The sequence below is a fragment of the Globicephala melas genome, chromosome 14 (genome assembly GCF_963455315.2).
Source record: "Globicephala melas chromosome 14, mGloMel1.2, whole genome shotgun sequence".
Lineage (NCBI taxonomy): Eukaryota > Metazoa > Chordata > Mammalia > Artiodactyla > Delphinidae > Globicephala > Globicephala melas.
The window spans coordinates 31693739-32270454 of NC_083327.1; the positions used below are offsets into that span (position 1 = coordinate 31693739).

Sequence of the window (576716 nt, forward strand, 5' to 3'; positions counted from 1 at the left end):
TTACTATAGACTCCTCTGCAAATTTCAGCTACATGTATTGAAAGCTTTTATGTGCCAGGCACAATTAAATGATTACATTCAAGAACATATAAGATATATTATATAAGATGTAGTTATATAAGATGTATATTATATAGTATATAACAAGTAGGTATGTAGCACATAATACACTCATAGAGATTTATACGTTAGGACGCACTTTCACATCCACTCTTCCCGGTGGAGGCTGCCATGCTTGCTTTATCCCCTGTGACCCTGCCACCCTGGGCAGCCCTGGTTAGATCCAGAGCCCTGGAGCCCAGCAAATCCTCTGGCAGAGGGAAAAACACCCCCAGATGTGCACCACCCTGGATGGTACCTCACCAACTGATGAAGATCCCAAGAGATATATTGTGAGAGGAGTTATTGGTGAAGCAGGAAAGAGAACAGCTAGAAAAGTAAAGGGCAAAGGTGGAGTCAAAGGCAAGTGCAACTGACAGAGTTGTCATCTTATCCAAGAAAATGCCCCAGTCCTCGCTGAGGTCAGGCTCTTCAATCCTGGACAGCTTCCCGGCCTCTTCACCTTCCCATGGACCCTTAGAGTTGACTCCACGACCTGAGGTCCAGAACACACTCCTGTTTCTCCCCTCCTGAGACAGCCAACACACTGATTTCATGAAGTGAAATGTTATTAAACTCTCTCTGGATTAATCAGAAAAATCCAATCTCTTATCATTGAGAAAGAGACAGCAAAAAATAATCAATATCAAATGCTTCAATACTGGGAAGAAAAGGTTTTATTGTCCTGAACAGAATTCTGTTTTCAACTACGGAAGGAAAGAAAAACCTTCATACTTGGAAAGAGAAGGTGCTTTCTGCTTCCTCTCTCCTCCCCAACCTCGTTAAATCAAAATATTCGCAGCCAACAGAGCAACACGGCGTTGGCCATAAATGATCCAAGTACATGAGGTCTGTGTGTTTAACAGATTGTTCAGGTCCATTTAGGTCACTTTAGATTTTCATTTAAAACATATCACATTTTATTTACTATTTATATGTATACTACAGTGCTGCTAAAATTACTAAGTCTAGAGGGTGCTTGTAGCATGCTGGGGCCAGTCACAAGGTTCCAGCAGACCTGGAACGTGGGGCTTGATATCCAGTGGTTTACAGGGTGAATGTTTCTTTCCCAACACAACCCACTCTCTGGAATTGTGTTAGGATGAGAGCATCAGCTCCTATTTTGTGAATCCATGTTTCATTTTAAAGTCACCCTCAATGCTCTGCTGCCACTGCAGGGAAATATATTAAAAATATATAAACAAACAAATATAAAAAGAATAGACTCCTTCTTGTGGCTAAAAGTTCTATGACCCTTGTGTATGTTTTTCTTCTGTTCCGGCTAGTTGCACGTGTATTGGGACTGTGTGAATAACAAATTGGGAAGCAATGGTTCTTGCTTTAAAGGAAGAAAAAACATCTCTCCTGACTAATCTATAAATGTTGTTGCCACTTAGTTTTCTGTCTGATCCCACAACAGCAGGCAGAGTATCTCTTTTCCTCACCCCCCATGCTCACACCTGCGTGTAGTAAGCTCCTAAGTGCCATTAGCAGAAAACACAATCTCTGTTTAAAAGATGATAACTCAGTTATTCCAAGATAGGAGGCTCTCCATTACCCTCAACACCTGCATAAATGCCAGGGTTTTTTAAAACAAGTGGGCTGGTATTTATTTCCAAATACCAATAGTATTACTACTGCAGCTAGATAAATATCACATGACATGAGGGATAACAAACATTCTGCCGTGACCTCCGATAGATATGAGTTTACAGAGATTAAGGTAGACAACACTGAGAAACTCGGGCAAGCAACGAACTTAAGATGACTTCCTCCCAACAGTGTGAAAAACAGTGGGAAATTTAAAAAAAAAAAAAAAAGCAAATGTCAAAAGTTTTGCAAAAATGACTTGTAGAGAATACTAGTACAACTATCAGTGTTAAATTAGACATCTCTGGAAGTGGATTTTGACTCAGACAATGAGATGTGTATTTTGACACTGTACCGCTGAGATCAGTCTTTAAAAGGATGTGAAATTGGCAGGAGCACTTAAGATTAACAGTAAAGATTGGTAAGATTTCAGGGACATTGCTGCCTAAAAGGACCTCCCTTGTTGATAAGTAAAGTTCCTCCACTGCAGCTTTATTTCTGTGGGTTATAGTTTGTCTCTCATCAAAAGGCCTATGTCCCTGAGGAAAGCATTATCTACACTTTGGTGAAAATTATATTGTTATTTCCTCAGTTTAGCTTTCAACTGGAATATGGAAGAGAACAGGAGATCTTCCAGGAGCAGAACAGGAGCTATTCTTTAAGTAAAAATACATCTATTTTTATGTTGGAATCCCCAAAGTAACCATCAAAGTATAACTATGGAAGCCCATTTTCACCAAAATTTCCTTTTATACCAGATGTACATCCACAATTTCTGTTACCACATGCATAATATTTAATGGAATGTAAATGCATAATGAAGTGAAAAAAAGGTGAGAAGAATACTTTCACTGGAGCCTGAAGACTGTGAGTTTGGCATAAGGGGGAAAAATCCAATGTTGGGAGTCAGGGCCCCTGGGGTTCAGCTCCAGCTTTGCCTCAACTGACTGTGTGACTACAGTCAAGGTTTTTGACGTCTCTGGAACAGAATCCTCTCCTCTGTTTAAAAAAAAAAAGGAGGGGGGAGGCACTTATATGTCAAATCTGCCCTATCTCCCTCACAGGTTGCTGTGAGAATAGAAGTTAACACAAAGTCACAAACTTTGAAAAGTTAAAAATGCTATCCACATGAAAACGATTTTTATTAAAGTCTGAAAAGCATTACTTGGGGTCCCACACATATACACAGTGTTCCAGAGGACGATCCCCAGTTTTCACTTTCCTTCTCGCCCAAAGACAAGGTGTTATAACTGTATTTCTATGCATTTTCATCTCCTCTTATAAGAACACTGAGACAGACCAACATTTTCAGAACATTTAGAGATGATTCTCTTCTTGAATCTGTATTGACCAAGAAGTCTAAAATATTAATTTGACTCAAAATCTTGCAATGTTTTAATTTACACCAAAAACATACACAAAGTATGGCTTTCATTCTTTCAACACATGTTTTCTGAGTGCGTACCATATGCCAGGCTCGATGCTGGGCACTGGCCCCTCAGAGATGGTAGAGGAGGCGTTCACGATGTATTTGTTGCCAGTTGTTTGAACCAAAACGGGAATGAAATGGGGTAAGAGGTGTTGTGAGTTAGTAAACGTCTTCATTGCAGACAAAGAAGAAAGGTTGCATTATTTTCGAATATGATAGTAACTCAAACTGAGCTTACAAAACGAACTGTTAACAAAATTAAACAGATACTGCACATGATTAGGGACCCTGCTTTTACAGGTACAAAAATGCTTCCAATATATTCAAGAAACATTTTTTTTCTCAACCATTTTACTCCTCCCCCATTTTTTCCACACTATTAACTTTTACTGTCTTATAGGTGACTGAGTAAAGGAAATTTTCAACTGTTTCTAGCTAAGTAATCAAAATTCCTACCTGGGTGGAGACCAAATTCAAAAGTTTTGTTGGGTTTCTGCAGCTCTTCTCCATTCTGCTCTTCAATTGGGCTCACATCACATTTAGAACTTTCTTCTTAGGTGTCTTCATGATTCATTGTGAATCTCACTGGACTCATGAGAAGTGTACAGACATCCAGGGCTCCCATCGCAAGATCTCCTCACTGTCCAAAATATAAACATCAGCATTCTTGCTTTGAAAAATAGAAAAGTGAGGAATGTAATTGAAAATAACTTAATGCCTTCAGAAGTTTAAAAATTTTTAGCGGTTTTAATCATTATGTTAACAGAGATCTGTAACATATTCATTAATACAAAAGAAAAATCCTGTCCTATAACATCATTATCTTATTATTAATAAACTTTTGTTTGTTGGAACTGTTTTGTATAAAAGTGATTGAGACACAGCGGCCATTTGTGATTTTAACAGAAATTATTTTGCTGATCGAGGCTTCTGCCAGGATGTTACCCACACATAAACCACACATGTTTATCCACCAGAGGAAGTAGAATAGATACCGTGTGAGGATTTACCTTCTTTTACTGCCCAAAGAAAGAGAAAAAATGTCTACTGCCTTAGCAGTTTGAAAGCAAGTGAAACAAGCTTTTCACTTCCCAAAGCATTCTTCTTGTTTAGAACACTATGCAATTCAAATTCACTTGCCAGGATATAAAATCAGATCATTTAAGAGGTAGGGGGTGTAGGGAACAATTCAAGGAAAAAAGACTGAAGGAAGCCATGTGTCATTAATTCAGTTATAAATTATTAGCCAAAAGCAGCCTCTCAGCATTTGTATTTGATGAACAAAAATTGATTGCTTCAAGGGCATTTCAGTCTTTTTGATGTTCCCATCTTTTAGCCCACCACAAATCTGAATCCTTAACAGAATGATTATAGCATTATAGTAATCCTGAGAGCCAATACTAAAGGATTTGCAAGAGCAACGGAGATCAATAGTTTGAAAAAAGAATGTCTTTTTGAATTGACAGCGCTGTCTCGCCTGATCGTGAACCTGAACAAAATAAGTGGGGGCTAAGTACACAAACAATCGCACAGGCCGCACCGAAGGGCTGGAGGGGCGCAGACTCGCTGGCTTGAATAGGCCTGCGTGCTGAATATTTCTAAAGGATTAAATGCTAACTAATGGCAACCCAAAGATATTTTGCAAACAATCAGCTTCTCCCCAAAATAGTTAAGATAATACATTATGGGTCTTGGTTTGGTATTCAAAAGACTGGGTTCAGCGACAGGTTCAACATTTGCTTTTGCATAGCGTTTGAGATTATGGGAAATTGGATTAGAGGTAACGTTGTCTTAATGGTTATCTCCTTTGGGCCACTTTGAAATAGAGGATCCCCCGCAGCATTTCAGGATGGACTGGAGAGAACCATGCCCTTAACACATAATATATTAGAAAACCCAATGGGCCAGAATTGTTTAAAGACACAATTGCCCACGTCTACGGGATTTCCAAGTTGTAACATCATTTGATACCTCAAAAGACAGCGAAAGGCAGCTGACTGTTAAAGGCTCCTTGAACAATTCAGGGATTAGCATAAAATTATACATAAAGGAGAGTAAGTACAGCCGTGGCACTTGCCCACCACAGTAGGGGCATTGTTAGGAAACGCAAATGGACTCAGTGAAAGTGTGAAGGCATCTTAACATTGTCTGAGGACCTGCATGTTTTAACATTGATGTATATATTTTCCAGTTCTTTGTTTCCTCAACAAGAGGCCAGCTTAGTCTACTGGAGTGAGGCGTCAGGAGACTTCAGATGGTACACATCTGGAGAACATCCCATGGAAAATTGTGAATGGCTAAGTAATCTCTTTCAGTACCAAGACAAGCAGTGGTAATTTATGGTTTAACAGACTACAAAACCTGCCATTAATTCTAACATAACAAACTTTAAACCAAATGATTTGGAAGAGTGAAATATACAACAGCAATTAACAGAAGGAAAGCAACTCTTCCGGATGACACGAGTTTCACAGTCTTTCAAAGACAAAAAACCTTTTCTCTGACAGAGCTTATGTTTTCGGCCACTACATGGAATAGCTTTGCTGGCATTACACTGCTAGGATGGCGTTGATCCCCACATTTCTGGCATCTAAAAGAGTGGCTCAAATTAAAAGCATGTTAAAGTCACAATCCCTGAGAGTTGTGCTGGAGCAGATTAAACATTTTATTTGGAGGCTATGCATGATAACATGTGATCCTTAAAGTGAACCTTTTTCTCAAGCTGTTTAAAATGTTTTGTAGCTGTTCTTGTCTAAACGAATCAAAAGAAGGATAAGCAGGAACTGGCATAAATAATAAAAGGGGGCAGCCTTAAAAGGGGCCTTAAAAGGGGGCAGCAAAATTGATAGCTCTACAAATGGCAGCCACCTGTACCAGGAAAACTCAAAGAAAGAGAATAAGTATTTGAAGAGAAAGAATAATTGGAGATGTGACAGCAAAGAATAGAAATCACTCCCCAGGAGGTGTTTAAAAAGTTCTTCTCTCTCCTACTTAATCACTGTTCCCTTAAGCTCATAAATTAAAATGCAGTGTGTATGTTATATGCATTATAAGTATGAATACTCATGTAATCTAAAGCATCTTAACTTTGCCCAGCTTGTTTTCATACTGCCAGAGTCAATTCCATTAATGATATAAGAACAACAGAATCTTACAGTGAACTGTTCTCCATCACATTCTCTATACTTTTATTAAATTATCATACTGATGATCTGTTACTTAAGGCCTGAACAAAATTTTGATTTCCCCAACTAATAAAGATCTACCATTCTTTCCTTTAGCAAAAGTACAACAGATATTTCACTAAATTTGAAAGAAACTTGTAAAAGAGTAAAGCACTTGCTGGTAATTTATTCCCAAGAGTGAAAATGGCACGACGTGATGTAGCCAGTTCAGTTATAGCATTGATACATTAAAATAAATGTTTTAAAGGAGGCTGTTGTGGAAAAAGAGATGTGCAGTTTCCTAACTGTTGAAAAGATACCATTTAATTCTATCTCTTCAGCAAATTAATAATTCAATTCAACCAACATGATTGGCATGAACTGGCCCTGTCAGAGAGATCCCAAGTTGAATAAGACACTTCACTTCAAGGGTTTTGTAATCTAGTCGGGGTAATCTATGTGCCATTCGTACTATTTTTTCATTTGTGCCAATGTCACCTAAAATCTGGCATTGATAAAAAAAAAAATCCCTATATTTCCAAAGGGACTTGGGCATCGTTTATAAATGAAAGAACTGTATGTAAGTGATAAGAAAGCAGGGCGAGCCAAACCACGCCAGGCAACACCAACTTTCCCCAAATAGTTCCCTTAGGACAATACATCCAAAGTATGTTCCATGGAACACTTGTCTCAAAAGGTGCTGTCTACAGAAGAAGGATTCCACGGTCAAATACTTTAGGAATGACTACGACCATACACCAATTGGAGAATCACGATGGGTAGCATTGTACAAAATCTTTTCATAAACCTTTAATAAGAAATGAACTGTGTTTAATTTTCAGTATTTCACAGCATATGTGTACATGGAACCCCTGAATTCATTACTCTCGTTAACATAACTGAAAACAAGGAATACACTTTGGGAGGCTCTGTTAAGGGCCACCCTCCGGCACCAAGTCCTTGGCTGGACCACAGTGAGGATGTTTCTGCTCTGAGACTCAACTTCCACTGGTACCGGAAACATTACACAGTTTCTTTCTTAAACACGAGTTAGCACCAACTATTACAAATATTCTTTAGGCACCTTTAAAATTAAAACTGGGTTAGAAATAAATGGATTTAATTAGTAATCATGTCAAACTTTCAGCACAATTATAAAATAAGACTGTTCCAAATTTACATAACTAAACCAGAAATGTTCTGTGTTCCAAGAGCTTAAAAAAAATGAACTGTTTGAAAAACACATGGATACCAAGTTCCACTGCACAAAAAACAAATAGCAATAGAATGACAGAGGTCATAGGTGAGTGATGGGGGCCCGTGGGTGGATGGCAATGGACTTATGAACTTCATTTCAAATCATCACTGATCAGAACCAAGAGTCTTTAAGGTTGCTACTCAGGTACCTTAAGTAAAAACAGAGAATTATATAGGCAGAGAATTCTTCATGAAATTGAACGGTAAGAATGCAGCTGGGTCTGCCAAGCCCCCAGGAATCCTATAGGTCAGCTCCCTTTAAATCTCTCTGAATCATATCTTGGCTTCTCTCATCTGCTCCATTCTTTTCTCTGGCTGCAGACAGGCTTTCTGTACTTCTCTGCACCAGTGGCCCAACATAACAGCCCTACAGCTCCCAGATTTACATATGACAGTACCAGCCACATGCAGCAACTAGAGGTCTCAGTCCCAAAGTCAAATTATTGGGAGAAAGAATGTGCTTGGTTCATTTCAGGACAGGTATCCTGACAGCCGTGACTAAAGAGACAGGTAACAGCATATAAATATGGGACTGCCGAGCGCCCACCTTGTGGAGCTGAGAGGCAGTTCCCAGGGAGCCACAGATAGCACAGGGGTTAAGAGGACTCTTCAAAAGTATCCACTGCTGATACTCTGACTATGGTTTAGCACTTTGTGTCCTGAGAAAACAGACAGGCTTTACAGTCCCACAGATATAGGAAGGTTGGAAAATGCCAAAACTAGCACTAATAATGGAAAGGCCCAAGGAGCAAATTAATAGAGCAGAACTGCAGTGGTTTATAGAGTATCAGAATCTCACTTCAGAGGAGGCGATGTAATGAGAGTCCTTTTCCCCTCTTGTCTGACTGCAAGAACTAATTTTTTAATGAGGAAAACACCTTGAAGACGATCTTTTAGATATGGTCCCACTTAATAATTGCTAACATTTTCTGAGACACTGTTCTACGTTTTTTAAGTGAAATAATTCAATTAATAGTCCGGACAACCCTACAATTAGGTACTAGTTTCATCCCCACTTTACAAACTATGAAACTGAGGCTCAGAAAGGTTAAGTAAATTTTCAAAGGTCACAGTGCTAGTAAACGGCAGAGCCAGCTTTTCAACCAAAGGCGTCACGGTGGACCCTCAGAGTAATCAGTCTGTCTGATCCAGAGTCCTAGAGAGAGGGAAACTGGTGTGTCCGGACCCAAGTGACCCAGCACCACCTCAACGGAAGTCTAGATATGACCCACATTTCTCATGAGATAAAATAAATATATTCCAATTAAAAAATGCAATTTAAATCAGTGTGCTAACAAAGGCTAGGGATCACACAAAATTTACTAGCAACCAAGACTAAAAATTATTGCCTCAGAAGGCAGTCAGGCACACATCCTGTATACCATATGTAGAGAGACACTCAATCCACAGGTCCCTGGAATTAAATTATTTCCTTAGTTCATAAGAATTGAGGAAGAAATTAAAAGAGTTTGTGTTGGGGTAAAAAAAGCTTTCTAACCAGGTTTGTTCACTGGAGTTAAAGGACAGTTAATTTTTAAATATGTGCACTTAAGAACAGCGTTTGATCTGCCAACAAGTAAACCAAGAATTTTCAATAAAATGGAAAAAGTTTTAAAGTCTGGAAGTGATATAAAATTGTCATGAAAAATAAAATGTTTCAGTTGTGTGATAGCAGCTTGGTGCCAAGTCTGATAGACACTGTAGGAGCCAGAGATTTTCCAAACCAGGGGCATATGGTTGAGAATTGTTCTGTACAGCAGTCAGGTCTGGTACGGTACCCGCCTTTTAGGAATCAGCAGTTAGGAGGTACTCGATTGTCAGTTTTCTTCTAGCTCCAGTTGGAAAAGAGAGAGGGGTACGAGGAAAGTTCTCCCTGTTTTTCATAGTCATGGTTGCAACCTCTGGACACACTGCCAGGTGACCTGGATGTGCTCGCCTACGGTTGGCCTTCCATTGTTCTCAAACAGTGCCGATGCTGCCAGTCAATACAATAATTTTCAAAGAGGTGAGTTTGCTCTTAACTCGACAGTCCTGTTGATGGAACCATGAAGGCAACGAAAGTTTCAACAGCTGGGGTGGGGAAGAAAAAGTTGCAAGATTAAGAGAAACTAAAGTCGGAAACAAATTCAAGGCGAGTTCTGTAGGACTGAACAGGAGCATATCAGGTAAGAGCAGAAACCTGAATAGGATTATCACAGGCTTCCTAAGGAAAGAGCCTGACTGGAATATGAGAATGCAGAATGCACCGTGGGAAGGCTTAAATGTAATTTTCCTCTCTGGTCCTCAGCAAATGAGCCTCAGCTTCAACCCCAGAGACCACAGCTAAGTACCCTGAAAAGCTCCACTTCAAGACGAGAAGGAATATTAATGAGAGAAAGTCAGAGTTCATTGAGTATAAACTATTCACATCCTTATTAGAAATGAAATGTCCTGGTTAATAAAATTAAATCCAGTTACCATATAGACAATATACATATGGGTCACCAGTTTCCAAAGATAGGAACGCAAAACGTTACGCTCACTGCGTTACATGGAATAAACTTATCTGTTCCTCAGGCCCTGGAGGATCTCATTCTGCTTCAGGCACAACATCATTTACCACCATTTATCATTCAGCTAAAGATGTGTGAAATTGCTAGTTAACACAATTCCCTTCGACAGTCTGTCAGATTAAAAACCAGCTCTCCCTGTTTGTGATATGTGTCCTCTCTCTAAATTAATATATTATAACTGGAGTCAAAACCACATCTAAAATTGACATTGCCATATGATTAGGCAAAGGTCCATTACGTGTTCCGGAGCTCCGGGTTTCAGCCTTGCACAGACAACGTGCACAGTAACTAGGTCCACATTCCCTCCCTCTCCCACCCCTCTCTCCCCCTTCCTCTTCTCCAGGAACCCTTTGAGGACCTTCCCATTTTACCCCTTTTTCACTTGGCCTGCTTTCCTTATTCTGCCTTTCTTATGTCCCTCTGGATTGCGGTGTATCTTCTCCAGATTTGAATGTAAAAATCAGTTCAGAGAGAGTTGTTTGATAGAATTTGATAGCACTACTACTGGAAAGACCTGGGGGTGGGGAATGATTTAATGCTCTGCAGAAAAAAATCATCCTTCTCTACCAGCAGAAAGCACAACCCATTAGCATTCCAAACAGACTGTTCAAAGCTTTCAAACGAGGCTGAGCTGATCTTGCGCTCTCCCCAGGCACACACATCCCAGGGGTGCCTCCGACCTGGAGCCTCCACACGCGGCTGGCACAGCATCTGGGATTTTATCACCACTGCAGAGAGTGAGTCTGGACGGACCCACTGCTGGTTACTCCAAATTTTTTTCGTGACTGAATGGCTTGATATGCATTAACTCGCATGGTATTCTTTGTAGTTGATTTTTGCAGATATTTGCTCTTTCGACACATTTGTATTACAAAGAGGAACATATGGCCCCCAAAAAACGATTTCTATATGTATAGGTTCCAGAGTTTTCAGATCTTTTTGTTTCTAATTTAGCTTTAAGAAAAACCTTTTTTTTTTTTTTTTACACTTTAAAAGTGGTTTTTCTGCAAGGAACCCATATAGTCATACTTAAAATTCCTTAAGGTCAATGAAGTTTGAGTGTGTACATTTTACTTCGGAGATAGAAAAATAATGTTCTTCAGGAGACTCCAACAAACAAGAAATACAAAGAATGGATTCCCATGGAACAAAGATGTACTGGGTTACCAGACCCATCTTGCCACTTCTCTGGCATTTCTCCTAGCCCCGCCCACCCAAACTCACACAGATCACCTCCACCATCACCACTAGGATTGTGACCACTGGGACTCAGAGACCATACTCCTTTGACCGTTGGAATGCACAGAGTAGCATGGGTGATGTGGAACTAATGGCAATAAAAAGTAATCCTGCCAAATCAAAAACAGAAAAGTGGGTGGACCTGTTGTGTTATGTCTCAGTCGAGGTATCCTGGCCCAGCTGGGGAAGAAAACTGTAAAGATGATACCTATCTATTTACATTGTTTCAAGTGCTGAAAGGAGTACCCGATGACCTAAGGACAGAGATTTTCAGCTATGAAAATTATAGTTGCTTATAGCTACTTAGAGCAAAAACAGTTGAAGCAAACTTCACCCCATGATTTACTTCTATAATACAAAAACAGTTATAATAAATGTTATATTTCATAGGAAAATATCAAAACAAAATGGTTAAGTGCATGACTTCAAGGTCATTCTGCCCTGCTTTCAAGGCTGATTCTGTCACTCATTAGCTCATGACCTTGGTCTAGTAACTTATCCTCTCTAAGCTTCAGTCCTTGCATTTAGTTAATATTGAACAGATGTTAGCTACTCTTACTATTTAGAGTCATTTCTATGTTAGTAAAGAAGCATTCATACTGTTTTAGTCAGGGTAAGCAATGTTAGTTTGTATAACAAACAACTCCAAAATTTCAGTGAGCTTAGTTCAACAAGAGTGTTTTCTGTTCACGTTACAGGATGAGGTGTAAGGGTAGTACTTTTATTCTTTCAAATCATTTTAATAACCTGACAGTGATTCAAAGTATGAAAAGAAGATTTAAACTTCTTCCCTTTAAAAAGGATACTACTATGATTGCCTCACAACAAGCATGATCAAAGGCAATAATGAGACCGGATTCCAAAGAGCAAGGGTCGTAGGAAAGCTTCAGGGCTCACAGATTGAAGAGCTTGGTTTCAGAAAGTCTCTTAAGGGCTAGCAGGCAGCAGAAGAGACATGAAATTTTAAGACATCCTCAGAGAATGGGTCACGGTTGCTGGGTCATGAGCACCTTGAAGCGTTTATTGATGGTGATTTGGTGTCAAGAATATTTGTCATCTGGGGAGAAGTGAACGGGATGGGTGGAGCAGGTCTGTTGTCCCATAGGGTCAAGTTTCTTCACCGTATAGACCCGGTCCCCCTGCTCTTTGAGGTAATACTGGAAAAACATGACCACACCAAAGTCAGAGGTTCCAATTCCATCCACAGCTGCCTCTAACTGACTAATGTAAGGGTAGTTCTGCTCACCAGTGTGGGACCCAGACTCCTCCTGTCTAGTACCTTCTCCATATTCTATGGCCTTGGAATCCATCACTGGATCTTCTCCAACCAGCCTACAGAAAGGAAGCTCAAGAGAGTGCAGAAGTAGCCTGCATCACTCCCACCACTTTTTCTTGGCCAGCATTTAATCATTTGGCCCCACCTGGATGCAAAGAGACTGGAGGATATAATCTAGCAGCATGCCCAGAAGAGAGGAGAACAAGGTTCTGAAAAGATATCCTCATTCTTACTAGTCATCCTTGGCACGAAGGGCGTTCGTAGGCAGGCTACTTGAGATGTAAAGATGAAAAGAGAAAGCAATGTCTTTACAGTCTATCAAAACAATGGCATAGTTATGATGTGATATTTTACGAGCACTAAATGGCTTGGCCCATAGTAGGTGCTCAAAAATTTTTAGCTATTTCATTAATTGTGGTATATGAATTTACAAACCTTAGGCACATTGTACACCAAGTACCCTGTGTGGGACCGTACAACATCCTTTCCACAGACCTTTCAAAACCTATGTATATGTTTCGTACTGTCCCTTTACTTGACTAAGAGAAAAACAGAATATCCTTTGCAATAAAAGGATAAAACCAAAGCCCTAAAGAAACATTAAATTCCATATTTTGTAATAATCCTGCTCCTTATTTCTCCCAGTCCTCAGCTCAGTTTCTCTTAGTTATTTTTCTGAGAGTCCTCAGAGTGGAAAAGAGTAATAGTGCGAAGGTATTTTATGTGACCTGATAACACTGTTGTATTATCCATCAAGAACATGATCTTCCTCAGTTTCTCTGTCTCATAGCTCTCATTTTAAAATGATCTAGAATTCCACTTTCTTTTGCAGAAGGTCCTAGAAAACCAATTAAAGAGAGAGTATCATTTCCAAGAGTAATATACCAACCAACCTTCACAAACATAGACCTGTTAAATAGAAAGAAAATATTACGTGATTCAAATCTAAAGGTGACTTGTATCTGTCAGGCCATTGAAATACACCAGCATATTTATTTCTTCCATGATGGTACCCTATAAGAGTTAACTCAGAAATGTGCCAGGAATTATGTTTATTTTACAGATGCTATCGTTATCAATAGGGAAAAACATCCCTTCAAAAAAGCACTAGTTGGTTTTTGTAAAAATTTTACCTTTTGAGTCTAGGATAGTTTGTTTCAATCACTTTCCAGCAAGAAGACTAAGCTACCTATATAATGTTGACAAAATGGAATCACAAAATAAAACTGAATTATCTTCCTAATACCTGTGATAAGACAACTCCAACTAACATATTCTGAGTATTTACCAGATGGTGGTCTGGATACTTTGAGGTAGGTTCTATTACTAACCCCATTTTACAGATGGGAAAATGGAGACCTGGAGAAGTTAAGTGACTTGTCTAAGGTGATGGTGCTGGTTTGGGGCAAAGCTAGAATTTGAATAGAGAATCTTGTTCCAGAGTCCAAGTTCTTAACCACAACCAGTCATTAAAAACTAAGGGGTGACAAACTCTCTAAAACTGATACTCAATGCAATATGTTAAATCTTTCTTATGCCACTTCTGTGTAGAAAAACAACTACTTGGTATTCCAAGCCAATGGCTGATCCCTAGTCCTGGATATAGGTGGAAAAGTGATGCAACTAAGGAAACTGTTTACTAGTTTCCTCCTGTCCCCACTCTCTACCAAAAATACCTCTCCCTGAAAGTGACTGTGTGCTCCAAGCATCAGACTGACTCTGGACAGTATGGAAATTTGATGAGGGCAAAGAGAAACCAAGAACTCCATGGTGTTATCTCCCAAAGGGGTTTAGGTGGGCCAGGATGACAGAGTCACAGGCTCTTCAGTAGTTCATGTTCTTGTGCATCTTGAAGACCGAATTTCCTTGCTCAGATCCCTGGTCCCAATTCCAACTGAGGAAGGTGGCTTTGACGTGAAGTCGCACAGCCAACACCTAGGAGAAGGAGCCCCACACAGCCAGCCTCCTGGATAGGGCTGGGGTGTCTTCTGCGGAGGATGCTGTCCCTCTCCCCTCCCCATGAATAAGCAAAGCTCAAGCTTACAGCAAGCCACAGAGGGGATGTATTTTCTCCAATTTTTACAATATGGGGTAATGGATAACGGATGGATTGCAAAAGAAGATACTCAAATGTTCTTGGTCCTGTTTGCTTTTTGCAGTTGGTGTTTGCCTTGCAAAGCGTGAAAGCCTGTTGGGTGTTTTGTTTTGTTTTGTTTGGGGAGGGTTTTTTGGTACATTGAAGGGTATTAACGTTTTATGGAGAGGAGATGGATTGGTCTTTTTGAAGTGCTCGCTGTGCTATTATTGCTCAAAGAATGAAATCAGTTCCGCATTAAGCGGAGGCTCTCATGGTAGCCTGGGAGGCAGAGGCACATCATGTTTCCACTTTCAGAACTCAAGGCACACAACTCAGAGAAAGTTGTGGGATAGCTCAGATCTGCTTAGAACAACTTGCAAATTAGTAGCTATAACTGGATCAAAACTACCCAGCTGTTGTTTGTTGCTAAATGTGTGCCACACAGAGAAGCCCCTCGTATCCCCAGTGCAAAAAAGGCCTCAGTCAGACTGCAGGTTAGACAAGACTGAGGAGCCCTCTCAGAGAGTCTGCCACTTTTACACAAACTTTCCAAATTACTGTCTAATGAGAAAACTTGAGAACCCTTCAAAAATGCACTCAGCCATAATTCAAGAAGATACATGCACCCCAATGCTCATTGCAGCACTATTTACAATAGCCAGGACATGGAAGCAACCTAAATGCCCATCGACAGATGAATGGATAAAGAAGATGTGGTACATATATACAATGGAATATTACTCAGCCATAAAAAGTAATGAAATTGTGCCATTTGCAGGTACGTGGATGGACTTAGAGACCGTCATACAGAGTGAAGTAAGTCAGAAAGAGAAAAACAACTATCGTATGATATTGCTTATATGAGGAATCTAGAAAAATGATACAGATGAACTTATTTGCAAGGCAGAAATAGAGACACAGAGGTAGAGAACAAACATATGGATGCCAAGGGGGGTAAGGGAAGGTGGAATGAATTGGGAGATTGGGATTGACATATATACACTACTATGTATAAAACAGATAACTAATGAGAACCTACTGTATAGCACAGGGAATTCTCTTCAGTGCTCTGTGGTGACCTAAATGGGAAGGAAATCCAGAAAAGAGGAGATATATGTATACGTATAGCAGGTTCACTTTGCTGTACAGCAGAAACTAATACAACATTGTAAAGCAACTATACTCCAATAAAAATTAATTTAAAAAAAATGCACCCAGCCATTCAGAGTGAATGAAGGACACACTATCTTCCCTTGTTCTTCCTCATTGTCATGCTTGAAAGCTGAGCAGAGTTAAGTGCCACGATGAAACACAGCCCCTTCTTGTTCTCTCTCCTGCCTCTACTCTCTACCTCAAAACTCTCTGGCCACCCGTGTCCTCATCATGGCAGTTTCACAGCTAAGATTTGCTCCCAGTCTCACAGCAGTCTAGGATTTCCCAGGGCATTCAAGGGTCTGAGGCCCACTACTCTGCTATATGTCCACAGCTTTACCCTCAACCAAATTATTATATTTTATTTTTTACAAAACGAAAGCTTTGTAAAGTCTGACTTGTGACCCAAGTGACCTAGAGTAAATCATAGAGAAATCTCAGAGCCTCAGGTTCCTCATCTGTTAAATGAGGATAATAACGTTTGGGGGAAGAGCAAACATGAAAATCCCATGATGAGGTCCCAGCTTGTGGCAGGCCCTCTGCCCTTTGTCTATTGCCCTCGTGATTAATTTCATGCCCTGAACACCATGGAGTTCTTCATGCATGCTGGGAATGTTATCCAACCAGAAATATTTAGAGCCATTAAGGCCACCCCCAAATTCGCACATATTTATATGAACTTAAATGTTCAATAGCTCATTTACATTTCTTAAATCTTATAATTTTATCTATAGAATAAATAACATTGAGATGGAAAATGGGTTAAAGACATTGTTACCCCAAACTTCACCCCCTCAAAGCGTTTTATTCATCAATAACATCTTGACCAAAGAGCAAAATTTCCTTAAAACACTAAAAAGAGAAGAGGAGGAAACAATAAGTGATCCACTGCCATTTCCCTACCTTTTCTTCAGGATGGTTCCCTGTTCATCACTGGTAGGAGGCTACCTCTGGGACCCAAAACCAAATCATCATATCAGTAGGGTAAGAAAACAGTAAATTTCTGTTTCTACTCTAGGCATCGGAACAGCATATTTTATAGTGGGCTACAGATGCTAAGTTATTTGAATCTTCGTTCAGATGTTCCTAATTTACATTGTCTGTGGCAAATAAAAAGATAAGTACAATCCATATTGCAAATGTATCATACCATGATAAATCTGTAGCCTTCTTTCTTGGGTCTTCTCCACCTCATGGAATTTATATTGAGGTCATAATAATGTCAGACCCACACTATGAATATCTTCCTGCTAATTAAGCCTAGTTTTTAAAACAGTGCCCATGTATAAAGACAGTATTATGGTATTCTTGATTATACCCTAAATAATTCTGTAAGCATAAAACATGCTGAATAATATTGGAATTCCACTAAATAACTGCAATAAACATAAAACTATCACATACATTCCAACAGTTTTTTTTTCTTTTTATGAAGAATGCTTTTGATGAGATGCAACATCCTTTGGAAAAGAATCCCTGAATAAAAAAAAAAATCCATAAATATTAATTCTGATTTCCGTTTAATCCTAGAAACAAAAATTACAGAATTTAGCTCAAAGAACAATATCAAAACAATAATGATTATAATAATCATAGTACTAATCATAACAAATAATATTTGAGTTCTGAGCTAGTTATGTCCTAGGTATGATGTTTCTATGCTTTGAAGACATTACTCTTTTAATCCTTCCATCAATCCTATAAAGTAGGGACTCTTCTTATTCCCATTTTATGGTCAAAGATACTGAGACTTAGAGAGATCAAGTTCTTTGCTCAAGGTCATATTGCTGGTATAATAGAATGCAGATTAGCAAGATTTTGGCTTTGAGGTCACATTTTAAATGCTTGGTCTTATGAGTTCTTAAAATGCTTGGTTTTATTTGTTTTCTGCCAGAAATGGCGGAAAATTTCTCCAGTTAGGCTTAACCTATCTCATCAACTCTTTTTTTTTTTTTTTCTTTAAAAGGACCTAGTAGACAAATTTACATTGGTGGGTCTTGTAGGCAAAGTTTCAGTAGCTATAGTAACCATGTAATGTAAATGTCCAAGAATCAGGCTCTGATTCCAGGTCAGATGTGTTAGTCCCCAGGACACAGTTGGACACCTACAACCTCTGAGGCTGGTTTTCCTCCTATTACTCCCAGCCAGCCAGCCCCACCTTACCTCACATCCTGCCACGGTGTTCAGAGCTTGTCCACTGGGAGAGTTTCTCAGAACAGGGGCGGCAACAACAGGCTCCCCATTTTAAACATGTTCTTACAAAACCAAGGCAGCTGATGGGGCAGTGTGGCATTCCAAACTGTTCTTCTGACATTTTAAAACATTGATTCAGAATCCAAAGCTTAATTTACATTCAGTTTGGCCATGTTTATGGTTCTGAAGAGTGTGTCCAGCTCTGCAGCTGTGTGACAGAGTCTGGCTGGGGGGTGAGGATTGTTACTCCCATACCTGTGATGGTCACCTGCACCTGTGACATGCACATGAATCTGGGACAGTCCCATGGGTTGATGGGAAAGTGGAGAGCTGGGTTCAGAGTACTTGAAATTGTTCAGTTTCATTCAAACGAACAATCTCAAATTTAGTGAACAAAATTAATAATTAAGATACACCCCATGTGCTAGAGACACTAAAATGCGATTTACTCACTTTGACATACAAAAAACGACAAATCAGATTTCCCTGTAATTTAAATTTTAAAAGCTAATGCTATTTAAAAAAAAAAAAAACCTAAAAGGTTGATAGCTTCATTAAACTACATTTCTCCCCACACCATCATCTCAAATCTTAATGTAATTAAGCAATCTGGTAACTTCTATGTAAAGCAATTTGAATTGTGTGAATAGCCTCTGTGTCACCCCACACCCCAGGCCATCACCACACACACACAAATCTCACACTTAACAAAAAGGAAATGACTCCTTGGAGAAAAATGGAAACATTAGCAGAGATCTGTACAAACGATTTTTTCTGATCAATTATAATTTATTAAATAGGATTTGGTCTGAAATAGATATTGCGAGGTTTGGGGTGCACTGATTTTTTTAATATTTAAAAGGTTTATATTCTTCATACCCTTCACAGAATCTTCTTTCCAGGGGATAAATGAAAAGGAAAATGCAGTTCGATTCATTTCTTTCAATATAGCACACCAGGACTTACTCATTTAGACCCCAGACAATGTCCTCTCTAGTCTCCTCATCCCCGGAGCCTGGATGGAGGGAGACTCTCTCAATGTATGCTCAGCCACCAGCTACCACAAGTCACTTAAGTAAACACAGAGGCACCTTGGTGAAAGCAATTGCATGGTCTGAATACCATCAACTGACACTTCTATTCAGTGACCCTCTCAGGTCTCAGAAATGGTCTTTTCAAATTCCAGGTCTTGAGGTATCGATTTCAATCAGCAGCTTTTCCTAAGAGCATCATTTCAAAAATAGCCCTGTCACAATTTCTACCATCTCATCTTAGTTTCATTTGGGCTTTGTATTCCTATTTGAAACCATTCAGCGAAATGACACCAGAGGCATTGATTCAACTTCATGCATAGGCAATAGAATTTATTCTCCTGTATATGAGAAAACATTGATATTTCAGTTTGGGGGAAGGAGGTTTCAGGTTTATACAGTCTAGTTACTTGTTTTTTCTCTTTTTGAAGAAATAAAAACCTCAAATTAGACCAATCTTATCACAAAATTCTCATGCTTACTGCTAAACTGGTGACTTAAATCAGTCAGCATCAATTCTATCCTTTCAGGTTCTAACAGGGATAGAATAAAAAAAAAATTAAGATGTGTGGCAAAAAGGAACGAAATTGAGTTATTTGTAGTGTGGTGGATGGACCTAGAGTCTGTCATACAGAGTGAAGTAAGTCAGAAAGAGAAAAACAAATACCGTATGCTAACACATATATATGGAATCTAGAAAAATGGTACTGATGAGCCTAGTGGCGGGGCAGGAATAAAGACGCAGACGTAGAGAACAGACTTGAGGGCACAGTGGGGGAAAGGGAGGCTGGGACAAAGTGAGAGAGTAGCACTGACATATATACACTACCAAATGTAAAATAGGTAGCTAGTGGGAAGCAGCCGCATAGCACAGGGAAGGGAAATCAGCTTGATGCTTTGTGACCACCTAGAGGGGTGGGATAGGGAGGGTGGGAGGGAGACGCAAGAGGGAGGGGATATGGGGATATATGTATACATATAGCTGATTCACTTTGTTATACAGCAGAAACGAACACAACATTGTAAAGCAATTATACTCTAATAAAGATGTAAAAAAAAATGTGTGGCAAGTGTGCACACATGTTGTTAAAGTAGAAAACATGAAATGATGAACTATAATTCCAATGTAAATTTTTTACTAATTGGCTCCTGCCATCTATATGATATTCCGTTTTTCTCAAGCTGTAATTATGAGCTGTCTAACGAGTATTTATTTGATGACAGTGATCAAAAGAAGGCTGACACCCATCCGTTCATTTTGCAGTGAGAATGTGGAGGTTCAGAGTCACCCATAATCTTATCGGTTAAAAATTCTTGGATTGCCCTGATAACTCTCCCATGACAAATAAATTCAGATTGTTTTTCTATAGCAGGGGCAAAACAAAAGGAGAGAAACCTACTTACTTTTTATGCTCTAAACACTGTAATATATACTTCACACATGTTCTTTTGTTTAATCTTTACATAGAGCCTTTAAGGAAGTAATATCACATTTTACAAATGGTGAAACAGACTGATATTAAGTAACCGGTCCACATCATTAGTAAGAGGCAGAACTGGGATTTGAATCCAGGACTTCAGAACACAAATACAGGCATAGTTTTAGCATCTACGATGTATCAGGTGTTATGTGAGATGAGGGGCATTTACAGTTGAACAATATATGGTTCCTGTCCTCAAAGAGCCCATATTCAAATAGAGGCAAATACAAGAAAATGACTACAACTGAAAAAATAGAGGAAAAGGTCTAAGGTTAAACATTAGCATACTGAAAACAGAAGTATATTAAAAGAATGATTCTCTGAAGCAGGTTTTGGCCAGGAATGCAAAGATGTTTCAACATTTGGAAAGAATATTTCAAATTAGGAAATTAGAAAGAAATGTACTATTATCTTGAGTGTCAAAAAGGCACTTGATAAAATTAAATATCTGTTATTGATGTTTAAAAATGTATTAATATAGAAATAAAAAGAAAGAATTGCAAATATTAGAAAAGAAATGTTATTGTTTATACAGAAAATCCAAAGGGATCAACTAAATACTATTAGACATAAAAGTAAATAAAAGATAAGTGGTACAAGATATATACACAAAAATTAGCACTTTCCTATACACTATCAATTCCAAATTAGAAAAAAATAGTTATAGAAAAAGGTCCACATGTTAATAGTTCACAAAATTATTGAGTACCTAGGAATAAAGTCAAGACATGTACAAGACTACATGAAACAAGGTAGGAAACTGTTAAAGGACAAGGATATAGTCTCATATAATATTGGGGGAAGAGTCCACTTTTACAGTGTCTTTGGAAGGCAACTGGGTAGTCTGTCTCAAAATTGAAGATACTCTTTGACCCAGCAATTTTACTTCTAGGAAACTATTCTACAGAAATTCAGTCACAGATGCAAAAAGATCTATTTGCAAAGATGTTTATTGTATGTATGTACATATGTAATGTAAAATAATAAACAAAAATTGGAAAGAAATAGATATCTATCAAAAGGGGAATAGCTAAGTAAACCATGGCACATCCATACTATAAAATATTATATATCCGTTAAAGAGACCAAGAGATATATAGATACTGATGTAGAAGGATGCCCATGATACATTGTTAAATGAAAAAGAAAGATCGAAAAATTGTGTGCATTCTCTTTCTTACTGTACACATTTCTGTATTGTGTCCATTTTTTTAACTCACCTATTGCTTTTGTAATTAAAAAAACAGGACTACAACTTACTGAACTCTTGATAAACATGGTAAGAGAAGTATGAACCAAGTACAGTGAGAGCCCAGAAAGGAAGTGTAAAACGTTCCCAAAGGGAGTTGGACTTCAGGCATCACTTGAGAACTCTGTGCCATGAAGGATGAAGAGGAACTTTCTTAATAAAGAATGGCTGTGGAGCATTCCACACAGAGAACAGCCCATGCCAAGACTAGGAGAGTGAAAGGCATGGTGCATTCCAGGAAGACTGAAAAACCCAGTGCAGCAGAAACCTAGGGTGTCTGGGGGGACAGATGGAGAAAAGACCAAGAAGGTAGTTTGGGGCTCAGTTGTGAAGCAGCTAATGTAACAAGCTCAGGAATTTACATTTCCCTCAGCCTCAATAAGACACAAAGGGCCTTTTTAAGTACGTGAAAAGCATAAATTCTGGAAGAAGACCCTGTCAAGAGCGGGGAGATGTATAGAATGATGGAGGAAAGTTTGAGGGGAAAGAGGGGGATTTTGGGAAGAAAAGACAAAAGTTGAATTTGTGGTAGTATCTCACACAATGACAGGGTAAGATTTGGGAAAAGTATTCTTGAAATGGATCTAAGTCATGTAATATAACTTAGAAATATGGAATATACATAAGAAGTGCAGAAAGAGGCCCTGGGAAAATTAGGAGGCAAGGTGGATTTAAGAGGGGAGCAGAGGTGGGAGGCATGGTGCTCATACCCACAGAAGCCAGAAACTGCCCCCAGGATGTCACATACACAGCATCTCCTTCAGTATTCAAGTAACAGGGGAACATCATTTACACGGATGAGACTGCAGGTCTCAAAATCAGAAGATTGAAAGCAAGTTGCAACACTTCCCCCATAAAGAAAACATGAAGCAGGACTTCCCCGGTGGTCCAGTGGGTTAAACTCCAGGCTCTCAATGCAGGGGTCCTGGGTTCGATCCCTGGTTGGGGAATTAGATCCTGCATGCCACAACTGATAAGGCTGCACGCCGCAAGGAAGATCCCACCTGCCGCAACTAAGACCTGGCGCAGCCAAAATGATAAATATAGATAAATAAATTAAATATTTTTAAAAAATAAATCATGAAGCAACTGTAATGTTTATAGAATCCAGAATGTTATTATGGGTAGCACAAGCCACAGGAAGTTTTATAATATTGACTGTAGAACAAGATGAAATAACCTGAAATACATCACCATCATTGGTGAGGGAGCGTGTAGTCACTCATCCAACAGACACTCACCTTGTTTCTATCATGTGCATGTACTGTGCTGGGGGCAGGGCTGCAGAAGGATACGGAACGGTCCCTGTGATGAGGGTCTTTGCTGTTAATGAAAGAGCCCAGATAAACACACTAGAGAACTGCTGCCAAGCTGGCTGAGAACATCAACACAGGGAGTTCAGAAGAAAAGTGAATCCCGGTCCATCGGGGGATGGGTCAGTCAAGGGGAGGCCATGAGAGGTGGGCATCCGAGGAGGGGCAGCACAGGGGGCAGTGGACGAGGAGTAGCAGGGCATCTGGGTCCTCCTTCACCTCTTCCCCTGACTGCGGACCTCTTGACTCTGGGGCCACACGTGTTGTCTGTATTGCCAGTAGCGAGTTAATATCAACCATGGAGGCATTGGGTACATGTTAGTTGGACGCTGACTGGATGACAAATGAAGGAGATGTGGAAAACTGCATGATCGTTTTCTCAGAGGCCCATAACAGCATACGCCAACTTCTATCGTGCACTTGCTGTCCATGGAGGGCTCCAGGGTCATTGCTTCGTTGAATGTCCACCGCAGCTTTTTGAGATACGGAGCCCCAGCATTCTCATTTGACAGAGGAAAGTCACCTGGTTCAAGAGATAAGCAGGCAAAGACACAGATCTATTTTGAGATATTGAGAAGAGATACTGAGATGTTTCAGGAAAGCAAGGACTACAGAGCACCTAGTCTTCAACTCAGAGTGGGATTTAAGTCGCTCTCAGGGTTTAAAGCAGCAGCTGTGGGGGTTGAGTTAAGAGTAGCTGAGCAGTAAAGAGGCCTGATGAACTGAAGGCTGGCCTCATCTGGGAGACCGTGTGTGCATGTGTGTGTAGATATGTACCTAAGTATGTGTCAGATGAACACTAGCACGCTTAAACATCTCCAGGAGGAGCTGAGAGGAGTCAAAAGAGAGAGGAAAAAGATGAGGGCAAGGTGATGAAGAGAGCTGTGGAAGGGCTGAAGGCTGGGAGTGTCCAAAGAGAGGCCTTGTGTCTCAGACTTTGAGACACAAGGACAAATTTTCATGCCTGATCTCAGTCTCTTTCTTTTACAAAATGCCACATACTAAGTGGCAAGAAGTTACTGTTAATTGTTGTAAGGTGCGAGAGTTATATATACATATTTTGTTATATATACATATTTTGTAAGTCCTCATTTAGTCATGGTCACTGAAGTAAAATGACATGATGTCTGCAGGATGAGGGGAACTTGAGAAAGGAATAAAAATTTGGAACAATACAGTATGACATACAGTCTCTAAAAAAGGAGACCTGGCTGTAAACCAACCAAAGGGGATATGAAAAAGTGATACAATTCTCTGTCTTATTTCCTTTTGGGGATTTTAAATGGAGCAACATGGACATTTCAGTGTCCATGAAAGACAATGTCCATGAAAGACATTTCTTTCATGGACATTTCAGTGTCCATGAAAGAAAAATGAATTTCAAAAATAAAACATTCTATCTCTTACATTAAAAGACACTTTCTACATATTTTACCTTTATGCAGAAAAAACATCAGGACTAATTACATAGCAGATGTGGGTATTAACAAGGTACACAGGTAACTGAAAGACATATTTAAGTAGTATGAAGACTTGCTAACCTTCCCACCACTTCTCTCCACCCTGCGGAAAAAAAAATTTCTTAGCTATTGATAACCTTTAATTTTGTAACAGAATTGTAAATGTTTATTAAAAAGGTGTCTCTGAACTTTTAAATTTAAAAATAGGTTTAGCGTGGCACCATAGACAAACCCCATCTTGCCAAATTAACAGGGCATGTGGCTAACACAAGGGCTGAAATTTGAAATTAGAAATGTAGAAACTCACTGAATAATGAACCTCAGTTATTTTCTGGATGATTCTTCTCACATTAGATCTCAATTCCCCATTCCTGAGTGAACTCTGGAGATCTTAACCATAGTAAGAGTCTTCAGGTTCAATGTTTTAAAAAATACATATATATATATATATATATACATACATATATAAAATACAAAGCTATCAGAAAATCCTCACCAGTTACTGAGAATGATTTCCTTATGGCTTGGGAGATGCTGCCAAGATTCCCTTTAAGGTTTACTTAGATGGCACTCAAGTCAGATTCCCATATGGAATTACTCCCCACACAGGAGCCTGACCTGGGGGAAGCTGAACAAAGAGGAGATTATTTACAAACCCCCAAAGCAGGGGCTGTTTTACATTTCTCCCACCCTGGATCTAATTCCATCGGTAAATACAGCACATATTAAGTTATAAAGCATAATTATGAAAAGGCCAAAAAGTGCTACAGAGGATCGACCCTCCTGATACTGTGAGGCGGAGGCCAGGGACCAGGGATGGCTGGACAGGCTGTCTGGGTTGCTGGCACCCAGGAGTTACCACCAACACAGAGGGAGCCAGAGACAGACCGATGCCGGCAAGCTCATACCATTGCTTAAGGACACCTTACGGGAATCGTCTGTGTTCTGAGGGGCAGTCTTTCTGTCAGATAACTTTTGGGCGGTTTCTCTTCATGTGAGGAAAATACATAAGGTGGTAGCTGTAACAGCCCTCTAACGCTCTCCCTGCAGAGTACCCTTGAAACCAGGCCCTGAAATAATACAGGTAATACTGACACACAGGGGTTCTTGGTAGAGTGGGCTTTGGTTGGTCTTTATCCAAAGAGGAAGGAAAATTTTCCGTGAAACAAAACAGTATTTAATGACAATCATGAAAAAGCACTACTTTTGTTTTGGCTCATATCTTGAAAATATTGGATGAAAATAATGTATAGTTTTTACTTACTATTTAACCCACCTGTATTTTGTTAATTGAGAAAGACACAAATTTTTTTTTTCAACTATCGCGGGGCTCCTGTGAGGATAATTTGCCTGTAGCTTATTTAAGCCCTGGACTTTTCTTGGGATCACACTTATTTAAGAGAAACATCAGAACACTCATTCAGCAGGAAGGCAAACTATCGTGCAAGGAAGAAGCAGTCTCGGCCTCTGTCTTCTTTGGACCCGTCGTCACGTGTCAGTGTGATAATGGAGAATGAGCTAGCCCAGCCCAAACACCACGCATCGGGCTACTGGAACCACTGCTGACTGGATTGAGGGATTTGTTTTCTGCAACCATTTAGACAATATTTTCTTTCACTTCCTTTATTTATTTATTTATTTGTTTGTTTATTTATATAAAGAAAGCAGAATTAGGTAAGGTAGTGTTTTGGAGTAAACCCGCCTGGGTTCATCCTTCATCTCCACCACTTACTTAAGCTGTGTCACTAAGTTACTTAATCACTCTGTCTCCCTTTCCTCATCAATGAAATAGAGCATATTGGTATTTCCCTCTGTGATGGTCTCTATCCAGATTTCAGTGATAATCTGAGCTTGGTTCAATGGCTGGCACATGATGATTCAATAAATGCTTGTCATTTTAAAGAATTTGCACTTTCAAAGCGCATCAGGAAAATCAAAGACCCTCCGTATGTGCTTTCCTATAATGTCCTTCAATGAGAAAGATTCTGGTGTCTATCCCATGTGGGGCATATAATATGAATTCCATAAATGTTGTGAATTAATTTGGAAGTGCAGTTATTTTGAAGTGTAAAGTAGGTGAAAACAATTTTATTTTCAGAAATGAAAGCACTAAAACAAGTATTTAAAGGATCATGTAGGAAAATATCTGATAAATGCTGTAATGTTAATGGCAATACTTTGTGCAGCTTTGTCAAAAAGCTTAATGAAATACAAATAACATTTCCAATGAATTAAAACTATATCGTGTAGCCTTGTTGAATTGGCTAATGGTTGACAACTTCTGGAATACATCGAGGTAAATCAGAAATCCCTGGAGGCGGATTTCCCATGTTGGGGGCTATGAAAATGAAAAAAGAGAGAACCACCTGGCAATCTATTTTTTGTTTGACCTTAATTCCTAATTTCTAAATTTTAAAAATACTTTGGATTCCAAAATAAAAATTATTCAAGCTATGTTTTTAATATGTTTTTAGATATTCAAAACTAGATAATCAATAGACTATCTAATTTAGATAGTCTAAATTAGACAATTTATAAGGATTTGGCCATATCCATGAGACAATTTAAACTATCTAAAACTAGTTTTAGATATTCAAATTAGATAATCTCAATATTATAGGTTTTATTTTTCCCCCTTGGACATTAAACATGTAACCTATACTTTCAAATTTCTCACTTTATTTTAGCAAAGTGGAGACCAAAGAAGTCCTGCTTAAGATGTTCTAATAAAAAATTGAGAAACCATTCTCCAGTGTCTAATGAAAATCAGATCCGTTACCTAATAGTTACTGTGCATATGTGTAAGCTTCTATTACTAGGTCTCTTAAAATGTGTGTGTGTGTGTGTGTGTGTGTGTGTGTGCGCGCGTGTTACCCATTTCAAGAGAATCTAGAGCTAAAACAATCCTTATTTCTTTACATTGCTAGTCTTCTAGTTGACAGTCTTTGTCCTATAGAAATTTTCCTTTCAATGAATAATTCAGACTCAAACTGCATATTGGTAACTATATTTTAAACCAAAAAATTCCTCACATAATAAATACATTTTATGCACATTAACTTCGAATTTACTTCAGAAAGCTATTTACAATATAAATAATTATAAATGGGAACACTTTGCAAGATATCATTGACATAGCTAATATTTTCTACTTTACATTCCAAAGTAAAAGTTCAAATTACAGATTTATACTATGATATCACTAAAAACTATACATTGCAAGATGGTATTTGAAATATTGGCAATCAGTATCTTCTTTCACAAATATAATCCTTTTATAGCATGTCAGTCAAAAAACAAACATAAAATATTTTATCTTTTTTTGAAGTGCCTACTCATATGTTTCGTTTTTTGAAATATCTCCCTTTGGGGAAAAATATTGGAAAAAAGTTACAGTACTTCTAAAATTTTTTCCATGCCAATTTCATTTCTTTTGAAATGTAAACACACCAGGGTTGTTGGGTACAAATTCAACTGTGATTAAATGTGCTCCGGATCAGCAAATTAGGACAAACTATATAGGCTTATGAAAGCAAATTCCCACGCAGCAAAACTGTAATAAATAAAATGATAAATGTTTGGTTTAAATTATCAGTTAGGATTTCTTATGTGAACCATCAGTTTTTAAGGAGCACAGCAGAACAGAACTTTGTTACTTGTTTTACAATTGCTTGTGTGTGCATGTGTGTGTGTTGTGTGTGTGTGTGTGTGTACTATACATACACACAGCCTTTCTGCATACCGTCCTAGAAAAGGAACTCTGAGCAAACCCTATTTGGATATGAGCACAATCTCACTTTTTGAGTTCAGCATTACCCGTACAACTCCTGTGCACAAGAAATGAGCCCCACACAGAAATTTCTCCCAAGAATATTTTCTAGGCATGTGTCCATAGCTGTTCTGTCATTCATTTGAGGCTTAGAATGAAAATGAATGTTTTATCCACAATGCATTTTCCAGGAAGGACTAACGAATTGATTTTGCTGTCTTATAGACAAATTACTATTCACAAAAGCTGACACTGACATGAAAGTTGAATCACTTATTTGGAGAACCATAGGATTCACATTCATTATTAAGTCATTAAGAAAACAAGATGTGTCTTTCTGTCCTGTAATTTGAGTGAATGAAGGTACCAAATCTGGGCACTCAAACTTTTTAAATCAGAGTACATTGAAGCATAAGCTATTCTTCTGGGCAAGGTAAGTGACCCCAAAATGGCCAAATCCTCAGTTTTCCAAACATCAGCATTGACTCTGTCATTTCCAAATACTACTAGTACTAACAGAATTGCACTGAATAGTTTAGTAACATCCAGCTCTTAAAAGAAAGCAAGAGAGCTATAAAATATTATATCTGTATTCAGAAGGTCTCTTTAGCTGTAGTGTCTTCTATCAAACTTATTTGGTCTAGGTATTGGGAAAAAAATCTTTTTATTTTAAAATGTCTATGCATATTTTCCAAATGATCTTTTATTGAATTGATCCTCATCCACCACTAAAAAGACAAGAAAATGAAGCATATTATCCTTTTCTAGAAGAGCCCATTAAAGCCTAGCTTAAGTGGGATTCTCTGCCCAGAAGCAGCATGTGGCAGCAGGGTGTAGAAACAATTAAGAATAGCACCCCATGAAAATATTCTAGTCCTATAAAATATAATCAAAAAAGAATAAATGAATTTTCTGTATAATACTGAAGACAAATCATTTATTGCATCCTGTCTCATATTGAATGTCACACCAGCCCTGTGTTGTATTATCCTAAATCAGGCAATCACAGTTTAGAAAAAGCTAGCCCATTATATTCAGCACAGTATGTCAAAAAACCTGTGTGACACACCTAAATGTCTGACCTGTAGTGATTGTGACGTTAATATTATGCATCCAAATATAATACATCAAATCTGTATATTCTCAATAATAGTTTTAACTAAATTTTCCCAAGGAAGATGGGGAAATATTCATTTATTTCTTTGGTTATCCAAATTTTTAAATTAGGTAGGGCAGACAGGTAAAATGGGAAACAAAGATACTCCTACTATTACTAGAAAGCATGAGGTTTGCATCATCTAATGAATGGTTACATATTGTTCTAATAATTGGATATAACACATTTTTATGAATCCCCAAAGTGATATAAAAATCATACTTCTCTATTTCAGTCAATTCTCAGCATTTAGCAAAGTTATGGAAATCAAGTATTAAAACTAAAGCCAATTTAAGTCTAATTTTAAATGGGAACATACATATACATATATAGGCATTATATGTAATATAATAAAGCTGCTACCATAAAATTATTGAGACATAAATTAAATAAATAGGTTGTGTTTGAAACTGGATCAATCTACCAAAAATTTAATCAAGATGTAATTCAGTTAATTCTGTCTTCACTTAAAAATATTGGTCATACCATTTTAAAGAGCATTATTCCTTCTGACTACCCCCTAATTGTAGAGTTCATAATTTATTTCTTTCATCAGTTAACTATCTTCCATAGGAAAATCCCACTGAAATTACTATGACAGTGTTTTCTTTCATATCAATTCGTTTTTCTTGATTCTTAAGATTCCATTTCTTTTATACCATCTGTCCTTGACATTTTTGGTAGAATGTGTATCCATTAGTAAAACCCATCTGTGTAGATTTCCTTTCCAAAATGCTCCATATTCTTGAGATATCTGTGCCTTTGAACCATTTGTCCATCTACAGAATTCTGCAAAAACTTTAGCATTCAGAAAACCTTACTTCATGTTGCAAATTGATCAAAAATCCATTTTAAGTGCTCCAGGGTTTTCCATAAATACTTTTGCTTGTATGGTTCAAATTTTAGTTTTTATTGTTCTTTTAACATTTTTGAAAGTATATATGATAACCACTAATTTTCTCACTCACGTGCACCTTTTTCATTTACAGCACAAACGTTGCTGTCATACCCAAGAGCTATTTATTTAATTTTATGTAGCCTCCTTTCTCACATACAAACAACCATATTCATCTCTCAGATTACCATCATTCAGATTGTCACCTGCCTCTGGACTGCCAAATAACTGTGTTAAATGATGAAAATATACTACCAATCCCTGAGTGTTCAATGTCATGTTCTGTCTTCAAAATGTAAGTTCTAATACCTCCCTCCCCCCTTCCATATGGCAAGAGTTTCAGGCATGGGACTCCTAGGAAATATTTTCTATAAAATTTCTCTAATCACTTATGTCACTTTGCTTTGATTACTAGAGAATGATGCATTATAAATCTTACTTATTTTTCTTCTCCCTCATCAGTTTCTACCATCTATACCTCGGCTGAACTAGAAAGTTGTAACTATAATATGCCTAAAAGAGCCCATGCACCTGGTTAAGTTTCAAAGCATCTAGACCTCTGTATGAGTGCAGGTAAGCCAGAATGATGAGCCTTGACAACTCACAGCAGAGAGATAACTGGTTGACAAGTTCAGTGCTGCTGCAAGAACGAACCACAGACCCTTGGAACTTTAGAGCTGCCATACAGATAAAGAAATTGGGGCCCAGGTGTGGTCAGTGATACATCTGTGCTCCCAAAATAAGTTACAGGCAGGGCCAAACTGGAACTCAGAGATCTCGGCATCTAGTCTGCTGGTCTTTCTACTGTATCACATGAACTCGAGACCAAGTTTGTTTTTGCTGTTTACAAACAATATGGAATCATGAACGCTTTGCCTGTTCCTTCAGTCAGAGTACTACTTGTACCCTTCTAACCACCTGTCTGTCAGCCTAGGCTTTTATCTTAGACTCTCTCCTGAGGCTTTCCACATGTCACATTTGCACATCTGTGCTTTGAAATGTGTTCAAACACACTGCTGTCATGTAGCATTCACTGGTTTCCCTTAGTTTTTTGTGTGTGTGTGTGTTTTTTGCACTTATCAGCCTTTTTTTCTTGGTGAATTAGTTTGAATTTTTATTTGGTTAGTTTTACAAGCCCCAAATATGTTGATTACATATGCTGACCCTGAAATTGTTTGTTTTGAGATACCATTTCATTTTTCTCTGCCTCTGGCCTTTCCATCTCTACTAATCTATTTCCAGTTGGGCACACCAGGCTTTTGATATGTGTCCCAATATCTCAGTGTTTTTACTTAGAAAAACCCTTACCGCTATGTCAGTGTGATCCTGTTCTTTGTCTAACTCAAAAGTAAGGTGAAAAATCACCACTTCCTGATTGCTTATAATGGATGCCAGGTGAAAACTCATTCTTGTATCATATCCAGAACCATTTCCCTAATTTATGCCTGAACGAAATGAGCTGGATGGTTGAAACCACAAAGAAGAAAGCAGTTTACAAGATATATCTCTTTCTTAGTTATTTTGGGAATGGAAATTTCTTTAAGATGCTTAATGCACTAGGGTTAAGGAAACTTACCCACTTGGGGTATATTTATGATATATAGTCTATATTTCCATATGTAAAGTATATATAGCAGTTTGTGGATAGTGGTCTGTGTGTATGAAGTTCACAGGATCATCATAATGATTGTTGTCATCCATCGGTGCTTTCATGTGATATATATGTTCACTTAATACTACACAAGTACTTTTCAATTCAAAATTTATCTATCCTGGTTCCCATATAAATAGAGGGGCAATTTGTGTATTCACTTTAGCTCCATTACCTGTGTATAACCCTGAATGCCAGTGCTGTTATCTCTGATTTCACAAGAACACATGTCAAATACCCAGTAACTTAAATTATCCACTCTAACAATCTGTGGCATTGTAAATGCTGGTAATGGGGCATTAAATGATAAATATGTTTCAGAGATCCTTAAAGAACAAAATCTTTTAGAAAAAACATCAGCTTCCATTGGTTATTATAACAGATGTTCCCTTGTGTCCTTGTGCTGGATCCGGCTGCATCCTTAGATGGGAAGTTACATCAAAGTGTGAGCCATTACAGCCCAAGGAATAGTTTCTAATAGTTTCGCTATCATATAAGTGCTCCAGGGCGTATCCAGTTAACGTGTAAGCATGCTTATCAAAATACTGCCGGTGAGAGCCAAAGCAGTTTGGAGAGACGGCAGGGTGGTCTCCCGCCGTCTGATGAGGAGACATATCCGAATGTAGATAGTCTTTAGCTAGGATCAAACTGGATTTGGAAATGCGATCCGAATTGGGACTACTTATCCGCGACAGTGCTGTGGGACTGTTGTCGTAGTCATTTTCGCGGGGGCTCAGCATCTTTCCCTCTCTCTGCTGGATGTGGTCACATGGTGAAGTGTTGGCAAGAGCGGAGCTGTGGCAGACTTCGCCTGTCGTTGGGGGCTGCTGGTAGTTTGCAAAACAGAAGGAGTGTTTTTTCCCAGCTCCATTAATGGAAGCCAGTTGGTCTGGGGGGGCTTTCCTCAGCTGCAACCTGTTCTCTTCTTCTTTAATCATTTGCTGGGTGGCTCTGATCAGAGTTTCGATTTTGCTAGGTTCATGTGGGCTACTTTGATACTGCTCAGTGCGATATCGGTCACCTGATTCGCTGGCAGACCCAGGGTCTGGAGAACTGACCACACTATCTTCATCCCAATGACCTCGCCCTAGAAATTAGAAAAAGTAAAAAGTAAGTGGTCTCAAAAATCACCCCCAGTATTGTAAGTGTATTTCTTTTTCCTATTAAAAGAAACCTTATATTTTTCCATTTTAATATATGCACCGATATTTGAAACAGACACAGGCTCACATGACAGTGTCAACATATTGTCCTGGAATTCATAATTCTCAGTGGCTTTTAAGTGCAGATGAAGTTTATAACATGTTTTCTAGAAGGTAAACCTTGTTCGTGGGTTGTGAATGCCAATTAGCAAGACAGTAAAGTATGTTTATACTTATCCATGGATGCACATCCCTGGACCTGTCTGACTATAAATAATAAAAGAAAAATACATAGGATTTGGTTTCTGTTATTGTCTAGAGAAGTGTTATGTTGAAGTGATGCTTAGATAATGCTTTCCATTGGGTTTGAGGAAGTTGATGATATAGGCTGGACTAGTTTCTCAATTCCAACTAATCACCTAAAATGTTAAAATTGCTACATGTTTCTTAAGTAGAGTTACAATAAAGCTCTAACATTAGTAATTAAACTATTTGAAGTTATTAAACTATTTGAAGGTTTAAAGTATGTATACATATTCATATAAGTGTGTGTGTGTATATGTGTGCCTGGATATATACATATATATATATTTCCAATTAAAAATATAAATATTGCCTTCTCAAATCCAGTGGTAAAAAAAATCTGTTTCACACATAATCATACAGTAACCCTGATATTGCTTCTGAAATAAGCATAAATATTTTAAATGTTAATAACAACTTGTTCTGAACCAAGGAAAGAGATCTAATATGGAGGAAAAGTGCATCTAAAATATTATTCCATAAATTACGTTATTCTCAAAACAGTCTGAAGTCAATATAAAAAGAGAGAAGAGAAACAGGAAGGGACATATGAAAGCTGTAAACTGCTTAATGCAACAGAGAAGCCTGGGATCACACTAGTCATTGCTTTCCTTTTCCCTTTTCTTCTCATTTTATTTCTAATATTTCCTCCTGACCATGTGGGTTAAGGCAGGATTTTCACTTCACTCCATTCTTGGGTAAGCAATTGCCCTTTGCCCTGGGTTTTCATTCCCAGGCTACCAAACTAGAGAAATTCAAAATAAAAGCAGAAAAATAGAAAGCAAAAATGGAAACAAAGCAAAACCATTCATAGAAAACAGTAAGTGCCTAGGGGGTATGTGCAGGAGACTTCTATGTGTGAGAACAACAGTGTCTGGCACATTTCTTATCCTAGAGACACAGCAAGAAGAGTAATAGCACAGCCATTGGATCCACCTCAGTGTCACTGACTTTTAAGAAAATGGGAAGGGTTTTCAAGACCTGCCTGGACCTAAGCTTGGAATGGACAGAATGAGCTCCCCCTGACCAGTTTACATTGAAATGGACAAAGAAGACCATTAATAACACTAAAGGCTTTAACTGCAGTGCCCATTTCTGTGTGTTTGTAGAGCCGTGTAATAATCCCAAGGTGAAAATCCCCATGGGTCCCACACCTCACTGCATCCTCAACTCACAGAGGATACTGTAGGTTGCCATATAATGGGGGAAGGGGACAGTTACTGGCATTTCATGCCCAGAGGACCAGGGAGGTTAAAACACCTGTGACATGAGCGATTGGCCATAAAACAAAGGCAGGCCTCCCCAACACGCCAATAGTGCCCTCATTGAGAAACCCTGATAGATGAGCCCCAAACTACTCCGGTCCACATTGAGAATACAGAATAAAATAATACAGAAGAAATTTAGATGCATACATACTACAAGTTCAATAGACTTAACAATTCACTTTAATTTCTTTACTTTTTTTTTCTTGATGTTAAAATGAGAAATTTAGATGCATACATACTACAAGTTCAATAGACTTAACAATTCACTTTAATTTCTTTACTTTTTTTTTCCTTGGTGTTAAAATGGGAATCATGTTTACTCGCCTGCCCAAAACAAATGTATTTAGCAAACATCAGCAACATTAATACACTTCAAAAGAGTGGATTTGGTTTTTAAATTCCCATTGGTTAGAGTTTCTGATTTGCAAATTCAAGGAGGAAACCATTGGGTGGGGATCACTCCAGGGTCAAAGCTGGACTAGGATAAATCTGCCCAGAGGCGCAACGCTGGAGTCGCTGGAGCCGCCCTTACCGTGGATCCTGTGGACCGAGGCGATGTGAGGCATGCTGCTCTCATAGGCTTCTCTGCTTTCCGGGGAGGTCTTGGTCAGGGGCAAGGCTGCGCGAGAGCCCCACCAGGGCTCCCTCCCCGCCTGCGGCGCTCCCAGGAAGTACCTGCCTGCCTCACACCGGCCGCCCTCGCAGGCCTGGGTGTGGAAATGCCTCTCCTCCACCAGCCTGGAGGGGTCGAGCGCGAAGCCGTAGCAGAGAGAGCCGCGATCCGAGAACTGCCTGTAGGCGCACGACGCGTCGTGCTGAGAGCCCGGCCGGTCCGCGGGGTCCAGCAGCTGCGGGGAGGCCGCGTCTGTTAGAGGACTGCCGCCCCACTGGCTGTCGTGATCAGATTCAGATCTTTCCGCGGGAAATCCCGAGTACTGAAACCGAGAGGGTGAGAAAAGTACATTTCAAAAGAAAGCAAGACGGGCCGGCCTCCCTGGTGGCGCAGTGGTTGAGAGTCCGCCTACCGATGCAGGGCACACGGGTTCGTGCCCCGGTCGGGGAAGATCCCACATGCCGCGGAGTGGCTGGGCCCGTGAGCCATGGCCGCTGAGCCTGCGCGTCCGGAGCCTGTGCTCCGCAATGGGAGAGACCACAACAGTGAGAGGCCTGCGTACCGCAAAAGGACAAAACAAACAAAAAAACGAAAGAAAGAAAGAAAGAAAAAAAAAGGCCCCAAGGTCTGAAAGCACCCTTAAGGTCATATTGGGCTTAAGGCACCAAAATAAGACCCTATCACCACTCTGGACACCCCTGACTTGGATCACTTAGTCAGTCATGGTACTGCAAAAGACAATCCTTTCGGCTGCCGGAAGGAGGAGATAAAACTAATAATGACAAACATGGACTGAACTAAACGCCAGGCACTGTTGGAGGTACTTCCTGTGAATTACTCCGCATAATTCTTAGAAGCACTTAAGTGGAGATATTAGTAACCCATTATATGGATAGGCAAGCTAGGGCCCTAAGAGCGGAGATGATTTGCCCAAGACCACAGGGTGAGCAGGTGGCAGAGCAACGATTCAAGCCCAAGTTCTCCATCACTACACAAATGGTACTGCCAAAGGGAGAGTCCAAGAGAGCACCATATTTTATTCCTATTGACTTTTCACATTTTTTCTTACTTAAAAAGCAATACAAAAATAAGTTTTACGGCTTCATACTGGACTGTTAGCTCTCTGGGGGCCATGCTGGATACATGGCAAGGTAGTGAATAAATGCTTAACTTAATTCAGTCTCAATGTGACTTTGGAAAATCTTGCCCCATATAAGCTAGGCCTGTTCACTAGGATGTGTTTCTTGCTTTCTAAAGTGAAACTTCAAATATGCACAGGCTCATCAGGACAGCACAGCTGCAGGCTGTTGTTGGAATCACGCTGCTCACCTGTTGCCAGAGTATTTGGTCAGGTGCTTGACAGAAAACAAAAAAGGCTCTGAGGACCTCCCTAGGAGGTTTGCTCAGTTTGAAGTTCCTCAAGAGCCACTAAAATCAGTAATATAATCATTTCTACCCCTTTTTGGTTACCTAATGCCAAACACAATTCTAGGTGCCATAGAGAGTTTACCTGCTCTAATAATAATAGACGTCATTTACTGGGAACTTACTGTGTGCCCAGCAATATGCTAACTACTCACTGTATATTATATCAATGAATCCTTATAACCATCTGGACAGTAACACAGCTCCATTTTATAGATGAGGACACTGCATCACTGAGTTTTAATAAGATGCCACAGTCTATCTGGTCTCAAAGGCTGCACTCTAAACCGTGGTTTTACACTTGAGAGAAAATACTGGTAAGGAAGAGAGGAGAAAAAAAAAGTTTCAACGTTAGAGAGATTTCCAGAAAAGTGGCAGGAGCTGCTTTACAGTCTCAGGAACCAAAATATAAATCCAAGTCCATTCTACATTCTCTTTCTTACCCCCAAGAAGAAAGAGGGACCGGCCCGTGTGGTGGTGAGAAAGTGGGGAGGGAGAGGAGACATTCCCAGGCTCCAGTGTTCTTCACCTGTCACACACTAGTTGAGCAAATTTGACCAATGATGAATTCTTCACAGGACAAGGCAAACTCTCCCCTTCCTACTAGCCCCACCCTGAACAAGAGGAAGAATCCCCAGCTCTTCCCAGCCTAGTGCAAACAGGCAGCTCCTCCCAGGGTCCCTTTCAGCCAGGGAGATGAGGTATAGAGGCTCCTCTGGGGCAACTCCAAAGTACACTGATAAATACAGCATGCTTAGGACAGAGTTCCAGCCAATTCCAGGTCCAAGACTTTTCCACGACCATTTCTAATATTACTTTAATTATTTTCCAAATGTACATATGGACTATCAGCATATTCCATCAAGAAAAAAAACCCAGGGCTTCCCTGGTGGCGCACTGGTTGAGAGTCCGCCTGCCGATGCAAGGGACACGGGTTCGTGCCCTGGTCCAGGAAGATCCCACATGCCGCGGAGCAGCTGGGCCCATGAGCCATGGCCGCTGAGCCTGCGCGTCCGGAGCCTGTGCTCCACAATGGGAGAGGCCGCAACAGTGAGAGGCCCGCGTACCGAAAAAAAAAAAAAAAACCCAGAAAAAATAAATTCTTTCCCGCAGGCCTGTAGGATGGACACATCGAGGCACCCCGAGCTCCATTTCTCCACCTCACGCCTCCACCTGCTATCTGCCTTTTCTCTCCGTGAACAACAGCCTCTCTTTTCATAAGATGCCACCTTCACTTTCACCAAGCGGGGATTGCCACCCTCTCTCCTTATTGAGTGGGGACCAAAGTGCTATCCATTTGCCCTTTGGTAGCACCATCCATGTGCTTGCCTAGGAAGAATTCAGATCATCAGTGCTATTCCACACTAGGAATTGCCCAGACTCTGCTTGTTTTTATAAAAGTATAAACCAGACCTATTTCTGAAGTACTCCAGTCAAGACTTTTGAGCCCTGTTGAGAGGGGGAAAAGCCTTCCCTGAGTGTACATGGCAAAGTGCTATTGGCGCAGCAGAGAAGAACATTCTGTCCTTCGCTGACAAAGAAAATTCAACATGAGGCAACCCTGGCGTACCTGAGGTACACATTTCAAGAGCACCCAAAGAAGAATTTGACAGATAAGCCTCTTGTCGATAATCAGGAAACCACCGCAGCAAGGGCATTGCCCTTCAAGCAGGCAGAAGTTGGGTGGTTCAGTTAGACTGAGCCCTCCCACTGCTTTAGAGGTACGGAGGAAAAGCCTAGCCGTAAATCTTTGTTTTTTAAGAGAAGGCCTGTAAACTTGAACCTGTGTGCACCATCAAAACTGTGAGCTGCAGACTTCCCTGGTGGTCCAGTGGTTAAGACTCCGTGTTTCCACTGCAGGGGGCATGGGTTTGATCCTTGGTCGGGGAACTAAGATCCTACATGCCACATGGCACAGCCAAAACAAAAAAACAAAACAAAACCTATGAGCCACGTCCACCCTTTAAAACAGACCACACTCTATTAACACTACCACCCCCATAATTTGATCTGAAATAGTTCAGGTGTTCATTAAGTATGTGAGAAATGAGAGAGGGCAGAAAGGGAGGAAGGCAGCCAGGCAATATATGCAGCGTGTGAATGAATGCTGCATGTGAAGCCTCCCGGTCTCCCTTGCAGCTGCGTTTGCTACTTAATGACATGTACAGTCGTGGGCAAGTGATTTGATTTCTTTTGTCTCAACAGGAAAATGGTCATGATGATACTTAACCTACCAAAGCCTGAACCAGAGTTGGGACCATTTAATGGAAGAGGCACAAGGGACAGGGAGCCAAGAGGACTTGGTTCCAGGGACACCCTCGCTAGTAACTCTCAGGGAAACCTCAGGAAAATTGCTTCCCTCAGCTGTAGAATGACATAGAGGGTTAGATTAGTCTTTCTTTTTTTTTTTTTTGCGGTACACGGGCCTCTCACTGTTGTGGCCTCTCCCGTTGCGGAGCGCAGGCTCCGGACTCACAGGCTCAGCAGCCATGGCCCACGGGCCCAGCCGCTCTGCGGCATGTGGGATCTTCCCGGACCGGGGCACGAACCCGCGTCCCCTGCATCGGCAGGCGGACTCTCAACCACTGCGCCACCAGGGAAGCCCTAGTCTTTCTTGAACTTTTCTTTCAGCTCTAATATTCTATATGATATAATTATTGTTATCCTTTCTACTGTTGAAACATATGATCCCTATGCCTGTTCCTATATTGCACTTATTTAAAGTAGATAATTAGTTAGAACTATAATCCAAGACCAAGAATTTTTATTGTCATGATTATAAGGGAAAGGTTATGATGTCAGTTATAATTTTACTATACTATCAATTTCCCCCCAAGTATCCCATTATGACACAAGTTTTATAGGGATAATGAGGTATTTTGGTCAATAAATCATTCCATTCTAGAGGCTTCTGAGCAGGAAGGATAATGGCATCCATTTGAATCTGAATCTCTTCACACATCTTCCCCCAAGAAACTATAAGTTCATCACGGAGCACTGATTAAATCACATGTGACCCATGTTATCAGCATTACTAGGAGGCAGGGAATATGCCAAAGTTCAAATTACTTATAAGTTAAAAAAAAAAAGAAAGAAAGAAAGTCCAACAGCAGCTGCTATGAGCCTGTGGGTACAGAGAGTAGAGTAGGGTACCGAGATGTTTAAGAGACTACGTGAAAAAGAGAGAGAGAGAGAGAGAGATTAGGACATAGGCAAAATGAAGACAGTTATCCTCTGAAAGAAAAGCACAAGTAAATGCCAAAATATGAAGACAAGTCAATACTTACTGGCTCTCAGTACTGGCCACAGGAAAGGGATCCAAAATCAAGCAAAATCCAAACTGGCACCCTCAGACAAGTGTCATTTCCATAAAAGAAGACTAGCATCTAGAATGTACAAAGAACTCCCAAAACTCAACAATAAAAAACTAAAATGTGCCCAAGACATGAAGACACATTTCACCCAATAGGTAAAGAGATGACAAATAACCACATGAAAAAATGCTCAACATCATTAGCAATTAGGGAAATGGAAAATTCAAACCACAATGAAATATCACCACATACCTATTAAACTGGCTAAAATAAAAAATAGCAACAATACCAAGTGCTGACAATGATGAAGGAAAACTGGCTCACTCATGAGTTACTGGTAGGAACGTAAAATGGTATAGCCTCTCTGGAAAACAGCTTAGCACTTTCTAAAAAACCTAAATGTGCACCTACTGTATGCAATCCTGGACACTTTTTCCAGAGAAATGAAAATTATATTCATATAAAAACCTATAGGGACTTCCCTGGTGGCGCAGTGGTTAAGAATACGTCTGTCAATGCAGGGGACACGGGTTCGAGCCCTGGTCTGGGAAGATGCCACATGCCGCGGAGCAACAAAGCCTGTGCGCCACAACTACTGAGCCCGTGTGCCACACCTACTGAAGCCTGTGCATCTAGAGCCTGTGCTCTGCAACAAGAGAAGCCACCGCAGCGAGGAGCTCATGCACTGCAACAAAGAGTAGCTCCTGCTCACCGCAACTAGAGAAAGCCCACGGGCAGCAACAAAGACCCAACACAGCCAAAAATAAATAAATAAATTTATTAAAAAAAACAAAAACCTATACATGAATGTCTATGACAACATGTTTTCCCACTTCCAGGTCCTCTTTAACTGTTCCCTTTCTTTTTAAAATTATTTTTAATTGTGGTAAAATACACATAACATAAAACTTTCAATCTTACCCATTTTTGTGGCATTACGTATGTCCACATTCCTGTGCAACCGTCACCACCACCCATCTCCAAAACTCTTTATCTTGCAAAACTGACTCTACTCGTTAAACAATAACTCCCCATTTTCTCCAGCACCTAGAAACCACCAAGCTGCTTTCTGTCCTTCTGATGCTGATGTCTTCCTGACAGAGGAAAAACAAACGAGCCCCATGAACCTCCAACCTGGCTTGGTGTTGGGGCTTCCCAGAACCTAACCACCTCAGAGATCTTTCTGAAACTCTCATCTAATGATGTCATTCTCTTGCTTAAAAACTTTCTTCTTTTTTTCTGCCTTTCTGTCTATGCATCAAATAGCATGGTGATACCACCTACATAAAGCTGAAACTATAGGAGATACAAGGAGAAATATCCTAATAGTAAGAGACTAAGACACCACTCTCAGTATAAGACAAATAAAGTAGGTTAAAAAAAAAAAGAAAGAAAACAAGAAAAGCTACAGAAGACTTAAAAAACAAAATCATAAATGTTATGGCTATATATCAAACTTTACATATAATAAAGAATAAACCTCAGCATACATGAATAATAATCAAAATTAATCAAATATTAGGTTACAAAGAAAATTTCAGTAAATTTCACCAAGTAGAAGTATTATAAACAACACTCTCTGACCACAATGAATAACAAATAGAAATTAAGAACAATTAAAAAAACAACCAAAAAACCCTTCCACCTGAAAAAAACCCCAAACTATTAACTCCTGGGGAAAATAGGCAAATAAACCATAAACTACAGAATTTCCAGGAAAAGGATAATGAAAATACTACATATCTGGATTTATGGGATATATAGCTTTAGATATCTAAATCAGTAAAAATGAAAGAATAAATCTAAATTCAATTCTCAATTCAAAAGCTAGAAAAATAACAAAAGAAACTAAAAGAAAGCACAATGAAAAATGGTCAAAAGACATAGACTATTCACAAAAAATATTAAAATAGCCTTAAACATATGAAAAGATGTTTAACTTTTGAATAAGATAAATGCAAATTAAAACACTGAGATACTATTTCTTAACCATCAGATTAGCCCAAGTTCAAAAGCTCGACAACATATTGTTTGGCAGAGTGTGGAGAACAAGGTACTCCTTCACATGCATCGGTGGTGGAAATGTAAACTGATACAGCCGCTATGGAGGGGAATTTGGCAACAGCTAACAGAAACGGCAGTTTCCCGCTCCTAAGAAACCATTACACCAGGCAATATACATTGAAGTAGTAAGGTGTCGTTAAAGAGGCATCATATATGGAACCTATTATAAGATGGTTCAGAAGAAATAAATAATGAGGGCAGACGGGAAAAGACCCAGAGAATATGATAAAGCAAATATGGCAAAATGTCAAGCCCTGATGAACCAAGATTTAGTAGGCAAAAATACTTTATTGTTCTTGCAATTTTTCTTTATGTATAAAATCTTTTTTTTTTTTTTTTTTTGGCCGTGCCACACGGCTTGCAGGATTTTAGTTCCCCAACCAGGGATGGAACCGGGCCCTGGCAGTGAAAGCACCAAGTCCCAACCACTGCAATGCCAGGGAATTCCCTCAAAGTAAGTGTTTTAAAATAAAAAATCCTACATAGCAAACATATCTTATTTTTATAGAATGATTAGGGAAAAGACTATTTTTTTTAAAACTTATTTTTCTGAAGAAATAGAGACATGCTCTGATAAAGCTATAATTTAATTAAATATCTTTGTTTTCATTAACGATGATTAATATTTTGTGCATAAAAAATGTAATTTTAAGGTATCAACTAGGGATTCCAGTAGAAACCGCACTGAACTCAAATATGGGAGGACCCTGATCTATTATCATCCAACATGACTTGTACAAAAGATCACCTCCTGTGGGCTTTGAGTTTTCCATCTGCAGAATAGGAACAGACTACCTGCATTATATGATTACAGGGAAGATCAAATAAATAATACGTATCAAAGTACTCTTAAAAATGCAAATGTTGGGGCTTCCCTGGTGGCGCAGTGGTTAAGAATCCACCTGCCAATGCAGGGGACATGGGTTCAAGCCCTGGTCCGGGAAGATCCCACATGCCGCGGAGCAACTGAGCCCGTGTGCCACAACTACTAGAGCCCGTGCGCCTAGAGCCCGTGCTCCGCAACAAGAGAAGCCACCGCAATGAGAAGCCCACGCACCACTGCGAAGAGTAGCCCCCGCTTGCCGCAACTAGAGAAAAGCCCACGCATGGCAACAAAGACCCAATGCAGCCAAAAATAAAATAAATTTTAAAAAAATGCAAATGTTACAGATACGTATGTATTGTGTAAAGGTCCTTGATTAACGACTTTCACTTTGGTGGACAGGAATAGTTATATCACCATCTTGTAAAAATGATTTTTTTCCCTAGACTGTATTATTTAGAGCAGGGGTCCCCAACCCCCAGGCCGCGGACCAGTACCAGTCCAAGGCCTGTTAGGAACCGGTCGCACAGCAGGAGGTGAGCGGCGGGCGAGCGAGTGAAGCTTCACCTGCCGCTCCCCATTGCTCGTGTTACTGCCTGAACCATGCCCCGCCCCCAGGCACCCTCCGTCTGCAGAAAAACTGTCTTCCACGAAACCGGTCCCTGGTGCCAAAGAGGTTGGGGACGGCTGATCTAGAGGCCATATTTTCAGTCCCATCCTACAGGCATGCCAGAGATAAAACATGTATGTTAAAGGATAAAGAAATCCACATCTCTTGTGAAGAAAAGGGAACCCTTGGGCACTGTTGGTGGGAATGTAAATTGGTGCAGCTACCATGGAAAACAGTATGGAGGTCCTTTAAAAAACAAAAAATAGAACTACCATATGGCCCTGCAATCCCACTCCTGAGTATACATCTGGGAAAAATAAAAACTCTAATTTGAAAAGATACTTGCACCCCAATGTTCATGGCAGCATTATTTACAATAGGCCAAGACATGGAAACAACCCAAGTGCCCATCAACAGATGATCTGTTTAAGAAGATGTGGTGTATATTTACAACGGAATATTACTCAGTCATAAGAAAGAATGTAATATTGCCATTTACAGCAACATGGATGGACCAAGAAAATATCATATTAAGTGAAGCAACTCAGACAAAGACAAATATTATATGATATCACCTATATGTGAAATCTAAAAAATAATGCAAATGAATCTATATACAAAACAGAAACAGACTCACAGACATAAAAAACAAACTTATGGTTATCAAAGGGAAAAGGTGGGGGATAAATTAGGAGTATGGGATTAACAGATATAAGCTATTATACATAAAATAGATAAGCAACAAGGATTTACTGTATAGCACAGGGAACTATATTCAAAATCTTATAACAAACTATAATGGAAATAGTCTGAAATATATTATATATACATATAACTGAATCCCAATTGCTGTACGTCTGAAACCAACACAATATTGTGAATCAACTATACTTCAATATAAAAATTTTTAAAAAAATCAACATCCCAGCTGCAAAAAGAAATCAGGCCACTGGCCAATCACTTAAACATTAGGGCCTTTTCTTCCAAATGCTCTGATTTTCAAAGTTGAACTGCTCTTTGGTACCAACGATTCTTATCGCTTAAACTTTGACTAAAAGCCCACAGATCTGTTTTAAGGGTGGAGAGAGAGTGACACTCATGATCGATTAGCTAGCTAGAACCTGTGGTTGGTTCTCCTAGTAATTGTTGATATCTAGACTATTTTCAGGTAAAACAAAATCACATTTTAGGAGCTATAGAATATCTGCTCTTCTTCCTTTGAAAAGGTAACAACACTTCCTCCTTTGTTTAAAGCTAAGAAACTGAATGATTCAATTCCCTATTTTAATTAGGTTACATCAACAAAGAAAGTTCACTGAAACTAATTTTTGGTTAATTTTGCGGAAACCTCTGTTTCTCTTTCTTAGAAAAGTTGTTACTATTATGAATACTCTGCACCTTAATTTACCCCTATTTCTTATTTAAAATTTAATTTTCAAAACAGGCTTTCATATTGGTAAATTTAAAAATGAGTCAGGGGACTTCCCTGGCAGTCCAGTGGTTAAGACTCCACACTTCCACTGCGGGGGGCGCGGGTTCCATCCCTGGTCAGGGAACTAAGATCCCACATGACGCACGGCCAAAAAAAAAAGAGTTAGACGAAGGATGCCCTGGTTCTAATAACTATGAAACCAAATGCCACCCACCAAAGGTGGGCTAACGTTGACTGGCAAAGAGCTTGGATGCCTGCCAGAAATGGATGTCAGATGCCAGCCACATCCCCCAGCTCCTCTCTGAGATTCAGGGCTCATGAAAGAATCATTCTTTCTAGAAGAGACTGATACCTCCTCCGGTTAAAGGTCTGAGCCATCAGCTGGGGTTTTATATGCATTCAATGGGAACTATTTATAATAATTCATTCTATGATTCATTCTAATATTTATTGAGTACCTCGTATTTGCAAGGCAGTGTGCCAAGTGATGTGAGAAATACAGCCCCACCTTCAAGGTGTTCATATTAGGAGGGGTATAAATAACCCAGAGAACATAACATTAATACAAGTTGAAAAATGGCAAGGGCCTGAATGAAGAAAAAAACAGTACCGTTTAGGAGTTCAAAGAAGGGAGCTATCACTCTTTTTTAACACTGTAGCTGCTTGGGAAGGGAAAGTGAACTATGACTAGAGGCAATTTACCATATGATTTGCCTATGCTAACTAATGCCCATGACAATAACGATAGCTACCATTATCAAATACTTGCTATGCTCTGGTCACCATACTGAGATCCCACAGACATTATCTTATTAAATGCTCACAACATCTTAAAAGTATCATTAATCCCTTTCCTGATGCAGCAAATGAAGCTCAAAAAAACAAAAACAAAAAACAGAACTGCCCAAGTTCACATGATTAGGAAGTTTAAGAGGAGAGATGCAATTCCAGAGCCCTTACTCCTTCCAGAATCCTGGACTCATCTAGACTTAGGTACCTAGATAACAAAGACAGCAGTATCCTACCCTCTATGCAGGAATGGATCCCAGGTCCCTAAGCATGTTCTTACAAAGGGGGTTTTCTCCAACCTTTACACCCCAGTAGACCAACACCACACAGCCTCGGTTACATCCTCATAGCACTGAAGCGTTCTTCCACCACAATTACAACACAGATATTCCCCTTTTGAAAACAGTCATGAGATTCATTCCTGCCTCAAGAGCATGTTCCAGACAGGTGCTCTGCATTCATCTGGATGTGGCAGCAGCAAGCCAACTCAGGAAAAACACCAGATGTTCCAACAATAGATGCTACAGTTATCCATTTTTATTCTGGCAGCTCACTGAGGTTTTTATTTTTATCATTTTTAGCTGTAAAATATAGAGAGAGACCCTCTTATGGTAAAGTCCTGTTTTCCATGAAAAACTTTCACTCTATCGGGCATGAGCAGCTTTCCTCTTGATTTGTATCTGAACCATGAGAAAAAACATCACAGATGCAGACTGCATTGTACTAAGAACATATGCATGCTTTTAAATCACTTTTATCTTACTTTTTACTAATGTAACCCTGAAACATAAAATATGTCCTTTTTTTTTTTTCATTCACTGTTATGGGAAGAACAGATGGTAAAAGGGTTAGATTAAAGTAATACAGCATGTCCATTAAAATAACCCCCACTGCTGGGGATGCTTCCCTTGAACAGGAGTTGTGTTTACTGTAAAGAACGGCTTTGGCTTACACACATTGGAAATTGCCGGGGGTCTTCTCAACGATAAACATAAGGGTAAGAGAAAAACTAATGTCAAAATCAAATGCATTTTAAAATGACAATTATGCAAGTTATTTTGCTAATCTGGGAGGCGGACTGAAAACATTTGCCTGTGATACTGTAACTCAACAGCAGTCAAATAATAGATTCCATTTCTGACTTGAAAAATTTTACTACCTAGAAATTGTAAGGAAGGAAACCTTCAAGAAAAATTAGAGAATACATTTTAAAAGAAAAAAATATCCATCTTGAGTCACATTCCAGAGTCAAGGATGGCTTCACTAGAGGAACTGAGCAATAAATATTTCCATTTACACTGTAAATAATTAGAAAGCAAATACTGACTCAAAATCCAATTATTAAAAATTTTAAATATTTTGGCCACTTCTCCCCTCATTTTAGAAAATGGTATAAATTGTCATCTTCTCAAAATCAATTTTTAAGAATGGTTCACAAGATTTTCACTCATTATTGTTATGATTTGCTCCACTTATAGTATAATCTGTTATTTATTGTGATGTTGTTTTTACCTTTAATCCACATTTTAGTTATTTTTAGCTCAAAGAATATTCTGGTGAGAAATCTTTCATACCTGTAAGTTCCTGATATATTTCATGAAGTACAAACATGAGAAGTTTTTTAATATGCCTCAAATGTGGTTTGAAATGACTTAGGGCTTCTCTTAATCCAACCCCCCACCAACAGTTACAAAAATGTTCCTGGGATTTGGTTCACTCATTTTTCTCACAGAAAAGTAAGCATAGTCGACATCTCGTTGGCTGTCAGGTTGACATGCAGCTGGAAGGGAATCAGCACTCGGAACCAGAGGCCAGTTTTCCTCCAGTGTAACTCTATAAGGACTCTCCTATAGGGTTCCATATGGAGAGAGCTGTTCCCAACCATGAAATCCACAATCCACATCCTCTTATAAATCCGAAGGTAAAGTCCTAAAGGCTGGCAGGCATCTTCATTGCACTGAAGATTTTAAACGGGTAATAAACATTTAATTAGGCCCTTTATGTCCTGGCACACACAGCTGTAAATGATCAAGAATATCCCAACTTGCATAGGTAATATAGAAATGGCTCTAGCTCACTGGATAAATCCTGGGTTTCCAGGACCAGTAGCACTAGTTTTAGTGGTAATCTTTTTCCATGATGGGCTTTGAGCATAAGCCAGAACCACATCCATCTTTTCACTGATACTCTGACTCACTCTCTGATTTTTCACATATAAGTGGCAGATTAGATGGGCTTGAATTAGATGGATACAGGTGGCGCCACCTGCTCCAACCCCTTACTGCTGCTTTATTTGGCCTTCCATTGGTTTATTCTGAGTTTGGACAAAGGAGGGCTGCCCAAGCTGCTCTTGGCAGTGTCCTAGAACTGGGCCAACAGATTGGCAGACGTATTACCGGCCTTCTGCATACTAAAAGAGGAGAGCTATCAGATTTGTAATTTTGTAAAAAGAAATTGAAGCTCAAAGGCCCTCTGCTGAGTTAATCAATTTCAAACTGGTGTCTGTAAATGGAAGGATGGATCTACCTTCTCATCTTCTAAGCCAAGCACAGTAAAATAATAAGGAAAACTAAAAGAGCATAAGCTAGCTATTAAATAATATACATCCAGACCTTGACCTTCCAGGAAAACACTGCAATTCAGTGTGCTACAATATGCTTAAAGAAGTTTCCTAAAAATCTGTGAAAGACTGAAGAATTAAAGAAATCTCAATTTCTTAGACAAAGATATCCAAATCCAACTTCCTTAACTCTACAAAGGTCCCATTATGAGGGGGTCAGATCCCACCAAGCACTGTCCAATAAGGCATTGCTGTCTTTAATTTCACTATTTAGTTTTAATAAAATTTGATTTTATAGGTTTTGTTAAAATAAATTTCCCCAGGCACATTTTGATGGTGGATTCAGCCATTCCCCCTTCTCCTCTGTTCAGCTGCAGAGCAGAATCACAAATCCCAGCCTTCATTTCCATTAAGCCAGAAGCAGAGGCATTCCATCTGATTTAGCACAGCTGCTTCGCCCACTGCTCAATGTCGTTTTGGACACTAACTCTCCCCTAGATCCAAACCATCCTACATTATGAAACAGAGATGTGTTTAACATGAATTATGCCTTATAGCCAGGGATCTGGGGAGATGAGAGGTAGGCTGCAGCTGTGCTTTGGTGGCTGGGTAGGATTTAAGAAGCTCAGCAGGAAAGGTGTCCTTAGGGCAAGTACACAGCTAGAATAGAGAATTGATGTGGTGGGGCTAGAGGTGGCTGGAAGAGGCAAAGACGTAGCCTGGGCCGATTGTGGAGATCAGACTTCATACTATAACCAACACTGAGCCTCTGTAGGTTTTTAAGTAGGGCTTGGGGTGGGAGGTACACGATGTAAATGATATTTCAGGAAGCTCACTCTGAGCAGGAATGCTCAGAGACTGAAAGGACAATAAGGAGGGATGAAGCAGTCTAAATGTGATGTCCTGCTCTGAAGAGCCTGGAACGGGACAAAGACAGTGGGGATCAGGTAGAGGAGGAGCTAAGGGTCAAGACACACCATGAAGGAACATTACCCTCACAAGGCCTTTTGTGTTCAAAGGTCAAAAACCAAACCAACTAAACAAAGAAACCCCAAATTTAAGACTTTTCCCTTTCTTATGGAAGAAATCGATCCCTCCTAGATATAAAGGTGTAGCACCGAAAACGCACATAGATTATTAAAGAATAAGAGAGTGATCTAGAAAGTGTCTACTGGGCTTCCCTGGTGGCGCAGTGGTTGAGAGTCCGCCTGCCAATGCAGGGGACGCGGGTTCGTGCCCCGGTCCGGGAAGATCCCACATGCCGCAGAGCGGCTGGGCCCGTGAGCCATGGCCGCTGAGCCTGCGCGTCCGGAGCCTGTGCTCCGCAACGGGAGAGGCCACAACAGCGAGAGCCCCGTGTACCGCAAAAAAAAAAAAAAAAAAAAGAAAGTGTCTACTGATCATGGAAGTGGGCCCTGGAACTAGGGCTGAGCCCATAAACAAAGACAGGTTCCTGGGATGGAAGACAGAGCCAAATGGCATTTCTTGTACAGACACTCACGTGTACAATTATTTTGTAACCAAAACACACACACACACACACACAGAGCTAATATCAGTTGTCACCTCTCTCCATTGTTGCAATGGAGATCACAGTGGAGATGTGGAGACTAGAAAGCCCACTTCAGGACAGGATGTGGACAGTTCTCTTCCCTAGAATGTGCGCCAGAGAGTGCTCATTCAAAGTTTTACTCTTGAAAGAGCCTCTAGATTCTACCACATGTAATTCCCCCTCAGCAGGTAGGTGTTTGATTTGTACTGCAAGACTCTGCATTTGTGAAACCATCCTTAGGTTGTTTTTCATGTGTATCTTTTGCCTCTTTACATAGGTTATAAATTCCATAGTAGCAGAATATTTTCCCTACTTGGGGTTTTTATGTCTCTATAGGCAACCAGCTAAATATCTGCATAATTTTTTAATGTATTTACTTATCCATTCATTCATTTCATTCACATTTAGAGAGTGAGTATGTGGAGGACACCATACTAGATGCTGGGGCAAGGTTGGGGGTGGGTAATGAAGTAGACATGGTTAACTACTTTCAAAGATATTATAGTCCAAGAGAGGAGATCTGACATATCTAGAAGGCAGTAGAAGATAGATTATTATAAATGGAGGCACAAGGGAGAAATATAACTCAGTTATATTTCATGAAAGAGGCAGCATTCAATCCAGGCCTTAGAAGATAGTCAGAATTTTGAAAAATAGAGGCAATGCAGGCAGAAGTAAATGCATAAGCACAAGCATGGAAGCAGGAAAGGACAAGGTGTTCAGCAAATAGTGAGCAGAGAAGTCTGGCCAGATCAGAGGGTGCAGGTAATTTAGGACCCAATTATAGGTGACCTTGAGTGACAGCTAGGACTGTGGCAAGTCTCCAAACACTGATCAGTGGTCTTTTAAGGTCAATCTGAGAAGCAGGGAAGACTGGAGAGGAAAATTTTCCAAAGTGGAGAGAAAATTAAGATGCGCTGCACTCCTCCAGAGTGAGGGAGCTCCTGGGACACAGGCAATGGGAGAAGGGTAAATGGGTGAGGGGGGGGGGAGAGCACAGCTAGAGATGGAGCATGAGTCTGGTCCTTGAGGGTGCTCCCAAGGGGTTCAGGGCTGTATTAACTGTCAACCTGCAGCTCACTGCAAACCTTGAAAATAGGAATAAATCTGAACCTGCTGGAAACTCCCCATGGCATGAAGGTCTCTAAGCTTGGAGGCTATTGGTTCTCTCACTCTCAGCCCCCAATTCCCTCCTCCAGTTCACTGCTGGAAGGACAGGTGAGCCCCCAACACACACCACCATAGCTACACCACGGCCAACACATGCCTTTATCACATACCTACTATGCTGTGTTTAAATTATCCGTTTACATTTTTATCTCCCCCACTGAATCTGTAAGCCTCTGGGGAAAGGGCTGTCTAGCCAGGTCATCTCATCTCTCCTCTGTTTCTTTATCCACCTATCTTATCAACTTCACCTTGGTGGGCTTATCCATCAGTTCATTTACCCACTCACTCAATATGTCCTGAGGGCTTTTGGGTGCCCAAGGCAATCTTGTTAGCAAGGGTAACATCTCCTGTCCTCAAGGATCTTAAAGTCCCCATTTACTGCCTCCAAATTTTCTTCCTTTCATCTTATAATTTTTGCAAAGTCTCATTCATGCCACTTTTTTTCATTTTTTTCTTCTCATTGGTCTTTTCTTATTCAATGAAGTCCTGCTGCCTAATATATAAATCTCATGTGACTAAACACAGCCATCCGTTTATTTCAATTTGTGTGAGATTTGTCATCATTGGATTCTCGCTATTGGGAATGCGTTTTACACAATACATATCATTATATATCGTATGTTTTAGTAAACACCAATGAAACAGTGTTGTTTGCGATATCTGCCTCCTTGAGTAAACTATTTAGCAAGAAAGTATATCATCTTTTGGTCCTATTTCGAATCCCATATACCTAGTTATCTACCATAAATAGTTACCTTACCTTTACAAATATTTATACTATCGTGCTCCCAAGCAAGGTGAAGGACAAAGAAGTTCCCTGTAATGGCAGGTAGACTGTCCTAGAAGCAACCACTTTTGCCCGGCCCCATTGTTATTTCCTTCCATCTCATCACCCATTCTATCCATCACACCTCCTAAAATGTCAACTTTCTCTGCAGACTCACTTAATCAGACCGTTCCTTGACCTTGCACATCCCCTCAGCAAATTTGTGTGTGCTTTTTAGCAGACTTCACTGGTCTATTTCAAACAAGGCCCCAGGTTCCTCCTGAAACCCATGTGGCTGAGTGAAGAGAGAGAAGCAGGGTAGTGGAAGGTAAATTTGGGGGTATAAGGAGGCTGATTAATGGGGAGTCTGCCCCTCCCCCAACCATGTGCCAAGGGAATGAAAAGGTAGCTGCAGGGGCCTGGAGGTCCCATGACCAGCCACATCTTACAATTCCTCTCTAAAATGTTGGTCTTGCCTCCCCAGTGAGACCATGGACATGGTTCCTTAAGGGCCCACCTTTAGCATTTTAGTGCACATAATAAATATTTAACTAAATGCAAGAGTTGGTAAAAACCAAAGTACAAATCTGTAACACAGAGGTCTCACCTTACTGAGTGAAGTGCTTTCTAAAATAATACTTAGAGGTTTATTTATGAAGACAATCTAAAAAGACCATAAGTGTCCACTTTAATAATCTCCTGAGATTTCTATAGAAGAGAAGATATCTGAAGTTTAGACATAGCCAGAAAATATAAACAAGCCTGTAGTATAAGAATTTCAGAGAAGATAACCTCTTTTTTTTTTTTTTTTTTGCATGATGCATTAAAGTTTTTGTCGTTGGTAATGGTCAAGGATTACATGTTTTCATTTAACATAAAACATGAAATGAAGGACATCTATCCTGGTAGAGATAAAATTACTATGTGTAAGGGAAAACTACACTTGAGAAATTCTCGGTCCTTCTGTTCTCTGTAGCCTAAAAAGTCAGCATAGCAGTCACTGATGTATTTTTTTTTTTTTTTTTTTTTTTTTGCGGTACGCGGGCCTCTCACTGTTGTGGCCTCTCCCGTTGCGGAGCAACAGGCTCCGGACGCGCAGGCTCAGCGGCCAAGGCTCACGGGCCCAGCCGCTCCGGGGCATGTGGGATCCTCCCAGACCGGGGCACGAACCCGTGTCCCCTGCATCGGCAGGCGGACTCTCAACCACTGCGCCACCAGGGAAGCCCTGATGTATTTTTTTTTTTGAGGCCAGAAAGAACCTTTGCAGGGAGAGAGTTTCTACCTTCACCAAAAGGAAACCAGATTGCTGGCAGTGAAAATTAAGAGGGTTCTGTGGGATTATTTAAAGTAACAGATGTGAAGTTAAACCTGCAAGTGTTACAGTGTATCTGTAACAAGAGATTAAATATTTTCAGGTTTCAGAAGCATACATGGTTTTATGCATGCACTGTTATTACAGAATTATATAGTGTATTGCTTATTACTGACTAGGGAAAAAGCAAGAGGAGGACAGAATGATGCAGTAAAACCAGAGGGCACGCACTGTCTCTAATAAACGTAACAACTATAAACATGCCAAGAGGAGAAGTTTAAAAGGAAACTGGAATCAGGAGACAGTTTATTCATGATTGACGTGGCTAAACTATGGCAGGATAACTTCCAACTGTATTAGAGTAGCCATGACTAGTTCCAAAAAAATAGGTGAAAAAGACTCTAGCAATTGCTGCTAACAATTGCTAGAGATAAGATCTGAAAAATAAATTCTATAAGCTCAATATTTCTAATTCAACAGAACTGTGAAAAAAATAAGTTACTATTTTCATGAATATAAACTCAATAACAATAAAATACAACTGTCATAGTGGTAAGATAGCTCTACAGCAGCACAGTAGCTAGCTGCAGAATCTTTGGAAGTTATCTATAATATTTCTTACAACAATTTTTCCAAAACCATTCAAAACAATTCCATTTTGACCTCTCTTGTCCCGAGTAATACATAGAGGTACAAAGGTGATTCAGTCTTTCATTAAGTGACTATAATATAATCAAGTTATTCCCAAGGGCATCTCATACCAGGAGGGGACCTGAAAGTTCATCTACTACTGCAGACAAACTCGGTGATGGCAGCGCATTACAACTTGTGCATGTCTCACGTCTTCAAATAAGGGTGCCTAGATAATTCCAAAAAGCAATGTTGCTGTTTGCCATGCTTCGAACGTCCGTTAGAAATTTCTAGATATGCCTAATATATAATAGAGCAAAGAGCCTAATAAATAATATTGATAGAATCATTAAATCACCATTTCATAACTAATAAAAGGTACAAGATGTTACCCTACGAGCTCAATTTTGCTCTGGAAATGGCCTCTTGAAAAAACCTGAGGAGAATTTGCATGCTAAAAACATGTAAACATGGAAATAACAAAAAATAAAAGATTTTCTCTTTATTTTTGAGAAGAGGCAAAAGCAGTTAAAATTAAATACCAAGCAAAGCTTGACAATTCAGTGAATAAAAATGTATTTATTATGGGTCTGTTAAAATATAAAGGGAAATTCAGTGTAAGTGTGTCATTAACTAAAAAATGTAAGCTTTAAAATATAATTTCAAAATAAATCTATAATGATCAAAATACATCTACGATGAGAAGAAGAACAAGGATAAAAGAAGCAGCCAAGGATAGAAATAATTTTATTCATCCTTCCTCTACGATGCTTTTCACTTCAGCTGAGAACTTTAGCTCAGACCTTCCTAGGCTCACGTCAAGACTACTAAAACGAGTATCTCGAGTAGTCTGCCTTGCTTCCACCAACTTAATGCTCTCATTTCCTGTTCAAAGCCTTTACAGGTTTTCCACACAGCAAAATCTAAACTCCTTGGCCTAGTAGATATTGGCACTAATCAATGAATGCTTCCAAACATATAACCCCTTGGCCTTATCCACAGGGACCTACCCTACCCCACTTCACCCAAGGCCCAGTCACACTAACAGTGTGTTCCTGCATCTCTTCAGAATCTTGGTCTTTCTGAAGTGTCCTCTCCTTTCCCTTATGTGCATATACCTGAATTCTACCCTCAAAGCCAGGTCAACACCCTCCCCAGTCATCCAGGCTGACACCACTCCTAAAGCCTTTTGTATACATCATCTTCTATACACTCCTTATCCTAGTATATAACTTATCATTCCAACTGTACTGCAACACTTAAGGGCATTTCTTATACCATTTCTTTATATTCTAGCACCTTCTCCCCAACACCTACCCTCTACCCTCATTCATCACAATGGCCAGTGTAGCATCTTTCTGATGTAGGCACTCAGCTAGCATTTACTGAGTCTAAGACACATAAGAGCAATGGTGCAAGAAAACTGAAGAATGAGTACTCCTTAATAATATAAGGGCGGGACTTCCCTGGTGGCGCAGTGGTTAAGAATCCTCCTGCCAATGCGGGGGACACGGGTTCGAGCCCTGGTCGGGAGGATCCCACATGCCACAGAGCAACTAAGCCCGTACGCCACAACTACTGAGCCTGCGCTCTAGAGCCCGCGAGCCACAACTACTGAGCCCGTGTGCCACAACTGCTGAAGCCTGCGCACCTAGAGCCCGTGCTCCACAACAAGAGAAGCCACCGTCATGAGAAGCCCGCGCACTGCAACAAAGAGTACCTCCCGCTCGCCACAACTAGAGAAAGTCTGTGTGCAGCAACGAAGACCCAATGCAGCCAAAAAATATAAATAAATTTTAAAAAAATAATAAAAGATAATAATATAAGGGCAATTTGGACCAAATAAGACTTCTGAGAAGCTAAATTATTTTTTTCTTTAAAATTTCTGAGGATTTAGAATCCAAGATGGTGGTATTGAGTTGTTTTCTTCCAGCAGAAACAGATGAGTTTGCCCTGGATGTCATGCTTTTCCACTGTGTCCCCAGAGGACCCTCTGCTCACCCCATGACAATTCACTGCAAAGACTGTTCCTTTTTCTGTCTACACAAGTGGCTCCTCGAAAGCAAGACTGTGTTCCGTTTCTGATTTCTACATATTAGTAGCCCATGTACTAGAAACTCAGTCAATGATTGACCTAGCACCATGATTATCTAAAGCAAACATAATTAAAGAATAACCTTTACTAGGCACATAAATGTTAAGTGAACTTAATTCATGACTGAGACTTCAAATGAGACATAGGGCCAAAATTCTAAGGATTACATTTATATAAGTATTAATCACAAAAATGAACACAAAAAAGTCAAGAGAAACCCTATGTTGATATATGTGTGTGCATGTGACTGATTTTTATAGATACATCATAGAATATTTCTAGAAGAAACCACCATTTTGGAGAGGGAAAAGGAGGAAACAGTGGGTGATTTTCTACTTTCCACTCTTCTGCATTGCTTTTTTTTAAAACTATGAAACATGTACAACTTTCAAATTAACTCCTCCCCACATAAACACAAGGAGCAGTCTGATGTCAGTTAAAACATTTTTTTAAAAATGTGTAGGTGGTCTACAATTAGAGTAAACTAAAGAAATTTTAGACTTAAGAGCTGAGCATGAAAGAAAACATAGGCAATGAGGTTTTGGAAGTCCAGTGGGGAGATTTTGTTTTTGTGGCTTAATTTCTATATAACAACGGACAAACTCCTTCTTAACTTAGTATTTCCTAATTTAAATTCTCCTTTCATCTAAGTGTCCAGCACTCCTATCCATATAAGGATAGAATTACCCAAAGGAGTAATTCATCCTTCCAAGTACTAAAAAGAGACAGTAAAACTCTTTTCCCAAGGTATAAGATAGTAATAAGAAAAGCTGCTCAGATATTCAATAAAAAGAAGCAACTCCTCCTCCATAGTGACTTGAACTAAAATGCACTTTATAAGTAACGTGCTCAGTCCTCATAAAAGAAGGTGTACATTGAAAAATGTCCAGGGCTTCCCTGGTGGTGCAGTGGTTGAGAGTCCGCCTGCCAATGCAGGGGACACGGGCTCATGCCCCGGTCTGGGAAGATTCCACATGCCGCGGAGCGGCTGGGCCCATGAGCCATGGCCGCTGAGCCTGCGCGTCCGGAGTCTGTGCTCCGCAACGGGAGAGGCCACAACAGTGTGAGGCCCGCGTACCGCAAAAAAAAAAAAAAAAAAGAAAAAAGAAAAATGTCCAGGCATCACACATCTACTCCCCTCCCTTTTGTCAGGGTAAAGAAATCTGGTCTCTGTGGCACCAGACATCAGTCCCTTGGGGCCCATGATCTTCTCACATTCGCACACCAAGCTGCTAAAATAATCTAGCAAATAGTAGCTTCTTAGTGACCATTAGTTCAATGAATGACATTTCCTCAAGCAGTGCCCACTTGTAGAAGTCAACAGAATAATATAGCTCTGATAAGTAAGAAAATAATAGTTTCTGGACCCACTGGTTTGCCATTTTTACTTTAAAAAATATATTTAGAAACACAAATGATAAAGACCACCTTGATGAAATGCCTCTGAATTCAGCTTGGTTTTATACTAGCCAAGGAATCATCTCCTGAGTTACTCTAATGAACTGCAGGGATTTGGATGTGGCACCCTTAAAGGTGGAGGTGGTCACAGGGTATGGAGAGTGGGAAATCCTCAGTTCTGTCCCACTTCCTTCAGGCCAGCAGAGAGTTGTCCCTACACCTTGACACAGACAAGCTTCTATATCTCAGTGGCTAATGAAGAAAGACATTCTTTTTTTCCTTCTGAGCATCAGGACTCATCTTTGTACCTTGCAGTGTTTCTGGAATACCTCCTCTGGGTCTCATCAGCTCACCACCTTGCAAAGATGAGAAGAGGGTTGCTTTTTCTACCATTCCTGCCATCTGGAAGACCCTCTTTGTTTCATTCCTCCCCATAAATAGTCCATCTGTGCTCAAATCTCATGGTGAAATGTATCCTTGATCTTTTTGCCTCCACCTCTTAATTTATCCTTTGACTTCAGTTCCTGTCCTAAGATTCAATTTTCTACATCAAGCTCTTGTTTTCCATATTTTTCTATGCTGGCTACTTCTTTCTGGTTAATCAGTGTAGAGGAAAAAATTTAGGACCAATCTCCTTGAAATAAAGTTATGGCTCTGACTGCCACTAAGCCTCTCACAACCTTCATATAAAAGCAGTAAACCACAAGATCACTTCAAATTTTTACTAGCACAGTTATTTTAAAGGAAGAAGATATTTTTAGAAAGCTTTCCAGATTTATAGAAGTTTTAAATGTACTAAAGCCAGATAATTAATTCCAAACAGCTTCAATACTTCCTCTCCTGTGAGACCAAACCAAGTCACAAAAACAGGAAGTGGCCAAATGGCTGTGCACCTACCTGAGGGTATGGGGAAGTCCTGGACTTTGACTTTGAGCTGGAGAGCCTGGACTTGGCCCCCTTTCTGCTGTCAGTCATGGCAGGAGTGGAGCTGCCTGCATAGGAGAAGGCTGGTTTGGAGGCTGAGATCTGATCCAGGGAGAGCTGCAGCCCTTTGTATTCCGTGTCTCTGCAGGGTGGGAAGACACAGCCCTTAATCGGCCACCACAGGAAATGGATACACATGTTCTCTTACCAGAAATGACAGCCATTCATATTCAAAAAGGAAGCAAGAAAAAGTTAACCATGTAACTGGTTTCCACAAACACCTTGATTATTTTAGAAGTGCCTAACATGTAACTAATGCCTCTGAATGTAGCTGCCCCAGGTACCACAGCTAAATTATATGATATACTCATGAAGATGTCTTGATTAAAAAATACATTTTTCATTATTTTTATATAAGTAGAAAATAAATCTATAATTCAAATTCGCTGAGCTTTTGTGTCCTCACTGGTAAGATATGGATTATAAAATTTACTCTAAAAATTGTCTGTGTGGGGTGAGCGCCATAGACAATTGACCATCTGATGCTATCTGATCACTGGCAAGAAGAATGTCTTCTATCAGCTGCTCCTAGATCAATCATTCTAGGTAAACATTCCAAATATTCGTATGGCTAGCAAACTAGTGTATCTAGCTTATTAGTTAAAAATCCCTTTCGGGACTTCCCTGGTGGCACAGTGGTTAAGAATCCACCTGTCAATGCAGGGGACACGGGTTCGAGCCCTGGTCCAGGAAGATCACACATGCCACAGAGCAACTAAGCCTGTGCACCCCAACTACTGAGCCAACACTCTAGAGCCTGCAAACCACAACTACTGAGCCCACGTGCCACAACTACTGAAGCCCGTGCTCGCCTAGAGCCCGTGCTCGCAACAAGAGAAGCCACCACAACAAGAAGCCCGCACGCTGCAACGAAGAGTAGCCCCTGCTCGCTGCAACTAGAGAAAGCTCACGCACAGCAATGAAGACCCAACACAGCCAAAAATAAACAAATTAATTAATTAAATTATATATTTTTAAAAAATCCCTTTCAACAGGCTAACTAATTCAGTTACCTTAGGGTACACATTCCCACCAGTTCTTTTTACTCCTTCATTCAGTAAATATTTATTAGGCTGCTAATATATATCAGACTTTGTGCTATATGGAGATGAAAGGATAAATAAGGCATTTAGAGTCCCTGCCCTTGTGCAGATTACAATCTATTGGGGAGAAGAAATAATAACCAAATAAACATAATAACTGCAGACTGTGATATGACCGGGATAAAGAGTGTATCTCAGAAAGTTCGTTACAAAGGTATTGTTGAGGCATTGAGGGACTACAGATGACAGCTTGGCCCTGCCCCCAGCTACCACCTCAGCCTGCTTCCAGGCAGCGGGGAGTCTCAGCTCACTCCTCACCCCTTCCCACTGGCAGCCTGACTAAAATGTTTCAGAGTCTTCTTTGTGAGGACTCGTGGGAGCATTTTCTCTCAGGTTCCAGAACTAGCTGAGCTGCTCCTGAGTAATTGATTTCTTTTTATCTCATGAGCACTGTGAATCATATCATTCATCATGTTTCCCTCTTTGCAATGAAGTCAAAAGCCCTGAGCCCAAGGCTGATGTGTCACCACCTCTAGCAAGTATACAAGTCCTCAGGTCAGGCATTTCGGGCAACAAACTCCACGGCTTCCTTTATTTTTTTCTTAGCTTATTTTTCCTTTCTCTAATGGGTTCCTTTCTCTAATGGGTTTTTAAACATTTTCTGTGCATCTTCAATGCTCTTCAGATTAAGATAGCTATATTCAGTGTAACAAATTGATAAAATTATATATGTTAAAGTGACTGGCAGATGTCCATGGTTCAGCGAATATTCATTAACCTTCTTTTCCTTTTCCCTACCTATTCTTCTACAGAGAGATCCGGCAAAAGCAAAAGTATAATTCAGGCAAGGAGTTCCTCCTCAAGTGACCAGGAATAGAAACCAGCTAAAACAGGTCCAATAATATCAATGCAACTAACTGGAGTGTAGTGATAGATGTCATCAAATTGCAATGGCTTCTTATCAAACAGTCCATCTACTCAGTGAAAGTTAAAAAAAAAAATTTCACCTATGTGAGTAACAAAAATTTAGAAAGTAGGGACTTCCCTGGCGGTCCAGTGGTTAAGACTCTGTGCTGTTTGGTGGGGGGCATGGGTTTGATCCGTGGTCGGGGAACTAAGATCCCACCTGCCACGTGGCCAAAAAAACCCCAAAATTTAGAAGGTAGGCATGGAAATTGTCTCCTGGGCTTGGGGAGTCTGATCACATCACTGGTTTGCTATACACTCTAAGCTCTAATCGACTCCCAAGGACAACACATGGCACAGGCTCTGATCATTCCCTGGTCAGAACCTCAATGCCCGCCAAAATGTGGTGCCCACCTATTTTTCTGACAATATCTCAGAATTTTCCTTCATTAGCCCCTCACTTCATCCAAAACAGTTCTCCCCAAACTGACCTTATACTTTCCTGATTTTCTCTCTACTCCAACACATACTTATAAAACCCCTCTTATAAAGAACTATCTTAGATCCCACTCGCCTCTAGGAAGCCCTTCCCAGCTGCTAAGCCCATCTATTCCTTCAGTATGTGTTTACTAAGCATCTTTGTGGTGGCCGTGGGGACACAGCAATGAACAGAAGGACTAAGCCACTACCCTCATGACCAAGGCACCAGGGCCAGTTCCTGAGGGAAGTGGGGAAGGACCCAGGAGCTTATCTCTTTCCTCCTCTAATCTTATTTTTCAAGAGATTATGTCTTATCTTTCCCAGTGGATTCTAAGTTCCTAGAAGATTAGAGTCAAGACCTACTTTATTCCAATGGCATTTTTTTTTTTCTTTTTTCTGTACTCGGGCCTGTCACTGCTGTGGCCTCTCCCTTTGCGGAGCACAGGCTCCGGATGCGCAGGCTCAGAGGCCATGGCTCACAGGCCCAGCCGCTCCGCGGCATGTGGGATCTTCCTGGACCGGGGCACGAACCCGTGTTCCCTGCATCGGCAGGCGGACTCTCAACCACTGCGCCACCAGGGAAGCCCCCAATGGCATTTTGCACAAGAGTTCACATAGATGGAAGAGGAAGAAGGTAAGGATGCAACTAAAAAAGGACTGTTTTCTTCAATGACGACTAATAACTTGGAGCCCAAAAGCCTTTCTCTGGGGAAAAAGACCCTTGTGGGCTGTGAGTCCCCAGACCCACCTGGCCCTGAGATCACATGGATATGACAGTGAGCAAGCTAGGCTCTGACAGGGGGTAGAGCCCCCATCCTTGACCATCTTCTGTGTCAAGTGTACTTCTGTCTGCTGGGCAGCAGAGTATCCATCCAGTCCCTAAGACTGACAGCAAAAATCATGCACCCCTGAAAACTGGTCAAATCATTTTTGTCAACTCATTCTTAATGCGACATTTCAGCACAGAGACTTCATGGCTACAAGCAGAGAGTAAACAAGGATTCACTTTTCTCTTGCACATTATCAGACCCCAGAGTATGCATTTCAACTACTGAAAAAGTCTCTCCAAAATTTTTGCATAGTTTCCAATGAAGAAAACACTCCAAATTAAATAGGCCTAAATAAAATTTGAAAGCCAGTAAATGCTTTTAATTTCTACATATACACATGAAAAAGCTAATAAATACAAAAAGAGTTATACTTTGGATACACCAGTTAAAATATTAATGTTCTGGTGCACCAAAAAATACAAAAACAAATCTGCCAAAATTAAGCAGTAGATCATGAAGTCAGGTAGATCACAGTTTGAGCCTCTTACTGTGTGATAACCTGTCTAGACTTTAATTTCCTCTTTAAAATTCACAGGGATGTGGGCTTCCCTGGTGGCGCAGTGGTTGAGAGTCCACCTGCCGATGCAGGGGACACGGGTTTGTGCCCCGGTCTGGGAGGATCCCACATGCCGCGGAGCGGCTGGGCCCGTGGGCCACGGCTGCTGAGCCTGCGCGTCCGGAGCCTGTGCTCCGCAACGGGAGAGGCCACAACAGCAAGAGGCCCGTGTACCGCAAAAAAAAAAAAAAAAAAAAAAAAAAAAAATCACAGGGATGTGCTGAGGTTCAGATGAAATATTATGTGGAAAGCTTATAGCCCAGTACCTAGAACATAGTAAATGCTCAATAAATAGTATTATTTCTTCACTTCCACCCTCGATGGCACTTTTTGGCACCTGATTTCCCCAAAGCGACAGTTTCACTTTGGTAGCAACTGTAATACCTTTCATTACAAATACTTCCCTATGCTGTATTTCTTTCCTTTCTATCTCAAACTCATTTTCGTTTGCTCTGTTCCTTTTTAGCTTCTAAACTGTATTGTAGTGTGGCCAACATATTTATTAAGTTCATTAAGTCCTTTATTGCTAAGTCAGCAAATGAAGACCATAGAGCAAAACAGACCTGGCATTCGGAGAGGAGCTCGGCCTTCCTGTTTCTCTGTTCGAGACTCTAACAGCTCAAAAGATGTGTTAGGATGAAAAGCACAATAAAAAAATACCCACTTAAAGACATTTCAAGTACGGTTGATGTACTGCCAAGAGCAACTCTGCATGGCAGATTCACTGAGAACAAAGCATTTGTTTTACTTTCAGAATTCTATTAAATTGAGTATTTCATTTGTATAGATTAAAGGTCTAGATGCTGATGGGAATCACATTACTGAGTTCCATTTCCCTCCTCCAAACTCAGACACAAAGAAGAGTCTGGCTCTACCTCTCCCCCTCCCCCTAGTGAGGTGTATTCTGGTATACACACACATCCTCAAAGTTAGTTGTATGCCTAGTAAAGCCGTTCAGTGCTTCCCTGTGGAGTGGGACAAAATAAAATACGTGGGTGCACAGAACTTAGACTCTGAAATGAGAATGGTGAGGAGCTTGACTTAGGTGACTTTAATAAAGGAAGGACTCAGCCCTGCTCAAGCTTTCTTGAGAAGTGCCTCATAGACCATGTTAAGGACCCCATAGGTAACCCTCTCAAGGGCAGCTCACGCTGTTCTCCCAGATATGATTGGCATATTGAAAGAGGAACTGACATATGCCATTTGGCATATTTTTCAATTTACTTTTTTTTGGTTCTCTTTTTAATGACTTGTACCAGCGCCATAGACATCCTCAGGTACCTAGGCTCTGAAAGCTATGTGAAATGGGTAATTTGCAATCACTAGGACTTGCAGCTTGTCAATCTCACCCATATTTACACAGACCAAAGTAATCCTCTTATTCCATTATGGACAGTCAGAAATCATTCAATTTGCAGAATTAACCATCTGAGTCTACTCTAAACTTTATAATAGGCATGTACATATTTGGAATTACTCAAATTCCAATAGAATAAAAGGGGCTATTTTTGCATCATTGGCCTTCTCAGCCTTTCCTTAAGCAATATTCCACGACCACTCACAAGGTAAATGCCAAATTGCCATATGGGAAGCTCACTGTGATGCCCTTGCAAAGCAAATGAAAGGTGTCTTCGCTGCTGAAAGGTACTGTCCGCTTCAGAGAAATGCATCAATATTATGTCTAGCATTTTGACTGGGAGACTGGCATCCATGATGCCAACAGCAGCACCAACATATGTACGGCCTTCAAGCGAGTTGGGATGATTATACAGAGAAGTAATCAACAGTATTTGATCAGCTCATGCTGAGTCAAGATTCTTTGCAAGAATTTCCCTCTTCAGCTCTGCCTTACCCTTTTCTGCTTTTGTTTCCACTGAATTTTTGGTTTCTGTCACGTCTGTTTTGGAGCTGGCCTTCTGGAGTTTGTTGACTTTATGTTATGTGGCAATTTGTAAAAGATGTTGCCAGATTTCCCAATTGAGCTTTTTTTGTTGTTTTTTAACGGCTGAAGGTGATCAAATTACCGAGGAAAACGTGGAAACAAAGACATACAATTGATTTGGCTCCAAAGGCGCTGACTGAAATAAGAAAAGGATTGCATTAAACCGTGATCGGATTAAGTAGGAATGACTGTGCCTTATACTAAACTTTTTAATTGGATTCTAGAGTCACTGTTACACGAAGTGCATGACCTTCTTTTGATTCTGGCAGAGTTGCTGCCTGGCCACTGGGTAGACCTCTGCAGCAGAGAGACCTACTTTCTGTTTCATTTTCAGGCCCCCACAGAGCCCAGCAGAGATATCTGATAAGGAGGATTCCATACTGTGAGGGGCTCACAGACTTAGACAATCTGCTAGGAAATTAGGCTAAGGCACCCTTGGAAATGTAATAGTCTCATAGTAATATGAGACTATTACCCTTCATAATAGTCTCATACTAATACTAAATGTAATAGTCTCATACTAATAAGTGGATTTGTGTTTGCCCCTTGTGGTTTTCTCCATTTGATTTGGTGATTTTAGTAGTTCCCCAAAAGTCTTGGGGTTTCCATAAACATTGCCTAGAAACCTCTTTCTCCTCCATTTTGTAGGTTTCATCCAACATGCTATGGAGTGGATGGCCTCACAAGGGTAAGGGATGACTTACCCTTCTCGTATGTGAGAGTAAGTATTACATGATAGTGAATGAGGTTTACTATCACATTGTGATTTCAAGAAGGAAAGACAGGGATGTAAACAAACAACAACAACCAAAAAGTAAGTCAAAAACTATAATGTAAGATGTGGCAAGACCAACAATCCTCACAACAGGGATAGTGTAACACTTTCATACAAACCCACGACACAAGTTGAAATATAGTTCAATCCAGACCGGTCACCATATTGCATCTGACTTTGTTCTCTTCTCCCCATTGGCCACAGTGATCTCTCCCTGCTCCCTCCTCTTAGCTCCTCTACCAGTCACTGTCCCACCCTCATTTGGCACTTGTAAATCTGTCTCACAGTGAATGGCATATCTTAAATTCCTTATCTTCTAGTAGTCTCTGTTTACTGTCTAGCACAAATATCTTACAGAGAACAGACGCTCACTTGCAAGTGATTAACAAAATAATTCTCATTGCAATAAACTGTTATTCTACTCCAATCCGAATGACCAAAAATTCAAAAAACTGGCAAACATTTCTACATAAATAAGAAAGAAATATCTGCTAAGTAAGCAAGTTTATGTGAGGGATTCTCAAATTCCCAGATTATAATTAATAATGATCATTCTGAAATTCTGTGAGATCTTAAGTCAAAGAAACAAATCATATGCTACCGTTTTAGTGGTACGTATATTAATTAAATGCACTTATTTTTTATCAAGTTATAATTCAGGCATGGCATATGTGATATTTAGGCAAACTAGAATACTAAATTAATTTCATCCTCAACCATGTCTTTGGAACCATTACAGTTGTAATGAAGGGGTGAGTAGGAATAGTGCTTTAAACATCCAGAGAAACACTTCCAAAAATCACTAATGAATACAATATCTCTGCAACAGAAAAACATGAAAAGGATGTAAGCAGTGCACAAATTGCTGAGAAATAATTTTTTTAAGGTTTTGCCTCACTACTAGTAACCTGTGTGAATTAAGGCAGCTACCAGATGTCATTCTTGCCTTTCAAATTGGCAAAGATTTTTTAAATGACAGTAAATCTCAATGAAGGCAAGGTGAAATAAATGGGTATTTCTATATACTACTGCTAAGACAGTGAACTAGCAATGTTTACCAAGAGTCTTAGGAATGTTCATACCTTAAATCCAGTAATTCCACCTCTAGGAATATATCTTATGAAAATCATCAGAGATGAGTATCAAAAGTCTATATACAAGGGTGTTTATCAGTGTAATTTCTTGTATTTAATTATAAACAAATAGGAGGAACCAACAATAGAAGCATTACTTAATTATGGCCTACTAATGTGATAAAATACTATGCAGTCATTCATTTTTTTTTTTTACTCTAACAATGTGAAAAATACTATTGACAATGTGAAAAATTTTCTCTTTTTAAATCAACATGTACTGTATAGGCATGTATATGCATGTACCATAGTGGGAGGCAAAAAACTAAAATGTTAACAGAGGAGTTCTGGAAAATAAATTAATGATGTTCTTTACATTCTCTTTATACCATTCCACATTATCTTAGTTTTTTCTGTAATAAACATGTATGAGTTTTATAATCAGAAAAAAAATTATTGAAAAAGAAACACTAATTGAGGCAAATTTCAGGCACTCCTACCTCATTGTGAAATGGTTCCCCAATTTCTTTTCCTTATATATCCAGGGTTTCTTCTTTGTGAATGTTAAATTACAAAGAGAGAAAGCACTACTAAACTTCTTTTCCCATAGGTTCAACTTCTCATGCACACTATTTATAATTTTTAAATGTCCAAATGACTTTATGCTCTCTTGGTGCCTGTACATTTCACTTTCTTTCTGATCTATTTTCCACCCTTCCTACCTGACAGAATTATCTGTCTCTGAAGGCTTTCAAGTGAACTATAGGACTTTACGTTTCCTTCTTTGGAGACTATAACTTAAAATATTACTTATAACTGAAAAAAAGAAAGTCTTGCCACAGAGCTTCTTAAAACAATTTAGTTCCATATGAGTTATAGATGACATATTTGTCATTGTTTAAATGGCATAAACCCTACTTTGGGGCCACATTTCTTGCTCTGAGGAACTTATTTTTTTACGTTCAGAATTCATTCTATATCTAGCTACTAAAGTTTTAGGTATGTTTGTGAATCTTCCTGGTCTAAGTTCCAAATCCTATTGATCTTATAGCTGTGCTGTGTCTTATTTTCTTGAGGAGGACTTTAAAAGTTAGATTCGAATAAATTAAATGCAAAATGTGCTGCCTCTTTCATCAAAGGCGTAAATTAAAAATGGTCGGTCTCCTTTCCCAGGAGAATCCCTAATTTTAGCCCACTTCTGGAGGAGAAAAAAAAGCCAAATATAAAGAAAGTAAAAAATGATATTAATATCAACCAAGTTTTTCTTACATTTAAAATTTTTCACAAATAGAAAATAAAATGCACACATGTTTTTCTGGCCCCCTCTTTGCATTCTGTCTCACCTCTCCACCCTCTCTGTCCATCCCTCTCACTTTCACTGTCAATTATTAAGCTGATGTTTTTCAAATATATGTTCTCTTTAAAACCCTGCCTATGTTTAAGATAGATATGCGATGGGGGAATCCATCACCTAACACCTTATATTTGGCTGAGGTTCTATTCTCACAGGAATAGCTTTCTCACATAGTTCTTCTGACCCTTACAAAGCTGATTCCTAAACCCTACAATCCTCTGGCAGAGAGGGTGAAAGGGCACACCTCCTGTTTTCAACTCCACACAAACTCCAGGAACAGAAAAATACCTGTAATCGCGAAGAAATAATCTTTCCCCAACACTGGGATCCTATCCACAAGATCTCAGGGTCCCCCAATTCCCCACAGTGTGTGAGGAGGCCCCGCAAAGCCAAACCTCATGGCACTGTTGGAAGCGCTGCCCTTTCCTACACAACACAAGGCCCTGACATGTCTGCAGATCACAGAAAAGTTGAACCTCAGTCTTCGAACTCCCTGGGAAAAGATGCAGCAAAAAATGATGGCATGATGCGATGTTTTCAAATGCACAAAGTCTTCATCTGTTTAACTTAAATATTTTAAAATGTGTCCTATAGCATTTATTCTTGATTAAACCTCTTCTAGATAGTTAATCATTTAACGGTTTCTTTACAGTTGCTGTGCAAACAGTTCATTCATACCTAGGACATATCAAATCTCACAGATGTGTTCTTTAATTGGATTCATTTATTTCTAATCTCCTTAAGTCCTTACTACTGTAATGCTTAACTAAATATACATTAAACTCTATTATTTAAACAGCTAAAATAAATTTGAGATGTATTTTATGAATAAGAATTCACAATTCAACAAATGTTTTATTATCATTATTATTATATGTCTTGGTATTCAGATATTTTAAATTGCCTGGTAAATAAGCTGTGTTTTAACAAAATAAGTTCTGAATTGTTGCTAGAGATTCTGAATTGCCCACTGAAATGCCAAATTTTTCATTGTCCCCATATTTGGAGTCAGAGAGCTTGTATAATACTATACAGAATATATAGTTATAAATACAGCCTACTACTAAAGACAGATGCCTGCTTTTATTATCTTTAGGGCTGGAGATGTTTCCTTGGCTCCCATGAATATGTCTCAAGACTGGTCTAGTGGTTGATGCTCAATATCTGTTGTTAGACATTTATTTCTTTGGCTTTAGACAGATGGCTCAGAAAAGGATAATAGGGTAAGCCTCATCTATTATCCTTCATTGATTCAGTTTATAAGCTTCTTTCTCTAGAGCAGTGATTCTCAAATTTCAGCATGCATCAGAAGCACATGAAAAATGTATTAAAACACAGCTTGCTGGGCTCCACTCTTTAGAGTTTCTCATTTGTAGGTCTAGGATAGAGCCCACAATTTGCATTTTTAACAAGCTCCTGGATGGTGCTGACGCTACCAGTCAGGGGACCACGCTTTGAGAACTAGAGCAGTTGTTATCAGGGATGAGAGAAACTAAAAGAATCCGTTGAAAGAAAGGGCACCACAGAGAAGATGGAAAACCACTGAAAAGGGAGGGAACATTCCAAAGACAAAATTCACATGTTCCCCAGGGCCTGCCCTGACTGCATATATTTCACCAAACAATTCCCATCCCTGACTGTTTGCTTCCTTTCAAGCCTCCTCTTGGGCATTTCCCATTCCTGCAGACCCCAAACCACTCAGAGCTGTAGGGCTTGGTCTTCAGGCTGCTTCTCTATTAACACCCACTCCCTAGTGACCTCAGCCCCTCCACTGGCTTTAGATTCCATATGCTGATGACCCTCATCTTCAGCTGAGACCTCCTCACTCCAAGACACCCAGATCCAACTGCCTACCTGGTGTTTCCACTCTGATGAATAACAGGTATCTCAAACTAAACATGTCCACACACAACCCTTGATTGCTGCCCTTTCCTACAAATCTGCTTCTTCCCATGATTCACTCAAGTTGCTCAGACTAAAAACCTAGGTGCTGCCCTTGACTCCTATTGTTTTCACAACTCATATCCAGTTCATCTGCAAACCCCATTGGTCTACCTTCAAAACATCCTGAATCTGATCCTTCACCACAACCTCCCTCTTTCAAGCCATCATCTTCCCTCATCTAGGCAATTACAATCATTTCCTAACTGGTCTCCCTGCCTCTTCCCATCACCCACCCCAAAGCCTATTCTCCACATCATCCAGACGATCCTTTCAAAGCTTAAATTACGTCATGCCATGCCTTTGGCTCAAAACTCTCCAATGGCTTCCCAAAGCCTTGAGACCCAATATGATCTGACTCTGCCTATTCTAGCATCCTCTTTTTCTGCTCTTCCTCTCTCTTTCTCTGCTCCAGCCACAGTGACCTCCTCCATTTGTCAACTTGTCAAGCTGATTGCCACCTCAGGACCTTTGCACTTGCTTCCCACTGCTGGAAATATTCTCCCTGCAGGTCTTGGTATGGCTGCCTCCCTCCCTTCATTTAAGAGTCCTCAGAGAGGACTTCCCTGACCACTTCTATCTCTTTTTCCCTTAATTTTTTCCCCCTCATTTCCTGACATTATACAACATATTTACTTGTTTATAAGTACTATCTATTTCTTCCCACTAAAATTTTTGCTCCATGAGGGTAGGAACCTTGTCTGTCTTGGTCATACCAGAGTCCTACCACAGAGCTTGGCATGTGGTAGACACTGGGGAAATACTTGCGGAGCGAATGCAAGAAACACGCCCAGTTTTCAGTAGAGAGGACTAGGCTCTACAACATTTCTTACCATCCTCTTAATTACAGTCACAGAAATTAAGCTAATTCTAATGATAGAAATTTGTTTATAATGAAGGTCCTATTGAGTCAACAAGATGAGACACAAATAGAAAAGTGATTACAGTGTGAAATGCCATGTAGCGGCTCTAAATATTTTCCCCTGGTTTTCAATTAACCCTCACAATGAATACCACCCTGCACTTTGCTATTTCTTGAACTGCTTTAATTGCAGGAATGAGATTGACACCCACTCTGCCCTCCCTTTTGTGGGCTTCATCCTTCCAGCATTTCTGAGCTGTAACCCTACAGGGGTCCATTACCCAAATCCAGCACAACAAATACTTCACTTTGCCAGGACTGTAGCAAGATTTCAACAGCTAATAGAAATGCTGTGACATTACTAGTCTCTTAATGGCTTTTTTTTTTTTTACATCTTTATTGGAGTATAATTGCTTTACAGTGGTGTGTTAGTTTCTGCTTTATAACAAAGTGAATCAGTTACACATATACATATGTTCCCATCTCTCTTCCCTCTTGCGTCTCCCTCCCACCCCTCTAGGTGGTCACAAAGCACCGAGCTGATCTCCCTGTGCTATGCGGCTGCTTCCCACTAGCTATCTATTTTACGTTTGGTAGTGTATATACGTCCATGCCACTCTCTCACTTTGTCACAGCTTACCCTTCCCCCTCCTCATATCCTCAAGTCCATTCTCTAGTAGGTCTGTGTTCTGGAGGAAATAAAATGCTGCTCTTTTCCTGTCGTATATTTGGACACCGATATCAATTAATGGGAGTGTTGAAAGAAGTAAATCTCGTGGGTCCTTACCTTCAGCCACCAGAACACATTACAGTCATCACAAGCGCAGAGAGTGAAATGAATGACCGAGGAGCAGAAGCAAGCCACAAACCCCTAAGAATGCTCTGAAACCAGGATTCTATTTTTATCGTGGTTTTCAATAGTAGGAGGAGAGAGCCAGCACATTCTCAGATTGCATTGCTAGAGAATGTTGCTATTCTCAGAGAGATGTAAAAAGTGGCAAGGGACTTGGATTTAAAAGTACAAACACAGAGAGAATCCCACTTTAATGGGTACCATTATGACATCCAGTTCAACACAATGAGGCTATTTCCACGATCTGGCCAGCAGCCCATATTAGCACGGCTTTACTGATGTGGATACAACAAATTCTGTTTGAACAAGAAATCCCAGGGGAAAAAAAAAGAGATCCTTTCACAAGCTCTATCTATTTAGCAATCAATCAAAGGAAAGATATCCTTCTAGTAAAGACAGCAGCTTGCATTTGAATCCTGGTAAAATATTAGATGTTCTGAATAAAATAATGGTCTACAGGTGATGCTTCTGGACTGCTGTTTTGTGAACATGTCATGACCGTTGGTGCTTAAACTGGTGGAGGGGAGATGGGCTGGGGCCTGGAAGTGAGCATACTGCATAGCAGCTGACTGGTTCTGGGAAGCAATGGAGACCCCATATTGAACAAGAGAGTGAACTATCCATAGACCTTGGTAAAATCTCTGCAAAACATCCTATTACTTCCTGAGCAATAGGTGGAATCATAAAATTGCCAATTTTGGACTATTTCAATATACAGAAATGGCAATTTCATATGGTTCACCCTAGTACAATGTTACCAGCTTAAAAACAGCATACCAAATAGGAAGTTGGACGGGCTCTGGAGTCTGGGCCCTGGGGTGGTATGCTCTCTCTTGAGCTGTGTTATATTGGCTAAGTCACTTGGCCTCTCCGAGCCTCTGGCACAAAATAACCACCGCTCAAATGCGAGTCCTTCTTATTCCCCAACCTTTCTAAGCTTGGCAACAAACAAGAGCACCTTCCCACCCCTCCTTCAGCTTGGAGCTGACAACCATCTTCCAGTCTCTCCGGGGCAAGGCAGCAGCAATGCCTGGGAATTTCCCTTTACAAAAGAAAAGTTTAATTACATTAACCTAAAATAATTAGCAACACTTCCTAAAAATGTAATAAATCGGCAAAGACTATTTTGACTCTAGAGAGATTCTTCAATTTAAAATTTGCTGAGATGCTTAACCCTATTAGAAGTCAGCCCCACAAAATATTCAAAAATCACAGTCAAAGCAGAACAAAAATCTACTCTCAACATCATTCCAACAGGACAAAAGTCAACCTGGGCACAACTGCTCTCTCTCTCTGGCTCAGGTAATGAGATACACAGGACCTGCCCTGGGTAATATCCTTGTGAGAATTAAAATTGGACTTCTTAGCCTGCAATCGGTTACCTTGCTGCCAATCATGATCTCCAGACACACACACACACACACACACACACACACACACACACACACACACACACACATACACACCCCTCTCTCCAGAGGCCCGGCTCCTCTCACTGCATCCGCTCCCTCCCCACCATCTAACCAGAGGGGAGTCTGACTGCCCCTGCAAGCTTATTCCCCAAGGGCGCCCTAACAGTCCCAAGGTACTTTGGGCCCTCTTCCTTCTAATTGTGGATGGAAGCACTTCCCCCCAGGAAGGAATCTCAGTCATCAGTAAATCTATGGAGAAATCAAGGTAGGCTATAGCTTGGACTTGTGCTTACTTCTTTTTCCTTCAGATATTGTCTTGTTCATTTCGATGTCCTCAGAACCTAGCACTGTGCCTGACACATAATAGGTGCTCAATAAATCATTTATAAATACTTAAAGACCTATTAGCACTAACCAACTGAAGGATGGTCTCACAGTCCTTTCCAGATGCCTCAGAATGTTTGGTGACTTATTCTTGGGCAACCCTCAGCCTTCTGAAGACTTGTGCTTTCCCTCCTTCAGCCCAAAGACTCACAGACATTTATTCTGCGTTTACTGGCAGGTCAAAAATTATTCTATTTAATTTCACTGAAATAATCACCCTAATAATTTACACTTATCCCATGTTACTTTGTAATCAGGCACAGTGCCAAGAACCCCACACATTATCCATGTAATGTTCACAATGACTCTATGAGGTAGATATAATTATTACCCTCATTTTACAGATTAAAAAAAAGGCAGTGAAGTTAGGCAATTTGCCCACAATCACAGAGTTAGTGGCAGCGCTGGGATTTAAATAGGCAACAGACCCAGAGCCCAAACCCTTAACTAATATGATATTGCATGATAAAATGTAGTGATATCTCATTTCATAACACATTTTTCAAATATCTTGTAAAATGTCCCTATGGTTATCAGAGTTTGAAACATCTAAGTAAGAAGCCTGGGGGTTAGGCTGCATCATATTCTAGTAGTAGGATTACAATGTCAAACGCCGCACTGGGGAGGCCTTCCGGTTCTGCAAATCTGGAGCTGGCCACATAGCTTCTCTGCACCTCCCTCTCCTCCATTCTGCTTCTGTTTGTTGTCCTAATATATATCTCACATTTACTTCCTACAAATAATTTTTTAAATACAACCATTATACCACTGTGGCGCCACTGTGTATTCATTTCAATAAGATTTTAAGTTCAATTCAGAATACTGACATCCCTTAAAACTTTAAAAACTATGTCCTATGCCTGGATGCTAAAAATATATATATTCATTATTAAAGTCAAATGAACATGTTGAAGATATACTAGTACTCATTTGGGAAAGGTACGAGCTTTGGGGAAAATAGTTTCCAATCCTGATGGAACACGCTGAGTTCCAACAAAAAAAGTTCAGGTAAAAAGGTAGAGACAGAAAGAAACCCAGCTTTGGGCTTCCCTGGTGGTGCAGTTGTTGAGAGTCCGCCTGCCGATGCAGGGGACACGGGTTCGTGCCCCGGACCAGGAAGATCCCACATGCCACGGAGCTGCTGGGCCCGTGAGCCACGGCCGCTGAGCCTGCGCGTCCGGAGCCTGTGCTCCGCAACAGGAGAGGCCGCAACAGTGAGAGGCCCGCGTACCACAAAAAAAAAAAAAAGAGAGTGAAACCCAGCTTAGACAAGAGCAGTGAGACAAGCACAGCTGAATCGAATTTGAAGAGTGACTGTCACAGAAATACTTATGGAAAAAGAACAATGGGACAAATGTGTGGAAGTCATTGTTTCATCTCAAAAGATTCCACTTCTGTCCAACCCTTAAAATTCTACTCCTTCCCTGACACCTCCACCTTCATTTAAAGCTCCTTTGAATTCTGTGCCCTTAGCAAGTAGTGCAAGTGTACCATATCATTTCAAACTAGACTAATCTGAGTTCTTAAATATTTAAATGAAATTCTTTTATTTTGTCAACTAAATTGTAAACTACTCAAGAGAAGCCAAGACTTCTGTTTCATGTATACATGCGATAAATCATTGCAATCTGCCATCCTCTGTAAAACACTGGTGAGATAGCCATACCCAGTCCATGTAGAGAGATAGGGAACATACAAAAGCCTCCACTGATCACCAAAAATGCCACTGTCACAGGTTTTATTCACTTTAAATTATAATTACTGACTTGGTAAAATTGACAAAACACTGGTTCCAACAAAATTAACCTCAGAAATTAACCTCAGTTTCTTAGAACCCTCTTTTTCCTTGTAAACACCATTTCACCATGTAAGGCACCTTCTAGCTTGCCTGGCACAAATAAGGCACTTGGTAAATGCTGGCTTACCTCCATCCAAGCAGAAATCTCAGCTCCCTCTAGAGCATACAGTGACACCAGTGAAAAACAGGGTGAGCCTAGTCAAACTATAGAAGCCACCACACACAAAGAGCACAATGCTTGGAGGGGTGTGAATGGAAGGACTGGGGAGGGGAAAGAAAATAAACACTCAAATTTGTGGATTCGAGGATCCTGAAATCCAAGTTAAAGAGGGAATTATTCATCTCCTTCCAAAGTATTTCAGTTGAAGTCACATAATTGGCAAGAGCTAGTAACAACAGTTAAAAGATATTTTGAGCATCTGCTCTCTGCCAGGTACTGTGCTATACGTACAGTATCTTATTTAATCCCCCTCGGTCCTTAAAAAGTGTATGCAAATGTCTCCATTTCACAGATGGGAAAACAGAGGGTCAAAGGTGTAGAGCTGTGCTCAAAGTCTCACAGCTATTATGCAGCAACGCATATTTGAACCTGGATCCATCTGACACCAAAGCCCACGCCTTTCCCTTGCAGTTTGCTTCGAATGATACTGTGCTTTTAAAAAAACAAAATCACGATCCTAGTGCAATATAACTTCCCAGAGTAAAAGTCACAGATGGTAAACAGATGGCCCAGACTCAGCCAGACCCCTAACGTTGTCAGTGCCCAACAAAAGCAAGTTCCTCTCTCATGGCCCTTAGCCCTGCCCTCACCATGGATCACCTCTCCCCACTGCCAGCTCTCTGGACCTTGGGATGCCTGCAGCAGGGGGAAAGGAGATGGGAAGTTACTCCTTCAGACAAGGCAGAATGTTAAATCCCTCCACCCATAGGCACTCGGGTATTTCCAGGTTCCATCTAAACTCCAACCAATCCTTTTTGCATGATGGCTTAAACACAGACACCAGCACTTCAACCCAAATGAGTCTTCTATCACTGCCTGCTCATCTAGAAATATGTCACAAGCCAATGAGAACAGAAAACAGAGAGGAAAGCACTGGATAAGTGGAAGGAAGTAGCAGCCTTTTACTAAATTATCAAGATATGCATAATCCAAAAAACGTAAATCAACTATGCTTCAATTTAAAAAAAAAAAGGTATGCATAATCCACCCACCTCCACACACACACATCTTGTACCAAACATAACAGCGTTTGCCTCATGACCACACTAAGTCAAAAGACAAAAACATGTTTCTCTGGAGTTCCAGTAAAGCCTTATTTGAATTTGTCCATCCATTCACAATAACATGGATGAATCCCTGCCTTCAAATGTAATGATCCATGTTTTTCCACGATGTGACTCAAAGATCAGAACCCTTCTCCTCCCAACAGCCAGAGAAGAGTGGTCAGTCTGGTCATTTAGTAAGCACCAAGTGGCCTCCACCCAGGAAGTAAAGGGGAGGTCTTGTGAGTCAGTGCCATCCAGGTCAGGGTAACAACAAAGGAAGGAGTGGAAGCCAGAGGGGCCTGCGGAAGGGGAAGCAGCCAGGCAGCAGCGCTGCCAAAGGGGCAGAGGATGACACACCCGCTCAGAGCATGCTGGGAAGCTCTCCATCCCCAGCCCCTGAACACAGTCCCCAGGGGACAACCTTTTCTGCCATTATCCTTCAAAAACAGAAAAGGGCCAGTGCTGACCCCCAGAAACACTCTCTCTCTCTCTCTCTCTCTCTCAAATAGCTTGCCACCACAGGAGGTAATTTGGTGTCTCATGTGATAAAAAAAAGGATGACTTGGTTTGCCAATTCACTGACTTTTGTTTAACCAGAACATAAAATGTTAAATCTGGTTGCAGAAAAGAAATAATTAGTAATAGCAATATTGTATCTGGGTAATCTAAAGGCAAGCAATTCAATAAAAAACTAAAATGTTTGCAGGCCACATTTTTTCTTACACAGTGAAAATGCCCTTAAAGGAGAAAAAAAAAAGATACATTCTTAATTGAATGTCATTGAGAAGGTAGCACTGCTAATTTAACCCCCTCAATTGTCAATACCTGAACATAGTTGTGAAGCAGCAACACAGAGGCAGCGTTTTAATGTTCCATCGTGAGACCAGGTGAAAATCCTATCCAGAAGCTGGGTGGCCTGACACTACAGGCCTTACTCATTTAAAGCCATTCCTCTCTCCCAGACATTTTCTCCCCCACCATCACCATACAGAGAACTGGGGAATACAGTTGACATTCCAGGCTTTAACCCTGGCTTCACTACTTACTCAGCAGATCTGACCTCAGCTTCCTCACCTAGAAAATGGGGAGTGTGATCCTGGCCCCAACCACTGTACAGAGATGTCAAAAGAGCAAATTAAGCAATGAATGTGGCAGCGCTTTAAAAGAAATATGTATTCAGCATAGAGGGAAAATGTTGAGTATAAATGAGAAATTCAAAACTAAATACAGATCATTTCGATTAAAAAAATTACAACTAGTGAAAAGTGTATGAAGGATAAGATTATTTAAGTGAGTACTGGTATTAGGTACTGTAAAACAGACTAAATGTCCCAGTCCTTTCCTTTAATAAAGTGTTTTGGTAGTTATAAAATTATTATTAATTACTATTAATAGCTTTGGTTGTTATAAATTACTGTCTATACAAATGTGTTTTCAATTTGTTTCTATGACTATTCAGTTACATAAAAGATCATTTGAAAAGGACAACAGGGGCTTTGATGTTCAATATTATCCTAATAATAATTCAACACAATTAGGGATCAAACCTAATTTATGGGTATACATTGGTACATGATTATTATTTTTCATGATCAAAAACATTAAATCTATGCAATGCGTGCTCCATCGATCTGAGGCACGAGAATAAATTATTTCATATTTTGGTGTAGATTGCTAAGTCAAAAGGTGCTTCATTTGACATTACTTGTAATAGAAAAGGGTGGTTTTGCTACAAAAGCCAGAAAAATAAAGTCCATTTTTATAACTACTCAAATTATTGGTCAAGTTTTTAAAAATCATTTTCTAAAGTTTCCTAGTAGTAATAGCAATAATATCACGGGGCCTTTAAATTAATTAAATTTTTTTAAAATTTAAGTGCTCAAATTAGCTCAGCACTATTAACACACTTGAAAGGCAAACTTATATGAGCATATTTTAATGTCTGCTGCTTTATGGTAAGGATACGTAAGGGTTTATATTCACAGAATATGTTAACACTTAAAAACCCTTTTAAATTGTGAGAACTACAGTGGTTTTATGCAAAGAAGAACAAAAATTATGGGACCTGCAATAATTACAGTGTAGACACCGTCTTTTTTTTCTTCTTTTCTATGAAGGAAGTATGTCTCCTTTGGCATTTGCCCTAACTTTTCTACAAATTCAAAGGATTATTCAGTAGATAGCAAGTGTTATATAGACCACTAATGTAAATTGTGTCTACTTGTTCTGCTTTCTGTAACACTGAGATAGAAACTGTAAGAAACAAAATTACTTTCTTCTATATGTTCAGTGAATCACTCTAAAACAGCATGTGAGATTTTCCACTGAAACACCGTTCTACTCTAAACTTAGGAAATAAACAGAGAAGGCTTCTTTACCAACAACAATAACAACAAAAAAATGGTTGAAGATATTAAATGTATCTGATTCCAAAATTACCAAATTACTCTGAAAATCTTCTCTCTTACTTTCCAAGCGAAATATCAGAATTGTATTAGCTTACAATTCTCATTAGAAGTCTAGTTTAAAATACACTAACATTTACTACTATATCCTACAGAAGTCACCTCACAAAATACTGTCTATCAGTCATCCTAAATGAGGTCACGCATCAGTGAGTACTTGATGAATTTCAGTGGCGGATTGTCTTTAATGGCATCAGTAAACTAGATCTCATGTATATTTTTGCAACCTTCTACACACAGTAATTTGAACACTTAAAATGTGCCGTAATAAACGTACAGTGGCTATGTAGGAGAACGTTATTTAAGGATGATGTATCATGATGTCTGTAGCTTACTTTAAGATGATTCAGTGGAGAAAAAAATGTATATACAAATAGACATACATATAGGAAGAGAGAGACAGAAAGCAAATATGGCTTGTATTATAGATGATGTGTATATGGATATTCATTGTACTATTCTTTCAACTTTTTTGTATGTTTGAAAAATTTACGTTTTAAAATATTTTAAAATGAGATTGTTACACCTTACTGGTTGATCCTTAAAAGTAGATTTAAAAAGTTTAATTATTAAAACATAAAGAGAAGCAAGACTGTTCATTTTTCTAGAAATTACTTTTCACAGTTTATTGGGTGTTCCACATTTTCAATCTTCTTCACATTAAGTACTAATGTTTTCCTTCTGAACTGGCTATGAATAACTAACACTAATAATTAAACAAACTCGAGGACATACAAATTCAAGAAAATTACTTTGGTTTTACACAGTATGCTCTCTTTCACTCTCCATACTTTCCGGACTTTCTCCACATTCACTGTTACTAGACACTAGCTCCATTCACCTCTCCTCTTGAAAATAATCAGGGAGCAGGGCCTGTCATACTTAACACTTATTTCAAACCCCGTGGGCACTCAAAGTTTATAAGAAAGTTTTTTTTTTTTAAGCTAAAAGGGTATGTGTGTCTTATAGAAAGTCACGAGCTGGTCAGCTTTTTTTTTTTTTTCCTGTTTTGGGTTTTTTTTTCGGGGGGGGCGAGTTTTAATGAAGAGCTATACAAGCTTCAGTGAACCTCAAGGACCCAGAGAAAAACTAAGAAAAAATTTTAAATTTAATCATAATGTCTTCTCTCTTTCTTCTCCAGATTTCCAGAACACCAACATTTTGTACAGTGGTCAGACAAAAGCCAGTAAAAACACCACCTGCCTCTAAAATTCCTACAATCACTGTCGCAGTCGCTTATTAAAACAAGGTTACTAGGGGGCTTCCCTGGTGGCGCAGTGGTTGAGAGTCCGCCTGCTGATGCAGGGGACACGGGTTCGTGCCCCGGACCGGGAAGATCCCACATGCCGCGGAGCGGCTGGGCCCGTGAGCCATGGCCGCTGAGCCTGCGCGTCCGGAGCCTGTGCTCCACAACGGGAGAGGCCACAACAGTGAGAGGCCCGCGTACCGCAAAAAAAAACAAGGTTACTGAACATTTCTATTCATCATTGCTTTTGTTAGATAATAATGACTAATTTTTCTAGGCATATTTTAACTTCAACAATAAATTTACCACCAGGAACTTAGAAAACTGAGTTTCTAGGACAGTGTATAGAATAGTGGGCCTGTGCCCTTTAAAATGGTCACTTTCATGAAAAACAAAAATGGCATGAGGAAATGTTCTAGCTAAAAGAGACTTAGCGAAACAGAAAGCTGAATGCAATGTGTGATCCTGGATTGGATCCTGGACCTTAAAAAAATAATAGAAGTTTTTCTACAAAGGACATTATTGAGACAACTGGAGAAATTTGAATAAGGTATGTATATTGGATAATAGTATTATATTTGTGTTAAAGTTCTTGCTTTTCGTAATTCTACTGTGGTTATATGAGTGAATGTCCCTGTTCTTAGGAAACACACACTTCAGCTTTTAGGGGTAAAAGAGCATGATGGCTGTACTTACTCTCAAATAGTTCATTAAAAAGATAGTAATATTTGTGCATGTATATGTACATGTGTATATATTTGGAGGGGGAAAGGGAAGGAAGGGAGAGATTGGGAATGCCAAAGCATAGTGGCAGAATGCTAACCACTGGTGAAAATCTGGGTGAAGGCTATACAGGGGTGCTTTACACTTTCTTACATCTTTTCCAAAAGTATAAAATTATTTCAAAATGAATTTTTAAAAATATCCTTCAAATAAATTCCCAGATTTGTCCAATTAAAAAAAAAAATGAGTTTCTGATGAATGTAGCTTCCACCAAAATGCCACACCTTCATTTGACCAATGACTACTTAACATTCTCTCTACTTTCATGACATGAAAACCCCTTCACAAAGTATGCTATTAAACTGTCTAAATTTGGAAAACATCTGGCCTGTCAAGTTATTTGGGGGGGCTTGTGGTTTTAAGTATATTGTTTGAGGTGGTGTATTTGGAAAGAATTCACTTATCATTCTCAGGCTTCATAGAGAACTAGCCCTGAAACAAATGTATGTGGTAGTTCACTGCTACCATAGAGAATCAATAGCCATCTATTTAATTTGCTAAGACAATGTAAATTAGTAACTTCCAGCCAGATGTGTGATATACACATCAAACAAACTGCAACCTGTTCATTATGAAAATCTTGTCAACACACACAGAGCCACTTGATGACATTCCATCTAAGGCAGTTTCCACATTTGCAGCTATAAAAATTGTCCTAAGAATTTTTATACAAAGAATTGGAGCTGAGCCTCATAAAAGGGTAATCAATTTCAGCTTTTCATCTTGTGTGCTTCTGTGTGTTTATTCCTACTTTCATTCAGAGGTATAAAACATTCAGAAAAATGTGTGCGATGTTATTTTTCCCTCTGTAAATCATTTATCCTCATTACATCTTTTTAATCTGATGTAGAGTTGGGAGCCTAATCCTGCAGCTCTGAAGGAGTGTGTAGAGTGAAGAATGACAGAGTCAACAGAAGAAAGAAGTACACTTATCCCCTGGAAAACAAAACAGAATATTTCAAAATGACTCTAAACATAAATTAAGTTTACCCATTGGGAGGTCTAACTTGCATTCTGATCATTTATATGGGGCTGTGTGACTATATACCCGCTGTTTGATAAAAAATGATTATAACCACAGGCACCCACCATAGAACAGAGTGTATGTATAATGCTCGTGATGTCTCAGACATACAAAGCACCTTCTTAAAGAATGTCCATTTCCTTTCCATGGTGAGCAGACATAATTTTTCACTCTTTAATACTTCTACTCCACAAAGTGGCTTATTTTATGAATTATGTTTTGCCATTTTCTCTTACGTTTATTTTAACAATATGAAAAACTGCATTCATAAAATAGATGGTTTTGTTTCATGGTACCCCAAATACTGGTATGTTTTCTGCTCTCTGTTAAAATCCACAGCTCTCTTGCTATTACAAGAACCTAACAGTATTTGTTTTAATACCACTTACTAAAAGGAAAGAAATAAAAAGGTTCTTCTTAATAACCAGCTATTATTCTTGAATACTGAATCCTCATTTAAACCAAATTCATTTTCCAAGCCTACTGATTTAAATTTTCTTATTAAACAGGGCACAGAGTAAATAATCTTATTGCCAAGCATAATATTTCCAACTACTACATTTTTAATTTGTTAATTTAAAAGAACGTGAAATGAATCTACTCCTCATGGCCAATAGTACAGTCTTATTCCAAATAGCACCCTTTAACCAACTTCCTAATGTCAAAATAGCATTTCTACTAAGTGCCCTGGTGTGTCAATGCTTCCAAAGTAAATAACTGCTGAGGTAACCTAAAATCACAAGAATTTCAACCTCTACCAAAAAGAAAAAAGAAAAAGGTAACTCTGCACACAAAAGCGTTCTTCATAAAGGCTTCAACCCCAAGCAATTTTATTTTCACGAACATTACACAGAACGTGCTTTCTTCACGAGGGGCACACCAGGACACGTGGTCAGCCTGCAGGGCCACACCGCTAACCAGAAATGATTATTGTTTCTAGAAAGAGTAAGGCTCCAATGCAGCCACCGAGGCCGCCCAGCCAGCCGCGCCCGCAGGTGGCACCGCGAGGCCGGCTCCTCACGCAGCGAGGATGCTGCACAACAAGCCGGGCCTGGGCGCCTGCCAAGACTTGCAGTCTTAGCTCAGGTCGGGTCCCTTTGCTTTCTGGAGGTTAAAGTTAGACCCTCCTGGTCACTTAAACCCCCTTTGTGGTTCAAGGAAGGAATCACTCTCTCAGAACTCTTAACTTTGATTGGAGACTCTGGTTAAAATTAAGAACTTCAAACCCAGCTTTGAAAAAGTGAAACAGATGTCCTGTTTATTAACTATAAACGGCTCCGTACGTGGGACCCTCCTCTCTCTCTCTTTCCTGCCGCATTGTTTTATTTAATGCAGAGTTAGATTAAAAGGTTAAAAGAGAGAGAGTAGAAAGCAAATATGGACTGTGGATGGGAAAAGTCCTAAATCTTTCTCTAGAACGTAAGAAAGTCTCTTCATAGCGGCGAAAGTGCTGGAGCTGCCCCTCAGCCGGCGCTCAGGGTCAAAACCGGCGTCCCCGCGGACCCCAGTCTCGCCTAACACGGCCGTGCCCACCACCTGCACCCTCGTGGAAACCAGGGTCGCCTGCAGTGGGCAAAGGGGTCCCAGACTTGCACTCACGTGAGGACATAGTTGACGCTGACGATACAGTGCGGCCTGGACGAGCGGCTGTTGTGCACGATGGTCGCATAGCTCTGCACCCACACCCAGCCGCCGTGCTTCGCCAGGAACCGGTAGTATTTGGTGGTCACCTGCCCCTTTACCAGCACTGATGGAGAGACACAAGGCAGCTGATGGTGAACGGACCCGCTCCTGAACCGGTCCAAATGTAATCCCTGTCGGTGGGAGGGCGGGTCCCCCGTGAGCCCTGATAACTGCTCCCAGGGCAGGAGGGAGAGAACGTTCTGGTTAGAACGTTCCCAAATGAACCGACTGTCCTGTTCATTTGCATCGAGTGCTCGGGTCCCTCGCGGTTAGCAAGGAGGGCAACACTTAAAGTTGGGGGATTCCCGGCACTCGATGTTCTACCTACGGAAGGTCTGGGCCGCTCAACTCCGATGCTCAGGTTCCCTGTCTCGGAGATTAAACTCAAAGCAAAGCTGTATCCAAAGCTGAAGCGAGTCAACGCGCGTGAGCCAAGTGGCCGAGCCTCGGTTTCCGCTTCCATCTTGGTGGGGGAGGGGGGCGGCTATCAATAGGAGAACAAGACCCCTCCTGGGAGAACTTCACTCAGAAACTCAGAGGCTCTCCCTCGGCCTGTGTGAGGGCCCGCGGATGAGGAGGGAAATGAAGTGGGACCGGTGCTGGGGCAGGCGCCCGCAGGGCCTCTCCAACCATCCCCCACCCCTCCCCCCACCGTCCTCCGCCCCGGGCCGGGCAGCGTGGCGCCTTACGCAGGTGGTGGGCGCAGCGCAGGTGGAAGGTGTCGCAGCCGTGCACGTGGTGGTACAGGGTCTTCTCAATCAGGTCCTGAGGCTCGTACCCCGTCAGCTCCGCCACTCTGCGGAGAGCAACCCCGGCGGGATGAGCGCGGGCTGCTGGGCCGTCCCCACCCTCGACAGCCGCCTCAGCGCTGGGTGCCCACCCTCACTTCGCAGGGCCCTGTCAGTCGCCTCATCTGCAAAATGGGCTCACAAGGTAGACGAGGAGCTCTCGGTGACTGAGTGGGGGCCGCCCTCCCTCTAGGGGTGACCCCTTCCCGCCCTGACCGCCCACCTGGAGTCCAAGAAGATGAGCTTCATGTCCAGGCTGGCGCGGAACATGAACATGTTGCTGTGCAGCTTGATCTCCGTGACGGCGCTGGGAGGCAGCGAGTGGCCCACGGCCACCAGGCCCACGTTCTGGTAGCAGCCGTCGAAGGGGGACATGTCCAGGCTGTACTGGCGGATCTTCAGGTAGCCGCTGCAGTGAATGACCTGAGGCGGACGGCGAGGGCGGGAGACTCAGCCACAGCCAGGAAACATCCAAAAAGGGGGCGAAGGGACTGAAACATCTGGAGACTCTCCTCGGCCACAAACGCCTGTGGGCCACGCCCGCGCATTGAAGTGTCCAAAGTTATCGGGGCTCCAACGTGTCTCAAGGGAACGACTGTACTGCTCCAGTGAACTCACTTGGGAGCTGAGGAAAATGCAGAGGCCTGAGCCTGGCCAACCCTAATGCATCCGGATCGCAAAGTGGGGCCCTGGAACCTGCATTCTGATCATGTTTAGTGCTTATTAAACAAGAAAAACTTGGATTCCAGCTAAAGCGCTGGTTCTTAACCTCTGGCAGGGGAGGGGGCAGAATCTGACGCTGTGAGTAAACTCTACGAATCCACCGAAGTTACCGACAGTTTCAGACGCTTTACACACCCCTAAGGCCCATTGCGTGCCCCAGGTTAAGACCCCCAGCGGCCAGGCAGCACCCGGCCCCAGTGAGACGTATGCAATCTTAAAACGTAGTCCCCAGGTGCTCGCGAAGTTTAATGGCCCTGGCGGTGCGCCCGGCGCTGTGACGCGTGCGGGGCACTGTGGTCCCGGCGGCCTGAACCTCCCTCCCACGCCGCCGCACGCGCCTCTGGTCCTGCCCCGTTCACCTGCACCAGGCTCGGTGGCCGCGGCCGCCACGGGGCGTGGATCTCCCCTCTCAGCCACGCACCTTGTAGCCGCCGCAGGTGAGGCCCGCGTTCCTCTTGGCCAAGACGCACTTCATCCTCAGGAAGAAGGAGCGCTCGATCTCGTACTCTGGAGAGAGGAGCGGACGGAGGCGCAGGACGTGAGGCCGGCGGCGCGGCGCCATGTCCCTGCCACGGCTAACGGAGGAAGAGCTACCGGGGCTGCGATGGGCCGGAGTGTCGCCGGCGCGCGTCCGCCTTACCCTGGACGAAGTGAGAGTGGTAGGGCTGGTGGGCAGTGAGCACCGCCGTCATCTCGTCGTGGTCCGCAGGGTGGATGTATTCGTAAATGCTGTTCCCGGTCAGCTCTACCTGTAAAGAGGGGGGTATCACCGTCTCCGAGGAGGTGGGATGCCCCACAGAGGGGCTGGAAGATTCAGCCGGAGGTCTGCAGGGCTATGAGGACAGGAGCCACAGCTCTAGAGTCGGTCCTGAGTTCTAATGCCAGTTCTGCTGCCTGCTACCTATTGCAACCTATCTAAGCCTCAGTTTCCTTATCTATGAGAGGAAAGAATAATAATAGTAATTGAAGTAGTTATAGTAGTAGCTTCCTGGCAATGTTCTGGTGAAGACATCACGACATGAGTATGTAACCACCTCCCATGATCTTTGGCTTATGGTAGCAGCTCAAAAAGGTAGCCATTGTTTGGCTGGTGGATGCTAAAGGATAAGTAGAGAAAGAGGGAGATCCAGACCTCCTGCCAGCTGAGATGTTTCCAGTCCCAGAAACACCTATAAAAGCTTTGGGAAAGCCCCACCCGACCCTACCTCCAGCCCTGGCTGTAAACTGAAGGCTGGAGGTGTGGACCACTCACCTACCTGAGAAAGACCCAGGTGGACTGAGGCTGTCTCCGAGATGTACATGATCTTCCCATCTGGGGCCACCACAAAGATGAAGCCATCCAAGGTCTGGGGAGACAGAAACCGTTGAATGGAGAGCCCTCTGGGCCATCGAGAGAAACTGGCGGTGGGTGGGGGGGATACAGAAGTTAGAGATGTTCTGCCAGAAGTGCAGAGTGATGGAGTAGACAGGGCCTGGCAGGAAATAGAGCAAAGAAAACCAGCCACAAGAGTCTCTCTTTTGTTCATTCCAAATTTGTAAGCATGGGACATGCGGCACCCTAGGAGAGACTCTAGGAAGTGGTGGACAAGGCTACTGCCCTCCAAGACTAAGGATTCACCAAAATGGACAAAGCAGGCATATCTGGAACATACACAAACATTCTGGGGGGAAAAAATCACAGCCTGTGATAAGAGGTGGGTTAGGTTCTTGGGGTGATGGTCACTGAGCAAACCAGAAGTTTCCTGTGTCAGTCTTGGAGAGTTTCATAGTGGGATATTCTATAATGGAAAGAGTGCTAGCAGGGTTTGGGAAATAGTAGGCACTGGGAGATGTGGAAGGGCTGGCAGTTTGAAAGGTTTGTAGATAGAAGGCAGCAGGCCAGTGGCTCTGGAAAGAGTCCAGGAGAGGGGGATTTGGGAGATGGGAGGCTTTCCCGGCAGCAAGTCCGTAGAGTAGTGCTACAGTGTGTGTGTACATTGATGCATCAAACTGGCAGGCTCTCCACGAAGAAGAGTCTTAGATTTTCACTGTTCCTTTATCTCTGCGAATGAGGCTTCAGTCCAGGCAGTGAAGCATAAAGATGAGTCAGATCCTGCTCTCAAGGATCTGGAAGTCCAAAACAGACAACTGGCCTAAAGACAGATATAATGAACATACAGCTGAATAGACAGTGCTGTGAGGGCCTGGAGACTTAGTGGCCAGAGGCCTGGGGAGAACCAGAGTGGCTTTAGGAGAGCTGTTTGAGTAGAGCCTTGAAAGGAAGCTTGAACATGAGAAGGGAGGAAGGGCATCCTAGGCAGAAGGAATGGCGTATGGAAAGCAGGGACTGGGGGTGGAGGGTGGATCTGGTGTATTTAGGTTTGATGAGTTTGGTGTACCAGAGATGAGGCTGAGGGACTACACTGGTGCTGGATTTTTGGAGAGTTTGAGATGTCAGTCTGTGGAATTTGGAGATGCTCCTGCAGGCATCAGATTCCAACAGAGGTTTCTAAGCAGGGAAATAGCATGCTTAGATGTGTTTTTTTGTTTTTGTTCTTTTTCTCCTGGCAGAATGTGGACAGTGATCTGTAGGAGGAAAGAGTGGAAATGAGGAGATCAGAGATGGTCAAAGCTGAACTTGGGTGGTCACAAGGAAGATGAGATGGGGGAAGAGTCTAAGTCAAAGGTGGTTCTGGCTGTTGTGGAATTTGTGGTGGCAGAAAGAGAAGCTGAGACTGACTTCAAGATCACTGAACATTTAGGGAGGCCTGGTGAGTTTTTGTATGAGTGGAAGTCTGGAAGAAGGAGATAATGAATTCTTGTCTTAGGTATGCTAAACTTCAGGTATATGCAGATTTCCATTTGGATGTGTCCAGTTGCCAGTAGGAAATAAAGGTCTGGCTCTCAGGAGGGGTGTCTAGACAAGAAACCAGTGGGGTCATGCAAATGAGAAGAAAGGAGTTGAAGTGGTGGTGTTGGTTGAGGTTGAGATAACCCAGGAAGCTGTGAGAGGAGAAACAGAGCTGGAACCTTAGGGGGAATGCCAGCCTTTACAACCAGACAGTAGTGGGAAAACCTAGAAAAGCAGGCAGAGAGGGAGAATAATCCAGGAAATTCCGCTACTTTAGAGACCCAGGGAGAGGCAGAATGTCAAGTAAGCAGTGTCACCTCCATCCAGTCTTTGCCCAAATGTCACCTTCCCAGTGAGGTCCTCTGCAACCGTCCCCATTTAAAATGGTGCCACTCAAACACAGCTCGCCTCCTTCCCCTTCTTCTTTTTCTCCATGGCACCTACACCACCTGTCATACCATGCTGTGCACCTGTGTGGGTTTGCAAGGCTGCTCTCCTTAGAGTGTCAGCTCCATGAGGGCAGGGCTTTCCATCTGGCATACAGTTGGGCCTCCTATGTTTGTGGAATGAACAAGGTCAGGTGTGATAAGAGATGAGCATCTTATGTTGGATATCAAAATATTGTGAAGCCTGTGCAGAGCACACCAGCTGTGAGAGATGCCAGAGTGCAAGCGGTGTGGGAGTGAGGGGGGCAGAGTAAGCAATGGAAATTGGGAGGATCATTAAGTCCTACAAGGAATTTGGGATGAACACTAGGAAAAAGACTGGGCAAGAACTAGAAGGGGTGAGGGACTGTTTGGGTTTTGCTCTCTTGTTTACGTTGATGAGGAAACTTAGCTGGGAATATGGAGAGCTTTGGGTGGGGGTCAGTTGTTGAGAGACAACTGATGAAAGACAACTTTCTCTCCCCTGAGAAAGGGGAGAAACAGAATCTTTTTAGTTAAATTCGGAGGCTAGGCCTGGGAGGGAATGCTCACACAGGGCCTCTCTTTGCTCTATGAAACCAAAATCTCTTTTGGCCTCTGGGATTGAAGGAGGCACAGTGTAGTGATGGGACAGGAAAGGCCACGGCACTCCTGCCATAAGATGCTTCTCATGTCTGGTCCAGGAGGGAGACGGGCTCAGAGTCCCCAGTCCGATGCTGCTCGGGTTTGAGGCTCCCACGGGAGGAGCCCGTGGTGGACTTGAATAATAAGAATAAGGGGGTGCAGGGTGGGATAAAAGTGTCAAGCCTAAAAATGCCCCCGGGAGTTTTACTATTTTAAATATTTGCTAGGCGACTTACGCGGGCAACGGGCAATTTAAAACGGTGTACACTGCAAACAGCGCGGTAATGGGCGCCACCACATTGGATAAACTCATTACTCAGGGAGGTGTATGTGTGTACGCGCGAGGGTCCGCACACGGCCCGGGCAGGCCTGGGGTGAGGGCGCGTGGAGAGAGAGGAGGGATCCCGGGGGCTACAGGGAGGAGGTGAAATGAGTTGCGGACGCAGCTGGATCCGGGACGTGTGGACTTAAAGCACTGACGGGTATTTCTACCAGATTCCCGTTATTTCCTGGATAAATTCTTCATTTGGGACGGTTTTGCAGCCCGGCCTCGGCAGCTTGGCCTCTGGTTCCCTCTGCTGAATGGCGTCAGATGGCGCCCCCTCTCTCCGTTCAGCCGTCCTGAATCGGGCCTTACCGGGCTCCCTTCCAAACCCAACGCGCCGACTGTCACCTCGAGAGGCGCCTTCCACACCCAGCGAAGTTAAGAGCTAAACATTTTAACTCTACAAGGAGTCGAAGGGGCTGCGAAACGGCCACCTCTGGACGGGATCCCATTTTCCGGGAAACAAGAATCCTGGCTCGGGAGCCGGCACCCGGGCCCTCGAAGCACGTGCGCCGCCGGGAGGCCCAAGTCAGTACCTGGAGCAGGTGGGAGCCCAGTTCGCGGCCTACGTTGTCCAGGGGGCTGGTCCTGCTCGAGTGGCCCCACGCTTCGCCGAGCCCTGTGGAGACACAGAGACACCCTTAAAAGACGCACTCCGACCCGGCTGGCGGTTTGAGACTAGTTTCGCGGTTTTGTCACCCAGGCAAGCTTGCACACACGACCCGATACCACCCGGGATCCCTCCCCACCTAGACCGCAGGGACGCGAGAGGGTAAATGACGGCTCTGCCCGCTCAGCTTCTAACAGGTTTAACAGAAGTGAGACTCCCTCTCGCTCTGCTCGACCAGCCTGGGCTTCTCAGGAAGGGCAGGGTCCTGGCTGAGCGCGCCTACCCTGCCCCTCCCCACAAGTGGCCGAGCTTGGGGACAGTCTGTGCCCAGAGGGGCCCCGACACCACCAGAGCGATAACTTTGGCGTAGGTTCACTAGTGTGCTTAGATGGGCGAGGGACACTATTTCCCACCCCAAGTTTCATCACCCTTATCAAGAGGCCGAGGGTGTCCACCCATCCAGCGAATACCGCTGCCCGCCGGGAACGACCTGAGACTGCGGCTCGTCCTGGTGGGCTTTCTGATTGGCTGCGGGGCTCTCCAGCCATTTTCCTTCCCTGGCCTCTGACTTTAATCCCCTTCGGAAAAATCCGTTTGCTTGTGGATGGCTTCCAGTACCAGCTACCCTCCGCAGTCCTGCCTCTGCCTTTCCTTTCCACGTCCTAACCTCAGCTCCCTCCCTACTCCAAGAAAAAGCTCTCTGAAAGTCACTTATTTTCAGGTGCTAACACCGTCTTACAATATTTTCGTTCCCTTTTGGACGTAGAGAATCATTCCTCTTCTCTGCTTCCCAGGTATCATCTATTAACAAAGACTGCCCCTTCCTCTCCTTGGTGCTACCACGTTAAGATCTTTCCAGGCTTTGCCACACATCATTTCTCCGGTGATGCCTAAAAAATAAAACTCCCTGTATGCCCGTGGCTGATTTTTTAAAAAATTAATATGGAGTCTGCTATAGTACCTGTTTTCAGGAAGAAAATGAAAAATAAGGCAGAAGAAACTTGCCAAGACCGAGGTTACACTACTTATGGGAAATATCTTTTAACAATGTTGCTGCTGAAATTAGTGTAACTAGGTAGTTAAATTCTTTTGTGCTTACACGATTAAACAAGGTTAAACGTGACCAAAAAATGGGGGGGGGTGATTTACTGCATTACGGGACAAATCACTATGAAGTACCCAATGACAAACACTCGCATTGTAATATGGGGGTGGAGGCGGATCTTGCAGAATAAAACGCGGAGTCGGACTCCTGAAATGTGTTGGCCAGGAGCTGCTTCCGAAGCTAGCGATCAAAACCCTGGTAACGAGTAACCGTGAGCGCCCCTTAAGCTCGAATCGGGTCTTTCTGGGTGTTTGCACATTTAAATAAATCTAACGATCTCCCCACAGCTCTGCAAACACTGATGTTCCCCGCCCCCACCCCTCGCCCGGACTCCTCTCCCTCCCTCGCGTCTCGGCAACCCCTCCTGATTCTTTAGCCCGCCCCAGTTTTGCTCCCCAGAGTGACTCCACTGCCCTGAGCCCTGTGGTCCCCCTGGACCGTTCCGGAGGTCCTCCGCCACAGCCGCCTGTACACACCCCTTCGCCTTGTCACCTTCCCTTCGCTCCTCCCGTCTCAGTCAAGCTATCCTCCTTGGTTTCTGGCACGACCTGTTCATGTTTTCATCCCGGATCACACCTACACACCCAGAAGAAGCGGGGGGAGGGGTTAGCCGGGGAGGCCGCACGGGGAAAGGGGAAAGGATCTTGCTGGGAGAGCCCGGGACCAGCATGGCGCTGACCCTTGGACACCGCGGGCCCAGCCGAGGCCTGAAAGCCCAAAGCTTCGCTGGGGCGAGGGGCCGGGCGCTCGGGCGTGCAGGGAGCTGGTCGCGGCCGCCTTGTGTCTGGAATCCCGTCTTCCTCAGCTCCCGGAAGAGTGCGAAGCCTGCGGCTGCAGCCAACACAGGTCTTTATTCTAAAATTATGAAGGTCCCCCCACAGCGGCTGGGGACGCCGGGGAGCCGCCTCCCGACCCAAATCATCCGAAAATCCCCCGAGCTGGGCTCAGGGTTAAGTACTGGTTCCGAACTCCCGGCGCCAGCCTAGGCTGGTTGTGGTCTCGGGCTGCGGCCTCATTAGTATGCGCCTACGAGGGAAAAATAAGACTTACCGGCAGGTTAATAGGCAGCCGGGCCGGGCGCAGGGTGACAGGGGCCTCCGTCGCCCTTTCCTGTACCCGCCCTCACACACACCCCCACCACCACCTTTTAAGGAACCTTTTGCTTTCACCGAGCATCGCCTTCTCTTCTGTTCCCGGTTGAAAGCTCCGTCACACGGTTATGCCTGGGTTAATGTTTTATAAGGGACTGGCTGCCCTCGTCTACCTGCCGAGCTTTCCTGACCTAATATCAGGGCTGAGCTCTCCAGTCAGCCTGCCCAGGACACCTTCGAAGCCCTGCTCATGGGTTTCACCTCCCGAAAAGCCCCGAGTGGGCTAGAGACCCCTCTCCCTGGACCCCCTCACCTTCTGCCTGCAGTGACGCGCTCCCGCACCCCATTTCAGTTGGCGAGGGGGGTAAGCTGAGATTTCGTTTCTGCACTTGACCTACCGCAGAAAATTCGCAAATCCTTTGATTGTCTGTTTAAAATGAGGAGGAAACCAACTCCCTTTGCGGCAGGATTACAGTGGGAACAAGATCTAAAGATTCTCTTGTAATTCGGTGAGGCCGAGAGAACGGGGGTTTTGCAAAGGAGAAAAGGAGCTCTGGGAGGGAGGCGATAACTAAATCGGGTTTTAGACGAAAGGATTTTCCCCAGCTAAAGTGGCCAAAGACAAAAGAAAACATAATCTATTCTGGAAGATTTCCAAGATATGCCACATTAACCTTAGCAGATAAATTTTGCTTCTCCCCGCCCCCCTCCTCCCTTAAAGTCTGGTTTATCATATTTACATAAGTAGTATCAGAAGGGATGTATCTATCCTGGATCTAAAGGGCTAGCTCACATTTCACGTGAAACCCCGGGCGAAGTTTCACTGTTGCTTTACCCTCAGTGCTCGGTTGAGCCATTTCCATTTAAATACCCCCTGACCCAAGGATTACCTCAATGGACTGACTGCACGGTTTTTGTAATTTCCTGAAAATGAGATTTCGATTTATAAAACAAGAAACCAATTAGTAACCAAATGAGGCGAAGTAGATCCACTAAAATTGACCTAATCCCACAGGCACAATTTAGGCCCGTTCTTGGCGAATGAATGATGAGCCCCAGTCTAGCGTGAGCTCAAAGCATCATCCAGCTGTGTTATTGCAAGCAGCAAAAATAAATTGATCGAGCTTTTCCTTCGGACTGAATTTCATACCCTTGACAAAATGTAGATTACAGACCTGGCATCATTGCCTCCTTCACTCAGACAGGAAGAGGAGGAGGAGGAGAGCTTGTTCTACTGTTCTTTTTTTTTTTTTTTTTTCTCTCCTTTAATAAATAAACACTATACGTGAACAGAAAGGTGTCCTCCTTGTTGTCGTTCCTGGGAACCTTCTCTTGGATGGATCGCGATGTGCCCTTTAGCCAGTATGGGGTTGATGGGGGAGCTGTCCCATGACCTGGCGACAACTTGGTGACTGAGACGGGCAAAGCCCTCCGAGACCGCGCTCCTAACTTCTGGTCCGGGGGTGGGTGGGGGGGACTTGTCTCAGCCACCTGGTTTTTCCACAGGGCCTGCGCGTGCTCACTGAGAGCTCACTGTCCAAACCTCCCAAGCCACAAGCAAGCGGCCTTCGTGTTAGGGAGCCGGGAGCCTGGGCGGCTGGGCTCCTTGGGGAAGGTCGGGCGCGCTTAGCCGAGGCCGAGCGCCTGGAGCGGTCACTGGGCAGGAGGCCGCTTCGCTCACCTAGGCGCACCCACGCCTACCTCGGACGCCCGGCGCGGCCTTCCGGGCCACCTGGCGGGTGTGGCCGACCTTCCGAGGGCGTCGGTGGCCGCGCGGGGCCGGGCTTTATCCCGTGCGGCGGCCTGGCCCCCACTGTGCGTGTGTACCCTGCCCTCCCCTGCCTGCCTCTGAGACCCCCAGCCGCGCCGGGGGGGGGGTTGGCGGGCGGGGGATCCGCTGAAGTTAGTGTGAATTTGGGGTGGAGACCGACGGTCGCTGCGCTGACTCTCCCTCTGCGCCCTCGTAGTGCCCCGGCCCCGAAGCTAGGGCTTCCCGGGCAGGGCCTAGCCCCGAGAGAACACGTACTGCAGGAACGAGGGACAGGCAAGGTTCGGCCAGGTGCCAACTAACCCGTGGGACGAACACGCACGAGGGGTTGACGGTAGTGCTGCGAGGCGGCTGAGAGCGGCAGGCGGTGTCCACTCAAGACTCCGGGCCTTCGAGGGTAGCCTGACAGGGCGTCCGAAGGCCGGCGCGGGCGAGGCAGACGGGTCTGCCCAGCGGCGCGGGCCTATCCCGCTTTTGTTCCACTTGGCGGTCGGGACTCGACAGACGCACAGCGGCCCCTCGGGCGGGATCTTGGCTTAAGTTTTAGACGAGGACCGGGCCTCGGGGCAGTGGCCCGCGCAGGACGAGGCACGGCGGGCGCACGGGCGCAGAAGCCCTCGCGTCCCGGGAGGGAAAAGACCTGGGCTCGCGCGGGGAGTGACGAGACGCCGTGAGAAGGCCGCGAGCAGGCTCACCCTCGGCTGCGGCCATCGGGGGAAAGGCGGGCGGGTCGCGGGCCACCACCGCGGGGCGAGAATGGGCCGCACGGCGCCGACCTGGCTGGCCGGCCGCGGCCTACATGCTTCTCCCCTCTGCGTGCTGCGGGCCCTGCGGGAGGCGCGGCGGGGGCTTCGACGAGGTCGCTATTCCCGGGCTGGTCCGAGCCACCGAGGTCGAGTGACTCCACGCAGGAGCCGCCTGCCCGAGGGCTCTACCCTAGGAAGAAGCTTTATTCCTCAATTCTAACACACTGTTTTAGTGTTTTCTGATTCGCAGGCCCACTGCGAAATAATTGAGGATCCCCCGTCCCCACGAAAAATTTAAAATTCCGTGGATCAGAGACTGGCACTGGGTGAGCAGCTAAAATCAAAAGGTTTTAGTTGGGTCTAAACCTCATTCTCTTGAGAAATACCTGAGCCGACAGATAGAGAAATGAGGCGAGAATCCATAGGTTCGAATTCTGTGTCCACGTTTGTAGCTGCAAAAGCTGGAAGCTGCAAAGATCTCCCCAGAATTGAAAAATAACTCCCCTAGAAATCGGATTTGTCCTCTGGAAATTTAACCTGATTTTAGCTTCAGACAGGTGATTGTACCCTGCCATATCTTATCATACCCTGTTTTGTAGTTTCGTTGCTGTTGTTGTTATTGGTTTTATTAGTGATCATTCCCTTTTCAAAAAAAGTACTTTTTTCATTGATCTGATCTATAATTTCTAGCACATAAATCTGCCTTGCAAATGCTCTGCATGGAGTTTAGTTCTGCACTCTACATTTTAAGTCAACATCAAAACTGGAATTAAAGAGAGAAAACCAGCGTGGAGCGTAAACTGTGCTTGAAGGCGTTTAAATGAGAAAAACTTCTGTAAGAAAATAAACATGGAAACCTAATGCTCAATCATTTCCCCAAGCAGCAAGAAAAACAGCTTTAAATCACCCGTCCACGTGGGAAATGGGACCTCTTTTTCTCTTTCAGTTCTTGGCCTCAAAAAAATATAAGGTGATTAAGGATTTCAATCTTGAGGTGACTATTACAGAAAGTGTTTGTGGAGGTTTGTTTAACCATCCTTGTCCTTCCAGCCTTTGTAGAAACTCTCTTTCATACACAGCTACTAATTTCAATTCTGTCATTATTTTTATTTTCCCAAGACACCTTGACAATGAAATAGTAGTGATGTTACCAAGATTCTGAATGGCCATAGATTTGAAAACATCTGATCCTTTCAAAGGTTATTCTGCAAGTCACTACGCCCCTAGTCAAAACTATCTTATATCTAAATAACAAATATATATATTTTAGTTGAATTTACCCTTTTTTGCACACAAATAAAGTCATATCATCACTTTTTTTATCCTGCCTTTTTGGTTTTGATAACACCAAAGACATACATATCTAGATGTGCCAATTTTTTCCTTGCAAGGCTATTTTAGAATAGAATATGTTACCACCTGGGAGATATGCAATTCTAATGATTTCTAATGACAGTGATTGTACCAGAGTTTTTGTTTTTACTATGAAATCTCCAATCTAATGCTTTATTCCTAATTATTCCGAGCACCCACAGCCCACTCATCTGTTCCCTCTCTCTCTCTCTCTCATTTTTCCCTCAACAGCTCAATTTTATCTACTCAGATAAATAAAAGCTGAAGTTTGCTCCCAGACAAGGAATCTGCTATCCTAGGTGGGAAAAACTGTATTCAGCAAATGAGGGGGGAGAAAATTTAGGATTTTTAATTTTTTTCACATATAAGTATGGAAAGATTTCTGTTTTAAGTCTTTTAGAATTACAGGGTATTAAAAATAGAATGTAATATGAGCAAAAACAGTGGAGTTTTACAGTCATTTTTATGCCTGTAACTAAGATGTCACCAGATTTAGAAGTATTTTAGATTATATACCTTGCACACTCCATGTTACATATGATAGCAGGCTTACCATGATGAAATAGCTACTTTCATCCCACCCTTAAAATTTTACTGAAGCCCTACTATGTGCTAAGATGGTGTTAAGACAGATATGAAAATGAACTTCATTTCAAACAAATTCTTTCCCATTTCTCAGCACTAAAAAAGTTTACCCCCATATAAAGTGCTCAGTTTCCCCCACTGCCATGGACCCACTCTTGTCCCCACTTCTGCCGTCAGTCAACAGCTGAACCCAAACTTCGCACCCTCTGCAGGTTGTGCTTGGCTCTGCGGGCTTGTGATTATTTCACTCCTTTTAAAAACTGTTGGTTTTACTGTTTGTTGCTGTTGTCCTTTAATATTTTAAAGGGTTGTGTCTAGGGTTTTGGACTTTTGAAGCTAATCTATCCTCAAAATTAAAACCTCATCCCTAGGAACCAGCTGTCCGGATGACCCTGTCTAACTCACCCGGTGGAGGCTACGGGTGAGTTATGAGCTCAACAGTAGCTGGAGAAATAAATGATGTGCCCAGAGTTCACACATCGTCCATCCCCTCCTCCCCATAAACCCACACGCATCCACAGAAGAAAGGAGAGGAAGGAGGGGCCCGGGGCCCAGAGCTCCGAAGGAAGGTGAGTGGGGCTGCAGAAAGTACAGTCGCCTTTAAAGTAGCCACAGGGGACCGGCCTGGGCACCAAGGGGACTCCAGCCGGAGTCTTCACCGGCGCTCTTTTTAAAAATAACGAGAAGTTGGCTAAGAGAGTTTACTTTTCCTATTTATTTATCACGCAATTTATAATTTGTGGGGTTAGCACTTAATTAAACAAGAAACCTTGCTCTCTTTAAAACAAAAACAAAACAACGAGAATCAGCCCGATTCCCTCCGGCCGCGCCTGCCCGGGGTCTGCACGACACAAACGAGGCCCTGGCCTGGCGACTCCCCGGGCGCTCTGTCCCTCTCTGTGCCCGCCGGGGAAGCCGACCCTCTATTCTCTTCCTCCGCGATTACTCGCAGCCTCACAAGCAGCACCATATGCTTCTTCTGATCAAACAGCGAGCGACATCGGCACCGATAATTGACGAGACCCGCTAGAAATCACGCAGAAAGGGAGCCCACTGAGACCGCAGGGGCTGACAAATCACTGCTAATAATCCTGTTAGGAACAGAGCGGCCAGCGGAGTTCGCAATAGCTTTATTTTTATAAAGTAGGCGCTGACAGTATAAAGACAACTAGATCTCTTTTTTAAACAGAAGGCAATGTAGCATAATAGTAATTTTCCCACCAGCAATTCTCAGCACAGTTTGAATGGGAAATATGGTTTTTAATATATGTTCCCCCTCCTTTTTTTCTTTCTCTTTTTTTAAAACTTTTCAGGTATGTTAGGTTTTGATTCCTCTCTTCCTGTGGTTTCGAGGCTCAGATGAGATTGTTCAAGGAACTGCTTTAAGACAAAATGACCATACTACTATTTATAGTTTTGGGGTAAAACCGATCTATAATTTGGAAGTTTTCCTTTAGTGCCCCTGACTAATATGAGGACGTGTTTTGCAAGATTTTGATTCAGATAATAACTTTTAGTCAAGATGAAGCAAAGTGAAACTCAAAGCCCAATAATGATTATCTCCCCCCATTTCCTTAGAGAACAACAAACTCCAAACATCCAAAATCAACAATAACATAAACCTCTCTTTGTCACATAAGAAGTTCTGGTTTGTAAGTACACAGGGTTCCTTCTCTTGAATTTTTGTTTGTTTAGTATTCTCTACATTTCCAAATCCTCCTCTCCCAGCAAAGACATATCTAAAATATTTTTTAAAATCTGTTTATGTGTTATTTGAATGTGGGTAAAGGAAAGGATGGGGAAATAGAAGAGTCCTTCCCCTAGGGAGTATAAATGGTTTTATACAGGACAGTGTTCTTTCAAGGCTACTCTGTCCTCACACAATGAATCTTGATAATCTAAATACACATTTTAAACCATGTCAAAAGCTCAGCTATTCTAACTTCTAGGCCTTATGAGACAATTTTCCCAGGGATCCATTTGCCAACCTACCAGCTAGCAGATATTTTCTAAGCGGGCTAGCGATCTTAATTCAATCTTATATCTTAGAGAAAATATCAAGCCCAGAGTTGCAAATCACCAAGTCCCATAGTTAGTTTCGGAATCTGTGAACAACTCAGAATAAATTTGCTAGAAGCAGTCAAGAGACTGGGTAAATTCAGGACATATTTGTTCATGAATATGCCTGCTCTTCATCTGCAGGATTACTGACATATAGAGAAATTAGTATCTGCTTTAGCTAGCTCCATGTACATGGGTGTATCTAGACATAACAAAAATACAAGAAGTTAGAGATGTTCCTGCTCTCTGCTAGATACAATTCTAACAAGAGGAATAAAAAAAGAAAGTCATGTTTGGATTAGTAGTACTTTCAACTGAGCTCAGTATCTAAGTGTTGACAAAAGCACTGTTGAGCTGCTTCCCAATCAAACATATCCGATGGACTGAAGAGAAAGTATTCATGGGGAAGTAGAAAGAGCCACGGAAAGGCAACAGAAATTCTAAAGGCAGAGAGGTCCTTAGTTAAGCAGCCATGCTAAACTTCCCTTCGCAGAGAGTGTGTGTTTAAGTATGAATGTACTTCTCTGCCCGGTGGCGTAGGCTCATTCACTGGCAGATCCCGTGCCCCTTCTGCCTTTGAAATTCCATCTGAGCAAAGTCACTTACCTTCTGGGAACACTACTCTCATTTTGAGATAGCTGGTGGTGAGCCTGATTATGGATGCTTTGTCCAGTTGCGAGGTGATAGCCGAGGGTAAAGGCAGTAATTTAGCCAGTTCATAAAATTCACTGTTTTCCTTCTCCCTCCTAGTCCGGGCAGCATTTTTGGACTTCTCTTTCATCGTGTCTCGTTCCCCCTTTCTTCTTACAACATAAGTTCCACAGATTCATCCAAAACCAAAAATAAACTTTCAATTAGAGATCATATTTGGCAAAAATATAAAGCATACTTTGAATGACGAGACCGAAGTCTTTGCTTCAGTGTTTTGGTGGCAGTAAAAGACCAACGCGGCGAACAGAAAATTTTTTCTTTAAAAATATGGGATGCAAGTAGAGGAAAGTTGCTGATCCACCGCAGGCGATCTGGGCAATCCTAGGCGTCGCTGGGTATCAAATGCCGGGGGGACCTCCGAGGAGCTAGCCTTTTCTTCGGTTCCGCGCTGCGAACCCCGGTTCTCGGGAAATCGACATAATAATCCCCGACGTTTGCTTTCAGTCCCGCGGCCGTTAGGGTGGCTCCAAGCCGCTTTGGGAAGAACAGGAATGCCGGACAACTCTTTCAGGCCACTGTGAAGACAACAGCATCAGAGCGTAAGAGATCTGCGGCTCCACAATCACTCGCGCGCTCGCCCCAATTCTGAAAAATGGCCGGGAAAGGCCTCAGCGCGCCTCAGCTTTCCTCGCCGGGCTCAGTGTTTTGGTTGGTTGGTTGGTTGGTTGGTTAAGATTTGGAGAAATCAGCAGCGAGACTGAGTCCCCTGCAAATAACGCTCCCATTCTCTCACCCCCGTCAGACACATTCTCCAGCCCCCTGGGAAATTGCCCAAACAACAAAACGCAGATTTTGCAAGACCCTTAGGAGCCCCTCAGCCGCCGGTCCCCGTGCCCCTGCCCAGGCCAGGCGCAAGTCCCAGGAAGGCAGGTTTCCGCAAATCACAATTCCTCCACAGCGCTCGGGCACCTTTCTGTCCCCCCACTTTGGCAGGTCCGGAACTTGGCTCTCTAAATTGGGTCTCAAGTCTCGGGGATTCCTCAAAATGTAGCACTTACACATCAAGTCCCTCAGGACTGCCGAGGAGGCGACCCAGCGCTCTCCCTGCCCAGCAGGGGCGGCAACACGCCGGGCACGGCTGCGCCAGGTTAACAGGTGGCACATTCGCGACAGCCCCTCGCAGGCACCGGGGGGCGGGAGGCGCCCGGCCTCTCCCCCTCCGCCGTAGAGCTGCGGGCGCCGATGGGCGGGCGCAGGGCGTGTTCCGCTTCACCTACCTTCAGTCCCCGCTGGCAGCAAAGCGTGCGCAGGCGCCCACCTCTTAATTGTACTCATGCCTACCGTCCAACTAAGCCTCTCCTCAGGCCTCTCTGCTTCCCACCCGCAGAGAGGAGCAGAGCGTGCCCTGGCTCTCTCTTCTTTTCTTGGTCATGAATTGGGGGAGGGGTGTGTGGCAGAAGGAGGGGGATGCGGGCTTTGGGACGGGTGAGGTGGTTTTAGAATCCTCCTCCTCGGTAGTTGCTACGAAGCCAGTATTATTCCTGACTGGAAGCTGAAAACGCCCCCCTAACTTCTTAATGGTTTACGGGGTTTAGCTTCAACTTCACTCCCGGCTTCCCTCTCTCCCGCCTTCCCCTAATGCCACTCACAAACCTCCTCGCTTCTGATTGGCCCGGCGCGTCCCGGGGCGCGGCGCTCATTGGCCGACGGAGCTGAATGACGCGTGCACGCACCGCGCCTCCCCCCGGCGCACCCCGGCTGCCGGCTCGCTGCCTTGCTACCCGCGCGCGCAGCGCTCCTCACGAGCCGAGGGCACCGGTGTCTGCGCTGCCCGGCTATAGCAGCTCCTGCTTTCGGCCTCCCGGGCCTTGAGGGCGACGTGCAGGATCCGCGCTCCCCGCGATCCCCGGGGTTGAGAGTCTGTGCACTCAGCCCCGAGCGCCGGCCCCGCAGTGTTAGGGGCGCCCCAAAGCTGTGGGCAGCGGCCCCTGGCCGCAAAGGTCGGGCCCGGGGGCTGGGTCGCCCGGCAGCCGAGGCAGGAATAGCCCAGGCTGCGGGCGATGTTCGCCCAAAGGCCGACCAGGCGGCCGCTCCCTTCCCGCGGGCAAGTCGCGGGGCCCACAGCGTGCACGGGGCCGGTGGGTTATGTTTTCTTTGGCTTATATTTTCTTTTTCGCATTTCTCTGAAACCACGGCGACACCGAATGCATCGCCAGAGAGGATAAATACACCCGTATTTAAATTAATCCCAAAGAGGAGCGTCTTTTCGGAAATGGGTCTAATCTAGGCGCTGATTTGTTCACGGGAGAAAGCTCAGTCATGGAGTTTTCCTATGGGGAGCAGATAGGGGACACTAGGGGAAAAGAGGTTACATTTCAGGCCAAAATAGAGTTAGAGTCGTTGATATAAAGTATCTCACAATAATCCGTTACCTTAAACGTGAGCGAAGAATTTTTGTTGGGTTTTGTTTCAGGAAACAAAAGTCCAACGTGAATATTCCTTACAGAAGGGACACAGTCTGCACGAATGAATCTACAGCATTTACGACCCCTTACAGGAGCCGTTTAAACAAACGCTTGTAAGTACTATTGCTGACAAGTTATATTTAAGAGAACCTCTCATTTGAATCGCCTTCCCTGTCATCTGAGGATAGAAAACAGCGACGGGAAGAAGTTCACTCGTCCCGGAAGACAATTATTGCTGCTTGCGAATCACTCCCTACAGATGCGATTCCCTGCTTGGTTTTGGTGCTGCTGGTGACTACGATTCTGCTCTTGGAGGTCGACTCGGAGGCAATTGTTTCATCAGCGGTAAAAGAGTGAGAACACCAGTCATGTTGCACTCGTCTCCTCGTTGGTGGCGCTGATTGCCTCCAAGAAAACATATACTCTGAAGAGGGGTGTGTGCCATCTTGCTGATATTCGGAACAACTTTGAGTGGTTGTTCAAAAATACACACATCTGCCCCCTCCTTGCCGCCCGATGGCCGTAAGCTCGAAGAACGACAATGGGAGCGTCCTCGGGGTATTTACACATCTGGGAAACACCTGGCAGGAGGAGGTTGTGAACGTTCTGGACAGAAAAACAAAACAAAACTTTTTTGAAAAAGAACTAAATATAGAGATGTGGTAGGTGTTCCAAAACTGGAATCCAGCAAATGGGCTCTAATCTAGAAGGAGGAGTCATTTCCCCAGAGGCTGTAGCCACTTAGAGACCCGGCTCTGGGCGGTTCAACCACCAAGTAACGCACTCTTAACAAGAGATGAGTAGGAATAGAGAGAGAGATGTACTGTGGCTCCCTTATACACAAGATTGCAGAAAGACCAGATAAGATCAAGTTGACCCCTACAAAAAAAGAGTGGGGGGCGGTTGTTTGGAAAGGTTGAAAGAACCTTCCTGAGATCCTTCTTTCTCCCCACTCTCCCCGCCCCCAACCTGGACAGAACTTAGAGGTAATATGGAGCAGCCAGGCGAAGCAATGACCCTTCAGGGGTTAGAAGCAGTTTTCTATTCCGACTGTTCTAGAAAGGATGTCACCTAAGTCGGCGGTTACTGTAAAACCTATCTCTACTTCAAACAACATGCAGGTGTGTTGGCGCTTTGCTGCGGTCTGAAACCCTTGGCCGTCGCAGGGAGTCTGGGGGATCAGGCAGTGCACGCCTCCCATTACAGGGTGCGTTTTGCGCCGAAGAAATGTAGTGTTTTGCCTTCAGCAGCAAAATGAGTATGGAAGTCTTCACACCAAAGGCGACGTCATGGGGGTGGGGGCCAGGAGGGCTGCTCCAGTGTCCCAGTGAAGCTCAGTAGTCGATGAACTGGGAATGTGTCCTTTAATAAACAAAGTGAATGCGCGGCCAAGTGGTGACGGCCCCCTCACTAAGTCCTCCGCACACAACTGTCTGAGCCGCGTTTACCGAGAGAGTGAATTAGCATGGCGACGTAACACCTGTTTTTCTAATCTTTGAACCCCGGCTGGAGCGGGAACGCGGCTCCGGCACTCCCCCGCCCGGTGCCGGCCCCGGCCTCGCACCCTCCCAGCGGCCCCGCGCGCACCACGCCTGTAGGGGCTGGAGCCGGGACCTCGGGAGCCTCCCACGTGCTCCGAGAATCGCCTTTCGCCTCTAGCAGGAGAAATTTTAAACGAGTTTCTTGAGGCTTAAGAGGCTAATCCTACCCACCTCTTTGCCAGTGTAAGGGGAAAAGCCCCAGAAAGGAAAAAGACGGGCACACGCGACCCACCAACACCAAACAGGAACCCTAGGAGAAGCTAGGCCGTCTCCTCCTTGCGCGGGTGCCTCAAACTGCAGCCCTCTGGCGATCGGGCACTGTCTACGCGGTCCTAACGCGGGAAGAAACCGGAGCCGATCTATAAACAAACATCCTCTTCCTTCCCACGCCACACACCCCCTTCCCCAGGAGAGCAAACAGCCCAGAGAGGCCGCGACATCGCGCACTTGGGAGTCTCTTCCTCCTCCGAGACGACCCTGGGTGCTGCCCACATGGATGCCGCCCTCCGCGGGCCTGGGCGCCAAGACGTGCAGAGGTCCAGGGCTCAAGCTCGCGGGGCGGGGGGGGCAAGGCGTGCCCACAGTGGCGGAGCCGAGAACCTACACGCCTGTGCGTGCGGAGTCCCGCGCGCTCTGAGCGCCCAGAACGAAAAGGAGGGTCCTCTGAGGGCCGCCCGTCCGCTCCCAACGTCGCAGTCTAGAGAAGCTGAGTTGCGTTGTAAAAGAACGAGTGAACGCCCAGAGGAATTCCGGCGCAAACCAGCGAGCCGGTTTCAGCACAGAGGCCCCGACCCCTGCTTCGGGCACAGACCTCTATCCTACCTCTGGTAACTCCTCCCTGAGCCCTGCTGCTTTAAAACTAGAGTGATCTGTCTCCCACGTCGCCCCCGACCCGTAACACTTAAAAAAACAAAAACAAAAACAGACTGCTAGGGACGCACACATGCACTTTTACACTCTTGCATATCACATATACACAATTGTACAAAGCACACAGGCACAGGTTTTATTCAATGGCCAATGTCAGGATGACGGATGTATTTATATTCAAGATGCAAAATCTGAAGGTGGTCACTTCAATATCTCTCTGTGTTATATCCAGATGTTCACTCTCTACCAGTGGGAAGGAGAATTTACCTAGGGAAATACTAATGTCTAGGGAAATACTAACATTTTTCTTCTTCCATGTAAGTGAATCCTGTTCTAGCCCCATTTTATTACCACATTTAGACATTGTGATGTTGAGGCAGAAACAAGGGTCCCTTATAACTTTAACCCGGGCGAGTCTGCTAGAAAACAAAGTCTAGGGGCGTATTTAATATTTTTTAAATTACTGTAAATATTACTTGTTTGATTAGGAGGTTTGGGAAAGTATACATTATTTTATGACAAAACAAAACAGCTCTCTTCTGAGGTATTACTTCTCAGGTGCCTGTCTGAATTGACCATTAACATGTCCAAAAAATTAGCTTCAGTGGTTACACACTGAAAAAAAGAAAGGGAGGGAGGCAGAAAGGAAGAAAGAGAGAGAGAGAGAAGGGAGGGAAGAAGGAAGGAAGGAAAGGAAAATATTCCAACTTGAAAAATGAGAGTGGCAAAGGCAAGTAAAGATTTTATATAGTTTCTCTAAATATTCTGGATAATATTTTTCACCCAGATTTTGAAATTGTAGTCTAATATAACCTTGAATTGGTCGCTGAAAAACAACAGTGCTTCTTAAACTGTGCACACTTTTAAAGAACTGAATGATTCAAACATTAACAGTAGCTGAAAAACTCCGACCTGCGCATTTTGAGGACAGGAGCGGGTGGGTGACTGCGGCTCAGACCGCCGGCACATTTTACACTTTTCCTTTCTAGAAATAGAGCTGTGGATGGTGTGTGTGTATAATTCAGCAAAGCAGGGCCCAGGAGCACAAATCGGGGTGTGCAAAAAGCTGAAGATGAACGTTGGTTTGCGACTTCGGGTTGAAAGACACTTTGATTCCGAAATCGGTTTCCGATTTTCAGGCCAAATCATGCTCTCGGTGCGCTGCTGGAGCGCACGCCAGGCCGGGGCGCGCGAGTGGGTGGCCGGGACGTGCGGGGGCGGGGGTGAGGAGGCGAGGTGGCCGGAAGGGGGCGGAGAGGCGTCCGCGGCCTCGAAACGGGTGAGGGGCGTCAGAACTGGGTGGATCCAGAGGGCTTGTGCTTCACTGTCTTGCTTTGAGAGCCTTTGGATTAGGTTTCTGGAGAGTTTCCCCTTCCCTGAGGCCCAACTTTGAGTCTAGTTCCTGGGATCAGTGTGCCCCGGGATTGTGCCGCGAGCGCCTGAAAAGGACCCCCTAGCCCTGCACTCTCTAGGCGGTGAGTGCATTCTCGGGAGGCGGATGCCTCTAATCCGTAAACAGATGACGGGGCTTCCAGACCTGGCTGAGCGCCGGGGTTCCTTAGGGTGCAGTTTTCAGCGGAGCGCAGCTTTTAAATATGGACCTCGGGCTCCATTCTGATTTAGGAATCGGAAATCCCTGCTGGACTCTGGGGTTGGCATTCGTAAGGTATGGGAGGGGCGGGGGTGGTCCGAGCACCAGGCAGCTCCGCGAGCCGCAGAAGCAGGGGTGAGGACAAGCTCTGAGAGAGGGGTGCGGGCGCCGCCTCCCACTGCGCGGTGAAGGCCTCCCGGACCTCCCTCCCCGCCCTCACCCTCCCCCGACTCTGCGGCCTAACTCGGCTGGGGCGCCTCCAGACTGAAATTTGGAAGAGCTGCCGCCCGTTCCTGCCTTCCGGCGTCACCGCAGGATCCCGGCAAAGTATTGTACCTCTGTGTTCTGGGACGGGGACCAAGTGCCCCTGGCTTCTGGGGCACACTGGAGTCCCACTCTAGCTAGCCTCATCACCTCTGCGTCCTAGGACTTGGGGATATCTGCCCTTGAAGGTCTGGGCATCCTTGCTCCTAGCTGATGGTTTTGGAAATTGAGCCTGCATGGGAATTGCCTGGAGAAGCCTGTGAAAACACAGATTTTCCTCACTCCCAGTGTTTATGATTCAGCAGATCTGGGATGAGACCCAGTAATTTGCCTTCCTAACAGGTTCCCAGAAGATACTGATGCTGCCAGTGAGGGAACCACTGCTGCCACTTTGAGAACCGTTGCTTCTGTCTGCCTTTTCTCAGCTTGCCTTTGGAGAAGTCAGTCAGGAGGGAAAAGATTTAAAGTGAGAGTCCTACTGTAGGAGCTTGGGCATATGGCATAAAATAATATGACTGTCTAGTTGAGGTCCAGGGGTGAGGCTCATGGCTGTGAAGATGGGTCCTTCCTACCTCTTTAAGAAAGAGGATGGTGGCCTCACAATGAGGGAGAGGAGGCGGGGGAACCCAGCCAGGCCAGCCTTTGAGGGGGGATGGTTGGCCTCCAAAGGGCAGGAAAGTGCTCAGAGCACCGCCAGAAGGTTCCAGAGTTCCAGGGTTCTCACTGGAGAAGAAGTCCAGAGGGCTTGGGCCAATCCACCTCGGGTAGGACACATTGGAAAAATAGCAGATAAGCTATTGGTTCTCCTTTTGGCCTTGAAATCATTCCCTAATTTTGCCAGAGTCCTTGAGCATAAAGGACCCAAGATGTGTGTGGTGTTGGTGCAGGGGAACTGTCCCTGGAGGAAGAGGCCCTCGCTGGGCCCCATAGCCTCCTCTCCAGTGGCGCGTGCTCCGTCTCGTGCAGGGCCACGTTGGGACAGTATGACTTTGTCAGTCTTTGGACGCTTTTGTCATGTTTCTATGGGCCCCTTCCTCCATAAAAAATCCTAAAGATTATATTTTACAATTGGGTTGCTGCAAAGACTAGTGTAATTCTGCCTGAATTCATTATCATATATTCATTAATCTTAGATTTATTCTTTTCTTCTCTTTTGTAAAATAGATTAGAATAAAAACATTCTGTGGGCTCCTGAAACTATCATGGGCCCTAGGTCCTGTACCTGTTGTGACAAATGCTGCTCCTAGCACACCTGGGAGGATGGGGATGCTACGTGTGCCTTCTCCTGGCTGCGGCTCCTAAGCCTGGAAACCTGGAGAGAGGTTTGGGACCAGGATATTTATCCGTGAGTCACAGCCCCACTCCTGGTGTAAAACGGGTCAACTCCTCCGTGCTCACACTGCAGAGTCCCTCCACCCGGCTTCAGTTGTGTCTGAGGTATGACCCTAAAGCTGGGTGGAAAATCCAAACAGATTAAGTTACCAGCACCCTTTCTTATCTTAACACCTGGCCTGCTTCACGTTTTTTCCTCACCTGGATATCAGATTATTAAGTGAAATCCAATTTGAAAATGCTTTGCAAACCAAGCAAATGCATCGTTTGGTTGCCAATCGGTGTCTACTATTATGCAACAATATTTAAGTTCTTATTATATTTCTAGAGTTGCTTTAGGTGTATTCAAGCAAACGTTAGGATTGATACTTTTACACACTGTCCTGCACCTTGATTTTTTCCATGACAACTTCCTCATGCTTTCTTTCCTAAACATCTGTAAGCATTCTATTTTAAGAATATATCAGTATAACTTATTTAACCTGTCACCCACTGAGGGCCTTTAGGTTGTTCCCCATCATTGCTACTACAAGCAGTGCAGCAATGAACACCGTATACATGTCGGTTACCTGTGTACCCGTGTAACCACAGGACAGACTCCCAAAAGTGGAGTTGCTAGATCAAGGGTATGTGCGTTTGTCCTCCTAATAGATATTGCCACCCTGCTCTCCACAGAAGTTGTGCCCATTGACACTCCCACCAGCAGTGCACGAGGGGGGCTGTTTCTCCACAGCCTTGCAATGAAGCGCATTATAACCTTTTTTTTGGCCAATCTGATAGGTGAAAAAAACGCAGTCTACTTTTAATTTGTTTTTCTTTAATTATAGAGGTTGAATATCTTTTCATATGCCTAAGGGCTTTTCAAGTTTCTCTCCTCTGGAATTGTCTTTCCAGAAACATTTGAGGATGGGGCCCTCTTGGCTCTGGACAGGGTTAAGGGCCCTGGGCTGGAGGAAGAGCTGGGACCTGGCTTTTAATGGAGGTAAGGGTTTCTTGAACCCCTGGGAGAGAGCTCACCAGAACTCTGGGAAGTCAGAAATACAGATTCAAGGTTCCGGAGTCATCTACCGACACTTCCCCCCACCCCCATATGAAATATTCTTTAGTGCAAAACACAGAAGATAAATATGCAAATATAATGTGAATGTGTCTTCATCCAACTGATCTCCTGACTAGTTATCTTCAATTGTGTTGTACGTATGTTAAAATAGTGGTTAATTTATGGATTCTGTATGTTTTGAAACTCAGTTGTCCCAAGTTGATATTTGAACCAACTGTTTTTGTATTTTACCTACAAACACATGGAGACTTTGCCACAAAAACAACTCAAGCAGGAACATACGCCAGCCAATCACATCTCAAGATTTAAGCACATAACTTGGAGGAACAAGGGGACAGATGGATCCTGGCAGTAGTTTCAGAGGAAAAACTTGTAATGATCTGGTTAAGAATCTAAATAAAAATGATACATAGGAGAAACAGGGAAAGCCAGTGTGCTGCAAGTGTGCAGCCTACCTACCGTAGCTTAGATCTGCTTTGATGTTTATTTTCACGCCCAGAGATCTGATAACTTGTTTGTGAAGGTAAATGTCATATGATAAGCCACTGTATATTCTCCCTGAATTATCAGAAGTCACGTGATGGCAATGTGACTGTCTTCCTCCAAACCAGACAGCAATATGAATGTATGTTAAAGCTGCTATTAACACTCCTTAAACTTTTAAATTTCTGATTAATTTTAGGGCTTGAGTATATAAGAATTATAACATAATTTTATATCAAATTATACCACCCCCATCCATCTGTCTGTGTGTCTGTCTCTCTCTCTCTGCCCCTCTTCCCCCCTCCCCCCCCCCCCGTAAGAAAGACATGATAATGAAAAACGATTCCAGCAGGAGGATCTGGTTTAGAAACAAATGGGTTCCATGGCAACTCCTGACTCCACATGACTTCTAATAACTGGCATTTCAGTTGGAAACTGTCTATGCGATATTGTGTCCAACGCTGGTGTTTTATGTGGGGTTTTCCCTACTCTACATCTCAGAAATGGGGTCTTAACCTCCAGTTTCATGAATAAGCAGCAGCGGCAGCAGCAATATGTCACCACCTGTAACCATAATGTGGCCAGTGATTTGTCAAGTGTTTCTGGTTCCGATTTTCAGACTAGCTGACAGAGATAAACACAGAATGAGAAATGTCCAGAGCTGGTATCCCATAGTGTGGAAAATCTGGGAGCTGTGTTCCACTGCAAATTGACAGAGAGAGTCAAACGTTCTCATTCAACTTGAGAGAATGCGTGCCTCAGGTCCCCGATAGCAAGTCATGAATGGAGTCTGTGAGTCACAGACCACTGCACTGAAAAGGGAAAACTAAACAAGGACAAAAATAGCCTCATTAAAGGAAACCAAAATGGTCTGAGCTTGTCCTAGAGCTGAGTGACCTGCTGATCTCCCAATGAGTACTGGCACCGTCACAGTGACAAAAAAAGAAACTTGTAACAGGATGGGTTTGTAATACGTTGTGCCTGAGTGTTTTATAATTTTTACTGTGACCCAGGAAAAAAATTGTGTCACAAATGGATCAGGTGATTGCTCTTAGAAACTGCAAGTCAATGATGGAGTCAGTGCAAAGGTCAGAAGGAGCTGAGCTTGTGTACCTGAGCTTGGTCTAGAGCGTCTGAGTCCAGTTCCGGAGCTTGTGCCCCACCTGGGCAGGTCAAGATTGAAATTCAGCCAGGACTCAGTCCTATGTCCTACCCAGGGAGGATAGATACCTTTTTCTAAGTTGCACAAAGGCGCTATGTGGAGTAGCTCTCGCTTGGGCTAACACTGCCCTCCTTGGTGATTCTAGGCTATGTGACACCTGTCAAGGAATGTTTATCACGACCCTTGCAAATCATCATGCAGAGGTTTCAGTGGTTAACCCCAGTTGCCAGTGCTGGTCAGAGCAACCAGCAAATAATGGTTTACTCCAGGGGAGTATAAGAGTAGAAGTGACACAGCAAATTTGTTTAGTGAGGGCATGTTCCAGGCAAAGTAGGGGAGTGAAAAAGAAAGGTTACGGTGATGAAGAGAAAGAGGGGAACACGTGCAGGTGGGAAGCACCGTGGGGAGAGTTTGTCAAAAGTGTTGACATCGACATGCACGAAAAGTTTTGAAATCTATTGGCCAAATTCAGGGGGAAAATGCTTTAAGGTAGCTGAATGTGTTTATTTTAAAAACTCTATTTACTCAACAATACGTTTATGCATTTTAAGGTAACTTTTGAAAAATCACACTCGTTTTGAGTAATTTGAAATTTGAGGAAGGGTATAAATCACCATAGGCCCAGAATATTTAATAGTGTTATTAACCACCAGTTATCCAATGGTCAGCAATGCCATAGCTCATACAGAACCTTCACATCTTTCTAGAATGAGCTGACACCTGACCAAGGAGACAGTGCAAAGGAAGCACCTGTGCAGTGAGGAGAATGTGAAGGGCACTCGGTGGAGGAGATTCTCATTCACTCCATGATTTCAGGACTTCCCTGGAACCTCTGTGAATTTGTAATCCTCAGCATTCTTGTGAGGAAGGGGACAGACGACATCTCTCCAAGTTTCCAAAGGGAAGGCTGAAGAACAAATCTGAGTAACTTCCCCAGAACCCCACAGGAATAATGTTCACCGGAGTAAGTATTTCCAGATTTTCTTTCAAAAAGTGATTGAAACTTTTAGAACACGATCCAGTAAAAAGGGGTGACGTGTATTAAAGATAAAGAGAGTAACCCAAGGGACAAATATCCCCACGAAGTCGAGGAAGCAGAAGCATCTCTGGGCTGAAAGAAGAGGAGCTTACTAGCTGGCCTGGATTTCTTCTTGAAATTTTTCTTAACTGTTCATTTTGAACTAATTATAGACTTATAGGAAGTTTCAAAGAAAGGTACGGGGAAGTTCAGCGCACCCCTCTCACTCTCACCCAGCCTGCCCCAATGTTAACAGAGGTTATTCAAGCTTCTCCAGTTATGTATGCACTTGAGTGTGTGTGTGTGTGTCTGTAGTCATATGCAGTTTTGTCACATGTGTAGCTTAGTATAACATCAAGACACAGAGCTATAACATCGCTATAAGGTTCCCTCACACTGCCCTTTACAGCCACACCTGTCCCTTTCCCCTGCTCCCATTCTTAAACCCTGGCAACCAATAATCTGTTTTCTATCTCTATAATTTTGTTATCTCAAGAATGTTATACAACTGGAACCCTATAATATGTGAATTCTGAGATTGGCGCTTTTGCTCAGCATAACTCCCTTGAGGTTGATCCACGTGGTTACATGCACCGATAGTTCATTCCTTTTTATTGCTGAACAGTATTCCATGCTATGAAGCTACCATAGATTGTTTAACCATTCACCCACTGAAGGGCAGTCCAGTGGTTACCAGTTTTGGGATGTTATGTATAAAGCCACTATGAACATTTGGATACAAATTTTTATGTAAACATGTGTTTTCACTTCTCTGGGATAGATGCCCAAGAGTACAACCTCTGGGCTGTATGGGAAGTCCATTTGTAAGTTTTAAAAGAACCTGCTAAACTATTTTCCAGAGAGAGTGTACCATTTTACATTCCCACCAACAGTGTATGAGTGATCCAGTTTCTCCATATCCTTGCCATCATTTGATGTTATCATTATTTTTTATTTTAGTCATTGTGATAGGTCTGATACCATTATGCTGTTAATTTGCATCTCCCTAATGGTTAATGATGTTGAGCATTTTATCATGTGCTTGTTTGCTATCTTTATCTCCCTTCTGATGAAATGTCTGTTGATGTCCTTTGGGCATTTTCTACTTGGATTCTATGGTGCTTTACTGTTAGTTTTGAGAGTTTCTGTATGTATTCTATGTATATAAACCCTTTGTTGGATATGTGATTTGCAAATATTTTCTCCCCAAATTGTCTTTTCATCCCCTTTCTAGGGTCTTTCACATAGCAAAAGTTTTAGATTTTGATAATGTCCAATGTTTCCACCTTTTCTTTCTGAAACTTATTTTTCAATCCATAGCACAACATCATCCATTAGGAAATGCCTCAGTGTCAAAACCACACCTCTGTGAAGCTGTTTCATAATTGCAACAGGGGGATGAATGGCAATTCCAATTCCACAGATATTTATTAAGCATCTCTGGTGTAGCAGCTACTGCTCTGTGCACTCGGGATTTTTCAGTGAACAAAATAGCAAAGATCCCCACCTATGGGGCAGTTCCACTCAGATGGGGGGAGATAAACCATGATAAAAAGTCACAGCTCAGATAAGAGGTTTTAAGTGCTGAGGGAATAGAAAAAGGAGAAAAGAGGACAGGGATCCAGAGGGGGCGTTTGCAGGATCAAGTAAGAGTGTCAGGGTGGCTCTGCTGAGAGGGCGCAACCTGAGCTGACTTGAAGGGGGGTGAAGGAGTAAGTCCAGCGATGTCTGGAGGGAGGGGACTGCTGGAGCGAAGACCCAAAGTGGGGGCCACGCTCGTGGAATAGCAGGAGGTCGGTGTCTGGAGCAGAATGGGGTGCGGAGGGGAGAATAGAGGATAAGCAGCAAGACGGGCAGATCACGGGGGCCGTGGAGGCCATCATGAGGACGTCACTGAGTGAAGGCGGAGCCACACCATCTGACTTGGTGTTAGCAGGGTCACTCTGGCTGCTGTGTTGACGACAGATTGAAGGAGGCCAAGAGCAGAAGCAGAGAGATGTGTAGGAGGCCACACTGGATCCAGGACAGAGATGACAGTGGCTTCCACCAGGTGCTAGCAGTGGAGATGGTGAGAAGGGCTTGGATTTTGGACATATTTGAAGGTATATACAACAGGACTTTCTGATGAACTGGATGTGGGAGAAGGAGGGAGAAGGAAGACTTGGAGGTTAAAGTTAGAACATGGGATAAAAGTGACGCAGAGAGGGCTTCCCTGGTGGCACAGTGGTTGAGAGTCCGCCTGCCGATGCAGGGGACGCGGGTTCATGCCCCGATCTGGGAAGATCCCACATGCCGCGGAGCGGCTGGGCCCGTGAGCCATGGCCGCTGAGCCTGTGCTTCCGGAGCCTGTGCTCCGCAACGGGAGAGGCCACAGCAGTGAGAGGCCCGCGTACCGCAAAAAAAAAAAAAGTGACCCAGAGAATTGGATGAGAATAGAAAGTCAGTAAGAGAGAAAGGAAAAAATAAAGATGGAAAGAGTCAACAGAAACCTGAGTTCAGCCTTCTTGGGGGGCAATTTAACAGTATTTATTAAAATATATATGTGCTTTGTTCCAACAATTTTTCCTTTTTAGGATTTATCCTTCGGGGCTACTTGCCCATGTGCACAGTTATGTGTAAAAGGATTTCACTACAGAACTGTTTGTAATAGTGAAAAGCAGAAACAACCTAAATACCCACCAGTGGGGGAATGTTTTATATACTATGGTACATCCAAACTATAAATCACCATGCCACATTAAACCGAGTGACATATATATACAGGAAGCTCTCCAAGATACACCGTTAAATGAAAAAAGCAAGTAGCAGAATGATACATAAAGTGGGTAAAGAAAACTCTATCTGCACACTTACGTACCCCCATCTCTGTAAATACACAGCCATAGGTCTGGGATAATATGTAGGAAACTCATGAAAGGAGCAAGGAGTGAGTTTACTCTCTGTGTTTAAACAGTCATTTAATATTGTTCTAATTAAAGACATTAAAAAAAACCTGAATTATATCCAAAGATTTTTTTTAAGTAGTGTGGAAGGATTTTTTTTCTTGTTGATAAATTAGATTCTTCATTACCTCCCTTAGAGGTCCCAGGAGGTCCAGACCTGTACTCTGGGAAGCAGCCCTACCCCCCATGGTTAGGGAGCGAGTCTGGGTTAGCGGGGGCAGCTGAGGACACTCTATTCAGAAAAACTCTGGAAGAACCAGCTGGGGCTCCTTTGTGAGTGATAAACCCCAACAGAATTAGTCCTATTCCCTAATCCTGGATCATTCCGTCCCTTTCTGCCTTGTGTTGGAGGCAGCATACAGTGGCAGACAGAGACAGGACTTGCAATCCAAAGGGCTGGGCTCTAGTCTCCGCTGCTACTGCCCTCGGTGTCTCTGAGCTTCTGTTTCCTCGTCTGGGAAATCGGGAACAATGGCTGTGACCAAATGAGAGCTGTTGCTGGAAGTGCTTTGTGTGTGGAAGGCCACCCACTGGACTGTCAGGGCTGGGAAGGCAGTGAAGTATGTCTTTTTCACTGCAAGCCAGGGAGTGCTATGTTGTAGGGCCTCTGGAAATATATTTCAAATAAATGCATTTGGTGCAATTCCACGAGGTGTTTTTGCAGACGAATCAGACTAAGTATTTTGTGAAATTATGTGGGTGTTTTTTCATTGTACATTTGTGTGAGACTGTTATTTCTGGGTGCATTTAGGTTTCTTGTTTTCTTTCTTTAAATTTCACTTTCATCTCCATCCCCAGTGGCATTTGTTTGCAAGGGCACCCAAGGACAGAATGCCAGCAGTGTAAGTTTGCCACCTATAGGTGGACATTTTCATTACAAGTGTTTGCCCGTGACTGAGATACTAGTCTAAAACAAAAACAAAAACGTGTCATGCACAAAACACCCCCATGACTTCTACTCCAGCTATACTCTCCACGTTTGCTTTCAGTGTTCCTATAAGGATCACCAGGAATCTTCAGGGAAAATTAAAAACAAAAAGCAGATCCAGATCACTCTGCCCCCCTGCTTGTAATATAAGTGAAAGCGTGGACCCGTACAGGTGTGAACCATCATGCTTTCCCTTGAATAATACTGGTCAGTAAGGAAAGAACATGAGCCTTGTTTTTGTTTTGCGGTACGCGGGCCTCTCACTGCTGTGGCCTCTCCCGTTGCGGAGCACAGGCTCCGGACGCGCAGGCTCAGCGGCCATGGCTCACGGGCCCAGCCACTCCGTGGCATGTGGGATCCTCCCAGACCGTGGCACGAACCCATGTCCACTGCATCGGCAGGCGGACTCTCAACCACTGCGCCACCAGGGAAGCCCGAGCCTTGTTTTATGATAGCTGAGCTCTGCCTGATCACGGCCTGAGCTGTGAGCATCCATTTCCACCTCTGTGAATGAAGTGACTGGACTAGAATTTCTGTGTGGCTCCTTCTAGCTTTAATGAGCTAGACTCTAGGGGCTAAAAGTAATTATAACAGTGATCTCTAGCATTTATTAAGGCCTTACTACCTGTCAGGCCCTGGGCCAAGCACTCTCTTATTTGATCTGCCTGACAAACCTATGAAATAAGTACCACTATTACAAATAAGAAAACAGAAGGATGAAGTAACTTGCCCCAGATTGCAAGGAATTGAGTGCTAGTGGCAGAATTTGACATAGATGTTCTGATTCCTGAGCCTACCATGCCTTTAGCCACTGTAATATATTTCCAAATAAGTACTGTCCTTTCTGCATACTCCCTTTGGAAGTCTACCCATCTAGTCCAGTGATACCACCACTACTATTTTTGGAGTGCTGTTTTAGGAATAACAAATTAGTCTACACTGTTGGGCTAATGTGACACAAACAAAAAAGTTGGCCTTTGGATGCAAAGATGTTTGGCTACCTCCAAAATAAGCAAGTGATTGAATCAACTGGTTTTGGATCCATCTATATCCAACACACATGGAGCGCCTCATTCTCCATATGGGGTGGAGACAAAAGACCCAGGCCCTATAAGACAGCACGTGCTGTGTGGTGGAGATGTGGGAACTACCGAGGGTCAAGAAAGGGAGCCATCGGCCAGGCCAAAGCGTTTGTGAAGGAGGAGCAGGGCGTCAGCAAGCCAAGACATGGAGTATGGGAAAGGAGGAAGGGGTGGAAAGGTGGAGGCAGGTTGGACCAGAGATGAGGGTTTGTCTCTGGAATCAGCGAGAAGGAATGTTGAAGTGTGCGGAGCCCAGGGGAGGAGGGCCTTGTGTGCCACGCTAGGCAATACGAAATTCTCTTCAAGTCAGGAGGAACTGCTCAGTGCAGGGGTCTTGGAAGGCCCTGCCTCGGTCCTTGTCTCATCTTTGCCCAGCAAGCTCCCCAAGTGTTCTTTACCCGAAGGTGTCAGCCATCACCCCATTCCCATGGCTATCAGCGTCTCTTCTTGGCTTTGAGACCTCCAGATGCGTTCCAGATTTGCATCCACATTGTGTGCTGACACACCCACCCAGCAGCTGCTTACTTTAGAGGCTTGTCTGTCCCGTTGCAGCTCATGGCTTGAAGCCCACAGGGCTCACGGGTCTGGTGTGAATCAGAAGTAATATCATGGCAATGTGTATCCTCGGGAGTCAATAAATGTCCATTAGATTGAAGGTTTCTGAACAATCTCATAGTAGCTGTGTGCTGGTTATTTTCTATTTGCCCCTCCCCCGACAGATCCATTCTCTGCCCTTTTGACCCTGCTCTCTTCTCCCCAGTACTGAACCTCTTCAGAGGATCCCAAGGGGAAGCTGGGCTCCCTTCAGCCTCTGATTGAATTCCACCAGTGGGCAGCCATTGGAGAATGGGAGAGGGAAATGCTGGACTGTTTAGTGTTTTGTCCTCTTCCTGCCATAACCTTGGCGGTGGTCATATTCCTCTATGCTCCAGCCCTGGTGGACAGCCCCTCCTGTACAGCTGCAGGTCTCTCTCTCCTTGCCCTCTTAGACCTGGAGGTGGTAAGGGCTTCTTACTCTTGCTAGTTTCTAGGTGCTCCATCGTCCTTTCGTGACACCCAAAACCCTGTACCACTCTGCACAGTCCCTTCATTAAACTTTTCTCACTTCAACCCTGTCAGTGTTCCTGTCTGTTTCTATTAGAATCTGCCAGGACACGGTGCACATGGCCTTTGGGGAAGAACAGTCTGGCAGTGGCCCTCAAGGTGGATAGACAGATGGGATTCATCTGGAGAGAAGGGGTAGGTGAGACCCTGGGATAGAAGGGGCAGTGACGCAAGGGTGGGAAGGAATGCAGTTGGAAACACCCTTTCTTTTGCTGTGCAGAGTGCCTACCTCTGCTCCTGACTACACTGTGGAGATGACACGCATGTTCATTGTGTGCTTTGAAAGCCGAATGCCGCTTTTAGATGCCTGTCTGGGGAATTGAAAGATAAATCCGGGGAACTGAGCATCTGGTGAGCAACCATAGCGCCATAGAAGCCCTAATCCTGCTTTGCCTGCTTGAGCCCTGCCTCAGGTCTGGTTGCAGTTGATGCTGCATCTAATCGGGACTACAGAAGCCTTTGTTTCTCTCTTGGCAAAATCCAGTGCAGACCCTCTAGGTCCCCATAGCACTTCACAGACACCCCAGTTTAGGACTGACGGTGTTGACTTTGAGGGCAGGGACAAACCATCAGGGCTCAGCCTTGGTTCCCCAGTGCCCAGCCGAGAGTCTGCGTACCCTGCTGCTGCTGTGAGTTGAGGGGCTGGCTGGTGTCGGTATGGATGAGAGTGAAGGGCCATGAACTCTAAGCTGTGGCAGAGCCCGTGTCCGTGGCAGGTGGGAGAAGAAGTGGCTTTGAAGTGAGTGGTTTGTGGGAGGGAAAGGCGAGCCATAGGAGGAAGCTGGTGGAGCTAGGTGCACCCTTGTCAAGACGCCACAGCCCTCACAGGAGGAGGGCAAGCCTGGCTTTCTTACCCCAGCTGCCTCTGCAGCTATTTGTCCTGCGCATAATTCTGGATCTGCCGTGTACACAATAAGTGTCATGTTGGTAAATAAAGGCCCCCATCCGCTGCTCATGCTGTTGAATTGGCCAAGGAATTGTTTCCAAAATGAGACTTTGGAATATTTTATTCAGCAAAACCAGACCTATGGTTCTGAGTTTTGTCTTCTGATCTCTTTTAGGAGTTGTTAAGGGTAATTGACAAGGTACATTTTCATCTGGGCAGGATCCATGGTGGGTTCACCGTTGAGTTGCCATAAGGCCTAGGGTATAGGAAACGTTCACAGAACACTTGTGAAGCGGCTTGATCAAGGCAGGCTGGAGAATTAGGCATCTCTGTCAGTGCCTAGAACTGTCTGTGCCTTGCCAAAGATGCCATCCTATGGTGGTCGACTTTCCCATCACAAAGTTGAGATTTGGTTTAAATGAGACTTTCTTAGCTGAAGCACACTTTGCACTGTGTTCCCTTTCCTCTGGCTCTACTTTGCCTTCATATTCCCCTCTTTCTTCATGGCAGGAGCAGAACTTGCCCTGGAAAATGCTCAGGCAGAGCAGGAGCCATGGGGAAGGCCCTGCCGTCGTGGACTTTCTCCCTTGTCTTTTCCCTGGCTCTCGCCCACCGCACTTCAGGACTGGGAAATGCGTTGTAAAGACTGCCCTGATCGATTCCTGGATTTAAAAGGATGGCCTGCGGGTGCCGTGATAATCACAAGAGGAGAGTGAGACCCTGCCCCAAGTAAACTCTTTCCTTTTTGTTTTTCATGTTTTGATCTTATGAGCCTTGACTAGGCTCCACTGAAAACAATGGCAAGGTCTTCAAAGGGGAGCATCAAGCCCTCTGAATGGACTAATTCTGCTGCAGGTTCCCGCCATCTATCCGCCCTTGACAAGCGCCAGTAGAAGTCAACAGGTGGTTGTCCAAATATAAATGAAAAGGCTTAACTCTTAAAACATCGATGTCTGAGGGGATTTTTAGAAGACTTTACTCTGTGGTTTTGGCAGTGACTGTGGGTTCCTTTGCCAGCGTACAGAGAAATTTGACCTGTGTCACTCAGGGGCTAGAGATTTTCATCACTACTGTCTCCGCATAGCACTTACCCACCCCTTCTCTTCCCCAACAAACAAGCAAATTCAAAAATAAAAAGTGAAGAGAGACAGAGAGACAGAGACATAGAGACAGAGGCTGAGGGAACAAAGGAGAGGGAATGCTTGGTGAATCTGTATTTTATTCCCTTATTAAAGTCACATTCATATGTGTCAAAAACGGGGTAGTTTGACCTGTGGGCAGAGTGGGAGGAAAGGTATTTTGCAAGCAGATTTCTCTCAATAAAAATTGCTCTGTGCTGACAATACTGTGACAAGTTATTAGAGTTATCTATACAAACAACATATATTTAAGTTACTGCCAGCTTCTCAAATGACGATTGAGAAATAAAGCAACAGGGGGGCAGAGGAGGGAAGGACCATAGGGTATAACCTTTTTAGTTTATCCATAATTTTCCTCTGGTCCTTTCTCTTTCTTTACCTCTTAGGCAGCCAACCACCTGAGACTGGCCATGTGATCCTACAGGAAAACATTGACTCTAGGCAAAACCCAGTTTCCAAAGCAGATTCTGTGTATTTTAAAGTGGCAGCAAATTTGTCAGTAGAATGTACCCTAGAGAAACATTATTGCAAACTTAGGGATTCGATTCAGAATCTAACTTTACATTCTTCGTCTTCCTGAGCAAATAATTCACCTGATACTAGTTTAGAAGAATCACCTGTCTTCACTTTCCATTTTGGGAAGCTATCCTGGGTGTTTAGTAATTCTAAACTTAAAAGGAATAAATATGGCAACTTTCTCTAATCTAGAGTCACAAAGATTTGATTATTTAAATAAACGAATATATACATCAGAGCTCAGCTTACATATATGACATTAAGTTACATTAATCCAATAAAAATCCCCAGGTAAACATCAGTGACAAAAGTAAACACTCACATTAATAATAGACCGGCATGAAGTCCTTCATCCTCCTTCTTGTCCAGGGGAGGGAAAACCCGGACCCCCCAGCCCCAAAATATCAGGGTGGGTCAGTAGGCGGAACACCTGCTTTTAGGAGCTGCCATCTGAAAGGCTCTTTGCAGGCAGGTCCCTGTGCCGCTTGACTTGGAGTTTTCTAAGATGCCTGAGGCTCCTCCTCTGATCACTCTCCTCTGATATGGCCCAAGGGAACACACACCCTGTTTTAGCCTGATGCCAATTTCAGATGGGCTCATGACAGCTGACCTCTGTGGAACAGGCACCCCTGGTAGCCTGGGTGACTCCACTGTTTTCCCAAACACCAGGATTCCATCTCAGCCCCTGTGGCTGAGCCTCGGCATTTAATGGAAAAGGGAAGATGCTCAGGTGCTTTATTCTCGGTTGGATGAAAGAAGCAGACTTGGACCACAAGGAAGTACATAGATGCCTCAAGTGAGTGCAGAGAGAGCATCATTTAGAAACGACTTTATCCTTTTTCTTCCCATAGGTACTACCCTCGATCTTTCCCCAGAATATGGAGAAGTTGCCGCAGGAACTGGGCAAAAGGCATTTATAAACATTGTGGGTGTAGAAAGATTTTGTCCCTCAGTCCTTTGATGAGATGGCAGAGATTAGCACTTGATAACCTTGATGGTCATGCACTTTTTTTTGGCAGTACGCGGGCCTCTCACTGCTATGGCCTCTCCCGTTGTGGAGCACAGGCTCCGGACGCACAGGCTCAGCGGCCATGGCTCACGGGCCCAGCCGCTCCGCGGCATGTGGGATCCTCCCGGACCGGGGCATGAACCCGTGTCCCCTGCATCGGCAGGCGGACTCTCAACCACTGCGCCACCAGGGAAGCCCAGTCATGCACTTTTGAAGTAAATAAATGTCCCCTAATGAGCTTCTAAATTAGAGAGGAGAGGAGGCCCAGCTCACCTCCACATGCTATTGGCATCAGAAGCATGGTGAAGCTACAACTTAGCACTAATCTTAATAGCTTATGAATGCCAGAAAATGTTGTAAACTGAAGAATAAATCAATTGAGCAAATCCACAGTGGCCCCTAATTAGTTCTGTGGGTTCACAGCTAATTAGTTCTGTGGGTTCTAAGAGAATTTTCTACATCAGAAATGAAAAAAAATCACTGATCCCAGGTGAAAGGAGAAATAGTATCATCAAGTTGTAAATGTCTAATTAAAACTTTGATAAAAACAGCTAGGAAAAAACTCATTCCTGGGATTTAGGCTCAAGAAAAGTAGAGAATGACTTTTCATACAGCTGAGTGAACATCCATCTTGGGAGGACAAATTCCTACTTCCAACAGGCTGCCACTGGGGAAAACACTTTTTCAAACTCCTCTTGGGGAACTGGTTTCAAAGGCAATTACTCCAGAATCATAGTCTCATTTTGGTTTCGACCCAAGCTGTTTTTACCTAGACTGACTGTGTTCATTTTTGGTCATTTCCGAAAATCAAAGTATCTCTCAGAGAACCAGTGTTTGCCAACACTGGGGAGAAATGTACCTTGGGTTCTGAAGGGAGTTCGGAAGGGGAGTTTCAAACACTTGTGGGATATAACTGCATTGTTGAAATAAGCACAGTCTGCTGAGATGATGACTTTGAAGTAAATAATACCCATTCAGGGGCCATTCTGGGGATTTGCTAAAAGTCAGACTGCTTTCCAAATTTCCAATTGCTGTTAATTTTGAGTATTTATATAACCAAATTCATAAAAGTCATTTTTAACCAAAGGAAGATTGTTGAAATTTGTACAATTCCTTTTAAGACACAAGAGGAAAAGACAAATCTTTTCTCTTCCCCTTTAAAACGCACGGGCCTGTTAAGAACTCTGCTTTGAGGTTCTTGTGTTTGTGAAAAGACCTTGTATCACCGGCCATAAGTACTGGCTAAGAAGAATTACTTTCCCATTCTTATTTTTCATTCTTTCTACCTCTCCATCTTCCACAACCTATGACAATCTTTAATCTCTAAAGTTTAGAGATTTTAACTGATTTTGTTTTTCTTGAAATTCCTTTCTTGATGATAGATCTCAGGCAGCTCAAGGTGGGGACCATTTAGGGCAAACAGAGATAACAACCCCTAAAAGGAATCAAGGAAAGTCTGAGGAGATTCTATTAATTCTATTTTCAACTTCTTTTCTGGTAAGATTTCCCAGATACCTATTCATTGTGGTAATATGAGAGCACAATTCACCTGAACTCAAAATCAGTCTCTCCTCCCTCCCCTCCCGCGATTGTCCTGCCTCTGAAGGTCACACTGACATCTCTGGAACCGTTGGAAAATTTTCAAACCCCAAAGTTTTCCAAAGCGCTAACCTAGGGAGCTGGATTCTTGCTGTGCATTTATAGAACTTTTCCACAGGTCTCCTGTGCATGTGGTGAAGCAACCAATATGGATGGAATGACTGTATACAGCTCTGATCCTTGCCTCGTTATGAGATCAGCACCTCAGCTGCCCACAGGTCCAGCACACCTGGGGCCTCACAGGGTATTTGCGGGGAGGAGGTGAGACGGGGTGAGAGGGTAGGTAGTGAGGGTTTCTTGGAAGTAAAGAGCACTCACCTCTCAAGGCTTTTACACAATCTCTTAAGAAGCCACCGGGGTAGCAAGGTGAGCAGGTGCTCCCCTGTGACAGGCTGGCGAGGGGGCGGGGCTGGGGGAAAGGAGGAGAGCCGTGCCCAGGGCCGCCTTGGCCATCCCAGACTCATGTTTTGAGCCCCAAAGGGTGGAAAGGCACGAACAGCCACTGTGCTTAGTGCCTCTATTTTGGGGGGCCGGCACCCCATGTCTGAGCTTGAGCAGCCAGTCTTCAAGGTCACTATGTCTGGGTGGACAAAGCGGCTGAGTTGGACCCTTTGGGGTCAGAGGTTCAAATCTTGCCCTCACCGTATCTGGGCTGCGTGTCCGTGAGAGACTGACTTGGCCTCTCTGGGTGTCTTAGCTGCGGAACGAGGAGGAATGCCAGGCTCACAGAGCTGCTGACAGGACTTGAATCAGAAGGAAAATAACATGTATGAGCGCTTGCCTTATACCTTCACACCACCCTTAAGCCCTACAACAACTCTGAAAGCAGGTGTCATCATTTCAACATTCAGCTGGGAACCCAGGTTCAGGGAAGCTACAGAGTGGAGACGTGATTCAGCGCCCAGACTGACTCCAAGTCCTGTCTTTTCTGCTACCCCGCAGGTACTCAGTAAATGGTAATTTCTCTTCAAAAAGATCCCTTAAAGCTGGAGGGAGGGAGGGAGGCCAATTGGGGAGCAGGGGGCTGGGGGGCGGAGACAGACTCAGTAATGGTCTGTGGAAGGCACCAGGGCTTTGTGGGGACGTGCTGGCAAAGGAAAGATGTGTTTTCAAACCCATGTCCTTAATACCAGCCAAGGTCAACCCGAGAACAGTTTGCAGTGGAAAATTACACCCGGCAAATTCTACAGCCTGATCCTAATTAGGGGCTAACCTCTCTTATTAGGTGAACTTTTTCTTTATTCCTCCACTGTGGAGAAGGGACTGTAATTTGTTAATGAAATAGCATGCTGATGTATGTCGTCTTATAATTTGTGGATGATCAAGAGAAAAATGTTCTTTCCTTAGAAAAATACAGCTTTCATTTCTCACTTTTTTTTTTTTCCCTTCTAAATCATTAGTCCTTCAACCATGTTCCTTTGGTCTTACAATAAACAAGTTGGGGGAATGAGACCATCCACTTCTTCCAGAGCCTTCGTTCAGATCCGCCCATTTGTTCAGTCTCCCGGTTTTGCAGTTTCAATCCAGCCATCATTTCTTCAGTTCCCAGAGGCCCCTCTTGGAAGAGGAGGTTACAGCCCCAAATGCAATCAAGGCAGATGCGCAAGTAGACAAGTGAGAGATAATGGGGGGAAAATACCCCAGACAGTGCAGATTTATAACCCAGGCTAGATGCCTTTCCTGGGACCCCAGTTGTTGCTCTGGGCTCTTGTCTCATGGGACCCCTGAGTGGGGCCAGTGATAGTTACAACAGTGCTAGAAACAGACCAGATGCCCTATTTCTCCTTGTCATGATGTGTCTCCTCTCTAGTCTGCCACAGGCTGCTTAGATTCTGGGCATTGGCTCCTACTTGGGGGTGGTTGGAATGACAGAGCGTCTCCTGACAGGGTTCCACCAACGGTAGGTCTCAGAGGGCAGTTCATCTCAGGAACGATTCACTGAGCGTCTGTGCGTCAGACACTGTGGCAGGCTTGGGAGTAAAAGCTGAAGACGGCATGGTCCCTGCCCTGGAAAGAGTTATTCCCACAGGCCAGACAGACCCACAGACAGACACGTTCAGCATCGTGGGCAGGTGCAGCAATGAAGGAGGGACAAGGAACAGTAGGGCTGGGAATGGGAGCTTCACAACCTTGAGGAGATGCCTCCAAGCTGAGACCTGAGGATGAGTGACAGGTGGACAGCCACGAAGGCCCCCAAGCCCCCGAAGTCCTTCCAAGCTTGGAGACCAACTGGGCTAAGGCCTGGAGGTGCTGGCAGCACGAAAGAACTGAAAGCAATGAGGCAAAACACAAGGCTTCGGATTTGAGGCAAAAGGCCACAGGGACTGAGACCTGGCAGAGGTCACTGAGGGCCTGTATGCCCGGAAGTTACAGGAAAGGTTTGTATTAGTGTCCTAGGGCTGCCATAACAAAGTACCCAATACTAGCCGGCTTAGGAAAAACAAGAATCCATTGTCTCACAGTGGCATCGGCTAGAAGTCTGAAAGCCAGGCAGCTGCAGGGCTGCGCTCCCTCTGAAACCTGTAGGGGAAGGATCTGTCCTTGCCTCGTCCAGCTTCTGGCCGTCCCACACGTTCCTTGACCCCTGTATCTGCCCCCTTCTTAACAGGCATCCTCCCCATGTTTCTTCACATCCTCTTCACATTCATATCTGTCTCTGTGTTCAAATTTCCCCCATTTTTTTTTTTTTTTTTTTTTTTGCGGTACGCGGTCCTCTCACTGTTGCGGCCTCTCCCGTTTCGGAGCACGGGCTCCAGACGCGCAGGATCAGCGGCCATGGCTCACGGGCCCAGCTGCTCCATGGCATGTGGGGTCTTCCCGGACCGGGGCACGAACCCGCGTCCCCTGCATCAGCAGGCGGACTCTCAACCACTGCGCCACCAGGGAAGCCCTAAATTTCCCTTTTAATAAGGACACCAGCCATAGTGGATGAGGGCCCACCCCAAGGCCCTAATTTTAACTTGATGACCTCTGTAAAGACCCTGTGTGCAAACTCAGTCACATGCTGAGGTACTGGGGGCTAGGACTTGAACATATCTTTTTTGGGTAGGGGACACAATTCAACCCATAATAGGGATGAAAGGAGAGAAAGCACCTTGAGATTTTTTGAAGTACAAAAAGCACAAAACTAAAACCCCTTCCCCAGAAAAATTTCAGTTTTCTTCCCTAAATAAAACACCGAATCTTCCCTTGTTTTAATTGTCCTTTAATGGAGAATCATCGCTAGTGACAACCCACTCAGGTTCACAGCGCCTCATGGAGGAGCTGAGGGCTTCAGCACAGGCCGTTCCATTTTCACATACAGCAAACACATCAGAGAACCCATGCCCACTCTCAGGGGGGTCCCTTCCCCGGCGTGAGCCAGCAATCACCCTCTTTCTCCCAAAGTTTTCCTCAACAGGAAATTAAAGGGTTTTTTGTTTTTGTTTTTTTTGTTTTTTTTTCTTAACCTGACATGGAACCCCTATCCCCTCAGGCGCACAACTAGTCAATCAGTTTGTAAAGAAAATACCAAGCACAATCTTTTGGTTTGGTTCAGTTTTTTTTAAGCAGGTTACACTTTTGAGAGATTTTTTTTCTTTTATCAAACATTTTAAGCCAACTATTTTCAATGGAAAAATACTCTGTGAGCACAAGGTAAAAAAAATCAAACAGTGCGAAACATTACATATTAAACCTCTCCTTCCAGGGCCCCCCTCAGAAGCCACTGCTCATAAATTCCTCATATATCCTTCCAGAATTATTCTATGGCGAGCGCCGAGTTCTTAAGGCATTGCACATTTGGTTGGGAACATGTGAAGTGAATAGCAATCTGCAGTGGAGGCTGTAAGATATTCTCCAGTGGGGGTTAGACATCAGGGACATTTACTCCTGGACCCACTGCCTGAAAAATACCTTTAATTTCCTAAATTCCTCACTTACTTGGTTCTCTTTCAGATCATCTTTCCCAGCACAGGAAGGCATTTGTCTGCCTAATGACCTGCAAGCAGGAAGGATATTCCGTCACCTCACTTTGTTCTGCTGACCCTCACTGGAGACACCTCACCCCATCCCTTTGAGAGAGGACAGTGGGCGTCGTGGGTGCTGCAGAAGCTTTATTGCCTTCAGTCTCCCCTGTTAGCTTCATGGTCTATATGAGACAGTCCTCCACTCTATTATTTTAAAATTGTATTTGTGCCACAGGTATCTCTCAAGCGCTTCCTATATATGAGGCGGTGGGCTCTGCAGGTGAGGGTTTAAGGTGAACCGGTTGGTGCCCAGGAGAAAGGCTGCGGCTCTGGGGTCAGGAAAGGAGGACAGACTGAGGACCGGCAGGCTGGGGAGACCGACAGTGGCCGATTTTTGTTGCTTCTTGTGTTCTGAAGCATCTGCATAGCTCAGTTTTGTTTGAAGGTTGCGCTTAGTACGTATTTCTTCAGTGGACGCTCAGGAGATAAAATATACATACTCTGAGAGATACAGATCGCTTCTGAAAATTATTCAAATAATGAAGGAATTTTTGTTTTTTAAGATTTTTTTGATGTGGACCATTTTTAAAGTCTTTATTGAATTTGTTACAGTATTGCTTCTGTTTTATATTTTGGTTTTTTGGAGGTATGTAGGATCTTAGTTCCCTGACCAGGGATCGAACCCGCACCCCCTACATTGGAAGGCGAAGTCTTAACCACTGGATGGCCAGGGAAGTCCCCATGAAGGAATTTTTTAATGTGATCTTTTTGTTTCTTCTTGAATAAATCTTAGGTTGTGGTGAAGTGGTAAGTCAAGTTCTTTGAAGTGTCTGACATCCCTTTAAATAGATCACCCCTTCAGCGTGCATTAGGACAACAGCCATTCAAGGCAACACACGGAGGGCTGTTACTATATTTGCATCTCACCATCAAAGCCGGCTTTTCTCTGTTTAGTACTTTTGTGCCTTCATGAGGGTGGTGGTGTTGGGGGTAGCTTGCTGCTCTAGCTTTGGCTAAAACTGGGAGGCAAGTGTCTGTACGATTCTCCTTTCCTATCACATGTGATAGGAAATATAAAGAAATGGGTTTAATACGAATAACCCAGCTTATCCAAAAATGTGATAGCATTTGACCAAATACCCTGTATGGAAGGAATATTTTTAATGCCAGCTTTAAAAATCTGCAAATCAAAAACAGAAGAGAGGCTTTTAAGACCTTTGTCACACCGTGAAGCACGCAGGCATGCTTGTTAATTCATGATGACATTTTAACCAGTCTTATTTTGCCAGGAGAGATGATGACAGGGCATATTCCCATTTCTTAGGAGGTTGACAACTTCAGTTTAGCTCCTGTGGTACAGGAAGGGTAAGGGCCTGCAGCCCCCAGACGGAGCCTGCTGAAACCCTGCTCAGCAGAGCACTGAAAACTGGGGCTCTGCTCCCTGACTCTTTTCTTCAGGTGACGCCTAGAGAATCCACCTGAGGACATCGCCCACTGAGGCACAAAAGAAGCATCCACTGGGAAATTCTACGGTTCAGTCTAAGCTTAAAAGAACCGCAGAAGAGGAAAATGCATATTAACTAGTTCGGTTTATACGTAATCAGGGAATCATGAGACCACGGCTGCCTGTGTTGCATCAGCCTTGGCCTGGAATATGGTTCCGTGGCTGCCTTTATTGTATTCTACAATTTCAGTATCACCTACTTAGATATGTTTCTGTGGAGAAATACACGGCAGATTACACTTTGCCCTAAAAATATAAACACGTCATACTAGTCTAGTCAAATCATAAATTCTTTGTGTCTGGTCTCTTTTGATTCCTGAAATAAAATCTTAACTTGAATATTATTGAGCTATGTGTATTTTTATGAAATGAAAGATAATTCAATAAGAAGTGGGAAAAATAGGGAATTTCGTGGTGGTCCAGTGGTTAGGACTCTGCACTCTCACTGCCAAGGGGCTGGGTTCAATCCCTGGTCAGGGAACTGAGCTCCCACAGGCCGCACAGCGTGGCCAAAAAAAAAAACCACCTTTTTTATTATTGTGAAATACACATATAGAATTTACCATCTTAACCATTTTTTAAGTATACAGTTCAGTGGTATTAAGTATATTCATATTGTTATGCAGTTGTTACCACCATCTATCTCCTAAATTTTATTTTGCAAAACTGAAACTATCTATTAATTCCCCATGCTCCCTTCCCCCAGCCCCTGGTAACCACCGTTTTACTTTCTGTCTCTATGAATTTGACTGTACTGGGTACCTCATATAAGTGGAATCACATATGTCCTCAAAGTTCATCCATGTTGCAGCATATGTCAGAATTTATTTCCTTTTGAAGGCTGCATAATATTCCATTACATGTATATACCACATTTTGCTTACCCCTTCATCTGTTGATGGACACTTGTTTTAGCCACTGTGAATAATGCTGCTATGAACATGGGTGTACAAATATTTCTTCAAGACCCTGCTTTCAGTTCTTTTGGATATATACCCTGAAATGAAATTGCTTGATCATATGGTGTGTGGTCAGGCCAGTCAAGATGGCTGTTCTCTTGCTCTCTGTACATCCCCTCCCTGATCAGGACCTGCTTCACCTACACCCTGCTCACATGACTGACCTTCCTATGTACTTGCCCCTGGCCCCAGCTAGTGATAGCTTATCAAAGGGGTGGTGAGGGCGGTGTGCTCTGCTACTGGTTTCCCTGGTAACTACTGAGCCCACCTGACATCAATTCTCTTATAAGTGGTAATCTCCCATTCCCCTCTGGGAGGGAGCGAAGACTGACACTGTGTCCTCTCTGCTGTCCACTGCACACGGTGGGGCGTTGCTCCAGGACCTCACTTCAGACATGTAAGCTCCCCCATCCATTAAACCACTGATGTCTCTGTCGCTGACTCCGGGCTCTTTCTTCAGTCTTGAAGCTGGGCAAGCACAGGGCTTGTAGGCCTGTGGGGGGCAGCCCAACATATGGTAATTCGATTTTTAGTTTTTTGAGGATCTGCCGTACTCTTTTCCCACAGTGGTTGTATCATTTTACATTTCCAGCAACAGTGCAAAAGGGTTCCAATTTCTCCACTTTCTCATCAACACTTGTTATTTTCTGGGTTTTTTTTTTTTTTTTTCATCTAATTGGTGTGAGGTGATATCTCATTGTGGTTTTGATTTGCATTTCTCTAGTGATTAGTGATGTTGAGCGTCTTTTCATGTGACCATTGGCTACTTGCATATCTTTTTTTGAGACTTATCTATGTTTTGGGGGGTGCTTATTTATTCCCCATTGTATGGTCAGGCCACTCAAGAGGGCTGTTCTCTTGCTCTCTGTACATCCCTTGCCTGACCAGTGCTTGCTTCACCTATATCTTATGCACATGACTGACCTTCCTATGTACTTGCTCCAGGCCCCAGCTGGTGATTGTTCTTAGCAAAGGGGTGGTGAGGGGCGTGCCCCTCTACTGGTTTCCCTGGTAACCAATGAGCCCACCTGATGTCAATTCCCTGATAAGTGGTAGTCTCCCCTTCCGCCTGGGAGCAAAGACTGCAGCCAAGTCCTGTCTGCCGTCCAGAACCTTGCCTCAGACCTGTAAGCTCGCCCATCCATTAAACCACTGATGTTTCTGTTGCTGACTCCAGACTCTTTGGTCTTGAAGCTGGACAAGTACAGGGCTTGTAAGCCTGTGGGGTGCAGGCCAACACCCATTTTTGAATCAGGTTGGTTTTTTTGTTGTTTTTGAGTTTTATAAGTTCTCTATATATTGTGAATATTAATCCTTTATCAGGCATATAATTCGAAAATATTTTCTCTCCATATTCTGTGGGTTGCCTTTTTATGGCTAATACATAGTGTCTTTTGATGCACTACTTTTATGAAGCTCAAAATGTCTATTTCTTCTTTTGTTGCCTGTGCCCTTGGTGTCATACCCAAGAAATCATTGCCAAACCCAATGCAACACATTTGATTTAAAAAAAAAAACTTATTTATTTGGCAGTACCGGGTCTTCGTTGCGGTGTGTGGGATCTTTAGTTGCGTTATGCAGGTTCTTAGTTGCAGCATGCAGGATCTAGTTCCCTGACCAAGGATCAAACCCCTGTCCTTTGCATTGGAAGCATGGAGTCTTAACCGCTGGACCAGCAGGGAAATCCCAAGACATTTAATTACAGTTGCCACTTCTCTTTCCCTCACCGTTCACCAGGGTGGAACAGATCTAATTTTTCTGTCTACTGAATCTATAAAACACATATGTAATTACAGCTTGGGTGCACCTTACATTTCCCCTTTTTATTTTAACACCTCATCACTGTTACATTATCTTTATCTGATTTTATTAAAGCATTTTTGTTCTGAAGAATATTCCCAGTTATTTTAGTATATGTGCTGCCGAAGCGAGCTCCCCAGTTATTTTATTACTGTAATTGGTATCACTTTTTATCTGTTTTCCGGCATCATAAAGGCATGTATTTCTGTTTTGATTGCTGATGCATGTATTTATTGGAATGCATATGCAGATTGCATCTCTGTGAACAGTTAGTTATTTTAAATGTCGGAATTGTCCCTAGAAGATTTCCTAAATAAAAGCTGATTCCAATCAATTTACTTAAATTCATTCTGAATTACCTCAGACTCTGTCTTTAACACATTCAACATTTATGCAATGCATCCTCATGAGTGTTTCAAATATATTGTCTGGAGATAGGATTGAGGCATCCAAAAATAATTAACACAGTGGGCAAAGACAACGAAATGACAAAACTGAAATAGAAGATGCAGATGTACAATCATTTTCAGCATGAAAAGTAACAATCAGTTGAGAGTAAATCATTTTGGGCTGGAGAGCTGCAACTAGTAGCAGGACCGATGTTTGTGAGTTGCAGCATTTTATAAGAAGGACAGAAGCCAGGATCATCACTGGTTTATTATATGATCTGGGTACATTTATGTTTCTATAATTGATTAGAATTGTCCATGGAGAATGTTCTTTACTGCAATCCAAGGATTTCTTCAATGTTTCAGTTTCTCCAAAGGCCACTTGAAGGGTAATGTGTTTTTAGAAAAATGCATTTTCTAAAGTATCAGAAAATAAGACTGAGGTTTTATTGAGATGTCTGTATGATACTCACTGCTTCTAATATACTATCTTAGAAGCCAGCTGCATTTTTCTCCTCCTTATTTTTTGGCTAGAGTTAGGTTTCAGAAGTTGGACAAAATGGTATAAAAATAGTTACTTCTGAAAGAAAAAGCAAATATTTGCTTTTAAAAGGAAAGGGTTTAGGTTTTTACTGAATATACTTAAATTGATTTTCGTGCTTATACAAGTATGGGAGCAACGCAACTCCCAGGGAAATTGGACAGAGTGGGTATTGCAATATTAAGGAAAGTACATAAATGCTCTTAAGGAAATTTTAGAACTTACTTGAAAATATCATATCACTCTGGGTGCCATATGTCTTACAACCCAAACTCTTGGTCAAAGTGTGAGGTGCCCACAGCTCTTGCTCTCAAAAGCTGTTCTGTTTCCAGAATGGTCCCTGTTTCTGCTAATTTGGACATCGGAAATGACCCTGGCAAGGTTGTGAAGTGGTGAAGTTTGTCCTCAGAAGCTAGAAGGGGCAGAAATGAGGCAGTCAGACTTCTCCTCCACTGCCTGAGGCTTCTGTCTCCCCTTCACTATCTGTCAAAACATGTTCCCAGGAAGCATCCTCAGAAAAGTTCCACTGAAGTAATCCCCATTCCCCTATGTGTGCTGAGCTACAACTGAAAGTGTGCATGCATTTGCGTTTGGAGAGGTGGAAATACTGTAGCACAAAGGAATGGGACACAAGCACGTCCCGCTCTGGGCATAAAGATTTTATTGTTTCTGGTGGGAGTAGCAATGATGAGGTGGGCTTTTAGCCTATTGTTCGTTGACATATAAAATCAATCCTGCAGACGAGGTGATTTATAATTTATCACCTTAGACTTTCATTTACATCTCAGTTCCTCTTTATAGTGTCTTATCATTTTCTAAGCATTTTCACATGAATGATTAGTTCAACAAAATTGGTAAAACACTTGCTGTGCCACAGTGATGAAGATGGCTGCCTTTCTTATGATGGAGCCAGGTACTCTGAGAGGAAGCACGGGCAGGTACTACCACTGTTCTGTAGGTGAGGAAATGGGAACAGAAGAGAGCCGATCAGATATATTGTCCTAAAATCTTCCAATATGGGGTTGATCACCAAATACAATACAGGGGTAAGAGGTAATGAAAGGAAAATAACAACAAAAACCCCAAAACCCAAACTGCTTCTCTCGATACAGCAAATGCAGTTTTCTTTCTAACCCATATCTATTCCTTCCAGATCTCTGGTAAAACTGTGTTGTGATAGGAAATAGAGCATATTTTCTGATGATACCCAGCTAAGTAACATAGGTAAAGATGCACATTCCTGGTATACTGCCCACAATTAGGCCATTTCTGTATTGTAATTAGACAAGCTTATCTGAAAGCTCAGTTGAAGATACTGGCATTCTTTGTCAGAATGACTATCAGACATTTTCATGTGGATTCGATTTCAGATACTTGAAGTATGCAGTGACCCGTCTCTAGTGTGGAGTTGGGTGGAGAGACAGCTATGATGTTGAGGCAGATAATGTTTGGTTAATGAAGGTCTCCGTTGGTAGCCTGGCTATGCATTATTTCATAAACGCGCTGTGAAGTTTTGTTGTTGTTGTTCCAATTCAAACTTTCCCTTCTGTAATTTAAGTCGATTTTATGTTTTGCTGGTCCACTTTGGTTAGAACTGACACATCCAAATGAACTTTTTCCCTGTAGACGGTTACTTTTAGAGAATATGCACCAATTCTGATGTATTGCCATGAAAAACTTCTGCAGAATCTGCCTTTTCTAATTGTCTTTGGTGTTTCACTTTTATGGCAGTCAGCATTACTCAGTGTTACTAGCCGTCTCACTTGCAGGAATTATTTAGTTATTTCAGAAGCTCCATTCTCCTCTGAAATGTTGGCACCTTCAAGGCTATTTGGGAAAATGGGCCATTGGCTGTAGGGAGCTCCTGAACTGGCAAGAGCAATCCACACCCTGCAAGGTGAAGTATTTTGATATCAAGAGCCAGCTGTGCTTGGATGAAAGTTCAGAAATAAAATTCATCTTAGATCAGCCCTGTGATCTTCAAATCATTAAAAACTGCTTCCAATATAACTGGAATCAAAGGGTACAATCATTCAAGTTGATTATACTTGCTTTCAGTGGACGGGCATGGCATCTATGGGATTTATTTAACAAGTGCAAATAAAATCAAGAACAGACAAATAATAAACTTAATAAGTAAGGAAACATGGGTTTGGGGATTCAAAGAACTTTTAATTAGAAGGAGGTGCTCTAATTCTTCTTAACCAAACGTGGATTGATTTACAGTCTATTATGTTCTCTAGGAAGTCTCCATAAGGAACTGCTTAATATTAGAGACACAGTATTACCCGTGAAAATTCAATCAAGTGCATTTAAAAAATATTCTCTGAATTGCAGGCCAGTTGAAGAGTAACAATAAAAATTTAAGCATCTATTCAGATGTGGCTGTCAGGGCCCAAAGCTTGACCTTGGGTGGGACTAGACCCAACATCTGACTAGCACCCCAAGATCTTTCTCAAATTGGCATGCAAAAGACTTGGGAAAGCAACTCATGCAGCTCAATATCAAAAAAACAAAAAACCCAATCCAAAAATGGGCAGAAGACCTAAATAGACATTTCTCCAAAGAAGATATACAGATTGCCAACAAACACATGAAAGGATGCTCAACATCACTAATCATTAGAGAAATGCAAATCAAAACCACAATGAGGTATCATCTCACACAAGTCAGAATGGCCATCATCAAAAAATCTACAAACAATAAATGCTGGAGAGGGTGTGGAGAAAAGGGAACACTCTTGCACTGTTGGTGGGAATGTAAATTGATACAGCCACTATGGAGAACAGTATGGAGGTTCCTTAAAAAACTAAAAATAGAACTACCATATGACCCAGCAATCCCAATACTGGGCATATACCCTGAGAAAACCATAATTCAAAAAGAGTCATGTACCAAAATATTCATTGCAGCTCTATTTACAATAGCCAGGACATGGAAGCAACCTAAGTGTCCATCAACAGATGAATGGATAAAGAGGACGTAGCACATATATACAATGGAATATTACTCAGCCATAAAAAGGAAGGAAACTGAGTTATTTGTAGCGAGGTGGATGGACCTAGAGACTGTCATACAGAGTGAACTAAGTCAGAAAGAGAAAAACAAATACCATATGCTAACACATATATGGAATCTAAAAAAAAAGAAAAAAGGTCACAACAACCTAGGGGCAAGACGGGAATAAAGATGCAGACCTACTAGAGAAGGGACTTGAGGATATGGGGAGGGGGAAGGGTAAGCTGGGACAAAGGGAGAGAGTGGCATGGACATATATACACTACCAAATGTAAAATAGCTAGCTAGTTGGAAGCAGCCCCATAGCACAGGGCGATCAGCTCGGTGCTTTGTGACCACCTAGAGGTGTGGGATAGGGAGGGTGGGAGGGAGATGCAAGAGGGAAAAGATATGGGGATATATGTATATGTATAACTGATTCACTTTGTTATAAAGCAGAAACTGACACACCATTGTAAAGCAATTATACTCTAATAAAGATGTTAAAAAAAAGGGGGGAAGAGGTTCAGGAAGAGGGGGGTGAGTGGGGGAGACATTCTGCAATGTATAAAGATAGTAAGTGTTGATGCTTTACTTCTTACCAAAATATATTCCACCAAAAAAAAAAAAAAAAAAAGACTTGGGAAGAAGGTGCAAAGAAGAATCTTTGAAATCTCATTTAAAATCCTCAAATTTGAAGAACTTTATTTTTCAGAAATAGGATGGAATGCTCCACAAGAAAAAGTGAAAGAACGGAGCTTGAAACTGTGGAAATAACTCTTTCCAGAAGTCTCTGTCGCCATCCTCCATTACCAAAACAACAGGCTTTCGGGACAAGCTGGAATCAGCTACCATTCTGAGCATTTTTGAGGATCTTAAAATACTATAATTAGAACTCATTAAATTCAAATATTTTATCTTCTTGTGTCTCTTAGATTTAGAAATTAGATTTCTGAAAGCAGAGAAAGAAAGCTAATCTAGAGGCTCAATATATATCTTTGAAGCCAAGTTCTATTTTGGTAATACTCCATTGAAAGATTTAAAACTTAATTCAGGTTTTTTTTGTAAGAAGCTAGTTCATGAAATAATGTTTGCCTACTCATTTGGAATTATTTCTGAAAGAGAGAAGTTATCAGTTCGTATTCTTTAAATGTATGGAGTTCCTGTTTGGGGATCCTTTCACTGTGAATAGTTAGCAGCAGTGATGGAGGAAAGAAAGGGGTCTGGTGAGAGAAGGGAGAACTAAAACTTCAGGCTAAAAAGGTTTTACGATAATTTGAAGTTTTAAGATACCTGTAATACCCAAGATCCACTGCTATATAAAAATATTCCATAGTCATCGTCATCATAAAGCTACCAATTAGCTTAAGTATACCTCTCCTCTGTTGACAGGTGACATGAGGACCAGGCAAGTACTTGCTCTTGGTGAGTCTGAGAGTAGACGCCACCTCCAGAAGAGGAGGTGTCAACTGAAGTAGGTGTGTGGTATTTTAGAATTCATGGGTGTCTCTGTGTTCAGTCATTCCGCAAGGCTTTATCAAGCAGCTACCATGTGCCAGGCTATGTTGTAGGTCTTGGTTATGTAGCCCTGAACACAAGTGAGAAAAAACCCTTCCTGAAGCTTAATCAGGAAGCTTAGTTAGGAGAGACTAATAATAAACCAGTGTATATATATTTTTTCTGGCTGCGCTTTGCGGCTTAACGGGATCTCAGTTCCCTGACCAGGGATCGAACCCGGGCCATGGCAGTGAAAATGCCGTGTCCTAACTATTGGACTGCTAGTGAATTCCATAAATGAATATTTTTATAGTGGTGATAAGAACAATGGAGAAAATACAGGAAAGGGGGATGGGGGGATAGGTGAGCTTGGGTGGGTTGACATTTAAACTAAGATGGCTAGACCTGTGGGCGTCTGGAGAAAAAGCCAGGCTGATGGAGAAGCACAAGCCGAGGGCCATGGGATGTTCACCAAGCAGCACGGTGACCACTGTGGCTGGCGGGGAAACGGGAGTCAAGGATGACTTCAAGGTCTTTCCTCTGAGCAACTGGAGGAAATTGTGAAGTGTGTGTTTGGGAAGTATGTGTAGTTTTCTAAGGCTACTGGATTACTTCACTAGAAGGGAACGTCAAAATCCAAGGGAGAGACTCAATCTTGTTGGCATTTATTACCTGTTCCCCACCACAGGCATGGTTGCATACCCTTCCATCTCCACTGGTTCTCTGTTCTAATCTCAGAATTCCTTCTCATCTTCTCTGGTGTCTTCCCAAGGAATTCCACTGCATTCACTTAAGATTTGCAGTTCTTACCCTGTAATTCAAGGTAAGAATTTACATACCTTTCCACCCTTCTTGTCTGTTTGTTCAGTCCCTTTCATGTCTCTGAAAATGCAGACCAACTGGACACACTGGGTTATCTCAGAAACTTTGTTAATGCTGTTCTACCCGAAAGGCTCTTCTTTCATCTCTGATCATCCTCATAACCATCTTCAAAACTCAGCCTAAATGTCCCTTCATGATTTTTCCAAATATTTCATTGCTGCAATGACTTCCTTTTGTTATAGTTATCTACATCTTCTTTTCGTCACCAGGCCACCTTGTCTAAGAGGAAGGACATGTTTCTGATTCGTGTGGATATCAGAGTACCTCCACATCATGCCTAGAATGAATATCTGACTGGGACTTCCATTATTTGGAGTTGATAAAATCCAGGGGACTATGAAATGGAATATGGAATTAAAAATGAAATACGGAATTGATCTGTGTTGGCACATGCCCTATATTACAGTGCACACTTAACACTAAAATTTTGGCCAGGTAATGAGTGAGGATAACATCGTAGACAAACAGCATTGGTTACTCATCGGAATAAGATGAACTTTTCCATCCAAGCACACCTTGCCTTACGAGTGTCTTCTGCAGCTTATTGTGAACTAATCACTTTCAATTTTAAAATTAATTTTAATTAGTCATGCTTTTTTCTCTCAACGGATATAACAGAAATTCTTTCTTATTGCTTCTATGTCCTCTGCTGCATGTCCAGTGAAGTAGATCTCTCCCACCTCCCCAAAGTTGCCTTTTTTTAAAAAAAAAAAAAAAAAGAACGATGCTGATAAACACGAAGACCATGAGTTGTTTCTCTTCAGGTTCCTGTATGGACTGGTAATTGTTTGTCTATATATCATCTTCATTTTCTTTTAATTTCACCCTAACAGTGCTTAGGTATGAATTGCGATTAGGAGATAAACTGCCAAAGGAAAGGCAGAAAGACCTCTTTGTATGAAGTAAACTTCTGAGACTATAGCCCTTTGGACACCTCATGCCCACTGCACTCGGTGCGTTCACATTAGTTATTTAGATTTAATTTTGGGAAGTGAACGCCTGGTTCTCCCCATCCTACTTTTATTCCTCCTTCTCCCACCTTTTTCTTTGGTATGGAAAAGGAGGTACACACAAGCAATATGTTCCAGTTTCAGAAAAAGTTTTAAATTCCAGTACTTGCGGTGGTTACATTGGAAAGTATTTTGAAATAATTGATCACAGGACCAGGAATAACTGAAATTTCTTTGCCAAGAACAGAATTTCATTTCACTAGAAAATGTATGTTATATGGATATGGAATCCAACAACGTTTTATTTGGAAAAAAAAGTATTTTTCAAGATGGAAATTGTTTGGACATAGGGAAATTTCCTGTATCACAGGTGAAAACCTACCTGTAGGGGCTGAAAATTTTCTAGGTTTGCCTCAGGCCCGCCCTGAAGAGCACAGAGACAAAGACTTGTACTACGTGGCCTGTATGAATTAGACTATACTTCTCTCCTTGTGTAAGTAAGTATTAAGAGAATGGAAGTGAAGTCTGGACAGACAAGGAAAAGAAAAAAAGAACAGAAGAGTAAGAGGGGCTATAATGGAAAGGAGGCAGAGGGAATAAGTGAGTCAGGCTGTGTTGAAGTGGCACTCTAAATATTTTATTTCTACCAGTTACAGTATCTACATTTTCTAAGATCAGTATATTCTGTTTTCTTTTAAATCATCATTGGGCTCTGTAATGTAATTTTACATCATATATTATTAACATTTGTGACAATAAGAAATTCTTGAAATTACTTCCATATGTGATCAAAGTATAAATTTTGTGAACAAAACACAGTGTGTCACTGTACAGATTTATCTTATATATTTTATGCTGCAGGGTTAGAAATCTGTTATAACAAATCTTAACATTGTCACGCCCCTGTGCAGTTAGTTTTCCTTAAAAAAAGAGAAGCCGATGTTCTTGTAAACAGTACACTGTGAAAAGTAAGATTTGATAATTCCTACGTATCATCTCAATATACACAAATTGAAAGATTCTCCTACGGGCGTCGTCATTTTACACATCAAGAGACCCATGGAGACAACGTTATAAAAGGCAACATTTGTTAAAAGGCCCCCGCAGCTGACTCTGCATTGCTCGAGTCAGAGCTGCAGCCGCCGCCAGTTTCCGCAGTGCCTTGAGGTTGGAAGTTGATTCCCCCAAGGCAAACGTCAAGTAATTCGACTTTGTCCAGATGACTGAACAGTCAGGCTTCTCCACCACTTCTTTCAAATGGATTGTTCGGGTCGGGTTACTTCACTTTGAGGTCCGTCAGGGCATCGGAGATCTCGTCGGCCTGTGCGGAAACACTGGCCGGCGTGACGTGGAGGTGGATGTCGTACTGCTGGTCCAGGCCAAGGTAGCAGTCGCTCATGAAATACAGTGTGTAGATATACCTAGAATATGAAAAAGGAACGAAAAGGTAAAACTACCGTTCTCATCACCGCTGCGGTTAATTCTTTCGGAACTCTGGTGGGGTAAGACTCTGCTTACCTTCCAGGTACTTCAGGAGTATAAAAAGAGATGGAGACAACATGATGATTTCGGACATATCCCACTCTTTTCAGAGCGATAAGTTCTCTCTTATCCACTTCTCCTAATATCAAAAACCATCCTTCATCTTTTGATTTGGGAAATCGAGGGGTGACTGCATGGCTGTCTTGCTTTCCCTGTAAACCAGAAAAAAAAAAGGAAAGATAAAGCATTACTAATGGCTAGATTTTCTATACCACTTGGCTGTGCTTAAAAGGCCACGCTGTCTTTCTTGGAGGCCATAAATCTAAGTATCTGGGATGTGTTTAATTTTCAGGTTTGGTGTGTTTGATATGCTATCATCTACCTTTCTTCAAGATTCTCGAAGCACACTCTAGCCACACTACTTTGTGGCTCCGTGAGACAGAAAGCCCTCGAATCTTTCTCACACCATTCTTACAAATGAAATTAATTCCCCACTTGCAGATGAACACACTGAGATACAAACATATCAACCAAGTCTTCCAAAATCTTATTTGCAAGAAATTGATACTGGGGGAAAAAATCAATCCAGGCTAGACTCTGGATCTTAGGATAATAAGCACTCTGTCACATAAACATCTTCCCCCATCACCCAAGAATAAAGCTCACATGAAAAAGCACATATTCTAATACGGTGATATTAAAAAGTCCTTTCTCTGAGGAATGGGAAATTGTAAGCCAAACAATTTATAAAATATATTAATCACCGTCATACAAGATTAACTATCACCATAATGACAACACTTGACGTCTTTATTTTAGATTGATTTTTTACAAAATCCAAGATTATTCTAGAGATTCCTTAAGACAATGATTTATGGTGTAAAATGTGCTAATAATGACATGCTCTTAATCAGACTTCACTCAATATTCCAGAGAGAGTTGTTTCATTTAAGGCATTTTAAAAAGAGAGGTCAGAGAGCAATGTATTTTTACAGCACTTAGAAACAAAATTTTCGAGTTTCTCTAGCACAGTTAAAGCTAATGTTTAAGTACTAATACTATAGTAAAAAAAAAACCCTTATACTACAATATTGTCAGAAATGTTTGCAAAGGTCTCAAAATAAAGTTCTCTCTAATTAGCGCTCTCAACGTACCTTAGATACACCTCAGTACACTGTTTATCCAGGCACTATGATAAGCTGCTTGAGCAGCTCTTTGTTGAGACTGTGAGCCCCCTGAGGCTGGGGTACATTGTTTAGCTATTTCTGACAGGCCTCGCTTCTGTCAGCGTGTCTGCACATGGTAGGTGCAAAGAGAACAGGGACTTGAATCGGAGAACTCTGTGCTCCCAGCCTGCTCTCATATTTTCTGACTCTAGGACCTTGGCAAATTCCTATACTCCCCAAGTTCCATTATTCTGTAAAATGGGGAATTTTACGCCTCACACGGCAGCTATAAAAAAAAAAAAATCTTAGTTTTTTTTCTCATGATTTTATCGGTATGATTACTACTGCCTTTTCTTTTGTAAGTTGGGATATACCGTCATCTAAAAATGCTCATATTAAAGCCTCTGAAATGCCAGAGGCCAATCAGTTCATACTTACACTGACTGATTTTTAGAATTAGAAATCTAATGAGATGGGACTTAAAGGCACAGTATTGAAAAGATATTGTACCAACAGAAAGTTACTGACCATTTCGTGTGTGAAAACAGAGGGGACAGTATTAATGAACTACAACCTCACTCCTGAGGGCTAGTTCTAGATGTGGGAAAGCCCCTGACTCCACTGAGCTAACGAAAAGGCAAATCCTTATTTCGATTATTATGGGCTAAAAAACAATCTGTCCACATGCTGTGTACTAATATTCTTAGAGGGCCCAATAATTATTTTTGGTGTCACAGGCAACAGAAAAGAGCACAGTAATTTAAAATAAAAATACTGCAAATTTTTGGCCTGTACTAACGTTGACAGAGCTCCCTCATATGCATTCTAATGAAGGAAGCAGACAGATGTGGCAAGTGAGCCACGGGAAAGTCTAGCTAGCGTCTTCTTCATTTGGGGTGCTGGGCAGAAGTCTAGATTTTGAGATCCCTTCAGAGTCCTGAGTTTCTGGTGCAGGTGGCCTGGTGTAGGGCCAAAGAATCTGCACTCTTAAAGGTACTCCAGAAAATTCTGCCGAGCCTGTAGACCATACTTTGAGACCAGGACTCTAGGCATTATATTATTATGTCACGTGGGTATTCTGGGGTTGAAAAATGGCACATGAGGAGAACTGACTAACTGCAGAAGACTGACTCTTGCTGCTTAAGGCCAGTTGAGGAAGCGGGATTGGTGAAGGGCACGGACGCATTAGTAATATAAAAGACATGTGTGCTGGTGCGTGCTGGGATCTGGTGTGAAGCATTTGAGAATGGAAACCAAACACTATACCTTGTGGAACCCAAGGCTGACTCTCTGCAAGCTGACTTGAAGCACATACTCTTGATCAGCATGCAATCTGACCCATCTGTTGTCGTTGCGTTTGTCAGAAGTCACGGTTGTGATAGAGAGCTCATCGTGTCCTTCCGCTGAGTCATCCCACCAGCCTTTAACACTTAAGCCAACATCTATCACAGGCAAATGAGATAAGAAACTCCATGCCTGAATAAAAAAAGAGAAGATAAGGAGTGGTTAATGCAAAATGTAGTGAGCAACTAAGAAATAGTGAGCTTTTTAAAAAATCAACCTCTTTGTATTGAGATTAATTCTGGATTCAATGCAGTTGTAAGAAATAAAGCAGAGAGATCCTGTGCACCATTTCCCCAGTTTCCCCCAAGGGTAGCATTTTTCAAAACTCAAGTACAATATTAATACCAGTGATACAAGCCACAGCTCTTGTTCAGATTTCCTAGTTTTTCTTGTACTCATTTATTTGTGTGTAAAAATAGTGTGCTTTTAATCTTTGTGAAGTCCCTTTAAAAACACCTAAAGAAGTATTAATCATTACCTAAACTTGTGACCCCTTTCTTGTAAATCCCTTCTGGACATTGAGTGACTACTGACTACCCTAAAAACTAAGTTTTAAAATAACTGTTGTTGAACTGGTTAGTTTTAGAGAAGCATTTAGTATAGCATTTATGTGACTTCTAAGGCAGAGAGCATTACTTGGGGATACAAAAGCAACTTGAAAAATGTTGTGATGCAATTGTTGATGTCAGTCAGTGTCATTCATTGATCATTTATTGTACAAAATGGGTTTTTCTTTTGCTTATAGTGCAAATTATTCTGAAAGGAAAACATTTCTATATGTTTGTATATATATCAGAAGGAACCCTCTAAGTCTAGGGTTCTTTCTAGAAAGAAATATTTTTTTTTGGCATTATCATATTGAGAATACCAATTTAAATGACACATATTAAAGGGGTAGAAAATATTTTACCAACTTTATTCCTGCTCTTTTAATTGAAAATATTTGTGAGAAATCAAAATGCAGATGGTAAGTGCTTATCAGTTTTTTTTGTTTGTTTGTTTGTTTGTTTTTTGCAGTACATGTGGCCTCTCCCGATGCGGAGCACAGGCTCCAGACGCGCAGGCTCAGCAGCCATGGCTCACGAGCCCAGCTGCTCCGCGGCACGTGGGATCTTCCCAGACCGGGGCACGAACCCGTGTCCCCTGCATCGGCAGGCGGAATCTCAACCACTGCTCCACCAGGGAAGCCCAGTTTTTTTTGTTTTTTTAAAATTTATTTTCTTTATTTTTTTGGCTGCGTCGGGTCTTAGTTGTGGCACATACGATCTTCGCTGACGCATGCGGCTTCTCTCTAGTTGTGGTTTGCGGGTTTTCTCTCTCTCTCTTGTTGAGGCACGTGAGCTCAGTAGCTGTGGTGTGTGGGCTTAGTTGCCCTGGGGCAGGTGGGATCCTAATTCCCCGACCAGGGATCCCCTCCATTGGAAGGTGGATTCTTTACCACTGGACCACCGGGGAAGACCCTATCATTGTTGAATGAATGAATAAATGAATGAATTCCTAAGTCTATGGAAAAGATGTATAAAAATAAACCTAATGTCCTCAGATAACTAATTGTCATCTTTTTCTAACATTTATAAATATGTGGCAAATATCACTATCAGTCAAGAAAACTTCTCTATATATTGGCTGTTTTATCTGTTGTTACCTTCTAAGTTAGTTTTTAAAAGCACATGAATACTTTAATTTTGGTTTTCCTTGTATTTCTTTAATATATACTACAGGTTTCCTGATAGGCTTTGATTTCCTGTTTGCTAAGACTTTATTGCTGTTGAGTATACCACCTAATTGAAATGAAGAAGCCCTGATGAATCAAACTATCCCTTAGGAATTCAAAAAATGTAAATCCAATGCAAATTTTCAATTCAACTCCAATCCTATAACTTGTCTTGTGAATCTGAAATTAGGTTTGGAATAGATCTTGAAATAGTCAAGCCACAGAATGGTCTACCCTGTGCTTCAAGGTACAAATGATGGCTTATCCCTTGCTAGAACCAACAGTCACCGAGTCTAGAAGCTGTACCCACTGGATGTTCTCTTAAGACTGGCCGGAGTGAAGACACAAATACACCATTTCTGTAAAGCATTTAACTTCGTGAGACAACACAGGTAACATTTACCACATGAAGCAAGACTTCATATGTTTCTTCACTTGTACCTTTAAATGAGTTACCAATATAATATTTTAAGTATTAGCAACTCGTTGGAATTTTATTTCACAAAGCTCCCCAAAGTCAGATCTGACTTTTATATATTTGTAATCTTTTGCAGCACTTGATATTATTATTTTCAATCTTCAATGTATATACATGTATTTGTTGTATGTGTATATATTTGTACATATATATATATATACACACACAAACATACATACATACACACACACTCACATATGCGTATATAAAACATGAGCTGTTTTTAAAGAAATTGCTAAGACATTTCAACACCAGCCAAACATATTTATCTGAGGATTAATCTTCATCTATTGAATCAGGCAAGAGCACTGCCATGCATACAATTATTTAATTAGCAGCCAAATCCTCTGCCAGTCAGCAGCCGTTGCAGGCATACTGATGGGGTAGAAGATGCAAATCTCACAGTAGTACTGCTTTTTCTCATTACTACTGCAATTAGCACTTAAATTGATGCTTTAAACATACTAATTTCTGGAATAATTCAGGATTTGTATGTTACCTGGGATCGCCTCACTGCAGAGCCGACACCAGATTGCTCTGCAAATTGAAGCACTTTTGAGCCAAATAACCATCATCATATCAGACTGAGCCAATTTGCATTTGGTTTTAAAGATAACAGAATGGCAATTTATGCAAATAAATTAAGTAAGTTTACTTCTGAGTTCTCCCTGAACTAATTACAACAATGTTCTAATTTTTTATCACATCTAAAACTTGGCTTGAAATCACTGTACGTTATGTTAGAAATCTGTTGTTGCTAATAGAAGCCTTGTTTTCATCTTAAATATATTGTTTTTATTCATAATTTTGATGATAATTTAGTTAGAAAGGTAGGCACTTATTATGAATATTTAAGTAGCTTTTGGTGCCAATTTTGGGTTCAACAGAAATTGAACAATCAGACTTTGATGCCTGTAATACTTTTTCCAAGTCCTGCTCGAAAATAAGTTCCACTGGAAAAAAAAAATGACATGGTTTAGAAGTTTCTTTATTTTAGTATCTGCATTTGCAAGTCAGTATGTTAATTATGTTATAAATCCTGAACATTAACTTTGACATGTTTAGGGTGAAATTGCTTAAGACTTAAAAGTCTATATATGCCAAATATTTCTGGCATTGTTCGTTCATGTTTTTGATCTTTCCAAAGAGAGTTTGGAGCAATGACCTATGTTGTCTTTCACAACGTAGATTCAGATTTATATCTAAATTATAGGGTATACAAATAAGGAGTTTCTTTGAAGGACTACTTTAGAATCTAGAAATAATAAAGTGATTAAAATGGGGCGGGGGCATAAAAGAGTAATTGAGGGAACTGCACGAAAATATACCCAGGCATAAAAACAAAACAAAACCCACTCTGAAGAAGGGATTAGAAGGGCTCTTGAGCAATGCAGCCTAGTGATGGGCGAGTCATAGTAGGCCTTTCTCAGCCGGCTTAACAGCATGATACTGAAACAACCTTCTAATAACGCAGACGCTACTTCTAATTATTGTTACTGTCATTTAATACCATCTGTTGAGCTCTTATTCTGTACCAGGAACTACATAGAGCAGTTTACATAATAACATCCTGCTTGATCTTACCCAAAACTTCATGAGATGGGTATAATGTTTTCACGTTCATAATCAGGGTTAGTAAATGGCGGGTGGAACTTAAACTCAGGAGAGTCTGACTCTGAAAGCAGCACTCTAAGTTAGAAAACTCTTGGTACAACTTCCCAGAGTGAGGGAGCATCGACACATGGAAGTGATGGCCTTACCTGCTTCATTTTTGGGGCTGGTAGCTCTTTTTCTATCATGGAGCAGAATCCATGCTCCTTCCCTCCACAGGCGTGGATCAGTTCAGGGAGGCACTCGATGGAGCCAGCATGCCCGGCACGTGGACCCTTTATACCTGGGCTCCATTTCCTGAGAAAGAATGACGCCAACCAAATGATTCTTTCATAGCACAAATGAGATTTTCTGACAATGATGATTTATATGATTAGAACAGTTTAGAAATTAAAGTTACTACAAAGCTTTTTAATTTGTTTAACATCTTTATTGGAGTATAATTGCTTTACAATGGTGTGTTAGTTTCTGCTGTATAACAAAGTGAATCAGCTATATGTATACCTACATCCCCATATCCCCTCCCTCTTGCGTCTCCCTTCCACCCTCCCTATCCCACCCCTCTAGGTGGTCACAAAGCACCGAGCTGATCTCCCTGTGCTATGCGGCTGCTTCCCACTAGCTAGCTATTTTACATTTGGTAGTGTATATATGTCCATGCCAAGGCCACTGTTGTTAAGCTTCAGTGAGACAGCATTCTCATCAATCCAAGGCAGTTTGGCTATCACGACATAAAATGTGTAAATCATATGTGAGCTCAGTAGATAATTAGGGTTGACAGACGGTGATTTCTATAGGAAGGCACTAAAGTGTGATAATGCTTCCATGTGGATAAAGTACGGAACTGGCAGAGCCCTGACATGTTTTTTTTTTTTTTGCGGTACGCGGGCCTCTCAATGTTGTGGCCTCTCCCTTTGCGGAGCACAGGCTCCGGACGCGCAGGCTCAGCGGCCATGGCTCACGGGCCCAGCTGCTCCACGGCATGTGGGATCTTGCCGGACCCGGGCATGAACCCGTGTCCCCTGCATCGGAAGGCGGACTCTCAACCACTGCGTCACCAGGGAAGCCCCCTGACATGTTTTTAATGGATGCAGGCAAATGTCTCTAATATAAGTACTTGAATAAAGTTTTCATTGTAAGTTGTTGAGATCATACAATTAAAAGTGCATTTTGGGAATGTTTGAGATCTATAGCATAAATAGTGCTGGATCACCAGGAATGGAATCTACCTAAATCTATTTCCTGTTTATATAGCAAGATGAACAACATCACTGAAATTAGACAAATACAGCACTTTTCTGGGTAACAGTAAAGAATTGGATCAAATCTCCTAGGCCCCAACCAGCTTCCCTAACAGACCCATGTGCTGTCGGGTTAGTACCCTCACGTGTCTCCTTTTCTGCTGAAATCCAACTCCCGTAAGTTTTAGTACCATATCGGAAGGGTTCCTGAAACTGAGCTGCAGACACATGAGGTATCTGCTCTTCCCCCCAGGCCACCTGCTGCTGGTGTGCCCCCCACCCCCTCTGAATGTGCCTTTTAGTTACCAGGGACATCCTGTGGTGGGGACTCAAGCACCATGGAAACACCTGCCCTGGAATCCAGTATACTTCAGTCAAATGGAGGGCCTTCCCTGAGGAGACCCCCCATGTGTGCCTGAGGTTCTGCTTGGCGTATGTCTCCAGATGCCTCAAAGGGCTGCCACTCCTTGTCCAGCTGATGAGAGGGAGAGGGTGCATGATGGCAAGCACAGCCAGACAGTTTTGCTTGTTTACATGACTGTGAACCAATATTTTGGCTGCAAACTATCTCTCAACTGGTGTGAAAGAAACATTTTCATTTGAACACTGCCCACCTTGCCTGTAATATGTATTGTTGTTTCCTTTGCTAAAATATATGTAGCCATGTACATAGGACCTAAGAATTGAAAAATTTTATCAGGAATATAAACTCCTCTTTAAAATGCAGGTTATATCTTGAGCTGCTAGTATATATAACTGCTCAGTTTTGGAAATTTTGCAGATGCACAGTTTACTTTTGACAACAGATTTCTGATCCCTCAAATCTATTCTGCAGTAAAAGAAACTGGTAATTTATTTTGCTCTAGGTCACAAAGCACTTTAATAACATCTTTAAAAATGAAGGCTGATATTGTAAAGGAATAAACACAGTTAAAATGAAAATGTATTCGATGTTGCAAATGGAAAACAACTTAATAGAAGGTTAAAATGAACTGTGGTTCAGCTTGGGACCAATGGCCAAATTCCAAGTGGGAACGCTATGTCGCTAGGCCATGTCTCCCTCTGGGAAACATGGGCATTTTCACTGTAAAGAATCAGTATTCTAGGCACCACATGAAATTCAAGTGACCATACATGTAAAGGAAATAATTTTTTGAAATAATAAAATCCTATTACATCGAAAATTAAAATACTTACCTGAATATGTGAAGATGGTGGTTTTCTATGTGTGGTATCGTAAGAAGAGAAGAGTCTTTCAACCACCGCCCCTGGATCACCATCTGCACCAGGTTGGTGATGTTCAGGACAGTCACCAGCCAGCCCTGGTGTGCAGCCACATCCAGCATTGCCTGAACAGGGAGAACGCATGTTATATCATGGCACCTGCCCCCACAGTGGGGGGTCTGATGATGATAGCCTTAACAAAAAAACAAAAAAAAAACCACCCCAAGCATTATACCTCTAAATTACTATTAATTAAAATAGAAACCAAAAAGTAAACTACAGTTGGATTGGAGGGAACACACTGAACCTCTCACAGCATTTTTTGAACATTACTTTGTACAAAGCACCAAATATTTAACTTTTTTAGGTCAGCAAAGATAAGCAGATAATATTGGCACCTAGTAATAAAACAAAGAGAAAAACTCAGTGTACCTCGAGAGCAAGTACCTCTATAATCCACTGTATCAAGAGCACTAGTTGCCGCGTTTAAAGCATAAATCTCAGGTAGTCTTTTCCAAATTTAAAAGCAATAATGGCAAGGTGATAGGAAGTCTTCTTGCCAAAAATGAATTTTCCCCAGACAGCAGGCTAAAGGCAGAGCGCTGGTTTTCAATGAAAATTCTATACCACACACTAAAAGCAGGAAGGACCAGTGGTACACGTGGAAGGATGAGAAGCTATTCATATTAGTCTATACATTTAATCCAATGTTTTATGGACAAACAAACGGCTGCATTTGCTTAAGGCAAAACTAAACAGTGAAATCTTATTTAAACAATGGAGAAGTTTACACAGGCAAAGCTAGTTCAATTAAATTAGATTCTGGTGAATGCTGACTTAAAGACACGTAAGTTAATATCATGATCTGAGGCAGCTACGTTATACAGTTTTAGGAGTGTACTCTCTTGTTTTGGGAAATGAAGAGATGAGGGTAAGAGAAATCAGATGTACTTCGTAAATGCCTAAAATGATACTTTACTGTTTCACTGATGGTAAAATATTTATAAAATGTTGTACAAAATCTATTAGTACATTTTTAGAAATGGTTCTTAAAGGTCTATTATGTTAGTAAAATTGATTTGCCATACTACTTAGTACTAGTGAATCAGACATATTTTCCTTCTAAGTTTTGAATTTCCTACTTAGAGTTCTCTAATTTACGAAAAGTAAAATAGTTTAAAAAACATTTGGCTAAACCAATCTGTGGTCTTTTTACACACATTACAGGGAGATGGATCCACGTCTCTGGATGCCATGGTTAGCGTGACGGAATGGTCAAATTGGTCTTTAGCACCCATGAGCCTACTAATTGTACATCGTAAAGCCTAATGGCTGGTATAATAGGTATACTTATATGTATGTATACGTGTATGTGTGCATATGAAAGTGTTTACATGTACAAAGGTATATGTTTATAAATCTAGGGAAAGCTCACTTCTGTTCTTCCTATTTCTCTGCACAACTGATTTAAACACTTTGTCTTTGAAGTATATGAGACAAGCTGGTCATGAGGAACGCTACTCAGACGAAAATAAATGTATTAGCTCACAAGTCACAACTCGCGAACTCTGTAAGGGAAGAGAAATGAGTAATTATACCTCATGAGTAATGCAGTATCATGATGATGTCAGAAGTTGTAATGTGGAGTAACTATGGTGATTTTACTTGTGATTTTTACATTACAACTTGACTGGAAATAAATTCCAGACCACAAGCTCACATACTAGAAGAGCTGGATGGACGGACCATATGTTTTTAACTTTGAAGTTTTCATGATGAAGTTGAAAGATTTCATAAAATTTATGAGAGTTCCCCACAATCTTTCTTTGTATGATCCAGATGTGAAACGTAAAAAATCATGCAAAGTGATTGCTTACATGAAGTAAATGAAAAGGCTGTATTATGAATTGAAAACTATTATTTATTTATCTTGTTTTAATTTCAAGAAAAGGCAGGCAGGGAGACCAAGAATCCAGGATGAGACAAGGTTGTGACGACCCAAATGTGCTGGACAAAATGCTGCCACACGGCTGTGCCCAACCACTCCCTTGTGGGTCCTGTTTTCTCTGCTCCCTCCTGCCACTGCCGTAGCACAGACCCTCATCAACTCTCACCTGCAATATTATAAATATCCCTTTATCCTCATTCTCATCTAATTTTTCTTCAATCCATATTTTATATTGTTACCACAGTACATTTTTACAGAGGCAAAACTGATCACGTCATTCCTCTGCTTAAATTTCTTCAATAGCTCCACGCCGTGTAGAGGACAAAAGTTAACGCTTCTCTGCAGGTTCTCTTTTTATAAATCCTGCTCCCTCTACCATGTCTACCTGGGAAATTCCTATGCATCCTTCAAGTTGAGCTCAAATGTTACTTCTTCCTGTGAAGGCTCCTTGATGGACTGCGGGCACTTCTTTTCCTACGCATCTGCTAATCTTGACACAGGCCACCACTATCCTATTGTGAATCTTTGTTTATACATGTGCCCATTAAATATAGACTCCTTGATGGCAAGGTTCTGGAAGTAGTCTTTGGAACTGTAGCCCTAGCACAGAGCACTCAAGAAATATTCAATTTATTAAAGAATATTGGTAAACATCCAATTACAATAATTATAACAAACATTCTACCTAAGTTACTGCACACCTGCCAAAGGCAGCACAGCGCAGGAAAACATTACAAGCTTTGATGTCAAACACAGGTTTCAACCCTGATTTTGTCCCACTTACTATGCGTAAATTTTGGGAAATCACTTAACCCTATGACCGCTAGATTGCTCACTGATAGAAGGGTGTTATATGTCCATATAGGGGTGTGATGAGCGTAAAATGAGATGATGTATGATGTAAGATATCTACTATACTGCCTGGAACAGTATAGATCTGTTAGGCCTCAATATTAGATCTCAGTAAACAGGTACCTGTTTTAACGTTCCTCTATGATGAGATGAAAAGAACACCCTAAAACAACTCATTCTTTCTCAGAGGGAATTCCTTTGGACCTTTGGGGGTTAATTTCCACACTGAGTAGTACAGGGATTCGAGGAGCAGGGCATGTAAGGTGGGGAGCAAATGCATGGAATGGGCAGAACTGTTCATCAGCAGAGGTGAGCAACTGCAAGAAAGTCAGGGGACACATAAGGCCAAAGACAGACCCTGCAGCCCAGGCCAAACTGGAGGACATGGGCCTCGTTCTCAGTTTGAGTGGACAAGTCCGTGTCACCATGGAGGTAGGTACCTGAAGGGGCTAAGGCTAAGGGATGGTCCAGGTAAATGGGTTTGAGGGTCTGGCAGGTCACCCTGACATACCCCTGCATGACTGAGCCTAGGAAAAGGACTCCTATGTCTCACTATCTTTTACAGCAGTCTTCCTGGTAGATGAGAACTAACAGGTGGGACAGTATGGTACTGGCACAAAAACAGACACACAGATCAATGGAATAGGATAGAGAACCCAGAAATAAACCCACGAATTTATGGTCAATTTATCTACGACAAAGGGGGGAAGAATATACAATGCAGAAAAAACAGTCTCTTCAATAAGTGGTGCTGGGAAAACTGGAGAGCAACATGTAAAAGAATGAAATTTGAACATTCTCTAACACCATATACAAAAATAAACTCAAAATGTATTAAAGACCTAAATGTAAGACCGGATACTATAAAACTCCTAGAAAAAAAACACTGGCAGAACACTTTGACATAAATTGCAGCAATATTTTTTTGGATCCACCTCCTAAAGGAAATAAAAGCAAAAATAAGCAAACGGGAGCTAATTAAACTTAAAAGCTTTTGCACAGCAAAGGAAACCACTGACAAAACGAAAAGACAAGCTACTGAATGGGAGGAGATATTTGGAAATGATGTGACCCATAAGGGGTTAATATCCAACATACAGAAACAGCTCATACAACTCATCATCAAAAAAAGAAACAACCAATTAAAAAATGGTCAGAAGAACTGAATGGATATTTTTCCAAAAAGGAAATGCAGAGGGCCAAGCGGCACATGAGAGGCTGCTCGACATCTCTAATCATCAGGGAAATGCAAATCAAAACCACAGTGAGGTATCACCTCACACCTGTCAAAATGGCTATCATCAAAAAGACCACAAATAGATGTTGGCGAGAATGTGGAGAAAAGGGAACCCTTGTGCACTGTCGGTGAGAATGTAAATCGGTGCAGCCCCTGTGGAAAACAGTATGTACGTTCCTCAAAAAACTGAAAATAGAACTAATATATGATCCTGCCATCCCACTCCTGGGTATATATCCAAAGAAAATGAAAACACTAATTCGGAAGATACATACACCCCAATGTTCATAGCAGCATTATTTACAACTGCCAAGATACAGAAGTGACCTAAGTGTCCATCGATAGATGAACAGATAAGGAAGATGTGGTGTATATATACACAATGGAATACTACTCAGCCATAAAAAGATGAAATTTTGCCATTTGCAGTGAGATGGATACACGTGGAGGGCATTATGCTAATGAAAATAAGTCAGAGAAAGACAAATACTGTATGATATCACTTATATGTGGAATCTAAAAAGTATAACAATCTAGTGAATATAACCAAAAGGAAGCAGACTCACCCATATAGAGAACAAACTAGTGGTTACCAGTGGGCGGGCAATACAGGGGTGGGAGAGTGGGAGGTACAAACTCCTGGGTGTGAGACAGGCTACCAGGATATATTGTACAACACGGGGAATACAGACAATATTTTGTAATAACTGTAAATGCAGTGTAACCTTTAAAAATTGTATTAAAAAAAAAGGACTAATAGGTATATGCTCCTCCTTAGAATGGGGCTGGCTTTGGTAACGGCTGGAGATCATGGCTCAGTTCCCCAAGACACCTCAAAGTTCCTTACAGAGATTTAATACTCAAACAACGAAAGGGTGCTTTAGTACACCGAGGAGAAAAAACCCTGCACATTCTTCCACCTTAGTATTAACGTTAGGCAAATGCTGAATCCCCCTTTACCTCTTAGCCGTCCTCTACTGGGCATGCTACCTATCAGACAAAGCTAGGATGATTCTAAGTCTATGGGAACAAATAGGTGGAGGCTGACTCCACGCACGAGACTTTCTCCTACTAAGTTAAAGTCAACTTCAATTGATTGCTGACTCAGAATTCTTTGTCATCCAGCTGTGAGAGTGGAAATATGATTCCTAGCATTGCACTGATTCATGAAGTTACACCACAAATAAAACCTTACCATAATTAACAGAAACTGTGGGGTTGTCATTTATTTATAGGAAAGCAGGCAATGAGTGTGGTTTTGAACGCATTTTAACCGAGGTGCCACTATGAAGCAAGGTGAGAAGCCCAGGTATAAATGAGCTCTGGAGAGAGAGTATGGGCTAGGGATGTGGACTCAGATATCCTGGGCACAAAGCGGGCAGCCAGAATAGTTAAAATGAGCACCTTTGGGGCAGAGCTGAGGATAGCAGAGCGGCAGTTACCTGGAGATAAGATGAGGAAACGCAGGAAAGACCAAAGGGGTAAGAGCATGTAAGGGACTCTTAAGGGCACTACTGAAATAACTGCTTACAGTGGTCCTTTGTTAAGCATGTACTATTTGTCGGATACTCTGATAACCATCTTATGAAAGTTACTGAACGAAAACCCATTGTACAGATGAAGACATTGTGGCTCAAAGAGGGAAAGAAATATACCTAAAGCTGCATAGCTCTGGTTAATTGGTACAGCTGGGATTCAAATTCTGGGGAGCTTGACTCCAAAGTGCTTGCTTTTAACCAGAATAGGACGCTGCCTATAAAGTTCAGGATGAGAGGAAAGTGTGTGGAATTCCATCGGGCCCTAGATTAGAACAGAAGATTCCTTGATGAATGTGCTACGAGATAAAATGAGACTTTGAGAAGGTTTCCCGACAACACAATGTTTAAAGCAAACAATAAGTTTGGATGAAGCATAAACAGATGTATAATTCATGAACACTTGATACTGGTTTGAAGATGGTGTGGTATACTAGAAAGAGGCTTGGCCTCAGAGGTTAGAGGCTTGTGCCTTTAAATTAACCGTAAGACCTGAGGCAAATGACTTAATGGTATTTGTTTTTCTCATCTAAAAAATTTTAAAAACCAAGGAGTTTGATTAGGCTTGTGTCTATCTTCTGTAAGCTTTACTCTTTCATCAATAAAATGCCAATATACTCACACTATAGTGTTGCTTGTTTTTATAAAGCTCACTTTCTATCTTTCCAGATGGACTGTAACACCCTTGGAGTTAGGGGCAGAAAAGCCTAAGTCAAAAGAGAAGGCAGTCTACAGTAGGCACAGAATAAGATGAAGAGACAAAAGACCCTCTTGGGATCAGAAGAGGGTTCCACTGCTGGGGCGTGTGAGCAAGGGCCTCACAGAGAAAAGAGGCTTCAGCAGGTCACTGAGACCCCACACAAATTCACTGGAGAGAGGGAAGCTCTGAAGGAAGAGAATGGAAATTGATAGCACTCCTATCACAGGGTCTCAGTCACCTCTTCGAGTTGGAGGTGATGCCTCCTCCTGGGAAAAAGCACTGTAAAGGAGCATGAAAAGGTCTGGAGTAAGTACTGGGGGAATTAGTGATGTGAATAAAAACCAGAGCAGTGTTGAGTCTCAACAGCATGACTTTGAAATAATAATTATAGAAATTATTAGAAACAAGTAGAAATTGTAGAAATAATTAGAAATGTTTTGTGATTGTTTCCGACAATAACGAGTAGGATTAATTTGGGTGTGAAAGCAGAGAATTCGGATGTTGAGATTTTAGGTTACTGGTGACATCACTGTTGAAATGGACAACTCTAGGGCCAGTGACAAGTGAAGACACAGGGGACTGAGGACTGGACCAAGGGATCAGGGAGGGGAGGAGAGATGCCCGGCTGATGAGTAACAGAAACGTTCAGTCAAGCTGACAGGTAAAGAAGTGAGGTGAGAGAGGAGAGTCAGAGGGTGATACCATGGAGGTGATGGCAAAAGTGGTGTGGATATAGTAATGATTAGAGCAGAGGAGTTTGGGATGCATGCGATTACAGTGTTGAAAAGGTCATCTGCTGAAGCCACTCTGGTGACCGCAGGAGCTGGAATGGAGCTGAAGGCTGTGAACTGGGGTTTGAGGAAGGTGGGGAAAGAGATTCAGACTTAAGAACACAGATGAAAAAGGAATCTTACAGACACAAAGTAAAATATACACGGGTAAAAGAGGAGGAATCTGAGAAGAAAGACTGGAGAGCTCTGAGGAGGTAGACTTTGATTATTGGCAAAACAGGAAGAATGAGTCAGCTCAGGAGTTTCACAGGGAATGTAGAAATGAGGTGGTGTTTGCGTCTGCCTATGTCTGACTGAGAGCAACAGAGGGAGGGAGAGAGAAAGAAAGGAGAGACGAGATGGGTGAGGAGAGAGAGAGAGGCAAAAACAAAGAGGGGTACACATACTCTACACAGCCCAGACCTCATCCTCATGTGGAACTCACAGGGCAAACTCAAGAACCCGGCTTTGTGCAAAGGGCAAACCACCACCACTACCCCCACCAGAAACAACCTGCCCCTCATCCCCACAATCAAAATGAACTAGAGTTCAGAGAATGGACACTCTCTGGAAGAGAATTTTTTAGGCTGTAAGGGTCCTGAAACCAACAGCATGCTTTTTGACTTGAATACACCTCATGTCCTCAATACTTACTGTGAATCGACTTCAAGAATTCCCTAAGCATATCAAGCTGGGTCTTGGCATTTAAATTCAACCACATTTCATAGTGATGTTAACTATTTCTGCAAAGGATAGATTTATCCAAATCTACAGATATTTTCCTTTGTTTTCTGCTACTGTAGATTATACTTAAAAATGCAAGCTTGACAATATATGTGTTTTGTATCAAATACATTTCATTCAATTATTGTGAAAAGTAGCAGTGAAATATATACAAACTGTACAGACAGTATGCACATGTAGTGTGATGAAAATATTTGCACAGTAGTGTGCAGACTATAAAATACTTTTGTAAATAGCTCTTAATACCAAGTATGAGGCAGACATTAGTACTGTCTCCTTTTCACAGATGGGAAAACTGAAACTCACATAAGTCCAGTGACTGTAATCGCAATGGTGAAAAGTGGTAAGTTAAGACTTGATTTTGGTTTTCTAATTTCATTTTCTGTGCTCATCACACTACAGTCTACAACCTCTGAATGATTTACATATACGCTGTCTTATTTCAAGGAGGGTTTAAAGTGGTTTACATCTATCCTTTTTTTCCCTACCTAACAGAAAAATGCAGACTCCAGACAAAAGCATTATGCATTTAACTGATTATTGTCTCTGAACAAATTCTGTCAACAGGATTTTTGAAAACCTAAAATTTCAAAATAAATTTTAATCCACCACTCGGTTATAAAACTACATCTTAATATTTGATATGCAGGCATTAAATATCTTTTGAAACATAAGTGAATTCTGGGTTTAAAGAATCCAAGTTACTGTGACTGAATTAAGTCAACTTCACTGCAAGGAAATAGCAACACTGACTTAGGTCACTAAAAGAAAAACTATCATTTTCAATGTGCATCAGGAGGCATGTTAACAGACGCATAATGAGATGTAGCTTTAAGATCCATTGTTAAAAACTTTCTAAACTTCAGTTTGCAAAGTCTGTGAATTTAGTCCTCAGTCTCTTCCAGCTGTGGCTGTAGGGTGAGCATATGGAGCAGTCAGAGATGCTCCCACCTCTCTGCTCCCTCTCAGCATCTTGATGACCTGCATTCTCTCTTCTTCCTCCCTTTAGCCTTTCTCCTCTTCAAGGAAACTTTCTCCTTTTCCTCACATCTCCTGATAGTCATCCTAGCGTATCTAGTGATAGTGTAGGGACTGCAAAAACCACATGAAAATAAGGTCATGAGGAAGGTTGAAATGGCTAGAAAATGTTGCTACATTTGTTCAAATGAAATGACATAAACATAATACATGGTCAGAGTTGAAGAGAAAGACTTATTTAGTCCAGAATGAGAAAAAAATTTTCATTAATTTATAGAAACCAAGTTGTTACTTATGGAACATCATGAAAGTGCAAAATACTATGGAAAGATCATCAAAAACAATGAAAGTGTGAGAAACTCACAGCCAAGAGGAGCCTAAGGAGACACGACAACTAAATGTAATGTGGTGTCCTGAATGGAATCCTAGAATAGAAAAAGGACATTAAGTAAACTAAAGAATTCTGAATAAGTATGGACTTTAATCATAATATATCAATAAAGATTCATTAATTGTGACAAATGTACCATATTGATGTGAGATGTTAATTACAGAGGAAAACTGAGTGTGGGATATACAGGAAATCTCTGTACTATCTTTGTAACTTTTCTGTAAGTCTAAAACTATTCTAAAATACAAAGTTTACCTGAAAAAGAAACTATGGAAATTCATCCTAGGCAGCCTGTTAAAACATTAGTTGTTAGACATCTGCTAGAAACTGCACTATTTAGTTCAAGAGCTCCCGGAAGTTTTACAATGATGGGAAAACCTGAAGAAAAGCTTTCTTGACAGAAAGGCACACTCCTTTAAAGGTTCAGGTCAGCTGCAAGTAATGATACAATATTTTGTCAATAATTAAAATGCTATAAGTACATTTACAAGAATCTTTTTCAATAGCAACAGTTGTTCACAGTAACTTTCTCCTGAACTTTTACCCCCAGAAGGTTAGCATTCAGGAAGCTCAGCTGCTGTCTAACAAACTTAATTAATCAAAAAGTCATTTCCGAGCTGTAACTATGAGTAAAAGCGCTTCAAGTGTGCTAGCAAGCCTACAAGTTAATCAAAATGCTAATGCAGTACAAATTAAAGTTGTGATTAACATTTCACAGTAGCTGCTTAAGTGAATTGATCACACAAATGGGTTAAGCATTACTCATTTCCTACAGCCCCAAACGGGAAAAGGGTTGTTATGTGGATATGAGGAGAAGAGCTGGAGGTAGAAGGATCCTTCATAATAGCATCATATCATCAATAAACCAGCACCAAATTGTCACTCAAAGGCTTACAGGTAGAGTCATCCAGGGGGAAATAGCCTTCCAAATTATATTATAGTCCTTGAAGGGAGATCACCTGTAAATCCACACGAGTAAGTGAAGGTGTTTTACACCTCAAAATCCACACATTTGTGTTAGTTTTGGAAATGCTAAATGCATTAGCTCTGTGTTGCGTCTGTAGTGGGGAATGGTGCTTTGTTTTAGGTGTTTTGGGTGTTCTATTGTGGAATTAAAATGTAACTTTGATACAGGATAAAATAAGCACTAGCTGGATGATGATTCTGCACCACAGTGCAGATCTTTGCATCTGGAAGAATAATCACTCAGGATTAAGTTCATTTAAAATTATTTGTTTTGAAATACACATCCATTAATGAAACCTCACTAGGCTTCTATGGCAAGATATGAGCTCCTGGCAGTCTTGCTAGGAAAGCAGCCTGAATTAGACTTCCCTGTCTCTATGAATTTGATAAGGTCACATGAACGTTTACAACAAACAGACTACATTTGTTAGTAGACAATTCAGATTTGGCAGATAATTTTAAAAACATTGTGAGAATCCACACACAGTAAATCTCCCTTTTCAATCCTCTCTTAAGAAAGAACTAGAAAGGAAAAAGTGAAATATTTATTCATTCCATTCACCCATGATATATTGAGAACTATTATGTGCCAAGAATTATGCCCAGGTCACCTTAACAGTCAGTGACACTATAAATAGTTATTGATGAGGTTCCAGCATATTTTGAATATGAATCAGAATCCTCCAAATGTATGCTCATAGTATTAATATTCCTTGAAACATACCCATAAAAATATAAAAGATATATTTAAAACTTAATAGTGTAATTTTCATCTTAGGATCCTTTAACGACTTCAGTTGCAGAAATGAACTCTTTGTAGATTACTAATTATGTATAATCCAATTTTGGAAGTCTAAAAATTATTTATTTATCACCCTTCCATCTTTTTCTCAAAATGATTTGAAGAAGCTTTCTGAAGCCTATTGTGCTCTACTGTCCACTTAAAGATAAGCTTTTCATTTGATCTAATCATAATAATTATAAGCATTTAAAAAATGTGAAAGGATTCTACTAAGAATATACAGGAGATTTTATCTACCATTGGTACATCAAAACATTTCTTACAAGTATCGGATTAAGGATTTGACCAAGTACTTCTTTTGATAAGCTCGGCACCACCTGGACTATTTTCACTGCTAACTGTATTTGACTCTATGATTCTAGAACTTGTTCATTTAATTGACACTGACATTCTTCAAAACATTTAATTTATAGCCCACTGAGCCTGTGCTTAGTGCATCCATAGGTAAATACTCCTCAAAGGTTATGTTAGCCTTGCTCCATGGCAGTTCTATCTCCTGGTATCATCAAATATTTCTAGCTTTTTAATCTACTAAAAATGGGGATCATTTGTTAATAGAAATATAGACCCAGCTATAGTCAAAGTATCTCTCAGTTAAAATAACCAGATCAATAAAAAATATTCATATCATTGTATCTTTTGCTTCCCTTATCCTATTCTTTTCTATTCTCAGACTCTAATGTATGCATACATTCACATCTTAAGTTTATTGATTAAAATACTTAAAAAAATAGTTTGAAGACACAATGTGTTTTCAGAATAGCTGTGGGTTATAGAAAATATATGATACTAGTTATCTGAAATGTAATACACTTTAAGTTTATCAGAAACTGTTAGAGAGATAAAGAGGTCAAATTATTGTTTTGAAGTTTGGGCTAAACAACAACCCTACCAATAAACTTTTAGGGATTCGGTTTTGCAAATTTACGAGGGTTTTCTGAACAGAGGAAAGCATGCCAGTTCGTACATTTCCCCCCTTTCTCTATTTATGCAGCTTATTAAAGTTATTTTTTGACAAGCACCTTTTGTGACAATTGATAAATCCTATTGGAACATGATAACATTAATTTGAGTGGTATATGAGTTACATACTATCTTGTGTGAAAGAGAAGAAAGGCTGGAAACTTAGTTGTTCAATAAAACTTGGGCCTTAAAGAAAATGATGTAAAATGACAGCTCCTATATTAAAGTCAGATGCAAGAATTTATGAAACAATGGAAACTTACCCACCAGAACATAGCTCCTTAAAGGTCTTCCTTTCAGGCACTGAATCACCTAAATTATTTTCAAAGCCAGTCTCCTGGTTTACCTTTTGCCTACTTCCATTAGTGCAATGGAACATGAATTCAATCTATATAAACATGTGCCTTGGTATACAGAATACAGAACTTCACATTCCCTCAATAGTAAAGAGGAGATGTCTGTTATCTTTTGGGGGAATTGGTAGTTCTGTATCTTGGGACAGGGAATCTCTGAAATTGCCTATTGTTACTAGACGTTTGAAGTTTTTCAAAAAGGACTAGGGGGATGGACAAAAGCTGCCTCCAGGGGAGCCCCGCTAGTGGTGGTGGTGGTGGTTACCCAGTGAAAGAAGCCCAGAACCTAACCTAAGCAGAGAAGGCAAACGGTGAAGAATGAAAGAGGAACATAAAATGTGTGTATGTGTGTTGTAATAGTAAACCTAAGCACAGTCATTATAGTGTGCATTACTACTTATTATTAGGAGTATCTTATAATTATTATGGCATTCCTTTTTCTTCCTGTGGTTGTATCAGCGATCTGATCTTCCCCCCCATTATTTCCAATTATTGTAGTTTTAGGGGAGACTCTGAGGAAGTAAATGGCTAATTCACTGCGTTACCTAGCATGATATAAAAACCTCGAGAAGGATCATAAGCAGCTGAAACAAAAAACATATCAACTGGACACTATAGAGTGATATAATAAAGCAATTACAAATAACAGTCATATTAACAAGTCCCTCTTGGAAACTGGTTAAAGTAATTATAGGCAGACTGTTGAAAGGGAACTAGAGTAATTAAAGGGAGGTGACTTGAGTATACATTGAAAAGAAGGGATTAATTAAAAAATATTATTCATGTTCTAGTGGGAATTCTTGGTCTAAAAAAATGTAGAAATTCCTGTGAAGTTCTCACATTTTAAAATAAATCCTGACTAGGCCATGAGTACAATTTTTAGATCCATCTTTACAGGGCAAAGGGAACCCAGTAAGATAAACTTTTATTATATATCCAACCTATGCTGAAAACTGTTCTTCTTTCTGCTATGATCTTGGGAAAGTTACTTAGTCTTCGTCTGTAAAATAAGGATAATAATTGTACTGCTTCCTTGGATTATTAGGGCAAATGAGTCTATGCAATACGAAGCAAGTAGAACAGAGCCTGGTACAAGGAAAATCCTCAATAAATGTTCACCAGCACCACTGTTAATGATGGCCTGCCTTATGGACCGTCATTAAATAGCAATTTTTTGGTGTGGAGTACAGGGATGGTATGCAGTTCTCCAAATATTCTGGTTGAATTTGGTATTTAATATACATTAATTCCAATTTCAATTTGGAAGCATAGGTTTCCAGAGATCTTTCTAATCAATCTACACTGTCATATTTCTGTGTGTGTTCTCCTTTCATGAGGTGTATCTTGTAGTCGTTAAGAGTATTACTGTGCACACAGATGTTTTGATCTATTAAACTTAGGCTGCAAGGTAGATAGCATTAGCTGAAGGGTAAATATGGCCTCTACTATATCTGAAAGCAACTTTCCAGAATTAACCCAGCAAACTGACAGCACAATTATACTTTGAATCACACAGCCCTTTGGTACTCAGATCACTGAGTCAGCTCCTCGAGCCATGGTTTCCCTTTCTTCCTTAAACATCTGAAAGTGTCCAGTTACTGGGCAGTTTTGCTGTAGATACCACAGAGGAGGTAGTGGGCGTGGCTAAGATATAAACCTGTACTCTTATACTATTTGGCTTGGTATTTAATTATTTTTCACTTAAATGAAGATGATTTTAACGTAAAGACTTAGGGCGCTTATTAGAAAAGATCAGAGCTATTAGAGCAGGATTTAAAGTCCTGGTATCTCCATTTGGTTTCAGCATGGACTGCCTCAAAAGATCACCTTTTAACTAAGTTATTTGACTTCTTTGAAAACCAATTTCTTTGTCCCTTGATTAAAAAAACAGTGTGGGGCTAATCAAAACACCAGACACTTTTCATCAGTTCTGACTTTGCCATCAAATTTGAAAAATTTAGGCAAGTCACTTTAATTTTTGGCATTTCTTATGTATCATCTTCCCATAAAAGCTAACATAAAGTTTTTCTTGGGTACATCTGGCACACAAAATATGTCACATCATTTACTACATATTACAAATATATTTTAGAGTTAACATAATCAAGAAGAGAATCTCAAAGACTAATGGCAAGAATAATCAATTCCATAATTGCTCAATTTATAAACTAGTGTATTTTAAGCAGGTTTAAAAAATTTGAGATATGTACAGAAATTTTTACTCTTATTTTTGTTGGGTGGGATGGAGATGGAAATGCTAGTAACAGTAAAATATTAAGAACCATGACAAAAACACCTTAAACCCAAAAATGACATAAATGACCTTGATACATAATTTCAAATGGGTACAAGAAGAGAAGGCAGGCTATACAGTGCATTCTGACCTCAAGCCAGAGTGAATAGTACTAAAACAACTATGTTTTTCTTTTGTAAAAGATTCCCCAGGACACGGGTAGTCATACAGAGTTTTCATAATCTAAATGGTAGCTCATGTAAAAGGTACATTTCTATAAATTAAAGGGAATAAAAAATTTAGAGTTAAATGACCATGAAAAAGCAAAGAAGTAAAAGAAATACTAAGAATGAGGAGACTAAGATAGACCTAGTTCGAGTCCTCAAATCATTGTTTACTTTATAAATATTAACTAATGTCCCACTCTTGTAAGGTGTTATTTTTACTCAGACAGCAGGGGTTCAGTGACTTGCCTAAGGCCTTATACTAAGGCTCTAAGTAGCAGAGCTGAAGTTATAGTAAGAGCTGGTGGCACCGAGTCCCATACACAGAACACAAGGTCATGCTGATGTCCCATGAGGGCAGTAGTATAATTTTCAATTAGCCAGCAGGACGGCAGCTTGGAAAACTGCTTGAACCAATGCTTTCTAGGCCAACAGTATCCATGTATCAAATGAGAACAATAGGGTACAATGATGAAAACTGTCACTCAGTCCTGGGAAATTTTATCAAGTCACGACTTCCCCCCCAGATTTTCCATTAGCAACCCTAATATTCTTTCCTCTTCCTGACTTGTTACTTTTATCACAATCTTACAAAGAAACTGCAGGAATGAGAGGATTTAGGATATGAAGCTGGTTGCCATCTCTTTACAACTAAGTTTCTTTCCAGGTGGCTTCTGAAAAGCCAAATCCATATTTATAAGCATAACTAATGTTATAATTTACACTAAAGGAAAACTGCACACACAATGTCTGACAACAGGGAACTAATTAAGTAAACTATGACCTTCTTATGAAGAAATATAGTGCAGCCATTAGAAACTATGCTTGAGAAGAATATTTAATGTTGTAAATTATTAAGTTAAAAAAGGTTATAAAATAACATGATAAAAATGTGCAAAGGAAGAAAGTGAGAGAGCAAGTGTGTATTTGTGTAAATGCAAAAAGAAAAAGAAACTCTGAGCCTCCAAAGACAAAAAAGAACTATACACAACTACTGTAGTTAGTAAACTTGTTTTTGTGTAGGAGTAAGCGTTAGTCATTCTAAAACTACATCAGGAGTATGCTAGAATGGAGGAATTAAGTAAATATATTTTGATTAATGAGAGCCAAGTTTCTCACGGGTGGAGAAAAGAGTTACAATTTAAAAAAGGGGAAGGCTAAAATGAACCCTTGGTGTTAAACTGGAATTAGAGGTATTAGAATGAACTCATGGTTTTATGAATACAAATGTTTTCCACATACCCACACACACACACACACACACACACACACATAGCTAAGCAGATATACAAATAGATATAGATGTCTATGTATACATACTTATATTTCCTAGCTTTGCCCACTGAGGGGGCCAGAGGCAATAATATCCAGGCAGTGATGGAGTCAACAAGCACCCAGATTTTAGTCTCTAAAACCACTCTCTAATAAAAACAAACACTCGTGAGCCTATACTTATAAATAAATAAGTAAATAAATAAATGAATAAATAAATGAATAAAGTAAATAAATAAATGGAGGAAAACAGAAATTCTGGGAATGATGGGAATAGAAAATCACAGTAGTAATAATTGTTTCAGGCAAAAGTCACCAATGGATGATGAAAATAATGTAGGAAAATATGATGAGAAACAGGATAACTGCATAATCTCAAAGTATATCACCACAACATATTAGTTACAAAAGGAAAAGAAGTAATTTTACAGTGGAGAAACCTGGCAGACACCACCTCAAGTGTACAAAGTTAACATTCCCGGTAATAACACACATCCATGTCACAAGTATCCCGATATGATACACCGAGAGGACAAAACATCACTTCTATGGTATTCTTGCCAGTAATATAAAACTTTAATGTAATTATGAGGGGATATCAGGCAAACCCAAACTGATGGATAGCTCTATAAGATACCTGGCCAATACTCCTCACAAGTGCCAACGTCCTGAAAGTCAAGGAGACTAAAGTGGACATGACAACTAAATGCAATGTGGGATCCTGGACTGGATCCTGGAACAGAGAAAGGCATTAGTGGGATAAAATCCAAATGGACAAAACTGGAATGAGGTCTGTAGATTACTTAACAGGACTGGATCAGTACTGAGGCAAGATGTTAACATTAGGGGAAGCTGGGTGAAAGATATATGGAAATTTCATCGTACTATTTTTACAAACTTTTTATGTCTGAAGTTATTTCAAAATGAAAAAATTTAAAAAAAATTTTTGAATTAAAATAAATTAATTCATTAACAAAAAAAGAGCCTCATATTGATGGGGGTGAAGATATAATTACTGTGAATGACTTTAATTTTCATACATTGTTTTTCCAAATTTCTACAATGAAGTGTATTACTTTTATAATTAAAGAGAAAACTGTTTCTCTTTAGATGTTATTTAGAAGGAGTAAAAAAAATCAAGAAATATAAATATCCACGAAACTGTACATAATATCGAAATAGAGGCTAAAAGTACCTGATTGAATACTTTTCCCTTACAGTAAATTTAGAAATAGACTTCTTGTGAAACCGCTAATTTCTATTATTATATAGCCTTTGAATCATTATTAACTGAGTGGTGAAAAGGTATGCATGAGTCGATATACATTGTAACTTTTATATATGATATAAATATGTACACCTATTAAGTATACCTGTAAGTATAAAAATTTAATTCCTTCTGCAACATCTCTCCAACCCTTCCCGACCCCTGAGTTCATTAACAGGTCAGTGTTTGAGGGGGAAAAAATAGCTAGAGGAAACACAAATGAGTACCCAGGGCCACAGCTAAAACTTTAGGAACTTTAACCTTCGTTTATAAAGTGTGACTAATGAAGAGTGGCAAACCATCTTCCTAGAGAGATAAACCAAGTGTTAGTTACAAAAAAGGTGTAAAAATAATTTACTTGTTTATTATAGCCTTATTATTATTATTATTTCCCTTATTATTTCCCTTCTAATTCCTGATAGTTTGTGCATACTCTATTTTATGAAACAGGGCTATTCTTTTAAATAATAAAATTAAGCGTTTTTTTTCCTGATCATAAAATTGTTAGCAGCTCATTTGAAAACATTCAAACATTTCAGAAAAGCATAAAGAAGAAATTAAAAATCATCCCAAATGCTGCTACACAGAGACGGCTACTTAATCTTTTGGTCAATACTATTCTGGATCTTCTCTCTAGATATATTTTCATATATTTATGTAGATATTCTACACAGATACAGAATTAGTAAATGGAATTGTAATATTTGGCAGTGTTCTATAACCTGAAAGATGCTTGGGTTATTTCTAAGTCTTTAATTTTGCAAATGCCTATACACAAATCTTCACAGACTTATTTATCCTACCTTTAAAAACATCAGTCTTTTGAAAATCTTAAAAAATGCTTTTTATATATAAATGTCCAAAAAGCAATAATGTAGAAAATCAAAATCTCTTATAAGCTCAATCCTTTAGGTGTGCTTCTCCCACCCTGCTCCTCTCACAGTCATCTCCCAGCAAATGGCAGCTCCAGCTTTCCACTTGCTCTGGAGAAAAGCTTTGGAATCATCTTTGGCTCCTTGCTCTCCCTAAAAACCCTTGTCCAATCCATTAGCAGATTCTCCTTAAAAAAATATACAGGACCCAACCAATTTTCACCAGTCTCACCCATACCAACCTGGTCCAGCCACCATCATTTCTTGCCTAGCCTTACAGCTTTCAAGGTATAAAGTTCATTGATATGGTTTCAGATTCCACATTGCAACTAACTAAGGAATATAACATGTCAAGGTTTTGTATAGTATCAGAGAATATTTATAATTTTCTGAAAAGGCTATAAAAATACTCTTCCTTCTTTAAACTACATATCTCAGTGAGGCTGGATTTCCTTCATATACTTCAATTAAAACACCATCTTGTAACAGACTGCTTGCAAAAGGTGTTAAACGAATTTAGCTGACTTCTATTAAGCTAGACATGAAAGATACTTGCAAAAATGTAAAATGCTATTACAGTTCTCACTAATTGTTTTGGAAAATAGTTATTTTTCATGAAAAATCATTACATAATAATGGGTATATTAGTGTTATTTTAAAATGAAGTAATAAATATTTGAGAATGTTTCCATTTTCATTAATATGGTAAATACTCATAGATATAGACACCATAACCATTAGTGAACCACTGCTCTACAGCTTCCCTCATTCAGAGTAAAATCCAAAAGACTTACCATGGTTTTACAAACTCCCTACGTGACCTGACCCCATTTTATCTATAATCTCCACTCCCACCCCTCTCTGACCTCATTTCTACCCACCCCTTTTCATCTTTTTTACGATGGCCGCCTTGGTTTTTCTTGAATATACCTAGTAAGTTCCTACAGGAATCCTGGCACTAGCTCTTCTTAGTGTTTGGAATAACCCCACAGCTCACTCCCTTCCTTTGTTTCTTAAATGTTACCTCATAAGAAAGACAGTCCCAGAATACCACATTAAAAAATAGTACAAAATGGCACCCTCCATCTTTCTCCACATATCCTTTATTATGCTGTATTATTATTTTAAAATAGCAGTGATCAACACTTGACTTATACATATATATATATACACACATATATATGTATATGTGTATATATATATATATATATATATTTTTTTTTTTTCCCCGGTACGCGGGCCTCTCACTGCTGTGGCCTCTCCTGTTGCGGAGCACAGGCTCCGTACGCGCAGGCCCAGCGGCCATGGCTCACGGGCCCCGCTGCTCTGCGGCATGTGGGATCCTCCCAGACCGGGGCACGAAACCACGTCCCCTGCATCGGCAGGAGGACTCTCAACCACTACGCCACCAGGGAAGCCCCTTGACTTATATTTTTAATTGTCTGTCTTTGCCATCTCTAGTGAAAGCCCATTACAGCAGGTTCTCTTCTGTTTGTTCACTGCTGTATGCTCAGAACCTAGCAGAGTACCTGGCACTTAGTTTACCTTCAGTAAATTTTGATTGAATGGATGACTAAAATTGTTATCTTACTGCATTTATATTTGCTTTTCCTTCAAAAATCCTTAATTTGAGTCACCAGATTTTTTCTCGACAATGCTACAATAAAAATCTTTAAATGCAAGTATATTTTATTCTAAAAAGAAAAAAAACAGAAAGAATGGGAGAAAATGTAGGTAATTGGAAATGACTTTCATACCTGACATACTCTGAGAGCTTGGTCCAACACTGTTTTGGTATCAGTGTCATAATCTGGGCAAGGCAGCATGGTTCGGCTGAGATGTGCCTGCAGTAGGAGATGAGCTTTGGTGTGAGGGCTGTCAAATGAATGAGGATTTGATTCCAACGGAAGACATTTTGCCAGTTCGCTGTTCATATGATCTTCATTGTGTCTTACTGGCAAATCTGTGTATTCTTCTGCATCCTGAAAAAACAAACAAACCCATATATATATAATGTACATATAAATGTACTGTATCAAAAGTATAATATTTAATGTACTTCTTAGCTTTAACTACTGACATTTAAAACATGCTTTAGAAAAACTGTAAAATAACCATATCCCTTAAAATTCTGCTTTGGTCAGTACTACTATTAATATTAAGCAAAAGCTAGTAATGTATAATACATCTGAAATTCATGAATGCTCTTCTTATTTATCCAGTCAACAAAAACAATACAGATCCTAGTAAGCATCAAATGTTATGCTTGACAGTGGACCCGGGCAACGAACCAGAAACTGAGAGTTCAACAGGGAAAAACAAGTCCTGAAAGTGGAAATGAATGTTATGATATGGTAAGCACAGAGTGCTGAAGGGATATTCAGTTTGGGGACTTAGTTATTTTAGAAGGTCAGGGAAAGCATCTTGGAAAAAGAGATATTTAAGTGAGGATCTATAGAATGAGTGGAAGAAATAAGACAGGGCTGGGAGAAAGGGGGATGAGGATAGGGTTGGTGAGATAAGAAAAGGGTGAAGACCAGGATCATTAACTTAAGACTTACTGTAATAAATTAGATTAAAACAAAATTGTTCAAATTTGGGGGTTTCCGGTTCCACATGCAAGGAGCTTAGAAGCCACCACTCCATCCTAACAAGTAAAAAGATGAACAGGTTGAAAAAACCAACAACTCGTCTTGAATCCATGAGAAGGCAGAACACAGGGCAAACCGCTGCCTCCAAGATTGGAAACACAGGCAAATGCAGGGAGTCACGGCTAAGAGGAGCAGAGGCTCACAAGCAGAAAATGCCTTGGCAATCAGCGTCGAGGTAAGAAAACCTGAACTGTAACTGATGAATTGTGGGAGGTACAGTGCAGACAACTCCGAGAGCTAAAAACTCCCGGGGGACCCAGTCATAGGGGGCCCCCACAATACTGTGAAATTTACCTTTAGGAGCTCAACCAGATTCCTGCAGTAAATATCAGAGAAAAATCACCTTGGGCTTCTAGCAAGGGGAGGGGAAAAGAACCATCCTGAAATACCTTAGAGCACTCTGTCCTTCTTAACAAGGCCTGCTCTCAGGAGAAACTAGTTAACTGGAGCCTAACCCTGCTGGGATATATTATGAGAACCTAACTGACCTGGGGAATGGAAGTACCCAACTGTAACCAGCTCAAGCTTTGCGTGTGGAAGAAGGGAAATACCCCACTCCAGCTCACTCTAGCCATCCTGTCCCACCTAAGGGGTGAGGGTAGAAATGGCTGTGAAGTTCACAGCACAGAGGCACAGACTCATTGAAGACTTGGGACCTAATCATTGGACCAGAGAATATTTCCCCTACACCGCCATGCCCCACCTCACCACATTATTAAAGGCCTATTTATAGCAGTTCTTTTTACCCAGTACATTATGTCCAGCTATCAAGAAAATTACAAGGTATACCAAAAGGCTAAAAACACAATTTGAAGAAATAGAGCTATCATCAGAACCAGACATGGCAGGGATGTTAGAATTATCAGATCAGGAATTTAAAACTATGATTTATATGCTAACGGCTCTGACAGATAAAATAGACAGCATGTAAGAACAAATGAACAATGGAAGCAGATGGAAATCCTAAAAAAGAATCAAAAGGAAATGGTGAATACAAAAACACTAAAAGAAATGAAGAATGCCTTTGGTGAGCTTATTGGTAGACTGGACATGGTTTAGGAAAGAATTTCTGAGCTAGAGGATATATCAATGAAATTTCTGAAAACTGAAAAGCAAAGAGAACAAAGACTGAAAAAAACACAAGAGAATATCCAAGGACTGCGGGACAACGACAAAAGATGTAACATATGTATGATGGGAATACCAGAAGGAGTAGAGAGAAAGTAAGAGAAGAAATATTTGAAACAATAATGATTGAGAATTCCCCTCCTCTCCAATTAATGTCAGACACCAAACCACAGATCCAGGAAGCTCAGAGAGCACTGAACAGAATAAACAGCAAAAAAAAAAAAAAAAAAAGAAGTTACACCTAAGCATATTATCTTCAAACTACTAAAAATCAAAGATAAAGAAGAATCCCTGAAAGAAGCCAGAGGGAAAAAACACCTTACCTGTACAGGAACAAAGGTAAGTATTACTTCTGAATTACTCTCTTCAGAAACCATGCAAGCAAAAGGAGACTAGCGTGAAATGTTTAAAGTGTTGAGGAAAAACCCCCACCAACCTAGAATTCTATATCCTGTGAGATTATCCTTCAAAAGTGAAAGAGAAATACAACTTTCTCAGACAAATAAAAATTGAGTTAATTTGTTGCCAGCAGACCAGTAGACCTGCCTTGCAAGAAATATAAGAAGTTCTTTGGAGAGAAGGAAGATAATATAGGTCAGAAATTTGGATCTATATAAAGAAAGGAAGAACACTGAAGAAAGAATAAGTGAAGGTAAAATAAAAACTTTTATTTTTTTATTGATCTAACAGACAACACTTTGTTCAAAATAATATTTTTGAACAATTATGTATGCTTACGTATTTTATATGCCTATGTATATGACTTGTCTTATATATAAGTGATATGAATGACAGCAATGATACAAGAGATGGAAGGAAGGAATTATGATTATTTTATTATTATAAGATTCCATACCCATTAGGTAGTATAGTATTATTTGAAAGTGGAATTTGATTACTTGTAAATGTACACTGTAAACTCTAGGGCAACCACTAAGAAAAGCAAAAAAAGAAGTATAGCTGATATGCTAAGAAAGGAGAAAATGGAATCATATAAACAGCTCAATTAAGACCACAACAGACAGAGAAAGTAGAAGACAAAAACAGGAACAGAGAACAAGGGTAACAAATAGGAAACAGTGAGAAATATTTGTTGTATATCCACTCTATGAGGGAGACAGACATTATTCAGTCACATAAATAAATGTGAATTTGATATGGTGACAAATTCTATGAAGAAGAAATACATAAAAGCATGAGAGTTTAGCAAAGAAATCTGACCTAGTAAGGTCATAAAAATTTCCTGAAGGAAAAGGTAGATATGCTATGATATAGAGGATGAGCAGATGGTAACTAGATGAACAGAGACGTGAAGAGTGTTCTAGGAACAGTATGTAATATATGCAAAGGCCCTATAATGGGGGGGGAAAATGGTTAAGTCCAAGAGACTGAAAAATGTGTAAAAATAATTTCAACTGATGTAACATCTGAAAAAATATCCTAAGTGAATATTTGGAACATTCTGTTTAACTGAACTGAATAAATAAACAAAATTTTATAATATTCAGTTAAACATATTTAATAGGAATATTAAAATAATCATTACATTTTCTCTCATTCATGAATTGTCTTGTCTTTGTTTTTGCAATAGTCAAAAATATCACAGCACTTTACACTATTTTGAACACTGTCTTTACCACTTTGTGCTGCTTTATATAAGAAGTATATGCTGACACACTAGCAGTTAATAATGTTTTGCCCCTATGTGTCATTTTGGTTTTCTTTTCATATGCCATTTCTGTTCGTTCCTGCTCTCTCCGAAGTCATCTGCTAAAGAGGGACCAGTTATATATGGCAGTGCTATTATTTTTGATTTCAGGTGAATTTCAGGACTGAAGCATTGTCACCTGACAACTAACACATCTCAACCTAATATCTGGGCTCCATCCAAAACCCCATCAACACCTATCCATCCTAGCCTTGCCAAATGGCTTAAGAAAAATATAACAGCAGATAAGGAAAAAGATGGTTCAGAAATCTAAAACATGACCTTTTATTTAAAGGAAATTAAAATGATATCGGAGAAAACAATTTATATAAATAATTATTCTAAGTGCAGAATAAAATACTGTTATTCAGAGAAGAGCACTGAAGTGAATTGGATGTGTTGGAAAGTTTCCTAAAAGAGATACTGTTTGTTCTAGCCTTAGAACAATTTGTAGAAGAGGAGAGAGGGAGAAAGATTCCTTGCATTCCAGGCACAGAAAATAGTATGAGCAGATCCATAAAAACAGATAAGGAGGGGTCTAAGGTTTAAGCCTCAGGGATGAGGAGAATGATGATGCTATTAATAGAAGAGAGGTTGGGAACACTCAGTGAGCAGGAGCTTTCTGTTAAGCGTGCAAAATACACTTAAAGAGAGGACCACAATCCAGATAGCTGGGTGGAGGTGGAGGGAGAAGAAATCAGCTCTAAATCTGTTTCACAGTTTTAAATTTTTTTTTTTCACAGTTTAAAATTTATTCATATTTAGATTTCTTTCTACTGTTCATAAAATACAACTTCCTCTGATCTTCTTCCAGAAGAAAATCGAATAGCTATTTTTTTTTTTTTTTTTTATTTCAGTACGCGGGCCTCTCACTGCTGTGGCCTCTCCCGTTGCGGAGCACAGGCTCCGGACGCGCAGGCTCAGCGGCCGTGGCTCACGGGCCCAGCTGCTCCGCGGCATGTGGGATCCTCTCGGACCGGGACATGAACCCGTGTCCCCTGCACCGGCAGGCGGACTCTCAACCACTGCGCCACCAGGGAACTCCCGAATAGCTATTTTAATACTGTAAACTGTATTGGTCCTCCAGGTTTTAGCTATGTAGGAAATAGGTTTAGACTTACAAATTATATGAAAAGTTAAATTAAAATCAAATTATATGGAAAGTAAGAATTTGGCTGAAAGCACTAATGAATAGTGTTATCTAAGTAATCCACTTCCCTCTGTACAATCCTGTTCAAATCTGATTATATACCATACACACCCCTCTTCCCCATACTGTGTGTGTGTGTGTGTGTGTGTGTGTGTGTGTGTGAGAGAGAGAGAGAGAGAGAGAGAGAGAGAGAGAGATTAGATATTGATTGACTGACTGGGAGGCAAGAATATAAACTAGGTATTTCCCAGTCTTAGCTCCCAAATACCTCTGAAAGTGTGAACATCCTTCTGTGACGTATGATTCTAGTATCCAAAGATGCACATTTTTTCATAAAATATGACTTATGAGTTCTAAATGCAAGTCAACTACTTCATGTGGTGCTAAACTAAAGAAACAATGATCTGCTCCAACACTAGAGGGAAAACTAGTAGTGTTGAACTCACTGAGAACCAGTGTATTTGAACAAGACTGACTACTAAAATTATGCTTATTCTACTTTTGGGGTTATTTTCGGGTAAATTTTATCATTAGTGATTTTTATTGTATTTGCTTGCTTTAGAATCTGAACTCCATGTAAGATGTGACTCCACTGTTCTCCAAACCACGCCAATTCTGCTTGAATTACCCCTGGTTTATTGCTTTTATCCCCTGCTTCACCAGGATTGTGAATTTGCTCACTGCCAGCAGTATCAGTATCAGATGAGTCTGCTAACAGCTGAGTACATTTTAGGTCAGAAAAAATGCTCTGCAGTAGAGAGATCCTTCTAGGTTGATTAGGGGAGCAATCAGATCTTTAATGTAGATTACCCAAAGACAGTGATCTTAGTGAAAAGCTTAATTTAGTGATGCCTTTTCTTGGTGCATAAAAGCAATCAAAGGGTTCCTTTATTAATTAAGCTAAGGGTTCCTTAATTTCTTGGCAAAATCTATACACTTTAATAATAATAATGAAAAGCATTTTAATAACTACAATGGACAAGGTCTTGGTGTGCTGAGTCACTTGTTTACCAAATATTTATTCAGCATATACTACTGCTGGGTACAAGTGATGCACAAAAACAAACAATCAATCCCCTACCTTCATGAAGCTCTACAGTGAAGTGGGGGAGCCAGACCTCAATCAAAATTGACCATGAATAAATGTAAAATGACAAGTGGACAAGTATAAGGAAGGAGGAGTACAAATAATAACAGTGGGTCAGGGAAGGTATCTTTGGGGAGGTTTCAACTGAGCTGAAAGACAGTAAAACATTTTTTTTAGGTAAAAAAGGGAAAAGAGATAGGATAAGGTTCATACTTGAGGTGGAAAAGAGGGACACGGAATCTTATTATAGGAAAACACTCTTTAGAATGCTTATGTAGATTTTATTACTTAATATATTCTTTTGAGAAGTAATGTCTTTTTCGTTATTAAATTTGACCCAGGCAATGTTTTTGAGATTTTCAAAGGGCTGACGTTAGATTTATGTTTATAAAATATCAAATCAATAATAGTTTCTGTAGTTAAAAGTTATCCATAATTAAATGAGGTCTCATCAAAAGCTATTACTTCCTTTGAGGATCCCTCCTTTTCTGTTTCCAGTGTTTGAATTAAAGGGGAATCCAAAGAATGTAGTAAGTAATTCATCCCCTTAGAGACATTACAGATCACGAGTGTGGGATGCACGGTGTGAGGTGGTAGAGAGAACACTGGGTCTGGGAACTGATACAACAGGTTGGTTTGCAGCTCTGCCATTTACAAGCTATGTGATCTTCTGAGACTAACTGAACTTCCCTAAGTCCCAAATTCCCTGTCTTAAATTGGGATTTGGTGTGAGGATTCAATGTGATAGTGTTTATGAAACACTTGAAAGCTCTAAGACTTGGTATAATGTCAGGCATTATTACTATAATAATCATCCCCACATCTGATCACATACAAAATGTTAACTGAGGCTTAAGATTCAATTATTGAGTTTTGTTCTACAGTTTTCAGTTGTAAACCTTTGTTTACAATTATGTAAAAATACTTCCCTATCTAAAATGACATTTCATTAACTCACTTTTAAAAAATCATGATTCTTAAATATTATTCAAAGAAACAAGAATACTATTACTTTTTACCAATGCTTTACTAGTAGTGGCACATACATTTTATCCAAATAATCATACAATTTTTATGTAACTGTGTTACAGGAAATATTCGTTCTTTGAAAGACAATATTCTCAATACAAGAGACAGCCAAATTAAAGATAAAATATTGAGAAATTATATCCTCTTGAACTATAGGTTTGATACTGCAGGCTTTAGTTTCCAATCTCCAATTAGGTTTCTTTTAAATTCATATTAATTAAATGTTCACAAAAGCACATCAGTGTGTGATGAGGAAAGATGCTCTTTTCAGTGTTCTGCAGTGACCTAACTCAAAATAGTATGAAGAGACAGGGAAGAGGAAGAATCATTTATATTAGACACTTGCTCCAACTTTTCTGAAGACAAAGTATTATGTATAGTTATAGTATCCTGAAACCCTACAGTGTTTTCTAATTAAAGTTTAAGTGCTGTGAACCACAAGAATGAAACAGAAAATATTGATTTTTAGATCAATTAGAATACATAAAAATATTATCAGCATTTTCATTTTCATTTTTCGTGGTTTGATTATGGACTCAGGAAGCAATTTAAAATGAAGACTCACTGAAGACACTGCTATTTAACCCTCAACTACTCCGCCAGACCCTCCTGTGAAAACCATGACCATTTATTCCTGGGATTCCAGTTCACAATTTTTCTAAGCTCTTTAGAATGTGGTGTGTTTGCTTCACTACTTTACTTAGTTCTTACCTCCTTCAAAGTATTTTATTCTGGGTGTTTCAGAATACTTGCAATGGAGATTTTTTACTTAGACTGATTAGGAAAGCAGCAAACCCAGGATCAGCGGAGAGAGCTAGTAAAATAATAAAATCCCTGCTTAAAAACAAACAAGCAAACAAAAACCCTTTCTAGCTACTTCTTCCTCAGTAGGACACTCTATTTACCTCCAAATTACTCCTCTCATTTTAAACAACTTGTCTAGTTAATTTCCTGTGTGTGATCACTGACTACAAGTGAGGTTCATTTTCTTATCTACATCATGTAGGTAATTAAAGGAAATTGAAAGTGGGCAGTGAAGCTTTTATGCAACTGGGATTGAAGCTGAATGGAGGGCAGCGAGGTCAGTGGAGTCCATTATATTTTTATGTGAGAGGCTGGTTTGTCTACCCTGTCCCTGTTTATTTAGTGTTGGCTGGACAGGCTACTAACTGCAAATCTATGTCTCTGATTTGCTCAGCTGTCCTTGAATAAAGACATTTTCCCTGCAAATGCTGAACGACAGTGACTGACAACCTATGATAAACTCTGCTTGCAACCCCTGCTACTGTCTTCAGATTGCAAAAGAGAAATCAGAATAAAGAAACATCTTTCATAATCACATCAAATGGGCCCTGCTGTTCACTCAATAGTTTTCCTTTTGTTTCCCTTTTCATCACAAACCTCAATCTGTTCTACAAATGCCATAGACTCAGCTACTCCACATAAAGTAAAAAATTAAAAAACCCCTGCAAACATATGTATGTATGCTACTACATTTTGCTTGTATATGAACACTGATTTTAGTTGACTGAGGATACACACTCTTACGTAATGGCTTGTTCACACCACTGTATCACTAACTTATTTGCCTGTTCTCTGGAGAACAATCTGGCAAATCTACACTGCTGAGGTATGGTATGTCTTTTAGTGATTAGCTGGCACTTGGGTTTAGTTAGGACTCTCGTAGCATTATTCCATATGTAACACTTACATGTCCTTGTGGCCCTTAAATCCACTGGTTGTACAGCTTACTTTTTAGATTCGTTAATAAGAAGCTTATCAAATACTTAAAATCGACTTTGCTTTTTCTCTTTAGTGAGCGTGTGTAAACAAGTGAATTCTGTTTGACTGTGTATGTGTGAGTGTATTTATTCTAGGTGCAGTAACTATATGAGTCTGCTTTACCTAAGCAAATTACTGAGGTAAGAAACAGCCAGAATGGATTCATGTGTGGTTTCGTGTAAGCATTACGTAACAGTAAACTAGTACTTTTATGTTGCTGGACTCGGCACTGCCTACGCTGAACTCACTAAGTAGTTGGTAAGAGAGCACTTGAACAGTGGGGATGGTAACCTGATCAAGTGAGGGACTAAAGAAGCTTTATGCTATAACTTAATCTCTGTCATGGGAAAAGCAAAACTTATAAAGTTAATGAGTTCTAGACTTTAAGTAGCACTTGATTAATTTGTAACATTCTGAGGCGTTAAAACAAGCCAAAATTATTTTCTCACATTCCAGTGCTGTCTTTTGGCCACTGAAGCTGTAGAAAAAGCATTTCAGTAAATTTCCCTGATAGGAACCCTGTTTAATTTCTGTGCCTCTCTGTATAATTGTATATTATATATTTTATAATAATATTTGAAAAATAATCTGGCATTTACCAAGCCAGGTCAAGATATATTAAGGGATTAAAAAAAAGCCTATTTTTATCTTTATTATTTCAGATTACCTTTTATTCAATAATTAATCTATGAAAAAACTAACATAACTTGTTTTTAAAATCAAATCTATGTATATAATTAGTATGGTTTCTAGCACTTATGATTCTTACTTTTATTCAAATTATCTATTCAACGTAAATGAATCATATGAATAAAGTGTATCTCTAAAATAAAAGACTGCTATAAACTAGACTTACATGGAACTTACAATAACCTCAAAATGCAGTGAAAGGTATACTAGGAATGAACTTAATAAGATTACAAGTTAAAAAAAAAAAAGTAAAACAAGAGCCCTTGGTTATAAAACATTTATTGGAAAATGATAAAACTAAGATCTAGTTAAGCAATAAAATATTTGTCCAATATGCATACAATTTGCTTCACTAAAATGAAATATCAAAATAATTTTATTATATGCAGATGGCAAACATGAAAACACTGACAGATGTAATTGTAATTACTCATAGATCTATGTGTGTTTCCTGTCAGGGCTTATATGAAAATATGTGTCTGATTTGTATCAATGTCTTAAACTTATGGACATATGTTTGGCCTTCAACCAGTTAGGGCAAGCACAGAATCATTTGCCAAAAATAAATATGCACAAGAAATAATACCTTACTCTTTCCAGTGTAAGAATGACCACCTGGTTGACAGCTGGATTTTAAGGGATCTTACAATAGTGAGTACCAGCAGGTCTCTTGTGCTTAAAATAATTTCAGTGGTAAGAATTCCATCAGAAACTTCTATTTCCCAGGATTTATAGCTAAGTCCTTAAAAAATTGTTCTTTGATGAAACTTAAAAAAAAAATTCCTCAGTTTTCAAGGATATAATAAAAATGCCTTACAGCTTAACAATGTTTAGATATTTTCCTCTTAAGGCTATCAGGTTTGAATCCTAAAAGGGAATAACTGAGATTAGCAGCAATATATAATAATTATGTATGGTTAAATGTCACACTTTGCAATCCATCTTTAAAAGCTAAACAAAGTTGTTTTTTTTTTTTAACCACCTTGCTTCTGTCTTTAAAACTTCATATGTTTATTAGGGTGACTTTCTTTATAATTTGCATTTCTACAGGCTATGAGATAATATCAAATGAAAAACAAGCAAAAAACTAAAAACTAAAAACCAAAGTGGAAACATTAAAACACTTCTAGGGCTTCCCTGGTGGCGCAGTGGTTGAGAGTCCGCCTGCCGATGCAGGGGACACAGGTTCGTGCCCTGGTCCGGGAAGATCCCACATGCCGCGGAGCGGCTGGGCCCGTGAGCCATGGCCGCTGAGCCTGCGCGTCCGGAGCCTGTGCTCCGCAGCGGGGGAGGCCACAACAGTGAGAGGCCTGCGTACCACAAACAAACAAACAAAAAACAAAAAAAAACCCCCAAAACCCCACTTCTAATCTACTTATTATCTACTGAGTATCTTTCTTTCAGGAGTTAAGATATACATATACAAAAAGTAAAATAAATCTAAAAGTGAAATATCAAAATAGGCCAATATACAAGAAATACCACAAGATAATACAGGAGTGATTGATGAATGAATGAAACAGACACTGGTGTCATGAATTTAGAAAAAGTAGCAACCACTGCATCCGAATAAGGGAATATTTTAAGAGGGAGCTGAGCCAAGATGCATGGATGAATGTTAGATACATTGTCCAGGTGGGAATCATAGGCAAAGGTGTGAAGTTGAGCATATATATAGCATGTTTAAAGGTGAGAGAAGGTTCAGGTAAAAAAGGACCGTTGTGGAGAGCCTTGATACCCAGGTTAAGGAAGTAATGCTGTATTATACGCATAAAAAATTGAGAACAACTAGAGTTAGACACAGGAAAAGGAGCCAATGTCAAATCATAAGAAAAAGAACTGGATAAGGTGTGAAAGTTCATTTTTAAGGATGAAGAGAGTATCAAGAAGTAACTCATGTCAAATGCTATAAAAAGATCAAAGAGAATGAGCACTATGAAAAGACAATAGCACTGAATAATTACGAGGGCACTGGGGCCTCTGAAAAATTTGAATAATAGCAATCCAGATTATAGGAAGCTATGAATAAATGGATTGAAAAGAAATGGAAAGTTGAAATTTCGTTTTTTATTTTGCACCGAATGGGAGAAAGAAAATAAGATGGTAATTCGAGGAGGATGTTAAAACCAAATAAAGAGGTTTCTTCATCTCCCCAGGCAAAGGGTGACCTATACATGCTTAGAAGTATATTTTGTTAAGTTAAAAAAGTTGTTTTAAAGTTTATAAGAAACAACATCAAGAGATCTACTGAGAAACTTATACAACAAAAAAGTTATGAGGGGGAGAACCAGTGGAGTACTAGAGCCAGCTTGTGAGAATCAACTGTTATCTACTTTAAGAATATACCTCATTTTGGGCTTCCCTGGTGGTGCAGTGGTTAAGAATCCGCCTGCCAATGCAAGGGACACGGGTTCGAGCCCTGGCCTGGGAAGATCCCACATGCCGTGGAGCAACTAAGCCCGTGCACCACAACTACTGAGCCTGAGCTCTAGAGCCCGCAAGCCACAACTACTGAGGCTGCGTGCCACAACTACTGAAGCCTGCATGCCTAGAGCCTGTGCTCCACAACAAGAGAAGCCACGACAATGAGAAGCCTGCGCACTACAATGAAGAGTAGCCCCCGCTCACTGCAGCTAAAGAAAGCGCACGCGCAGCAACGAAGACCCAACACAGCCAAAAATAAATAAATAAATGTATCAGAATATACCGCATTTTGTTTATTCATAGTTTGGGTTGTTTCCACTTTTTGGCTACTATGAATAATGCTCCTATGAACATCTGTGTACAAGTTTTTGTTTGAACATGTTTTAATCCCTTTGGGTATATGCCTAGGAGTGAAACTGGTACACCATACGGTAATTCTGCTCAACGTTTTGAGGAACAGCCAAACTCTTTTCCAAAGTGGCCGCACCATTTTACATTCCCACCAGCAATGTATGAGAGTTCCAGTTTCTCCATATCCTCGTCAACATTTGTTATTGTCTGTCTCTTTGATTATAACCATCCTAGTGGGTATGAAGTGGTATCTCATTGTGGTTTTAGCTTGCATTTTTCTAATAATTACTGATACTAAGCATCTTTTTATGTGCTTTTTAGCCATTTGCATATCTTCTTTGGAGAAATGTCTATTCAGATCCTTTTTAATTGAGCCATTTATCTTTTTATTATTGAAATTTAAAAGTTCTTTATATGTTCTGGATGCAAGTCTTTTATCACCTATATGATTTGCAAATACTTTCTTCCATTTGGTTACAGTGAAATACTTTCTTTCCACTTCCTTGTTGGTAACACTTGCAGCACAGGAACTTTTTTGATGAAGTCCAATTTATCCACTTTTTTTCTTTTGTTACTTGCACTTTTGGTGTTTTATCTAAAAAGCCATTACCTAACCCAAGGTGAGGAAAATTTACACCTATGTTTTCTTCTAAGATATTATAGTTTTACCTACTATATTTAGGTCTATGATCAATTTAGAGTTAATTTTTGTGTATGGTGTGAGGGAGGGGTCCAATTTTATTCTTTTGTATGTATATATCTAGTTATCTCAGTAGCATTTGCTGAAAAGACCACTCTTTCTCCATTTTATTGACTTGGCACCCTGGTAGAAAATCAACTGACCATAACTATAACAGTTTATTTCTGGACTCTCGATTCTATCTCATTGATCTATATGACTATGCTTTTGCCATACTATTTTGATCAGACTAGCTTTGTAGTAAGTTTTCAATCAAGAAGTGTGAGTCTTCCAACTCTGCTCTTCTTTTTCAAGATTGTTTGGCTATTTGCCTTGCATTTCCATATGAACTATAGTATCAGCTTCTCAATTTCTGGAAAAAAGCTGGGATTTCGATAGGAGTTGTTTTGAACCTGCAGATGAATATGAAGAGTATTGCTATCTTAACATTAAGTCTCCTGATTCATGGACATGGGATATCTCTTCATTTATTTAGATCTTTAATTACTTTTAACAGTGTTTTATAGTTTTCAGTGTACAGGACTTACACTTCCTTGGTTAAATTTAATCCTAAATATTTTACTCTTTTTGATGCTGTTATAAATGAAATTATTTTCTTGATTTTACTTCATATTGTTCATTTCTAGGATATAGCAATATAATTGATTTCTGTATATTGATCTTGTAACCTAAAATCTTGCTAAACATTTTAATTAACTCTATTAGTATTTTGGTGAATTCCTTAAGGCTTTTCTATATACAAGATCATGTCTTCTGGAATTGGAAATAGTTTTACTTCTTTTCCAATTTGGATGCCTTTAAAATCTTTTTCTTCTCTCATTGCCCTAGCTAGAGTCTCCAGTACAATGTTAAATAAAATGGTGAGAATGGACATCCTCATCTTCTTCCTGATCTTAGGAAGAAAGCATCTAGTTTTTCATCATTCAGCATGATGTTAGCTGAGGGTTTTTTGTTGATGCCCTTTGTCAGGCTGAGGAAGTTCAATTCTATTCCTTTTTGTTGAGTGCTTTCATTGTGAAGCAGTGTTAGATTTTGTCAAATGTTTTTTTCTCTGTCTATTGACATGATCATGTGGTTTTTTCCCCTTTCTATTAAAATGTGAATTACATTAATTGCCTTTTGAATGTTAAATCAATCTTGCATTCCTGGAATAGATCCCATTTGGTCATGGTGTACAATCTTTTTACTCAGCTGCTGGATTTGGTTTGCTAGTATTTTGTTGAGGATTTTTTATCTATAGTCACAAGGGACATTAGTCTGAAGTCTTCTTGTGATATCCTTGTCTGGTTTTGGTGTCAGGGTAACACTGGCTTCCTAAAATGAGCTGGGAGGTGTACTCTCATATTTTTGAAAGAATTTATATAGAATTGATATTAACTCTTAGAACGTTTGGTGGAATTCATCAATAAAGTCATCTGAGCTTGGGCTTTTCTTAGTGGGAAGTATTGAAGTTACTGATTCAATCTCTTTCTTGTAATAGGCCAAATTTAGATGTTCTATTTCTTCTTGAGTAAATTTTGGAAGCTTGTGTCTTTTTAGGAATTTGTCCATTTCATCTACATTATTCAAAATTTTGGCATATAGTTGTTTATAGTATTCCCTTATAATCCTTTTTACTTTTGTGAAGTCACTAGTAATAACCTCTGTTTCATTACTGAAACAGAGTGACTTGAATGTTCTGTTTTTCTTGATGAGTTTAGGTAAAGATTTGTCATTTTTGTTGATCTTTTAAAAGAACAAACTTTTTAAAATTGACTTTCTCTATTGATTTTATATTCTCTATTTCCTTTATTTCAATGTTAATCTTTATTCTATGCTTCCTTTAGCTTGTTCTTCCTTTTCCAGCTTCTCAAATTAGGTTAGGTTATTGATTTCAGATATTCTTTAATACAGGCATTTACAAGTATAAATTTCCAAAGTCATGTTCTTTCTATTATGTAGGGGTTTTTGTCATCTGAGTACTCATTATCTAAGTCTGCTACAAAGTTGTGCAAGCAAGCAAGAGTCATAACATAACTATTTTTTTTTTTTTTTGGTCACACCATGTGGCATGCAGGATCACAGTTCCCTGACCAGGGATCGAACCTGTGCACCCTGTAGTGGAAGTGTGGATTCTTAACCACTGGACTGCTAGGGAAGTCCCCAACTATTCTTAAATATTTCAACCAATTAAAAATTAGTCATTTTAGCATTCTTCCTGATTGAACATTATCATTTATCCCTAGCCATCAGTCAACAATTTTGTCAGTCTCTGTCTAAAATCTATTCAACAATACAATGCAAAACAAATTAGAAAAATGACTGCAAAGTAAAACTAAACATCTTGGTAAAGATGCATTATTTCATTAAGTCAATGAAAGTGATACTAGAGAAACTGTCTGAATAACATGCAAATCCATTGGCAAATGAGAATCAGGAAGAGTTAGGCTGATTAACAACTGAAGAAGAAAAATACATATGAATGATGATACCATAAGTGCTCAAAAGCAAATGATTTCAATATCAAAGTACTGAGATAGGTTATTGGGAAAATTGATGATGTCCTTAAGTGTATTTTTGGAAAAAATAGTTTTCTTTAAGACTGTATATTAGGGGACTTCCCTGGCGGTCCAGTGGTTAAGACTTCATCTTCCAATTCAGGGGGTGAGGGTTCGATCCCTGGTCGGGGAGCTAAAATCCCACATGACTCGCAGCCAAAAAACCAAAACATAAAACAGAAGAAATATTGTAACAAATTCAATAAAGACTTAAAAAAAAGGTTCACATCAAAAAACTTAAAAAAAAATTGTATGCTACAACTTAAACCCAAAGTGAAAAGCATTATACCCTGATACATAATTATGTTAGAAAAATTGTGTCTTTCGAAAATTGTGTCATTTTGAAAGTGTGCCTCAAAAAATCACCACAAACAAAATAAATCTGATTCAGCCTTTAAGAGTTAGCAAAGATATAAGAGTTAGTTGAGATATAAGTTCAAATTCTGTTGAATATAAAAGAAAATGAACTTTTCTCCACAGCTTTTAGTTTCATTTTTTAAGATAAAATTTGTTTTCTTCAAATAAACGGTCTTCCTTCTCCCCACTTACTATAAAATATTAGGCTTTCTTTTAAGTAGATTAAATTTTAGTGGCTTTTTCTAGGGACTAGTATCCTCAGTTTTCTAGTACTGCCTCTTCTTTGACTCTTTCCATCTTAGTGCAATGGTGTAACAAGGCTCCCAATTAATTAGATTTTGAATGTGGTATAAATTCTGTGCTTTAATAAAAATACGATTATGTACAAAGCTCTCAGTTCACAATCAAGTGAGTAATTCTATATATCTGTATAAAAATGTTACGCTAAATCTCAGTATCAATGGCCTGAAAGTCTTAACACAGAGTACCAAGAGGGAGAACATGACGCCACTGGTAAAAATCTGAATTTCAAGCTACAACGGGGTATGTAGATCTGCATATTTGAACATATGCTGAATATATTAAATGCATCATAGAATTCTATCTGGACAGTATTATCATTAATATAAAATTTAATTTTTATAAATGGTTGCTCCTCAGGATAGTTTACCAATATCAAGAAACTAAAAGCGGGCTTCCCTGGTGGCGCAGTGGTTGAGAGTCCCCCTGCCGATGCAGGGGACACGGGTTTGTGCCCCAGTCCGGGAGGGTCCCACATGCCGCGGAGCGGCTGGGCCCGTGAGCCATGGCCGCTGAGCCAGCACGTCCGGAGCCTGTGCTCCGCAACGAGAGAGGCCACGACAGTGAGAGGCCCACATAACGCAAAAAAAAAAAAAAAAAAAAAAGAAACTAAAAGCTACAAAGAAAACATGTAACAGTAATAGTAAAACTTGTGAAATAGGTCAGTGCACAAATACAGTCTTGTAAGTTAAAAAAAAAAAAATTCTCTTCCTAGATGTCTAATCAACAAACTCATTACTGATGTCCAGAGTTTGGAAGAAGAGAGACCTGTGCCATAGCACCTAGAGTGATAGAAAGTCAGCCATACTGACTGGATGGCTCCTACTGGTACTGGAGAAACAGCTTAGGGTATTTCTCCAAATGTATTAGATTTTATTGTTTTTTATTCACTAAGTAGAAATTTCCTTTTCTAAAATCTATTTAAATAGTCTAAGGGAACTTCGGATTTATTCGAAATGCAAAAATCTAGGTTCTCAGAGGATACTTACTGAAATAGTAGCTTGCATACATTAGTGTATATATGAACTATTCCATCAAGAAGCAAAGTCTGCATTGATTAGGAAGAAAAATGTAGATATCCCTAAAATTTCCAAAAAATTTTGATAAGTATTCTAATTTTCTACTTGGATTCAAAAATGTACTGCTTACAATTAAGGAATGACTCAATAAACAATTTCTATTCTCTCTTGAAACAATGTTCCTTATGGAGAGAGGCAAATGACGCTACAGAATTAATCACATGATTCGCAAGGCCTATCTGAAAAGGACAAATGAAGAAACTACAGATTTGTGGGATTTTGAGTTTCTTGTTAAGGCTAGGTATAGTATTTAAATTATTATATTTTCTTCTGAGTGGGACAGGTAGCTGACAACAAAAGCTGGCTTATTTGGTACAGGTTGGGGAAACAATTACTTAAATTTATTAGCAGTCATTACTATTTCAAAAATTATTAACAAATGGCTCTGGGCTTCATCCTAACTCCTCAGTTAGTTCTCTAGTCCCTCTGAGACTTGCTTAACTCTCATCCCATGATATGTCCTCTGGCTATTTCTTCACGACTGGAAAGCCTTCCTGGCCCTCACAAATCCTGCATTTTGTAGGAGCCTCTTCCATGAAGTACTGATTTTTGCATTCTACTTAGCGCTTTTTAAAATGTATATCTCCTCTTGGACTACAAAATGCTCTTGGTAAAACAACGAGATTGGGACTCATTATTAACAAAAATCCAAAAGTTAACCAAAAGAAAGGTGTGTAAGGTGTGACTAGAGTCACAAGAGGGACTGATTTTAAATAAATATCCCAGAACATAGGTATGTCATGCTACGCAAAATAAATATCCTGACAGGTTATAAATTCCTTTCAATAAGGCTTTTGTCACTCAAAACATTTTGAAACTTCTTTTTTGGCACTGCAGTCAGAATGACTTTAAGAACTACACATTATCTTGTAGTCATAATCAATTTTACAACCCAAAATTATACTCTCTGACTTCATCAATCAAATTTAGTCTTCTGACTAGGCTTCCAATAACTGCCTGTCATTTTCTCAAAACAAAAGCAAGCATCCAAACAAAAAAGTACCATTTATGAATGTCTACTTGTACCCAACATAATCAACAGAATGTGCCACGGGCCTGGAAGAAGTACATATTTTTTGGAATAAATGTAGTAAATAGCTTTTACAGATAAATAATCTTAAGAAGACAATAGCTACTGGATGTATAAGTTCTGTTTTTAAAAAACTCACCTAACTCTATTTTGAAGCCTATATTAATTGCTCAAAACTGTGAACATACTGATGGATCATATAATAAGATACAGGGAACAGGTGTCACACAGAAATCATACATTGAGAGAATAAAAATAAAACCATTAAAAAATAGACTGGATATACATTAAAAAACAAAAACAACCAATCCTGCCAATCAGATAGCTAGTGTCATAACTTTCTGGTAATATACTTAAGTGGGTACTTTAGGCATCTAACTTTGAGTCTGTTTAGGCAGAAGGATTTTGCTTTTGTTCACGTTTGTAAAAATTAAATATTTTGTTATTAACTCATAAAAGTAATTACTTCCTCATATTTAGAGTTACCAATATTTTGGCTTCAGGGCAAACTTCTTTAAGAAGTTATATTTAAAGACAACAAAGAAAAACAGAGATTTTCAGTACCAGATGTCTGGGAAGATCCCATTTGGATTTGAGCTACTTAAATTTGCAATCATGTATTTATACATCTAACAGAGCTTCTGTTTCTCCCAGAATCAGAAAATTAACTAGCTTTGTAGCATCTTCCTTGATCTGCCACCCGTGCCCTGAGGATTAGAGACTCCACCTGAGCTTGTTTTACAAGCATAACAGAAAAAATTAATCTCTGCTGGCAGCGCTCCCACTGGGATACTGATGAATAATGATATCCCTCTTTTGCTGCCCTCTCAGTCCACTAGAAAAGCCACTCTAACCCGGCAACGTGGAAACTGCTGAAACCATTCCAGCTGTGGATTAGCAGGCAGTCAAGCATCCATCTGCTCTGTGTGAATCAAAAGAAAGCAAACATGCATTCTTATGGCTAAAGTCATATTCAAATCCCATAACATCCTGTAGGAATATCTGTATTTATATCTACCTACCTACCTACCTACCTACTCGATCACAGGCAATCACATACTGTAAACTAAATTAAAATTAACCCAATTCCTCAATTTAGTTTGCATTTCCTTGGTGCTTGAAATGTTAGAAAATAGAGTACAGGTTCAGAGTTTGTAAAGTATAGGTCTGTAAAGTTTGGTATTCATATGGGGCTGATTAACTCAAAATTAAACTTTTAGAGTGCAATATGAGAATATATTAGGCATATACACTTTTCCAGATTCTCAGATGTAGCAACCAACTACTTGTTTCAAAAAGAAAAATAAGGCTGTAAAATCAGTTTCTGACAAAGTGTTACACAGAGAAACCTTTGATTTCACTTGGCTTTATTGTACTGACACACTGATGTAGTGGGTATCTGGGACATTTGCCTGCTCTAAAACTGAAAGAACCATTGCTTTTGGTCTGTAAATAGCAAAATTCAGTTTATCAGGACTCTGTCAGCTCTTTTTTAAATGAGGCCTCTAGCATTTTAATATACCCATAATATAATGATAATTGATGTTTATAATGATAGCTTCAAGACTCTGCAAGATCTTTATGGGCCTTCTGAATGATCAAAGAAAAGAATTTTCAGCCCAGTTCTAAGAGTATTCTATACCATTAAAGTTCTTTGAATTCTGAAATCCATATAAGACATATATTCAGAAATTTTATTAACAAAAATATTTAAAATAATTATCACAGCATATTTCCATTCTATAATTTAAAAAAAAAAAAGAAAAAAGCCCACCCTGCTTTTAAGCTAGTCTGGTATTACCCACATGACTTGGTGTGGGTCCCAAGTGACAATTCATCTTTCCTTTTTCTCTGATTTTACTTGCAATTCACTGGTTATTTCGATGTCTTACTGATTCTTTCCTTTCCCACTTCTCTTCCTCTTTCACTGACAAAAAAAGTAAAAGTAGTTCAACGTTACAACCCTTTCTGTGTTCTCAGCCCAGCTGAGCAATACATTGCCAGCTCGGTCACCGGTTCTGCAAGACAGTTTATTTGTTCATCTGTCAGTAGAAGATGACACCTGTCTGGCATTTGTCTTACAAATTTGCTGACACTGTTTAATAAATAACAGAAAATACCTACAGAGATGGAATGGAGGACCTATGTTTTAGTAAGTTGAAGCGAGTGTATATAGAAGAATTCTCTGTTGCCAATGGAAATCTTTAAAATCCTTAAAACAGATTATAGTGCTTCTGCCAGACTGTATTATCCTTCCGAACTACATATAAAAAAATGACTAGAACATAAGAATGTGTAGAATTTATGCATCTGAGGAGAATGACATTTGTAAATCCTTCTTACCTTCCAGATTTTTTTGTTTCATGTTTTTTTTTTGTTTTTAAAGCAAGGTAAGTTCTAACTTTCTGACATAATCAAACCTCTAAGACATGCTTAAATTCTATTGGATTGTCAGCTGGAAAACATTGTAAAATAAGTGAAGTTCTTTTTTAGGAGAACGTAAAAATAAAATGCAGATGGTGTGAATAATACTACTGTAATAAAGACCATCTCGATGTATTTTATTTGGTAGTAATAACACGAATTTTTAGAATACATGTACACATGAGAATGGGGCACATCCATTTCTTTGGGTTGAGAAATCAAAAGATATTCAGCTTTTAATGTATCTCTGGAGAGGAAATTCCTCTAGGTTTCTGCCATATGTATATGGCTCGGCATAAGAGTATTCATTTTAGTCCTTCTCACAGTGGGAAGACTATAGTTTGCTAAGAATTATTAATAACTATTTAGATCTTTTTCTTGAAAGAGCTTTTCAAAACTATTCAGTTCATTAGTAAGTTATCCTCTATTGTCTAACAAGGCAAGCTTTATAAATATCTCAATAGTAGAATTCACATATAGGGCTATATGAAAACGTATCAAAACAAAACCCACTTTCCCCACTGATTCACTTTCAAAAATTAAGTTTAAGTGATTATAAATTATTCTTAAAGAGATATTGGTCTTGTAAAAAAAGTTTTCCAGTTTTTTTTTTTCTATTATAAGTAATGCCGTGATGAACATCTGTGTACATATATCTTGACTTGTTTCCTCAGGACAGATTCCTAGAAATGGAATTACAATGCCATGGAGCAGAAATTTTTTAAACCTTTCTTTTTTTTTTTAAACTTTGATAGATATTGTCGAATTTCTTTCTAGAAAGTTTGGGTCAACAATATTTAGCAGTATCTGGGAATGCTGCAACTCACAGCACACGCACCATCAATGGATATTATCCTTTTTGAATTTCCAACGATTTAACAGGCTAAAATGATTGCTGTTTTTTGTTTCAGTTAATATTTCCTTGATTACTGAGAAGTCTGAGGGTTTATTTTTTATGTTTGTTAAAAATGAATTTGTTTTTCTGTAAGTTGTTATTCAATGCCTTCTTTTCATTTTATCATTGGAGTCATAGTGGTTGTTTTTTCAATTTTTTGATTAAAAAAATTAAAATATATTACCCTTTTGATATAATAAAAAATAATAATGACAAATATTAATGCTTTAAAAATTTTATATATAGAGACATGCATATATTTTATATTTTTATGTAGGCAAATTCATTCATTTCCTTTTATAATTTCTTCAATTCCTTTATGCTTTTTGTTTCTTCCCCTCTCCCTTGAAATTTAAACATTCTTCTTGGCTTTGATCCTTAATCTGACTGAATTTTACTCTGGTATATGCTATGAAATTAGACTCTAACGAATATTTTTCCAAAATGTTACACAATTTACCCAACAATATCCGTTGAATAAACTATCCCTTAACAATGATTTTATGATGTTTTCCTTTTATTTGGTTAGTGCTTCACACAGATTAAGTGAGATAGGTCTTGACCAATGTGTGAAAACAATCCTGGCTGAGGTGGGAAAGGAGGCATTCCTGGCCTATGGAGCAGAAGGAGCTCCACAGAGATGCAAAAGGGGAAGAGCAGTGGAAGAGGGAGGCTGCTTCTACTCTAGACTATCCTGGAGCTGGCTCGGAACAGTCTCATATGGCATGCCAAGGAATCAGAATTTATGTTATGAGGTGTTTTTCAATAGAAGAGGATAATGATATTTGTCCTATGTTGGTATGATTTATATAAATTATAATAAATCAACTACTAGAACTTTTTATCGTTAAAATATTACTATTAATAAAAACTAGTAAGAACAGAGATGAATGATTATCATATGGTAATGTATTGAGGCTTTACACACATTCTTTTATTTAATCTTCCCCTTTATTTTATAGAGGAGCATGGAGCTTGGAGAGATTAAGTGACTAACCCAAGGCCACATAGCTAGAAAATGACAGAGTCAGGTCTGTGTGACTCTAAAGCCCATGTTCTTAATAACTAGACTTTCAGCATACTCTAGACATGCTGGTACAACTTACACTTTTAAAATAGTTTATATCAAACTATAATTACTTCTTAGACATAGGCCTTTTCCCTCCTTGAAGGCAGGGACCGTAAATTATCTTTGTCCTCTTGCACCTAACACAGTAGATGCTAAATAAGTACTTGCTGGCCGGTTGAAGATGTATGTTTGAGAATGTCTGTAGGATAGTGATATAGGTATAGAACAGATAAGCTTCCAAATAAGAGAAAATGACGGACAAGCAAGACAAAGTGTAACTAGTAAGGGACGCAAAGAAGAAACTGAAGTAGAGGAAGGAAGCGATTAGAGAAGTGTGGGAAAAAAAGGTACGGTCATTTACTTCCCTGTTAAAAATTAAAATGAAGCAATGCATTATTTGTGTATCAAAAATGCTAATTTTTGAAAAGCTATATTTAGCAAGCATCTAGACTTTAAATATGGCCCCTCCCCCAAGTTTCATATTAAGCAATGTAATGTTTACCTAATTGTTCAGGAAGAGAAACTATTATATCTCAGCCCAACTTCGAGCTGGCATTACTAATGAACTATATTAAATTGACCAACGCTTTAACTGCAATTGAATGAAGAGAATTTTTCCAGATGAATATATGCCTAATAAAATGGCCAATTTGATTTGCCTGATTTTTCTGTCAGCCAGGTTCCAATGGCTTCCTGGCTATTTTACAGCTTTCTACTTAGTCCCAAAAGAAAGAACATTTTTCTTACTAATACAGCTTCCTCACAGATTTCAAGCCCAAGTTTCTAATTCAAAGAAGTGCTAATCTATTTGCAAAGCATCTTAGTGAAGGAGAAATCACACAGCCATAATCACTATTACAAATCATAATTACTTTATGATTTCTTCTAATTACTAAGTGGTTTTTAACCACTATAAATAGATGAGCACTCTTAGGAGCACATTGGTCTGGAAGTCAGGGTAATGTCTCATTAAAGAATCGTAATGCTTTTTAATTTGGAGGTAGGATAATGTGGCAGTGGGGAATCATTACTTTAATAGACTTTGTCACTCCCCTTTGGTACACTAAAACCCAGAACCATGGTCTCCAGTAAAATATTAACGTGGGGAGAAAGGCAGAGGCAATAAGGGAATAAGAGCAGAACAACCTAAGAGAGAAAACTCAGAAAAATGACAGTGTGATGAAGAATACCAAGATCTCTCTGGAGAGATATACCATGTTCTTGGATTGGAAGAATCAATTTTGTGAAAATGACTATACTACCCAAAGCAATCTAAAGATTCAATGCAATCCCTATCAAATTACCAATGGCATTTTTTTTACAGAACTAGAACAAAAAATCTTAAAATTTGTATGGAGACACAAAAGACCCCAAAGAGCTAAAGTGGGAGGGAAAAAAATGGAGCTGGAGGAATCAGACTCCCTGACTTCAGATTATACTACAAAGCTATAGTAATCAAGACAATATGGTACTGGCACAAAAACAGAAATATACATCAATGGAACAGGATAGAAAGCCCAGAGATAAACCCACACACCTATGGTCAACTAATCTATGACAAAGGAGGCAAGGATATACAATGGAGAAAAGACAGTCCCTTCAGTAAGTGGTGCTGGGAAAACTGGACAGCTACATGTAAAAGAATGAAATTAGAACACTCCCTAACACCATACACAAAAATAAACTCAAAATGGATCAGAGACCTAAATGTATGTCCGGACACTATAAAACTCTTAGAGGAAAACATAGGAAGAACACCCTTTGACATAAATCATACCAAGATCTTTTTTGATCCATCTCCTAGAGTAATGGAAATAAAAACAAAATTAAACAAATGGGATCTAATGAAACTTAAAAGCTTTTGCAAAGCAAAGGAAACTACAAACAAGACGAAAACACAACCCTCAGAATGGGAGAAAATATTGGCAAACGAATCAATGGACAAAGGATTAATCTCCAAAATATATAACTAGCTCATGCAGCTCAATATTACAAAAACAAGCAACCCAATCCAAAACTGGGCAGAAGACCTAAATAGACATTTCTCCAAAGAAGACATACAGATGGCCAAGAAGCACATGAAAAGCTGCTCAGCATTACTAATTATTAGAGAAAGGCAGATCAAAACTACAATGCGGTATCACCTCACACCAGTTAGAATGGGCATCATCAGAAAATCTACAAACAATAAATGCTGGAGAGGGTGTGGAGAAAAGGGAACCCTCTTGCACTGTTGGTAGGAATGTAAATTGATACAGCCACTATGGAGAACAGTATGGATATTCCTTAAAAAACTAAAAATAGAATTACCATATGACCCAGCAATCCCACTACTGGGCATATACCCAGAGAAAACCATAATTCAGAAAGACACATGCATTCCAATGTTTATTGCAGCACTATTTACAATAGCCAGGTCATGGAAGCAACCTAAATGCCCACCGACAGATGAATGGATAAAGAAGATGTGGTACATATATACAATGGAATATTACTCAGCCATAAAAAGGAACGAAATTGGGTCATGTGTAGAGACGTGGATGGATCTCGAGACTGTCATACAGAGTGAAGTAAGTCAGAAAGAGAAAAAGAAATATCGTATATTAACACATATATGTGGAACCTAGAAAAACGGTACAGATGAACCGGTTTGCAGAGCAGAAACTGAGACACAGATGTAGAGAACAAACGTATGGACACCAAGCGGGGAGAGTGGCGGGGTGGGGGTGGGGGTGTGATGAATTGGGCAATTGGGATTGACATGTATACACTGATGTATATAAAATGGATGACTAATAAGAACCTGCTGTCTAAAAAAATAAATAAAATTCAAAAAAAAAAAAAAGAATACCAAGATCTCTCAAATGAAGTTACCATATGTTCTTTGGGGGGGGCGAGCAATACTAAAATAAAACTCACTAAAGGATACATGCTAGGGTGAGGATAAAGTTTTCTTAGAGATCATAAGGAAACCCAGACTGTATTCTTCTTTATCCCTCCAAATATTAATAATGAAATTAAAAGTTTCTGAGTAAGTCCAATAAGGCCAGCCTTTCTGACAGTGACTAAGTGTTCTGAACCCCTACGAAATGTAAAGGTATTTAGTGTAAGGCAGTTTTGAATGTAAAACAAAAGTAAAACATAAATAATAAACCCAAACTAAAATGTAACACAAAACAAAACACCTATCTAGATCAAGATATGTTCCAATACGTATCTTATACCTTAGCTGTTCACACTAATCCTGTGATTATAAGTAGGGCAGGTCTGATTGCACATCTTTTTTTACCTGTATACGGGCCTCTCACTGTTGTGGCCTCTCCCGTTGCGGAGCACAGGCTCCAGACACGCAGGCTCAGCAGCCATGGTTCACGGGCCCAGCCGCTCTGCGGCATGTGGGATCCTCCCGGACCAGGGCGTGAACCCATGTCCCCTGCATCGGCAGGTGGACTCTCAACCACTGCGCCACCAGGGAAGCCCTGATTGCACATCTTTTAATGAATGGGGAAACTGAGGTTTAGAGAGATGAAACGACTTGCCACTTATACAAAGACTTAAACTGGCCATTGTGAGATTTGAACCCCTGTTTCCTAAATGCAAATACCATATTCACTCCCCCACACTACAGCCACCTCAGTCTATTAATGGCCATCACTCACATTTATAGGTCTTTCTCAACCTCCTCAGTTTCAGCTGATAATCATGAAAAAACTCAAAGCAAAAACAAGGGAATCTCCTCAGTATCTTACCATCTCTTACCAAACTCCTGACACCTATGCTCTAACACCGCCTAGTCTCCTGTTACAATGGCTTGTCTCTTCTTCTACCAGAAGCCATTTCTTCCACTTATGCAGTGATTCCTATTTCCCCTTCATTTTCTTAAGGATTTTTTCTTTCTTATATCATTTTTTCCCTTTCTGTAGGATCATTTCCATCAGCATATAAATATGCTATAAAATCTTAAAAAAAAAAAAGGAAATTGATTTCATATCATCTCCCCTCCCGAGCTCCAAGCAAGAATTAGCTGTATTTGCTGTCTCTGCTTTCTTAAAACTCATTCTCTCGAGTCCTCTCACATAAGGCTTTTATCTCCTGTGACTCGACTGAAATTACTCATTAAAGACATCTAGGAGGGGACCTTCAAGATGGCAGAGGAGTAAGAAGTGGAGATCACCTTCCTCCCCACAAATACATCAAAAATACATCTACATGTGGAAAAACTCCTACAGAACACCTACTGAACGCTGGCAGAAGACCTCAGACTGCCCAAAAGGCAAGAAACTCCCCACGAACCTAGGTAGGGCAAAAGAAAAAACAGAGACAAAAGAATAGGGACTGGACCTGCACCTCGGGGAAGGAACTGTGAAGGAGGAAAAGTTTCCACACACTAGGAAGGCCCTTCACTGGCGGAGATGGGGGGTGGCGGGAGGAAGCTTCGGGGCCACGGAGGAGAGCGCAGCAAAAGGGGTGCAGAGGGCAAAGCAGAGAGATCCCCGCACAGAGGATCGGTGCCGACCAGCACTCACCAGCCCGAGAGGCTTGTCTGCTCACCCGCCGGGGCGGGTGGGGGCTGGGAGCTGAGGCTCGGGCTTCGGAGGTCGGATCCCAGGGAGAGGACTGGGGTTGGCTGCGTGAACACAGCCTGAAGGGGCTAGTGCGCCACAGCTAGCCGGGAAGGAGTCCAGGAAAAAGTCTGGACCTGCCTAGGAGGCAAGAGACCATTGTTTTGGGGTGCACGAGGAGAGGGGATTGAGAGCACTGCCTAAACCAGCTCCAGAGACGGGCACGAGCCGTGGCTATCGGCGTGGACACCAGAGATGGGCATGAGATGCTAAGGCTGCTGCAGCAGCTACCAAGAAGCCTGTGTGCAAGCACAGGTCACCATCCACACCTCCCCTCCCGGGAGCCTGTGCAGCCCGCCACTGCCAAGGTCCCGGGATCCAGGGACAACTTCCCCAGGAGAACGCATGGCGCACCTCAGGCTGTTGCAATGTCACACAGGCCTCTGCCGCCACAAGCTCGCCCCGCATCCGTACCCCTCCCTCCCCCCGGCCTGAGTGAGCCAGAGCCCCCGAATCAGCTGCTTCTTTAACCCCGTCCTGTCTGAGTGAAGAACAGATGCCCTCAGGCGACCTACACGCAGAGGTAGGTCCAAATCCAAAGCTGAACCCCAGGAGCTGTGCAAACAAAGAAGAGAAAGGGAAATCCCTCCCAGCAGCCTCAGGAGCAGCGGATTAAAGCTCCACAATCAACTTGATGTACCCTGCATCTGTGGAATACCTGAATAGACAACGAATCATCCCCAAACTGAGGCAGTGGACTTTGGGAGCAACTGTAGACTTGGGGTTAGTTTCCTGCATCTAATTTGTTTCTGGTTGTATGTTTATCATAATTTAGTATTCAGTTTATTATCACTGGTAGATATGTTTATTGATTTGGTTGCTCTCTTTTATATATATATATGTATATATGTATGTATATATTGTTCCTTTTTCTCTTTTTGTGAGTGTGTATGTGTGTGCTTCTTTGTGTGATTTTGTCTCTATAGGTTTGCTTTTACCATTTGTCCTAGGGTTCTGTCTGTTTTTCTTTTTTTAGTATACTTTTTAGCACTTGTTATCATTGGTGGATTTGTTTATTGGTTTGGTTGCTCTCTTTTTTCTTTCTCTTTTTAAATTACTTTTTAAATTTTTATTTTAAATAATATTTTAATTTATTTTTTATTTTAATAACTTTATTTTATTTTATTTATTTATTTTGTTTCTCCCTTTTCTTCTGAGCTGTGTGGCTGACAGGGTCTTGGTGCTCTGGCTGGGCGTCTGGACTGAGCCTCTGAGGAGGGAGAGCTGAGTTCAGGACATTGGTCCACCAGAGACCTCCCAGCCCCATATAATATCAGTCGGTGAGAGCTCTTCCAGAGATCTCCATCTCAACGCTAAGACCCAGCTCCACTCAACGACCAGCAAGCTCCAGTGCTGGACACCCCATGCCAAACAACTAGCAAGACAGGAACACCACCCCACCCATTATCAGAGCGGCTGCCTAAAATCATAAGTTCACAGACACCCCAAAACACACCACTGGATGTAGTCCTGCCCACCAGAAAGACAAGATCCAGCCTCATCCACCAGAACACAGGCACCAGTCCCCTCCACCAGGAAGCCTACACAAGCCACTGAACCAACTTTACACGCTGCGGAAAGACACCAAAAACAATGGGAACTACGAACCTGCAGCCTGTGAAAAGGAGACCCCAAACACAGTAAGTCAAGCAAAATGAGAAGACAGAAATACACAGCAGATAAAGGAGCAAGGTAAAAACCCACCAGACCAAACAAATGAAGAGGAAATAGGCAGTCTACCTGAAAAAGAATTCAGAGTAATGATAGTCAAGATGATCCAAAATCTTGGAAATAGAATGGAGAAAATACAAGAAATATTTATCAAGGATCTAGAAGAACTAAAGAGCAAACAAACAATGATGAACAACACAATAAATTAAATTAAAAATTCTCTAGAAGGAATCAATAGCAAAATAACTGAGGCAGAAGAATGGAAAAGTGACCTGGAAGATAAAATAATGGAAATAACTATCGCACAGCAGAATAAAGAAAAAAGAATGAAAAAAATTGAGGACAGTCTCAGAGACCACTGGGACAACATTAAATGCACGAACAATCAAATTATAGGGGTCCAAAAAGATGAAGAGAACAAGAAAGGGACAGAAAATATTTGAAGAGATTATACTAGAAAACTTCCCTAATATGGGAAAGGAAATAGTCAATCAAGTCCAGGAAGCACAGAGACTCCCATACAGGAGAAATCCCAGGAGAAACACGCCGCACATATTAATCAAACTATCAAAAATTAAATACAAAGAAAAAATATTAAGAGCAGCAAGGGAAAAGCAAGACATAACATACAAGGGAACCCCCATAAGGTTAACAGGTGATCTTTCAGCAGAAAGTCTGCAAGCCAGAAGGGTGAGGCAGGACATACTTAAAATGATGAAAGGGAAAAACCTACAACCAAGATTACCCTACCCAGCAATGATCTCATTCAAATTTGACTGAGAAATTAAAATCTTTGCAGACAAGCAAAAGCTAAGAGAATTCTGCACCACCAAACCAGCTTTACAACAAATGCTGAAGGAACTTCTCTAGGCAGGAAACACAAGAGAAGGAAAAGACCTACAATAACAAACCCAAAACAATTAAGAAAATGGTAATAGGAACATACATATCCATAATCTCAAATAAACAACCTAACATTATACCTAAAGCAATTAGAGAAAGAAGAACAGAAAAACCCCAAAGTTAGCAGAAGGAAAGAAATCATAAAGATCAGATCAGAAATAAATGAAAAAGAAATGAAGGAAACAATAGCAAAGATCAATAAAACTAAAAGTTGGTTCTTTGAGAAGTTAAACAAAATTGATAAACTGTTAGCCAGACTCATCAAGAAAAAAAGGGAGAAGACTCAAATCAATAGAATTAGAAATGAAAAAGGAGAAATAACAACTGACACTGCAGAAATACAAAGGATCATGAGAGATTACTACAAGCAGCTTATGCCAATACAATGGACAACCTGGAAGAAATGGAGAAATTCTTAGAAAAGCACAACCTTCCGAGACTGAACCAGGAAGAAATAGAAAATGTGAACAGACAAATCACAAGCACTGAAATTGAAACTGTGATTTAAAATCTTCCAACAAACAAAAGCCCAGGACCAGATGGCTTCACAGGTGAATTCTATCAAACATTTAGAGAAGAGCTAACACCTATCCTTCTCAAACTTTTTCAAAATATAGCAGAGGGAGGAACACCCCCAAACTCATTCTATGAGGCCCATATCACCCTGATTCTAAAACCAGACAAATATGTCACCAAAAAAGAAAACTATAGGGAATATCACTGATGAACATAGATGCAAAAATCCTCAACAAAATACTAGAAAACAGAATCCAACAGCACATTAAAAGGATCATACACCATGATCAAGTGGGGTTTAACCCAGGAATGCAAAGATTCTTCAATATACATAAATCAATCAATGTGATAAACCATTTTAACAAATTGAAGGAGCAAAAACATATGATCATCTCAATAGATGCAGAAAAAGCTTTTGACAAAATTCAACACTCATTTATGATAAAAAACTTCCAGAAAGTAGGCACAGAGGGAACTTTCTTCAACATAATAAAGGCCATATATGACAAACCCACAGGCAACATTGTTCTCAATGGTGAAAAACTGAAACCATTTCCACTTAGATCAGGAACAAGACAAGATTGCCGACTCTCACCACTGTTATTCAACACAGTTTTGGAAGTTATAGCCACAGAAATAAGAGAAGATAAAGAAATAAAAGGAATCCAAATCAGAAAAGAGGAAGTAAAACTGTCACTGTTTGCAGATGACATGATACTCCATATAGAGAATCCTAAAGATGCTACCAGAAAACTACTAGAGCGAATCAATGAATTTGGTAAAGTAGCAGGATACAAAATGAATGCACAGAAATCCCTTGCATTCCTATACACTAATGATGAAAAATCGGAAAGAGAAATTAAGGAAACACTCCCATTTACCACTGCAACAAAATGAATAAAATACCTAGGATAAAACCTACCTAAGGAGACAAAAGACCTGTATGCAGAAAAGAATAAGACGCTGATGAACGAAATTAAAGATGATAGAAACAGATGGAGAGATATACCACGTTCTTGGATTGGAAGAATCAACATTGTGAAAATGACTATACTACCCAAAGCAATCTACAGATTCAATGCCATCCCTATCATACTATCAATGGTTTTCACAGAACTAGAACAAAAATTTCACAATTTGTATGGAAACACAAAAGTCCGCAAATAGCCAAAGCAATATTGAGAAAGAAAAACGGAGCTGGAGCAATGAGGCTCCCTGACTTCAGACTATACTACAAAGCTACAGTAATCAAGACAGTATTGTACTGGCACACAAACAGAAATATAGATCAATGGAACAGGATAGGAAGCCCAGAGATAAACCCACGCAGATATCGTCACCTAACCTTTGATAAAGGAGGCAAGTATATACAATGGAGAAAAGACAGCCTCTTCAATAAGTGGTGCTGGGAAAACTGGACAGCTTCATGTAAAAGAATGAAATTAGAACACTCCCTAACACCATACACAAAAATAAACTTAAAATGGATTAAAGACCTAAATGTAAGGCCAGACACTGTCAAACTCTTAGAGGAAAACATAGGCAGAACACTCTATAACATAAATCACAGCAAGATCCTTTTTGACCCACCTCCTAGAGAAATGGAAATAAAAGCAAAAATAAACAAATGGGACCTAATGAAACTTCAAAGCTTTTGCAAAGCAAAGGAAACCATAAAGAACATGAAAAGATAACCCCCAGAATGGGAGAAAATATTTGCAAACGAAGCAACTGACAAAGGATTAATCTCCAAAATATACAAGCAGCTCAATATCAAATCAACAAATAACCCAATCCAAAAATGGGCAGAAGACCTAAATAGACATTTCTCCAAAGAAGATATACAGATTGCCAACAAACACATGAAAGGATGCTCAACTTCACTAATCATTAGAGAAATGCAAATCAAAACCACAATGAGGTATCACCTCACACTGGTCAGAATGGCCATCATCAAAAAATCTACAAACAATAAATGCGGGAGAGGGTGTGGCGAAAAGGGAACCCTCTTGCACTGTTGGTGGCATATAAATTGATACAGCCACTATGGAGAACAGTATGGAGGTTCCTTAAAAAAGTAAAAATAGAACTACCATACGACCCAGCAATCCCACTACCAGGCATATACCCTGAGAAAACCATAATTCAAAAAGAGTGATGTACCACAATGTTCATTGCAGCGCTATTTACAATAGCTAGGACATGGAAGCAACCTAAATGTCCATTGACAGATGAATGGATAAAGAAGATGTGACACATATATACAATGGAATATTACTCAAACATAAAAAGAAACGAAATTGAGTTATTTTTAGTGAGGTGGATGGACCTAGAGTCTGTCATACAGAGTGAAGTAAATTTGAAAGACAAAAACAAATACTGTATGCTGACAGATATATATGGAATCTAGGAGAAAAAAAAAAAAAAAGGTCATGAAGAACCTAGGGGCAGGACGGGAATAAAGACGCAGACCTACTACAGAATGGAGTTGAAGACAGGGGAGCGGGAAGGGTAAGCTAGGACGAAGTGAGAGAGTGGCAGTGAGATATATACACTACCAAATGTAAAATAGATAGCTAGTGGGAAGCAGCCACATAGCACAGGGAGATCAGCTAGGGGTTTTGTGACGACCTAGAGGGGTGGGATAGGGAGGGTGGGAGGGAGATGCAAGAAGGAGGGGATATGGGGATATATGTATACGTATAGCTGATTCACTTTGTTTTACAGCAGAAACTAACACACCACTGTAAAACAATTATACTCCAATAATGGTGTCAAAAAAAAAAAAAGACATCTAGGAGCTCTATCGTATCAAGTCGAGTGATTAATCTCAGCTCTCATCCATTCTGTATCAACAGTTTTAACTCAGTTGACCACCACGCCCTTCTTGAGATTCCTTTTTCCCTTAGCTCAGATCAGTGCACTCTCCTGCAAGTTTTCTTTCTTGTTTATCATCCTTCACTCTCGGTTTTCTGCTGACTCACCTCCTCCCCCAACCCCAATAAGCTAGAGTTCCCAGAGTGCAATCTGCAGACCTCTGCTCAATACTCACTGCCCAGATGATCTCAACCCACCTCTGGACTCTGAAATTTTGAATACTATCCATGTGGCCTGTCACCAGCGGCCCCCAAAACAAACATAGACCTTGCTCTTAACTCTGCCTTCTTCACTTCAATAAATGGTTTTCTCTCTTATTGAATTGTTCCAGCCCCAAAGCTAGGCATCATCTTTATTTCTTCTGTTTACTCTGTTTACTTATAATCAATCAGCTAATTACTGTTGGTTCAACCGTCAAAACATCCCGAATGATAAATGATTTCTGCAATAATCATTTCTCTACTAAGGAGGCAGTCTTTTCGGAATTAATAATACCACATCGCTCTTTTGATCAAAATTCCTCCAACGGCTTCTCTAAACACTTTGGATAAAATCCAAACTCCTCAGCCAGGCCAAAGACGACCTTGGCCCTGCCCACCATGCCCGCTAAGTGCTTATTCCACGCTAGCCACACAGGCTTTCTTGTCGTTCCTTGAACCTCTGACAAGTACCTCCTGCTCCATGGCCTCTGCATTTGCTGTTCCCTCTGCCTAGAATTTCTCCCCTGAGGCTTCCTCATGAGTTGCTCTTTCATGTCACTCAGTTCTCTGTTCAAATATCATGTCCTCAGAAAAGCTCTCCTTAACTGTTCTGTGAAGAACAGGCCTCCCTAGTTACCTTCAGACTCCTGCCTTATTAAAAAAAAAAAAAATCTTACATACATTTGAATTTATATTACATGTTTATTTGTTAACTTGTTTGCCAACCCCATTATGAAGATAAGGTCCATGAGTACTGGAACTTCATCAGCCTAGCATGCTGCAGTGTATTACATGCCTGGAACATAGTGTGTGCTCAATAAATATTACTAAATATAAGAAGAGCTAACATTAACTAAGTACTTCAAATGAGCAAATGACCACCGCTCTGTGATTTGCCTCTATTAACTAATTTAATCTCCCCAATAAGTCTATGAGATACTTATGGTGGTAATATCACAAAAGCCATAGTTATGGAATCATTCTTTACTTGGGCTATAGGGTCTTTTCTTAAATGATTATAAAAAGAACAACTCAGAAGGATTAGTGGACGAGAAACTGTCTTGTGAGAAACTGACCAGGAGATATAAATTCCTACACAATTGAAATAACGGCTAATACATGAGGACTTGTGGTGGTCTGGTAATAACCAATGAGGTGAGAGAACAATCCACTATTTATTAAGTATAAAAAAAGGGTAATTGTACTGCTTTCATTAAACCCCCCCCAACTTATAAAAGCAGTATTATCTATAAAACAAGATTCAATAAAACAAGAAGATGGCTAACTATAATATCTTGTCCTTAAACACATATTAGGATACACTTTAACACACTTTATGATAGGGAATTTTTAAAAATTTTACCTGAAACTGTGTCAATACAGTTAAAAAATTTTTTTTTAGGGCGCATAGTGTTTCTATACATTATTACATAGAGAAAAAGTCTGGCATGTTAGTTAACCTAAAGGGCTGTATATCTCTCAGCACCAAGGAGTATTTCTATTGTTATTTTTTTTTAATTACATGTTTCCAAAACAATGTAATACTGAAGGACTCTGCTTATACCAATAGGGGGTTGGGAAGGATATTTAATTTTTCTTTTAGGATGTTTAATTTTTCTTTTGCTTTATTACACAGAAAATGATATTGAAGTAGATTTAGTTGGCTTTAAGTATTGGGAATGGTCACACTTATTTACCTACTTGGCTGCTTTGTTAAAATACAAGGCAATGTTTTGGCATTATTTCTACTGGGAAGATATTTATGACAGGAACCATGAACCTTTTGGAATACTTCTAATCACCATTATTAATTGAGGAGTGAGCTAGCATTGATTTCTGAACTGCTCCACCTGCTGGACCAATGAAACCCTAACCATAATTTTAGAGTACTTAAATTTTATTGGGATGAAATTAGAAACATTCTGAGCAGAAACCAATTTCTAGCATATGAAAATTATATTTTAAAATGTTTTATCCACTATTAAAGTTTTTACTTTCCACTTATTTTTAGTCTAAACAATGCTCTGTTTATTCAAAGTAGAATGAAGTGACAAATGGTTAGAATTTAGGGAAGAGATTTTATTCCCACAAAGATAATAATCTTCAATCTTATTTTCATTACATTTTAATTTCCCCAGTGTGATTGCATATGTACTGACAATTCTAAATAGTTATGATATCACTAAGTTAAGCAGAGAGTTACTACCAACAATAAACAAAAATATATCCAAAACCAAATTAACAATGATTTACTTTGCCAAGTCATTCATGATGGGGTTCCCTGAAAAGCAGACTACCCTGGAGTTTTACAAATATGACTTAATTTATATGCAACCACTCAAGATTTTATTTGTAATTTTAAAATGTCTAAATGGAGTCTCCTTTTGCAAATGCTTTTAACGTGACCCCCAGGAGTTTGGTGATCCAATCCTGCACGTAGGCCAGGCTGGTAACTCTGACTTTTGAGGACAGCATCAGCAACACTTCTGCCTTGAATGCCATAAGCAGGACTGAACACTTCCCGTGCAGAGGCAGAACTATATGAAGCAGCAACAGCAGAAGAGACAGATAGACTCGACATAAGCCTACTCCTTTGTTTTTATTAGGTTCTTTGGGCTCTAGGACAAATCTCCTTAAAAGATACAGGTCTATCTATTATTTCCTTGGTATTCCCCCAAGAGCAATGAGTATTGGATAGAACACTTAGCAAATCTTATAACTTAGGTTGAGAAGGTTAATGGTATATCCCTTTTACATACCATGTTTTGTAAGTTTTATTTAAATAAAAGGGCAAAATAAGATGCAAGAAGAGGAAAAAGAAAAGTACAAAATAGCAAAGGGGAAAAGAAAGAGAAGAGCATTTAAAAGGTTGCTGGGGGATATGAATTCCAATTTCAACTCTGCCCTTTGGGATCTGAGTTTTTGTATTATTTTTCCATACCGGTTTGTGTCATCTTGGGCAAAACTGGGTCTTTGTTTTTTGAAAAAATGAGAAAGTTAAACTAGGTAATAATGAAAGAAATATTAAGGATAGTCATACTTTGGTATCTAAACTTATTTCTTAATTAACAACCCTATTTAATCACCAACATTTAGAATCTCAGTAATTGACAGTTATTCTGTGGGACAGTTTAGGAAGCCAAAAGTAATTTTTTAAAAAGTATCAAAAATTTAAAACAGGACAAATTTCAGGTAATATTAAAAATACATTTTATGCTCATGAGAACACAATTAGCTTAAAAATCTTTAGAGGAATCTACTAAATCACAACAGATCTGAGAATGAAGGTTTTCACCAGGAAAATATTTCACTTTTCTCTGTGCTAAGAAAAGCTTGTAAGTGCAGAAAGCTAGGAAGAAACTAGGAAATAATGGAAAATAGGGAAGGGCTCAAGGAAAAGAGACCAAGAGAAGTAGAAAGATACTTTTTTTCGAGACATTTGCCATCTGTGCCTCTCCAAAAGATGCCAAGCAGCTCTCCAGACTGGGGGTTAGGAAGCTCTTTCTCATGAACCCTGGAAGATATCCCATTAGGTTTCCTCACTAGGATGATAAAGAGTAGCAGATGGGATCCTGCAATTGTCACGAGGTTATTTGGAAATGGAAGGCCATGAGGTTGGTGATGTTCACTGTTACTCGGTTAACCTTTCCTTCCTTTCATTTTTCCTTTAATGAACTCTTTAATTTACATGTGGGGTCCCCTACCAATGGTATTCGTATCTGGCTTGTCCTTTCTATTTATTCCATTTAAAATTTCTCTCTTAAAAAAAATTCTTGCTTATTTTTCCAAGCCTATGTTTAAGAAAGATACGTTTGTAATTTTCAACCAAGAGATTTGTGGTTGTGTGCCAAAGAGGATAAAATTCAAGCATTAAAAATGCTATATCACTGAAAATGTCGTCTATATGGGCAGAGCAAAGAAAGAACCAGTATGCTTTCAAATAAAGCAGTGCAGAAAACTGTCAAACCTGGAAATAAATAAATAAACAAACAAATTTATTTATTTGTTTATTTATTTATTTATGGCTGCGTTGGGTCTTTGTTGCTGCTCATGGGCTTTCTCTAGTCGTGGCGAGCAGGGGCTACTCTTCGTTGTGGTGCACAGGCTTTTCATTTGCCGTGGCTTCTCTTGTGGAACACGGGCTCTAGGCGCGCGGGTGAGCTCAGTAGTTGTGGCTCACAATCTCTAGAGCGCAGGCTCATTAGTTGTGGTGCACGGGCTTAGCTGCTCTGTGGCATGTGGGATCTTCCTGGACCAGGGATCGAACCTGTGTCCCTTGCATTGGCAGGCGGATTCTTAACCACTGTGCCACCAGGGAAGTCCCCAGAAATTTATTAATATATAAAAATCTAATTTTTTATGGTACTTTTCTAAATTTGGAATGGTTCTATTTTATGTTAACACACGAAACCCATACTTTTAGTCAATATCTAAGGTTTTGTGGAGAAATAAGAATTTCACAACTTTTCAAATTGGATATTTGATATATAAACTCATGTTTCTGTGTAGTGACAAGAACCTTATCAACTGAGTTTATCTTTAAAAAATCTACTGAAAATTTACAATGTTGTGTTAGTTTCAGGTGCACAGCAAAGTGATTCAGTTAGAGATATACAGATATTCATTCTTTTTAAGATTCTTTTCTCATATAGGTTATCCCAGAATATTGAGTGGAGTTCCCTGTGTTCCTTGTTGGTTATCTATCTCATATATAGTAGTGTGTGTATGTTCATCCCAAGCTCCTGATTTATCCTCACCCCACCACCATGTTTCCCCTGTGGTATCCATAAGCTTGTTTTTGATATCTGTAAGTCTGTTTCTGTTTTGTAAATAAGTTCATTTGTTTCATTTAGAGACAAAATACATTTGGGGCATATTTTGCTTTCTTTCAAAGCTATTAATACTACAGTAAGCATATTACGAAAAATTCACTCAAATAAATTTCCCCAACTTTGAAATCTTTTTATTTCTATTACTCTTAGGCTACCTTCTAAAAGTCCACTGAACATATCAAATCATAATCCTTGTTTGTCACGATGACTGGCACCTTCTACTCTAGACTTGGCTTTCAGTGCCAACATCATTAAGAGATTCTTCAAATTACTTTTTAAATATCCTTTTCCCTCAGGATTTTCACTTATATCTAATTAGACTACTTACTCCATGCCATGTAATCCCTGTTGCCAAAACTGCTAAATGCTTCAATAAGTAGGAGGAGGGCATCAATGGAGCAAGACAGATGTAATGTCACTGGTTAACAATAGAAGTGTGAAGCAGCTGCCTTAATTATGAAGCTTACTAATTCATGGTGTTGAGAAAAAACTTGGCAAGAGTTCTTATAAAATATCTAACCTTTTCAAATAGCAAGATATTGCTTAAAACTTAAAATCTATGTTTTCCATAAGGAAGGTTGAAATAACTATTTTGCCAGTAATTAACATGTGTATTTAAAACCTGTAATTCTAAGTCACAAGGTCACACATAATTTTAAAAGCAACTCTGTTTCTTAACTGACTTTTAAAAAGTATATACCATTACATTTCAATACTTAAAAAATTTTTTACATTTGGAATTAAATCATAGGATAAGGATAAATATGTCTAGGAGAGGAAGTAAGGAATAGGGAAGAGTTCTAAAGAGCTACTTTGTATGGAACCTGGGAAAACTTAAATAACCTCATCAAACCTCAGTTTCATTTTCTATATATTAACATTTACCATGTTGTTTGAGGATTATAAATAATGTATATTAAGTGCCTGGCATGTAGTAGGTGCTCCATAAAAGGTAGTTATTATTACTTTTTAATGAATATATTGAAAATTCTAGATTTAAATAAATGGGTTGCTGTCATAGAATAAGTGAAGAGAAATAGTTTTAAAAAAATCTTCAGTCTTACACCTAGAATAGAGTACTTTACTATCATTTAAAGACAATGACATCTAAAAATGTAAGCTAGAAACAGCTCAGTTTCTTAAGAAGAAGATGAGTAAGTGAAAACAGAAATCTGAAAAGAGGTGTTAGCAGAGAAAAAAAATTAGTGGAAGTGTGTTTTCTTTTTTGGTGTTGACTGAAATAAAGATTTACATATAATGGAATAGTGATCAACAGGAATTAGTTCCTGAAAGTATAATAGACTGTCACATTTAGAAAATCAAATAACACCCCCCACTCCCTATATTCTGAAGGATAAAATATATTCCAAGTATCATCTGAAAAAAAAAAATGGTTCTGATGAACCTAGGGGCAGGACAGGAACAAAGACGCAGAAGTAGAGAATGGATTTGACACGGGGAGGGGGAAGGGTAAACTGGGACAAAGTGAGAGAGTGACATGGACATATACACACTACCAAATGTAAAACAGATAGCTAGTGGGAAGCAGCCACATGGCACAGGGAGATCAGCTCAGTGCTTTGTGACCACCTAGAGGGGTGGGATAGGGAGGGTGGGAGGGAGGGAGACGCAAGAGGGAGGGGATATGGGGATATATATATACATATAGCTGATTCACTTTGTTATACAGCAGAAACTAACACAACGTTGTAAAGCAATTATACTCCAATAGAGATGTTTAAAAAAAAATATTCCAAGTATCTAGTGGACCAAGAGAAAAATACCATACAGATGACACACTTTCATCTAATCCTCATTCCTGTCTCCTTGGTCTGTAACAGAATAATCAGCATCTGCCACACCAAATATGACATGCACAATTCATTAGTAGTTTTATCATTCATAAATTCTTTCTAGCCCTTTTTTAATCTATATATTTTTGGCCTACATTATATTCATCAAGTGAAGTAATAAATTCTCTGACTTTATTACTTGCAGGATCAGATGGAACTTCCTATTAATTAAAAAGGTTACTTGTGTTCATGATCTAAAGAGGGCCTCCATTCATAAGGTCCATGATTTTAATATCTGTTACCTGATTCATATCCTCTGCCTCTGCAGACTGCAATGCCCCAATCACATACCTCCCATCATATGAGCGGTTCCCTTGGGCCCATTCAAACTTTCCCATGATGTTCTTTTGATGTGGGGTCAGCAGAAATGTATATAGCAAACCTCGTGCACAGGGAAGATTAACACGAAGGAAGAATACTATATCCTGTTCTGTTTTTAGAGACTCTTTTTTTTTCCGATACGCAGGCCTCTCACTGTTGTGACCTCTCCTGTTGTGGAGCACAGGCTCTGGACGCGCAGCCTCAGCGGCCATGGCTCACGGGCCCAGCTGCTCCACGGCATGTGGGATCTTCCCGGACCGGGGCATGAACCCATGTCCCCTGCATCGGCAGGCGGACTCTCAACCACTGCGCCACCAGGGAAGCCCTAGAGGCTCTTTTTGATGGTGGGCAACATTCTGCTATGCTTCTTGGAGCGTCACACTGTGCTGATGACCTAGGTCAGGAGCAACACCCAAGTCTTTCATAGTTTATTACCATGGCCCATAGATTATCTGTGCATTAACACAGACACAGACACACAGACACACACACACACAGTTTGCCACTAATGTTCACTATTCTATCTCCTGCCCCTAGAATGAGCCTTACACATTGTAGGCACAAAGTAAATATTTTTTGGATGAATCAATATATAGTCTGTGTGTAGAAATGTGACTGATGGAATTTAATATGGACACATGTAGAATAACATATTAAGGATAAAACATCTAAATTATACATACTTCATCATATGCTTAAGATATTTCTTAAGACAACTCCATTTAGCTTACCTCCTTACTATTTGGAAGAGTTCAGTTTTCACCTTTATATTAAACTCAGAAATTTCCTGTTGCCTCCATCCTTTGTCAAAAGGGTGATACTGTCAATATAATAAATACTATTCTGCAAAATACCAGGCTGACCCCAACAAGCCTACTGACAGAGGAAAAGAACAAAAAGGATAGAATTCAAAAGTTAGGGTATACATGTACCTAATGTATGGAAATTTTTTTTAACCAAACCTGACAACCTTCTGCTACGGAACACTGTGGAAGAGGGAAGACTGAAGGGCCAAAAACACTGTGAAAGGAAGCATACCATGAAATGACCTGATTATATGGCTTTCTCTTTTTAGTTTCGAAAAAAAAACTAAAGGCAATACAGTTGTATCCCTACTTAAAAGTTTATGTATTTTTAAATGCTTGATGAAAGTCAATGAATGTTTTTTGTTTTGTTTTTTTTGCGGTACACGGGCCTCTCACTGTTGTGGCCTCTCCCGTTGCGGAGCACAGGCTCTGGATGCGCAGGCTCAGCGGCCGTGGCTCACGGGCCTAGCCGCTCCGCGGCATGTGGGATCTTCCCAGACCGGAGCACAAACCCATGTCCCCTGCATCAGCAGGCGGACTCTCAACCACTGCGCCACCAGAGAAGCCCCAATGAATGTTTTAATATTCCTTTTTTCATTCTGTGGTTACCTTCTAGTTTGTTTTCTCTGGGCCAATAATAATCATACTGCAACATATTCAGAACACCTAAAATAAAAATCTTAATGAACATAATTTCTACACTATCATTAATACCAAAGACAGCAAATACCAAAAGTTAAATACAATATGTAGCTTAAGAAATAATGAGAAAACTTTATTCACTGCCAAAATTAAATTGATGAAATATTATAGTGAATTCAAAATAATACTCAAGAGATTAGAAGCTTCTCAGTTGTGATCTTTTCGGGAATACTAAAAATTCCTCTTAAAATAAGTAATAAATTATAGAAATAAAAAAGTTTGAAAATGACTTCAGAAATATGTCACTGTATCTTAGTAAAAGGAGATGCTGATAGTAAATAAGTTATAATACTGCATTGTTCGAAAACATAATGTGACATTATTAAACATTATAAAAACAAAAGCAATGGTAGTGGAACGAGGTCTTTCACACACACTGCTTTTCTTTGTCCTGTTGTGCTTGTCATCCTCTTCTCTATAGCTCCTGCTTGACCAGTTGTATCTCCTTGTTTCAAAACCACAAGGAGATTAATATGCAGTTTTGGAGGTAAGAGCAGAGAAGATAACGAAGCTATGTGAGTCATTTAGGACTCTCTGGTGTGATCACAAAATAATATTTAAAAACACTTTTCAGTGAAAGAATGATTTCTAGAAATTGTACTATAATTACTTCAAACACAATCCTGCTTTATTACTTAATGTTTCTCTGTTAGTTACACATATGTTCTCTAGTACATAGAGAATAATTTCTAGATAAGAAATTAGCAAAATCGTGGTACCTGCAGATCTCCTTATCCATATGAGTCCTATACTTCTAATGTCCCAGTGTCCTCCCTCAAAAAGAGGTCTCACTTAGATATTACAGACTTAGACACTACGTAGCAGAAGTTGAGAGTTTCATGGACTAGACACCATAGGATGAAGAGATTATATCATTGTTGCTGTAGAAATCATTAAGGGACAATGCAGAACAATATCTATGTAAATACTGTAGTTTACCTTCTGTATATCTGCAGATGAGTTGTTCTTGTATTATTCACAAAAGAGTTGACTTTATTTTAATAAAGATATACCATGAGATCAGTATTGGTTTTAGGCAGTGTGATGCTGGAAAGAAACAGGCTACTGAAAGGATGTGAACAGACCTCTTGCTCTATCAGTGCCTTTTTATGGAAAAAACTGAAGAGAAAAATGACTGAATTCCCTTGGTACTATATACATTTGGGTTTTTTTTTTAGTAGGGTGGAATAGGCATATGGTTTTCACAAACTTTTATGAACAATGTGCATCTAGTCTAGACATACTTTGAACCTCCCAACTCGGTATTTTCCAGCTCACTCTGTGTGTGTGTGTGTGTGTGTGTGTGAGAGAGAGAGAGAGAGAGAGAGGGAGGGAGGGGCATGAGAGGCAGCACAGTGCAGTGGTTAAGAACGCATACTAAGGTGCTAGACTGCAAACTACTCACTTGATGTGCAACCTTGGACAAGTTGGTTACTCTTAAATAATAGGAATAGGAATAATAATGGGATGTTATCAATATCAAATGAGTGGCTTTGTTAGGATTAAATGAGTTTATCAATGTAAAGTTCCTAGAATAAGGCCTGTCACATGAAAAGTGCTCAGAGGTATTAGCTGTTATTATGTGTTCCCAAGTACTTTAAAATACTAAATTAGGTAAATATATCACGGTAGGTAAATCTGAAAGAAACATTATATTCTTAAATCTAACAGATACTAGTTTAAGATGCTTGCTGAAATTAACTAACCATGATTTTACTGTCTTCCCCCCAGAAAAATCCTGTTTTTATGAATATCTGTCTAGGAAATGATAAAAACCTCATTCTTAGAAATCTAAAAGAGATTCTTAATTTTTAAAAAATATTCTTACCTCAGAAATGAATTGTTAATTTGACAGCAAAATCATTTTCTTGAAAGCTGCCTCATGTACTTTAATCCTCTACTCATTTCCATAGAGCAAACAATAGAAAACTGATTTATACAGGACCCATCCACCCATCCATCAATTCATGAACAAATATTTTCTGACTCATTACAATGTATTTGGCCCTATGCCATAAGCAAAATCTCTACACTAGTTTCTCAAAGGGAAAACACTGAAAAATTGGAAAACTGTGAATGGGATACTGATGTCTATTGAGAATGATAAAGCAATAGGAGAGGTAGGAAAAAAGCTAATAAGTGAACTACAGCAGAATCAGTGTATTTATAAGAGAAGGACCTTAAAGACATTAGAGCCCAATGGGTCTTAACTTTTTAAAAAAGTACCAACACACCTGAGGGGTAAAATAAAATACCGTATTTACTTATAACGTATATACTGATTAATGTGCCAACAAAGTTTTATGGTAAATTATTACACTTAAAGTCAACAACAACAACAAAATAATGCATATATAATATGAAGGAAGGAAGTGGAGAAAATACTCCTAATAGTAATTTTAACTTCAATATTAAATTTAGTTCTTAGCTTCTCGGCAAAAAAGCAAAATGAACATAGTATAGTTTTTTACCATGTGATAAATCTGATTGTATATTTTCTTTTGGAAGGGGGGAATGGGAGGAGTTAACTTATCTGGCATTAATTCTAAGAGAACTTAATCAAGTGGAGCCTTATGTTAAGAAACATCAGCAACAGCATAGTTCCAACAAGAATTACCCAAAAAAAGCAATAAGAAAAGCTTTCAACTATAATCCAGAGAGGTTATTACATTGAAGGCTAGGGAGATCACCTGGCTGCTGAGGAGAGGCCAGTTTATACCTATTATCCTGGCTTAAATATCAATAGTGCCCCATTCCATTCTCAGACTGACCCAAGTTTGGATGATAAATTACACGGTAATCTTAATGGGGAATTTAGTCCAGATTTGCTTTGTAGTGATCGTGTTTGACAGAAGAAAGAACTTCATAAACAGTTTCTGCCAAATTTCAAGAGGAACTAGATGGCAACAAATTAAGACCCAAATTAAAAGTGAAGGTATGAAATATATAAAATATAATCTCTATGTATTAAAAACAATGCAATAATATCATGAAACTCACACTTAGAATTGAAAGCAATTCTTCAGTACCACATTCAGGTTTCAAACGCTCCTTGAACATTTTAACTGTTTGGTGCTTTAAATAGTAATAAGAGGCAATCCGGCCATATGTCAGTGGTTCAATGCTCCGATTATCCTGTTTCAAAAGAAATATAAAATAACATAAATAAAAAGTACAATAGAAGTGTATATATTCGTAAAATTAATAATTCATACTGTAGGTTGCTGTTCCAACTGTTTCATTACAATTTTTGGTTATCATTAGAAGCAAAAGCCCTATTGTTAAAAAGCTGGGCCATCTTTTCAATTGGAATGTGTATGACCAAGTCGTACCTCTCCCATCTCAATACAGTAGGAATGTTCCAATTCAACCAGGGACTTCTCAACCAGATTGGACAGAAACTTGTTCACAGAATCATGGCTCACATCACTCAAATTGTAGTAGCTAGAAAACAAGCAAGGTCATTATTTGTTTCAAAATATTTCTTATTAAAACCATCATTTCAATTTCACCTCGCTCTTTTCAGAATTAAAAAAAAATCCATTTATAGCAAATCAAAGGAATAAAGCAATTGCAATTACCACTTCCATTTTACAGATCAAAATCCCCATACTAAGGTTTATTGACACTGATGAACAATGGCAATATGTTAAAAATATGCAAGATAAGCAGATAAAATTCAGCAGCACATTAAAAAGATACGAATTTTCCAGTGTTAAAACTGACATTATTTCAGTTTACACATCTACAGCAAACTAAACTTATATACTAGATTTAGAAAAAGTGAGAAGCATATTATATATAAATATATAATTCCCTTTTTTATGTAAAATCTCATCCTCAGTAACATTAAAAAACTCAAAGATTTGATTTGGGTGGCAGATGAGTTCTTTTAGGAAATTTAGTCAATTGTTCCCCTAATGCTTAAGAAGTAAATATTCTAAAAATTAGAAGGAACATCATCAGGCTAACAAAATAAGCATTTGTAAGTAAGTTTACCTATACAGAAAACACATAGGTTCAGCTCTATATATCTTCTGAGTAAAAAACCTAAGGACATGCAATTCACCTGAATGCTACTCCCTGTAACTCCAAGAGACTTTTGGCAAATCCCTAAGATCACTAGGAATCCGTGTCTGGGAAAAGATCCAAGAGGTGAGGGACTGCCTCCACAGTCATGGCAGATTGCTAATTCCTGTTGTGTGAACCCTGTCCACTAGTCAGCATGGAGAATTACATGCCCTACCTCTACCCAAGTCAAAGAACAGGAGTGGAAAGTGGCCTCAGAGAACAGACTCTCATCACTGAAACCCAGCACGAGGGATTTATATCTGTACAGGACTAGGAAGGGGGTGGTCACAGCCTGAGGAAGAAAGTGTTAACAATCTCAAATGGGAGAGGTCTAAAGGCCTCTCAAGCATGGTGATTTTTTTTTTTCTTTTCCTTTCTTCCAAGGGAAAGATTTGGGGTCAATACTATAAAAATTTATTTAAAAACAGAAAAAGCAGAACTTAAATCATGGCAGGATATATTTTCACTAGAAAGAGAAGTTAGCCCAAAAGTCTAGGTACAACCAAATATATGAGTTTCCACTGAGTATGGATTAATAATAGGTTATTTATTTGGGAAAATAACTGTAAATCATAGTTATATGCTGAGGATTTTAATTCTCATAAAAGAGAATTAGTTACTTTAAATTTTAGTCTGTAGAGAAATTATTGCCCTTCCTGGAAAAGTTCTTTTCATAAACCAAAATAAAGCAATATTTATCAATGAACAAATACTAGACAGATCAGTGCTGTTGTTACTTTAAACAAAATGCACCTACTTTTATCTAGCCAGGCATACGTGAAGGTGAAAAACCAGCATTAGAAACCATTAGAAAATATTTCCTTTATCCTGAACTGTGAGAGTATATAGTTAGAATAATTTATTCTGCATTAGAGGTGAAAATAAAAATTCTGAACATTCAAGCCTCCATAAAAGAGACAGATCCCCAAAGCTGTTTCAGATTATTAACAATATTTTTTTGTCTTTCATTTTTTTCCCCCAACAAATGAAATTTATCAGCCAAACTTTCTGCAACGTAAGTTCTTACTTTATATTTCACATTCTTTTGGCTTGCTAAGCCTATAAATTTTCCAACACGATTTTCAGCTGTCTGGACTAATATATAGTTGATAAAGTTATATCTAAATAGTAAAAAAAAACAGTGAAAATGTGCCCAGGACACTGAATAAGTAGTACTATTTGCAGAGCAAGAATCAAGCTATCTTTATGCAATTAAAATTACAGAAGGAAGACATTATGAAAATAATATTACTGTGAAAAACAAAAAGTTATGATTCCATTTTTATCTATAAGTTTCTTAGGCCATTTGAAAACAAACAATCTCATGGTTACTGCTAAGGATCACCATAAGTCATTCCCATGTAGGTATAACTGGAATGCCAAGATTACCATATTATGCTTAAATGAATAATTTGGTACACTTACAAATAATACTGAAAACCATTAATGATAAAAACTTTTCTCCAAAAATTATAGGTTCTTTTTTTAATAATTATTTTACTCACTGTTTTATGTATTTACAAGATATATTTTGATGGGCTAATATCCCTTCTGAAGTTTGTTCATTTACATCTATTGGAAAAATTTTTAGACTACTTTGTGGCTTTTATCCAGAGAAAGTACAGTCAGGGTAAATATTTTTTAAACATTTACAGTGAGTTGTAAAAAAGAAAAAAAAATGAAGTAAAATCATGGCTCTGAGACTGCAACAAATTATCTGATGACTACACTAAAATATCATAATCTAACTTGCTAAAACTTAATGCATTTTTTGAACAGAATAACTTTAAAAACTTCCATGGATTATTTCTTAATATAGTTGTTCTTTTTCAATATGCTCACCAACATTCTTACTGACTTGCATATGAGAAATGAAAAACTCAATTTAAGTAATTGAATTGACATTCAATTTATTCAATATCAAAACTTTTATCCTTATTACATCTGGAGGAGTAATCTAGAATTTTAAAAATCCCTAAAATTGTTTTCTTCAGATATTCTGGCATATGTGATAACTTTATTTATTTTTTAAAAGTGACAACTTTAAAAATAGAGAGGGCTAGTTAAAATATTACATTCTTAAATATAATAGTAAAATCTCAATCATTAAAAAACTTTCTCCCATGCAGCCAACACAAATACTAAAATGCATCTATTTTTGTTAGTGGTATGACTTCACTGATTTATACCAAATATTATTCTTTGTTAATATTTGAACTGAGATTCTAAGGTTACATAAATATTTTCAAATCCTTAAGAAAGTATACTGCTACATCTTAATTAAATGTATAATTTATAAGACACTTTTTAAAGTAATAAAACTAAGTGTAAATGGAATTATTTTTTAGGTCCCATAAAATTTTGAGAGAGAATATATTCTAACACTTTCTTTGTGAATAAAGGATGGAGTTTATATTTACATGATCTTCATTAGTAGCATTATATGGCCTTCGCTTCTAACATGTAAACTTTTCAGTCACTGTGCAATTTCTAGCCTAAACAATTATAAGCATTTAGCTTAAAAAAATTACATATCATTAATTTCAATAACCACTTTACTAACTTGAAAAAAGCATGCAACTGCTAAGTAAAAAGGTCTGTTTTCATGTTGCACTTTCCACAGTAGAAAATTTATAATTTACTGGTTATTAAAACAGAAATATTATACAACTGTTTAATTATGGATAAAGGATACAATGTAGTTTCACGCTCACTGCATTGAATCGTCAAGTCATTATCTTCTCTTTGCCATAAACAGACAGCCTACCTTTTTGTCAGCATGCTATTTCATTTATTTCACAGAGAAACCCAGTTTCACAATAATTGACTTGTCAGAGGCCCTAATTTATGAGGCTGAGCTCTGTAAGATTTCTCTATATTGGATTCAACCTGCACACAAGCAGGGTTGAATATTTACAATGCTGTTAACAGGTGCTGAGTTGTTTAATGATTCTAATAGCCAGAAGCATACTGAGAAAGCCAGCGGGATCACAATTACAGGCTGTTTGAACACAACAATTACTAGTCCCCTGAGAGGTGTGAAAGTCAAAGGCAGTTTGATACTGACAGCATCTAGCACATGGGCTAGACAAGCTAACTTCTATTAGCAGTCCACTGGGAAGAAATTATAAACAAACCTCTCCCTATCATAAAATTTTACAAAGTTCATTAAATTTAAACAGTCAAAAAGTAAAACAACTTTTAAAATATTATCTTTAAAAGATCTTATCAAAGGACAAACAAGAATACCACACATGAAACTTCAAGTTATCTTTTTCCAACGTTAATAAGGACGCAATTTCACCAGCTGAAAATGAAAGAGATTTTATTGTAATGTAAAACATAGATAAAGTTACACCAAACAGTTTGGATTTAATGTGAATAGTGGCAGCTATTTCCTGTTTGGTTTATGTAAACCTGGCCAGAGACCTCGCTGGGAAATTTTTCATCAGTATTGAAATGCTGCTGCTATAACTGTCAGTACTGGGAAGTCATTTGTTACAGCACCATGTTTTTTTATGTTCAGATTATGCAGCAGTAATAATGACACAAATAATGAAAGTGGTTGCAGGAACAGCTGAAACTACCACAACATTTTTTTGCCCTAGAATTATTTAGAAGCTTTCTCAGGGGAAAACAGAGAGTAAAATTGAACATACAAATTGAATCCAGAACTCAATTTGAAATATATTAGATTTCATGATGCACCAATACATGTGTTTATATATATTTGAATGAACTAATGTATATATGTATGTGTGTCTACATATATATTTACACATATAAATATGTATCTTTATAAGCATACATATATTTGCATATACATGCATATCAAAAACTTAAGAATATACACAGACATACAGAGAACAACCAGGAACTGAAATCTTTCTCAACATAAATTTTATTTTTGGTGGTGGTGTTGGGGGGACACTTTACAGTAATATGATTAAATGAAGGGGGTTGGAGAATTGGGTCATATTTATTTACCTATATGTGACTATATTTTGAGAGTGGTGTTTGCCCTTTGTATTTTAAATAAACTTCAGCTTTTCCTTGTTACAGATACATGCATGCACATATGTGTGTATACAAGACCCTCCCACCCAAAGAAAAGTCAAATCTCAATTTATGGCACTGAATGACAGGAAGCATGAAGTATATATTAAAACTACATATAACACAAGCTCTTCATTTGAGACAATGATTTTAGGTTTCTTAAAACTTTTACGAGATCTACAAATAAGTAGAAAAAGTGTACCAATTTCCTGTGCCTTTCTTTGCTTCTAGCTTTGTGTATAGGTGATTTTAACACAGACAATAAAAAAAAGATATAAGGGCCAATCAGAAAGAAAATTGCAGGGCATGCTATAGCAGACTAAGTAAAATATGTAACTTGTTAAACTTTATTTAGGCACGTTTTCCCATTTTTATCCAGATGTAAAGGTATAGACATTAAAAATGACAATTTTTTTTGCATCAAACGAACAAAAGTATTATACATTCAGAATTAGTATGGTATGGTCTCCAAAGAGAACACATTTTCCATCACAGCACTGAAAAGAGATCTGGAGAGAAAGTATGGATATTTGAATTCTGGACCTGATAATGGGCTCAGGGATGAAGAATGTGGCCTCTGGAAACAGAATGCCTGGATTCTATCAGTAGTTCTGCCTCTGTCACTCAGACCTGCCTGACTGTGGGCAAGCTGCTTAATCTCCCTGTGCTTCAGTTTCTTCATTTATAAAATGGGGGTCATAACAGTACTAAATGAGTTAGGCTCTTGAAACAGCATCTCAAATACAGCAGACACAATAATAAATAATATTAGTGTAGTTTTTGTTTCCCATTTTATTAACTTCAATTTTTATTTTTATATATTCTTCTTGTATTTGTTTTTGCTAATGTTCTTCTAGTTTCTTGAGATGGATATTTAATTATTTTCAAGCATTCACGCTTTCCTGTAGGTGCCCTAAAGACGTGAATGTTCCTTGGAACTGTGCGTTGATTAAAATTCATAGGTTTTGTTCTAAAACATCTTTATTTTTGTATAGTTCTAGCTTATAACTATTTTAAAAAAAATTTCATCTTTCACTAGAATAAAAGTAGTTAAATGCCAAGCAGTTAGTTTTTTTGCCATCCTTTCTCTTGTTTATTTCTGGTTTTATTGCATTACACTGTGAGAATGTAGCCTTATGATCTCTACATTCTGAAATACAGTGAGTTGCTCTTTGTAGTCTAGTACATGGTATATACATGTATTTTTTGCGGTACGCAGGCCTCTCACTGTTGTGGCCTCTCCCGTTGCAGAGCACAGGCTCCAGACGCGCAGGCTCAGCGGCCATGGCTCATGGGCCCAGCTGCTCCGCGGCATGTGGGATCTTCCAGGACCGGGACACGAACCCGTGTCCCCTGCATCGGCAGGCGGACTCTCAACCACTGTGCCACCAGGGAAGCCCCATGGTATATTTTTATAACTAAAATTCCATTAGTGTTTTTAAGTACGGCATATTCTTTTTTGGGGATACTACGAACACATACACATATTCAAGGCTATTGTTATTCAAATCTTTTATTTTATGAAATACTTTATATCTCTTTGACATGCTGATTTTTGAGGGATATGTGTTAAAGTCTCTCAACATGACTATAATTTAGTTAACATCTTAGATTTCTATTGGTTTTGCTCTCTCTCTCTCTCTCTCTCTCTATATATATATATATATATATATATTTGCGGTACGCGGGCCTCTCACTGCTGTGGCCTCTCCCATTGCGGAGCACAGGCTCCGGACGCGCAGGCTCAGCGGCCATGGCTCACGGGCCCAGCCGCTCCACGGCATGTGGGATCCTCCAGACTGGGGCACGAACCCGTGTCCCCTGCATCGGCAGGCGGACTCTCAACCACTGCACCACCAGGGAAGCCCTGCTTTATATATTTTGATGCTATATTTCTAGTTATCTAAAAATTTATAATCTACTGTAACTTTTAGTGATTGTACTTGTTATCAATATAACCATTCTTCATTGTCCTTTTTAATCTTTATTGCCTTGAATCTCATTTTGTCTGATTTTAGTTCTGTAGCTTTTGGTTTCTCTTTGGTACTCTCCTTCAGGTCTTCTTTCAATGCCCAATTTTCTACTTTTCTATATCATTTTGATTTGATATGTTGCTTATAAATCATTTTTAGTGGGATTTAAAAAAATAAATCTGAGAATTTCTGTCTTTCAATAGGGAAGTTTAAATTATTTATAACATTTATGATTATAATTGGCCTTTTTAACGGTATGAATAGATCCTGTCAGTCCGCTGATTGAAAACCTACAATGGTTCTCATTTCGCCCAGAATAAAAATCAAAGTCCCTACCATGGTGTCTAATCTCCCACATGACCAGTATGACCACTGACCACCCACATCTCTAGCTTTATCTCCTACTACTCTCCTCCCCACGCTTATTCCACTTCAGCTACACCTTCTTCTTGTTGTGCCTTCAACGCACCAGATGCGCCTGCTTTAGAACTTCTCCCGTTCCCTTGGCCTGAAATGTTGTTCGCTAGATATTCATGTGGTCAACCTTCTTACTTCTTTCAAGTCTTTGTTCAGGTGTCAACACTTATTCTATGTCTACTAAGCACAACTTATCTAGTTCCCGTCTCCAATACATTTAATTTCTGATCAATGACAGTTTGCAAATCAGGCTAGATTGAGGATAGACTAAAAGAAGATTAAGCAGGTAAAGAACTAAGGAAATTAAGGGAGGAGAAAAATTAAAAAGCAAATTTGATATTTGAAGTCAACATAAGTAGATGCAGAGTGATAACATTAAGGTAAGAAAGTGATATTAGAGCAAAATTTTGATATCTGATTCAGTTTTAGACATGCTGAATTTGAAATGATGGCGGTAAGTCCATGTGGCAACATTCAGAAGGCAGGTGGAGAAATAAGACTGTAACTTGGGATGGGGAACAGCTGGAATAACTTATTTTGGGTCTTTCACAGACAAGTGATATTTTAAATACAGAAGGGATCTCTAGAGAAGAACTTCCTAATATTATGCACTGAAAAGAGCACAGCATCACTTGTACAGTCTTCTTGCCCCAAAAGGCAGAACTTGAATTCTGGGATGAGAAAACTTCAGACAAACCCAGATTGAAGGATGTTCTACAAAATAATTGGCCAGGGTTCCTCTAAAGTGTCAAGGTTATGAGAGACAAAGAAAGACTGAGGAAATGTCACAGATTGAAATGAAGTAAGGAGGCAGAACAACTAAATGGAATGCAGGATACTACTAAATTGGGTCTTCAGCATAAAAGGGACATTAGTGGAAATACTGATGAAATGTGAATGAAGGCTGTAGATTACTTAATAGTATTGCATAAATGTAAATTTCCTGGTTTGGATAACTGTACAGTCATGTAAGAGGTTAACACTTGAGGAAGCTGGATGAAGGGTACGCAGTGCCTGTTTGCACTATTCTCGCAATTAAAAAAATCTCAAATTGTTTGAAAATGAAAAGTTAAAATTTTTAATTAAGAAAAGAAGACGCACACACAAAATTCAGTGTATCTGTGGATTCAATAAAGAACTATAAGTCGCAAAAGAACTCAATTTGCCTCAGAGAATCATTCCCTTGTTTGCTGATCAGACAAGCTGACAGAAATGATTAGGTTCTAAGTCTCTAAACTAGAGTCTTTTTTTTTTTTTTTTGGCTGGGCCATGCAGCTTGTGGGATCTTAGTTCCCTGACCAGGGATCGAACTCGCACCCTTGGCAGTAAAAGCGTGCAGTCCTAACCACTGTACCGCCAGAAAATGCCCTAGAGTCTTTAGGATGCTATAGACCAGTAAAGCAACTGGAAAGGAGTACAAGAATAACAGCTCACTAATAACATTAATTAAGTTTTTCATAATTATACAAAACTTAGAAAGGCTTTAATTCGTGTACTTGATTCCCAACATGACCCTGTGAAGGAGGTAGGCTATTACTCACTTTCCAGATGAAGAAAGTGAAGCCAAGAGAGGTGAAGCGATCAAGGTCACACAGTTTCTAAAAAGCAGTGCTGATACAAAAATCAGTGTTCTGATTCCAAGTCAAAGCTCTTTCTATCACATTAATTGCCTCCATTCTTGTGATATAAGAAAAATGAATATATCTACAGTTATACACCATGATTCTTCTCCCTCCAAAAACATGAAGAGTAGTAATTCACAAAACTTACGTTTTTAAGTTCTAGCTTTATCACAAAGTAGTTATGGGATACAAGACAAGTCACTTTAAGTTTCCAGCCTCCATTTCTTCAATACCAAACAAGAAGGTTGGACTAGAGTACATGTAAAGTCTATCCCATTGTACGATTCAACAGTGCTAATCTGTGATCTGTTTACTACGGAAAATTTGTGGTACTGTAAGACTATCTCATTAATTTTGTAGTCATTTTCCCAAATGAAATTTTGTACCTAATCCAGAGGCCTGTAATACAGGCGGAACTGAGCAAAACATCACCATATTCTCAAACTCCTATCTATGTAAGTGGAAATGTTGGCTGAAGAGAAACAAATTTCTTAAAGTACCAACCGGTAAGATTTAGTAAATTCATTTCATCATTTTCATCATGATCTCTCTGTTCAAGATCTTAACAATGGTTTAATATTTCTTCTTACTCATATCAGGAATGTCCCTCACCTTTGGCCTCCTTCCATTCCCCCCGCATCTGTTAAGGTCCTATGTGTCTTTGCCCTATTGTTAAAAAGCATCCTAACTGGTCTCCCTGCTATAAATATTTCCCCATTCTAGCTCATTCCCTACCACAGTGCTGCAAGTACTGAAACAAAGCCAGTATTTATTAGAAGAAAACAAAAACACTAATTTGAAAAGATATATGCACCCCCATGTTCATTGCAGCAGTTTACAATAGCCAGAATATGGAAACAACCTAAGTGTCCATGAATGGATGAATGAATAAAGAAATTGTAGTATAGACAAAGAATGGACGACTGCTCAGCCATAAAAACATGTAGGGACTTCCCTGGTGGCACAGTGGTTAAGAATCTGCCTGCCAATGCAGGGGACATGGGTTTGAGCCCTGGTCCAGGAAGATCCCACATGCTGCTAAGCAACTAAGCCCGTGCATCTCAATTACTGAGCCTGTGCTCTAGAGCCTGTGAGCCGCAACTGCTGAGCCTGTGTGCTGCAACTACTGAAGCCTGCATGCCTAGAGCCCATGCTCTGCAACAAGAGAAGCCACTGCAATGAGAAGCCCACGCACCGCAATGAAGAGTAGCCCCCGCTCGCTGCAACTAGAGAAAGCCCGTGCGCAGCAATGAAGACCCAACGCAGCCAAAAATAAATAAATAAATAAATAAATAAAATGTAATCATGCCTTGGAAACAACATGGATGGACCGCTAGGATATTATGCTAAGTGAAATAAGTCAAACAGAGAAAGACAAATAGCATATGATTTCTCTTATGCATGGAATCTAAAAGCAAAACAAAACAAAACACCAAAGAACAGACTGGTAGTTGCCAGAGGCAGGGGTGGGGGTGGGAGAAATGGGTGAAGGGCTCAAAAGGTACAAAGGAAACAACAACAATAACAAAAACCTAATTTGGTGATGCTAAACTATATTTAAAAACTTCCAACCACAGCCAATAGGATCAGATGCAAACCCCTTAGCATGGCATACAGGCCCTTCACTCTCTGGTGCTTGGTCCACTTTCTAGGCAAGAAAATCTTCTTGCCTCACATTCTAAGCTTTACATCTAACTTTTGGCATTCTCTAGAGACTCTTTCAAGCCCTGAGGGCCTCCGCCCATCTAGTATTTTTGTGCCTTCCACCTTTTCCACTTCTGTTCCAGATTCAAGTTCTGGGTGAAGTATCACTTCGTCTGTGAAGCTTTCACTCTCACAGGCTTAAATACAGTCTGTTAGAGCACTTATGATTTACACTGTAATCATTTATGTCCATCTCCACATTACAAGATCAGCCCTTGAAGATAAGGGATGATATACACTCATCCTCAGGCTTCAATGTCTAGTATAATATTTGATAAACAGGTGCTGAATGAAGATACAATCTACCCTGCCTGGAGTAAAAAGATACTCCATCACAACTCCCCCAATTTTATTTCATCTTGCAAGGTTCTTATTAACCTTTACAAATGCCTCACAAATTCTTCCCCCTACAATTTCACAGGCCTTATTCTTCTCTGAATTCCAACTGCACCCAAGTCAGCCACTACCATGTAATTTAACTGAGCACATTTCTTAATGACATCGGGTGTCTTGTCTCCCTAACTACAGAGCGAAATCCTTGAGAACATTCTAAGTTAATTAAAATAAGTTAATAAAATGCACACCATTATTTTCTAATATATCACAATACGTTGTGAACATATCAGAGATATTATCTGATTCTCTGGGCAAATTCCTATACCTAGGATGTCCAATGTTCTGGCATTTTTGTTATGTACCTGAATTTAGAGATGATTACCTTCAAACATATTTTATTTTAGTGCAAAACAGAAAAATACTTGCCCCGCACTTACCTGGGGTTCATGATAAGACGTCGGAAAAAGTAAGTCCAGGTGATATAATCCATTGCATCTTGCTTAGATGTTATTGTACCACCAGCAATCTCTGCATTTAAATGGTCAGAGAGCACTCCTAATAAGCTACAGAGTGAACAAGACATGGGAAACATACATGAACGTTAAATGAAAAACAACTTTTCTCACATAGTCAAGACTCAGATTTGATGTTCCAGGATACAGAACAAATGTTTTGTGTAATTTGTATCTTTTGTATATAATTTTGGGAAAATAAATTGCTAGGTGGAAATAAACACAGGCTGACAGGAAGGGAGCTAATAACTTTCAGGAGGAGAAGATGAGAGCCGAGGTAAGAGCAGACGAGGGACGATATGCCTTGGAGAGCAGAGAAGAGTTACTGAGGCAGATGAAAGAATTGGTAAGAAAGGAGGGATGGTTAGGATAGAGCAAGGATATTCCCTTCATTCATTCTGTGAATATTAAGTTCAGTCATATAAGACATAAATGTGCTAGGTGTTGTGGAATATACAGAGATGATCAGATGTGTTGAAAGACTGGCATAACAAAATGTTCACTTCAGTTTCTTACATAAATTACAAAAAAGGGAAGCAATGTCCAACAAAAGAAAGGGCCATGTAAATTATGATACATATGCAGGTATTAAAAAACAGTTTTTGCAAAGGATGTTTTTAAGGATATAAGAAAGTGGCCATAATAAATTGAATGAAAAAAAAAGTTGCGATATTACTCTCCAGTCACCAGTGGCAGAGTATAAATCCATATAGCTAAATTGGAGGGCAATTTGACAATATCTATTTGAACAATCACTGTGACCCGGCAATTTCACTTTTTCATTATCACCTGATAGGGAAACATTTATAGGTTAGGATAGGGAAGCAAAATACTTCACTGCAGCAATATATGTAAGCGTTAAAAACTAGAAACTCTCTAAATGCCCATTAACAGAGAAGTTAACATATAACTTCTGTATATGTACTCTGTAGAAATAAAATATTAATAGTAGTCATATCAAGGTACACTTAAACTTTAAACTTTAAAATTTTAATTAACTTTTTACTGAAGTACACATAGAAAAAATTACATAAATTATACATGTACAACTCAAGTAATATTCACAATGTGAACACATCTGTGTAACCACCACCAAGATCAAGCATTACCAGCGCCCCAGAAGTCTTCCTTTTATGCTTTTTAGTCACTCCTCTTGCTCAGAAGGATATTTTGACTTTTATTTCTTTGCTTTACCTTAATGCAGTGGCTTGGATCTCTAGCACAACGCTTACTGGCAGTGGTGAAAACAACATCCCTGTATCATTTCCTATCTCAAAGGGAAAGCTTTCAATACTGAATCATTAATCATGATGTTTGCAGTAGATTTTTAGTAGAGACTCTTTATCAGATTAAGAACATTCCCTTATATTCCTGTTGGCTAAAAGTTTTTATAATTAATGGGTATGGAATTTCACCAAATGCTTTTTTTTATATCTATGAGATAATCATATAATTTTTCTCATCTTTTCCTGCTAACGTGGTGAATTATATTCATTTATTTTCAAGTAATAAGTCATCTTTGCACTGATATTGTAATTAGTTGTAATATGTTATCTTTTTATACATTGTTAGATTTGATTTACTCATGTTTTATTTAGGATTTCTATATCTATATTCATGAGAGACACAGCCCTGTTACATTCCTTTCTTGTAAATTTATCAGGTTTTAGAACCAAGGTTATTCTACTCTCATAAAATAAGTTGGGAAATAGTCCTATCTTTTCGACTATTACAGGAAGGGTTTGTGTTCAATTTCATGAGTTCAATTGCTTCCCTAAATGTTATAAGGAATTCACTAGTGGAATGTCTGGGTCAGAAAATTTTTGTGGAAAGATTTTAAATTTCAGATACAATTGCTTTGATAGATAAGAGGCTATTTAAATTTTCCATTTCTTTTTGTGTCAGTTTTAGTAATTTTTTTAAAAAAGCATTCTACCATTTGATCTAAAATTTAAAATTTGTATAAATTTTTTCATAATATCTTATTACCTTTTAGATTTCTTTTGTATCCTGATATTGTGCTGTTCCTTCCCTCTTTTCTCTTGACCAGACTTAAAGGTTTATCAGTATTATTCTTCTTTTCAAAGAACCAACTTTTGGCTTTGTTGATTTTTTTCTAATGTATGTTTGGTTTCAATTCATTAATTCTTTCTCTTATCTTTCTATCTTCTCCTTTCTTTGAGTTCAATTTGCTAATTTTTTTTCAAATTCTTGAGATGCATATTCAGATAATTCATTTTTCACTCTTTTTCTTTTATTTTTTAAAAATTATTTATTTATTTGTTTGTTTTTATTTATGCCTGTGTTGGGCCTTTGTTGCTGTGCGCAGGCTTTCTCTAGTTGTGGCGAGCGGGGGCTACTCTTTGTTGCGGTGCACGGGCTTCTCATTGTCGTGGCTTCTCTTGTTGCGGAGCACAGGCTCTTGGCATGTGGGATCAGTAGTTGTGGCTCATGGGCTCTAGGTTGCAGGCTCAGTAGTTGTGGCGCACGGACTTAGTTGCTCTGTGGCATGTGGGATCTTCCTGGGCTAGGGATTGAACCCGTGTCCCCTGCACTGGCAGGCAGATTCTTAACCACTGCGCCACCAGGGAAGCCCTTCACTGTTTCTTTTAAAATACATATATTTATGGTCATAAATTTTCTCTCAGCACAATGTTAGCTATCTCCCACAATATTAAATGTTTTTATATTTTCCAAATTAAAAAAAAAAGGAACATTAGAACTTCTAACACAGTAAAAAACTCAATAACTATTTACAGTATAAATTAGAAATATATTTTGTCCTTTGCAGTTAGAATATGGTAAAGGCGATTCAGTATATTAAAGAAGACTATGATAAAAGGTAGCAAGTGATAAATGTTAGGAATGAAAAATGTATAAATCTGACAGACAAAAGATTATTTTCAGCTGAGAAAATGAGGAAAGACTTCATCAGAGGGGTGGTAGTTACTGGATCCACAAAGAAGTATGTGATAATTCTGAAACTGGCCACTAGTCTAAATTATTCATTACCAATCCCTTTATTTTGGATATTTATTTATAGACTATTCTACAAAAACACACACCAAACTAACACTTTATTAAATGCTTACTATGTGCCAGACACAGTTCCAGGCACGATACATTTGATCAGTACAAGTACCCTACGAGATGGCCAGTATTGCTGCTATCTCCATCTTACAGACAGTGCACTAAGGCATTGAGGATTTAAATAACTTGCTCAAGATCAAGCAAGTAAGTGGTGGAGAGCTCAAACATAAGCCCAGGTTGTCTTGCTCCAGAGTCAATGTGACTGAACAATGTACTTCACTGCTTCTTTTTTTAAAAATAAATTAATTAAGTAATTAATTTATTTTTGGCTGCGTTGGATCTTTGTTGCTGCGTGAGGGCTTTCTCTAGTTGTGGCGAGTGGGGGCTACTCTTCGTTGTGGTGCACTGGTTTCTCATTGCAGTGGCTTCTCTTGTTGCAGAGCATGGGCTCTAGGCATGTGGGCTTCAGTAGTTGTGGCACACGGGCTCCACAGTTGTGGCTCGCGGGCTCTAGAGTGCAGGCTCAGTAGTTGTGGCACACTGGGCTTAGTTGCCCCGTGGCATGTGGGATATTCCTGGATCAGGGCTCGAACCCATGCCCTCTGCATTGGCAGGTGGATTCTTAACCACCGCACCACCAGGGAAGTCCCTTCACTGCTTCTTTTAAACAGCGTGTTTTTCTTTTATAGTGAAAATTACAATTTAATGTTGTCTTATTGTGATAAATATATTGTTTCACTTCAAATAATTCTTTTGAACTAGAAGTTTTACTGATTTTCATCTAATACAATGTCAGCACAAAAGTATCAACCTGCTATGACATAATCCATTTAAATTAATTTACAGCAAAATTTACCTTGACTCTACAGGGAAAGGTTCATAAAGAAATTTTTTGTAAAAGTCTTTCTTTATGTCATGAACCAGAATTACAGCTTTGCCTTGGTCATCAAACTGAGGCCTCCCAGCACGCCCCATCATCTGGAGTACATCTATAAGAAAGAGAACAAGAGGTATTCTGCAGTGTGGCATGTAGCACAAGAAATATTGATGGATTATAGCATGTTTCTACAACACAACAAAATAAAAGGGAGAAAAGTATTTTAAGACCAGGGATGCTCTCTCTGATGCCTACTACTGAGTTCCCTAATAATTAAGTAATTAATTCACTATGATAGAAAACTGAGTCCCCAAACGAGGGGACTCGTGTGTAAAAGTAAGAAAGATCAAAGATTCCTTTAGGTAAATGTTTAAAAATGCTATTTAAGAGTTATAACTATATAACTCTTATATAGGAAAACCTCTTCAGCAGAGTCATTTGCTTATTTTTCCCCATGAATAACGGATCCACTTAGGCCTCCTCTTCTTCCCATCCACTGTATAAAATTTTTCTTTTATACTGCAGGAGTCTCTGAGGTAAGTAATGATTGAGAAATGATACAGATTTTATATGTATTCATTGAGCTGAAATACACATTTGGCATATTTTCCTGTTCAAAACTCACTGAAAATGCTTTTATCAAGTTTTAAAATATGTTAATAGACTATTCATGTACAAGTTATAGCAACAAGTGCTTTGGTTCTAGAAGTCCTGTAGGAAATATCATGTCTAGTGAGGGAGATTTAAAATTAAACATAATGTTTACTTATAACTTATTAAGTCACTAATTCCTACTAATCAGTACTTTTATCTATTTATAAATTTAAAACAATTACTTGTGCCTTTGATATTCACTAACACACTGGATAAGTAAAAGTAAATAAAATGGCTTAATACTTTGGAGTAATATTTTTACTGGAAACAAAAAATTTACAATTTGTTCATCACTGACATGTGACCAATTCTCTAAAATTTAATTCATGCAAATTCAAATTATTAACGCTAAAATAGACGTTTAATGTATTTGAAAATTTAAAAATATTACCTGTAATGGGGAAATCCACATATCGTCTTGTTTTTCCATCATAATATTCTGTTCCTTTAATAATTACTAAATGAGCTGGAAAGTTTACACCCCAGGCTAATGTACTTGTAGCAATAAGAACCTAAAAAATAAAAGATAATATCTTATATCTAACTAAAATACAACTTTTAAGTTACTTTAAAATATCTGCTCATGGAAAAAATTACCTGAACTTTACAATTTACAAATAGTTCCTCTACTGTTTTTCGGTCCCTCTCATGTAGTCCAGCATGATGCATTCCTATTCCGAAAGCAAGTGTCAGCTTCAGGTTGGAATCTCTTACTGTGCCAATGATATTCTCCATCTGCAAATAAAAACACAATTACAAGATGTCAGTGCATTAGCTTCACATTTTTCATTTTGTTTTTTTAATTCTTATGCTATATGGGCATAAAAATATAGGTCCCATCTGCAGTTATGATTAAAGTTAAATTAGTTGAAAAGAATATCTACTTAGTGAGAATGTATACTGTAAATTAATTAAAATGTAAACGTTATCCCTTTTATTTTTATGCATCAAGGAAAAAATCTGTACTCATTACCCCTTATTGAGTAACAACTACTAAAATGCTATAATACTGCCTAAAACGTTTCGGTGTCTGTGTTGGTCTTGTTATAGAAAAGACCTCTATTTTTTGCCTCAGTGATAAAAATTTAGAAAGTATGGACAAAAAATTAATGGGAAAAATCAGTCATAATCCTACCAAAGAGTAGTCATTCAAATTTAGGCTTTCTCACTGAACTTAGTGACCCAGGGGCAAGTCACATACCTTCTCTGAGCCTCAGTTTCTTCATTTAAAAAATCAAACTGGTATATACTTTTGCTTACTTCTCATTTCTTTAATCAACAGTTCAGTTAAATACTTTTCATATTTACTGTTTGGTAAATTATCTTTCCGTTTATTGAGTAGCCTTTTTCTTATTGGTTTGTGATAGCTCTTTATGTATTAAGGGTATCAACCCCTTGTCCATCACATGGTATAAACTTTCATCCAGTTTTATAAGTACTTCATTTTATTTATTTAATTTTTTTACTTTATGGACTTAAAATTTTAAATTGGTCCCTTATTTTTTTTTTGCTTAGAAAACTTTTCCTCATCTTGAGATCAAATACATATTCACCTACTATTCCTTTAACTTCTGTTATAGTTTTTACATTTAAATAATTAACTTGTAATTTTGTAATAGAAAGTATGGTAGAAATCTAAGTTTATTTTTCCTAAATAGTTAATTATTCTAGCAATATTGGTTAAGTAATTCCTTACCTCACTTATTTTAAATGCTAACTTTAGCATTCAGAATTCTTATACATTCCAGTTTTTGCATTTTAAAACAGATTGCATTTCCAGCCTCAGTTTAGCTCATTGAATTTTATATGTGTAAACAGTTTCTGAAACTTATATTTCATATATACTCTCAGAATATTTTATCACTTTCCATTCTACATGGAAAATTCTTAATGCAACACAGATTTTATGGCAACAAGCAGCAAATCTTATTTTCTTACAAAACTTACTTCCTGTAAAGAACTAAACAGAAAACCCAATCTCTTTCTGCTTAATGATAGACCTCTACTTGTCCCTAAAGAAGATGACGACACTAGGTGCAGCCTGGGAACCTTTTTGGGCAACTCCCTGAGGGCAGCAATGCAGAGACCAAGTGGTTTGAGAATATACGAGCATTCAGAAGAAGGACATGTTTTAGTTATGTCAACAGCTTCATGACCACATCAGTAAACAACAGTGGAGAAGGAACTTGGAAGTAGGCATCAATACATGTATAACTATTATATGCCTGAAGACTGAGATAGAAGTTGGAAGACTGACATTATTTTCAGACTTCATTTCCTTTTTGCCTTCTATTATTAATCACCTCGAATATACACAAGTATACCTGCAATACACTTATGCTCCTGGCTCTGCATAAACCAGTAAACAGTTCACAAAATCTCCATCTAGAGAAACTTCAGGTGGCTGCTGCCATTTTGTTAAAAATTCATAAGACAAACATATTCAGGGGGGAGGGGTAAATTGGAAGATTGGGATTGACACATACACACTACTATACATAAAATAGATAAGTAACAAGGGCCTACTGTATAGCACAGGGAACTCTACTCAATACTCTGTAATGGCCTATATGGGAAAAGGATCTAAAAAAAGAGTAGATATATGTATTTGTATAACAGATTCACTTTGCTGTACATCTGAAACTAACACAACGTTGTAAATCAATTATACCCCAATTAAAAAAAAAGGACAAACATATTCATATAATGAAGCATTCCAACTGTTTTCATTCTTACTAATTTTATTTTCAGTGGTTGGAAAAGTTTTCCAAGTCTTTTATGTGGGAAAAAGTTGTTTTACTCCAATAATCAAAAAAAAAATAAAAAAGAAAGATGGAGTTTGGCTTTATAATAATTATTAATGTATAAAAAGCACTGCATAGACTAGGTAATATTTTAATAACATACACATCAGAAATCTTATTTACCCACTTTCCTGAATTGAATGCAATGTATAAAGAATTCATTCTGTTTCATAGTCACAGTACCGTCACCTGATATTCCTGCATTATTTTCTTTACAATCTGTTTAGCAAGAATATGGAAATGTATTAATATAAATGCTGACTACAAATGCATGCTATAAAGAAAGGTACTGTCCTGTCTCATAAATTATGTTAGCTGTTTTCAAGTGACTGCCTATCATCCTTTTTTCGTTCAATAGTTCACTGCATAAAATATCTTCAATTTACACTATCAAGAATAATTCATTATTCTTACTCTGACAATTAGTTTCGTGATTTTTCAGTTTCACAACTTAAATAGCAGTGTGTATGTATAACTTGTATAATTTGCAGTATTCCACAGCAATGCCAATCATATCCAAAAAATAACATACCATTTACCATAGGAAAGCTGAGGAATCCTGTGGCAGGAGGTTTGGTGAGGCAGTAATATCGCGTCCTTTCGCATCAGGGAAGCCTGGCTGTTTCTCATTCCCTTCCCCCACTTTCACATAAATCAATGCATTAAAAAGAACTATTTGCCTATCTAAACTGGTAATGACCTAAAATCCTCATGAGGACAATCACAGAAAACAACTTCATTTATTACACGGTTACTGTGGATGAATTCTGAATTATTTGTACATCATAAAAAAAGCAAAATTTATAGTAATGTTATTCAATCATTAAGCATAAAATATTACAAGGACAGTCTTTTTAACTTTGAAAATATAATTTTTGATTAGATTATATGCATCTTCATCCCTACACTTAAAATAGGTTTCATCTGGATCAAAACAACATAACACAAGCAAAATTTTTCAGGAATTTAGGATAATGAAAGCTTAAAACATGATAATAGATATTATTTGTTGAGTACTTATTATGTGTCAGGCATTGTGCTTATCACTTTACAAAGATTATCACACTGAATCCTTTACATACATATAGCCCTAAAGTAACACCGAATTCTTTTATACAACACACTATGCTTCAAGTTAAAAGACTCAGTGGCCTTGAGTACTATATAGTAGTCTTTCTCAATTCTGGTTCCCTGAGAGAACTGAGAATCACAAAAAAATATCTGAATTACCATCTTCTTAATTTTTCCAAGGATAGTTAGTACCATTCTAGATGGTTAGGAGAAAAGTTCATTTATTACATTCATTGGATGTCTTAGGACATGAAGGCTTAATTCTTGTTAAGAAAGGCTGCTATAGAATTTTAAAAAGAATAATCATGTAACTAAAACACTTTGATAGAAGAAGTTTTAATTCCATAGTTCATTTCTGTTCAAGGAACAACTGCTGTAATGTGCAGGTATCTTTCCGATAAGCGGTCCTTGAAATACGTCTGTCTGACTGTATGTTAGTTAAACCAAAAATTTTTTTCCGTATTATAAATAAAAACAGACCTATGCTCCTCCAAGCAGTGGTCTTTCTTTAGGGTGTGGGGGGAGAAGGCACATATGTAAACTGTTGAACCAATTACTTTAACTTAATAGAAATTTTTTTTATATTTTAAATTTATTATACTCAGAAAGCTTTTGTAGAAAGATAGGATTCCATTTAAGTAGATACATTACTCTGTGCCTGAAATACATTCCAGTCAGAATATAATTCAGTGAGTTGATGACAATGCTGGCTCCAAAAGAAAGGAGGAGACCAGATTGGACAAGAATGAGCTAACAGATTGTGCAGCCCAGTTCTGTCCCTTTGAGTGTGATATATTGCTTCAAGATGCTAAAAACCCATACTTTCTCAAAGCGTATCTGTTGTGCTGGTTTTCCCATTTTCACAGAATCCTCATTATCAGAACTCTGTACTCTTTTCAAAGCACATCAGACTCAGACCATATGCCACTGAATAATGCTTATCAATTGTATAAAACACTCAATAAAAGATGTACCATACAGAAGAATAATGAAAGTTACAAAGACTTTCTTTTTTAAAAAAATAATTAAATATATCACATCTGGTACAGATGTTAAATGAAGTTAAAACATTTCCTCATAATTACTTTTATTCTTAAAATACACTTTTTATGATAAACCCTACAGACTGAAGGGGAAAAACTAAAATGAAAGAAACCTTTAGAACATTCTTTTGATCTACTAATAGGAAAAAAATAAAATTAATTAAAGGTAGTAAGTTTCCAAACTTTACCAATACACCTCAGAACATATTCTCTTGCTGCCCCCTCTGAAACCCAAAACAAGCACACCTCAAAGTAATTTATGATACTGTTAATATATAAATACATTTATAAATGATTAAAAATACAATTATATGAGAAGTAAATATATAAATGAAATCTAAATAATAACATGTAAATCTTTGCTATTGTCTGCTAAATAAACACAATACTATTTTCAATGTCTGCTTTTAGGTTAACTTGATTCTTAATAATAGAAATATCAAAACTGGGCTATATAGGGCTGAGATATTACAAATTTTTCCTTATTAATGTTTTCAACTTAATTCACTATGCTATTGGTAATTTTTGAGTATACATTTTATGCTTATTTCAATTTCTGGTGAGTTCAAATTCCAAAACATTCTTGGAGAACATTTTTATACATCTCTGCTTTTAAAATGCAGAGAACGCTGATAAAAGGGACATTATAGAATTGATTTTCTAAAGTAGCACAATTTTAAATGAACAAATACTATATTAATATGAATTAAATTTGTGAAGGACCACAAGCAAAAGATTATAAATATATGACCAAATTTTACCAGTGCTTTCAGCAAAAAGAATCTATCTGTTTAAAAGATGTTATTCAATGTAATAACACTTATTGAATATTTAACTCTGTTCCAGGCCTGTTCTATGTACATTAAATGTACTAATACATTTAATCCTCGCAAGACTCTTGTGGGGAGAGATTATCATCCTTTCACAGATTAAAGGATGAGGCTCAGAAGTGAAACATCCCACTTGCAGTGGGAAGTCAGTACTGAACCCAGGAAGCCTGGCTCTAGTCCATGCTCTCAACCACAATGCCACCCTCTAATCATCACATGAATGAGGGATATTTCAAATAACTACTTGAAGTAATGACATCATCCACTTGACTTAGGGGTGGACCACATTGTTTTAAAAGGTATACAAAAAACAGATAAGAGTTGAAATAATGAGTAATGTCCTAGACTCACACAGCTGGGGAACGTTATGCAGATGATTTGCAAATCTATTTTTTCTTTATTATTTGAGTATTTCTACTCCCACGCCTCAAAATGAAGAATACTTAAAATAACATTCTTTTCTAAACTAAGATATCACCTTTCATGATTGAGAACGGCACAGCTCTTGTTGGTTGCTTGCATTTGATATTTTAGCTACTGACTTGCGTCCCCGCCAAAAGACACACACCCTTACTTTGACTTTTCCATCTTCTCTAGACAGTATGTTGTCCATGATTCCATTACTGTGCGGGACAGTAAAAGAACATTACTCTGAGACAGCCACTCTGGTTTTGAGCTCCCACGCTGCGCTTACTTGCTTTGTGCTATTGGGCAAGTCACTTAATTCTTCTAAGTTTCAGTTTCTGCATCTGTAAAATTGGGATAACAGGAACGACCCTCCCAGAGTTCATGATTAAATGGGATAAGTCTTTAGTGAACTATAAAGTACTTGATAAATACAGCAATTATTACTAAGCATAATAAGAGCTTTGCCTCTTTAGTCAATAGGACATATATGATATCAACTAAGACAAAATAAAAAAGAACAGTCTCCTATCTTGAAGCTGCTCTTAATTACACAAATATTCCATGAGACCCAACTCAGTTCAATGTCCAATGTTCAGCAAATCTGTAGATAATGTCTGTTTTGACAATATTCTGAGCCTAATAGTTTTCTTTATCGGGTAGTCATTAAGAGGTCTGAAGCTTGATCAAAATAGAAAGCACTTGGGTGAGAGTTTTGTATCATGACCTAAATCTATTTTAGTTTGATAAAACAGATTGTTCAAGTTGAAAATGTGGTTACCCTACATTAAACTCAACTTAATTTCTGATTTTTAACAATCTCCAAGTCCATTTTCAAAGCCTGGTACTAACTTCTTACCTACAGGAAGAGGTCAATATATATATGTTGAATGAAAAAGCAAATGAATCAAAGAAAGCTATAGTAAAATGTCAGTAGTAGAAACTCCACCAAATCTGAACTTGTGATCATTTTGTGTAAAGCTAGGCTATAGTTCATCTTTGTACATCTATGAAGGTTTTACTTGTAATGAGGTTGGGTGAGTTATGTTTAGCTTAAAATGAAATAATTTTCAAGCATCAAAAAATTCCTTCAGTATTAAGCATGCGGAAATAACACCAATTCTACTTTTCATGAACGTGCCCCTCCTGTGTACCTATGCTACAGTTTTTCATTAATTCACTTTGAAGCATTGTGTAAATTTATAATTAGCACATTTCCTTAATTATATTCAGTGTCATCTGTGTGAGTCTTCTAGCCAATTAATTTGAATTAACAAGGTTTAACAATACTATGTTCCAAGGAATTCTTGTCTTCCATACTCCTCCGATTTTCATGTTATCCACATCTGGATTCTTTTCCTATCGTGCTTCAGTCAGAAAGCTATCCCCTTTCCTGCTTCAGATTATTTCCCAGCATCTACCTTCTCGTGGTACCGCAGACTTTAGAACTCAACTCAAACATTGTGGTCCAGGACCTTCAGGGCAAAAAGCCTTGTAGGATTCTGTTTAATTCATTCCTACTTGTAAGGATGTAAGGGGGGAAAAAAGAAAAAAGCTAGTTGTCTTTGATGTGCTTTTCTTTTAGCTACCTGGACCTTATTTAACAGTGTGGAAGAAGAAAGGGTTAGCCCTGCTGCTAATTGGACAGACACACAGAGGAGTTGAGGAGAACATAAGTAAGACTGAAGAATAAAGTCTAATCTTCAGCCAGGGTTCTGCTTTCCCATCCCAGATACGCATCTCATGCAAGGTGTGAGTGATGAAATAAGCACAGTATTCTGAGTTTTCAATCAGTAAACCCGCTCAGAAGAAAGGGTGTTCCCTCTGCTCTTTTATCTTTCCAAGCAGGTTGGCAACCATCCAGATCCCAGCACCATTCACCCTTGCACGTCAAACCAGATTGCAGAGTTATTTGGCAGAAGCCAATGAACCACACTTGTTAGGCACTAAATTATAACTAATTAAATTACATAGAAAAGCTTCTAGAAGGAGCTGTATACGCTATTTGCTTCCATTTCCTTCCCCTCCCACCCATTTATCCCTCAACTCCTTCCAAACTGGCTTATGTTCACAACATGTCACTGACCCTACTTGCCAAGTTCGTCCAAGATGTCCAAGTGCTAAATCCCACCGGTGTTTCTCTGCTCTCATCTCACTCAGCTCCCATTAACATCTGATGTAGTCAAGCACTCCTTCCTTCACGAACCCCTCCTGTCTACAGTGTTCTAGGACACTGTGTTTCCGCACTGGCACTGCTTTCTCAGGGTTCGTTGCCAGCTCATTTTCTACCTAAGCTCACAATGAGAGAGTCCCTCAGGCCTGCTTTTTGATCTCCACCCTCTCTATCCGAGGGTCTCAGGTGCTCACCTGGGTTTAAAGGCTTGCAGATGCTCCCAAGTTCATATATCTCACATCCTCTGTGGGTTTTACAGACTTCCGACATTTAACTGCCTTGAGATCTCCACTTGAAAGTCTTGGAGATACAAATTAACATGTCCAAAATATAATTTTCTTTTCTTTTCTTTCCTTTTTTTTTTTTTTTAAGCTCAGATCTGTCTTCTCCGTCTGTCTCTCTCCATCCTAAATCTGTCTCCTCCTTCCTCTCTATCCTACAGTCTCGGTTCTCCCCATTTCAATAAATGACGCTATTATTTACTCAGATGTTTAGGGTTAATAACTGGGGCACCATTCTTGATTCTTTTCAGTTCTTGAATCTCCATTTCTCATCTATTAGAAAGTCCTATTGCATCTAGCCCCAAATATATTTTTTCATTCCCACTGTTACCGCTCTAGGTGGCCCCTAGGTCACCACCATCGTTAATTCCATGCTTACTTCCACTTCAATCCATTTTCCACTAAGCAGCAAAAGTGATCTTAAAATGTAAATTGGGGTATGTAATTTGTTTAGCTTAAAACCTTTAATGCCCTGGAACACTCCTCCCTCAGATACCTGCTTAGTTTGCTTCCTTGATTCCTTCAGTTCTTTGTTCAAAGGTACCTTCATCAGGGAGGCCTTCTCAACTTGTATTAATGTACAACATTCCATTACCATCTTTGGCATTCCCTATTCCCTTTAACTTGCTTATTTTTTTCCCCCATGTGAATTATTACAACTTGACATACTTGCTTATTAGCTATCACTCCCACTAGAATGTTAATTCCATAGGGCAGGAACTTTACCTGACACCTGACACACAGAAGGATCTCAATAAATGTTGGTCTAATAAATGAAAAAATGACTGTCTTCCCATAGTATTTAGAATAAAAATCCAAGTCCTTAACCATGGGGCTATGGCCTTGCATGAGCTGGCTCCTGCCTGTCTCTCAAGTGTAACTTGTAGCACCCTCCTCCTGCTTATGCGGCTCCAGCTCAACCGATCTGCTCACTGTTCCTTTAACATGCTGTCCCTTCACCTGAAACGCGGTTATCTTCTCTCTTTGTGTAGCCAGCTTGTTCTTATGCTTTGGTGCTCAGCTTAAATGTCATCTCTTTAGAGAAGTCTTCTCTGACTAATCTATTTAAAGAAGCCTCCCATTCCCCTATTCTATTCCATTTCTTATTGGTTTCTTCCATACAATTTTCATAATTTGATATCACCTTATTTATTTAATCATGCATATATTTTAAAATTTCTACTTTCTTCACTTAAGCTCTTTGAGATTTGGGATCAGTAAGGCTAACACACAGTGCTTGGTAAGTTGTAGACATTCAATAAATATATGTTAAATAAATGAATACTTTACAAATTCTCTTAAGAGCTACCTATTGATTTAAGTTAGAGGATTATTTAATGGATATTTTTGAGCGGGGAGAGAAAGAATTCCTGACTATGTAATACCAGGTAACCTTGCAACTGAAGGTGCTGATCACGAACTGGATGTTATCTGAGCTATCTAGCAGCACTCATCATTATTAGAAATAAAAGGAGCTGATGGAAGAATATCATGAAAGGTGATCCATGAACCCTCCACGTGTGTGCCTATTCCTGCCATACTATCCCGACTTCAACCTATGTACCTAGGCCCCATGGGGTATTTCTTATGTCAAATTGACTGAGGGGGAAAAAATTCCAAATTCCAAATGGCTTTGAACAAGATTGTGGCACCATAAGAAGTACACTGATGTGGTATTATGGTCCTTTCACGGATGACTCTAAGGAAAGGAGTAAAAGTTGAGTGTTATGTATTTCCTTGTCACTTTCCTACAAAGTAGAGATGATGCAAATTGATGATCCATCCTTTGCTCTGTAGTTACTGGATTAGCCAAATGGTCAGGAGCTTGGCAAGAGTGCTATTGGAAGACAGGTGGCAAGAAAGGCAGAAGTTTTAGGTAGACGAACTTTTAGAATGGTGCTAGAATAAACAGCTACCTATATCCCATGAAGATGTTTACCAAAAAGTTAACAGCAGTGTGGAAAATGCTGTTAACAGTCAAGTGGGCATCTGAGGGTACCCAGCAGCTTCCCTCCCAGGCCCCAGGTCTTTGTGCAATGGTTTCACGTACTAAGTGGCTCCACGGTGGAAGAGATGAAACTCTGCCTGGGCTAAGCATGGACTTTCTCTTCCTCAGGCCGACCCACTACTGCCACTGCTCAGTGCCCCATATGCCACCAACGCAGACAACCCTGGGCCCATTATAAGTACCTTCGCCATGGGAACAGACAGCTATCCGGTGGTAAGGGAATTACACTGGACCCTTTCTATCACAGAGGGGACATCTATTTGAGATGATGTCTAGAATGGACACTACAGATTTTGATTCTCCTATCCTGCCCATCATGTCCTGCCAGTGGCTTCAATGGTAGGATTACTGAATGCTTTATACATCTTCATGATATCCTGTATGATAATTTTTCTGACTGAAGAGTTCACATCATAGAGAAAGATTAAGACAATGGACGCCATGGGATCCACTGTTCCTATTATGTCTCTCATTACCCAGAAAGAGCAGGTTTTATAGATTAATGACTGAGTGGCAGCTGAGATACACTACTTTGGCAAGGTTGGGGTGTTATTTTGTAGGATAAGGTGTATGCTCTGAACTACGCAATCATTAAATGATACTACTTCTCTCACTGCCAGAACATACAGTTCCAGGAACCAAGTAGTCAGTGTGTGCCGATGTCTTCTGCAAACATAGCTAATAAACCACTTGGAAATTTTTTGTTGCCTTTCCCTACACCTCTAGCTCTTCTAGTTTACAGACAATATCCAAGGGATGTAACAATTTACTTGGAAGCTGAAACAGCCACAGGGCCATTTGAGGCCCTTATGCTACAGGGTGAGCAAGGAAAATATGGTCCTGGTGTAGTTTAGGTGACTGACCCTGATGGAAAAACTGGGCTACTGCTATACAATAAGGGGAAGGAAAACTTTGAATGGACCTCAGAGAAATCTTCTCACATTTGGAAAATAAATCGAAGTTCTAAAAAAACCCTATATACTAAGCATATATGAACATCCAATTTCCAGTGTCTCAGTAATGTGGGTTTTGGTAACTCCACTGGATAAAGAATCGTAATTAGCTTAGGGGCTGGTTGAAGAAGTGTACAGGTGATGGATAGCAGAGAAAATAAACCACAAATATCTTTTTAGCTCCCCAATCAGTTGCAGAAACAAACACTGTGGTCTCTACCCTTGCTATCTCATATATGTACTAACATATTTTATTTCTTTATTTATTTTAAAATTTATTTATTTTATTTTTTTGGCTGCATTGGGTCTTCATTGCTCTGCGTGGGCTTTCTCTAGTTGTGGCGAGCGGGGGCTTTTTGTCGTGGTGCACGGCCTTCTCATTGCGGTGGCTTCTCTTGTTGCGGAGCACGGGCTCTAGGCGTGTGGGCTTCAGTAGTTGTGGCACATGGGCTCAGTAGTTGTGGCTCACGGGCTCTAGAGCACAGGCTCAGTAGTTGTGGCGCATGGGCTTAGCTGCTCCGCAGCATGTGGGATCTTCCCGGACCAGGGCTCGAACCCGTGTCCTCTGCATTGGCAGGTGGATTCTTAACCACTGTGCCACCAGGGAAGCCCTGCACTAACATATTTTAACTAACAATATGTTAGATATATTAACTAATTTCATTTCTCTTTCCTCTCCCTATCCTCTACTGTTGAATATAGCATGTGTTAATTGTGGGCAACTTTATCATTTAGTCCATTGGCTAGAGAATATTGAGAGAGGATTGCCAAAGAACCAGAGGGTGACTGGATATAGTCAAGAGATCTAGGATTAATGGATTTAATGATGAAATTTTCAGTTGCCCCCCTTGGGGAGGGATGAGTGGATTTTGGTTATATGAGGGAGAATTGCATTGTTAGAAGAAATTTGTTTTTTTAAGTGTAGGTTTGGAGAGACTGTGTATCAGTGAGTTTGGACAAATAATAGACTACAGTGAACCTTCACTGCTTGTACCTCCACTGTTTATAGACAGCCAGTATCTGAAAATCCCTCAGTAGAGGCCAAAGTGAAGAAGATATTCCCTATTCCTGCTGCATGCTAGAGACTGAAGTTCAGGCATTCAGATGTTTCTGTCTTGAAACTGAAGCTTGAGAGAGTGAGGCAAAAGCCCAACAATAGTTTGAGGTTAATGGTGGAAGTGGTGGCTGTCCAACTGAGAATTCAAGAGACAGGACAGCACATGCCCACAAACTTTTGAAATCAGTGCAAGAAGTCTTCATAATGGCAAATACGAAAGGGCATTACTTTTGGGGTTTTCTCAGTATGATTTCATATCAGTGATCCACTTGAAGAGGATCTGCTTCCTAATACTTTACTTTAGGTAAAGTAAAGAGACTTTACTGGGTTAAAAAGTTAGATGGACAACTCCTTTTGTCTTTGCTGAGAAACAAAATACAACACACATATTCTTCCTTGGTCACATTCTCTTTCTCCAGCCTCTTCAGATTTGCCCTGGCTTTCTTTACTCCCCCACTGAACCTCTCCCCTCCCACCTCCACATCTAGGGACACTTTCTGACTTCACACCATTCAGTTTCAGAATGACTTTGATGCAACCCTCTTCCACAAGCACCCTGCTTCACAGCTGCCAGGATAACTGCTCCCATGCTTACTCTGCCTCCTTGAATGATCAAGTTGTCAACACTAGAGTCCTAACCAGAGTACTCATGACCTACCACAGAACACCAACCTGACACTGTCCAAGGAGCAGCAATAGGAATCGTCATCAAGTGTCTAGCCCCGGATATTACAGAAAATAACTCTTACAAAATTAAAGTGCTAAAAAGTCCTCCTAATTTAATTATTTAGGGGATTCAACAACGCACGGAAACACCTGCTTTATAGGAGGTTTTGGTATAATCAGAATGAGTTTGCATAATAATTGGTTATAAACCCTCGGAAATTTTGATTTTAAAGGTGATTGCTTTTAGAGGCAGGAATAAAAACAAAGCCTGGGTTGTCTTATTCTTGAGATGGGCTTAGTGAAACAAAATGTGCAGAAGTGGCAATTTCTAACTGTCCTACCTTAGCAATGAAAGTCTATGAAACAGCAGAAACCATGCACATAAATTCTATGGTTTCTAATGAGCCTTGGTGATAGATTCTTGGGTTAAATAAAAACGAAACAAAACAAAACAGAGAGGTAGTTCCATATAATGGCTGAGCTGTCCAGAATTCCTTAGGTCTCATACCTTAAAATAAAAAAATAAAGAATAGTAGAGTTGTACTATAGTTGGGGAGAGCACATGAGGTTCACATGTGAGGTTCCTGTGAGTCACATATGTGCTAAAGGCCCAGCTCTTATATATATGAGCAAACATCCCAAAATGGATTCAATAAGTAGGTACCTTGCACCTTGACTTCTAAGAAAAGTCTCCATTAGGAACACTGTTAGGGATAAGACACAAGAAGAAAACAAAAACAAAAAACAAAACTAAGCCTAGATAGATGCTGCACATAAACTAAACTGTCAATATTCCATACAACTATTTTTCAGCATTTGCCTTCTAAGTCAAGATACTGTTTAGACAAAACAGGGTGATTATTTGGGCACAATAATTAAATAACACAGGACAAGGAACTTTTGACAAAATTATTTTGATTTTAAATGATCTTGAATTATACACCTTGTATATGCCTACAAGTCACAGTAAGGAACTAATGATGAAACTTAAAAGATAAAATGATAACTTTCACTCTACTTCATGGAGTCATGTGATACCTTTTATATGAAGCTAATTTTGGGGTCATCTGTGGTGCTATGCAAGAACGCTTTGAAATATTAACTATTATTAGTTAACTAATATTAGTTAATGTATGACCATAATATACACGGTACCATCCAACAGGGGTACTAACCCTAAATGAGTCATGAGATGTGGAAGGGGAGAAATATGTGACTGTTGACACTGACACTAGTGGGCTAGGAGCAGCATGTTTACTGTTCTTCAGGCTGCGTGAGATGAGACAGGGGAGGTGTGCAGGGAGAAGGAGGACAATGCAACAGTTTTATTACCGATATCAACTATTTTTTCATCATAACTCCAATTAGGAGCATATTTTAAAAAACTGGAAAAGTATTAGAAAAGAAAAATCACTGTCTACAAATCTATGGAGGGGAGGAGGTATACCTACGTTTAGAAGTATTAGAAGGAATCACAAAGCCCATATAAACAGATTGTATCACATAAAATGCAAAAACTGCTATTCGAAAAAACAACTAAGATAAATGACATTCAGTGAACTACCAAAATTTACTAATAAAGTAGGTGAAAGATTAATACATATGTATAATCAATACATATACATGGAAAAAAGTGACATCATAAGGCATACCTCATTTTACTGTGTTTTGCAGATATTGTGTTTTTTTTTTTACAAATTGAAGGTTTCTGGCAACTCTACGTTGAGCAAGTCTATGAACACCATTTTTTCAACAACATTTGCTCACTTCATGTCTCTGTGTCACGTTTTGGAAGTTCTCTCAATGTTTCAAACTTTTTCATCATTACTATATTTGCTACAATGAGCTGTGATCAGTGATCTTTGATGTCACTACTATGACTACTGAAGGCTCAGATGATGGTTAGCGTTTTTTAGCAATACAGTCTTTTTACATTAAGGTATGTACATTCTTTTAAGACATAATGCTATTGCACTCTTAACTGACTATAGTATAGTGAAAATATAACTTTTGTTATGATCTAGGAAACCAAAAATTTCGTGTGATTTGCTTTATTGCAAGGTTTGCTTTATTGCAATGGTTTTGAGCCCAATCTACAATATCTCCAAGGTAAACTTGTATAGTTTTAGGGGAGTGTGTGTGTGTGTGTGTGTGTGTGTGTGTGTGTGTGTGGTATTTTAATTTGGTAAGGCTCCCACACAAGTCTATAAGAAAAACTGCTGTACTGCAACAGATAAAAGCCCAAAGGAATGAAGGGACAAAAAAGAAAAAAATTAAACAAATATATATTAAAAAAATGTTCAACCACAAAAAAAGTAAGGCACACATAAACACTAAAGCAACAAGAGACATTTTATGTATAACAATAAATTACGACAAATGAGGATGTAGTGAAACTGTTACTCTCATATACTGCTGACAATTCATACATCAATAGTGATAACCACAATTACTATTGCCCTTTTGGAAAGTAATTATCAGTGTATATGAAAAGCTATAAGAATGTCCACATTATCCGACTCATTGATGTTAACCTTAGAACTTTATACTGAGGAAATAATTCTAACAAAGAAAAACTTATAATAATAAAGATACATAATTATTTAATTATAGGAGAAAAATACAATGGAATAGCCACATAATAGAATATTATTATATAGACATAAAAGAATTTAATGACAGTTATTACTTAAAGGATAACAACAGGTTTTTAATTTTCACATACTTATCAGTGTTTTCTAAATTTTCAAAAATGGTCATGTTATATAGTTTATAAAAAGTTAATTTTCCAAAATTGATTATAAGTTCCATGAGGGCAGTGAACACTCAAATATTAGAGAAATCTTAGCTGAATATTAAAATATGCATAGGTGATGATGTTAAAGGGAAAAATACAGGAATAAATATGATGTAAAAAAATATTTAGTGGAAAAATACTGGAAGAAAATCCATGAAAATATTAATAGTTTTAAGGTGGCAGTATTTATGCATTTTCTCTATCTTTTCCACAAATTTCTGTAATGTTATACGAAACTTTTAATATAGATTAAAACTAAACATACTTATATGCGTAATTTCCATTATACTACAATACAAACTAATTCAACATGTAGAAGAAGTAGAAATAAAATATGCTGCTTACCTCTCTTTCATCCATATTCAACCACTGCTTTGGATCTTCTTCAGTAGCCAGAAAGGCTATCAATTCCAAAGCAGTAAGACGAGTTTGACGTCTTGATGAGACAAATATCAGAACAGGTTTGGCTGGAGAATGGCTTCTAATTGCTGTTGAAAAGTTGTGGAAAATACAATGGTAAGCCACTTATACCAGAATCCGAATTTCATCAGGACATCAAATGGACACATGAAAACTAATGGTGTAAATGATTTAATTGAATTCATGATTTGGTCATGAAGTATAGCATTATTTGAGCTACTACCTGGATCTGACAGCATATTGGAGAAATGATAGGAAAGGAAAGGTAGCTGCCTCTGCTCAGGGGAGTATTCTGCCTAGGACAGGGAAGACTGACGTATCTCGACTCCCGGTTCTGTTCTGAACTGCCAAGGAAGGAGACTTAAAAGCCGACTCTCCATTAATAGCTGTACATGGATACTAAATCTTAGGTGGGGTTTTCTATTTCTGAGTTGTGCTTCTGCTTGCCTGAGCAGTGATATTCCACAGTTAATCGGTCCTGGGGTCTGAAGAGAGAGTCAAGTCCTGGGGCGGGTGGTGAAGAAAAGCCACAAAAAATTCCTTTTATTTTTGTCCTGTTGCCAGTAGATAGAAAAATTTAGAGAGTTTGTATCAATAAATTAGTCAGAAGAATGTCTTCCTTCTGTTTTTTCTAAAAACATATGTGTAAGATTTCAAGAGGGAAGATAAGAGAATGCAGAAGAGAGCTCAAAAGAATACCATGCTTGAATCTATATCTGAGTGACGAAACATAGGGAGTAGACACACAGAAGATGAGTAATTTGAAAACTGGGTAATAAGACTGAAAATATTACTTAAAGAGCCACATAAATCATTTGACCTAATTGGAGTTGAGGTTTCTTTGCTATGCATAGGCTCCAAAATGCTGATAAGATGGCACAAGTAGAATTTATACTTAGGTGTACACAGGTCTCTTAAAACAGAGTTATTAAAAACTTTTATTTTATATAAAAAGTTCAACCTCCTTGTAATATCTTGTTTGAAATGTGAACTGCAGAATTTCTTTTTATGGGCTAAAAAACAAGGTTCGTAAATGGAAATGTTGACAGGACTTTGACTATATTTATACCCTAAGAGTGAGAAATAAAGCTATCACAAAATCGTAAATCTAAACTGAAAGAAATATAGTGATCCACTACAGGTATAATAAATAGTTTACAAGGACAGCTACTGTACTTATGCCATATCTAGAGAAGTGCAGGTATAGGTTATTTACTATTGATTTACATAACACAAAATGCTTCATTTCAATCACTGGTTTGCAATCAGCCATTCCTTAAATAAATATAAGCAATCTACAATACATACTATGAAAAATGAACACACAGTTTATCAGAATTTATAGAATACAAATGGTAATGGTTTGATAAATCATATTAGAGATACAACGTTTAAAATACACATATTAGTACAATATTGGTATCATTTGTACACATAACCATGAATGAATTTGCCTCTTTTTAAAACCTCAACATTTAATGGATTTTTGCTGCTGCAAGAACAGGTGTGGCTGAACAGCTCACGACAGATTTATTAGTTCATTAGTGATTTTGTACGATGCTTCTGTGGAGGTGTAAATAATCTGAACTGCCAAGATTGGTCTCCAGTTCACAATCAATACTTTGCTTCTGTCATAAGGCTAATTACAGCAGCTAAAAAGTCACCTCACAACTGTCACCTCACAATCAACAGCGGTTCACGTTAGGGAATTTATTTTGGAGGTTATTTTTAATTGATATAATAAATATTCCTTATGCAGCCTAAACATGAAAACATGTTTTAGTAAGATAGGAGTGTTACTCTCAAATCTTTCTTGCTTGCCTAATTTGTTAGAAAGGGAAAAACAAGACAAAACATATAAACAGATGCATTGCCAAAAAAAGTACTGAAATTTTTAAGATGATTTCTGATAAAAATCAATATTATGTGAGTTTTTAAAACTTGTACCCTCTATCATTTACTCAAGCTACTACCATGGTACCGTAATAAATTATTTTTAAGACTAATTTGATTATTTTAAAAAGTTACATACATTTATTCTACTACAAAGGCATTATCACTTATGAAATCTAATTGTCAATAGTTAATTCAAAATATATTTATACTCCTTAACAGTTAAGGTAAATAGTTTTAGATATTTGTAGAAGTTGGAGCAGTACCACCCTTTCAAAGAAACCCACATCATTTAGAATGCATTTAAAGGCTACCATACAAAATGGTTGGTATTTCATTCCAAGAATCTGAAGCTTACCCTGAAATGTAGGCTTATTCATACTAGCCATACGAGGACAGTAATGTTGACCTGGGAAACCTTGAATGTGAACTTCCAGTGGAACTGGACGCACTGATGGTCGGAAGTTGAACAAGCCCATCTAAAGTAAAAATGAGAGAGAAACCTTTCCAGTTTTTATACTTTAGTTTATAGTGTTATAGCACCTCCTTAATATAGCCTTGAGCCATACTATTAAATGCCTGATTTATCAGTCTTCCACATACCTGACGAATGTTGAGCCAGTCAGCAAGGTCTCTGGCGTTAGCCAATGCGGTAGATAGTCCAACTATTCTAACAGGCTTTTCTGTGTGAGATGAGATGAAATTCGTTCGAGATACAATGACTTCTAGAACAGGGCCTCTTTCCTCCCCTAAGAAATAGGAATAATGTATGTTAATCATTTAACACAAGTTCTGATGCTGGCTGCTGCAAGTATGAAGAGTCGAAGTTTGTAAACTGGACTCAGATATAGTGGCACCCACCTAGCAGATGGATCTCATCTATGATGAGAATAGTGACTTGCTTTACATAGTTCCTATTCTGCCAGCTTCTGCTGATTCCATCCCACTTCTCTGGTGTGGTGACGATAACGTCAGCCTTGGAAATGGATTTCATATCAGGAGTTACATCCCCTGTTAGTTCAATAACTCTGGAGAAGAATAAAAATGATCCCTTTAATTTTTCAGGTAACACATGGACTTGGAAAAGCAAAAATATGTCTTTCAAAATAAAATTTTATTATGCTTAAAACTACTTTATCTCCCTTTGATTTCTGAAATTTTCTGACTTGAGTCCAAAACAGATGTTTCTTAATAATTCTAAGATGATTTCCTTCCATAGAATGAAGAATGTATAAAAGCAATCATTGAAATCTAACTTTTATGCAGACATGCAAGAGTATCAACCTTTGCTTTGATTATGTTTACAAAGTCTCTGCCCTTTGTGATTTTATAGAGTTGAACTCATACCTCCTCCATATGTTGGAATAAACACCTTTCTAATGAGGGAAAGTGTTAACTTATTAAGACAAAAGGAGACATTCATTAAGAATATGATTATGTCTATCAAACATTTAGAGAAGAGCTAACACCTATCCTTCTCAAACTCTTCCAAAATATAGCAGAGGGAGGAACACTCCCAAACTCATTCTACGAGGCCACCATCACCCTGATACCAAAACCAGACAACGATGTCACAAAAAAGAAAACTACAGGCCAATATCACTGATGAACATAGATGCAAAAATCCTCAACAAAATACTAGCAAACAGAATCCAACGGCACACTAAAAGGATCATACACCATGATCAAGTGGGGTTTATCCCAGGAATGCAAGGATTCTTCAATATATGCAAATCCATCAATGTGAAACACTATTTTAACAAGTTGAAGGAGAAAAACCATATGATCATCTCAATAGATGCAGAGAAAGCTTTCAACAAAATTCAACACTCATAATAAAAACCTTCCAGAAAGTAGGCATAGAGGGAACTTACCTCAAAATGATTAAGGCCATATATGACAAACCCACAGACAACATCATTCTCCATGGTGAAAAACTGAAACAATTTCGTCTAAGATCAGGAACAAGACAAGGTTTGTCCACTCTCACCAATATTATTCAACATAGTTTTGGAAGTTTTAGCCACAGCAATCAGAGAAGAAAAAGAAATAAAAGGAATCCAAATCGGAAAAGAAGTAAAGCTGTCACTGTTTGCAGATGACATGATACTATACATACAGAATCCTAAAGATGCTACCAGAAAACTACTAGAGCTAATCAATGAATTTGGTAAAGTTGCAGGATACAAAATTAATGCACAGAAATCTCTTGCATTCCTATACACTAATGATGAAAAATCTGAAAGTGAAATTTAGAAAACACTCCCATTTACCATTGCAACAAAAAGAATAAAATATCTAGGAATAAACCTACCTAAGGAGACAAAAGACCTGTATGCAGAAAACTGTAAGACACTGATGAAAGAAATTAAAGATGATACAAACAGATGGAGGGATATACCATGGTCTTGGACTGGAAGAATCAACATTGTGAAAATGCCTATACTACCCAAAGCAATCTACAGATTCAATGCAATCCCTATCAAACTACCAATGGCATTTTTCACAGAACTAGAACAAAAAATTACACAATTTGTTTGGAAACACAAAAGACCCCAAAAAGCCAAAGCAATCTTGAGGAAGAAAAATGAAGCTGGAGGAATCAGGCTCCCTGACTTCAGACTATACTACAAAGCTACAGTAATCAAGACAGTATGGTACTGGCACACAAACAGAAATACAGATCAATGGAACAGGATAGAAAGCCCAGAGATAAACCCACACACATATGGTCACCTAACCTTTGATAATGGAGGCAAGTATATACAATGGAGAAAAGACAGCCTCTTCAGTAAGTGGTGCTGGGAAGACTGGACAGCTACATGTAAAAGAATGAAATTAGAACACTCCCTAATACCATACACAAAAGTAAACTCAAAATGGATTAAAGACCTAAATGTAAGGCCAGACACTATTAAACTCTTAGAGGAAAACAGAGGCAGAACACTCTATGACATAAATCACAGCAAGATCCTTTTTGACCCACCTCCTAGAGAAATGGAAATAAAAGCAAAAATAAACAAATGGGACCTAATGAAACTTCAAAGCTTTTCCACAGCAAATGAAACCATAAACAGGATGAAAAGACAACCCTCAGAATGGGAGAAAATATTTGCAAATGAAGCAACTGACAAAGGATTAATCTCCAAAATTTACAAGCAGCTCATGCAGCTCAATATCAAAAAAACAAACAACCCAATCCAAAAATGGGCAGAAGACCTAAACAAACATTTCTCCAAGGAAGATAAACAGATTGCCAACAAACACATGAAGGAATACTCAACATCATTAATCATTAGAGAAATGCAAATCAAAACTACAATAAGATATCATCTCACACCGGTCAGAATGGCCATCATCAAAAAGTCTACAAACAATAAATGCTGGAGAGGGTGTGGAGAAAAGGGAACCCTCTTGCACTGTTGGTGGGAATGTAAATTGATACAGCCACTATGGAGAACAGTATGGAGGTTCCTTAAAAAACTAAAAATAGAGCTACCATACGACCCAGCAATCCCACTACTGGGCATATATCCTGAGAAAACCATAATTCAAAAAGAGTCATGTACCACAGTGTTCATTGCAGCTCTATTTACAATAGCCCGCACATGGAAGCAACCTAAGTGTCCATCCATAGATGAATGGATAAAGAAGATGTGGCACATATATACAATGGAATATTACTCAGCCATAAAAAGAAACGAAATTGAGTTATTTGTAGTGAGGTGGACGGACCTAGCGTTTGTCATACAGAGTAAAGTAAGTCAGAAAGCAAAAAAGAAATACCGTATGCTAACACGTATACATATGGAATCTAAAAGCAAACAAAAAAAGGTCATGAGGAACCTAGGGGCAAGATGGGAATAAAGTCGCAGACCTACTAGAGAATGGACTTGAGGATATGGGAAGGGGGAAGGGTAAGCTGGGACAAAGTAAGAGAGTGGCATGGACATATATACACTACCAAATGTAAAATAGTTAGTGGGAAGCAGCCGTATAGCACAGGGAGATCAGCTAGTTGCTTTGTGACCACCTAGAGGGGTGGGATAGGGAGGGTGGGAGGGAGGGAGACGCAAGAGGGAGGAGATATGGGGATATATGTATACGTATAACTGATTCACTTTGTTATAAAGCAGAAAGCAACACACCACTGTAAAGCAATTATACTCCAATAAAGATGTTTAAAAAAAAACAAACCAAGAATATGATTATGTGTGAGCTTCATTTCTTTTCTTAGCTTGAAATTTTGTAGATATTATAGGCAAATTCAAACATATTAGGACAGAAAAAAGATAACCTGGGGCAAATATGTGCCACCCCATTCTGAGAGGATATCAGATTTAGAGTGAGAAAGATGGAAATCTGAAGACTAACTCCAAATTTTAGGAAATCATTAAGTCATTTTTATGTGTTTTGATTCGAAAAACAGAAAAAGGTCAAGATTAGTTCCTCCAAGTATAGCATTCCCAAAACTTTTACTTAGTTTTATTCATTTTTTTTACATTCTAGGTAATACATTCACATGGTTCAAAAAATATATAGTAAATAGTCTCTGCAACATGGATATTCTCCAGTCACCCAGTTCTCATTCTAAAAGAACCACATATTTATATTCTTTACCTTTTTTTAAAAACAAGAGGGGTACTTAAAAACATTTTTTTAACTATCTCTGAAGATCATTTCTTCAGTATATACAGTTCATTTTTTAATAGAGTAATACAATATTTTGCATTGTGTGAATATGCCATAATTTATTTAGTGATGCTCTATTTGCCACTCAGGTTAGAATGCAATCTTGCTATTAAAAACAGTACGATAATAAATAACCTTGTCAACAGTAAAATTTTTTTAAGTCATGTTCTTCAATGATTTTTAAATTTTTGGTAAATTATTTATATGCAGAATGCCTTCTAAGTGGTTTTTGGAAGTTACCCTGAAAGATATGAAAGAAAAATAAAGAGATGTATCTTATTTTGCTTTTGCTTTTGAGTCTAGACATTTTGAGAAAATTATCTTGCCAAATAAAAGTGAAAAATGAAAGCCCTTAATTTACTTGCAATCTTAAAACAAATGAGAATATTGATAATATTTTAACTACCATACCTTTAAATAAAAAGACTATGAAAATCACTGTAAAAGCATTCAACAGTTTTATGCAAATCTTTTACTGGTTGATCCTTTTAGATTATTCAACACATATCATCTGAAAAAGTAAGAACTTACTTTTTACCAAGTTTTTCTTCTATTCTAACTTTCCAATCATCCATTCTTTCACGTACTAGGGCTTTTAAGGGTGCAATATATACTGCCTAAAATGGGGGTGCAAAAAGATCTCATGAAAATAGTGACATCATTTTCAAATAAAGTTAAACTCGATAAAATTTATCAAAATATAACTGTCGTTTAAAAAATGTATCTTTTAATGATGAAAGACTTAAAATTTTAAATTAACAGAAAAAAGTCATTAACTTAAACAACACTTATCCAGAGTAAGATATGAATATAGCACATCATAAAAATACTGACAAAGAACATTTTAAGTATTTTTTTAAAAGCACCATTTGTATTATTTTTAGGTAGTTTATAATGAAATTATCTTTTAACATAGTGTGAAAAATTAAAAAAAAACTATGAGATAATACATTACCTAGAGAAAATTAAGGTTCTACTGAAAATAGAAGTTTTTATGATCAAGAGCTACCTGAGTTATAATTCTTTCATGAAAAAAGTTACTAATTTTGAAATTCTAAAGATAAATAATCTGGTTGTTTAAATTTTAATGCATATTTTATGGAAGACACCAATGCCAGTCATACATTTTAGGTGTTCTACCTTTTAAAAAACAAAAATAAACAACCCCCCCTCCCGATCTTTAATAATCCAAACTTACATACAGATTATTCACTGAAAAAAAATTCTTTCCTTTATAAAATGTTTCAAACTTAGAACAGAGCTCTACTGTTGTGTTAGTATGCCTCCTAATGAATCACTCGCCACATAATAAACTGAGGAGTAGGAAAATGTAAAGCTAAGTAGGGAAGAACAGCTACTAACTGGAAATCACTGAAAAAGGAAGTTAAAACATTTCTTGGAAATGTTAGCTTTCTTGGAAAATAATGTTTCTAAAGTGAGAGTACGTCATATTTCAAGAAAGCTTAAAATCAACACTTACTTGACTTGCCACATTATTTTACATTAATGATATCATGGCCATTTGGAGAAATGGGGAATAAAGGCTGCCTCTGTATTTCCTTGTGTAATCAAGCTGTATATGTTAAAGTATTAGCATTTCCTTCATAGCCAAAGGATTTGATTATGATTGATTATGAATCATTATATTTCTTAAAAATATGGCTATGAATTAGGTATCTTACAATGAGGAAAGAACATGTGAGCACCGATATTTACATTAGAAATCTAACTAAAGGACTCCGAAGTTTAATATAAATTTTCTTGTGGCCAGTTATTCTAATACTGATCTGGGCTCCCCTGGAAAATTCACCAAGAGTGACATACCTATTCATCGAGCCCAGCCAGTATGTTTAGAACTGGCTACTTTACAGATTATAAACTATGCTTTCTAATTGAATGTAAGCATGTGATTGTTTCCAACTGACCTTTGAAGTAGGGTACCTGTTGAAGACTCTGAAAATGGCTAATTCAGCTGCAACAGTCTTTCCTGATCCAGTGGGCGCTCCAAGTAGGACATTACAGTCTGTGTGATACAGCGTATGAAATATTTGTGTCTGCACAGGGTTAAAGTGGCTAAAATTGTATAGTGCTTCATATGCTTCACATCCCAAAGCTGTGATTGGTAAAGGCTGAAGATCCAGTAATTCTGAAAAGATTCAACAGGTACATACAATAACTGGAAAATATGCACAATATTGAATACTGTCTCTTAGAAATAAATTATAATAATCCTCAATTCTTTAGAGGGAAAAAAGGATTAACAAATTCTTACATACTAGTTATCAATCTGTTTTTCCATTATGACATTTATAATATTGACATGTTGGAAACTTTTCTGGGGTAGCTACCTCTAAGACAGTGCTAATGATACATCTTTCTCTTCCAATCAGGAAAGTGATATGAATGACAAGTAAATGAAAATATGCATGTTTTACAAGAAAACTAAATCTATACCAATCTGTAGAAGAAGGAAAACCATTTGCAAACTTCAGTAGTAGAATGGTTACTAATAACAAGTTACTGTTCATCTGTTAGACAATTGACAAAACAGAATGGTCACGTGAACTGCTGTTCTAGCCAACGCAAACTAATATGAACTTAAAATAATTCCAAGAAGAAACTTGGGTGGGAGTTTTAAATCATAGCCTGACTGGGTAAATAAGAACTGTGCTGGGAAAATACTGAAAGAAACTAGATTTAATTGTAAATCATTATGTAGACTAGAGGTCTAGGAGATTAGAAAATAAAAAATGATTTCGAGAAATAAACTTATACCTAGATACCCTTGAACTTGATAGTCATTTCCTTTTCATATAATCCAGAAAGGTATCAGTTGGCTACTCTCAGGATTACTTCCTGGAAGATGACTCTACTCATTTGAAGTTTGAGTAAGAAGGGAAAAAAAATCAGTAAGGGGTCATGGTGGTTTGTATCTTGAGTTAGATCTTCATTGTACAGTTTCAGATGGGAAAGTATGCAGAATTCTCTCCTCAGAAAAGGTATTTAAAAGTAAAAAAGCTAATTTAAAAAATATTATTATTGCTCCATTGCTCTACTCTATTATACAGGTAATTGAGAACTGTATGTTTCTCATACCAGATTACAATATCCTATATTTTTTGTAGCACTGAAAACCAAGAAGGGAGGAAGTCTTAACTTGCAATGCTAATCAAAGCATAGACATATTCTTAATAAAGACTAAAAAAATAAATATTTTGGCATTTATTGACAATGCTAAATTACGATGCTTTACTTCTGTGAAAGATGAAGATACTTTCCTGACTGATTTGAGCTCAGTGAGATGCCTATATGTATACTTGGAGCCAAACAGAACTAGCCATCACTGAGGTTATATCATGCATTTTTTAAAAAAATTAATTAATTAATTAATTTATGGCTGCGTTGGGTTTTCATTGCTGTGCGTGGGCTTTCTCTAGTTGCAGCGAGCAGGGGCTACTCTTCATTGCGGTGCGCGGTCTTCTCACTGCAGTGGCTTCCCTTGTTGTGGAGCACAGGCTCTAGGCACGCAGGCTTCAGTAGTTGTGGCACGCGGGCTCAGTAGTTGTGGTTCGCAGGCTCTAGAGTGCAGCCTCAGTAGTTGTGGTGCATGGGCTTAGTTGCTACGCAGCATGTGGGATCTTCCTGGACCAAGGCTCGAACCCGTGTCCCCTGCATTGGCAGGCGGATTTTCAACCACTGTGCCACCAGGGAAGTCCCACATCATGCATTTTTAATATCAATTGGTATGTCATGGTGGTACATTTAGTTCTTTTAAAAATGTAGTCAGAAAATCAGCCAATTATATAAATAAGGTGACATGCTTGGCCACTCAACAAAGAAGTGATTAAATGAGCATTAAAATATAATGTTAACACATGTTAAAATCAGGTACTGCAGCCAGAGAGACCCAGTAGTGATGTTGGTAGCATACGTTTTAAATGAAAGCACCAAACATTTTTATGTATTTTATTTTGAGATTCCAGATATCACAAAGCATATTTGATAAAAGAAAACCAGAAAGGTCCTCTTCAATGAGTAGATTAGTAGATACTGCAATCACATTATTTTTCTAGGTTGACAATTTTTTAGTTTTGCTCTGTCAAGACATCAAAGTGGTATTAAGCTGTATTTTAAAGTATCTCTCTTTAAGATATGCTAAGATAATGAACAAAGTACAAAAATGACAAAGATTAAAGTCACATTAATGCCTACTTTACTTTCCCAAAAGACTGTCAAATAATGTGCTCACTGAAAGCAGTAAAAACTACTATTTTTATTTTGAAAAAACAAAGAGTTTGTCTTTGGAAGACTTATATGGAAAAGAGAAATTGACTTTCATTTTGCTATAAATTAAGGGTCTCTCGAAATCTTTACTCATCCATTATGAATTCTCAATGAGAAGAAATAAACTTAATATACTAATTAGTTAATAGATTAGCCTCAAGATATTTCTGAAATAGAATATTTTATAGGCCACTTAAAAGTATCATTATAAATATTTATTCATGAAAATTTGCTTCTTTAACAAGTCAAAATAGAAAGGCACTCAATCATGTTATAAAAATTTTAAATGGATTTTTGTCAACTATCAAACACTGAAAACAATGAAAAACACTGTTACATGATACTGCAGATCACCGCATACCCTTTTATAATGTTAGTGTGGAAGAAAAGAACCAATATAAAGAGTATACGTTGTTTGTAAGACACAAACTGACTCGAAGTATACATGAATCCATTCTGTAGTAATACCATAACCTGACTCCTTAGTATTAGCACTTTTTGGTGTAGAAGCACTCTATATGGAGGAAAAAACCCTACAATTCACTTTAATTAAATTAACATACTAAAAGTAAGTTTAACAGTAATAAATGCAAGGAAAAAAGGATATCTCAAAAGTTTCACAGAGAGCACAGATAAAATGACAACACTTGCAATGAAAAAGGAAGGAGATGTAGAGAAATTATAATGTAAAAATAGAGATCAAGGCATAGTAATACAGAAACAGTGAGTCTCATGCTTGTTAGATTATAAAAATTGAACTAGTCTTAATGTTTTTGGATCTCAAATAAAAAAAAAATTAAGGCCTGCCATTTGATCTGATTTTGAAAAGTCTCTTTTCAAACTGTATTGACAAATAGGTTGTATTTTTATTCAGATTCAGGCAACTTTAAAGCATAGACACTTTTCAACATGAGCTAAAACAACAATTTTGGAAAAATCAATGATTCAAGTTACTATTCCATACGTTACCTGTATGGGGAGGATGTCTCTCTGGTAGAATCAGATGTTGAAAGTTAATAATACATACAGCCTCAGCTCCTAACCATCGATCAGACACTGCTCGGATGTAATATTGAGAAGGCAAAGGCTCAAAAATAGGGATTGTAAACACCAGCAGTTGAGCTTCTTTACTAATGACCTAATGTAAAATAAAGTCTAAAATGAATATGGCTATTCTAGTAGCATAAAGGCTTTATCAGTCTCTTGTAAAAACAATCGTATCTATAGCAGTATGTACTAAAGATAAAAAAAAATCTTAGATTTCTAAATAGCTGAGATATTCAGATACTTCAGAAACTTGTAGGTGGTTCCCTTCTGAGGATACGTGATATTACAGAAGGAAAAACATACACTCAGTTTATATTATTTACATATGCATATCATCATGTATTAACAGGTTATCAACTTGACTCATTATCAGAATTTTCCAAAATTCATTCATTCAAGTACTTTACTTCATTAATTTTTACCAAATTATTTACTCAATAGTTTTCTTTAAATTCTTTGACTACCATAAGTGGAATAACAGAACACTTGACATAAATAGAAGATAATCATGAACACAAATGCAATGAAAATAAAATATGGCTATAAAATTCTATGGGTGTCCACTCAAGCCTAAAGCTAGCTTGCCTTCTCTTTGATAAAAAGAGAAATTAGGAATGAAGCATCACAGTTAAAGACAGCTTTCATCAAATTGAGTCTTTCTCTTAAAATTTATAGAGAATTTAAAAAACAATATCTTTTATACAATGTGATTCAATATTCTTTAGTACTGTGCTTATGTAACACCTAAAGTTATTAATTTTTATTTAATTTTTTAAAATATTATTTATCCCACCCACCCCTCTGGAAGACATGCCTTAAACCATTAGAAAGATTATAATTAAATTTCTCAAATGAAAATCACTTTGAATATATGAATACTGTAACATTTAATTACTATTTTCTTTTAAAATCAAACAGAAACATAAAAAATAATACATAAAGCTTTAATTGCACTATGAAATTATAGAGAAATGAGTAAAAATAGAAAGTATTTAGTTTACATTTTCTTCCTAATGACAGCAACATAATAAGGAGAGAGCCATATATACATATTTACCTGTTTCTTTAGAACTAGGAAATTCTCTGAATGATAAATATGATCATTTGTAGGATCTTCTACCCAAATCCACCAGGGTTCTCCTACTGTCCCATGGACCTGGAAGAAAAATAGTATCCTAATACTATATACTGTAATTCGAGTAAGGGATACTGTTGTTTGTATTCCGAGCACCCATTCCTCTCCCTCTTTTTAACAGATTTATTGATATGTAATTTACATAACAAAGTTTACTCATTTAAAGTATACAGTTCAATAGTTTTAATACATTTACAAAGTTTTGTGACCATCTTCGTAATCTAATTTTAGGACATTTTTATCATCCCCCAAAGAAACCTTGTACCCTACCTATCTATCCCCCATCCTCCCAACCTCCAACCCTGGACAACCACAATCTACTTTCTTTCTCTATAGATTTGCCTTTTTGGAACACTTCATATAAATGGAATCATATATATGAAATGATTTTGAGACTGGCTTCTTTCACTTACCATAATGTTTTTGTTCATGTCATAGCATGCATCAGTCCTTCATTCCTTCTTATTAACAAATAATATTCCATTGGATAGATATACTGTATTTTGTACACTCATTGCTCTTTCTTTTTTTATTCCTAATAAAGCCTAGTCTTGTTTAGTACTCACACCTCTCTCATGTAATTCAGAAGGTAACCCCACCTCCCAGGATAATTTTGGTTAGCATACACTAATCAGCTTATGGTATCCGCCTTACAACAGGTTGTGGTGAGGGGTAGGCATGTGCCCAATACCGGCCCAGTTAGGCTGAAGAAAAGGTGTTCTGGCCCATGCTCTGGGCTGCTGCAGGTGGGGTATTTTTCCCTCTCTCTGTTAAATGTGAACAAGGAAGCATGAAAACATTTGGGAAGTAGCCAACAATATCAGCAGAGCAAAAAGATGGAAAGATTCTGGGTCCGGAAGAGTATCATTAAACAGAAGACTCAATCATCTTCAGGGCCTATTCTACCTGTGGACCTATCATATTATGTAAGATGATATATCTTCTTCTGCTTAAGTCAGTTTGAGACAAGTCATATTTGCTATTCTTGCAGCCAACAGCATTCTAACTGATAGAAGCAACTATGAACAATTAAGTACTCCATTCTAACAATGAATTAAACCAAATTGTGGGAGACTTATTATGAACCCTTTTTATTTTATTTTATTTTTGGCCACACTGGGTGGCTCGTGGGGTCTTAGTTCCCCGACCAGGGGTTAAACCTGGGCACCCAACAGTGGAAGCGCGGAGCCCTAACCACTGGACCGCCAGGGAATTCCTATTATGGATCTTGATACAAGAAAACAGGATGAAAAAACATAAAACTTTTATGCATTTGAAAATATAAAAACTTGAAATGAGTTTATGGCTACTTGTAATTTTATACTTTATGTAAAATTCTATATTTATAAAGATATTAAATAAAATTTTATATCATCTTGTCCTCACAGAAATTCTACGAGAAAGATAATTATTACTATTATACATGTTTACAGATGAGGAAACTGAAGGAATAAATGGTTAGGACACTTTAAGGACACTTTAAGATCAATGGTAGATTTGGGTTAGGACTATGGTTGTGTAACATCACAGAATAAAATGCATTCACTTTAAAGATGTACCAATGTCAGGTAATGCAGAAGATATTTACTTACACTTAACTAGAACCTTACCATTACCATGTAAAGTAAGCATTGCTATACTACATTTACTGATTTACTTGTCTTCCCCCACTGGCTTCTTGAAGGAAAGGACTGACACGTACTTGCCTGTATGTACAATCTCTTTTCTACTGTACTCTTTGCTCAGTAACTGGTGCAAAGACAGACCTTAAGAATTACTGACTGAATAAGAAGAGGATCCAGAGTATATAGTAACAGCTAAGGTCTGGAAGAAAGAACAGAAGTAGGGGTAAAAACAGAAACAGAAAAGTGATGGGAGCCAAAGAAGGACATTTTCAAGGACAATGTATAGGACTGAATGTTCAGAGAAGTAGAAGAAAATAATAACTAAGGAAAAGTCATTTATTATGGCAATCAGTCAGTCTTTGGTGATCACTGAAGAAGTAGTCTCAGCAGGAAACAGGTGACCAGGAGGAAAATGCAGATTACTCTTTCTACAAGTCTAATGGTAAAGAAGAGAATGATAGTTCGAGAAACCTCAGGATTTTGAAAGGGCCCTTTTAGCATGAAGAATCTTGAATTTTGAGTAGGTTAAAATGACAGAGTAAGAAGAGCTGGAAAAAATGAAGATCACATAGAGAAAAATGAAAGAAGATAGAATTAAGCAAAGTCCCTATGGAGCTGAATCCACTAAACCATTATACACTGTGAAAATTTAGGTTTCCTAAAATGTTCTGAAGGGGTCTCACTGGTTGACATATTATTAATATATTATACCACATGCTTATCTGGAGGATGAGAGTAAATAATACTACTGATACAATGTTTTAAATGATTCTTCGATATATGTTCTTTTTAAAGGTTTTTCTATATGCCTTGAGGACAGACGTAAGGAGGTGTAGTTGAGCCTGCAGTACAGACATTTTTCCTTAATGCAGATTTAGGTGTTTTCCATTTCTACCTGATCATTCCAAGTGAAATCAGGACAGACGCTGAGCGTCACTCGGAGGACAGTCCGTGTGATGGGCTGAATGGACGCTTCCATTGTAACAGAAGGAATCTGATGAACACACTGTTTGACCTTGAGCCCAATATTCACATGATGCAGAATGTGACCTGCAGGGAAAATGTCACTTAGAAGAAATGTGTCCAGACAGAAAAAAAGCAATATAATCTGACTTGTAAATGGGATTTCAGAGAAGGTGCTTTTATTGCTTGTTTTATGATTTGCTATGTAGAATAGCTGACATTCTTGACCTGGCATGTTTGAATATTTTGTAATAGTTAACTTGAATTAGCAATTCATAGCTCTGTAAACCAGTATCAAGGTTTTTTCAGCTATTAATAGGGTTCTTAAAATTACTGAGACTTGATAGTGTTTAAACTACTATAAACAGTTCCACTTTTCTCCTAGCCAGTTTAAGACTCATTATAGAAATATTCAGTATTTTGTGAAAACAGTCATTAATTTATTCAAGGCCTATTTCAGAACTCTATAACCATGATGGAAAATGCTTTACTAATCAAACATAACTAACTTATCCATACCATTTCCAGAAAACAAAGATAAAAATATAAAATATGGCCAGTCCAGCACAAAATTAACCACTTATACATATTTTCATAAATGATCAGATTCTGAAATACAGATACAAATGGAGGCACCAGGGTGGGGGTGAGGGTCACAAACAGATGTGACTAACTTTAAACATTTTCCTACTCCAGGCCAAGCGACTAAGCGGAAATAGATTCTATCTTATAGTATCAATATTTCTTGTATGTCTTGGTGCTTCATAATATAATTTTTTAAAGCATATTTACAAGTAAATCAAAATGTTTTATGTTCACCAAAGTTTGAAAATCTAAAGTGATTTTCCTTATTTTAATAAAATATTTATGTTACCCAAGGTGAGTAATCTCAACTTCCTAGTTTGTATTCTCAATTTCTCTCTATTTTTATTGATACCTCCCCTTTTCCATTCCATCTGAGAAGTATTCTTCTTATTATACAAGGGAAATAACTATCTCAGGCTCTCTACACATCTACGAACCTTTCACCAGGTCCCTGTATTTCTCCTCAGCCTGACTCCCTTCATATGTAATGTCTATTCTATTCAGAATCTGAAATATTACCTAATCAATGTTTGTCCAACAGAATGTTAAGGTACATGGCAATGTATGTAGGGATAATTTTTCAATATTATGTGAAAAACATAGAAGACCAAATACTATTTACACACCGATACCAACTATGTTTAAAGATCTATACATGTGTAATGATGAAGCTCATTTAGAAACTGAAGAAATGTGGGGTTTAATGTTGACATACTTTTTTGCTGTAATACTGCTGATATACATAACAAAAGACGATGAAATGAAATGAACAAAAGAAATAAATTGAGAATAAGCCTCACTGACTAATTCTCATCATTTGTAGCTAAGATTCTATCTGTAAAATACTCAAGGGTGTGACAATCTAAACTCCATTTTAACTTCTAATTCTATTGAGTAACTTAATAAAATTTAGAGAGACTTTTTCCTGAGTTTAGATCAATGTAAAAGAAATTTCATAAAAATGGTAAAAGTTCATCTTTAGTAATGTGGAAATTCACAATACTTTTTTTTTTTACATCAAGTGAAATATTTTAACTGCATGAAACAGTACATTAAAACATTTTTGCTTCCTTCTTACCTATTTCATCTTTCCTCATGTCTTTCAGCTTATCCACAGTAAGATTTTTTTCTTCTAATCTTGTTAGAATGTGTGGTGGTAAGACTGAAAATTGTCTCAAAGGGCTAGCCCAACCCCAGAGCCTCTTGTCGATGACTTTACTAAGATTCAGGAGCCTATAGGTCATGGCAGGCCAACGTTTCCTCAGAGCAATTTCAAAAAGAGCACGGACAATTCTAGCTGCGTTCTGAAGAATGAAAAGGGGGATTGGTGGTTAGGTCCAATGTAATTTTAAATTTGTCAATAAATTTATTATTCTGACTCAGTTTCAAAAGTATGTCTAGCTGCATCCTTTAATTGTGGGCAACATCTATCCTCATATAACCCTAATTATCTTTATTACTTCTACACAAGAATAATCATATCCTTTATATGTGGATGTTATCCTGTTTAACTCTCCAAGAGTAGCTTTATTTCCCAGTCCTTAGGAAGCTCCACCTCACACTCCCTAAACAGGAATGGAGTAGGAAGAGACAAAAAAAAAAAAAATACAAAGTATTTGGGAAGGTGCTGAGGCCATTTTAGAATCTAAGAGACAGCCAAGGATGCCCTTGGGTATATAGTGGAATGATTAAATTTATAAAGCTATTTAGAGAAATAAGGAAGACTTTGGGATCCAGTCAGAGAGAACAATTAGTGAGAGAAGAGCAACAAAGAAATACTGATGAGTGCAACTAACCCATATTAATGGCTCCTGTATAAACCAAGCAGTATGCTGACCGCTTTGCATATATTATCTCATTTAATTTTTATGACAACTGCATTTGACTGGTCTTGTTATTATGATTTTATAGATGAAGATACTAAAGTTTGGTGAGGTTAATAATTTGACCAGGAGAGTTGGTGTCAGAGTATCTATTGAAAGTCAGAACTAAACAATGCCAAACTTAACTCCAAAATTCTAAATTCAGTGATCTGAGGATAACTTCATTAGTAGACATATAGAAAGTTACAATGATTGAAGCCTTTTTTCACATCTCTGTAGTTTGTTTTTCTTCCTTCCCTCTATCATTAACTTTGCAGACTGTTTTATGGAAGATTATTTTTAAAATCATGAGTTTAGAGACATCTTACAATATCTACTTTCTATGTTTAAAATAAGATTAACCTTTTATTTCTCCTTAACCTAGAGGAGGCATTACTCAATAAAAATAATTTAAAAAGTATTCTTGATAAATAAAAAATAAAAATATGTCATTACATCTGTATTTGAAAATGAAGAATGTTAAATCTGATCAAAATCATAAAAAGAGATGGAAAATAGTAAGATTTTAAATAGCAAACAGATGATCCGGCTTGAATTATGAGGTGAAAAATGATCGTAAGAATTAAGGACTTTGGTTTTATATTTTACATAAAAAGTGTTATTCATCTTTAGATAAATTCGACTACTTTGTTTCAGTATTAGAAATTTAAGAACAAATGGTATTTGATGTATGGGGACAGCTGTAACACCTGTTAAAAATTGACAGGATATCTCTTATTAGGCCTAGAAAATGATACGTAAAATGAATATTTTGATTTTTATAGCTATCAAATAGATCTTCCTACAGCATGCTCAGTTGCTCTTCTAAAAAAATTGCCAGGCTAATTTTCTCAACTGTTTGAAAGTATGTTTTTATATTTCAGAACCTATAGTTGTTCCCTAAAAGCTAAAAGAAATGGAAAGAGAAATCCCATGTGAGAAGATACCAACAGGACATTTTAATCTGAAATGATATAAATTGCATGGGAATAATGATCAAAATCTCTAACATGTAGAAGATAAATATAGGCCCCTTTATAAAATCATAGAATATCTGAGCTAAGGATTTATCTTAAGGGCTGAGAGAATAAAGTTTCAGAAATATACAAGGAAGTACCAATTTACAGAGCTGAGAGAGTGCTTGTGGAACTACTGATGCCTAAAACTAAAAAAAAAAACACACACAAAAACAAAACAAAACCAACCCCCCCCCCAAAAAAATCAACAATAATTTACCTAACATATTCAAGAATGATAAACCCATAATAGCTTTTTTTTTTTTTTTTTTTTAAAAAAGGGATTCTTATAGATATATCCTCAATTTTTTGAGACTGACTTTCTGGGTACCAATCATGAAGAAACTGTAAGTTTTATATTGTAAAGCAATCCGTAAATCAGTCTCTGATGATATCTTCATAATCTTGAATCAAGCAGAAATGTGGCCAGATTGTTCATCCAGAACACAGTAAAGCTTTACCTTTTAGTTAAATCATTAACTATTGCAATATAAAATCATTAGATACAATAAAACGACAATATTATATTATTTTTCAGAAAAACATAAAACAAAAGACTTTAAAAACAATGGTTCCTTATAGAGGCTTTAGGTTTTTGAGAATATATGTATTTTTCTATGGCACAAACATATGTGTTCCAAAATGAAAAATAAAAAAAAATATGTTTTCACCACATCCACATTTACTTTATATAATATATGAAATCATTACCTGGTTTCTTGGTTACTTTGATTAAATTACTGCATTCATTCAAACTGTTTACCAATATATCTTGGTTTATGTTTGCAAATATTTCATGTTTACAGTTATTTCAAAGCACTCTGGGGTATTCATAGCTGTTAATAATAATTCATTTAGGGGCTTCCCTGGTGGCGCGGTGGCTGGGAGTCCGCCTACAGATGCAGGGGACACGCGTTCGTGCCCCGGTCTGGGAGGATCCCACATGCCGCGCAGCGGCTGGGCCCGTGAGCCATGGCCGCTGAGCCTGCGCGTCTGGAGCCTGTGCTCCGCAGCGGGAGAGGCCACAGCAGTGAGAGGCCCGCGTACAGCAAAAAAAAAAAAAAAAAAATTTCATTTAACACAAACATACTCTTTCTATATTAAGTCTTTGAGCAAAATTACAAACATAAAATACACAGTGGAATATTTTCTATATTTAAAATAAGATTAACCTTTTATTTCTCCTTAACCTAGAGGAGGTATTACTCAATAAAAATAATTTAAAAAGTATTCTTGATAAATAAAAAATATCTTTTAAAAAAGTATACCTAGAAGGGAAACCTCTCATTTGAAAGGTAAATACTGAAAACAAAATCTACTTTATATCATATAAAGGCTTGAATATTAAAAACATAAATATTACGACATTTTATACTACAGTAATTTAAAAAACTTAAACATTTAATGAGCTGTAATTTACGGATTAATTTTCCTTCAGTACTCAATTTGTAAGTATCAACAGTAGGAAAGAAAGATTACCTTTTTTATAAAAGATATATCATACTTAATATATGGTATGGGGTATATTTATTAAGCCTTGTTTAATGGTTAAAAACAATTGTTTATATTTCTAACATCTGGGGAATGCTACAAAGGTTCCACAATCTTTTCTTTTCACTTGAAATATTCTTGTACTATTGCCCTTCCTAAGTAAAAGACGTGAACTTTATCATTTAAAACAGAAAAAAAATCAGATATTGATATTTTTAAACTCTAAAATGTAAATAATAGCAACATCAAAAAAAGCCAAACCAACCACCAAATCCCACCCCTGTTCCTGATCTAACAGCATAGATGGCATAAAAAATGTACAAATTAAACAGTTCTAAGATAAAATGGTAATTTGACAGCATGTCACAATGCAATACATTCATAGTATAGCATGAATTAATTCCTTGAATCTCTAAAAGTAACCAAGGAAAACAGGAAGGGAGTAATATTCTTACCTGTGCAACGTATGCAGAATCTGATATAAGGGAGAAACTGTCCATCTCCCCTCGGCTGATATAAGTTTGTAGTAGGATGTTTATTTTCCCATAACTGTTCTCTACACCTCCAGGAGCTGAGAGTTCACAGAAGTTGTTTAATAAGGCATCTAACTCCTCTATTTCCTCTTCTCTGACCTGGAAGAATCAATGTTTTTATAGGATTATTTGGGCTGATTTATTTAAATTTTTTATATTGAAATTAAACCACATTGCATGTTTTCTAAAAGTTTCCATCTGTGATAACTCAAGTTTCCTTTTGTATACTAAAATAATAGCAATCTTTTCAGAGGTAGCTAATAAAATACAATGAAAAACTATCTTAATGCTGATAAGACTACATTTTACTATTCATCACCAATATTAAAATTGCCATTGACATATACAAATTTGATATGTCACAAAAATTAAGTCTTCTGACCTCACCATCCTTCAACTGATGAGATTTCATTTTTTATTTGACCAGAGTAAAACCTCTGCCCAAATGGATTAGGGCAAACTTGAATTATCTTCAAACGCATCCATTATAGTCATATATTTTTATATGGTATAAGGCATTCATAGCTTAAAGCTGTGAAGTACTATGATTCAAAGTATTAAAGTTTTCACTGTTAATAAGATTAAATTATAATATGGGTACAGAAATATTCATATCTAAGTTTGAATCATGCATGTCCTTTATATTTTCTTCAGCGAACCTTATATTGCAAATAAACCAAAATCTACACACTATATTCTCTGCTAGTTTCATTACTGCAAAACCTATTTAAATTATGTTTGATTTGTAGTAGAGAGCAAAGAATGAGGTCAGGTATGACATACTATCAAAATCTAGGATAGTGGACATTGTTGATAAATGGAAGAACATTGCTGGTACTCAAAATGTGAAGTGTCATACAGCTTATATTGTATCAGGAATAACAATTAATTATGAACTTTTATAAATGAATCAACACATATGTGTTATATGCATTTGATTTAAGCTTCAAGTAATCTTACCTTGATTTGATCAAATTCTTCAGCTTTGGAGACTATAGCAAAAATATCACTTTCTGTTTTGTGAGCATCAAAGAATTCATTGAAGGTCTACCAAAGTAAGTGTTATATTTGATTAAAATAGAAGGTCCAGTAAAATATTTTAAATTAAAAATGTGACTATAAATCACACATTCTAAGAGAACATCTGAACCCTAGAATATGCAGAGTTATAATGTCTGTAGCATACTGTTCCAAAATCATCATTTTAAACATCGCCAAATTTATCAAAGACTAAAAAACATTCCCCAAACAAAATTAGCTAGAGAAGACCTTTAGAAGCAAAAAGATTTATAAAATCAGTTAATGAAACTTACAACAGATATCTAAAACAATGTTCAGCATAACATTCTTGTCCTGGCTCATTTTCAGCATGAGCATATGTAAATCTGCACCATTCATCAACTTAAAGCTGATCATATATCACATAAAATTCAGAGAGGAATAACTAAAAATATGTAACTTAAGATTCTGGCAAATACATCACAACATTGCTAGTTAGGGCATACAGAAATTCAGGAAACTGGAAAGAAAAAAAATCAAAACAAAAACAAAGCTGAAGAAAGGCTACAGTCCCTGAAAGAGAGCTGCAAACAGGCTTAAGATGTAGTTTGGCAGCAACACACTACCAAGTGGACAAATGAGAAAGGTAACTTAATGGACAAAATGAGTTGACATGAGTAGGTGATGGCAGCAACAGAGGGAGAGGGAAAATGTTTTGGTTTGAGGAACTACCAGATCATGGTTGTGAGTCATATATGTTAAAAGACTTTGAAGAAACCTAAAGTGCTGTACAAACACAAGATTTATGTGTGGCAAGATGAGGAAAAGCTATTATGCATGTGAAAATGTTTTCTGAAACATGTTATCTGCATAATAAGCACATGTTAAATAAGTACAACACAGATTTCATATAGGCCTTGGTGTTCATATTTCTGAAGAAATTTCATCTTAGTGATTTCTATTACTTTTTCATTTAAAAAACAATTTTAAGAACAAAAATAAAAATGAACATAAAAAAATCAAACTTTCTCTCTATAAAAAGAGTAAAGAGTAAAAATTCACCTTAATCCAACTCTCTTCAAATTTAAGTCCTCTCCTCACAGGTAATCACTATTAAGTTTTCTCATGTATTAATATGTGAAGGTATATACGTAGGTATAGAAATACACACGAAGACAAGTATATATTCTTTAAAATGTAGATATTATAGTGGCTCCCTACCTTACATAAGATTACATTAAAAGGTAACAGGCAAGGATACAATTGTGTAGTAAAAATTACCTTTGAAAAATCTCTTCAATTATCCAAATAGTACAGCTCAGTGCCCTGATATTTTCATTAGTTTTTATAATTCTTTTTAGTCAGTGTTTCTCAATAACTTGCAATTAATTTTTCAACTTTTTATTCATTTAAATTCATTTATTTAGCCATCAGACCCCACTTTAAATCATTCAGGCACTCATTCCAGAGGTCTCACCAATGTGCTCAATGGTTTTAGGTTTGGGTGCGTCTACTGCTTGGGATATACTCATTGAATGGGATGGCAAGAAGGTCCTGAATATTTATAGTTCTATTTTTTTTCTTATCTTTACTGAGTGTATGTTGTTGAATTCATAAAAGTCAAATGCACTTTGTTCTATTAGTAGCTTTTGTTATTTTGCATGAATACTATATTTTGAAGTCTAGAAAGTATTTGCATGTAAAGACAAACATATTATTCTGTTTGTTCCACTCAGTATACTACCTCAATAGTGCTGTATTTAATATAGTAGTGGCTGGCAGTTCTACCCAAATCAGTTGAGGAAAAATATCCAGTTCGTTCCTCAAAACGAATCATCCGAGCTTTGTCTAGTTTCCGTCCAACTTCAATGACCAACTGTTCTCGATGCTTTGCTAATGTTGGGTCAATCTACAGGAAAAAAAAAAACACTTGAATAATTCTTCAGAGAGTCATCATTTGCAAATGTATACCTGTTATGGAAATTAAAATTTTCTGTTGATGCTTTAGTTAGTATACATTTTTTATTATAATTTTAAAAGAATGCATTTTTTTAAAAGATAGGACATAATTAGAAAATACTTTATTCCATTAAGTAAAGAAAGCTTTAAAATTAACTAAAAATCTGTATATTATCTTCAGATAGTAATATTTTAGAATCTAAAATTCCTGTATAGTCTTATAATCGTTAAGATTAATAAGGATTAGGAATTAGATACACGAAAAAAAATCACTGCTTTCTCCCTCCCACACTAAAATAAATAAGAATTTAAAAATATCAAACCACAGTCCTATTTAAAGAAATGATAGTGAGAATGTTCTCCTCCGTTCAAATAAAGGTATACAAAAATAAATTAAAAGTCATCCTTTCAAAAGCATGGTTTTAGTGTTCTAGCAGTTTTTATAACTGTTGATGGGAAAACCCATTCTGCCTATAATGGTAATAGAAGCAAAGAGTAAAATCAATTTGACAATGAATCTCTGAATAGTTTAGAAATTATTACAGTATTTTTCTAAGCAGAAAGGACATTTAACACAAGATATTAACAAACATTCCTGTTACTAAGATGTGTGTGTGTATATAAATATATGTATATAATTATAGCTATAAAGTGAAGTATGACCTTTAAAGGGGGGAGGGGGAAGTATAAAATACTTTAGAAATCAATTAATGAGTTAATACTCCTACCACTTGTTCTAACTTAGATTTTTATGGCAGCTTATTCATGCATCAAATATAGCTAAAATAAATGAGCAAATCATAATGAGACAAAGGAAAATCAACTGTAGGGAAATAAGATGGAATCCAGTCACATTAGCAAATACAAAAAGTCTTAAACACTTTCTGTAGGTAACATACTGTATATTTCAGGCTCATCTTATGAAACCATTTTATTAATCATATATTATTAAACCATTAAAAAGAATTAAACTACATGATCTGTGTTAATTCACATGAGTCTTGTGGCTACACATTCTTTCTGAGTAATAAAATAAAAACACTTAGGTCAAAAAAATAAGAAGGTAAGATTATCTGAACTGTGAAGGTTATAAAACTTTGTATCTCAGAAAGGAAAAAAACCCACATTTTACACTAGAAAATTATAAAAAAATGACTTCCAATATTAATCTGGTACGTAAACAAAAATCAACTGATGTGTTTATCTTGTCCCAAGATTTGATATGCCTTAGCCCATGAAAAAATACATGTTGTGTTTGGTCTTCCTTTACCCCTTCAGAATATTTTCATAGTGCCATTGACTCTTTTCACAAAACCCACATTTGTAATAAGAATAGCTAGTGCCGGGCTTCCCTGGTGGCGCAGTGGTTGAGAGTCCGCCTGCCGATGCAGGGGACACGGGTTCGTGTCCTAGTCTGGGAAGATCCCACATGCCACGGTGCGGCTGGGCCCGTGAGCCATGGCCGCTGAGCCTGCGTGTCTGGAGCCTATGCTCCGCAACGGGAGAGGCCACAACAGTGAGAGGCCCGCGTACATCAAAAAAAAAAAAAAAATGGGGAAGAATAGCTAGTGCCTTATTCTTTAAAATTTATAAAGGTACAGGTTACAATACACCTACATTTTATAACTGAGAGCGATCTGAAGATTAGCACAGATTTTAACTGAGAAGAATAAAGGTAGTTGAATTCCCCCATCTACAGTAAACCTAAGTATAAAAACCAAATGATTTCAGATGAACAGCTTCATAACTAGTTGCTGCTGCTATTTTTCTTCTTTTTTTTCCCTCCTAAATCTTAAGTTTCAATTTTCCCATGGTCAAAGTTACTGTATATGAAAAGGAAAGATAAAAAAAAGATAGGCAACTGCTTTGATACAAAATGGAACACACACACACATACAAAATTATCATTATTAGTAAATAGAGGAAAACTATAATTCCAAGTTAAATTCAACTTCTTTGCTAATTTTGATTTAACACTAATGAATATCGATATGATGGTGGTGAAATCGTATTTTCATTAGACAACAACTGGATTTTACCTGTAATTAGGAAGCATTTACAGGGTATAAAGCAGAGTTTAAAGAAAAGACAAGATCTCACAGAATCTGTAAGCTATGTGGACCACAGAGCTATGAAGTTTATAGGAAGAGCTGTGACCACATGCATCTGATTCTCAGTCTATGTGCACAGCAGAACTGATCCAGCCTCCAAACTGTTAAGATAGTAACTCATTAATGCTATCTTTTAATTTAGCAACAAAGGCTTAAAAGGACTTGATAAGAAGAATATACTGTATATAATATAAGCCTATCATTAAAAGTGGTTTGTAAGTTTCCTCATGTCTGGTTTATTCTAAAAACTAAATTTGAAAAATATAGTTAAAAAAACATAGCAAGATACTAATATCAAATGGAAACTTATCTGAGCAGTAAATTGATAATAACATAAAGATCAGTGGAAAAGATATATAAAGAAAGTGAAATAATTACCAGGGACAAATTTAATTTTCCTTAGTATTTTCTAAAAAAGATTAAAGCTCTTTGTTTTTCTTCCAGGTACCTAAATCTTTTCAGATGAGCAGAAGTAGCAAATATTTATTCTCATATCATGAAAGGATTACAGAACTAAAAAGGAGGTCTGACTTTTTTTAGTAAATGAGTTTTCTACCTGATAAGCCTTGTGACTGATGCCATACACTAATGGATTTGCTCTCATCCGTACATAAAGATAAGTGTAACTTATCCACTTCACTGCTTCTTCCACATTAGTAACTGTTCCCAGAGCAATCTGCAAATCAAAAATATAACGAAAGTTAAACTAATGCGTTAAAGTTGAATATAAACATTACATCAAAGACCATTTTGTTGAAAGTTAAGTTTTTAAAATACATCATTATGCTGTATTTAAAAGAAGGTAAGCACAATTATTGGACATGATGTTTCTCCAATTAATTAAAAATCAGTCCTGCCTCATTTAATTGAGAACAGTACATTAGAAATGCTATATTCCCAAACTTTACTTATTATTATGGCATTTGATTAGTTTTCCCATTTGAATTTAATTCCATATAGTATTATAAACATTTTGGTATTCATTAATTTTTCTTCTTCATTTTGCTTCTTTTAAATTTTGGTTTCATTTTATGTGACAACATTACTGACAGTTTTAAATGTGACTGCACCACAATCAAAACAACATAATATTGCTGATTCTATCCCTCTTTGTTGTGATTTTGTATACTGTCATTACCAAAATCACAAAGAGCATAACATTAGTAGTTTTTTCCTCTAAAGATACCCATTTGCAGCATAGCTAGTATAAATATATAATATAAATACAATGGTAAATGCAGTAATTTTTGCATAAAACAAAATCATATTTTATTGGGATTTATACATATTAATAATATATACACTTTAAAAAGATCATACAAGAACAGGGAGTGGTTTTAATTTTTTATTGGTAAACTTAAAACAACCTATGGAAAAAACAGATATTTATACTTTTGAATTATAATAAACACGGTAATTCTTTAGATTATATTCTGAAAGAAAATATAATTTTTAACATAGCATTTTAATGTAGCTTTATAACATGCTAATTTAATGAAACCAAAGGTTAATTATTTTAAAACACAATAATAACATATAAAATCTGTGTAATAAAGGGAATTGTTAGAAAATGACCTTAAGCCAGAATTGCAGTGAAAAGTTTTCTTAAAAATACATTTCTTTAGCCACTGGATCTATATGCAGTCATTGTGCTTTTATACTTAGAGTGTTCATTTTAATTAACAAATTTATCCAAGTTGTGAAACTTCACAGTTGAACAATTTTTCCTGAATCTGTAACTGAAAAAAATTTTTTTAACCTCTTAATACTTTAATCAAAGGAGAAGTGATGACCCCCACCTAAATAACCAAATTTTAGGAGAAAAGAAGGAAAAATAAATCCCCTTATTTTAGTACTAAATAGTAAAGAAAATATAAACCTTAATGTTTGCTTTATTCCCATATTATAATTTAAATTCTGTATAACTAATTTTGTAAAATAGGTATGAGAATGCTTAGATATCTTTAGTTAGTTGAAGATGACATATAGCAATATTACACCATACTATTTGCCCTTTAAAAAAAATGACCAAAAGTAAATAAATGGTAAGGCAGATTCTACTTTAAAAATTACACTATCTTGAAATACGTCAGACAGAGAAAGACAAATACTGTATGATCTCCCTTATACAAATAATCTGAAAACATCAAACTCAAACAAAGAACAGAAAGGAGGTAGCCAGGAGTTGAGAGGTAGGGGACATGAGGAGATGTTGGTTAAAGGGTACAAACTTTTAGGCATAAGATGAGTAAGTTCTGGGGATCTAATGTACAGCATAGTGACTGCAGTTAATCATACTGTACTGTGTACTTGAAAGTTGATATAAGAGTAGAGCTTTAATGCTCTCATCATAACAACAAAACAAAATGGTTATTATGTGAGGTGAAGGATGTGTTTACTAACTTTATTGTGGTAAACATTTCACAAATACATATGTGTGTCAAATTATTGCATTGTACAACTTAAACTTACAATGTCACATGTCAATTATATCTTCATAAAGCTGGAAAAAATAAATTTACATTAATGTACCTACAAATGACTAAACCACCCACAATATAAGTAAATACATTAATGTACTTACAAATGACTAAACCACCCACAATATAAGTAAACATACACTTCCTAAAATGTGAACTGTAAGAGTTTCCACAAAATAAAGAGTAACAAGAACTAAAATTTAGCTAAGGAGTTAGTTCTACAACACTTCCTAAATATTAACAAGTAACACAGTTAAACATTTTCTAGTCTGCTTAGGCAAAGGAAACTAGTTTGATGATATGGCTAAAAATCCGACAGTGTCCTTCATTTGTGATTCTATTATTTGACAGCACAATTGTGTTAATCCCCTTATGACTTATAGATATTTTAAAATAACACCACACAACTCCTAAGAGTAGAAAATTTTATAAAGGATAAAATAAGCTTGCTATTATTACACTTTCAAAATCAGACTCAGTAAATTAATAATAATTACCTATTGCCAGGTAGTGAGAAGAATAAAGGAAAAGATGAAGTAGGTAGGTACCAAAAACTGGATCAAGTAATGCAAGTCTCCCAAATGTTCACCAAAAAGGAAAAGACTACTCAGAAAAATGAATGTAAATTTATAATGGTACATTATATTGTGAGATTAATCTTTGAATGCCACCTAGTGACAAAAACAAAAATTTACTTGCAAATATTTGTGGTCTAGTGGCTACTTAGTACAGGAGCCTTTTATAAAACAAGTATTTTTCACAGTATCTCTCTGAAATTTATTCATTCATCTCAGTAATCATATAGGAAGTCAGTAACAAGACTGCACTATGTAAAGTATAAAGTACAATGGATATGGCAATAAATAGAGCATGGTTCCTGCTCTCAGGAAGTCTGTAGTCTTATAGGTGGTATACATGTAACGAATTAAGATGACATCTATGAAACCATTATCCACAGTGCCTAGGACATAATACCTATTCAAAAATGCTTTGAAAGAAAAACACCTAACATGTGAAACTTATAAAAGTGCCATTAGTATATAGTGTAATACAGCTTTACGCTCTAAGTAAAAGGGGGGGGGAAAAAAACTACCCCAAATCTGGTAATTTAGAAGTAAGGCTCAAAGTATCACTTTGTATCTAATTTACCTATTTAAACTTTAGTCATTAAGGTTATCTTAATTGTTTATTTGCATGTGTTTTTCAAAAAGTTAGTTGAAATCATATAAAACTAAACAAGCAAATGTAATAATCATGTGTATATAAATACATATGTATACACAAACCCCTTTAGTAACTATGAAAACACCATTTATGCCACCATTCATTTACCTATTCCACTAAAATTTGAGTGCGGGTAGTAAGTATGATTGGGGCTGAGGATAAAGGGACTATAAGATAATGTAACTGCTACAATTCTGTACCGAATAACAACTTGGCACAGGTGTCCGTTAAATTTTCACAACAATCTAGTGATATTATTCCTATTTTATACATGGGAAGACTGGTGCTTTATAGGTGACGTGAGTAGAGTAAGGGACTGTCTAGAGCAGAAGACCTGTGCTGGAAAGTAACCAGAGCCAGAACTGGGAAGGTGTCAGACTGCTGAGGCCTTAAATCCAAGGACAAAGTGTTTGTACTATGTCCTGCGGAGATGGGAGGAACTCTGAATAAAGAATGTACGTAAGATTGTAGAAAGATTAATACATTTTAAAGTATGGACCATAGGGGACTGGCACAGAATAGGTAAGAAATTAATGTCACCTATGAGAGAACGGTTTCACAGGTGAAACTGTGAAACAATACCCAGTAATGTCTGCTGAATAAATTTTAATAAGCCTCAAACATGCTTCAGTGTTTCTCTCAGTGCAAAATTAAGAGGCTTTATACAGGGCTGGGACTTGTGAGCTTTGGCATTAATTAGCATTCAGGAGTCAGCCCCATTAGGCATCAATCAGCAAAGATGTCTCATAAAATGTCTGCATTAAAATGGTACCTTAATATGATACTTTCTCCAGTTCTTCTAAACTAGTGTTATCAAAGATATTAGTATGGGCAACATTCCTAATCTAACGTGACCTTGATGTTGATCACTGCTGCTGTACAGTCTTGCAAAGATTTTCGGAGTCTAAAGACTTAAAAATCCATTACCTTAAGAGCACAGCACACATTCATTTTATAAACTAATTTCACACTTGGCTTCCACAGATTACCAAATTTAATTTCACACTCAACTATAATTTAAGGGAGTTTGTTTCCCTAAGAAGAAAATTTACTTTAAATGGGAGCTAGTCTAGTAGACAAAATATGATAAAGAAATTTTAGCAATGGCTATACTTCACCATATTACCTAAAAATTTCAGGGTATATGTTTCATTATTTGAACGCCATTTATGGCATTAAATGGAATTATCATTACAGTTAGTTGACATTTCTGAAAATGACAAACTCTAATAAGTATTTTATGAATATGAGGTGAATCTATGGGCTACAATTGATTTTTAATTTCTCAGGGCTTGACCAAATAGTTTCATTTATTTTATTATAGTCCCTAAGAAAAAGAATTTCTTGAAGACCAGAGAAGTATTTTACTCACCTGTGTCTTCTGTATAAAAACATCATTTTGTGTTTAATTTACCACTTACAAAAAGCTATCAAGGAAAATAATTCTAAGTTTACAAAGATGTAGTCTTTCTTGAAATGCTTTTCTAGAAAAATTGTATAAAACAGCCTTGCTGGGCTTCCCTGGTGGCGCAGTGGTTGAGAGACCGCCTGCTGATGCACGGGACACGGGTTCGTGCCCCGGTCCCAGAAGATCCCACATGCCGCGGAGCGGCTGGGCCTGTGAGCCATGGCCATTGAGCCTGCGCGTCTGGAGCCTGTGCTCCGCAACGGGAGAGGCCACAACAGTGAGAGGCCCACGTACTGCAAAAAAAAAAAAAAAAAAAAAAAAAAACAGCCTTGCTTTTTATTGTAAGTCAGATAAATTATTACTACCATTTTGGAAAATATTTAGTCCTGGTCTTAGAAGAAGGCAAATGGTAGGTTGATTAATATAGAGAAATGTATTCACCTTTAAGTTACTATATTTTATATATCAGAAATCTAAGCTATAATAAGAAGACTAAGTTTGTAGTTAAAAAGACCTGCGTTTGAATACTAGCTCCAAAGGTTAGTACTTGAATGACCTTCGGTCAGTTACCTATCTCTCTGAGGACAATAATATCTCCTTAGTAGCAGTACTGAGAGAATATACAAAAAGCACCCAGCAGGTTTGTGCATCCTCAGTCCACTGAAGGATTACTATTACTATCTTTGTACATTAGACTAATCCATCATAGATACTGGTGACCCATGACCAAGACCTAATTATTTACACCATGCCATCATAGTAGGTAATGAGGATTGAAACTGAGATATATTTCCTTTGGAGATATGCCTAATATCATAATTCATTTCCTAATCATTTTCACTTTCTTGTAATTATGCTACTAGAAACCAGCATCTTTCATGATTTTTTTCTAACTTCCAACTAGATCTCCTAAACCTTACCTAATCTTCTGAACCCAGATTTACCACCTTCATGAACAAAGCCCTTCCTGATAAGCTGGGGCCAAAAGTATTTTCTCCTTCTACTGAATCCTTCTTTAGAACTTATTACTCACCAACATTATTGCACTGTGTTTTTGTGTCTTTTTCTCCCTTTTGGACTATATACTCCTTAAAACAGAGGAAACTGCATACTGAGTGTGTTTTTCATCCTCTAAAAAGACTTCTAAATAACATGAATAGAATATAAGTGAAATTTCTGTAATATTTCAGTTCAAATATTTCACTTATTCATTTATTTAATAGTTATATCCCACCTACTTTCAAAAATTGAGTCAACTTTAATGGTAAGAAGGGATATAGGAAAGAAGTAGGAAAGTGCTGGATGACAGAGCAACAATTAAAAATGCAGTGAAAACAGCAAAACCTCATTTGATTGTTTGACACACAGACTCTTAAGAATGTTCATCCTCTTTACCAGTTAAGATGTTATCTAGGCTTCCAGGGTCTGCTATTTAAATCTTAACACAATAATGGTGACTATACAAGTCACCTGTGACATTAATTTCTTATCTACGGAGACTTATTAGTGGAAAGTGTTATGTTTGTACCTCCAAGAAAAGGAAATAATTTTCTTTTTAGTAGTCTATTAAAATGTCAAGGTTTATCTTGACTGTGGCTTTTTAATGTAAATGTTTGAGCCTAACTGAATTCCTAACATGTGATGTCACTCAGAATTCTGATAGGGTCCAGTAAAATTTGGCCTTAAAGACATACTTCTGAAAATGAAAGGCATAAGAAAAATATTATTTTACACAATGGCAGAAAGGTGGTCAACATAAGTTATTGTGATAATTTTATTTTAAGATCTTAAAGTATAGGGACTAAACTCATATGTGCTTGCTCTTCTCCAGAGTATTTACTGGAAGGTTTTATATGTAAAGCTAACCTATAACTATTTGTGAATGGTTGCTATGGTTGAAAATTCTAGAATTAAAACAATAAAAGTAATCCTGAGTAAAAAAAACAAAAAACAAAATCTTAACACAAACACACATCACACATGAAATAAACTATAATATTGTAGCTCAATTTAAACAATCATATTTTCTATAACAAAGTTAATCAAATGATCTAAGACAGAAGAGCATTATTAACCTTATAAAAACTTTATAAAATACTTCATAATAAACTTTATTGAAATGCAGGACAAATATAGTTGTTGTTATTGCTATGTCTGTTTCCCCAGTTTGTATAGCTTTGGTTAGATTTCTGTCCTATAACAAAACCTCATGATTTAAAAGTATAGTGTTTAAGCAATGAGTTCTTATCAGTTAATCATTTGCATTCTATATTGCTCTGAACTCATCAATAATATTGCCATTCCACCTCTTGTGTCTTATGACTGCATATGAAATAGAATGTATTATTAAATATCATGAAATAGCAATCAACTCAAACTCTATTTTTCTTGGTCATTCTTGAAGCTGATGATTCTATTCCAACCTTTAACTCATTAGATCTTACCTCTGCATTTAGGTTATCTGCAAGGCTTTCCAGAAACTGACTCTCAATTGGGTTTTGTTGAGTGAGCAAAGAGAGGTAATGGCTGAGTTTATCATGGGTTGTTATGATGATTCCTTCCCCAAATTTGTCAAATTGTGGTCTTCCAGCTCGACCAAATATCTGCATGACATCTAAAATTCCAAGGTCAACAAAGGAGCCTCTTTTTGCAGCATATATTTGTGTTCCCTAGATGAGGAAAAGTTAATAAAAATTTACATAAACACACACAAATATAATCCTGATGAGCTGAATACTGAAAATAGGCAAATATGGCAAGATCTCAAAAGTGTACTTTAACTAATCCTTTCATCATCTGTGATAGCGTTAAATTTTCACAATATAAACTAGATTTTTTGGAGAATATAGCTCTGACCTTATATAAATAACATTCAAAGTCACTGAAGCAGCCAAATCAATATTTTCAAATAAATCAATCCACAGGTTTGTTTTAAGATACCACAAATCCATGCGCAAAGGAAGGTAAGCTCTCACCTTAATAATAACAGCATGAGCAGGAAGATTGACACCCCAGGCTAATGTAGCTGTACAGACGAGGACTTTGATATGCCCATTAAAAAACAAGCTTTCAACCAAATTTCTGTCCTGCCGAAGCATTCCTGCATGATGAATACTAAAACCATCTGGAAATAATTCTCGTACTTGTTTATTTCTTGACTTTTGCACCTAGAGTAGATATCAACAAAACATAAAAGTGTTATTTAGCATTTAAAAGCAATTGTTATTTATCGTCTCTTGAATGAGTTTATCAAAGAGAGCACAGAATTATTTTTAAGTATCTTAAGGTCTTACTAAGTCTTAGTATATAATGTTTTATACAAAATCATTAAAAATTTTATTTCTTCTATCTTAAAAAACAGGTAACCCTGAACATGGCACAAAATCCAAAAGGAAAGAAGGTAAAAGCAAGTGTCTCTTTCACTCAGGTGTCCTCTTCTTGCAATCAATCAGTATTACCTGCTTCCTATCCTTTCAAAAAAAAACTCTATTAAAAATAAGCATAAATCTCAGTGGCTTCCAACTCATTCAGAGTAAAGGCCAGAGTCCTTAGGATGCAAGACCTACAGAAATCATTCCCATTCCTGAACCTCACTTACTTACTCAGGCCAGACACAAGAGCTGGCTTTTTCTCTAAGTGCCCCCCAACCCTTTTTTTTTTTGACAAATCCACACCTGCCTCAGGGTCTTTACACTTTCTGTTCCAGACCCATTGCCTTGGAAGCCTTTCCCTCTTACTGAGATGCCCCTGGTTCCACGGGACATGCGCTCCTTCTCATAGTAAGAGCCAATAAACCCAACTGTGCTTCCCCAACACCTGTGTTCCTGCTGATCTCTAACAGGAGGGCACCGGTCACCTGTCTTAGCTCCTCAACTTTACATCTGCCCTGAATATACTAACTTCGCTTCTGAGGTCTGTTCTTTGGCCTGGTCTGACCTCAGATGTGGGATATGGTCCACTTATCTGCAATCTGTATGAGTGCCACAGCAGATCTTACAAAATTCACTGACGACTCACTGTACAACGGGGAAATTTTTTTCTGCAAAATTAAAGACTATGGATTAACAAAAGTGTTCATATAGTCAAAGCTTCTGTTTGGGCATCACATCCTGCGCTTATTTGCTACTGCTCTGAAAATTTCACGATCAACATCTTGATAGTTTCTTTTGAAACAGCGTTTTCCACGGTTTTCACGTAAGGGGCACTACACTGGCAGGGAATGGGGTTCTAGTACAGTCACACTGATTATCTCTAAGGTCACTTAATATTTTAAACTTCTAAATTAATAATAATTAACTAAGAAAATGATCTAAGAAAACTGCACTCCATGAAATCTGCTACAGATATAAAATGGAAGGGAAAACATTAACAAACCCCACCATCTAGTGGCCAGCCAAGTAAATAACAACTTAGAATTTTGAGCCTTGTTGAGTCCCAAGCAAAATACACATATACACAAAAAAGTTATCTTCATTAAGTTTCAAGGGAAGGGTATTATTTCATTTTTGTGCCGTGTGGTCAGCCTCTTAGAAATAATTGTATAAATATACTTTATTATTAACTACATTTGGATCATATTGCCTTAACTTCCATCTTTTCAGACGTATGTTATTGTCGGTCTCATAAATATGGGCTCCACGTTATGGAGTGTTTGTTAGTATATAACAGAGCTCCCTAGTGGGGTCAAAGTAGAAGAAGGAAAAACACTTCACCTACTTCATTTATTCGCTAATATTCATGAGTGAACATTCAGAGCTAACAGAGGAAACTAAAAAATACTGCTTGGAGACAGACGGAAAAAAAATCATACTGCTGGATGGCTCTTTGTTTTGGGTGAATCTGCTGTCCGTGAACCCCTGCACTGGAATATCCTGATGTGCTTGTTATAAATGCAGATTCTCAGTCAACATCCAGTTGAGGTAAGACTTGGCTTGTGACACCAATGACATAGTAAGAAGCTGAATGCAGGAAATATGTAACTGCGGTGAAAAATATTCTTATAATGTAGCAGGTAGATCATGGGGTGCTGACACATCACCTCCAACTCTGACCAGGTGGGTTCAACCAGCTTGTTCTCTGTAAGCAACCAAGAAGTGCCAGGAGTCACTTCGCCTTTGTCTCTATTCCTGCTCACATTCTGTGCATTGCTTTTTTTTTTTTAATTATGAAGCATATTTAATACTTTTTTTACATCTTTATTGGAGTATAATTGCTTTATGTGCATTGCTTTTTTATTGATTCATTAGAGACATGAAGTGACAACAATCTTAAAATAAGACTGGGATGTTCATTCTCAACTGTCTTTGAACCTGAATCTGCCATTTGTGATCTAGCCTAGTTCACAGGACAAATAAACAAGAAATCCTGGGGAGGAGGCCCAGGGATGAGTATGTTTTAAAATCTTATTTAAAAAATTATCATACAGTAAAATTCTCTTTCCACTTTGGTGTACAGTCCTACGAATTTTGGCATACGTTCAAATTGTGTAACCACCATAATAATCAGGATACAAAACTGTTCCTTTACCCCCCCTTAAATTCTCTTGTTATTCCTTTATAGTTAAACCCTCCCCACTTACAACTCCTGGCACCCCCTGATCTGTTCCCCATCCCTAACTTATAGGATGGAGTAAAGTTGTGCTCTCAGAAAACATCATACCTGAAATACTTTTATAACTAAATAAGAATATAATAAATAAGTAAATCAAGCAGCTAATTCAGAAATCTATAAAAACAAAATATATAACAAAGCCAAGGAAAAAAGGAGAAATGCCCCAATAAAGTTAAAACAGAATCTGATTTTTAAGATGTGAAATTGATAAGTAAACATAAAAACTCTAATTTTAAAAGAAAAAAATAAAAATAGACAATGTCTATTACTGGGCAGCAGGAGTTGGCAAATTATGTGCCAACTGCCTGTTTTGTAAATAAAGTTTTATTGAAACACAGCCATATCAGTTTGTTTACATATTGTCTATGGCTGATGTTGAGCTACAATAGGGGAGTTGAGGAGTGTGACAGACATCATATGTTTGCAGGCTTAAAATATTTACTGTCTAGCCTTTAATTAAAAGGAGATACATAGTGGAAAACGAGCACAACAGCACAAGCACAAAGACACAAAATTAGTAATGTGAAAAAGAAGTGTTCAGAAATACATCACAATTTTAAAGAATCAGAAGAGTATTCTGAAAAATTCAATATATTCCATCATTAAAAATGTTTGGAACAGATGATTTTCTAGGAAAATGTTACTAACATTCATATTAAAAGTGATAGAAAATTATAATAAAAGCAATGGAAGAAAATGTAAAGGCTATCTAACATCTAGGCTTTCATACTTTTTACAGAGAAATTAATTCTAGTGTTATTAAGAGGCCCTAGAGCACAGAAATAGAAGTCTAAAAATTAATCTTACAGAGGCAGTGTAATAGCACTGATATTAAAACCTGATAAAGCAGCAGAAAACAGAATACAATAGAGAAATCTCTCTTAAGAATATTAATCCAAATAGTAAGGAGTTTTAGAAAACAGAATTCACCAGTGCATTAAAACAATATACCACAACTAAGTAAATTAAACCCCAGAATGCAAGGGCACTATACCTATAAATATATTAACATATTTATTAATAAGTCAAAGGAGAAAAAATGTATGATCATCTCCAGGCACTGAAATCTCACAAAAGACCACATTCAATCTTGATAAGCAGAGGCGACGAAACATCGATTTCAAACCACACTGAATCATAAAACATTAGGCGTATATCAATTTAAGTTAGGAACAAGGCAAAGATGTTTACAATCAGCTTACCAATGTCCTAGACAATGGAACTAGACATGAGAAAATAATAAAAAGTAGAAATACTGGAACAGAAGAGGTCAAAGCAATTATTAGTTGCAGATGAAATAAACATTTATTTAGAAAACTGAGGATTAATTAAAAACTACTAACTAAAATAATGATTGAATTCAGAAAGGTGACAGTCCCCCAAATCAATATTTTTAAAAAGTCTTTCTGTATATAAACAATAACTTGTTAGAAAATAAAAGGGAAGAAAATAGCACATTTATAAAAGCCGTCAAAAACAGAAAAAACAAGAAATAGGTAGCACCTACATGAAGAAAGCATTATTATACTGCTGAAGGACATTCAAGAAATGAAATGAAATGCTTTGCTTTTGAGATGGGAAAACTTGGTTTGGTGAAAATACCAATTCTCACTAACTTAATCTGTAAATCAATGCACTAACTCAACTAAAAGATAAACGTTATTTCTTGGAAGTGATACTGAAGTTCATCCTTAAAAGTAAACCTGTAGGGCTTCCCTGGTGGCGCAGTGGTTGAGAGTCCGCCTGCCGATGCAGGGGACACGGGTTCGTGCCCTGGTCCAGGAAGATCCCACATGCCGCAGAGCGGCTGGGCCTGTGAGCCATGGCGGCTGAACCTGCGCGTCCGGAGCCTGCGCATCCGGAGCCTGCGCTCCGCAACGGGAGAGGCCACAACAGTGAGAGGCCTGCGTACCGCAAAAAAAAAAAAAAGGGCTGGAGGAAATCATGATGAAGTGAGTGTGATCTTTATAAGTAAGACAAAGCCCAAATACTGTAAATAACCTGAAAAAATCTCATTATGGTAAAAATATTCATAAATTAATAAAAATAAAAATCAAAGATTAAGTAGGAAAAATGTTTGTAACACATAGAACAGTACATGCAATTTACAGAGAAAGAAATTCAAATGGCAAATATGAAAAATGCTCAGCTTCACTCATAAAGAAATGCCAGTCAAAATAATAATGAAGTACCATTTTTTTGCCTATTAATCTGTCATAATCTCAAAAACTCTAACGCTGTTCAGTGCTGGCAAAGTTAGGTGGGAGGAAGTTACTGTTCCAGGAAATGTAAGTTGGAACAATCTCTTCAGTGGGCAATTCAGGACCACTCATTCACCAAAATTTTAAATGCATGTACCGTGTTGATAAATAAATTCCACTGCCAGGAATTTTCCCAGTGGACATCACTGCAACTGCCAAGAGTGTGAGCAAGGATGTTTACTGCAGCACTGTTTACAATACTACATAATTAGAAACAACAAAAGTATCCATCGAGACAGACTGGGCAAATGAATTAAGATAATGTCCACGCTGGGGCACACTACGCAGTTGTTAGAAGAATGAATTAGATCTTTCAGTGTTGATCTGGAAAGATTTCCATGATGTATTACTAAGTGAAAAAAGTATGAGACATAAAAGTGTGCCTAACACAATCCAATTTTTTCATACTGAAACTCACATGCAGACACACACAATGGCAGTTTGTATAAAACCTTCCCTTGAACGAAACATAAATTGAAGAAGGTTTTTAATAGGAGTTTTATTTGGAGAAATCAATGGAGAAAGATGGTTAAGACCATGAGTTATGGAGCTAAACTTATTATAAGATGCCTGCTGCTTCCTCAAGTATCAGAACAGTAGTTGTTTTCCACCTGTTTTTTCAGCGTGAGCTATACCTGGAGTCTGGGCTTTGCTGGCCTCTGCAGGACTGAAGGGGTATAATTCACCCTGTTCACACTGTCTGAACAGAGCATCGGATTCTCTGAGAAAGTCATCTGAGATCCAATACTATACTCACTGGATAAAGTATCTCTATACATGGAAATTCAGCACAAAAGAACACCAGCTGTGAAAGGTAAAGGGAGTCAGGTGTGCAGCAGAAGAATTGTGTAAACTTGTTTTCCTCAGTCTTTATATTTCCACTTGTCACAAGTGAACTTCCCATACATGGCTTTATTGTCAGTAAAATTAGAATAGAATGGACAACTGCTAAGAATCCATTAGCACACAGAGGATACTAAATTTTTTTCCGCTAGTGAAAGCATGCCCCAAGCTTCCTTCCATGACTTTACATATCTTTTTCCTACCTATGACACAGAAAATCAGTATGAGTACTTTTTAAAATGAATAAGGTTAAAATAAAATGTAACCACTTGCCAAAGTTGACTTCCAAACTAACACAAATACATGATTAAAGAACGAAGACTGACAGCAAGTAACTGAAGATATTAAAAGGAAACAAATTAGTTTTTTGTTCTCCATAAGACAAAAAAATATACAGAAGTAACACAAGACCTTCAGCTCAGTTACAAACCCTGCATGAAAGAACAATAAGAAATGGCATAAATAATTTAGTGACCTTTGTAAGCCTTCTGAGGTAATTTATTTTGATAAGGTCCGCTTTAATGTGGATTATTTCAAATCCATTAGGAAGAAATAACTTAACAGTCATTATAAAAACTAAAATTTAACCAGAAGGAGGCAAATAGTTTCTCCCAAATGATACCATTCTTTTTTCACAATTACTAGTGAGTATGTATGCCTTATCAATATCGGAAAAAATATTATAGAGTCCTCATCTTTGGTATGTGCAATTTTTATCATTCAATAAAGTTATAAAGTTAATCAGTGGACCTGTTTACATTGTTAGGAGCATAAACCAATACCTGGCTTATCTTTTGACAAGGGAGTTTAGAGATCTAAGGAGTATCATCTTTCCCCATCCTTTCTCTTTCTCTCTTTCAAAGCTCTTATTCCACTTTAAACCCTTATCACCGAGACATCTGAAATCGCTCCTCTAGCGTCCACACCAAGAGAGCCAAGAATGGCAATGCTCTGTCTTCCACGAGTCTTTCAGAAGGAAACACATCATACCTCCCACCCTGTTCTCAGGATAAGGCCTATTAGCCATCTGTTCACACGATCAACAAAATCTAGCTATGATCAGAACTTCTGAGGATCATGTTAAAATTTTAGTGTCTTAGTTCCAGATACTCTGATTCTGACAGCTGGCATGGAAACAGGTAATGGGGAACCAATGCCCTATTATACTATTGTTCCCATAATACTTGGTATTTCTTCACTCTTGAGTCGCTTCCCTACTTCCTCTACTATTTCTCCACCTTAGGGTATGAAATTCTTCACTCTATTCTCTGGAATTGCCACTCAGTAATAAGCAAACTAAATCAACCTCATCTCCCACCCTGCCTTAACTGAAACTTGACTCTTTTCCATGGACTTTTGTTTTCCATGCATATCTTTCAAGTGGTGGGGGATGATCTCTCTCTTCCCTCTCACCATTTCCAGGTCAGCCTGTACTAACTTTTTACAAAAACCTCTGTTCCTTTAAGGTTCAGTTATCTGCTATGTCATCTGTTACCCTACCTTATCCAATGAAGACTCCATACGTATGGCTCCTAGTCTTTCTGTCTATCCCATTTCCTATCATGATCCTCGGTGACAGTATTTTCCATGTGGACATCTAAAACCCTCGCTCTTCAATTCCTTGACACCCTCATTTCCACTGACATCTCCTCTGTCTCATCTTAGCCATACCAACAATTGTATTCTAGGCCTGTCATCAACCCACAACTGTACTACTTCCAAAACCAAAATCGCTAGTGCAAACACCTCAATTTCTGACCAAAGATTCCTATATGTCAAGCATGCCCAACTAATTTTTTCTAAGCTCTTTCTTTATCGTTAATGATACTTCCAGATCACAGTTCCTCTACTTTCTTAATATTCATCAGCAGCACGCCCTCTCCATCCCTGCCCCAGTCTTTATTCTGGTTCTTTCTCCAGTGCAGATAACACAGTCCAAGATTTTAATCACATTCCTGCCCATTTCTTAAACTCATCTGCCCTTTTGCCATGTAAGACTGGCAGAATGTCAAACTCAGATGACCCAAGGTAGCTAATGCTTAAGAAAAATTACATACAAGGGCAACTAGAGACCAGTCTAAATCCATGATCACAATCTCAACAAGCCCTTAACGTTGGATAGCAATTCTGTGATGTCTCTATGGTCAGTTTGTTGTCGCATGTCTCACAATGTCTACATTATGCATTGACTGGCTCTCCACAAACTTCTCACCACCTGGTTATCCTTGACTCTTAGAGAATGACCTTAACAACTACTTCCCAAGGAAAATACAATACGTCACAGGAAGCTTCCTTATCTTCCTGCCATACACCTAAAACCTATTTGCATCAGAACCCATGTTTCTAATTTTCTCTTCTGTTTTAACAGCAGTGCCCTAACTCCTATCTAAGGAAAATCTCTACTTCTTCTTTGGATCCCATGCCTCTTGAAAATTCTCAGGACTCTTATAGGTTATCTGTGGTCTCTTTCCTTTCCTATATGAATAATCAATCAATTTCAATCTTTTTTCACTCTCTTGAATAGTTTCCACAGAATATAAGCATATCACTTCCACCTTGAAAAGAAAAATAGTATGTCTACCTTTCTGAGTACTATTTCATATTTTCTAGATACTATCCATTTTCCTTTTGTATATAAATTAAGTTCTCAAAATTGATGTTTACACTTTAATCTACATTCATCAGCCACCTTAATCTAGTTTTTGCTCTCCACTCTGGGAGTGAAAAGGCCCTGAATAAGGTCACCAATATCCTCCATGTGGCTAAGTACAGTGTATTTTGCAGCCCTCACATTACTTGACCACTCCGTGCAGCAGTCAGTATAGATGATCTCTTTCTTTTCTTTGAAACGCTCTTTTCCTTGGCCTCTATGACATTTGCTCCGGGGTATACTCCAGTGCTTGGAGGCTCCTCTGTTGGCTCATTCTCCTCTAATCATTAAATAGCAGAATTCCTCAAGACTTGGTCTTAGGCTCTTTTACGACTCATATCCACTCCTATGGTTTTCCCACTCCAAAACAGACTGAGCTTCTGATACATTAGACTTACATATCCATCCAGATGCTTACTCTACATCTCTAAGTATCCCAGGCAGCTCATCTCAGCACGTCCAAATGGAATTCATGATCTGTACCCTTCCCTCCAAAGTAATCCTTCTCTACTACTTTTTCCTCATAAATGACCCAACTAACCACTCAACAATATTAAGCCAGACATCTTTTAGAAGCCAGAAAACTTCCAGATCTCTCTTCCTCAACCCTTCATACCCCATTAACTACCAAGTCAATCAATTCTATTTCCTAAATATGCCCCAATGAATCCACATCTCTAACTGGTATTCCCATTCTCTCCTGCCCTGCCTGTGTGTAGTGATCTTTCTTAAAAGCACAACTCTGTTAGGAAAATTACTTGTTTTGTGTGCTCAAATTGTCATTTTATTTTTATATTATTAGTTGAGGGGAATATAGCTAATGACATGCCACTCCCTTCCTCAAACTTCTCTAATCATAACCCATTTCTTTTAAGATAAATTACCTAATCTGTAACATGATAAACAGGGCCCTCACAATCTGGTCCTTGCCTACAACATTAGACTCATGCTATAAGCATGGCATCTACCACTCTCCATCATTTTCCGCGTTTCTTAGTCACTCTGATTTTATCCACATCCTTCAATGTGCTATTGCTTTTCTGGTGTCAGAGACTTTTCCTAGAACATTCTTCTGCTGTCCTTTGTTTTGTGTACATATCTTACCTTAAATGTCACTGTGTTAGCTAAGCGTCCTCCCAATTTTACTTTCTTTTAGCACTTAATCCCTCTTTATTATTTAATACAACGTAATTAAAATCAATTATTTAATTAGTTGTTAATCTTTCTGTTCAGCCAGAACATAAGCTCCATAAAAATAAATGGGCGGCTACGTTTTTTCTTCCAAAATATATTTCCATTCCCAATTAACGCAAAGAATGTTAATCAGCATGCAAGTCCACCTCCTTCAATGAGGCCTTCTTGTATTGCATGAGCTAGAAGGTAAAATCTGTACTTCCCAGATCTCTTGTAGTCAGGGTACTGGATACAAAAATCCATTCTGCTTATTAAATGCACTCATGCAAGATCTAGGCAATGGAAGTGAAGAGGAAACCATTTTCTGCTGTTTTCTTTTGCTGGCAAGCAAAATCTTGGAGAAATGAGGCTTAAAAGTTATAATGGATGTACTATATATTCAAAATTTGGTTTTCCAGCATGTTCATGAATGATGAAAGGTATCTAGTAGCAGGTGTAGCTTCTACATGCTGGACCACCACCATGGTATGGCTGCTGGTTCTTAAACTCAACAGTTCCAGTGGTAGTTGCCTGACTTCTACAACTCCAACCTTATCAACATTCTAGGAATTACCTAACCTCTTTTCACAAAATTATTTTCTATTTAAAATATAGAACAATGGTTTGTTTCCTTTAATGAATCCTGATTGATACAACACAATTTTCTCAATCCACTTTAAACAGGTTGACAGCAGAGTTTATCTATCTTGATACTTATTGATCTACCATAGTGACTGGTAGGTAGCTTACACTCAGTAAGTATTCACTGAGTGACTACCACTAAAAACAGTTTGAGGTTCATGTGTATATAGTCAATTCACAATGACACAGACTAGGCTAATTCCCATAACCAATTTCCATATGTCATTCTAGCTGTGCGAATTATGTACTTTAACTGGGGAGAAAGAAGTACTGTGTTCCCTGTTCCATGTTATAATCCTTGAAAGATGGTCTTGGTTCCCATATGAGCTACCCTGGTATTAACTACAACCCAATTATACAGACACAAGTTAGCATTCTAGAGAGAGCACCCTAATCAGTAGAAGAGAAATCGCATCTAAAATTGTATTCTTCATACCCATTTCGCCATTTTAAAATAAATGCTGAAATAAAAAATTAAAAAAAAATCACTGTGAAGTGTGATTTTGATCTTTAAATTTTATCAATACAAATCTCTGTACCACTAGGGATTAGACATCTTTACATATAAAATCTATATGTTTTTAAAATGGTTTTCCTACTAAAGCATTTTCAAATGAGAGAGCAACAATATTCTAACATACACACTTTTCCAAAACAGCAAGGTTCTTTAACAAGATGTATAAACTTGTTTTAAGAAATTTATTGTATGTTTCTAAAATACATCTTAAAGCACAGGAACAAAAATTGCTGCAATCAAGGCTACTTAAATAAAGATAAAATTCCAATGCTACTTTCTGTGTTTCTTAAAAAGGGTCTCACTAAAGAAGCTCCTTGACATGGGTCATGGTAATAAGTTTTTGAAAATCACACCTAAAGCACAAGCAACAAAATAAAAAATAAACAAGTGGGACTACATCAAACTAAAAAGCTTTCACCCAGCAAAAGAAATTGACAAAGTAAAAACACAGCCTATAGAATGGGAAAAAAATATTTGCAAACCATATATCTGATAAGGGGTTAATAACCAAAGTATATAAAGAACTCATTAAACTCAATAGCAAATAACCAAATAATCTAATTAAAAATGGGCAAAGGGCCTAAAGAGACATTTTTCCAAAGAAGATGGCCATGGCCAACAGGCATATAAAAAGAAGCTCAACAACACTAGTCAGTCTTTGGGGAAATGCAAATTAAAAGCACAATGACATATCATCTCACACTCGTCAGAAGGTCAGAATGGCTATCATCAAAAAGAGAAGAGATAACAAATGCCAGTGAAGAAGTGGAGAAAGGGAACTCTTGTGAACTCACTGTTGGTGGGAATGTAAATTGGCACAGTCACAATGAAAAACAGTATGGAGGTTCATCAAAAAATTAAAAATAGAACTACCATATGATCCAGCAATTCCACTTCTGGGAAGATATCCAAAGGAAACAAAAACAGTTGGAAAGATATCTAAACCCCGATGTTCATAGCAGCATTATTTACAATAGCCAAGACATGGAAACGACCTAAGTATCCAGCAATGAATGAATGAATAACAAATGTGTGATACAAACACACACACACACACACACACACACAAACACACACAGTGGATTATTATTCAGCCATCCATAAAAAAATGAGGAAATCCTACCATTTGCTACAATACACATAGGCCTTCAAGGTTTGCCTGGGTTCAAAATCTTTATTCTAAAGAGCCTATTTCCCTTTGAAAATGAAAAAAATCCAATTAAACACTCAAATCTACGTTTTATTAATTTTCTTTCATTTTACTTAAAAAATTAATATACTTATAACATTCTTTCTATGTGGTTACAAACAGACAGTAGAATTAATATATTAGCCTCCTAAAGGAAAGGAGGTTGACATGCCTGAGGAAAGAATAAACTCAGACAAGTTTACACTTATCTAAAGTAAAAAAACAAGAGAAAGGGGGCTCTTAGGTACTTGCTACTCTCTTTAGCTAACAGATATCATCTATTCCAGGAAGAGGAAATTCTAATTTTATTTGGTTATACTGACACTGGAAAGCTGCTAAACCAGAAATAATTAAAGCGATCAATATTAAGTATCAGATTACTTACATCAAAGCCAAATTCCTGTAATTTAGGCAAAGGCTAAAGCTAACCTATGAAAGCAGGCGATGGTTGGTAGATCTAGATAATAATAAAAAGTCATAAAATGATACTTTAAGGTAGCTTGAGGGTACATATTATTACTCGATTTTTCCTAGTGTTCTGATTTAACAGATATTCCTAATCACTACATTCATGAGGCTTGCTGCATGATAGACAGTATCTACCTATACGGAAAACTTTTAATATCACTAATATGTGTAAGAAATCGAACAACATCGGTGCCTATTAATCAGAGAAATACCGTACAGGGTGGGTGGGAATATCCATCCTAGTACTAGAATATTTAAAGCCTGTTAAAAGTTTTGTCCCTAAAGGAAATAATTTATTTGACTGAGATGGAGAATGAAACAGAATCTGAAGATTCTAATTGGAATAATTCATTCAACTTAAAGTTAAAATTATAATTAAAAATAATGGGGACTTCCCTGGTGGTCTGGTGGTAAAGAATCCGCCTTCCAATGCAGGGAACGCAGGTTCGATCCCTGGTTGGGGAACTAAGATCCCACATGCCACAGGGCAACTAAGCCCACACGCCATAACTACTGAGCTCGTGTGTCTCAACTAGAGCCCGTGTGCCGCAAACTACAGAGCCCATGCGCTCTGGAACACGGGTGCCACAACTACAGAGCCCACCTGCCCTGGAGCCTGCCTGCCACAACTAGAGAGAAGCCCGCATGCCACAACGAAAGATCCCGCATGCCTCAATAAAGATCTTGCATGGCGCAACTAAGACCCAACGCAGCCAAAAATAAAATAAATAAATAATAAATAAATCTTAAACAGACAAATAGTGGCTTAATAATGAAAATGTCTGTATCCCTAATGATATATTTCTATGTATAAATGCAAGCTGCTACTGTTCCCTAAGGTATGTTCTATCTTACAGAAAACAGTGGTTTCTTAAGAGAGTTTCTTTGTGGGAGAAGGTAAAAAGTAATATGCAAAGTAAACTTCTAGAAGGAGATTTCCAGAATATGATATGTAATGTTTTATCATTCTTCAGCTAGTTTCCAAAATAATTTCATATATCATTTCATTTGTTTCTCATAGTAAACTACTAGAATAGGTATTATTTACCCCATTATTACTCCATTTGATAGAAGAAAAAGTACCTTTAAGAAATGTTTAGGTGTTTAAGGCCACAGGGCTTCTAGAAGTGAAGTCACAGCCAGAGCTTTTTGCTAATGTGTCCTCTTACTTTGGGCCTCGTTTGTAATTCCTCAGACACTCCCTTCCCCAGGGAGAACTGCAAGCTCCATCTCTGTAGCTTAATCTACCCTTGGGGTATTTCACCTTCTTTTCCCTATTTTCCTGTTTCAGTGGACAATTTGGAAATATAGTTGCTTTTCAAGCTGGGAGTAAATTTGATATCAAAGATAGGAATGGTATGAGGGGTCATGAAGTATAACCGTTACTTACTGGAAAGAAATGACTCATCTTCAGCTGTGGCTAAGGCACAGACACAGCCTCATTATGTATGCACACTGCCCTCCCCTACACCCGCCCCCCACACACAGGGAAAAAGAATCCTTAATGGAGTTTTATTTATTATTTATACAAATAAAGTTACAGTGTGTTGAATAAAACTGTGAAGAAATGCTTTTAAAAACCATACTTGCTGAGTCAGGAATTGAAACGGTTACTTTAAACACTTAGGGATAAAGGATCACCGTGGCACGGTAGGGATTTAGTTGTGTTTCCATTAACAGGAGTCAGGAGGCTAAATTTCTATGTACTACCATAGCAAACTTACCTTCTAATTTTATTTTAATGTTCTGAGTACTTAATTTCCTATTTTTCAAAAATATCAGAAGAAATATCTCCTGCCATCCTCGTAATAGCATCCTTAGAATTGCTAGTAAGTTAATACCATTCAAGTTTAAAAGGCACTTCAAGTAATAGGAACAAACATTCAACTTTAGATTTAGAAGAACAATCTAAAATTCTGGAGCTTCGAGAAAACATCCAGAAAGATTACCTTATCTTTTGTTATAAATAATTTTCACTGTGGAGGGGCCAACTGTTTTGAATCTCTCTTTCGGAGAAATGAGGGATATAGATGAGCTGAAGAAATGTTCTTCCATTTTATTAAAGGAAAAAAAAAAAGATTCAAAGCTCTAAAGGCTTTAGAAAGTCACAGGTTGGATATGTTGTTTGCTTTTTTTTTTTTTTTTTTTTGCGGTACGGTGGCCTCTCCCGTTGCGGAGCACAGGCTCCGGAAGCGCAGGCTCAGCGGCCATGGCTCACGGGCCCAGCCGCTCCGCGGCAAGTGGGATCTTCCCGGACCGGGGCATGAACCCGTGTCCCACTGCATCGGCAGGTGGACTCTCAACCACTGCGCCACCAGGGAAGCCCTGTTGTTTGCTTTTGAACAAACAGGATGCACTGTAGTGAAAAGGGTAGACTTCGGAGTCAGTCTGGTTCAAATCATAGCTCCACTTATTACATGGGAGTCTCTGGGAAAATTATTCTCTTTTCTCAGTTTCCTTATCTGTAAAATGGGGATAAGAATCTTCAAAGGGCAGAACAGTGGTAGAGATCAAATGAGAAAACTAAAGAAAGAACATATCTTAATAATGTCTGCCTCCAAGAAACAAAGGCAAAAAAAAAAAAAAGTAATTTTGGGGTACCTACTATCAGCCAAATGCTATACTAAAGAGTATAATGGTGAATAGGACAGCGTTCCTTGAAAACATGTACTTATTAATAATGTCTGTGGAATCCATTCTTGTTAAAAAAAACCCAATAATAACAGGTGGGTCAGGATAAAAATCAAGTATAATGAAAATATCAAAAAAAGAAAGGTATAATAAAATGACTAGGGACTTTCCAGTCTCCACGTTTTTTTCAGCATAGTGATCTGTCATTATACGTTTGGTGACATGGTTTTAAATAAATATCATTTGAAAATGCCTCTACATAAATTATTTCTATATGCTTTAGAGTATTTCATGCTATATTTGAATTACTTATACACAAATGCCATATCAAGAGATAATAATAGTACAAACCTACATCACAGGTTGTTGTGAACATTGAATGAGTTATAGAAAGCAATGAAAACAATGCCTGGCCCAAGTAAACGCTGATAAATATTGAATATTATTATTATAACAATGAAACAATAAACCTTCATGATTTAGAATAGCAATAACTCTCAGAACTGAGAGGTATAAAATAACCAGAAATCCACAAGGTGGCTCTCAAGGCTTGGCTTTTAAACACAATAGAGCTGCTTTGTATTTCCAAAGAAATGAAACAAGACCTTTCATAATTCACCATTATGAATGCTGACCTGACTTTTCAAAGACTCTCATAAATTCATAATTAATAAATAACTGGAAGAATACAAAGCTGCATAATAGGTGGTATGTAATAGAAAACTTTATAAAGCAAAAAAAAGAAACAAATGAATAAACCTTGTAGCTACACTGAAAGAGAATCTGACATTCAAAACAACTTGCATCAGATTATCATAGTCAGAATTTAAAATATCAATATAAAATGGTGAAATTTACAGCACAATCTGAATAACTGAATACATTGTACTAAGATGGTAAATGTGAAGGTGCAGAGCACAATGCCTGGCAGCTGTTCAGCAAATCTCAGTTAAATCTTAAGTTATGCATATAAAATATTCTGAAGATACTACCATTTTATGTCTATAGTTTTTTTATTTAAAAATTTATTTTTATAGCTTTAAATCAGGGCAAAATTTTCTGCAAAGGGACAGAGTACTTTAGGCTTTGTGAGCCATATAATCCCGGCAGCAAGTACTCAATTCTTCCCTTGTGTGTAAAGAAGCAGCCACAGAAGACAAAGGAAGGGCTCTGACTGTTTTCTAATAAAACTAATTACAAAAACAGGTTGCCACCTTTGGCCCTCGGGCTGTAGTTTGCCCACTCTTGATCTAAATCATTACTTGATACAATTAAATAAAACCTTTTATAAATACTAGAATACTATCGATACTCAAATTACCTAGAGATGTGCCTCTCAAACTGTAATGTGCATAAATCATCTGGGGATCAAGTAGAAATGCAGATTATGATGTGGTGAGTCTCAGGTGAGGCCTGAGGTTCTGCATTTCTAATGAGGACCCAGACTTTTTAGGTCCTTTGAGCATATAGGAAACTGGAAACCATGGATCTTTCATATATAAAATATCTTATATATCTGGTACATTATGTGCTTTAGTTCTTGTATTGTGCTGCCATTTGTTCCCTACCTGCTTTTCTGCATGTCCATAATCAGGTCCTTGAGTAGGTAAAAAGTAGGAAATCTGGCCATTATTCTTGGCTCTTTCTATTAGAGACATAGCTGTTCTTACAGTGGCATTTCGAGCATGTACAAACACCATCACCTAAAATAAAGGAAAGCAGTTTATTTAATACTCAAATTCATTAAAAGATGGCTTAATACTAGTCTGGAAATCACCCTATATAAATAACTATTAATTTTTCAAAATAAACCCCCAGTTTATGAATACTTCAACATTTGCTTATTTTAGAACAAAGTATATATAGGGTAAAGGCAAGTTAAGTAAAATTCAATAACATAGCTTTATTATTAGCCTATAATTGGCAGAAGTCAGAATGAAATTAATGGATTATATAAAATGTGGAACTTAATTTGTGCATTTCTCTTCTGAAGACATGATTCATTAGCACAGTCATATCTTATGAGGACAGAGTATAAAAATATACTAGAGCCTTATTTCTCCACAGTCAATGAAATTGCCAGTATCATAAAGATGTTTAAAGAAACTGGAAACAATAAAGACCACTCTTCCTTGGACAAAGTCATGTCTAAGAACAACCATTTAGAATAGAGTTTAGGGGACTGCTGGAGATGAAAAAGCTTCTAGAGAGGTACTTGGAATTTTCTGTTGTGGCAGACCTTCCTGTGGAATTATTCACAAAGCGACTGTGGAAATCTGAATTAGGGGGAAGGTGAGTGTCTGGATGCTTTGTCAAGAAGAAGTGGAAAAAAAGTCCTTCCAGGGACAGTAGTCAGGAAGAATGTGAAGGCAAATGAAGAGAATAAAATCAGGAAGTGACTAGCAGTCTGCATCTGCTGCCTGTCAGGGCCTGCCTTCTCTCCTCTGTGATGTTTCTTCTTTGGCTTCCACCTCCCTGTCCCCTCCCTCCATAGCTCAGCCCCAGCCTTCCCAAAGAGCCATGACAAATTCCTAATTCTTGCCTGTCTTCCCAGCGTCTCTCCATGTTCTTCTGTCAATTGTTTTCCCAGAAGCTGGAACTTTGGTGTTATTTGCAGGCTACACACTTAGACGGACACGCAACATTGTTTTTAGTCAGGGAATTAATAGGTTCATGAGAGTTGACCGGAGTAAGACAAGATCATTTTGAGGACCAACAAAAGTGAAAAAGGGAAGGAGGCCTGGGCTTTGACCAGAAAGGAGACAGAATGACAAAGATCTAGAGCACATGCTGTATAATTAACTCATAGTAATCTTATAATTAGCCCATAGTAAACTTGTCAAAGGGAATGTTCCACATATAGGATCTGATAAAATTCATAGTAGAGTAAAACCTCAGATAACCATCATTCAAGAAACTGGAATACTTAACTAATATTCTTTTAGAGCGTATTCAAAGTAAAGGAGAGAAAATAATCTGGAGAAGAGCAGAAGTTCCTCAATGAAAATCTCCCAAAGTGCTTAGAGAAAGTAAAACAAGCCCTGCAAGTCACCTGGAGAAATTTAACGTAAGTTAATCACAGCCTTCAAGGACATAAAGCTTGAGACGTCACACTTTATCGGAGCTCTAACTTATTTTCTGATACCAATGTGATTTGAAAAGAAATATGATCAAAAGAATATTTCTAAAGAGTACACTACTAAAATTTATTTCAGAGAGTTTCGTGGATACTTAGAACATTTTTTGTTTTCCTTATTTTCAACCCCCCACCCCTGCCAAAAACCAAATCTGCTTTTCACAGGCTCTCTAGCTTTCTGGCGAATCATCTTTACCTCACAGGATGTCAAGAGACTGCCATTTAAGTTCACTGTGATATTTTCATAATTCCTGACATCAGCTATTTAATACTAAGTTATATGGAAGATTCTATTAACCATAATGCCTTGCTGAAGCTTCCTCAATTCAGAATCTGTCAAATTCTACCATCCTGTCTTTCTACAAGGTAGGGACATTTCAACTACGAGTTTCTTTTTAAAGGGGAAGGCAGATTATTTTCTTTTATATAAAAATAAATTTGATCACACACAAAACTTCATTTACCCCCAACATTAAATTTTAAGAAAAATCTCAATTAAAATGAAGTTATTTATTATTTTATTAATTTATCCATTCATTCAAACGTTTCTGAGCATGCAGTCACTACCAAGCCCTGAGAAAACTGCTGTGAAAAACAGAGAGACAAGGTCCCTGCCCTCATGGAGATGGGAATCTTGTATGATGGATTAAATAAGCACAAAATAATTTTTACTTAAAATATATTTACTGGACATGTGTGTGTGTAAAATACTGTTAGAAGGAGAGATATGAAATGGATAAGACATGGTCCCTTCTTCTATACAATTTAAGGAGGGAGATAAAACTAGACATAATTTAGGGAGCTGATCCAAAAGACGGATGGAGTGCGGATAACACAGGAATGCCAAACATGGAGACAGCTGGTCTCCTTCACTCATCCATGCCATGACATTTACACATACCTCCTGCATGCCAAACAGTGGCCAAAGCACCGGGGATACCATGATGAATATGTTCCAAGGCACCAAATTGGAACTCTACTGTTACGGCAAGAGAGAATCACTAGGGATCAGCCCTAGCTGGCTGGAGAAGCAGGATGCAGTCTGCATGGAGGAGGCTACGTACACTAGTCTAGAGTATTTATCCTTGGTAATTTTAGTGTGTTAGCTTGAAGAAGTATGTTTTCGTTCAAAGTTTCTTACACTGAGGCCCAGGGACCACTTCATCAGAACTACTGCTGGGGCCTGTTGAAATAGATTTCTGAGCCCTCCCCTAAAACCAACTGAGTAAAAATATCTAGCAGTGGGGTCTAAAAATTGAATTATTAACGACTACTGAAATCTCCACTGTACTACTGTGTGAAATTAGTTAATGGTTACCACCAACTCAGTTTTCTTCTTCTAAGTTAAAAGAAGTTCAAATGGAAACATAAATAAAACGTATATAATACCACCACTACAAAAATTCCCTAATAACCCATCTTTATTTACCTATACATATGAAACATCAGGGATTATTAAGATATTTTATATAACCACTATAGCCCCAAGATCATTCTCCAGATGGGCTAGGGTTTTATAATACAACCAGATTTCTATTCTCCATAATTTAAATGCCACATTATATAAATCCCATTAAAATAACCGATATGGAGAACATAAGGGAAAATAAAATATGACCCTAAATCTTCATTAATTATTTAAGTCTGACTTGTCAACTTATCACTTTGCAAATTATTTTCTACTGCAGCCAAGAGAAATATTAGTTACAACTAAAGTAGCAATTTCTTTTTATTAAAGAATCCATCATGTCTTATTCAGTAAAATAAACTCTTTTTCTTATTAAAAATTTTCTGTCTAGAGGCTCCAACAGAGGCCATTACAAGGTTTGGGGTCTCTATAAACATACTCGATTTTATGGTTTGTTAATTTGGTTAATTAATTTAAATAGACTCATATAAAAATTATAACTAACAGAGAGGACAGCACTGTTTCACATGGCAGAAATAACTCCAAATTAATCTTAGACATGCTGTTGGTAACCAAACAGCAGTTAAATGGGCGTGTGTCTAAAATAAGATTAGAACAGTAGATTCAACTCAATAATGTTGGTAAATTTTGACTGTTTTGTAAAACTGTTTAAATTTTTACTCGAGGTTTGTTAGGTTAATGCAATTAAAAATATTTTATATACTTATTTTTGGTTTAAAAAGCCATTTTGTTAAAAAATGTATGATGGAATCAGTCCTGAACTGGGAAAGAAAGTATGTGAATCTGAGTTCTGGTCTTGTTATTTGACTTATCAAAGAAAGTGTTCTTCAAATGAGATGCTGATTAAAATTAATGAAAAATAAAAGCTCAGATAATGATCATTCAAAAAACCAAAATGCCAAAGTAACTGATATTGTTTCAGTGTATTCAAAGGAGAGAAGGACATATTATTTTAAAAAGACCAAAAATTCTACTTTGAAATACTGTTAAATAGCAGTGTGATTTAGAACAAATTATTTAACCTCTTTGATCTTTATTTCCTCTAGTACATAGATAGTTACTAGAGTCATAGGATTATGGTAAGGATTAAAGGATATCCCACACTGCATTTAGTAAAACAACAACTCTCCAATTTTAGAATGCATCAAAATCACCTGGCAGGCTTGTTAAAAACACAAACTGCTGCTCCTCCCCTCTACCCCCTTTCTAATTAAGTAGGTCTGAGGCAAGACAAGAATTTGCATTTCTAACAAGTTCAAAGGAGATGCTAAAACTCTTTGTACAGGAACTTGGAGACTTCCTCAGAGCTGGTAAGTATTAACACCATGATGAGGTTAATAAGCATTAAGAAAATTAACTTGACCTAAAAGACTAAGTGGTTAGATCAGTGAATGAATATTATAAATTGACACCTATATAAACATTTATTCCTCACTTAATGCAAGTGTGTGTGCATATCTAACACCACAAAAAACAATTTAAAAGAACACATCCTTTCACAACCTTTGTAAGGGTGTTGTGCCAGATGAACTAGGAATAAAACAATTAGTAGAAATATTTAAGCCTGAGATTATTTTAGAACTGGAGGGAGGAGGCCAAAGATTGTGAAATCTTGAATCAAATTCTCTTCTCTAGAAATTTCCACTAAGAAGGAAGAATAAGAATCGAAATACCTGGAAAAAATACATGGCAGATAGATGTCCCACAGGAAATGCTGCTGAGAAATAATGTTTTATAATTTATGGTATTGTCTACTGTTAGTTAAAGAATGAGGCTTGAGGATGAGGAAGTTTATGTCATGGTGTTTATGTTTTCACTCTAACCAGCACAGCCATTTATTTGTTTTGTTCTCAATTCTTCCCAACTTTCTTAACCCAGGATCCTCAAGAGAATTAAGTCCCAATGACCTAAACAAATAGTGATTCTAAAGTGTGTCCCCAGACTAAGAGCATCCTCTGGAAACCTGTTACAACTACAAATTAATAGCGTCACCCCACATTTGAGCCAAAAACTCTGAGGCTGGGACCCAGCAATCTGGTTTAATAAGCCATTAATAAGATGAATGTTAAAATTTGAGAGCCCAGTGAAATGGCATCCACTGTATGTAAAAAAAAATAACAAAAACAACCCCCCCCCAAACCTGTCCTCTGTGCATTTAAAATGGTTCTTTAAGTACTATCTTTGGGAGACTGAAGAAAATAGCCAAATCATTTTCCATGTTCTATAGTCTGAATGAGGAGTGCCGCTGCCGGTATATTTCAGATTTATATACCACAAGGGCATGCAGGCAACAAAACAGTTTTTATTGCTGTGATTATATTACCCTATCTGTGATATTAAGTAAATGCAATTTTAAGAGGCTTCATTCTGATTGCTGTGAATCAGTTCTCATTTTAGGTCTGCCAATACTGACCAGCTAAAGACACTTAGGTCATCTGAAGATCTTTTCACAGCAGTACCCAGTTTCCTCATTTATTTTTTCATTTGCATAGTATTCCTTTACTTAGAAATACCATAATTTACTTAACCAGTCCTTGTTTAATGGACATTTATGTTGTTCCTAATCCTTTCTTGCTTAAAGCAATGCTGTAATAAATAACTCTGTATACAAGTCATTTCACAATTTTGTGGATATTTTCATACAAGTGAAATTGTTGGGTCAAAGTATATATGATCATTGAACTATGTCCCTATTCTGAATATTGTCTGTTTTATTATTGGGCATTTTTTTCTTATTAATTTGTAGGTGTTCTTACAATACAGAAGATAGTATGTTTTGTCTTTTTCTATATTGCAAATATTTTGTTCTATGCTTTATCTTTTGACTTTATTTATGATATCTTATTCAGTATGGAAATAGTTAATTTTTCTTTAAATCTGCCAGGATTTTTCTCTATGACTTCTGGGAAATTCATAGGCAAGAAAGTGAAAATAGTCATAAACATATGAAAAGGTGCTAAACTTCAGTAGCACTGTGTGGCTCTGGAAATCCAATGGTGGGCACAAGCAGAGTTGGATTTTGCTCTTGTACATGCACAAACACACATATCTATCTGCAAAGACATCTACAAAGATATCCATAATGTACTGCCACATAAAAAAATATCAAGTTGAAGAACAATTTCCATAGTATTATTCTGAGTATATCATAAAGGCTGTGTGTGTGTGTGTGTGTGTGTGTGTGTGTGTGTGTGTGTGTTTAAAAATAGGGAGATATGGATGGAAACCCACCAAAGTAATTACCTCACAAATGAAAATGGGATGGGGAGTATAAAAAGATAATGTGTTCTCTGTATATCTTATATTGCTTATCTTACCCACTGAAACAAGCCTTAATAGTTTTATGAATATATAAATTATATTGAACAGGAGAAATGATCAGTGATGAGGCTGTAATAGTATGTTTATAATATACTATTGTACTACCATATTTGATATGATTATTTTATTGCTAAGGGATTTACGGTGTCAAAGTAAAAACTTAAAGAACACATATTTAACAATGAACTGAGAAGGCTGGTAGTGGTACTTTTGATCGAAGAGACACATTTATCTTGTTTTAGTTCACCTGGAAATGCTTTAAGAAGAAAAAAGAGACATGGTCTAGCAGAAGAAAATAAATAGTACTTCCTGGAAAAGTATACAGAGGTCAAAGGCACAGAGAAGATAGCAAATCCATATGGATTTGGTGAATACTGGCTCTAGGCAGAAATGGACATGTAGACAGAAGAGCAGTAATAGCTGGAAAGGCAAAATACAACCTCATTATAAAATGTATACTTAGAGAAAATTCACTCAAGACTCAGAAAAAAATGATACCACTAAAAGCAATACTTGAAAAATTATTTTTATGTTAGACAAAGATTTTAATCTGAGCAGTTAAAGAGAATGCCATCATCATGAAAAAACATGAATTTTTGTAAAGGAATATACATTACATGTTGATAAAAAAAATTATGACTCAAGGAAGTGTAAAAGAAAAAGGTGGATAAAACATAGGAAAAACCTAAAGACGATTTTGGAATGTAAATGGATAGAACAATGGACAGGACAATTTTAAAAGGCTGGGGTTATTAAAAGAAAAAAGGTGGCCCTGTTTTTTATGAAGAGTGAAGATGAGCGAGAAAGCACTTAGGGAGGTCTCCCTGAGAAACAGTGTGATTGTTTGAGACAGATCTTATAAAAAGAACTCTGATTTAAACATTTTAAAATATAGCTTTGTAGCCAATAAACTACCTGAAACATTGGTACCAATTTATAAAAGTCACTTCAAAAAAAGAAAAAAGAAAGAAAGAAAAGAAGAAACCCTTATACCCACATGGGGGGAGATGATGCCACTATTATGGTTAAATTAAAATCATAAAAATTTCCCTGACGATTCCAGGTACAAGTGATACTTTATTCTTTTGAGCATCCAAAGAATTCACGGGCCCCTCTCTTAAGCATTTATCACTGACTATATTTTATTTTGAACTATTTTTGTGCTTGATTTAGCTCCTCTGTGAGTCTGTGATCATCCAACAATTACATGACAGGTATTGGGGATGTAACGGTGGGCAAGGCCGGCACGTGCCCTGTGCTTATGGAGCTTATATCTAGTTACTATGATGCACGACTGGAGTCTGGGAAATGGTGAACACAGAAGCTGCCATTCATTACATGAACAACTACAGGAAGAAGATGCAGGTTAAAAAAAAAAAAGAAGAAGAAGAAATAAAAGCATAATCTAGAAATTAACTGGGGTCCTCTCTCAAAATTAGCAAATTCCTTGATTTAAAGGTGATGACATTCCAGGTTTCTTCATTATTGGCCTTAGGGTGTCATCTCTCTAAATCCTTCCTGCTGTTCAAAGCCTCCATGCATTTGTATATTTCTAGGCCTTTACCCATGTTTTACTTTACTTAGTTCTCCTGCCAACTTCATCTGGGGAAATTCTACAAACCTTTAAGGCCCAGTTCTAATGACTCTTCTCCAATCTCTCCAGGGAAAGCTATCATTCCCACAGCACTTTGTTCATACTTGTGCCTTGTGTAATCTTGAGATGTATATAGGTCTCTCCGCTGTTGTTCACAATTACTAGGACTAATAATAAAAGATATGATGTACTAAGTGCTTACTATGTGCTAGGCCCAGTACTAGGTGCCAGGCATAGTTATTTAATTTACTATTAACAACACAATTAGGTAGGTAATTCTATTAGAATTTTACAGATGAGAAAACTGAAGCTCAGAGTTTTAATAACTTTCTACTCATTCAAGAGCAGAACTGGGAATTATTCTCAGATTTGATAGTCCAAAGCCTATTTTCTTTCCACCAAGTTATAGTCCCTCTTTGGGTGTTGCCTGAGGGCACGTTTACACCTTACTAATTTTGAGGTCTCCTTGTCATCCCCCATACCACTCTCCCTGCTATCACCAAATCAGTGGGCACTCATAAATGACTGCTGAAATTCCAATGTTAAAAATGGTCAACTTTCACAAAAAATATTTATTTTTAGCACATTTTTGAGCAGAGATATGAATTTAAAAGTTTATAAATAATAATAGGATGTAGGCTGAGTTAATACTTTCACTGATACCTTTTATTAGAATCTGGGGTATAAAGCTAACTTCCAATTATTCAACTAGATAATTAATTTTCCTAGATAGTTTTGTTTAAATTTATTAGCAAATGTTCCACTGATAATGAATAACTAAAATAGTTACTATTAGTCTTTTGATACTGTTGTAAAGCTATGTGTATACAGTTGACCACTGAACAACATGAGTTTGAAATGGGCAGGTCTACTTATTTGCAGATTTTTTTCAATAGTAAATCCTACAGAACTACACGACCCACTGTTGGTTGAATCCCATGCAGAATCGCTGATCTGAAGGAACCACGTGTATGAAGGCACCGCACATACTGAGGGCTGATGATAAGGTATAGGTGTATTTTTGACTGTATGGAGGGTTGGTGTGCCCCCAACACCCACGTTGTTCAAGGGTCAACTGTACATTTTAATGCCATTGCAAAGTTAAAAATCTGGATTTTTAAAAAGAAACAATTTATAAAATGAGCTAGTCTAAGAGCATCTTAAAAAAAAATTCTCGACTTTGAAGTCAAAGACAGTTCCTAAATCAAAGCTACTTACATTTACAATGAATCAAATTATTCAGATCCATTAACCAAAATAATGTCTTACTGATGGACATGAATAAAGAAAGCATTTTTATGTTTTATAATGGTAGAAAATTTAACACTACTATATTTGGATTACATCAATAAAACTATTACTAAAAATAGGGCTAAAATAATAAATTTTAAACTTCTCTTAATAAAATTTAAACTTATTAATCACGACTATAACAACTAGCATTTATTATCAGATATTCCTGCCAACGAACTGCATTACTAAAGCATAATTTTTAGTTTAAAAAGACCTGGTAAAAGGCTTATCACATATACAAACTACATCAAATAGAGTTAATTTATCTTGTCTTAGCTGTCTCAGAAAACTGTATAATTCACTGACTAGTCTTCATGCATTAAATTATGTAAATAAACCAACGAAAGTAATCTGGAGGTAGAGAGAGAAGTGGTTCCACAGCTCCAAGCTGTGTAATTAGATCTACACTCAGCAGTTCAGAGCCACCTCTGGGCTCTCATGCTGAGAATATGCAGTTCTTCTCAAGAAACCTAAACTTTTAAAGTGATAAACAGATTCAGGTTATCATTACTGAATTACATTTTAGGGCATTACCCTGAATGTGAAATATATTCTTCATCAATTTCTCTAAAGGAATCATTTTAATATTTATCAGCTTCTATATTTCAGTTATATAGAGCTTTAACTGCTAAAGTTGGTTAAAAGAAATCCACAATGCTTTACATCTTCTAAACCCTAAAAGATACTCATTATTAAAATGTATAATAATTAAAAAAAAACAAAGTTGGACGACTTAGTGTCCGTATGTACCATTACAGCAAAAATATATAACATCAGAGCTAAGTCCACTGTAAAAAGTATTATCTTACAACCAATTTGCATATATCAGGACATTGTACAATACACTTGAAGCATAAGATAGTTATATTTCAGTATGGTCTCTAAAATATTAAGACCACAAAAAAATAGAGAAAGAAAGTAGAGCTTTTAAAACATAATTTTAAAATAGTAAGTATTCTGAATAAATTTTCCCTTTGCTATAAACTTAACATAATTAAAAATGTTTTCTTAAGCATTAAGGGGCTGTGGAAAACTATACTTTCTGGCTAAACCCTAGTTTGTAGGGGTGGTACAGCATTTTCAGCTACAGGTCTGTCTTACCATATATGCAAATACATTACTTTGTACCTGATTTGAGCAACAGAGGAGTCACAGTTGCCTGTGACTACTGACACTACACATAAAAACTTCCAGGCTACTGCATTCAGCCAGTATGTACCATTAGTATTCCACCTGGTTTTCAAGGCCCAGAAGGGCAAAACTACTGGTTTGCTTAGTCCAATGTATACATGACAAAGTGGAAGATGAAATCCCACCTCTACTGAAAAGCTAAATTGATACTGCATATGGAAAAGATCAGTCCACTTGCTTATCACCACAAGTATCAGTCCACTTGGTATCACCACCACAAGAACAGAAACTATTCATCCTATGGAAATTATGAAAAGTTAATGCCACAGAACAGTGGTTTAAAAACTCATTTTGGCTGTGTAATTCTTTCTTTCACTAAACTCTTTTGCAGGAGTGCTCTCTCTCTCTCTCTCTCTCTCTCTCTCTCTCTCTATATATATATATATAAAGATTAAGCTACCTGAGTGGTCCTGAGAGATCCAAATCTCGTATCTCACTTCTTCCTCCCAAACAGCACACCTCTCCCAACCTCATGCCAACAATGCCCGTGGCCCCTTGGAGCACGCTGGAGCAGTCTGAAAATAACAGCTGTGAGAGGAACTCTACTAGGGGAAAGGAACAGCTCAACATTATATTTCCTTGAAAATTCTGAAAACCCCAAATCTCTTTCATTCTTCTGGATAATATTTTGGGGAAAGAAATAAGTGGAAATATTAAGAAATAAAATACGGGCTTCCCTGGTGGCGCAGTGGTTGAGAGTCCGCCTGCCGATGCAGGGGACGCGGGTTTGTGCCCCGGTCTGGGAGGATCCCACAAGCCGTGGAGCTGCTGGGCCCGTGAGCCATGGCCGCTGAGCCTGTGCGTCCGGAGCCTGTGCTCCGCAACGGGAGAGGCCACAACAGTGAGAGGCCCGCGTAAAAAAAAAAAAAAAAAAAAGAAAAAGAAAAAGAAATAAAATACTTTCACTGGTTTCTAAATACCATTCTCTTACCAGGTTTGCTTGCAGAAATGATTAATCAGAAATGATTAATTCCAATTCTGGGATGTGGGCATGTCAAAAGGATAAAGAAGGCAACTTGAAGGGGTTCCCGATTGCCAAATTTGGGCTAATATGGTCATCTTGTAATAATGGATTATAACCTTTTGAATACAATAAGAATTTGAGTTGACAGAGAAATAAATGAATAAATGGGAAGGGGGAAAGCTCTTTCTTACATACAATGGAATGAAAGAAAGGATGGGAGTTAGAAAATCATCAATAAATGCTAAAACAAGTGGGTGAAAGTTTATTATGAAATCTGTACATTTACATTTTATGCATAATTATTTGATTAACCTTTGGTTCTCATCAGATTATGAGCAACACTAATGCAGAGTGTATCTTTCTGTTTTCTGTCTTCAGCACAATCTCTGGCACACACTGGCTATTCAATAAAGACTTGCTGAATATTAACAGTATTGCCTTGGTTTAGTCTTAAACACCATCTATCTCCATCCTGTTCAATACCTAGAATTAAGGTTGATGACTCAGATATAGTTCATACACTACAAGAAAAGAGGAGCAGTTTCTATATTTGGCACTCTACCCACTGTAACTCTTACCTTAACATGGCAAATAGACTACAGAAAAAGAACCCAAATTATGAACCATTCTCAGTAATTTACAAGCTTCAAAAGTCTAGAATTCTCGGGCTTCCCTGGTGGCGCAGTGGTTGAGAGTCCGCCTGCTGATGCAGGGGACACGGGTTCATGCCCCGATCTGGGAAGATTCCACATGCCGCGGAGCGGCTGGGCCCGTGAGCCATGGCCGCTGAGTCTGTGCGTCCGGAGCCTGTGCTCCGCAACGGGAGAGCCCACAACAGTGAGAGGCCCGCGTACCGCAAAAAAAAAAGTCTAGAATTCTCTTTCCACTTTAAATTTCAGCCTACATTATAAGTATTAAAAGATTATAAGCATTACTAATTATAAAATGTTCATATAGACACACATAAGCAAAACTTTTAAGAAACATTATGTTGAAGCTGGCCTACTTGTAATGATTAGTTTAATAATGAAGGAATTTAATGAAGTTCTAAAAATCCAACCACTGAATTCATGCTTCATCGAAGATGTTTTCAAATATGACTAAAATCTGACCCAAATTACACTGTTCTTAGTTACTCCCCATAGTACAACTGTGGGTCAACTTAATTCATTGGTAAACCTAGGTCAATCCGCTAAAGACTGATAAGACAGAATAAAGAATACTTTAATACACGGTAGCATCACACACAGAAAAATACTTTACTGACCTCTATGACAATCCAAATTGCATTGACATTTGTTATTGACAGCCCCAAAATACATCTATTCTGTAGAGCAAATTAAGCAAGACCAGCTAGTCTATTACTATGGAAATAAAATTCATTAGTGAGCTAACAATTTCATTTCTAAAGATGCTGCTGGACTTGAATTTCTATTATTATTCAACGTTATAAGATGTTCTGGACTGAATCTAATTTCAGTAAAATAACAACATAAGAATGTATTTTTAAGATTTCTATCAGTATTTTTCATTTATTTCCTTAGACAATAATCACTACTTATAATTCTAAACATCCAACTGTGCATTTAATATTCTCAAGTGACACACTTGAATAGATTCTCCCTAAAAAGAATACGCTTTTTTTTTTTAAACTTACTTGAGCAGAAGAAATCCCACTAAGGCAATATACTCTCAATAAAATTTTCTAGCTAGACTAATTAAAACTGTACTGCTATAAAGGGAAAAATCACAAAGTTGTAATTCCTCTTAGATTGGCTCTTAACTGTCTCCATTTTTTGAGGCTGCTCTAATATTTGTGCTTACAAAATGAAAAACACCTCGGTTTTCCATAAATCTGTATTGTACTCTTCAGTTGACCCTCTTTAATAAGAAAAAAAGGTAAGAGAAAGGAAAAAACAAGAAAAAAAAAAGATTTATCTACAAACCCAAGTTGAGATACTTACACTGCACTTAAAAAAAGGTACAATGCCATCTGACCATCCATTAAGCCATGCATTTGGCCCTTCTCCATGATTTCAAAAACACAGCTACAAGACAGAGCAAATAAAATACCATAGTAAAAAAAAAAAAGTGAGACCAAAGTCCATGGAGAACATAACAAAGGACCACCAGAGAGACTATGCAATCTAGGTAAGGTTACAAAGATTTTTATAAAGCAGACAGTGATAGCTGGGATATTTTAGTAGAGTACTATAGTAGTACTCTATTTAGTAGAGTAGAGTACTATATTACTGGGATAGTTTAGTAGAGTACATGTCCTTTCAAGACACCTTTAGGTCTTGTTGGAAAACAATCCTCCCTGAAATTCCTGGTGATCCTACATGGTCAGGGCCTTCTGAGCAGTGGAAACTGAAGGGCTTTAACGGTAGAGAATGCCTCCACTCCCCCAGAGCCATTTCTTCCCATTCTATAGGTAATAAAGCCTAGAGGCTCCTTTCTTATCACTCAAAGAGACAACTGCTTATATTCCAGGGTACAGGCCGCCCCTTCCCTCCTCAAGAGGGAATCTGTTTATATTCCAGAGTGAAAGAGAAAGGTCCCTGGGCAGGTCAGTTGGTCTACTTCTTTGTCTCCTTTCTTCCTCCCTTCTTTCTCCCTCTCCCTCCCCTTTCTCCTTATACCCTCCCTTCCCCCCACCAGAAGGGAGGATGTGCCAGCAGCAACTATATACGCTTCAAGTTTCATAATTTTGGAGCACTCCTATGGGGCCACCTATGTGCACAGAGGTAGCTGGCTCTTACCATGTTACCCTGTAAAGCTAGAGAGGGGCAACCAACACCATGCTCTGTGAATAAATATAAGGTCGGTTCCCTACCCAGGTGTCTCTTGTTTTCGCCTATGTGCGTGTGCATTTGTGTGTGTGTGTGTGTGTGTGTGTGTGTGTGGTATACAATGAAGTTAGCCTATGGCAAGCTAGCACGAATATCTTAGACCCTTAACAAGACTTAAGTCTCTGACCATATTTCGAGAGCAGCCACTAACTTGATGAATGCTGTACAGGTTGGAAATGCCCACTTTATTTGCCATAATACAGTTAGAGCTGCATTTCCCATCTACTCATTCATAAAACCAAGAAAAAAGTAAGATAAGATCTGAGACTATTACACTACTCTCTTAAAAACAGAATCATATTTTATAATATTCACTACAGAGACATAGTTCCTTCCTTTCCACCCCTTCTCACTTAAATATGCTACTATGACAACAAGAAAAATAAAAACCCTAGTTACAGGAAAGACAGTAAACGTTTGCAATGGTTCATTGAGTTTAAATATTCAACTCCCTTTTTTGCACTTTGAGCACGTACAGGAATAGTTGTATCAGATTTCCTTGGGACACAAAATATTATACTTAGCTTTAATAAAAATACTGTTTGTTCAATTTTATCAAAAGATGCCTACAAAAATGTAATCAACAAATGCTTGTGGTGGTAACGAAACTTATTAAATATACCTACCAACTGCTTCTAAGTCCAAATACCAGCTGGAAACCAGCTAATAGAGATTCAATATATCATTATCTAAAGTGAAACAAACAGCTGTCAAATTAACTTCTGACAATTTAATGTAAAATTTCTGAATAGCTGTCCAGAGAATTTTCTATGGTGTTATAAAAGAAAAATGATTACTAGCAGTCAAACACTGTTTTAGTACTTCCCAAGTCTATGTTATTACTGTTATTAAAAAATATAAATAATTAAAATAACAGTATAAACATGTATGCAAATTAGGTTTTATTTTCAACAGAATTAGTGAAAATACCAAATATACAGAGTATATGACAAAATTAAATACCACAAAATAGATTCAATGTTTCTTTTATATTACTTAACCTGATAATTATATATTTATTGTAATTTAATACTATAATTACACAAATCACATGAATAAATGACAAAATAATCTAGTAAATTCACTTTGTAAGTCTGGAATATTTGATTTAAATCAACTGTGGATCTATATAGAATCTTTCAAGCAACAAAATTTATAACAAATTATATACAATTTAACTAACTTTTCACACAAAACATGCATTTATGCATTGGCTACATGCATAAAGCATATATGCAAAACCCAATAGTTATAGTTGTTCCTATGCAAGACATTTTGGAGGTGTGAAACAGAACAAACTGAGAGGAAAATTATACAACAGTATGGTAATAGTATCTAGTAAGAGGACATAGCAACTTGTACTATCTTCATATTTTGCTACTTAAAATATGAAGAGGGGCACCAAAGAAGACACAGAGAACGAGAAAATGGATAGAAGTGGTGATAACTTCTATGAGGGAGTTATACGGACCTGACATATAAAAATAGAGATAATGTCCAACTATTTAATAGATGAAGTGGATGAGATGAAATGGATGGAGCATAAAGCTTTGCCTTCCAGGTCTGAATCATTATATATGTTCCTTGGGTTCAACAATGTATAAAATATAAAGAGAACCAGTTTCAGGAAAATAAAACCACTTGTATTGCTTCCAATTTTATTCCAAGATTAGGCACAGCATTTTTTTTTTCTTTTGATCTTTTGGCTGAAGATCTGTAAACTATACAAGGACAGATCAAAATTTAGTTTATACCTGAAAGTTTCTAAACATCATTCTGAGACAAACTGTTCCATGTGCTCAATTTGTGCTGTAATTCCAGAAACCAGTGATTACCAACTTTAAAAAGCTCAAATGCCTAAAAACATGGACATACTTGTATATATCTATACGTGCCAGGAGAAAACTGAATACACTCAGGGGCAAGGGTACTGGGCGTGAGGCGAAGTGAGGAGAAAGTAATTCATGAGTCTTTTCTTTACACGTTTGTGTTGATTCCCTTGTTATAAGAATGTGTTATTTCAGTAATAAAAATCCTCGAAGACTTAGGAAAAAAATAATGTTAAGAACAATGAAGGAAAAACGCAATAATAATATTCCTCATCAAAAAGTATTCCCTTTGCAAATGAAGAGAACATTACAAGGTTAACAAAGAAACTGCTATATATAAAATCTCAAGAATATAATTGAGTACTCTTATGGTAAGCTATAGTTCAGAAAAATGGAATTTTTCTCTGTTGCCTTAAAAATGTGAAATTTTAAAAGGGTTCAAAGGTTACCCCTGTAGGGCTTAATGAATAGAAATAAAGAAAGAATATATTAACTTAAAATAACTGGTGGCACAAATGATATCTATATCATGAAAAATAGCTAAGTCAGATGGATATTTTATTTTAGGAGAAAATGAGATAATTTAATACTTCTAACAGAAAAGACTATAACTAGATGAAATAATATTAAGAGTAACTGTATGGGATGAAACATTTTTAAGGAGAATACCAACATTCTTTCATTGATCTTTACAGACTACAGGGGGAAAAAAATTCCTTAAGAAAGTAATCCAAGTGATCTTTGATGTCGTTCCACTTCTCCAGGTTGTTCTCCCCTCAGCCTGGATGTTTGGCTTACTGTGGAACTAATTATTATTTTCTTGATTTTCTTTGAAGTTCGTTGCTCCCTAATCCTTTAAGAGTAAGTTCAGACTTAACGAAGACTACCACATCTTCCGTTCACTTATTCATTACACACTATGTGAGCACCAACTGTGTGCCAGGTACTGGTGAGGCCATGATAATACAATAATGAGCAAAACCAGAGATAGCCCCTTTCCTATGGGACTTATGATCTTCTACTGAAAAGTGGTATTAATCAAAAACAGCCAGGAAAAATGTAAAACTACAGCAAGAAACAGGAGGAAGACATATGCCATGTTATTATATAGTTCATAATAGGGAGGTGAGAGAGGAAGGTTAAAAAAAGGCTTCTCTAAGAAAGATGAAATCTAAAGGATTTAGTAGAGGTCAACTAAGCAGAGAATAAAGAAGAATGTGTGAGGCAGAGGGAACAAGTTACACAAAAGCTCAGAGGTTAAGTGAAAAAGCATCTCTATGATGAGGGTCTGAAAGAAGGCCAGGAAGCAGGGAGGTAGGAAATGAGGAAGAGACATGTATGTGATGAAGAAGAAAGGAGGGAGGTAATGGCCCAAGACTACAGGAACCCCTGGGCCCTTTTAAAGGAGCTTTAAGTATTCATGTGTCACTCGGAGCTTTATTTTGAAAGGATCATTCTAGCTAGCTGCAGCATACAGAACAGCTAGAGCAAGGCCAGAATGGACATCGAACAGTTAAGAGAGGTAGAGAAGCTAAGAGGTGTCCTGGATGACATGATGCATATCTGGATTAAGTGGTGGAGATGACGGTGCAGAAGGAGGAGGGAATGGAAAGAAATGGGCAGGTCTGAGAGACACTTATGTCAAATGGACAGGCCCTCACGAGGGATCAGAAATGAGAACACAGGAGAGAGAGTTGAAAAGGGTGACTTTTAGGCTTCTGTTTTACAGAACTAAATCTATAGTTGTGCCATTCACTGAACCAGGGAATAATGGATGAAATACCACTGGTTTAGAGGGGAAATTATGTATTTGGTTTGGACATACTACATCTGTGATACCCAAGAGGAGAGGCCAGCCACGATCACATGGGTCTACAGCTTAGGGAAGAGGTCTGGGTTAGGAATATAAATATATGAGTTATTTCTACAAAGGTTTTAACTGGGATGGAATGATACAAGAGAGAGTGCTAAATTAAAAAAAGGGTCTAAGGGGCTTCCCTGGTGGCGCAGTGGTTGAGAGTCCGCCTGCCAATGCAGGGGACATGGGTTCGTGCCCCAGTTCAGGAGGATCCCACATGCCGCGGAGTGGCTGGGCCCGTGAGCCATGGCCGCTGAGCCTGCGCGTCCGGAGCCTGTGCTCCGCGATGGGAGAGGCCACAGCAGTGAGAGGCCCACGTACCACAAAAAAAAAAAAAAAAAAGGGGTCTAAGAAAGAGCCAGGTAGAGAAGGAAAAGGCTACAAAGAAAGAAAAAGGATGGCTCAAAAGGTTAGAAGACAGAGAAAAGCAAGGAGAGTTTTGTATCACAAGAGCCAGAAAAGAAAGGCACAAAGAAAAATTGACATTTTGCAACTACTTCCACTTCTACAACCTCTCTGTAATCCTCTGATTATTTTATTCTCAATTATGAGCTACTGTCATAAGGGAATTTTACCTTAAAAGAAAAGTAAACTTTTATTAAGGATGTGTCAAGCTTTGCTTTGACTTAATATTCAGTTGAAACCCTCTTTGCCTTTGGCCTGTGGCAGGGGAAACAGCAGAATGCCTAGACTGACATCGTTTTCCATGTTCCTGAATTAGGCATGACCAAAATATGCAGTACAGTGATCACAGGATCAAGCTTGCAGCTGACAGTGATAAGAAATTTTTGCCCCTGAACTATACTAATTTAAAAATTTTGACTGCTAAATATATAATTAAATTTTCTTTAATGAATTTTCATTATGTCATACCAGAAATTCCTTCTATGATGATGATATTCTGTTTTTGCCTTCACTTTAACCAAATGTTGTACACAGATATACTATAGAAATCATACAGAGAGAAGAAAAAAATTCTAAGCAAACACTAGTAATACTAATTAAAAACTAAAATACAGAACTAAAAAGTACCAAAAACTAGTTTTTGTCTGTAAAATAAGGAGGGATAAGGAAATCTCAATTTGATAGAAGACTCATGAGAGCTTTTTTCTAGTAGGTGGGGAGGATTTTCTGTTTCCAAAGGTAGAGGTTTAGTGAATGCTTCCTTTAGATTTTCTTACAGTAAAAAAACACCTGAAATATTTCTTTAGCAGTACCATCTTTAGCAACAAAGATGAAGGAGAAATGTCTTTAATTCTTGTTCTCATAATTGTTCAAATGTCTCCTTCTTAAGAATTTTGCTCTTATATTCCTTTGGGATTATGTGTCAGTTTGGGGGAGGAGGGAAGCAAAGAAGGCAGAAAAGAAAGAAGCTCTCAAATAATTTACCAATAAAGTTCATGTTAGACAAATTTGATATGACAGAAACATTAGTACCAAGAATTAGAGATGCTTGTACCCGGAGGAAGGAAACTTTTTAGGCAAAAGGGCCAAAGGAAAAGTTCCATTATTGAAGTTAGCAGAGTAAAATTTCTTTCAATTGTACATAATTACTTTTATATAAGCTAAAAAGCAACACTAGGAAACAAAAAGAATTCCCTTTAGATAGTAATAAATTAATCCATAATTATCGGCCAATTTTTAAAGGTGGTTTCTTATTAGAGACAGCAACATCTACGAAAAACTTATAAACAATGAAGAAAGAGAAGACACATGTGAATCAGGAAAAGCTGATGTTCAGCATTAATCCAAGGTTGAAGATGATTTTTTTCCCTTTAACACTGCAAAACCTTTTATTCTTGAAACTGGAGGTAGATTTTGAGTAAGAAGTTACTGATTAAGGATCTTAACATTTTGATAATGTGAAAAAAGAACAAGTTAACTTACAAAATATGCCGTAATCTCTGAGGCAGTTTCTAACTTCTTTTCCTATCACTGTAACAAAATTTGTATAACAAGAAAAATCTCAATAGGGTTAAGGCATCAACTATTTTCCCATTCTGCGAGTTACACCGGAGGAGGGGAATTATTAACTGGAATGATAAAGCTGTACTTGCATTTGGTAACCCAAAGAGAAGCTTACAAATGAGACGTCTCATTAGTTTGAGCAGACGGATCAAAATTAAAGGCTGAATCGCCAACTTTTAATTTCCCAATAGCCAAGAAGAGCTTGAAGTCTTGCGGAGTACGACTGTTGAAAAGTCAACCTGAAAAGACTTTCTCCACCTGTCATCACACATGCTTGAGTGGAACACAACTGCCTCCTACCGCTTTTAATACTTTTAAGACAAAGCCGCACATGAAATCTATTAAGTACGCGAACACACAAGTGTAGATGACTGGTATACTGAAACCCATGGAATACTATAATCAGAGAACATCAGCATGGCTTTTGAACATGAAATTTGCTCTATTCTAATTTAATCTAAGCAGAGAGAAACAAAATTAATTCGTCTATATATTTAAGAGGAAATTAATTTTTAGCATGAAAAGTATTTATTTGCCTTAGAGTTATAGTTCTTTTTTTTTTTTTTGCGGTACGCGGGCTCTCACTGTTGTGGCCTCTCCCGTTGCGGAGCACAGGCTCCGGACGTGCAGGATCAGTGGCCATGGCTCACGGGCCCAGCCGCTCCGTGGCATGTGGGAAATTCCCGGACCGGGGCACGAACCTGTGTCCCCTGCATCGGCAGGCGGACTCTCAACCACTGTGCCACCAGGGAAGCCCTATAGTTCTTTTTTTTAATGGACACATATTTTTAGTCTTCTTAATAATGGTCTGAAAAGTAGTTGCGCTAATAAAATTATTTAGGGAAACCACAATTAGAGAGAAAATCCAAAATACTAAACAACCTGAAGGCAAACAAATAGAATCAAGGAGTATTCACTGGAAGAATTTTTCACAAGCTGGCAAAAAGAGAGGGGGACATGAGGTAGTCACAAGGAAAATTCAATTTGTTTTCCTGGATTAGAATAGACTGACTTACAATTTCTTACTACTATATACTAACTGCTAAGATATATTTAAAAGGCAACAAAATAAAGCTAAAGTTTGTTTGGTACACAGTGCTACAAGAAATAACTTATGTTCCCCTATTACTAAGGAAAAGCACATTGATCAAATACATAGCTGGCTGCTTAATAACAATGCACTAATGTCCAGTTAGTTACAACTATAACTGAATTCCAGAGCAAAGCTCTGTTTCTCTCTGTCTCCTGTTTCTCTGTCTCTGTTTCTGTATCTGTCTCTCTGTGTACACACACACACACACACACACACACACACACACACAATTTACTGTACTTTTATATGTACAACAAAACATTTATACAGAAGAGATTCTTAAAATGAAGCATATATAGTTAGACCTTTTAGTCATTAGAGTCAGGCAGAATAATGTAACTGAAGAGTTAAATTGGCTGTCAGTTTTTTAGATAATAAGGTAAAAGATTGTTGAATTTTTCAACAATATTCATCAATATTCAACAATATTCATCTTTATTCAACAATATTTCAACAATATTCATCAATATTTTTCATCTTCTGACAGATGGATACGTATAAATTCGTTTGTTGAAATTTATCACTTGGAACCTTATACAAAGACAACTAGTGACTAGTATAACATTATAATCAACCTCAATTACAAGGGAAAAAACTAAACTCAGAAACTCTATTCTGTTGTGGAGTTCTTTGTTAACCTTCTAATAAAAGCAGAGGACCACAGCTTAGAGAAGGTATTTCTTCAAGGTGATAAAAAGAGAAAAATAATCCAGTGAGGGGTTCTAAGCCCCCGAAAACAAACTTCCACATGAGCCTCAGTAATCAAAGACTACTGTGAAGTAGCAATTCTTGTGTGATGGATTAAATCAAAGATTGCTAGCCTTGTTGAAACAGGTATCTACCTCAGCTTCCAAAATCAAAATGTGTAACAGTCCTCTTTTCCAAGTATGCACACTGCAATTCCAGTTCTGGACATATTACAAAGACAATCAGCAGAAGCTGTCACTTATCAAGCTAACTGAACTTATAAGCCAAATAGTACTTGGCAGAGCAACTTGCTAACAGAAGATTTAAACAGACAGAGCGATCCCTTTGAAAAGACTAAAACAGAAAAAGATTTTAGTTTTGGGCAACTTTCCCAAAGTTACATACATAATACAGATAATTTAAAGAAATGAAAAAGAGAGAGGTTTATTCTCAAATTATGTTGTAAAAGAGTTTTTTACTTGAGATGATTACATTAATGTAAAAGACTAAGATGCTGCCTTAACCTAGTACTTATAATCTGCAGGCACTGGCCTGGGCATTTGTAGTACTAGCAATACTAGAGGCAAATACCAACTAATGGGCCATGGTCCTGATGCATTTGATATTTTCCAACAGCCCCAACTCACTAAGGATCTTTGAAGATGAGCAATTCTTCACAATGAGATTCTATTTACCAGAGTCCCCATGTACATGACACTATACTAGGAACTTAACCAACAGTATTTCCTTACAACCCAATCTTACGTAGTACGACCTGTTCTACTGGTACACAAAGCCTAAAAAAACAACACTGCGTAGAACACAAAATTTTAAACTATAACATCTTTAAGCTAAGATGTTAATTTACATGTTATTGCTTCTATGTACGGTTCTGTCATATTTTGAGGTAGAGAAAATAGAGAAACTATAGAGATAATGGAGAAAAAAGGATAGAAAATTAAGGGAGTAAAATGCATTTTAAGAAATGGAAGGACATACACCAACAGAAACTATCTCTGAGTGATAGAATTCAGTGATTTTTTTCCCCTCATTTTTGTTTTTTTTCCCCTCATTTTCACTTTTTGGTGTACCCAAGTGTTAAATCTGTTTACACTCTTTTATTGGTCACCCTCTTTTATACTAATCATATTTTATATTAAACATTTTAAAGACACAATTACAGAGGCTAAAGACCACAGGATCACATATGAAGCAAAAGCACTGGGAAGAATGGGTTTTTCTAATTGAAAGGTAAGTGCATACCCAAAGCAAATCATGAATAACATGGTACGTAAAACATGAGTTTTTGTAATCATGATTTAGAGGTAATTGTTGCTACCTAAGAAAAAAATTTCACTGGTAAAACACCACTGTGTCTTATATAACTTACAATTGTAAAACAAATTCAAAATGGCAAACACACATCAGATCATAGTCTTACATCACACTACTTGATGCTGTTCAGAAGAAAATGGCATACATTTAATAAAATTCTTTGCAGGTCTGCTATGACAACGAGATATTATAACCCATTCAGAATGCATTATAGAATCATGTGGTAAGACCACAAAATACGGCCATTTGAACCATAATCCTATTTCAGGGAATTTACCCTAAGTAAACGTTTCAACAGAAAAAATAATAGGCAGAAAGATGATCACTAGAGCAGCATTATTTTTTAATAACAGAAAGGTGCAAACATTTAAAGCACTCAATAACGGAGGAATAACCAATAATAAAAGGAAGAACAAATGTCAACTCAATGGCAAAGTGGCAGTGTAAAGTTCTGAAGATGCTGTGGGCTTTTATCAACGCGGACTTGTATTGCAATCCTGGAGCAACCTTTTACTAGTTGTATGACCTTGAGAAGCTTCTTAACATGTCGTAGGTTCATTTTCTCTTTTAACAAAAGGAGATTTAATGCTTATGTCAGCAGACTGTGAAGATTAAAAGTCCGAAGTGACTTACATGGCATCTGAAACTTAGAACCTGAATAAAAACTCCGTTCTCTCTATTACAGACATTAAAATTGTGAAGACCAGGTAGAAACAATGAAAAATCTTTAGTATTCATTAAGGAAAACTGAATATAAAACTGTATATACAGTATAATTATAATTTAGCAATGGACTGTAGCCAGTAATTAAAATTAAGTTTGAATGAGCAAAATTAAAAGCTACATGTGCAAACGGATAAAAAAAAAGACCAGCAGGACATGTATAAACATTACAATAATAATGTTGAAAAGGTAAAATAATAGTGGAACTATGAAAATTTTCCTTAATATTGTTATTTTATTTTTACAATTAAAAAAAGTAAATAGATATGTAGGTATGTCTAGAGAACTGAAGAAAGTCCTACTTTTATGGAAAACAAACATCATCACTAATCACTGAAACAGAAACTGGGAGACCTGCAACCTAAACCTTACTTCTTATGGCAGAGAACCTGAAAACGATCATGCTTATCCTGCTCCATTCTTGTTTTGGGAGAGGGATGTAAGCACGGATCTGGACAGGAACTCTGATACCGAAGTGTTTCAGTGGGTTCTTAAACTGTAACCACACTTTACAGAGTCACCCACAGTGCATTTTTAGCCAGACAAAAGTGTAGGGGAAGGAGACAGCTTGGTGGTCCTTAAAAGGCTGGCACTGGTGGATGCCATGACATGCACACAAAAGGTGGGAGGTAATGCCTGTGTGCAACTTCTGCCTCGTCTTTGCACACTCTTCATTTCCGGGTTCCTCCTGCCCTACAGCAGCTGGCCCCCGACCACCTGAAGCCTCCCCTGGTGTTTCCCAACCTAGTCTGTCCTTTCTAAACAGGAACCAGCACTGTGAACCTAGCTCTCCATCTCAACTTTGGTCTGAACTTACTACTACAAGTGCCTGCCCTGTGGCAGTTTTCATTTCGAAAAGTAATGCAATGGATGGATTCACACTAAGAATGAAAGGGCTGGCAGTGAGATCTAATCTCTACTGACCAAACACCCCCAGCCAGCATCTGAACTTTGTAAATCATGATTTCTAGCGGGACATGTTAGCCCCTGTAACAGTGAGAGAATGAACTATGCCAGAAGAGGAAGAGGATATAATCTTCCTAGGATTCTTTAAATTACATTTACTTGGACTTTTACCTACCTACATTACAAGATACAACTGCTACATTTCCCAACATTCAGGAATAAGGATGCATTTCATTTTTTAAAGACATATTTTATAACATAAGATTATATGGAGAAAGGCTGAGTAGTTTAATAAATACTGATATTGCAATTACACTCCTTGGTATTTACCCAAAGGAACCGAAAACGTATGTCCACATAAAACCCATCCACAGCTGTTATGTACACATAAACTGTGGAACATCCAGACAATGGAATATTATTCAGTGCTAAAAAGAATAAGCTATCAAGCCATGAAAAGACAGAGATTTGTGTACCTCAAATACACATTGTGAAAGAAACCAATCTGAAAAGGCTACACACATCATTACACTTTTTTTTTTTTTTTAACAATCTTGATTGGAGCATCTTGAACTTTGAAAGTTCTTAATATCCAAACAATATGAAAATTTATTATATATATTTCAATTGCTACTACTTCAGGAAAACAGTAAGAATAATATAACATTTAAATGTTTTACATTATGTAAGTAAATTAAAATTTTTGATGTATGAGAGAAGGTTGGTGCTTTAAAATAAATAAAGAAGTAACCTGAAATGTAAAGGATGAAATTCTTCTTTCTCTTATCTATTTAATAAAAGTGGCAAACAAAACAGCAATGATCTATCAATACTGGAATGATAATATTACCTATGAATATTTTATGACTTATATGGCTACCCAGTGGGCTAAAAAATTACTAAGAAATAAAACCTGTGAATCATTATCTCAGAATTGAAGAACCTTTTTAAGAGCATAAAAATTAATAATTTTAATCATTAAGTGTTCTCTAAAAACAGGATAAAATAAAGTGTACCTGGTGTCCAGCCTTTACTTGCTTCAAAACACTTTCATAACATACTTCATCCATGTTATTCAACTGTTGCACCTTAAAGTTTTTAAAACATGAAAAATATCAGATGAAGCAATTATAAACTTCTTAACCACAAAGGAAGCTTTATCAATTACGACGCACCTCCTTTTACTTTCAGACTAGCCAGAATGCAGAAACAACACCTGCAATATCAACACCTGATATATAACAACCCAATCGGAAATAAACACAATATAATTAAAAAATACAAATAAAATACCTCATGCAATAGTTTCAGTGAACTAGCTTTATAAGAATGCAAGTTTTTTAAAGACAATAAGTTTAAGAATAATATTCTAGTGAGAGATATTTTAAAATAATTTTAAAGTTCTTTTCACTGTTTTCACCAGAGAAGCCCATTCTTCAGACTGTTTTTCTTCTATTTCAGTCTATAAAACTATACATAGAGCTTTCCTGTGTAATTCTCAAAATCACCGGAATATTACCAGTAGAATATCATGACATACAAAGCTAAAATGTAAGGAAACATACTATTTCTGTAATGTATACAGAGTTCGGTAGATATTTTTCTACAGAAACATTTTCCAGATTAATTGGAAATTTAATATCAAATTAATGAATTTAAAAAAGGTCTCATTTTCCCTATTAATGATGAGACAACTTCCAACCAAAAAGGTAAGGTAGTTACCTCAAAGAGGAGGCATGTGACACAGCCTGCATCTCTCTATTTAACATTTATTAAGAGTCTGGAGGGGATGAAAATGTTACACAACTGAAATGACTAAAATTTAGATTTTTTGTTTTAATAAAGGAAACATTTTAACATTCTGGAACTCTTATAGTGATTAAGTAAAATGAGATAATCACAAGACAATTTACTCTCCATTAATGATTGGAAAAAACAACAAACCAAAAACTTCTCCAAACAAAACTCTCAGTAATTTTTTTGGTGAATTTTGGATTGAGCTCTGGTCAAAGCCATTATTTCAAATTAGACGTGTCATGGACACCATTTTCCTATTTTGTGTTCTTCCACAACTGAATCACATCGTGAGCTTCTGAATGAAACTCTAAGAAATCTAAAAGGATTCCTTACTATAAGAAATGACAAATTAACAACGGTTACAATATATTAAACAACACCCTGGGGGAATTCTTGTTACCAACTGTGTATGTCAGCTGAGCGTAAAACTAATACATTTTAGTAAGACAAAAATGCATATTTATAACGAATATATATAATTAATTTACTATTTACACTGTGTAAGATTTGTAAAAATAGTTTTTAAATTTTGCCAAATTTTTAAACCTTCAAAATAATTATGATAGTTCAACATCTCACACCATTCCTTTTGTGATTACAATGCTAACATATTGTGGTGAAAAATACATGGAAGTTAATTAGCTGTAAGTGATTTACCACCTTCTATGATGAAATTAAAAGAAAATAAGTTTTAAGACCCCTGACAAGCATCTGAAAACACTTTCTTCTCTACATCTTTCTGTGAGAACCATCTGCAATCATTTAAATTATAAGTTGAAAGAACAATCTAATGTTATAAACAGCTCTACATCTGTTCTAATGATACATTAAAATAAACTAAAAAATCAAACATATATTAAGATATGGCTGAAAAAAACAAGCAACAAGTAATACTGAAAAGCCCTTGAAACAATGAAGGTAAAAGATGCATATCATAACTATTACCATAACATGAGCTGTCCTTCTATGTATACATCTGAAATGGCTCCCCACAATTCTAAACATACCTTACTTTTATGCAATGCAGATGGAGCATACTAACTGTTGCAGTGACATTGGCTTTTAGTATTTTCTAAGCTGAGTATTTTATTTATAATACTGTAGGCTAAAAATGACCCTGTTTTACTAATACAATTGTTTTTAGACAAAAGTAATGTAATACACTAAAGACCAAGGTTGACATAGTAACACACGATTCTATCCTGCTTTCTTTTATAAAGAGGTCATATGGCCCGTGAATCTTCTCCTAAAACTATTTCTTCCACGGGGGGGGGGGGGAAGTGTCATTAAACAGAATGATAAACAAATAAATTTTAAGCAAAATATTCCTTCATGACATTATAAAAGCCTAAAATAAGCACCCTGATAATGCAAATGGTACATGGTAATACTATTTAAGGAATTAGATAAACAGACTTTTTAAAACATTGCAAAGAATTTCAGAAATGCCACTTATGTATATAATTAATATGATAGTTATACAATATTATAAGTTAAATAGAGCCCCTCCTTTAATAGTTGCTATCATGAAATTATTTTTCTATTGCATATAAGGTATTACTTATTTTAGATGAATAATATTATATCATGATATATATTACTGACTTAACTAAAGTCTTTTATTATTTCATATTGGCCTTCAACCCTATCAAATTAACATTTTGAAACATATTCTTATATATAACTTGTGTTCTTAGCTGAGAATACAAAATATACACTGATAATAGCAATGCAAACTACTACAAGCAGCTTTTTGGAGCAGGAGACATTCTACTACATATAGCTGAGGAAGTATGCTTGAGTTTTTTTTTCTAGGCTGTGATATTTGTAATGTGACTGAAATGGTCTTCTGGAGTCTCTAACCTCAAACAAGTATTAAACAATACATCAACAAAAATATTTCTGGAAAAGAAAAGTATAAGTTTTAAAACAAATGTTTACCTTATTTGCACTTTTAACCCCCAGAAATGTCTGTCCAAGAGGAACAGGTCGAAAGCGGCCATCAAAGTAGAAAAGTCCAATGAAGGGATTAACGTGTAAAAACGTAGCAACATCGAGGTAGTTGGGTAAGGTTGCAGACAGTCCAAGAATTCTTATCATACTCTGTGTGGATTCAACCTATAGGGGTTATTTTAATTAACATATGAGATAGATTCAACCCATCTGGATTTGTACCAAGTTTAAAATAAGTTTTAGTAGTATAAACGATGAAACAGTCACAATAAAATAAGATCACTGAAGAAACTGAGAATAACAACACAGTCTAAAAGACAGATAATGTGAAAAAAAAAACTGGCTTAAATCTGGCATGTGGAATGATATAAAGTGATTAAAAGTGTAATTTTAGTATATTTTCTGAACTGGAAAATTCTTAAATAGTTTCTTCTGTTTTGTTGTTTTCCCCCCTAAAAATTTAACAAGGCAAGTGACATGTGTTAGGTTTTAGTGTAAGCTGTACCACTTTATAATTTCAGGTGTTAGAAGTATATGCTCTTTATTCTCAAGTTCAATAATTTCAAATTCATTTTAAACACACAACCACAGAAGTCTGAAATAATTAAGGTAGATTCTTCTAGTGTTTCACAAATTTAAATTTAAAATGATATACTGTATAAGAGAGAGTTTGTGTGGAACAACAGCCAAAACTTGGGGGAAGAAAATCACAAACTACTCAAAGAATGTCCTAAGCTGCATTATTTGTGTTCACTGGTGGGGTGTAATATTCTAATTTTGTGGCTGAACTCTGCTGAAAACATCAATTAATTTGTTCGTCAATCATTTATTAAGCTTTTAATGACAGGCACAAAGCCAGGAGAGCAGGGGTTTAAGAGTCTGTAAAAACTACAAAAAAACACTGTAATGTGTCCCATTAATAGTAGCACCTTCTAAAAACTGAGAACAATGAAGAGAGATCACTAATCAAGCTCGGGTAAGTCAGGGAAGGCACGCAGAGGTGACAGTTGTCGGTGTTCTAAGAGAGCGGCTAGGACCTGCCAGGTAGGCCAGGAACAATGGTGTTTAAGGTACTGTACTTAGCAACACTAATGGCACGAGCTAGAAATGTAGAAGTGTAGAGATGATCATGAGAAATCTCGCATGCCAAGGAGTTTCTCCATTTTACTGCTGATGAGCACACGACACTATTCCATTCTCTTTCAATTACGTTTTTATGATGATAGCTGATAGTATTCTCATCTTTTTCCATCTCTAAACGTTCTTAAAAGATCTTTATCCTTTTTAATTTTGTTTACTCATAGGTTTTCTACTTTTTTGTGATTGGATTTGTTATGTTTATTTTACTTTTTTAAAACCTAGCTTTTGCTTTTTTAAAAATATAGAAGGTTTCTAGCTAATAAATCTAATTCTATTGGTTTCCTAGTTTGTATTTAATTTTTTTCAACTGTACTATTTTTCCATTTTTTTAGAACATTCTGTTTAAAATTACCCAACATTTAAAATTTAATAATTAACTTACTATAGTCCCAACATTCCTGTTTCATTTGAGTATAATTCAAACTCTGAATTATAAACTCTGTCTGTACTTAATAAACTTTCATTATTTTCTAATAATAATGTTGTCACTCTCTTTCCCTTCCTTCCTTTCATGATCACTTACTGAACTCTCAGTGTCAGAAGACTATTCTTTCAAGTGGTTGGGTTTTATGTCTTCAGTTTATCAAATACAAAAGTGTAGAATGTATGTACATATATATGTGTTTGTATATACATATGCATATATAGATATGTATGTGTGTGTGTATATAGTTTTGTTTTACCATATAGAAGTTATTTCTAAATTTCTATTTTTTTTTTTTTTTTTTTTTTGCGGTACGTGGGCCTCTCACTGTTGTAGCCTCTCCCGTTGTGGAGCACAGGCTCCGGACGTGCAGGCTCAGCAGCCATGGCTCACGGGCCCAGCTGCTCCGCGGCATGTGGGATCCTCCTGGACAGGGGCACGAACCCGCGTCCCCTGCATCGGCAGGCGGACTCTCAACCACTACGCCACCAGGGAAGTCCCTCTATTGTATTTTGTAAAGACTATGATCTTTTCAATTTCTGCTTTGAGAAAATGTCCCATGGTCACCTAAGATGAACATAATTTATCTATTTTTAGGGTATACAATTCTATATGCTTGACCACTTTATGACATTAATTATATTATTCAAATTCTCTATATTTTATATTTATAATACAGGAAGTTAAGCATTTGCCAAGAGAAAGTATTACTTTCATCACATAAAAACTTCCCATTTTAAATTAAGATGCCAAATGTTGCTAAAGGGAACAGTCCAGGACCATTCACAGGTAAGCCCTAGGGGTTCTGCAGAAGTATGGGGGGCATTCTGCAGCCCCATGCACCTATAATATCCTTTCTATCCGGGTTTTCAAACCCCACATGCTTTCATATTTTTCTATACTAGGCTTCCATGTAAAAGTTTAATTTAAAAAAGGGTTTCTTACCTGGGAAGAAGTTTGAAAACCTCTGATGTGATTTTTAAAAGTACACAAGACTTGGAATGAATTTGGTAAGTTAATTAACCTTCGACCAAATTCCTTTATGAGAGAATGCATATAAAAAGATTCTCAATCTTTAACAAAAGACTATACAATATTATTATTTTTTAAATCTAGGAACTTTTAAGTCATTCTCACCTTCTTGCTATCATAAGTAAAATAAGGAGATTCATGGGATATATTTACTTGGGCAAATATTTTAACTATTTTTTCAGTTTTTATGTCTCTCTTATTTACATCTAATTTTAGTCAAAACTTGCTTGCATCATGCTGGTATCTTCGAGTTATTATACCTAAGTGAGCAGCTCCCAATGTCAGATTTCTCCTTGGATATTTCTATACAGTGCATATATGGGCTGGGAAAGTCCAAGGGCCTGAGTTCACTCCCTCACACAAATATTATTTACAGGCACTTAGAGAGGCCCTGTGCCTTCCAAACTCATTCTGTAAGTAGGACAAAAATGAATCTGCTTACTCACTGTTATGGGTTCTATCTGGGCTTCTTTGAGGACTAAATAAAACACTACCTATGAGATATACATATGGCTCCCAAACCAAACCCAACCCAAACAAGAGAACCCTAAATAAGGGGAACTGATGACCCTACCTACTATTTAAGAAACCTCCTTTACATGCTATGATTAGAATCCTTTACAGTAATTAGAATGATAATTTTAATTATACCATAGTTCTATTTCCTATTGATGGTGATGTGAAAGGATATGAAGGTGATTTTTAGTTTTAAAATCATTCAACACAAAAGTTATTGAGTATATTTTTAAGGACTTTTGATGTTAAATATATGATACCTTGCAAACACTAGAGATATTTTTCTGCTAAAACCCCATTTTACAACAACTGTATTTTTTAATCTAAAAAAATCATATCATTCTCAACACAGATAAGCCTGTATGAGAAATATATTCTTTTAAATATGGATAATTTGGAAGTTTATGTCTTAAACCACATCTCAAAACTCCATACACTATACAGAGTTATCTGAAAATATTAATAGTTGAAAGCTATGAAAAATTAACATTTTACAGTTTCTTCTTTATCATTAGCCCAAAAACTAGGCAGTAAATTTTTATAGCATTGTCCCTCACATAATATCTAAGTTTGGACAAAGTCTATTCACTGAAAGTAAATTTAGTTACAACTAATGTTAGTTCAATGTTGTTAAATATAACAGATTAGGGCTTCATTGTACTTTTTTATTTTCCAAATTTCTTTCACTCATGCCAAGTATGTTGTGAATTTAGTCCCTAATACCACCATGCAACTTCAGAACCTGAACAGAATCTACACTGCATTAGAATAGCTACCTATGGTGTATCTACGTTAGTTACAAATTGTTGAAGTGCCATGTAAAGCACTGCCATCTACTGGGAATGTCTGGTAATCACAAGGAACAAACAAAAAGGAACTTCGTTTTTTCTAAAAATATTTATGAGCACTGCACTAATACACTGGAAATATGAGAAGAATCATATAGATCATTCTGTTAAGGAGATTAAAATCTAGTGAGAGACACAGATAAAGACAGAATTACCTATAGTTAAGTTGTGAAATTATAAGGAAGACTGTGATGAGTGCTAAAAATGTGCAAAGAAAGGGAGTACAGAGGGAACACAGAAAAGGTGTAATTCTTTCTGAGTGGTAAACTAGGAAACACTTCATAGAAGAAGTGATATTTGGCAAACTCAAAAGAATAGTAAGTTTTCAACAGATGGACGTGTGGAGCAATAATATATAATTTTGCATTTACAACCCTTCATCTCATAACTAACAATACACTCTGACGTAAGTAAGATTAGTTTTACCTCTGAAAGAGGGCCAATGGCATTGGAAAAAAAGTGGCGAAGGAATAAATGGTTTTGTGTGGCTGGAACCTACATCAGGTAAGGAATATGATGAAGAAGTTAAAATTGGACAAATAGGTCAGGGCTTCAGTAGTGTTTAACGTCCAGTTAAAGTATTTAAACATTTTTCTTAAGATAACAAACAGCAAGTCATCAAAGGTTTATAAGCACAGTAAGTGATAAACTATACAATTGGAATTTGGCTATATTATGAAGAAGCCAATGTGCAGGATGAATTAATGTATATTTACATATTATATATCCATGTTACATACAATGTATTATATATTCCTATATCATATGTTAACATATGATATGTTTATAATTATACTACATATGTAATAAACCTATAATATATAATTTTTATATATTTTACTTCACAGTTTATAAACTATATATAGAAAATTATACTATTATATATTCATAATTTACAAAATATTTATAACGAATGCTTCAAAGTACATATGGTACATAATGTGTGTGTCTGTGTACATATGTACAGAAAGCATCAGCAGCAGGCCTGCAATCTATTTTGTCTCTCAACTGGGAATCCTCAAGAAAGAAAGATGCCCTGGTCAAATCCCCTTGTAAACATGCTAATGACAGACCTCCTGGCAAATGTACTAATGGTATTTACTTGACCTCTAATGTTCTATAGTTGCAGGAAAGCTTTATCTTTGTAATGCTTTTAGCTGATGGACATGCTCTCTAGGTGGCTCAATGCAAACAAACCAGGAATGTATGGACTTACGTGGCCTGGCTCCCTGAAAAGATCACTAAGCTATGTACGTATCAAGGTATCAAATCAAAACATTTCGTGATCGGAAAGTATCACCTTGGGAAATAGTACCTTCTGTTAACCACTAATCTCACTTTACCTAATACACTAATCATATGCACTGTTTTGTATATCAATTCTACCTCGATAAAGCTGTTAAAAATTTTTTTAAAAAATCTCATGACAGGGCTTCCCTGGTGGTGCAGTGGTTGAGAGTCCGCCTGCCAATGCAGGGGACACAGGTTCGTGCCCCGATCCGGGAAGATCCCACATGCTGCGGAGCGGCTAGGCCCGTGAGCCATGGCCGCTGAGCCTGTGCGTCCGGAGCCTGTGCTCCGTAACGGGAGAGGTCACAACAGTGAGAGGCCCGCGTACCGCAAAAAAAAAAAAAACTCATGATCAAAATAGGTCTCTTTTGTGTAAATGATGTCCTGCATGCTTCTTTTCGAGACCTCACAAGCAAAATCTGCGCCAGAGCAGATCCACCGTGGCGAGAAAGGAGAACAGTGATGGCAGTGGCAGACTTCTCCATGCTTCACCTCTGTCTCACAACTACATGTATTATTGACATTATTCTTAAGTTGGGTATTAGCTAAAACCTCTGATTTTTGTGTGTCTACTTTGAATATTTCAATGCTTTGTGTTTTATGTATGTGCATCTGTGCATGTGCATGCACATATTTTTATATAGTAAAAAGTGAACATGTCCTAAAGAGTCCTCTAATCCCATCCCTACTATAAATCCACTTTTACAGCGTGTTGCATATGCTTCCACATCTATGCACCCTGCTCTACCCCACCTTAAAAATCTAACTGTAAGCAAGAACTTTATTTGGTAACTATAACCACTACACCTAGAACTGTGTAGCCAGCACATAGCAGGTAGCTAATAAATGTTCACTAAATGAGTGAATGAGAATATAAATATATTGCATTTTTTTTCTTTACACAAATGGGATTGTGCTGTATATTGTGTCTTTTCAATGAGAATATAACATGGATATCTTTTAAACCCGGTTCATATAGCTCTACCTCATTCTTTTTAAAGACTGCAAAGTGGCATTTTATTTTATGAATTAATGGAATTTATTAAACTATTTCTTCTTTTGTTGGACAGTTGGGTTGTTTCCAACATATTTTGCGCTAACAAGAAAGCGTCAGTGAATACTGGTGTTACTATATCTATGTGTCTGTGCTATTATTTCCATAGGTTAGACTTCTAGAAGTAAAAACACAGTTTAGTGAGCATTTTCAAATTACATTCTTTTTTCACTTTTGCCAATCTATGTAAGAGAAATGTCTCATGTTGATTTGGATTCCTTTTAAGCATCTTTTCTATGATTTTCAGAATTTTTATTTCTACTGTAAAGTGCTTTTTCCAAATTTTTAAAAAAACATATTTCTTACTAGTTTACAATAACCTTTTAATTATAAAGGACATTTAAGCTTTATTTTATGTGCTACAAATAATTTCTATTATTCTGACTTACATTTGGACTTTTTGAAGGTATCTTTACTGGTCAGAAGTTTTTAATAGTTACATATCCAAATGCGCCACATGTTCCCTTTGTAACCTTTGGAGTTTTGCATTTTGCTTAGAGCTTCTCCACCTCAAGGTTATTTTTTAAATGCTCTTTCATATTTTCTTTAATGCACTGAGTTTTGTCTGGTATAGCTAAATCATTAAATCATCTAGAATTTTATGTTGGATTTACCAGATGAAAGTACATTATTTTAAAACATTTGAAAATGCAATATAAACTTCCTCAAATTTTGTACTCCCTTCATATTAAATTCCCATACCTAGTTCTAGATGAGAGCTATTCAGGATACGAAATATAAAGAACTGACACCTAACTAGTCATTGGGGTGAGGGTGAGTGTTAAGGAAGAAGGAACAATTGAGTGTGGCTCCCACACACTCAATTTGGGCTTGAGAATCAAATGGACTGTCATGCCATTTATAAATAGGGAGGGAAGATGGCAGAGTTTCTGACGTGTTTAAGCAAGAGATGTCTATGAGATACCAGAGTAGAAACATACAACTGTGTTTGGATAGGAATAGAAGTCAGCGGGGAGATTTGGACTACATGCAGAGATTTAAGTGACACAGGCACAGAAGTGTTATTTTCCCAGGGTAAATATTTAGAATAAAAAAAGAAGATGGCAAGTGACCAGAGTCCTGTGTTGGAAAAGGTCACTGAGAGGATGTGACTGCCAATTAATCTGCAAGCTAGACCTTGTCAATTAGAGGATCCTCACCCCCTTTGCTGTCCTAGGAATATGCATTCCGCTTGCCTTCCCTGAGCTAGAAGCTTCCCCGAGGATGCAGCCTTGAGATAGCAATGTGGTGTTGAGACCATTTGGACAGTATATGTGACTGAAGTCAGTTAAGGCCTCTATATACAGTTAAGGCAGGTGTAGAGGTCGACTGATCTTGCAGTTGCCCAAGACAAGCCTCAAAAGTAAGTTCCCTTGCTTATTAAAACTGTCACCTACCAATCTGGAGTGGTCTGCCTCTTTTTTCAGTTCTCTCCTTGCCCTCTGTGTACAAAGCCAATTTGCAAACCAACATCGTGGAGAATGTAAACATTTCAAGGGTGAGAAAAGGAGAGAGCAAGGGAGCCTGAGAAAGAGCAGCTAAGTAGGTGACCAAAAAAATCAAGAAAATCAAGGCAGGGTGGCATCATGGAGTCCAAGAGAAAAGAGTTTCAATTCTGAAGAAATAATGAGTTATATCCTGGTTAAAAAACAAAAAACAAAAAAACTTTTTATGACCTATGCTGGAGCAATAACCAGACCACAGTAGTTTGGAAATCAAAAGGGAAACTGAATATAGATTAATATTTCTAGAAGCTGAGTGGTAAAAACAGCTTGACTAAGCAGAAGTTATTGGAGCAGGATAGTTTGAGGGAGGTGTTTTGGTAAAGATGGGTGGGACTTTGCAATTCTTTAAAGCTGAAGGCACAGTGCTCACAGACAAGGAGAAGTTAAAGACCCAGGAAAAAGAAAAGGGATAACTTACAGAGTGAAAGGAATGGAGTCGAAGACAAGGGGACAGCGGGCCTCTAACTAAAGGATGAGGGATGGAATGATGAGGATAGATTTGGGAAGGGGTTTGAGGCTTTTGCTGGATGGTGCGGAGGTTTTTTCTGGATGCAAACTGAGGGAATTCAGCCATGAAGGCCTGTGTTTCCACTCAGTAAAAAGTATTGTCTTCTAAGAATGAGGCACAACAGGGTGGGGAGAAGGAGGGAGGAGTCTGGTGAAGCTTGGAAAAAAGAAGCAAAGCTGCTCCGAAGTTACGGGGTAAATCCCCGACGATTCAGGTGAATTCAGAGTCTACGAATGTAGTGACCTTAGTCTCCACCACCCCTGTGTGATCTCAGCTAGTGTTTAGCAATCTGACTGGAGGGAAACATACTGTTCTATTGACTCATGATTGGAATTTTGCCAGGGAGTCAGGGGATAAATAAGTTAAGGCTATTGACAAAAGAAAAAACTGGTCATGTAGTCTTGGCTATTTCAGAACGAAAATAAAGCCAGGAGAATATGGATCAGAGACAATAAGAGATGGGAAGTCAAGGAATTAGAGTTCTTGATTATGTTAAAAAACTAGTGTTCATCTACTGTCTTTACATGTACAATCTACCAACAAACATCATTTTAATAGTCATGGGTACTTTAAGATATCTTTTCACTTAATGGAAAGAGGGGTGACAGAAAACAATCACAGATCATTGATGAATTTACCAATTTTGATTTGGACAATTTATGAGTTACCACAAGGTCCAAAACTAGAGACAACAAGTACACGTCCCTTTTTAAAAATAACAATTAAGATTACGCACATTAGGAGATATTTCATTTTACCTAGTATATTAAGGAAAATATAAATCATTTCCAGATTTTTTTCAGTGGGGGGAGAGGTCAGGCATGGAGAGAAATGGATGAATAATTAATATTCTCCTATGTTCTACCATATTTTAATACTGCTTAGTCAAAGTTACATTTAGCTTTAAAACACAGGTTTAGAATAGAAGTTTTCCTGTATTTATTTTGGTTAATTTAAAGAGACTTCAATAACATAAGACCTGGGAGGAAGAAAAATAGGGTACTTTTACCATAAAAATGAAATAGCTGAAGGTTTCTCCCTACGAAAATTATCTTTATCCCCTTGAACAATACATACTAATATTTCTTTGAATGTTACATTTAAGTTTAAAAACTTATCCCTCAAAATAAGCTTACAGGGCTTCCCTGGTGGCACAGTGGTTGAGAGTCCGCCTGCCGATGCAGGGGACGCAGGTTCGTGTCCCGGTCCGGGAGGATCCTGCATGCCGCAGAGCGGCTGGGCCCGTGAGCCATGGCCGCTGAGCCTGTGTGTCCGGAGCCTGTGCTCCGCAATGGGAGAGGCCACAGCAGTGAGAGGCCCACATACCGCAAAAAAAAAAAAAATAAATAAGCTTACAAATAACTTCCCCTTACCTGACGTAAAGTACGTGCCACTATGCTTTCTAATACTGGTCCTCTATCTTCATGAAGTAAATGAACTTCATCAAGAATAAGAAGCTTTACAATTTGGGAAAGAGCTACGTCCCCAACACTCTTTCTTGTCACTACATCCCATTTTTCTGGTGTGGTCACAAGCATCTATAAGACAAGAAAAGATAAATTAAAAAGGGGAAAGAGGTCACATATTATTTAAACTTCCACTGTGTTATTCAAAAAGAAATATGATTAACCACCTATACACAGATCAAATAAAGTGTTACAAATATCCCAGAATGATATCTGACTCACTGTAGACAACAGTCACTTCTCTTTAAGTTGTGATATTAAGCAGTTACTCATTAAAACTCAGTAAAGGTAGTCTGTCTGTAAATTGTAGTGTGAAGTGTACAAAATACACAGGCTTGCTTAAAACGTGTCTTACAATGTAAGAAACCAAATGACACTATCTTCTAAACAAGTGTGTACTGATAATGGCTTTCATTTGAAAAGGGACAAAAATAAGTGAATAAATCACTAAAAGGAAATGAAAAGGAAACCAAGGATACACTCTAGGAATGGTTACCTGTTTATACTTTTCCAAATTTGGAGGAAGCTTTACTATTGACACACAGTTTTTAAAAACTACCCTTTAATATCAACTAGTATATGCAGAAGTTTATACTAAAAAACAATACATATACTACAGCATAACTGGCACAAAATAGCAACACAAACAATGAGTCACCGGAGATCCAGGGTACTAAGAGCAGGAGGTAAGCCCAGGGTACTTATATATAAGTTCTTAGAAGAGACCATTTGACATGAGCTGTGATTATAAGTCTATTTGCTTTCTAAATATTGAATTGTTTGTGTCCCCTAAAAGCATACGATAGCAGAAAAAAAGAAAAGTTTAATAAACCTTCTACTACAGTAATAGTGAACTAGGAAATAAGCCCTTATATAACTCAAAGAACACATGAGGTAACAAATCAAAAGCAAAGCTTTTCTTATCCAGTACACCAGCTTATAGAGACTGATGACAATCAAAACCCACTATGCTTTGAAGAGTGAAGAGGTTAAGGGGGTCAGATTGTTCTCAACATTTTTGTTGTGTTATCTCAGGTCTGTTTTTGAAGTCGCTTATGGGAATGATGATAATCTTATTTTTTTAGATTGCAATTGATGTATAATTCTTAACAAATACAAAATCCAAGTTTGTCAATATAACCTGTTGCATTATTAGAGATATCACTGCTATCATTTTGAAATGAACTATATCAACCACAAAATTTAGCAGTTGTACTTCGATGTAACAATTAGTGAACTATAATGAAATAGATTAAGGCATTCATATCTAAGGTGTGAAATACTACAAATCCAAAGCTACTTAGTTAATTTGCCAAAGCCAAATGGCAATGTTGAGATCACATCAAATTTTACATTTAAAAAAATGCTTTGGAATCAAGTATAAACAGATGTATAATGGATTTTAAGATCTAAAATGGGTTGAAGCATTCAGCATGCATTAATTAACATCTCTTTTATATTCCAATAACTTAAACAGAACTTCTACTTTGAAAAATGACAAATTTAAAATAACCCAAGATATATCATTATAAATATACCCAGGGATCACTTACTAACAACCCTTTCACTCAAAGTCCTAAAAAATATGCCCATGTGATTTCAAAAACAGTAATTCTCTTAAACTGTAAATTCATGTCACATTAAAATATGAAATAAGCTTACTATTAATAAATGTTAAGAAAGCTACAAAGTACACTACAAAGATAATAATGTGGTAATGATTAAATTGTAAAGTAAAATTTTTCAGATATCGGAAAACTATACTACCAAACCTTAAAAATCCATTTTAGCATTTTGTTTTATACACCTTACTTTCAGCACAGTGAAAATTGGCTTCATTTATATTACCATTTCATTACTCTAATCCCCTGAACGAAAATGGCTAGAAAATAAAGTGTCACATTTGCTTAATGAACTGGAACTCATGCAAGACATTTCCATCTGCTCTTGTGTTAGGGCATGGGTTAACTGTCAATATTTTTACTGTCAACTCAAATTTCTCTCAATACATGTACTTATTCCCTCAGGAGTATGAAAATCATTATTCCAAACTGTTCCAATTTTAGCCTGACCACTGGGAAAATGGCAGAGCTGAGATGCTATACACCACTACTGTGCCAACAATTTGGTGTATTCAATTTTAAAATGCTCCATTTGACAGCAAAACCAAAGGACCTATGACTTGCTAGAACCACCTCATCTGGTAATTAACTCAAACATTAATATTATTATCTTTTGCCTTTTAAAACAAAGGGGAAACAAAAACAAAACAAAACAAAAACAAAACAAAAAACTTTTCTTACATCTGTAAACAGTAAATTTACAATGTTTAGTTTTCTGTGATTGTTTCATGACTACTAAAATACTTTTTTTCTCTAAGTGAAATATATTCCTCCTAGGGGAGAAAAACAGTAAAATTTTTAAGCTGATTTTTTTTTTTTTTTTTTTGCGGTACACAGGCATCTCACTGTTGTGGCCTCTCCCATTGCGGAGCACAGGCTCCAGACACGCAGGCTCAGCGGCCATGGCTCATGGGCCCAAGCCGCTCCGCGGCATGTGGGATCTTCCTGGACCGGTGTCACGAACCCGTGTCCCCTGCATCGGCAGGTGGACTCTCAACCACTGCACCACCAGGGAAGCCCTAAGCTGAATTTTTTATAATTATTTGCATAATCCACTAATTGGACACTACAGCAACCCTTTATCAAAACACACCAGAAAGGTGGTGTTTCACAGAAGAATGTCATGCTTGAATCTAAGTTTTAACAGACTTGTCCCAAATAAAATTCTTTGAATTTCAAGGTAAGAATTACTGAAGAGATCACAAAGCCTCTTGTCAACATACCTGTAAGAGTGCAAGAGGAACATGTTCAATTGTGCGTTTTACAATTTTTAAAAACTATTTTAACATCTTTATTGGAGTATAATTGCTTTACAATGGTGTGTTAGTTTCTGCTTTATAACAAAGTGAATCAGTTATACATATACATATGTTCCCATATCTCTTCCCTCTTGCGTCTCCCTCCCACCCTCCCTATCCTACCCCTCTAGGTGGTCATCAAGCACCGAGCTGATCTCCCTGTGCTATGTGGCTGCTTCCCACTAGCTATCGATTTTACATTTGGTAGTATATATATATATACATTTTACCTTTTTTTCCCCATATAATTACTAGATTAAACTAGTAGAGTGGGAAAAGAAGAGAGTGAGAAATACTATTTACTACACAACTATCAGAAAATTTAAAATGAAAGACATAAAATGCCATGTGTTTGGAGAGGATGTAGAGCATCTAGAACTCTCATGAAATAATCATGGAAATACAAACTCACACAACCATTTTGAAAAGCTGCTTGGTATTACCTACTAAAGTTGAACATATGCAAGCCCTGTGACCCAGCAATTCTATTCCTAGTATATTATGTACTGAACAGAAATACACACCTATTTGAAACTAAAGATGTATATTAGAATTTTCATAGCTGTACTATTTATAATACTTCAAAATTGGAAGTAAGCCAAATTTCCATCAACAATAATATGGACAAATAACTTATAACATAGTTATACAATGAAACAATTATACAACAATGAAAATGAGTAAACTACTGCCATATGCAGTAACATGGTAAAAACCTGAAAACCTTGTTAATGAAAGAATCCAGTTACATAGTATATAATTTCATATATGTAAAGTTTTAAAACAGGTGAAACTAACATAAGGTGTTAGCAGGATAGGAGTCACCTCTGGGAAGGAAGAAGGACACAGCAAATGGGAGAGGAATAAGGAGAGATTCCGAGGTGTGGTAATATTTTTCTCTTGATCAGGGTGGTGCTTATATCAGTGTATTCACTTTACAAAAATTTTATCAAGCTGTTCACTTACAATTTCTGTACTATTCTGACTGCGTATTTTACTCAGTAACAGTAAGCTATGCACATACATGCTCTTATAATTACATATAACTTACAATTAAAAACAAAAGTTAAATGGCAAGAAAGGATACCTGGACTGAACAGGTAAAAGGCGAATAAGAGTTTGCCAGACAAAGAAAGAAAAGAAGGATATTCCAGGCTAAGAAGAAAAAATAAGCAAAATTTGTTCTTTGTGCTTCTAATATGCATGGACCACATATCATCTCTTGCGTGATCTTTCTATGTATGCTGCAAGCATCTTGAGGAAGGTACCAAATATGAAATTTTTACATGGAAGTCCAAGTTCCTCAACCTACTGATTGGGTTTTTTTTTTTTAAATACAGATACAACTTCTACATTTAGGCCAATTTCCTGCCCACTTATCAATCTTCTTCTCAACCAGAGACCTCTATAAGTACCAAAAGCAAAAAGATAAGAAAGTTCAATATATTTATGGAAAGTCTTTGAACCAAGAAGAGAAATTAGACACCTAATTTAGAAATCATAATACCCGTATTTCCTTAATGTTATTGTTGTTGCTGTCTATTAAAAAAAATCTATTCTTGTCTTTCCATATTCATATTTTTCAAAGATAGGCCAGTCCATAAAACCTTCTAATTCCAATAAATTAATTCATTATACAGAAAAACATAGTCTTGAAATTATATTACTAACAGCAATACATATCCAGTCTAAGACACAGAGAATTTTTTTTTTAACATCTTTATTGGAGTATAACTGCTTTACAATGGTGGTTAGTTTTTGCTTTATAACAGAGTGAATCAGCTATACATATACATATATCCCCACATCTCCTCCCTCTTGCGTCTCCCTCCCACCCTCCCTATCCCACCCCTCTAGGTGGTCACAAAGCACTGAGCTGACCTCCCTGTGCTATGCAGCTGCTTCCCACTAGCTATCTATTTTACATTTGGTAGTATATATAAGTCCATGCCACGCTCTCACTTCGTCCCAGCTTACCCTTCCCCCTCCCCGTGTCCTCAAGTCCATTTTCTACATCTGCGTCTTTATTCTTGTCCTGCCCCTAGGTTCTTCAGAACCTTTTTTTTTTTTTTTTTTAGATTCCATATATATGTGTTAGCATACAGTATTTGTTTTTCTCTTTCTGACTTACTTCATTCTGTATGACAGACTCTAGGTCCATCCACCTCACTACAAATAACTCAATTTCGTCTCTCTTTATGGCTGAGTAATATTCCATTGTATATATGTGCCACATCTTCTTTATCCATTCATCTGTCGATGGACACTTAGGTTGCTTCCATGTCCTGGCTATTGTAAATAGAGCTGCAGTGAACACTGAGACACACAGAATGTTTGTGATGTCTAAAAGCAATCTGTTTTATGTTTAACAAATCCTGTTATATCTATTTAAAGTTACACAAGTCACACTGATATCCTACTGAATTTTCAACATTTGTTTTTAAAACATTTTGACTGTTCCAGCAGTATTCTTCTTTGAGGCAGACGGCTATAAATTAAAACTAGATTTAAAATGTTAACGGAATATAAGAAATTTAAAAAATGGAAGTAGACTTTCTTACTTGTATAATATTTAAAATTGATTTTGAAATTTTTGGTATTCAGACTATAGAAAAAAATTTTAATTGTTTAAACCCATTACATAAATGACATTTTTAAAAGCCAGAAAGGTACAATACCAAAATATAGTCATTAAAATCCAAGAGTATATTACTATAATTCATCAAATCTCAAGAGCTATTAATTTTAAGCCACACCTTCATTTTATGTGTCACTAAGAAGTTAAAAAAAAAGACTATCAAATAAAGTTTTTAAATGTCTTACAATTGATGAAATATTGTACATTTAGTTGAAAATGTTAGGGATCTATTAACTAAGCTAAAGGACAATATTTAAGAATGCTTGCTTAATACATTTTCTGCGTTGAAGACAGTCAGCCGAGAGTTGTTACAAATCACATTATAATGCTATAGATGTAGACTGCGCAACAGTTTGCAGGATTTAGGAAGTCTGTCTTCCTTTTTAAAATACATAATCCCATACTTACTCAACCAAAAAGCTTATAAATTATATGAATGTTTTAATTTAAGGATAAAATCTACAATGTCACATGGTTTAAATTCCATAAACACACATATAATTACAGTTATACTAACCTCTGCTATACAAATGTGAGCTCTGATTGACGGCAACAGCCCCGGTAATAGAACCTGACAGCTTGCAGATTATACCTGCCCCTTGGGACACTACAACAAATCAGTTAGTTCCAACTACTCCTTTTCTACCTTTTTTATGTTCCCTCCTCTCCCACCAATTCACACGCTTGAGTGCACACTCACACATGTAAAGCACAAAGTCTTCTGAAGTGTCTAGCTATACTTATTTAATGTCAAGGACCACAGCTTTCAATTATAAAATGAAAATATAAAAGTTAATCAGAAAATCTTCAAGTACAAATGTATTTTATGCATATTCTTGTTGAAAGTACAGATACGGTCAAGCAAAATCATAAAGGATACTGTAATCTGACATGTATCTTCGCATTTTGATGTTAGGGGAAAAAAATCTGTATGATACTACTTTTAGGTAAAAGTTTAAAGGTAAAGATTTACTAAATAAAGAAAAAAAGTATATAATTCAATATGAAAACCTAATACTTTTGAAGGAACAGAGCATGGAGTGCTGGGGGTAAGGGAGAAAAAGCTCTTGTAGTATATAATTCAAAATTGAACATTTAAGAAAATACTTTGTTTATAACTGTGGTAGAATTGTGTTTATAACTGTAGTAGAATTATCTTTGCAGTTCTTTTTGTTGATTTAAAATACTTTCCAACAATCTCAGAACATTATACACTGAACTCTAGCCTCATCAACATAAGTGTACAAAGAATACAATGCTTGGTTACCCTAAAACTTAAGTAATTACACATAATAGAGAAAAACACAAAAATTGTTTATATTGCAGTGTGTATAAGCCATAAAGACCTTGCTTTCATCATTCTAACTGCTTGTCCATAATACCCCAGGATTTCGTTCCATTAAAGACTCATAGAGCAAGGGTCTGATACAACTAAACAATGACTCCTATTCTGCTCACTCATAAAACATAGTTCTTGAATATGACTAATTTGTGGTAGAAACCTGCCCTGTTGTAAATTCTATCCTGTACAATTGGGATAGGGCTCATAGTGAATGGGTTTCCTTGGTTTATTATAAAGCAGTTTTGTTTTTCAGATCTAACAGGTATATGTGCCCTTTAAAAGTGGGGGAAAAAAATCCTCTCTCCTGTGACTTTGAACATTTGATAGTCACCATCTCTTTCCTGTTGCATGTGAAGAGCTCAGTTTGAGGATCGATTTCTTACTAAAATGAAACACTTTTAAATATCACATTGTAATACCAAACTTAAAACCTCACATGTGATGAGCTAAAAAAATGTATTCTGCAGCTCTTCACAAAAATGATAATACCAAGATAATACCAGTTTCATCTCTTCAAACTAATTCGAGGCATTCAATACTAAGAGATTTTACTAATTCAAGAACAATTAATCAAAAGTTTGTTTGGGGTCTATTATCAGAAAGAAGAGATGGATGAAGGGAGGATTCTAAAATCTTATGAAGAAATTATGGCAGGACATAAGCTGCTGAAAATGACTGCAAACTAAGGAAATGAGTTGTCTTTATTGTTAACCTACTTCCATTATTTGGATCCTATTTTATTTTTTTAAAAAGGCAGGACATGTGTACTATTTAATCAGAATTTATGGGTATCGAAAGAACTTCTCAATAAAAGTTTGTGATTAACTCACTCAACTCAATGTCTTCAGGCATTTGTCTATGGTTAAGAACACAAAGATAGGACTTCCCTGGTGGCGCAGTGGTTGAGAGTCTGCCTGCTGATGCAGGAGACAGGGGTTCGTGCCCCGGTCCGGGAAGATCCCACATGCCATGGAGCGGCTAGGCCCGTGAGCCATGGCCACTGAGCCTGCGCGTCCGGAGCCTGTGCTCCGCAACAGGAGAGACCACAACAGTGAGAGGCCCGCATACCGCAAAAAAAAAAAAAACCCACAAAGATAAAGGCAAGAAATTTAGAAGCTTATACTTCAAGGTGAAAACACAGCAAAGAAGTGAAATGTGGTCTAAACTCTCTCATACAATGTTATGAAATGCAAAGGTCACCTATGAGGGGGCAGTTAACCTTGTTCAAGCAACTGCCACTGAATCTGCCCACAACTACACATATAAGCTACACATATAGCACCAAAATCACTACAATGCAGAACCGAGTGAAATTATACATTTTTATGCATTTTTTTCCTCCATTCCCTTCCACTTCCTACAATCCAACAAACTTACAGCAGCACAGAAAAAGAGCAAACAACAATTATTTGTTATTTGTGCTGAAGTGGTTTAACAGAAACTCATATTCAATAAAAACAAGGCTTAGAAAAGTGATAAGGAGAAAAGAAAATATGCCCAAAGAATTAGCTAATATAATATCCATGATTAAGTATAAAACCCAGCTCTAAGCTTTCTTAACACCTAACTGAAAAAGAAAAACTGGGAGTTATGTCAGCAAAATGGCTGTATGGGAATTTCTAGTGTTCATCCCCTCCAATTAGGAACATTAATTTGAAGACTATCTGCACACAAAGATTGCTTCGCAAGAGCGAAGGATCCCAGGTGAGAGATTACGGCATGTAGGTAAAGCACAGAAATAAGAAAAGACACAGTAAGAAGGTAGGAAAGATAGATTCACATTAGCCCCATCGCTCCTCCTCTAAGCCCAGGCAACCCGGCACAGAGAGAGATACCTTCCCCATTGGAGAACGAAAGTAAAGCGAGCGCCCAACTTCACCTCAGTCCCGGAGCTGGCCATTCCCAGCATCAGGCCAACCCCAAGGTCCTAGGTGTCCCCTTGCAGGCTCTCTCAAACCCAGGCCCCCCGCTTACTCCCAGCACCTACTAGCTCCAGCAGCCCAAGGCAGGGCGGCTCCCACAGCTTCAGGCAGCATCCACGGCACCTACCAGCAGGCTCCCATGAACCCGCACCTGATACCTGAAAAGGTGCTCAAATCACTAATAATCAGGCAATGCAAATCAAAACAACAATGATCTTTCACCTCACACCTGTTAGGATGTCTATTACCAAAAAAGAATACTGGTGTGTGTAGTAGGAAAATGCTGCCCAAGTAATTCTGACATTGCAACTTGAGTTAAGAAGAACTGGCTAAATCTGTCAAATTTCCAGGACCCCAGGACTCCAATATCCATCCATTCTCTATTCAGTTAAGTAAACTCTTTTTCACTATACTATATAGATTTCTTTTAAGCAAATCAGTCACCTAAAAGATTTTACCACACTATCTGCAATGGCTGAGAGCTGAAATTACAGTGTAGCTTTGTCTGTGTGGGGCATTTTCATTACCTTTACTAATTTATCATGGAGAAACAGCTTTGTATTTTAATTTAGCATTTATTTGATTTTTAGTGATGTTTAACATCTTACTTTATGAAACTTTACATTTTTCCCTTGTAGTAAGAGTCTATTTTTGTATTCAGTGTTTGGGTTTACATCATCAATTTGCATAAACTCACCCATTAATAGAGATATTAAGTATAACTAGTGGATCCATTTTGGATGGCAAATTGGCAAAATCTATCAAAACTGTAAATGCACAAACCCTAGGTCCAGCAATCTCACTTCCAAAGTTCTACCCAAGAATAAAGACATACAGACAGACAGACATGCATGAAGTTCTTTAGAAGGCAATAATGTAGATCTATATGCATTGATATTAAGTGGGAAAAGGCAAAATATTATGCATTTTATACAAACACATACACATATGTACATAAATATGATCCCATTATTATTAAACTAAAACAAAACCACATATCCATATTTTTCTCTACATTCTCAGCTCCTAAGCTGAAATGTTTAGAAGGCTTTTTTTAAACCACAATACTCTATTTCCTTTTCATAGGCTTCTGCAGCATCTCACACATAGAAAATATGTGCTCATATTTTCTCTGTCAGCATCTATTACACTGTATTGCTTGCTTAAATATCTGTCTCCCTTAATAAACCACAGGCACAGACAAGGCAGGGGCAGTGAGTCTCTTGACAGCTATTGTATCTACAATGTCTTCAAGTGGTCTGCTGCATGGTACATACTCAAGAACTGTTGATGGATTATATATTTTAGCAGATAGTAATTATTAACTCCACAATATTGGTGGTAACTATCCTTGCCTAATAAGAAAGTAGTAAAGCAATTATACTCCAATAAAGATCTTAAAAAAAAACGTAGAACAAATACTTCTACATTTAATAGCAGGATTTACACAACTTGTGTTTTACCACATAGATATTTAGGTTTAGAAAGTTATGCTTAAGGGCTTCCCTGGTGGCCCGGCGGTTGGGAGTCCGCCTGTTGATGCAGGGGACGTGGGTTCGTGCCCTGGTCCGGGAGGATCCCACATGCCGCGGAGCGGCTGGGCCCGTGAGCCATGGCTGATGAGCCTGCGGGTCTGGAGCCTGTGCTCCGCAACGGGAGAGGCCACAGCAGTGAGAGGCCCGCGTATCGAAAGAAAGAAAAAAAAAAAAAAGAAAGTTACGCTTAAGATACTGTCACATAATGGATTTTGTGAATTAGCCAGGGAAATGCTCTCTTCTCTACTCTGTTCACGTAAATTCACCAAACTGAAAAATCTGAAAGCTCATACAAGAAAGAGGCCCATTTACTGAGTCCTGGACAAAGAAGGCACTGGTACACCCACTTCCTGCCCTGTGGCCTCGGGGGGTGATACTCCAGGTTTCTGGTATCTAGATGTTACTTCACTTAGGGTGAATGTTGTTGAGGAAAGGTGGGATGATCTTCATGGCTCCTTATGGAGTAAGCTAAGGAAGCTAAGTGGCCTGTATCCTCATCTTTTCAGGAAGAGCACAATTGTATCTCAGAGTATCATTCAAAGAGGAATGAATATAACTTGAACATTCTGCAATCAGGACTTACAGATTTTTATAATGTTCCTCTCCTACCTCTCTCCCTCCACCTCCCAGGCCTTTCCCATCAGAACACGCCAGCTTTTCACTTCCTTATGTCTCACAGGCAATAGCTGAGGACTCCTACCTTAATTTTCTCCAAAGCAAAGCAGAGTGGGTAGTCCTATAACCACGGACTGAAACCTATATTTCTATAAGCAAATTTATCAACACTTCTAAGTATTCTTATAGCCATGTCTCATTTATCAATACACTATCTCTAATATATCGTGAATGCTCAATAAAAACATATTCAGTATCTTTCATTCATGCATTTATCAGATATTTATTATCTCTACTACTACAAATCTTAGTTTCCTCCATAAATTAAAAAACAAAACAAAACACAGTACATACATATCATAGGGTTATAATGAAAATGAAACAGATTAATACAATAAAATGTTTAGAATAATGCCTGACATAAATTAGGACCAATTAGGTTTTCTAAAATCATCAGCATCATTCTCTTCCTCCTCATCGCAATGCGCCAGGCATGATGCCATGCACTATGCAATGGTGAGGAAAGATAAAGGCAGACAGCCCTTGATCTCATAGGGCTTACACTGTAGTGAAGGTTGAGTGGCAATACGTATTAATCAAAAAGCCATAAAATACAAAATTTTACTTGTGATAAGCTACTGAGAATAAGCTATGCAGTGTTACAACAATCTATAATAGGAAAATTTGACCTAACCAGAGAAATCAGAAAAGCCTTTAATAAGAAAGTGACATTTGACTTAACATCTATAGGATGAAAGGGAATTAATCAGGTGAAGGGAAAAAAAAGAGAATAATAGGCAGAAGCCGTTACAGGCATAGATCATGCATGTGAGAGAAAAATGAATGGGAGAGACTGAAGAGAGGCAGTGTGTAGCTGGAGCAAAGAGGATGAGAAGACTGGAGACTAGTGGAAATAAGACGGGCAGGTGCAGACTACTCAGCCTTTTAGCCACCTCCAGAAGTTGTATTCTTACCTCCCCTTACAGTAGCCTGGAAAACTATGAGTGGCTTTTTTTTGATTGCTCTTGTTTTTCATAGCACAGAGTTATGGGAGTAGGAAGGGAAGGAGTGAAACTGACCAGGTTGCTTTTCTGATTATCTGTGGAGAAAGAATTGGAGGGGGAAGAGTGGATGCTGGTACCCCAGTAAAAATACTATAAAAGTAATCAAGGTGAAAGATGATTGGAGGCTCAGACTAGGCAGAAGTCCTGGTGAAGATGGAGAGGACATGGATAGATGGAGAGGACACGGATAAATGTAAGAAATATTCAGGAGATAAAATCAATAATCAATAGAAATTGGTGCTGGATTGACTATATTTACCTTATATTTAAATATAGGCTATATTTAAGCTAAATATAGTCAATGACTTTTTCTAAAATATATATATGTAATATAATATAAAAACATAGGCTGCAGAAAATTCCCCATGTGCCAGATATTTTACTTCTCCTTACTAATCTCGTTGCTCAGGATGAGATAATCACAAATAAAACATTAAGAAATACTCAATACAGCTACAAGTCACCCTCTGAGAAAAATTTTCTGACTTGATTTGATAATATAGTAGAAGAAAATTAAAGTTGGCTAGCCTTTTCATCTATCTTTTCTAGGTCATTAGCTGCCAACACTTTTACTTATGTGTCAAACTCCTTTTTACAGATTCAACCCCAATAGCTGTAAGATAAGTCAAGAGCTTAAAAGAAAAACAAAGAAACCAAACAAAAAACAAGATATAAAGGAATTCTAGAAGCTGAGGCCTATTATTTATTGACAATAATTAACCTTTCAAAAATTTTAAATATTTTGCAGATTTCATTAGATAGCCTTTGAGAACTAAAGAAAAATACTTATGTTAAGGAATTTGCAATTATGAAAGACCACATAATCTACCCTTTAATATTTAATACATGTATGTCATATTCCAGAGAAAGAGAAGTAATTTTTTCAAAATGATACTAATATTTGTGGTTAGTGAGTTCCCATCTTACCACTTAATGGCGGCAGGATTTTTCTGAAATTTAATAAGTCATTAGAATACTTGGGATGAGCATCATAGTTCTCTTGACTTTTCCTTTTATTTTTAGGTCCTTGTTTATAGGGAAACCAGATTGCTTCTAAGGATGCTATGTATTGTAGTATAATTTTGCAATAGAAGAAATTCTGATTTTTCACTTTGGGAAGAAGAAAATAATAAACTTTCTATTGGCTTTTGATCTGTATTTCAGTAAGTTAGCATGATATACTTTGCAAGCAGGGGTCTTGAACTAATTTAAAAATAAATTTTCTAATTACTTTGCTACTTTTATTTAGTTAATGTCTATAAGAATATGAAATAATCACATGATAAAAAAGTAACTAAATGTTGATGTAAAACAAATACAACAGAAGAAAAAAGACATTAATAGAATATAACCCTCACTCCTCTCTTCATTCCTCTAATACTATGAAACAAGCTATTTTTCTGCAAAAGAATACTCATGGAATAGGCAAAGCTGTTCTAAAAGTTCTCAGTGAAAGCAAAGGTAGTTAGATTCCTGAGTGCTTTTAAATTATTCTCTAAGAAAAGGATCTCACGTAATAATTTGCATTCGCTAGACAGATTTTTATGCATCAAAAATTATAGCACTCTCACTACCCCCTCCAACCCAAGTATATTAAGAAGAACAAAAGAGTTGAAAACAGTAGTTTATATATAGAAATGGGCTTTTTTACTCAAAGCATTTTAATGTATTTAATGAGTAGCTATTAAACCTTGCAAAAGTAAAAATAATAACTTAACAACTAACACTAAGAACTCCATGAAGCTTCCAAGTAATCTATAGCTTACTTACTAATAAAAGTAACGAGACATTCTTCGAAACAGAACTCTCATTACTTCTTAATGGCATGCTTTAATGCTGGCAAATAGTTATCCCGGCAAATAATATTTACATTTCATCAAGAGATCTTGAAAGTGGTAGCCTTCTAATTCCATTATGTATAAACATATGGTTAAGCCTTTTAAAACTATCTGTTCTCTTAGAGATCAAAGCTTTCACATTTCAGGTTCTATTCCCATTTTTTGATATGTCTCTTAATGAAATGAGGTTTAAAAATTCATTTTGGTTATTAGTTGCTTAATTCGATAAAACTGTAAATACAAATTAAAAAAACTAGAAAAAGCAAAATGTTTAGATTTATGAAGGACTGAAAAATCATTACTGCCATCAAAAACACACTAATTACGCTTGTGCAGCCACTTGAAAAATTAAGCTTAAACAGTCAAGAATCGCCTTGAAAATACAAAAGAATATTGTTGTTGTCTTTTAAACCAGTAATATTAAAAAACCAATAATATTAAAAAAAACCAATCCCAAAACCAAACAAAGAAGACAACTAGAGAAATAAGAAGTATTAACACTATAACAAATATAAATACCACACTAATTTCTAAACTAAATCCATACCTATAATATTTAGATTTCACCATTAAGACTCTGGGTTTTTCAACTGGTTTAAAACTATGCTTAAGTAGCTTAGTAAATAGTGATTTTAAATGATTAGCTTTCTTCACTGATTAAAAAGATACATAGTGTTTTAATGAGCTAGATCGATGATTTTTATCCTGAATGTCCTTAGTTATACATGGCAGAAGTTCAGATCTGTACAACATCCAGAATTGAAACAAATTCTTTTGTGCTGATAAAATTTTCATTGTGCCTCATTTTCACCTCCTCTTACTTTTTTATTCCATATTTTATCAAGCGGTTTAAATTTATGTTATTTTCTTTTTAGCTCCTCATACAAAATATAGCACTGGGTGGGAGAGGAAGGTGGGGGAGGGATGGTGATTATTATAAGTAAGCTGTAAAACTGTGCTGTTGTATTTTCCAGAGCAAAATATAATCAACATAGCAATATGGAAATTCAATGCCTAGATATGTAATAAAAAAGAAAGTGGACTGGAAATTAAGCTGGTTTCTAATATGACTATAGATAATAATTAAAAAGGATAGCATCAAGAATAATTTTGTAATGACAACGTTTGAAATGACAAATTGATGAAAAGCCTACTTCCAATTACTAATTCGAACGTGTTAAAATGTTGGTGTTCTACAGGGCTGTTCGCAACCTTCAACCAATCATGCACGCTTTCTGATTTCTCTAACGGGAAAGTTTGAAAACACTGTAAACAAACATCCAAGCAAGAATTAAATAAAACATAAAACACCCATACAATGCTGTGTACTACTATGAGGAGAGGGCTCTGCAGGACCCTGGGAATCTAGAAGCAGGGAATTCTCAACTGTACAATTGAGAATTGAATCAAAATTGGTTCATGGGCTTCCCTGGTGGCGCAGTGGTTGAGAGCCCGCCTGCGGATGCAGGGGACACGGGTTCGTGCCCCGTTCTGGGAAGATCCCACATGCCGCGGAGCGGTTGGGCCCTTGAGCCATGGCCGCTGAGCCTGCGCATCCGGAGCCTGTGCTCCACAACGGGGGAGGCCACAACAGTGAGAGGCCCGCGTACAGCAAAAAAAAAAAAAAATGGTTCAGAACTAGAAAAGGTTGATGTTTGTAAACATTCCCTTAAACTGAGGCCCAGAGACTGTAAGTGTGAATTCTACAAAAGGGGAGTGGCTGAGTGACACTTGGCTTCTTTCTCAACTGTCCCAGGACCCTTTTGTATACTGGAACACTGCATGCCCCATAACAAAAGAAACTGCATGTGCATGCATGTACACTGCCTAAGCTTCTGCTCTCTATATTACCACAACGCTTCCTTAAGCCCTATACTGTCATTGTCCAGTAGAATTTTCTGTGATGGTAGTAATGTTCTATAACTGCATTATCTAATTTGGTAACCATTGGTGACTACTGAGCGGCTGAAATGAGCTTAGTACAAATGAGGAAAAAAACTTTTAATTTTATTAAATTTTAATTTAAATAGTCACCTGTGGCTAGTTGCTACTGTACTGAACAGCACTGCTCTAGGTTCCCAATTTAATTAATGAGGAATACATGGCAGGTTTGTGTTGGGTGGTCCTTTTGCAACAATCAGTAATCTGCTTGTTCAATTAGTTAACATTAAAATTGTCATACACATATACCTATTGACATGGATGGTTAGCTGTTCATGCATGGTACCTTGTTAAATAATAAAAAAGGCAGAATACAGAGTAGCTTGTTTGTATGGTTTTATTAAAAGATAGCTATTGCTTATTAAGAATTTATTGCCAAGCACCGTTCTAAACACTTCACGTGTATAAAATGAATTAACTTCCACATACCACTATGCCATACTACCATTCATTAAATAGATGTATATATTTTGGCACAAAAATGAGAAGTAGAAAGTATACACTTACAATAACTTACAGTTGGACATGTTGTTTTTGTTTGCCTATTTTAAAATTTTTCTGCAATGAAAGAATGTGCTTTGAAAAGAGAAGAGAAACAATGAAAACTTAAAAGTATTGAAAATAATTAAATACTTTTAAAAGATCTATAATCCTAGGGTGTTGTAGATATCTTTCCCTACTTTTCAAAATATTTCTAACCTCTTTTAGTCACTTCAGCTTCCATAGCCATTAAAGCAATGTTTTCAGGAGGTTCAAGTTTTGCAAAATAATTAAAAAGAAACAGCTACAATCCCCCAATTCACACTTTTATAACATGTTCTCTCTCTATGGTTACTAGGTAAAATTGCATAATAATAGATGGAAAAAAGTTATCAAAAATTGACCACAATATATAGAATTTATATGGAAAAGAGAAGACCCGGAATAATCAAAACAACTCTGAAAAAGAACAAAGTTGGAGGACTTATACTACCTGATTTCAAGACATATTATATAGTTATAGTAATCAAGACAGTGGTACAGGCGTAAAGATAAACATACAAATCAATGAAACAGAATAGAATTCAGAAATAGTCACATATATATGGTCAATTCGTTTTCAGTATTGGTGCCAAGGTAATTCAATGGAAAAAAGATAACCTTTTCAACAAATGATGTCAGAACAACAGATATTCATATTCAAAAAAAAAAATGAACCTCTACCTCTTACACAAAAATTAACTCAAAATAGATCACAGGGCTTCCCTGGTGGCTCAGTGGTTGAGAGTCCACCTGCCGATGTAGAGGACGCGGGTTCGTGCCCCGGTCCGGGAAGATCCCACATGCCGCGGAGCAGCTGGGCCTGTAAGCCATGCCGCTAGGCCTGTGCGTCCGGAGCCTGTGCTCCACAACGGGAGAGGCCACAACAGTGGGAGGTCTGCGTACCACAAAAAAAAAAACAAACAAAAAAAACAATTGATCAACTAAAGCTATAAAACTTCTAGAAGAAAACATAAGGAAAAAAATCTTACTTCTCTTGGGTTTGGTAAATATTTTAAAAACAGGACACAAAAAGCATGCACTATGAAAGAGAAAGTCAATAATTAGGACTCTATTAAAATTTAAAGTGTTTACTTTTCAAAGGACACTATTACAAACATGAAAAGGCAAGCCTACTAATGGTAAGAAAATATTTGCAAAGCACATATCCAACACAAAACTTGTATTTAGAGCCATACAAAAGTCTTATGACTCAATAGTAAGACAAACCACCCACTTAAAATACTTTAAACAAGGCAAATGACTTGAAAAGATATATCACCAAAGAAGATATACAGATGCCAAAAAGACACATGAAAAGATGCTCAACCATCATTAGTCACTAGGGAAATGCAAATTAAAATCAAAATGAGATGTTACCACACACCCACTAGAATAGCTAAAATTAAAGAGTTGAAGTATTAAAGAGGATGTGAAAGCCACTTTGGAAACAGTTTGGTAGTTTCTTAAAAAGTTTAATATGCATCTACCATATCCCCAGCAACTCTACCTCTAGGTACTTACCCTGAAATGAAAGCCCTATGTCCACAAAAATGATTGCAAAAGAATGTTCATAGCAGTGTTATTTGTAATAGCCAAAAACTGGAACCAAGGCACATATCCATCAAAATTGAATGGATAAGCAATTCATGGTATACCCATGTGACACAAAATTACTTAGCAGTACAAAGGAATAAACCATTAATACATGCAACATGGATAAATATCAAAATAATTATAGAGTGAAAAAAGCCAGATTTTAAAAAAGCATACAATGTATTATTCTACTTACGTAATTTTTTTTTATCGTAAACAAACTTTTATTTTAATGACAGAAAGCATTTCAGTGGTTGCCTGGGGATGAGAGTGGCAGATGGTGAGAGATGGATTACAAAGGGATGTGAGGAAACTTTTAGGGCTGATGAATATGTTCATTATTTTGATTGTGGTGATGGCTTCACTGTTATGCGCATATGTCAAAACTCATTAAATTGTGTTCTTTAAATATGTATGTTTTTTGCACATTACTTATACCTCAATAAACCTGAAATAAAATGTTTAGAGATCAACTAGCACGCCTGCATTAAATATAACATGTAGTAGTATCTAGTGCTTTCCTTAGAATATAATTGATTATTATTTTCCTTTCTAGTAAGAAAAGTCTCAAATGTAGGAATGAATCAATAGCTCTAATTCTCTTACAAAAAAGAAGATCAAATTTAACATAAAAGCCTTCTTTTAACAAGCCTACTCAAAAGGTATTCTCCTTAATCAATTGCACAGATTATTGTTCTGCCAAGGGCTAAGCCAAAAGGATACTCTACTTAGTACCAAATAAGTGCCACTCAACTTAACTATACTGTCGCTTCTAAAACTGAGGGGAAAGCCATCAATTTTTTCTTTTCTCCTGGACTGAAACAGCCAGGTATAGTTCAAAGTGTCAGTGTAGCATAAATCAAGTATACACCCTGGAGTTACTTCTCATGAAGTACAGTGGGTTAGGAGAAGAATAAAGAACCCAATAATGATGCAGAAAGAAACTAACATTTGTTGAAGGATAACTATGTGCAAAGTTCTAACTCCAAAAGACCTTTTATATGTTATATCAAATAACAACAGTAAGACACTTAAAATATTTTAGTCTTCTAAAATATTAGGGAACAAAGCACTATACAATGAAAATGTTTTTAAGGCAAACAGGCAAGACCACAGATATTATTCTTTTAGACTATTAGCTTTTGAGGCTTGGCCCTGCCTTAGACGCGATTGACTCCCCAACACAAGTGCTATGCCTTACACGCTATAGATAAGGTGCCTAATATTTCTTTAAGATAAAAGAAATATTTACAACATATAAATTAGACAGCAATGAGAATTAAGGTACCATATTTAAGTACCAAAGAAAATAATTTTTATTTTTTAAATATAACAGATCCAAAATTAGCTTGCATTCAGAGGCGCTCTGAATAATGGAGAAAAAAAGTATTATAACTGGGGCTTCCCTGGTGGTGCAGTGGTTAAGAATCCACCTGCCCATGCAGGGGACACGGGTTCGAGCCCTGGTCTGGGAGGATTCCACATGCCGCGGAGCAACTAAGCCCGTGCGCCACAACTACTGAAGCCTGCGCGCCTAAAGCCCGTGCTCCGCAACAAGAGAAGCCACCGCAATGAGAAGCCCGCGCACCGCAATAAGAGTAGCCCCCGCTCGCCGCAACTAGAGAAAGCCCACGCACAGCAACGAAGACCCAATGCAGCCAAAAATAAATAAATAAATAAATAAATTTGCTTAAAAAAAGAATTATAAGTGGAACACCAGGAACTAGATAACCCAAGGCCTATCCTATTAGTACGCCTAGGGGAGTGCATCATATATATAACTATCACCCATCAACAGAAAAGACAAAGAACGCTTTCTAGTTCCCTTTCAACTAGACCCAGTGAATCGCTGCACTTAAAGAAACGGAAGTCTATGCTTATGGTAATGTGATTGATAAATGGGAATGTAAAGGAAACCCTTTAACCGGCAGTTTATGAAGAATCAACTTAAAAACTAGAAGAGAAAATTTTTTTCTCCACTATATCAAATTAGTTTCTGAAATATCCTATTTAGCTCTTTTCCCTCAATATTCAATCTGCTATGAATAAGTAAATAAATGTTATTTTTAAGTAAAAGTCATCAGAAGTGCACAGTAAACATATTATATCCAGTAAAGGGAATACTCTGCAGCCATCAAATATCATGCAATACGAACTAATCCTTAATAATATGCAAAAATATTTACTGGAAAAATTTAATAATAAACAATCAACTTTCATTTTTTAATGTTATACATCCTTGCCTCAAAAAAAGATTCAGAGGATATATACTAAACTCTGTAATTTTCTGTATTTTTAAAACTTTCCTACAATGAGCATGTTATCCTTTGGAATAAAAAAAAAATGTGGCGTACAGAAATTCTCAAGATAAAATTAACTTTTAATTCACACTGATTTTCAAAAGTGCCACAAAGCTCCAGTTAGAGATGTAAAACTACACAACAAAATACACAGAAAATGACCTGCAGGATACAAAATGGTTTAAAATATGTGATCTAACATAATATTTATCATAATATGAATAGGCGTGCCCTCTAACGTTGGGATGACTTTATCCAAGAACAATAGGCAGTAAATATTTCTATGTAATGAATTAAAAAAAGTTCAAATCCATGATGAATCCAAGTACAATTAGTACCCTTAAGGAAAATTATTTACAGCTGTAGTGGCACAAAGCTTTGCAAAAAGAAGATTTCATATATTTCTAGTTTTGATACATGAAAAATATTTTTTTACAATACTGTGAAAACGAAAACTATACATCTTAGAGAAGCTATTTATATCAGTCATAGAAATTACAGAAAGCACAGCTCCCTACAAATCCTAAAATTAGCCAGCTCTGGACTTGCATTTTAGGTTTATAGCAACTTTGTAGTTCTGCTGCAGTGTTTATGAGATGAGCCTTTTTGACAACAACTTCCTTGGAGAGTAACCAAAGCACTGTCAACAACAGAAAACTTGCTTTCAAATCAAGAACTAAAAAAATTGCCCTGACCTATCAAGCTCTCAGGATATTATTATAAGACTGTATTTTCTCACTGACATCACACCATATCAAACTAGAAATTTCTGAAGAAAGCATAAGCATTTGGTATTGTTCAAGAAAGAGCAAGAATTCAGATTAACAGAGAATGTTTTTATTCATCAGATCCTTTAAGCAGAGATTTTTTTTTTAATTCCAGAGGTAAATTATAAGAATAAATTCAAATTTTCAAAATATATCTCAGATACTAATGAGTATGTAGAATGCTCTTATGTTTCTGTGGATGCCTTGGGGGAAGAAACTTGAAGATATGCTTGAATTATAAAGTCCCTGCCCTACCCAAGGCAGCTCAGTTTTAGAAGAACTGACTGTTCAAAGAGTAAATTATGCCTGCCAAGACAGTACAGCTTCCCTGGAACTATCATATGTTACTGGCTATACACCAATATCTGAAAAATGCATGCTGTATCATCAAGACTCATGAAGTGTATTTGCCCTCGAGTCTTCAAGAATCAATCTTTTAAAAAAAAAATTATTGGATTGTAGTTGATTTACAATGTTGTGTTACTTTCTGCTGTACAGCAAAGTGAATCAGTTATACATACACATATATCCGGTCTTTTTTAGATTTTTTTTCCCATATAGGTCATTACAGAGTATTGAGTAGAGTTCCCCGTGCTATACAGTAGGTCCTTATTAGTTATCTATTTTATATACAGTAGTGTGAATATGTCAATCCCAATCTCCCAATTTATCCCTCCCTGCCTTTCTCCCCTGGTAACCATAAGATTGTTTTCTACATCTGTAACTCGATTTCTCTTTTGTAAATAAGTTCATTTGTACCGTTTTTTTAGATTCCACATATAAGTGATATCATACAATATTTGTCCTTCTCTGACTTAACTTCACTCACTATGACAATCTCTAGGTAAGCAGCAAATGGCACTATTTCATTCTTTTTTACGGCTGAGTAATATTCCATTGCATATATGTATCACATCTAACTTTTATAAAATAGGAAGCTCACTAACCAAATCTATGTTTTTTTATAACTGCACACTTTTTATAGAATAAATTCTACAAAACTTTTCAGGTGCTTTTATGTCATGACTGACACAATAATGGTATTATTGTAGTACCTAACAATATATATATATGCCACCACTCTTACATAAAACATTTGATCCCCAATACAGGAAAACAGCCAGCACAGCACAGCTAAAATCTGTAGTGTCCTACTAAAACTAAGGGCCATGCAAGTCTGTATAGATTCCAGTGAATGCTGTGCCCAACCAAGGTAGTCTAGGATTGTAATTCCCAAGTCATGGCACCCTCTGCTTTATGAAAGAATGGTTACAAGGGTTCCCTTGCCTGAAATTAGTGAACCGTTAGAACATACTGTGCAGAACTGCATATATTTGTGCGTATTTGCTCCCCCAATCCAAACTCCAGGGGACAGGGTCCACTGCTTTCATCAGATTTTCACTGGTCTATGATTCAAACATGTCTGAGAACAGTGCCCTTAGGTCATTCCTTCATGCTGATTTCCAATATAAATCCAGGTTTACACATTAAAATTTGCCTCAAGATGGAGAGACTCATTTGCATGACCAATACAAATATTAATATCCCAGTTTTCCATTTGAATTACATAAAATAAAGCAAAGCAGATTTTTTCAATTATAATTATATGAAATATTTTAAAAACTGAAAATCATCTTTAAGAGTAAAATTGATCCACTTTATTACTTTATAGTTGGGCATTAACTCAGTTATAGAAAATAAAAGTTAAATGCCTATCATAAGTTTGCTTCAAATCTTAGGATGCAACGCAATTATACTATTTCCTACCTTACACCTAAATCTTATCCTATTGGAGTTCCTTATCCAGGCTTCTGAATTTCTGATACAGGATAAAATGAAGGTCACAAACTAGGAAAGGCGCCCCAGGCCCCTACCAATGCTTCCAAAACTAACCAAAGGCAGTGCTACATATTTCTGGCCTCCAAATTTGTTAACGTGAATGCATTTTCCCACAGACACCTAATGCAGGTCCATAATTGTACCTCCAATTCTAAGATTAAAAAAAAAAAAACCCAACTCTGAGAGACAAAGTATTTTTTTAATCTTTCCTGGCAAAACCTGACCTGAACTGATATGTAAATTTACACTTGGTGTGGAAAGTTTTGCAGTAAAAACATGAATGTGCTTGACTACAGGTTGCTGCCCAAAACCCCTCTGGAAATATTTTTCCATTATGAAGATCATGTTGCATGGTTTCAGTTTGCATGGTGATTTTCACAGTCCTGCACTACCATGCAAAGCAAGCAGTGAGAACCCCAGCAAATATATGGCAGTCATCGATACTGAATAATACTTGAACATGGGGACATATGGCATATTTGTAATTCCCTAAGTGAAAAGGAAACACAGATTACCCTTCCACTTTATAGAGACCCATAGATTCCTACATGCCAGACCTATTGTTTTTTTAAAAGGTCCATAAAACCTATCATTGAATCTACTGGACAGACATTGTTGACACTTTGTTTCATCAGATCACTTATCTTTCTCTTTTTAAGAGCCCTTGGGAAATATTTTTGCTTCTTACCTCAAGAATAGCTTTTCCTGGGCAAAGAAAGGGTCACTGTGATTTATAAACCAGGTCAGGCCTCTCTCCATAATGTTACATGCATTAGTGCATCAGTATTGTTCTGGGCTCCTCTTTTTAACCTGGCCCATATTTTCCTTTGCCTTTCTCAACTACCTTTAGTCTATATTATCTTGCTGTTTTGTGTTTGTTTGTTTGTTTAAATACACCCATGTAAAAGAGATGAAACCTTTTACGAAACTGGAAGGGCAAAGTTAGTAAGATTCAGGAAATCCTAACCCCCAAGTACAGAGCATTTAGCACGTTTCACCAGATCCATTAGGAATTATATGTGAAAACCCAGGTGACATTATATTTCTAACTTATTCCAGAAGTGTTACCAGAGTCTTTTTGGACTTGTTTGCCCTTCCAACTCCGTTTTCTTTATAACTCCAGACATCTTTTCATGATCTACATGTTTAAACCAAACTCACTATTCTTATAAGAAATTATTTTGTCCTACCATGTATTCAGGTTCAAAATTGTCTGCTAGGAAAATGTTATTTTGGTATATTACATCCAATTTACCCTCCAACCTGTCAGAACTATGTCCAGAATGTTAAATGGACCCAAATTCTATTTACATGAGCCAACCAAAAGTTATACGATGCCCACTGCATAGATTTTGACCAAACTGTATGACTTATGCAACAAACACTTCAAGTTTCTGTACATAAGATGTTCAGAATATGCTTAAGTGTAGTATTTTTTTTTACATTATTGTTTCTTTTGAAATCCAGAATACCAGTTTAAGTGCAAAACTCTCAAATGTGAAGTTAAGTATGAGAAAAATGAAAGTAAACAATCTAATAAGCACAAAATTAAAAATATACCCATCAAGCTATTTTTCCTGCTTGTTCTGCTTCTATGTAATAGGAAATACATAAGAAATGAAAGGGCCTTCTTCAGAACACAGACGTGGGAGGGTCTCTAAAGCTTGGATCTGGGCTTTACCAATCAATCATTCTGATCTAAGGTTTTTGATCAAAGATTTTTTAGCAATCTAACATTTTGAAGATGACATTCTATTCAATTTGTACCCTAATATACACATAAGTGCCAAGTAACATAAACAAAATAAAGTTGGTGATATTTAAATTTCTTGTAAGTTGAAATTGAAAATTAGAGAAAGAAGAAGTAAAAACTTTAATTAATGTCTTAAATTTGACAGAAATTGACCAAGATCTCTGATAAGTAGTTTGTTGCTAAAATATTCAAGAGCAAAAAACTGTATTTTCTCACAATAAAAATGGCTATTGGCTGTCCTAAAATACCAGAATCAGAATTAAATTGATATGATGTGGAAGGAGGTTGCGTTAAATGTCATAAAAGGGCATGGAAAAATGGACAAATAAAAAAACGCCTTCTACCTAGAGGAGAAAGTTTCATTACTCTAAGAATATCTTGACATTTCTAAAACAGAATCTGACATCAATGAAGAAGACACTACGTTAAAAAAGACAACATTTTTTTGAGATCTTATTTTGGCACAGAACAACACTGTCTAGAAAAATATAATCTTTAATCTGTACACTATTTGATACTGTAATTTCTGCGTATTCTCGGGAAGACCTGAAGAGTTAGTTTGTCATTAGTTTTAGACCATGATTAAAGTCCAAATATTCAACCATTCGGTAACTGTGCTGAAAATTCACACTCCTTTTATAATTAATGTATTTGAGTTATTTGTTTTAAGAAAAAAATGCTTTGCAAGCCACTACTAGCAACAAATAGAATTTTCTTGAATACATATATCAACAGTACAAAATTTTAAAAGCATAATTATCCATAAAATATTTTAAGGAGTTGTAAGTGTTGAAAAGAAAGTTTGGTTTAAAACAAAGTACTTTTAATATATTCAGATTTGGTCAGAACCAAATACATTATACCAAAGACCACAGCAACATAGAACACTTACCTGAGGTTGATTTCTTAAAACTATCAAAAGTAAGACTAACTCTTCCCCCTGGAAAATGACTTCACTAAATCTGTGAAAATGTTCCAGGGTAGCATTTCTCAAATCAAGTTCTAGTAATAATTTTTCTGGGAAAGAAATGATCTATATTCAATTAAGTTTGGAAAATGCTAAGTTAAAGTTAGATAAGTTAAGTTCACTGCAAGGCATCTTAGTTTTTCTTATACTCATAGGATTATCAGTCTCTCACAGGGATCAGACTACCTGACTATCTGACCATAGAACTCTGTCATCCACTCAGCAGCTTCCCAAAAATACTGTACTGCCACACATATACTGGGACAATCTGTTCTTGAGTATAATAAAAGTTAAAATTATTAATTATTTCTGTAATTTTCATTTTTGCTCCCTAAGCAATAATAAATAAAACAAAGAACTAATGAAATCACAAAGTTAATAAGTTCCTAGTTTTAGCTTTAACATAAAACCCTCGTACTGAATATTGAAAAAGTGTGCAGCAAAATTTATCTTAGGCACACACAAAACTTCAGGGTAGCTCTCTCCACAAGTAGCATCTGTCCCCTCACTGAACATCTTCTTGATACCTCATGCCCACAGCCACAATCCACCAAGAGCTATTTATTCTCTTTCATCTTCGACACAGACTAGTCAGACCCATTTAAAATCAGCTAAGACAAACTAATACTCTGATACTTTCCAAACTACTAATGAGGCACAACAAATTAGCCCTTTAGAAGCATATAGGATTAAGACACTTTTAGAGATACAAGTTCATAATTCAGCAAATAGTTGGTGAATGGTTTTTCATATACCTCAAATGTGTCCCTTAAAACATCAACCTTGTTACAACTCACTTCTAGGATTCTTTTGCAAAACATTTTATATTTCCTATCTAAAAGTACTAGGTCGAGTGATAATTTTATAAAATGATCTGGTTAATTCAGTCAGAAGAGTCAATTTATCTTTATTATAAATAGAATACATATGAATTTTTTAGATGTGAAGTTACTAAAAGTAGTCTCTACTTTTTTCAGTTATGTGTCTACCTGGAAAAGAATACAAAATAAAATATTTTAGGGTTACAGATGTCATTAGGAGGTTTAAGATTCATATATTTAAAGAATCTTTTTTTTTTTTAAGAATAGGACACAAAAGTAATTTATCAGGATTTTCCCCTTAAAATGAGGTCTGGAACTGCTATTAATCAAAGAAGCACTAGTACTTTAAAACTTGCTTTAAGTGTATATTTATATTCAATTAGCCAAACTTAAAATGACAAATGATGTTTCCAAATATAGTTAAGCCTCTTTTTCACAAGTAAAAAATACAGGCTGAATGCTTTTGCACTTCTGAACTTTATACTACTTTTACATTTCTGTTTATGAAAGTTTTTCTTCTCAGAGCTAACTATATGGTCCTCTGTTTTCAACTTTTAATTCAATAAAATAGTAATTTTAAATAGTAAAATATTTAGAAGTTCCAGACTTCCAAAACAAAAAAACTTTCTTAGTAATCACACACATATAGCTTAGTCATTATTCTGTGATCATTTTAATTGTTTGCTGTCCATTAGCATGAGAACAGTGAATTTTGTAACTTTCACTCAATAAAGCAGAATGAGCTGATGTAAACTACCCTCTCTAGTTCAAAAACATATAAGAGGAAATATTTAAAACAACACAAACACACATACACTAAGATAGAAAAGCCAAAGACATCAGTGTCTAAGGCTGGGCTACTCTCAAAGTTATTGAGACCAAACTGCTTTAATTTGTAGATTGTTATCACCATGTATATAGACAACCAAAGATATTTATAGATAAGCTATTAATATTAATAAGAGCATTTAGCAGGATTGTGGGATATAATATAAACACACAAAAATTAATAGTGTTCTTAAACTCCAATGATAACCATTACATAAGAGGAATTTTAAAAGACAGCAACAAATAATATAAGATCCCCAGAAACAAATCTTAAAAAAGATAATATAAGACCCATGATGAAAATTATAACACATTTTTGAAGGTCAAAAAGGACCTAAAAAGTGGAAAATATACAATGGTCATGGATGGAGAGATGACATGATACAAGTATCAATTCTCCCCCGAAGTATTCCATAAACCCACTGCAATTCTTACAAAATCTCAACAGGTCCTCTGATGTACTGAAATTATGAGTCTGATTTCAAAATGAAAATGCTCAAGTAAAGGCTGAAGAACAGCTAAGGTTATTCTGAAAAATGAGAATAAAATAAGGAGGTGGAATTTGCTTTACGTTCAAGACTTATTCTGAAATAATAGTAATTAAAACGGCATAGTCCCGAGGCCAGGTCAGACATATACAACAATGTGACAACAAAAAGCCCCATAATACCCATAAGACAACAGTAGAATTTAGAATATCATAAAGATGGCATTTCAAAGTTACCAGGAAAGTATAGAGAGAAAATGATGATGAAAATGGTTGGCTTTCCTTAGGTAAAAAAAATAAAATTAGAACCCTGCCCTCACCAAAATAACAACTAAAATTCAGAGAGATTCAAGACTTAAATGCGAAAAACAAAACCTTAAATGTATTAGAAGAAAAATATAGGAAAAGGATCTCATAAACTTGGGTCATAGTATAGGCATTCCTCGTTTTATTGCACTTCACCTTGTTGTGCTTTGCAGATAGTGTGTTTTTCACAAATTGAAGGTTGTGGCAACCCTTCACTATCAGATGATGGTGAGCATTTTTTAGCAATAAAGTATTTTTAAATTAAGGTATTACATTATTTTTTAAGACACAGTGTTACTGCACACTTAATATACTACAGTATGGTATAAATATAACTTTCATATGAATTGGGAAACCAAAAAATTCATGTGACTCGCTTTACTGCAATATACGCTTTACTGTGGTCATCTGGAACCAAACCAGCAATATCTCCAAATCATGCTTAGTATTTCCAAGAAAATATAACAAAAAAAAAAAGGCACAAACCATAGAGGATGTTGATAAATTTGACTATATTATAATTTTAAGTCTGTATGGCTGGGCAAAAGAGAGTAGACACATTTCATCTTACCCTATTTATTACATCTAAAAAACCTAGACAAAATACATGAAACAGACATCAGAAGACTTTAAAAATTGGAAATAAGAAGTGAGACTGCATAGGGATCTCAGGATTCAAGGAATAACCTGGCAGTGAGTTCCTTTCTTTCTTTCTTTGACTCCTATATATCCCAACCAGGTGCTGAAGAAGCTCAAAACTAGGAAAGTGAAAGGGTACAGAACTCACTCACGAAACAAAATAAAACAAAACACCCAAGATACAAGAAGTTTCTCTAAACAAAGTACTGATGGAGGGCAGCCCTGATGAACAGAAACTTTTTTTTTTTTTTTAATTTTATTTTTGGCTGCATTGGGTCTTTGTTGCTGCGCACAGGCTTTCTCTAGTTGTGGCGAGTGGGGGTGCACGGGCTTCTCATTGCGGTGGCTTCTCTTGTTATGGCGGAGAACGGGATCTAGGCACGCGGGCTTCAGTAGTTGCAACATGCAGGCTAAGTAGCTGTGGCACACAGCCCTAGGGCACGCAGGCTTCAGTTGTTGTGGCCCGTGGGCTCGGTAGTTGTGGCTTGTGGGCTCTAGAGTGCAGGCTCAGTAGTTGCAGCACATGGGCTTAGGTGTTCCGCGGCATGTGGGATCTTCCTGGACCAGGGCTCGAACCCGTGTCCCCTGCATTGGCAGGCAGATTCTTAACCACTGCACCACCAGGGAAGTCCCATGAACAGAAACTTTTTGACAACACCAGCCAAACAGCATGAAAAAAAAAATTGTTCCTCCCCAACCTTATTGTGTAATGAGACTAGCACTGAGGGTTTGGGGACATGTGTGGGAAAAGTCCTGACAACTATCCCAGCCAGAGAGTAACAGGTAACAAGATTTAAGTAGGAACCAGAGTCTCATAACACCATACCCAAAATGTACAGAGTATGACTGAAAATAACATAAAAACCAGGAAAATCTCAACTCAAATGGGAAAAAACATGCAACACTGAGATGACAAAGATGTTGGAATTATCTGACAAGACTTTTAAAGCAACTATCATAAAAATCCTTTAAAGAACAGTTTCAAACACACTCAAAACAATTGAAACAAAGTCTCAGCAAAGAAACATAAAGCAAAACCAAAAAAAATTTGAGAACTGAATACTACAACAACCTAAATTAAAAACTCACTGGTAGGGCTCAATAGCAAGAATTCAGACAACAGATGAAAGAATCAGTGGACTCAAAGATGGATCATAATTATCCAATCTGAACAACAGAGAAAACATATTGAAGAATAGAAAAAGAAAACCAGATCTCAGGGTCCTGTGGGACAATAACAAAAAAACTAACATTCCCATCAGTGCAGTCCAACAAAGAAAGGAGAAAAAGTAAAGGGCTGAAGAAATAAAGGATAAAAATTTCCCAAACCTGACAAAAGACATAAATCTATAGACACGAAGCAAAGTTAAAGAAAGAATCTTGAAAGGTGATCAAGAGAAAGAAAAAACAAATTACCTGTAGGGGAACAGTAATATGAATGGCAGTGAATATTTCTTTGGAGACCTTGGAGGTCAGAAAAAGTGACACATTTTTCAAGTGGTGAAAGAAAAGAACTTATAACCTACAAATCTATATCCAGCAAAAATACCCTTTAGAACTGGAGATACAATAAAGATATCCTCCGATTTAATACAGAAAGGTAGCAACATTAAATGAAACATATACACATATATCCAGATAAAACTGTAACCTGAGCATGTGTAATTTCTAACCATTTTTCCTCCCCTCCACCCTTAAGTATATACATATTTTCGGTGAAATAATCAATAAAATATATGCCAGAGGAAGAATCCCCTTAAGAGAAGAGTAAATTGGGGCAGGAACACTGAATGTGACATAAGCACATGCATATATACACACCACACACACCCTCCCAACTAAGGTTGCTGGATGAGCTCTGAGCTGGCAGAATAATACAACAGAAATTCAGGGTTCCCTTTGCTGTTGCCTGGGCCTAACAGATTTGACAAAGCTCCCTTCATCCCCAGCCAAAATGGGAACAAAAACAAAACCTGAAATAACCCATTTCAACTTCCAAAGCTGCAGAGATAAACTCCGCCCAGGATAAGGATGAGCAAACAAACTTTTTGAAAAGGATAATGATTTCAGAACTCAGAGCAAATGCCTTGCTTTGATACAGAGTTACTGCTAGGAGAGGAGAAACCTTTTCTAAAATTTCTGACCAGTATTTTCACTGAGATTTAAAAGAATACTGCATCTATGATACTAGGAAAGAATGTAGAAGGGATAATCTGAGTTGAGGAAAGAGTATAAGAAAAAGCTCAACTGCTCAACTGAACCACTGAAAAGCAAAATGAATATTTTAAAATAGCAATTTTTGATAAAGAGTACATTTAGGGGGAGACATTTGAAATTAACAGTAGATGTAGAATAATGAAAAATAAGGTTGGAAAAGTAGATTGATGTTTTCACTGATGACGAATTTACTAAATTGTTCAAAGTTGCTTTTCAGTTGAACACCAAAGAGGTATCTGTTGCCTACACAGACTACTTCTTCTGACAATAAATCTTAGAATTATATAATTCTCTCTTGTAAAAGGAAATTTTATATCAAACCTCAATAAAATCATAACTGCTGCTAGACCTGAAAATCCCTAGCGAACCACAAAACAGATCACATCTCGCATTATACTTAATTTATACAAGATTCTTAACAAGCTAGGTAGTTGTACTTAATTCACTAAACAGTAAAGAACCAATGAAAATTTATGAGCAAGGAAATAATATGATCAGAAGGGCATGACAGAGAATTTGCAAATGAGATTAATTTGGCTTCCCATACTAAAAAAAAAAAAAAAGATAAACAAACAACACTGAAAACGTATTTAAAAATGACAGGGAATGATACCTTCCAGTAACAGCCCAGCACAGAATACGTTTTATCTACTAGTTTTTAGAATATTTTTGTAAAATGATTTTGTATGGGTAGGATATGAAGTAGCAGTTTACAAATTACATATTAACTAATAATACATCAGAAGTACCTCTGTAGTAAAATATGAAAAAGCAAAAAAAAAAAGACAGGGAAAATTTAAGATTATATTTAATTGTGTTAATTATTAGGAAACTTACTTACCAAAGGAAATATACAATGGGAATCATTAAAAAGCTATTAAAAATTATAAAAGTGGAAAAAGTAGGGAAAGTAGGAAATTCAAAAATAAAAGTTGAGTGTGTCTGTACTCCCACATGCCCTGCAATACTCCTGCTTTGCTCTCTCTACAGCCCAATCTCAAAGGCAGTGATAGCAGCACAGTCTATTAATCTGTGAGCATGTGAGAATAGGTAGAAGGATAGTGTGAAGAGGTTAATAACTATATAGTTTCAGGTCTACAGAAATTACCATCATGGATAGTAGGGGTACATTGGAGGAGAATAAAGAGCAAGCACAAAATACGAGGTTCCACTTATAAACTATTACAGAGGCCAAGCACATGGCCCCTGCCCAGATCTAGGGAAGTACAGAGACGAGCAAATGAGAGACAAAGAGATGCTCATCAACCTTCTGAATATATAATATATAAATTGAGATAGATTTTAATGAGTTTTGCTTCCTGTATGTGTGAAATGGAGACACTACTCAACAAGGCTTTTGTAATGACTTACTGAGGAGGTATATATGCACTTAGCATAGTGACTGGCCCATAATTTGAATTCAAATGTTACCTGCCTTTTCTTTCCATAAATACTCTTTCACTAGCATCAGTTCATTAACACAACTGAATACGGTATAAGAGCAATCAAAATTTTGTTTGAGATTGCCCAGATTTCTAAGACCACACCAGATCCAAAAGCATGTTCTTTGGGGTCAAGGTATTATTTCATGAATATAAATGAATGGTGCTGTTGGACTCAGGCAAGAGGAAATAAAGTACTTAGAGTTCAAACTGAGTTTAGTAGAATGGATAAGATTTAGAGAAATGTCATTGAATAAAGGAAGACATCATGAAAAAGAAAACGCAAGACGAAACTTACTAATTAGCAAAGTTCATTTGAGAAAATGTTGAGTAATGTTATTTTAGAAAAAGCAGAAATGGTCTGGCTGAAGTTTATATTGGAAAGCAGCTGGGAACATTAGGCTGAAAATCAGGCTGGATGTAGATTATGAAGAGAATCCAATGTCATACATAAGGAGCTTTCCCCTATAATAGTAGTTCTCAAAACGTTCTGCCTTTTGGACTCCTTCGCACTCTTAAAAATTACTGAGGCCCCAAACAGCTTTTCTTTTTCTGGGTTATATCTATCAATACTTCTTACCTGAGAAATTGAAACTAAGAAATTTTTACAACACAAAATTACAAAGTACTCGTTCCATTAGTTGTCAGTGATGATGACATCACACATTATGTAGCCTCTGGAAAACTCAACTCTATTCTTGTGAGAAAATGAGAGTAAAAGAAAATAACATCATAATACTATTACAAAAATTGGTTTTAACTTCGCTGATCCCGTGAAGAGTCTTAGCAAACTCTGGGTGTCCCCATATCAATTTTGAGAGTTGCCTCTCTACAGCAACGCAAAAGACCAAATCAATGCAGGGGTTTTTTGGTTTTTTAAAAATTTTTAACATCTTTATTAGAGTACAATTGCTTTACAATGGTATGTCAGTTTCTGCTTTATAACAAAGTGAATCAGTTATACATATACTTATGTCCCCATATCTCTTCTCTCTTACATCTTCCTCCCTCCCACCCTCCCTATTCCACCCCTCTAGGTGGTCACAAAGCACCAAGCTGATCTCCCTGTGCTACGCGGCTGCTTCCCACTAGCTATCTATTTTACGTTTGGTAGTGTATATATGTCCATGCCACTCTCTCACTTTGTCCCAGCTTACCCTTCCCCCTCCCCGTATCCTCAAGTCCATTCTCTAGTAGGTCAATGCAGGGGGTTTTTTGGTCTGTTTTGTTTTTTTGTTTTCTTAACTGGTCTGTTAACGGTATACAGAAAGACTAAAGCAGAAAGATACAGAAGAAGAACCCTGGATACAGCATAGCAGTGAGGTAAGATTACCAAAGTCAAACTTAACATTTACAGAAAATTTCATAAGTCTGGACTTGCAAGTAATAAAAGAGGAACAAACTGACTTAATTTCTTCCCTTAATTTCATTGTACCCACCAGGATATAAAACTCATTTCTTTAGGTAGGCTATATCATAGGTATGGTCTCAGATGCTCTAGAATGGTTCCAGTTTCAGGAAATTTTATTTTTAATAAAGACGGTTATGTGTCAAATTTTTATCTAATTTGTGTGACTTCATAAGACATTATGAAAGTAAAAATCACACACACAAAAAATATCTATCAGTCTATGTGTCTTGATGTGTAGGTTTTTTTTGTTTTTCTTTGTTTGTTTTTTTTGCGGTACACGGGCCTCTCGCTGTTGTGGCCTCTCCCACTGCGGAGCACAGGCTCCGGATGCGCAGGCTCAGCGGCCATGGCTCACGGGCCCAGGCGCTCCACGGCATGTGGGATCTTCCCAGACCGGGGAACGAACCCATGTGCCCTGCATCGGCAGGCAGAGTCTCAACAACTGCGCCACCAGGGAAGCCCCTTGATGTGTAGTTTTAAGATAATGATCTCTGCAATTGTATGTTCAGCTAGCCCTGAAAGCTTTCATACATAACACTATTTCTACAAATGTGTCCATAAATATAGAAACTGTACATAACATTGTACTGTTACACAAATCTGTAAAAATTCTTTCTCTTTATTGTATAAAGACAATATTTTAAACATGATTCAGTTCAAAGTGCCAAGTCTACAAATTATATAAAAAGAATAAAAATTTCTTAGCTAAAGTGATTATATATAAATATAATTGTTATTCTTGTTTTTAGATTCTCTATATTTTTTAACAAAATCAAATTTATAATGTTTCAAGGAAAAGGCTGGATGAATAGAATCTAGAGTTGCTAAAACTTTTTATTTTCAACCCAAAATTACTAGCTATGCAACAGGGTGATGTGACTCATTCACAAAAAAAAAAAGGCAGTCAATAAAATCTGGCTCGTAACGGGCCACATGCTGTGTTCAGCAATGACTTTAAAGAGGCTACTATAAATATGGTAAAAGAAATTTTTTTAATTGAAGGAAACTGTCATTAATAACCAGAGCTACATCCTTGATCATTGCTTTTATCTACTAACCTTTACTGAAACAGATACTGGTCTTCACTAATAAATCTTTAAACTCTAGTAGTATTAATTAAAAAATCAGGTATAATATTTAAAATATTTAACAACCAGTATGAATGGACAACTGTCCACCAGAAAGGCAGGGTGGTAAGGATGCCAGACTGACAGGCAAACGTATTCTTTCATTCCCACCCCAGACCAGCACTGAGGCCTGGGGAAGTCAGCATTGGTACAGGAAAGGAGGAAATGGGGTGATTAACTTCAAGAAAACCAACTAATAGGAACAGTTGCCCTAGGGCTAAAACTACATCCTAGAGGCCTCCTGCTGGTCCAGGTACTAACCCTTTAATTGCTGGATTATGAGTTGGTAGGAGCTGCACTTGGAGGGTTCTTAGCAGTATCCATTTCCCAACGAGCTAAAAAATATTTCAATATTTTAACAACTGGTACTGTCATATACCCTGAGAAGAGTTGAATATCAGTCCTTCACAAACTAAAAGAATAGTAACAAATACTGTCACCACTGATATGACAAAATTCTATTTTACAATTTAGAGATGAGTTTAAAATTTTTTAATTTTAGCATTCCAAAAACTAAAGCTATTAATACAAAAACAAATGCTTCAGTGAACTAAAGCCTTCACTATCTCTACATTTCGGGAAATTTTCCAAAATTCTAAAAGTACTCTTAACTAGAGCCTTCATTATTAATCACTAAGTCCTAAAATGGTGGCATTTTGGAATTTCTTTAAAAAATTAACACACCTTTACTTTCCCAACTTTTGATCTCTAAATAAGGTAATTTTGTTATTTTCAGTAACTTTAAAAATTAATTATTTCATTTATTTGCTATACACATTATATTGAACTGACTTGAAAACTAAACATCTATAGATAGGCATTTTTCCCCTCACATGACAAACCCTCATTTTACTGATTTTCTTTCAAATACTACCAAGCTCCTTCAGTATCTTGGTGGTTTAAACCACCACCATCACCACCTAAAACAACAAACTGTGGATATAAAAGATGGGCAAAAGTGACATATTTTAGTAGAAATTTATCACAAACTTTGAAATTTGAAGACTTGGAATCCAATCCTATCTACATGATTTACTGGAAATGGGAGCCCAGGCAAGACCTGTTACCTCAATAAGCCTTACTCTCCTTAACAGAACTGCATTGTTATGTCTGTAGGGCAACTAGCATAGTGACAAGAGCATCATGCTAGCTGGTGTCCCATAAATTTTAGTTTCCTTTCCCTAGCCTTTACCAAAATATTAGGTAATTGGGTGATAGGTTATGAAACAACTATATCGAAGAAAAATAATTATGCTGAATAAAACAATGATTCCTAGAGTAAAATAAAAATTATGCTTATTTTTTAGATTATAACATTAACACAGTCTTACAGTAGAAAAAGTGGGGAAAAAATCTTCCATAATCCTACCACCAGACATAACTACTATAATTATTCCTCCTGATAGCGTTTTGGTTATTGCATAGAATACATAATTGTATTAACATAAAGAGCTGTTCCTGTATTTTTTTCTAAACTTCATTTTCTAAGGCCATTAAAAATTCCCAGAAAACATCATTTTAAGGAATATTTTATTTTATCAAGTGAAATTTCATATTGTTTAACTAGTCTTCTATTCATAGATATTTAATTTCTTCTTACTCTTTCTGTTTTATATTTTTTAAAAATACTACAATGAACATGCCTGTATATAAATATTAAGAGTTGATTTTTTCAAGAGTGTCAATGAAAAAAAAAAGAGTGTCTATGAAAGGCAAACTTAAGAATAACTGGTAAAACTGACTGAAATGTTTATTATAATGCACTCTATCCTTATCAAGTCCAAAATACATTTAACTGGAACCTGATTTTTTTCTTTGCTATGTGGTTCAGTATACCTGGCATACCCATTGTCATGGGTTGAATGGTGGCATCCCAAAACACATGTCTACCCAGAAATTGTGGCTGTAACCTTATTTGGAAAAAGGATCTTTACAGACATAATTAAGGTAAGGACCTTCAGATAAGATCATATGTATTAGGGTGGATCCTAAATCTAAAAATAGTGTTCTTAGAAAAGTAGGGGAAAGGACAATGCAGGGAAAAAGTCCATGTGAGGACTGAGGCAGAGACTGGGGTGATGTGTGTACAGACTGCCAGCAGCCACCAAAAACTAGGAGAGAGATGTGAAAAGGATACTCTATCAGAGCCTCCAGAAGCAACTAAATCCTACCGCCACCCTGATTTCAGACTTCTGACCTCCAGAACTGTGAGAGAATTAAGTGTCTGTTATTTTAAGCCACAAAGTTTGTGATAATTTGTTATGGCAACCCTAGGAAATGAAGATACCCTCAAATCACATTTTTTTTCTTTTTTTTGCGTTACGCAGGCCTCTCACTGCTATGGCCTCTCCCGTTGCGGAGCACAGGCTCTGGACGCGCAGGCTCAGCGACCATGGCTCACAGGCCCAGCCGCTCCGCGGCATGTGGGATCTTCCCGGACCGGGGCACGAACACGTTTCCCCTGCATTGGCAGGCAGACTCTCAACCACTGTGCCACCCGGGAAGCCCCTCAAATCACATGTCTATTCATTGTTTCAAAAGCTACATCATCTATTTTCCATTAATCTCCCCTGAATTGTCCCATTAATATCTGGTTATACATTATTTTATTTTTTACAAGCACTATGAACATCACCTACTTACATGTTGCATCCATTAATGATAATCTAGTTGTAGTTCTAATGTAGTTTTTGTCTACTCAGTCAAAAGATCCTTGAAGGCAGGAACGGTATCTTAAATGCCCTGCTTGTCATACATTTCACCTAATATAGTGTTATATACAGTGCAAGATTTAGTAGCTTCCTATTTGCTAAAATACAGAATGACTAAAAACTTTTTTATATACGTTAAACCATCCTTATGGAATACTTTAGAATGCTAGTGGGATCCTTTAAAGATTTATAACATATAAAGTATAAAGATACATTTTCCCGTTCTTAAAACTGAAGTCTGGTCTTATGAAAATCCTCATTGCCTGTTGTTTTAAAAGATCAACATTTACTGTCAATGACTTAAAATCTACACCAGGAATCTAACAATATTCAAGATATGGCAAGAATCATGGAAGTTATTAGAAGGGCTATAATAGAACAAAGCACCAGCAAAAACCTCTTCTGTAGAGGATAGGCTGTGGTTACAAAAAAAGAAGTTCACCATGTCACATTCGTATTATGTTTTATAGTTACTTAAGGTATAGTTGTTTAACAATTGCTTGGAAAAAAAAAAAGAATGGTATTAAGCAACAACAACAAAAATCTAAGTATACAACATACCTGAGTTCGTAAAATTTCACTTTTTGACAACTGCATATCACCAGTCAATTCTTTCACAATGATGCCCAGTGGCTCTAGACGTTTGCTGAAGTGATTTGTCATTTCAGCTGCCAACGCTTTCATTGGAGCAACATATACAATCTGCGCCAAAGAAACACTAGCTTGATGAATGAGCAAAAACTACAACGTCAATACAAGTCACTATTTATTGTGAAATATGATTCTAGCCACTTAGGGCGAAAAATCTTAATAGTGATATATGAAAAGTACTTATCTTTGTTGTATAAGTGTGCAGCTGTTTACAGGACAATGGAATTTGTTGATATAGCCTTATCACTTTGAAAACTGGTGCTTCAAAGCTAAGTGCATTTCATAGTTTTCACAGGGGTAGTGGGATTTTCATAACACAAATAGGGATTGCCTAAAAGTAATGAAGTAAATCATGCAGCATTCTTTATATGACTTCATGTATAATATCCTTAAAAACTTCCAGATCTCATGTAACATGTACAACTGCAAAATGATTTTAAATTTTACAATTTAAAAAGCTGTTGTCGGGGAAAAAAAAAAAAAAAGAAGAAGCTGTTGTCGGACTTGTTAATTTCCTACCTTAAATTCATTCTTTCTGATAACACCTTGTTGAAAATGCTGGCGAATTTCATGCAAAACTGTAAGCATTGCAATGTTGGTCTTTCCAGCTCCAGTAGGGGCACAAATCAGCATGTTCTCATTGGTGTTGTAGGCAGTCTCAAACACAATTGACTGGATTCTATTGAGTCTTCTCATCCCTTTAAAAGCCAGCTGTCCAATCTAAAAACGACATGACCCACTATAAATGATAATACGTGAAGGTCTCATACAAAACATTAAATGCAAATTTTTAGTGATAAAAAACCAAATGACTAATTTGTTTAGTCTCTCAATGTGTCCTGTATTTAAACTAAGTGTGCACAGTTGACAACTCACAACTATTGTACAATTCTAATGCACTTGGGAATTGTAACCCACTAAATTTGAAAAATATGATAATGAGACTATACCTGTATCTTTGTACACAATCCTAAGTACAAAACCATGATAATAATGTAATGAAACAAAATTAAACAGGTATCTTTTGATTTCATATGATGATAGCCTAGTTTATTTAGATTGAGGATAACAAATGAAAGTGCAAACAAGAAAATTCCTGGGGATATAAATCAATAAGAAATTCTGTTTCAATATGTTATGGATTTTTAAAGATACTTTTTTGAAAAGGCATCCTTAAGAGTAGGAATAACAGCTGTAGATTATGTTTGTTCAGAACTTACACTGTGACACATGCAATTGTAAGCACTTTCATATATTTATTTATTTAATCCTCAAAACAATTCTATAGTATAGGTACCATTATTATGTCCTTTTAATAGAGAAGAAATTAAAGACACAGAGTGGTTAATTAATTTTTCCTAAGATCTTCTATACGAAAAGTCTTTAGAGATGAAAACTACAATGTCTGAGAGTAAACAAAACACTGGATGGAATTAATGGCAGGAAACTGGAATAGCTATATTAATGCCAGAAAAAAATTGATTTAAAAGCCAAGAATATTACCAGGAATAGAGACCCAGTCATTTCATGAAGAAGATCATTCAATCCTAAATGTTTATATACCCAATAACAGATCTTCAAAACACATGAAGCAAAAACTGACAGACATGCAAAGGGAAATAGGCAAATCTGCAATTTCAGTCAGAGATTTCAACATCCTTCTCCAAGAACTGATAAGTCAAGTAGGTGTGAAAATCAGCAAGGCTACAATAGATTTGAACAGCACTATCAACCAATTTGACCTGACTGACATTTATTCATCTAACAATAATTCTCCTCAATTGTTCATGGAACATTTAACAAGATATATATATATATATATATATATATATATATATATATATATATATATATATATATATATGCCATATTCTGGGCCATAAAACAAGTCTTAATAAATTGAAAAGGAAGCAATACATACAAAATATATTCCCTGATCACAATGGAGTTAAATTAGAAATCCTTACTAGAAATATCCTTAGAAAATATACAAATATTTGGAACTAAATAACGTTCTTCTTAAATAACCCATGGATGAAAGAAGGACTCAAAAGGGAAATTAACTATTCTTAACTGAAGAAAACGAAAACTCAACGTATGAGAATTTGTGGATGTTGCTAAAGCACTATTCAAGGAAAAATATATAGCACTAGCCACCTATATGAAAAAAGAGGAAAGGTTTCAAATGAATGACTTCATCTTTCAAAATAAGATATTAGAAAAAGGAAAAATTAAAACCGAAGTAAAACAGAATAAAAGAAATAATAAAGATCAAAGTAGATATCAATGAAATGAAAACAGAAAAGCTTATTCTTTGAGATCAATAAAATTGATTAATCCCTAAGCCAGACTGATCAGGAAAAAAAGAGAGAAGACAGGGAATTCCCTAGCAGTCCAGTGGTTAGGACTCTACACTCTCACTGCCGAGGTCCTGGGTTCAATCCCTGGTTGGGGAACTAAGATCCCACAAGCTACGTGGTGTGGCCAAAAAAAAAGAGAAGACACAAATTACTAATGCCAAGAATGAGAAGGATGGCATCACTACAGATGCTGCAGATATTAAAATAATATAAGGGAATATTATAAATGACTTTATGCCAATGAATTTGACCATTTAGATCAGATGGACAACTTTCTTAAAAGACACAAATTACCAAAGCTCATTCATGAAGAAATATACAACTTAAATAACTCTGTATCTGTTACAGAAATTAAGGCTGAAGTTAAAATCCTTCCCACAAAGAAAACTCTAGGCCCAAACAGTTTCACTGGTAAATTCTACCTAACATTTAATGAGGAAATAACACCAATTTTTCATGGAGTTTTAGACTGTTCAGAAAAACTGCAGAGGAGAGAATACTTTCCAAATCATTCTATGAGGGAAGCTTTCCCCTAATACCAAAACCAGACAAAATAAAACTGCAGACCAATATCCTTTACGAACATAGAAAAAAATTATAAACAAAACTTTAGTATATCGAATTCTACAACATAATACTATATCATTACCAAGTGGGGATTATCACAGGAATGCAGGGTTAGTTTAACATTCAAACTCAATGTAATTCACCATAATAATACACTATAATGGAAAAGCCATATGATCATCTCAATAGATGTAGAAAAATAATTTGACAAAATCCTACACCCATTCCCAACCAAAAAGAAAAACAATGTCTCAGCAAACTAGAAATAGAAGGGAATTCCTCAAATTGTCAAAGGATATCTAAAAAAACCCTAGAGCTCATACTATACTTAATGGTTAAAGACTAAATGCTTTCCCCTAAAATCAAGAACAAGATATTACACTCACCACTTAACACCATACTATATGTTATACTCACCACTTATCATAGTACTATAGGTTCCAGTCAGTGCAATCCAGGAAAAAAAAATTATTTTTTAATTTAAAAATAAAGGCATTCATATAGGAAAGGAAGAAGAAAAACTGTCTTTATTTAGAGATGACATGATTTCCTAGGCAAAAATCTGATGGAATCTACAAAAAATCTCCTAACACTAATAAGTGAATTTAAGAAGGTTGGAGGATACATGACCAGCATTTTTTTAAAATTATATTTCTGTATACTATCAATGAAAAGTCTGAAAGTAAAAAATTTTTAAAAATCAATTACAATAGCATCAAAATTATAAAAAATTTAAGAGATAGGAAACACTTATGTACTAAAAACTATGTAATTTTGCTAACAGAATGAAAAAAAATCTATGAAAGATGTCAGTTCTTCCCAAATTGATATATAGATTCAATGCAAATCCAATTCAATATCTCAGCAGGCTTTTCTATAGAAATTAACAAGCTGGTTCTAAAATCCATATGGAAACACAGAGGATCTAGAAGAGACAAAACAACTGTGAAACAAAAGAACAATGTAAGAGAGCTAAAACTACCTGATTTCAAGGATTATTAAAAAACTAGAGAAATCAAAACAGCATGGTATTGGCATAAAGATAAATAGATCGAGGAACAGAATAAGGAATCCACAAAGAAACCCTCACATATACGGATGGCTGATTTTTGACAAAGGCTCAAAGGCAATGCAAATGACAAAGGATAGCATTTTCAATAAATGATGCTGGAATAAATGGATAGCCACACGCAAAAAATAAACTTGGATCCATACCTCCTACCATATACAAAAGTTAACTCAGAATGGATCATTGACCTAAAATGAAACTTAAAACTATAAAACGTGTTCAAGAAAATAAAAGATAAATTTTCTGTGGTCCTGAGTTAGGCCAAGATTTCTTAAACACAGCATAATCTATAAACAAACAAATTGATAAACTGGACTTAAGCAAAACGAAAAACTTATAGTCTTCAAGATAATGTTAAGAAAATGAAAGAAGAAGCCACAGCACAGGAGAATCTCTCTGTGAAGCTTACAAGTGATAAAGGACTTGCATCCAGAATATATAAAGAATTCTCCAAACACAATGATAAGAAAACACACAATCCAATTTTTTAAATGGTCAAAAGATTTGAACAGTCACTTCACCAAAGAAAGTATGCGGATGGCAATAAGCACACAAAAAAGATGTTCAACACCGTGAGTCATTAGGGAATTGAAAGTTAAAACCACAATGAGATAACACTATACACCTATTAAAATGCCTCAAAATTTTTTAAATGCTTATTGCAAGTGTTGGTGGGGACGTGAAGGAACTGGCACTTAATTTTTAAAAAGTTAAACATACACTTCACGTGATCCAGCCATACCACTTCTAGGTTTTACCCAAGAGAAAAAAAAAAAAGTATATGTACGTACAAAAACTTGTAAACAAGTGTCCATAGCAGCTTTATCTGTAATAGGCTAAGACTAGAAACAACTCATATGTCCATCAAAAGATGAATGGATAAATACAATGTAGCACATTCATACAGTGGGATACTACTCAGTGATAAGAAGGAATGAATCACTGAAACATGTAAAATAAGGATGAATCTCAAAATGATTGTTGAATGAAAGAAGCCAGACAAAAAAAGGAATACATACTGCATGGTTACATTTATATAGAAATCTAGAAAATACAAACTAATCTATAGTGACAGAAAGCAGATTAGTTGATGCTTGGGGGTAGGGAGGTGGGTGGAGGGAGAGATCGGAGGGCTTGCAGGGGGCACGAAACACCTTTTGAAAGTGACCGTTATGTTCACTATCTTGATTGTGGTGATGGTTTCACATGTGTTTACATACTCTAACTTATCAAATTTTCACTTTAAATATATATGGTTTATTGTATGTCAAGTATACCTCAATAAAGCTGTCTTTTTAAAATTAAAAATAATTTTATAGACTTATCTGTTATATCCACTTATGCCTTCATTTGGATACACACACCTTGAAGATATCAGAGTAGTATCTCTAGGGCCTAGAAACTCTTGGGCAGACCGATTAAACACCTTGAGAGTACCAGCGATACTTTCTCATCGATCTCTGCTGATGACTCAGCCTTGGACTGGCAGTGCAGCATATTTTTCAGAACACGAGGCTTAGGGTCAGAGGCCCAGGTCAAAAGATTGGCTTTGTATTTGCAATGTAACTTTGAACATAATTAACACCTCTGAGTTCTATTTCCTCATCTGTAAAATAAGGTTATACTATCACACAAGGAAATTAAAAAAATAATAAAAATAGCCAACTATTACAGAGTTCTTATTATGAGCCAATCACAGGGTAAATCCTTCATATGAATATCCTAATTATTTGTAATAACCATACCAGATTATTTTACAGATGGGGAAACAGAGATTTCAAAAGACTTAAGTTCACACAGCTATAAATGGTGAAGTTAGGATTCGAAGATAGTGTAACTTCAGAATCATAGTCTTTAATTGCTAATGTTTATAAACCATATAGTATAAACTATACACAGTGTAGGTACTTGCAACTGTGTTGAAATAAATTAATAGCATCTATTATCATCACTGTCATATATCATCTTTGTTTTTTATATGAAGCTTCTAAAATACTATGGTAAGTGAATCCTACAATTTCCAGTCTTTATAGACTCATGACAGAAGTCCACTATTCCTAAACTATAAATCTGATCATGTCACATTCCAGCTTGAAGATTTTCTGAGACTTCTCACTGTCCATTTTAACTATACAGGGTATGTAGCATACAAGATCTTTCAAGGCACAGAAGGTATAGCAAATAGAACCCTTGAAAATGTGAACCCTTGTTATTATCTTCCACTACTGCCATCTATACATACTATTCTCTGGACATTCTTTGTGCCTTTGCACAACCTATAATACCTTTCCCAGCATTGAGAAGCTCTTCATTATCATTCAAGTTCAAATGTAATCTCTGGTCCCCTCCAATTCCATACACAATTAATATATTTATGCATTTATACTCTGCCATATTTCAAAAGATTTAGGGAACTCCCATTTCTCTCAGCAGCTGGACATTCACACCACCCCCTTTATATATATATTGCCATTATGGCCCTTAACCACAAACACTGAAATGATTTATTTATATGTATATCCGGCCCACTGGATTTAAACTAAGGATTCAGTTTTACTACTCTCTGCATTACCATAGTACCTAACCAATTGCCAGGAACATAATAGGTCTCTAAATAAATTTTCACTGATTGATAAATCAGTTGAATAAATGAGGGAAAAAGTCTTAAAAATCTTAAAAAGATACACACTTCATTCACAATATCTTCCAAAGGAAGAGTAAACTGGATCTAAGCAAAATATGTAGCAGTTCCAGAAAAAACCTATATTCAATCTTGAATAAGAAACATTTCTTTTGTTCCTAAAGGTTACAGTTCAATCAAGAAGCAAACTAAGGCATTAGAAGAATATACTCACAAACAAACCTATTACACATGGAGGTTTATAACATTCTATTCAATTCAACAATCATTTACTGATCACTTGTATAAATATTACTATACTAAGAATTTATGTCAGTATAAATATTTCTTCTCTTAACAAAAGTAAGACAGTGTCTAAAATGATCCTTAGAATATTTAGCTTGTGGTTTAAGGGGGAAAAAAGGTGATAAAATTATATTACGTCATTTCAGTTGTCTATAATAAAGACATGGACTATATGTTGAGCTATCTGAGGGGAGAGAGCGTCACTAAGAAGGATGCTCTTTCAGGTAGAAGGAACTGAGTATTAGAAAAACACCTGGAACTAGTTAAAAGTTAGTAGTTGTGTGACAGAGATGGGAGGAAGGGGAAGCAGAGATAATGAAGATGGAAAAGTAGGTTATGACCAGACTATGAAGACGGGACTACCATAGAGACTCACCTACCTCTAAAGATTTTCCTGAAAGAATATAGGGTAGTGGAGGAAACTAAGGCCTAGAGAAGTTAAACAACTCACCCGAGTCCACACTGCTAGTAAACTGTGGAAGAGATGAAACCTGAACTGAGTTTGTCTTAGCTCCAAACATAAATTACCACCAAATATACCGTCTAAAATACTACCATACAATGATTCAGTTTGCCAATTAAAAAGTCTCGACATTCATTTAAAAACCATTGCAAAAGATTCCTTAAATTACTGTTGCATATATATAGTCTTTACTAGCAACAGAATATGCTGATGAGAAACAAGTTACCAAAAAAAAAGCAAACCCCTACAAAAATTTATAAATTACTTCCACAGCCCACATTCTGCCCCCTCCCCCCAAAGTTTATTTTTGTTTTTCATTTTAAATTTAGAAAAATGGATGAAATAATTTTCAAAATAAACTTGTTGGTAAAAAAAATAAAAGCAATGTGTACAGGTAGCAACTTTAACAGTATTAAAAAATATCACTAGAGGATTCAGTATGTTTCAAGTTATGTTTGTGAGCTACTAGAACATGAGATAATTAAGTTAAAGTTCACTGAGCATAAGGAATTTCTTGTATTGATATAATATTCAAATTATATTCACGAATATCTTAAGAAAACAAAAGATTAAAGAGGAAGAAAAAGTGTGACTATATCAAAACTCTATTTTACTTAAATTTAGAACTATGTAGTAATAATATTCACTGTTTTATTTATATTTCATACATACACTAATGTCTAATTAAATGGCACTAACAATCATTGCTTCCAAATATTTGATATTCTTCTAACTTAGAAGAAACACAGGTGTTCATTTTATACATGAATGAATATACAAAATTGAACTGCAATTATTTTTCTTAGCATCTTAGTATTTGCTCTTAAATAGAAAAATGAGTATCATGGCTAATTTATCATAAAGGCTTTATGTTTAGCACAGTCATTTGAAATATGTACCATTTTCCCTTTTAATTAGTTTTAACTAAGCATTTTCAAAACATCATAATCAGTAGATGAAAATGTTACAAGTTTCATCCTAAATCCACTTGTCTATGTATATTTCAGATTCATCAGACTACTAATCTTACAGAAATGACATGACTCATATATGCAATCCCATAGAAAATATGTTTCTGATATACTTTATCAAACACTAGCTACACAGGCCGTTACCAAATGCTCGCTTTATTTTTAAAAAATAATCTGGATGATACTATTTACCTGGAAGAACAAAAATGTACACTAGGGGCTTTCCAGGTGGCGCAGTGGTTAAGAATCCGCCTGCCAATGCAGGGGACACGGGTTCGATCCCTGGTCCGGGAAGATCCCACACGCTACGAAGCAACTAAGCCTGTGTGCCACAACTACTGAGGCTGTGCTCTAGAGCCCGCAAGCCACAACTACTGAGCCCATGTGCCACAACTACTGAAGTCCATGAGCCTAGAGCCCATGCTCTGCAACAAGAGAAGCCACTGCAATGAGAAGCCCGCGCACCGCAACGAAGAGTAGCCCCCGCTCGCCGCAACTAGAGAAAGCCCATGTGCAGTAACAAAGACCCAACACAGTCAAAAATAAATAAATAAATTTATTTTAAAAATGTACACTACACATACTGCACTAACTGTTTATAGTAATCAAATGTAGGTACTTATACTGCCAGTCAGTTAAAATGCATTAACTGGGTATCTAAGATGAAGCCAGGATCATGTCATTCCTTCCAAGTTAGTATATGTATCATAAGCTTAAGTTTTAAATATTCTAACAGCAAACATCAATTTCAGCATGTATTTAGGAAAAATCATATAGATACCAAAGACATACATTATATAATCTTCACAGTTTGAGTTTCCTCTGGCTCTAGATAGCATGTGCCTTAGGTTCAAAATTTCAGAATCAGAGATGATCACAGCTCGGTATAGGCAGTCCAAGTTCTATATGCTGGAATCCAGCACTCTAATTCTTCCCACAAACCACGTTCCACACCACAAACTACTTAACAGCCATGGAAGGTATTCTATTCACTAAGATGGAAAGATCTTGTTATTTGAAAAAAGCAAGATGCATACCCATATTATAATATGCTACTTTTCTCAAAGATGGTGGGGGTGGGGAGTAGGGAATAAGAATCTGCTGTTTATATATATTTAACAGTTAACACTAAAATATGTTTATATTTGCTTGTAGACATTCTGGGAGAATACATAAAATCTAATACTGTGATTTTTAATAGACTGAAATAAGGATCTGGGCAGACAGGGGACAAGGATAAATTATGAGACTTTTCACTACTTAAAGATTTCTAGCTTTTAAAATGTGATAATACCTATGCAAAAAGAAAAAGGTAAAACACACACACACAAAGATATACAACTGACTTCCTTAAAAAAACGGAAAAACTAAAGATCTGTCTGATTAAATGGAGATGCCTAAATGAGCTCTCAAGTATTGCAAAAATATTTCATATTAAAAAGTTCTTATTATTCCTAGAGTTTTACCCTCCAGAGACAAAAAGGTAATTTAAAAAACCTTCAGAAGAGTAATTCAATTTAAGTCATATGTCCCTCCACTCACTGTCCTCCTCAACATTCTCTTTTTTGGTCTTAATAGGCTGAGTTCCTCAAAGGTTTCTCTCAATTAAAAGTTTAGGAATAGAAGAAACAGCAGGTTCTCTTCCTACATCCAATACCTGTAGCATTAGAGCTGGGACCTCACCAGGACTCTATGGTTTCAACAAAAGTACAGACCTGTTATTAACTGCAAAGCCTAAACCACACCTGGCCATTATCTAAAACGTACCCTCCCATTCGTTCATCGTACACTGAACTCTGCCTACCAAGTGCCAAGCTGTGAGGACTTACTCTCTGTCCTCAAGAGCTAAAGGCGAAGCAAGTGAATCTGGACCACCAGGAGTCTGTTACTTGGGTCCCAACTATACCTCTGCTACCACACACGTCCACACCCTAACCTTTAAAGGAACGGAACCAGGGAAGACCTGGCACGCTACTTCACTGACGGCCAACCCCAAACTGATGATCTGTGACCAGATCAGTAGACTAATACATTATAAAAACAAAACCTAAAATGTTAAGTTATCTTTAATGCTCTTAATTAGAGATAAACACATAAGAAAATATATTCCTTATTATTTAAGTTGGCAATTAAGTTGTTCACTAATCCATTTAATGATAATAGTACCAGTTAGCTACCACTTCTAATTCAGCACATACTACACACTAGGCTTTGCTTTAAATGCTTTAAGGGGATTATTTCTCTCAACATCGAAAGAAAACCCACGAAGTAGGTCTTTCTTATTACCTTTATTTTACAGATGGGGAAACTTGGCATGGAGAGATTAGAGAGTTTGCCCTAGGATAAATGGCCAGTAAGTAGTCGAGCAAGGACTGGAACGAAAGTTCAAATTTTAAAGTCCAAGTTAAAAACTTGTAAAGCTTACTGATTTCATTACTTTACACTTTTATTCCTTATGCTGATTTTTTAACAAAGTAACTTAATTTTATAAAAATAAATATAAAAATATAAAGTCAATGAAAATACTGACCATACTAATAATCAAATAAATGCAAAATAGAGTCAGAGTACTTTTTAATCTGGGTGTTTAAGATTTTTTAAAAACTGATTATTCTTGGTAATGTTTACATCTTCATATGCATCATACACATTGCTTTTAAATGATCAACATTAATAAATTTGCATATCATTTAACCTAAAAATTCTACCTCCAAAAATGTATCCAAGTTAAACTAACAACAAGAATGTCAGATAAATAAGCAAAAAGATGTCTGCTAAAATATCATTTATAATAAAAAAAACTAATACAAGTTGAACGTCCATAAATAGACTGAGATCAGTAATTCATAATGCATTCTTTATGAATTACAGTAGTTAAATAGGATGAGGAAGATATATATGCTTATAACATGCCACAGAACAGTAACATAATTAAATATAATCTGTTAATACAAAAAAATTATGGAAAGATATACATCAAACTGTTCCATTGGATCTGGGATTATAAAGGAAGTTTTATCTTCTGTTTTGTAAGTTTAGATATTACATTTTAGATATTACTTTTTTTATAGAACAGATTTTATAATCAGCTTCACAAAAACGCTTTACTCTTTACATAAAAAAAAAATTTATCTTTTTTTTTTTTTTTTTTTTGCGATACGCAGGCCTCTCACGTTGCGGAGCACAGGCTCTGGACGCGCAGGCTCAGCAGCCATGGCTCACGGGCCCAGCTGCTCCACGGCATGTGGGATCTTCCCGGACCAGGGCACGAACCCGTGTCCCCTGCATCGGCAGGCGGACTCTCAACCACTGCGCCACCAGGGAAGCCCAAAAAAAATTTATCTTAAGGAAAAACAAAAGGGGAAGAAGACCTACTGTATGGTGTCTTAATGTATTAAAAGTAATAATAATTTCTTTCTTGACAGATATAAATACCTAATGTTTTTATGTCAATATAAAGTAACTGATTCACCCTGTTTTTCATTGTCATATAAAGAGTTCTACATCTTTACCAAACCCCAAATTTCCAATTTGTACTCCTACTTGAAAACTGAAATATTACTGAATTCTGTTAATTAAGAAATTAAAAAAAGAAAAAAAGAGATAAGAAAGACTGTGTATGGCCACTATTATTTCCTCTTTACTGAAGAGTTGTGTGTTTCAATGTTTCATGATATTAATTCATTTTGAACCAGACAATCTGGGTAGAGGAAATTAAGTCTTAGCAACAAAAGACCTCAGGAGAGTAATCTGCTGTTAAGTCTTTGAAGGAAATAAGATTGTAAAATTTTGTGAAAAACAGGTAAGTTAGTTACTGTCTAAAATGAAACTGAGCCAATTTGCATTACATACAAAAAAGCAGTAAGAAATCACAATGCATAATTCATAATCCTTTCATATTATTTAAAGGAATGCATTTACATCATTTAGAAGAGTAACCAAAAATACTCAATATGCCCTTAAGTGTCAATTCCTAAAAATTCTCTCATCCTGAAAATAGTCCATTTCACAACAACCAAATGGGACTTCTAAATATATTGTACTCCCTGATGACAAAATGATAAATAAGTAGGTATTACTGGCCTTGAAGAGAAGAAAACAAGGAGAGAAAAACGAATAATAGCAACACTGCTAGATTTAATTGAGGACTTAAGGCATAATGGGTGTTAGAAAGGAGCACTAACCTCTTCTTGGAAGCGTAAGGTACGCTCCTCATTCCCAGGTTTGAGCTAAGGCTTACCTGCTGAGAAAACTGAAGAAAAAACCTCAAGAGGGAATTTTAAAAGACAAACAAGATTCTGGCTGCACAGTAACAAAGTCCACCAATGAACCATAAGATTGCACATGTGGGTTTCTACCAGCACACTCTTAACAAGTCAGCAGGTCAGATGTCCTTCTGAAACACCTTCACCAACGTGCTATGCCGAGAGTCACATTCCCAATGCACAAGAAGACAGCAAAAGACATGACTGAACCTCACTTATGAGTTTGATTTGGCTAGGTTTTGTTTGCTTGTGTTTAGACAGAACCATCAGAATAAGCGAGGGCTTGATTCACAAAACCAGTATTACAATTACATATACAAACTTCAGATGCAATTAGAGATAAAGAAATTAGAGATAAAGAACCTGGCATTTTCTACTAAGTTAATCAATTATTTTCATAAGGGAGATAAACTTATCCTGACATGTATATATTATAAATATCCTTCCAGGATGTCACTTTAAGTGTTAGATCTTAAAAATGTAAGACACTATTATTTAATTGGTATTATAGTCTTTTTGACCCAAACTGTGGGGCCTGCCTTCTAATAAACAGCCGCACTTCTAACCACGGCAATAAAATAGAGGCAAAAGAGTCTCTGTCAAATTCTGTTAAGTCCCACACAGAATATGTCGTTTTCAGTTTCTTGGCTGATATTTGTAGCAATAACCGGTTTCAGCTTTGACCTTAACTTGTAAATTACTTTCACTAGCTTGCTTGAAATCTTTAAAGAGGGTAAAGTACCTGGGCACTTATGCGGTCAAGCTCACAAAATGTTACAGTTCTTAAATTATAGGTAATTTCTTAATTTAAAATGTTTTTACAGTACAAATGACTTTAAACTTTCCAAAACTAATTAAATAAAGCAAGGATGTCATTTTAAATATATATCTCCTTAAAGAAGAAAATTTCATATTAACAGAATCCTCATCAAATGAATTGTTTTGAAGGATAAGAGGCTATTTTCACTAACTAATCTAACAGATTAGATTTTAATCCAAGAATCCATTTAATGTAAGGTAATAATAATATAGCAAAAATGTGTTATATAAGTGAAAGTATTAATGACTTATTTAGAATAGTCAGTTCAATATACAAATGTGCACACACGTGTGTATTCAAACATTCCAATGCTTAATAACATACTTGGTACTGACTTCCTGAAGAACAAAAATTTATAAATGCCTATTTAAATTGGTACCTTTTAAATTTTCCAATACTTTAAAAACACAATTTAATGTCATTAACTCATTCCCATAAAAGAGATGATCTCAGAATTTTCCTTACTAGGGAAACAAGCAGTAAACTGGACTTATAAATGGCTTCCTTAAATTGAAATTTACTGCTCATTCCCCTCATGAGATCTGAAGCTCACATAGAAGGGTTCCAGGGACTTCCTGGTGGTCCAGTGGCTAAGGCTCCAGGCTCCCAATGCAGGGGGTCCGGGTTCGATCCCTGGTCAGGGAACTAGATCCTACATGCCACAACTAAAGATCCCGCATGCCTCAACGAAAAGATCCCTCATGCGGCAATGAAGATCCCACGTGTCGCAACTAAGACCCGGCACGGCCAAATAAATAAATGAGTATTTAAAAAAAAAAAAAAGAGGCGTTACAAATACACTGAACCCACCACCCAAAAGAGTGGGGGAAGGACCTAGTCAAAGACTGCTAGGGAGGAGCTCGGCTGAGGGTGTGCTGAGGCGGCTGATGCTTTGAGAACAGGTTCTTCCTACTTGGAGTAGGGAGTATTGGTGCTTTGAAAAATGACAGATTTTTCAGGACTCAACCCTTGAGATCTTCATTTATTTGCTAATGTGGGGAACAGTAATCTGGACGTTTCTTAACAGTCTCCCAGGTGATTATCAAGTACAAACAGGATTGAGAACTGTTAGCTCAACCTTCCCTACCCACTCCCAACACAGTGATTAAGGTTTTCTTAGTCATCTGATTTTTTCATAATTTAACACAACCTACTCTGGAAAGAACAAAGTACATTTTACTCAGAAAAACTTCTGTTTAAACATGTATCAAATTAGAAGGGAGAAGTTAGGTAAGGGGACCCCCTGTAAGATAAATGCTTTACTTGAACTTCTTGTGTAATATGTAAAGATTTAAAGGATAAACAAAACATTTAAAGAAATCATGAAAGATATGCAATAAAACATGATATTATGCAGACTGCTTAAGAATTCATTAAGATTTCTTTATATATTGATTTCCTCTGCTACATTTAAAATTACCCAAAATTACATAATTATTATTTTCATACAACTCTGAAATTTATCAAGAATGTAAGAGCTTGCTGAGAATGCAAAAAGCAAGGTGACCTACCTACGTTTATTTAGTCCCTCTTGGATATTTGCACCATTGGATCAAATTTAAACTTGTCCTCTCCAAAACCTCTTGTTTTCAGTGTTTATACAAGGTGATTAAGTTAAATAATGTGATATAAGGTACCTAAAGAAATGCACAGTATTAACTAAAAAAATGCAAGTTCCTGTGCTTTATCTTTATTAATTTAAAGCTGTCTTCTGTATTACGTTCAGTATTCATCTTTGAGGAATTTTAAAGTTATTTATACCAAAACAATTCCACCTATCAGTGTCTCTTAACAGAAAGATTCAAAGTATGCCCTGAACTTTTTCAGGATTGCAATATCATACTGCAGTTTGGGTGGCTAATCTCCCAAAATATATCACAGATAGTGCTACACATATTCTGTGTGCTGACTCATGTAATCTTTTCAGAATAAATAGTCCGATGAGGAAACAAATTTAGATGTGCTATGTAACTTGATCCATACCACAAAATGTGCGAATGGTGAAGCTGAGAATTCAACATCAGTTCTACTTGCCTAATGGGATAGTAAGTTCCTCAAAGGCACGATCATAATTCTAAATCTTTTGGTACCCACCAAGAGTTCTTTTGGAACTCTTGCATCAATCAAGAGTTCAAGAAATGACTGCTGATGACTGATAACCAATCCGTACATATTTTCAGAGACAAATAATGAAAACCTGTGAGTAGCAATACAATCATACCCAATATTTGTTTATTTATGATAGGCCTGTGTAACCACAATACATAGATATGTTGGAAGATATGGACTAAGTCCATTTCTAAAGCACTTGAAATTCCCACATTATAAGCTAAATTCATCTACTTTTCAGACTTCTGAATTCATTTGAGTTCTAAAATTATCATTCTGGCGTAGCTCAATATGCCATTATGCTTTTAATGCTCTCTCTTCTAATTTCCCTCCCCATAAAATCAATAAAGTATAAGTTGTAAAGAAAGTTATTTTGTTCGATTATTCCTAGCTAGATGCTAGGCAGATGCTAGGTATAACTCTCCTTAGTTTAGCAGGTATTCTTCAAGCAGCTGGTGCCCTTTTCCTAGTTAGCTGTTTGCAAGTGTTCCCAGTAGACTTTATGGTACTGCAATCCTGAAAAAGTTCAGGGCATACAGACACAATTAATTCTTTTTTAGAAAAGAAAATATAAATAGCACTTCCCTTCAAATGAGACCTAGCTATTTCATATATTTGAACTATAGTGAACTTTCATAGCAAGTAAACATTACTTTTTAATCATATAATTTAAATACTTGCTGAGTCAAAAATATATAAAAATCTCATTTATAGGAAAGCTTATCTAATGGAACAAATTTTTACATATTGAACATTTATTGACCCCTAAAACAGAAGACAATATATTATCAAAAGCATACTTCCACACACAGCAGACTGAGTGCATCAAAATCCAATCCCAATTACTTTTGAGAGTAAGCTGAGAAATTTTAAAGATTTTCCTTACACCTTCCATAGTAATACTTTAAATAATACTTGAATACATAATATAATGGCCCTCCTGACAATGGCCAAGTTTTTATAAGAAAAATACCATTTTAAAGTTTCTATATACAAAGTAATATGGACAAGACATAATCTCCAATATTCTATACAAGGTCTACACAAAGTTTTCAACACAAAATCAGGAACTGTTCCTTTCTCTATACACCCCACATCATGAAAAACATTGTTCAGTTCATTGTCATTCTTCAGAAAAAGCCCAATCCCCCAGATCATAGCAGTCGAGAAACAACTAAAGTCTCAAGTTCTCCAAAAAATCTTCATTAACAGCTATAACCTGCACTGATCCCTCTGCCTTCCATTTAAGATTACATTAAATCCAAACTACTGATTTCGTACTTAGTACATTCCACAGTATACTGTTGGTAAATACTCAACAGAGATGCCATCTTATGCCCCCAACTATGCTGCAAGCTCACTGAAGACAGGGGAAACATCTTGCTGATTTTTTAAAAATACTATCTACCGATGTTTGCCATGTTTTAGGTGCATGAAAAACGTAAAGTCCTTTTTCCTTCCTCTTTGTCTGCTGATGTTAAGCAGACAACAGAATGAGAAAATGAGTAAGAAGTTAAAAAGAAAGCTTTATCTAGAAACATGGTGGTAAAACTAGAAAATTCCAAGGGCAAAGGGAAGATCTGAAAAGCAACCAGAGAGAAATCTTACCTTAAAACAAATCACAGCTAGGTTGATCGCAGACTTTGCAAAAGCAAAAATGAAAAGCAGATGACATAGTAATATCTTTAATATGCTAAGAGAAAATAACTGTGAACTTAGAATTCTATTACCAGCTAAAATATCTGTTGCAAATAATGGTAAAATAAAGGTATTTTAGATTAACAAAAATTAAAAGAAACTTAATCTGCCACCACCAGATTCCCAATAAAGAAAATTTAGGCAATGAAAAGTCACAGAACATGAAAGCACTAGATAAAATTAAAAAACAATGAGCAAAATATATAGGAAATCCAAATAACTATTGACTATAAAATAATAATAACGATAATAGTATCTGGTGTAAAAACTAAAACAAGATAGAACTAAAGTACATGAAAACAACATCAAAGAAGTTAGGAAGGAAGTGATTGAAGTTTAAAAGTTTTAACAAACTTATTCTGTAATAGTTTTAGATCTGCTCAATGCTTAGAAGAGACCAAAAAAAAAAAAAAAAAAAAAAGAAGAGGAGGATGAGGAGGAGAAGAAGAAGAGAAAAGAACCAAGTTTCCAGATATCCAACTATGGACGGCATAAAGTTCTGGCGGACAGCTCTGTTCTTTAGGGGTGTCTCAATCTTGGCATTATTGACATTTTGGTAACTCTTTGCTGTGAGAGACTGTCATATGCGCTGTATAATGTTTAGCAGCATCCTGGCTTATATTTACTAGATGCCAGTAGCATCCTCCTAGAAGTGACAAATAAGTGTCTCCAGACATTGCCAAACGTCTCCCGAGGAGGATGTGGGAGGTGGCAAAATGCCGAATGAGAACCGCCATCGTAGGTAAAGAATGGAAAAGGAGAGGTGGGGTCAAGTCCTTTTTCCTTTCTCATTTTACTTAAAACCTTACTTGAAAGTACACCTTACTTTTCATAATTTAACCGTGAGAAGAAGGCTTTTTCCTTCCTTTGATAACAACTTATCTTGGAACGCATTAGCCATTAGCCTCCTTCAGAGAGAGGTGGGAAAACATACCTTTTGTCTTGCTATACAGTCGTCCCTCAGTGTCTGAGAGGGTTGTTCCAGGACTCCAGCAGATAAAAATATATGCAGATGCTCGAGTCCCTTATATAAAATGGTGTAGTATTTACATATAACCTGTACACAGCTCCTGTATATTTTAAGTAATCTCTAGATTACTGTAAAACCTAATGCAAGGTAAATGCTATATAAATAGTTGGTGGCAAATTCAAGTTTTACTTTCTGGAATTTTTTTTCTGACTATTTTCCATCCACAGTTGGTTGAATCCACGAATTCAGAACCCCCAGATATGAAGGGCTGACTGTAATTCCCAATTTCCAGATTTATCTGCTGCTTTTGGTTCAGAAAATAAAATCCACAGATTTTAAAAAAGAAAAATAAAATCCACAGATAAACACTGAAGACTCTGTTAAAACACAGCTTCACGTTCTATTCCATCAGCTTTATGTCCTACTTTATTCCCTAGAGCTGAGTTTCTCCTTTTGGGGAAGATATTTTTATTATAAAAAAATAATCAGAGAGAATTGATAGCTACAGAGATCTACAGAGAGTCTCCCTCAAGTCTTTAGGTGAGTACTAAACAGCACACATATATGAGAAAACTACCCAAGGTACAGGGAAAGAACCATCTGAATGAATTAGAGGAAGCAAATTCAAACCCGACCACACAGCATCTGGAATAGTTCTTGTTCTCACCAGCCACAGCAGCAAACCTCCTAATTAACTGAGAATTAGGTAGAGTACTCAGAAGACTTTGTCTCAGCTGTGGGGCAAAATTAGCCCTGGACTAAAATGCTGTTCTGGTCCACCTAAGAAATTTTAAAAGCAAGACCAGAAATAATCAAACCAATCCAAAGTAACTTAACTATGTCCCAGGGAAAAACACTCAAGAATATTTATAAGAAAAATATCCAGTACTCAACAAGGTAAAATCACAATCTCTGGGATTCAGTCAAAAAGGATCAAACAAACTAAAAAGCAGAAAAAAAATTATCATAAGAAATAAGAAAAACTGATTAAAACCAATCCAGAAATAACATAAATGACAGACTGTTCAAGAAACTAGAGCAAGATTCAGCAAATTATGGCCTGTGGACCAAATCTGCCTGAGGCCTGTTTTCATTTGTTTTGTACAGCCTATAACCTAAGAATAGTTATTATATTTTGAAAGGGTACCTTAATAAAAAAGCAATAATAAATATGGAACAGAGACCCTATATGGTCCACAAAGCCTAAAATAATTACTGTCTGTTCCTCTACAGAAAAAGTCTTATGACCCCCTAAGCTCTAGAAATGATTGTGTAAGTAGAGACATAAAAGATATTAAAAGAACTCAAATCAAACTTCTAGAGATAAAACTACAATGACTGAGATGAAAAACACACTGGATGAGATTAACAGCACTTTAGACACTGCAGAAGGAAAGAATACTAAATTTGAAGGCAAAGCAGTAAAACCTACCCAAAATAAAACATAAAGAAAGAAAAATACAAAACAAAACAAAATTAAAGTTAATAGAACATCATTAAGCTGTGTGACAACTTCAGGAACCCTAATATACCTATGATAAGAGCTCCTGAAAGGAAGGAAGGGGGCAGACAATTTCTGAAAAAATAATGGCTGAAAATTTCCCACATTTGATGAAAACTTTTATAAATCCACAGATCCAAGATGCTTAACCGATGCCAAGCACAAAAAACAAAAAAACCTGAAGAAAACCACACCATGGTAGTGACAAGCAGAGAGTTTTTTCAGCTGCCAGGAGAAGTCAGACATTTGAAGCACACAAGAGGTTCGAGCTAGCCTTTGCTGACTTTGAGGATGGAGTGAGCCACATGCCAAAGAATGTGGGCAGCCTTTAGGAGCTAAGAATAACAGACAGCAAGGAAATGGGGACCTCAGTTCTACAACTGCAAGGAAATAGATTTGGCCAACAACCCGAATGAATCTGAAAGGGAATGCTTCCCCAGGGCTTCCAGGTGAGAGTTCAGTCTAGCCAATACCATGATTTGGGCCTTGTGAAATCCTGAACAGAGAACCCAGTCAAGCCCACCCAAATTGGACCTCTAGAACTCTGAGATAATAAATGGATAGTTTAAGTCTCTAGTATTCTGGTAATTTCTTATACAATAACAGAAAACTAATACAAAGTCACATCATAATCAAACTGCCTAAAACCAGTGATACAAAGAAAATCTTAAAAATCAACCTGAAAAAAAAAAGACATATTACATAGAGAGGAAGATTAAGAATGAGGGCATGCTTAGCAGACACAATGTAAACAAGAAGGCAAGGCAGCTACATCTGTAAGTACTAGAAAAAAAATTGTCCACCTAGAATTCCATAACAAATGAAATATCTTTCAAGAACAAAGACAAAAAAAAAAAAGGTTGTTTTCAGACAAAGCTGAAAAAATTTATCACCAGCAGACCTGCACTACAAGAAATGAATACCAGATGGAAATCTCAATCTACCTACACAAAGGCATAAAGGTGCCAGATAGGTGCACGAGTATAAAAACTTTTCCTGGTTATTATTTAGATATCTTAAATGATACCTTTAAAAGACTGTTAAGGCAAAAAGAATAACAATGTATTGTGGAGTTTACAATAGATGTAGAAGGAGTCTACATCTACATGTTTTGTTTGTTCATTTATTTGTTTTGGTGGTAATAAGTGGTGAAAAATCTGACAAACAAATATGGCAGCAAATTTATCAGAATACTCATGGCTTTAATTGCCAGGTGAGGCTATGCATGCATCAAGGGAAATTCAAATTTGTTAAAATGATTAGAAATTTAATTTTTGCCACACTGTTTCCTTCATCATGAAATTTATGAAATCTTCTTTGCTAAGATCCCTATCAGTGTGAAAAACACTGCAAACTCACTTTTCAGTTTTAAACTTCATATTTTGTTACTATTTCTTGATACCACCTCTTAAAAAGGCAGCTAGTGATTCAAGGTCATGTTCTGATGAAACTGATGATATGCCTGACAGTATAATAAGCGGGCTGTGGGATGCTTCAGGGAAAGGCTTTTTATTTGGGCCTATGTCCAGATTTTAGTGACATTTTATCTTGTTCAAATTGATCTCATAAAAAAGATTCACATTCTGAAGTGTTTCTCTGGATGCTTCTTTTAGCTTTCTTGCCTTTGTAAATTGATTGAATCAAACTGTGTCATTAAACTCTTTAGCTTTAGGATGCACTCAGGCTCAGAGAACAAAGTAAAACCAAAGGAAAAGTAACATTTTTTATACTTCTTCTATTTCCCTTTTCCCAAACTTTAAGTCTTGCGATAACCACAAACGTTAGTAATTATAATGACTGGTTTCTTTAGTTTCTATCAATTAACTGAAAACTACCCTATGTCTTCATAGAGTGACTTATGTATTTGGAATGACAGAATAGCTGAGGAGCATAAATGAACACAGAAGTAATTTATTTAATAAATATAATTTCCAAAGAAACAATAAGTCTTTTCATTTTATCCATACTATGATTGCTCTCACAGTGTCAGTTTACATTTATCATTTTAAGCAAACATTTTACCTAAAATGTCTTAAGTACTCAACACACTTAAAAGTGTTTTACATATATTAACTCATTTAATCATCACAATAAAACTATGAGGTAGGTACTATCACCCCAATTTTACAAGTGAAACACTGGGTCTCAGAGAGTAACTTGCCCCAAGCCTCGCAGCTAGAATGTGGGGAGCCAAGATTCAACCTGTCAGCTTGGACTCACAGGCCTTGCACTTCACCAACACACTGCCTCCCGGACTTAACATGCACAAACCTTTTCTTTTTCTCCTATTTCTCATCTTAATAAATGATACTGGCACTCGCCCATGTTACCCTGGATGTCATTCCAGTTTCTTCTCTCTGCTTCATCTCCTGTCACTTAAACCAGTCATCAGACGTTACATGTACTAACAGCTAAACTATTCTCCACTGTCCCACTTTCTATATAGGATCCACTGTCTTCATTCAGGCACATAGCATTTTTCCCTTGAACTATTGCAGCAGTTCTACTCTCAATCATCAGCTTTTTATTGCAACCACAGTAATTCTGGAAGTGAAAATACTTGATCATTTACTTTTATTTTTAAGAAGTAGCATTTCCCACAATATTGAGTCTAAACCTACTATGGTTTTCAAAGCCCTTCATGTGCACTATTAAGTCTCTTTTAAACTAATTTGCTGCCACTCTCCACATGTAGCTTACATGCTAATAATACTGAAATACTTGTTTACAAAAGGTCACAAACTGTTTCGTGGAGCATCCTTCATCTATACCCCCCACCCTCTTTGTCTATCGGGCAAAATCCTGTGCCCTCATTCACCTTCATGACGGCTTCTTCTGTGAACTTAGTCTGCCTTCTCTGTGCCGCCATAGAAATTTGTACAACATACCCTACTGTATTAGTTATTTCCATGGAAATGGTGTGGGGCAGATACACTACACAGAATAACTTAAGATCAGGGATAATACCCTATTCATCATTTCCCCCAGAACCCAGCCTGTAAGCATGGAATTCAATAACCTGGGGTCACAGAAAATCTCAAATTTTCTACATTCAGACTTCATAGGACTCAACTTTCTTAACTTCTCAAATGAAACATTATATGCATCTTTTATATTACCTTTCCAAACTAAACAGTATATTTGGATCAGTATTTCAATTCTGCTGAATAACACTCTATTGGCTATTTAAAAAATATAACTCCCAACTGTGGAAATAGATAGCAGTCAACTTACTTAACACCAACAAAAAAGCAAACCTCACTCTTTCACCAAAATATCAAAGACATAATTCCATCTGCCTAGCATCTTTCTCCTTCTCCTTTTTAAGGTAATAACAGCACTCATCTTTCTTTGGTAAATTCCTCCTTGACTCTTGATGGTATCCCAGGGGTTTTCTGTGGGGAAAACCCTCTTGCTTTTAGAATTAGAGGAGAGGGAAGCAGATATGCTTGGAGTTGCCGTCCTATGTTCTTCCCTGATTATATGGAGAAAGCATATCTGGGAGTTGGGATGAAAAGAACCAGAGAAATAAAAGGAGGGGGAGAAGGGGTAAAAGAGAGGGAGGAGGAGATAAGGGGGAAAGGAAAGAGAAGAGAAGGAAATAAAGAGATGGAGAAAGAGAACGACGAAGACAGAGGAAAAGATCTGATGACATCATGTGAACCTATATATCCATCTGGACACATAGGCAGCTTTACTCCTGCACATTCTAGTTAGAAAAGCCAACATTCTGCCTTCATTGCTAAAACTTGATTTCAGTTTCGTTTCTCTAACTTCCAACTGAGTGAGTTCTAATACAGAAATCCATCAAATTTTTTTTTTTAGATTATTGCCTCTCCAAGAAAGTATAAAACCCATTTAACAGTATTAACAGAAAATTTGCACATCATTTTAGAATTTTAAAATTCTCATTATCTTTTTAATCAAATTATAGAAGTAATTTAAGTAGACAGGACAAATTTATCTGATGCGACATTCAGTCAGTGGGAGGACATAAAACTGTTTTATCTATAGTTCCATAGGACTGTCAGGAATGGCATCCAATTATGATCTTAGTGAAAAGAGAAAGATACCATATTCAAGAGCACTTTTCCTGATACAGAAACATCCTATGATTTTAAAGATTTTATGCCTTGCATAAAAAAGATCCAAACCAACAGAAGCATCTAACTAAACTCACATTCTGTTAACATCTATATTTTTCTCCTGAGCTCTATATTAATATCCATGGTTAACGACATCTGGTGGGATCATTATCTACATTGCTAACACGGCAAACAGTTTACTTATGTACTTATAATGACACATTGCATTTGAATGTATTATTCCCCAATTACTGCCCCTTATGAACGTGCAAATTTAAACCACAATGAGAACTCTCTACACGCTATCAGAATGGTTAAAATAAAAATATAAATAATATATAAAAATATGAATTAAAATGGTTAAAATAAAAATTAAAAATAGTGATATCACCAAATGCTGGCAAATATGTAGAGAAACTAGATCACCCTGGATTGCTGATGGGCATATAAAATGCTACTCTAGAAAAAAACTGTGATAGTTTCTTAGAAAACTAAACACACAACTACAATATGACCGAGTAATTGCACTCTTGGGCATTTATCCCAGAGAAATGAAAACTTATGTTCACACAAAAACCTGTACAACAATGTCTAGAGCAGCTTTAACCATGTTATAGATGCAATTATGTCCCCCCCAAGTTTCATAAATTAAAGCCCTAACTCCCAAAGTGAGTTTGGAGACAGGACCTTCAGGGAAGTTACTAAGGTTGTATGAGGTCATCTGAATGGGGCCCTAATCCGATAGGGCTGGTGTCCTTATAAGAAGCGGAAAAGAAACCAGAGGTCTCTCTGAGTACACACACAGAGAAGAGGCCACGGGGACACAGAGAGAAAACACCTGGCTGCCATCCAGGAAAAGAGTCCTCACCAGAAAACGTATCTGTTGGCACCTTGATCTGGGACTTCTAGCCTCCAGGACTGCAAAACAATAAATGTCTGTTGTTTAAGCCAACTAGGCTGTGGTTACGGCAGCCCAAACAGACTCATAAAAATTCGTAACAGCTCAAAACTGTAAATAACACAGATGTCCTTCAACAGGTTAACAGCTAAACTGTGGTCATCCATATCGTGTGTGGCAGGGAGAATAATGATCCCCAATGACGTTCCCATCCTAATCCATGGAACCTACAAGTGTATTAGGTTACATGGCAAAGAGACATTAAGGCTGCAGATGGAATTAACCCATTCAGAAATCTCTTTTACTCCTATAATCTAAATTAAAATGAACAAAGTATTTGTTTGAAATAAGTATGAAAAAAACTAAGAAGCCTGGCTCGTTCATTACATAGACAATGCACGTCAATGATGCTTTTATATGAAAAAATGTTAATATTTAATATATAAAATTAAATCTTCATGATGATAATCCTTATAATGATTGGTAAGGTTTAACAAGAATTATATATATAATTATTTAATCCTATAGGCTCTCAGTCCTGGCTGCATTTCAGAATCAACTACAAAGCTCTAAAAATCATATTCAAAATATAGATATGTGGGCCCCTCCCAAGAGATTATGATGTAACAGGGACCGAGGCATCTGGATTTTGAAAAAGTTCTACAGATAATTCTGATGCACAGGATGAAACCCATTAATATAAGATTTAATTATAATTTTAGTCTATTATAAAAACTTATTGCAGGAAACAACTTAAAATTGTAATAATAACAAATTGGTTTAAAACTAATAAAGACATAAAATGGAATACTGTATAGTAATTTAAAATGATGCTGTAGAAATATGTCTACTGACATAGAAAGATGTATATAAGTATATATACAAACATAGAACAAAATGTGTGATATAATTCTATGTTTGTAAAAACAAAACAAACATGCACACACATGTATAGAATGGAGTCAATTTTGGTTGGCTGTAGTTATTCTTTTTGCTGCTCCTTTTGCTTGCCTATATTATTTGATATTTCTGAATGACTTCATATGAAATATATATATGAAAATAAAGCAACTTCATTTTGGTGATGAAAAGGTTAACCTTAAATAATGTATATACTTTAAACTAAATGAAGAAATATTTTACTTTGAGATAAAGCAAATATGGAAAAATTTTAACAAATGGTGAATCAAGACAAAAGGGTATAAGAATAGTACTATTCATGCATCTTTTCCATAGGACTGAAATTATTCAAAATTTAAAAGCTGAGGGAAAGTTAATTAAATAGTTTGGAATTTGGTCCTGGCCCAAATAATATTCTATTTTATCATAGGTTGAACATTTGACCTATCGATACATGAATCCTTTAAAACAGTTTACTTAAGTCAGCTTATGTAGGTTAAATGAAATATTAGCTAAAATAACCAAAATAAACATAAAATTATAGAAATACATATACAAAATATACATAAATATGTTCAATGTGTAAAGAAATATATGTATATATGTGTTTTTTTTAATTTAAACTCCCCTACTTCATTAGTAACCAACTGCATGTATCTCTTTACTGTATTAACCAACTAACTTTTAAAAATAATTTTTCCAATACGAATGCATTCAAAAACATAACAAGCATCAAAAATATCAACTTTATAAAATGATAATTTTACCTCATCTAAGTCTTGGATATAAACTGGTTTTTCCTCAAACCCAACTGGCATTGGTTCACTATAAGGAATCTTTACTTCTTCATATATCTTGTTGTTCTCTCTTTGGATTCCTTCTGGTAAAATCATCTATAAACATCAAAAATTAAAATCCAATAATAATACAAAACAGAACAATTACTTTGGTAAAGATTCTTTAAGTAAAGAGAGAAAAAAGATCACTATTTGTTTTATGACATAGCACTGGTAAATAAATTTAGCTAATTTAAAGGAAAACAAGAAAAAACAAAACAAACAAAAAACCACACACACAAAGCATTCATGAATCAGATATCTCATATAACACACGAACCATATTATGTAGATGAATTTTAAGTGTACATTAATTAGATGGTATTCTTGAAGACAAATGTAGTCATGTAGCCAGGGAAAATGTGCAATACACAGTGTAAAGTTTAGGCAAAAAGTGATGCAACCGCTAAAACTCAAAAACACAAGGTGCATAAATAATGAAAGGGAGGAGAACAAATATGTTTTGAAAACCTACCATGCGCTAAGAATTTTACATAAACTGCACTGTCTCATTTCCCTCAATATTTAAAAATACAATTTAGCATAGAAGAGTCAACTAGTACTAGAATCACAAAAGAAACAGGGAAAATCAATGTGTCATTTCCTCAGAACAGACATGTTATCCAAAAGTGGTCATATACCAATGCATACCTTTGCACCAGCAATGAATGCAGATGTTCTCATGGCTTCAGCCTGGGAATCATAAACATGTGGATAACGTATTTTCTCAACATCCATGTCTCTCTGCCTGCTCAGAATTGGAACGTTTCTAGCGTTCATAAGTGCTTGCTCTCTGTAAATACAAAAATAATAGGCTAAATCTGTAATTTTTATCTTGCAAACGAAAGCATATACTAAAACAAAGTCATTATAATAACTATTTCACGCAGCCTTCCACTATAAAAGTGAAGAAATTAAACTACACAAATGAAGTTATTAGCAATCCTGAAATTTTCTGTGTAACCATATAAGCATCAACACATTTTCAGGTACTATTTTTAGATAACATCATCTGATAAGTTTGACTTAATGTTTTTTTATTTATAATTTTCTTTGTCACAATCCAAACATATTTAACAAAGTGTAAAATCCTTTTTTTAAATGGGTTTCAATATTTAAACACCATGTATAATAATGCCTTTATTTCATTTTTCTCCTTTCTACTTCTTGATAACAAAATGGGAAAATGTATTCAATAAGGTAGGAAAGAAAAAAGTCTCAAAATAAATCTGTGTACGCTTCATAAAGTTTAACCTAGTGGTGTATGCACAGCACCAAAATCTCTCACCTACGTTGATGCAACCAAGAATATTCTAATTAAGCGGATCACTGATTTTTTATCCCAGAAAATTAGGCTTTCATACAACAAAATTCTATTCTTGTAAGAAAACATGACTAGAAATAAGAATCATCTAATTTGTTAAAACTAAACTAAATAATGATAATGATACATTAAAGTAGCAATTACAACACAAGCATTTTTCAGCTTCTGGCTTTTATTACCTGTGTATCCGCAGTTCCTTAGGATCAAAGCACAGGAGTCCTTCTGCAATTTCTCCATCTTCTCCAGCCTTTTTTTCTCGTCTGGCAATTCTTTTCTCTTCCCGACGATACTGTTTCATTAACTGCTTCTCTTGTTCAGACTGAATAGTGACTTGACAACCGTAATTAGGTTTAGCATTTTCTCCTAAAATTTTTTTGCAATTGTCTGCAAAGCAAATTTAAGATCATATTTTACAAGCTTAACCTTTAGGAAAACCATTGTTTTCCTTCTCACCAAAACATAAGATAGCACAATGCTCTAAGAATTCTTTTTTTTTTTAACTGACACATTCAATTATATGTTTTAAGGAGAGTTTTTCTAAATCACAATTTCTAAATGGTATACTGGTCTTGGAAAAGTCAGCAGATATTTTCTTCTTACAGACTTAATAGTTTAATGTTATAAATTCTTGGATATAACATCAGAAACCTAAAACTTCTATTTCACAATTTTGAAATCTGTTTATATAATTTCAGTAAATATAATAATTATCAATACTAATTAGCATTTACTGTTAACATAATAATAAAATAAAGATATTCTTTACATATATGATACTTTTCCCTATGTAATAGGCCTTACTCTGTTAAACTGTCTATATGTCACTACTAATTTATACATGAAATAAAATAAAACTAAAATACAGCTCAGGATATATTTAGAAGATGACTAAAGCAAATAAAGAAACAGTATGATCCACCTTTTCATGGAAATGCAGGTTTTTTAACCATTTTTTAAATTGAATTATAGTTAATTTATACTGTGTTAATTTCAGATGTACAGCAAAGTGATTCAGCTACATATATATATATATTCTTTTTCAAATTCTTTTCCATTTTAGGTTATTACAAGATAGTGAATATAGTTCCCTGTGCTATACAGTAGGTCCTTGTTATTTATCTATTTTATATATAGTAGTGTGTATATGTTAATCCCAAACTCCTAATTTCTCTCCCTTCCCCATCCCCTTTGGTAAACATAAGTTTGTTTCTATGTGAGCCTACTTCTGTTTTGCAAATAAGTTCATTTGTATCTCTTTTTTAGATTTCACATATAAGTGATATGATATTTGTCTTTCTCTGTCTGACTTACTTCACGTAATATAATAATCTCTAGGTCCACAAAATGTTCATTGCAGCTCTATTTACAATAGCCCAGAGATGGAAGCAACCTAAGTGTCCATCATCAGATGAATGGATAAAGAAGATGTGGCACATATATACAATGGAATATTACTCAGCCATAAAAAGAAACAAAATTGAGCTATTTGTAATGAGGTGGATAGACCTAGAGTCTGTCATACAGAGTGAAGTAAGTCAGAAAGAGAGACAAATACCGTATGTTAACACATATATATGGAATTTAAGAAAAAAAAAACTGTCATGAAGAACCTAGGGGTAAGACAGGAATAAAGACACAGACCTACTAGAGAATGGACTTGAGGATATGAGGAGGGGGAAGGGTAAGCTGTGACAAAGCGAGAGAGAGGCATGGACATATATACACTACCAGACGTAAGGTAGATAGCTAGTGGGAAGCAGCCGCATAGCACAGGGAGATCAGCTCGGTGCTTTGTGACTGCCTGGAGGGGTGGGATAGGGAGGGTGGGAGGGAGGGAGACACAAGAGGGAAGAGATATGGGAACATATGTATATGTATAACTGATTCACTTTGTTATAAAGCAGAAACTAACACACCATTGTAAAGCAATTATACTCCAATAGAGATGTTAAAAAAAAATAAATAATCTCTAGGTCCATCCATGTTGAGGCAAATGGGATTATATCATTCTTTTCTAAAGTGGAGTAATATTCCATTGCATACATATAACACATCTTCTTTATCCATTCATTTCTCAATGGACACTTTGGTTGCTTCCATGTCTTGGCTATTGTAAATAGTGCTGCTATGAACACTGGGGTGCGTGTGTCCCTTCAAATTAGAGTTTTCTCCAGATATATGCCCAGGAGTGGGATTGCAGGATCATATGGTGAATCTATTTTCAGTTTGGTTTTTCTTTTCTTGTTTTTTGGTCACGCCACATAGCTTGTGGGATCTTAGTTCCCTGACCAGGGATCGAACACAGGCCCCTGCAGTGGAAGTGCAGAGTCCTAACCAGCAGGCCACCAGGGAATTCCCTATTTTTAGTTTATTAAGGAACCTCCATATTAGTACATGACTCTTTTTGAATTATGGTTTTCTCAGGGTATATGCCCAGTAGTGGGATTGCTGGGTCGTATGGTAGTTCTATTTTTAGTTTTTTAAGGAACCTCCACACTGTTCTCCATAGTGGCTGTATCAATTTACATTCCCACCAAAGGCGCAAGAGGGTTCGCTTTTCTCCACATCCTCTCCAGAATTTATTATGTGTAGACTTTTTAACAATGGCCATTCTGACTGGTGTGAGGTGATACCTCATTGTAGTTTTGATTTGGGAAATGCAGTTTTTTTAAAAATGGAAGAAGTCTAGAACCACTAAGAGGAATCAGGTCAATCAAAGCTCAGTGTTTACAAGGTACAATTTAAACCTGTGGTTGGTCAACTCAATATACAGGAAAAATTTTCTTCCAACAGGATTACTTTCTGTGTTTAATTCAATCTTTCCAAGTAGTAGTATCTTGGCTCACTGCAGCCCTAAAAGAACTGATAGGAATGTCACTGAAAGCAAACCAAGTCAATACTGTTACTGTGTTAAGGATCTACTAGGTGCCAGGCACTGCTGCTAGGCTAGGAAGACAATGAAGAATGGAATTGGTCCATACTCTGAAGGAGCACAGTGCAAGTTATTTTATCAACTTCCAAGATCCAATACAGAACAAGGAAGGAATTAAGCGTAGCATCAAGAGGGGGAAATTAGCTTTCTAAGTCAAATCTTCACAATTCTCAGACATTTGTCACTATCTCATTACATGATTTTGAATAAGTCATTTTAACTCTCAATCACATGAAATAACTCCTCCGTATAATGGCTCTATAAGTCGCAAAAAGGAAAGTGAGAAATAAAGATTTATTACATCTCAAAATTATGAAATAAGATATAATCCCATCTATATTAGAACTACATTTTAGAGCTCAAAAGTATTTTTCTAAGTAAGTCTTATATGTTTTACTTTATAAATAAATCTTATATACTATTATAATGATTGAATTTATAACCAACTAACTCTCAGTGTTAGAGAAAGAAAGCAACATACTGGCATTTTTCAAATGTACTCTGAACTATGAAAAAAATTAACCTGCTTTCAAAGTCACACATTCAATGACAGAGATATTAAGCAGGATTTTTTAAAATGTGAATAATGCCATGTACTTATTACTATAAATGAATGTTAAATATTTTGTACGTGAAACTAAATACTTTGGGTGACATACTATATTTTATGCTAATGACATTAACATTTTAAACAAATGTAACAGTAACAAAATACTACTGGACACATTTGTGATCATCAAAATAAGGAAATTAAAATTATAAGAAGAAAATATGTCTACCTCATTGATAGCTTTATAAGGCCTCAATCAGAATATACTGAAATCCCATAAGATTGAACATAATAGGTGATTTTAAAAATCAAGTTATAAAGCACAAATGCTTAAGTGCATGATTCTCCTTGTTGGGTTCAGTTAACTGTAGAGATTGACAAGAAGAAATGAAACGAATAAGCTTAACAGCAATTCTAAAACAAAATTTTACTGAAGAACACGTACAGCTTGTATCCTTTTAAAATGTTATTATGACAGAAAAAGTATTGTATAACTACTCAAAACACTGTCATTTGACAGCATGAGCTAACTTAATTTTTATTTTATGATACACCTCGTACTAACCATTCTCTACAACCATCCCCAAAACAGAATTTAATTCACAACTATCCTCAATTTAGCAGTGAGTACACAATACCCACCCACTTCTCACCTACCTTACATTTCCTGGTTATAAGAACAGAGATAAAGTAGGGTGGATGTATATATATCTGGATAAAAGGATTCAAAGAAAATCAGTATGAAAGCTAGAAAATGCTAAATGGCAGGAAGCTATTGCTCTCTAAGACCATGATTTTGTGGAACAGAGAAAAGAGCAGGATGCAGCTGTCTTACTAAGGTAGCTCAATAGAGAATACAAATACAATTTGGTATTTTTAAGAGAATTTTGAAGGATCGTTAACATAAAATTTATATCAAAAGATATAAATGGATGAGAACAGTGATAAAGTAACAGTGTCTAATGATTCTTTTCTTCAAGAATATTTCTTTCTCCCTCCCCCCCAAAATAAGGAAAATCATCTTTAATCAAGATACACAAAAAACCTAATATGCTCATTTGTCAGCTCTTCTTTTACCACAGTCCTTAGAAGAAGTTTGTTTAAATGCCCCCAATTTTCTATGGTATAATTATTATTCTTAAATAGTAGCAACATTAGTAACAATCTAGCATAGACTAAAAGAGTAAAAGCTGATTGAGAAGAGTAGAAAATATTTCAGGGCAGACTGATGGTTCAAATATTTTTTAATAATTCAAATTTAATATTTGGTTTTAGGTTAAAAAGTGTGTTGCTTCTTAAAGTTATCCTAGTAGAATAAAGTTTGTGTATAAATGTTAAACAAAAATGGACATAATGAAACTACAAAACATTAACTCATCATCCACAGCTTTCTTAAAAAAATATGTGAAGTTGAACTCATTTTGAACTTTTCGTTAATAAATTAGCACTAATAAAATGTGGAATCAGTACGTATCAGCACTTAAAAGGCTGACAAAACGAACATCAAATCCTCAGAAATTACATCGCAAGACCAGATATTTAAATTCATTCCTTTTCTTCTGGCAGATACACATTTTAAATGCTCCTAAGTTCTGCTGGCTTATTGCAATGTCTGATTAAGCACTGTTTAACAGGTGAAAGTCCTCTTACAGCAAGGTAGTTTATAAGTGTTCAATATACTTAAAGAACCAAGAGACTTGCAGAAAGACAAAGTGGCTAAACTCCAATCTTCAAAGTTTCTAGAAATCTCAAAGTAACTCCAAGGCAACTATCAGTAATCAAAGTGTAGGATAAAGAAAACCCATAAGAAATTTTGGATTTAAATTAAGGCTCTTTTTGTAATTTCCTTTCAGTGCCACACTCATAAGGAAAAGGTGACGTCACTTACATAAAAGAAGGGTAAATGTTGACTAGTTTGAAGAAGGGGGTCTAATTTCTTATGCCCATGCACTTTTTAAAAATTCCAAGCTATTTATAAAGCTGGCAAAGACATTTGGGTAAAGGTAAGAAACTCAGTTTTCCTACTTACCACCTAAAACCTGAGTTTGGCATCAGTTGTGTCATAGTAAGTCAGGCTTTTAAAAAAAAAAAAAAATTTTAGCTTCCTTGACAACTCTTTCTAATTCTTCTGGGGTTTTCAAACATATGTAATACATAGCTATATGTAAGTTCAACTTGCTGGGTGTGATAACTGTATTTCAGGTAAGCAGGAGACTCTTATTGTATGTTGAAATTTTATATCTGAAGTATTATAATGTCTGCAACTTCTAGTCATTGTTCAGTAAAAATTTTAAATGTGCATATGTGTGTGTCCATGTGTGCATACGCCTGTGTGTGTGTGTGTGTGTGTGTAGAGAATGATAATGGGGGGGTGGAAGCAAAATGTTAGTGATGGTGAATCTACATGAAGAGTATGTGAGTATTCATTACACTATCCTTGCACCACTACTAAGGTCTGAAAGTTTTCAAAATAAAAGTGGTTAGAAATTATAACTCTACTTGACCCACTCTAAGCACTATATGTATTTCCTTAAAATTCTTTTTTGTCTTTCCAAATCTTCTGCTATACCTAAACATAAACAGAATCTCTGACATAATACCCTATTTAGGGCATTGACACTTGTTTCATAATCTGCCACACCTAAAATCTACTTAAGAGAATGGTATCAGTAAGCTACATAATCAACCAAAGAATATTAAAAGTATAATTGTATTAAATAGACTGCTAAACAATGAATTTTTCCTTTAAAATAGAATTACCACTGAACACTTCTTACCTTGAAGAGCTTGCAACTTATGATCATTTGAAGAATTAAGAAATCTGTCCACAATCGTAATTCTGTTCTGGAGGAGTTTCTCAATAAGTTCAAGTCCATCAGGTCCCAGCAGTTCAAACAGCTTATAAGAGGAAAATCAGAACAAACTGTTACCTCAAAATGAATTATTTTTTCAAGTTATTAACACCCTATTCAACACAGCTATGAAGCTAAACTAACACAGAAGGAACTAAGAAGTATTTAGAAAAGAATCATAAGAAAATAATAACTTAGGAAAGTTACATTGCTTCACATTGCTAAGGAGCTTTCAGCTTCATAAGACTATCTGCAATTATATAATTAAAGAGCACGATCCAACTGTTAAAATAATTATGATTTATATATAAAACTCTAAATCACAGAATAAAAAATTCTGACACTTGTTTTTTTCTTGGTATAACCAAGTGAAATTCTAAAATTAATTTGCTTTTTAACATACCATTCTGGTTTTCCCAAATAGAGTGCAGAGTACCATTTTTCTTACAACTTACTAATAAGAGCTATCATTTTAGAGTTAAAAATCATTAGAATGTTTTAATAAATCATGACATGACAAATTTTTAGTGCTTAAAAAACAATTAATTGTATTTTTCTGTTAAAGTGTATTTTTATTATTTTATTATTGCTTAATTAGGAAGTATCAATAATTTTCGATGCTTAATATATGTGAAATCTGAAACACAGTACTGCAAGTGCTTTCTGTAACTTTATTAAAAGTTTTTATGCATATTCTACTCTCCTATGCAGAGTGATTGCCACAGATTAAGTTGATTCCAGAGTCACAGAACCAGTTTTAGGATTCAGAGACTTTCAATTATATAACTGTATGAAATAACTGTGCCAGAAAGCCTTTAGATTTCCTCATATATGGTTTGGGGGTATATATATATTTCCTGTCCAGAAATGTTATACTTTAATTCTACATGTGAAGATTTTATATTAAACAAATTCTAACTGTTCTTAGAGAATCCACACAAATAAAAATATCATTAAAAGTAGGAATTTTATGTTGAGTATATATAAGGCATTAAATATTTAGTAAATATTTTCCTTTTGCTGTTCATTTTACTGACACTATCTAAACAGAAGGCCACCTGTCTTCCACCCTGTCCCCAAATGTGGACAGGCCTTATCTTTGGGCAAAACATCAAGGAAAATACTGGTGACCAATCACTCTCACTCTGGCTGATAGGGCAGTGATTCCACACAAGGAGAGGCAAGCCTAGAATTTAGGCTACAGCCTACCCCTTCCATCAAGTACTCAGATTCGAAAGCAGGGGTGTCACTCAGAAAGAAGCCTTCCATTGTCCCCACTCCTAGCTCCACAGTTCTGCCTCAGAAATCTTGCCTGAGGGTAGAACCAAACCATAAAACAGAAAGATCCCAATCTCTTCCAAAGAAATAGACCACATCTGCAACCAGGCCATGAAGTTGAAGCCAAAGGGCTATCTCAGAAAGAGCAGAGGTTGTGGTGAACCACAATTAGGAGAAGATTCACAGATTCAACAACTAAGTTACAAGAGAGAACTGAGGGGAGAGACAACTGGGACGACCCTCTTGGGGTGAGACTATATATCAACACTGACCTTTGGAATTACTCCTTCAAAGGGGTCACAAATTTACTGGATTAGTTTATGGAGGAATTTATGTCCCAGGGGCATTTTTGTAAACATCAGAATGGTCAGCTGGGAATTAGTAAAGATCACATGTGGGTTCAAGTCCCGATCTGAACAGCTGAACAGCTGAATGGAGTCAGGGGAAGCGTAGAAAAGGGTTGTTTGTGCTAACACTACCTTCATCCCAAAGTGACTATGGGTATACTCACAGGTGCGGCTCCCTGGGAACGACATCAGAAGCTCAACACTGTGGAGTGAGGGTAGAAGGAACTGTTTGCACTAAAATAATCCAGCAGGTCACTAAACAAATAAACAAGCAAATGACAGTAACAAGCCCTGGAGGTGGCAGACTAGATGAAATGGACAAATTCCTAGAAAGACACAAGCTACCAAAAGTAACCCAAGACAGACAACCTGAATAGACCTAAAACAAGTGAAAGATTAAATTAATAATCAAAAAACATCCACAAAGAAAAGTCCAGGTCCAGATGGCTTCAATGATGAATTCTACAAAGCATTTTAAGTTAAAACCAATTCCTCACAAACATTTCCAAAAACGAGAGGAAAGAATATTTCACAACTCATTTTATGAGGTCAATATTACTCTGACCCCACAACCAGACAAATAAATACGTCATAAGAAAACTAAAGACCAGTACTTCTTAGGAATATGGACACAAAAATCCTCAGTGAAATACAAGCAAACCAGATCAAATCCAGCAATTTATAAAAAGAATTATATACCATGACAATGTGAGATTTATGTCAGGAATATCAGGTTAGTTCAACATAAGACAATCAATTTATATATTATAGCAACAGAATAAAAAGCAAAAGTCACAAGATCAGCTCAACAGATGCAGAAGAACCATTTGATAAAACCCAACATCCTTTCATGGTAAAAACATTCAACAAGTTAGGACTAGAAAGGAACTTCTAATACCTGATAAAGGGCATCTATGAAAATCCCACAGTTAACATCATACTTAATGGTGAAACACTGGATTAGTTTCCCACTAAGAACAGAAACAAGACAAAAAAATATGCATTTGTGACTTCTACTGAACATTGTACTGGAGGTTCAAGTCAGGGTAATTAGGTAAGAAAAAAGAAATAAAAAGCAACCAGATTGAAAATTAAGAGGTAAAACTATTTCTATTTATAGATCACTATGATCTTCTATGTGGAAAATACTAAAGAATGTACTAAAATACTATTAGAACTAATAAATAAGTAAAGTTTTCAAAAAGTGAGCCAAGACCATTCAGTTAGGAAAGATCAGTCTTTTCAATAAATGATGGGACAACTGGCTAGCTACATGAAATAAACTGAAGTTGGACCATTATACCATATACAAAAATTAAATCGAAATGGATCAGTGATCTACATTTAACATATAAACTTATAAAACACTTTACAGAAGTAAGTTTAATGGGCTCAGATTTGGTAAGGGATTCTTAAATATGACACCAACAGCATGAGCAACAAAAGAAAACACAGATAATTTGGACTTCATCAAAATAAGAAACATCTGCTTCAAAGGACACCATCAAGAAAGTGAATAAAACAACTCACAGAATGGGAGAAAATATTTGCAAATCATATATCTGTTAAAGGACTTGTATCCAGAATATATAAAGAATTCTTACTAATAATAAAAAGACAACCAATGAAAAAAATGAGCAAAGGATCTGAATTTAGCCAAGGAAAATATATAAATGGCCAATAAGCACGTGAAAAGATGTTCAACATCATTAGTCATCAAAGAAATGCAAAGAAGAACCACTGGAACAACTATTTTTTTAATGGAAAATAGTAAGTGTTGGCAAGGATGTGGAGAAAACTGGAATTCTCATACAGTGCAGGAATACAAAGTTGTGTAGCCATTGTGAAAAACAGTTTTCTGGTTCCTCAGTAAGTTAAACACAGAATTACAATATGACCCAGCAATTCCATTCCTAGGTATATACCCAGAAGAATTTAAAACATGTGTCCAAACAAAAACTTACACACAAACAGGGCTATTAACACAGCCAAAAGGTAGAAACAACCCAAATGTCCATCAACTCATGCATGGATAAACAAAATGTGGTATACATCCACAGCACAGAATATTACTAAGCCATAAAAATGAATGAAGTAGGGCTTCCCTGGTGGCGTAGTGGTTGAGAATCCGCCTGCCAATGCAGGGGACATGGGTTCGAATCCTGGTCAGGGAAGATCCCACATGCCGCGGAGCAACTAAGCCTGTACGCCACAACTACTGAGTCTGTGCTCTAGAGCCTGTGGGCCACAACTACTGAGCCTGTGTGCTGCAGCTACTGAAGCCCGTGCACCTAGAGCCCATGCTCCGCAGCAAGAGAAGCCAGAGCAATGAGAAGCCCACACACTGCAACAAAGAGTAGCCCCTGCCCGCTGCAACTAGAGAAAGCCCGCACGCAGCAACGAAGACCCAACACAGACAAAAATAAATAAATAAATTTATTTTTTAAAAAAAGGAATGAAGTAGTGTACAACATGGATGAACCTTCAAAACATTTTGCTAAGTGAAAGAAGCCAGTCACAGAAGGCCACGCACTATGATTCCATTTATATGAAATGTCCTACATAAGGAAATTCCTACAGACAGAAAGTAGTGGTTGTTTAGGGCTTGGGGGTTGGGAGAAGGGGGCGGGGGAGTAGGGGAATACTAGCTAAAGGCTTAGGATTTCTTTTTGAGGTTTTGTAAATGCTCTAAAATTGACCGTGGTGATGGTTGCCCATATCTATGAATACACTAAAAAACACTGCTTTATAACATTTTAAGTGGGTGAACTGTACGGTATGTGAACTATATATCAATGAAGCTATTTTTTAAAATTATGAACCAAAATGACTTAAGATATTAAAAGTAACCAATAAACTGTTGAGGGTTGAAAAATAAAGATTAAATACAATTTTCCTGATAAGCATTTTAAGTGAGTGTTTTGAATTGCTTTTAGACACAAGTCCCATGCTTAAGGTAAGGGTGATATTAAAGAATAAGCAAATTCAAAAAAGATAAATGTAATACATACCTACAAAGATACCTTCTCCCCCCATATTCCAAACAAATTGTAGTAGCAAATGCTCTCTACATACAGTATGAAATGTCTTTTATATGCTATCAACCTTCAAAGAACATGTTAATTCTTAAATTGAGACCATTTCCTCCATAAGAATGTGATTTATTGTGGCAGCTACCCTTGCATATTTGAAATATAATGTTGACATATGATAAATTAGAGATTCAGAAATTTTTAGTCCAACATAATTTTAGGAAACCACCAATGTATCTGGAAGATAACTTCTAGATAAAACATCTCAGATATAGAATCACAGCACAAAGAGCATGTTATTTCTTAAAAATAATACACCTAAGACCTAGCAAAAGAGACAAGAAGGCTGTTTTGCTCTGAATAGCAGGACTTCCATAACCCAAAATGAAGAATCCCCAGCAGAATTCTGAGATCAGCTGCCATCAGATTTAAAGCAATCCCAAATTACGCTTTCCCTAACATTTGTCATTTTCATCTACACTGACAGCAGGTGCAGTTCTCATTCAAGATTCGCACTACAAACTAATTTGGCACTGAGAGTGACTGTCTGTAAAGGTGCAACTGTCTGGATCATTGCTCTATACACTGACACAAGTTCCAGAAGCTATCAAATTGAAAAAAAAAGGCGGGAAAAGTTAGCTATGGGTAGAGAAACAGGCATCAACTACAGAGTTTAAAAAAACAAAAATGCAGCTCTCAAAACAATAAAAAGGCAAGTTTTACTACTCTGGCTATAAATTAAGTATATGAGATTCAAAGGAAACACAATAGGAATAGACAGGTAATATCCTTTTCCTGGTACATTTTGCTAAAGCCATCATTATCTATTAAGGAACTTCTCAATAGACAAAGGTGCTCAGGGTTCTCATTGTTATTATAATTCCTTTTTCATTAAGTTAAATTATCAAATTAAAGTAGTTCTTCATTAAAGTAAAAAAATTAACCAACAGACTATGTTCCTGAGATGCCAAAAAAAAAAAAAATTATCGCAGAACACGCACAGACTACCTTTTAAACTTTTTTTTTTTTTTTTTTAATTTTTTTGGCCACTCTGCACAGCATGTGGGATCTTAGTTCCTCGACCAGGGATCAAACCCAGTCCCTCTGCCTTGAAAGCACAGTCTTAACCACTGGACTACCAGGGAAGTCCCTGTACAGACTAACATTACTAATAAGCAGCATTACTTCCTTATTTCTTACACTTGTAACAGATGAATGTAGTTTGTGAATCTCTCAGGAAAGGTAAACACCACTTTCCACTGTATTCTGTGTTATATCATTTTTATTCCAATAGGAACGATGCTCTAGGGGATGCTATATCCCCAACACAGTATCAAAATGAATCACACACATTACATCATCATAAAAGCAAAATATAAGGTAATGAAAACCTTTAAATAATATATCACAGAAAATTATACTATAAATCTTAGGAAAATTGGTAACAAAAAGTTATAATGGGCCTAAATAAGAACTATAAATCTGTTCAAGAGCTGGGGTATGCAGATATGCTGAGGGTTTGTGAAACCACAGAATAAATGACAAACACACTTGCATTATGGGTTTACTCAAAGATTTAGAGGCAAAACATTATTTCCAAGTAAAAGGCAATTCTGGTCATGTTAATGTCCTGTTTGAACCCTATTTCTCAGGTTAGTCAAAACATGTTGAACAAGGTATTTAATCACTAAAACAGGCTTTAACGATAATAAAATTCATATTTATAAAAGGTTTGTCAGTTCCATTCTGTTTCCATCTAGTCAATATTAAAGAATTCATTAAAAGTCAAAAATAAGTCTATCTGAAGTTCCGAAAAGACCTCTTTCAAAAGAGAGACCAACCATTCTCCCTAGCAAATAGTCAATGGGCATTCTGAAAAACAGCTAGTGATGCACAGTAGGCATAATATCTTGACGTGAATGAGGTATCCTTTTGGACAATACAGTTAAGCGGATTATGGAATTATTCTCAATATGGAGATCACCCACTAAAGTTGTTCTTTAAAGAGTGGTCATGGCTCTGTCCTGTTCAAAATTCTATCAATTATATATAAACTACAAGATATTAAATTAAATTTGTTAAAGGTGTCAACTTAATTCATGATAGAATCAAAATTTTAAAAGTTTCTAAATAGTCTGATATAATCTGGCCAGACCTAAGGAGAAGCAATAGAGGTAAATATAAAACCCCACAATTAGGTTTAAAAAACTCATGTGTACTTGTACAAGATGGGGAAACCTTATCCCACAAATAAATTCCTAAGAAAAATCCTGAAAGGGTAGGGGGTTGGTTATTTACAGGTTCAATATGAATAAATAATGTAATAAAGGCTAGGGAAAAATTTAATGTAGTAATAGCAATACTGTATCTCCAAAACCCCATTTAGCATCTCAAAGGATACTACACTGACTGAACCATATTTAGAGGGCTGAGTTCAATTCTAATCTATACTTTTTAAGAAGGTTACAATAAAAAACTAAAGAAAAGAACATGAAAAAGAAAGTAAAAATAAGATATCTATGCAAACTGTTACTATTATCCATTCTGTCTGAAGGATAGCAGATGTTACTATTATCCATTCTGTTTGAAGGATACTCATTCATAGATTTGATAAAGATAATGAATATTATTCTGGTCCCATCTTCCTGGATCGTCCTCCATGCATCACTCCACATTGCTAAATACCCCTTATCCTTCTTGAAACATACTTTTCCTCTGATATCCTTGACACACCATTCTTTTTTTTTAAGTAATTTTATTTTATTTTATTGAAGTAGAGTTGATTTACTATGCTGTGCCAATCTCCGCTGTGCAGCAAAGTGACTCAGTTATACACATAGAGGCATTCTTTTTTAATATTCTTTTCCATTATGGTTTATCATAGGATATTGAGTATAGTTCCCTGTGCTAGACAGTAGGACCTTGTTGTTTATCCATTCTAAATGTAATAGTTTGCATCTACCAACCCCAAACTCGCAGTCTATCCCTCTCCCTCCCCTTCTCCTGCTGTCAACCACAAGTCTGTTCTCTAGACACGCCATTCTTGTGATATGTATCCTACCACTCTGGCTGGTACATTCCTATCTCTTCTTTAGGCTCCCTTTGACTATTAAATGTTGCAGTTCCTTAAGGTTTAATCCCAGGCTTTCTCTTCCACTCCATGTTCTCTCCTTAGCTGTTCACATGCAAGCCCTCAGCTCCCATTAGCAAGCATATACTGAAAACTCATAAAATCACACATCCTTCCCAGATCTCTACTCTGAGCTTCATTTAACAAATTGTCTAGTTATCATCTTCACTTGGAGGTCTTAAGGCCTCTCACAATTCCACATACGTCCAAAACCATCTCTTGGTTTTCCACCCACTTCACTCTAAGTATTCTTTATTTCCATGAATGGCATTGCCATCCTTCCAGTTACACAAAAGCCTAAAATGCACCCTTACCACCTCTTTATGCATCACACCCAATCCTACCCCATCATCCACTTCACTCTTAAATTCTCTCGATCTCAACTACTAAACAGATTTCAAGGCTTTCTCCTTGTCTGTTTTAAGATCCCAAACAGTTATTGCCTGTACCATGCAAAGGGCTTCCTAAATAGTTTCTGCACATCTATCCAAAACACATTCCAATCCATTCTCCACATAGCAATGACAGAAGATGTTAGGAAATGTAGGTCTGATCAACGTATGCTACCTTCCCTCCAACCCTTGCCAACAAACTTCCAATTGCTCTCCATTGTTATCAAGATGAAGTACTGAATTGAATTGAACACAGGAGTAGAACCTCAAAACATCAAAAAGTGCTACACTAAGAGTCAAAAATACTGATGTATATTCAATTACATTGCTCTGACTAGAAAGAATTTTAATATCATTAATAAAGTTAAATACTCTTTTTAAAACAGCATCCTTTTTAATTCTCCATTTCTATGTATGTTTTATAATGAGCGTAAGGCATCATAGCATAATTTAAAATTATACTGTATATCATATACAGTTTAAAATTAAATAACTACATTTATATCAGGGATACATTATCAAACGTGGTTAGAAAGTATAATCAAAAAAGTTTGGAGACCAATGCTTTAAAGTATCATTCTGTTATGAAAGTTTTGCACAATGTAAGTTTTCTTATTTGGATATATCTTATAACCAATATTTATATTTAATATAATATTTTTTCTGAAAATGTTCTTACATGAATGGTGTTTCTGAAAATGGTCAGTAGAATTATATTATAATTTAAATTATAAAATTATAATTTAAATCACATAATTATAATTATATGTAAATTATAAATTAAATTATATTAAATAATTAAATTATTTAATATATTAAATATTAAATTATATTTAATTTATAGTTATAGAATGTAAGGAAATACAGATTAGGTACAATCCACTGATACCACTGCTACTCATATTTTCAAAACTTTTGTGTAAGTCCATTCTACATCAGCAACTCAGTTTTTACTTTATATTACCCCCCGTCAGTCAACTTAATTTAATAATTTACCAAGCTTATGAACACTAGTAACACACAGCAGTTTAGGTTAGGAGAAAGTCAGTCCGGGCTCAAATCATAAGCCTGCTGCTCATTGGCTTTAGGAGCTTAGACATCTGCTCTGAGCCTCCTTTTCTCATTTGTAAAGTGGGAATAAGAGTACATACATACCCTTCACAGGGTTGTGATGTGAACTAAATAATGTATGTAAATGTATATGACACAGTGCCTTGCATATAATAAGTAATTAACATTAGGTATTTAGTATTACCAAAATAAACGAATCATAATCAAATAAGGGAGTAAGAAAAGTACACAAAATAATTTGTATCACAGTGAAAATGATAACAAAACCTAATACTTGTACACTAGTTATGTCCCAGGCAAGTAATTAAGTGCTTTACGTCTAAAGCAAACATTTTCACAGTCTTCATCTGAAGAAATATTCAGTGAATCTTTGCTAAATGTACATAATACTAATGCATTTATCATTTAAAAGCAATCATGATAGAATAATAATTCAAAGAAAATACTACAAAAGTATGAATAATCAACTATCACTTGTCAGGAAATAAATGAACATACAACAAATATTAACACAAATATCTGACATGCATATTTACTTCAGCATTTTTTCTCAAGAAAGTGTGCTCATGATTGTAAATATGTGCATGCATATATTCTAACTCCAACTTCTGCTAGTAAAATTATTCTTGGTTCAATGGTGAAACTAAATACAATATATCCTAGTGTTCTGTAAAAAGCACCGATAGATTTGAAACCATTGCTTCAACTAAAACTTTAATCACTGGTTAGATCACAGCTTCCTTAACCTTCCTGACAACCACCAGTATGTCTCCTCCATTTCAGTCTGTTAAATAAAAGAACCAGATGAATCTCCCTCACAGCTTTCACATACACCCATACATTGTAGAAACTACAATGGGGTAATCTCATCTAAGCTCAGTTTAGAAGGGACCTTGGAGGACATCTAAACAAAGCTCTCAAAAATCAATAATTACTGCCAAAGGAGTCTGAAAAACAGGACAGCTGAGAACACAGGATTGGACTCAGAACTAAGTTTATCAATTTTGTCAATTCCTACTTATATGACTATGGGAACTTTCTTAAGTTCTCTGTGCCTCAGCTTTCCTTTCTGTTAAAAGAAATTAGCATGGTATCTGACAACAGGTGCTCTATACATATTTACTGCTGTTATTGACATTTTTTTTTTTTTTCTGGCTAATGAACACCCAGCATACTTCCACGAGCAAGTAGAACACTTCATAAGGAAACTCATGCCACTGCTAGAGGATGCTTAAAGTCAAAAGATCCTTCCATACATTGAGCCCAATCAGACTCACTATAGCTTTCACCTAACACTGGCTGTGCCCTCTGGGGTTACAGAGAATGATCTTAATAATATTTCTACAAGACAGCCCTTCAAAAATTTAAAGATAAGGCCAAGTAAAGTATTAGGCACACTTCACTCGTAAGTTCTTTCCTTCCCAGGTAAACATACATCAATTCCTTACTATTATTCATATAACTTGGTTTCTTGATGATTCTTTATCCAGGTTCGTTTAGAAATCTACCTTTTACTGAGCCTTTTACTTTTAATGGCATCCAAAACTGAGCATAACATTTCAAATATAATTTGATTGGGGCAGATCACAGAGATTAAAACAACTCTGGACTAGATGTTAAACTTTTCTAAACATAGCTTAAATTGGTAACAATATCACACCATTGGCTCAAATTGAATGTGTAGCCAAGTAAAAGTATTTGGTTTTAGTTTTTTTCCACATAAATTCCTAGTAGGCAGATTCCCATATCCTGTACTTTATATAATAATTTTTAAGCCCAAAATTTCAAATAGATCCCTTATAAATTTCATTTTCTTCTTTTTTTTGTTTTTTTAGTCTTTAGAGAGCTTTTAAAATCTGGATTCTGGCAATCTATATATCAGTAAACACTATCAGTGTTGAACCAGTCCAGAACACAAGTTCAATAACTGTGCCTTTATACAAATTATTGATTAAAGTACTGAGGACAGGACAAAAGTAAAAAACTACAGGATAAAGAATGGAGACCTGATTCCAAATTGGCAATGAACCAATATTTACAATAAGGTTTTTCAATCAACTATTAACTCCATTTAACTGTATTAATCACTGCTGACATTTCTCGGTATATCTTGTCTAATTTAGATTCTTCAATATCTAGTATTGTAGCCACTAGTCACACAAGGCTATTTGTATGCCAAGTAATTACAATTAAACAAAATATGAAATACAATTCCTCAGTTACATTTAACCATGTTTCAAGAGATCAGCAGCCGCATGTGGCTAGTGACTACTGTGTTGAAGAGCAAACAAAATATTTCAATCATCACAAAAAGACAGCACTGGTCTAGGAGATATTTTGATTGTACTGTAAAACACTGCTTAGATCTAGATACAATATGTTTACACAGCAAAATCTATCTGTCTAGTTTATCACACTGACTACCAAATTAGGGTTTTTTTAAAAAGCTCATAGTTTACATTAGAGTTTATTTACTCTTTGTGCTGTATATTCTACAAGTTTTGGCAAATGTATGATGACCACAATGACATGTATCTATCATTACAGTATCATACAGAAGAGATTCACTGCCCTAAAAATCCCCTATGCTCCACCAATTCACCCCTTTCTCCCTTCTCCCCAACCCCTGGTAACCACTTATTTTTTGACTATCTCCAAAATTTTGCCTTTTACAGAATGTCACATAGATGGAATCATATAGTGTGTACCCATTTCAGATTGACTTCTTTCACTTAGCAATAATCATTTAAGGTTCTTCTAAGTTTTTTCATGGCTTGCTGGCTCATTTTCTTTTACCACTGAATACCACAGTTTATCCATTTCCCTACTGAAGAATATCTTGTTTGCTTTTGACAGTTGTCTTTATTTTTTATTTCATTAAATTCTGTTTTTTACTCAAATTATCTCATCCATAAAAATATGCAAGCAAGTCCTATACAGAGAAATGCGGAAAGAATCTCACTAAATTTCACACTTTTCATTTTTTTTCTTTTCCAAATTTTCTACAATGAACACATACTATTTAATCAGAAGAGGTTTTATTTATTATTTTTTTTAATAATACAAACCAGGGCTTCCTTGGTGGCGCAGTGGTTAAGAATCTGCCTGCCAATGCTGGGGACATGGGTTCGAGCCCTGGTCCGGGAAGATCCCACATGCCAAGGAACAACTAAGCCTGTGCACCACAACTACTGAGCCTGCGCTCTAGAGCCTGCAAGCCGCAACTACTGAGCCCACGAGTCACAACTACTGAAGCCTGCACGCCTAGAGCCCATGCTCCTCAACAAGAGAAGCCACAGCAATGAGAAGCCTGCGCACCGCAACGAAACAGTAACCCCCGCTCGCCACAACTAGAGAAAGCCTGCGCACAGCAACGAAGACCCAATGCAGCCAAAAATAAATAAATAAATTTATTTATTTTTAAAATAAATAAATAAATAATACAAACCAGATTCTGATTTACCAATTTTGTGTGTGTGTGTGTGTGTGTGTGTGGTACGCGGGCCTCTCACTGTTGTGGCCTCTCCCGTTGCGGAGCACAGGCTCCGGACGCGCAGGCTCAGCGGCCATGGCTCACGGGCCCAGCCGCTCCGCGGCATGTGGGATCTTCCCGGACCGGGGCACGAACCCATGTCCCCTGCATCGGCAGGCGGACTCTCAACCACTGCGCCACTAGGGAAGCCCTGATTTACCAATTTTTTTAACTTTTTGTCCGCTAAGGACACAAAGCATCACTAACTTAATAAATAAAATAGTTTTTCACAAATTGCCATATTTGGAATGAACACTATATAAACCAAAAAAAATCATGTAGACAAATCAGCTGATAACTAATAGTACAAGGACCAATGAATAATTTAAACTTTATTTCCTCTACCAAATCTTATTTTTCAAATGAAAAACCTTTTTTTTAATCAAGCACAATGTAACCACATAGGAATCACGCTAACATACACCATTTTCTAAACATTCTGATCACTGAAAAACTATTTCAGTAATTTTAATAATATAATTATTATTAGTTCATAATAGCAATAAAATAGATGTTTTAACAATTTAATCATTTGAGGTAATAAGCAAATCCCTTATCCTAATATCTAACTGGAACTACTAAAGAGATGCAATAAGTGCAGAATGTCCATTATATTCTTTCCAAGTAGAAGAGCCATGGATGGCACTTTGAACTAAGCTGGTTAGGGAAAAGAAGAGCAGCTTACAAACAGAAATGAAAAATTTGCTTGAGCATCTATATGGCCAGATTTACAAAATGGAGCAAGTGGGTAAAGTATTACTCTCCAAGTAAGCTTATTTAATTGTATATCAAAAGAAAATTAACATTTTTCACAGAAAGCAATACCTGTAACTATTAAAATACACATTTACTATTGTTATGAGATTTATTATGTTTCATGGTAGATTGATAATATGCAAGGAATAATGTTTAGCCTCTTTCCTTATTGGCATAGACAATAAAAATCACAGCATTTATTAGGGGATCTTTCTATTTGGGGTATTTTCAAGACACTTAACTCTCTACACAGAAATTGAATCTCCAGGAATATTATACCACACATCACTTTTTCTGGGTATCAGTTGATACATAAAATGCATAAGAAATGAAGTTATGATAACCAGGTACTCATATAAAACAAGAGACAGGGTTAAAAATACCAAAATAAAGCAAAAAATATATAAGGCTTACTAATAATATAAGTAACAATGAGCTCCTGGTTTGGTTTTTTGTTGTTGAAATTATCAAAATACTTGTAAAGTCTATAGTTAAGTTATTCTTATTAAAACTACATAACTGTCATGATTAATTTTCCATTGCCTTGAGCAAACTTAAGATTTCAATTTTAACCCTAAGTAGAAAGAAAAGCTGAATAAGTGTTTATTGGTCACTGTTTCTGACAGTACAATCGACATTCTATATACTGAATTTAGTTATTCTACTATTTTCAAGTTTTAGAGTGTTTCTAAATAACAAAACCCTTAAGCAGTTTGTCACAATAAAAAATATGATGATCCTATAAGGATAATCACAGTCATTTCTCTTAAAAAAAACTAAACTAAAATATATTTTACTTTTAAATTTCTTCTTAAAACTATCTTCAAAAAACTCTCTTCCCTTTTATGCTTAACCTGTGAAGGAGGCTGACTTCTGAAAACAAGTATTAGCGATTAAGATGAAAAAGAAGGTATGGCACAAAATTCACCTCTTCTGGTAAGATTGCAGAAGGTGAATGCACCTCTTCTGGTAAGACTGAAAAAGAGAAAAACCTAAAAGACACTTCAAACTTAAAAAGAAGAAAAATATCTCCCTGGACCAGAAATTGAGCCAAAAAAAGTAAAACACCGAGTAGGGCTAAAGTAACAAGCTGAGCTCCAGTTCTAGACAGCAAGGCCAGGAGTCTGGCTCCTGTGAGATAACCTAGATGAAAAGCGCTCTGTGGGGACTTCCCGGGCAGTCCAATGGTTAAGACTTCACGATTCCACCACAGGGGGCACGGCTTCAATCCTTGGTAGGGGAACTAAGATCCCACATGCTGTGGCATGGTCAAAATGTAAAAAAAAAAAAAAGTGCTCCTTGTAAACAATGTGCAAAGCAGAACAAGGCTTAGCTGAGGCCAGAGCATGGGCATGGGGCTCCCCTGTTTATAAGAAGGGGCTGAAAAGAACTACTACCAAAATGAGACTTGGGGCCACAACTCTATAGCAATCTAAGATGGGGAGGAGGGGGAATGTGGAAGGAAGAAGCTACAAATCAACATCACCATCAGCATAATTAAAATTCTAAAACATATGAAGAAATCTTAAACTAAAAATGACAGTCAACAAAATCAACAATGGAACTTAAGTTCACTCCAGAAGAAGGTAATATGGAACAATGTGATAAAGACTTTCAAGTAAGTACTATTACAAAGCTCCAAGAGGTAACAAAGCAGTTGCTTCCATTAAAAGAATTTATGAAACAAAATAAAAGAGGGTATATTGGAACATTCTATCCTTTTTGCTCAATTTTTCTGTAAACTTAAGGCTGCTATTTAAAAAGTTTATTAATTAAAAAAAGATGATAAATGATTCAAGGAAAAAAGAATTTTAAATCTATATCAATCAAGGTGATTATTCTCCTACTGCTGATAAATATTTGTAAAGTTTAAATGATTGTACACTTGTGGTTTAAACAAAAACTACCTAGTGAAATATAAAAAAGATGCCTAACAAATCTTTGTGGAGAAAATGAGTAAGTAATGAAAAGAGGTAAATAATGATCAATATGAGGTCATTTTCTATCAGCATTAGTTATCGGGTCATAAAATATACATCTCTTTTAACATTCTCATTGGAATCTACTTTATTTTTCAGATACAATAAATGTCCTTGATGTCACTTTATATTTTTAGAGTATTTCAAATGTTATCATTATTATTGATTGCATAAGAAAACAAGTAGTTATAAACAGATTAAAATTTTTAAAGAAGAAACCCATTTCTACTGTGAAACAAATACACCTGCTATAACTGGATGTAACTACAAGGACATCAGGCTTGTCCCAACTACTTCATATCTAAAGATTGGGAAACTGCCAGATGTCTTATTATTTAAAACTAATACCTGCAATATGAATAAAAGCTAAAACATATGTGGGGAAAAAAAATAAAGAGAAGAGCAAAAAAATTAAAAGCTGGTTCTCTGAAAACAAACACTCCTCTATCAAAAATTAGAAAGTAGAAAACAGACAGAAATACAGGGGCAACGTAACCAAAAGCTAGTGTAAAAAAAATTTTCTTTTTAAATAAGAAGACATTATGAATAACTTTAGAGCAAAAAGCTTGAATACTTGGCTAGTGAAATGGCTAATTTCACAGAAAATATATAAAATTATCAAATTTGATTTAAGAATAAATAGAATATTTGAATAAACCAACGGCTGGAAAATCTGAATTGCTAATTAATGTCTGCCCTACAAAAAGATACCAGGCAACATAGTTTTAGAAGCATACTTGCTTCAAACTTTCATGAAAGAAATAATTGCTTTCTTATAGAAACCTTTTAAAAAACAGATAAATAGGGCTTCCCTGGTGGCACAGTGGTTGAGAGTCCGCCTGCCGATGCAGGGGACACGGGTTCGTGCCCCGGTCTAGGAGGATCCCACATGCCGCGGAGCAGCTGGGCCCGTGAGCCATGGCCGCTGGGCCTGCGAGTCCGGAGCCTGTGCTCCACGGCCGGAGAGGCCATGGCAGTGAGAGGCCCGCGTACCGCAAAAAAAAAAAAAAAAAAAAAACCCAGATAAATAAAGCTCCAGAAGTTTATTTTATGAAGTTAGAATAACCTTAGGTATTAGTATTAAAACAGGGTAATTTACAAATTCTCTACTCAGGCTGGGATTCTAAGAATAGTAGAAGGATTGGAAAACCATGTGATGCACCAGTGACTATCCAATAAGCCCCAAGAAAAAGAGGAGGCATTCTGATTCTCATAAATTAAACTAAGGCAAATCCATGTATTTCCTTTCTTAATTATAAAGGGAGGCATTTTAAAACTTAGAGTTGTACCTACACCTCTACTGTATAAACAGCATACATTATACACTGTAGTAAACATGGTATTCAAAGAAAAACTATACTCAATTTAGGGAATGTCTTCCTTTGAGATAACAAGCAATTTTAGATTAGCACATGAAATGATGTGCGTATTGAAAACAAAGAATAATGAAGTATGTTAAAAGAAAATGTTAACTGAGTAATTCTGAAAAAAGTTTTGAATTAACAGTCCATATGGAACTCAGTATCAGAATAATTACATAAAGCAGAGTATGTTATTTATAACATTGTAAATTATTCTTAGTTTGGTTTGTGGCATAAAAAATTATTAAGTATTCATACATTCCAAAATAAAGTCTTAAACAACAAAAGAAAGTGACTGTGAAAATTAGGACAGCATTTATTTAGCATTTATTTATCTCTCAAGAAAAATGTGCTATGCAAATTGTTGTTGCACTGCAGAGAATGAGATAAATTATATTTTCAGAATAACTAATGTTCATTATTTACAGGTACTTAATCTAACACAACAACTTAACAAAGCTAAAACCAAGGTCACGACTTAGTTAAAACTACTTGGAATGTAAATACTATTTATTCCTCACATACTATAATTAATTAGATGTATAGTAAGTAAGGTTAAAGCTAGGTACCATTGTATATTTAAAAGCTTACTTTACATTTTCATGCACGTGGCAAATTGATAGCTTCCTTGATTCTTAAAAACAAAATATGCTGATTTTTAGTTGCGTTACTGAAAAGAAATTTACAGCCATCATATGTATGTATGTGCATATGTGCACATGTACATATAAAGCTGGACAAATAATGTATTAAATTTTAAAGATTTTTAAAATGTTTACAGCAATTTCTAAATCTAAGTCATACTTATCTATGTTTTTCAACTGGATAAACATTATCCAGAACGTTTTTTACTCATCTCAAACACAGAAATTTATTCTTTATTCTGCTAATAAAATGTATTTATCTTATTTCTTTCCCATATCAAAACATTACAGATATTGCTCAACTTATAAAATCCATATGCTCTTCCAAATTAGTCATAACATTCATTATATCAAACATAATTTTCATGCCCATTCTCCTTTTAAATATATGTATGAAAATTCCAAGAGGAGGAGACTTAAGAAAGCAAGATAATGGGAGTGAGTTGATTGAACTTTGTTACCTTTCCTTTTTGTCTCCCCAAACCTAAGAGTACTTGACACACAGCTGAGAATGAATGAATAAACGAGTGAATGAACAGTGCCAAACAGAGAAGAATAAGACTAAATGTACGAAATTTGGTAAAAGGTCTTACTCCTCGAACAACCATTCCAACTATGAGCAAAATAGTTTGGAATCTGTTATTACCACAAATTGGAAACAAGCAAGTATTTTTAAGTCCTCACTGTGAGTTTAAGTTAACATATTAATAATACCTTTTCGGGACTTCCCAGGTGGCGCAGATTAAGAAACCGCCTGCCAATGGAGGGGACACGGGTTCAAGCCCTGGTCCGCAAAGGTCCCACATGCCACAGAGCAACTAAGCCTGTGTGCCACAACTGTTAAGCCTGCTCTCTAGAGGCCACGAGCTGCAACTACTGAGCCCGCATGCCACAACTACTGAAGCCCGTGCACCTAGAGCCCTGCTCTGCAACAAGAGAAGCCACCGCAATGAGAAGCCTGCACACTGCAACGAAGAGTAGTCCCCGCTCGCCACAACTAGAGAAAGCTGCTGAACTAGATCTTCTACCTATAATTAACAGTGTTCCTGGTTACAAGTATATGAACTTATATTTATCTATTTTATCGTCATATTCAGCCCATTATTCTAACAATTTGAGCCACAAAGAAGGAGGTAAAAGCAACATTCAATCAAAATAAATAAAAAAATACAGCCAGTGCTTTCCCAATGTAGACCATAAAACTTAAGAGACCTGTTATAGCAGGTAACACTTCAACCATCTTGACCTTCCCTAAATTTTACATTCAGCTAAAAGTAGAACATGAACTTTCCTCATGAAAATTTCATCCCTTAAAAAGTAAAAGTAGGAATGAATAACCTAAAATGGCAGACAATGTGGAAGTAATAAGAACCTTGGGAGAAAATGGCTAGATCACTTTAGAATATGCAATATGGACATATTCAGATATGCACCTACAAATTAAATACAAAGATACATCTGATCCAAGTAACATTCTGACTAAAACCAGTGAGACTAAAAAGAAAAAAGTTCAAGAGAGATGGGAGGTTCAATCATGTCTTTGGAATCGCCTTTCTAAGCATAATACCAAAAAAAGATTCCTAAATGAAAAGATGAATAGACTTGCCTATTTGTACACTCAAAACATCACAAAAATTTTTTTAATCTCATTATAAATTCTCATATAAAGAATAATTGAACTTCATCAAATGAAAAATTGGCAATTCTCACTAGAAAGCAGTAAGTGGCCTATAAATATACGGGGAAAAAAATCTTTAACCTCAGTAGTAATAACAAGTGTAATTAAAACAGTGAGATATAATTATCTCCCTAATAAACGGGGTTGGCAAGAACGTAAGTACGAGGATACTCTTATACACTATAGGCAGAAATGTACACGGGTAGATTCTTTCAGGAAAGAATTTCGTCAGTACTTTTGCATGCAAAATTTTCAGTACTAGTAATATATTCAAGGGAAAAATATGTATTAGCAAATATTTAGCATAAAAGTTTTTATTGCAATGTTATTTATAATAGGGAGAGGCTAGATTTAACTTAAATCTTCAATAGCAGAGTATTAACTTAATAAACTAGGATATGATGATAAATGTATACTATGCAGCCATTAAAATTTATTAATCAAATCACCATGTTACATATCTGAAACTAATCACATTGTAAATCAACTATACTTCAACTAAAAAAAATACAATAGATAATATATTGCATGTTTTATTGTCATAAAAACATGCATAGAAGTGTTAAGTAACAAAAAAGCATTACATATACTATAGGACCCATTTTCTTCAGTATTCATACTTTTTCAAATATATACTCCAAAATATTTGCAGTGGCCATCGCTAGATAGTAGTGAGAATCTTACAGATGATTTCGTTCCTACATTTTATGTTCTAAATTTTCTACAATGATACTTTGTTTTAAATTAGAAAAATAAAGTTGTGTAAAGAACAGTTGGCATTAAAAAATGAAATGGCATAAAAGACTAGAATTTCCACCACAATCCTGAAAAAAATAAGAGAAAAAAATTGGATTTTAATAAAACACTATGGCTACGCAGGAACTATAAACTGAAAAATATTAGAGGGACATGAGAGACAATATGGTAGCAAAATCACAATAAAAACTATCATAATTACATATATGTTTTTAAAACCTATTATAGTAGTGTCTATATGGTTAAAGCTCTAAAAATATCTAGGCACGTAAAAACGAGAGAAATGACAGAGTTCTTTTACCAAGCTTGAAGCAAGGAAATAAAACCAGGACATATGTTCTTCCCTGAGGAAGATGGGAGAAGCAAGTCCATTCTCACTTTGCATGCATCTTCTCCTACAAAGAATATTAGCTTAAGACAGGAAAGAGCAGAACAAATACCAAAAATATTGAATGCTACCCATGGAGAAATATTGAGTTCTACCTTATGGAGAAAGTAGTAAGGAATTACCTAACTTCTTCAAATAAATAAGTTCAGGTGTTCAGACCTTGATGAATCATATCCCAAGGTTCAAGAACTGCTTACAGAGTTGAGGTCAGAGTCATTAATATCTCTGAGAAATAACAAAGGAAAACAGAAGTTCCAGATGAAGGCAAAATTCCCCAATTTAAAAAAGAAATGATAAAAATGATGGGTTGTGAAAATTATTATAACTTAAATATCAACACATGGAAATGTAACAGAAGAACAGAATTCACAAGTAAAATCATGGCAAAATAGTCTTAATTATTTTTCCTATGAGATTATTAGGTTAGTTGTTCTTAGATTGGATAAGCAACTGAAAGTTTGATATCTTTGAAATGAGATGATGAAAGCATTCTGGTCAATACTGTTAGATCTATGGAGAACTGAACAACTGTACACAGATTGTGTTGATATAATGGATTAATGTTAATGTAGAGGAAAACTGAAGGAGTTTTACACTTAGAAAAAAAGGCTAAGGAAGGGAAAAATTTAACTGCCATCACATGTCTAAAACACAGTCATATAAAAGAGTAGACATCTACAACTTCACTGCCCCTGTACAGACACAAGACTAAATGGCAGACGTAACAGGAGCAGTTATCAGGCAGCAAAACAAGTAAGTTACATGAGGACTACTCAAGCAAGGGATAAGATGCCTTTTGAAAAAAAGAAACTCTTCATTAGAGTAAGTAGCCCTTATTATATGGGCACCACTTGGATAGAATGCTAGACACACAAATAATACATTGGGTGGGGGAACTCAATGATTCTAAATATTCTCTAAGTATAATTTTACCCAATGGTAGCTCTCTATTCAGACTCTGGGCAGGGGAAGGGCTCTTCTGATTATTTGGTGGAAAGACGACAGAAAAAGCAGCACATATTTTGTCCTCACAGTTGAAGAGACATTATTTTAATGTCAACCTGGTTAATGTTGGTGTCCTTATATTCTAGCAGGGCTAAGACTACCAAAAAGAATGTACAATGCCTAATAGATATAAAACCTTTTCATGAAACATTAATGTTAATCATTCAGCATGGTAATATTAGATTTCCTACTCTGGGTACCAAAAACATCACGACAGCCTCCTTACCAAATTGTAGTATATACATTAAATCAGTGATTCTCAAAGTCTGGTCTAGAATCTCCAGGATCCTTTCAGGAGGTCCATGAAGCCAAAACTATTTTCATAATAACACTAAAATAGTCTTTGCCTCATTCATCTCATCCTCCCACGAGCATAAAGTGAGTGGAGATTTCCAGAGGCTACATAATGTGTAATATCAGAACAGACTGCATGCAGAAGCACATATGGGAATCTAGCTGTCTTATATTAAGCTAGACATTTAATTGATTTGAAAAAATGTCATACAATGCCATTCTTCATACTATTTTTTATTTCAGAGAAGTTACTTTTCATAAAAATGCTACTTATATTAATGTAACAGATTTAGTGTTATTAGTATCAATGTAATAGATTTAGTTACTTATATTAATTAATAGATTTAGTATTATTTTAGTATTATTTTAATAAATACAATATTTAATAATATATTAAAATTTTTGTTTTAATTTTTAATACAATAAATATCAATAGAACATATTGATAAACAACATAAGGAAAACTCTATGAGATCCTCTGTAATTTTTAAGAGTGTAAAGGAGTTTTGAGAACAAAGTTTGGGAACTACTGTATTAAACCATGCTAATTACTCTATATCAAAATTTCAAAGGATGCTGGAATCACCTATAATGCAAATAAGTACTAAAAAAATAGTCTTCCCTCAGAAGACATTCTACCCAAGTTTAGGATCAGGCACATATCTGGAACAGGGCTAGGTTCAGGACTGAACTCACATGGGTCAATAACACCATCCGCATAGAGTCAAGAAATAATGCTAATAGCACATGTAAAATTAGAAATGCTGTAAAGATGGGCTTCCCTGGTGGCGCAGTGGTTGAGAGTCCACCTGCCAATGCTGGGGACAGGGGTTCGTGCCCCGGTCTGGGAAGATCCCACATGCCGCAGAGCGGCTGGGCCCATGAGCCATGGTGGCTGAGCCTGCACGTCCGGAGCCTGTGCTCTGCAACGGGAGAGGCCACAACAGTGAGAGGCCCACGTACCGCAAAAAAAAAAAAGAAATGCTATAAAGAATGAACCCCAGCTGTACAACCACGAACTATGATAATATCAATAACTCAAAATTCACTTTTCCAAAGAACTTGTTACAGAACTCTATCAATACTTACATCAATATTAATAACTGCAAATAACATTTAATATTGAAATAATACCAAGAGATATGTATATGCCATCTCCAATATTCCCAAGTATTTTCCTATTAACACCTTTTCTATTTTACCAAAGACTTAAAATCAGAACTCACTTCAAAAACTCAATTCAAAAGATTTTCTTTAGAATAGTGAGACTTAAAAAAGCAAAACAGAAAAAAAAAAAGCAGTAAAAATAATTCTCTGAATTAAGACCCAGCCTCCAAGCATCATTTTATTAATTACTTGAAACATCTATATATAACAAGACATAGATAAAAATTTATTTACTGATCTATCAGGTATACACTCTAATAAAACTCTGATATATGGAAACAGATAATTCCCTAAATTAATTCTCCTCTGGGGGTGGGGGAAACCTAGATTTTTTTCTACATTCCTGATACTCCATGTGATTTTCAAATTCTTAATTTCAATAATGACAACAATAACAAAAATAATCACAGCTACCATGTAACGAGTATTTATTAAATGCTACTTATCATCTCACACATTGTATCTCATTTAAGACTTATACCAATTCTATAATCTACACATTCTTTTTATCCTGAGAGAACCCAGCAAAAAAAGCCTCTAGGGGATTCAATTACCTGAACTCTCACTACCAAAATGTGGGAAAGGAAAGACTTCTGATTTCAGTCTCTGCCCTTTCTACAACAATATGCCACCTCTCTTAATACTTCATCAAATATGTTACTCATCCAGTATTAAAACTGGGCTGACATTATTTTAAATTTATATCAGATAATGAATATAATGCCAGTAACTGAGAGCAAAACTGAACTTTTCATGTGACGGTAAGAGTAATTCATCATTTTGAATAACATAAGCAAATGGTGGCATAGAAAGGAATTAAAATAATGTTTCCTTTGTGTGATATAAAAAACTTATAAAGACACAATTCTTTATTGAACAAGTAGTATAAAACAGTCCAATTACTTCTAGATCAGTCTGTTTTTCAAAGCTTACTCTTTCAATCATAGAAACTAGTCAAAATTATTTTTCTAAATCAGTAAGTCATTCAGTATATAGATAAAATTTCTAAAGTTTTGAAGTTTATTATATTTTCATCAAAGAACTCATAGAAATATATAATGCTGTACAAATGTAAACAGTTATTACTAGATTAACCATATAATTTATCATTCAAACCTATATACTTTTTGAAGAGACACTACTAATTATTACAATGTAACAACAGGTTTAACCAGAACTGTCCCAGTAACCAGGACTTGTGGACACCCAAACTACTGCCCTAGACTCTTCTACTATTCATTACACCCACAGTCCTCCTACAACTATGTAGTGGAAAGATACACATGTCTACTATGTAAAACCATTTGGCTACATATTTGACCACTGTAGCACAATATTAAAGAAATACTTTCTTTGCCAGCCACCCATATTTTAAAAGGCTATTTCATTAAGATAATTCACATTAAGATAAAACTGCAATTACTTCAACTATACCTCATCCTGAAGTTCATCACCACTTTTAACAGAAGCAAGCATATCGTATAAAGTACAGCAAAGATCTTCTATTCTTGTTGCTTCGGCCATTTCATTTAAAGTTGCATTTAAGTACTTCTCAACTTCACACCACAAAAAGGAGTCGTTTGCTTTTTCCACAGGCTTGAGGTCCGGGGCGGAATGCTCCTGAAAATGGTCAGTCAGAAACTTCTTGTAATCCAAACTTATAGTTTTCTGGGATTCACCATTTATTGGCAGCTCGTCAAAGTGGTCCAAATCATGCATGTCAAAGGAAAATGCTAAATTTTTACCAAATAAAACTCTATCACCATATTCATCTGTTGTCATCTGGACGAGAGCAGTAAGACTGTCTTTACAAAAACGAGAAGTAATTCGATTAGTAGCATTACAAGCTGCAGTGGCAGATGATGAGGGAAAGGGACCAAACATCTGTTTGATAGCCTTTGTCTCCTTGTGACCAACAGAGTCCTTCAAGTGAAATGTCTTGAAGAGAAATGCAGCCGCACTTTCAATTGCTTCTTTCCCATTATCCGTTCCAACTATTCAGACAAAAGAAACAGCATTAGCTCAAATGGATCATGGCTGAAGTTTCCATTTTCAAAGAAACTACTACAAATCTTCCTCTGAGTAAATCCAACAGTGAAAACACACTGACATTTTGCTATAGATGGATAAAGATAGCCAATTCAGGAACAGGTAAATCCCTTTAAGTCCATTCCCAAATTCCCAAAGAATTGTATTAGGTAAATAACCCATTATCAGTGTTATAGCAAAGTAATTACCTACAACAACCCCTGACCTCTTTTTAAAAACAATTTGAAGCATTAGCTAAATCTTATTTAAAACCAAATTTTAAAAACTGATTTGATGAGCTAGTTAAATAAGTAAGGTGCAAAAAAAGTCTGAATTATAGACTTTTGGAGCTGGAAGCAAGCCTCACAAATCCCTAACTTCCTTTCCACGTACTATACACTTGAGATGGCAAGAAATAAATTTACATAGTTTTCATTCAAAAATATTTAATACATAAATCAACTACACTTCAATAAAAAATAAAGTTTTAACAACAGTTAATACCTTTTCTACAAGGGTAGAAAGGTCAAGGATGAACATAAAAAGAATCTTTTAAAATAAAGTCAGCCATATTACACATTTTCTTTTAAATTCTGCTCTTGAGAAGAGGCCAGAGGTAAATTCTTACTAAAGTAAGAGGAAGTAAAAAGGAGCAGCCCCTAATTTCTTTAAGGCATTAATATCTCATATCTGATTCCCTCAAATAAAAGAAGAACCTGTATATGTGTCATAGAATTCAAAGAATATTCTAAGAGCAGAAAAAAGGAAATTCAATCTTGAAAAGGTCCCAAAAGTCAATGGGACTTAACCTAAAGTAATATTGGTAAAGTTAGCAATAATATAATTAACACCATCATCTTCCTGAAACCATGGCTCCAATCACATTAATCACAAATCTTGAGCAGCTTACGATATAGTTCAGAAATTCAACCCAAACTCCTATACTTTGTTTTCAAGTCATGCCAGGAACTGACCCCATTCTTTTTTTCCAGCTTTACTGGCTATTATACATTTCCCGCTCCAGCCAACAAGAATTTCTTAACATCCAAAACTCAGGTCCTGTTCTATTCTATGCCTATTTCCTATGCCTTTATTTTAATCTTCCCCAAGGCCTCTGATTATTCAAATACTACCCATGTTTCAGAATCCAGCTCAATCGCCTCTTTCAAAGTCAGGATAATACTGTGTACCTTCCTGTATTCCCTCACTGTTACCTAGCCAAAAATAGGTGTCTCAGCAGAGATTTAAACTGTTGAATTGAAGTGAACCCAGGCCTCAATGACACCAAACTAGTGTTCCTACATTATACCACATTGCCTGAGTAACTTTTTATTGTTTTTTTTCATTTGATGTTTACAAATGTGTGTGGAAGACTAACAGTTTATGTAAGTGAAGATAAGCAATTTTACGATGTATGTCGTTATTTAATTCTTTAAGTATGGAGTCTACTTTTACAATTATAAAGAATTTATAAAACACCATCTGACATATAATTATTCTTTTAGTATTTAGGAGAATACATGACAAAAATCTTCTAGAAATTAACTAATGCTTTTGAATTAATTAATTGAATAGGATTTGTGTATATTTTACTTATTCAGTCTACATATGTGGTTTGGAGAACTTAGGTTTTGGATAACTTAGGGATTGTAATAACTCTACAGATAATTCAACAGGTTTGGGACTACCGAAGTCTGACCAAAACCGGAATTCACAATTACAAACTCATTCTTTATCTAACATTGTAAATGTTACTCTTTGGTAAAGATAGTATCATTTTTGCAACTTGGGATTTTCCTTAAACAACTTACTAAGAACTTTTACATTAAATTATCTCAATTCTTCCTAACAAAATTATCTCCATCTTTTAGATGCTAAAATAGAGACTCAGAATTAAATTTGGGAGAGATCAAATAGCTATTTAGTTATTAAACAAGATTCAAAGAAATCTTCTAACTCCTAAAAAAAGTTCTTTCTACTACACTACACTTCTAGAAAGTAGATTTATCTCTAATTCTCATTTATTAGACAAACAAATAAATAATCACCACTGTAGGAAATAAATAAATTTGAGAATAGTCAATTTATTACCAAAAGTGGAATTAACTTAAATACCTATCATTAGGTCACTGGTTAAATTATGTTATAGCCATACATTACATTCATTAAACATAATGCTGTGGATCCATATATCTTGCCGTAAAATAACCTCCACAATACATTAAGTGACAAAAAAATGTAAGTTATGAGTTCACTTCTGAAGAAAAAAATAACTGCAGATTCATAAAACATCTACAAAGATCAAAACCAATTTTCTCAAGGTTTCAAATTTTTAATTTAAGCCCTTCTGTAATCTACAAAATTTCAAAAATAACAAATACTTTAAACTTTTAAGCCTGTTCGGTAAGGGTGGTTCATTCAGGTGAATATCCTTGCCTAACTACTACTTCTTCTGCACAACCTACTCCATCCCATCTCTGCGTTGGGCTGCTAAGAACGGACACGTGTCCACACCACAAAGGGGTTTCTCAAAACTGAATCTCTGTAGCGCGCTACTTAAGAGTCTGGGAGTTCCAGTTTTCCAGAAGCATTAGCAAACAGCATTTGTTGCCACTGCTAAGATTAAATGATTATTAGTCTGAAACTCTTCGGTCAATTACACCACTGACTGTGCTGATCTTTCTGAGAGGAATAGGGATTTTAGGAAATTCGTTTTGTCCTCAAAATAAAGTCTCAGTAAAGAATAAAATATTCATTAAATAATCAATTGACTAAAGTTTGAAACTTAAGATCTCCAAACCTTTAAGGAAGCTAGTCTAGTTACCTACCACTTGAACATCTAATTTTCTATACATAAAACACTGGTGCTATAGCCCAGAAAACTGGCTCTATGCACCTAGCACTTCAACTGCAATACATTTAAAGAGATATGCTTAAAAGTTCACTAGAATACTTTTTTTTTTTTTGCGGTACGTGGGCCTCTCACTGTTGTGGCCTCTCCCGTTGCGAAGCACAGGCTCCGGACGCGCAGGCTCAGCGGCCATGGCTCACGGGCCCAGCCGCTCCGTGGCATGTGGGATCTTCCTGGACCGGGGCACGAACCCGTGTCCCCTGCATCGGCAGGCGGACTCCCAACCACCGCGCCACCAGGGAAGCCCTAGAATACTTTTTATTAATAATAAATTATCATTGTCCTGCCTGCTTTACAGTTATATTGAGAATAAATGAGATGTATGTGAAATGTAAAAGTGTAAATATATAATTAGTAACTGATTACTGTAACATAAAACAAATTTGTAAAATTAGAGTTGAGTAGTGACAATCAAATCATCCTCAATACACAATTTACTTATGTATTTTTCTTTTGATTACATAATATTAAGAATTAAAAGGTTGTAAATTATAACTTTTTAGTTGCCTACCTTTATAGTTGAGGAATTCTTCAAAAAGGATGAGTAGGAAATTTTAATTGAAAAATGAATAAAAATATCCATCAACTGTTTACATCCTTAATTGCTAAATATTCAATTTAGAAGTTGTCAACAAATGAGTTCCTTGAACAATTAATTCTTCAATGTGTAGGAGAAAGTATTTTACAAATTTATTTTTCCATGTTATGGCCAAACTTTAAATGTCCATTTTATCCCTGACACTTGATCTGTAACTGTAAATACCAATATATTATAACCCTGCATCACATCATTAACTTAAACTCATTCCATTTGTTAAAAATACCAGCAAGGCAGGCAAGTGGCTATAGACATTTTATATTTGAATAGAGATTAGCTAACTGATAGTTATGATGATTTATTTTACAAGTATGTAAAATACTTGTACCAGCAACTTTCCTAGGACAGCATTACATATAAAAAAGTACAAAAATGATTCAACTTAGACATAACTATCCCATACTCTCATCATTTTTTCCCTCTTACATATTTGTGTCCACTGCCTGTTAATGTACTTTTTTTCTAACAAGTATGTTATCTAAAGTTGTCACATGAACCTTACAATCATTCTCCTCATTGTACAGAGAAACACAGATATAGAAAGGTTAAATAACTGAAGTTTATTCCCCCAAAAGGACTTCAAGTAGTGAGACATTCAGCCATGTCTCACTACTTGAAGTCCTTCATGATAAATCAAGTATCCTTAATATCTGTGGGCCAGTTTTTGGACTCTCTTCCATCTGGTTTATTCATCTATCCTTGGATCAATCCTTCACTGTCTAAATTACTGATCTTTATAATAAGTCAATATCCAGAGAGTAAGCTCTCCCTCTTTGTTTCTCAAGGTTGACTTGGCTGTTCTTCACCTTTGAATTTCCACATAACTTTCAGATTATCTTGTAAATTTCTACATTCAAACACATACCCACAAACACAAACCTGCTGAGATTCTGACTGGGATCACATTGAACCTGTAGATCAATTTGGGTAAAAATGATATCTTTATAGTAGTGAGTGTTTCAAGCCTTTGTATATCCCTCCATTTATTTAGGGCATCTTTAATTTCTCTCAATAATATTTTAGTTTTCCAAGAGAAAACCCTGCTCACCTTTTGTTAAATTTATATCTAGGTATCTGATGATTTTTAATACTTTTGAAAATGGCATTTTTGAAAAACTGCTGCTCGTAAGTAGAAGTAAAATTGATTTTTATACTGACCTTGCTAAATTCATTTTCTAACAATACAGTCATTTGACTAATGGCAGTTTTTTTCAATCTTTATACTCTTTCTTTCTTTTTCTTGCTTTGTTACATTAGCAAGTACAGTGAGAAACAGAAGTGATGAGAGCATTCTTCTCTAATTCACCATCTCAAAAGAGAATATTTTTCAACGCTGTAACATTAAATATAACATTTGATCTAGGGTTTTTTATAGATACCCTTTAGCAAATTAAGGAAGTTCCTTTTCCATTCCTAGTTAGCTAAGTATTTTTTTTAATCGCAATTGGATTTTAGATATTCATAAAATGCTTTTTCTTCATCTACTAAATAATCATATGGCTTTTAAACCTTTATTGCTTTACATGAAATCACACTATTTTTCCCATTTAACAATTTAATAATTAACATTTTGTGCACTCACATGCACTTGCGCCCTCTCTCTCACATGTATTTCTTTAACTGATCCATTTGACAGTATATTGCAGTCTTCATGACACTGAGATTTAGGATATCTTACATAGCCACACCACCTATCTCACCTAAGATCTTACCTAATATTACCTAATGATACCCAACACATATTCACATTTCTACAATGGCCCCAAATATATCTTTATACTTTTTTTCCAGTTCAGGATTAAATCAAGGATAGTATATTACATTTGATTATTATACGCCTGTAACCTCCCTTAATCAACAATATCCTCCTTTTTAAATGACGTTGAATGACCTTGCCCAGTAAAGCCAAAAAGGCACATAGATTTCTTTGTCTGAAGGTTTTTAATTACAGATTCAATTTCTTTAATAGTCATATATTCAGATTTTCTATTTCCTCTTTTGTCCATTTTAGTCATTTTTGTCATCTTGGTCCTTTGAATCTGTCAAAAGCTTTGCTCATTGTCTCATCTTCTTCTTCCCTCTTCCAGAATGGACAGTCACCTTTAGGAAAAAGTGGCCCAAACCAGGGTCATGCTTTTGGGGTTTATTCCTGCTTCTAGATCTTGGCCCCATAATTCTTCACTGCTTTGGTAGTATGCTGATGCAGTCAAACAAATTTTATGTTTTATAGTTTTTCTAGTTATTCTCAGCAGAGGGTTGTTCCAAATTACCTTGTCTGCCAATCTATGAGAAGTAGAAGTCAACTTTTTTGGAATCCACAATTTTCAAGATAGCTATTTTCACAAATACTTCTGCAAAACCTCCTGCCATATCCCATACACAACAGGCCTTTATTATTCTAAATGCCTACGCTTGCTTCCATAGACAGAATTGCCAGATTCTGCTAATACCTTCTTATACTTCCTTTTTCCAGTCATTACTTTATAAACTGCTTTCCACTCTCAGTTTTGATTCCTCACTTTTTTATAGTAAAATCTTATTTCCTTGACAACTCAAAAAACATAATGAATTCCCAAATTCCCTAAATCACACTTTGTAAGTTACTCCTGTCCTACCTTTTGGTTCATGCTTTTCTCAAAGATAAAGTTATTAAAAGTAAAATGTATAAAAACACCAAAATCCAAATAAAGCAGGGGTTATAAATTAAAGAAGGCAAAACAAATGTGTCTGTGTATGGCAAAATAACTTGAACACTGAAAAAAAAAAAACAACAACTAGTTCAGTTCTGGCTGAGTCCTGATCTGTACTGAGGATTCAGAGTAAAATTATTACATCATTCTGCTTGGCCTTAGGAGAGAGATTCACTTACAAAGCTGATTAGGGAACTGCTGGGTCTTTCTACTGATCTTTCCACCATTCTTGACCCCCATCCTACTTTCTACGTACTCTGTGTAAATCTTAGCCTCCTGAAATGATCATTTAAAACTCTAAATAACAGAAATACATGCCTAATACATAATGCATTTTACTGACTGTCATTCTCAATCTTGACCTCTTATTTTCAAAAATGTTTTTACTTAGAGCACATAAAATATATTGACAAAGTTTCATTATGAGCAGAATATAGGTTAATATGACTATGCTTATCCTTCAAAATCCATGGAGGAGATAGCTATATCTACAATGAGTAATTAAATAAACGAAGATTAAGTGCCAAGAATACTATTTTTAAATAATTTATAGTATTTTCTCCCTCAAGCTAAGTTTTATTATTAAAATACTCTTTGTGGGGAGAATGAAATTGTAAAAAGGTATAAGAATATATCAAATATAAACCTGAGAGAAAAATAAGTACTTTAAAATTACAAAAATTTTTAAAAAGCTACCACTTGTAAGACATTGTCAGCATCAGAGGTAGTAGAGACCATGGTTGACTTTTAGTTGGATTCTCAATACTTCATTTACTTATTGAACATCTGTGTATCCCTTGCACCACATTAGGCACTGGAGTACAAAGGCACTGTGATTCCTAGAATCCCTGTATCATCAAGGCATTCACAGTCCATGAGGGAGAGGACAGAGGTAAATATCAAATAATGAGAAAAAATATAGAATAGATGCCATTCTAATGGAACACTGTCTATTAACACTGGAAAGGAATAACAAAGGACATGGATGAAGCCTAAGCCACTTCTTCAGAGATGAGAAGCATTTTACCAGATAATCACAATGGGGAAAGTTATGCTAACATATAATGACAGAGAGACTGCTTAGGAAAGTAAGATAGTAAACATTATATATGTTAGGAACAAAGGCCGCATGTGACAGAATGGCAAGGAGATGAAAAGGTAAATTATTTCAATTCATAAAGGAACTTTTCCTTTCCCATTCTAAGGAATTTGGTCTAAAGAGCAAGCTGGGAATAAAAATGAGCTTTGCTTCTTATAACAATCAGTCTTAAAAAAAAAAAGAGATAAGTCTAGTGACTGTGAAGAAGTTGAATAAGAAAGGAAGGGTGAGGCGATAGGTTACTGCAGTAGTTCAGACATGCTATAGTAAAAGCCTAAACTAGGGCAAATATGCAAAGGGAGTCAATCTGAGAATAGCTGAAAAGTAGACTTGGACAGAACATGATCTCTAACTACAAGGAAAGGAAAGAATTTAGGATTTCCATCATGTTTCCATTTCAGAATTTTGGTCTAGGCCTGCCTGTGCCACAAATCAACCACGGGGTTCACTTAACCTTCAAGGACCTGTTTCTTCACATACAACATGAAGGGATTGGACAAAATGTTCCCTGATGTCCCCTCCAGCTTAAAATACCTATTACTCTGACTGGTCAATACACATGTACCTCATACTACTATGCTCAACTGTAATATAAGTCATTGTTCTTTTTACTTTATTCTCTTGCTCCACGTTTTTAACACAATTACACCAAAATTACCTGTGCTAAAAGAATGATATAAGAGGAAACACAAAGACATTTTTTCCATAAGACTAATCATTTCAATGCTGCTAGTTTTAATTACACTTCCAGTATCAGCAGTAGTTTCATTCAGACAGAGTGGATGACTACTAGTCAACTACTAGTTTCACTAATAGTTTTTCAACTTAAACACACCATTAAAAAGTAGATATAATAGAGCATTTTCCTAAATACAACCCTAAGATTTTATCTGTCATGAAAATATTCTTTTGAGACATTACATCTCAAAATAATCAATTCCTTAAACACGTCAGTCAATAGATTAGTTCCTGAGTATGACTCAGATGCTTTGCTAACAGGCAAAACTCCTAGAATTATGTTTAATGATCGGCTATTTAAAACAATAAGTTTTGACTTTTCAGAGATATTTGGGGGAAGTAGTCTAAAGAATAACTTATTTTTTAATAACCTTAATTTCCACATCATTTAATAAAGAAATATTTAGTCATGGTACTGAATAAGCTCAATATTTTATACTATTTTTGCTAAATATTCTGAGGTATTTTCATAATAAAATTAAAGGAAGGATATTACAGTTTTTGAAAACTGCTTAAGTCAGACCAGCCCCCGACAAATAATTCTAACATCTTAGAAATGAAGACAGTGAAGCCCAGAAGGGTTACGATCCTACTCAAGGTAATCTAGGTAGATTGGAGACTTTGCATTTTTGCTACTATTTTCTAATGAACCTAACTGCCTCAGTATTCTTAAAACATAAAGTCTATGTCAAATGCTCACAAATCACATCAGTGCGCTCTATTTTCCCTAGGCTTAGTAAGTAATCTCAATTCTCACCAAAGCCCTTGAACTTCAAAAGATCATCTAACTGCAAAAACATACATGACATTCATTTTGTACTTTCACAACTTAAATTATGGGGGCATTAAACTCAATATTGTACTATACTACAAACCAATGATAATTAAATAATACATCAAAGTCAAAATATTTGAATAATAAATTCTAAGATTTGATGATTATAAATAAAAAGTCTTCAAGTATACAAGATATAATAGAAACACCTTACAAAGCTAGTGAAGCGAAGAAAACTGCCAACCAGCATATGGTGAAGTTAGGATCTAAATTTTCGTTCTACTAAGAAATCACCTGAGAAAACTTTTTCATTTATTTATCAAGTGAAATTTTATTAAGACCCTAAAATATACCAAGCACTATTCTAAGCACTGGGGATGGAGTGTGTTGAACAAGAAAAATAAGATCCTATTCTCATGAAACTTACATCCTAGTAGCAAAACACAGGCAATAAACAAACAAGCAAAATATCAGATAATAAATGTTATGGAGAAAATGTTACCGAGGGTTACAAGATAAAGAATGACTAGGTAACCGCTTAAGATTACATGATCAGCGAAGGCCTCATTAGGGAAATAATTTTCAGGTGAGCTCAAAATAACAAGAAAGGATCTACACACTCTAAGATTAGGACAGAAGAACATTCTCAGCACAGGAAACAGCATGTACAATGATCCCCAAATAGGCACCAACCTGGTGAGTTTGCAGAAGTAAGAAAAGGCCATGTGTCTGAAGCACAGTTAGTGAAAGCAAGGATGACTCAAGGTCAGAAAGAAAGGTGAAGGCCAGATCATACAGAGCCAAAGTTATCAGTCTGAACTTTTTATAGGTAGAAACCTGAATTTGAAGTTAGAACTACAGTAGTGTTAACTATGCTTTTTAATTATCAGAGTCTGGAACGGGACAATGAATTTCCATGAACAAACTCAGATGTTTTACCAAAGAGTCACATGATTTGTTTTACTCTGTCTTCAATTTTGGGAAACTAACTTTGATTGTAACAGATTGTAACAGAGTGTTACAATCTCTAACTACAATTTCCTTCAAATGTAATCAAATGATGTAAATATTAGTGTGCAACAGGAATTGAAGAAAAGTTCAGCTTCAGTACTGGCCCTCACTGTGTGTTAGGTGGGCATCTTAAGGTTCCTTCCAACTACAGAAAATTTTTAATTTACCCTAATCCTTATTTCAATAAAGACAGTGGTTTAAAACTCTAAATTCCTATAAATCCCTCAAGTTGACTGTATTATAATTACTTACTTTTGCCTCCCTGAATCCTAAGCTCCTTGATAGATAAGGCTGTCTCATAATTATGAATACTTCCCTGGAAATTTTAACCTTTCACTCTATAGTATATAGTTTAAAAGGCATCTATTTTTGAACTTTAGTGGATTAAAAAAAATAACAAAACTATACCTATTTGTTTTGCAGCCTGCAATATATCTTTTAAGTCTTCATTTACACTTTGCATTTCACTCTTCTCCAGCTTTTCATTCAAAAATTTTACAATCTTCATCCATGTCAGGTCCAAACCTACAGTTTGTTCATGAAGTTTAGACCGCTTCAACTGAAACAGACAGAATAATACAGAAACATACTGATTAAAGATTTTCTCAATTCTATCATTTATTACATATATTTTGCATTACATTATACAACTTGGCACTACCCACAAGAATTCAAAATTGTATCTACTCACATCCAAATTTACATCTCCCAGAAGGAGCTTTATTTAACTGTGATTTAAAAGAATCTCATTTGTTTAAAGATATGTTTTAAAAAAGGTTCTTTTTTTACAGTTTAATCACAATGAATACTCATTAAGAAATAATTTTCATATGGCAAAGTAAAAAGCAAAATGTCCAACATCCAGATAACAATCGGTAACACCCCACATACCTCTTTTCCATTTTCCTGCTCGCTTTTTTTTTTTATTTATTTTTTTAATTTATTTGTTTGTTTGTTTTTGGCTGTGTTGGGTCTTCGTTTCTGTGCGAGGGCTTTCTCTAGTTACGACAAGTGGGGGCCATTCTTCATCGCGGTGCATGGGCCTCTCACTATCGTAGCCTCTCTTGTTGCAGAGCACAGGCTCCAGATGCGCAGGCTCAGCAGTTGTGGCTCACGGGCCCAGTTGCTCCGTGGCATGTGGGATCTTCCCAGACCAGGCCTCGAACCCGTGTCCCCTGCATTGGCAGGCAGATTCTCAACCACTGTGCCACCAGGGAAGGCCCCTCCTGCTCGTTTTTAACATAGCTTAAACCATACTGTATATAAGAACTTTATGTGATGCTTTTTGATGAAAGGCATTTAAAGAAAATAAGACTCCTATGACAGGTTCAATATATTCAAATCAGTATTGCTTTCCTAAGTCTGATCCTAGAACAAGTTAGGCATCCAGGGGATTCTTATCTATACACACACTTTCCTTGAGACTATAAATCTTTCCATTCTCAAGAACTGACACAGAAAGCAATAAAAATTTTACTTCATATCATTGGACTTGATCCATGGATTAAACTTCATGATGTCTTGTGACCAAATGAAAAGTAGCAGGTCTGACAGAAAACTGTAATTTTCCTCTTGGTTCTATTGACAATATTCCTATTACTTTCATAATTCACTATTACTTCCCTGCCTCAGTTTTCTAAACTGAAATGGAGCTAATTAATCTGGGTTTACGGGGAGGAAAACAGGCAAATGTAGAGATGAAATAAGACTGGCCCAAAGTTGAATTGTTATAATGGGTCATAGGTACACAAAGCTTCACGTTACTTTTCTCTCTCTTTTGTATACGTTGGATATTTCCCAAGATAAAAAATTACATTAAAATGAGGCTCATTATATCTGCCACTTTCTTCCCCCAGAGGGGGAAAATGTGTTTAAAAGCCTACAAAAACAAATTGAATGACATGGGATGAGCATGTCGTCCTTATAACTTTCAAATTTTAAAATCTTCTGTTGCGTCTCTTATATAAAATAACTTGTAGGGCTTCCCTGGTGGCGCAGGGGTTGAGAGTCTGCCTGCCGATGCAGGGGACGCGGGTTTGTGCCCCAGTCTGGGAGGATCCCACATACCGTGTAGCGGCTGGGCCCGTGAGCCATGGCCACTGAGCCTGCGCGTCTGGAGCGTGTGCTCCGTAACGGCAGAGGCCACAACAGTGAGAGGCCCACGTACCGCAAAAAAATAAATAAATAAATAAATAAAAAATAACTTGTAAAGGGCCTTGGTTAGGCAATGAGAGGAAATAATTCAAGTTTAAGATAGCAATATTAATTAACTGTATAGAATATATCCTTATTTTAATTGCTGTGAAAATGCAAAATAGCTCCCATCATAAAGAAGGTTAACTGTTTTGTGTGTAGCAAAATTCTGTATCATCATTAGAGGAAAAATCTACCTAAAGACTGTTACAAATCTTTTTTTCCTAGTATCAATCTTTCAGTGAAGCTATTAATTGTAAAACTGCATAAGGGCTTTAAGCAATAAAATTCCAACCTACTAGGAAACAATGTTAATATTCTACAAGAGTCAAATAAGGAGTCAGAAAAGGGACTGCTGTTTTTTAAAAAACAGCATAGGGCCAGTTCCTTCATATACTATATTAAATGGCTCATTCCTTCATATGCACAGTTCATGGACCTTTAGGCCTATTACATCCACAACCAATTATAAGGACAAGACAGAAGTGAATTATGAGACCAGCTACAGAGTTTAAAAGATTAATATTCACATTTGATAAGAATTTGACCAGAGATCTGAAAACTTACTCAGATGATCTAGAGGTAAATTACTGGATTAAATTACAAAATCAATTGAGGCAGGTATCTTAGGAACAGAAAAGTTAACAAAGGATTCAATATCATAGTTCTATTTGTTCTCTTTCACAATAAACTTGTAAGTGCTTAAGATAAGTATTCCCACAGCAAACATCAATATGCACATTCCCCTTCTTGGTATAATACCAAAAAAGGTAAAACTTTCCATTTTTAAAAATGCACACAAGGACTTCACTCGTGGTCCAGTGATTAAGAATCAGCCTTCTAATGCAGGGGACGCGAGTTAGATACCTGGTCGGGGAACTAAGATCCCACAAGCTGCGGGGCAACTAAGCCTGCGCAACACAACTAGAGAGCCCAGGCACCAAACTACTGAGCCTGCGTGCCACAACGAGAGAAGCCTGTGCACCACAACAAAGACCCAATGCAGCCAAAAACAAACAAAAAAAAGCACACAGAATTGAGAAAAAGAATGCCAAATATTTACCCGTATCTTATGTTCATAATGGTTTTCACCTAAAACGTTTACCTGTAAGTCAGTCACTTCTTCATTATAATTATCTTGCTTGGTGACATTTGAAAAGGAGCGCAAGGCTCCTGTGAGACGAGGTAAAGCCATCTATTATTCAATCAGCGATCCATACAACGAGAAGCCTGAAACTGAAACAAAACAAGATGATATTTATCTGTAGAGAGGAGGTGGGAGAGGTAATCAAATTCAACAAATTAGCCTGTATAAGAAAAAAAGAAACTAATTAGTTAAAAAGCAATTGCTACCAATGTTGAAAAATTCTCCTGACACACTTTCTACCCAAGTAGTTTATTTAATAATTCATTGGCTTATAGGTGAAAAAGAAACAGACAAAAAAAAAAACCCACTTGTTTGTGGGTACTACCATAACATTCCTTCAAATGAATTCTACCAATTCCTAAGTACAGGTGTCAAATACTTTATTACTACAGCCAATAATATTGAGAGAGATAAAAGCACCTGCCCATCTTTTCTCCAATTTCATTTTACACTCACTGATTTCATTTCACATTATCCCTTACTTTCAGTCTCACTGGCTTTTTCTCTTCTTAAAGTATCAAGCATGTTTCCACCTACTTGCATTTGCATTACTTGGAATGTTCTTCTGATCCTCATACAGCTGACTCCTTGACACAAAAGTCTGGGCTTAAAAGATGCCTCCTGAGATGGGGCCTTTTTTGACCACTCAATCTTAGACAGGGCAGCTACCCAGTTACTGTCTATCATAGTACAACATTTCAATTATTTTTATAGGCACTAATTAATATTTGACATTCTCTTATTTATTTACTTATTTATATATTGTCTTACCCCACAAAGAGTAAGCTTCATGACAAAAAAGACCTTCATTTCACTGATCTCCCTAGCAAACAAAACAGTACCAAAATATTTTTGGCACTCATTAACTATTTGGTTAATAATAAAAGGAAGAAAACTGGAGAAAAGGAGACCATGGTAACAGGGAGACTGAAGAATGAGAAAAGAATTAGAGCAGCTGAGGAAGGGGAGAATTCCCAGGGAAAGAAAGAAGTCAGGTAATCTGACCTAATCTTGTTTATATGCTAACAACTAAACAACTAATCTTTTGGCAAACAGACTAATTATATTTGCTATGAGGGGAGTCCTCATCTATGGAATACTCTTAGAGGGTTATCCTGGTTTAAGATAGCTTATTACAACAAAACTACAATGTTTATAAGGCATGACTGCCTGGAGAATGTCACATAAACTATGTAAGTCCCTAGGACAGTTCTCAAATAGGGATGATTTTGCCCCCGTTGGGACATTTGGCAATATCTGGTAACACTTTGGGACATCACATCTGGGGGGTTGGGAGGGTACTACTGTTTTCTGGTGGGTAGAGGCCAGTGATGCTGCTAAACATACTATAAGGCACAGGACAGCCTCCTCACAACAAAGAATTATCTAGCCCCAAATGTCAATAGTGCAGAGCTTATAAAAACCTACTCTAGTCTAAAACAGAGATGTTTTATAACCCAAACACTTCTCACAGTGTGAAAAGACCAACAAAACTCAATTAAGAGACCTCACTAATTGTTTGGGCCAAAGAGCATGTGTCTATTGTGAGACTGAAAGAAAGAACAACTAGGGGGACATATAGGATGTCTCAGACCACTCCTTGTTTCTGCTCTTCTTGATTGCATATACCCTTTGAAGTTATTACAAAGCTTAATACTTGGAAAAATCTCTGGCTCCTATATTAGTGTAATTAGATATAAAATAACTGTATGAAATGTTTAACAAAATAAGAGAGAATTTAAAAATAATGAATAATAATAAAATGACTAGGCAAATTTGAAAATATAACTTTTAAAAATAAATACTTGTTAAATTAAAAACTATCAATATATAAGTTAAACAATAGATTAAATACAGTGAAAAGTGGTGACCTGAAAGAGAGATCTGAAGAAATAACCCAGTATGCTGTTACAACTAGACAAAGTATACATTAAGTAGATCAAAGAGAAACAAGTCCAAATATATCGATACTCACAATAAATGTAAATGAATTAATCTTAACACCCAAAAGATTGACAGACTGAATTACTAAACAGCAATCAAGTAAACACTAGAGCTATACCTAAAATAGGACAGAGAAAGGTTGACAGTTAAGAGATAGAATAAGATCCTCCTATAAATAATAACCAAAAGTAGCTGTAAATAATAACCAAATAAATAATAATAATATTTGGTTAAATAATAACCAAAAGTAGCCGGTGGCTATATCAATAGTATCAGATCAGACAAAATAGACTCTAAAAACGAAAGGTATTATTAGGGATGGGGGGAAAAAAACAAAAAAAACCCACTTCTCTACATAATAAGAAAAGATACAGATCACTAAGAAGGTATAAAACTTTTTAATTTGCATGCCCTGATGGAATAGCCTCAAAATAGTTAAAACAAATAGACCTCCAAAAGAAAGTAACAAGTCCAACATCAAAGTGAAAGTTCAATAATTGATTAACTATCGATAGGTCAAATCAACAAAAATTCAACAAAAAATAGGGAACTTGAGCCGTGAAATTAGTAAATTTAACCTAACATATATGAAAATATATATTCTTTTCAACACTTGTAACAATTTTAAATGGTCTATGTATACGAGGCCATAAAGTAAATCTCAACAAATTTCAAAAAATAAGTATCATATAGATCAGGGGTCAACAAACTTCGCAGAAAGAGAGTAAATACTTAGGTTTGGCAGGCCACACGCAGTCTCTGCTGTATAATCTTTGCTTTTTTTTTTTCTTTAAAAAAACAAAACAAACAAAAAAACACCATTCTTGGGCTCAGGGTGACCAAATTAGTCTGCTGACCCCTGATATAGCTCATATTTTCTGAGCAAAATACAATTAGATTAGAAATCAGAAACATAAAAGATTAAAAAACATAGATGATTGCATTACAAATCTGTAAGGAAATGGTATGAGAATGGCTGGGGCAAAAAATGGATGGATTATCCACACCACACTGAAGAACTTTAATCAGAAAAGTAAAATGATCCAATTTGCAAATAAACTCCCTAGCTAGCTGACTTCAAATTTCAAGTATCCATTGGGAATGAATTTAGGAGAGCATTTCTGGAAACGAGATGATTCCGAGAACCACATCTGGATTTTTCTAACACTAGATAACGTACTTTCTGGAGCATCTGGAAGAAGAAATGAAAGTAGGAGTCAGTGGACAGCAAAGAGACTCTCAAACTTTAGTGTGCATCAAAGTCACCGGAGGGCTTCTCAAATTGCTAAGCCCCACCACCTTATTCTTCACCTCCAAGTTTCTGATTCAGCAGATCAGATGGCACTGTGATGGGGCACAAAAATTTTATATTTCCAACACATTCTCCAGTGATGCAGCAGGTCAAGGACCATACTTTGAGAACCAGTTTTAGAGATAGTATCTTTTATTCTGAAGTCACCATTCAATTTTGTCTCAAATCAATAGTAACCAAGGAGTTTCCGTCTATACTAAGAATTGGGTGGCTTGAGTTAGGTTGCATAATCTGCTTCCCAGCAGTCTTTCTCAACAAGGTCTTACTGAAAGTGAACTGAATGACTTTTTTCTCAATTCTCCTACAGATGGAACATAGTTAATATCATCCATTGAGAAGTAAAGCATACAATGTATGCCTTAGGGCACTGGAGTTTAAATTCTCTACCTAGATTGAGAGAATTCTATTCAAAGACAAGAACGCTATTCATGATGACTGACATTAAGTCAGAAGTCTTTAAAGAAAGGTCTTGACACTAAACTGAACAGTATTCTGCCTCGGAACCTACTTTTTAACCTCACACGTTAGTGCTTTCAAAATGTAGAATCAGAACAAGAGACATGGGATACATGGGCTATTCTGCCTCAGGCAAGGTCTTATGAATTAACAAGTATTTGGGACCACTACTTCCATCATTTAGACATATCTCACAATAATCTGAATGTCCTGTCCCTCTCTTTAAAAAGCAGGCAGTAAGAGTTCATTGATTTTTACTCTAATTCACAAACCTAACAAACCCTAACAAAACAAGATACCACTCACACTGAAACTCTAAGAAGAGATCTAACAATGGGGCCTGGTAATGAGGTCACACTGTTATACACTGCACGAACAGGAAACTCTAAAGCTTCCTGAGGGCTCATCAAAATCATCAGTATGAATTATACTTGTCAAAAAATGAAGTAAAGCACATTACTTGGTTTTCTAATTTGGTTTTATCTATTTTCTTCCTCCAGTTAAATGACCAACACTGTAAAATGTAACAGCTCATTTCCTCATAGTCACCTATAAATCATTTATTCACAAATACTTGAGTATCTCCTATCTAGTAGGAACTGTGCTAGGCACTGAGTATAAATAAGGCTTACAGAACTCTATTCTTCAAAACTCATTGTATTCTGTACCAGTAAAAAGATCACCAACATTTAAGGGTATCTGAAATGTATAAAGGTCAAAATGAGAAAGCCTATTTTAAATCTTTGGTTATTCATTTAATCAGCAAATATCTATAGATCACCCACAATATATTAGATACACTGCAAGGATCTAGAGATTAAAAAAATAAAAATTTTGGTATGACTGCAGCTGCCCTAAATAACAAGTTTACAGTATGGTTGAAAAGAAAGAAAAATAGTTGCAATAATTGTGTAGATATAACTGCAGGAAGACAAGGGAGAAAACACCTAAGAGGGTGAGAAGGAAGGTAGATAAGAAGAAAGGAAATTGAGATTTAAAGGACTTGAAGGAGCTGACCTGGTGGGGAAGAAAAGGTTATCTCAAGGTAAAGATATAAAGAAGAAAACTAAAATAACAGATTATTGCTTTAAAAATCCCTATATAATAGTACATTTGGAGACTCATGAAATAAGACTAAAGATGTAAGCAGAGATCCAACAACATGTCTCAATTTAAGCATTTTTTATCCTGATAAAAAATTTAACATATTGTACAGAAATGACTCAAATATAAGTGTAGTGAACAGATGAAAGGTGGGGTTAAATTGAAGACAAGCAAACCAGTTGGAAAGTTTTTTCAAGAAACCAGGTGAGAGACAGAGGATACAACTGAGGCAGGGAAAGGCAGAAAAGGATGGATCTGAGAGATACTTATATTGGGGAGATAGAATAAATTCATGGGACAGGATATGAAGATCAAGGGGAAAAGGGCAGGACACCCATATTTCTGGTTCAGGAGAAGCAGAACAGCAGAGTGTATGGGTACAGAGGGCATACTGGAAGACGAAAGATGATTAATTCTGCTTTGGAAAGTTTTGATCATGGGCCATGAAGTGGGATATACAGTTTGGGGTTTCCTATCACAGGTCTGGGCTGGAAGTACAGAATTTAGTGTTATCACTTCAACGTAGTTAAAATCATGGATGAACATATTCCTTTAAGTCAAATTATTTATATATATAAACCTGTGGACCCTCTCCCTAAGAAAATAGACATATACACATATAAACATTTTGTAATCCATTTCAGAGGCTGCATGAATGTCATGAAACCTATCCATGTACCCCGAAAAACCTCTTGAGAGTAGACAGTACAGGGCCAAGGACAGCGCCCTAAGAGATCAGCAAAGAGCTGTCATATGAAGAAAGTGGTATCACATGAAAAAAGAAAGTTTCAGATGTCATGCTAGAGAGTCCAGTGTACTTAGCCACTCTCAAGTCTTAGATGACTTTAGTACACATAGTTTCAAAAAAAATGGTCAGTGAAAGAAAATTTCAGTGGGTGAAAGATAAATGGAGGGCTTCTCTGGTGGCGCAGTGGTTAAGAATCCGCCTGCCAACGCAGGGGACATGGGTCCAAGCCCTGGTCTGGGAAGATCCCCCATGCTGCAGAGCAACTAAGCCCGCGAGCCACAACTACTGAAGCCCGCGCACCTAGAGCCCGTGCTCCACAACAAGAGAAGCCACTGCAATGAGAAGCCCGTGCACCACAAGAAGAGTAGCCCCTGCTCGCCACAACTAGAGAAAGCCCGTGCGCAGCAACAAAGACCCAACGCAGCCAAAAATAAAAATAAAATTTATTTAAAGAAAAGATAAACAGAAAGGGAAGAAATGGGGAAATAAAATGGGTACTAGCTACTCTTTCAAGGAACTTGGTTGAAAAGAAAAGGAGAAGAGGCAAGAAATAGCAAAATGCATGCTGTTGAGAGTTTTTAGAAATACAGGAGAGAGTTGAGCACAATTCTATAATCAGAGTAGAGCCAATAGAGAAAGAGAGAGGTTGAATAACCAGAAGAAAGTCTATGACTTAGGGGAGCCGGGTCCCTGAGAACGCAGGAGAGAGAATCATGGTTCTAGTGATAAGACTTGGATGGAAGGATGAACATGGAGGGATGGATGAGTCAAAGTGCAGATATGTTTGTAATATGGGAAGCAGAAGGTGAATGGGGGAGAAAAAATATGGTAAAAGAGAGTTCCACCAAAATGACTCCTATTTTCTTTGAGATCTGCCAAGACTATTCAAAAGAAGATGAGATGGAATTTTTAAAGACAGAGGCAAAAGTTTGACCTTACCACCAAAAATGAGAGGAAATTGATTAATAAACCATAAAAGGATTTTTCAGGTGGCAAATGAATGCTCATCTCATACCGGAAACCATAAATTTAGAATGGCAACAATCTGGCAAAGGAATGAAGGTTGGTATTATAGAGGGTTAAGGCTTTATAACACAGGGACAGTAGGAGGACAGTGGAGCCTAAATGATGCAAATGATTAAGTGCTGGATTTGAGATCCAAAGGAAAGGAAAAAACATTCACCTAGGAGGTCTTAAAGATACAACGTCATAATGTTTATGGTTAAAATTTCTGATATATAAGACACAGTGAATGCTCATCAAGATAAACTGGCCTGCAAAGCAATTGTTACCACAGTAATTTCTATTCCACATTTAGCGTGGCCTACTAAATGACAAATGCACACATAAAAAGATCCCTCCGAACAAATACAATTGCTAAAAGACTGAAACCCTAAAAGCCAGTATTTTCCTGTTGGCCTGAAGTAACCCCCACTATGGTTATCTGAATGAATCTTTACAGTGATTAGATATATGTACAGAGAAAAAGGAACTGTCTTGAAGAAGTTAACTGCCCTTTTTAACATTCAAATAGGGAAGATAAAAATTTGACAGTAATGCATTTCCCTTTGTGAAATGATATTAACCAATAATGAGTAAGTTAGAATTCTAGTACACATTATTTTGAAGTATCACATAAAAAATTGTAGGATTTATTCTTCATATTCCAAACCTGTGCTTCTCAAGTCTAAAAAGGGTCTAACAGATTGATAGCAACTTTAGGAAAATATAATTACAGTATTTTTAATTATAAAAAATTAACAAAAACTCCAGAAGAGACAAACTGTATTTCCTAATGAGTATAAAGCCAAGCAATTACTTGTTGGTGATCATGGATACCAGGTAATTATTAGGAAGAAAAAATAAAAAGTAAAAGGGATATAATGTAGGTAAGGAATAAAAACACTGAAAAGACGGAGTGGCCTATGAATGGAGTAAAAATTAGAATTTAAAATTTCAATACTTAAAATAAAATTATATGCCCACAAACCATATCATTAAAAAAAGTAAGCTAAAATATTTATATTTTAATTCACCAGTTTAAAAAATCGAGCCGTGGGCTTCACTGGTTGGGAATCTGCCTGCCAGTGCAGGTGACACGGGTTCGAGCCCTGGTCCGGGAAGATGCCATATGCCACGGAGCAACTAAGCCCGTGCGCCACAACTACTGAGCCTGCGCTCTAGAGCCCACTCGCCACAACTACTGAAGCCCACACACCTACAGCCCGTGCTCCGCAACAAGAGAAGCCACCACAATGAGAAGCCTGTGCACCGCAAGGAAGAGTGGCCCCCGCTCGCCACAACTAGAGAAAGCCCACGTGCAGCAACGAAGACCCAACACAGCCAAAAATAAATAAATTTATTTTTAAAAAGTTAAAAAAAACAAGTTGTGATATAGTTTACACTGTTTAGATCAGAATTCAGAAAACATCAGCCTTAATAGCCTTAATATATGTAAAACATTATATATATAATCCTCTATTATGTCATTTCAAAATGGGGTGGTTTTTTTCATGGTAAATCCTATAGAAAATTTTAACTTAATCGTATTGAACTTGTATTCCTTACTTTTATTGTACTTTATTGCCACCAACTGGTTAATGTAGTGGAATCACATTACAGGTGCATTTAATTATTTGAAACAATCAAACATAAGAGGCCAAATATAAGGCATAGACAGACATAAACAGTAATATTAGAGATTCTGCCCACTATTTCATGTACTCAATACATGCTCTAGAGTGAATGGGGGTGAGCAACAAGAATATGATGCTCTCTTAATCTGTTTCAATCACTACATGCATAACAAACTGAGAATCTTGCTGCACTGCATGACTCCAATGTTTAAAACTAAGCTCCCTTTTAAAAAAATATACAACATGGCCATTAAACACAAGCCAACTTTTTCATCTGGTGCACCCTCAGAAACTGTGATATGTTCCAAGTTTGGAGGAAAAACGTGGCTGCATACAACACATTGAGAGACAGTATGTTGTGACAACCTGGTGTCCTCCTAAAGAATTTTCAAGGGAAATTTTAACTATTTATGGTTTCCAGCCAACAAGTTCACTTTAGATCCTAACTCATTCTTAAGCATGAAGCAACTGCTCTTGAATAGTTTCCAGTCAAATTAGAACACACTCAGAGCATGGAGAACACAGAAAGAAAGGGAAAGATGATTAAGTATATACATATATACTTTTTGTATAAATCAAAATCTATAATGGCTTGTTAAGAATAAAATTTATCTAAATGAGATTGTTGTTCTCTAACTTTTCCCTCCAATTACTTACTTATATCAACTCCAGGTTTCCCATCCAAAGGTGGGGGAGAAAACCTAGCCAGGCTTATAACTATAAACCAGAGTCTACAGAAGACCCCCATGGTTATATTTTAACAAAGGATAAGAAAAGTTTTCTTTTAAATGTTCTTGCGAAAATAAGAGGCTAGAATAACGTATCAGCACAGATGAGAACAAGAATAGTAAGAAAGAACATCCCACAAGGAACAAACCAGCACACAATATTGTAGAGAACACATGGAGGAGACCCACAACATACGAGGCAGCACATATTTCCATTCCAGTGAAAAAGGTCTGGGGCCAGATTAGCTGACAAAGGCAACATTCTCATTCCATCCCAATCTATGGGCCTCTTAAAGACAGACCCAAGGAATTTGTGCCTGTCCCCTAATAAGCCCTGAAAAGATTAATTTGAATTGAAACCTCTCAGGAGGTACCCTCATACACCAAACCAAAGCTCAAGTGATGCTCTGGAGCAAGCCTTAGCTGTTTAGAGAAAGAATTATCATGACTTTGTACACTTATTTGTTCCTCTGTACCACAATTATACGGAACACCACTACATTCCCGAATATGAGCTCTGGTGATCTTTTAGAAATCTGATGCAAGTTTTTATACTCAAACAACTAGGATTATATACTCCAAATCCAAAAAAGTATTTATCAAAGGATATGATGGCTTTGATCTTTACTCACTGTTGTATGCATAGTAAATTTTTTTTAACATCTTTATTGGAGTATAACAGCTTTACAATGCTGTGTTAGTTTCTGCACTACAAGAAACTGAATCAGCTATACATATACATATATCCCCATATGCCCTCCCTGTTGCGACTCCCTTCCACACTCCCTATCCCACCCCTCTAGGTGGTCACAAAACACCGAGCTGATCTCCCTGTACTATGTGGCTGCTTCCCACTAGCTATCTATTTTACATTTGGTAGTGTATATATGTCAGCTACTCTCTCATTTCAACCCAGTTTACCTTCCCCCTCCCCGTGTCCTCAAGTCCATTCTCTATCTGTGTCTTTATTCCTGTCCTGCCCCTAGGTTCTTCAGAACCACTTTTTTTTTTTTGATTCTATATATATATATGTATTAGCCTACAGTATTTGTTCTTCTCTGTCTGACTTACTTCACTCTGTATGACAGACTCTAGGTTCATCCACCTCACTACAAATAACTCAATTTCGTTTCTATTTATGGCTGAGTAATATTCCACTGTATATATGTGCCACATCTTCTTTATCCATTCATCACTTGATGGACACTTAGGTTGCTTCCATGTCCTGGCTATTGTAAATAGTGCTGCAATGAACATTGTGGTACATGACTCTTTTTGAATTATGGTTTTCTCAGGGTATATGCCCAGTACTGCGATTGCTGGGTCGTATGGTAGTTCTATTTTTAGTTTTTTAAGGAACCTCCATACTGTTCTCCCTAGTGGCTGCATCAGTTTACATTCCCACCAACTGTGCGAGAGGGTTTCCTTTTCTCCACACTCTCTCCAGCATTTATTCTTTGTAGACTTTTTGAAGTTGGCCATTCTGACCAGTGTGAGGTGATATATCATTGTAGTTTTGATTTGCATTTCTCTAATGATTAGTGATGTTGAGTATCCTTTCGTATGTTTGATGGCAATCTGTATATCTTCTTTGGAGAAATGTCTACTCAGTCTTCTGCCCATTTTTGGATTTTTTTTTTTTTTTTTTTTTGATATTGAGCTGCATGAGCTGCTTGTATATTTTGGAGATTAATCCTTTGTCAGTTGCTTCATTTGCAAATATTTTCTCCCATTCTGAGGGTTGTCTTTTCGTCTTGTTTAAGGTTTCCTTTGTTGTGCAAAAGCTTTTAAATTTCATTAGGTTCCATTTGTTTATTTTTGTTTTTATTTCCCTCTCTCTAGGAGGTGGGTGAAAAAGGATCTTGCTATGATTTATGTCATGAGTATTCTGCCTATGTTTTCCTCTAAGAGTTTTATAGTGCCTGGCCTTACATTTAGGTCTTTAATCCATTTTGAGTTTATTTTTGTGTATGGTGTTAGGAAGTGTACTAATTTCATTCTTTTACATGTAGCTGTCCAGTTTTTCCAGCACAGCTTATTAAAGAGGCTCTCTTTTCTCCACTGTTTATACTTGACTCCTTTATCAAAGATGAGGTAACCATAGCTGCACGGGTTTATCTCTGGGCTTTCTACCCTGTTCCATTGATCTATATTTCTGTTTTTGTGCCAGTACCATACTGTCTTGATTACCGTACCTTTGTAGTATATTCTGAAGTCAGGGAGCCTGATTCCTCCAGCTCCGTTTTTCTTTCTCAAGGTTGCTTTGGCTATTGGGGGTCTTTTGTATCTCCATACAAATTGTGAAAATTTTTTTTCTACTTCTGTGAAAACTGCCATTGGTAGTTTGATAAAGATTGCAATGAATCTGTCAATTGCTCTGGGTAGTACAGTCCTTTTCACAATGTTGATTATTCCAATCCAAGAACATGGTATATCTCTCCATCTCTTTGTATCGTCTTTAATTTATTTCATCAGTGTCTTATACTTTTCTGCATACAGATCATTTGTCTCTTTAGGTAGATTTATTCCTAGGCATTTTATTCTTTTTGTTGCAATGGTAAATGGGAGTGTTTCCTTAATTTCTCTTTCAGATTTTTTATCATTAGTATATGGGAATGCAACTGTTTTCTGTGCATTACTTCTGTATCCTGCTACTTTACCAAATTCATTGATTAGCTCTAGTAGTTTTCTGGTAGCATCTTTAGGATTCTCTATGTATAGTATCATGTCATCTGCAAACAGTGACAGTTTTATTTCTTCTTTGCCGATTTGGATTTCTTTTATTTCTTTTTCATCTCTGACTGCTGTGGCTAAAACTTCCAAAACGATGTTGAATAATACTGGTGAGAGTGGGCAACCTTGTCTTGGTCTGATCTTAGTGGAAATGGTGTCAGTTTTTCACCACTGAGAAGGATGTTGGCTGTGGGTTTGTCATATATGGCCTTTATTATGTTGAGGTAAGTTCCTTTATGCCTACTTTCTGGTGGGTTTTTATCATAAATGAGTATTGAATTTTGTTGAAAGCTTTTTCTGCATCTACTGAGATGATCATATGGTTTTTCTCCTTCAATTTGTTAATATGGTTTATCACATTGATTGATTTGCATATATTGAAGAATCCTTGCATTCCTGGAATAAACCCCACTTGATCATGCTGTATGATCCTTTTAATAGGCTGTTGGATTCTGTTTGCTAGTATTTTGTTGAGGATTTTTGCATCTATGTTCATCAGTGATATTGGCCTGTAGTTTTCTTTTTTGTGACATCTTTGTCTAGTTTTGGTATCAGGGTAAATGGTGGCCTCGTAGAATGAGTTTGGGAGTGTTCCTCCCTCTGCTATATTTTGGAAGAGTTTGAGAAGGATAGGTGTTAGCTCTTCTCTAAACGTTTGATAGAATTCGCCTGTGAAGCCATCTGGTCCTGGGCTTTTGTCTGTTGGAAGACTTTTAATCACAGTTTCAATTTCTGTGCTTGTGATTGGTCTGTTTTTATTTTATATTTCTTCCTGGTTCAGTCTCGGAAGGTTGTGCTTTTCTAAGAATTTGTCCATTTCTTCCAAGTTGTCCATTTTATTGGCATAGAGTTGCTTGTAGTAATCTCTCATGATCCTTTGTATTTCTGCAGTGTCAGTTGTTCCTTCCTTTTCATTTCTAATTCTGATTTGAGTCTTCTCCCTTTTTTTCTTGATAAGTCTGGCTAATGGTTTATCAATTTTGCTTATCTTCCCAAAGAACCAGCTTTTAGTTTTACTGATATTTGCTACTGTTTTCTTCTTTTTCATTAATTTTGATCTGATCCTTATGATTTCTTTCCTCCTGCTAACTTTGGGGGTTTTTTTGTTCTTCTTTCTCTAATTGCTTTAGGTGTAATGTTAGGTTGTTTATTTGAGATGTTTCTTGTTTCTTAAGGTAGGATTGTATTGCTATAAACTTCCCTTGTAGAAGTGCTTTTGCTGCATCCCATAGGTTTTGGGTCGTCGTGTTTTTATTGTCATTTGTTTTTAGTTATTTTTTGATTTCCTCTTTGATTTCTTCAGTGAACTCTTGGTTATTTAGTAGTGTATTTTTTAGCTTCCATGTGTTTGTATTTTTTATAGTTTTTTTTCCTGTAACTGATATCTAATCTTAAGGCATTATGGTTGGAAAAGAAACTTGATATGATTTGAATTTTCTTAAATTTACCAAGCCTTGGTTTGTGACCCAAGATATGATCTACCCTGGAAAATGTCCCATGAGCACTTGAGAAGAAAGTACATTCTGTTGTTGTTGGATGGAATGTCCTATACATATCAATTAAGTCCATCTTGTTTAATATGTCATTTAAAGCTTGTGTTTCTTCATTTACTTTCATTTTGGATGATCTGTCCATTGGTGAAAGTGTGGTGTTAAAGTCCTCTACTATTATTGTGTTACTGTCAATTTCCCCGTTTATGGCTGTTAGCATTTGCCTTATGTACTGAGGTGCTCCTATGTTGGGTGCATAAATATTTGCAATTGTTATATCTTCTTCTTGGATTGATCCCTTGGTCATTAGGCAGTGTCCTTCTTTGTCTCTTGTAATAGTCTTTATTTTAAAGTTTATTTTGTCTGATACGAAAATTGCTACTCCAGCTTTCTTTTCATTTCTATTTGCATGGAATACCTTTTTCCATCCCCTCACTTTCACTCTGTATGTGTCCCTGGGTCTGAAGTGGGTCTCTTGTAGACAGCATGTGTACAGGCCTTGTTTTTGTATCCATTCAGCCAGTCTATGTCTTTTGGTTGGAGGATTTAATCCATTTACATTTAAGGTAATTAGCGATATGTATGTCCCTATTACCATTTTGTTAATTGTTTTGAGTTTGTTATTGTAGGTCTTTTCCTTCTCTTGTGTTTCCTGCCTAGAGAAGTTCCTTTAGCATTTGTTGTAAAGCTGGTTTGGTGGTGCTGAATTCTCTTAGCTTTTGCTTGTCTTTAAAGGTTTTAATTTCTCCATCGAATCTGAATGAGATCCTTGCTGGGTAGAGTAATCTTGGTTGTAGGTTTTTCCCTTTCATCACTTTAAATATGTCCTGCCACTCCCTTCTGGCTTGCAGAGTTTCTGCTGAAAGAGCAGCTGTTAACCTTATGGGGATTCCCTTGTATGCTATTTGTTGTTTCTCCCTTGCTGCTTTTAATATTTTTTCTTTGTATTTAATTTTTGACAGTTTGATTAATATGTGTCTTGGCATGTTTCTCCTTGTATTTATCCTGTATGGGACTCTCTGTACTTCCTGGACTTGACTATTTCCTTTCCCATATTAGGGAAGTTTTCAACTATAATCTCTTCAAATATTTTCTCAGTCCCTTTCTTCTTAACTTCTTCTTCTGGGACCCGTATAATTCAAATGCTGGTGCATTTAATGTTGTCCCAGTCATCTCTGAGACTGTCCTCAATTTTTTTCATTCCTTTTTCTTTATTCTGCTCTGCAGTAGTTATTTCCACTATTTTATCTTCCAGGTCACTTATCCGTTCTTCTGTCTCCATTACTCTGCTATTGATTCCTTCTAGAGAATTTTTAATTTCATTTTATGTGTTTTTCATCATTGTTTGTTTGCTCTTTAGTTCTTCTAGGTCCTTGTTAACGTTTCTTGTATTTTCTCCATTCTACTTTTGAGATTTGGGATCATCTTTACTATCATTACTCTGAATTCTTTTTCAAGTAGACTGCCTATTTCCTCTTCATTTGTTTGGTCTGGTGGGTTTTTACCTTGCTCCTTCATCTGCTGTGTATTTCTCTGTATTCCCATTTGGTTAACTTACTGTGTTTGGGGTCTCCTTTTCACAGGCTGTAGGTTCGTAGTTCCTGTTGTTTTTGGTATCTGCCCCCAGTGGGTAAGGTTGGTTAAGTGGGTTGTGTAGGCTTCCTGGGGGAGGGGACTGGTGCCTGTGTTCTGGTGGATGAGGCTGGATCTTGCCTTTCTGGCGGGCAGTGCCGCGTCTGGTGATGTGTTTTGGGGTGTCTGTGACCGTATCATGATTTTAGGCAACCTCTCTGCTAATGGGCGGGGTTGTGTTCCTGTCTTGCTAGTTGTTTGCAATGGGGTGTCCAGCACTGCAGCTTGTTGGTCACTGAGTGGAGCTGCATCTTAGCGTTGCGAGGGATATCTCTGGAAGAGCTCTCACTGACTGATATTACGAGGGGCCGGGAGGTGTCTGGTGGACCAATGTCCTGAACTCAGCTCTCCCACCTCAGAGGCTCAGGGCTGACACCCAGCCAGAGCACCAAGATCCTGTCAGCCACACAGCTCAGAAGAAGAGTGAGAAAAGAAAAAAAAAGAGAGAAAGAAAAAATTTTAAAAAAATAAAGTTTTTAAAATTAAAAAATATATTATTAAAATAAAATAATAAAGTAATTAATTAAAAAAAAGAAGAGAGCAACCAAACCAAGAAACAAATCCACCAATGATAACAAGCACTAAAAACTATACTAAAAACAACGACAGAGCCCTAGGACAAATGGTAAAAGCAAACCTATACAGACAAACTCACACAAAGAAGCACACACATACACACTCACAAAAAGAGAAAAAGGAAAAAAAATATATATATATATATATATATACACATATAAGAGGAAGAGAGCAACCAAATCAATAAACAAATCCACCAATGATAATTAGCTCTAAATAGTCAACTAAGACAAACATAAAACTTGAAACAAATTAGACACAGAAAGCAAACCCCAAGTCTACAGTTGCTCTGAAAGTCTACCGCATCAGTTTGGGGATGATTCACTGTCTATTGAGGTATTCCACAGGTGCAGGGTACATCAAGTTGATTGTGGAGATTTAATCCTTTGCTCCTGGGGCTGCACAGATTTCCCTTTTCTCTTCTTTGTTCACACAGCTCCTGGGGTTCAGGTTTGGATTTGGCCCCATCTCTGCATGTAGGTCGTCCTCTGGCTTCTGTTCTTCACCCAGACAGGCGGGGGTTAAAGGAGCGGCTGACTCGGGGGCTCTGGCTCACTCAGGCCGGGGAGGGAGGGGTATGGAATGTGGGGTGAGCCTACGGCGGCAGAGGCTGGTGTGACGTTGTAGCAGCCTGGGGCACGCCGTGTGTTCTCCCGAGGAAGTTGTCCTTGGATCACGGGACCCTGGCAGTGGTGGGCTGCACAGGTTTCCGGGAGGGGAGGTGTGGATAGTGACCTGCGCTTGCACACAGGATTCTTGGTGGCTGCAGCAGCAGCCTTAGTGTTTCATGTGCGTCTCTGGTGCCCACGCGGATAGCCATGGCTCACACCCATCTCTGGAGCTCCTTTAGGCAGTGCTCTGAATCCCTCTCCTCGCTCACCCTGAAACAATGGTCTCTTGACTCTTATGCAGGTCCAGACTTTTTCCCGGACTCCCTCCCAGCTAGCTGTGGTGCACTAGCCCCCTTCAGGTTGTGTTCACACAGCCAACCCCAGTCCTCTCTGAGATCTGACCTCCGAAGCCTGAGCCTCAGCTCCCAGCCCCCACCGGCCCCGGTGGGTGAGCAGACAAGCCTCTCAGGCTGGTGGGTGCTGGTCGGCACTGATCTTCTGTGCAGGAATCTCTCCGCTTTGCCCCCTGCAAGCCTGTTGCTCCGCTCTCCTCTGTGGTTCCTAAGCTTCACCCCTGTCACTCCCCATTTCCGCCAGTGAAGGGGCTTCCTAGTGTGTGGAAACTTTTCCTCCTTCACGGCTCCCTCCCAGATATGCTGGTCCCGTCCCTATCCTTTTGTCTCTGTTTTCTCTTTTCTCTTTTGCCCTACCCAGGTACGTGGGGAGTTTCTTGCCTTTTGGGAAGTCTGAGGTCTTCTGCCAGCATTTAGTAGGTGTTCTGTAGGAGTTGTTCCCCATGTTGATGTATTTTTGATGTATTTGTGGCAAGGAGGGTGATCTCCACGTCTTACTCCTCTGCCATCTTGAAGGTCGGTGTAGAGGAAATTCTTAAATCACCCTAACACTGACACTGTGTAAAAGAAGTTGGCACCTACCTCGTAATAGCAGAATGAAATCTCTACCCCTCTCTCTCAAGTAGAGAAAAACTAGACACTAAAATCAGGACTCAGATGAATTTATGTGGTAAACAAGAAATACAAAAACAGGAAAGTAAATCACTAATTTATTGGGCATTATGAATTAGAACAAACACATGGTAAGAATTTTATTGTGCTACTATATTACATGTCATGTATGCTTTACTTAATCTTTCTGAAAGAATGTATTGCCATGACCATTATTTAACATTCTGGTCTGAACTGTTTGTTTCAATCTTTATGAATAAAAACTTAATTACTTACAAAAACAGTGTACTCTCTTTCACTTTGTGTTAGTCAGAAATGTGCCCTGGCAAATATAGTCCATAAGAATGTTTTCTCTGTGCCTTGTTCTGAGCTGAACTCTCACTTCCCTATCGACTCCATCCTCTGGTATTCAGTTTCCTAAACTGAAAGGTGTGTGAAAGGGTCAGACCCATATCTCTCATTCTTTCTTACATTCGAACTTCTAAGCCATTTTTCTTACCAACATATTATATATACTACAGTTCAGAGAAAAATAGGTTTTGTTAATGATACCTCCCACCTTTTTTAGAATGCAATTACTGAAAGAAACACCATGCTTCAAAAAGCATAAAAACATGAAGAACATTTTTTTAAAATTCACTTTCTCTGATGTCTTAAATATTTAAGGATGTGTACCCTTAACAAATTTTTAAATAGTAATATAGTCATTTCTCTAAAGATTGCTGGTTAACCATATTTACAGTAAAGACATTAGGAAAATCATGATTGTTGTTGATTTTTTTAAAAAAATGACATTCGTGTAGGTTGAACATTGATGTTTTTCAATGTTTTATAAAAGTTTCCATGTAAGTATAGACTATAAAAGAATTAGGTCACTAAGTACTACATGTTGCTTTCTGATATTAAAAGTACTTTAAAAATTATCTGTACTGCCTAATGTCAATAAGTTATCAAAGTTAAGTACTCTTTTCACATGAGTGACTTCTAGATAGTTGAAGGAACCTGTAATCCTACTTTAAATTTTCTCTTCACCAAGCTAATCAATCCCATTTCTTTCCATCAATCTCCCTCATTAATCCCTGGCTCATATCCTGTCACACAGAAATATGTAGAAACATGCATGAGAACTATATACACCAGCTTCAAGGTAATGGATTGAGAGGCAGCACAGAAGTGACAGAAGAGGGAAAAAAAATTAGCAATACTTTTCAAAAGAGAAGAACTGAAGCAAATAAGGCAAAAATTACTACTTGTTAAATCTGTATGGCAAGTATAGGAGTGTATTACATTATTTTCTGAAAATTTTCCATATTCTTGAAATACTCCACAATTAAAAGTTTTAATTAAGTTTTAAATAAACACAGAAGCCTAATAAGAGAGAGAAGAGTTGTGAAAGCATCAAACTGAATGTCTGCCAAATCGCAGGTTCTGAAAGCACTACTGAAAATGCTCAGGCTTATGAGAGACTGAACGCCGAACATTTGGGTGCTCTTTTAATATTGCTACCCATAATGTGCTTCAATTCCATTTAACCCAAATCAATTCTGCCATTTTCAATCCAGAGTCCATTCTCCATTCTCCTTAGCATAAAAGAAAGAAGAGATCAAGTAGTTAATGAACTCTATATTCTCTTTTAACATCCTAGTAACTGCCCCAAGAAACACACTGTTGAATGTAGCTTAAAAACTGTTTTTGCTAACCTTTATGTTTCTTCAAGGATACGCATCACAGATCCCACAAACTCTCTTTTCTTTAATTCATTCTTAGTTCGTGTACTCCTTCTCCATGTTCAATTTATATTTTTTAAAAATATTCAGGCACAGCAACATCAGTTTCTTGAGATACCTCTCTCTTCTTGATCATCAGAGTTATGTATGAATACACCATCAGTATTACATTCTCCAGAGACCCAGACTCTGAAGATCTACCTTTGTGTTTATACTCTCAGACTATGAATCATACAAACCTTTTTTTCTAAATTACAGTTGCCAGATTAGCAGATAAAAATATAAAGTCAAAGTTAAATTTGAATTTCAATTAATTTTTTAGTATAATATGTCCCATGCAATATTTGGGACATACTTACATGGGATATATTTATACTAAAAAAATTACTTGTCGTTACCTGAAATTCGAATTTAACTCTGCATCTTGTATTTTATTTGGCAAACCTACTCTGAACATTCAAAAATCTGTATGCCTTCACTCTTCTGGCAAATACTGTATCTTCTTAAGTCAAGAATAATAGTTAACAAGAGGTCTCAAAATTTTTGAAATAGGTACCAACTCTTTAAAAGTTCAAATGAGAAAAATGAACAAAAAGTAAAAGATTAGACAAGTCTGTAGTGGTGACACATTTTAATAGATCATTTGTGAGGGCAGCTGCAAAGACCTGAGAAACACCAGGTTCACCAGGGTGAAAAAGTAAACTTCAGGATGGTAATCTAACTAAAGAAGACTGAAGCCTAAAAAATCCCACAACGATCTGGAAAAGGAGGTGTTAACTGAAGTGTTCTTTCTTCCACTTTTTATTCAGCACTGATTAAAAAAAATTATACTGCATCTGGTGAAAATACTTCTACCCATCCATTAACTCATTCATTCAACAAAAACATTCAGGGACTTCCTGGTGGCAAAGTGGTTAAGAATCCGCCTGCCTATGCAGGGGACACGGGTTCGAGCCCTGGCCCAGGAAGATCCCACATGCCACGGAACAACTAAGCCCATGCACCACAACTACTGAGCCTGCGCTCCAGAGCCCATGAGCCACCACTACTGAGCCCACATGCCACCACTACTGAAGCCCGTGAGCCTAGAGCCCATGCTCCGCAACAAGAGAAGCCACTGCAATGAGAAGCCTGTGCACCGCAACAAAGAGTAGCCCCCGCTCGCCGCAACTAGAGAAAGCCCACGCACAGCAACGAAGACCCAACGCAGCCAAAAAAAAAAGAAAAACATTCAGTGGGGACACAGTGATAAAGTTGCTGAAGTGAAAGTCCCCTCTCTCCTTGTTAGTAATATTTTCTTCTCTATTGGATGATTTCCAAAACCCCAAAATATGCTGTAGCTGCTCCCATATTTAAAAACTCCACAGCCCTTTTCAATTAACACCCCACTTTTTTGATCGCTATCTACAGCAGACACTCCAGTCCTATCAGGCTTTAACCTGTACTATTCCACCAAAAGAGCTATAAAGGTCACAAATAAGCTCAACATTGCCAAATTCAGTTACTTCTCAGTCCTTGTTTGATCCCTGTCAGGAGATTTTGACCCAGCCCTTCTGAACAGTTGCTTCACTTGGCATCTAGGACACCAATATGTCTTGTTTTTTCTCCTACATTATCTCTTGGCTCTTTCCACTCTTCTTGGTTCCTCCTCATCCTCCTATCCTTTAACACTGCTTTGCCCCTAAGCTCAGAGTTCAGACGTTTTCTTTAGCTACAGTCATTCCCCATGTGATCCTTCAGTCTCAAGGCTTTAAGTATCATTTATATTCTAACACCAAATTCTTATCTCCATCCTGCGCACCTCACCTGCACTCCAGATTTGTCTACCCATGCCTCTTCCACATCTCCACTTAGATGTCTAATAGTGAGCTCAAACTTAAAACTGTCAAAATTTATCTCCCATGCAAACCTCCTCTTATGGTCTACCTCACTTTAATAAATCACAACTCCACTCTGCCTGCTGCTCAGACCAAAAAACTTGGAGTTATGCTTTACACCATCCACCTTATCAGTAAAGTCTCCCAATTCTACCTTCAAAATATATCCAGAATCTGACCACTTCTCATCATTACCATCTCTTCCCCAGTTTACTGCAATGGCCTATTTAGTCTCCCTGTTTTCACCCTTACTCCCTAACAATCTAATTTCCACATATAAACAAGAATGATTCTTTTCTAAAACAAATAACATTGTGGCTCTCCTCTGCTCAAAACCCCCCAAAGGTTTCCCATATCTCTAAGTAAACTTCAAAACTCCCAAGGCATCTGGCTTTCTCCAACCTTTTGATTTGATCCCCTGTAACTCTCCTCCTTGCTCATTTTGGGGCATCCACACTGGCCTTGCTGCAGTGATATAACCATACCAAGCAGATCCCTCTGGATGAACACTCTTCCCCCAGATGCCACAAAGGTAGGTCCCTCATTTCCTTCAGGTTGCTGCTCAAACATCTCTTTACCAGAGACGCCTTCTCGGACCACCCTATCTAAAACAGCACCCTTTCCTTCATCCTTCTGCACCCAACCCACTTTACTTCAAGGCACTTATCACTGTGCTTGTTGTCAGCTACATCCAATAGAGTAAGATCCCCACAAGGGTGGGGACTTTGCTTTGTTCACTGCAGTATCCAAAGCACCTCAACAGTGCCTGGGGCCTTGTGCAGTCTCGGTAAATATTTGTATAATGGCTGGATGGATGGACTGACAGGAAGAATAAAGGGAAGCCAAAGCTGCCACAAAAAAAAGAGGCAGAATTTACAGGTCTGGATTCCTATACATTTATTTTTTGAAGCTTATATCATCTTTATTTCAAGACCTCAAAAATATAGTTTCACAGAAATTAGCTTAATTATTTGATTAATTTATTTCAGTCCCTAAGAAAAGAGGTCTTACAAACAAGGAAGTTTACTCAAACACAAAAGAAATCAAAAGCTACTGTGATTTATTCAACTCATGATGCCATTCTTTTCAAAGAACTTATATATGCAGAAACGTAATTCTTATTTTGGGGGTAAGTTTTTTTCAAAATCTCAAGCTAATAAAGTAGAAAAGCAAAAGCAAGGGTAAAAGGATAGTCAACAGTTGCTAGAAACTCTAGGGTAGGAGTGGGCTCAGCAGGAATATCATAGTAGAAGAATGCAGGAACAACTTTAACTCAATTGATATTTCTTAACTAGTATTTCCACTGCATGCTGGACACCAGGCTGGGTGAACCACAGTGAGCAAAATCAATCTGCTACCTGCCCTTGCGAAGCTCACAGCCTGGTGGGGAAGACAACCCAATTAAATAAGCTATCTCAATACAAACTAAGACTGCTATCTATAAAAGGAGGCAGTAATGAGTGTTATCGGAACACAAAGCAGGTGCCTCTAGCCTAGCAATAAAGGAGGTTGGGAAGGAAAAGCAGCTTTCTTACTTGAGACTTCAAGGATGAAGTGTTAGGTAAAAAGGGCAACATATTCCAGATGAGGGGTGAGAACATTTCACACTCAAGGAACTGAAAAGATGACTGGAGCATAGCGGTCAAAGAGTATGTAATGTGGCAAGAGATGGAGCTGGAGAGATAGGTAGGAATGAGGTCATGAAGGGCCTCATAAGTTATGTTGTTTAGAAATTGTTCTAATAGTAAGAGAAATCTTCAGAAGAGTTTTTGACTTGAGCTGTGTTTAATAGACATTACTATGACTGCAGTACTATGGACCACAGGAAGGCAAGACCTGAAGCAGAAAGATACTAGGAGGTTGCTGCAGTAATCCAGATGAAGAGATGAAGATGAGGAGATGATGGGTTCCTGAAACGAAGTAGTGGTAGTGATTTAGAGAAAAGTGGAGGAATCAGGTAATTCAATTAAATTTATTTGGCTTACTCTGATTATTTCTATCTGTGGTGGGGAAGGAGGCAAGGACCTCAGCTGACCTCCACATGTATAGATCAGGTTGATGACAGAATTCACTGAATTAGGGCTCAGTTTTTCTTGGGTAGGGGGGGCAGTTAGGAATATCATGAGTTCAATCTCGGATGAGTTGAGTCTGAGATGTCTGTATGACATTCAAGTAGAAACGGTCAGTAGGGGCTGAATATTCAGGTGTGAAGTTCAGGAGAGAGGTCTGGATACAAACATGAGAATCATAAAGAGTATCATGGGAAGAGATAAAAATCACCCAAGGATTTGTGTGACGACTAAGAAGACAAGAACAGCAGAAGCTGGAGGAACATGAGACTTTACAGAATAAATGGGTAGAAAGGTCTATAAAGGAGATTCTGAACAACAGGAGGCCAAATAAGGCCAGGGTGGTGTCTCTGAAACCAAGGAAAGGATAAGTTTTAAGGAAGAGGTATGGTCAACCATGTCAAAGGCTGTCAAGACATGTGGTAAAATGTCCATTGGATATAGAATTTTAGCTATGTTCTTCCAGTGTTCTGTTTCTAATAAATACAAACAGAGGAGTTTTCAAAACCTGGTGTTCAGCCAAGCCACCCCTCAAATTCCTTAAAGAATTTCATTGAACAGTCTCCCAAAGCCAACATCTTGACTATAATCTCCAAGAGTGCAAAAGTGATGTATGTCTTCTTTTCCCTGGTACCCTGTATGGTTCTTGGTCTGTGCCAAAGAACTCAATAAGTATCTGTTCAATGATGTGTACTCAGAGTATTACTGTGAAGCTTTCCAGAATTGATTTTTAGGTTATTCTTTACCACACCAATCTTCAGAGTAAAAGCATTGCTAATAGTTTTGCAAAGCTTCCTTCACTCCTTAAAGAACGCTCAAAAAGAACGTTTAGTGAGCCTCCCTGGTGTCAGAGGTACTACTTAAAGCAGGTCTCATTTTAGAAAATATATGTGCACTGGGAAAGGATGCACTGAAATTATTTTTGCAGATTGTATACTGTCATTAATTTATTCTTATAAATCATTTATGTAGACTTTTATAATTAAGTTTCTTAAATAAAGATTAAGACATACTTATATCTATCAATATTTATAAATAAGAGTAGCATTTATCATTTTTACATTGTTCTATTTGATTGGCTTGTTGGACATTTTATTCACTTTCAAGAATTTTTCTACAAGGACAAGTTGTCTCATTGGTAAGCAAGGATTTCCTCACCTGGAATGGAATATAAATTTTCCTTTATCAAATTCATATGCCATGTTTCTTAGCTACACACAACTGAGTAACTTGCTAGTTACTGACTTCGTTTGAAAATGACCTAGCAAGTCTTTGAAAATGCTGGAAAACATTAGCAACTGCCTCCCTGACTACTCCATAATCCTGAGATAAACTACCTTCCTTCTTTTGAAGTTCTGGTGTAATAAGATAGATATTATCCAAAATTAAGAGGCTCTTGAATTCATATGCTTTAATATAGAAGTTCTTCACAATATGAATTGGTGGCACTGGAATCACTTGGGAGTTGCTTGAAAATAGACATTTCTAGACACCATCCCCCAAGAGTATGATTCAGCAGTTTGACAATCTTTGGTTTAGTCATTAAATAACTAGGTATGAACTTTCTTCTCTTCAACTATAAATATTTCTTGTCAATTATCTTATTAAAACATATCCTGAGAATGCTTACTGTTACCGGTAATTGTCTTACATATTATATCTTTAAATCATGTACCTCTCAAAATTGCACCCTTATTTTCCATGTCAGTTCAAACCTTTGATGATGAATGCAATTCCTAAGAATTATCTTTAAAGAGGAAATCACAGAAGTGGAGGAAAACTAGTCAAAAACTCCAAAACCAGGAAGATAAAATGGGAATCTATCTTAATTTACAAAGGTCTCCAAGAGTTATTCTATTCAAATAACAACAAGGAGAGACAGATTGTAGTAGGAAGAAGCAGAATAAAAATAAAAAGAAATTAATTCAGATGCCAATTTTTGTTTGATGGTAGAAAATCAAGCTAACTTCTCAGGATATCAATTTTCTGATCAATAAAATGAAGAGGAATAACAAAATGATTTTTTATGCCCCTTTCAGGCTGAATGATCTGACTAAAATCAGAATACTCAAACATGGGTTGAATTGCATTAACTCTGAATCACAGAGACAGTTTCAGAAATAAATTAGGACAACCTATAAGACATTACCACAGCCAACGCAGAGCTGGAAAATGAACAAACAATAGACAAACTCACTTAAACATACTTGCTCATCTACATGCAAAATACTCAAATGAGATGGTACATATTGAATTAATGAACATCTATATGGGTCTGTCAACTATGTGCTAAGTATTATACCAGGCAAAAGAAATGAGAAATAAGATCCAGTCCCTACTTTAAGTAACTTTAGAGTATAACACACAATGCCTCCCTTTGGATGATTACTAAATACATATTAGATACCTTATTCTCTCCTCCTTGGTAATTATGCACTTTTTCTTTCCATAAATGTCTTTGCTGTTAATTTCAGTTTCAGGTAGATATCTGCTCAAAGTTAAAAACTGTGTCACATTACATCAAGATTATTCTGTACTTAAAGGGCTCATGTAAACTACCTCCCCATGGTAGGTACTATGGGGCAATAAATTTACTTCATTAAACAAGTACTATACATTTTCTAATGAATATGCTTTGTGCATAGAATGCTTATGAATTACAAGTTATTAACACATAGATCACTCAGACCAATGTAAAAACTGGAAAAATAAAATATTATTTTTCAGGTAGAAACTGATTTCCAATTGTGAATTTTACAACTAAGCCAACTTTGCAAAAAGAAAACTTACTCCTCTTAACTGGCAAAACACTAGCATGCATACCATCTTTTTTATCAAAGGCAAAAATCAAGTCATACTGTGCAAGTAAAATAATCTGCTCCTCTTTCAATGCCACTTACATATAAACACTGACAATAACTTATTCTTGCAAAAAGCCTTGCTTAGGTCAACTAGAGATCCATGACATGAGGAGGAGCCCTAGTCCAGATTCTCTACTAAAAGGGTGATGGACTACAAAAAGTTCCATAAGTACCGACATCCTATGTCTCTTGATTTCCTAGGCCTAGCATAGTGCCTGGTACATATGAAGACATAAATAAGTGAATGACGAATGAACAAAAACTAAAACTATTCAGCAGGGATCACAACTTAAGCTATGAAAAATTAATTCATTTAAATAATATTATTTAGCTTACACTTAACTGGTATCTCTAAGAAGCATTTTTCTTATGCAAGAATATTATTATAATTATCATTAAAAATGAAAGATACATGAAGAGAAGCACGATCCAGAGTGGAATCAAAAGCTGAATTCTCAACTTCTGAGAACACTTTGAAAATCAGAAAAGTGATTTCAATCTATGAAACATGCAATCTGGTGATGGTGACCGCTCTTCAATCTAATCTTACTTAGGAAAAGAAAGGCAGAAAATATGATTACTAGTTTGAACTACACATGTGATACCATTCATATAAAATTTTTAGCTTCCGCTAAAATGTTTCTTTTAAACTAAATAGCAAAATACACGAACACACTGGAGTCAATGAATGAGTTAATGTGTGATAAGAAGCCTATTTAAAAGAACTGCCCACGTACCCACAACACCTCAGCACGCTTGTACATACAACACTTATTTCGAAGTAACATTCTAGACTCCTCGATTGCTAAATTCACCATGGTCCACTCCCCACCCACTTTATTTACTTTTCAGTGTGGAGGTAAAAAACACAAGGAAGCTGATTTCTCTCCCAAGTCCACGTGAAGAAAACGAAAAAGTTACTACATTTTTGTAACGGGAAAAAAACACAAAAAACCCCCCAAAAAAAACCCTAATGAAAACAAATTACCCACGCACAGGAAAAATTTTAAAAAATTACCCATCTGGTCATCACGTTGTGGCCTAACACCTTGGCAACATGTGACTCTGGTTCATTTTTTGATTCCCAACCCCACCCTACAAATTCCACGAAAAGGACGAGACTATCCTAGACCACAGACAAGTCTCCGGCCCCGAGAGGGATGACAGGTCCGGGCTTGCCTCCGGGGCCGAACGGGAATCGTCCAAGGGGCACCCTGGCCCCGCCTCCTACCGGCTTCTCAGGGCCGCAGCACCCCTTCTCCTCCTCCCACTTCCTTCTCCTCACCTCTCGGCCCCGGTTCATGCGCTTCCCATCTCTCCGCCAGTTCCTGCCTCCGCGCCTCCCTCCATTTCGGTTTGATCTTTACTTCCCACGCCGGGTGAGGGCCGGAGGGCAGTGCAGAGGATGCCAGCGGGCAGCTGCCCCGCCGCGTCCTAGTCCGCACCCCACGCCGGGCTTGCCGGGTCCCCTCCAGCCACGGGGCAGGGTACGCGAAGACAGCCGGACAGCCGGACAAACCCACAGATCCGGAGAGGAGGGAGGGGGCGGAGCAAGCGCGGGCCTACACGTCACCCGCCCGCAGCGGCGCCAACGTCTGCACGTCGGCTCCCCCAGCCCCACCCCCCCGCGTGCGCGCGCCGCCGCCCCGCCCGCCGCCCGCCCAGCGCTGAGGGGGACCAGGCCTGCGGCGAGGGCGCGCCCCCTGGCGGGCGTGGGCGCGGGCGCGCGCGTTCCCGGGACTCGGTGTCTGTGGGGTGCCCTTGCGAGGCAGGGCCTGCCACCTCCAGATCGCTACCTGAGCATCTTTCCCTGTAGTTACTTGAGTCGGCTCCATCTTCTCCCCGCCCTTCTCTGTGAGGTGAAGACACGGAGGAGGTAATTCCTATTACAGGTAAAGTAGAGAGGAGCCCTGAGTATGAGTGAAGAAACAAGTAATTGTCATTGTCATCGCCAGCCAGAAATCCTGGCTGCTGGTCACTTTATATACGGTTCCTTCCTTTCAAGTCCCGCCTTCCTTAAGCTTTCTGGATTCTCAGTTTAGTTCTCTTAAAGTTACCTCTTCTAGTCGGTCCTTTTGTCGGACGAACCCCACCAAAAACAAAATGCCTGAAGATTCCCTGGCTCAACTGAATCAGGAAGATGACATTAAGAAAAATTAACCTCAAGAATGTGCTGTATGTGTGTACAGTTCTAGGCTAAAAGCCGGGCATGCAAAGGCGGTATGAGTTAATAATGTGCTGTGGCTCCTTTTTTCACTTCCATACCCCTGTCGTAAGGAATGTGCCTTGACACCTCATAGAACCGTGTTTTATAGTGAGGCAGCCAATAGTGATCCAATTATACACTTCACTGCCCAAACTACTTATGTAGTTCTGCGTTCAGTTCTAGATCAGGCACTTTAAGAAGACCTCAAAGAAGTTGGAATTATTTCAGAGAAGAGCAAAATGATGAAGAGTGCTCAAAAGCATGACAAATGAAGAAGTACTCTTTGAACTTAGGAAGATTCTCACAGAAGAGAGAAAGCTACTGGGACTATCTCTAAATATGTAAAAACTCATCGTGTAACATAGATTTGTTTCATGTGGTCTCAGGAGATGCAGACTTGAGGGCTTCCCTGGTGGCACAGTGGTTGAGAGTCCGCCTGCCGGTGCAGGGGACACGGGTTCGTGCCCTGGTCCCGGAAGATCCCACATGCCGCGGAGCGGCTGGGCCCGTGAGCCATGGCGGCTGAGCCTGCGCCTCCGGAGCCTGCGCGTCCGGAGCCTGCGCTCCGCAACGGGAGAGGCCACAACGGTGAGAGGCCCGCGTACCGCAAAAAAAAAAAAAAAAAGAGAGAGAGATGCAGACTTGAGAGAAACAGATTTCAGACCTGAAAAGAAGATTCCCCTTCTAGCACTCGCCAGAGGTGTCTGCTTTAGGTTACATTGATGCCTTGACCCCTGGATTTGACTTTAAGTAGATTCTGAAGGCTTACTTAATAGGAACTAGGTGCGAGGGATACAGGCATCAAGAGAAGAATTAGTTGATGGTTTTGTTAAAGGCGTTTACAGCTTTGAGAGTCAATCAGTTCATGGTTCCAGCCTTAGAATTTACAGGTTAGCTCTGAGACAAGTCAAATGCATCAAAAGGTAAAAAATGCAAGGAGGCTATATGATAATGAGAGGTACTAACAATAAGTTCTAGGAGTTTACATGACAGATTGTTCTCATCACAGTTTCAGAGACTTAGGGGACAAGAAGGAAATCGAAAATAGACTGCTTAGAACTGCCCTGTCCAGTAGGATAGCCACTAGCCAAATATGAATATTTATACTTGAAATGTGGCTGGTCCAAATTGAGACATGCAGTAAGTGTGAAATACACACCAGATTTCAAAGATTTAGTACAAAGAAAAAAATGTAAAATAGCTTAATTGTTATATTGATGACATGTTGAAATATTTGGTAGATATTGGGTTAGTATATTAAAACTAATTTCACTTATTTTCACTTTTTTAATTTGGCTACTAGAAAACTTTTAAATTACATATGTCGCTTGTATCTTGTTCTATTAGATAGTCCTGACCTAGAAGGAAATATACTTCATTGAACTCTAAGAACTATCTTTGTACCCTTTGTAGTCCTTGGGGGATTTTCCAAAACATTAATGGAAAGACAGTCTGATGACAAGATTCCTCATGAAGAGAAGGAAGACTGTCCATAAAATATGCCATGAGCAAAGACAAGGAAACAAGACTGCAGATGCATTCTGTGGTGAGTAACCTGTTTGTCTATAGTGGAAGGTTCTTATTAGAAGGTAGTGACAAAGTCAAAATTGGCTAGAAACTGGTCTGTAAGGAGAGACTCAACTTTGAATTTAGTTCTATAGGCAGTTGGGATTTGGCAGTTACCAACTGGGATTGTAAGATTATCTTGGCAATATTGAGTATAGTGGGTTGAAATTAATGGGTGGTTGGGCAACCAATTAAAACTCATTGTACTTAAAAATGTATTATACCAAAAAATGTTCAATAGAGGGTTGATTTAAATAAATTATAGCACATCTATAAAGTGGAATCAATTGATATGGAAACATATCAAGATATACAATTGAGTAGTTTACAAAACAATATATATACAATATGACCCCATATATGAAAAATTAAATATGTATGTGTATGTAACTAGATCATTTGACTAAAATTACCTTAATTATTCCAAAATTGTCTCAAAAACAAAATCTCAGGGTGGGGTATTTTCAGTGGCTCAACGAAGTCATCCATATTTTTGGCTCTTTCATGTCTGTGTTCCATCATATTAGCAAATTAGCCTTTCAGTCTCAGCCTTTGTCACCTCATGTGTTGTTGGCATGGGTTAACAAGCTCCAGACTCATTTCCAGCCCATCAGTCTCTTAGTATCTCAGTATGTAAGACCAGTAGGTCTGCCCAGCTCATTAGTGTCCCACAACCTTAGCTTATAGGCCTTTTTTGGTTTTACCTATTCTCAGTCCAATGTCCTGCCGTCTTCCCTACCCCAGCTTGCAACATTGGGTCTTAAAAGTCCATCTTTGATAGACCCCAGTGCAGTTCCTTACCTGGAGCTGACACTTAACTGCTGGAGGACACCGAATAATAAAAGACTCAATTCTAGGGGCTTCCCTGGTGGTGCAGTGGTTGAGAGTCCGCCTGCCGATGTAGGGGAAACGGGTTCTTGCCCCGGTCTGGGAAGATCCCACATGCCGCGGAGCGGCTAGGCCCGTGAGCCATGGCTGCTGAGCTTGCGCGTCTGGAGCCTGTGCTCCGCAACGGGAGAGGCCACAAGGGTGTGAGAGGCCCGCGTACCACAAAAAAAACAAAAAAACTCAATTCTAAAATAAGCCTCCCTAAACTTTTTAATGAACTGAGTTGGGAAGGAAAAAAAGATCACTACCATGCAGACTGTTGGTTGCCTACCCAACCACCATTTTTGTCCTCTTCCTCACTTAATAAAATGAATTTGTTAAAGTTCCAAAGAACTAAAGAAATGTGAGCTCCTCCCATTACCCTGGTAGTAATTCTATTTCTGTTTGAATAAGAATGTTGTAGAGGTGGTCACATGTCCAAGGGATAGTCAGCTAGGGAGGATTCTGCAATATGTTTTATTCAAATGGCAAAATATATGCTTATAAAATATAGAGAGTTGTTCTTGGGTTTCTGTTCCAGATGGTGAACTTGGCATACCATCTGCCAACTATTCTTTCCTAGACACTACTGAAATAAAAATGTAGAAGTAGAAAAACCAAAGAGTAAATAAAAGAATAAAGATATGTGTGTTTTTATGTACGTGCTTATGTTAAGGAGAGGACAGTAGGTAGAGAAGGGGAGAAAAGTAAATGAAATTTCAACAATTTCCTGGATAAAAAGCTAATAGTAGTGATTTGACTAGTAATAACACCCAAAACGAACGCCTAAAAAAATATAGTGAAGACGCTACAAAAGAGTTGGTTGGGAGCATGGCAGAGGGCAGAAGTGAGAATAAGGGCTGAAAATGGAGGTAACATTCTAAATATGGTACAAGTGAATCAGTCACAATACACATTTCCTTCTCTCATTCATGCACACTGTGAGCAGACAAAGACACATCTGCCACCAGACAAAAACAGAAACCAAGGGCTTCCCTGGTGGTGCAGTGGTTGAGAATCCGCCTGCCAATGCAGGGGACACGGGTTTGAGCCCTGGTTCGGGAAGATCCCACATGCCGCGGAGCGGCTGGGCCCGTGCGCCGCAACTGCTGAGCCTATGCTCTGGAGCCCGTGCTCTGCAACAGGAGAGGCCACCGCGATGAGAAGCCCACGCACCTCAACGAAGAGTAGCCCCCACTCACAGCAAGTAGAGAAAGCCCACATGCAGCAACGAAGACCCAATGCTGCCAAAAATAAAATAAATGAAATAAATTAATTAAGAAAAAAAAAACAGAAACCAAAAGACCCCAAAGTCTCCTCCAAATTAATTGCACAAATAGTAGAGAAGAAGTGAAAACTTTTATGTTGACAACACAGAGCAAAACCACTATTGTTCAGGCATTCAGAGCCAGCATTCAGAGAGCCAGCTAGCTACTTGGCCACCAGTCCTAAAGTGAAACCTGATTTCTGGCCCTGCCCTGGCCGTGTATTCACAATTTCCACACAGGAGAAAGAGCTGGAAGACATCCTACTTACTAAAAGCAAAGGAAAACCACATCAATGACCAGCTCTTTTTATGAAGGAACATACAGTGAAGAATCAACAGGCAAATCAGGAAAATCACCATTCTGAAAGAGAAAGACAGAGAAAAACAGAGTAACTAACTCCAAAGGAAGCCATTAAAATTCAGGAAATAAAAAAGGACATTTTTTAAAAGCACTCCAATTTATATACTCCAGTATTCAGGATATATTGGATCTATAAGATACAAACCAAATATTCTGAAAAAAGAGCAACCACAGAAGAAAATAGAGTTCTGAGACACTAAAAACATGATTACTTAAATAAAAAATCATTGGAAGTATTGGAGATAAAAATCAAGGAAATCTAGAACATAAGATAAAAGACATAAACAGAAAACATGAAAACAGATGAGTCATGAAGAACCAATCCAACCAGCCAATTTAATCAGTAGAAGAGAAAGAGATTTTTTTTTAAGTGAGAAAAAAAAAATCAAGAATAAAATCTATGAATAATAATAATAATAAACCTGCAAATTTTCCAAACATAAACATTTTACCAACAAAGGAATAAAAATAAGACCTACTCAGCAGCACTGGATCTAGAAGACAATTACAGAATATTTTCAAAGTTTTAATGGTAGATATTTTTCAGTCTACAGCTCTGTACTCATTCAATTTATCAATTAACTAAAAGAGCAAACTAAAGATATTTTCAGTTCAGCAAGGATGGAGAACTACAGAACACTTTCCTCTGGTATGATCTTTTAGAAAGTTACTTGACCATATACTCCAGCAAAATAAGGGCAAAAACCAAGAGGAAACCATGGAATTCTGGAAAAGGTGTATCAATCCTAGAAAAAGGCAAAGAAAAAAATCATGGAAGAGTGCCGTGCATCGTCTAGAGAGGAAGCAGTGTAGATGGGAGCACAAAGCTGAAGGGTTCAAGGAGCAAGTCTTAGAGGAGGAAATGCAGGGGCGGGGGCAGGGGTGGGTAGAGGGGGCATTCAGTAGAATAGATGGTAAGGTAGGGGATTTGAAAAAAATGAAGTTGTAGTAAATCAAATGGTGCAAGGATAAAATGTAGACAGGGGTAGTTCCTTAAAAGAAATTCAGAAAAGATATTACCAGGAAAAGGATCAAAACAAAATGTATCCATTATACTTAGGACTGGGAGGAAGAAAGAGAGCTAGCAAAGGAGAAGAGTGGTCAAAGAGATAAGTGATAAGCTAAGATATATAGAATTATTTTTTTAAGTCATCAACAAGGTTAATTCCTGCTCAAAGTCAAGGAGAGGAGAGACTGGATAAATGTCCTTGGAGATTTAGGTGATTGATGAATTGGAATCACTTTTAGTAACCTGATAAAGATGGAATCATATGGAAATGTAAGCGAGTAAATGAGAAGTGGGAAAATGAAAGCACCACTGATAATCATTTTTGTCTAAAAAAGCAAGGCAATACATGAAGAAATATTAGAGTCCGAGAGAGACTTTTGTCTGTGTGTGGTTTTTTTTCTTTTTTTTTTTTGCGGTACGCGGGCCTCTCACTGCTGTGGCCTCTCCCATCGCAGAGCACAAGCTCCAGACGCGCAGGCCCAGCGGCCATGGCCCACGGGCCCAGCCGCTCCGCGGCATGCGGGATCCTCCCGGACCGGGGCACGAACCCGCGTGCCCTGAATCGGCAGGCGGACTCCCAACCACTGCGCCACCAGGGAAGCCCTGTGTGTGTTTTTAAGATAGAAGAGGAGGGGCAAGGATTGATAAAGGGAAAGAACCTATAAGAAAGAGATGAGCTAAGTAAGGAAATAAGGAGGTAAGGGCAGACAAGGATGCACTGAAGACCATGGGTGAGGTTTTTCTTTATCTTGGTAGAAGGAAGTTTTTCTGTGAGATAGGACAGAAGAAGTAGAAGATGCTTGAATATACAGGAGTAAGTTCAAGGTATTGAGGTATGTGTAGCTATAATAATTTCCAAGTTGAACATATGAAATGAAAGTTATGCATCTTTTAGCAGCCTTGAAATTATGAATTGTTCAGTGGATGAATATTTTTAACTATTTCTTATAAGATAATAAGATACATTAAATTTTCATAAAATATTACAAAATACAAAAGCCAATTTCAAGGATGCAGTCAAGGTTAGGTATTAAAAAGCAACACCACTCAAAGTCAATATAAAATATGTGATGAAAACTACTATTCACCCAGTTCTTATTTGCTGTTTTAACTTGATATCCAATTGGTTTTCCCAAATGCCAGGTGATACCCCGTGGTCAGTGTGAGAATGCATTTGAGTATATGTTTGTGTGTGTGAATGGGACTTTGGGGAAAAAAGATTAGAGGCAGTTAGCTTCAAAACTAATTTTTAACTAGTCTTTTGATAGCAGAAGCTAGGTCTGGTTGTCTTATACAAGCAAATGATCCACCCAAAGTTTGGGACTGAAACATGTTTATTCCTTAAAGTACTGTGTGGGAAGGGAAGAATCATTCTGTGCTAACTGTTGCCATTCTATGATTACTCCCATGGATAAGGTGGGAAATTGCTTAAGCTATATATAATGAGACCCAGAATAACAGTAGCTTAAACAATAGACATCTCATATACAGGATGCATGGATGATCCTAGGATGTTGTACTTTCTTTCTCGATTTATTCATCCAGGGACACATGCACCTTCTCATTGCTCTGCCATTTCTAGGGTGTTGTCCTCATTTAATAGTCCAAGATGACTCACAGTCATGACCATATTCCAAGTAGCAGTCCTAAGGAAGAGGAGGAACCAAAGGACATCCCTTGGGAAACTGAAAGTGTACCTATCACTCACAGTCACATGGCCATACTGAGTTGCAAGGGAAGCTGGGAAATGTGGTATTTATTTCAGGCAACCCTGTACTAAGTTAAATAATCAGGAGGTAGGAAATATTTGGAGACAAATGTTTCACCCAGAATACTTTCCTTCTTAATTAAAGCAAATATACTGGTATTAAACAGATAAGAATAGCCTCTCTTCCCTTCTTACCAGAACTGAGCCAAAGGGAACAGAAGAGAATGTCAAGAATAACTTTTATCTCTTTCTAACACATAAAAAGTGAGCTAGTAAAAACTGGCAGAATGAAATACTGAACAGTAATTACTTTAAGGATTAATTTTTCCTGAAGTTTAACCTATTCTTAAGCATGTTCAATGTCGTCAAAGTGAAGTTTTCATTCATTCTACCCACAAGAAATTAAGCATATATCACAAAATCCACACTTTGCTAAGCAGTGTGACACATTCCAAAGAAACACATGATATGATCTCTAGTCTCAAGGAACTTAGAGGAATTTATAGTTTGGGTAGAAGACAAATTTAACACTCAAGACGCTTCAAGAACAATTAAGTGCTGAGTTGCATGATACTTACTTTATGAGTGCAAAAGGAATTCAAAGTAAAGATAGGCCACCTCTGGATACAAGACATTAAAAACCTTTGTGGAAATAGTGAAAACTGAACTGGGCATATAAGAATAGGTAGAACAAAATGTTTCATGTGCAAAATTATGAAAGGTTTATTTGTAGGATTAATCCTAGAGAATAAACACATACTGAATTTTAAAGTGCAAGCTGTTGCTGATGGTAGCCTAGAGGCTAAGAATGACTGATTTGGTCATCTATTAACAAGTGCCATTTCTGTTTTTTGCTTTATGTTGTATCCACAAGTACTAACAGAATGCCTGACACATATTAGACACCAAGTATCTGTTAAATAAATACAATTTTTCTTTTACCCTCAGTGTTTCTTTTATTATGTGACAAAGGACTTAACATTTTTCTACTGAGGTATAGCTTTTTTAAAAAACTGAAATGTACCAAAGTGTACAAATCTTAATTGTACAGTGCCATATACCACCTCATGTAACTACTACCCAAATCAAGTTATAGATCATTTCTAACTCTACCAGATATTCTTATGACCCTCCCAGTCAGCACTCAAATCCCCTCACTCCACCGCAGCCACCCCAAAGAAGCCACTATTCTGATTTCTATCAATATAGATTATATTCCTAGTTTTAAAATTCATATAAATAAAATAATATATCACGCAACATTTTTTCAGGTTTTTGCTACCTTGATCTTAATTTGTGAGGCTTGTTGATACTTGAAAGAGAGATTTCCAGCCTCCATTTTAAAGTCTTTTCTTATGGAAAAACCCTAGAAAAGTATGGAAAAGGTGTTTAGTAGGTAGTAATATACATTAGAGTTGTCATTGGTCTTTGAACTTCAAAGACAGTTTGTGCTTACTTTAAGTAGGCAAGGCCAGCGTAACTCCATCCTGCACTATTATAGTACAGCTTGGTAGTTCCAAAATGACAGTCAAGTTAACTTGCTGTGACTTTTTTACTCAGACAAATCTGGAAATCCCCTATGAGAAGTTTAGGTCAACTACAAAGTTAGAGGCACCATCCTTATACAAAAACACCCTCACTTCTGACACCAACTGCAAGTCTGCAGGGGTATGGGTGGGTGAGGGGTCCCCAAACTACCTCAGTTTCAATAATTTGCTAGAAAGACTCATAAAACTCACTGAAAGCTGTTATACTCATGGTTATGTTTTATTAAAGGGAAAGGATACAGATTAAGATTAGTCAAAAGCAGACACACATAGAGCAGAGTCCAGGAGGGTTTCAAATGCAGAGTTTCAGTTGTCTTCTAGCCACAGAGTCAGGACATGGTACTGTTCCAACATTGATGTGTGACAACATTCACAGTGAACTGCCAATCAGGGAGGCTCAGCTGAGGTTGGTGTCCAGAGGTTTTGGGGGGGGCCTTATTATGTAGGCTTGATTGATCGCCCAGTTATTTAATCCCAGTTTCCAGGTCTATGGATACTTTGTGACTCAAAGCCCCCACCCTAACTCACACAGTTGGACCTTTGGAAGGGCCAGCCCCCAACCTAAGACTGTATGGGTGTGGCCAGTCCCCACCCTAGATCCTATTGTTAGACAACCCAGTAGGACCCAAGGCCCTCAGGCAAACGGCAGATACTGTAAGGCTGAGGGCAAAGGCCAGGCCTTCTCTTTGGGCGAGCCCCAATTCTTTACTACATAACCCCTAAATCTTCACTTCTCTCACTGGAGAATTTGTTGTTTCTGAAACCTGAAGTTAAATTGTTTCTTCAAAATATTTTTTCTCAATGATTAATTTCATGAGTTTTTTTTTTTTTTTTTTTTTTTTTTTTTTTTTTTTTTCAGTACGCGGGCCTCTCACTGCTGTGGCCTCTCCCATTGCGGAGCACAGGCTCCGGACGCGCAGGCTCAGCGGCCATGGCTCACGGGCCCAGCTGCTCCGCGGCATGTGGGATCTTCCCGGACCGGGGCACGAGCCCGCGTTCCCTGCATGGGCAGGCGGACTCTCAACCACTGCGCCACCAGGGAAGCCCATGAGTTTGTATTTTTAGAGATTCTGAATTATTATGAAGTATCTCAGCATATTTGACAAGAGAGTTAAGATTGGAGCAGGAGCAATAACATTTTCTTTCTCCCTAATTGTCCAATATATATAAATACAAGGATTCTACCAAGATTACGGACTTGTACTTTTGAAAGTTGGGCAACAGCTACACAATAAAACTGAGAGTTTTCCAGGAGCAATAATACCAGAACTGACAATACTAAAAAACAAGGCTGAATTAGCAATATTTCAGTGATTTTGAGGCTTGGGGATTGGGTAAGACTCCCCTAGAAAGAGTGTAAACTCCCAAAAACCTCCATAAAGAAGGGTGAAATTGTCTAAAATCGTCCCTATATTTTGAACATTTTTTCTTTACATGAATGTGTTGAGGAATTGTCTCTGAGGAACTAATACCATTATGGCTTAAAATGAAATTAAAAGATTTAAAGAGTTAAGGTGCCACTTGTTGTTTATGTCAAATTTCTGTTTAAAATAATTTTTATTACTATTTTGATAGGTTTAGCTCTCTTCCTAGTTTAAAATGAGTTGTGATTGTTTTGTTCTTGTTAAGATATAGTAAGACACAAAACAAACTGAAACAGGCTGAAAACTGAAACACCACCTTAGCAGGACCAGAACAATTAAAGTCTATCAAATCACAGGTCGGGCAGGCAGATATTATAGAGTCATTGGTCAGGAAGCGCAAGGTTCAAGTCATGGATAAGATTCCGATCTCAAAGGCTCAGGAGGCTCAGACTAAAAGCTATGTTTAGCTAACTCTATAGATTGATTCAAAGGTTCATTCAGCCTTTCATTCAAGTGCTATATTGTGTATTGAATACCTACTATGGGTCAGCAGACACAATAGCAGAGAAGACAAACACTGTTGGCTTTTAGGGATGGCAGCTAACATTCATTGCCCATCTATCTGCCCTTTTGCCAGGCATTGTGCTAATAAGCACTTCTTCCAGAACTCTATTATTCTCACTTTTATTATCTAGATTTCACAGGTAAGGAAATTTGAGTCTCTAAGAGGTTGACAATGTGTCTAAAGGCCTCTTGGCGCATCCTCCAAAGCTGAACTTTCTTGCTAGCAAAAGGCCTTTGCGGGTTGCGTAGCCTTCTCTTCTCACTTTCAGTTTCTGTGCTGGATACAAGAGCCCCATCTTTTGGCAAGATGTGGAACTTCATAAAGGAGGACTTGACCTGGGGACTGATGACAAAGGTGTCAAGGGTTACCTCATTCCCTTCTTTATTGAATGGTTTATCATCTAGAATCCTAGTATTTTCTAGATCAGAAGAAGGGACTCGTTTTGGTTACAGCTCTGTCTGTTGGTGTTTATGTTGCTATTATGCAGAAGAAAGATAGAAAAATAGGGACAGATAATTAATTTTAGTATTAGTACTTAAAATATATATTGAAGGTTGCTTAAAAATAAGTTCTTCGTTTAAAATGTGATATGGATTTCATCAATTGCGTCATTTGAAAATTTAAAATCTAGGTACAATCAATGTACAATGATAAAAATTGTCTGCTTGATCAGATTTACACATCTCTGAACAGACCTGGTTATTTAACAACCCCTAAAGTGAATTTTACAAAATAAATTCTGACATATACACTCTATGGGAGAATTTCTCTTTTTAAGCTTTCACAGAGACACAGCAAGAAATTATAAATACATATATAAGCAAAACAAGTATAAACAACAATTTTTTATTAAGTGTGTAGCACCAATTATAGTGTTTCCTTTTATAAAAGCAGAAAGAGTAAAATATCCTCTCATAGTTTGAAACTCTGGAAATAGACAACCATATCCTAAGTGTGTTGAGACCACGTCCTACAGAAATGAATGGGGGTTACTAATGCCCACAGCTGACACAAGTGCCAGAAGCCGTCTTTTTCTGTTTAGCCATCTTCTAACCTAAATGAACCAATTCAACTTCCCACACTCCTCTGAGGAAGCCAACATCTAAGGTATTATTTTTATTTAGTTAGTTATGTTTTTAAATTGTTAACGCAGAAATTTATTGAAACCCATTTATATAAAATTCATTTATGTGTTTTAAAGACAAAAAAATGTACATAGTCCTCAATATTCAGGCAATCAAATCCATTCTCAGAAGTGCTTTGCAAGAAGATGGACTTCATTGCCCAGCCCCACAAAAGATCCTTTTGTTTATACTCCTGAAGATGAGATCTCAAAACCTCTGCAAAGACTGAAGAGATAATTAGCAAAGAACTCCTCCAGAATGTGATGCCTCATCATAGAGGTGCAGCGCAAGTGAGGCTTCAGAGGCGTGTGCGTGGAGTGCGGTGAGAAGAGCCAGGGGCCCAACGGGATGGCCCCACCTGCAAGACACAGCCAGCATGGCCTCCAGGGCCCCTTCCTCCTCTTCGCCTTCTGAGGCCGGCATCGCTCCTGAAGGTTCAGGCTCTGGAAGGGCATCTGTCACTTTACTAGATTCTTGGCCTGGGGGGTGATGAGCAATATTTACTAAAATTCTAATTTAGTCTGCATACTGGAGCAAGCATAGCTTTTGACATAGCCAAAATGAAACCTTTTTTTTCTCTCACAGTTCGTTTAAATTTTATTGGAATGGATTACTTGTTCCCAGAGGAAAACTCCCAGGAGATTATAGTTTTATTGTTGTTGTTATTGTTTACTTTTAGATAATGTAACTTTCCACTGTCATTTTAGATCACAAACACTATTGTGATTCAGTAGACTATTTAATACTAGACTATTCACTAGAGTATAAAAATGAAAGTGAAGAATTGGATTTAGTGTAAATTCTTCTCCCTTCCACCAGCTTATTTAAGCCTACTTGGAGCCGAAGGCCTGAACTGAAGAAGTGGGGTGGGCCTTCTCTCTCCTTTCTACGTATGGCAACATCCTCCCACCCCACTTAGCGCTGTCATTTCCAGGGACACACACATTCCTTACAAGCTGGGGTTTGAATGGAGGTCAGGAGATGGAGGAAATGTCTTGCTTGGCTACACAGCCTGGTGGTTTCCCTCTCTGATTCTAAAAGCAGGGACCCTGGCAGGTCCTGATTAAAGGCAAATGATTAAAGCAGACTCTTTCTGTTGGGGGGTACTTTTGAGGACTCTGAAGGTTCTCAACTAGATGCTCCCAACTCCTGCAGTCCCCTGACTGAAGCATCTTTCCTTCCTCAGACCCTGGGAAGCTAGCTGTGCACCTATACTTTCTTTTTGAGGGGAACCTCTTTCTCCTCCAGATGGCTTTATTGGACAGGCCCCAAGGTGAGCCACTCTAGCTCTCTTCTCCCTGGCTTACGCCCCTTGCCCTGGTAAGTTTTGGGAGTGAAGGCCAGTCCTAAAGCAACGGCATGCTTCTGGCTCCACCAAGTAGTCAGTCATGCTCTTAGCCTCTAAGGTTCCTGGGGTGGAAGTGGAATCACATCTCAGTGTACAGTACACTTTAAGCATTTTGGCGCATCCGTACACAAGTTCTTTGCATTTTCCACGTGCAGAAAACACATTTCAAAGCTCTCCTCTGGTCCCCTGGCAGTAACCCCACTAGATGAGAGATTGGAAGATCATACTCTATTCCCTGCAGGGGGTAGGTGTCTACAACATAGTTGCAGTTCTCTGAAGAAGCTTCTTTACTTTCTGTGACACTTGTTTATATCCTAAATCTGGTTGAAGGCTCAGAGAATCATGTAATAGTTTCTTTTTTTGTTTTTTTAACAAGTATTTATTAGGAGAAAAAAGTACAGTACTTGTGGATAGATACACAGGCAGACTCAGAGAGAGTCCCATGTAATAGTTTCTTGAACACATTTCCTTTGTAAACCTGCCTATGGAGAGGAGAAGGTATCTCATACTCACTTGGGTATCCTGTCATCTGTTGGTGCTTCAGTAGAAACTATGCCAGAAAGAATCCCATTTTGAGATCCTCTTAGAAATAGAAGCACAAAGAATAAGGACACGTTATAGAACCTAGGTGTGAGCAGCATTAGTACACATCAGACCAGGGTCTGAATATTTCTTAAATTTGTGTTGTTTTTTCCTCATCTCTATTACCACCATCTCTGTTCAAAACTTCATAATCTCTTACTAGTACTGTTGCAGTCACTTGTCTCTGCCTTGGGTTTTACCCCTGTCACATCTCTTCTTCATAATACCACCAGATTGTTTGACCTAAAATGCAAATATTACCTTGTCACTGATCTGCATTAAATCTTTCAAAATCTTCCAATAGCCTTTCCCTAGAAGCATGCTTCTCAAATATCAGAGTGCATACAAATGATCCGTGAATCTTGTTAAAATGCAGATTCTAACTGAGTAGGTTTGGAATGTGGCCCCCACTTCTACAGTTTTAAAAAGCTCTGAGGTAATGCTGCTGCTGCCCCAAAAACCACACTTTGAGTACCAAGGCCTTAGAGTTTTGGCTTCTTAGTTGTGCCATTCAAAGACCTAACTGAACATACCTGATTTTATTTCTTATCTCTCCATATGGCCACCATTTATATTTCTCAGAAAAAATTGTTGTTTCTTGTCTGATGGCTGCTGTAACAAATTACCACAAACTGGGTGACTTAAAACAACAGATATTTTTTTCACTCACAGTTCTGGGGGCCAGAAATCTGAAATCAAGCTGTCAACAGGGCTCTGCTCCCTCCAAAGGCTTTGAGGGAAAATCAGTTACTTGTCTCTTCCACCTGCTGGTGGCTCCACGAGTTCCTTGGCTTGCAGCCTCATGGCTCCAATCTCATTGCCTCCCCCTCTTAGGTCTCAAAACCCTCTCTGCCTCATATCTATAGGAATGCATGTGATTGCATTTAGGGCCCATGCAGATATTTTGTGCATGAGCCCTAAATCCTTTATTTAATCACATCTTCTGCCATATAAGACAACCCCAGGTTCTGAGGGTTAGGGTGTGGACATGTCTTTATGGGGAGTCTCTATGCAACCTACTACATGCGTCTTTTTAGAGCACGTGGCATCCTGTGAATCATAGCTTTATTGGAGGTTTGTTATGTGTCAGCCTAGTAACATTTTACTTATGTAATAAAAATATGACTATACCCTTTGAGCAGCCTTTTCTCTTGCACCCAGCCCACTCTGAGAACAGACTCAGCACTTCTTCTGGCATTCCCTGCAAAAGCAAGTCCAACTTCAAAAACATTGGCTAGTAATGTAAATGTTATGAAGTTTTCTTTGGGAAATGTACCTTGCACACAACAGAGCAAACTTTAAGCAACCTTCTTAATTAGATATCTCTTTTCATCTCTCATTTCAAAATCTCATTCTTCATCCATACAGACTCCAGATCTTGTCTTCATCTCTCCCTTTGCCTACACTGATTCCCAAGTCCCTTTATTGTAATGGGACATTTTGTTACAGTACCCCTCAGTAAAACAGAATTATTAAAGCTATAAGCGTTAATTCATTTCTTTAGACTTAAATTCCTTCATTTATTATAATCATCAACAACAACCCTAGGAGGTAAGATTTTATAGAGATATAATAATAACTTACCTAATGTCATATAGTAGTAAGTAGTAGTACTAGATTCAAATCCAGATTTTCTGGTGCCAAAGTCTATGATTTTAACCATTATTAAAATAATGGTTAATTTTGACATTGTATTGAGATATCTATTCTGTGCTTGGCTTCTAGACAAATGTTTCCAAAAAGAAGTCTCTCACTCCATATGCCCTAGAAGAACTAATGAACCAGAACCTCTGGGAACTCGGCCAGGTCCTACATTTTTAACAACCTCTCAGGCAGTTCTTATGCAGTCACTTAAAGAATAAAGCCTGTGGTTGATTTCTCTTTGTGGTTATTTATCTTGTCATCAGTAGCTTGCATAGTGCCAAGTTCGGGGCAAATATAAAAGTAAGTGTGTTGAGTTAAACCAAATTGACTTAGGGTTCTTCCTAACACTCATCAGTGAAGACTGCTTTCAGTATCTGAGGTGGAAATGAACCTCCAAGTGAAGGTTAAGTGCATTAGCTGTACAATTTTGAAAGAATCAAGACAGAAAACTTACAGGTTATGAGGTACTTGGAAATCTTGAAATGTATTGTGCTCGTATGGTATTAAATCTAAGTGAAACTTCAGTTAATCTCAGAGTTTGGACCTCTGTGCTAGTTGCATTTTTGAATGACCTTCACTCCAAAAGAGGCTATATCCAAAGGGCACTCACTCTCTTTTCCCTTATTTTTTCTCATTAGCAAATTACCGTCAGGGAGGTAGGTCTGCAGAAGAATTCTGCTCACATGGTCTGGATAAGGAAACGATATTTTTCAATAAATTACTCCCTTCACAGGAGAAAATTAAGCACTAAATTGACAGTGTGAGGCCTCCTAAATTGTCATAGGACTATAGGTCATAATTCAAGAAATAACACATTTCATTAAGAAAGAGCCTGATGAAACAGCTGAGTGAAGCATCACAGGTTCACACTCTTCCCACCTCCACATTCCTTCCTCCACCAACCTGAAAACCAGATCTAATTATATTTCCTCCTTTGGGGTTCAGAAAGAGTACGGGCAGACCATCACACCATCCCATACAGTAATATACCAGTAAGGTACATGGATGTCATATTTTCATTGAATTTGACAATGAAATTTTCATTGAGTTTGAACCCTTGAATTTCTTTTTTTTTGACCCTTTAAAAAATATTTTATTTTTTAAGAGCAGTTTTAGGTTTACAACAAAATTAAGAGGAAGCTATGGAGATTTCCCAAAGACCTCCTGACCCCATGCATTCGTAGCCTTCCCCATGATCAATATCACTCATGAGAAAGTAAAATTTTTTTACCAAGAATGAACCTCCACTGACACATCACAATCACCCAAAGTCCATAGTTTACCTTAGAGTTCACTCTTAGTGTTGTACATTCTACGGGTTTGGACAATAGTATAATGATATATATCTATCATTATAGTATCATACAGAGTAATTTCACTGCCCTAACGATCTTCTGTGCTCTACCTATTCATCTCTCTCCCTGCTATGCCCTTACAACCACTGATCTTTTTTACTGTCTCCATGGTTTTGCCTTTTCCAGAGTGTCACGTGGTCGGAATCATAGTATATAGGCTTTCCAGATTGGCTTATTTAGTAATATGCATTCAAGTTTCTTTCATGTCTTTTCATGAGCTTAATAGCTCATTTTTTTTTTTTTTTTTTTTTTGCGGTACGCGGGCCTCTCACTGCTGCAACCTCTCCCGTTGCGGAGCACAGGCTCCGGACGCGCAGGCTCAGCGGCCATGGCTCACGGGCCCAGCCGCTCTGCGGCATGTGGGATCTTCCCGGACCGGGGCATGAACCCGTGTCCCCTGCATCAGCAGGCAGACTCGCAACCACTGCGCCACAAAGGAAGCCCTCATTTCTTTTTAATGCTGAATAATATTCTATTGTCTGGATGTACCATAGTTTATTTATTCATTTACCTACTGAAGGACATCTTGGTTGCTTCCAAATTTTGGCAATTATGAATAAAGCTGCTATAAAAAACCCTGCATATCAGGTTTTTGTGTGGACATAAATTTTCAATTCCTTTGGGTAAATACCAAGGAGCGAGATTGTCAGATCGTGTGATAAGAGTATAGTTTTGTAAGAAACCACCAAACTGTCTTCCAAAGTGGCTGTACCACTTTGCATTCCCACCAGTAATGCTACCAGAGTTCCTATTGCTCCACATCCTCACCAGCCTTCGTTGTCAGTGTTCAGGATTTTGGCCATTCTAACAGGTGTGTAATGGTATCCCATTGTTGTTTTAATTTGCATTTCCCTGATGACCTGCTGTGGAGCAACTTTTCACACGCTTATTTACCATCTGTGTATCTTCTTTGGTGAGATGTCTTAAGATTTTTGTCCCATTTTTTAATCAAGCTGTTTGTTTTTTTACTGTTGAGTTTTAACAGTTCTTTGTATATTTTGGGTAACAGTCCTTTACCAGATGTGTCTTTTGCAAATATTTTCTCCCAGTCTGTGACTTCTCATTCTCTTGACATTGTCTTTCACAGAACAGAAGTCTTTAATTTTAGTGAAGTCCAGCTTGTTAATTATTTCTTTCATGAGTTGTCTTTGGTGTTGTATCTAAAAAGGCATCACCACACCCAGCATCATGTAGGTTTCCTCCTTTGTTATCTTCTAGGAGTTTTATAGTTTTGCATTTTACATTCAGGTCTGTGATCCATTTTGAGCTAACTTTTGTGATGGTGTAAGGTCTGAGTCTAGGTTCATTTTTTCACGTGTGGATGTCCAGTTGTTCCAGCTCCATCTGTTGAAACACTATCTTTGTCCCATTGTATTGCCTTTGCTCTTTTATCAAAGATCAGTTGACTGAATTTATGGGGGTCTATTTCTGGGCTATTCGACCATGGTTTTTATGAAAGAAACAGAATTACAGTCTTTTTTTTCTTTTTCTTTCTTTTTTTTTTTTTTTTTGCGGTACGTGGGCCTCTCACTGTTGTGGCCTCTCCCGCCACGGAGCACAGGTTCCAGACGCGCAGGCTCCGCGGCCATGGCTCACAGGCCCAGCCGCTCCAAGGTACGTGGGATCCTCCTGAACCGGGGCACGATCCCGTGTCCCCTGCATCGGCAGGCGGACTCCCAACCACTGCACCACCAGGGAAGCTCGAGAATTACAGTCTTAACTGCTCAGCCTCCTGTAGCTTCCATTGTCCATTGCCTTGGACAGTTGCTGAACAGAGTCAAACCTGAAAGTGGGTACCAATTCACTTTTGATGTCTGCAAGATTCTGTAAAACACATCATTCCAGTTAAGTTTAACAGAAGCCTGGTTAGCTTCTTCAGCGTCTAATTAGGCACAAGAGAATCAAAGGGCAACAACCAGTCATTGTTTAGGGGGAAGAAAAGGGAAAAAGAATTGTTGCTGCTGCTTTTTGAACTTGCAAAACTTCTATCTTTAGTTCACTCAAGACTGGTGGGCCCAGCTGTGGGTGCCTAATACTACGGGCTTTTGGTCCAACTCAGAGAATGAGTTTAGTTGCAGACTGAAATTAGGAATACTGTGCTGAGCCCCCAGGTTGCCAGTTCAGTGCCTCTTCTCCCTGTGCGCTCTGCATCCCCCTGCTACATTCATGGACTGCCTTTGCTGACTCGCCTGCTTCTCGTGCTAGACTGTGGGGAGCTCTTTGTTGCTGAGTCTTTCTTTTTCTCTGTAGCCCCATGACTAGCGTTGCGACTAGTACATAATACGCAATTCAGGTTTTTAAAAGTTGAATACTTTCTTTCAACCTCTAAACAACTTCTAGTGCCTTTCACTGACGTTAGGAGCTGTGAATATAGAAAAATATAGTACCATCTGTAGTGGAGGAAGCCTATCTTGGTGGTTAAGAGCATGACCTCCAGTGCCATACTGCCTGGGTTCATACCTAAATCTGCCTCCTATTAATCATGTCACCTTGAGCAAGTTCCTTGAGTGCTCTGTGCCTCAGTTTCTCACCTGTAAAATGGGGATAACAGCAGTATCCATCTTATAGAGTTGTTGTGAGAATTAAATGAGTTAATATATATATATATATATATATGTGTGTAAAGTGCTTGGAACAATGCCTGGCACATTAATAAGTGTTATCTGTTATTATCATGATTATTATGATTATTATTCAAATAAATTGGTGGAGAGCAAACCCTTGAATTTCTAAGATGTTTTTTAGGTGCTTTCAAATGAAAGACAACATTCCCAGGTTTTAAAGTCTTTGTTGTTGTTTTTTTTTTAAAAAAAAGATTTGTTTACTCAAAACTTAAAATGTTTCCCCTGTCTTCTAACATTTGTTGTTTAGTAGAGGAAACTGGAGCAATCCAATTGCCTCTCTCATGCAAAGAAAGCATTTTTCCTCATAGATTTTTGCCCATTTTAATTAGATTATAAAGGAATTTTCCTTTAATACATTTTTTCTATAATAAATCTATGCGGAGATTTCTTTTGGATTTTTTTCTAGGGAAGCTCTGAGCATTTCTTATCCATATACTCACATCTTTACTTAAGGGATTCTTTCTTCAGCTATGTCTTTAATTATTATTCAAATTATTCTAATTTCTTAATTGAAAAACATCTAAAGTTCTTATATTGCATTTTTATTCTGTCTGTCATATTTATCAACTTCTGCTTTACAGTTTTTTTAAAAAGCTATCCATCTATCTATTTATATGTGCATATATATGTATATAACTGGAAGAGGTTAGACATTCAGTAGTTCCTTTTCTGCTCTGTACTGTGCATGTTAATGCTTCTGTTATATTATTTATTCCTTTGCATTATTTCTTTATTTTACCCATTTCATCTTATTCTCTTCTTGTTTTAATGTCACACTGTTTTCTCCTAATGGTCTACTCTTCTTTGATATAGGTCAGGGACTTGTCAGAATGAGTATGTCTACTGCTTTTCTAAAATCATTCAGTTTTCTTGATGAAGGTGCCAAGAAAATTCAATAGGAAAGAGTCCTTTCAGCAGATAATGCTAGGACAATTGAATATCCACATGCAAAAAATGACACAACTCCTATGTCACACTATACACAAAAATGAACTTAATGGATCACAGACCTCACCTAAATGTAAAAACTAATATTATGAAACTCTTAGAAGAGAGCATAGGTGAAAACCTTTGTGATTCTTGGATGTGACAGAAACATACAAGGGGTAAAAGAAAAATTGATAAATTGGACTTAAAACCAAAAACTTCTACATTTCAAAAGATACCATCAAGAAAGTCAATAAGCAATTCATAGAATGAGAGAAAATATTTGCAAATCATATATATAATAAGAGATTTATATCCAGAATAGATAAAGAACTCTTACAAATCAATACTAAAAAAATAGATAATCTAATTAAAATGGGCAAAGGATCAGAATAGATATTTCTCCAAAGAAAGTGCACAAATGGCCAATAAACACATAAAAAAAATCATTAGCGATCAGGGAAATGCAAACAAAATGACAATGAGGTGTCATTTCTCGTCCACTAGAATGGCCACAACAAAAAAGTAAGATAATAACAAGTATTGGAAGATGTGGAGAAATTGGAATCTTCATACACTGCTAGTGGGAATGTAAAATGGTGCAGCTGCTTTGGAAACAGTTTGGCAGTTCCTCAAAAAGTTAAGCATTGCGTTAACATATAATCCAAGAATTCCACTCCTAGATATCTACCTAAGAGAAATGAAAAGTAAAAATGTCCACATAAAGACTTGTGCATGAACATTCGTAACAGCATTATTCACAATAGCCAAAAAATGTAAGCAACTCAAATGTTCATCAACTGGTAAATGTGTAAACAAAATACAATGGAATACTCTTCAGTAGTAACAGGCAATAAAAAGAACAAAGATGGGCTTCCCTGGTGGCGCAGTGGTTGGGAGTCCGCCTGCCGATGCAAGGGACACGGGTTCGTGCCCCAGTCTGGGAAGATCCCACATGCCGCGGAGTGGCTGGACCCGTGAGCCATGGCCGCTGAGCCTGCGCGTCCGGAGCCTGTGCTCCGCAACGGGAGAGGCTGCAGCAGTGAGAGGCCCGCGTACCGCAAAAAAAAAAAAAAAAAAGAACAAAGATGTGCTGATACATGATACAACATGCTTGCCCAGGGCTGGGGGCAGAGGGATGGCCTTGGGAAATGACTGTATATGGGCATGTGATTTTTTTAATAATGATGGAAATATTCTAAAATTAGATTGTAGTGAAGGTTGTATATGTAAACGTAAAACATTTATTCATTCAATTATTTCAATCAATTAATTTTATGACATATAAATTGTATTTTAACAAAACTATTAAAATCACCCAATTCTTTTGTATATAATAAATAATTTTCAGTGATCCACTTTTTTTATAATATATTTTTAAAAATTAACTCATGTATTTATTTATTTTTGGTTCGTTGGGTTTTTGTTGCTCTGCGCGGGCTTTCTCTACTTGTGGTGAGCCAGGGCTACTCTTCGTTGCAGTGTGCGGGCTTCTCATTGCGGTGGCTTCTCTTATTGTGGAGCACGGGCTCTAGGCACGTGGGCTCCAGTAGTTGTGGCTCACGGCTGTAGAGTGCAGGCTCAGTAGTTGTGGCTCACGGGCTTAGTTGCCCCACGGCATATGGGATCTTCCCAGACCAGGGCTTGAACCCATGTCCCCTGCACTGTCAGGCGGATTCTTAACCACTGCGCTACCAGGGAAGTCCCAGTGATCCACTTTTGTTGAGTTTAATGGTTTTTTTTTAAATTTCTTGAAGTCCCTCTCATAGATACTATGTTGATTTTTTTACCTTCATCTTCAAACAAGGAGAGTTCTACTCAACAGACAATGGTAAGACTTGCTATTCACTCTGTATCTAGTTAAGGGCTAGTCAAATTTTCTTCTCAATTTATGCCTAGATGTCAGGTTGATATATACAACTTCTAGTAAAACATTTAAAAGATGTGTAGCGAACATGCTGTTGCCCTGCTCAGAACTTCTTTCTTGGGTGGGGATATCCATCCCAGCTACTGTGAGTTTTGGATGCTAAGCACTCACAACTGCAGCCTTTGGAGAGCAGCCCTCACTTAAGTGGAGTTGCCATACCTGGGAGGTTACACCTACTCACACACACCCCCCAACCAGGCATGGCCAGTGGTCACTTTGTACTCAAATATTCTTGCTCAGGTCTTCCAGCTGACACCATGTGAAGCAGAGATGAGCCTTCCCCACAGAGCTCTGCCTAAATTGCAGAGTGATTGTCACTTTAAACCACTAAGTGTTGGAGTGGTTTCTTATGCATCTATAGATAACTGGAATAGGATCTTAAATGGGGGAAGGGATAGGAAGTAAATGATGACTTTCACTTAGAGCTCTGTAAAAACAGGAGAAGCCAATCATGACTTTTTTAAGTTAGAAGTTTATATTTTATTAACTTGGTAACGTTCATTTACTATCCAGCATTCTTTGGGCTTTAGGTCATGGAAATCTATTCAAACTATATTAGGAGAATATGGGAATTACTGGTTCTTGTAATTAATAGTTTTGTTGAATGACCAAACTATCCATTAGACATGAAGGAAATGGCCTCAAGAACAATGAGAACTAGGGAACTGAATGGTGTTGGGACTCCCTCTTATTTCTTCTTTTCTCTCTGCTTCTACTTTCTTCTCACCCACTGTTTCTAGTTTCATACACATGGCTTGGAGCATAACTTCTTGACCCTCATAGACTGTGGTCTCTGACTCCCACCACATAAGAGAGACTGGTTCTCTTTGTTCTAGTTTGAAAAATCCTGCAAAAAGACTTTGAGTGGCTGACTTTGGTCATATGCTCTTTCCTGGAATGATCATTTATGGCAGGTGGTAGAGGGCTAGGCCATCATGTCTATATGTATGTGTCAATCAATCAATCAATCACCTATTAATCAATTATCCATGCCTACACTCTCTAGATGGGGGAATCTCATGCCTCTAACCATCATTTGCATGTTGTTGGTTCCCGAACTTTCCTAGACCTGACCCGATCCCAACTCCAAAATCTTATATCCAAATGTCTATTTACCATTTTCACTTGCGTGTCTAATAGTGACTTAGTCATGACAGGCGAGGTAGCAGTCAACCCCCAAATTTCAGTGGATTAACATAACAAATGTTTATTTCCTCATACAAAGTCTGCTGTGTGTCTGGGCAATTCTCCAGGGCAAATGTTCTTCATGTGACAACTCAATAATCCAGAATGATGGAGCCTCCACCATCCTGCAGCTGCACCACTTGAAACATGCAGCCTCCTTGAGCAGTGAGACAGGAGAACAGAATGCTTCACTTGGGGTGTGATACTATCATTTCAGTTTACAGCTGTTGACCCAGACCAAATAGGCTGCCAGATATTTCTCTAGCAAAAATGGGTTTATTCGGGATTAGCAGAGAATTGCAAATTCAAGGTCTGCAACCACAGAGAGCCATGCGCAAGTTCCCGGATACACAGCAAGGGAAGGAGGACGCTTTTATATAGAGGAAAAGGAAGTTGGGAGGGCTACAGTAAACAGAGTTTGACCTTTCATTGGCTAAATCCTTGCTAGAAAAGGAGAGAGGTCTTTCTTCTTCCTGTTGGGCTCTGCTATCATCACAGGGCATGAGAGTCTCAACTCTAATTGAGGTTTCTGTTTATTAATTTTTTACACAACCTATTAGAACTGATAATATAGCCCCAGGTAGGTGTAAGGTGGTGGGGAAGTAAAATGCTGCAGTGTGTCCAGGAGAGGAGAATAAGACATGAGTAAGAACTATAAGTCTCTTTCACAAAGAGGCACCTCCTTAGTGTTTTCTATTCCTACCACCTGCCCCCCCTTCATCTTTGTTGTATTGGTTATCACAATAAATGACATTTATTCAGTTTCTCAAGCTAAAAATTTTGGGGTCATCCTCAGCTTCCTCAAAGCCCACGTCAAATCCATCTGTATAAATGTTCAGTCCTGTCAGTTGGCTCTACGTTAAAGATATATTCATAAGAGACAGAGTTTGCTGAAATGTTCCATATTAAAGGAGCCTAAAGAGACATGACAACTAAAGGTAATACTGGATCCTGTACTGGAAGGGAACAGTGCTATAACGGACATTACTAAGTCAACTTACAAGATTGGAATACAAATGGTAAATTAGATAAAATTAGATACTGTGTCAATGTTAAATTTACTGAAGTTGAATTTGTGAAATGCACATGGAGGAATTTAGAAGTAAAGGACCATGATATATGATGAATATAACTTATTCTCAAATAGTTCAGAAGAACTATTTGAATGAGGCCTGGGAGAAAGAGAGAGAGACTGAGAGAGACACAGAGAGAGAGAGAGAGAGAAATGATAAAGCACATGGGATATAATATTAGCAACAGGTGAACCTGGTAATGGGTATATCTGTAGGTTTCTGTATCTCCAAAATCTAACCACACCTTACCACACAGTACAAAAACAAGCTACCTCAAAGCCACCGTCCTCATTACCCTAATTCTACTCTTGCTCATTCCACAGTCTACTCACCACACAGCAGCCTGAGTAAGCCTTTGACTTTTCAAAGTCAAAGTCATTCAAAGTTAAAGAAGGTCATGTCACTATGCTGGTCAATGCAATGGCTTCCCACTGCATGTATAATAATATCTAAAGACCTCGATGGCCCAATGTCTTGCCCTTTAGTTACCTTTTTGATGTTACCTTCTACATTCACCCTCTTCTTCCCTCTCTTTGCTTCAGTCATCCTGCCTCCTTGCTATTGTTGAATATTCTAAGCAAGTTCCTGCCTCAGAATCACCACTCCAAATTTATATTCATTAATACTCAGGTTGTTTTGTAGTACAGTTGATATAAAAATCTTCGATGTTATTTAAAAGAAACTTTCAGTATTTTTTATTTTGCCATAAAATTTTTAAAATAAAGCAAATAAAAAATATAAGCAAATGAAAACTAGGTCACAGCTAGCAGCCAAAACAATATAGTGGCAATAAATCTGAAGATATAAACAATAAAAAATAACCATTTTCATATTAGAATCTTCTTTCATTTAAGCTGCCAAAAATTTTAATACTATTATAAAAATTCATTTTACTTCATCTTTTTAGCACTGATATTTAAAAAGTTCTTTTGGGAAAAGACCATATTTTTAATACTTCCTCGCAATGAAAAAGGCCTATCCATGTATTCAATCTTATGTTATTGTATTTTATTGAAGTTATTTATTGGAAGAATAAACGATTCCTCAAAGGAAACAAATTATGTATTATGAATAGTAAAATAATCATATCTGAATGTTTCCACTGAATGTGTATTAATTTAATAAAATTGCCCATGTAAGCAGGCCTTTATCAGCCTGCCACTATGAACTCAGGGGAAGGAAAACTACATTTAAGGAATAAAAGGTAAGTGAATGCATAATCAGAGTTTAATTTTGTGCAGGATTTAAGTGCATTCAAATTAGAAACCAAAAATGGCATATCAAAAAGCAGAAGGGCAAAATCTTTTAGCGTTCTGTGTGAGAACACTGAGGATTAGAGAAAAATTTCAAATCACAAATGAAAATTGCAGGAGGATGGGGAGGGATAGAGTTAGGGGATGGAGGTGATTAGGAGGTCACAGATAGAGATTTCCCTGGAACACACTCTATTCTAAGCTGTGTTGAATGACACTCTGTTCTAAGCTGTTTGAATGACACCTTCCTTTATCATGTCTAGCATGGAAAGACTTTTTTTTTTTTTTTAGATACATGAAGTTACAGCTCCATTTCCCAAAGATACTAGATTCTTTGAATTGCTTTGTTTTAGATGTACCACAGTGGAACAGCTGAGCATTTTTAGGGCAGTGGTTCTGTGAAACTACATGTTATGTAAGCTCATGAACTCATCTCAATTAATTAAAAGTTAAATATAATAAAAATAGGTGAGGGATATACATTTCATTTTAAGAAATGTGATTAATTGCCCAAACAACATTATAACACCAAAAAATAAAATATAATTTATTATTATATTATTAGTCTTTATTTATTATTTTATTTATTTATTTATTTATTATTTAGTCTTTATTTATTATATTATTAGTCTTTCTTTCTGCCTCTCTATAAAACCACATTTTTGTTTTTTCAGTATTCTCTTATCATTTTTGCCCACGTATAAAACTTTTATCTAGTTGTAGTTATGGATTCAGATTTTAATTTTTTAAATATAAGCATTTGTGTACTTGGTTTCTTGGCATTCTAAAATATCATTTCAGTCAGTGCATAATATTTCATCAAGAGAATGCACAATAATTAACCCTTTCATCGTTTGTGAATATTTAAGAGGCATGTGTACCCTTAATTTTTTTGTAGTGTAATGATTTTTAATTTAATTTAATTTTATTTTATTGGCCGCGCCACACGGCATGTGGGATCTTAGTTCCCTGACCAGGGATCGAACCTGCACCCCCTGCAGTGGAAGCGCAGCGTCCTAACCACTGGACCACCAGGGAATTCCCAGTGTGGAGATTTTTTTAAAAACATTAATCTGTGCAGTTTGAATTAATTGCAATTTTCAGTTTGGTGAATAAAGAGTTGGTTAAAGCAAGGTTAGGGATTCTACAGAGGGCTGTTGACACAAAGGGGGAAAAATCAATTGGATATTATATTTTTTTCATAGCGAAATACAAAATATTCAATTATTTTAAAAATTCAGAACAAGAAAAATAAACATCACTTAATAATTAAGACAAATACTGCAAAGTATACTTTGGTTACTTAAAACCTTTGAACATTGAGGTGAAATGAATAAAGGGAGGCAGACAAGAGTGAAGTGGAGATGGGTGCACAGTAATCTCTACTTGTTTTTCCTGTCTCTTCTTAGCTGGAAGATTGTATCCATCACCCATAGAATTCAACCAATATAACTGCTTGGTACATTTCTGCCTTTTGGGAAGAGAGAATGGGAAGGTCCTAAGTTAAGTCAGCTACTGTCACTTTAACTTTGCAGCCTCCTTCTTGCCCCTGATGTGTTGTCTGGTTCCCCTGTGCATGAGTCTCAGCCTTGTGTCCTAAGACAGGTATGCTAGCTCCTATGGGGCTGGGCTTCTTCCCGGTTTTTTGTTGATTCAGTTCTACCCATAAGAGTAGATTTCTATTATTAGCTTCAGGATCTTTTGGATGATGGGTAGATCTCTGGATCTTTTGTTATTGTATTCTGTACATGTACTGGAGTTCCCACCTACTGTTGAATTTTCCAGTACTATGACTGACATTAACCTTTCCTGACCATTTCGGGCTGCTCAGATCTAGCAGCTCACCTGCCTTTTCTGTGGATGGATATTTATTGAGTCTTCAGATGTGGGTCATCTCAGTCTAGTCCATCTCACTGCCCACCAAAACCTAGGGACAGCTCAACAAAGCTCAGTATAGAGTGGTGCTTAAAACCATGTTAATTATCTGTTTTAAACATTTAAAAACTATTCAACAGGCAAACTTTTGGAACCCCTTTTAACAATAATTTGCATAATTAACCATATTGTTAAGCAGAAAGTCAGCTGCAAAAGCTCTAGTACTGAACAGGATAGCTTAATAACTCATTTTAAATGATATGCAAAAGGTTATCATCCAAGTGTTAAGAGTCAAGGGAAGATGAGAGTAAGTCACGTATGAGAAAAGGACACAGGATTTAAAATCTGAAGGACTCCCTCCTTGTTCACTATGACAGTGGGCTAGATAATTAACAACCACGAGCCTCAGTTTCCTCATCAGCAAATTGGTGATAATAGCCATTTGAAGGACTGAGGGAGGATTAAGCTAAATAATGTAATGGGCTTTTTGATAGTTTATTGCATATAAGTAATATTTTTCCTATGTACAAGCCCTGTGAAAAGGTCCTAAGCATACCTGGGGCACATTCTGAACTTGGCAGGCTGTGACCTAGGGAGCCATTCATTTATGCACTAGGTATTTTTCAGCTTTTCAAAAATATACTCCCCATAGTCAAGTGGCTCACCATCTGGTGAACCTGGGTTGGGGGAAAATCCTTATAAATTGGACTAGAAGGCAAATATGAACCATCCCCCTGAATGATGTAACTTGTAAATGCTTAGTGTATTGTTTTGGATCAGATGACAAATTAGATTCAAAAAGTTGATATTATCTATATGGTTTCATTTGCTCTGGGCATTAAAGCATGCAGAGATATAAAAAGGAAGGAAAGAAGAAAGATCCAAGCTAACAGGTATTGATTGCTCTGATTGTGGAGGGAAAAAGGACTGCTGGAAGGAGGAATTTTCTGCACTTAATTTGGAAGTCTAAAAGGCCAAAGAGATACCTCTCTCTGTGTCTTTATTCACTCAGCAAACATTTCTGAATCCCTGTTCTCTGCTCTGTCTTCTGTTAGGTTCCATGAATTCAGAAGCATAGTCTCAGCCCTCCTGTGTCTGACTGAGAGGCACATAGGGAAATCATCACAATACAAGGTGTCAATCAAGGTATGTACAAAGACTGTGGAAGCACAGAAAGAAAACAGTCAATTTTATTTACCAGGGTCATGAAGGCACTTTGGGTCTTAAAAAATGATCTAGATGTCACCAGAAATCTAAGAATTTTCCAGACAGATGAGACTTAAGTAAAAACATGGGATGTGAAGAAATTATGTGACATATGTAGGAACAGTGTAAGATATGGGAGGGGGAGGAGGAGAGGATTAGAGTCAGAGATATAATTTGAAGTAGTCTAAGTGAGTGGTCAGCAAACTATGGCCCGTGGGCTAGCCCACCAATTGTTTTAGTAAATAAAGCTTTATTGGAACACAGCCACACTCACTAGTTTAGTATCATTTTCAGCTGCTTTCAAGCTATTACAACAGAATGAGTAGATGTGAATGGAACATATAGTCTGCATGCCAAAGTATTTACTATATGGCCCATAACAGGAAATGTTTGCTGAATCCTGGTTTAGTTAATAAATGGTAAAGACTAAACTAAGGAAATAGCATGCAATAGAGAGAAAAAGGAAGATTTGTGAAACATTTTAGAGAGAAAGATTTTTCCCCTAAGAATATATTTATTTTTATTGCTCTTTTTGCTTTTTATTACTACATATCCCTATAAAAGTAATAGATATTTATTGTAAACAATTTAAATAATGCAGTGTGTAAAAAATAGTAGAAAAATTCAAAGAATAGCAAACAGTAAAAAGAAAGTGAATATCCTTAGGGGCAACAATTGCTGACAGTTTGAGTTACATTTTTTTCCAAGGCTGTTTCATGCATATATATTTATTCATATTCGTTTGTTTGCTTTTATAAGTGGGGTCATTTTATACAGACTATTCTATAATCTGCTTTTATCACTTAACAGTATACCACAGAGCCCTTTCCATGTCATGATATATATGTCTATTTCATGCCCACTAACAGTCTTATATTTTAAACATTCTTTCGTAGAAAAGTCCAATTTAATTAATTCATTCTGAAGATATTTATTGAGAAATGTAGTGTGTGTCTATGCAATTGCCTTCCTAGTGCTCCCGTCCATGGATCTGAAAACTACACCCTTGTCTCCAGTTGTATACCATGACAGCTGTCATATTAGTAGCTGTTAATCCAGTTTCTTGGCCTCCATTCTTTGGTTCAAGTGCGTGCATTTAACACAAATCAGCTATGGCAGAAATAGCTAATTGTCACTAAAATTTGGGTTTCCATTTTCACAATGTAGTTGGAGAAACTGAAGCACAGGTCAAATAATGTCCAGATACTAGAATGTGTTTTGCAGAGAATGCCAGCTCTCCACCAAAAGCTGTTCTCCCTTTCTTACTGGGTATATAAATAGACTATATTTCCTAGACTCTTTTGGTTATATGTGGTCGAAGAAACTAAATGAAATGTGAGTGAAAGGAATGCACTCCATTATATTAGATATGTCTTGCTGTGTAACAAATTATAGCCTAAAAGAATAAACATTTCATAAGGGAAAACATGCATAAGGCAAAACACTCTGCCACGTGAACACTGCTCCCACTGGTGGCTTATTAGCACCAAGACCTGGCCCTACCCAACAGCCTAGAGGTGCCAGTGCTGGGGTGTCTCAGGCCAGACAACTAACTGGGGGGCGGAGGTTGGGGGACATAGCCCCACCCATCAGCAGACTGGCTGCCTAAAGACTAAAGAGCCCACAGCCACCTCTGGACACGCCCCTAGACACAGCCCTGCCCACCAGAGGGCCAAGACCCAGCTCCACCCACCAGTGGGCAGGCACTGGCCCCTCACACCAGGAAGCCTCCACAAGCCACCAGACCAGCCTCACCACCAGAGGGCAGATACCAGATGCAGGCCAGACCCTACCCTGGGGCCAGCAGGGCCCTGGCCCTGCCCGCTAGACCAATGCAACCTTCGGGACACTCCCGACCCTATAACCAACTGTGTCAGGATCCGACCCCTTCCCACTAACGGTCTGAAATGAGCTCTGGGATCCCTCGGCCCTGCAGCTAGACTCCAGGAACCAGCTCTGCTGCCAGTAGTCCAGCACTAACCCCAGGATCTGTCTTCACCCGCCAGTGAATAGGCAACAGCCTCAGAGTCTTCAGGACTCTGATTCTGTCCACCAGTGAGCCAGCGACAGCCACCTCGTGACCAGGCCCCAGTAAACAGCAGCCAGCAGCATCTGTACAAGGCGGGGCCTGGCAACCAACCAGACTGGGGGCCAACCAAGCCTACCAGACTGCCCACCTTTTGGTGAAGGTGTTTAGAAAACAGAATTTTCATACATTGTTCCCGGGTATATAAAAATGGTACAGGGGCTTTCCTGGTGGCACAGTGGTTGAGAATCTGCCTGCCAATGCAGGGGACATGGGTTCGAGCCCTGGTCTGGGAAGATCCCACATGCCGCGTAGCAACTAGGACCGTGAGCCACAACTACTGAGCCTGCGCATCTGGAGCCTGTGCTCCGCAACAAGAGAGGCTGCGATAGCGAGAGGCCTGCGTGCCGCGATGAAGAGTGGCCCCCGCTTGCCACAACTAGAGAAAGCCCTCGCACAGAAACGAAGACCCAACATAGCCAAAAATAAATAAAATAAAAATAAATACATAAGAAGACCCCAAGATCACTATAAAAAAACCCAAAATGGTACAACCACTTTTAACGACAGCTTGCCAGTTCTGAAGAAAGTAAATATACACTTTCTGTATGATCCAATAATTTCATTTCTAGGAATTTACCAAAAGAAATTAAAACAGGTTTCCACACAAAGACATGTACACAAGTGTTCATAGCAATATTATTCGCAATAGCTAAAACTTGGATACTGCTCAAATGCCTATCAAAAGGTGAATGAATAAATAAATTATGGAATATCTCACAGTAGAATACTCCTCAGCAATACACTTGGAATTACACTTGGTGATGTGTGCTTCTGCAGCAGGGGTAAACATAGAAGACAGTAGGGTAGAAGACAATTCAAAACAAAACAAAACAAAAAATAACAACAAAACCTTTTGAAAGCAGCTTATGCCAAAGAAGGTTGTTAGCAGTCACAGGAGAATGATTACTTCAGTGGAGAGTGCAAGGGGAGGGCCATGTAACTGAGGCTGGGACATGCTGTCTAGCATATTTTCACACAAAACGATGTGTGACACTGAGATTTGCTTGCTCATTTGCAAGCATCTGATCTACTGTCATATGTCAGTTGAATATTATCTGTGTTATTGGCTTTCCTTTTATTTTAGTAATAATCTCATGTTTCTATATTGTGTCCATTGAACTTAGATGTGAGGAATTGGTGAGGAATTGAGACTTTAGTTTTTCAAGGAAGGGCTTTAAAAGACTGATGCCCTTTATAAGTAATTTGAGTCTCCCATGGTGGAAGTGAATTGGAAATAAATAATTTTCTGTCACATTCTACTATTTACCTGAACTATAGGATTTTAAGCAAATGATCAAATATCTCTGCCTTTTGAAGTTGTGAGTATCTAATTAACCACTATTAGTCAGGTTTCAACTGTTCTGATCTTTAAATCTCAAAAATAAAACTCCATTCTGAATGGGGTATGCTAGGGTCAAATACCAGAAAACCTTCTTTGGATATAATATGTTCCCACTCAGGTAATATAAAGTCAAATGCAGACTTCAGCTTATGTGCTGTAGTTTCCTTACCTTGAGTTGGAGAATGCTGTTTATAAAATAAACTCCTTTATAGAGTGGTACATATGACATTTTTTGGCTCCTTCCTGTCAAACCAATCAGACACTTTTCTTGTAAATACAAAAGATAAAAGCTCCAGGCAGCTTAGACTTGCCTCATATTGGCCACATTCAATGATTTTGCTATTAACTTTCTACAAAGTTAGGAAATAAAGACAAGAAATTGGCTTAATAATAGTCTCCTGTAGTACTCCTTGTACTTCTTTGTCAGTATTTGTGCTTGACTTTTGACCACCTGCCTTGTTGCTGGCTTTCTAACCGTCTGTGTTCCTAGACTTATTGGTTAGTATAGTCTAATATAAATCTCTTGGTCTCAGGTATATCTCTTTCTCTGAAAAAAACCGTAAGTCATGGTCATAATTCTAATTCAGAGACCTCTGTTTGTTTCAGGTTATGAGGAAAACAGAGCAGAGAAAGAAAAATTATGGGCAAACATTTCAAAAATATATACTATTAGTCACAGAGAGTATTTGGAGAGGTCGCATGTAATTCTGTATAAACTATCAGCACTAAAGGAGAGCAAAGAAAGTAATGTCCTGCTAAGTTTAGATCCATTGACCTCTTCCTGACAGGAAATTCAAAGGCAATTCCAGGAGCTTTCAGCAGAAGTTTATCTAACTGTGTATGTGGATAAAACTTATATGCTGAATTCAGATAATAGCACTTCTCATCAAGTAAATTTAAAGAAAAACGTGCTGAACATCTACCATAAGAAAGGACCTGTAGAGGTAAAAATAATATATATAAGATTTCTGTCTCATGTAGTTTGTACAGTTATAGTAACAGCTGGTATCAGAGTTCCTTTTGAATTTACTGAGGAAATGCTTAGATAAAAATCACTTGACCTGGGAAATGAGATCCTAAGGGCATGGATTATCAGGAGTCAAACAAAAGGGAAAGCTTAACTTGTATTTATGATATACAATAATTTGAGAAAATGGGGAAGAGTACAACAGAGAGGGAGAGAAAAAATTATAGGTGAGTATTTTAAAAGCAGAGATGTCTAATATTCCTTATTCTGAAATGTGAACTCCCTGCTCAAACTCCCCAAATCTGCAGTAAAGTTTTGGGAGTCCTGTTTTACAAGTTGAGAGAAGGGACTGATTTCCTCAACTGGGTCTGTATTAGTTTCTTATTCCTGCTATGATAGATTAATGTAAGTTTAGTGGCTTAAAATAACACAAATTTATTATCTTATAGTTCTGGAGGTCAGAAGTCCAAAAATGGGCCCTATAAGGCTAAAACAAAGGTATCAGTAGGGCTGGTTTCTTCTGGAGGCTCTAGGGGAAAATCTGTTTCATCTTTTCCCGGTTGTAGAGGCTTCCCATATTCTTTGGCTTGTGGCCCTCTCCTCCCACTTCCAAGATAACAGCATCACATCTTCAAATTTCTCCCTTTGATCTTGGCTTCTGTTGTCACCTCTTCTCTGACTTTGACTCTCTTGTCCTCCTTCCATTATAAGGACCCTTGTGACCACATTGGCCCCACCTACATAATTCAGGTCTATCTCTCCATCTCAAGATTCTCTCTCTCTTTTTTTTTTTAATTTCTTATATGATGCTTTGATTTTCTTTTCTTTCCTTTCTTCTCCTTTTTTTTTTTTTTTTTTTGGCCGCACCATGTGGCGTGCGGGATCTTAGTTCCCCGACCAGGGATCAAACCCTTGCCTGGGAGCATGCATAGGGAGCATGGAGTCTTAAGCACTGGACCGCCAGGGAAGTCCCCATCTCAAGATTCTTAATCTCACTCACACACACACACACACACACACATACACACTCACAAAGATCCTCAATCACAATTGCAAAGTCCCTTTTGCCATGCAAGCTAATATATTCACAGGTTCTGGGAATTAGTATGTGGACATTTTGGGGGGTCCATTACTCTGCCCTGTGGGGAAGAACAGAAAGTACAGGTAGAACAGTGTCATGATCTGTAAAATGCACCAATCCAGTGGAAGCAAGGGGCTTGAAAGCCAGAGGGAATCCTGAGAATGTGCCTTTCATAGTTTTTGAGCAGGGCAATAACATGACCATAATATCTGTGCTTTAGGAAGATAATTTTCTGACAGTATAAAAGAGGGACTGTAGCATCAAGATAAATAACAGAATAGTTAACAGTTCAAGAGAACAATAGGTTTGTCACAAAGCAGTACATGATTAATTACCAAAAGGATTCTACAGACAATAATTACTATTGGAATTTTTAAAACATAAATTTGGATAACGATGATTTGTGAAACTTCTAATAAGGCCAAGGACATGAATTTGATTTCTTTGTGGGTCAGAATGTTCTATGGCTGAGTTAAACACTTAATCATGACCATCTTGCAACTGGGGGGGGTGGAAGAGGCATAAATTAAATCAAGTAAGAAAGCAAGTTAGAGAAGTACTAACATTTCATTTCTACTGAGAAAAATCCCAGTTTTCATGTCCTTCTGATGATAGGTTAGTACTTTATCTATTAAAGATGGTAGGTTACAAATACAATTAGAAAAAATGGGTTTTGTAAGATTTACCTCTGTAAATCTAAATACATTTTATCATAGACATGCTTGTAAAGATTTTGATCATAGACATGCTTCTAAAGATTTGTGTAAATAAAATTTATGTAAATTCCCTAATATTTCAAATATATTTCTGACATGAATTTTATGAATAATCAGTATGCAATTTTTTCCCTGAAGAGAAAATTTATATAAGCATAAATGTTATGAAGTTTGTTTGATGAGCATAAATTTAGAGCAAATTTAGAAAGGCCAGTGATTTAATGTATAGAATATGGGCTATGAAATGTAACAGTGGATGTTTCGATTAGTTGTATGGTTTTATGTAATTTAACTTCCCTGAGCCTCTGGTTCTGTTTTATAAAATAGAGGTAATAATGTCTATTTTTAGGGTTGTTTTGAGGATTAGAGATTGTATGTGCATTGTAGGTAGATGACATTTTTATCAGCTATTATCCTGATTCAAATGTTCAACATCAGTAAACCGATGTAGCCATCTCCATAACAAGGACACACCTGCTATTAGACCCAGGTGGTTTACATTTAAAATATGACTTCAGACAATCTCATGATGGTGTCTTCTCTCATCACTTTGAAAATATTTTCCTTATGTTTTCTGTCTTCTATTGTCAGCTGTCCATCCAGTTGTCTTTCCTTTGTTGGTAACCCTGTGATAAGGGTAAATCACAAATGTTACATGGGTAATGTGAACAGTCACAAGTGTTGTGGTTTTAACATGGTAACAATGAACCAGTTGCTCCTAAAGGTACAGAAAACTCTTGCTGATACTAGAGAGAATTTTTTCCTTTGAGACTTTGTAGAAAAACATGTAATAAACAAAAATTCTCAATATTTTCTTCCCTAACTACCTTAAAATAGGCCCTCATCCTCCGTCACTATATTCCCTTATTCTCATGTAATTTTTTTCATAGGACTGATTGCTTCTTTTTTTTAAATTAATTTTTATATTTTTGAAGTTTATTTATTTTTGGCTGCGTTGGGTCTTCATTGCTGCATGCGGGCTTTCTCTAGTTGCACCGAGCGGGGGCTGTTCTATGTTGCTAGTGAATTGCAGAGACAAAAGCTCTAGTTTCAGCTATTTTTAAAATTGTGGTAAAAAATACATAACATAAAATTTATTTTTTTACCATTTTTAGATGTACAGTGTAGTATTGTTATCTGTATGCATGTTGTTGAACAAGCTACCTCTAGAAAAATTTTTATCTTGCAAAACTGAAACTCTATTCCCATCAAACAACAATCCCCCTTCTCCCTCCCCCCAGCCCTTGGCACCACAATTCTATTGATACTTTCTAAGAGTTTAACAATTTTAGACACCTGACATAAGTGGATTCATGCCATATTTGTCCTTCTGTGACTGGCTTATTTCACTTACCATAATGTCCTCAAGCTTCACTTGCGTGTAGCATAGGTTTTGTCCAAGGCTGAATAATTAGTTTCAGTGATTTTTTAAAAGGCAACAATAAATTTTACCAAAATATTTTATCACCTTTACTTCAAATTTCTCTCGCAACATCTTTTGAATTTCTCTCCTCTTATTTAAGTATCCAAAATTGTTTTTAATGTAGGTCTTTATGTAGCAAATACTGTTCGACTACATAGGACATAGTGTCTCTGTGTTTTCATAAAACTCAGGACTGAGTTTACTTTTGGATTTTCTTTCTTTCTTCCTCTCTCATTTCCTTTTGTCCTCCCACCCACTGTTCCTTCCTTTCTTTATTGTGTATTCATTAAATGCCTACCTTGTGTCAGCCATTGTGGTAAGAATTGAGAATTCAATAAAAATCCCATTGCAGCAAAGCTTCCGAGGTCTTATAGATCTGAGAATACCTTATCATGCCTTCACATTTTAATGGCTACATAGAAAACTCTATATTCTAAATTCTTGTTCTTTAATACTTTGGAGACTTTTCTCCATTGACTTCTTTCATCCAGTGTTGCTACTGAAAAATCTGAAGTCAGTCTAATTCTTATTCCTCTGTATATTCTCTGTTCTTTCTCTTTGTAACCTTTATTTTTTTAAATTAATTAATTAATTTTTTTGGCTGCAATGGGTCTTCGTTGCCGCATGCAGGCTTTCTCTAGTTGCAACGAGCAGGAGCTACTCTTCATTGCGGTGCACGGGCTTCTCACTGCGGTGGCTTCTCTTGTTGTGGAGCACGGGCTCTGGGTGCACGGGCTCAGTAGTTGTGACTCGCGAGCTCTATAGCACAGGCTCAGTAGTTGTGGCACACGGGCTTAGTTGCTCCACAGCATGTGGGATCTTCCTGGACCAGGGCTTGAACCTGTGTCCCCTGCATTGGCAGGCAGGTTCTTAACCACTGTGCCACCAGGGAAGCCTCTCTTTGTCTTTGATGCCCATAAACATCACTCTGGTGTGTCTCAAGGTGGATTTTCCCTGTTTCTTCTCTTTGACACTTTAAGGACCTTTTCAATCTGAAGTATTTCACCTTTAGAAAAAAATTCTGGAAAATATAACTTCATTATTTCTTCAGATATTCCCTCCTAGTCAAAGGCTTTGAGAAGCAGCCAAGTAAACACTGAGAATCCTTTTGACCCATGCTCTTGGAATATTTATTTACAAGGTTCAGTTTTGTAGATTAGATTTCTTTCTCTAAATCCAATCATGAAATGTCATTCTGTAATGAATGATAAGGAAATGCTTTCTATTGGTTTTCAGTTTTCAGAATCAACATATAGACAAAGTGAAAAAATTTATCTTAGTTAGAGAATAAGATGCAAATTCTATAGACCTTGACAGTAAAATAATGGTATATCTGACTGAGTTTTGGAGAAGTAGAATGAGCTACAGAAGTACTAATATTTTTCATGTTTATAGCAAGGAGTTAGGGAATGTAAATTAAAGAATGAGACGTTTAAGCAGACTACTTAAAATTTTCAAGTAAACCTAATAAAATAAAAATAAAATAAAGACTGAATGGGGAGGGGAAGGTGCAGAAAACGAGCTAATTTCTCATTTTTTCTGCTAGAGACAACAATCAATAAAAGAAATAGAGGTGTAGTGGTATCAGCAATATTGTTATATGCTTATATAGATAACCTCGAGAAGATAACCTAGAATCTAGATAATCCTTGTTATTAAGGGGATAACGAAGGTAATTGCTAGAACTAAAGCCAGAAATTGTATAAAAAATTGTCATCTATGGGGAATGGAATTGGGAGTGGGAGGCAGGAAGAAAGACTTGCTTTTCATTTTAAACCCCTCTGTATTTTTAAAATTTTTGTTTCTATTACACCTATTACCCTTATAATAAGAGCAAAATAGAAACCTTTTTACTTAGAAAAGAATATCTGCCATTCTGGGGAAGGATAAATATTATCTTCACAATTTTTGCCACATTGTATTTTTATGGTTACATTTTTAAACAAAGTATTATCGGATTGTCTTCAGATTACCCCATCTCCTGATCATGACAGAAGGCCTATTGCTATTTTTAAAAAATGAATGCTAGAATTCATTTTCTCAATTAGGTTAGCGATTTATGGACATTTGTGATTTCTGTCCAAACTACGGTTCTTAATTTAAATTTTCCATCGAATTGCCCTGGACTGTTACCATGGGGACAGTTATAGAAGTTCAAAAATAAAACTTAATAGATCTTTATATTCTGAAACCTCCAATATTAGTGAGGATTTATTTTCAAGTGCCTTCTGTTAGGGTATTTACTTATACCTTGGCTTCTTTTGCAGTTTATCTTTTTTCATAGTTACTATTCAGTGCATTTATTTCTCATAGCAACACTCATCTAGACATATTTAAAACTAATTGCCTGAGTCTGGAGGTGAACAGTTTTTCTATTCTATTTGTCCTTGTTCCAGTGAATGAATGTTAGATTTGTTGTTTTTTAAGATAATCCCTAGTCAGCAGGTTAATGTGCTTAGGATGCTACTGATCCGTGTGTTTTCTTGGATTGATAATAAAATAGAATACATTTTTCAAATAAGATTTTTGTCATTAAAAGCTTAAGCAAGCTACATAAAGAAAGAAAATAACACAGGATTGTAAAATTCAAATAATTAATCATATGTATACATAGTTATTTCCTTTTTAATCCTGGATTTAATTCCTTATTGTTTCCTGGTAGTGTTTACAATGATTTATGTTCACTCTTACATTTAGGGCAAAGGCACTTAAATTCAATCACCAAAGAAAGAGAATAAACATTTGAAGAAAGACCATTGCCATCGTATCTCAAATCTCAAATTATCCTAGTGCTATAAGTCAAATTCACTGAAGTCTTTGAGTATCAAAAGCCTACTCTGTGTCTGGTATTGTACAAAGTATTATGGAAAGTGAAAAAGAAATAGTAGTTCCTATCCTTGAAATGTTAGCCATTTAGCTGTGGAGATGGAATTTAGATAAATGAAACAAATGTAATATAATACCTATCCTTCAGAGTTACAAATGTAAATATTCAAACAATTCAGAAATGGCAAATATGAAGGGGAGCCATGGTAGTAAAACCTAGTGATGGGAAAAGCATTTTTATCTCAGGTTTAAAGGGATTTTACGATTTAGATGTATTGTTGACAAGCAAATGGCCATCTAAGAAAAAATAAGACTCTGGACATTTGGAAAGAGCATGGCTTATTTGCTTACTAGAGGACACAGTGGTGTAGGGGAAATAGAATGTGTGATTAACAGCCCTCACCCCGGCCCCCCCCCTTTTTGTGGTGTAAATCCATTGGCACTACTTTTGTGTGATTTACTCAAATGATGGTCATGGGGGGTTTTAGGTTTCTTTAAGTTTCCTTTCTGTTATCCCTGATCCTTCACTAAAGACATGTCACAAATTTCAATTTCCCATGTAATTAAGGGTTGATGGTGTGCTATGGGGAATTAAAGAGAAGTACCTGGTCAACATTTATGGCAAAGTAGACAATGAATGGGCAGAGTTCTTTCTCTGAGGCCAGATGATGATAGTGGAGGTGGCCACTGGATGAGGGTAGCTATAACCAATGGTAAAGCAATTTTAGGAGGGTCATCAGCATCAAAGTAGCAGTGCTGGCCTGAGGGAGGAGCTGATGATAGGACATGAGAGCACATGAGAGGTAGCACACTGGAAAATTGTCTGAAATCACTCAGGCACAGTTTGAAAGGGAGATGATTTCTAGCAATAAAACTAGCAGAAGCTCATTCCGACATATTTTGGGCCACATTTTTCACCATTCTTTATTATTGTACTGGTTGCCTTTGCATTCCTTTATGTCTTTTACCACAACAAATAGGAAGGGTAACTGATGTCCCAAGTCTCAATGAAATTCTGAGTAGTGGTAGGCACTTTGAATCTGGAGATAGAAAATAGTAACTAGCTAGTATTAGTAAATTTTTAAACATGGGGATTGTAGTAAGGTCTTAGATGCTCGATCTATAAAGTGAGAAGGTTGAGCAAAACAATCTCTATTTATTTTTCTTATAAAAAGCAATTAGTCAACCCATTACCTAGCGATATGTTTTCTGTCCATCTGCAATGTCAAAGGAAAGATCATTGATTCACTCTACTTTCTGCCCTCCACTCTCAAACTCAACCTTAAAAATGTATTCACATAAGGAACTTCCCTGGTGGCACAGTGGTTAAGAATCCGCCTGCCAATGCAGGGGACATGGGTTCGAACCCTGGTCCAGGAGGATCCCATATGCCACGGAGCAACTTAAGCCCGTGCACCACAACTACTGAACCTGTGCTCTAGAGCCCACGAGCCACAGCTACTGATGCCTGGGTGCCTAGAGCCCGTGCTGCGCAGCAATAGAAGCCAGCGCAATGAGAAGCCCACGCACCGCAATGAAGAGCAGCCCCTGCTCACCACAGCAACGAAGATGCAACACACCAAGAATAAATAAATGAATTAAAAATATATATATATAGCTGGCCTTCAATAAATATTAAAAAAAATGTATTCACATAAAACTTTGAAAATTGTCACTTGATTTAGCTTTCTTGAAGAACATGCTGATTGAGTTTATTATTCTTAATCTGTGTTTTAAAAAGATTAACACAAAGCCAGATCTGTATTTCAACTTCATTGTCCCTTGTGATAAATCAGTACCTGAAAACCGTCACTTGAATGATTGCTGTACAACCTAAAATAAATGAAAGAAAACAATCTGTTTTTCTATATAAAGGAAATACATGTTTATTGTACAAAATATTGTAAAGTATAAGGGAGACAAAGTTATCCACAATCTAAAAAAAATATATAGCCAGAAACCTATATTTTATAAATGACAAGAGATAACATCTTTCTGCCTTTCAGTGCTGATGGTTTCCTATGCTGAATGTATCTTTGACTATGTGTATAATTATTTCCTTAGTTTACCTACACAAAAGGGAACATATGGGTCAAAAAATATGAACACAGTTAAAACTCTAGACTAAAATAGCATCAAAATTTCCTTCTAGAAAAGTTTTACCAGTTTACATTCCTACAAAAGTATGAATGTTTGTCCTCACATTTTCTTGCAAGTACGGAACAAGTAATTTGTCATTTTGATAGGTGAAAATATTATTTTATTGTAACTGTATTCTGTACTTCTTTGGTAATAGTTTTATATGTTTTGCCTATTTTTAAAAATTGGTTTGCTTTTTTTTTTATTAAGTTTTGAGAGTTCCTTATATATTCTTAATCCAGATCCTTTATCAAGTATGTGATTTGTAAGTGTTTTCTCAGTTTGTAGCTTTTCTTTTCATTTTCTTAACAGTATCTTTTGAAGAGCCTTATTATTATGCTTATATTTGATGCCTTTGTATCACTTTAGTTAAAATTAAAAGAAGAAAGAGAGAAGAGGTAGAAAGAGAGAGAAGAGAGACGAGAGAGAAGAAAACTGGTTGCTTTAGGTTATGTGCTCAACTGTTGGCTATGAAAAGATAGCATTTTGATATTTTCACCAAGATTGCACATAATGGACAAGGTTGCCCACTCTCACCACTATTATTCAACATAGATTTGGAAGTTTTACCCATAGCAATCAGAGAAGAAAAAGAAATAAAAAGAATCCAGGGCTTCCCTGGTGGCACAGTGGTTGAGAGTCTGCCTGCCGATGCAGGGGTCACGGGTTCGTGCCCCGGTCTGGGAAGATCCCATATGCCACGGAACGGCAAGGCCCATGAGCCATGGCCACTGAGCCTGCGCGTCCGGAGCCTGTGCTCCACAACGAGAGAGGCCACAACAGTGAGAGACCTGCGTACTGCAAAAAAAAAAAAAAAGAATCCAACTCAGAAAAGAAGAAGTAAAGCTGTCACTGTTTGCATATGACATGATACTATACATACAGAATCCTAAAGTTGCTACCAGAAAACTACTAGAGCTAATCAATGAATTTGGTAAAGTAGCATGATACAAAATTAATGCACAGAAATCTCTTGCATTCCTATACACTAATGATGAAAAATCTGAAAGTGAAATTAAGAAAACACTCACATTTACCATTGCAACCAAAAGAATAAAATATCCAGGAATAAACCTACCTAAGGAGAAAAAAGACCTGTATGCAGAAAATTATAAGACACTGATGAAAGAAATTAAAGATGATACAAATAGATGGAGAGTTATAACATGTTCTTGGATTGGAAGAATCAACACTGTGAAAATGACTCTACTACCCAAGGCAATCTACAGATTCAATGCAATCCCTATCAAACTACCACTGGCATTTTTCAAAGAATTAGAACAAAAAAATTCACAATTTGTATGGAAACACAAAGACCCCAAAGAGCCAAAGCAATCTTGAGAAAGAAAAATGGAGCTGGAGAAATTAGGCTCCCTGACTTCAGACTATACTACAAAGCTACAGTAATCAAGACAGTATGGTACTGGCACAAAAACAGAAATATAGATCAATGGAACAGGATAGAAAGCCCAGAGATAAACCCACACACATATGGTCACCTTATCTTTGATACAGGAGGCAAGAATATACAGTGGAGAAAAGACAGCCTCTTCAAAAAGTGGTGCTGGGAAAACTGGACAGCTACATGTAAAAGAATGAAATTAGAACACTGCCTAACACCATACACAAAAATAAACTCAAAATGGATTAAAGACCTAAATGTAAGGCCAGACACTATAAAACTCTTAGAGGAAAACATAGGCAGAACACTCTATGACATAAATCACAGCAAGATCCTTTCTGACCCACCTTCTAGAGAAATGGAAATAAAAGCAAAAATAAACAAATGGGACCTAATGAAACTTAAAAGCTTTTGCACAGCAAAGGAAACCATAAACAAGATGAAAAGACAGCCCTCAGAATGTGAGAAAATATTTGCAAATGAAGCAAGTGATGAAGGATTAGTCTCCAAAATATACAAGCAGCTCATGCAGCTCAATATCAAAAAAACCCAAACAACCCAATCCAAAAATGGGCAGAAGACCTAAATAGACATTTCTCCAAAGAAGATATATAGATTGCCAACAAACACATGAAAGAATGCTCAACATCATTAATCATTAGAGAAATGTAAATCAAAACTACAATGAGATATCATCTCACACCAGTCAGAATGGCCAACATCAAAAAATCTACAAACAATAAATGCTGGAGAGGGTGTAGAGAAAAGGGAACCCTCTTGCACTGTTGGTGGGAATGTAAATTGATACAGCCACTATGGAGAACAGTATGGAGGTTCCTTAAAAAAAACTGAAAATAGAACTACCATACGACCCAGCAATCCCACTATTGGGCATATACCTTGAGAAAGCCATAATTCAAAAAGAGTCGTGTACCAAAATGTTCATTGCAGCTCTATTTACAATAGCCAGGACATGGAAGCAACCTAAGTGTCCATCAACAGATGAATGGATAAAGAAGATGTGGTGCATATATACAATGGACTATTACTCAGCCATAAAAAGAAAAGATATTGAGTTATTTGTAGTGAGGTGGATGGACCTAGAGTCTGTCATACAGAGAGAAGTATGTCAGAAAGAGAAAGATAAATACTGTATGCTAACACATGTATGGAATCTAAAAAAAACAAAAAACGGTCAAGAAGAACCTAGGGGAAAGACGAGAATAAAGACACAGACCTTCTAGAGAATGGACTTGAGGATACAGGGAGGGGGAAGGGTAAGCTGGGACAAAGCGAGAGAGAGGCATGGACATATATACACTATCAAACGTAAAATAGATAGCTAGTGGGAAGCAGCCGCATAGCACAGGGAGGGCAGCTCGGTGCTTTGTGACCACCTAGAGGGGTGGGATAGGGAGGGTGGGAGGGAGGAAGATGCAAGATGGAAGAATTATGGGGACATATGTATATGTACAACTGATTCACCTTTTTTTTTTTTTTTTTTTTTTTTTTTTGGTGATACGGGGGCCTCTCACCGCTGTGCCCTCTCCCGTTGCGGAGCACAGGCTCCAGACGCGCAGGCTCAGCGGCCATGTCTCACGGGCCCAGCCACTCCGCGGCATATGGGATCTTCCTGGACCGGGGCACGAACCCGTGTCCCCTGCATTGGCAGGCGGACTCTCAACCACTGCGCCACCAGGGAAGCCCTGATTCACCTTTTTATAAAGCAGAAACTAACACACCATTGTAAAGGAATTATACTCCAATAAAGATGTTTAAAAAAAAAAAACAGATTTCACATAATGGGTATTCATCAAAAGGAACAAGAAAAGGGTTATGGTTGTTATATGATTTCATTTGAGGAAAGATATGGACCCTTTTGGTAGAAAATGCACAAATGCAGTGAATGATGCATTTTGCATACAGTTACTTAAGAAGACTCTGAATTGCACAGGAACCCAGAAAGATTTGGAAAAGCAGTGGCATTGCTAAATTAAAACCTCTCTTCATAGTCTTTTTTTCCACATTTCTCAGAATTTCTATGGTTATCAAATCATAGCTGCCCAGCTAAATTAAACTTTGGCTTTCCAGTATTTTTTTGTGTAAATCCAGCCTTGATTGAAAATCACTGCATGATGCCATGTTCTTTGTGGGCAAAAAATTCTAGTGATATTGGCAGAATTATTGGGGATGAACTCATCAAGGTTCAGATTTCATAATATCCTAAGCTTTCATGATATCCTTTAAAACCAGAAGCTAAAAAAGGCAAGTCAATAGTTGAAATTCAGGTAGACAAAGAATATTGGTCATACCTTATAATGGTCTTTGTGATACTCCAATTCTTCTAGTCAAAGAAATCAATGAGTGAAGATATAGACTTGTTTAGGAACTTAAGCCCAAATAAACATATTATCTCTGCTTCCCTGTGGTACCAAACCCCAATACTACTTTATGTTCAGTACCAACATTATAAGCACATGTTCTGCTTTTCTCTAGATTGAAAAAGTCAACCCCTGCCCCTCCCCCCAAAAAACTGGAAGTTCAACAATTTTTGGGGCAGTTATGCCTTGGAGATTTACTGAGACACCCTCCTATTTTCCACAGCTTCTTAGTTAGGAACTTCAGTACTGTAAATTTTTCTTATCTAATATGTGGGTGACCTTTTGCTATGTTTTCAAGATGAGGTGGGCTTAAAGAGTAGCTTCTGCATACTTACTATTTTAACTTTTAAAGGTTATATCATTTCCAAAGAAAAATTACAATTTCCTCAGAACAGAGTCCATTGTCCAGAATATAATTTATTCTAAGGAGAGTAAATTTTTCATGCTTGACAGATTACAAGCCATTCAAAACTTTCCTAGACAGATAACTAAGAGACAATTAACAGATTTTCTGGTTTTCACTAGCTACTGCGAGTCACATCTCCATATAACTTGTTTAGTCCTTGGTAACTGAAACTCTTTCCTGAGAATCTAAATATTAGCAGCTGTTTTGTGACTTCTTCAAAAGCCTTATATTCTGGGTCTTCTGAACTACAAAACTTTCTACCTATTTCTACATCAATGCCCTGGGATACTCTCTTAATGTTCTGATACAAACCCATGGGAACCATCACAGACCAAGTGTTTATTTCAGCCTTTTCCTAGACCCATATCTCCTCATCTAAGCAGCAGCCGCCAAACAAGTAGAACATTATAGTGACTTGGTTTCAGGATCTTCCTTAAACATGATGGTATCTCAGACTGTGTAATCTTTACTACTTGCTGAAAACAGATGACATTATTCAGCAAGCGGGCTTACTTCCAATGAAATTTTATTGCTTTTTTCTTACACATTGTATCCATCATTGTAGTATTTTAAATTCTACTAATCTTTATTACCCAGAAAAGGGAATTCCATGGCTGTCGAGAGTTTGTTCAAGAACTGACTATGCCTTGAACGGATTTGTTATAAACATCCATAGAAAATCCTGGCTTAGTATTGTTTATTGATGAGTCAACTCTTACTTCTGAAACTGGGAAATATTAGACAAGATATGTCATGACATATCTCATTTCACTCTTAGGATATGACCCTTCATCCGAAGTAAATTTAGCCCAGATGGTCAAATTTTTTTGTACTTGCCAATTGATAAGAGACAAGAGTTAATATATACACTTATAGAAGGTAGGCTGTTGGAGTGGTCCATGATTTTGGAATGCTTTGGAAACAAAGGAGATTTTTAAAAATTATGGTTATGTATCTGTGTAGACACACATATATATCTTAGTCCATTTGGGATGCTATAACAAAAATACCATAGACTGGGTGGCTTAAACAACAAACATCTATTTCTCACAGTTCTGGAGGTTGGGAAGTCCAAGTCCAAGGTGCCTATAACCATCACCGTGATCTATTTCTAGGACTTTTTCATCATCCCAAACAGAAATTATATCCCCATTAAACAGTGACTCCTCACTGCCCACTCTTCTCAGCCCTGGTAACCTCTATTCTACTTTCTGTCTCTATGAATTTTCCTAGTCTAGGTACCTCATATAAGCAGAATCATACAATGTTTTTTCTTTTGTGTCTGGCTTACCTCACTTAGCATAACATAACATTAAGGTAAATATATTAATATAAACATAAAGTATTTTCCACAGTGGCTGCAACACCTTACATTCCTGCTAGTAATGCATGAGGGTTCCAATTTCTTCACATCCTTGCTAGCACTTGTTATTTTCCATATTTTTAATAATATCCATCCTAAGGAGTGTGAAGTAGTAACAGTAAAGGTTTTTCACCTTAGCAGTTAACTCAGTTAAAAATGATTAACAGGGCTTCCCTGGTGGCGCAGTGGTTGAGAGTCCGCCTGCCGATGCAGGGGACACGGGTTCGTGCCCCGGTCCAGGAAGATCCCACATGCCGGGGAGTGGCTGGGCCCATGAGCCATGGCCTCTGAGCCTGCGCGTCCAGAGCCTGTGCTCTGCAACGGGAGAGGCCACAGCAGTGAGAGGCCCGCGTACCGCAAAAAAAAAAAAAAAAAAAAAAAGATTAACAGATTAAGTAACTTTTAAATGCTCTAGTACTTCCTAAGGGGTTGGCTGTCATAAAGGTTGAAGCCATGCAAAAACAGCATGGAGGAACAAAAAAAAGCCTAGATAATCAATATGGCAGGCAGGCCTCACTAAGGTTCTGGCTCCCATCATGGCCCTAGAAGCCAATTCTTTTGAGAGGTTGAAGGAAGTTTTTATGGAATGGCAGTGATTGGCTCCAGAATATGAAGAGTTATTGGAAAAATTCCAGTTGTAAATTACATGAAGATACTCTCTGACACTTCAAAGTGGATACTCGGTGTCACTCAAGGACTTTAACTAGAACCTTGACAAAAATTTCACATGAAATTACCTACCATAAGAAGTACAAATTGACTACTATAGTCAGTCAACACTGATGGGGAAATTTTTACTAAGATTGTACGTGTTTGTAAGGATGGACATGGACAAGAACCCAGGCTTCTAGGTCCCCATGGACATTTTTGAAGGATTTCAAATAACTGCCTCCTTCTATGGGTTTTTAATATGTCCTTCTGATCATTGTTTGCTTATTCTTAGAGTGGATGAAACATTTCCTTCCTGGAGAGCTATGTTCTGACAGTAGCAAACACACTGTTGATTTTATGTTCCCAACCTGGGGAGGTCCAATCAATCTCTCCAGTGATAGAGGCACTCATTTTAATGGGACTGTTAGAAAATTTTGTAAAGTCTTGAACTTATTCAGAAACTTCATTGTTCTCATCTCCTCGAACCTCAAGAAAATGAGACAGAATTAATGATATTTTAAAACTGAAGCTAGCAAAACTGACACTTCTGGGCTTCCTCTGACTCTCAAGATCCTGAGGTTCACACCCTCTGGCACTCATCAATTCTTACCATGTGAACTTGTTACAAGTTACCCTATGACATTGCTTCCCTGGTTTTGGACTCTACTTCAGACATACACGGCAAATTACTGCAAACCATTCATGCTATATATCCATTCTTATTGCAACAGATTCAAGTTGTCTTTCCTTTACATCCTCCTAAGCAACTCTATATGGGCTAAAACCTGGAGACTTCCTCTTCAGGAAAAAGACACAAGAGGGGAAAACAAAACTGTTAGGAGGCATGTTGGAAAGAACTTTATCAGATACTTCCAGCCACTCTAACGGCAGTTAAACTCTACAGTGTAGAGCCCTAGATTTATGTCTTCTAGTTAAAAAGACACAGGATTTCACCCTCGGTATTAGTTATCTATCACTGAGGAGCAAATTATTCAACAAATGACCCCCAGATTTGGTGACTTAAAACAGTAAACATTTGTTATTCCACATAATTTCTGAGGGTCAAGAATTGAGAATGACATAGCTGGTGATTTTGGATCAGGGTCTCTCACGAGGTTCCAGTCAAGCTATCAGCTGGGGCTGTAATCATCTGAAGTCCTGACTGGACTAGACTATCCATTTCCAAGATTATTCACATGACTATCGGCTAGGAGCCCTCAGTATCTCATCAGTGGACCTCTCTATATGGTTGCATGCGACATGGCAACTGGCTTTCTCCAGAGCAAAAATGATTGGAGACAAGAGAGAAAGAGAGGAAGAGAGGGAGAGAGAGAGAACACAACCAAGAAGGAAGCCAGTGTGTTTTATCATTTAATCTCATAAGTGACATACCATCACTTCTGCCATAATCTATTAATCACACAGACCAAACCTGGTACAGTGTGGGACTACACAAGGGTGTGAATACCAAGAAGTGGTAGGCAACAATACCCACTGATACCTGGAGTGCCATTCTAATGTCTATTATAAAACTGAGGTTTCTTAGAATCCTTAGCAGCAGATGGTCTTTGAAAGGAGACAGCTTCCACCAAGAGTTTTGAATGAAGAAGACGGCTGCATGACATGGATAGCTTCTACTTCAGAGCTATGGAACAGATTCTAAAGGACTGGAGCCACAGATTGTCATTCTTTAATCTACATGCTTTTGTTATTTAATTTTTTAGCCATTTCCCCCTTTTTTTCTGGCTTAAAAATCCGAATTTTAAAGAAACACACTTGTTATTTTTTAACTATGTTTAACTGTGTTTTTTTTAACTATGTTACTTATGAGTTCTCTGTGATCAACATTGCTTTCTTCCATCTTATTCACACCTAATATAAGTCCAATATCTGGATGCAATTTGTTCATGATTTGGATTTGGGTAAAACATACAATTGAACCAATGGCTGAACTTGTAACCATTTTCTCCATGTCAACTAGCTCCCTTTCGTTCCAGTTCTTTACAATTCAAAAATGTGGTTTCATCAATCATATGACTCAATTACTAATGTGTGGTTTTTGTTGCTGTTTTTTTTTTTGTGGAAGATAGCACATCAAGCAGATAACCAAAAACGAAAACACCCTGTTATGTCATACCTAGGAAGATAGAAAGGGAGGATTATGTAATACCCAGGTATCACTTGTAGGAGCACATCTCTGTATAACTGAACTTAAGAGGTAAGACTCAGAAAGGGAACCTGTATAATTTATTTAACATCTGTCTCATGTTTATAGCCCTTCCAAACAAGGTTTACCATGTAGGAAATCTTTGGATTTCCTATAAACAGAACATTTCATCTATTTCATGACATCTTTACTATATATTCACCCACATAGTACCTAATACTTTTGAATACTGCTGAAACTATATAAGACTTGGCATCCACCCATGGGTATTTTGCCTAAGAATTTGTCATTGGGCAGCCCCCTACCATAGGTACTGAATTTGTGGCACAAAAGCCTACTGACTACTACCAACGAATCAGACAGCTACTTCTTATCTTAGTGAATTGATACCTGTTTCAGGGTAGTCAGGAGTCTACGATACTCCTGAGGCTACATTTTGGTCCACTATTTGACACTCTCAGGAAAGGAGATAATTATATACCTTGTTTCAAGCAGGAGAAAAAAAAACTGAGCTTCTCTTGAGATCTGAAAGCTTAACTACTCAAGGGACATTAGGGATGATTTTCTTCTGTCCTTAAGCCTCTTTATATCACTCTACTAGAGGCATGGATGGTAAAGAAAATCTTAACATGCCATCATTCAGAGATTGAAAGGAGAGTTAGATAATGTCAGAAATCCATAGAACTCTTTCTCAGTTCAAAGAATAAGAAACCCTAGGGAATTCCCTGTGGGTCCACTGGTTAAGTCTTCATGCTTCCACAGCAGGGGGCTTGGGTTTGATCCCTGGTCGGAGAACTAAGATTCCACATGCCGTGCGGTACAGCCAAAAAAAGGAATAAAACGAAGAAGCCCTAGACATAACTGAACTGCAGAGGTATTACAAATACCACTTTAGAAAGAGAATATTGCATTTCCATTCCTATAGATACTTCTGAGAATTTTAATATTACTAAGAAGGTCCAGGAAACAAAGAAAATGATGAGATTAGGCAGTTTGGCTAATATACCCATATCTAGTCTGAGGTTTTTTTATGGATGCAATCTGTTCTTTTGGTTTAATTAGATCACCCTTAACTTCTGGCTTAGATGTGGACTATAGAATCTGATCATAGTATTCTAAGTATTTGTGTTATAATGTTCAAATATGTAACCCTTAGAATCTTAAGTGCCTTTCATAGGCACTGTTCCATCAAACGATAATACAACAGAAAACAAGAAAACTTGATGTGTGTAATTGTTGAAATGATGAACAACGGACCCTGATATTTAATGATGGCTCTACAAACATCTCTTTAATCATTTCCCCTTATGATAACCATCTATACTCCAGGTCAGGTTAAAGAATGATCAAAAGGGAAGAATGAGAACTACCATCTGTATCAACAGGACTACAGTAAGATTTTAGACCAACGTTGTCAACATGACTTAGTTGTTTGTTCCAAGAAAATTTTGCCTGGGAGAGATACAGCTATAAACCAATAAACAACTTCAGTGTTTGCTTCAGGAATTTCCTATAGATCAATTTATTGGAAACAATATAATCTGCTCACCTGGGCAAACTGCTCACTTTTCAAACAGAGGTTTACTTTCCAAGAGTCTCTTCAAGACCCTCACTTTGCTATGTCTACCAATCCTAAGCTATTGTATCACAAATTTTTATTGAATCTTAACTAATTCCCTGTTTTGAAAGACTCATCTTTAACCACTTAAGCTCAAACTCCAAAGTCTTATAAATATTTCACTTCTGACATCCTTCTTCTGAGATACTGCTAAGGTATTGAGGTGGTATTCTCCCTTAGTGCCGTGAGTCCAAATGAACTTGGTTTGGCTTTATTAACAGGTTGTTGGGTGATATTTTGGGGGGTTCAGCAAGATATTACACAAATACCTTTTGACAAAAATAGGATTTCTGTTTCTTGTAAAGTTTTAATTTCATGCTTCTGTTGAGGTGATTAGGAGTTTAGAAAACTAATTTTTTAGAGATTGACTTAAATTTTTTTTCTTTTAAAATTTGCCCCAAATCTAAGTATATTATGGAAGTCTAATAAACCAGAACTGTTGATCTATGAGGGTTAATTAGTATTCTTTTCAGGAGGTAAGACGTTATTTCCGTACATTAAAATTGTTTTGAAAGATGTAATTGAGGTGAAAAAGGAATCAATTCCTGCTCCTTCTTCAATGGCAAAAATTTCCAAATTGAAAATAAGAGAAAATAGACAAGCTATTGTTGACAGTGTGAAGAGAGAGGTGTTGAGAGTGAAATGAAAATAACTTTAAAACACTAAGTAATATAGGGCATTTAAAATAAAGATAACATCTGGAATAAGGTTTGATTGAAATTGTTTGTTAAAATTAGTCCTGTATCTCTCAGATTGAGTATTGATTTTGTGTATTTATATATTGTGCTGACAGAAAATGAATTGATGAAATTTAGAGATTTAGAAACTAGAATAGGGGAAAAAAGAGGACAGTTGGGTGACCTAAATTGCAGTTAAAAATCACTGCCTGCAAGTTATGAAAGGACTGTTTAGATTTCAAGAGAAAAATAAGAAATTCAGCTGTTTGAAGTAATACTGTAACTGACTTTCATTCCAAAGAATATGGATTAGTTGCATTGTACTTTTCCTTATTTGAAGTAGGAGTTATATAAAGTTACTGTTTTTACTCTATGTTGGGTCATTCCAAATGTTTCAACTATGTTGGAAAAGAAAATGATTCAGAAGAACTCTGATTAAAGAAGCCTTATGACTAGTGTTCTGGGTGTTTTAGAAACTAGAACACATTAATGAAACTTATTTATTTAAAAAGAATATAAATTTGGCTTAGTAGTGATTTTCGTTTTAGTGCAATTATGCTTGTATCCTTCCTAAAAGCTTATTGTGCATCACCACCACATCCTGCTTTTATAGACAATGACTCTCAAACTATCTCTGTGAGACAGAGGGACAAAAGCATTGTATTTCACTTTTAATGAAGTGATAATCATTGAAGTCAAGTAGATTGGTCAGTATCATACACAGTAGAAATGTTTTGCAAATCTTCATTCTTGATATATATTATCAATGCGAATATTATACAACCAGAACACAAAACTCCTGTTTATAGATGTCACATTTTAAGGACTGTGAATAGAATCACAAATCAGTGGTATTACAAGCTGACAGCCTTTCTTCAGTAGAAAGCATCTCTATTTCCCACGAGTATGAAGAATCACACTTTTCATGTTTCAATACTTGAGAATACTTGTGAAGAATATAAGCTTCACTATGGCCAATGTGAGAAAGCATCCCTTCCCACAACAAAATCCAGCCCTCCTTTGAACCACTCAGACCAGTGGATACCACTTACTGATTGGTTTAGGCCTGGATAATCTGGACCAGTGACTGTGGATAAAAAAGTGGATTTGCTCTGATTGCCTGGGGCCCGGTTCATTCCTGGAATTGGGTACATTATCTTCTAACCTACAGGCAAGAATGGATGTTGGAAGGACAATCACAGTATAGTACTGCCTGTCCCCAAGCTTATGTTTATGCTGCTTTTCTGGAGTTAAATGAATTCTTCCCTTCCTTCTGCTTATTGAAATACTTCTCATCTTGGAGGATAAGGTAAAGAAAGTCTTACTTTCTTGCTACAAAATATCATCCTTGACTATTGTATCCCCATTCTTGTCCTTCTCTGTTAGATGTTTATTTTGTATCCCCACAATGTATAGCTGGATTACATACTGCTATTTGAAGTTGACCAGATACATATTTTAATGGGTTGGGAGTATAAATAAATAACAAAACATACCCTCATTTATCAGTCTGTGCTTGTTTCATGTAGGTTCCTTTTGTTTTTCAAGCCAGATTGTACACTCTTACTGGCAGGAATTTTGCCCTGTATTTCTCCTGTACCTCAGAGAATTGGGCTCAGAGTATAAACAGCAGATTAGTATTGTCTATTTCTTAATGATCCAAAACATAGCATTGTTTATTATTGTTATGTTCTTGGTTATTAACATTTTAAAACTTACTTTTAGAGATTGTATTTGGCTTTATCTTAAAATGGTATCAATTTTAGTAAAAAAAAAAAACCCCAAACCCCCAAACTTTAAAAATTTCAATATAATCCCACAGTAGTCTTAGCTTCTTATGTCTCATGTTAAGAAAATATATGATATAACAGAAGGAAGGCTATATACAAAAATTATTTTAACTGGAAAGAGATTCTCAGCTGTGCAAGAACTGTTACTCAAGCTCTCTTGAGTGCTTAATAAATATTTGGTCTTATTACTCTCTAGTTCATGTTTGCTTATTCATTGGAAAGTTAAATACCCTTATTTTCATAATGATTTTATTGTATATCAATCTTCTTTGTAACTCCTCTGAGAAAGGATGGTCAATGAGGCATTCTGTAAAGGAAGGTTAAAGGTTTTATGACTTTAATCTGCATATCAGGCTCATAATTCCAAATGCTGATGGTTTTCTCAAGCTCCTTCTAATGGCTGTATTGTTTTACTTTGCTTAATGCAGTTACTAAATAAATTATGAGTTACTATCAGCCTTCTCTGAAATATGATTATTTGAATCATAGAAAAATGATTGATATGCTGTGAATTAGTTCTTTAGAGTGTGGATCCTGGAGCGACACAGTCTAGTTTTGATTCTTAACCAAATGACCTCAAATACTAGTTGAATGACATTGGACAAGTTACATAACTTCTCTGTGCCTCAGTTTTCTCATTTGTAAAGTGGTGATTCTAATAGTACCTATATTATAGGATCCTCATGAGGTTTAACTTCATTTCTGCATGTAGGTTGTATACAAAATGTCATCACAGAATTACAGAATTAGAGATGGTAAAATCTATTTATTCTTTATTGAAAGATGATTGCTCTTAGATACCCCTTAAATTAGTATAAGTAAAATATCTAATGTATTATAAATATACAAGGGCAGCTTTTTAGAACCCAAAGGAGCTAATGCAGCTGTCAGCCACTTGGTCTGGAAGCAGGATCAGGACAGTAGCAGAAGTCAAGGCAGTGTCTCTCTCTCTCTTTTTCTCTTTCTGTCTTGTGGGCTGTAAGGGCTCTCTGCCAAGATCTCTGTGTATGTGTCTGCTTTAGGATTCCGTTTGTAGACAGACTTCCTCTGCTCCATTTGCTCATAACTAACATAGCTACCCTCACCTTGGTATTGCACCCTGTATCGGATCAAGTGCCCAACAGAGACTGACAAGAATTCTTGAGTCATTGAACCTATTTTTCTAAATATTTATTTATTTATTTAGTTGCACTGGGTCTTAGTTGCGTCAGGCGGGCTCCTTAGTTGTGGCTTTCAGGCTACTTAGTTGTGGCTCACCAGCTCCTTAGTTGTGGCACGTGGGCCCCTTAGTTGTGGCATGCGAACTCTTAGTTGCAGCATGCATGTGGGATCTAGTTCCCTGACCAGGGATGGAACCCTCACCCCCTGCATTGGGAGCATGGAGTCTTAACCACTGCTCCACCAGGGAAGTCCCTCCTTGAACCTATTTTTGAAAGAAATCCTAACTGGTTCAGCTCAAGCCAGGTGATCATCCTCATTCATTCAGCTAGGCCAAGGGGAAGGGTCAGATGGCCCCCTGCCCACTCAGTAGGGGCTGTGGGGCCCCCATTTCTTAGAACAGGCATTCACTGGCAGCTAAATTGATTAGCAAGTGCCTGGTCGATTTGTTTTGGAGATGGGCTTGAAAATTTGACAGAAGCATTGTAAAATCATAGCAGAGAATATCAATTAAGCAATCTCCTAATCAATTTAGTTTTAAAATTTGAATGACATACATTTCCACTGATCACAATTTATAATGACAAAAGTTTTTTCTCAAATCATTATAGAAACTTCGAACATAAATTTAAGACTATGTTTTTATCATCACGATCATGACCTTATACTAATCTTGTGTTTCAATCTGGAGAGCTTTACAAAATGATAGACTTAGAAAATATTTCATCCAACTCTGGGTGAGTAGGAACATTGAAAAATGCCATAACAAATTAAACCCACATAGGTAGTTTAATTAGATACTATCAGTTACCTAAATGGGGGTTAGCCAACACTCTGAAAAGGAAGTAAATTCAAGACAATGAGAATATGCTATAATTTGCCCTTGCTTCTCTGTGATCTGAAATAAGATATCATGGCATTAGAACAGGAATTTCCTTAGAGATGTGAAAGAGCCCAGCAGTAAAACAGAAGGTTCAAGGAATAGAGGAAAAAACATAAAGGACAGTTAATTCTTGAATTCACTTATCCCTTTTAGTTGTTGTTATGTGAAATTGAATGATATATGCTTGGATTTGCTTGGCTTATTCAAGAATGTAGGAGAAAACTAAATCTTTAAGAAAAGAAGAAAAAGAAGCATTGCTTCTCAGTGGGCCTTTCTGTATGTCCCCTCAGCTTTACTTCTTTTTTTAAATTAATTAATTTATTATTTATTTTTGGCTGCATTGGGTTTTTGTTGCTGTGTGCGGTTTTCTCTACTTGCGGTGAGCGGGAGCTACTCTTCGTTGCAGTGTGCAGGCTTCTCATTGTGGTGGCTTCTCTTGTTGTGGAGCACGGACTCTAAGGACGCAGGCTCAGTAGTTGTGGCTTGTGAGCTCTAGAGTGCAGCCTCAGTAGCTGTGGCGCATGGGCTTATTTGCCCTGCTGCATGTGGGATCTTCCTGGACCAGGGCTCGAACCTGTGTGTGCTGCATTGGCAGGCGGATTCTTAACCACTGTGCCACCAGGGAAGCCCCCCTTAGCTTTACTTCTGGCACATGACTTGGAGGATGATGTCAGTTCTTCCTGGCCCTAACAGCACGTGGCCCTGGCAAGAGTGAAAACGGAGGCCAAATATTTAAATTTACAAATCAAGCCACCAAACTGTTATATAAAATTATTCCTAGCCTCTTCCTTTGACAAATGGACCTTCATACTGATTTGGAAAGCTAAATTTAAAGTTAGAAATTTCAGACTACAGGAAGTTCTGCACTGCAGTGAGATGACCCACCTTCTTTTCTTCTTACCTTTGACTCTGTGAGGGACTTACACCCACACCTGCAGTCAACTTGACCCATCATCCAAGCTCTTAGCACACCTCCTACAACCAGCCAACCCTTGCTACCTCTCAGTGTATTATGTGCACAACTGCAGGACAATCTACCCTCAGGAGGATGGAGCTGGGAAAGAGACATTTGCAGGTTTCAGATCAGTGGCCCTTCTTCCCTGTGCCTAAAGACAGTCCTGAGTGGTAAAAGGAAGCGTGTATATCTATAGGTTATGATTCCAGGCATCACTGAGATTTAATCATTGAATGATGATAAGGGTATTTTTATGAAGGAGGTTTATGTCATTAATCAAGAAAGGCCAGAAAAAATTAATTGTAAAACAAAGGAAGTCTTACTTTTCATTTAATAATGGCAAAATGTGAGAAAATATTCAGAAATATATATATATATGTGTATATATATATATATATATATATATATATATATATATATATATTCCAAGAACTCTGTTAAGGGAATGAATGGCAAAGAGAAAAAAGCTTTCCAGGTATAAAGATGCTAAAACACCCACAAAGAAACCTCTAAGAAACTCATTCTGTAGAAAGGAAGAGGGAAAGGTGGGAGGAGTCAGGTCCAGAGAAAGCTATTTCTTAAAGAAGTCTAAAGCACATGAAGTGCAGCAATTATATTTAATGATATCAATGTTAAAGAAAGAAGTTAATAAGTGAGAAGACGTAAGATGTTGCCCAGTGTTTCATCTTTAAATAACAAGTAACTTATTCAAATTTTATATATGTGAAAATCTGCTTAAGAATTTTGAAGATGAATGACAAGATCGAAATGGTAAATATTGCTTACTGATAGTAGTTGTCTTTCTAAAACTAAAGAAAGAAAAATCATAGACACAGGTATAACCCTATCTGCATGGGCTCAGGGTTCAAATGAAGCAGATTGGTGTGTCAGGTTTTACTCTACTTGGGTAGTGAAGGATATCCTTCAAACTCAATCTTGATCACGGACATCCCTCAAACCACCCTTATTTAGGGAACTTGCCATGTAACACTCCCATTTCCTCTCTGCTCGGTAGGGAGGGTACATGTCTCTGTCAGGTAGAGGCTTACTGGACATCAGCCCTCCAGAATTTGGTAATTTAAAAAATATAAACTAGTGATCTTTTGGAAATCTTTTTGGAGACTTACTAATTTTCTTTAAAAATGAAGTATTAACTGAATTTATGAAATAGCTGCACAGACTCTCTCTGAGCTCTCTGGCTTCCTCTCTGTGCTGCTTATCTGAGCCCAGAGGTCACATCCTCTGCAGCCACTGGCCTGTAAGGAAAGGGCTTGTATCACCTGTTCCATAAAGGGGGTGTTCTTATTTAGTTTTTCACCATTACTTCACCTTCCCAGTGTGGTTTAGGTAGGGATGTATATCAGTCAGCAGCAGATGGTCACATCACTCTGGACACTAGTCCAGTCATTACATTATCCGTAGTCACTGAGCCATATTTTCCTCCTTCTTCTTGTCTAGAGGACAGGAAGAACTATTTTCTCCCTTTAAAAAACTAAAAATTTTGTAGAGAAGAATATGGTTGGCAAGAAACTCCCTTGAACCGAAAGAATACTTTATAATGCTTTCTGGCTTCTTCCTATCATGTTTTCATTGTAGCTATGAAGTGGATTAAGGCATTATCTTACTTATTGCCCACCTCATGCAAGTTGCTTAAGACCTGGAATTATTGAAGGCTTTCTGTAAGGTTTCATGTGTGTGAAACTCAAACTAAATTTAAATAAAAGCATCAATGACCAGTAATGACCATAAGGAATTTGATTCATTCATTCATTCAGTAAAGATGTATTAAGGGATTTTTATGTACTATTTTAGATGCTGAGTATACAGCAGTGAATAAAATAGATAAACTCTTTGCCTTCATGTAGTACATGCTAGGCAGGGGGGACAGGCAATAAATAAGTAGTATACAATGTAATGTCAAGTGGTGAAAATATGTGGTAGAAAGAAGAAATTAAGATTTTGTCTTAATCAAAAATAATATATTGAGGTCAGAATTTCTTTTCCAAGTTGACCATATAATACTTTCTCTACGGGCTTTTCCTAAGACATGAACATTGTTTTGTCATGATTTGTAACGGAATTTTTAGAGCATAAACTTTGTGCTAAAGTATAACATACAGAGGAAGAGTGCCCACATTATAAGTGTACAGCTCAGTGAACTTTCTTCATTAGTGGGTACACTACTACTACTCAGGTCAGGAAACAGAATGTTACCAACAGCCCAGAATCCTCTCTCACACTCTTTCCTGTCCCTAACATCCCTCCCAAAGGCAACTGCTGTCTGGACATTTTTTCTACCAACTAATTCTATATGTGCTTAAACTTTAATAAATGAAGTTGCATAGTCTGTATTCCCTTGTATCTGCTTTCTTCCCTTCATTAACATTATCAGTGTTGCTGTGTGTATTTCATTCTTATTGCTATAAATATTACAGTATTTTATTCTTATTTAATATCACCTTACCGGAATATACTATGATTTATTAATCAGTTCTACTGTTAAAAGGCCTTTGTGTTGTTTCCTGTTTGGGAGTATTACAAATAGTGTTACAATGAATGTTATCCTGAGTGTCATTTGATGAACATATTTTTGCATCTCTGTAGTGTGTATACATAGGAGTAGAAGTTCTTGGTCATGTTATGAATATATTTAATGTTAGCATATATTGCCAAACAGTGGATGCACCAATTCCCATTTTTAGAACAGTGTATAAGAGTTTGAGTTATTCACAATCTCACGAACAATTGGTACTTTTCTCTTTAAATATTATTAGCCATTATTGTGTTACTGTAGTTTTACTTTGCATTTCCATGATAAGTAATGATTTTGATACATATTCATGTTTATTGTCCATTTGATATCATCTTGATATCGGGTGCCTGTGTAGTCTTTTGTTCATTTTTTCAGTTGTGTTGTCTATTTTTTTCCTACTGATTTGTAGGAACTGTTTATATTTTCTAGATACAAGTCCTTTGTTGAATATATGAATTGAAAATAATTTCTTTTACCCTATGACTTACCTTTTTCACTCTGTTAAAGGTGTCTTTTGAAAAAAACAGATGTTCTTAATTTTAATGTAGTCCAACTGATTAATCTTTTCTTTTATAGTTAGTGCCTTTGAGGTGCTTACAATTTTTTTTCCATCCTTAATATAGTTTCCTATGTTATCTTTTAGAAGCTTTTAGTTTTAAATTTTACATTTAAACCTAAAATACATGGGGAAGGGATTTTTTTAATGGTTTGACATAAAATAAAGGTCAAGATTCTCTCTCTCTCCTTTTTTTTTCTCGTGTAGGTTTGCTACAGTCCCAGTATCATTTATTAAACATTATCCTTTCCTCAATACAAGTTCTTGGTCCCTCAAGTCCTGGCTTCCTTGTCAGGCAGGAACTCAGTTTTATTCCCCCAGCTTCTTACAGCCACAAAAAGTGCTACTTACCAGCTAATTTCTACTTCTTTACTGATCAGCCTCATGTTTCTTGCTCCAAAGTCCTAAAGATTTGAAAAATACCCCAAAGGGGAAAACTGGCACACAGGTGTCGAGCTCATTCCAATAAGCGTCTTGTTTCTTTGAGTGCTTGACCCCTCAAATTCTGGCTGCTTTGAAGCTCTCCAGTACCTCCAAAATCTTTTTGTTTTGTTTTGTACTTTATTCAGCTTTTCTGCTTGTTTTTGGTGTGAGTTTTGACCTGCTAGTAGTTACTTTGTCATAGCTAAAAGTGGGAGTTTTAATGGCATTTCCTTCTATGTAAAGAATGATCTAATGACAGATGATTATTTATCTAGTGTTTTAAAAACACCAGAGTAACAACTTAATTAAATCATAGACCAGAAAGGAGGACTGGGCAGCCTAAGAAAGACTGAGATATTAAGCTAAGGAAAGAGTACTATAGGTCATAATTCATCAAAAATAAGAGGGACATGAAATTACCATTATTCTACCAATATTAGATTGCTATCAAACAAAACATTAATGAAAAGAGTCTGGGTAGGTTATATTAATAACCCAATGAGATTTAACAGACACTTTTCAATGCCTTTTGTAAGAAACACTTTCTTGCTCTTGAATAGGAGCTACCCATTATGGACCTTGATTCTATTTCACCTGTTTCCAATGAGAAAAATCACAACTTTTTCTGTAGCAAGTTCTCATGGGAACGCTTGCTTATACTCCGCTACCTCTGCAAGAAAAGCAAGGAAGTCCCTACTGCAGAATGTCCTGACACCAGTTTTGGCGACATGCTTTTTCAGACCTGTGGAAAACAGATAGAAATAAAATCACCACCTCAATGGAGAGCAATGTAAGTTTGAGAGAAACTTGAATACGGCCAGCTGTTATAGCTTATATATAATGGGAGATTACAGGTTACATAATAGAAAAACAGAAAATAAAAAAGAGTAATGCACACCAGGGCCAGCCTTCATCCCACCCAGATGATTTTGCCTTCTGCTGACTGTAGGTCCCCTTGTGGCTGCGTGCCCTGTAGAATTTGGGACTCAGAGTGGGCTACGCATTCTGGGGAGGAGATGCCAACATGTCACCTAATTATGGTAAGTCTTTCTCGACATAGTCTTTTTTAGTATCTTTAAAAACTGCTTTGTAGAAGCAGGGACTGAGATGCTAAGATATCTAAAACTGATAGGACATTACCATCTAACACGTATGTAAAAGCAGAGAGATTTTTCTTCAGTCTGGTAGGTGACTTAAGGTAATAATAGCTTGTGGAGAATGGAGGGCCAACTCATTCTGAGAAGTTTAGGGAAGTCATTTTCAAATGAATAGAAAATGGAGCATAATTTTCTAACCTACAATATCAGTTGAGTCCTGTTCAAGAAGCACCTATTATATATCAGATATTATATTGGGTGCTGAATAGAAAGATTAATAATATATAGTTGGTCTTGCCTTACAGAAGGGTTCTCAACCTCAACACTATTGACATTTTGGGCTGGATATTTCTTTCTAGTGGGAGGCTGTCCTGTGCGTTGTTAAATGTTTAGCAGCATCACAGGCCTTTACTCACTAAATGCCAGTAGAACCCCTCTGCCAGCAGTGACAAGCAAAAGTGTCCCCAGGCATTGCCAAGTGTGTCCTGGGGGGCAGAATCACTTCCAGCTTAAAACTATTGCCTTAAAGAAATTTAAATCTAGTGGGAGACACTGAGAAATTCATAGATAATTTAAATAATGCAAAGATGGTGAATAGGGAATGAAAACGTGCCTTCAGAAAACAAAGAAGAGGGATACTTAGCTGAGTTTTAGATCTAGAATGGGTTATTGGATCTAGATAGGGTTATTGGTTGAGTCTGAATTGATTTTTAACTGTAAGTGGATTTAGCTCCCTCACAAGTGAGAGTCAGTATATGCAGCAAGAACTGCATGAAATCTGAAATTAGACTGTCTGGGTTCAAACCCCAGCTCCACCATTACTAGCAGGGTGAGTTTGGATAATTTACTTTTCTCCCTAATATTCCCTCAGGGGAAAATCAGAGTACCTCCTTCAAAAATTGTTGTACAAATAGAATTAGGGAACCATGTGACATGCTTAGCTTGACGCCTGCATGTAATAAGCATTCAAGAGATATTGGATAGGGACTTCCCTGGTGATCCAGTGGGTAAGACTCCGTGCTCCCAATGCAGGGGGCCCAGGTTCAATCCCTGGTTGGGGAACTGGATCCCACACACATGCTGCAACTAAGAGTTTGCATGCCGCAACTGAAAATCCTGCATGCCACAACTAAGACCCGGCACAGCCAAAATACATAAGTAAATATTTTAAAAAAGAGAGATGGGATATCAGTACTGTTGTTGTCATTGTTGTTAATAGCCTTGCAGAAATTCCCTCAATAGGTTTATTCTAAAAGGATATCAAGTCCCCAGCTCAGAGTTACATAGTTCTATTTGGGGGTGTGCCTGGGGTGTGCTCAGGTTTTCAGCTGCCTGAGTTTTCCAACAGGGAAGTCATTTAGAAAGGAGCATTTGCCACAGACTCCATCTGAGAATCTTGGCTACAGGAAAGAATCCTGTGAGAGTCACAGGAGAGGTTTCAGATGTACATTAAAAAAATATACACTGTTTTGTTTTTTTACACACTCCTAAAATCGATTCCAGAAGCAAGGAATCTGAAAGTTACTAAAGAAGGCCTGAAAGTTAAACTGAAACGAGAAATTCAGAGACTAAGTAGGTTTGCCAGATGAGACTCAACCATATGAGGTCTTCAGGACCTTCTAATCACTGAGCCAGACAAAATCTACCTTGTACTGCCCCCAAACAAGCCTTGTGAGTATTTCTGGTTTTATGGCTTTTAGCTGAAACGTGGCCAAATACTGTTTAAAAGACCAAAGGAGACTTATTTCCCTTTTGTGACTCAGATCTATGAATTACATTGTTTTTATACTATGCAAAATATCTGGGAAAACTAGGTATTTTATGTCACTGAGTAACATGAAAAATCTATAATCATAAACAAGTGACATTGTATCCTACATGTATAAGGTCTAGATACACATACCAGCACGCCCTTTGCGACTAGTGGGTTTTCCCAACAAGCAGTTTTATACCCAGGAGCTACTCCATTTCATTGTCTATTTATAGTTTGTAGGTAGACTACTGTTTTGCTGCTGTCTGTAGTAGTAAAGTAGATGGATTATTTCTAGTAAACGGTACGGCTTTATTAAATATGATTGATGTATTATGGAAATGATCTTTATCAGTTTGCATATGATTCTCATTGCTAACATCTGGCAGTCAATGACTCTGAAAGATTGAACGTTCTTGTAGTGGGTTGCTCCTATTTATCTCATGGTCTAATTAAGTTTTGAAAGAGGTATGTTATTTTAATGACAGGAGGCAGACACATTAATTAAATGTTTTGGATATTAACAATATCATTCTGTGACAAACAGAATTGTCCAAAAATAACCCTGGAGGATCACAAGGGGCTGCATCCAAACTCAGCTTCTATGGTTACTTTCCTAAGGGAATGATGACTTCCTATCTACAGCTGGAGGGGCTGCAACTTCTTATTAGCTCAAGGTCCCGAGGTGCTGGATTTCCTAGACCACTCTTATACATAGCTGACAAAGCCAAACTCCCTAGCTTTAGGCCTGTGCCGTTCCATACAGTAGCCACCAGCCACATATGGCTGTAAAGCACTTGAAATGAGGCAAGTCTGAATTGAGATTGCTGAAAGCATAAAATACACACTGTATTTCAAAGTCTTTGCATGAAAAAAATGTAAAATATCTCAATAATAATTTATTTTCCACTAGCTACTCACTGAAATGATAACATTTTGAATATATCAAGTTAAATAAAAGACATTAAAATTAATCTTATCCATTTTTTAAAATGTGGCTACTTGACAATTTAAATTATCTATGTAGCATGCATTAAATTTTTTTGGACAAGAATTACCATATGACCCAGCAATCCCACTACTGGGCATATACCCAGAGAAAACCGTAATTCAAAAAGACACATGCACCCCAGTGTTTATTGCAGCACTATTTACAAAAGCCAGGACGTGGAAGTAACCTAAATGCCCATTGACAGACGAATGGATAAAGATGTGGTACATATATACAATGGAATATTACTCAGCCATAAAAAGGAATGAAATTGGGTCATTTGTAGAGACGTGGATGAATCTAGAGACTGTCATACAGAGTGAAGTAAGTCAGAAAGAGAAAAACAAATATCGCATATTAACACTTATACGTGGAACCTAGAAAAATGGTACAGATGAACCGGTTTGCAGGGCAGAAACTGAGACACAGATGTAGAGAACAAACGTATGGACACCAAGGGGGGAGAGCGGCGGGGTGGTGGTGGTGGTGGTATGATGAATTGGGTGATTGGGATTGACATGTATACACTGATGTGTATAAAATTGATGACTAATAGGAACCTGCTGTATAAAAAAACAAATAAAAGAAAATTAAAAAAAAAATTCTATTGGACAGTGGTGCTCGAAGCAATCTCTTTATTTTTCTTTTCCCACCGATAGTATTGCTCTTACCTTGTCCTAGAAGAAGGACCCAGAGTGCATGTCCAGCAGAGGGCCTTAGTGTTGCCCTGACTGAGTGGGATTCATGCCTTCTCTTCTTCTTCTTTTTTTTTTTTTAACATCTTTATTGGAGTATAATTGCTTCACAATGGTGTGTTAGTTTCTGCTGTATAACAAAGTGAATCAGCTGTACATATACATACATCCCCATATCTCCTCCCTCTTGAGCCTCCCACCCACCCTTCCTATCCCACCCCTCTAGGTGGTCACAAAGCACCAAGCTGATCTCCCTGTGCTATGTGGCTGCTTCCCACTAGCTAGCTACTTTTCATTTGGTAGTGTATATATGTCCATGCCACTCTCTCACTTAGTCCCAGCTTACCCTTCCCCCTCCCCGTGTCCTCAAGTCCATTCTGTACATCTTCATCTTTATTCCTGTCCTGCCCCTAGGTTCTTCAGAACCTTTTTTTTTTTTTAGATTCCATACATATGTGTTAGCATATGGTATTTGTTTTTCTTTCTGACTTACTTCATTCTGTATGACAGTCTCTAGGTCCATCCACCTCTCTACAAATAACTCACTTTCGTTTCTTTTCATGTATGCCTTCTCTTCTTGTGTTGAGCTTTGTGGATCAACTTGATTCTTTCAAGGTTTCCTCTCCTCTCCTCCCCCCATGTTTTTTCATCTTTTTTTTTTTTAAAAAGAGAGTAGATAAAGTAGCCTTTATTCTAGGGTCAGTTTAGCTCTATTGCTGAGACATGTCCCATCTGGGATCTTACTGAATGCTTTGGATATTTAAAAAACTTCTTCTGGGACTTCCCTGGTGGTCCAGTGGTTAAGACTCCACACTTCCACTGCAGGGGGCACAGGTTGATCCCTGGTTGGGGAACTAAGATCGCACATGCCCTGCAGTGTGACCAAAAATAAATGAATGAATAAAAGCTTCTTCACACTGACTAGTTGGAATTAGAATGTCTCCTAGGCCTACATGAGCCTTAGATTGTTCAGATGGATCTTGATAGCTTTTTGCCTGTCCTTGTCGAGTCTATCCACGTGCAGCTTATTGTTAGCAGCTGACTCAAGAGATCCCTATGCAGATTTCTGCGTCTCTTTTTCTGCATATCTTCCTTCTTAATGGTAGTTTGTCCCACAAATGGCAGCCACTTGTCTCCTCACACTCTGTTTTCTAGTTCTTTAAGTCAGCAAGACATCCATGCTCTGTTTAGTTAAACCCTTCCTGTGTTGTAGTCTTGAAAATAACTCCATCTGGAAAGCCTTGGCAGTAGTAGGTCCTACCTCACTTGTTTTGCTTTTCTTTGGGATCACAGTCATCTGCTGCCTTTATTCCGATGTCTTAAAACAGCCGTTTCATATCATTTGTCCAGTTTTCTAGTTGATTATGGTGGTAGGGCAAGTTCCTTACCTAATCCGTTATGGTAGAATTAGAAATTCAATTAAGAATTTTAATTTACAAAACCACGAGATATCACCTCACATCTGTTAAGGTGCCTGTCATTGAAAAGAACACAAATAAATGCTGGAGAGAATGTGGAGAAAAGGGAACCCTCGTACGCTGTTGGTGGGAATGTAAATTGGTGCAGCCACTGTGGAAAACAGTATGGAGGTTTCTCCAAAACCTAAAACTAGAACTACCATATGATCCAGCAATTCCACTCCTGGGTGTATATCCAAAAAAGCCCCAAAACACTAATTTGAAAAGATACTTGTACCCCGAAGTTCATAGCAGCATTATTTACAATTGCCAAGATATGGAAGCAACGTTAAATGTCCATCAGCAGATGAATGGATCAAGAAGATGTGGTATATATACAATGAAATACTACTTAGCCATCTAAAGGAATTAAATTTTGCCATTTGTAGCAAGATGGATGGACTTGGAGAGCATTATGCTAAGTGAAATTGTCAAAGAAAGACAAATACTGTTTGATATCACTTATATATGGGATCTAAAAAATACAACAAACTAGTGAATATAACAACAAAGAAGCAGAATCACAGAGAACAAACTAGTGGTTACCAGTGTGTAGAGGTAGGGTAGTAGGAGGTACAAATTATTGGGTGTAAGATAGGCTACAAGGATGTATTATACAGCACAAGGAATACAGCCAATATTTTGTAATAACTGTAAATGGAGAGTAACCTTTAAAAATTGTAAAAATATTTTTTAATTTTCAAAATAAGAATTTTAATTTCATATTTCCTTGTTAATTGTTAGTTATCTATTCTTTTATTTTCCTTTAGTAGTTACCATACATCCTATGACATGCATCCTTGACTTATAAAGTGTTGTGTAAATGTATAGTTTTATTACTTCTTGGGCAATGCAAGAAATTTAGAACATTTTATTTATATTTAGCCTCCCTTAAACTTTTGTGCTGTTTTTTTTCTCTGTTTTTTAATCCTCTCTCTCTACTTATATATGTATATAGAGAGAGTTGACCTCAAGACATAATTTTTGTTTAAAACAATCAATTTTTATCAGTTTTACCTATATACTTATCCTTTCCATTAGTCCTCATTCTTTTTTTTTTTTTTTTAAACATCTTTATTGGAGCATAATTGCTTTACAATGGTATGTTAGTTTCAGCTTCACAACAAAATGAATCAGTTATATATATACATATGTTCCCATATCTCTTCCCGCTTGCATCACCCTCCCTCCCACCCTCCCTATCCCACCCCTCCAGGTGGTCACACAGCACCGAGCTGATCTCCCTGTGCTATGCGGCTGCTTCCCACTAGCTATCTACCTTACGTTTGGTAGTGTATACATGTCCATGCCTCTTTATTGCTTTGTCACCGTTTACCCTTCCCCCTCCCTGTATCCTCAAGTCCATTCTCTAGTAAGTCTGTGTCTTTATTCCTGTTTCACCCCTAGGTTTTTCATGACATTTTTTCTTTCTTAAATTCCATATATATGTGTTAGCATACGGTATTTGTCTCTCTCTTTCTGACTTACTTCACTCTGTATGACAGACTCTAGGTCTATCCACCTCATTACAAATAGCTCAATTTCGTCTCTTTTTATGGCTGAGTAATATTCCATTGTATATATGTGCCACATCTTCTTTATCCATTCATCCGATGATGGACACTTAGGTTGTTTCCATCTCCGGGCTATTGTAAATAGAGCTGCAATGAACATTTTGGTACATGACTCTTTTTGAATTATGGTTTTCTCAGGGTATATACCCAGTAGTGGGATTGCTGGGTCATATGGTAGTTCTATTTGTAGCTTTTTAAGGAACCTCCATACTGTTCTCCACAGTGGCTGTATCAAGTTACATTCCCACCAACAGTGTAAGAGGGTTCCCTTTTCTCCACACCCTCTCCAGCATTTATTGTTTCTAGATTTTTTGATGATGGCCATTCTGACTGGTGTGAGATGATATCTCATTGTAGTTTTGATTTGCATTTCTCTAATGATTAGTGATGTTGAGCATTCTTTCATGTGTTTGTTGGCACTCTGTATATCTTCTTTGGAGAAATGTCTATTTAGGTCTTCTGCCCATTTTTGGATTGGGTTGTTTGTTCTTTTGTTATTAAGCTGCATGAGCTGCTTATAGATTTTGGAGATTAATCCTTTGTCAGTTGCTTCATTTGCAAATATTTTCTCCCATTCTGAGGGTTGTCTTTTGGTCTTCTTTATGGTTTCCTTTGCTGCGCAAAAGCTTTTAAGTTTCATTAGGTCCCATTTGTTTACTTTTGTTTTTATTTCCATTTCTCTAGGAGGTGGGTCAAAAAGGATCTTGCTGTGATTTATGTCATAGAGTGTTCTGCCTATGTTTTCCTCTAAGAGTTTGATAGTTTCTGGCCTTACATTTAGGTCTTTAATCCATTTTGAGCTTATTTTTGTGTATGGTGTTAGGGAGTGATCTAATCTCATACTTTTACTTGTAGCTGTCCAGTTTTCCCAGCACTACTTATTGAATAGGCTGTCCTTTCTCCACTGTACATTCCTGCCTCCTTTATCAAAGATAAGGTGACCATATGTGTGTGGGTTTATCTCTGGGCTTTCTATCCTGTTCCATTGATCTATATTTCTGTTTTTGTGCCAGTACCATACTGTCTTGATTACTGTAGCTTTGTAGTATAGTCTGAAGTCAGGGAGCCTGATTCCTCCAGCTCTGTTTTTCGTTCTCAAGATTGATTTGGCTATTTGGGGTCTTGTGTGTTTCCATACAAATTGTGAAATTTTTTGTTCTAATTCTGTGAAAAATACCAGTGGTAGTTTGATAGGGACTGCATTGAATCTGCAGGTTGCTTTGGGTAGTATAGTCATTTTCACAATGTTGATTCTTCCAATTCAAGAACATGGTATGTATCATCTTTAATTTCTTTTATCAGTGTCTTATAATTTTCTTCATACAGGTCTTTTGTCTCCTTAGGTAGGTTTATTCCTAGATATTTTATTCTTTTTTGTTGCAATGGTAAATGGGAGTGTTTTCTTGATTTCACTTTCAGAGTTTTCATCATTAGAGTATAGGAATGCAAGAGATTTCTGTGCATTAATTTTGTATCCTGCTACTTTACCAAATTCATTGATTAGCTCTAGTAGTTTTCTGGTAGCATCTTTAGGATTCTGTAGGTATAGTATCATGTCATATGCAAACAGTGATAGCTTTACTTCTTCTTTTCCAACTTGGATTCCTTTTATTTCCTTTTCTTCTCTGATTGCTGTGGCTAAAACTTCCAAAACTATGTTGAATAAGAGTGGTGAGAGTGGGCAACCTTGTCTTCTTCCTGATCTTAGTGGAAATGCTTTCAGTTTTTCACCATTGAGGATGATGTTGGCTGTGAGTCTGTCATATATGGCCTTTATTATGTTGAGGAAAGTTCCCTCTATGCCTACTTTCTGCAGGGTTTTTATCATAAATCGGTGTTGAATTTTGTCGAAAGCTTTGTCTGCATCTACTGAGATGATCATATGTTTTTTCTCCTTCAATTTGTCATAATGGTGTATCACGTTGATTGATTTGCATATGTTGAAGAATCCTTGCACTCCTGGAATAAAACCCACTTGATCATGGTGTATGATCCTTTTAATGTGCTGTTGGATTCTGTTTGCTAGTATTTTGTTGAGGATTTTTGCATCTATGTTCATCAGTGATATTGGCCTGTAGGTTTCTTTCTTTGTGACATCCTTGTCTGGTTTTGGTATCAAGGTGATGGTGGCCTTGTACAATGAGTTTGGGAGTGTTCCTCCCTCTGCTATATTTTGGAAGAGTTTGAGAAGGATAGGTGTTAGCTCTTCTCTAAATATGTGATAGAATTCGCCTGTGAAGCCATCTGGTCCTGGGCTTGGAAATAGAATGGACAAAATGCAAGAAGAGGCTTTTGTTTGTTGGAAGATTTTTAATCACAGTTTCAATTTCACTCCTTGTGATTGGTCTGTTCATATTTTCCATTTCTTCCTGATTCAGTCTTGGCAGGTTGTTTTTCCCTTGCTGCTTTTAATATGTTTTCTTTGTATTTAATTTTTGACAGCTTGATTAATATGTGTCTTGTCGTATTTCTCCTTGGATTTATCCTGTATGGGACTCTCTGTACTTCCTGGACTTGATTAACTATTTCCTTTCCCATATTAGGGAAGTTTTCAACTGTAATCTCTTCAAATATTTTCTCAGTCCCTTTCTTTTTCTCTTCTTCTTCTGGAACCTCTATAATTCGAATATTGGTGCGTTTAATGTTATCCCAGAGGTCTCTGAGACTGTTCTTTTCATTCTTTTTTCTTTATTCTGCTCTGCAGTAGTTATTTCCACTATTTTATCTTCCAGGTCACTTATCCATTCTTCTGCCTCAGTTATTCTGCTATTGATGCCATCTTTAGTTCTTCTAGGTCCTTGTTAAATGTTTCTTGCATTTTGTCCATTCTATTTCCAAGATTTTGGCTTATCTTTACTACCATTATTCTGAATCCTTTTTCAGGTAGACTGCCTATTTCCTTTTCATTTGTTAGGTCTGGTGGGTTTTTATCTTGCTCCTTCATCTGCTGTGAGTTTTTCTGTCTTTCTGTCTTCTCATTTTGCTTTGTGTTTGGGGTCTCCTTTTTGCAGGCTGCAGGTTCGTAGTTCCCGTTGTTTTTGGTGTCTGTCCCCAGTGGCTAAGGTTGGTTCAGTGGGTTGTGTAGGCTTCGTGGTGGAGGGGACTAGTGCCTGTGTTCTGGTGGATGAGGCTGGATCTTGTCTTTCTGGTGGGCAGGTCCACGTCTGGTGGTGTGTTTTGGGGTGTCTGTGGACTTATTATGATTTTAGGCAGCCTCTCTGTTAATGGGTGGGGTTGTGTTCCTGTCTTGCTAGTTGTTTGGCATAGGGTGTCCAGCACTGTAGCTTGCTGGTCGTTGAGTGAAGTTGGGTGCTGGCATTGAGATGGAGATCTCTGGGAGATTTTCGCCATTTGATTTTATGTGGAGCTGGGAGGTCTCTTGTGGACCAGTGTCCTGAAATTGGCTCTCCCACCTCAGAGGCAAAGCACTGACTCCTGGCTGCAGCACCAAAAGCCTTTCATCCACACGGCTCAGAATAAAAGGGAGAAAAAGTAGAAAGAAAGAATTAGTAGAAGTAGAAAGAAAAGAAAGAAAGAAAGAAAGAAAGGAGGGAGGGAGGAAGGAAGGAAGGAGGGAAGGAAAAAAGAAAGAAAGAAGATAAAGTAAAATAAAATAAAGTAAGATAAAATATAATAAAGTTATTAAAATAAAAAAATAATTATTAAGAAAAAAACAGAAAAAAAAAAAAAAACCGGACGGATAGAACCCTAGGACAAATGGTGGAAGCAAAGCTATACAGACAAAATCTCACACAGAAGCATACACATACACACTCACAAAAAGAGGAAAAGGGGAAAAAATCATAAATCTTGCTCTCAAAGTCCACCTCCTCAGTTTGGGATGATTCGTTGTCTATTCATGTATTCCACAGATGCAGGGTACATCAAGTTGATTGTGGAGCTTTAATCTGCTGCTTCTGAGGCTGCTGGGAGAGATTTCCCTTTCTCTTCTTTGTTCTCACAGCTCCCAGGGGCTCAGCTTTGGATTTGGCCCCGCCTCTGCGTGTAGGTCGCTGGAGGGCTTCTGTTCTTCGCTCAGACAGGACAGGGTTAAAGGAGCCGCTGATTCGGGCGCTCTGGCTCACTCAGGCCGGGGGAGGGAGGGAGGGGCACGGAGTGCGGGGCGAGCGAGCAGCGGCCGAGGCCTGCGTGACGTTGTACCAGCCTGAGGCGCGCCATGTTCTTCCGGGGAAGTTGTCCCTGGATCCCGGGACCCTGGCAGTGGCGGGCTGCACAGGCTCCCCGAAAGGGGGTTGTGGATAGTGACCTGTGCTCGCACACAGGCTTCTTGGTGGCGGCAGCAGCAGCCTTAGCGTCTCATGCCCGTCTCTGGGTCCGCGCTTTTAGCCGCGGCTCGCGCCCGTCTCTGGAGCTCTCTTAAGCAGCGCTCTTAATCCCCTTTCCTCGCGCACCAGTAAACAAAGAGGTAAGAAAAAGTCTCTTGCCTCTTCGGCAGGTCCAGACTTTTCCCCGGACTCCCTCCCGGCTAGCCGTGGCGCACTAACCCCCTGTAGGCTGTGTTCAAACCGCCAACCCCAGTCCTCTCCCTGCGCTCCGACCGAAGCCCGAGCGTCAGCTCCCAGCCCCACCCGCCCCGGCGGCTGAGCAGACAAGCCTCTCGGGTTGGTGAGTGCCGGTCGGCGCCGATCCTCTGTGCGGGAATCTCTCCGCTTTTCCCTCCGCACCCCTGTTGCTGCGTTCTCCGCCGCAGCTCCGAAGCTTTCCCCCTCCGCCACCCGCAGTCTCCGCCCGCGAAGGGGCTTCCTCGTGTGTGGAAACTTTTCCTCCTTCACAGCTCCCTCCCACTGGTGCAGGTCCCGTCCCTATCCTTTTGTCTCTGTTTATTCTTTTTTCTTTTGCCCTACCCAGGTACGTGGGGAGTTTCTTGCCTTTTGGGAGGTCTGAGGTCTTCTGCCAGCGTTTAGTAGGTGTTCTGTAGGAGTTGTTCCACGTGTAGATGTATTTCTGGTGTATCTGTGGGGAGGAAGGTGATCTCTGCGTCTTACTCTTCCGCCATCTTGCCGGAAGCCTGGCCGGTGGATTCTTAACCACTGTGCTACAAGGGAAGTCCTCTTCCTTTTTCTTCTTTAGTCTGGTGTTTTCTTCTGACCTTTAGTGACTTCCATTGTGAATTACAATTGTAAAGATAATTTGTAAAGGTAATTTGAGGCTTGGAATGATCCCTTCCTCCTGAGGGAATTTACTTTTGTTTCTGTTGCACAGTTAGGGTACGGTGGACCACTTCTATCTAAATAGAGATTGAGCTGATTTGAAGCTGGGATTTAGCCTTTGTGAATACTCACTTCAGACATAGGTTGTAGTCTTTTGGTTTTCTCAAATGAAAACCTTCAGTGTTTTAAACTGTTCCTTCTCCTTGGTACACCCTGGACATCATTTTTGTCACCCAAACTCTGTAAAACTGCTGACTGCCCTGCTAAGCTTCTCAAGCTTTCAGCTGAAGCTTCCAAGCTGACTAATGCCTTCAGGTGAAGAGAGGTTCCCAACATTTGCTTCACCTGTCCGAGCTTCCCTTATTTTTGGAATTGCATTCCCTTAGATGTTTACGTTGGTAGCTCTCCAGTGTCTTCAGAGAGATGATTTTCATGCTTCTTCCTGCTCTTCAGGTTATTCTCAGTGGTGTATCAGTCCTGAATAACTAGTTCATCATTTGCTGGAAAAGGTGATTCCTCATGGTTTGGAATTAGAAGGGTAAAGTATAGAGCATGTCTTTCTTACCAACTACAAAGTATGCTGCACGAGGGTGTCTCCTGCATTTCAGCTCTGCTGTATTGTTAACAATTGTTTGGATTGGCTGTACTTTCTCCTGCCTCAGAGCCATTGCATTTGCTGTTTCCTCTACCTAGAATATTCTGTTGCCTCTCTTCATTTAACTCACTCATGCCCATTTTGCAGGTCTTAAGCTATATTTCACAGAGAAGCCTTCCTTAACCTCCCAGGCAAGGTTAGATTTTCCTGCATTTTGCTTACAGTAATTTGCACACTCAGAATTATTAAATTAATTATAAGTTAATGTCTGTCTTACCCAGACAGAAATTAGGTCTGCTTCCTTAGACTGTGCTAGCACAATGCCTGTCACGTAGTCGACGCTCTCAAAACAAATCTACGCGGGCATGCTTTAAGGTAGGTTAATATTTCCCAAAATATGTTCCAGGAAAAAGTGTTCCAAGGTCAAATAACTTTTGGCAACATGTCATAGTATATCTGCCTTTAAGAAAATCACAATAGGCACTGATGTATTAAAAAATCTTAGAAATTTCATAGGTAATAAAGCTATTCAACTTTGCTTATTCCTGAGTTTAACACTTAAAAAAAACCTGAATATTTACTCTGCAGAATGCTCTTCAAAAATAATCTGGTTAGATACTTTCTAGAAATGAAAAAGAGTTTTTAGGTTTTAGGGAAAAAAAACTTCATCCAGAATGAGTCACTGTATTATAAATTCTGGATTAGTGATTTCAAAATCAAAGAGGCTCAAAGGGCAGCTTCATTATAGCAATATTTACAGGACTGGAGTTGGGCTGGCATGGACAAAATATTTCTTGCTTCCAGTTTACTACAGTCTATCTACATAACTCCACAAGTGGCATGAAAAAGGAAGGTTTCAAACACTGATCTCAAGAGATTGTCGTCATGAGCTAAAAAATATATATTGAACTGACTGTTTCAGTCCCACATGATTCTTTGGCAGTCAGGCAGCCCCAGCTAATATGTGGCATTTCCCAGATTTGTGTGAACAATTAACTAGTTCTTGCATCAAAGATTAATGACATGAGAAGTAAAATCAGATGCAAATGGCATTTCAGCTGGCAAATAAAACAATATTTTTTCAGAGAATTCCCAGTAGCTAATTGTAAATTTTTTCTTTCATCATTAAGCAAGTAATAACTAATTTTTTCTACTGGCTTTCCCTCTTCTCTTGCTCTTCTCCTGTCTCCTTCCTTTATTTAATACATTTGGAAATTATCACTAGAAGTATACCATAATACTCCACATCTGTATAACTGCTCCGTTTGGTATATACCAAATATACCATTATACTCCATATCTGTATAACTGCTCCTTCCCCCAATGCTTGTGGGCTATTGACTTGACCAGACTTTATTTCTATCAAGTATTGTTACACAGAGTTTGAGATTCAGGGATCCACACTGGATGGATCCCATTATCACCTGTGGATGAATCTCAGATCTACATGTCTTTATTCATGACAAATGGACTTCAATCTCAACTATCTTTTGGACATGTTCTAATGATTATTCTAATAGCATCTCAAATTCATTATGTTCAAACCTTAACTGAACATACATAATACTTCTGGCTTGGTGCTTAGTATATGATAGGCTCTCACAAAAATTCCGGTTCTCTTTCTTGCATCAAACATGCTTATTCTCATGATTCTCTCCATTTTTTTTTTGTTTGTTTGTTTGTGAATGAGACTATATTGTGAATCAACTACACTTAACAATCCAGCATCTTTCCTCTAGTTTTTATCTTTCTCCCATTTTTTTCCTTCAACAACTATTCAACTAACTCCTATGTTTTTAAGAAACTATGTTGGGATATAATAATTAGGAGGACACAGTTAAGCTCATCATAAATTTTCAGTCTGGTAGAAAGTCAGGGAGAGAAACGAGTAATAAAGTGACAAATACAGAGGTGAGTGTAGGGTAGGAGGAGCACAGACGAGGACACTAACCCAGCTAGGGGGAGTCACAGAAGATTCTCCAGAGGAGAGGGCAAGCATGCTGGATTATGAAAAACAAATAAAAATTATCCCAGAGAAAAGCAAGGGAGGTGAATGGTGACAGGAAGAATTTTTCAGGAATTGGAAGTAAATGTTATGTGAACATGCATAAAACTAAAACTCTGCTTTAGGAAGGGCAGAGGTTGGGGATATAAACAAGGGGGTTCATAGGTCAAGATGGTCCTTGTGTACCAAGTTAAAGGGTACATCTTGAGGGTAGAGTAGCAGTGATAGTTGGCGTTGGGCAGGGCTGGGTGACTGGTTCTGGCCAATGGGCTGTAAAGGAGGGTGACAGTGAAAAGCCATTGACTGTGTTGCTTTCCAGTCTTTGTTTCCCTGTCATATCAAGTGAAGAAATGGGCTCTTTCAGATGGCACAGTTAGGAAGGTGGAGACCCCACTAGCCTGTGTTGTTGAATCACTGTAAAAATATCAGTTACCCTGGAGGGTTGTTCTGACTTGGAGCAGAGATTTCTCAACACTGCTGAGATTTTGGGGTCATTTCTTACCCCAGAAGAATATTGGCTGTCTTGGTGGGTATTCATTCATAGAACATCTTTCCTTCTATGCAATCTAAAGTTGCTACTTCCTTCTCAACCATCATCACACAATATATAGCAATTATCACCACATGAAACTATCTTTCATTTGTTTATTGCATATATTTCTTTTCCAGAATATGAACTGTGCAAAGCAATGACCTGTTTCTCTCATTCACCGGTTAATGCCTAGTACATAACACGAAAAATACTATTATTTTAAACTGAGGATGATGGTTTTGTAGAAAAAGTGAGCAAAGGGCACAAGACTCATTCAATCATTTTGTGAACTGCTTAGAGAAAGAGAGATTTGGTTTTATTTCTTACGTATTATGCACATTAAAGGAGAGAGTGGAAAGTATTTTACAGATCATTTCAGTCAGAGAAAGAGGCCTGAGCACCTGTTGGGGTGTGAAGATAACAATAAGAGAGCTCAGAATTCAATTAACTTGAATCATTGTTGTTGTCATTACTGATTTCACACCTTGTGATGGTAATAACTTATGGTGGCTGATTTGGGGACTTCTGGTATTTTATGGTTTGTGTGTGTGTGTCTTACAGGTAGCCCTTTTGTTGTTTGTTTTACACAAGTACATTTTGATTCCTGATCTCTGTTACTGCAAGAACTTCTGCCCCTATCGCTCCTATTGATTTTCCTAAATTAAGATATAAAGTTACCATGACAGATAGCAATGCCTGATATCTGGAGACTAGATGATGCTAAATAAAAAAATGTCCTAGTTTCTGACTTGTGAACCATGAATTCTGGAGTAAAATATGAGGTCACTATGCAAAACAAATTACTGGCATGCCGATGACCACTAAGACAATACGATGAATGGATAGACGTAGAAACAATAAGTCTATAAGAAATGTTAAGATTTAGCTATTCAAGTCTAACAAACTTAAGAGTTCTCTTACAGGTATATTTGCAGGGTTTACAAAGTATTTTGCTAGCTTTCCCTGCTGAACTTGAATCCTTGCTGGTAGTAAATTACTGAGTCATATAGAATTTGGTTTGAGGTTTGTCTCTTTCATTTATCTGGATAACCTTGGTCAAGTATCTGATCTTTATCATGGTCCATAGTTGTAAAATAAAGACTAACAAATTGTTACACTAGGCTGTGGTAATAATTAAATAATCTGGAGTAGTAAAGGGCTTACCAAAGACCTGGACCAACTGATATTAGCAATTGCTTTGGGGATATTATATTTGAAATAGTATCCAATTTTTTTTTCTTCTCAATAATCTAGTGGGATTCTTCCATGGGACGGTAAATGGGAGGGTCAGAGAACATGATTTGTTCTCTTTCTGTCTCTCTCAGGCAGAAAGAGGAAATAGAGAACTTTTCTGGTGCTGGAAGGAGGAGTATAGTCTATTAGATTATGGTTCACATATATTCACATGCCTTTTCCTCACCACCATGGATGGAGTTTACATCACTACCTCATTCATGTTGGATTTGGTCATGTGACTTGATTTGGCCTGACAGTAGGTGGAAAGTACTTTGACCGATGCAAAGGCCAACTGATATGGCATAAGCACAAGCTTGAACTGTGTTCCTGTGGTTGGGCTTGATCTCTTGCAACTTCTGGTCATGAGAATAATGTGACCTGAGTAGTCTACTGGGCCAATGAGGAATAGAAACAGGAGATGGTGATTTGGATCTAATCTTCAGCTTGGAACTAAGCCAGCCAAGCCTACCTAGGTTCAGCAATCCCCAACTCTTAGCCCACAGATGCATGAATGAAAACATATGGTGGTTGTTTTTAAGCCACTTAATTATTGAAATGACTTGTTCACAGCATTACTGTGACAATAGATGACTGATAAAAAGAGCCAAAGAGAAAGAAGTCATAAGAAGAGCAAGGTCTTGACCATTCTTTTCTCTGGGAGAGAAACCCTGGGAATGGGGAAAGGCAGGTAAAAAATGCCAGGTATATTTGTGTGAATCCCCAAATTTTCAGACTAATGCTTCACTTTCTCATGTGTATCCTAGGAAGTTTGCAAGCCTCTCAGAGAAATTTTCTTTCTAGTACAATGTAGCATCCAACATGGTGCAGGAGCAATAAAGTAGCATCAGTGGAAGGAGGTGCAAGTTAGATGGTTCTAAGATTGCTATTTAAGCCATCCTGAGATTGAATGTGACGTGTAGGGTATCCAGAATTTCCATATGTTCCAGGATAGAACTGGTGGACATGAAGATGCCTAGGGCAAGAATTAAAAATTTCAGAATGACAGAAACCATAGATTTCAGGCTTCAGTACAATGGCTCCCCAAGCCAGAAGGGGTTACCCACGTATCGGTAGATGGTTACTGTGGACACCTGGAATCCAGACAGGAATGGGGACACCTTCACATAGGCCAGTGAGAATTGGGAGAACAGCACAAGAAGCAGCAGCTCGCTACCCCACTGCCCTGTGTATTCTTAGGCTCAACTATATCCCCACACATAACCTTAGGAAACTGAAGAAAACTGTGAATCTTTTTGAAAGATGTTAAGAACCTGACAGAAGATATTTCTATTAAACTGGAAGAAACTATGTTCTCTACTGCCATCATCAAGATTTGAGCTCTAGAGCAAGATAAGGTCAAATTATAGTAAATAAACACTTTCTTTTTTTTCACACCTAAATGATAGCATATATTTTGGTTTCAGTATTATACTGTTAATTATCATCATCATCATTATTTCTTTTGGAAGGATCATCTGGTCTAATTCTTCCAATAATGCTTGAATCCTCTTAAACACCATCAGAGACAGAGCATTTACTATCTCATTCCATTTCTGAATAGCTACAAATACTAGAATGGTTGTCCTTATAGAGAGCTAAAATTGATCTTCCTGTAGCTCATAGTCATAGTCTTGTTTCTCTCCCATGAAGTCATGTAGAAACTTCTATTCCCTCATCCACATGACAATTGGACTTACCCCATAGCTAGTAAAGGGAAAAAAAGAACTGACTATAAAGTTTTTTAATGTGTCCCTAGATTTAACCATGCTTCTCATATTTAATTATAGTTCACACATTTTCAAATGAAAGCATCAAAATTGAGAACTGCCACATATTGGAATAGGAGGTTAAAAAATTGTGTACCAAATAAAGGATTGGGGGACATTAGCTTAGCAGAAGTTTCTGTTAAAAAAAAAGACCTGGGGATTTAATTGGTTAAAAGATTAGCATGATATTGAAAGAGCAATCATGCTGCTTTAATGGAAGGGCAGTATCCCACATGATAAATAGTAATTGTTTCAGTGTTTTCTGTGTTGGTAGTGTCATACATAAATCATCTCAATATCCAGTCTTCCTCCTCAACTCTTTCCTTTCCTTCAACCTCTACATCCAATCAAATACCAAGTTGTATTATGTCTACTTCCTTAAGAACACTTGAATCAGTTCCTTCTCTCCACCACTACTGCTGCTACCTGAGTTTGCACTACCAGTATCTTTCTATGTGTAGTCCTGTAATAGTCTTCCTGCTGGTCTCTTTCTTCTCAATTGCTTTCCACATTGAAACAATAATCTTTCTCACATGCCAATACGATATCATCTCTTTCATGTTTATTCTAAGACACGTTGAATCTACTCTTACTACAAGTAATCCTAATTTCTTCACACCTCTCATGCTGTGAGTTTGTTGCTGTGCTTAATGTAATTTTAGTGACTAAGGTATGTATTTTTTATACATGACTTTTTAAACACAAGCCCAATATTCCACCGGGCTCAATCAAAAAGAGTGGTATTCTTCAGTGCTGGGGGAATATCTGGCTGAGCTGGACTTACTAAATTACAAATTAAATGGTGGTCTCAAGTAGGGGCTCGGATGGATTTTTAAGGGCAATTTTGACTACTTGATTTTTGCTGAACCTCACAGTAAAAATTGATTTCATTGTCCCTTGTGAGATAGTGAGATAGTAATGCCATTGCTGTTCTTTATCATTTTTATTTTGATTATTTTTCGTGAGATAGAAAAAATTATAAGCACAATTCTCAGGGAGGGAATTATCTTAATCTGAAAAAATACTTTGAGAGGTGTTTGGGCTTGAAGGTGAGATCTTTGGGAACCAGTCTGAAGCTGGCAATAAGGATGAAGAAGAGGTGGAATCTATTTTACATAATACAATAAAAAATTTTTAAATTAAAGTTGCTCTTTAAAATTTAAAGGACTGCTGAGGACCAAAGATTTCAGAGCTATTTTTAAAATTTATTCATTATTCATTTTACAAGGGAATGAACTGAGGGTTAGAGAAGTTAAGCCATGGTGGTTAATCATGCAGGTTTTGCACTTGAGTTCAGTTCAGGAACCCAAACTTTCTAGCGGTAGGACTTGAGGAAGCTATTTAACTTTTTAAACTTTCAGTTTCATATGTATAAAGTGGAAGTTATAACAGCATCCAAATCATAGGGTTCTTATGGGAGATTAAATGAGATAATCCATGTAAAGCAGTTAGCATGTTACTTGGCACTTACTAAGCATGTTCTAAAAATCTTTATTTTCTCCTTTTTCCCTTTTTCCTTTTCTTATTTTACTTTTGCCCAGGTCCCCAGAGCTAGTGAATGGTTTTACATTCCTAACTAGTTCATTCTGATCCAAACTTCAGTGCAATGTATTATGCACCTCTGCTGATTATTTGTGCTACCAATCACACATAACAAGATGGGGACTTTAAAACCTCTTATCAGCTAGTTCTATAATCTCTTTATTGGGGTATGGAATTATTATTACTTTATTTTATTTTTTCTGCTCAGACTGCTACCTCAACTTTTCTTAGCAAGAGCATATATCTTTTCTTTGAAGATCTGATCTTTTTTCACCACCCATTACACTGGGTTTGGTGGGGCTGCCAATTTCAGCATCTTGGCCCCACGGTCAGGCCCCATGGCCACACATGTGAGCATAAGATCTATTATAGGATTGTATCGTTTCAGATGCAGTGATAATTCTGATTGTTGGACATGTGTCTTAAGTTGAGGTATTGTGATAAATAGTCTGATGCCATATTTTGGTGTTTGACTGCTGAGAAGCTTTTCAGCCTATGCCTTCCTCATCCCTTCTGCCTCACATCTGGGCAAGACGATAAGCAAGGCCAGGGCTCCTCCAAAGGAGGAGCACCTGCCCAAGCATGGGAACCCTCACTCTAGCCCCACTAATTAATCACAATAAAAGCCTCAAGCCAGTCTCCTTTCTTTGTTCTCTCAGGCCATTTTCTGACCAGTGTGGAAAGTCTGCCCCACTCTCTCCAGAGAGCCTCATTATGTAAGTAATAAGCCTTTTTCATACCCTCATGTTGTGTGTGTGTGTGTGTGTGTGTGTGTGTGTGTGTGTGTGTGTGTTTCCTCAGTCTTGACACCTGATTCAAACTTTGGGTAAGGAGCCATACTGCCTCTGAAGAATGACAATAACAGATTAAGTGGGTCTCTTGGTCCTCTTGAATTGTGAGGTCTAATGAAATGACCTCTAGCTGCCAGTTGCCAAGTCTCCTACAACATGGACAGGTAGGAGAGAATAGAGCCAGCATCCAGAGAAAAGCAAGAGACTCAGTGAGAAAGTCTAAATGGCACTTAAGTCCTAGAATCCACCCCCAACTTCCCAGTTACATGAGCTAATAAATCTCCTTTTGTGGCTTAAGCTTATTTGTTGCTTTCAGGAACTTCCCACATAAAGACTCCTGTCTTAAAGATATCTTAATGGGCTCTAGGCATAAAAGATAAGACCCCAAGCCCCTGAGAATTAAAGAAAGTTTTAGAAAAGGAGGCTGAGATGCTCTCTGTGGGATGAGAAAATATATATATTTTTGTTCTGTGGCTCTTTAGTATGAAGAGAGATGACAGGAGTACGCTACATCAGGGAAATGCCAAGAGAGGACCCTTGGTGACAGGGCGGTCGAAGGGTCCTCGGGGAAAGGAATATCTAGTAAAAATCTTAAAATTGCTGTGTGATTCCTCCTCATGTTCCCTGATCTTCAGGAAGGTGTTCAATTCTTATTAATGCTTTGATGTAGCTTTTGTGGAAATGGATGGAATGGCTGTTGAATTTCATATTTGATTTGCTGAGGAGTGAAAGAGATTCCACCTGTGAGAAGGCAGAGGATGCATGATTTCGTGCACAGAAAACCTTAGGAGGGATTTGGGCTTGTACAGGCTATAGAATCAGGGGAGGGGATTTGGGGACAATTTTACTTGGAGCTCAAAGGGTAGAGGATTTCATGTTAAATATAGTTTATAGTGAATAAGAATGGGTCTAGCATTCTTTTTTCCCCCAAAATCTTGTGGGTATCATTTAGTCATTTTATTTCCTCTGTGCACTAAGTAGTAATGTGATAGCTTGCAAAAGTTCATTTTCTTTATGTGCCCAATTGATATCCATGTCATAACCTAGGTACTGGGGAGAGCTCACTCATTATATGCTCAAAGATAGATTTAAATAAAGCAGTACAGGAAAAAAATCTATTACCGCAGATACTAAAAGAACAGTCCATAATTTTAGTTTTGGTTGTAATTCTTTTATATTGATTTAAACTAAGGGCTCATTAACTTAGTTTTGCTATATTTTTGCTAAGTAGAATATCAGAGTATATTTATTAACCCAGCATCTTGTATGAATTTTTCAAATCTTTGTATAAAGACTTTTTCAAAGTCTACTGTATAAATAGAGTAATCATATTATTTACGTAGGTTTATAAATTAACATTTTTTTAAAGTACTTAATAAGCAATATAGAACTATTAGAATCCAAGAGCTAGACGGGGTCTTAAATATCATCATGTTCCCTGAATTTTTAGATGAGGAATTGAGGCTGGAGGAAACTGAGTGTCTTGCTCAAACCATACGTGTGGGACTGAAACCAGAATATGGATGTGTGGCTTTGGTCAAACCTTTTTTCCACCATGCCATTTTCCTGTCTATAAAAATGAAGGGGTTGGACTAGATAATTTTTATGGTTCTTTTCTCCTGTAAAATCCATTTTTAAAAAATCTAAGGATTTGGGTAATTTCTATATTTGTACCAAAACTTCTAAGTAACTGGCAACAAGTAACTACTTATCAGAACACATGGAACTGCAATGTGTCTTGTGGGGCAGACCAGCTCTCAACATGCTTCTACAGTCCAGGAAACCACACAGCTTTTAGTTACTCTGCAGCCTGCCATGCAATAGAATACTTTCTCTGGTTGCTCACATTATCCCAGCACTTTGTGTAAGGTATACTACATTTCAGAAATAAACAGTTTCAACTAAGAAAGGAGATGTAAAACCATATGAACTCAGCTCAGTAATCAAGGAGCAAGGTTTTATTGAATTCCTGCTGTGTGTTTAGAATGGCGCCAGAGATGAAATTGGATTAAAAGGAAGTGTGAGACATGGACCCTATGTTCAATGGCATCATCCAGGGGAGGAGATAGAGCTGTCTCAGAAAAAATAACAGAAAAATGGTACACTATGTTGTGTGGTTCTGACACCAAGTGAAACAAGATTTCCACGAAGAAAGAATATTTATAGCTTCCTAGTCCTTTACACTTCTCTTAGGCATTTTATTTTTTCCATCCTCTAGAAATAAAGTTTAGATAGTTAGGATGGGATATTCAGGGGTTTTAAAACAAAGATGAAGAATTTTGACCTGATGAGATATATAAAAGAAGTCATTAATGGGAATCCCCTGGTGGTCCAGTGGTTAGGACTCTGAGCTTCCACTGCAGGGGGCACAGGTTCAATCCCCGGTTGGGGAACTAAGATTGTGCATGCCACGTGGTGTGACCAAAAAAAAAAAAAAAAAGAAGTCACTAATATGTGTTTGTATAGGTAAGTGAGGTGAGGAAAATGTGGTTTTAAGATTAGCGTCAGGCAATGGTATGCAAGCTGAATTGAGAGAAGCCTGAATGAAGGAATTGAGACCAGTTTCAGTCATCTTAGATGATGTAATGTGGATGTGTTATGTGATGCAGGTTGTGCAACAGCTCCAAAAGGCAGTGACTTAACACAATAAAGCTTTATTCCTCTTCATGTTGTGCAGTATGGGCGAGTAGGGGACTTAATGCTACAAAATCACTTACAAACCCATGTAATTTGTAAACTGTGGGTTTACCATCTTTAACTTGTGGTTTCAAGGTTACCTTAGAGTATACACAACTATCACACTGGAGGGAGGGAGATGAAGAGAGAGAAGAGACAAACTATTTCTGCTGATTTCAGACAAACTATTCTGACTAATCTCATGGAGTCACCGAGAAGCAAGGAGACCTTGGCACGTAGTTTAGCAGTGGGACCTGGAAGAAGAAACTGGCTTGTGAGCAGCCTCGCCAGCTTCCTCCCTGTGAGTCTCTAGGAAATCAATTTTGATAAACAGAAATGCACTAACATTTCCCGAGTGGGACATGAACTGTGCAACACAGAAATATTTCCAGCACTTGCCTGATACTGATCATTTGAGGTACTTACTAAAAATGTTGATTTGGGATCCCTCACCCAGACCTTCTGAATCCAATTCTCCAGAAAAAGGGTCTTGGAATCTGTGTTTTTACTATGTTCCAGATGATTTTTATCACTAGGCAAGTTTTGAAAACCCTGCTTTACACAAATACAACTTTATGTGTAGGAGCTATTTTTATTCCCCATTTTACACATGAGGTTATTGAAGTTAATTAACTTGCTCAAGGTCACAGAACTGGGATGTGGCAGAAATGGGACCTGAACTTGGTCTTGCCAGACCCTATAGGCTAAGCACTGAAATTTTCTTCCATTTTGCTTCCCCTTGAGAATCCATATTAACTGGAACTAATTATTGAGGGAACCCATGGAACCATGGAACTCTAGGAGTTATATATATATATATATATATATATATATATATATATGTATATATATATATTTATATATATATAGTTATTTATATATATATGAGTTATATATATTCTAATAAATGCTATAATATCAGATTTTGAATTTTCTATGTCTGAATAACAGGGTATATCCATAAACAAACAAAAATCATGACATTCCAGGCCCCAACATCTTGCCCCCTTAATAGCAAGAGAAGTCTAACACATATGTAACGCATGCTCATTGTTGCTGTTTTTTTATGGATCTCAGAAATTAAGAACAAATTGAGTTAGTTTAGTGCCACCTGGAAAGAAAGGTGTGGCAATTTGCAGGAAAAATGCCTCATCATCTTCCAGGGTGGGATAAGTGAGGCTTTGGTCAACTGACTGGCTGAAAAGTCAGTCAGGGATGATGCTGTGAAAAGCAGGATAAACACATAAACATCCTGGAGCAGGAAAATGTCACCTTGGTAATGACAAGTAATCCCTGAGAGTAGAAATGTGAGTGAACAATCTTCAATGATGAAAAACTCAAAGGTGAGGAGAATTTGCCACTCAGAAAAATAGAAAATTCTGTTTCTAGGTTACTCTAAAGCAGAAGTTGTTGAACTCTAAAATAGGCTGTGGAAGTGTCAGCAAGAAGTAGTGATTGCTAGAGTTGCACGGGCAGCCCAAGAGCTGATCACTGTTCAGGTCAGATCTTCCTCGCTTTCCAGTGGAATATCTAGGTACTCATAACGGATGGTGGGAGCCTTGAATGATCAAAGGTTGCTGGCTAGGAGGAGACATAACATGAGAAAGTTAGCTTTGGGTGCCAGAGTTGAATACACAATAAATGCATTGAGCAGCCCAAGCCAGCAGACAACGTAGCAGCAAAATGACCATGCCAATACACCAAGCACTGTGTGGGCGAATCCTATTAGGAAGTGTGGCATTACAAGACTTCACACCTGCCTGCTTGAAAAGATTTTTTTCCCTTTGGGAACTGTCATAGGTTGAATTGTTTCCCCCCAAATTCATATGTTGAAGTCCTACTGCCTATACCTCAGAATGTGATAATATTTGGAAATAGGGTCATTGCAGATGTAATTAGTTAAGATGAGGTCATACTGGGATAGGGTTCACCCCATATCCAAAATGATTGGTGTCCTTATAAAAAGTAGAAATTTGGACAAGACTCACATGCAGAAAAAACTCATGTAAAGATGAAGGTTGAGATCAGGGTGATGCAGCAAAAGCCAAGGAACACCGAAGATTGCCAGCAAAGCACCAGAAGTGAAAAGAGAGGAATGGAACAGATTCTCCCTCACAGGCTCCAGAAGGAACTAACCCTAATGACACCTTGATCTAGGACTTCTAGCCTCCAGAACTATGAGACAGTAAATTTCTGTTATTCTAAGGCACCCAGTTTTTGGTACTTTGTCACAGCAGTCCTAGCAAACTAAGGCAGGGACTATAAATGACAATGAGAAAAACTGAAGCTAAAATACAAATAAAAGTCCCCCCTTGGGGGATTTTGGAAATTGTAGAATATAGTTGGCCGTGTGGTATAAATGAAAAATCAGACAGATCTGTGTTTGAAACTTGGCATTCTTGTGTTCTGGGTAGGAATCCTTGAGCAAGTTATTCAGCTTCTCTGAGCCTCAATGTCTGCCTAAAAAAAATGAGAAAATGGTGTTTGGTTTCTGTAAGGATTAAATAAATAGCTCTATTTCAATTACTGTTTCAAATATGTATTGTATTCCATTCACTGCTTGATATGTATTATTTCACAACAAACCAATGATCTATGGTGTTACTTTCATTTATGGGAAGGAGGTTAGGCTCATGAGTCATTCAGTTAATAAGAGCTCTTTTAAAACATAGGCCTGTCATCTAAGGCCAAGGTCACAAACACTACACCTCCCACCTCCCTGGGTTATCTGCCCAGTGAAGAAAATATAATATCTGTTGCATTTGATTTTTGTTAGTTTTCCATAATATATAAACACATATTATCTAAATATATATTATATCTATTTATTTTTTATATCTATTTAATTTTAATTTTACATTCCAACTTGGACTTGCTTGCTGGGCTCTTTCCTTGGTTTCTGAATGGGAGCTTGAATCAGAAGTATGACTCCTTCATGATTCAGGGCTCTCCAGCAAAATTATTAAATAAGGATTAATATGGCATCAAATAATAAAGGCCTCAGAATTATACTTAATGTACAAATATTAAGCCAAATGAGAAAACGATCCATCAATTATCTTTTACAGAAAAAGACTTTTGCTCTATCCAAAATGCAACAAATTATGGTATCAGACATCCCTCTATGATTTAAAATTTGATATATGTTTATTTGTCATTTCACTATAATACCTGAGGACATAATATTGTTGAATTTGTACTTTGAATTAATTGCTACTCTAAAGAAAAAATACAGTAAAAAATTAAATAAAACAACTTTTCTGCTTCATTTAAAGAGGTAATCTTATTATATATAACTCTCATGGAACTATGGTATTAATGATTTACCTGTAGATTATAATCTCTTTAAAAGATCATATACTTTAAGAGAGCTTATACTCATCATTTCTCAGTAGAACCTATAAAAGGAACTTGCACAAATTATGTGCATAATAAGGTTTTCTGCTGATAATGCAGATCACTCAGGCTAAGCATTTAATTTGCAAGTATCTTAAAAATATTGTATTTCTTTCACTGATCCTGTAATTTTTATTTTGAATATGTAAATGTTTTAATCAAACTGGGAAAAAAAACCCAGTAGTTTTATTCTTACACTGTGATTGTATAATAATACTAAACCCCCAAATATATCTATACTGACTAAAACTTATCCAGTGCAATGGGAGAGAGGAAATGAATGGTTTCAAACTTTGTGAGAAGCTCTGAGAACTCAGTGAGGGCTGAACTGAATGGCTTAGTGGAATATGGGTGATCATCTACATCTATGGGACATCTCTTCCAGTTCCAGGATATCAGGACCCTTTAAAGGAAAAAGAAATGCGTGAGCTCAAATATTGGTTCCCCAATGTTAGACAAAATCCTATAAGATATGGATTGAAAGTTTATAACACTAAATTTGGAAGCAATTCATTTGCTGAAATTTATCCCTGATGCATTTTGTGGTTCAGACCCGAATCTCATTTAGCCTACAAAGTCCATATGGGCAATTTAAAGACTTAGCTTAACATTCTGTTTTTAGAGTATGTGAATCAAGACATTTGGACTATGAATCACCATTTTGTAGTCTTTTAATTCTAGGGGACACTTTGTTCCCTCCAAATAAGAACCAACCTTCAAGAGGAAAATTTCTCTGACAAATAATAGCAAATGCATGTTAGTAGTTTTCTATCATTTTGCCTTTGTAAATGATTACCCTTAAAACCCATCATGAATCCTACCTGAGTGAAAGCAATGAGAACCGTCTGGTGAGTTTGGGGAAAAAGGACTTAGAGGTCTGAGTACTTGTCACGTATGAGTATATGGGACATGAGACAATTTTTGCCTTATTTTTCAAAAGTGACTGACATTTAAAGAAAAAAATGAATAGAATATTAATTCTGATCTTGAGATAGTTGCTCTGGTAGTCACACTCTTTGATTTTAAAGTAAAAATAATTCTATAGTCATCATTCCATTTGGGAAATCAACATTTGATAATAAAAGTTCTGTCTATGCCTCAATAAACGGCATGTTGTATAAGAGGTAAAGAAGCCTTGGGATCTTCAAACGCTTCATATTAAAGTGTACTTGGTGGTATATTTATGTGCGGCATTTTATAGTACTTTATGCATCTGTATCCTCCAGTTATCTTGTTTTTAAGGACCCGAGGGAAAATTTACTAATTTCTTTGGATCTTGAGCAGCATTTTTAGAAAATTAATGTATTCACCACCTTCTTGATGGTATAGCATAACGGTTCAGAACACTGGCTGTGGAGTTAGGCTGCCTGGATTTGAATCCTTATTAGCTTATTATTAGCTATGCAACCTTGTTAGCCATATGCAAGTCACATAAGGTTTTCTGTAACCTCATCTGTAATGAGGATATCACTAGTGCCTATTTCCTAAAGTTTTTATGAAGATTAAATGAGGATAGAGCTTACAAATCAAGTTCTCAGCACAGCGCTTGGCATATACTAAGGCTTCACACATATGTGTGATACACCCTCTTTCAAGCCAAGAAGCAGGAGAGCGATCAGGGTGCACGGAGAGTAAAGATGGAGCCCCCTATGGTTTGTATTTCCCTTTGCTTCCCACTTGTTCGTACTACCTCAGTGAGCTGCTCAGGAAGCCACAGCAGAGATTACCAGAGATGCCCCTAGAGCAGGAAATGAATTCAGAAAAATCAGAGGGCTGCATTTGTGTGCAGTAACCACAAACACAACACTGCTATTATCCGCGTAGAATTAGGAATGCCACTTAGGCTCCCAGTGGTTAAATTATACAATTAGAAGAACTGTTGAACATACTTTTTACACAATGGAAAAGAACGTCATACAAGATCTAACAGAGCTCGAATTGAAATACCCAGCTCTAGTAATGTGCTTCTAAGTATAGCTTGGTTTCTTACAATCTGCATGTCTCATCTTCCAGCAAGAAGATTTGCATGTCTCATCTTCCAGCAAGAAGATTAGCATGTGCTCATAGCCATAAAATTGGCAGATATTTAATTTATCTTAACTGGGTTTTTAAATTTAAATGTTAGATTTAATAGGCTAGATACAATGTAACAATTATGTATGAAAAAATTTGAGTCCATTGTAATCCATTCAAATAATGCTCACTAAATATTCAAGAATCTTCCACTTTACCTTCTTTAGTAGTTGCACAGGTCTTCAGAGCAATCAGTTTTATGGCATAGTTCTTATTTAACAGGTATACTTATTCAAGTACCCCATGTAGAAGATATCATAGAAAATAACTGAAAACCTAGGTTATGATGGGTGTTGAGATCTACTCTATTTGGTTCTTTATTTATGTATCAGAAAAATATGATCAATTAATTCCCTAAACCAAACTTAAGGAGATACTTCTTAATTCAGACCCATCTTGCTAGACTTTGGCTGCTCCTTTACTTAAATTGTTGAGCAAAAAACAAACTCACTTTTAAAAATTGCTACAGCAGATGCTTTTTGGTGTCCCATGTCATATCCTCTCAGCCGATCTGATAGTTCAATCTGGGGTGGGCAGAATTGTAACATGCTCCCCAAGGTCCTGGCCCCTGGTGTGCACACCTTTTCCCAATTATTCAATCAAACCCTAACCTAGATGCTGCTGTGAGGGGATTTTGCAGATTCAATTAAAGTCCTGATCAGTTGACCTTAAAATAGGAATATTATCTGACTTCATCACATGAACCTTTTGAAAACAGAGTTTTCTCCACTGGTGGCAGAAAAGGAAGTCAGAGAGATGTGCTCCTACTGGTTTGGAAGAAAGCAAACATGCATCTTGTGAACTGCTTGCCTGGGGAGGGTCCACGTGGAAGGAAATGTGGGCAGGCTCTTGCACCCAAGAACAGTCTCCAGCTGACAGCTAGCAGGAAAACAGGGACCACAGTCCTACAACTACAAGGAAGTGCATTCTGCTAATGACTGGTGAGCTTGGTAGAGGACCCTGAGTCCAGATGAGAACCAAAGCCCCAGCCAACACCTTCATTTCAGTCCAGTGAGGCCTTGAGCAGAGAATCAAGTTATGCCTGGACTTCTGACCTTCAGAAATTATGGATGAATTCATGAGTGTTATTTTAAGCCTCTGTTTGCGGTAATTTATTACACAGCAATAGAAAACTAATACTACATAGTCTTAACTGCTGCACGTAGTTCTGTGTAAGCCCAGACTCACCTCTCACTGGGCGGTATCCTCCTTCCAGGGTGCACTGTGTGTCCGTGCTCTTTCTACCCCAGGGTCTTCTCCAATGCAGTAGAAGCTTCTTTGGCCCTATTCAATCACAGCCTGGAAGTATGAGGGATGTAGTCCTCTGAAGGAACCACTAACTTATTGGAGACTAGAGTTAGTAGGTAAAAGTTCCATAGCTCTTCAAGCAGTCATCTCTGTTTCCCAGAAGTGCTGGGGTGCCTATATCAGTGACCTCAGCAGCCACCGTCTCACTAACTGATCCTTTCCTGTCTCACTTTGTCTCCACAGTAAACTCTCCTGCATACATGTGCTCATCTCAGACTCTGTTCTCAGGGAAATCCAAACTAAGAGAGTTACAAGTCTTTAGAAGATAAGAAGCTACTAGATCTTACCCCCTCTAGTATAACATCCTTAAAATATTACCAAGAGATAGAGTGTTAAAGGTAAAAAGAAAATGTTTCCTGAGCCATTCAGAAAAAGAGAGTAATACATTTGGATTGAAAGAGTCAAAATCAGGTGATTGTGTGAAATACCCTAGAATCTGCTGCATGATCACTTGTGTCAACAACCCAAAAATGATTACTACAATGCATTTTATTTGAACAATGTTTCATATTTATAAAGTTCTTTCATGTGTATTATCTCTTTTAATTCCCACAACAATATAGATTTTTTTTTTTTTTTTTTTTTTTTTTTTAGTGTTCCAGTGATCTTGGTCTTCTGAATAGTTTGGATGGTATCACTTTTGAGCAATAGATATCATGTAGTTGTTAATTTGGGATTTTAAAAAATGATTTAATTGTGTCTTTCAAGCAACATAATTTAAATGCTTCTTCATTTCAGAATTATTTCATGGTTCAGGTTTTTGTCTCCTGGTCTGCCAATTCTATAACTGTTAAAAATTCTTTCAATAGATAGAGGCAGCATAACTTAGTGGAAGGTTATAACATTTCTATTGTTGGTAGTCTATTTCCTTAATATTTATCTTAGAGTTTGACTTACTAATATTTACTTGGTCATTTTTTTTTTTTGCGGTACGGGGGCCTCTCACTGTTGTGGCCTTTCCCGTTGCGGAGCACAGGCTCCGGACGCGCAGGCTCAGCGGCCATGGCTCACAGGCCCAGCCACTCCGTGGCATGTGGGATCCTCCCGGACCGGGGCACGAACCCATGTCCCCTGCATCGGCAGGCGGACTCTCAACCACTTGCGCCACCAGGGAAGCCCTACTCGGTCATTTTTAAGAAATTAATTCTGGGACATTTCTATTTGGAACAGTGAGATTTTCTGGAACTGTGAGTTTTAAACAATTTCTGGGCCTTAAATTCTCTGTATTCTGAAGCTTTGTCATTATTTTCAAGATGAATACTTGTATCTTGTGAAAGTGGCCTAACAGAACCCATGAAATCTCTTGGGGAAAATTAGATGTTCTCTGGAAGGTCATTTCTGTTTCTACATTATGTTCTCTGAATTTCTCTTGCTTAATTCTTTGCTGGGATTTAAAACAACAACAACAACAACAAAAAAAACTTTTGACAGTCATTTCCTGCTGCTTTTTCAAATCTCAGAGAGTAGTCCTCTGTTTAAGGTATCACAGTTGGTTGTTACAAAAAAGATTTTTTATGTTACAGTTGGAAGATTATGACTTCAGGCAGGGGAAAGTAGCAAAGGAAATAGAACTCAAACCATAATCTTTAGTGGGGAAAAAAATACAAGAAAACATGTAGAATTTGTCTCCAGTTTTCAATTATATTTCAAAATTATATTTCAATTAAGTTTCCCCATGAGCCATCATCATTCTTTAGAGACATATAAAAAATATGGTTTGGGATGAACTTTTTCACCTTTACTATGAGATTTTTATTTTTAGAGAGTCTGATTATCAGCTGCTCTCTTCTGATTTAAACTTCACTAGTGTTAACAAAATAATTTTGAAGATGATGTTGTTTTGTATTTTTGCTTTTTAAAAAATGAATCAATCCATAGCTATATATATACCTATAACTGCCCTAGATAGCTGAAGTTCAAATTTTGGAGATTTTCATGGTTAGTCCAAGTGGCAATTCCCTTTCCCACTCATGCATTTACAATAAGCCAGTGTTGTCTAAAGCTAGAACTGTGACTAATGTGTTCCCAGGGAGCCAGCAGCTACCCTGCCTTATAACTGACTGATTGTACACCTGGAGGAGCCTTTTTTGGAGCCTGCACCCTTATACCCTTAATCCTGCATCTCACTAATTAATGAATTCATGTACATCCTCAGCTCTGTTGTTTATGAGCAAGTGATCATTTTCTCATAATCTGTGATCAATTTGCTGCCTAAATCATTTCACCTATAGGATTTCTCCCTTTTTGTGTGTGCTGTTATATGTGTCCTTATGCTCATACAAATTTTCCATGTAGCCAGATTCAGATGTATGATTTAACACACCTTACTGTGGTCATCAATCATGTACTTATAAAATAAGCCTACTTTATTACTCTAAACAATTGACATTTTTAGAAAAATAGACATTGAAGACATAGGAAATAATCTTCATATCTCCTTACAGGCAATAATTACCAAAGTTAATCCTGCACTTCTGAGGATGGTGGTGGTATGAGAGTCACTGAAATGAACAGGGGGCAAAGGTCAAACTTAATCTGAGAATTTAAAATAGCATCAGCGAACCCTGAAATATATATTGCCATGTTAAAATGGGGCTAAATCATTAGGGAGCCACAATTACTTAGGGTGCCTAGTGTCAAGGTATAACAATTAGAGGCCCTTCCCTTTGAAAGGTTGGATGTGGGTTGAGGGGATATTTGAAAAGAGTCCAGAAATTTAGTTATAAGAGGTACTCTTCTCATTGTCATTCTTTTTCTCTAAAAAAGGCATTATCTACCAAAATGGCTTAACACAAATAACTTTCACACTTCTAGACCAGGCTACTTCAATATCTTGATATTTCTTTTAAAATTTGCAGCCATAATTACAGCTTTGTCATCTAAGTAATCAACTAGGTAAAAGTTTAAGTACAAAATTTTATCTGGCACGAGAAGATTAATATGTGCTTTTGCTAGTAACTACATTTAATAGGATGGATTTCTTCAGGAGTTCTATTTGTCTATTGGGCAAATTCACAATTACATTCCCCAATTATCCCAGATGCTGCTGTCATTATTTTTCTTCTCTAGAGGGCTTCATGTTTTAATTCTTAGTATTAATTATGTTGTAAATTACTTAATAAGAGAAGTTTGAACAAATTTTCTTATTTAGGAATAGCAACAGAATTTGGGGTTTCAGAGAATATCTCTGTTTTAGCACAAACCAGCTCTTTCGCCCTAAGCTTTAAAAAAGAAACATATTTCCTTCATCTCTTGTTAAGCACATGGAAAACTATTCACCATAATTCCACAAATATTTAGTGAGTACTTGCTATACACCAGGTATAGTTTCAGGAACACAAATGAGTGAAACGTGGTTCTTGTCCTCAATTAGCTCACAAGGAAGAAGGGAAAGGTACACAACTAAGTACAATGCACTATGATAAAGACATTGGCAAAGTGGTTTTAAAGCACAGAGGAGTGAACATTTACTTCTATCTGTAATATTTCTATCTAATCTTAATTGAGAAGATTAGATTTTTTTAGCTGGGCCTTGAAGGATGTGTATGATTTACCAGACAGAAAAGGAGGAAAATTTTTCCAGACAGAGACAATAATATAGAAAAAGTAAGTATGGTAGTTTTCAAAGAGGGGAGTATGGAAGAGGGAGAGCTGTATTAGAGGAGTCCATTTCCATCCCTGATAAAATTCTTACGTGTCCAACAGAATAACTAGAGTAATCACATAATTTTTGAAAGCATTATCAAGATAATTCTGAATATCTACTGCAGCTCATTCCCCACCTGGTCACCAAACTGAGAACCAGTTTTGCAACAAGAAGATCACGAACTTTGAAATCATACAGATCTATCACTTATTAGTTTTATAGCCTTGAGAAATCTAACCTCTTTGTGCCACAGTGTTCCAATCTATAAAATGGGGATGACTACAATTTACAGGGTTGTTAATTGAAGGTATAATTAGCAAGCACATGTAAAAATCTTGGGACATTATAGTTATTCTCTACATGTTAGTTTCAATCTCCTTTCCTGTTTGTCCTCCAACTCATGTGGAAAGCACAGAGATATGAAGGTGTGCACTTGTTTGCAAAATACTGATCAGACCCTAAGGGTTAAACTGTAATATAGATAGGCTTAGAATTTGGATTATAAAGCTGAACATTTATATTAGATTTTATGAAGGATCTGATTATTATATAAGAAGTTCAGATTTTTAATATTATATGCAATGGGGGGACTTCCCTGGTGGCACAGTGCTTAAGAATCCACCTGCCAATGCAGGAGACACGGGTTTGATCCCTGGTCCGGGAAGATCCCACACACCATGGAGCAGCTAAGCCTGTGCGCCACAACTACTGAGCCTGCGCTTTAGAGCCCGCAAGCCACAACTACTGAGCCTGAGTGCCACAGCTACTGAAGTTCGTGTGCCTAGAGCCTGTGCTCCACAACAAGAGAAGCCACTGCAATGAGAAGCCCATGAACCACAACTAAGAGCAGCCCCCGCTCGTCGCAACTAGAGAAAGCCCGTGCACAGCAACGAAGACCCAACGCAGCCAAAAATAAATAATTTTTTTCTAAAAAGAGCCTGCACTCTACAGCCTGTGAGCCACAACTACTGAGCCCGCAAATCACAACTACTGAGCCCATGTGCCACAACTACTGAAGCCCAGGTCTAGAGCCTGTGCTCCGCACCAAGAGAAGCCACCACAATGAGAAGCCCACGCACCACAACTAGAGAAAGCCCCTGCGCAGCAACAAAGACCCAATGCAGCCAAAAATTAATTAATAAATAAATTTATATTAAAAAAACTATGTGCAATGGGGAGTTTATCAGTTATCAACTGTTATATAACAAACAATCTCAAAACTTTATGGCTTAAAATAATAACCATTTATTAATTACAAGCCAAAGGTTTTGCTGGTTGGTAATACTGATCTGGGCCAGGCTCTGCTGAACTTGACTTGCTTATTGGTCTGTGGTTGACTGGGTAGGATGGCCTTACTTACATGTCTGGTGGGTGGCTGGCTTTTAGGTGGGGTGACAGAGGTTATTGGGCCAAGTATCTCTCATCATCCATCAGGGCAGCTTAGGCTTGTTCACAGATGGCAAGTTTCCCAAGAGTGAGAGGAACTAGACTGTACCTCTTGATAGGAGGACCAGTCACGTCACCATCGCAAAGAGGCCTGGGTATAAGGAATAGTGGAGAATTGTGGCCATTTTTATTTATTTATTTATTTTGCAATTTACAGCAGGAACTATTTAAATGTTTTGGAGTGAATGGTAGGATCAAATTTGTATTTAGAGTAGTTACTCTAACAGCAGTAGGGAAAATGGAAAGGAGGTAGCACAGAAAAAGGCAAGAATAGCTTTGAGAAGACTTTTGCCATTGTACTGGGAAAAATTATCATATGAATATTCTGAGTCTTTCCTCAACCCCCCTTAATCTGGGAAGAGGATATCCACCTTGTCTACTTATTTTCCTCTCTACACATCTCCTCTGGGAAGATTTCTGCCAATGTTGGACTCCTTCTGGGCTGTTGTGAGGCAGAAGAAGGAGAAGAGGGAGAAGAGGGAAAGGCTAATGGGGTTAGGCAGGATTTCCAAGTCCTTTTTTTGTGGTAGTTGGGGAGAGGGTAGTGTGGTAGGAAGTGTGGTGTAAGAAGTCAATGGGAGAGAGAATAAAGAGTTGTATAAAAGTTGTCATGAGCTGTATCTCATCTTCATGGTGTTCAAGAAAAATCAATGAAAAATGTCATGTGCTGAGTATCTTCCATCTGTCCTTTCAAATTCACTCTTTATCCTTCTCTATCCTCTCTTTTGCACGAGGCTGATCTAATACGGATCACATCCATGGACCTGCCTATCCAGTGACTCCTGGTTGGGCAATGGGAGGCCAACAGGCAGTCAGAAGTGGTGAGAAGAGTGAGATTGTAGCATTTATTCCCTCAGTCAGCAGCCAGCCAGCAAAGAAAGCAGACTATCATTATACACTTTCTTGTTAGGAGTTACTCTTCTTTCCAGCCCCATACTTTTTATTCCAGAAAAATTGACTATTATTCGTCCCCATTTTAAAAATGTATATTATCATATTTAATCCTTACAGAAACTCTTACGAAGATGATAACATTATTTTTATTTTATAAATGTGGAAAATAAAAAAGTTCAGAGCCAGAGTAAGTGAGCTGTCTACCATCCAAGGTTTTATTTTCCTCCAGCCTTTTTAAAGCCACTTTAGAAGAGAATTTTTTTCATCTAAAATTAGTTTGGGGGCCCTGTAAACTCTCAGTAGAATAGAAAGAGAGAGTAGTTAGTGTTGAATTTTCTTTCCCAGTCTTTATTCAGGAAATTGAGGTTAAAATTGTTCTTTTAGCTTATCCACCATTTCTACAAGAAAATTTAGGTAGGCAAACAAATGGAGATAGTGGCAAAGTATCTCATTTTCTTTAAAAAAAAGAGTAATTTTCCTTCTTGACTGCTGGTACATCGGAAAAGTCTAAACCCATAAGCCAAGCTGTTTTTCTCTTAATGTGTACATTAATAAAGTTTCACTTGTTTGGAAAAACTATTCTTGTGACATTTAATTGTCAAAGAATTTCCTAGGTCTTGTGGACATGCTTATACAAATTCATATAAGCAGCATCTGAAACATATAGGAATGCTGTTTAAACACTGTAGTTCTACATATAGTTTATGATCAATGTAAAAACAGAATTGTTTTACAAGTCCCTTTTTCATATATAAGGCCATATTTGCTTCAATTTGTAACTTATAATGTCATCTTCTATATATGTATCTCTTTCCTAATAACTATTTAAACCTTTACTCAAAACTTTTCTTTTTGCCATTCTGGACCAGTATATGCTATTAACATTTGGGAAGCGCGAGAGGTAAATTGAGAACAGCTGTGGAATGATTAATATTGATGCCTCGGGTGCAATGTTCTGTCAGCCTTGTGAGTGGCAGTAAATCAGCAAAAAAATGGGATTGAGTTGTATCTTTTCCCATCTTGTTACATAATTATCATAGGATAAGACTGACTAAAATGGACATCTCTCCCCCAACTCTCTGGCTAACAACTGCCACAGAGAATCTCTTGTATATAAAGTATATTTGACTATATATTCAGAAATATTTGAAATTGCCTAGTATGGTAATTGGTTTGCAAATGATTTCTAATTCCTTCATCAAAGATGGAAGGTGAGTAGTTTGTTTTTCAAATTCAGGTATTTGATTTCATTTCAATTTGTTCTGTTTCTAAATGCAAGTGATATTCAAAATGGCACCTCAGTTTTCAAAACAAAATGTCTTTAGACTAGCTTCAGTGACTAACTCTGCCTGTATAGGTGAGAAGCACTGTCAAAGGAGGTCCACATATGATGCAGGTGCCAGGGAGGAAGAAATTCTCCTCTACCCTTCTAGGTTCTTCTAGCTGGTCTAAGAATTAAAATGACATAGTACAGATTAACAGGAGAAAATCAAACAAAAGTTGAATAACATGTATACATGGGAGAGACCCAGGAAAATTGAGTAACTCACCAAATGGTTGAAACCCTCACCTTAGAAACTATCTTCAGCTAAAGACAAAAGAAGATGTTGTGGGTAGTGATTTGGGATTTCCGAGGGGAGAAAAACAATTGACATGGAAATGGAAAAGCAACTGTTTGGTAAACCTGTATGTGCTGGGTGGTGAAGAGACATGGGACACAGAGTAGACTCGGATCTGAGTTTCTCCCACCACACCTGGCCCATGTTCTTTGTAGGTATCTCTGGTGATGGCTTTGTTCCTGGAACGGACCCTTTCTCTGAATTCTTTAAGCAGCTAAGGGGGAGGTAAAGAGGAAGACTTCCTGAGTCTTCTGTTTCGTAAAAATAATCAGCCTAAATTAATATTTGTGGCAAAGAGACACATTTTGGAGTGGCAAATTTTGCTTCCGTACACAGATAGGTTCAAATATGAGCAGTGTAGAAAACTACTCTTAAGAGTATTTCACCGAGCAAGCGATGAGTTTCAAAATGATGTTTCAATTATGTAGTTATTATTGAGCTCTTAATGCTGTTAGCATTCAAATCGGCACTCCTTGTCTTTCCAATTTCAGATCTTTGGGATAATCCTCTATTTTCGTCTATTTATCTCAGAGTGTTACAAACTGACAACTTCTTCTGGATATTGGAGGAGAAATAAATGGACGACAAATTTTCCTATCAGAAATTGGCCCTTAGTATGTTTAGTGCCCAATCAAATCTTCCAACATCTCACACATGATATGTTCCAGGAATCATGCACCTTGGTATCACCATATATTAGGGCTATATTCTAAGTTTAAGTTTAAGCAATTCCACACAAATCTGCAAGTTTTAATAAGACTATAGCAAAACTGCCCCTATACTACATTAGAAAAACATATTTTCATTCCTCTAGCATAGGGAATTTTTATCATAATTTCCATACTGATCATTACAGGATCTCATAAGATATAGAAATTTCTCTATTACTAGAGATGGGGAAAACAATTCAGTGGTGTTGTGGACTGAATGTTTGTGTCTCCTCCCCCTACCCTCAAATTCATATGTTGAAATCCTAACCCCCAATGTGATGGTATTAGGTGGAGGGGCTTTAGGAAAATGATTAGATTATGAAGGTGGAGCCCTTATGAATGGAATTAATGCTTTTATAAAAGAAACCCCAGAGATTTCTTTTTGCCAAGCAAGGGTACAGTGAGAAACTCCAGTCTACAACCGAAAGGAGAGCTCTCACCAGAACCCGACCATGATCTCAGACTTGCAGCCTCCAGAACTATGAGAAATAAATTTCTGTTGTTTATAAGACACCCAGTCTATGGTACGCTGTTATAGCAGCCTAAGTGGACTAAGATGGAAATCAGTACCCAGAAGTGGGAGTGCTGCTGTAAAAATGTGGACATGGCTTTGGAACTGGGTAATGCGTAGAAGCTGGAGGAATTTTGAGCTGCATGCTAGAAAAAGCCTGAACCACCGTGAACAGATTTTTAAAGATAATTCTGGTGAGACCTCAGCAAGAAAAGAGGAGAGCTGTAGAGAGGGCTTCCATCTTCTTAGAGAGTACCTAAGCAACCACGAACAGAATATTGGTAGAAATACGGACAGTAAAGGCCACTCTGATGAAATCTGAAACAGAAATGAGGGACATGTCATTGGAAACTGGAGGAAGGGCAATCCCTGTTATAAAGTGGCAAAGAACTTGGCTGAATTGTATTCATTTTTTAGTGTTTTGTGGAAGCTAGAACTTGCAAGTGATGAAATTAAATATATAGCAAAGGAGATTTCTAAGGAAGGTGTTGAAGGAGCAGCTTGGTTCCTCTTGACTACTTATAGTAAAATGTGAGAGGAGAGAAATAACTAAAGATGACATGGTTAAGCAAACAGGAACTAGATACTTAAAGATTTGAATATTCTCAGTCTGTCCGTATTACGAAAAATGAGAAAGCTATTCAGAAGAGAACAATAAGGGTGTGATAGACTGGACAGGAGATTAGTGTGGGTGTGACCCAAGGATTTAATCAACCACCTCAACAAAAGGCAGGAATAGAGATGAGACTATAACAGCAGAAACATTGCCAGCTGGAACTGAAGGAAACAGAGGACGGAAAAAGACCCTGCAGGACCAGACCACAGAATCATTCAGTTGTGAACTTGTACTATTCTTCAAGGCATGGGAAGAAGGACCCCAAAGGTGCTTCAGAGATTATCAGGGCTGCCACTGTCACCACAAGCCTAGAGTGTGGTGGGGTGGGGAGGGCACCTGTCTCCACCTTGCTTTCAAAGGATGAGTCTAATGCTCATTGAAGCCATAGGGCAGGGTCAGCCAGTGGAACCCTTGGGGAATACAAATCCCACCCCAACAGAGAACATCATGAACTCTTGAGACTTGACCAGTTTCTACCTTTAAATTACAATTTACAATCACCTTCATCCTGTGTTTATCCCAACAATCCATTTCCAATGGAAGTTTTCGATATGGATATAGAAGCAGTGTTACTCTGGTTTGCTGCAATAATTGGCATTTTGGTGTGGGTGACTTGGTTGTAAAAATGAGGGCATGGATATAGAGAGGTTGCATCCTCTCTATATCCATGCCCTTTGCAGGGTGACTTTGTAGATCCTAACATCAAGAAGTGGAGTCTATTTCCTCATCTCTTTAAAGTGGGTAGGTGCTGTGCCTTGCTTTGGCTGGATAATGTGCTGAGATTGTGTCAATTTCAAGCATAGGCTTCAAGGGGTCTTGATTGCATCCACTGGTCCTATTGGTCCCCTGCCACCACGCATGAACAAGCCCAGGCTATGTTGCTGGATGATGAGAGACACATTATCACTGACACATAGTAGGTGCTCAGTAAAATTCTTTATCTTTATATTTTATGTAAGTTTTTGTAAGTTATATACAATTCCTCTTTTTAAAGAAATATATACATATTCAGGATAATTGCATCAAATTCTTAAGAATGATCATTTGAACAGTTGCTTCTTCCATTTATTGCCAAATTGGAACTTGGCAACATAGGACCATAGGACTTGTCAGAATCCCACCCACTGGCATGCAGGGAACATTTCAGAAGAGCAGCCTCACTCAGATGCAGGCCCAGATCCCAGGTCTCTTATCCAAAAATAAAACTGAACTTGGTAGTGGGGCAGAACTAGGGCAACAAGGTGACCAGAAGTCTTATAGCTGTTGTTGGGTCACTGGATCTGAACTTGGAATTGTATCTCCATCAAGTGTACCAGCCTCACAAGATATATTACCTGCTCTTTTCAGGTTAGATATAGGTCTGGCAAAGGCCTGGGTCTGCCGGTGAAGCCTTATGAAACTTACTAATGTATTTAGTTTTAGGGGTCAGGATTAGATAGTTGTGAGGAGACTAGAGTTGATGACTAAACTTTAAAATAATTTTAGTTGTTAAAGACTTATTGAATCAAATCCTCTGATTTTCTTTCTTTTTTTTTCTTTTTGATAAATTTGTTAAATTTACCTTCTTTATTCTGTCTAAAAGTTCTAGTCTGTACAAAGGATGCAGAATGCATGTATAGATGGCGTACTTGTCAGATGGCTGCCTTTTTTTTTTTTAAATGCCACTTTGCTATGTATACTGTGATTTGAGCCTTTTTTGTAAGTTCTTGAGCCTGATCTATTACTTATGCTCTGTTGCTGAGTCTCTACTGTCTAGGATGACTTGATGGATTTCTTCCTGACAGAATAAATTATGCCATGTGGTTTATTTTCTCTTACTGTGTTGAGGTAATACTGGGGAAAAATGTTAATATTTTCAAAGCTTGCACCACAGGAAGATTGGGTTTTGAATACAAGATTAAATTCTACTGAATTTAATCCATCCTCATCCTCATCCACAGTGGATGAGGTACTTACATTAACATGGTCTAGAAAAAATTATCTGTAAATAAAATGTTGGGATTTGTAGTTCTGATAACTTCTGACCTAAATGGAAATATATTGTAATTTTGAGCTTTGTTCTTATCGATATGTATTTAAGACTGACTTTATGTCTGAAAATTGAAAGGTGATTTTGAGAAAGGGGGAAGACTCAGTAGTTGATATATGAGCATGTTAAAATATTTTATTTTAAAACCCTGTAGTTAGTTTAATTTTGTGTCATGAATATAGACTTCACTGATTCAGGATTTGTGTTTATTAGGAAGCAGGCTAGATGGAAGTTTATTTTCACATTATTTGAGACATAAGTTTTTAAGGAAATAAACAAACAACGTGACTTTATTTACAAAGGATTTTTTCAAGAAATTTGCAGATTTGTTTTATAATTATTAGTTTGCATTCAAAGATATGTTTATTCATTTGTCAACAGGTTAAACCCAGTTCAAATGATATATGTTTAAAATAGTCAAGTTAATTTTCAACAAATTTGGAAATTCTTTTAGCAATACTATACATTTAATTGTTAATGTACCTCTAATTTTATTTTGTTTTTGTAGTCACCTTGCACTACCAACTTGAGAGCACTTTTTCTTTTTTCGGCCATGCCATGTGGCGAGCAGGATCTTATTTCCCCAACCAGGGATCAAACCCATGCCCCCTGCAGTGGAAGCACAGAGTCCTAACCACTAAACAGCCAGGGAATTACCTACCTCTAATTTTAATAGTATTTCCTTATGCGTTATCATCCATAAGTTTTGAACTAAACATCTGATCTCCCCTCCGTAATTCTTTTTGTATGTTTCTGTGACATTCAAAGCTTGATAAGAGCTATGAAATAATTTTGATGTGACTTTTTTTATTTTTGTAAAGTAAAAGGGGCACTGGTAATTGCTCTTCAGTTGACCTTTCACAGCATCCTGGGGCTGCTTTATGTGGGATCGGGGTGGGAGTGAGAATATTCTTCAAACTAGAATTGTGGAAATTCTAGAGTTTTCTAGATGTCTGGTCAGCATTAGTCAGGGAAATATGCATCATTTCAATTCAGTAAGTTTAGCAATAAAATATCTACTGATAAGAGGGAGGAAATATGCACATGAATATGGCAATGGATATAGTCCTTCAGTTAAGTCTATGTTCTTTACCAGTGTTGTGTGTGCCAGTTACAATCTAGGAGAGCCTGGAAGGTTAACCTCTTCTTCATGTGCAGTTAGCCAATATTCTACAAACTATTTTGTTTGGGAAATAGGGTTGATTTAAACTTACTAAGATCACAGGGATATGGTCTACTTCAAATGAGTAAGACAACAAACAGATCAAATAGCTCAAGGTGTGATGTGGAAAATCCACGAATTTTCTTGAAAATAAAATCTTAAAAACCAAAATCTGTACAAAAAAGATGTAATCAATGTGCACTGCATGAGTCAGCTTTTACAAAAATGTAAACTAGATGGTAATTTAACAAAAATATAATACGTATATTGGGAGAATGGGGAGGGGATGTTTGTGTGTGTGAGTGTGTGATTTGTGTTTTGTGTGTGCATTTTATGTGGAAAATTATCCTGATTTCTCATCATAGAAAATCAATATTGTCAAAATTTTTTTAATTAATAAATAGTAGTTTAAGATTACTACTTAGAAATATATATGCATTGTTGTGGTTATAATTGTGGGCTTGAACCAGACTTGCTTGGGTTAGAATCCTGGCTCCATGACTTACTGTCTATGTGACCTTGGGCAAAAGTTACTTGACCTTTCTCTGCAGCAATTTCCTAGCTAGAAAGTAGGAATAACTGCCTTGTAAGTTATTATGAGGAATCAATGAGTTAATATTGTAAAGTACTTAGAAAGTTCTTGTCATGTAGTAAGCACCATGAAAGCAGTTGTTCACTAAAATAAACAATGTATTCTTTTTTTAATTAATTAATTAAGGGTTTTGGGGTGGGGCTGCCTTGGGTCTTGTTGCTGCACGCTGGCTTTCTCTAGTTGCGGCCAGCGGGGGCTACTCTTCGTTGTGGTGCGCGGGCTTGTCATTGTGGTGGCTTCTCTTGTTGCGGAGCATCGGCTCTAGGCGTGCGGACTTCAGTAGTTGTGGCTTGGACTCTAGAGCGCAGGCTCAGTAGTTGTGGTGCACGGGCTTAGTTGCTCCACAGCATATGGGATCTTTCCGGACCAGAGCTCGAACCCGTGTCCCCTGCATTGGCAGGCGGATTCTTAACCACTGTGCCACCAGGGAAGTCCCAACAATGTATTCTTAAATTACAAAATAATCAGCTAAGAGAGTTGACAGATATTTCCTCTTTTTGTTGGAAATTTTAAGGGGGGAATGTATTGAGTTGGGGTACTGCAACTTTTTATTAGAAGGCTCATAGTACTATTAGACTTTTAAAGCTATGTGAATGGTACTTGGATAAAAATAAAAATAGAAACAATTAAACATTACAAATTGAAATTTGTACTTTAAAAGAAATCTTTATATTGGAATTCACTGAGAATCTTTATAAGCTTGTGAGGAGAAGCTAGTTGTTTCTTTTTTTTTTTGACAGACCATCATGGTAGATTGTTGGCTCAGTAAATATTGGTTGAACGTTTAATAAACAGTCCAGTTGGCTTGTCTTCCTTGTGGAAGGAAGATCTTCCTTTTCTCCAAGTGGTGCAATCATTTTGAAACTATAGACTGTAACCATTCAAAATAGGTGATATGACTATTTAAACTCTACATGCAGTGATGCATTGAGCAAGTCGTCATAATCAACAGACATATCTGATAGGATCTTGAAACTGGTGCTACTTCCAAAGGAAAGACTGAACTGGGAAAAGTTTGGAG

The 576716-nt window shown here is 37.7% G+C and overlaps 2 protein-coding genes and 1 pseudogene across 4 annotated transcripts; all 3 read right to left on the reverse strand.

Moving 5' to 3' along the window:
* Positions 1–12304: 12304 nt before the first annotated feature.
* LOC115866898 (H/ACA ribonucleoprotein complex subunit 3 pseudogene) lies at positions 12305–12499 on the reverse strand (annotated as a pseudogene).
* A 19890-nt stretch (positions 12500–32389) lies between these two features.
* On the reverse strand, positions 32390–98774 carry SIM1 (SIM bHLH transcription factor 1). The gene is made up of 11 exons (XM_030882962.2): positions 98600–98774; positions 89211–89293; positions 85727–85816; positions 85111–85219; positions 84892–84977; positions 83971–84170; positions 83649–83755; positions 82876–83023; positions 58197–58365; positions 35279–35681; positions 32390–33120 (listed from the first exon to the last, which is right to left on the reverse strand). Exons 1-11 carry the CDS (start codon positions 98772–98774, stop codon positions 32390–32392), a joined length of 2301 nt encoding a protein of 766 aa, XP_030738822.2.
* A 38953-nt stretch (positions 98775–137727) lies between these two features.
* ASCC3 (activating signal cointegrator 1 complex subunit 3) lies at positions 137728–471246 on the reverse strand. 3 transcript variants are annotated; one of them, XM_030882956.2, is made up of 42 exons: positions 470972–471239; positions 444176–444306; positions 441286–441436; positions 430462–431021; positions 406143–406263; positions 400063–400267; positions 399211–399352; positions 398491–398616; positions 372641–372841; positions 372032–372172; positions 333833–333997; positions 324131–324307; positions 321409–321480; positions 295782–295916; positions 279205–279396; positions 278674–278898; positions 271674–271793; positions 268792–268956; positions 267009–267095; positions 265971–266147; positions 262225–262450; positions 260494–260648; positions 257896–257994; positions 256761–256929; positions 253433–253653; positions 252039–252124; positions 247677–247843; positions 247419–247564; positions 247174–247294; positions 244848–244990; positions 229012–229149; positions 228806–228926; positions 227740–227872; positions 223779–223904; positions 212495–212606; positions 212163–212297; positions 167226–167450; positions 147335–147486; positions 145046–145193; positions 141016–141225; positions 138620–138795; positions 137728–138522 (listed from the first exon to the last, which is right to left on the reverse strand). In XM_030882956.2, exons 2-42 carry the CDS (start codon positions 444263–444265, stop codon positions 138378–138380), a joined length of 6606 nt encoding a protein of 2201 aa, XP_030738816.1. In that variant the 5' UTR covers positions 444266–444306; positions 470972–471239; the 3' UTR covers positions 137728–138377. The 3 variants fall into 3 exon arrangements, with proteins under 3 accessions (XP_030738816.1, XP_030738817.1, XP_030738820.1); XM_030882957.2 differs by lacking the exons at positions 137728–138522; positions 138620–138795; positions 141016–141225; positions 145046–145193; positions 147335–147486 and adding an exon at positions 208386–208527 and having other exon boundaries at positions 167314–167450; positions 470972–471246; XM_030882960.3 differs by lacking the exons at positions 137728–138522; positions 138620–138795; positions 141016–141225; ... (1 more) ...; positions 147335–147486; positions 167226–167450 and adding an exon at positions 208403–208530 and having other exon boundaries at positions 470972–471245.
* Between the last annotated feature and the right edge of the window lie 105470 nt (positions 471247–576716).

What these genes read in the sequence shown, in the direction of transcription:
- SIM1 (XM_030882962.2), bottom strand. Translation starts at nt 98,774, where the DNA reads ATGAAAGAGAAGTCCAAAAATGCTGCCCGGACTAGGAGGGAGAAGGAA. An exon ending in TCCACCTGGGTCTTTCTCAG is followed by an intron (nt 85,220 to 85,726) that starts GTAGGTGAGTGG and finishes CCCTCTTTACAG; the next exon opens with GTAGAGCTGACCGGGAACAG. An exon ending in AGCGTCAACTATGTCCTCAC is followed by an intron (nt 58,366 to 82,875) that starts GTGAGTGCAAGT and finishes CCCACCCTGCAG; the next exon opens with AGACACGGAATACAAAGGGC.
- ASCC3 (XM_030882956.2), bottom strand. Translation starts at nt 444,265, where the DNA reads ATGGCTTTACCTCGTCTCACAGGAGCCTTGCGCTCCTTTTCAAATGTC. An exon ending in AAGTAAAGGCTGGACACCAG is followed by an intron (nt 295,917 to 321,408) that starts GTACACTTTATT and finishes CCTTTATTTTAG; the next exon opens with GTGATGGTGTTTGTACATGC. An exon ending in GAAGAAAAACTTGGTAAAAA is followed by an intron (nt 247,844 to 252,038) that starts GTAAGTTCTTAC and finishes ATTCTTCTCCAG; the next exon opens with AGTTATTGAACTAACAGGGG.